Consider the following 505,585-nt stretch of genomic DNA (forward strand, 5'->3'; position numbering starts at 1 on the left):
TGGCTCAGTCGGTTGAGTGTCCAACTTCGGCTCAGGTCATGATCTCAGGGTTTGTGGGTTTGAGCCCTGTGTCAGGCTGTGGGCTGTCAGCTCAGAGCCTGGAGCCTGCTTCGGATTCTGTGACTCCCTCTCTCCCTCTGTCCCTTCCCCACTCATGCTCTGTCTCTCTCTGCCTCTCAAAAATAAAGAAACATAATCAACAAATTTTTTTAAAAGAAAAGCTTACTTATTAGGTTTATAGGCACATGTGTAATTCAGAAAAAACACTATTACTGCCGATATCAATGTTCCAATCTGCTTTTTACTTATATTCACGTGTTTGATACTAATATTTGTGTTGATTTTAAAAATCCTGTTGATGGTGGGGTTTTTTTGCGTGTTTTTAACAAGCAAAAAAATGGACAAATTAGTCATTGTCAAAAGACCAGCGTGACTGTGGGGAAAAAAACCATCATCCTTAAAAGGAAAGAGGAGGCTATTTCACAATCTTCAGAACACACAGCTATATACCAGATTAAAGAGTGTTTGCCTTTTTGATATGGCTGCTTGGCTTACACAAAACAGGGGAGATGTCAGACATTTCCCAGCTAATGGAGTAATCGAAGGCCAAGTAATGGGTCAATGCTCAGTGACTGATTTTACAATAAAAATGAACCTACAGTGAGACTTTGTGAAGTATCAGTTGCATAAGATATGCCCACATACATAGCTGCCATGTCTTGGTAATCTCACCAAATGGCAGCCAGTCATAGGCTGGGCAGCAACCTAGTCCTTGGATAAAGAGATAAGGTGAGCCAATCCATTTCCCTCTCATGAATTAGAGCTCTGAAATACCTAAAGATTTTAGTTAATGGTGGGAGCTATGGCTTGAAAGCAATGACAAAAGATGGAACCAGAGAAACTTTCATGAGCCACATATATGCTTAAGTTATAAGAAACAGAAACCATGGGTGAGGAGAGGACACTGGTCAGTGAAAAGAATATACTAAAATAAATGTGTAAAGAAAAGCAGAGATTCAGAGACAGAGAGAAGGCGAGTGGTCGAGCAAGCAAGAGAGGGGTTGGTCCCAGAGCTTCTCGAAGTTTTCTTGTACTAGTTTAGTCTGTGTGAACCCTTGCAATAACATCTTCCTTCCTTCTTTCCTTCCTTCCTTCCTTCCTTCCTTCCTTCCTTCCTTCCTTCCTTCCCTCCTTCCTTCCCTCCCTCCCTCCTTCCCTCTTCCTTCCTTCCTTCCTTCCTTCCTTCCTTCCTTCCTTCCCTCCTTCCCTCCTTCCCTCTTCCTTCCTTCCTTCTTTCCTTCCTTCCTCTCTCCCCCCCACCTTCTTTTCTCTGGTAAATTAAATTACCAAAAGGGTCAAACCACTAGTAGGCTTTAGAAGAAAACAAAACAAAACAAAGTATGTTACATTCATGCAATATAACATTACAAACAAGAGGAAATAGTCTTTAGAAAACAAATTGTCTATAGCAGGTTACCTAGTGGAACTCTGTTGTCCAGGCTTGCCCACAGCCCTCTCACCTTATTTTGGTACTAGATCTTTGATTTTCCTTTGGGGACTATCCCACACCCACTGACCTGTCACCTCTGCCACCACCTGTCCAGGATGGGCATGAGACTCTGTTCTAGCCAATCAGTGGATCCTGACAGACCACAGTCATAGATAGATAATAGCCATGACAGCATTATATAATTTTGAATCACTTTAATTCTAAAGAAAAATGTAACAAATAATGTGTGGAGAAAGAAGGAAAAGGTGCAGTTAAGATTTGGGGGCTTATATAATAGCAAAAAATAAAGAGACCTAAATAAAAGACCAACTTCCAAACTCTGCTATTAATTACCTAAGTGACCTGAGTCAGGCCCTTCCCTTCTCTGAGCTTCAGTTTCCTTATTCATGGTATGAGGAGCTCAACGCAACTGTAATCAGGGGTCTTTTCCTTTCTAAATCTCTAAGCTTTTCTTAAATTTAGAAATTCAGCAGTCAAGTCCGCACCTCCACTTCGGGCATTTTCAGAAGTGCAGGTGCTACGCCTTGGTTTATGACAATGATCTTTTCACAGTCTTAGCCCTCAGGGAACTTGCAATGGATGATTTTGAAGTAGGCCAAAAATCTCCCTTCCCTTCCCTGCGGTCTAAGCTTTTGACCTTATCATTCCCAACCATTAAAACTTGTCCTCTTTAATGACAGTTAATCAGGAAACGAATCTCTGTGACACCTTGCTTCATTTTTTTCTCCCCTGGAGACTTCCTGTCTTCTTCCCTTTCTTCATTCCAGGAACACTGATACATTTGACAGAGGTCATCGGGCCACATGGAAAGAAATGATGTTTTATTCATAATTGATCTACAGAGCGTTTCAGAATTCAAAAGGTGGACCGATCCACTAAATGGAGGCAGGGTAGTTCTATTACAGATTCGAGGTACTTTGAAGGATCTTTCTCCTCAATGTGCAGTATATATAAGGATGGCCTTGGCTATGTTCAGCCACTTAACGTTGAAAGAACCCAACTGTGGCTTCTGTATCACCAATTAGCTCTATTACTTGCAGACTAGACATTCAGGTGACTGGTTGATCTAGTTTTTCCAGCTGGATTAGCAGCTCAGATCCAGTGTGAAGGTCTCTTCAGATATCAAAGCTACTGTAAAGTCTTGGATCTTTGAAGCAATGATTACCCTTCTTTAACCCAACCAGTAACCCTTCTTTTTACCTCCTGGACACTAGAAATTCCAAATACCCTACTGCAGCTCCTGCCCTTCCAGGTTGGATAAGGAAAGTAAGGGGCACTTAAAAAATGGTTCCTGTTAACATGTTACTTTTAGCTAGGAGACTAGGGGAGTAGTTGGCACTTTCTTACTCCCCTGGGTGAATTCTCTTTGCAGAAACTAGAACCAAATTTATTATTGACTTGCTCACTCTTGGGGCTGCTAGAATTGGGAGGTGAGAGGGTGTGGGCAGAAATACAGTGCCCAAGACTCTACAGTATTTCCAAGGGTGGTGCAAATCCCTAGAAGGCAAAATGAAGCATTTATTTGGAGGGGCGAGGACAGGGGGGAAAATACACCACTGTGAAGATGAAAAGCAGAAAATGTGGAAACAGTGTGGGAATGAGGGGGTAAGAAGTGCCAAAGACAAATTTACTACCCTCACAATTTTGTTTCAATCAGATCTACCCACTAAGCAGTAAACTCATTGATTGCTCCAAGGGGTGGGGGGCATAAGAACCTTATCTAGGTTGACTTTTCCAAGTGGGGAAAGGGAGAGTAGGAGATCTCAGTGAGACACAAAGACTGTGGTATCATTTACCCCTACCTTATCTAGGCATCTGTTGAATGCTTTTCTTCTTTAAGTGGTTTGAGACAATCCTTGGACTTAAAACCAATGAGAATGAATTGAATGTTAAAAATACCCACTTCACTGAGGAAGTGATTGGATTAATTAGATTCTCTTTGTGTTATTTTTAGTTCTGGTATATTTGATTGTCTTTTTTTTCTTTTTAAACAAAGCTACACTTTAGCAAGTGAGCAGTTGGCAGTATGAGATGAGTGAACTGCCATAAACTCTTTGTAGCTTCCCTGATTCTTTGCAATGCCTGCTACTACAGGTTATCACAATTCATTATAATAACAGAAACCCCGATTTCCTGGAAAGAATGTGCTCTCTTTTTTTTCAATTTTTTAAATGTTTATTTATATTTGAGAGAGAGAGAGAGAGAGAGAGAGAGAGAGAGAGAGAGAGAGAGAATGAGTGAGGGAGGAGCAGAGAGAGACGGAAACAGAATCTGAAGCAGGCTCCAGGCTCGGAGCTGTCAGCACAGAGCCCGATGTAGGTAGGGCTCAAACTCATGAGCCATGAGATCATGACCTGAGTCAAAGTCGGATGCTTAATGGACTGAGCCACCCAGGTGCCCCAAGAATGTGCTCTAACTCTTACAAGAAACCAGAAAATAGTTAAGGACTTAAATTTTTTTCTCCTTTTGGTGTCGAATCTTGCTCTCAAAACAAGTTTTTGTAAATTTGTTTTGGTTTTTATTGTTAATTTTACATTTAATATTCATGAAGGCAAGGATTTTTATATGGTTTGTTCACTTCTTATCCCCAGGGCCTACAGTATAGCAGGCATTCAATAACTACATGTTGAATGAATGAGTGAGTGAATGAACCCATGAATCATAAGTAAATAGCACTTTGGTACCTATCAATACAGAATGCTAAGCTAGGGTTAGGGTTAGGGTAGAGCTATCAAGTCACAACTTTGAGCAGTATGAGGACGACATTCTAAAAGACAATACGAAGGCACTTAGACTTTTAAAAAATGCTAATTACACAAAATGAAGGAATTTTTATGGAAGCACTTCAAAACATTAGAAGTTATATAAATATATTATTAGTTAAACTTTTGCATATGTATGATTTGCAATCTTAATGTTTATTGTGTTTGACTTGCAATTGATTCTACTAGTAAAGACGCTGTGCTATGGCCAAAGATGCCAAGTGAGATTTTCGAGTCTCTGTTAAATATGTGAAGTTTCCACAAATACCTAGAGATCTGGTATGTTTCCTGAAGAGGCAGAAGATCAGGCGATGTGATAAGGTAAAGAGACACTTCCATTCCATCAGAGTTCACTGGGGAGGAAACCAACAGCACAGAGGCAGCCTGTGTTAAAATGGCTGGGATACATTCACTTTGCCATTTGAAGGAATTCAGCAGTACAGACGAGAGCTACATAAGCAAAAAAGCTCAAGTCCACACAAGAAAGTCTTATCTGAATGCTTTGCTCACTTGGAAAAGAATAAGTCTAGGACTGTCCAACGTCCACAACAAAGCAGAGCTTTGGTAAATTCCCATCATCTAGGGAGTAGAGCCTCTTTTTGCTAAACTAGCTATCTGCAGATCTCCTAGGTGTAAAAAAGAGTGAAAAAAGTCACCAGATATATAGGTAGATGGGCTGTGATCACAGGTCTTGAAGTATTGGGGGAATGCAAAAACCATCTAGCGATAAAGCTTGTCTTTGTTGGGGGTGGGGGGGGCGTCTGGGTGGCTCAGTCGGTTAAGCTGGTCTTTGTTGTGTCTCTGAATTCAATGATTAAAAAAAAATTTTTTTTTATTCCATCTATTAAATGTGAATATATCCGTGAATTCTGGCATTCCTGGTCCTCGGAGCTCCAAATGCCTGAAATAGGAACGGCTGTAGTGTGAATTAGTTGGCCTAAGCTCTTGGGCTGCTTCCAACTTCGCTACTGCTCATGCCCCACAGGTCAAGGAAAGAAGTGATGTAATGCACTTAGCTGGGCCACTTTAATTACAATGCAATGTGGAGGGGGAGGGGTTACAGGCGGTGACAAGTTTAGCGCATGACTTGCCCTGGGATGCAGGAAACAAAAACACGGACAACCATTGGCTGCGTCCACTTCCGACCCGGTATCTAGCTCTAAGTCTGGAACCTTGAAACACTTATTTCCTGGGAAGAGGGGTGGCGCTAGCCCACAGAGCGTCAACCATAAACATACAGCACACACACACACACACACACACACACACACACACACACACACACGGAGGCTGGCAGCGTCCTCCCCGCTGAGATGGGCGTGGGGCCGAGGGCTTGGCCCACAGTCCCCAGAAGGTTCCCCCAAAGCCCGCCACAGCAGCCGGGCTCAGCGCTCGGAGCCCGCGGAGGACCCGCGTCCGCGGAAACTGGTGTCACTCGGGCCCGCTCTAAGTGAGCCGCGCTGGCGTCATTCATTCGCAGTGTCCGGAGCGTCCTTCCAGCTGCAAGCGGGGCTTCGCCGCAGGTGCGAGTGGCCCCGACGCGGAGCGTTACCGCGCGGTGACCTCGAGGGCGCGGAGCGGCTAGAGACTGAGGAGATCTGGGGTTCGGCTAGGTGCTGCTGTAGCAGCCGCGCCCCAGCCCAGCTCGGCGCTCGCCGCGGGGCCGTGTCGGCTGCAGGCTCCCGCAGCCCTGCTCGCCGCCGCCGATCCGGATCCTGGGACTGAGCGCCACCACTTCCTCCTCCTCCCGCTCCTCTTCCTCCTCCCGCTCCTCGCGCCGCCGTGGGCCGGAGCCGGGCTGCGGGGCGGCGGGCCTGGGCGTCTGCGGCCGCGGGCTCGCGGGGGGCGGCGCCGCCGCGGGGAGGATGCTGCTCGCCGCACCCGCGTCCTCGCCGTCCTCCCCGGCCGCCCGCGGGGGCTTTGTTGTGGCCCGGCCTCCGCGGACCGCCGCCTGGTGAAGTCGCTCTTCGCCGCCGCACCTAGCGGGCGGGAGGGCGCGCGTGTGCCCGGGAGTGCGCGCCTGTGCGCGCCGGTGTGTGCAGGACCTGACCCGCGGGCCCATTGTGCGTCCGCCCGCGGCGCCCGGGAACATGTGGGTGAACCCCGAAGAGGTGCTGCTGGCCAACGCGCTGTGGATCACGGAGAGGGCCAACCCCTACTTCATCCTGCAGCGGAGGAAGGGGCACGCGGGCGATGGAGGCGGCGGCGGCGGACTAGCGGGTAAGGACCGGCGGCCAGTCCCTGCGGGAGGGGCCGGGAGCGCTGCGGCGCCGCCCGAGGCCCTAGGCTGCGGGCGCCCGGGACGCCGCCCGGTCCCCCGGGGCCGGGCGACCCGCCCCACTTTGGTGAGCGGAAGACCTCAGGAGTCCTGATTTTTCAGTCTGTGAAAGAAATGATTCTTCTCTGACCCTGTCAGGCTATGGGGCCCTTCGAGTGGGTGCCCCCTAGGTGGGTGATGTTGATGAGATTGGAGGTGGGGGAGGGTGGGGGGAGCAGCCCTTATGAATTAAATGCAGCACTTCTTCCTACCTCCCCACCCTCCTTAAAAATTATCGTTTTATATATGGGCAAGAGAGGCAAAAGATGGTTCATTTTGAGTTCATTCTCTTTACTGATCATGGCAGGATCAGGTATAAAATGCTCTTTTGTTTTCAGGGAAGCAATCAGTAAGAGACTGGTGTGGTCATTTCCTAGATTAGTTATGACTGAAGAGAATGAATAAGGAAAAAGGATATCGTTGTTGTTGTTGCACCTAATAAGACCTAAGAAAGCAAGTTACCTGATTGTGAAACGAATTAGCGCTATAACTGCATTTTAACTAGTTTAACTCAGTCACTTACCCGAACCCCCTCACAAGGTGTTATTAATGCCTTATCATTTCGGGATTATAAAATCAGACCAATATCCCAAGTAGTGCCCTATTAGAAAGGTCTTCGTTATTAACTCACGAGTTTGCTTGCTGGGAGGTGACCAATAATCTTGAACTCATACCATACTGGAGAAATTGGACCTTCCCCTCCCCATGGTGATTAGAACGAGGAGAACTGGGATACTTTTTACAGTGAAGAAGTTAGTTGGAAAATAGAAGGGAGAGGTTTAACCAGGAAAGAGATTGCAGAAAAGAGATGAACCTTGACCTCTTCAGAGTCCAAAATCTATCACCATCTGGGAGTTTGCATGCTAGCTAAATTGTGGCTTTCAAAATGCCCTGCTATGAACTAAAAATTCTCGATGTGGTACGTATTTAGTTGAGATTGTAGTTTACAGGCTGGTTTTCTCAAGATTAAAATTCAAGTGGCACATTTTATGGCATATATTGGTTTGAAGGATCTTGCTAGTATATGGTATGGCCTATGGCTAACCTGATTATTCTATACATTTTCTGCCATGAAAGAGAAGGCAATATGCAGAGCTCCAGACCCTGTTCTGGAAATTCTGATTAGTGGCCTAGAATCAGAATTTTCCAGTTCATTTTGTAGAAGTTGTCTAACTATATACGCTAATATGTAGCTTGCGTATCTAAAACTGGGATCAGCTCAGATTGTCCTTTTTTAAACCTAAAACAACAATGTAAAGTAGATAGTTTATTATATTAACAAAGAACATTTCCTACCTGAGGCTAACTGTCCTATGCTGTGTAACTACTATGTAGTATTTATTTTCTAGAGTCATTTGCAATAGATTATGAAAGATTCGGAGACGCAGAACCTTCTTTTCCTAGTTAATATTTTTATTATGTTCCTACTGACTCTTAGAGCTTTAAGTAACCATAGCCCGCCTAGAATCTCATTACTGATAACTCACTTCAGAAAGAAAGTTACATCTTTTTAATTGGAAAATTGTCGTTATTGCACTTACTGCAAGAATAATTGAGATTATCATCATGAGTAAAAATATTACTGCCAACTAAGGCTCTTTTCAACTAACATAGGAAAAATGTCTGCTCTGATAGATTGGTGCCACGTTAAAGGTAGCAGGGACATTTTAGAAATCCTTGTACTATGTATAGTATATTTGGATCCTAATGTGAGTTCCTTCATGCATTCATTAACGTACTAAATCATTTAACAAATATTTGTTGGTAGTGCCTGAAGTGCCAGTGTCAAGAAGCTCACAGCCTTGTGGAGTAGACAAGTGTTTATAACATAATCATAAAAATTCATATAAAATTGCCAATCCACAGGGTCCCAGCAGAAAACAGAATCAAACCTAGTTCAGATGAAGAGTTTCTTGAAAAGACAACTTAGAAAGGTGGGGGCAGGGTTACCAGAACCAATGAAAGACACAGTGGTGGGGGGGTGTTACCATCCTAGGGGGCAGGAATGAGGTTCCTGGAAGCCTTATGAGCTGGAGCCAGGCAGGAGGAGCTTTGGGCCTCTGGAGATGCAGCCTCCCCAGAAACACAGAGCACAGCAAAAAGGAAGTGGAAAGGACATGCCTGATTTCTCTCCTGTTACCCTGCCAGCTCCTGCCATTGCCTTTCATCAGTAGAACCCAAGAGAAGCCAGGTGGATAGGATGTCCTGGTGATCTAGTCCCAAGGGATCAGCCTCCCAGGGATGGATCTGGGAGGTGGGGGCAGACAGAATGACCATTACTAACATCGAAAGGAGAGGAGCATGATGTTGGTCACTCCACTCAGAAAAAGAGGATGGAAATGGGAGCAAGGCAAGTTTCCCTGAAGAAGTGACACTTGAGCTGAGAACTGAAGAAAGAAAAAAATTAGCCTGTGAGGAGGGAGGGAAGACCAAGCGTTGGGCATCAATTATCGGAAATTTTCTGGAGGATCTCAGGACCATTATATAGTGTGCATTATCTGGGCCAGTGCACCATTGTCCAGTCCTTAAATGGATGATGGTCATAGGATGATGAGGGGGAAACTTGCTCAGTAGGATATGGCCAGGAGTGCTCAGTGGTCCACAGTCCTTGGTAAGATAGTAGTGCAAAAGCTATAAAAAATAATGGGTCATAGTGAAGACACTTGCTTTTTTTTTTTTTAAGTTTACTTATTTATTTTGAGAAAGAGAGGGAGAGAGAACCAGCGGGGGAGGGGCAGAGAGAGGGAAAGAAGAATCCCAAGCAGGCTCCATGCTGTCAGCTGCTGGGCTTGATCTCATGACGGTGAGATCATGACCTGAGCTGAAATCAAGAGTCAGACACTTAACTGAGTCATCCAGCGCTCTGCTTTTTTTTTTTTTTTTTAATTAAGCTATTTTCTTCCCAATTCCAGGCAATATACATAGGTTCTGAGGCAAAGAAGTTTTTTTTTTTTTTTATTTTTTTTTTAACGTTTATTTATTTTTGAGGCAGGGAGAGACAGCATGAATGGGGGAGGGTCAGAGAGAGAGGGAGACACAGAATCTGAAACAGGCTCCAGGCTTTGAGCTGTCCGCACAGAGCCTGACGCGGGGCTCGAACTCACGGACCGTGAGATCATGACCTGAGCTGAAGTTGGATGCTTAACCGACTGAGCCACCCAGGCACCCCCAAAGAAGTTTTTTTATTGTAGATGCATTCGATGTATTTATTTAACCTCCTCTGAGATTTCATACGTATACAGAAAAGTACACAAAATAAAAGATGCGGAGTGCAATGATTTATCACAAAGTTTCACCTTGCAACTAATACCAAGATAATAAATAGAACATTGAGCCAGAAGCTCCTCCTTGTAACCCTCTCCCATTCACTACTCACCCTCTCCTAAAGAGAAAAAAAACAAAAAACAAAAACCCACTATACTTGTGTTTTGTGGTAAACACTTAAGTGCTTTTCTTTAGAGTTTTTTGGTTTTTGTTTTTTTGGGTAAAGAACATATCTCTTTAAACACATATTTTGGTTTTGCCTGTTTTTTTGAGCAAGGGATGAATATAATCAGAGTGTGTATTCATGTGTCTGGATTCTTTGTTCAGCATTGTGTTTGTGATATTTACAAATGTTGTTGCTTGTGGCTGTAGTTTATCTTTCTGTGCTATACAGAAAACTATTATATGAGTATACCGCAATCATTTGTTCATATTTATCCACTGTGTTGTTGGTGGACCTTGGAATGATCTGTTTTGGAGCATTGAAGGTAAGGTAGCTCTGATCTTTCTTGTGGGTGTTTCTGATGCCTGTGGGCATACATTTCTCTTTGGTCTGCCCACAGGAGAGTAATTGCTAGCTTATAGGTTATGTGTATCTTTAACTTTAGCGGATAATACCAAACTGTTTTCCAAAGTAGTTGTACCAATATACTCCCACCAGCAGCATATGGGAATTTCTCTGGCTCCGTATCCTTGCCAACATTGTGAGTCTTTGTAATTTTACCTTTCTGGTGGTTTTGTAGTGATACCACTTACTTTTTCGTGACTAATGAGGTTGAGCATCTTTTTGCATTAATTGGCCATTTGAAATAGTCTGTGACATGCCTGTTCAAGTCTTTTGCCCAATTTTCAATTGGATTGTTTGTCTTTTTCCTACTGATTGTAGGTATTTTTAAAAAATATATTCTGAAGATGAGTTCATAGTTGGTTATCCATGTGGCAGAATCTTCATTAGTTGCTTGCCTGTTTACTCTCTTAAGGATGATTAAAGGTTCTTAATTTTAATATCCAAATTCTTTATAGGTTCCATTTCCTTTATGGTTAGTGTTTTGTTATGTCTTGTTCAATAAGTCTTTTTCCAGATTGAGGTTATAAATGTATTATCTTCTAGAAACTTTTCAGTTTTAACTCTTACACTTATTTATTTTTGAGAAAGACATTTATTTATTTTTGAGAGAGACCTGCGCGTGTGTGCACGCGCACGCATGAGTGGGGGGAGGGCCAGAGAGAGAAGACACAGAATCTGCAGCAGGCCCCAGGCTCTGAGCTGTCAGTTGTCAGCACAGAGATGGTCTTAGGGCTCTAACTTGTGAACCATGAGGTCATGACTTGAGCCAAAGTTGGACGCTTAACTGAGTGAGTCACCCAGGTGCCCCTAACCCCTACATTTATATTTACGATTCACTGGGAATTAATTTTTGTATATTGTGTGAGATAGTGGTCAAGGTTTATTTTTTTTTAAATGTGTATGGACATCCAGTTGCCCCAGCATGATTTATTGGTAAGTCTATTTTGTTTCCACTGCTGCTCTGTAAAGCTACTTTGATCATGACTCAATGCTCACACATGTGACAATTGATTTGCTTGGGCACTCTAGTCTATTCTTTTTGTCTACTAGAATATTCTTGCACCAGTACCACACTTTAGTTTTATAGTAAGAGTTTATATTCATTTGATCAAGTACTCTTATCTTGTTCCTTTTATTTTTTAAGAGTTTCTTGGCTATCTTTGTGTTTTACATTTACACAACATCTTAGAATCAACTTATTAAAGTTCCACCAAAACAAAACAACAACAGCAACAAAGATTTAAACTGTTGGGATTTCAATTGCAGTTGCATTGTGTCTATCAATAAATTTGGGCAAAATTAATATCTTTATAATATCAAGTCTTCTGGTCCATGAACATAGTATGTTCTTCTATTTATTTAGGTCCTTTAAAATTTCTCTCAATGATGTTTCATAGTTTTCTGTGTAGAGGGATTACACATATTTTATTAGATTTATTAGTAGATATTTCATATTTTTTCACCTATTGTATATTGTATCTTTTTAAAATCTCATTTTCAAGGGAGCCTGGGTGACTCAGTCAGTTAAGTGTCTAACTTCGGCTCAGGTCAGGATCTCATGGTTTGTGAGCTCGAGCCCTGCGTCAGGCTCTGTGCTGACCACTTACTTGGAGCCTGGAGTCTGCTTAGAATTCTGTGCCTCCCTCTCTCTCTGCCCATCCCCCACTTGTGCTCTGTCTCTCTCTGTCTCTCTGTCTCTCTCTCTCTCTCTCAAAAATAAATAATAAGCATTAAAAACATATTTTAAATTTCATTTTCTAATTCTTTTTTGTTGACCTCTAGAAATATAGTTGTTGTGGTTTTATATTGACCTTGTATCCAGAACTTAGCTAACTTATGAAATGAATTATAGTAATGTATCTGTAGATTCTTTTGCATTTTCCACATACACAATCATATCCTCTAAGAATATTGACAGTTTTATTTTTTTCTAATTTTTATGCTTTTACAATTTTTTTTCTAAGCCTTTTTTGTACAGGCAAATTATATAGTGTTGAATAATGTGTTGATTGTACATGTCCCCTTCTTTTTCCAGGTCTCAAAAGAAAGACTCAACATATGGTGGTTTTGTAGATAATTTTTTTTCACTTTAAGGGAGTTCTTATTTCTCTTTTGCCAAAAATTTTTAACTAAATATGGATGATGAATTTTTTCAAATGCTTTCCTACATCTGTTGAGGCAACCATATGATTTTTCTTTTTTATTCTGTTAGTGTAGTGACTTACATTAATTGACTTCCAAGTGCTTAACCAAATTTGCATATATAAAATAATCCAGCTTGGCTGTGATATATTATCTTTTTTATGTGTTTATTAGTGTCACTTGCTCACCTTTTATTTAGGAATTTTGCATCCTTATGAATTGGTAGTATTGGCCTGTAATTTTTCTTTTTCATAACATTCTTGTCAAATTTGGTATCACCATTATACTAGTTTTAAAAAATAAGTTGGAGAGAGCTCACTTTGTTCAATTTTCTACAGATGTTTGTGTGATAGCAGTATTATTTCATCCTGACATGTTTGGCAACATTCTCTGGTGAGGCAATCCAGCCTTGAACTTTTATTCATGGGTTTGTTGAATGGTATGACAACTATTCAAATAATTTAAAATTTTCTTTTATTGTCAGTTTTATAATCTATTTCTAGGACTTATCTTTTTCATCAGGATTTTCAAATATATTGGCATAAATTTGTGAATAATATTCCCATAATTTTAGTGTCTGTAGGATATACAGTGGTATATATTTTAGATGTGCATTTTATAAATAACAGAGTTGATTTTTTTTTCCTAATCCTGCTTGAAAATGTTTGCCTCCTAATTGGATTGTTTAGTCAATGTACATGTGACTTGGGTTTAACTCTACTATCTTATTAAGTGCTTTCTTTTTTTTTTTTTTTTCTCTATTTTTTCTTCCTTGCCTTTAGGTAGGATATGGGATTTTTTTTTTTAATGATTACATTTTTAAGCCTCTATTAGCTAGAAGAAGCTTTATATTCATTTCACTATTCTTATAGTGGTTACTCTGGAGATTTTAATGCATTCTTGATTTATCAAAGTATATTGTTCATTGGTACTTTCATTTTATTTTATTTTTTTAAATTGGTACTTTTAATCTTTTCCCATATAACACAGTAACAAAAGGGTTTAACTTTAACTCCATTTATCCCCTGACCCCCAACTTATATGCTATTGTTTTAATATATTTTAATTCCTTATATATTTTAACACTAGAACATATAATTACTACTATTTTTATTACTACTACTACTACTACTATTTTTATTATTATTTTTTAATGTTTATTTACTTTTGAGGGAGAGAGAAAGAGCATGAGCATGGGATGGGCAGAGAGTGAGGGAGACAGAGAACTGCAAGCAAGCTGTCAGTGCAGAGCCCTATGTGGGGCTCGAACTCATGAACCTGAGGTCATGACCTGAGCGGAAATCAAGAGTCTGATGCTTAACCCACTGAGCCACCCAGGTGCCCCAATTACTACTATTTTTAAAAGTCTGTATTCAGTTACATTTCCACATACGTTTACAGTTGTTTTGTACTTTCTTCTTCTATTTTTGTGTTCGTTTCTGGAATCATTTTTCTACTGTCTGAAAAAAGTCCTTTTCTGTTTCTCTTAGTGAGACCCTGCTCCTGAGAAATTTTGTTTTTTATGTCTGAAAATGTCTTCATCCTACTTTCATTCCTGAAGGATGTTTGTGTTTTGAATGGTTGGCAGTAATATTTTTGTAAGCAAGGTTAAGGTATTGTCTGATTTACCATTTACTATGTTAATTTGCTTCTGACTTTCTACATGTTTAAGATAGTGTTCAGATTTACCATTTTATTTACTTCTGGTTTACTATGTATTTATTTATTAATTTAGGAGTAAACTGTCACTCTGAATTGTTATTCCTTTGTAGGTAATAGTAACATGTCTTTTTCTCCAGCTGTCTTTAAGGTTTTCTCTTTGATTTTGGTTTTCTGAAGTTTTACTATGATCCAGCTATTTGTGAATTTTTAAAAATCCTGCTTGGTGTAAAGGACTTGTTTCAATGGTTTTGTAAACTTTGCATCCACTGTTGCTGTAAATATTGCTTTTCCCTCATTCACTTCGTCTTCTTTTCTGGCACACCCATTACATGTATATCAGATCTTCTCATTGTATCTTCTATGTCTGTTACCTTCTGATTTTTACTTGCTTCACTTTGGTTATTTTCTTTTGGTCTGTGTTTTAATGTTCGATCTCTTTAACTACATTTAGTCTGTTAAGCCTGCCCATTCTGAATAACTTTTTCAATTCTAAAATTTCCATTTCACTAATTTTTATAAATTCCAGTTATATATCAAAACTCAACATTTAAAAAAATCTGTCTTAAGCATGGCTAGCATAGTTATTTTATAGTCTCTGTTCACTCCAATATCTTGAGCCCAAGTGGGTTTGTTCTGTTGTCTCTTGTTTTTCCCGGTTTTTGCTCATGCTGTTATGTCATCCTGTGTACCTGGCTACTTTTGATTATGTACTGGACATTGTACTTCTACTTTGCAGAAGTAATCTGAAGTAGAAGATGATATAGGAGAGAATTTTTTTTTTCCTGCCAATTGCAAACCCAACTCACATTAGTTTTAGGTATTGATATGCTTCAAAACTGAGCTTTACCCTGAGTGGTTTTGCCTACTTAGATTCACACTTATGATTAAGTTGTAGGTCTTGAAGGTCCCAAAGCAAAGAGACTGGAGCATCATTGCTTCCCTACCTGTTTGACACTGATTCCTGTCCTTGTCTTCATACTCTCTGATTCTGTTAAAAGCACATCCTGACTTTCAGCCACTCAGTAGCCCTTTCTAGAAGAGGCAAATGCCTCCCAAAATAAGAGCTGCCAAAATAGAGCTCTTCTCTCTGAGCTGTTCTCTTTTCTAAGTGAAGTCATTTCTATTTTTTTAATTCTTTGATATTTTAAAGTGTATTTTATCCTTTTGTATAGGCCTCAGTAACAAATTACCTTACATACCATTTAAGATGGCTGCTATTATTATCCCCATTTTATAGAAAAAAGAAAGTAAGATGTTAGATCGCATGACTTGGCATGGGTCTCACAGCTAATAAGTTAAGGGCCTATTAGATTTTGTATTTATTTATTTTTCTTTACAAGACTAATTATAATGGTGTGGACTATCCTTATTTTCCTTACTATCCTCCTTGAGAATCTATTAAAAGGTATTGACTCTATCTCCAGAAAAATGAAAACACCCCCAAAATTTTCACACAATTTCGGGAATTCCGTGGATCCCCGGCAGATTAAGAACATACGTGCTTCCAGTTGGAGGATGTCACCAAGAGATCAACGCAATTTCTCATCACACACAATCAGAAGTGTAATATCCACCATAAGCTATTCTGTCAGAAATGTGTTTGAGTACCAGCTGTTTGGAGGGCTGAACTTTATAAAGATACACAAGAAGGAAAAGGCAGGATTCTCTTGCTGAGCCCTTCATTACTAACCTAGTGATCAAACCTGTATGAATAAATTTGGAAGAGCTAAGAACAGAGGCATGGAGATGATATTAGTGCAGACCAGGGCTCTCAGATTGTTTCCATTGGCAATTCAGCACTAGACTGTCCAGGAATTGGACTTTTTGCATCACATGAAGACCTTCACAACTAGGGAAATGCTCCATTTGCTAACCGATAAAGGAAACCAGATTGTCACCCAAAAATATGCCTCTTTGACTTAGAAATTATTTTGAGCTGGAAGCAATTAAGAAGCAGTAAACATGGAAAAAGCTCTCCCTTTTCTGTCTAAAGGCGGGAAATAAATTCTCCTTTTACTGGAGACCTACTCTTATCAGCCCAGAGAGGCACCAGAGGAATCTGTCAACAAACCTTGTTAAACTAACCCTTATCTTTCTATCTAGTTAAGGAAAATGAGGACGATCTAGCTCTAATTGCATTACTCCTAGCCAAAACCCCTTTTTTTTGTCAATGTTTCACAAAGTATTGTTTCTTTGACTAAAAGGTATCAAAGCTTCCTGCTCTGGCCACTTCTTTATTTCTTTATTTTCTTAGGGTTTTTTTGTTTTGTTTTTGTTTTTTAAGTTTATTTATTTTTGAGGGAGAGAGGGAGAGGGAGCAAGCTTGTGATCAGGGGAGGGGCAGAGAGAGAATCCCAAGCAGGCTGCTCTGCACCATCATTGCGGAGCCCCATGCAGCGCTTGAACCCAAAAAACAATAGATCATGACCTGAGCTAAAATCAAGAGTCAGAGGCTTAACCGACTGAGCCACCCAGGCACCCCTTTTTATTCTCATATGAAGGCCTCCTTGTACATGCACAAATTCAGTAAAATTGGTGTTTTTCTCCTGTTATCGTCATCAGTTTGGTTTTCAGATCCAGCCAGTGATCCTAAGAGAGTCAAGGAAAATTTTTCCTCCCCTACATGAACAAAGAACTCCCTCTCAGTGGTGAGAGAAATAATGCTCTTTAAGCCCTCACCTAACAGGTGCCTGCTTTTAGGGTAAATGCTTTCACCTTGCTAATTTGTAAGTACTGTGTCAACAAAGTTACTGGTTCCATGCAGCAGTAGACGTTTTTCTTTGTGGATTAATTGTACATAAGCAAGTAAAACTTGTTTTAGTTCCTAACAAAGTTTAATGTCATAACTGGTGATTCTGTGTTGGGATGGGCAGTCCTCTATAGTGATGTATGGGGTTGGCTCATAATACATAACAAGTGCTACTAGCAAGGAGCTTGTTTAGACAAAAGCAGATATTTCTTGCTTGTTCCATGAATTCTTCCCCATCTACTTGTTATTACGAACTTTAAGAGCATTTCATCACAGAATGATTTAATCACCCATTCCAGTTTGTCCTGAGACTTTACCCTATTCTGCAAAGAAGTTGAAGAGTGAATGCATGTAATTTACGTAGGATTTGAGGTGGCTTTTGAGGTGGTCTTCTGGGTTTTTGTAAACTGGTCTGAAAGGGTACTGGGGGTGGCACCTGGCTGGCTCAGTGAGAAGAACGGGTGATTCCTGATCTCTGGGTCATGAGTGTGAGGCTCACATTAGGGGCAGAGATTACTTAAATAGATAGATAAATGAATAAACTTAAAAAAAAAAAAAAAAAGGTAGAGAGGGGAATATTTATTCCCAAGATTCCTTTCATAAATTTACAGGGTTGTGACTGACCTCCTGTTCTAGGGACACTGAATATACTTTCCGCTTTGCTGTCTTGTACAGGATTCCCACTTTATGAAGAGATCAGGTTCTTTTTTTTTTTTTTTTAATGTAATTTTTTGTGGTTGTTGTTGATTTTAATTTAAATCCAAGTTAGTTAACATACAGTGTAATAATGATTTCAGAAATAGAATTTAGTGATTCATCACTTACATATAACACCCAGTGCTCATCCCAACAAGTGCCCTCCTTAATGCCCATTGCCCATTTAGCTCTTACCCCTACCCAGCACCCCACCAGCAACCCTCAGTTTGTTCTGTCTATGTCAGAGTCTCTTATGGTTTGTCTCCCTCTCCGTTTTTGTCTTATTTTTCCTTCCCTTCCCCTGTGTTCATATGTTTTGTTTCTTAAATTCCACATTTGAGTGAAATCATATGATATTTGTCTTTCTCTGACTCATTTCACTTAGCATAATACCCTCTAGGTCCATCTCTGTTGTTGCAGGCTGTGGTAGGTAGCACCTTGAGTTCTGGGTCTTGGAGACTAAAGGCCAGGCAGGCTTCAAGGCGCAGTGGAGCGTAAGGAATGCCACAGGCAAGTTAGAAAACCACCAGGATTGCTCTTTGCACAACTTCTTTGTGTTCACTACCTGCCTGACTGGGCGTTGGTCTTTTCCAGTCCTTCCCTGGGGAAGCAGACCACAGGATTCAAATCCCAGCCCCATCTATTATCAAGAGATATGATTTGGGAAGTTTCTCTTCCTTTCTGAGCTTGATTTCCTTATATAAGATGGCTTAATAATCCTTTAGCATCTGTTAAGAAGATTCTATGAGTTATGTAAAGTACAGGAAGCATAAAAAGCCATTCCTAGATGATGGCCCATCATTGTTCTACCCCTGCGATGATCTCCAGTAGGTGTTAGAAGGCGGCTGACTGGGAACTAATTCACACCAGTGTGTGAGCTGCTGAAGAGTCTGCAGTTTACAGAGACATTACATTTTTCAAAGGGTGCTGTTAAAGCAAATGGATAACTGTCTGATATTTAGGCCGCTTAAAAAGGTTAAGGCATAGTCAGGGTTTTTGGAAGATGGTAATTTTTTTTTGAAAAGGTAATTTGTGATCGGCAACTTTAAATTGTTTCTACATGCCGGCCTTTTTTCCTCCCTCTCTCTCCCCCTTCCCTTCGTGGACAGGCACATTTTAAGAGCTCTGCCAGGAAGCCTAGTACTGTCTCCCACCCTTCTCCCTCTCCTGTGTCCTTCTTCCCTCCTCTCTCCTTGCACAAATGATTCTCTCTAGTCTAGGGACAAGACTGGGGTGGGAGGCAGAGAGGAGCCATCTTTTCTCTTTATATGTCTATATAGTTGATTAGTTAACCAGGAATTTGTAATTTAGAAACGTGGGTTCTAAGGTTAAACCAGAGAGAATGGTGAAGAAGTCCTTAACCTACTTTCCTCATTGTTTTCCCTTCCTGTCCGATGTATATACATTTCTAGAGAGCTCAGAGGATAGGCCAGTCATTTTTAAAGGTGTTCTGAAATTGCTACTGGCTTCTAGCTTGCTTCAAATCTCCTTTCACACTTCTGCTGTTAGGTTATTTACCTGTCCTTTCAAGAGAGCTAGGTTTCCTAGTGTGAGATCCATTCAAAGAATCCATTAAGGTTCTTCTGACTCTCCTCTGGAGGTCTGCATTAGAAGCTGTCATTTAGATGAATCAACTGTTTCACTCTGTGTGGGTCCTAGAAGCACAAAGCTAGGTGGGTGTCTGTCTAGTCCAAGAGTTGAGGTCTGTGAAACGCACTCTCCCTCTCAGCTGCATTGTTCACAGCCTCGCTGGGCAAGTAAGTACTTGCTGGAGGGAAGGTCAATTCCAACTTTATGGACCAGATCTCCGTTTACACTCTGAACAACAAAAAGTGAACTCTGTTGATCTCATTTAGTTTTCTTATAGATTACCTGCGTGTAATACTTCTTAATAAGGAAAACTATTTACATCGCAATAGTACCAATGACTTTTTTAAAGCTTTGTGTTAACCTAGGAAACAAGGTAGTCTTTAATAAAAATAAGCAGGATTTAACAACTTATATTTGGACTCTTTAATTAAAGCATAAAAAGAAGAAATCATGAATTCATTTACTGTCTTTCATTCCACTGGCATTTTATAACATTTACTTATCTATTCCTATAGTAAATAATATAAAATACACTATTTCTAAAAACATCTTCATAAGATTTCAGAGCTTCGTGGTCTAAAGCTAAATTTCAAAGCATTGTTATTGTGGTCATGCTTTTTAATTAACACTTGATTCATATATATTTTTTATTAATTTTACAAATGTCCTAAAGTTTAAAGGCAGGGAAGCTAATATTCCCTGAAATCCTTCTGTGGTTTAGGCATTCTGCTGAGAACTTCACCGTATGTCACAAATTTGATTTTCGTAGCAACCCCGTAGGTTAGATATTCCCTCTATGATAGATGAGGAAGCTGAATGCTTTGAGAAGTTAAGTGTCTTACTTGAGGAACCCTGCTACTAACAGAGCTTGGATTTGTACTTGAGTTTGGTTGAATTTGGAAAGGGAGAAGGGAGATAATAAAAAAGGAGAGAGGAAGCTGAAAATGGAATGCATCCTTTGGAAAGCTAAAGGAACCGGGGCAAAGTGAGCCAGCCCCGGTCTTAGATATGCAGTGCTGAGTGTGGAAGTGAAGGGAACAGGTGCAGCAAGGCTGCACTCCTGGGTTGTGACATCATTGCCTAGCGGCTCTCAAGGGTTATGCTTAAGTGACTGTGTACGCCCGGGTGGAAAGCCAAACACCAGCTCTGGATTTTCCTTTGGAAAAAGGTTTCCAAACTTTTCTCATTTCCATTTTTCTAGTCAGCTGTCTTTGGGACAACAATATGGAGCCGTCCGTTCCAGGTTGTACAGTCAAGAAGCATTGAACCTTTGGGTGGAGGACCAGACAAGGGCAGAGCCTGTTTATATGAATGAATATTCCGCAAAGACCAGTATCCATGTTGACTGTGAATGAGGTCAATCTCAAAAAAAATTATGGCCACCAAGGAGGAAAAATGTGAACTTGACATACAGCATTGGCTTTTTGTTAATGTAATTTGTGTCAAATGTCATAAAGATTTTCTTTATTTAATATCTACTTTTCTCTTTGTGGATATAAAAATATTACGGAGTTTTTTTATAGGATAATACTCCTCAGTCTTTTTCTTGTCTTTTAGAGATACTTAAGCTGGTGGGGATTTCAGGAGGTCCTTGAATGGCCGGAAATCATATACTAAACTTATGAAATTCATTAGGAATGTGTATTTTTCTAGGGCTGAGGCTCCACCAGTTCCATTAGCTACTCAAAGTGATTGTGAATCAAATAAATGAAGAGCTAATACCCTAGAGTCTTGCCTTTCTCAACGGTGAATTTTGCACCAAAGCAATTTTCAGAAACATATTGTTGTTGTTTATACCAGCAATACTATAAAGTGTAAGAAGCCTTATGCCATTTCCAGGTAATTCTGTAGCTATATATTGTTTAAGCAATAGTAATACATCACTGTCTTTGAATACAGTGGTTAAAATGCTGGTGCTCCTTTTACTCTGATCCCGATACTCCGGTGTGGGACCCTTCAACTATAGCTCTCAGTGTCTCCTGGTGGGGAAGACCCGAGGGGTGGGTGGGTGGTGTGGGGGAGGGGGCAGAGAGGGAGGGTGCTGGCCGTTCCTTCCCTGTAGATGCTCCTGTCAGGCAGCCCTGTCTGGGATGCTCCGTAATGTGGGGCACACAGGCCTCACAGATAACTCCCCTGTTTTTCCCTTATGGATTCTCCTTCTCTACAGGTGAGTGGAGAGAGGAATGGAGTCTAAATACAGAACAGTGAGTTGACATTTCCCTTTCGCTCTCTAAAACTCAGCTATCAGCCTGTCGTTGTGCAGATCTGAGCAGATGGCATGGCTAATCATTACAGACCTTGCACTCCAGTTCACTTAACTGCCAGAAGGCTGATCCTCAGAATAAGAACTGCAAACCCCTCTTTCTTCCTATTTCCTGCAAAATAGGAAGCTGTTTTGCAGCTGGACCACCTCTTGTCTCTCAGTCACGTCCTGAGATTATTGCCTGACTGTAACCTGTGATCTTTAGGAAGAGGGTACCATCCGCCCTCTGACTTTAACCATTTATCTGCTCTCATCCGTTTATCTGAGCCCCCTGTCGCCTTCCTCCTCACTCTATCCGGGATAAAGGCCTCTTTCCCCTCTTCTGGCAATCCCATCTTCGTGGCACATTCCATGGAGCTTCATAAAGGCCTCATGTCATTCTGTTTTTGAAAAGATTCACACATTATAAAATGCAAGTTTCTTTTTGAAGCCCTGCTAATTTTGTCTATATGATGCTAACCTCAGGATGTGTTTGACCAAACAAACACCCTATGATTTTTCCACAACTAAAATAACTTAGGCTGTACCCTTGATAGGAGTATCTGTAATGTGCTGTGGTCTGTCTCCCCTTTCTTAGCTCCAGTAGAAACTTTGGGTAGCAGAGGGCACCTCTTTACTCTTTTCGCGTTTTGTGGACATTTCAGTTTGTCACTGGGACTGTATACAATTGGATGTTACAGCTTTGCTGAACTTTAGCATGTGTGCTTTTAGAAGCCTCTTGCAGGTTTCAATTTCTGATGTGTTTATAACCCACATTTTCAAAGTTTAGAGGAAGAGCACAGGATTGTTAAAGTCTTTAGACGAATACTTTCTTTTCCTTGTTCTTATTCCCTAACTAGATCCTTGTCTTAAAGGATCCCTAATGCGGAATGGGAGAAGAATGGGAGAGAGTATTTTCAAAAAGCTTAGGAAATGAGGATAATCATCTCTGAAAGGGCCTTGGAAATGTCTTTCAAATACAATGTAAATGTCACAGAGAATATCTCTCCCGATTGAGATTGTTTATGGCACAAAGAAAGAATTTGATAAAAAGGAATTCTGTATCTATCATTTGTTGTGAATTATATCTGTAGCGTAAGAGTTTCAACATTTTTGGCGGTTGCTATCTGAAAGGGATTTCTGGAATGGAAGGAGACCCAGCAGTGCTGTCTCTTAAATGTGTGGCCATGATTCTTAACTTCTTTGGGACTGTTTTCCTTCTGAAAATGGGGATGATCCCCCCCTAACCACCTCACATGTTCATTGTGAGGGCCAAATGAGAAACTGAAAGTGCCTTGGAAGCCAAAAGCACCGGTCAATTTTAATAGGTTATCGGGATTGTGTATTTCCAAGGAAGTCCTCTCTTACCGGAGTGTCCTTCATCATCTCAGCCAAATCAGGGAAACTGCAGCGGTGGTATCGCGTATCTCCTGGCAAGCCATCAGCTAGCATAGCGACAGCATGCACCAATTAAAAACAGCGCACAAATAAGACAGGCTTGCCCACAGGAGCACACGTTCATTTGAAAGAAGGAAGGAAAGGGAGGGAGGAAAGAAGAGAAGAGAAAGGAAAAAGAAAAGAAAAGAAAATGTCTGCTTTCAGTAACTGGGATGGCAAATTGTCAGTCCCTTTACTTTTTCAATTTTTTTTTTAATGTTCATTTCTTTTTGAGAGAGACAGAGGGTGGCGGGGGGAGGGGCAGAGAGAGAGGGAGACACAGGATCCGAAACTGGCTCCAGGCTCTGAGCTGTCAGCACAGAGCCTGATGTGGGGCTTGAACCCAGGAACTGTGAGATGATGACCTGAGCTGAAGTCTGGCACTTAATGGACTGAGTCACCCAGGCGTCCCAGGCCATTTACTTTTTAAATCTAAGTGAAACTGGCCGACTATTCCTTATTTCCTTGAGAGTAGATAGTATATTATTTTCACATCACACACTCCGTGATGCATTTCCATGTACCTGGTTATGATTTCATTCTGGGACAGTCAAAGTGGGAAATGGAGAGGAAGCCTGCCTATGCGTTCTTAGGTGGTCCTTTGTTCAGGTTGCCTAGGTACAATCAGGGAGAATCTGGGTTTATGGAAATGAATGTGTGAATGCACGTAGGAAGAATTTAATATTATTTAGTTTAAAGTTGTTGAGTTGTTTGCTGAAATTTGACAGCGAAAATGAAGATCCAGGCATTAAGAGATATCAAGCTTCGAATCTCTGCAAAACCCCAGAAGGATCTAGGAAACATCTCTCAGAAAGAGAAATTTCTCTGGGAAGACTTTTTGTTTTCCCAGGCAAGTCTGATCTTGACACCAGCTAAATAAAGGAGGATTAGTACCTGGATGTTTAATAACTCCTGACATTTTAATTATTTTTTAAAGTTTATTCATTTATTTTGAGAGAGAGAATGAGCATGCCCCTAGGAGTAGGAGGAGGGCCAGAGAGAGAGAGAGAGAGAGAGAATCCCAAGCAGGCTCCACACTGTCAACACAGAGTTCGACATGGGGCTCATGTACTGTGAGATCAGGACCTGAGCTGAAATCAAGAGTCAGAGGCTTAACCAACTGAGCCACCCAGGCACCCCTAACTCCTGGCATTTTAAACTCCAATAATGATTCTTGAAGGGGAGTGAGAAAGGAGGGAAAGGATACTGCCTATACAGTAAAGGTCAGTTTTTAAAATGTTAAACACTTCAGAATATTCTCTGTTGCACAAAGAAATACCTTTTCCCCGGGGCGCCTGGGTGGCGCAGTCGGTTAAGCGTCCGACTTCAGCCAGGTCACGATCTCGCGGTCCGTGAGTTCGAGCCCCGCGTCGGGCTCTGGGCTGATGGCTCAGAGCCTGGAGCCTGTTTCCGATTCTGTGTCTCCCTCTCTCTCTGCCCCTCCCCCATTCATGCTCTGTCTCTCTCTGTCCCAAAAAAATAAATAAACGTTGAAAAAAAAAAAAATAAATAAAAAAAAAAAAAAAAAAAAGAAATACCTTTTCCCCAATATTTTGAAACATATAGCCCTCTCAGCCTGTTTTTTTGTTTTTCCAGCTTTAATAGAGATGTAGTTTATGATTATAGAGATACATTTCATTACTGTGAATAACGATTGTAGTTTTTTCCGAGTGCAAGGTGGTAAGTGGAAACTGGCCTCGTCCCCAGTGTCAGGGAGACAGTGATGGGACCGGGGCAGGTTGGCGAGTCTGTACCCTGTCCAGATAGCGAGCCACAGGCTGTTATTTACACTGGCAGTTGTAGTGTACAATTTCACCATGATGCCTATTATTATAATTTACAAATAGATGCTGTTGGTTGGAATGTGCCAGTAAGAATGTTCGTTCCCTGCTATTTATTCAGCAGCTTTGAAATTTACTCCAAAGTGTTGCTGATTCAAATAATCACACTTTCCATAGAAAATCTGGTTTCCTGGTAACAGTGAGGGAATTCTGGGGCTTGGGGGAGGGTTATGTTCTATGATATGAACAGCTCTGGAAAGACTCGAATTCTGTATTGAAACCAGTTTTAACTGGTGATGATGTTACCTGACCAAGATGCGATTTTATTTCAGCTAATGAAATAAACACTTAATGAGTTGAGATGGGAACTGAGCAATGTTTTGTTTAGAACTTGGGGGTCATGAGTGAATAAACAATAACAATGTCCTAATTGGGAAAGGTGTTCTGATTTCCCAAAGACCTTCTTGTATTTGAGACATCTTATATTAGTGTCTAGGCACAACACATTTGCATAACTGAATAAATTTGTAGCTGTACAAAGATACCTGTTAGTGTTTGGTTTTCTTTCCAAACAAGACCTATGAGAAGTGTCTAACAAGGATAAGCCATTGACCATGGTGACTTGCTGTCCTGGAAGTCAGCTGGAAAAGATTAAGGTATAGTCTACCCCATGCCCCTAAGTCCCATTCCCCTTTAATAACTTAGAGCCCATTACTTATTATACATTATTCATACATTCGTCAGTGCTCTTTTGAGTTTATATTTTCAACTGGTACTCCCCTTAGGGACAATGGTGTAGTGTTTAAGAGTATGGGCTTGTGTTTAAGAGGATGGCTTTGGAGCTGCTTCCTAGGCCGGGCCTTGTGCACTTAGCAAAAGGTGTCCCTTCGGAGCTGTGTTGCTGGGAAGGCACAGCAGCCCCTGCCCCCCCCCCCACCCCCCCCCCCCCGCCGGCAGAGCTGGGGCTAGCCTTCAGCACCACCCATTCCTCTTATCCCAATCCCTGTTTGCAATGCATACATTGCTCAGAGACACAGAACTGCCCTGCAATTGAGTTTGAAATCCACTTCTCACTTCCAAGCTGGTGTGATTTGGGAAAAATTGCATTTCCCTGCCTCAGTCTTCTCGTCTTGAAAATAAGGGTAAAAGTAGTACTTGTAGTGGGGTTGTTTACATTTATGAATGGAAAGCATTGAGGACGGCACTCGGAACCTAGCAAGAGCACAGCAAGTCATGGCTGTGATTAAGAGGAGTTACAGAATGGGGAATGAGGATGGGGGGGCTTCACCCCATGGCACTCATCTCCATTCATTAGTAGAGGGTTTCCATTACCAGGAAGAAATGGAAGCTCAAAGTAGCCATGTTTCTTGCTGGATTCAGCCTTGAGCTCCAGAGCACCAGTTAAGAAACATTTTCGCTTCATGGTGTAGTGCAAAGAGAGGTTTTGGAATAAGAAGTAAACTTGGCTTTGTGGCCCGATGCTGCCAATTTCAATTTTTTCATACAGGTATGAGGTGAGAAAGAGAACCGCTCTTCGGGATTTTCACTAAGATCAGACGAATTGTGAATCTGGATGCACTGAGGTACTTGGCAGATGTCTAGCTTGGTTTTGTTTTGTGTGAGGTTGGTTGCACTGGGTTTTAGACCGGGTAGTCTTCCACGAAACAGGCACCAGCTTGCAAACCATTTATCCTCTTATAAATCAATCACTCTGGTGATTTCAAAGGCTTGGTTTTTGTTTTCGTTTTTTTTTTTAAAATGGGTTAGTCAGAAAGAAATGTCTGGATTTGGGCAGTGAGACTCCTCATAATAATTCATGATCCTAATAATAATAATGACAATGCGTCATACCAGTTGAATACTTACTGAGAGTCTGGCACTCTTTTTTTGACCATCACAACAACCCCCAGAGTATCACTTACCATTATCCCTACTTTTTGGTGGAGGGGATTGAGCCTAAGGTCACTCAGCCAGTCAGTGCTTGAGCTGGGGGTATGTGAACCCAGGCCTTGAGTCCACCTGCTGGAACACCCTGCAGCCCACCTCCTTTTCGCTTTGCATTTCTGGAAACTCAAAAGCAAGTTTAAATGGCCCCATGGTCTGGGTAAGAATGTGGCTGGCCCTCTTTGGATCAAGGATAGCTGTCATTTAGCTGGAGTTCATTGAGGACAGGCAAGTACTGCTTGATTGATAGTTTAGAAAAGTAGTTCAAAGCCTATTCAGGGTAGACAGTGATTGTTTCACTGCCTGTCTGCAGTGTTCTCCGTTGTGGGGTGGAGAGTACCCATCACTCGCATTTGCCACCTGAGGTGCTCAGCTCCTTACCATCATGTGTTGCTGGCTTTCTTTGGCGTGCAAGCAAGATGCATGTCCTATTTCTTGTTGATGTCCCAGGTAGACAGTGCCATCAGATCCATTATTTGTCAAGGTATCTAACATTTGATTTTGCTCGATTCCAACAGCTCAGAGTGGAGGCCTTCTTCCTGACCAGCTGCCCTTGTTCTCACAGTGGCCAGCTCGCACACACCAGGCTGTAGGAGAGGCATTAATTGTCAGAGTGGTCTGATGAGGGAGAGCCACTCATGAGAGACCTAAGGAGCCTTGCTAATCAAGTCAAGAATTGAACACTCAGGGGCTCCTGGGTGGCTCAGTCGGTTAAACATCCGACTTCAGCTCAGGTCATGATAGTACAGTTTGTGGGTTCGAGCCCTGCCTCAGGCTCTATGCTGACAGTTTTAGAGCCTGGAGCTTGCTTCAGATTCTGTGTCTCCCTCTCTCTCTTCGCCCCTCCCCCCCCAAGATAAATAAACATTTAGAAAATTTAAAATAAATATTTAAAAAAGAATAGAACACTCAGACAAAGCCTTTTAGTGCCTCCACTAAGAGTGGGATTAAAGGGTGAAGCTCTGTGAAGTTATGGGAAGAGACCAAGTGGGTGAATGTTTTTTTCTGTCGAAAGTACCCAGGAGTCTATCTGGAGGAAGACATAATCTCTCCCGCTCATGAACACAGATTTTTGGTCCCATAGAGGTCACAACAAAGTGTCTGGGCAAGTCAGTGATATTATCCCTCCAAAACAGCGTGCTTGCTCAAATCCCAAATGAAATAATTGCTCAAAAGGGAGACTTTTCCAAAGGAACATGGTAAAGGAGAAAATCCTATTGCATCATTCTTTTTTTTTTTTTATTCTACTTTGAAAACCAGGAGGAAGGAAAAGTACAGCTTTTTCAATAGAATAGAAGTTATCACCTTCCCTGGTGCCTTCGTGGGTCCTTGGCTGTTGTGATGGACAAGATGAACTTAGGGAATATGGTTGAATGCATATTCCACATGCATATTTCCAAATCATCTGAATCTTCTGGCAGTAGTTAAATCTCATTAAAACTGGGAATTTGTTCAAATCATGCATATCCCTAACATCTTAGGGGGAGAGCAAATTAGCTCTCACCCTCTTTACTTTTATGAGGGCTTTACTTTCTGAAATCCCCTGAGGTGGTTTCACTGTGTGGTCTCTGTTGTCAACAGAGAGAGCCAGGAGGCTGCCAGTTAATGGCACTTCCATAGCTATGGTGAATGAGGACTGTGACATAGAGAAAATCCAAGAAGGAGGGAAGTACAAAGGGGAACAAAGCAGTGCCAGCAGAATCTGGTATGGAACCCAGAATGGCAGTAAACACTCCCATTTATTTGTATTACATATGCCTAAATTTTCATTAGAGGAAACAGATTCCCACCTTTTCTAAAATGGTAACTTAAATTAATCGAATTTAATTTGGCAGAACTTTGGCAGAACTGTTAACTTTCTCCCCATTTAAAGTAAAATAAATAAATACAAACCTTCATGTAGCTCAGAAACTGCCTGAACTCGAGAGAAACTTGTTTCCTTCCCCCCTTAGATTGGATGGTGGCCAACATTCCGGACTGATGTTGAACTTGGTATGAAAAGAATGTGCCTGAAGTATATAGCCAGTGACCTTTATAAGCACTGTACCATTTAATGGCAAAGTGTTTACCACCTTACGTTCTTTATTAACTTAAGTCCAGTAAAATCTGCTTGTTTTAGCTTTAGTCTTGGTGACCGGCCAAATGTCAGACTGACCTCCCTGTAATGTACCTGCAAATGCTTTACAAATAAATGCACACGAAGGCTCTAAAAATGGTAGTGTATCAGAAAACTATAATAAAGAACATTGTATGTGGAGTAAGATTCTAATTAGAAAAAGAGAATAAATATATACTAGAGATATAAAGGAGAGGCCAGCTGATGGAGTCTACCAACACGTGATACTTGGATGAGCTCTTTTTTGCCTTTTCCCTGTTTTTACTCTCTGCTAATTCATCACTCATTCATTCATGTATTCATCCATTCACTCACTCATTCATCCATCAAACAGGTATTAGGTGCTTACCACATGATAGGCACTGAAGATGGAAAACTATATGACGTCATCCCTACCCTTGAGGGACTGGATTCAGCAGAAAACTGCACAGATGTTGAATGCTGAAATCAGTTTCTTGGTTTCGGTTCAGACTTAATGAGGGAGACTTGGAAATGCAGATGGCAATGTATGTGCCCTCTATGGAGATTTGTTATTTGTACTAAAGGGGGATTATGTCAGGGATCATCCACACTCTCATCCTAGCCCATAGGTGGTTTGAGACTTTGCCCCAGGCTGGAATTTGGAAACCCGGAAGTGGGTGCCAGAATGTGGCCAGACTGTTCCACAGCTGTGGACAGTGACACAAAGAGGGCATCGAAGGTGAAGGCAGACTCAGGGGCCAGAGCCTGACCCCTCAGAGGCTTGAAAATCAGGGCGTAGTCTTCAACTGGAGTGACGAATAGAGGCACCATCTCTCAGACACAGGAACTGAATACAGTTGTGATGTTCACTCTCAGCCTGAGTTCTCTCCATAATTTTTAAATTTGATATTTTCATCTTTGTTGTGATGTTAAAAATTAGTAGTACGAATAAAATAATCTTAGTAAGTTTATTCTGCGTTACTGGAGTGACCACCTTCTGACTGACACCAATTTTAATGCTCAAGCAACACTTGGATTTATGTCTGTGATAATTCCATACCAGTGTTTTAAGCCATTGAGAAAAGTGGCAGAGGAGTTGAATGCATAAAAGATACATTTAACCGGAAGAAGGTCAGATGATTTCACAACCCACTGCACAAATGTTTCCTGAATTCGGGGAGAGAAAAATGGTGGTAGCGTCACCACATTGCGTAACAAAAGGTAATGAATGCAGTATGGTGAATTCCCCAAGGACCTGTATGGTATTCCTGATCCAAATGGCAGTTTAACTCAAACAGATAAACCTCAGCTTTCCATTATAATGTAGTTATTTTAGATTTTTATTTGTTCTATAATTTTCCTGTATTTAATTTGAAAATACCTTTTGGTTTTAGAACCGTAAATGAGCTTTCAGGGTAAAAAGTTTATACTTGGTTCTGTGCTTGTATGTCTGTGAGTAATGCCATTTTAAGAAAAGGTCCTATTGGAGATGAATGTGTGCGAGAATCTTTTCACTTTTAAGGTCCATGTTTGGGAAACCATATAAGACAGGAAGAGACCGCAAATGATGACTTTTAGTGGCTTTCCCTCAGGCATCCCCTAATTCTTGAGGTTATTTATTAACGTTCTCGGTAAAGAACATCTTCAACACAGTCGAGAAGACATGTCTTAAAATTTAAATAAGTTTTGGGGGCGCCTGGGTGCCTCAGTTGGTTAAGTGTCTGACTTCGGCTCAGGTCATGATCTCACGGTTTGTGAGTACAAGCCCCACATCAGACTCTGTGCTGACAGCTCAGATCCTGGACCTTGCTTCAGATTCTGTGTCTCCCTCTCTCTCTGCCCCTCCCCTACTTGTGCTCTGTCTCTCTCTTTTCTCTCAATAAATGTTAAAAAAATTTTTTTTAATAAAATGTAAACACATTTTGAATAATAATACATTGCTTTGATTTGAAGATCCAAAGATATTAAAAGGTATACAGTGCAGTATTTCTCAGCCCTGTTACTCCCTCTTGGTGACCACTGTATTCATGTTTTGTGTATCTTCCCCAGATCCTTTTTTGCATATACAAGCAAACACTGGTATATAGCTTTAGCCCACCTGTCCTTCAACTCCTTGTACAGAAAGGTTTTTCTGCACCTTACTCTTTTCAGTGAACAGTGTATCTTCCTGTATCGGGGCACAGAATGTCGCCATTCTTTTTTATGGCTGCCTATTATTCCATTATGTGGCAAACCCATCATTTATTTAACCATTCCCCTATGAACAGACCTTTATGTTGTTTTCAGACATTTACTATAAAGCTAATGCTCCAATAAATAACCTTGTAAATGTTATTTAGCCAAGTGAAACATACCTGTGGAGTAGAGACCAAGAGGTGAAATTCAGGGCCATTGGGTACATGCATTTGGAATTGGGGTACGTGTCGCCAAATCACACCCCCTTCGGGTTTTACTGAGTCACACTCTCCTAAGCAGTGTATGAAGAGTGCCTGTTTTCCCAGTCTTGTTATGAAGAGAATGTGTTACCAAACTTTGGATTCTTGCCATTCTGATAAATGAAAATAGTATCTCAGTATGTTTTTGATTTGCATTTCTCCTATAAGTGATGTTGAACATTTTTCATATATTTATAACCTATTTCTAGTTCCTCTTCTATAAACTGTCTGTTATTGTTCTTCACTCGCTTTCTATTGGGCGGCTGCTCTTTTTCTTACCGACATTTAGGAACTATTTATATAGTAAGGACGTGGGCTCTTTGTGATCTGAGTTGCATCTTTTTTTTTTTTTTTCTGTCTGTCTTTTGACTTAACTTAGGGTATTTTTGCCATGTAGAAATTTGGGGTTTTTTAAAAAATGGTCTCTGGATTGTGAATCATAGTTAGAAAGGCTTCCTACTCCCAAACTCAAAGGGAGTTTTGAAAAGACCTTCAAAAATATGTGCTCACCAGGGCTGATTCGGTCACCTTTCTGGGCTACATCAGAGCCAGGTGACGATGGCACTTCCTGTGGCACTTCTTATGTCATTCCTGTCTATTGCAGAGCTTCGGGGAGCTGAAGCTGGACAAGGATATTTCAGTTGCCTATTGAACCAGTGATAGACCCACTCCCTCCTTAGCCTGTATCCTGTTTCTTTTTCTTAGCACTTTTTGAGAGAGTGGTAAGAGAGAAGGGTAGAGCAGAAATGGCCAGCTGACCCTGGAAACTGCACAGTGACCTTGCATTAATCGGGCCTGTTTGGTCGTATTTCACAGATATAACATCACTTGCTATTTTGGTGACTTTTATTATCTTAAATTTTTTTTTCAGAAAGTGATGTTGCCTATACAGGTGAAAGACAGCATTTTGATCATTAAATTTGACATTTTTGTGGAGCCTGTATGTTAAAATGTTCTCATCTCAGTAATTCTGAAAGCCTGTCCAGATTGGAAGGAAGCTGTCAAAGACTGGGACGTAATGATATAAATCAGTTAGTTTGAGGCTGGGTCTGTTGGGGATGCCTTCTTCACAGTAAGTCTTTGCAGGAAGGCCATGATGATTAAGTTGTGGCACATGGACATCCTTTTATTTATGTCAGTCACCCAGGGTCTTGAGAAGAAGAGCTGAGAGTACACAGCATATAAGGGGTAATTACTAGGACATATTAGACTTCGTAATTCAAGATACCATAATCACTCAGACACAGCAAGGCCTTTCTCACTGGAAAGGACTCTAATGAGTAGGTACTGTGCTTTCCATCATGCAATCTAATTTGATGGTCTAAGAAAAAAAGGAAAGCTCACCCCCTCCCAAAGGAAGTTGAAAGAAATAAAGAGGAGAGAGGAAAGCAGGGATGAGGGGAGGCATGAAAGATGATAAGAGAGAGCCCAAAGAGTAATTAGCCATAATTCAATGAACAGGGAGGAGAATTGCTGGCGAAATCCAATGCCGTGAGAAGGAAAGAAGGAGAGAAGGAAAGAATGGGATTCAGAGGCACACCTTGGAGAGGATGAGAATGACATTTCAGACAAAGTGGTGATGAGAGTCTTTTCAAAGTAATAGTAAAAAAAAAAAAAAGAAAGAAAGAAAACCACCAAATAAATAACAGCAGCATGGAGCGGAGAATAGTCATTTAATTGTTTTAATAAGAGCTGAAGACTGAAAGGTTTACAGTGGCATCACTTATAAGAATTATCACTAGACCAGAATCATAGTGTTGTTATTTACCACATTAGTTAGTCCCCACTAACCAAGGGCTTAGTTAAGAGCAGTATAGCCTTGCCATGATAGCCCCACACCAGACATCTGGTAAGTCACTGTGTAAACGTTTGCTGGGTGAATGAATGATTGAGTTGATAAATGAATGATCTGTTTGTGGCATGCTTAGTCTGACCTAAGTTCAGACTGAGTAAAAATATTTATAGCTTTGGCTTTATTATGATAGTGATTTATCTGTTCGTAGAACCAGGTGGAAAGGTTAATGGAAAGGATTTCAGTAAACACACTCGATGCAGTTTATATTTCCACTGCTCCTATATTTCTGAGGATTTGTGTATTTTATAGGAAATGAGTAGAGTTGAAAAATGATCAGTGATCAATGGAACTTCTCAAATGACCAAATACGTGTTTTAGTCACGGCATTTGTGATCACTTCGGCAAACAGTAATCGGTTCATATGCCCATGTAATACTGTAATACTTTCCTTGATTTCAGGTCATTTGGAGCTGTTCTGATTGCTGAACTTGGCCTGAGTAAACTTTTTCTCATCCCCCAGAGGTCCCCTGCTTCTGTGGATTGAGCATCAGTTATTACTTCCATTGATTGAAAAACAAGCCCTGTGGGAATCCAGGCAGGGAGGGATAAATCCTGGGTTGGTGACAGAACAGGCCAGCCCTGAGAAAATGGAGCTAGACATTTGGGACCACTGAGGCAAGGCATGTTTCTGAGAAAGTCTCAGCAAAAGGCTGTTGGTTAAGACCTAGGCAGAGATGAGCAGGTGTTAGCAAGTAGGAAGGCTGTGTAGTAAGGGAATGGAGATACTGGGCAAGACACCAAGATAGGCATTCAGCCACTGGAGAATAATTCTAAGCACTGAGTCAAAATGATCTGGGTATTAATAGAACCAGCAGGAAGATGAGGGTTCCTCAGGTACTCCTTGTCACAACACAGAGACTGCAACCAAGTACCAGTGTTCCATGTTCTCCACTCTGGGATTTAGGAAGATGGAGAGAGAGGAAGGAGCACTGCAGGCTCACAGGCTTGGAAGCTAAATCAGGGCCAGTAACAGGCTAACCAGTTCTCTAAGCTGGCTCACAGTTTCCAAGACAATGCCTGTTGTATTTCATCTTGACTGTGAATCATCTTTATATATGAAAATTTCTGACAGTTACACAAGTGGGGGTTAAGGAGAATACCACAGTTTTTATAGATGGTCAGTTAAGAAAATAATGGAAATGGTAAGGATGCTATAGGATCTAAAGTACGTAAGGACTGAGACAAGGTTGAGTTTTCTAGAAGCTAGAGAAAGTTCTTGTTATTACCCTTTTTATTTGTACTATTTCCTTCTGAGCATCCTCAACTCCTTTAAAGAAATTCTAGAAGCTGATGCAGTATAACTACCACAGGCTTTGGAGTCCTCCTGCCCGAGGACCAGTGACTGGAGCTGTCACCTAAGCTGTATGCCCACTGGGCAAGTTGCTTCAGTTTTTGTGAGCCGCACTGTTTTCATCCATCAGAAAGAGATGACACATAAAGATATACATATGTAAGGGGCGCCTGGGTGGCTCAGTCGGTTGGGCGTCCAACTTCAGCTCGGGCCATGATCTCGCAGTTGGTGGGTTCGAGCCCCGTGTCAGGCTCTGTGCTGACAGCTCGGAGCCTGAAGCCTGCTTCAAATTCTGTGTCTCCTCCTCTCTCTGCCCCTCCCATGCTCATGCTCTGTCTCGCTCTCTCAATAATAAATAAACGCAAAAAAAAAATTTTTTTTTTAAGATATACATACATACATGGCATAGGATGTTCTGAGGTAATTAAACTAGAAAATGCATAAAGTAATTAGGACAGCAGCTGGCATATGGTCACCACCGTTAGCCATTACTGGTGATATTTGGTTGTTTCAGGGGTTCATTGGAATAATATACATATGCCTGGCATAGATAGCAATTTTCATTTCATTTCCCCAATGAGAGTATCAATAGGCTTCTGTTTATGTGGACTGTGTTCCCCAGACCCTTAGGATCTCTAGAGTCTTCCCCACCCGTTGGGTCTAGTTACTTGTTGCTAGTTAGGTGCCAGGGAAATTCTGGAAACTTCCTTTGAAGGCTGGCTGAGCTATAGTGAGGACATGAATTCCAGACAGAAAGCACCTTCTAGGAACCAGAAAAGGAGCGGTGTTTGCTGATGGGACCACGGTGGCTCCCCTCTGGTTGCACACACGAGGAGCTGGTGTAGGGCCCCGCTACAAGGGTCCATCTTCCCTTCTGGAGAGAAAACAGAAAATACTAAACTTGTGAGGGCCAAACTTGCCACTAGCATTGGAAACCTGTGGGTCACCTTGGAAACCAGCTCTTCAAAGGCTAGAAGGCTAGCCCCCCTGGGAGAGAGTGGGTTAAGAAGTGTTGCCCCTGATGGAAATAAAAACAGCTGAGAACTTACCACCTTCCCCGCGGTGGCCAGTATTATCGTCCAAGTAATGCAGTGCTATTGGCTTTCCCTTGCTGCACGGGGCAGTCCATGGCCCTTGTTAACCTGTGCAGGGGAAGCAGCACAATGGACTCACTTGAACAGTTAACAGATCTTGGCTCTGTCTCTTGATCTCTCTGAGCCTCCATTTCCTCTTCCGTGAAATGGGGATAAGACTTGCTAGGGGTTCAAAAGGATTAAAGAGGTGATTCTGTATATAAGGAAAGTTATTGATATAAAAGAAGGGGGCTTGATAAATCCCCTCATAAAAAGTTTCCTAATTTGTCTTCTGGCTTCTGTTCCCCCTTTCTCAACTGCTGCACACTGCCCTCAGAGGGACTTCTAAACAACAGTTGTAACTCCAGCTCAGAAACCGTCCTGGGTAAAATAAAGTCCAAACGGTGCAGCGCAGGGCTGCCCAACCACAATCTGGCCTCTCTAGTCCAAACTTTATGGTCTCTCCCCAAGCATGCCACTTGCCTTCCCTGTTGGCTGGGCTACCTTAGCACACACTTCAGCAACTGCAGTAGGTCCTGTTATTGAACACTTAACAAAGTGCCAGCTGCTGTGTGTTTCTTACGCATTATGTCCTTTAATCCTTACCGCAGCCCTGTGAGAAAGACACTATTATGTTCACCGTCTGGGTAAATAAATTGTGATTTTTACAAATTATATGCCTCGCATCCATCCTGACCCTAGGATTTAGTCAAACTAGGATTCCATGCAGGTTCTCCATGCTGGCCAGGTGGCCGCTTATTTATGTATTTATTTATTTAAGATATAATCAACATAGAACATTATATTAGTTTCGAATATACAACATAACGATTCGATATTTGTATATGTTGCGGTCTGATCACCGCAATAAGTCAACATCTTCCACACAATTACAAGAAATTAAAAAAAAATTTTTTAATGTTTATTTTTGAGCGAGCGAGCACAAGCAGGGGAGGGCAGAGAGAGATGGGAACAGAGGATTGAAGTGGGCTTTGCACTGACAGCAGTGTGTCCAACATGGGGCTCAAACTCAAAAACCATGAGATGATGACCTGAGCTGAAGTCGGATGCTCAACCCACTGAGCCACCCAGGCACCCCATGAAAAATTCTTTTCTTATGATGTGAACTTTCAAGGTCTACTTTTCTTAACAATTTTTATCTCACTGCTCTTAAGTCCTACCTTCTACCAAAGCCCAACTCCAGAACACTGTTCAAAACTCTCTCTTGCATGAGCACCCCAGCCCTGGGCAATCGCCCCTATGGCATCTATTATACGTATCCTTGAACTAACTGAGCAAATTGTCATTTTAATAGTTATTGTTTGCATGGGCTGCTCCTGTCTTGGCAGCCAGATCCTATTTTCCTCTAAGACAGCAGAGGTTATATTTCCAATGCCCAGAAAAGTGTCCTTCCCACAGTTGCTCAGTGTCTGTTTCATGAGGATAAGGATGAAAACCCACATCTCCAGGACTGAGACCATATTTATTCCTTCACCTTTTCTGTTTTCTAATTTATATTAAATGTAATTAATTAACTAATTTTAAGTTTGTATTTAAATTCGAGTTCATTAACATGTAGTGTAATATTGGTTTCAGGAGTAGAATTTAGTGATTCACCACTTAGGTACAGCACCCAGGGCTCAACACAAGTGTCCTCCTTAATGCCCATCACCCATCTAGCCCATCCCCCCCACCTCCCTCCATCAACCCTCAGTTTGTTCTCTATTGTTAAGAGACTCATGGTTTGTCTCCCTCCCTATTTTTCCCTTACCCTATGTTCATCTGTTTAGTTTCTTAAATTCGACATATGAGTGAAATCATGTGATATTTGTCCTTCTTGATTGACTTATTTCACTTAACATAATACACTCCAATTACATCGATGTTGTAGACAGCAAGATTTCATTCTTTTTGATGGTTGGGTAATATTCCATTGGGTACCACATCTTTATTCATTCATTGATGGACATTTGGGATCTTTCCATAATTTGGCTATTGTTTTTTAAAAAAAATTTTTTTTCAACGTTTATTTATTTTTTTGGGGACAGAGAGAGACAGAGCATGAATGGGGGAGGGGCAGAGAGAGAGGGAGACACAGAATCGGAAACAGGCTCCAGGCTCTGAGCCATCAGCCCAGAGCCTGACGCGGGGCTCGAACTCACGGACCACGAGATCGTGACCTGGCTGAAGTCGGACGCTTAACCGACTGCGCCACCCAGGCGCCCCTGGCTATTGTTGATAGTGCTGCTATAAACATGTGCCCCTTCGAATCAGTATTTTTGTATCTTTTGGGTAAATACCTGGTAGTGCAATTGCTGGGTCATAGAATACTTCTATTTTCAACTTTCTGAGGAACCTCCATACTGTTTCCTAGAGTGGCTGCACCAGTTTGCATTCCCACCAGCAGTGTAAGAAGGTTCCCCTTTCTCTGCCTCCTCGCCAACATCTGTTGTTTCTTGTGTTGTTAATTTTAGCCATTCTGACAGGTTCTTCACCTTTACTAGACAGTAATAACCATGGTGACTACTTACTAAGATTCAAAACATAACCTTGGCAAGCACTTTTTCGTCTAGTGCTCAGTCTCCCTCTCTGTAATACAAGAAGATGGAAATGTATGACTAAAAGCTTCTCTCTTGCTCTAAAATTAAATATTATTTCAAAAAATCTAGATAACAAAATGCAAGATACTCTGCAATTTATGAAGCACTTGCATACACAGTATGTCATCTGATTTTTCCCAACAACCCTGGGAGACAAATTATCTCTGACATAGTAGCAGGAAACTATGGCTCGGAGAGGCTAAGTGACCTTTCTCAAGCCACACAGCTCCTGAGTGGGGAGGTGGGAACTTAAATCCACTGCGTGTGATTACTTTGCACAACACGGGGTGGGCCTTGCCACGTCAGAAACATTCCTATTCCATCAAGGAAGTAGGCCAGTACAAATATCTAAATCTCTCCCTTGGATTCCTGGGTACTCTCCAAGATTTAAGTTAAAAGAACTGAGTTTTTCTAAGGGGTTTTCCTGATGATCTTTTTGAAAATTATTTGAAAGAGGCATGTTGGTAATTTCCTAATCGTCTGGCTTGCTCATGTGAAAGTATTCCGTCAAACTGGTTATTTATTCATTGGACTCTCTAGCTAGGGGGGAGGAGGCCTGAGACCTGGGCACCAGTTATATGGAGTGACCCCGGCTCACTTTTCCTGAGCGTCCATTCAGAAGAGTAAGAAAAGGATCGGAGATACCAACACTTTTACAAAAAGGTTGTTTTTTTTTTTGTCCTAATAAAAATTTCCCAAGAACTAGCATAAAGAGAAGCAAAGATCAGGGCGCCTGGGTGGCTCAGTCGGTTAAGCATCCGACTTTAGCTCAGGTCATGATCTCACGGTTCGTGGGTTCGAGCCTTGCTTCCTGCTCTGTGCTGACAGCTCAGAGCCTGGAGCCTGCTTCGGATTCTGTGTCTCCCTCTCTGTCTGACCCTCCCCTGCTCACGGTCTGTCTGTCTCTCAAAATGAATAAACTTTAAAATTTAAAAAAATTAAAAGAGAGAAACAAAGATCAGGCAAAAGTCACGTGAGTCACCTCCCAATGTACAAATTTCAGTGTATTTTTCTTATAAAAAGAAAAATACGTATATCGCATTTAAGTAAACTAAAGCATGTTTGGTACAACTTTACAGGCAAACTGTGGGAAGAACTGCATACTATTAGCTCAATTGAATGATGTCAGTATGCACTGAGATTAAATGTATAGGAATTTTGTAGTGTAAGCCTTGTGTACTTTGTTTCATCTAATACAGAGCTTTTCACCTATTTTCATATCATAGCACACTTTGAAAATGGTGGTATTTGCAGGTTACACACGGGAAGACCCCACTCGGCTCCACTAAGGCCTGAGGAATCCATATGCCTCTCCAATGCTGAAAGTGTATTTCAACACCAAACTCCAGTGGTATGATGTGTCTTCCAAAAAAACCCTCAAGAGAATGGCCTTTCTGTATATTCAGTAAAACTCTGAAAATGCAAAAAAGCAAAAAACCCCACAAACAACAGCAACAACAAACACTTGTCACCATCTCGTGGCCTAGGAGACAGAGAATTAAGGAGTGGGGACCTGGGAACCCAGGACCCTGCTTTCTGTCTCTCCTAGATGGCACCGTGTTGCACCCAGTGGAAACCGTGAGTGAACGAAACACGCCTCTCCCAAGTGCGTAATCTTCACGATGTGACTGAGCTGTGGAAAGCATCTGTTTTCCTAGTCTGTGTTCTAGATTTCAGAGGCCTTGGCCCTCGACCAGTGGCGGAACAATTCTGCAGCCAGGAAGGGCTGAGATGTGATGCCTCACTGTGCCTGAGCTTCTCAGCAGAGCATTTGCTTCAGCTTATTGTGCCCAGGACTGTCCCTGCACTAGCGATTACAGCTGACACGCTGTTGGGAGATGAATTTGAGAGTCATCCACTGTCACAATGGGCATAGGGAAGTCATATCTAAAAAGATAAGGGATGGTGAATTAGCCATCAGAGAACAACCACTGGCATTCTTGAATCGTTTGTGTGGTAGCTACGAAAAAGAAGACTGCTGAAATTTGAAGAAGCATCTTAAATATTGTTATTTTATAACTGATAATTTATTTTTATTAAAAATTTATTTATTTATTTATTTATTTATTTATTTAGAGAGAGACAGAGACAACATGAGAGGGGAGGGGCAGAGAGAGAGGGAGAGAGAGAGAGAGAGAGAGAGAGAGAGAGAGAGAGAATCCCAAGCAGGCTCTGAGCTGTCAGCACGGAGCCCGACGTGGGGCTCGAACCCACAGACGATGAGATCATGACCTGAGCCAAAACCAAGAGTCGGACCCTTAACCGACAGAACCACCAAGTGCCCCTATAACTGATAATTAAAAAAAACAAAAAACAAACAAAAAAAACCTTAGGCTTTTTCTCTATCCCTCTCTTTCTGTTTCTCTCTCTTTCTCTCTCAAACAAATGACAGAAAGGAAAGTTGGGACAAAAATCTTCTGCTTGTATCTTCTGGATCAGGGAACATAAGGTGATTCTGTACAGAATCATGATGTTTAGCATAACCACCTTAAAGAGAAAGTAAAATTTCTGTGTTTATTCAAAGAGTATATTGCCTGAGAAACATTGGCATAAAAGGAATTCTTGCATGTGATTATCTTTTTTAAAAGTTTTAAAATATTGGAGCGCCTGGCTGGCTCAGTCAGTTAAGCTTCTGACTTCGGCTCAGGTCATGATCTCACGGTCTGTGGGTTTGAGCCCCGCGTCGGGCTCTGTGCTGATAGCTCAGAGCCTGCAGCCTGCTTCTGATTCTATGTCTCCCTCTCTGTCTGTTCCTCCCCCACTCATACTCTGTCTCTCAAAAAATAAATAAGCATTAAAAAAATTTTAAGTTTTAAAATATTTATTTTGATGTAGTCTTATTCTTTCATTGCATCATTGTGTTTCATTAAATCCAAAGATAGAAACCAAACCTTCAGAGGTCATTTCAGAACCCAACTACTCTAAACTCAGTTTAAATGAGTCGTATTTCAGCGAACATAATATAGTATGTGTGTGTGCTATATATGTATGTGTGTGTATGTCATTTCTGCTTACGGATGGAGGTACGTGTAAAAGATATAATTCAGGGTGACTGAAACATAACAAGACCTTTATTATTTTAATTTCACCATTTATTAGTAAAACAATAATATAAAGAGTAATAGATAAATATAAATAAATAAAATTAAGTAAAAAAATAATACAAAAAATAATTTCCCCATCTTTCATCTTTGTTCGTCATTCTCTAATTGAGGATAGATGAGGCAGTGGCACTGCTGGTGTCATGCTGTTGGTAGTCCTGCTGCTCTGTGTCTCTTGTGTGATGACATTGTTAATAACATGAAAAAAGAACTGTTTCTTGGAAGTGACTTTGAAATCACTTTGCAAAGGAATGCTCCCCCTACCTCAGTATACTGCCTTTGCTATTGCCAGTGATCCCTTTTTCCATCCATTATCAGTATTTTCCCAAAGAACTTATAGGCTATTTCTAGGCCATACCTGAGCTATTATTTCTTAGGAAATCTCACTTGGATCTAATGTATTCCATAAGGGACTCATCTGTATATGCAGCTCTTTCATATATACTGAAAAACACAGGGGCGCCTGGGTGGCGCAGTCGGTTGAGCATCTGACTTTGGCTCGGTCATGACCTTGCAGTTTGTGGGTTCGAGCCCCACATCGGCTTGCTGCTGTCAGTGCAGAGCCCACTTTGGGTCTGTCCCCCTCTCTGTCTGCTCCTCCCCCCACTTGATACTCTCTCAAAAATAAAAAATAAAGGGGCGCCTGGGTGGCGCAGTCGGTTAAGCGTCCGACTTCAGCCAGGTCACGATCTCGCGGTCCGGGAGTTCGAGCCCCGCGTCAGGCTCTGGGCTGATGGCTCAGAGCCTGGAGCCTGTTTCCGATTCTGTGTCTCCCTCTCTCTCTGCCCCTACCCCGTTCATGCTCTGTCTCTCTCTGTCCCAAAAATAAATAAACATTGAAAAAAATTTTTTTTTTAAATAAATAAATAAAAAATAAAAATAAAAGGAAAGGACATGGTGTTATAACGGGCAACTTGACAAAATAAGGGTGTTACTTGCTGCTCTACACCTGGCTTTGCAAAGCCACACCATATTTGGTCATTTCTGCCTTGTTTACTTTCTCCAGTTGTTGGTGCCGCGATAGTCTCTGTTATTTTCGGGTCCTTCCAGCTCAGTTTTCTCTTTAAAGCTTTATCTGGGCCTTAGGTGAAAGTCGCTCTCACTGGATGTGTCACAGATTAGCTTTGCTCTGTGAAATATCCCTTAGTCTTACTCAGGTGCGTTAAGGCTGAGCTAGGATTGTAATTCTTCTGAGGAGGGAAGGCAAGTGGAGGTGCGTGCCTTCAAGGTGATACAGTCAGACCAAATTCCCACTCACGAAGCTGGGCTGCTCCTGGGTCTCCCCACTGTAGGCAGCATGATTGTTTTAATTACAGTTGCGTAGCTGCAATTTTTATCTGTTTTGGAATTTGGGGGTGCAGGGCTGGAAAGCATGTTATTACTTGGCCGTTGCTGCCTTAATACTTTGTTACATAGCACTTGTCTTGCTGTAGGAGAAGGGAATGTTTACTCAGTTCATCTTAGATGAGCAAGGTTAGCTAGGGTTTTCGTTGGGCTATTTGGGTTGCAAGGAACTCAGGTTACCTCTAGTACCTGGTGTTCGTAGCCAGGACACGCAGGAACCGGAACCAGGCTTGGAGAGCTGACAGGAAGGCAAGGGCAGTGGGGGAAGTGGCTCGGCTCCTCCCCTCCCCGCTGCCAGGGATCCCGTGCTGCTCCTCTGCCTTCTCCTCTTCTCTCTTCTTGCCCACGGCTGGCTCTCTTGACCTCTGCTTTACATCTTTTCTTTACCTCGGTCTTTCCACTTTCCTGTCATCTGGCTTGTGTGCTACATACTCTTTTCATGAAATCCTTTCATCTTCCACTTCTGTAGCTACTTGGCTTTTCTCTTGGCGTTTCTCAGCTCACGCTCCCTTGAAGAGGTTGTGATTGCCTGCCTCATTTTTCACTCTAGGCTACCTTTGAGTCCTGTGTGTTAGCATCAACCAGAGTCCCTGGTGAAAGACAGCCTTGTCTTGTGGCAGTCTTGTTCTCCACCCCCATGCCTGGCATGCCAAGAGTGACTAATTCTTAGGGTAGCCAAGAGTCCATTGCAGAAAGTAGAAGGAGCGGATTGGTTACATAGTTTCATCGTGTATAATATCTTAGAGCAGGATATTCGTTGTGATATTTTGTTGTAACTTTATTAGTTCTTGTATCATTTCCTTATTAGAATCCATGAACAAGAGTACAGGTTTATAGAGTTCCAAGAGCATAAAAATTACTTCTAAAGACACAGTTAAGATTCAAAAGAGTCTGATTGCTTCCCTGTGGGGTGTCTCGCCTTATCAATGTCATTTCCCAGAAGTAACCATTATTAACAGTTTAATGTACATCCTATTCCAGACGTTTCCGATGTAGAGATAGCCTCTTTCTTTGCCTTGCTTATATATAACCAAAGGCTTACATATAACCCAACCGTGGGTATTTACAGTCATAAGGAAGACTCCGTAATGAAAGTAGCGAAACTAATTTCATTCATTTAATGTCTGTAGTTTTTATTTGGGGAATATAAACTCCTGACATAAGCTAGTTGTTAAACACGCAGTCCCTACAATTGAGTTAAGCAGAATGGTGCTGTGTGGTTGAATATGTGTCAATTTACAGTATTGATGCACTTCATATACTAGAGGGGAAAAAGGAACTTTAAAAAATTTTCTAAAAGATAAACGCCAGGCCCCTCTCGATCAAAGTGTGTTTTTGAGGATGCCACTCATTTAGATATTGCCCCTACCTGTCCTATTGCGTTCTGGCAACAAAATTACTAACCTGTGGCTTTATGAAATGAAGTAGCAGCTTTGTTATAAACACAGTAACCACGTATTTACTTAACGCTATTACCTCTGAGTAAAAATGCCCAGAGTAGAAGGTTGGAAGTAATTGAGATAAAAATTTTTTTACATCATAAAAGTATTGAATGTACATTTGAGAAACTTTTGGAAACACAGAAGAATACAGAAACAAGGAAAATTATTTTACTCACCAATATGTTAATTTTAGTCTTTAAAAATAATGCATGTTATGTTTTATAATATGGTAATGTTATATTTTGCTGGGAATCATATGGGACAAAAATTATAGTTTTGTGCTCTTCACATAACATACTCGATAGGTTTCACCAGGTCATTAAATAATCACTTGAGGGCATGATTTTAAATGTCTATGGGGCACCTGAGTGGCTCAGTCAGTTGAACGTCCAATTCTTGATTTAAGCTCAGGTCATGATCCCAGTGTCGTGGGGTTGAGCCCTCAGTTGGGTTCCGTCCTGAGCTTGGAATCTGCTTAAGATTCTCTCTCTCTCCCTCTACCTCTCTCCCTCGCTCACTCAGTCTCTCTCTCTCTCAAATAAAAAAAAAAATGTCTATCACTGCGTAGATGTACTATGATTTCTTTAGACATACTAGGTCATTACCTAAATGTAATTTAAAATTCATAATTGCCCCTATTTCATGATTTACTTCATTGTGGAGAAGGGGGTCTCACGAACTAGAAGAGGTTGGCAGTGGTCTTGGGGCAGTATGTGGCCCATCCAGTAGAAGATGTCTGAGGGGCATCACCCCCAGGTTTCCCCAAGGTCATTGATGTGGCTTATCTCTTAGGGACTGTGGGCTTCACAGTGATGAACTGCTCCCACCAGCACCAAAAAGGCCCCTCTGTCTTCACTCTGCAGGCTGACGTTGGCCAGCCCTGAGCCATCAGGTTCAGGTTTTCATACCTGCCTCTACAGACCACATTAGAACGAAGACACCTTCCTCTGGCATATATGGAAGCAGCTGTAAATGTAACAAAAATGCATCTACCTTCCTCTTCCTGGGTTGAGGGCTCGTTTGAGGAATCAGAGCACACAGGTGCCTAGAGTATTTTCTGAATAAATTCAGTTCATTGTCTTCATATGTCTGTATCAGAGCAAACCTGAGTCCCTGATAAAAGTCTGAGAATAACAGGCTTGTCCGTAGGGATGAGATCACCACACATTGTGGGGGTCAGGGCCAGCCGCCTGGGTGCATGGCCTGTGCTGTTGCACAGGAACCTGCATCTAAAAGGGCTCCAGACTTGGATTAATGTTCTACTAGTTGTCTTGAAATTCTAAAGATTTTTTTAGGTTAATTTATTTATTTTGAGAGGGAGACAGAGACGGGGAGGGGCAGAGAGAGAGAGGAAGAGAGAATCCCCAGCAGGCTCTGCACAGTCAGCATTGAGCCTGCTTTGGGGCTCTCTCCCACGACCCAGCGATCATGACCTGAGCCAAAATTGAGGGTCAGATGCTCAACTGACTGGGCCACCCAGGCACCCCTTAAGACCTTTTGAGCGAGTGGACTTGGCATTCCCGCCCCCGCCCCCTTCCGCCAGAGAGCCCTGCAAATTATGTAGCTGGTCTTAACTGGTGTGCTAGGTAATGTATTAAAATAGTTTAATGATTCCTTCTCAGACATGGCCCCAAAGAGAAGGGAAAATCAATCCCAACTGCCCTTTTTGTAGGAGGAGGTGCATGTGACTTTAAGAGACGGGCCTACAGGGTGAAATGGAGCAGGTCCTGGAAGACGTGGCCTTCAAGGGCGCTTGGTAGATTTGACGGGCACGTACTACCTGGCCGTATGACCGAGTCTCTGCTGAGGAAACGCTCTTCAGACTTCAGTTTTCTGCAGTTACTTCAGGCGTAAGGCAGCTTGTGCTTTATCTTCCGTGATGGAAAATGTGAAAGTCATGGCTTCTTTCTCTCCCTTGGAGCCCTAACTTTCTGTGTGCAGTAGTTTTCCCCTTGTCTGGGGCATACACGTTCTAAGACCCTCAGTGGATGCCTCATACTGCGGACGGTACTGAACCCCGTGTATACTGTTTTTTCCTACACGTACATACCTGTGATAAAGTTTAATTTATAAGGCACAGTAAGAAATCAGCAACAATTACTACCAGTAAAATAGAACAATTATAACCATATCCTGTAATAGAAGGGGTGTGAATGTGGTTTCTCTCTCACTTAAGATACGTTATGGTGCTGCACTCACCTTCTCCCTGGGATGATGTGTGATGATGCGATGCGTGTGTGACCAGGTGAAATGACATGGAAGACACAGGCATTGGGACGTAGCATTAGGCTACTGATGACCTATGGTCAGAAGGAGGTCATCTGCTTCCGAAGGCAGTTGACTGGGGGTAACTGAAACCAAGGCGAATGAAACCACAGGATAAGGGGGACTACTTTACTTGCATGGACATGAATGTCAAAGACCTTGCAATCCCGAATTCCTTTGCTGTACAGAGGGAGTGCTCTGCCTCTCTGAGCTTTGTCTTTCTGCCCCCTAAGCCTCCTCCTCCTTGGTAAGAGTTGTGTCAGGGTCTCCTACGATTCCTCTAATGCAGGAGTGCAGATTTTCCATACTTCCAACCGGTGCCCTTGGGGTGAATACACGATGAAAACCTCATGCCTCCCCCCATTCGTGTATTCTTGCCTTCAGTTGAGAAAGGATTTTTGTTGAGTTTCATTTTAGTTTGCGGTGGGTAAACAATTATTTTAATTTCCCAAATAAAAATGTATACCGTAGAATCGAATGTGCTCTTTAAAAGTATACGCATGATTCTAATAAACATAGTCCTGAGAAAATTACTGCCCTCAAGCCTTATCTTCCTGAATGTAGCGCCATTTTAGGTACTGGTTTGCAACCTGTTTATTACCACTGCCTTGAGCTACAGAACAGAAATTGAAATTAAGCATTTAGAAACCCAGAGCAAGTTGTTGAATTAAATTATTAAAAAATCGGAGGCTTGTTTGTGTCTTCTTTCATATTCTGTAGCTATGTTTTAGTATTTCACACGCACCATATCTTACAAAAATATCAGTCCATAACAGATTGGAGACTAAAAACAAACCGATTCTTGACCACAAATAGTTTGAGAAATACTCTCCTAATTGACAGAGCCGGCAGTATATTTCCTGGACCACCAGACCTCTCATTACTTCCGTCTTTCCACAAATGGTGACAAGCCCCCATGTGAGTGTGTGTGTGAGTGTGGTGTGTGTGTAAGATGGGCTCTCTCTCCCCTCAAGAGAGAGGCATTGTCGTAAGACAGCCATGATGCATGTGTGGCTGGGATGGTGTCATGAGAGATGGCTGTTGAAGTTGAGAGAGTTGTGGGTGGCCTTTTCAAACCAACAACAGTGGTTTGAACTGTGTTGAGAAATCATTTTTACCTAAAGGGTTAGAAAATATGCAATACTAGAAAATAAAAACATGCCCAGACTGTTCTGCACCAAAGGTAGAATCCCAGCATGGAGAATGGTCTCTCCCTTTTAGCCAGTAGGATCCATACTTGAGAACGCCTTTTATACTCGTTGAGGTTATAAAACTGAGAAAACTCCTTGCCTCCATATCCAGCCCCAGCCATCTCTCCCAACAAACCTGCGTCCCTCAGCTCCTTACAGAACACAGACATGGCTCGCATGTCTCTCAGAGATACTGTAGCTGGTCTGCAGGAGCCCGTGTGTACCTTCTCATTGTTCATGGTCACACTATGAACTCGGGTGTATTTATAACCACGGAGCTGACCCCTCCCCTGCCAATGCCAGCATCCCCCCTGCACGGCTGTGCGCACACCAGTGTTCCTAATCTCTTACCTGGTCCCCTGGCCAGGGTGGGGTGCAAACAAATTGTTTACCAGTCTGTGGGTGGGTGCAAGAGTTTACACTGGTTAAACTTCGGAGTAATTCCTTGGTTTTCTGGCGACAACTGCCAGTCTCTGGATCGGTTTCCTTTGCAGAGGAAGAGAGTAGGAAGACTTGTGCTTTCCCTAAATATCTCTGCTTTTGGTCCATCGTAGTGCCAGATAAATCTCAATATTCATTAAAAAGTGACGAAGTTGATCTCCCATGATACAAAGCTTAACTGGGAGCTTGATTGGTATTGCCTCACACTCTCTGAGGTGAGATTTTCCAACCTTTTCTCAAGTGTTGGTCTCCTTTCGGTGAATGATTCTTGGGCAGTTTTAATTATTTAAGGCCAATTGGCCAGAACTTATTATATCAGGACTTACTGTAGGCTTCGGGAATTCAAGATCAACAAGGCTGTGCCTGCCCTCAAGGAGCTCACAGTGGGAGGAAACTACAAGCAAGATTCGTTAGGAGACATGTAAAAAACTATGGTGTGGCTGGAGTTTATAACTGTCAGCAGCTGCTTCTGGCTGTTACTGTCTAATTATTTTCTGCCTAATATCATGTACCCTCTATAAGTACTGAGACTTACAGGGGATATACCAATAATGCCTTGGGAGCAGCTGATAGGAAGAGGTGGGAATCTGTGACCTACGGAAACTTTCCATGGGAGTGATGCAAAGAGGTTTGCAAATGTGATCTCACTTTCTCCATTTATATAGAATATATATATGAAGAAGTAAGTCCAAGTGTACTGCCTCTCAGGCTTTAGGGAGATCAGTGTATATTTGGTGAAATGAATCGATCAGCGTATATATTAGTGGAAGCCTCAAAATGGTAAACTGTGAATTTCTGAACTGGGTCTCCAGCAAAATTCAGCTCAGTGGGAAAAGCAAATAGCTTACAGAACAGGACACCAGAATGGTCAATAAAGAGGCAAAGATACTCAAACTGATTGGTAATCAGAAAAATGCAAACTTAAACAACAAATGGGGGCGCCTGAGTGGCTCAGTCAGTTAATCCTCCAACTCTTGATTTTGGTTCAGGTCATGATCTCCTGGTTTGTGAGATTGAGCCCTGCATTGGGCTCCATGATGACAGCACTGAGCCTGCTTGGGATTCTATCTCAATGCTGCTCTCCTGCTCAAGAGCCCTCGCTCCCCCCTCACCTCAATAAATAAACATTTAAAAAAATGTTTTAAACAACAAATAGGTACTATTTCTCAGCCTTGAGACTGATGAAAATTTAAAAAAAACAACTGATAATACCAAGTGTTGCAGCCGTTATGGAGAAACCCATTCTCTTGCTTTCCTTGTAAGAGTAAATTGGCAATCAGTTTGGACAGCAATTTTGCAGTATTTAGTAAGGTTTAAAGGAACACTTACCCTATGACCCAAGAATTCCATTCTAAAATGTTTTCACATGCTTACATATACAAAAAAAAAAATTATTGCAATGTCTGTTATAGGGGAAAAAATTGGAAATAAACCCAAATGTCCTTTATTAGGAGAAAGAGTAACTTACAGTTTATTTATACAGTGAATATTACACAACATTTAAAATGGATGAATTGGATTTACAAGTATAACCTGGGTAAATTTTATAAGCATATTATTGAGTGAAAACAATAGGTTGCCAAACAGTATCTACTCTTTATCATTAATGTAAAAAGTAAAATGCATATCAGTGTTAAATGTACATTCGTGTACATACACTTGGTACAATAAAAGTATAAGGACCTGGATGGGAAGAATACAAAACAACTTGACAGTGGTGAAGGAGAGAGGGAAGTAGGATCAAAGAAGCACAAAAGAGACCTTTGTTGTGTGTGTTACATTTTCTTTGTTTAAAAAAATGAGAGAAGAAGGGGTGCCTGGGTGGCTCAGTCGGTTAAGCGTCCGACTTCAGCTCAGGTCTTGATCTCGTGGTTCGTGGGTTTGAGCCCTGCATCGGGCTCTGTGCTGACAGCTCAGAGCCTGGAGCTTGCTTCAGATTGTGTCTCCCTCTCTCTCTGCCCCTCCCCTGTTCATGCTCTGTGTCTCTCTCTCTCAAAAATAAATAAACATTAAAAAAAAAAAAAAAGAAAGAAGATAAGGACAAACGTTAAAGTCAGAGTAGTGGTGCGTGCATTTGTAATTTCCTGTACTCTTCTGTGGTTTTGAAATATTTCATTAACAAATAGTGCTTAGGGCATATGGGGCACTCTCTGAGAAGGTACTATTACTGTTTCTGCACCAGGAGCCCATGCCCCTGAGTTTTCTGCTGCCATGATCTTTGTAGACTTCTGACTGTCTGTATGGCTAAGGGGGTAGAGGGAGACTGAATAAGCTTTAAGATCCTGTCCATTTTAATATTGTTATTCCAAGATCATCAGTAGATGATTGATTGTTGTCATGGCCACATTCCTACATGTGCGGCACTCTCCGGGCACAGAACCAGGGCAAGCGATGACTCTGTGTGTCACACACCCTCCAGTGCCCACAGCCAGATGGGAAACCTAAATATACCAATTTTGTTGTGTTTTCTGAATCCCCTTGAAACCAGCATTTTTATGTTATGAGATGCCCCAGAACTAATATAAATAGGTAGATGTGGGGAAGAGTTATTTTGAGGGCCATAATTTGTTATCTCAGGCGATCAATGATTGTTTAACACCAGAAATAGTTGACTAGAACAGCTGCTAAAACAATGCTTTGTGTGGGAAATGATAAAAGGTTCAGTATTTTGACAGCCATTTCGGAGGTATGAATAATACGACTTCTAAGAAAATCCTGATTGCTGGGTTGGTTTGGTGGGATTTTGAGTGTGTGTGTGTGGTGGGGCATTGGATTCTCTAGATAAGATTTCCCATCTCCTAGTATTCTGCATGGATAGTGGGTATAGGAGGAATGTTTTCCCTCTCCCAGAGTCTTGACTCTATATCAGTAGGGTTTAGGCAGCACAGCAATAAATTACTGTTTAGGTTTTTTAAAAATACCTAACTCATCCATTCATCAAAAGTGTATTCAGGGCTTACTGTGCTTCAAGCAAAGTTCAGGACCTAGGAGTCAGAAAGAGTCTGTTAGATTCCGCCGTAAGGGGCTCTGTCTGGAAAGAGGAGGAAAAGTAGAACAAGGCAAAATGTGCAAGTAATTTTAAATAAATTCAATAGGTACTACAGAAACAGAACTTGGAGGGGGATGAGGGATAGAAAGAGGTGGCGTTAAATAATTGGGAGTTTGTCATTTGAGGTGGTGGGAGGTAAGGATTGACAGACAAGCACAACATTCCAAATAGACGGCAAATTCTAGTCAGTGTTACAAAGTGACAGAGTGGAAGAGTGTATTTATTGATTCAACTCTTAATGTGGAAGAGTGTATTTATTGATTCAACTGGCCAACTGCATGCCTCAATTCACAGTATTGCTTTCTGTCTGGATATCCGGTACCTTAAATTTTCACAGAATTTTCACGGCAGTTTTCTGATTGTATATGTGCCTAATGTGAGTATTACCATATTATACTGTCTGCAGTTAACTTTTAAAATATTTCAGCATGGGGCCCCTGGCTAGCTCAGTCAGAAGAGCATATGACTCTTGATCTTGGGGTCATGAGTTCGAGCCCCACAGGGGGTGTAGAGATTACTTAAATAAATAAAACTTTAAAAAATAAAATATTTCAGCATGAACCGTATGGTAGGAATTAGTTTTCATCTAAGTCTTAGTGGAAGCTGGTGGTGCCAGTTGTTTTTTTTTACATTTTTTTTTAACATTTACTCATTTTTGAGAGAGATAGACAGAGCATGAGCAGAGGAGGGGCAGAGAGAGAGGGAGACACAGAATCTGAAGCAGGCTCCAGGCTCTGAGCTGTCAGCACAGAGCCCGACATGGGGCTTGAACTCACAGGCTGCGAGATCATGACCTGAGCCGAAGTTGGATGCTCGACCAACTGAGACACCCAAGTGCCCCTGGTGGGAGTTTGTCACAACTGGTTGGTGCCAGTTGTGAGTGCACACTCAGTGTTGGTGAGCTGGCATCTAATCAGAAGCCCTCACCCTGGAGAATCTTCTTTAAACAACTCAGTTTTCTTTATCTCTGAGTGACACTAGAGGTTTTGTTAACTAGAGTAATGGATATTGCAGATGAATTTTAACCGGGGATATTTGTGGTGGTGAAGATGAGTGGATCAGGTTGAACCTTTACAGAGACCTTCCTTCCTGTGTGTTACAGAATATAAAAGTCTAGTGAGACATTAAGGATGGGGAAACTGAGGCTCGGGGAGGCTGAGTGTGAGAGTTGGGTGATGGCAGGGCCAAGACTGAAGAATTCCAGAACCAGGACGGTCTCTGTTGGCTGCTGTGCTCAGTGAGGTATGCTTGCCCTTGGAAGAATCTTTATCTGTGATGACACTCTTTTAGGGGCTCATTAAACCAAGGCTAATCCTTGACTGAATTCCCTAACCCCAGACTGAAGTGTGTGTTCTTTAGAACCAACGTAGGTGACATTTCCAGTATTGGGGGAGTTTCATTTCTTTTAGATTCAAGAAAAGTAAAGTATTACAAACACTCAGTTATGAGCGATGTATTTGTATTTCTAGTTCACATTGAAGGGAATCCAGTTTAGCTGGCATTCTTTTCTGCTTTTCCTATTAATATACCCTTCCATCTGCAGATAATTGAAAAGTAATTAGAGCTCTTTGCAGTAAATCCATGTCATATTAAAGAAAACAAAAATGCAACACATGTGTGGCATTATGTGGAAATTTACCCCATGGAAAACTACAGGCTGTTGGGATTTTATTTTTAATGTATGTTATACAGTCCAGATCAAACAAATGAATTAATTTCCACTCTAGTGAAGGACTGTTTTTCCTGGTGTGTTTAGGTGGCTATGGTCACTGTGGTTTGGAGTGAGCCTAAACAGGTTCCTGTCCTTGGGCAAAGACCAAGGACAACTACAGGACTTGCCTACGGTTAATCTCCCATAGGCCTCTTGACTAATAACCCTGGGGCAGGAAGGCAAGTGCTAGTATGATCACTTTACAACTGAGGCAGTCAAAACAACGAGAAGTTATGGCATGTTCACACCACGGAACTGGCTATAACAGAGTCAGGGTCAGAGCTAAGCTCTTCTGAACCCTGGGTGACTGCACACTGGCTCAGTCCATGACCCCAGGCTGCCAGAGCAGAAGGAAGTGAATTTCAGTGGTATGGTGCACATCAAAGTATTCGATATGGTAGGAACCAAACCTCAAGACATTAATAGAAGACAACACATCAAGACATACTGGTGGTGACAGTTTCAGAAGAACTTCTGGTTCAGATTCTGCAGAAGTTTATGCAAAGCCTGCTATGGGTCAGGTTCATGCTTCTGGGAGGCTACTTATTTTCAACAGTAGCAGAGCAAGGGAGCCTGGACCTTTAGCCTCCCCCTCTAAGCCTTGACCACCATCAGTGCTACTCCAAACCATTTTCAGTAAACATGCCATCTAAGGATAAGTCGAATTAAACAAAGGAATGTCTTGGCAAGTTCTAGACCAGGTTTCTTAAGCCCTTATTCTATTCTGCCTCTTGCCCCTAAATCCTATTATATTTTGTCTTATTACCAGAGCAATCTTGTAGTTGTGATATTGTCTCCATTGTATCATTGAGAAAATCAAACCATTGAAAATAAAATGCCTTGCCTTAAGATGAAAACTAGTCAGAGTTTCTAGTTGATTCTTCTGAGTCCAAGTCCTGCTGTGTGCTGATTTCCATCTGACCTTGGAATAATTCTGGGCATTTACTTTATAGGGATATTTTGGAGTCATCTTGCCAAGTAAGGGATCTAGTTTATTTGACTTTGTGGAGTTTGTGTGTGTGTCCATGTTATTTTAGAATAGTGGAGAAAACGTTTAGTGCCTAATCCCAGCTTAGGATAGATAAAAGAGGCACACTTTCCTGGAGGGGAGACTTGGAGGAATGGTGGTTTTAAGATAGACTTGCACTTCTAGCGAGAGAGAATGCACGCACACACACACACGCACATGCACACACACGCACGCACATGCACACACACACACGCACATGCACGCACGCACTGCAATCCAAGAGTCTGGTGCTTGGGGCACCTGGTGGCTCAGTCAGTTGAGCTTCTGACTTCAGCTCAGGTCATAATCTCATGGTTCGTGAGTTCAAGCCTCAAATGAGGCTCTCTGTTGTCAGCACAGAGCCTGCTTCAGATCCTCTGTCCCCCTCTCTCTCTGCCCCTCCCCTGCTCTCACATGTTCTCTCTCTTGCTCTCAAAAATAAATAAACTTAAAAAAGAGTTGGAGGCTTAACTGACTGAGCCACACAGGTTCCCCAAGGCGCTGCCTCTTCTTAAGTGAGCAGCAGCATATTGAGTATTTGCATTTCTCACAAATAAAAAGGTAAAAATCATGTGTTGGCTATTCAGGCTTCCTGGACAGACTTGGATGATGTGGGCAAGTTTTCCCCAGGGCCCGGACAGATCAGTGAGGTTCCTGACCCACAGAATTCTACTGTATGTTACCAGGATGCCTTCCTGGCATTTTTTGCCTTTCCAATCATTTTAATGTTTGATGTGACAAATGGCAAAGGACTCTGCCTCTGCGATGGGAACTGAGATGAGAAAATGCTTGTTTCACAGCCCTTGTTCACTCCTAAACAAGTGTTAAGACTCTGTTTGGCCTTCTTTCCTCCTAGATTATAAATACCTTAAGGACTCTCTATCTTATTATGTTTTGTGCCCACAGAGTTTGCTTTGAACGTAGTAGGTACTGATTTGATGGTTGCTGAGCTGAACTATACTTTTCCAATATGAAGAAAAGTGGGGCAGATTAAAATAATATGTAGGCCAGCCTGACACAGTAACTCAGATAGACATGACTAGTTCTGGCCTTGGCAAGTTACTCAAATTAAGGCTGGGTTTCTTAGGTGGAGAGGGGGAGAAAATAATGCACATTGGGTCTCATGTAGGTAGAGCAGAGACACCAACATGTAAATGCTTAATACCTTACTTATTTTTATTTTAAATGGGCATTTATGAATACCAGCTTATGCAGACTGAGCTACCAGCTTTGCTAGCCTTCGCTTGCTTTTGAAACCAGCAGACTGCCTTCCAGCCTGTGCTGTTTCTCTTGGTGGTTGTTGGAACAAGTCACATAGAGCCAGCATCAGAATGTTCAAGATGAAAATTTTGTCACGGCCGGGTGCGACAGGAGAGGGCTTGTCGAGAAGGGTTGTAGAGGAAGACCATTGGGAGGTCCAGCCGAAGGGGTGTGTTGACACTGCCTCTGGGAATTTGGGGAAGCCCTGGGGAAACCCCTAAGCATTTTTCTGCCTTCTCCACCCTCAGGCCTTCTCGTGGGTACCCTTGATGTCGTGCTGGACTCCAGTGCCCGGGTGGCTCCTTACCGAATCCTGTACCAGACTCCTGACTCTTTGGTCTATTGGACCATCGCCTGTGGTAAGTAGTGATATTCAGAAATACCGAGAAACCTTATGATTCGTAACTTTCGGCCAGAGAGGAAGGAGCCTTTATTTGGGAATGCAGTCTCTTGGTATTTTAGGGTAACAACCATAGCCATTTCGGCAGATGAACCCCAAATCTCAATGGCTTAATGCAGGAGCGGTTTCTTTCTCACTCTGGTGAAGTCTTGTGTGGATCCTGTGGCCTCCTCCATCCGCAGTGACACAAAGCCTCCGTAGGAGGACAACTTAGAAGGGGAAAGAGGGAGGTAGAGGCACACCTGCATTTAACTTCCTTGGCCCAGACGTGTCACACACCACCTCCACTCACACTCTGTTGGTTTGAACCAGTCACACGACTCCAACCTAACTCCATGGGCAGCTGGGAAATGAAGAGAAACACGTGAAACACTTGAGTGTACTGAGTGATACACACATATCCTAGCACAGTGCTTCCTCCTTGGGTAGGGATCAACTCTTTTTCCTGATGATAATCTGGAATAATGTCCTGTGTTTAAAATGGTGGTCAACAGCTCTGCCATTGTTGGATCTCTCACAAGAATGTTTCATCCAAAGTGGCCAAGGTTTTATAGTTATTCGTTTGCCTGTGCCTTTACAAATAACCATAGGAAAAGCAAGGACACAGAACCCTTTTCTTTTCATTTTTACTGCCACGTGGTTTTTATTATTATTTATAATAAACTTTATATTTATTTTATTTTTATTATTTTATTATTATTATTTTTTAATTTACATCCAAATTAGCATATCGTGCAACAATGATTTCAGGAGTAGATTCCTTAGTGCCCCTTACCCATTTAGCCCATCCCCCCTCCCACACCCCCTCCAGTAACCCTCTGTTTGTTCTCCATGTTTATGAGTCTCTTCTGTTTTGTCCCCCTCCCTGTTTTTATATTATTTTTGTTTCCCTTCCCTTATGTTCATCTGTTTTGTCTCTTAAAGTCCTCATATGAGTGAAGTCATATGATACTTGTCTTTCTCTGACTAATTTCACTTAGCATAATACCCTCCCGTTCCATCCATGTAGCTGTAAATGGTAAGATTTCATTCTTTTTGATTGCCGAGCTATACTCCATTGTATACGTACACCACGTCTTCTTTATCCATTCATCCGTCGATGGACATTTGGGCTCTTTCCATACTTTGGCTATTGTGGATAGTGCTGCTAGAAACATTGGGGTGCATGTGTCCCTTCGAAACAGCACACCTGTATCCCTTGTATAAATACCTAGTGGTGCAACTGCTGGGTTGTAGGGTAGTTCTATTTTTAATCTTTTGAGGAACCTCCATACTGTCTTCCAGAGTGGCTGCACCAGCTTGCATTCCCAACAACAATGCAAGAGAGATCCTCTTTCTCCACATCTTCGCCAACATCTGTTGTTGCCTGAGTTGTCAATGTGAGCCATTCTGACAGGTGTAAGGTGGTATCTCATTGTGGTTTTGATTTGTGTTTCCCTGATGATGAGTGAAGTTGAGCATTTTTTCATGTGTCAGTTGGCCATCTGGATGTCTTCTTTGGAGAAGTGTCTGTTCATGTCTTTTGCCCATTTCTTCACTGGATTATTTGTTTTTTGGATGTTGAGTTTGATAAGTTCTTTATAGATTTTGGATACTAGCCCTTTATCTGCTATGTCATTTGCAAATGTCCTTTCCCATTCTGTAGGTTGCCTTTTAGTTTTGCTGATTGTTTCCTTTGCTGTGCAGAAGCTTTTTATTTTGATGAGGTCCCAGTAGTTCATTTTTGCTTTTGTTTCCCTTGCCTCCAGAGACGTGTTGAGTAAGAAGTTGCTGCGGCCAAGATCAAAGAGGTTTTTGCCTGCTTTCTCCACTAGGATTTTGATGGCTTCCTGTCTTATGTTTAGGTCTTTCATCTACTTTGAGTTTATTTTTGTGTATGGTGTATGAAAGTGGTCCAGGTTCATTTTTATTCATGTCGCTGTCCAGTTTTCCCAGCACCACTTGCTGAAGAGACTGTCTTTATTCCATTGGATAGTCTTTCCTGCTTTGTCAAAGATGAGTTAGCCACACGTTTGTGGGTCCATTTCTGGGTTCTCTATTCTGTTCCATTGATCTGAGTGTCTGTTCTTATGCCAATACCATACTGTCTTGATGATTGCAGCTTTGTAGTATAGCTTGAAGTCCAGGATTGTGATGCCTCCTTTGGTTTTCTTTTCCAAGGTTGCTTTGGCTATTTGGGGTCTTTTCTGGTTCAATTCAAATTAGACTTTATTTTTTAGAACAGTTTTAGATTTATAGAAAAATTGAGTAGATAGTTCAGAGAGCACCTATCTGCCCTTCACACACATTGTTTCCTTTATTATTAACATCTTACTATGGTACATTTGTTTTAGCTAATGAGCTCATATTGATACACTATTACTAAACAAAATCCATAGCTTATTTAGATATCCTTAGTTTTTTTTTTAAATTTTTTAAGTTTATTTTTATTTTTTTGAGAGAGACATAGCAAGTGAGGGAGGGGCAGAGAGAGAGAGCGGGAGACAGAAACCCAAACAGGCTCCATGCTGTCAGCACAGAGCTGATTGCAAAGCTCAGACTCATGAACCATGAGATCATGACCTGAGCTGAAGTCGAGTCAGACGTTTAACCGACTGAGCCACCCAGGCACCCCTTGATTCCCTTAGTTTTTACTTAATGTCCTTTTTCTGTTCCAAGATCCTATCCAGGATACTACATTTTTTTGTCATGTCTCTTTAGGTTCTTCTTGGCTGTGGAAGTTTCTCAGGCTTTCCTTGTTTTTGATGACCCTGCCACTTTTAAAGGATACTAGTCAGGTATATTATCGAAGGTCCCTCTATTGGAATTTGATGTTTTTCTCATGATTAAGCTGAGGTGATGGATTTTTGCTGAGGAACATCACAGAGATAAAGTGCTATTTTTATCACATTATGTCAAGCAAGGGTACCTATTGTCAATGTATGACTGACGATGTTTTCTTTGATCACCCAGCGGAAGTAGTGTTTTTTGGGTTTCTCCACTGTTATGTTACTATTTTTTCCTCCTCTCCATGCTGTATACTCTCAGGGAAGAAGTCACTATGCACAGTCCACCCTTAAGGAGTGGGGAATTTTAATTTATTCAATTATTTTTATCAGTATGGAATCATATATATTTATTGTATGCTTTGGGGCAGTCCAGTACCACTTTATTTTGTTGCTCAAATCATTCTAGCTTTGGCCATTGGGAGCTTTTTCAGTTGACTTTGTTCAGTCTTTGAACTGATCTCTACTCAGTAGGAAGTGCTGTGCTCGGATCTAAAGATACAGAAATAATTAGATCCGGTCTCTGCTCTTGAGAACATAAGTAAATATTCAGTTATAGCCCAGTGTGAACCAGTACCACACGCTGCCAGTTGATTGCAGGGTGCCCAACTAAAGTCAGGAATCTCAGCTGGCCTTTTACATAGGTAGAGGAAATGATCTGGGTGTGAGTCCCAGCTGCCGGAAGGCTCCAGTGCTCTATTCATGCTCCCTCAAGGATTTAATGGTACCTGAAATTCTAACATTGTAGTGTTGTATCCCTTTCAAGTTACTCTGGTTAAGATGCAAACAGCCCCATGAGACATGATGGAATATATCAGTCATTTATGCATTCTGGTGAATGAAGGAATGGCATCAGGGTGCAGGGCATGGAGAAAACCACCAAGGGGTGAAGGGTGGGGATTGGAGTGAGAGGAAGGAGATAAAGGCTAAAGGAAGAGGGAAGCTGGGACCCTGAAGAAGACAGACTTACCAGTGTAACCCAGACTCCTGTAAGTTAACATTCCAGCCATCTGTGCCATTTATTCAATACAAAAGGGAAGAACCCAATAGCTACTGTAGAGTGGGGAATGCCCTGGGGTGGTTGGTGAGGAAAGTGTCACATTTAGTTGGCAAACATTCTAGAATCCTGTTAAAATAGGCATTGTAGCCAGCAAGTGAAGAAATAAAAAGAAAGGGAATTAGAAATCAGACAGAACCACTAAACTACTTGACTTAACATGTGTGTGCAAAGGACACTTTCACACATTCTCTTTCACCTTCCAGCCTAGCACTTGTGCCCAGAGGCTTTTGAGATCCTTTGGAGCCTGGAGCTCCTTAGAGCTCTCCTATCTGCCTTTCTAGTGCTCTAGGTGCCTGCCCTTCCCAGGTCAGTGTGCTTTTACACTTCTATGAGCTGCTGGTTTGTGCCTCATGACTCTTCTTTTCCTGCCCTCTCAGCCTTAATCCTTTTTTTTTTGTTTTGTTTTATTTTGCCTGTTACCTGACATTACTACTCTTCAGTTTGTTTCTGGGACTTTGCCATTCTACGAAGCACATGCTCCTGTGAAAGCTCATGTGGGAAAGAGCCCAGAGTTACAAAGCTGAATTGTTCCTGAATTATTTGCCAAAACAAGGCTAAGGAACACTAGGCAGTAAATGCTGATGGCATAATTTATACCACAAAGAGATGTACTTTCATTTTCCCAGTAAGTAATGCCTGTCACAACTGTATGATCTCATTATCATAAACCCAGAACAGTTTTAGCTTTTGTATGTATTGATTACCCATAGAGAGAGCTCCAGAATTTCCTTGTGGAAGACTCCACGGAAGTGACAACCACCGTGAAAGTCCCATTCACCCATTAGCCCTTCTTATCGATTTCCATTTAAAACCCAAATAGCTGGCTCCCTTTCAGGAGAGGATTTTGAGAGCGGAAGCTGCCAGCTTTCAGATTTCTCTGATATGCTGACCTTCTGGTTTGTAATTTTAGTGTTATTTTTTGTAAACTACAGAGTTGGTGTTGGTGAGACAGTATGTCAAGAGCTTTTTAATTTGCTTCAATTTCTTGAGTCTTTGCTGTAGGGAGAAGCTTCAGCAGAAAACTGGGTGAGTCTAACTCACTGCCCTGTAGAACCCATAGCATTACAAAACCTTGTGTGCCATGCACCTTGTGAACCTTCAACATGTCAATTGAATTGAAGGAAGCATCTACTGTCAGAGTCTTGACGTAGACTACTTTCTATAGAAGAGCAGTGGTAAATCCTATTCGTTTGACTTGCCTTTCACTTGAGCCACAAAGAGCCAGGCAGAAGGAGTCTTATGGGCCTAGTCTCACTTGCTCCCAATATAATAATCACCTGGCCCTTGGCGATAATATGATCCATAAAGAAGAATGGGAAAAAAAAGCAGGAGTTATTTGGTAAAACACTATTTTCATATGCTTCTTCTAATCTTTTAACAGTTGTATCCAGATTGGTTTGAAGAAATTGATGCTTTACATTTCCTTGAGACCTTCAATTGGGAAGGAGAGCCAAAAACCTTCCTAATAATGGCCGTGTCTTTTCACTACTGCCCAAAATGAAGCCACCATTCTCTTTGGTTAATATTCCATCACACCATCAATTGTAGCTTGCTGAAGTGCGTTTTGCTCAGTGGTGTATGCAGTGAATTATACCTTTTGCGATCTCTACGATCATAAAGAAAGCAGTATCCTAGGGATTTGGCCAGCCAGCTTTGTTGAGCTCGTTATATTCTGACAGTCGCCCCCACTCCCCACCAGTCAGTTGACTAACTGTTTTGCACCTGAGACTCTCACTAGGGCGCTAAACAGCTATAGGTCTTCCCCCAGCAGCTAGTGTTTTGGACTTGGTGCCCCAGAGGCAGGAGAGAGTCTAGTTCTCTCTGTCCTCCTTGGCCTTCAGTGGATTTAAGTAGAAGGCAACCCATTTGGCTTTCCCCATTAGAAGAACTAGAGAAGATTCTAACAGTAAGAAGGGTTATACAACCTCAGTGAAAATACAGACACATAAAAATGGTGGTATTTCCAAGGACGTTGTCTACAGAGGAAGTCTGGGACCGCCAAGAAGAGCAACAAACAGAAAGAAAGAAGGAGCTGTTGACAGTTCCCTCTAGATACATCTGACCTTCCAGCAGGACTGATAAAGGAAACAGGGTGGAGGGTGTGTGTTTGATGGGCATTTCACAGATGACACAGCCCTGCATGCTGCCTTGATTTGGCTGCCTATTGATTTAGTTTCTCTTTTCTTTACCATCCCAGAATTTCATCTGAGCCTAGATGTTCATTCAGAACTAAGTCTTTGCTATAAGAGAAGCTTTTTCAGAACTGAAAGATATTTTAGCTGCCATCTTGTCTAACATCTTTATTTTAATAGGATAGAGGCAAGGGGAATCGCCCAGGTTCACAATGCTAGCTGTAGCTGGTTAGTGCAGAGCTGAGACCAAGTTCTCAGCTCTCCCCCTTCCCAGCCTAGCCAACACCATCCTGGCTTTTATGATTAAACATTCTTTTAGCCAGCAACTGGTAAGACCCAGAGTTTAATTAAAGATTGCTAATTCTGTTTCTGCCATTTCTCTACAATTGATAGAGAAAATGTGGGGGTAATTTAGTTGCCATCCACATGAGGTACACGTAGTGTGGAAGTTGGTATTTTATAATCCTTTCTTGGTCTGTGTACCTCAAGAACTACTCTCGTATCCTTGGGAACATAGCAGCTTAAAAAAAAAAGAACTTCCTTTTTTTCTTTAAGCAATACATGTTCATTGCAGGAAATAGAAAATATAGAATAAGAAAAAAGAATAAAAATTTGAAAACAGTACCACCCTCCAAATCACCTTTCAGACTTTGTGTGTGTGTGTGTCTATACATACACTTACATAGGTATATTTGTACATACATACATCTATGTATAGACTATCCACATTAATAAAACCTATTTCTCTAATGTCAGTTTTAATAGGCAGATATTTTATTGTGCATGTAACATAATTTATCTAACTGACACAGTATTATTGGAAATGTAGGTCTTCCCCCCCCCAATGTTAATTGCATGTTGAACAGCCTTAATCAGTATCCTCTGAAAAAAATCTTTTCACATTCCTTTAATTATCACTTGAGGATAAATTTATAGAAATAGTTATGCTGAGCCAAAAAAACACACATATCTGTAAGGCTTTTAGTATTTCTAGCTTGATTGCCTTCCAGAAAGATAGCCGTTTACATTCTTTCCATCAGAGTGGGAGAGGACCTTGGCACTTAAGTGAAAAAGTAAAATAAGGACATCAACCACTGATTCTTATAGTCAAGGCTGGATGAGTTACCTGGGTTTCTCTTTTGTCAAAGTGTTATGAAGCTATGAGCATATTGTTATGACCGGTAAGAGATTATAAACAGAGTTATATGAGAAGCTTACAGGGGCTCCTGGGCAGTTCAGTCAGTTAAATATCTGACTTCGGCTCAGGTCATGATCTTGTGTTTCATGAGTTCAAGCCCCACGTCGGGCTCTGTGCTGACACCTCAGAGCCTGGAGCCTGCTTCCAGTTCTATGTCTCCTTCTCTCTCTGCCCCTCCCCTGCTCACACTCTGTACCTCTCTCTCAAAAATAAATAAACATTTAAAAAATATGTTAAAAAAATAAGAAGTGGGGCGCCTGGGTGGCTCAGTCAGTTAAGCGTCCGACTTTGGCTCAGGTCATGATCTCGCAGCCTATGAGTTCTGTGCGGACAGCTCAGAGCCTGGAGCCTGCTTCAGATTCTGTGTCCCCCTCTCTCTCTCTGCCCTTCCCCCGCTCACATTCTGTCTGTCTCTCTCTCAAAAATGAATAAATGTGAAAAAAAAAAAAGTTTACAATAGTTCCACAAGGAGTTCTATGCATGCCTTACTTCAATAATGTGTACACTTTGCAATCCAAACAGAATGATGCCATGGCCAGAGAGATTTCTGCTGAGTGCATGTTAGTCAGGCAAGGGTTAAATAGCTGATGTCTTAGTGCCCTGACATGGGACTTTCAAAATATCTTCTCCATCACAAATCAAGATGAGATCTTTATGTTCCGCTACTTAGGGTGGCAAAGGCGACTGTTTATTTAGTGCTTTGTATTTTCTTGACCTGTGCTAAGGACTTCACATGCCCGTATTATCTTCTTTGATTCCAGCACAAACCAATGTGGCAGGTGTTGTTACCTGTGTATTACAGATGAGGTGTTTGAAGCACAGAAATGAGCTAATTTACCTATGATCCCAAAGTCAGTATGTGTACTTTTGAAACAGGTGTACTTTGTTGACATCAAAGTCTGTGTTCTGCTCCGTGATGTGGTTTTGGCTCCCCGATAACCAGGCTGCTTATTATTCCAGATAATCCAACCTCAGTCATACTTTTACTGCACTTAAACATAGGTTTTGCATCACAAGGAAATGTCTGCTGGATATCTATCCGTAGGGCCTTAGCCTTTGTTCTTAATCCTCAGAGGCCAGATCTGATAGAATCCATTTGTGGGTCCCTCTTAATGCTTTTTCCTTTTTATTTCCAGTAGTCTTTATGTGCTTTAAGATACATTTAAAGCTAGATGAGAGTTTAGGCTAGGATGATTTTGTATTTTTCATCATCTTAAATAATGTTTACATTTTGCCCAGGTATACGCACAGGGCCTGTGACTAGTATTCTTAAAAATAAAACAAAACAAAACATAAACAAAACTCTACTCTGAATGATAAAGATTCCCACTTTTCCAAAATTAATTTCTCGGTAACCTTAAGCCCATCATGTGTCAATGTAGTTTTTATTACTGCAGAATGATTTAACTTGGGTTAACTTGGATTTCCTGAAGGGTTCTCATTCTCGACACCGGCTTCCTTTGTTGTTCCAGCTGAATGCACAGTCAGGTCAGCTTGTTTTTCTTGCTGTATCTCTGTAAATGAAGCCTTTTCCAGAAAATCGACAGCCAAGCCCTTCCTTTCTTATTCTGAGCGTCCAGCACATTCTGCTCAAACTGCTGGGTAAATAGACCTGCCCCTATTCACAGTCATGGCACAAGAGCTTCGTGGCATCTCACCTTAAAAAATAACAAAAGAAAAGTCCCAACATCTTAAATATTGCAGCCCTTGTATTTAGTTTCTTGAGAAACGAAAGAGCTATTTCTAAGGAACATTTAGGATTGCAACATGGTGTTGTTGGAGTTTCGCTCCTTCCTAAAGAGTGGTCTGCCAGAGTGACAGTTGTTCCCAAACTGTTGGCAGGGCATTTGCTCTGTGATCTCTCAGATGTAACGTGGACTCTGTTCTGGAGTGAGAAGTGGACAGAAATGGACACCTGATTTCAGAAAGACTTTTTATGAGACTGGCATCTTCAGAATCTGTTTTGTCTGCTGGGTCAGGAAATCTGGCTCTGCTTTATAGGTGTTGTCATACTTTTAGACTGTAGAACATGGAGCCCTGAACCCCTGTCTTCATTTACCCTTTGTGAATTTAGCAAAGCGTTCAGAGAATATGGTGCTTTTGTCTAGTAAGCAGTAAATGTAAAAGGTGTATTTCATTACTCACCCTGGAAAGTATCCGTTGGGTACAGATAAGTATCCATAGTTAATTCCTGAAACTACCATTGGCTGATGGCTTTCTTTTCTCGCTAATACATGAGACTTTCTTTTCTCCACTAGTATATGGTGATGATGGTTTCATATAATGGTACACAAGGTTCTTTCTTATCTAGAGCTCAGTCTTCTGGAACTTTGGAGTCTTAGATGTAGATGTAGCCAGAAGAAACCTCCAGAACCTGTTTGGTAGTAGAGAAGCAGGCCCACGGCACTGAGTAAGCTGAAAGAGCTGCAAGACCTAAAGATGTTGAGATGTGCGGCGTCAGCTCCTCAGTGAGCGGCTCATTCTAGAAGGCCAGCCTTTTCATGTGTCACTGAGAAGTGTGGGAGAAACAACAGGAGATGGAGAGCGGGACAGAAATAGCACAAGCAGCAGCAGTGGGGAGGGCAGTGATGGTAACTGAAGATAGAAATGTGGGGATTCACATCCTGAGCAGCAAGAAGTGTAGAGAAGAGCCAGTGGTGCAAATGGCGTTAGGTGGTAGAAGGTATAAGTTATGGAAATGTTGGGTGGGACAACGGGGTGGAGAACAGGAGGTCTTGGGGCAGCAGAGAAGGCAATAGGTGGGGAAACAATGTGTATAGTGAATCTGAACTTCACATGAAAGCAGGCGCATTCAGGGTGGTATGGCTGTAGATTGTAAATCTGAACACGAATACAGGAGCGGTCAGATGGTTATTGGTAGATGGGAATCGGCCATAATGTTTTCGTATCATATCCATGAGAGTTGGAAGCATGAGTGAATGTGTGTTGAATGAGTGCATGCATGCGTACGCCATCTTTACCGTGTGTGTGTTGGGAATGGGGTGGGTGTATGGGTGTACTTACAGGAATATGTACACAAAGAACACTTTGAAGGCAGCATGTACAAAGCTGAAGGCATACCTGTTCTGTCCTAGGTCTCATAGCTGATGGACTTCTCTATCCAGGATAACTGAGGATTGGTGGGGTTGAACTGAGGTTGGGTTCCGCAGCCAGTCTAACAGGGCGTCTAAAGTCAAGCGTCTGATGTGACTACTTGGTCAAAGGCAGAGCACGGTGAGATACGAGTCAACAGCCAGACCACATGGAAACCTGCCTGTGGAAGGCATATCTGCAGTCGACAGAGGCAGGGGCAGAAGAGAGGCAAGATCAGACAGACGCTGGGAACTGTGCCCAATGGGTCTGCAGGACCTCAGCAGACTCGTGGGCCTCCAGGACTGACGCTGTCCTAAGGTGCATACATCTGACAGTGCAAACCAGCACAGATGGCCAGGGTGGAGGGCTCATGGCAGGCATTTACCGGGCTCTCTCTGTATATCACAGCCAGTGATAGCTGGTGATGCTAGTAACCTGTTTACAGACAAGGAAGGGCACAGTATATTTTAGAAAATTATCTAATGACTATTTAGAATTTTAAAGTCTCAAATGTTCTTCTTTGAGATGTATTTTTGAGAGAGAGAGAGAGAGAGAGAGAGAGAGCGAGCACAAGCAGGGGAGGGTCAGGGAGAGAGGAAGACACAGAATCCAAAGCAGGCTCCAGGCTCCAAGCTGTCAGCACAGAGCTGGATGCAGGGCTCAAACTCGTGAACCGTGAGATCATGACCTGAGCTGAAGTCGGACGCTTGACTGAGCCATCCAGGCTCCCCTGAAATCAAAAATGTTTTAAAGCTCTCTGGTAAACTATAGAATAACCCATTCCCTAAATATTCCAAATGGGCATTCTTCTTTGCATCTGAAAAAATATTTCCTCCTTTCCAAAGTATGTCTGTGGACATTATTCTTTGGGATTTTTACAGCATTGCCCTGAAATGGGTAAGCATTTGTTGTGGTTTTTGTTGCTGTTGTTCATTCATCTCCATTTCACAGATTAAACAGACTGTCTAAAGTGATCCAACCGGCTAGTGGCAGAGGGAGGGGGGCCCAGGTGTTCTGAGTTCTAGCTCTCGCCATAACGTCATAGTACAGAATCATCAATTGCCTTTGCTTGTGGTTGACTATGACCCCAAATGAGTGAGCCAGGGAAAATGCCCACAGGGAGCTATAATCTGTTCTCTTATGTTTTCACAGAACTGCCTCTCCACTAAGAAATCTGCTTTTCACCCTCTACGTCAGCATTCTGTGAAGGCAGTTTTGGTGTTTAAAGTAAAAGAAAATGAACTTGGGTTTTGTTTTGTTTTGCCTCTCCTTAAATAGTGGGTCTGAAACCTCTCAAACCTACCTCATTCTCAAAGAGATTTTAGTTTTCCTCCTACAGTTCTGGTATCATTGTAGGTGCATTCGTGTCTCCCTTCCTTGTCAGGAGTCAGAATGAGATTCTGAGATACCTTGAGTTACTGGTGACAGAGAATAAAGAAGGAAGACACTATTAAGAAATCACATAAAAGGAAGCTTGGAAATTGAAAGAGATGCCAGGAGGTTGGATCAGTGGAGTCACAAAATCATTCCTTAATTCTGGAATGAGCAGTGCATACGATTTATATATATGGCATATGAATGATTTATAAAACATTGTTTTTCTGCAAGATCGTTAACAATCCCAGGGCAAGAATAAAAGGGGAGGGGATTTAGTCCAGTGTCTTTACAGCCACATCCTGACGGCCTCTGTGTTATGCCCTGCAGTTGTGAGCAGAGAAGTGCCCGTTACATAGGCTACAGGCTAGGATTGTTTAAATGTGGAGATTGCCAGGCGAGGTGACTTATGCTTCTTATTCCCTACCCGAGTGTAGAGACTTGGTCGGAGGCTGTGAGGATGACCTCATCCCATTACATTTCAAGGCAGCTGTGCCCGTGAGAGCCAGGCGGCTGTTCCCTAGCGATAGTCCATTTTCACATCTCATTCATAATTGAAGTGAGTGGGGATAATTTTTGCCCATTATAGGAGGTGGTTACATCAGACCTCCAGTGGCATACCAAAGCTCTCATTATTGCAGCTTAACAAAAGTAACCTAGTCTCCTAGCAAGATCTACGTCACTCTGTGAAGTGCAGGTTCTAGGAGGGAGAAAAATGGAAGATAGTGCTCAAGTCCCAATCCATAAAAGTGAACGGGAGAGATGCTGCTACCTTCTACGTGGAAACAGTGTGCGAAAAGTGTCTGAACTCACCTGGTCAGACTTGACTATAACACAGTACTTACTCTTGGGTTTTCACATCGCTACTTGTCCTCTGCGTCTCCTCTGAAGAGGAGAAAGCAGTTAAATGCAGCTGTCTCCTTTAGTGACATTGCATATTGATGAATTGAGCCCGTTTACATATCTTTTAAATTCCGAAAATTCTGTTATCATCTTTACATTCGTACAGGTGGTTCCAGAAAAGAAATCACTGAACACTGGGAATGGCTTGAGCAGAATCTGCTGCAGACACTCTCCATCTTTGAAAACGAGAATGATATCACCACATTTGTGAGAGGAAAAATACAGGTAGTGGGTTGTCTGTTTTGTTTAGTTTTAACTTTTAATTGGAAATAATTTCAAACTTACGGAAAAGTTGTAAAAATAAGAATTGTGTAAAGCATACCTGTAGACCAACTGCATATTCTCCTGTTGTTAGCATTTTACCCAGCTATATTATCGTTTGAGTGCTCATTTACTTTCTATTTGAGAGGAATTTCCTCCAAATACCTCACTGTGTATTTCTAAGAATGTTCTATTGAATAATAACACTGCAGTTATCACCCACAATAAATTTAACATTAACATCATACCTTAATATTTGGCACATATTCCAATTTTGTTAATTGACCCAATGTACAACATTTTTTTCTTTTCAGTCCAGCACAAGATCTAGTTTAGGAAGCTGTTGAGTTGGTTTTCGTCTGTTGTCTTCTTCAATCTGAACATTTCTATAGCCTTTCTCTGTCTTTTATGACATTCATGATTTTAAGTATAAGTTCTGGTTTTTTTAATGGGATGTTTTTCATTTTAGGTTTTGTCAGATATTTCCTATGATTTGATTCTGATTATGTATTCCCAGGTGGAGCACTTCATAAGTGATCTTATGTGCTTTTAAGAGTATCAGTTCTGGGGACACATGATACCCATCTCCCCTCGGGCGATATAACCCCAGCCAGGTGTTACCTACCCAGTTTCTCCACTGTAGAGTTACTAATTTTGCCTTTTCAAATAATAAACAATTTGAACTTTTCTGTAGGAAAACATTTTAAGGCTACATAAATATCCTATTCCTTATCAAAATTTCCCCATGATTTAGTGAGGAATCATCCCTTGACGATTTTTTTTGTCTGAACCAATCTTTGCTGTGATGTTTTTACAAACTGATAATTTTCCAACTCCAGCATTCTTTATAAGAATGCTATTCTACTATAAGCAAGGGCTCTCTCGTCATTTATTTATCTATTTGTTTTGGTATCGACTCATGGATTCCTGTTTTTCGGTTGTTAATGTTTCATTACTGGGCTTAATTATTTTGGTACCCACACTCTCCCAGGTTTAGCTAGAGGAAACACCTACAGATTGCCTCCTTTGTCCTTGTGACATGTCCCTGTTGCTTTTTTGAGCACTTCTTTACTTCTGCTATAGCAGGATGTCCTAGACTCCTCTGCACTTTCTCCATCCCAGTTCTGGAATCAGCCATTTGTTTCCGTTTGCTTTCAGTTTCAGGCCCTATCTCCTTTCCCGCGTAGTTTAATATTATTTTTTGCATGCAGAAAATTTTAACATACTTCTGAAAGTTTAAATTCCTCAAAATGTTACTCCCTTCTGCAGTCTTGCTATCCTGTTCTCCCCAACCCCTTGCAATTAACCAACCTCATTGTTATCGGGCCTATGCTTCCTGTGTTTCTTTTTGTGAAAAGAGGCTGGTATATGTTTTGTTTTGTTTTTTAATTTCTCTTTAATTCTTACACATAAGCCTTCATGTATATATGCTCCTCTGCATTTGCTCTTTTCAGTCAGTAACTCTTGGGTAACACCTCATATCAGTTCATAGAGAGTACCCACATGTTGTGTGTGATTATTTGTTATTTAAAAAACATTTTAATAGTTTGGTTTTTATGATGAAATATTATTAATTTTTAGATTTACCGAAGAACTGTAAAGATAGGACAGAGAATTCCCATAGACCCTACCGCTCAGCTTCCATTAATATTAATATCTTCTATAACCATAGTATATTTATCAAAACTAAGAAATGAACATTAATGCAATATTGCTAACTAAAGGCTTGATTTGGATTTTACCAGTTTTGCCATTTCATGTCCTTTTTTATTCCATGATCCAATCCAGGTTCCCATGTTGCATTTAGTGCCTAATTCTTTTTAATGGGTGCATATTATGTGTATACGTACTGTAGAGAATTCAACACTCTCTTATGCTTGAACATTTAAGTGGTTTACGATATTTTATAATTATACTTATCTGTCTACATATACACACATACACACAAATATACAGTATATGCAGGAATTATACTTCATGCATATAGTAATAAACATGTATGTATATATGCATGTGTATTTTTGTATTGTAGGGATGTCTTTAAGATAAACTGGTAGAGTAGAAAATGCATGTAGAAAATGCTGAATATTACCAAATGCCCCCTCCCCCCGCTACAGGGATTGTAACCTTTTACATTCCCATTGGCTTGTAGGGGAATGCCTGTTTCGCCACAGGATAATCCACCCACAGGTAGATTATCAAGCTTTTGAGTTTTTGTCAATCTGATGGGAGAAAAATATTTTAGTGTTGTTTTAATTTGTATATACCTCACTTATAAGTGAAGTTGAACATCTCAGGTATTTAATGGCCATTTTTATATAGCTGTAGATTGTCTGCTGGTGTCTTTTGCCTATTTTTCTATGGGACTTTGGTCTTATTTTTCTTTAATTTTTAAAAGTTCTTTTATATAAAAGCCATTAGCCTTTTGTCGGTGATATTTTCTCTGAATTTGTCATTTGTCTTTTGACTTTGCTCATGATAGTTTTTGCCATGGGACGCTTAAATGTTTTATTTAGTCAAGATTAGAAATTCTTTCCAGATTTTTAGTCGTAGTTAGAAAGCCTTTCTTTTTTTTTTTTTTAATTTTTTTTTTTTCAACGTTTATTTATTTTGGGGACAGAGAGAGGCAGAGCATGAACGGGGGAGGGGCAGAGAGAGAGGGAGACACAGAATCGGAAACAGGCTCCAGGCTCTGAGCCATCAGCCCAGAGCCTGACGCGCGGCTCGAACTCACGGACCGCGAGATCGTGACCTGGCTGAAGTCGGACGCTTAACCGACTGCGCCACCCAGGCGCCCCGAAAGCCTTTCTTTATACCCAGATTAAGGAAGAATTCTAGGAAGTGATCTGATAGTTTGCTTCTCATTAAAATTCCACAGGATGGTCAATTTCTGTTTGATTTCTTCTCCTTCACTAAACTTTTACATGAGCAAGTAGTAATTTCATAATCTGAAAAAGAAGTGGAATTTCATTGCTGTTTAGGGTCTAATGTTGTGGAAGGAGAGAACTGAATTTTACCTGGACCACATAAAATTAGAGAGGGCTAAGTAGCACAAAAACACGTACAACTCATCACCCTCTCCCTTTCTCCCTCCCTTTGCCCCTCAAGATGGATATTTATCACTGCTTCAAGACGGCTGATTTCAGTTCATTTCTACTCTGTTGTAATTAAAGAGACTAGGCACGTAATGAAGAGGGTAAAAATGAGAACAAGGAGGACATTGGAAAGGTTCAGTTTGAAGCTGGGAGGAGGTGAGAGCTTCCAAACAAAAAAGGGGTTCCTGAGTAATGGAGAGTTCTGTTACTGATAAAACCCATCTGATTTTATAACTTCTTCATTTCATTTCTGAGTCACGTACTGACCTTCTGGAAAGTAATGTAAATGGAGAGAGTGTGAGTTTCCTCATTTGACCGCGTCCCAGGGGGCAGCGACTGGTGCCGGAAAGGGCGTGAGGCCTCTTTCCCATCCAGAAGGCACTACTGAGGTTCTCCGTTACAATTTCCTAGTCCTCCCTCAGATGGCATGTCTTTGGATGATAGATGCAAATAAAGACCTATAGGAGGAAACTGAAACTTAGAAGTGACAATAGCCAGGAGGAAAACAAAAACAAACGTGAAAAAACAAAAAATAAAACAAGAACCAATTATGTCAAATAGCTGTTCTTCTCACTGTTTTTATTACACCCAAAATGTCACAAATAATTCCCCTGAAACCAATTATGAAGAAGGAATTGCTATTAATGCAATTATGTGTGAAAGAATGTCATTCATGTGCAAATGAATGGTTTAAGCATTCCCAGTTGTCCAGTAATGAAGGGAACCAACAAATTTATTTATTTTGAGATTTAATTAACTTTTATAAATTGTAAATATAATAATTAACTACAGAGGCAGCCATAATCCAAACCCATAGAGTGTATTTCTTTCTAGATTTCTGGAGTGCATTTTATCATAATAGTAGTCTTACCATACTATACAGTTTTGTATCATGTCTTTATTTCCTTGACTGGTATTGTTATACAATTTTTAGTTGTTGTTTTAATAATGGCATATCATCCCACTATTGACTTTACAATTCCTCTCTTTCTAGAAGTCTCCCTAGCTTCTAGGCCAAGGGGAACAGACACAAACAGTAATATAATGCAGTGAACACTTGTGTTCATATAAGGTTTCTTATAGTTTTTCTTTCCTTTGGGATAGATTGCAAAATGTTGGTTACTGAGTTAGTATACACATTTTTAATGGACCTTACTAGAGATTATCAGTGTATTGGAATCCCTGTGTAATTTGCTTACTTTTCAACAATCTGGTTGTTTAAATGGTTTTGCAAAGTTAATAGGTCTTGTTTTAATTTTCTGTCTTTGATTGATTATGAGGTTGGACTTTTTTTTTATGTTTGCTAAGTTAATTTTCCTTTTTGTGAATTCTCTGTCAGTGTCCTTTGCATATTTAAATTTATATTGGACCTCCCAAGTATTTGGATTATATGTGGAGCTGTTGCCTGGAATCAGGGCAACCAATTGTATGTTATGTAGAGCCTGTAGAACATAAAAGAAGGAGAGGGGCGCCTGGGTGGCTCAGTCGGTTGAGCATCCGACTTTGGCTCAGGTCATGATCTCACAGCTCGTGAGTTCAAGCCCTGCGTCAGGCTCTGTGCTGACAGCTCAGAGCCTGGAGCCTGCTTCGGATTCCGTATCTCCCTCTCTCTCTGCCCCTAACCCACTCACATTCTGTCTCTGTCTTTCTCAAAAATAAATAAACGTTTAAAAAAATTTTTTTTAATAAATTAAAAAAATAAAGGAAGGAGATATTCCATCCCTTTGTTCCATCATCCAGTCCACCTGGCTAAAAAATTATAGCAGACTAAGGAGAGGTTCTTCATTCTGGATCCTCTCTTTTCTTAAAGGTGGGGAAGTTGGGAGTTGAACCTTAATAGGGACTATTACCTTTACTCTTGAAATTACTTGGCAAGGCTTGGTCTGTTGACATTAGTGTATTAGGCCCTGGAGTGTTCCAGAGTATTGTTTCTCAATTCAGTAGCCTCATAAATTATCTCATAAATTTAGATGAGCATTCTAAAAGTGTGGTATTTAGTAGATCTTGGATAATGTAGTTTGAATATTTTTCCACTCAAAAAAAGGGTATCATTTGGTTTGTTATACATCACTTCTTTCTAATAGTCTCCTTATTCTGACTTTAGGTCCAAGCTCTGCTAAGTGGTCCAGGAAAGAGCAAGTATTAGCCCACTTGAGGGTCTCCAAGCTTACTCTCAGTCTATTGGCCATCAGGATTGCCTAGGAACCTGACTGCTACTAGTTATTAGTGGGTTCCCATTCACTTTTATTTATTTATTCGTTTATTTCTTCTTATATAAAAATTTTCGATCCCCCTCTAAAGGCACTGATAACTTGAAATGTCACACAGGCTGTAGGTGTATTTGCCAATTGGGAAAGGTTTTTCCATCCTTCTTCTGAACTGGCTACTTCTTCCCACCCAGAGGTTCAGTGCCCTCAAGCCACCTCATGGTTGTCTCAAGTTCCCTAATAGAGCACGCTACCAAAGCCCGCTCACCCCCAAAATAGCTTTAGTTCAAAATGGATCTTCCCTGGTCTCCATCAAAGCCAACCATCTCTATTCTTTCCATGTAGAAGTAGCTTTGAGAAAAGTAGAGCTTGACCTTTGGGATGGCTCTATCATGGTAAGCTAGGAAAAGCAGTAGAACTTGCAAAATCTTTACATCTTCACATTTGGAAAATAAAACTATGGGCTTCATCCTAAGTGAACTTAATAACATGATTAGCACCAACAAACAGATACGCAGATCTATATTGTCATTTCAAAATCTTTTAGTACGCAGATGCTCCTCGGTAACTGGCTTAGAATTTGGGGGTTGCCTTCGAAAATAATTGATCAATTTTAAAGAAAATTCTAGCATTAGAAATTGTTCTCTTCTTTCCTCTCCAATATCTATAGCATACAGAAAAAAGCAGCCCCAGTCGTATTAATACTGGCTGCATGCTTTGTTTTATCCTCGCTTAGGGCATCATTGCAGAGTATAACAAGATCAACGATGTGAAGGAAGATGATGACACGGAGAAGTTTAAAGAAGCCATCGTGAAATTCCACAGGCTGTTTGGGATGCCCGAGGAAGAGAAGCTCGTCAACTATTATTCTTGTAGCTACTGGAAGGGGAAGGTCCCCCGTCAGGGTTGGATGTACCTCAGTATTAACCACCTTTGCTTTTACTCTTTCCTTATGGGAAGGGAAGGTGAGTTGTCTAGAATTTCAGGGGGAAGCTTGGGAGAGTCTGCTGAGGTTCACCCTGAACTCATAAACCACATCAAAGTGCCAAAAATAGGTCTGTAGTTATGACTGGGTCAACACTGTGTTTTAACTATTTAACAAGTGAAGTCAATTATTTTTGTCTAATACTTGTAAACAAAAATGGTTATTAAGTAATGAAGATTCACCAAAGTTATAGTTAATGCAGTTGATGTGAACTTAAATCCATAATGATTATGAACTCAGAATTTATGTGGTTTGAGTTTGTCTCTTAAGCAAACAAAATAGTAATAAATACGGGCATGCAAGCTCAAAGGAAATGAGTGCACCGAGATTGGGGGTTGGGTTGTGAGGCTGAAGGATCCTCAGGGGCTTTGAAGGAGCCAGGTGTTGACCAGCCTTGTTCCCTGTGCTCAGCCAAGCTGGTAATCCGGTGGGTGGACATCACACAGCTTGAGAAGAATGCCACGCTGCTTCTCCCTGATGTGATCAAAGTGAGCACGAGGTCCAGCGAACATTTCTTCTCTGTATTTCTCAACATCAATGAGACTTTCAAGTTAATGGAGCAGCTCGCCAACATAGCCATGAGGCAACTTTTAGACAACGAGGGATTTGAACAAGATAGATCCCTGCCCAAACTGAAAAAGAAGTCTCCTAAAAAAGTGTCGGCTCTAAAACGGTAGGTGACAGAGACAGAGTCTTACAAGCTTTAGAAAAAAGAAACCCTTACATTCTTTTATGAAATTTAACCTTTTCTCAACCACTTCAAGGGTTCTCAAGACTTTCCTGGGTATCGATACAGAACTGAAAGAGACTGTCTGAAGCAGTCACAGTTCAGTGAGTGAGGCAGACAGCCAGCTTTGGCACAAAGTGACGGGAACTCTTCCGGACCTGTGGGCGGTGCGCCATGGGCACACGCACCGGGAGATGGGGCAGGGTGGTGGAAAAGGCCCTCAATGGAGGCTGCTTGGAGTGGACTCTCAGGAGGTAGTAGAAGTTGCCTATGTAGATTTAGTAGGATGGATATTTCAGGCAGAGGGAATAACCTGATGCAGGAATCACAAGGGAAGAGCATAGAGGGAAGTGAGTCCATTAATACCTGGAAAGTGGCAGGTCATGGGATGAGAAGAGGCTGCAGAGAATCCTGGAAGTCTGGATGGGGGAGTGGGGCTAGAGAGAAGGCAAGGAAAAAGTCGGTGCTCTCAAGTGTGAGTGTATGCATGGAATTGTCCTGGACCGAGATGGGGAATGAGAGAGGGAGAGCATGTCTAAGGGATGGGAGAGCTCAGTTTTGATCATGTTGAGTTGCCTGCAGAGCATCACATTGGAGATTGGTCCAGTAACACATATGGAATTGGAAATTGCTGGCATATAGCTGGCAATTGGGACCTGACAAGAGATCACTGCAATTAAGATGCCTGGTGATTTGAAACGTGTTTCAGTGGAGTGGTTGTGGGTGAATGGTGTTACTGTGGTGGATTGAATAGCAGATGGAAGGCAAGGAGCAGGAATTAGGCAAGTATAGACTTGCTTTTTCAAGAAATGCAATGGGAAAGGAGGGGGTTGCTCTGATAGAACGTAAAAGATTTGAATATAGGTTAGCCTGGGATGAGTTTGTGGTGAGGGTAGCTGCAGGGAAGGAGGGAGCACAGAGCTACAGCTGTAAGAAAGCCAGTTATTTTAATAGTGACATCTGAAAGGGCCTGGAAAAAGATGCTTGTGTGTGCAGATGCCTCTCCCTCTGAAATGGAAAGGAAGTAAGAATAGGTGAGGATGGAGGTAATTTGCAAGTAGAAGGGAGGAGGGTATGGGAGGAGGGGAGCTCCTCTTTGCTGTGTGAAGCCAGAAACTCCACCACCCAGAGGTTGAGGCGGCATAGAAGTTTGACAGGAGAGGTTTGAACCACCAACCGACATGATGAGCAGGAAAAAGGAAAAAAGATTGTAGTCAAAGAGGACTGAGGTTGGAAACCCTGGTTGTCGGAGAGATGAGTTGTTCCTGTGTCTCAGGCAATTTTGTTGTCTTTTTAGGACAGAGAGTGATAGCCAGCAGATTCATGAGGCTGGTTTGCATTCTCGTTAGGTCTTTCTTAAAAGGTAAAGCCCAGAAAGTGGCTCTGGATAAATACAAATGGAATAATCTTGTTAGAAATTATTGTATTCCTTTAGAAAAAGAATGGATTTCCTATCCAGGCCTAGTTTTCTTAAGATTCTTGAACATTTATAGATATTGATTGTAAAACGACTACACAAGGGACCTAAATATATCAAAGTAGTTATATTACACTTTTGAGTCATAGGTTGGAGTTAGCTCCAGTAGAAAGCCAAGAAGGTAGGGATACGTCTGGCGAGATCGAGGGGCGGAGAGATGGGCTGGGGAACGTCCACTGACACGTCCTTGAGAAGGAACGGAAACCTTGCTCTTGCGTGAGGTGACACTGTTCCTGCCTTCCAGCGATCTTGATGCCAGGGCAAAGAGTGAGAGATACCGTGCACTTTTCCGACTGCCAAAAGATGAAAAACTAGACGGCCACACAGACTGCACGCTCTGGACTCCATTCAACAAAATGCACATTTTGGGGCAGATGTTTGTGTCCACAAATTACATCTGCTTTACCAGCAAGGAGGAGAACCTGTGTAGCCTCATCATCCCACTCCGTGAGGTAGGTGTCAGCGGGAAAGGGAGCTCTTAGGAGCTGCATTTGTAATACTCTTCCGTGTGAACCAGGAATGTTGTTTTTACCAGCATTTCGTTGGCTTTTAACCATAGGTGAATGCTCATAATTCTTTGCTGGCACCTGCCACACCCTTTTGTGTGTTGTCATTGCCCTCAGTGACCTGTAAGAGCTTTTCTTCCTAGAAAAGGCAGCCTAGAGTTTTAAGATGGAGACTGTACTATTATTATTCAGGTGTGACGAGGCCAGACCCATCAGATGGCTTGTTGGACTCACAGTCCCTCTAGGAGAGGCCATGGGGGCACATTGGGAAGCACACACTTGGTCCGCAGGCAGAGGGAGCCATGAAAATGTGGGCAAGAGCCTTTCCTGTAGGGTGCCTGGGTGGCTCTATCGGTGAAGTGTCCAACTTTGGCTTTAGGTCATGATCTCAAGATTCATGAATTAGAGCCCTACATTGGGGTCTGCACTGACAGTGTGGAGCCTGCTTGGGATTCTCTCTTTCCCTCTCTCTCTCTGCCTTGCCTCCACTCTCAATTTCTCTCTGCCCCTCCCCTGCTCTCACTCTTTCTCTCTCTCTTTCTCTCTCTCTCTGTCAAAATAAATAAACTTAAAAAAAAAAAGCCTTTGCTGTTATTTCCGTGGGAAGAAACAGGCAAGGCAGAGTAAACAGGTTTACTAGTCTAGTCGGAATAATCTCAGCAGGCTGTGGGGCATAGGGGTTGTCCCTAGTTATCTGGTGTCTGGCCCCCCAGTGATGAGGACAGGGATAGTGACCTTGAGTGTGAGAGCTGAATTAAGTAAAGGAGGTGGGTGGGAAGTATGGGCTCTGGATGGTTGGTTTGCACAGGAATGACCTGCTTACAGGTGAGTCTTTTATTATCCCTTGGAGCTTGCTAACTCTGGGAAGATGGTCCTCCCAGGGCTAGCAAGGCCCAGGATGTCAAAGCATCAGATATAGGAATGAAATGTAGTTACTACAACCTGCTCACAGCCTGAGAGCAGCTTGGTCACAAGGAAACAGTCTAGATTGTCTAGATTGTGAATCAGAAAGCCAAGTGTTCACTTCTGATCTGTCAATTGCCCGCAGTAGAATCTCCGCAGTTGCTGGCCACAGAGGCAGATTCCTGAACCCGCCCTACATCCGAATCTCTGCAGGTTTAGGAATCTGTATTTTAATAAAGTCCCAGGCTGGTCCTCATGCACAGTGAAGGCATTGTGCATTCTTACTCTCTACACATTCTTACTGTATCTGGGGAGGAGGTGGGTCCTGTCATGTCTTCACGGAGGTAGATTGTTCTGGTACTTGTATAGAAATCTTGCCAGGAGGTTTGGAGTTAAGAAGGAACTCCATGTTAGGCTGTTGGAGGCTGGAAGTCTTACAGTCTTTTTTTTTTTTTTTTAATTTTTTTTTTTTTTAACGTTTATTTATTTTTGAGACAGAGAGAGACAGAGCATGAACAGGGGAGGGGCAGAGAGAGAGGGAGACACAGAATCTGAAACAGGCTCCAGGCTCTGAGCGGTCAGCACAGAGCCCAATGCGGGGCTCCAACTCACGGACCGTGAGATCATGACCTGAGCCGAAGTCGGACGCTTAACCGACCAAGCCACCCAGGCGCCCCTCTTACAGTCTTAAAGTTGTCCTGGTAACAACTTCAACACGCCCCGTTGCTTTTCTAGAAGTTAAGGTGGTTAGAAGCTTTGATTATATAATTAAGATTCACCCTTTGTTGAGATTCCCTAGAGTAAAGGATTCAAGTTTCCCTCTGCCTTCTTTTCTTAAAAAAAAAAAAAAAAAAATTATGTAAGCAGATTTATTTTCTGGGTTTTTTTTATTTTTTCTCCTTGTTTTAAGAATAATTCATGGGATGCCTGGGTGGCTCAGTCAGTTAAGTGTTTGACTTCGGCTCAAGTCATGATCTCCCGGTCTGTGAGTTCGAGCCCCACATCGGGCTCTGTGCTGACAGCTCAGAACCTGGAGCCTGCTTCGGATTCTGTGTCTCCCTCTCTCTCTGCCCCTCCCATGCTTGCGCTCTCTCTCTCTCTCTCTCTCTCTCTCAAAAACAAATAAAAACAGTAACAAAAAAACAACCAAAAAACATTTTAAAAAAGCATAATTCACTATTATCACAGAAAATTTGTGCAAGTATATACAAAAAGAAAACAAAATTCACCCTTAGTTCCATCCGTCAAAGATAGCCACTGTTAATCTGCTGTACGGCTTCCCAGGCTTTTTCTGTACTTTGCTGTGTATATGTCATTTATATTATTAAGACATAAAACATAGGGCATTTTTGTTTTTTACCTATTTCCCTTAATACTGAGTATATATTAAACTTTTCCCCATATTATTAAATATTCTTTTACAGTGTAATTTTTAACGACTGCATATTATTCTATTAAATGTATATATAAAACTTATTTGCTCAGTTCCCTGTGGTTGGACCCTTGTATTGTTTTCATTGTCTCCCAATCATGTGTATAATTTTCCTTAAAGTATGAATTATAAATTCCTAAAAGCTGAATTGGTGGATCAAAAGGAATGCAAAATGTTAGTCAGTTGTCAAATCTAGTTCTCCTTCTCATAATATGAGCTAACTGGTATTATAACACTTTTTGAGGCCAGGATATGTTGTGGGGGCAATTCTGAGACAGATAATTCAACAAATACTGACACTTGGCCCTGGAATGGATTTCATAACATTTCCCAGTAAATGTACCTTCTTTGCCATAGACTGTCATTAAACTTAATTTTCTTCCTCAAGTACTACCTACAAGCAAGTTACTTGCACCAGCAGGTTCTTTCTTCAAGAAAGAAACCCATTCCAGGATTAAGGATGTGTAGTTGTGAATCTGAGGGAGTCATCACTCTGTTTATCCAGAGGAGGATGCAGTGGAGGAGGTCATAAGCTGCTGTCAATATGTCCGCTCTCCTGTTCACCACCTCCAGCTGGCTCTGTTTACCCTTCAGTGCAATATACAATACAATAGTGAGAGTTCAGGGCACCTGAGAGAATGGGGATTGATATTCTCAGCCCATCTTCTGCTTGCTTGTTTTCCCTAACAGGTGATGGAGCAGAGATACTTCAGTTATATTTCAGGGTACATCGGAGGAGGAGCGACAGTGGGCGTAGCATTGAGGAATAAAGCACGTTGTGGTTGGTGGATGCAACTTTAAAGAACTAGCTCAATGAAACAGCAGTGACCTTCCCCTTAACCTGATGAATCTCCAAGATAGAATAATTATAGACCCCAATCCTGACTAGTGGGAGAAGCAAAGGACTTAATGTAATTTTTACTACCTTTAGGTAACCTTAATGACAGAAAAATGATGGCGTGGGCCCCCTACCCTCCACCCTCTACCACATACATGGGGTCTGTCTGAGCAGACAGAACTGAGTTAAGCTGATCTATGAGCAGCAGTCTCCATGGGAACATTACATCCTGCTTGAAATGGAAACTTTTAGGATTGAATAAACTAGGAATTATTGTTCCATTTGATTTTTTAAAAATAAGCCAAAATATTGACTGAATGTTGTTAATGTATATTTCACATATAGACTTAAGGTAGACCAAATTGACACAGAATCATGGAATCATGTTACTACAGATTTTGAAGCAATTATTGAGGCAGCAAAGCAGGAAGGTAGAGTGAACCAATTAGGTTCCTCATTAGATGGAGATTCCAGATGAAGTCTCCCCTTTTTTAATTATAAATTACCTTGCAAATAGTATATATTAAACATGAAGCTTTGATTAAATTCCAGTCTATTTTATAACCCAATTGGTAAGACAAACGTGTCTCATTAAACTAGAATACTAAAATGTAGCTGTTACCCTTTCCTTTGTCACAAAGCTTATGGGATAGGATTCTACCAGAAATCATTTGTCAGCAAAAAATATTTTGTAGTGCATGTGAGTATTCATATGTTTTATGTGGGAGCTTCCTGGTTGTTTCTGTGTTTATCTAGCTAAAGGTCTTTCCACTTTGACCTCATCAAGATTCACGTGGCTATCTAGGTTTTAGGTATGGAACTTGAACCTTTATTTCCCTTGGCACGTGTCATTTAGTCTGAGACATCTGGTGACCCAAAGAATCAGAAAAAAATTTATGAGAAAAGGAGTTTTTATAGGTCTTTTAAAAATAGGTATTATTGGGGCGCCTGGGTGGTGCAGTCGGTTGAGCGTCCGACTTCAGCCAGGTCACGATCTCGCGGTCCGTGAGTTCGAGCCCCGCGTCGGGCTCTGGGCTGATGGCTCAGAGCCTGGAGCCTGTTTCCGATTCTGTGTCTCCCTCTCTCTCTGCCCCTCCCCCGTTCATGCTCTGTCTCTCTCTGTCCCAAAAATAAATAAACGTTAAAAAAAAAAAGTTAAAAAAAAATAAAAAAAAAAAGGTATTATTTAACATGTTTTAAGTGCCATGGGAAAATCCTTCTCATGGTAAAGAAATTGTTTTTCCCATTTCTGCAGCTTTTTTGCATTAGGAAAAAAAAAACACTTTTATGTGCAACTCCATGTATCTTGGGATTCCTTTAAAATATATAAGTATATATCCAACTATATGTATTTATAAAATCTGAGAGTAGAAGTCAGGTTCTGCAGTTTTCCCTCCCTGGAGTGGTACCCATTTTGCACTTGGGGTGGTGCAGCTTTTCCGGCAACTGCAACAGGTTTCTTAGCCTTGACGGGGGAAAAGATTTTAAAGTTCTGCTTTGGGGAGAATGTATTTAACATGAAAATGTTGATAAAGAAGTTACAGTTGAACCTGTCTAGACTGCTCACAGGTGGAAGTGAAGAGGGGAAGCGAAATTGAACTTTAAGTATTATAGTCAGAGCTGCTGTAAATAAATCATTTATCTAGGGCTCGCTTTGAGATCTTTTTCCCTAATGTGCTAAAGAAAAATAGTTTTTAAAAAAAAATTAATGTTTATTTTTGAGAGAGAGAGCCCGAGTGGGGGTGGGACAGAGAGAGGGGGGGAGACACAGAATCCGAAGCAGGCTCCAGTCTCTGAGCTGTCTGCACAGAGCCTGATGCAGGGCTCAAACCCTCGAGCCATGAGATCATGACGTGAGCCGAAGTCGGATACTTAACTGACTGAGCCACCCAGGTGCCCCAGAAAAAAATTTTTAATATTTACTTTTGAGGGAGAGAGAGCATGCTGCATGTGAGCAAGGAAGGGGCAGAGTGGAGGAGGACAAAGGATCCGAAGCAGGCTCTGTGCTGACAGCAGAGAGCCTGACGCAGGGCTCAAACTCACGAACTGTGAGATCATGACCTGAGCCAAAGTCAGACGCTTAACTGACTGAGCCGCCCAGGTGCCCCTAAAGAAAAATATTTTAATGCATTTATCTTACTTTCCAGGTGAGGGAAATCCTATTATAAGCACCAAATGCATGTCTTCAGTTCAGAGCTAAAACAGATGTCCTTCTTTCCTACTTGTCTCCTGATGTGGTAGATTCATTTCACCACACACATGCGCACACACACACAGAGTCAGCCAGTGCAGGCAGATAGGGTTGCAGTTAAGCTGTTTACATCGTGTCTGTTCAGAATGGAGCCTTTAAAAGTTTCAAGTGGAAAGAGGGGAGGGATGCAAAGCTCTGGAATTCCAATGAGATGTTTGAAAGGTTGGCAGCGTTTTGAAAGCCATCCCAACATTAATCTTGGCAAAAAAGCACCAGTATCACGGGTTGTTTCTGTCTCTTATGGATGATGCAGCAGCTAGAAGTCGGCTCCTTTATGGCTTCGTGAAATTTTAATGAAAATCAAGGAGTTTCTTTGCAACACGTCTTCTAAAGCTTGGCCCTATCGACGCCGTGGGCCAGGCTCTGTTGGGGCCAGCTGCCCTGTGCACTGCAGGGTGTTTAGCGGCATCCCTGACTTCTACCTGTTAGATGCCACTGGTACCCTCCACTGTGGCAACCGGAAATGCTTCTAGATGTTGCCAAATGTCTCCCAGATAACAAAATCACTCCCAGTGTAGAACTGCGGATTTGGAAAGACCAGCAAGACAATTCCAGCTTCTGATAAGAGCTCCAGTTTGATTTGTTATGAGCTATTTTATTTTACTGGAACAGAGTCAAAGACTCTCATTCTGCCTCAATAAAATACAGGTGGTTCCTCCAGAATATGAAGTGTTGTGTTCCTTGTTTCGTGCTGCTCGGAGGCTACTGCTGGGTGATCCCTGGAAAGTAATGCTTTGTTTCATGTTTCATGTTTCTTTTCAGGTGACAATTGTGGAAAAGGCAGACAGCTCCAGCGTACTCCCCAGCCCTTTATCCATCAGCACCAGGAACAGGATGACCTTCCTATTTGCCAATTTGAAAGATAGAGACTTTCTAGTGCAGAGGATCTCTGATTTCCTGCAACAGACGACCTCCAAAATCTACTCGGACAAAGAGTTTGCAGGCAGCTACAACAGTTCAGATGATGAGGTCTGTGGGAGACGCCTGAGGGTATTTGCCTTCGTCCTACTCTGCCCCAGAATGTTCCCTTCCTCATCTGTTCTGTTTGATCTGCAAGCTCTGCAGCTGTGCTAAGATAAGGCTCCTCCCCTGATGCCCAGGGCAGTATCTGAGCAATAACTCATTTGAATCCCATGGAGTCTGTATTTGGGATCCCAGAGCTGGACAGAGCCTTGTAGATCATCTGGTCTAACCTGCCTATTTTATAGTTGAAGAAATCATTGAGTGATGTGTCTTGTTTACACAGCAAGTGGCTCTGGTCCATATAGTGACATTGTCGGGAATGCACAGAGGTCACTAAATAAAGTCTCAAATCTGAAATGCAACATCATGATGATGATTTTATTCTGATAAAAAATACCTATTGTGTCCCTTTTGAATTAGGCCCTGGACCAACATCCAGGGAAATTGACAACTAAAACATAATTGTAAAGATGGTGACCTCACAAGGAACATTCCTGCCCCAGTCTACCCGGTCTGAGCTCATGTGGGCACGAGGAGGCGGTCACTCTGTCAATAAACAGTTGATTCAGCCCCGTCATGCTTTGCCTGCATGCTAATCAGAGGCTAACGGTCAACCAGTTTGTTGCAAAAATGCATCGGAAATTAGATGAAACGTGTTTTCAGCACTGAAGCTCTGTGTTCTGTGACCCACAAACCTGCTAATCCCCGCCAAAATGCTGGCTTGCTGCCTTCCTCCTGCGTCTTCACACAGCAAGAACCATTTTGGGAACCATGATGTAGCTGTTGGTGTCTGTACAGAGGACACTGAAGAAGTAGCTTCTACGTCTGTCCCATTCATTGTCTGTCCCTCTCTGCATCAGCAGGTGTATTCTCGGCCCAGCAGCCTTGTCTCCTCCAGCCCTCAGAGAAGCACGAGCTCCGAGGCCGATGGAGAGCGCCAGTTCAACCTGAACGGCAACAGCGTTCCCACAGCCACGCAGACCCTGATGACCATGTATCGGCGGCGGTCCCCCGAGGAATTCAACCCGAAGTTGGTGGGTGCCTCCTGCCCTTGCCTGAAACTTTTCTATATTAGAGCAATAACATTTAAAAATATTTGTAATCTAAGTAAACTGATAAATATTTCCGTAAAGAAACATTTTCCTAGAAGCACAGCAGATTTTTATCTAAATCTCTCATTCGATTGTAGAACAGCTTCTTCAGAGAAGGAGATGAGTTGTAGAGTTACAGGTGACATTTGTTTTTTATCTCGTCTTGAGTGTTTAAGTCAGCCAACAAATAAGTACGTAATCTCTCAGCCCATGTTTAAAAAACGTCAGCTCACTTTCACTCGGAGGTGTACACATAAAGCCATAAAGACAATTCGCATTCTGCTGACCTGTTTCACGTAAGTGGAATTCTGATTCTGGTCTAGAAAGCTTCGAGGCAGGACCAGAGGCTGTGGTTCAGGTGTCCAATTAGGGAAGGGCTGCAGAGAATCTGAGTTCTTTGTTCTCCTGAGTTCTGTCCAGAACAGAACCACTCCATTCACCAGGGAAGATGTTCTGACCTTCCATCCAACTTCTCCTGTCTGTCCCCGACATGCTTTGGCACGTAGTCATGTTTCATTATCCCTTTCAGGCCAAAGAGTTTTTGAAGGAGCAAGCTTGGAAGATTCACTTTGCCGAGTATGGGCAAGGGATCTGCATGTACCGCACAGAAAAGACCCGGGAGCTGGTGTTGAAGGGCATCCCGGAGAGCATGCGGGGGGACCTCTGGCTGCTACTGTCAGGTATGGACAGGCGTGGGGGGGGCATACTGGCCCCAGGGTGTGCAGGACCTCAGCGCGCCCCTTCTGCCTTCCCTCATGCACCTGGGCTCTTTTCAAATATGCGGTCCTCCAGTTCAGCACTAAATCCCCTTTCCTTTCCAAAGTGTTGAAGTCCCTCGATAAAAACACAGGACGCATATACACCTGTCCAGATAGTGAAGCCCCTATCCCCCAAATCCGCATAACCTCTTCCATCACTTCACTAATGCTATTTAGAAGAAGAGAGATCCTGAAGGGTAAGAGTACGATTCTTTGTGATTTTTGAAGTCCTTGTTCCTTTCCCAGCTGTGTCCACTTCGTTGAAAATGGGTAAGTGTGGCACATGCTCAGAGCCCTCATTAAGGTGGGGAGAGGGAGGAATGAGAAAGCCTCGTGCTTGGTTTCTGCCACCTCCTGCATTTGCTGGTTATCACATGGAGATGTGAAGGGGAGGCCAGAACATGCACTAGAACTGAAGGCCCACCCAGGTCACACTTACACTCCAAGCTGGAGATGCCAGGAAGGGGGTTGTCATGGACCTTTGGATCCCCCTCCAGGCTCCTGCCCAGACACAGCCTTGTGGGGTCAGACCTTTGAGCCCTGCTGGAGACCAGAGTTTCTTCAGCTAGGCCCATCATACCTTCCTCCCAGCCGAAAGCATCTAGAGGTCTGTTCTGTCATGAACATCCAGGGCGTTTTTTTGTTGTCACCAGTCTTTGTAAATCAGGTGCTTTACCTGGTTAGAGGCCTGAAATGTAATTGTTTTAAATAAGCTTATTTGAATATTTGTATATGAAACTAAGATGGTCTGACACAAGTGCCATTATCAAAACTTTTTATTTTAAAAATAACATTAAAATTAGAAGAAAAGTTACCAGACTTAAGGACAGCCTTAAACAAACAAACAAACAGGTTATAGCTCTTTCTAAAAGTAAATACAAATGGTAATCGCCCGTAATGAGATGTATTAACATCTCAGCAGTTGGAGGATAGAATCCTGAAAAATAATTGGCTTTATGTGTTTCATGTAAAACTAGTTTGTTCTGTCCTCGTTCATATGGCTTTTTCATTGTCCTTCAGTAGACCAGCCTTAGCTCCTCATTTAGAAATCCAAATTTGAGGGGCGCCTGGGTAGCTCAGCGGTTAAGCTTCCGACTTTGGCTCAGGTCATGATCTCGCGGTTTGTGGGTTCGAGCCCCACGTCGGGCTCTGTGCTGACAGCTCGGAGACTGAAGCCTGCTTCAGATTCTGTGTCTCTCCATCTCTTGGCCCCTCCCCTGCTCATGCTCTGTGTCTCTCTGTCTCTCAATAATAAATAAATGTTAAAAAAAATTAAAAGGGGAGCACCTGGGTGGCTCAGTCGGTTGAGCGTCCGACTTCAGCTCAGGTCATGATCTCACAGTCCATGAGTTCGAGCCCCACGTCGGGCTCTGTGCTGACAGCTCAGAGCCTGGAGCCTGTTTTAGATTCTGTGTCTCCATCTCTCTCTGAACCTCCCCCGTTCATGCTCTCTCTCTCTCTCTGTCTCAAAAATCAATAAAGGTTAAAAAAAATTTTTTTTTTTTAATTAAAAGAAAAAAAAAGAAATCCAAATTTGAGTCAAATGATCTCTGATTACACAAATCCAGCCCAAGAAGAGCCTTCCTGTCCGGTCTTCTGTCTTCCTTGTGTCTGGCGAACTAGTCACCTCGACAACTTGATTCAGATCGTTGACATTGTAAATAAAAAATTTCTTTTTCATCCTCGTTCAAATCAGAAGTTACTTACAGCCACATTTTGGATGAAAACGAAGCTCAAAGTCAGCACCAAGAAACAGTACATAGTGGTACACAAGCACAGTTGCAGAGACACATCTAGAGTTAGATCCAGTGTTTTCTTTAATGGTGATAGAGGCCCGAGGGTGGAGCGGGCTCCCTGCTGCCTCTGTTGGGTAGACAGCAGCCTCTGTTTCCATCCAGCTCCCTGGAGGTGGGGTGCATGTGAAGCCAGCCCACCCATGGGGAGAGCCCAGCTTCTGGTAGGGGAGCCTTGCCTGGGTGCCGCCCTGCTCCTCGTGACTCTCAGGGCCATTGTACCAGGACCTGGCTCAGTGTACCCAGTGAAGTGAAGTGCAGGCCAGAGGGTAAGATATCTTTGCAAATCTCCCTTGAGAACAAAGCAAAAGCCAGTGTTAAGTTGCTGTCAACCAGACTGCCTTATCCAGGGTAAGCGTGAGTGGGAAGCCTGTCTCCCCGGGTGACTGTCATTGACAAGGCCCAGGCCATCCCAAGGGCTCTAATTTCTAATCAGTGAAATACAGATCAGTCTGTCCTGTGTTGTAGTGTGTGTGTATGTGTGTTTAACATGTGCGTGTGTGTGTGTGTGTGTGTGTGTGTGTGTGTGTGTGTATAGAGAGAGAGAGAGAGAGAGGGAATTTATAATTACCTAAGTTGTATTTAAGTAGATTTTGATTTAGATATTCTCATATAGGGCTTTCTGTCTTTAAGAATCTTAAAATGCAAGGATCTCAAACCAGTGATCCTCAACTCATTTCTCCATCCTCATCCCAACCACCTGGGAAACTCCCACCCATGAGGGTGGCTCACTGCTAGGAATGCCCACCCCACCCACCCCCTGCACTTCTCCAAACCCCTCCACGTGCTGTAGCACCTCCTCCTACTCTTCAGTATGGCTGTTTGGACTCTTCAACGCTTATGCTTCAGCAAGCAGCGTGTGGACTCGTTTTGAGAGACAAAACTTCCCTTTTCAAGTGAAATCTTAAGGAAAACCCCAATAAAGTACCAGCAAAGCTGCTCTGGTTGAGGGAGGGCTGAGACTGGGAGGCTTCGGCTTACTCTTCCCCTAAGTGGCCCCCCAAGATTGTTCTTGGAAGTTCTGTGGAACACAGATTTTTCGCTTGCAAGCCCCTGCCTCGGGAGCTCTTTGAGCCCACGTCTGTGGGACGTCATTGTTATTTCGCAAGTGTCCTTGGAGCGGTGAGGAACGTGAAGGGGTTCAGTTGGGAAGCCATGTCTGCAGACCGAGGGCAGGGCTTGCACTTTTGGACGTTGTATCTGTTGGGTATTTCCTAGGTGCAATCAATGAGAAGGCCACACACCCTGGGTACTATGAAGATCTAGTGGAGAAGTCCATGGGCAAGTATAATCTTGCCACGGAGGAGATCGAGAGGGATTTACACCGCTCCCTTCCAGAACATCCAGCCTTCCAGAATGAGATGGGCATTGCTGCTCTACGGAGAGTCTTAACAGCTTACGCTTTTCGAAATCCTAATATAGGATATTGCCAGGTAAATGACACAGATGGTTTAGTTTTTTTTTTTTTTTAATTGTTTATTAACCAGTAAGTAAGTGAGAAGAAGAAAGAAGAATGGTTAACTTCTAGAACCATCCCTGCACCTAAGTTTCTTGGCCTCAGCACTATAGACATTGTGGACTGGATAATTCTTTGTTTGTGCTTTGTAGGATGTTTAATAACATTCCCGTTTAATAACACATTTAATCACATCCACCCACTAAATGCTAGTAGAACCCCCTAGTTGGGACAACCAGAATGTCTTTAGGCATTGCTGAATACCCCCTGGGGAGCAAAATCTCCCTGAGTTGAGGCCACTCCACTGAGCAGAGGAGCCAGAAGATAAGGATGCCCTTTCTGGTTCCAACACCATGTAGCTGGGTGACCTTGGAAAGTCGCTTCTGATTACTCTCTGAGCCACCCCTCATCCCTCCCTGAGGTAAAAGAGAGCATGCCTGAGCACCAGGCCTGTGATTCTGGATTCTCGGTTCCACAGTGCTCCTACTTTGCATCCTAGGTAATAACATCCTTGAGAATAGAACTCTTTTATGCTATGATTATATTTTAATACACACTAAAATAAATGTCTGATCCTCTATTTAAAAAATGTTGCCCCCATACCAACTAAAATTATCTCTTGTACTAGGACATATACCACAATTTGGAAAGCTCCAAGATTATATGACTTTAGACTTAAAGGCCATATATTCAGAGAGGCCTTCCCTGACCATCCAGCTAAAAGCTAAAGCAAATCTGAGCTTGCTTTGACAGCACATATACTAAAATTGGAGTGATACAGAGAAGATTTGCATGGCCTATCGCATGGATGACACACAAATTTATGAAGCATTCCGTATTTTTGTGGGAGATAGAGGCTTCCAGTTATGGAATGAATAAGCCACAGGAATAAAAGACACAGCGTAAGGAATGTAGTCAGTAAATTGTAATAGCAATGTATCAATGTATCTGTAGGGACAGATGGCAACCACACTTGTGAACATAACATAATGTATAAACCTGTGTCAACGGTACTCCAAAAAGATGTGAAAAGAAATCACAACCAAATACAACGTTTAATATGTTGACAAATACTTCAAACTTGCCCCAAATCCAGAAAGATGGTATAATGTATTTTTTACTAAATGACTGCTTAACACAAAAATACATAAATAGATAAATGCTAAAGTAGGCTTAATTCCTCTACACACACACACACACACACACACACACACACACACACAGTACAGGTCTTCCTATACCGCATTACTTTACCGTTTTGATAGCACTTCATTTAAATATACTCCCAAATTGGTTAATTAATGTTTACATCTTTATTCTGTCTCTCTGACATCAACGTTTAAGCCCTGTGGAACTTGTCACCGCTGTGTCCTCCCCTCCTACCCATCCCCCAATACTTAGTCCAGAGCCTGTTATAAAGCAGACCCTCAGACTTACCTTGACTAAATAAATGCCTAAGGAACCAACCGTGATGTACTAGAATCGTCAGGTTAATTCTCAAGTGAAATTTTAATAATGATTTCACTTGGGAAAATATTAAGACTTACAAGAAAAAGCCTATTAGACCCAAATTCCTTTTTTGGTATGCATGTTGTAGAAGTCTGATGAACGATTACTGGTTTGTAGATCAAAAGATGTACCGGACTTAGTTGGCTTCTACAATTACAAAATTCATATTTATCTTTTGATCTTCCTCTTTTTAATTAAGAGGACTATTAAAATAGTTGAGCCTTGAGTGGTTATGAGCTATGTGCTAATATCTTTTAATAAAGTAGGTTCCTTTGGAGTCTAAATCACTGTTACATATCACTACCATCCTTATCCAGATGGAAATAGTGGGTGAGGACGCCAAATTTGAAAGGTTTTATTGTTCTCAGAGGAGAGCCTCAGGCCATGTGTACTTGGTTATAGAAACCATTATGGAACATTAAAAAGGAAACATTTACCTCATGAATTAAGGATTAAAAACACTGAGTTTTCACAGGTTAACAAGCTTTGTCAAACAGCCTTTGGGCAAAGTTTTTGCATAAGGGCTTGCCTGTGTGCAGGGGCTCAGTCCTTGGTGAATATTAGTGTTCATAAAGACCCTTAACGGTTACCAGATCAAGGACTAAAGGTTTGTACATTTTTTAAGGGTTCTAAATAATATAAGCAAAACAAAACTTTGGAATAATATGTGTGTCTAGCTTGCAGAGACTTTAAATGTTTATTATCTGGCCTTTTGCTGAAAAAGTTTGCTGGCCCTGTGAGACAAACTCAGTAATTTTCTTTAGGTCAACAAGATTTCTTATGCTAACGTGTATGATGTATTTAAAATACATTTGACAACAGCCTTTTTCATGCCTTTAGGCCATGAATATTGTCACATCAGTGCTGCTGCTTTATGCCAAAGAGGAGGAAGCTTTCTGGCTGCTAGTGGCTTTGTGTGAACGCATGCTTCCCGATTACTACAACACCAGAGTTGTTGGTATGTGCGGGATGTAGTTAACATTTTGACCCACGGCTCCCAGCGAAGATGTTTCTAGAGCCAAGATACCGGCTAGAACACCATTTCCAGTCACCATTAGCCAAAAGAATTTTAGACAACTCCAGTTTCCCAAAATGGGAGTGAGAGGGCTTGAAAATATAAGATTGTACACAAAGGAGCCCCGCGGAGCGTAAGAGAATATGCATGTATCACTGTTACAGGAATTATTTTAGAAAACATTTGATGTGGGTGTCACTCTGTGGCATGTGTGAACTGCACCAAACATGTCAACTGTCAATCAACCTGAAAAGATTTGGCAAAAAATGTTTTCATGAAAAGGATGGAATCTGTGGAGAACAGAAATATGCAAAAAAAAAGAAAAAAGATCATATAAAAATGTATGCAAAACTAAGTTGCTGCAGTTTTTTTCAGAACTGGTTTCATGGCAAAGCAAACAATGACTGTAAGCATTTAAACAAATTATTACTGTTACTCCTTATAATCCTCTCACGTGTTAGACATTCCCTTTAGCAGGACAAGCTTTTTGTTGCTAGTGTAGTAAATTGTATGCCTTATGTGCTCTTCATTTCTAAACCTTTTCATACTGATTCATTGATTTTGATTCATTGGAAAAATTCTCCAGAAACGCCAGTAAGTTGATCATGAGTGTGTACAACTGGAATGCTTTTTTTTAGATTTTTTTTTTTTTTTTTTTAAGTAATCTGTACACCCAGTGTTAGGATCGAACTTACAGCTCCAAGATCAACATGCTTACCAATAAGCCAGCCAGGTGCTCCTAGAATGCTATTGAGCTTAAAAAACACTCATTTAAGGGGCACCTGGGTGGCTCAGTGTTAAGCTCAGTTAAGCTACTGACTCTGGATTTCAGCCCAGGTCATGATCTCATGGTTCATGGGACAGAGCCCTATGTTGGGCTCTGTGCTTACAGTGAGGAGCCTTCTGGGGATTCTCTGTTTCCCTCTCTCTCTGCCCCTCCCCATTGTGCTCCACACCCCCCCCCCCCGGCCGCCTCTCTCAAATAAACTTAAAAAAATAAAAAAATAACCTCTCACTATAATCAACAACTCATTTGTGGGGACTGTGCATCCAGAAAAGCAATTCGTTTTTTTATTTTTTTTATTTTTTTTATTAAAAAAATTTTTTTAAGGTTTATTCATTTTTCAGAGACGGAGAGAGACAGAGTGTGAGTGAGGGAGGGGCAGAGAGAGAGGGAGACACAGAATCTGAAACAGGCTCCAGGCTCCTAGCTGTCAGCACAGAGCCTTACACGAGGCTCGAACTCAGGAATGGCAAGATCATGACCTGAGCCGAAGTCGGACGGGCGCTCAACCGACTGAGCCACCCAGGCGCCCCAAAGCAACTTGTTTTTTAAATGAGTTTGCCAGGAAACGGAGCTATTTAGATACATTTCATGCCTAACCGAACAATTATATATCATGAAAACTTTCTAAACTGACTTATCCAACAACCCTTACCATTGTGTTACTGCCCTTTTGTGGTAGGGAAGCAGGACAGGAAGACTCTGGAAAGAGAAGAAACACCCAGAACTAATCTGCTGACTGAGCTATGTTGACACCTTGGTCTAGTAACTTAGTACCTCGTAATATGGTAGCAGCAGAACAGTTAGAGAAGGGAGCTGAGTTCCGTCTCCGCAGCAATTGTGAGCTGGATTATTTTAGTCAAGTCATTTGATTGGGTTCCTGGGTGAGAAGGTGCGGTGGGTTCACCTGCGACCCTTTGTGCCCACCTCCGCTGCAGGCGCGCTGGTCGACCAGGGTGTCTTCGAGGAACTGGCGCGAGACTATGTCCCGCAGCTCTACGACTGCATGCAGGACCTGGGCGTGATTTCTACCATCTCCCTGTCTTGGTTCCTCACGCTCTTTCTCAGCGTGATGCCCTTTGAGAGTGCGGTTGTGGTTGTGGACTGTTTCTTCTATGAAGGAATCAAGGTGATATTCCAGTTGGCCCTGGCCGTGCTGGATGCAAATGTGGACAAACTGTTGAGCTGCAAGGACGACGGGGAGGCCATGACCGTTTTGGGAAGGTAACAGACCAAGCCTCACTTTGAAAACCCCTCCGGTTCCTTCTCTGAACTTGCCTTCTCTCTTTCCCCTTGGTTTCGTGAGTCTTACTTGGCTCAGTGCAGCATAATGCCCACTTCTGTCTGTGGCTGAGGATTCATTTTCATAGGCTGCATCTTTAGAAGTTAGGAAGACTTTATTCTGTTCTTAAGGAAATACTTAAGATGAAGTATACATTTTAAAGTATGCTTTAAAATGAAGAGTTTGCAGAAAACAGAGAACTGTAACAGGAGAACTCCAAATTAGCCTCCGGTGACTTCTGATTCCTTTCTTTGTCCAGGTATTTAGACAGTGTGACCAATAAAGACAGCACTCTGCCTCCCATCCCTCACCTCCACTCCCTGCTCAGTGATGACGTGGAACCCTACCCTGAAGTGGACATCTTCAGACTCATCAGAACTTCCTATGAGGTGGGTCTCGTTCCCTACCTGAGTGGTACAGTGCTCTGAGAGTGCAGAGGGGGACACTAATGTGTGGCACCCACTTCCACTGCTAACCACAGATAGACGTGCTTCCTTTCACCTTCTGAGAACTAATTGCCAAAGCAAGCAGCTGCCTTCCAGCTGACGGCTTTGACCTTCAGAGATAGGGACTGAACGGGGCCATGACCCCTGCTGGCTCTAATGCCATAGAGCAGATGGCATGACAAGCTCTTGCCCCCTGGTTCTTTGCCATGCCCCCCCTGAAGCCTGATCAAAGTAGCAGCTCAGATTCAGCTCTGGGTGTATTGAGGAGGGGCTTCGAGAGCAAGCATGCTAAAGTCAACCTGCACACATTGATGAACTCTCTATTCTCATGCCAAGACTCTCAGGTCTTCTCTAATGAGAACAAGCCAATTCTCTTCAGTTCAAGACACATGGAATAGCCTGTACCATCCTAGAGATGAACCAGAGTCCTGGTATTTCTCTCAAATAGCTTGACCTGGCTGGGGAGGATGCTTTCTGGTTCGTGAGGACCCTGGATCTGGCCCTGAATCTCAGAATAGAACTAATGAGCTTCTAGGAGTGAAGGAACCAGTGTTATGCGCTTCGTAGTGTTTGGTGGTTTGTGGAGCCCCAGTGACTCAGTGCCCATAATGCCTTTTCTTCATTTCCTGATCCTTGGCTGTGCAAACTTTTATAGAGATGATCATTAAGAAAGAACATGAATATTCTGCTGAGCACAGTACTCACAGATATCTTGGGAATGTATGACTATGATTCTCAGCATTACAACTAGTAACAGCCTGGATTAAGGGACAAATAGCAAGGGACAAGCTGAGGTCACAAAGCCTCTCTTAAAGAGAATAAAAAATTTGGTGCTTTAAAACATAATTGATATAGATCCAGAAACCTTTTCAGAAACATATGCCCTTTCACTCATAAAGGGGACAAGACTGGTAATTTGTTATTTTTAAAAAACTTCATTGACACTCAATATGTATTGAGAACAAAACATTTTTTGTGTCTTTTAGAATCATAAAAGTAATGCACGTTTATTTTTAAAAATGTAGAAACTATGGAAAAATAAACTATATTCTATCAGCTATATTTACTATATTTCCCTCAAGTAGATTTTTATATTTGTAATATGCACTTAAAAAAATAAGTCTCTACTAAAAAGTGCTTTGTAACATCCCATTTTTCACTTAAAATATACCATGAGCACTCTCTAATATATTATTATTTAAAGTCATAATTTTAATAGATTCTTAATATTTTGTTTAATGAGGTACCAAAATTTATTTAACTGGTCACTTTCATTGTACATTTACTTTGGTTGCTTCCAAATTTTCAATATTTTATGGCAAACTTCTATGCTATTACATCCATATATGAAGAGTTTGCAGAAAACAGAGAACTGTAACAGGAGAACTCCAAATTAGCCTCCGGTGACTTCTGATTCCTTTCTTTGTCCAGGTATTTAGACAGTGTGACCAATAAAGACAGCACTCTTTATTTATATATATTCACACATACGATATATCCTATATTGTGTGATAAACTTGTATGCAAATATCACATCTCTGATTATTTTCTTAGAGTCCTTTCTGAGGAATAGATCTATAGCAATAGATCAAAAAGTATGAATTATTTCCAAGCTCATAGCATACACCGTCCAATTTCCATGAAGATTGACCTGATTTATATTTCTGCTAGTAGAGATTAAGGATGAGTATTTCAACTCAGTCTCTCCAAAACTGGTTATTATCATAACGAAATAAAAAAAACATCACTGCCTCAGGACTTTGGGATAATACTCTGTTGGAAATTTTGGATGATTATTTTTCTAGAAAAAGAGCCCATGTAATTAAAGGCAATAGTTATTATTATAGCTGTGAGTTGTTTTTCTAAAAGGCATCCCCTGAAACCTTTATTGTTAAGAAAATTCTGGACCAGAGTAATAAAGCTTAGTATGTGGAAACTTAGCTTTATTCTTCACAGCAGATAAGCTAACATCATGCTGAGGTCAGCACTTGACCCATTTTTAATGGGAAAGAAAAGAGAATGGAGACAAGACCAAGGGCTGGTTTCCATTTACATCCTGTCTGGCTGATTGCTAATGGTGGCCCTTTGGCTGCCAAACATCCTGTCGCAGGAGACAGCAGCAGTTTCCTTCCTCTGCCTGGACAGACAGCCCCTTTTATTTATGCCAATGCCTGTATTACCTGGTCTTTTGATGCATAATGGCTGGTTTTTTGTTTTTCGTTTTTCGTGTCACCGCACCACTCATAAGTTTCCAATGGCTCCCCAGTGCCTTACAAATCAGCCTAAAGAGACCACCACAAACTCTTGCCCATCTCCCTTTTCCCCTCCTAACCATTAGATTGGTGGTTCTCAATCTTACCTGTGCGTTAAAACCACTTACAACTTTTTTCCATGTCAAGCTTTTAAAAACATAAATTCCCAGGCTCCAACCCAGACCTGTTAAATCTGTATCTCCGTCATGAGGCCTACAAACTAGGTATTTTTTGAAAGTCGCCCAGAGGGTTCCAGTGCCCGGGGAGGGCTGAGCATCACTGCCCTAGATGCAGAATGGGGCCACTAGTCTCAGAAGCTGGTTATAACCTGGTTTGAACTCAGGCAGGACACCAGTTTTCTAAGGCATGCAACACATTTATCTCTGTGCTTCAGGATAATTAGCCAGTAAAATGGAAAGGTAGGAGGAATACTGAAAGTACCTTCAGCTTTGAGATTCCATCAAGGCCTAATCCAGGTTGCTGGAGGTTGGTTTGATATTGTTGAAATTTCTCCTGATGAGTGGAGATGATAACTTTATTCATAAAAACCTCATGGAGCAATTCTTGTTCATTATAAGTTCTCCCAAGACCCTCTCTGAAGGAACTGTGTAGACAGTTTTCTTCTGGGTGGGCCCTGTGTGTGAGGCTCTGCAGTTTTGCAGGGTTACACAGAAGTAAAAGACAAAGCCCTAGCCTTCAGGTTTTATTCGTAGACCAAAATGTCCCTCCTCGAAAGCACAGGGGCACACGAATACAGGACCCTACAGCAGGCGCACGACCACCACAGAGCTTCTTCATGTTCAACGTGACCCAACCCGGTGGGTTTAATCTGAGAAAAGCTAGCTACTAGAAAAGGATGTGGCTAGGGGCACCTGGGTGGCTCAGTTGGTTGAGCATCCGACTTCGGCTTAGGTCATGATCTTGAGGTTTGTGAGTTCGAGCGCCACATTGGGCTCTGTGCTGTCACCCTGTCAGCACAGAACCTACTTCCCATCCTCTGTCCCCCTCTCTCTGCCCCTCCCCTGCTTGTGCTGTCTCCAAAATAAATAAATAAATATAGAAAGAGAGAGAGAGAAAGAGAGAGAGAGGGAAGGAAGGAAAAAGAAAGAAAGGAAAGGAAGAAAGAAAGAAAGAAAGAAAGAAAGAAAGAAAGAAAGAAGAAGGAAAGAAAAGGATGTGGCTACTAAAACACAGGGAGAAGTTTGCACGGACAGGCAGTTATGTGTTGGGCTTATTGCTGATGACCACAAAAGGTACCGTTCACTGAGAGCCTGCCCTGTGTGAGGCAGGGTGCCGAATACTTCATAGACAAACCCACCAGGTACCAGTTAACCCCTTTTAAGGTAAAATTGTAAGTTGAGAGAGGTTGAGCTAGGTTTTCCAAGCCACACAGCTAGACAGTTACTCCCTAGCATTAAAGCCTGGGCCAGTGGGGTTAGTCTGGATAGAATGGAGATGGAATTGTAAATATACTGGTGAACATGAGGTCAGTGGTCCAGTAGAGACTGGTTCGCGGGGAGTCTTGAAACCACTGATTGATTTGCAAGGCACTCAACAGCACCTTGGAAGCTGAGGAGAGTTTTTCTTTAAGTACATTATTTCTGCTCCCTATGCAATAAATTGGACTGGGGAGAGCTGAAGGAATAGACTAGCAAAGAAGATACTACAGCTGTGTCAGTGAGGGAAGACTCAGGAGATACAAGAAACGCCATTTATCCATTTATTTATTTATTTTTTAAATGTTTATTTATTTTTGAGACAGGAAGAGACAGAGCATGAACAGGGGAGGGTCAGAGAGAGGGAGACACAGAATCCGAAGCAGGCTCCAGGCTCTGAGCTGTCAGCACAGAGCCCGACGCGGAGCTAGAACTCACGGACCACGAGATCATGACCTGAGCCCAAGTCAACCGCTTAACCGACTGAGCCACCCAGGCGCCCCTCCATTTATTGAAAAAATCTTTAAAGATGTTATGGGTGCCTGAGTGTCTCAGTCAGTTAAGAGTCCAACTTCGGCTCAGGTCATGATCTCGCGGTCAGTGAGTACAAGCCCCACGTCAGGCTCTGTGCTGACAGCATAGAGCCTAGAGCCTGCTTTGGATACTGTGTCTCCCTCTTTCTCTGCCCTTACCCCATTCATGGTCTCTCTCTCTTGACCTTTCTCTCTCTCTCGACCTCTCTCAAAAATAAATAAACATTGGGGCGCCTGGGTGGCGCAGTCGGTTAAGCGTCCGACTTCAGCCAGGTCACGATCTCGCGGTCCGTGAGTTCGAGCCCCGCGTCGGGCTCTGGGCTGATGGCTCAGAGCCTGGAGCCTGTTTCCGATTCTGTGTCTCCCTCTTTCTCTGCCCCTCCCCCGTTCATGCTCTGTCTCTCTCTGTCCCAAAAATAAATAAACGTTGAAAAAAAAAATTTAAAAAAAAAAAAATTAAAAAAAAAAAAAAATAAATAAACATTAAAAAATAATGTTATAAGTGCCTATCTTTTGCCAGGCATCATGCTCGGCCTTGGTGATACATTATCAACAACTGGTGTGAATGTTTTTCTTTGTTGATCTTTAATGTATAGATATTTTCAAGCACAGTAGAAACTCAGAGGATAACCTGATGCATTTCCATTAACTCATCACCCAGTCCCAACAATTATCAACATTTTTCTGATCTCTTTCATCTAAGTCACTTTTTTTTTTTTCCAGGAGTATTTTCAGGCAAACTCTAGACAGCATATCATCTCACTTGTAAACTCTTGATTATGTATCTCTAATAGGAAGACAGTTGGGGCTTGACATTTTTTGCTAATCTACAGCTTTTAATTCCAAGTTTAATTTTTAAAAAGTTGTTCATTCCTCCAAAAAGTAATGCAGACCTCTCAGTTAGTGATCACCAGTTGTTAGTGGTACCTTAGTTACATATAACGTTAGGACATTTTGCCTGATCTTTAGACATGTGCTCTTTTCCTCCTTTTGCCAACATTACTATTGGTAATAACAGCTACCGTACTACAACCCAAAGAGGCAGGAATTATTTTCCCTTATTTTGCTGATAAGGAAGCTGAGGGACATCAGGTTTCATGAAATCTCTGTGGAATTTGAAACTGGCATCCATATCTGACTCTGAAACTGTATGCTTTCTGTAATATCAAGCTGTCCAAAGCATGTCTCCTGTATAGAGGCCAAACTGTAGAATAATGGTGTATTTTTATTTTTTTTAATGTATTTATTTATTTGGAGTGAGGGAGTGAGAGCACAAGAGTGAGTGGGGGAGGGGCAGAGAGAGAGAGAATCCCAGGCAAGCTCCGCACTGTCAGTGTAGAGCCCCGATGCTGGGCTCAAACTCACAAATCAGGAGATCATAACCGGAGCCAAAGTCGGGTGCTTGGGCGAGTGAGCCACCCAGGTGCCCCAACGGTGTATTTTTAAAGAAGATGCTCTAGAGTGGGTGACAGGCACACATGACTGCATGTGAGACAGACACCGAGTGGGAGGGGGTGAAGGAGTGGGGAAACGTGACCTCGGGGCACTAGATGGTAAGGTCCCTCTTGGTGGCGAGCCAGCCTCTTTGCCACTGGAGATGAGGAACCATTGTTGCCAGACCTTTTGATTGTTCGAGAGAACTTGGAGGTCTTGATTTTATTTGAATTGTCCTAATTTTCAAAATACACTCTAGGCCAAACAATACATGCCATGAGCCTCCCAACCCAATGGCTGCCTCTTTATAATTTCTGCAACTTTTAAAATAAATTCTAGGTAAATATATAACGATACAGGGCATTGTGCTTTGACTTTTCCATGCCCTATGAGAATTAGTGATCACCAGCCTGAGAATCAGGTTGTATTTTTATGCCCCTCTTACAAATCATAGAACTCAGAGAGGTTAAGTAACCTGTCCAAGGTTTCCCAGTATGTTGGAGCTGAGATTCAGATCTCATATCTGTTTATCTCTACTGCTACTCACCATTTCTTATGTTTTAATTAGCATGTTCAAACTACAGCTAATAATTAGTTCACATGGGATATTTTACACTGAAGCTGACTGAAATGTTATTTTGTAAACATTTTCCTCATGTGACAATGGCTTTTCTAGACCTTTATGCTAGGCAAAACTTTAAAACTTTGTGAGGAACACAAATTTGGTTATAAAGCATGGGCCTGCTTTCTGACAAGAGTTAGGAAGGTGTTGCCTGGATATTAATCTTGTCATGAATAGAGACTTCTTTAATGATCAGAGGACCCCTGGAGAGACACTCATTCAGCAAACATAGGACACCAACAAGCAAACAACTCACACTGACTTCCTGTCCTGGTTCCTTCTTCTCTTCTTCCTCCTCACCCTCCTCTTTCCTCCACGGGAACACCTGCGCCCCACCCAACACACAAGCACCCAGGACAGACAGATGCGGTCATGGCAGAGAGCAGGGCAGAATCTGGGGGAAGTATTCTTTCAGCAGTTTGAGAAATCTCTCACCCAGCCCTTGGTCTCAGCCCCCCACAACTTTCTGCTACTTTTTCAAAGTCCAGAGACTCACTCACATCCCATCAGTTTCTCTTTTCTCCCCCAACCCACTCTTCCAAGGCACCACCTTAGGCGTTTGGAGATTTGGGGAGATTTCTGGCCACAGAAAGGACCCTCACGTGTGAATCGTGCTCGGTCCTCTGGCTAACAGGAGTGAGCCCCATTCTCTATCCCAGGAAAATGAGTACCCCAGAAAATAAGAAACATTTAAAGGGCCCTTTTGAGCATAATATCAATGGGATACGCTTACTGAAAAACAGACACTGTAGAGTTTGGATTTTAGAAACGATGCCTTCTTTTTGTTTCAATAAATTTCCTTGTGGTAGGCAGATTCGTTCAGATCATCCCATCCCTTACTTAGGACTTAAGGCCTAAACTGTTTTATGTTGCCCCCCCCCTTTTTTTTAAGCCTCAGCATTTAAATATTTCTAGTTCTCTCTGGAGGATTTAGAAAGGAGGAGCCTTCTGAACTTGATGGAGCCTGGCCCTTGTGGTCTCTCTGTAAAATCTGTATTTGTTCTCCATCGTCCCTGTCTTCCCAGCAACACAGGGGATGAACGAATCACAGGAGGCTGCCCAGCATGGGGAAGGGAGCTCTTGTCCACTCAGGAATGATGGTGGGGGTGGGAGAGGCCAGAGAACACGCACTGGGAACTTGAGACAAACTGGTCCCCACATCATTCGTTTTCCCGAGCTGTTCTCCTTGTCTCAAGTCTGTGTGGTGAGAACTGGAACGCAGGAGGGGTGAAGTGGTATAAAATGAAGGGCCGAATACCTAGTTCTTAGCTGGTATCAGCAAGGCCAGGGGAGTGGGGCAAAGAAGCAAAAAGAGGATGCTGTGCCTGCATTGAAAATGCTTCCCAGCTCCTAAAGACATCAGAGATTAGGTTGGAAAATTAGAAACAGCTCACAGAAACATTCAGATAAAAATTGAGTTGGAGAAGAGATGTAAATGAGATGGATAATTTTGTTTATTGTTTAAGGAAGGGTAGGTTTTAGAAAATTGAGATAATCTTAGGCTCCCTCACTCGCATCACTAAAGTCTATTTGTTAGAAAAAGTATTGTCGTTACGTTAGTGAATTAGTTCTTTTCATGGAACTGAAATGTGCAATGCCTGGGAAGAAGTGTTACACCCAGGCTTTGCCCTGGTTTTGGGTAATGGAAAATGTTGGCTCCGGGATGTACCGAGCCACCTTTTTAGTTTGCCCTATATTTAGTATTTCATTCTGTCAGAGCCCCTGCAAAAGGTGGGAGAAAGGGGGATTAGGGGAGAGAGAGAGGGACTCAGTCATTCTCATTGCTCATTTTCATTTAGACATCCTCCAGGCAGGAACTCAGAGTCCATGGTTTCCTTTTAGGTTGCGACTGTTTGCTTCAGATGGAAGGGTCATTGTGTTTCCATTGTGTTCTGTCTGTTACCAGTCCCAGAGGTCTGGCCGAGGGAGGGTCCTGCCTAGCAAACAGCAGGATCCATTTCTAGTTGAGGAACAGATGTTAATTCAGTATAGACATACAAGGCTTCTTGAAGGTCAGGCTAGGAAATAACTCTTTCTTTAGCAATCTGCAAAGATTATCAAGCCAATGTTTAATATTAGTGACTACTGTCAGTTCTTTATATTAATACATCTATCTTGTTCTAACCACAGTTCTACAAGGACAGTTTTGGTGTCTCATTTACAGAGAAATAAAGTGAGGTTCAGAAGACTCAACTGAATTGCACAGAGTCACAACGGCAAAGAACATGAATTTGAATAAAATTTTGTCTACCTCCAAAATCTGTGCTCTGATCTACCCAGAGACGGGAGAGAACTTCTTGTTGGATAGAATGGTGGGTGGTGGAGTTATGGAGCTGGTGTCTGGGCCTCAGACTTGCAGCTCAGCACCTGTGGAACTTTGAGTCACTTATTTAACCTCTCTGAACCTTGGTTTTCTCATCTGTAAAATGGAAGTAATGGTGCCAACTCACAAAGTCATGATAAGGAGCCAATGACACAATTGTAGGTTCAATAAAATTTAGGTTTCTTCTGTCTTACAACTAATGTTTTTTCATTGTTGTGAATCAAAGGCATATATATTTTGGCTCAATTTGAAGTAAATCCAGTTCTCTTTCTTTTTTTAATGTTTTTATTTATTTTTGAAGGAGAGAGAGACTGAGCACAAGTTGGGGAGGGGCAGAGAGAGGAGACACAGAATCTGAAACAGGCTCCAGGCTCTGAGCTGTCAGCACAGAGCCCGATGCCGGGCTGGAACTCACAAACTGTGAGATCATGACCTGAGCCGAAGTCGGACGCTCAACCGACTGAGCCACCCGGGTGCCCCAATCCAGTTCTCTGTCTGTAGCCTGTACTTTGCAATGAATGCTTTACCAGCTCTGTGGGCTTGGGCAAGTTAGTGTTTTTGTTAAACTTCTGTTTCCTTGTGTCTGAAATGGGGAGAAGAGCACTTCCTTCCTGGTATTATCATGAGAATTCGATGTATTCAGCAAATATTTGTTGAGCATTTAGTAAATCAGCACTGTCCTCCACTCCAGTGGACACACTCTCTGCTCTCATAGTAAGGGGGGGGGGGCGCGGTAGGCGATAGGTATAATAAGTAAAACCCAAACATAAGGTAAAATGGTAAATTCAGTTTCTTCTATGTATCAGGATTGTGTCTCCATAAATCTTGCGGACTGTGTGCTTTAGCAGATTTCTCAGAAACACCAATATTGCTCCTTTCCAGAAATTTGGAACCATCCGGGCAGACTTAATTGAGCAGATGAGATTCAAACAGAGACTAAAGGTGATCCAGACACTGGAGGATACTACGAAACGGAATGTGGTAAGTCCTTTGAAAAATAGTGGATGGCCTTCTTTCTCCATAAATTCCTGCTTCACAGACTGAGATGATTTAAAAGAAGAAAATCAGGGACTTTCCCAATATAACATCTTTGAGATTGTGAAATTAATTGTGTCTACCTTCTTAAAGGTCCGAACAATTGTGACAGAAACTTCCTTTACCATTGATGAGCTAGAAGAACTTTATGCTCTTTTCAAGGTGAGTTCTTTTTTATTAATGTCTATTTACTTTTGAGAGAGAGAAAGAGAGAGAGAGAAGCAGAAGGAGGGGGGGGAAGGGCAGAGAGAGAGATGGAGACACAGAATCCAAAGCAGGCTCCAGGCTTTGCTAACAGCTCAGAACCATGAACCGTGAGATCATGACCTGAGCCGAAGTCGGATATTTAACTGACTGAGCCACCCACATGCCCCTCACGGTGAGTTTTAAAGTTAAATGCATGTACATCCAGGGGAATAAAGAGTTCACTGTAATGATTCAATTAGTTCTAGATTTTTTTTTAATATTTATTTATTTTGAGAGAGAGAGCACAAGCAGAGGAGGGGCAGAGAGAGGGGGGGACGGAGGATCTGAAGCAGGCTCTGTGCTGACAGCAAGAGAGCCTGATGTGGGGCTCGAACCCATGAACTGTGAGATTATGACCTGAGCCACAGCTGGGCACTTAACTGACTGATCTACCCAGGTGCCCCATTTCTGTTAAATTGTTAAGGGACAGCATGAGTGTCGACATGCATAAATATGAAGATAGAGCTGAGAGTATAAAAATGGAGTGCTTCGGGGCACCTGGGTGGCTCAGTCGGTTGAGCATCCGACTTCAGCTCAGGTCATGATCTCACAGTTTGTGTTTTCAAGCCCCGTGTCAGGCTCGCTGCTGTCAGCGCGGAGCCCGCTTTGGATCCTCTGTCACCCTCTCTCTCTGCCCCCCTCCTGGGCATGCATGCTCTCTCCTCTCTCTCTCTCTCTCTCAAAAATAAACACTTTTTTTTACAAATGGAGTGCTTTATATGAAAAATAAGCATTTTCTCTTAACTGACTTAAGCTGATGTTTTAGCGCTGTTCCACTCCATATATATTTTAGCTATTTCCTTGGTCCTAACAAAATACAATATTACTTTATAACACTCATTGGAATGATGGCAGTTGAATTTAAAGTCTCCCTGAAATTATTGTACATTGTAATGTCTTACAAGAAGCACCCTCAGAGCTTTCCTGTATTAAAGCTTTCCTGTAGTAAGCTTTCCTGTATTAAAGCACCCTCAGAGCTTTCCTGTACTAAGCTATATTAAAACACACTGAAAAAGAGATATGTAGCCAGAATAAGAATAAAGCTGTTCATATGCGTAAGGAAAAGCCTAATTGGTTAAAGTTCTGTGATTTTCATTCCATAATTCAGCCCATACCAATCTTGATCCTGAATAAGAAGACATTTTATTAGTAAATAAAGCAATGTAGTATTTTTTTCTTCTAGAAAAAATACTTTTAACCATCATTATCAACCTCATAGGTAAAAATGTGGCCACTTTGGAGAAACTTTGAAAAGATGTCCTTTATGCTGATGCCAACTTTATCCTGATCTCTAATTGGGTAGCTTCTTGTATGTTCCCCTTTTATTGCCAGAAATAACATGACTATTTGGAGACCTGCAAACATAGTACAGCAGGGAGCATTAAGGGACAAAGGTCTGGGTTGAACACTAACAGATCTTAGAATCAGAGGATGTGATAGCTGGGAATGTTTTCACTAATATCCCCACTTGCTTGTTAGCTACTAAAGAGCACCACCATTATTTTCTGTTTGTTTGTTTTACTGGTGCCTACTATAGTGTCTGTCCCTGGCAGGTGCTCTAAACATGTGTATTGAATACATGGGTAAGTTAGTGGTCAGTGGTCCATAGCTGGTTAATGATGCCCTTCATGTATCCCAGCAGCATGACCAGCAGAGTGGACATCACCCCCCCCCCCACCAGCCTCTATTCTGCACTTGATGGTGAGGTCTTTATAGTATGCCAGCCCATTCATATTTTATTCATACGCTATAACTAACTGCTCAGTAAGTTGGTTATTCATACGAAAAGGGCCCCTCTTGGTTTCATAAAGGAAAAATACAGTGATCCAACTTGGATCAAAACCAAAGATACAATGATCCAATTAAGATCAGATTTTGAAGAGATGCTGAAGACCAGAAGAAATCCGCTTTACAGGGTGGCGGGTAAGATTTGGGGTAACCGAGCAGAAGTGGGAGTAGCAGCCAGAGGCAGCAAGACCATGAACAGATAGCAGGAAGGGCACTGACGTTAGAAAGAGGAGGCTGCTTTGGGGGGACACCAGGGAAAGGAGGGCCAGAGCTGGTTGTGCGGAAGTCCCGGACCCAGAAACTGCTGAAGCCTGGGCACGGGCTGCACCGGCTGCACCGGTTGTGTCATTCGCACCTGAACAAAGCAAACTCTTCTTTTACTCCAAAGCCCTGCCCTGAGGGTGTGTTGACAAACAGGAACTCCCCCAATCTACCATGCACCCCAAGAAAGAACCTGAGACTCAGTGTCAGGGGTCAGAAGGAGCCTCAGGAGATACTGTGGAACCCAAGATAAAAACTTCATTATAGACTCTCTTTTTTTGAGTCTTCTGAACCCTTTCATTGGCTTTAAATCATTTGAATGAACATTGAGGCATTACTATGTGTCAGACACCTTGCCAGCCTTCTTAGTCCTTTAAAAAGCCAATTTTGGGGAGCAGGGGGTGGGGAGGGGTTCCTGCATATACAAAGGAAAGATGCATCCCCTCTGGAGGAGCTTATAAACTTGGCAAACTACTAAGTCCTATACCTGAAACTAACGTAACATTGTGTGTCAACGATACTCAAATTAAAACAAAACAAAAACTTGGAGGAAAAGGGTGAAAGGCTGCCACCTTGAGGCACATTTGATGGCAAATGTAGTTCAGGGCCCCATTGCCCTAATTTCTCTTGAACTCTTTAAATTATTCCTTTGGTCCTTTTTGGATGTCTGGGCCCCTAGTCCCCCCATGATGGAGTGTGGGGGCTATCAAGGAACTGGCTTGTCTTTTCCTGATGTTTGTGAGCACTGTCAAAGTGCCTGGACTCACATTCCAGCCTGGTTCCAGAGTAATTTGCAAGCTTTAGGAGGAAATGCCTGAGGCAAGCTTTATCCAGGAAGTAGCTCAGGCGAAGAGGACCCCTCCCAGGGATGTTATTACCAAGGCCATCCCACCCACTGAGGGCTGCTGGCATCACTTTAGGGCTTGATCCTTGCAGGCTCTCTGACCTCAGCCCCGCCTGCCTGCCTTGAACATCCCCCCACTCTGACCTTACTACTACAGCCCGGGAATGCATTCCCAAACCCCCGCGAACTCTGACCCACTTCCTGTATTCTCCCAAGGCTGCTTTGCAAAAACCTGCCTTTGGTTCTGCACTCCACCTCTTCCTCCCCCTCTCTTGCCGACCCCCACTCCTCTCTTTTAGTTTGTTCGCTGTGATTCCCAGTAAACAATTGTGATCAAGACATTTGGGCTTTGTTCCTTTCTAAGAGCAAAACTACTACTATACCCACTACTGACTCCCCCCTTACACAGCTCCTAAGCTAGGGGAAAGATCTGTTTCGAAAGTGCTCTTTTTCTACTGCAATATTTATACATTACTGTAGTGAGATACTCAGACAGTACAATGCGGAATAAAGTAAAAATAAAGTCCTCCTTTTCACGCCCCTCCCATCTCCCCCATTTACCATCCAGAGCTAACTGTAAATGTCTGGGGGAAGGGTGTCCTTCTGGGCCTTTCTATTACAAGTTTTATCTTTGTGGTCTTCCTAGAATGGGTGCACATATCTACCAGGATCAATATGACTTCATGAATAAGAGGCTGCCTTGTTTCCAAGGACAGAAACAGGAAGCTTTTTGTTGTTTCCAGATCTCTATTCTCCTCACCATAGTGGTTCCTACTCAGAATTTTCCTAGAGCTATTTTCAGATGCGTGAAATAAGAAAACCACACATTTTAGCTTGAATACTGTGACTATGATATTTATGTAATTTCAGTAACCAAGAGGAAAGGGGTCTTTGGGACACTAAACTAGGAATTCAGAAACCCCAAATGTCATGATGCTTCTGCCCTGAGTACGCAGTTGATGACCTCGTGAGAGCCCCTCAGCCTCTGGGCTTTCTCATCCTCACCTAGAAAACAAGCTGGTCAGATTGCCTAAATTACAGATCCTTTCATTTAATTTTTTTTAATAAATATTTTTGTTTATTTTTATGGGTTTTTTTTTTTTCTTAAACGTGTGTCAGTGTGTAAAGGGGAAACGAGTAGGGGTAGAGGCAGGGGATGTGGGGAGGTCCCTTTATTCACCTACCTCCAGTAACTGAGCTGGACCTTTCATGCCGGATGTAACCTGCAGAGGTGGTTGCCATGGAGTTGGTGGGGGTGGTCAAGTGGAGATGGGTGTAGAACGAGAAGACAGGGAGCCCTAAGACCAGAGCTCCTGCCCAAGGAGACATGCACAGGTGGATCGAAAAGGCTTTTTGCAAATGTGAGGCGGGACTTTTCCTTCCCGGTACCTGCCGTGAGATCGCATCCCCAGTAATCCTCTTTTTTTCTTGTAACTTTTCAGGCAGAGCATCTAACCAGCTGCTACTGGGGTGGGAGCAGCAATGCTCTGGACCGGCATGACCCCAGCCTGCCTTACCTGGAACAGTATCGCATTGACTTTGAGCAGTTCAAGGGGATGTTTGCTCTTCTCTTTCCCTGGGCCTGCGGAACTCACTCTGAAGTATTGGCCTCCCGCCTCTTCCAGTTGTTGGATGAAAATGGAGATTCTCTGATTAACTTCCGAGAGTTTGTCTCCGGCCTGAGTAAGCATGGGATGTTACTTCATGAATTGGGAAGGGATGATGGGGCAGCAACAGCCACCCCCATTCCTGGTGGTCCTCAGTGCTGCCCTCCGGGCCACAGCCCCGCACTGCCTCCAAGGGTTTAGAGTAGAGGGTAGAGCGTCTCATTTTAAGGTTTGCAAACTGATGGTAAAATTCGTTTAAATGAACGGATATACTATATGATTAAAGCATTCGACACTAGTTAGTCCTCAGCACAAGTTAAAATACATTATCGGAGAACGTGCAAGACAATAAAATGCCAACTTACACACTGAAACCACAGGCCATGATACCTTTACAAGAATATTTGAGTGGATTGTTCTTCTTTGACATAAAGTATATTTATATTACGTATCGCAAAATGTTATAAAAACCTTTCATGATGTTTTTAATAAAGGGCTGAAGAAACTGCAGCAGTTCTGCGGTCTAAATGGAGGTCTTTTCTCTCCATCTGGCCTGGAGGAAGGACCGGCTGTCCTGAGAAAGCACACCCACACCTCACAAGCAGCACGTGGTTTCTGCCCGTCAGCCTCGCTGCCTGACCGTTATTCTGTGTTAGCAGGACCGCCCTATGTCCTTTAGAACTCTTGCTCCCTCCATGATGGAGCAGAAAGGCTACAGGGTAATAGAGCTTGGCCCACCAGACACTGAGGTTGTGGATGTAGGACGTGTTATGCCAGTGGGTCAGAATGAGACAAGGAGAAGGAAAAAAAAAAAGCTCATTCTAATTGTGCCACTCTGTGACCGTGGGCCAGGTATTTTATTTATTCATTTTTTGATGTATAAAAAATTATTTATTTATTTATTTTGAGAGAGAGCAGGGGAGGGGCAAAGAGAGAGAGAGAATCCCAAGCAGGCTCTGTGCTCACAGCACAGAGCCTGATGCAGGGCTTGATCTTAAGAACATGAGATCATGACCTGAGCCCAAATCAAGAGTTGGAGGCTTCACGCAACTGAGCCACCTAGGCGTCCGTCCCCAGGTCATGTACTTTAAAATGACATGCCCTAGGAAAGATGAAGGGGTCAGGCACAGAGCCAATGATGACTCCAAAAAGTGCTCTAAATCTTTAAGAATAATGACTAGGGCTTAAAGGCCGAAGGAAGCTGATGGTTTTTAAAAAGGCAAAGGGGAGGGGCACCTAGGTGACTCAGTCAGTTAAGCATCCAACTTTTGTCTCTGGTCATGATCTCACAGTTCCTGAGTTCCAGCATCAGGCTCTGTGCTACCAGCACAGAGTCTGCTCAAGATTCTCTCCCTCTCTCTCTGCCCCTCTCCTGCTCACACTCTCTCTCTTTCTCACAATAAATAAGTAAATATAAAAAGACAAAGGGGTGTAGATGAAGTGCACTTAGGAAGGAAAAAATTATTTGTATAAAGCACTCACATATATGCTTAAAAGGGAAGGGGGACATGGAAGAACTAGCCTTTTTTTAGTGCAAACACTACTCAGATGCTTTAGAATTTGTATTTTATCGCTAAATCCAAACAGTAGCCTTTTGAGGAGATACTAATGACAGCTGACATTTATACAGCATTTACTCTGCTGCGGACACTGCGCTCATGTTTACATGCATTCAATTTGCCTTAGACACACAACTACGAAATTGAAGTTTGAACCCAGGCACTTCAGGGGCCCACTTTGTGCTCTTACTATTATGCTTTATTACCCACGTGCTTACTCTTATTAGCCCCTTTTTTGGCTAAAGACATGAAAGCTCAGAAAAGTTAAATAACTTGCTGGGACACTAGTTTCTAGCGAGTCAATACTTACCTGTTATTGGACTGAACTACACAGTTAATACATGCTGGGCCCAGATTCAGAGAAGGGCTGTCTCAACGATTCATCCTTTTGTTGCTACTCGTATTTCTTAGGAAGGAGGAGGTATTAATTTTTAATTACACAAGTAACATATAAGTACATCCCGCTTTTTTTTTTTTTTTTTTTTAATTTTTTGTTTTTCAGTGTTTATTTTTGGGACAGAGAGAGACAGAGCATGAACGGGGGAGGGGCAGAGAGAGAGGGAGACACAGAATCGGAAACAGGCTCCAGGCTCTGAGCCATCAGCCCAGAGCCCGATGCAGGGCTCGAACTCACGGACCGCGAGATCATGACCTGGCTGAAGTCGGATGCTTAACCGACTGCGCCACCCAGGCGCCCCCATCCCGCTTTTTTAAACAGTGAAACAATCCAGGCAAGGCTAAAGACCCCTTTATCCCTCTCCTAATCTTTTCTGCCCCAAGGTAACTACTTATTGCCAGATGGGTGGCTTTCATCAAATCCAAAGGGGATTTATAAAAATTATCTTTGGACAAGATTAAGGAGGAGAAAAAAGAAACCAGTGCTGCATTAGAAAAGTGATAGAATTTAATAGAAGTATTTAATTGACTTAAGTTCAGGTGACTCCAGTAAGGAAAATACTCTTCAAAATCTTCAAGAAAGGAAAGAGAGGTTTGTAGTCCAGGATAGTGAAAACACTGAAAAAGAGTATTTAGGGTTCTCAAAAGGCAGTTGAGTTCTTGAGCAAAGTATGCCTTGCTCCAGATACTGGGAGAATGCTCAGAGCTGTTGTCACTCTGTGGGACAATTATTATGGAGATAGACAAGCAGACCAGAAAAGAGAAATTCTGTTCAGGTTTTAAAAACTAAAAAACAGGGGCGCCCTGGGTGGCTCAGTCGGTTGGGCGTCCGACTTCGGCTCAGGTCATGATCTTGCGGTCCGTGAGTTCGAGCCCCGCGTCGGGCTCTGTGCTGACAGCTCGGAGCCTGGAGCCTGTTTCAGATTCTGTGTCTCCCTCTCTCTCTGACCCTCCCCCATTCATGCGCTGTCTCTCTCTGTCTCAAAAATAAATAAACGTTAAAGAAAAAAATTTTTAAAAACTAAAAAACGGATTCTGGAAAAGATGATATCAATCCCCAGGAAGTTCCCTCTAGAAATTCATGAACAGATGGTCTATGTGGAATTAGAAATAAGGGATTACTATCAGAAGCCACAAATGAATTGTATCTCCTTTTCCAATCATGTTGCTGAAAGGCAGGCTCTAAATATGTCATACGTGTCCTGATGCAGCTGGTCATTTGCCAGATAACTTGTTATAAATGGAAAAGGTAGGAAGGAGTATATAGAAGTTGGTGATTAGGTAACTGGCTGAACACTGCCCCCAAAATATGATGGTTAATGAGTCAGTTTCAGCTGAGGGTTCTCTGGTACTTTGGGTTTGATATTTGACCTCTGATTTTTCCTTTGTTTGCAAATGAGTAACTGTCAGGATAAAATGACTTTGAATAGAATTCTTGGAACAGTGCCTGACTTAAAAAGGGTTTAATGTCAGACATGTATTAATTATTTGCTTTGTGTTAAATCTCGTGCTAACTGCTTTCCACGTGTGTGTCACTTTTCTTCTCACAATAATTTTACGAGATAGAATTGTCTGTCATTACTTTCATGATTAGTATTAGTTGGTGTGCACACATCTTGGAGTTTAGTTAACCACGTGGTCAATATGAAACTCCAGAGTGAAAGAGTATAAAAAATTGAACGTAAACTCAGGCCATATTAGTGGAAAAGTCAAAAACAGCTCCACTATTCTCTGAAGTAGATAAGAGTCTTCTGGGACTCTCTGTCCAGAGAGATATTGATTGATGAGTCGACACATAAAGTGGATGTGAGTAAAAATGGGGAAGGCTATACAAATCATGTTATGAGAACGTGGAAAAATTTGGAGAGGGCACGATAAACTTGCCTTGAAAAGATAAGCTTGAAGGAGACAGGTGAGGTGTCCTCAAAATCTGAAGGTTGTTGTATTGAGGCAACAGACCTATTCTGTTTGGCTTTAACGAGTAGAATAAGGGAAAGAAGAGCAGTTCCAAACCTTTTTTTGAGTCCTGGACTCTTTGAGATCTAATAGGGACTTTGGACATTTTCTTCCCCTCAAAATGACATGTGCACATAGAGACACATTTTCTATTTCATGGGCTTTGTGGACTTTCTGAAGTTGAGATTGCAGGTTAAGGATCCTGAGACTAAAACAAAAATTGCAGAAGGACTTTCAGTAGTTAGAGAATACATGTGCAGAACGGAATGCATCTGGTGGTGATGACCTCTCCGTCTCTGAAAGTGTTCAAGCAGGTGCTAGATCCCTGTCTTTCGTCAGTGTGTGAAGGGAGATGCCTGCATTTAGTGGACACCCCTGCTGTTTCTGGCAACCCAGATTCTGTGATTCCTCTTTCCCCAAAGCTGACTAATCTTCAACTGGCTGCTCTAAGACTAGATATTTGTGAAGGATTTTGATTCCAATACATATAGACTTTAAAAGAAAAGTAACAGGGTTCTTTTGATTGAAGGGATGGTGATATGATGGCAGACAGATGAGGATGAATTAAACTGAAGAAATATTTAGGAGAACCCCAAAACGACTAACAGGGATTTCTACAATGAATAATTGGAAGCGATCTCAGACATGTTTCGAGATTATTTCTGAATTCTGTTCGAGTGTTGAAACCCAGTTAAATGGGTTTTCTTATGAATAACACATTTATTATGTTCCAGGCACTATTCTAAGTGTTTTATACTTGTTAATACATTTAATTCTCACATTCCTTTGATCCTGATGTCAAGTCCACTGTTAGAATCTTGTGTTTATTATCTGACCTTATACAGGGAAAACTGAGGTACAGAGAGATTAGCTCTCCCAAGGGCAAATAGTAAGTACAAAGGAATTGAACCCAGGCATCTGGGTTCCAGAGCTCTTAACCCAAATATGTCCTGACCAGACCTTCTGTCACCTAATGTCTTGATTTCAGTTTGCAAAAAGTAGACTTTTTAGGGGAATGCTAAGCTGAGAGGCATCACTACCGCACATGATACATTTCACATTGTATTTATATGATTCTAGGTGCTGCATGCCATGGGGACCTCACAGAGAAACTCAAACTCCTGTACAAAATGCATGTCTTGCCTGGTAAGTGAGCCACACAGAGGAGCCCATGTATTTGTGACCATGACCTGGTTTGAAAGTTCTTTTTTTGATATACAAAATCACTCACTGGCCACTAAGCATCAACTGAATAGTAATTACCTGCATAGGTTCCTGCATCAGTATGTGCTTGATTCCATGGTCATTTACCTGTGTGAGGTATGAGTTGTAACAGAAAAGAGCAGACATCTGCAAGAGAAAGAACAAATAGCATTTGGTAACTCACAAGATACAAAGGTCGCAAAAGAGAAGAGAATGTAGGACCTGAGATTTTGAGTTTAGAAGGAGTCATTTTAACACTGACAGAAACAAGTGGGCAAGATGGAGAGGTTTTGAGTTCAAGTTTTAAAAGGTTGGCCTATAGCTTGGATATATCTAGCAAACACTAAAAAAAAAAAAAAAAAAGGATTGACATTAAGGATAGAGATAGGGTAAAATTGTAGATTTGAGAATTATCTTTAATTGTATACAGTTTCCTAAAATTTGGTTTGTAAGGCAGCATCTCACAGAATTTAGGACAGTCTCGTAAAAAGGAAGAGGCAAAGGGACACTTCAGTGTGAGGTTGTTAAAAAGGAAGGTGGAGTGAAAAAATGGAGTGAGCCCCCCACACCCTCCATGAGGCTATAGAGGCCGTCAGCATTCAGGGCCCCCAGTGATGTGCCCCCTCTCCACCTTGGTACCTCCAGCTCCTCGTCCTCCCCCATGTCACTTCTTTAACAATTAAAGCACACTTGCCTTGAGTCACCGCCCCACCAATATGAGAATGACCTCTCCTCCCCTCTCTAGAGCCATCCTCTGATCAAGATGAGCCAGATTCTGCTTTTGAAGCAACTCAATACTTCTTTGAAGACATCACCCCAGAATGCACACATGGTAAGTGACTTTCCTCCCCATAGGTACAGTATTTCTTTTCTACAGAGCCCTCTTGTTACTAGAAAAAGTTGCCTCAAACTTGTCAGTCAAAGAAGTATATGAATTCAGTTGCCTAATACATTACTTTCTTTTCAGATTTGTGAAGTCAAGCAGCCAACAACTAGGGAGTGGGTACTTTGCCCACTGAAGGGAGCATGCACACTGTGTCCCACTCACTTAGAGAAAACATGACCCCTAGAGTGATATATTTTGCTCCCCTTTCCCTACTGTAGTCAGGCTCATTAAGAACATCATCCTGTTATTATTCTGCTATCCAGAATCAGGACATTTATGTCAGAAAGAGTTCTCTTATATCTGTATGTAAGAGATACACAGGCTCTGTAATAGGTGGCAGTAAACTTCAGCCCAGGGGCCAAATGTGGCCCGGGGTCTGTTTGTACAGCCTGCGAACTAAGAAAGGGTTTTACAGGGGCGCCTGGGTGGCTCAGTCGGTTAAGCGTCCCACTTCAACTCAGGTCACGATCTCGCGGTCCGTGAGTTCGAGCCCCGCGTCGAGCTCTGGGCTGATGGCTCAGAGCCTGGAGCCTGCTTCCAATTCTGTGTCTCCCTCTCTCTCTGCCCCTCCCCCATTCATACTCTGTCTCTCTCTGTCTCAAAACTAAATAAAAAAAAGTTAAAAAAAAAAAAAAGAAAGGGTTTTACATTTTTAAATGGATTTTAAGAAATCAAAAGTAGAATGATATTTCATGATATAGGAAAATTATATGAAATTTAAACTTGAGTGCCTATAAAGTTTTATTGGAACACTGCCAAGCTATTCATTTATGTACTGCCTCTGGCTACTTTCGTGCTATGGGTGGTAGAACTGAGTAGTTGAGACAGAGGCAGTGTGGGCTGCAAAACCTGGGAAATATTTACTGTCCAGTCTTTTATGAAAAAAAAAAAAACGTGCTGACTTCTGCTTTATGTAGGTATGGGTATTAGGTCTACATAGACATGGTTCAACTCACTGTATACAATGAGATACACAGACGGTGTCTGTCTTGTATGAATCTAGGCAACATCTCTCAGTAGCTATCGCAGTGACTTCTCTACCTTCTCATTCATCATTACTGCAGCTTCATGACTTCACCCAAGTTCAAAAGTAAACATGGGCTGCTTCTGGGTCCTTTTGCCTCTTAAATCTTATCATTCCAAAATAAGCACAGTTTAGACCAGCTTTTTTTTTTTTTAATTGGGATTTTTAACTTACAGTGTTGTATTAGTTTCAGCTGTGCGACATGACTCAACAATTCTATACATTACTCAGGGCTCATCACGATATGTGTGGTCACCATATGTCACCAAAAAACGTTAGTATGATTGAGTAGAAAGGGGTGAGCCTGACCCAGTCTTATTACTATTGGCAATACAAGTTGAGGGTAGGATCTTTGGACAGAATGCCACTCTGTATATTGTTACCTAGGTGAGCTCAGGTAGGTTCTGGCATCTCTGAGCCTCAGTTTCCTTTTGTGGAAAATGGAGATGATAGCTGGCATATTGGGTATAGTATGGATTTAATGAGCTGACATAGTCAGGCTTTTTTAGCATAGTGCCTTAGCATATCTTACAATATTCCTAACTTTGTTTGCAATAGTTTTTTGGCTGCAAAATGTTAGCCGTATCTTTGTTAGTAAACACTCATTTCAGAAAGGGATTCAGTTATTTCAGAATGCTTCAGGAATGGTCACATGCTAATAGGATTTAATAATCATTAAAAGTTGCTTTAAAAAAAATGTTTTTCTAACTCCCAAATCACTATTGCTTTGTGTTGAAATTTTAAAAATACCGTTGTAATATATATATATATATATATATATAAAATAAGCTAAAGATAAAGCTTAAAATTTTGTAATACAAAGATAACAGTATCCTGGGATACTTTTGTCATGTTTATTCGTATAACATGTGTAATTATGATAATATATGCATATATATAAAACGGGGATCAAATTGCCTATACGATTTTGTATCCTACTTTTTTTTGTTTAAAATCCCATGAACATGCTACCATGTCATTAAACATCCTGTGAAAACCTGTTTTTTATTTATTTGTTTTTAATTTTTTTTAATGTTTATTTTTGAGGGGGGTGGGGGGCAGAGAGAGGGAGACACAGAATCCGAAGCAGGCGCCAGGCTCTGCTTGCAGTAGAAGGGGCCCCCCTGAAACCAGGCGCCCCCCTGAAAGCCTGGTTTTCAAATGGCTATACAATATCTGTTGCATGAACTTAACCGTACTTTAAAATATTTTTGAATATCTACTTGTTTCCTAAGTCATTTTCAACATTAAGAGGAGAAGAATTTCTCAATGACATATAGTACATTGTTCTCACTCTGTCTTAAAAGCTGCCGAGATTAACCTGATGCTGAATTCAGTGAAGGTCACATATCTGGCAAGCCAGCCACCTTTTGGATGATTGAAGATGTGCTGGAATGCATTTGGACAGCTGACAAACTGAATGGGAAGTGGGAGGGGGAGTTTTATACCTCTCCCTTTTGAAGTCTTTATGTGCCCTGTAATGTCCTGTTTTTAGAAGAAAAAGGAAAACAGTTAAAAGTGGTTTCCTTGAAAGTCATATATATTTTTTTTAATTTATTAACTTTGAAGAAGAGAGAGAGGGAGAATGAGTGGGGGAGAGGCAAGAGAGAGGGGGAGAGAGAGAATCCGAAACAGGCTCTGCTCTGTCAGTGCAGAATACATTGCAGGGCTCGACCCCCACGAACCATGAGATCATGATCTGAGCCGAAATCAAGAGTCAGAAGCTTAACTGACTGAGCCACCCAGGAGCTTCAACAAGTCATAGTTTTGAAATGCCATATTATGAATGTGAAGGAATTTTGTAGCATATCACATTTTTTGGTTTTCTTTTTTAAAAAGTGAGTTCTTTATCTTTTGCAGAGCCCAGCAGAAAACCAGTCTCATGAATGCAAAGTTAAGATGATGATATAACAGAGAGGGTAGGGAAATCATTCACTGGACCAACACCACCATCTTTTAAGAAGGGAAGACTACACGACATTGTTTCTTAAATTCCTAGTTCTACACTGAACCCTGTTTGTGAAAAATAATTCTGGGGGAATCCACTACTGAGAAATAGGGTTGTCAGATAAGATAAGGAACACCAGTAACATCTGAATTCGAGACTAGCGAAACATCATTTGTTTAGCACAAGTATGTTCCATGTGATATTTAGGACTCACTTACACCAAAATATTATTTACCTATCTCAAATTCAGATTTAACTCAGTTTACTGGGTTTTGGCTTTGGTTTTCTTTGTTTTGCTAAATCGGGCAGCCATACCTAAAGGTTTTCCTGTTTTCTACTGCAAATGCTGAGTCTGTGGGTGTATTATATAACCTTGTACTTTTCTTTCTTCCGCACATTTCTTGGCAGTGGTGGGGCTGGATAGCAGGAGGAAACACGGTGCAGAGGATGGCTTTGTGACAGTGAGTCTGCAGCCAGACAGAGGTATACATCTCCTCTTCCGCATGTTTGCCTCATGCTGGGTGAACACTTGTTTCTGGCCCTTTGAACACTTACTTCCTGACATTTGGGTTTTAGGGAAGAGGGCAAATTCTCAAGAAAATCGCAATTATCTAAGACTCTGGACTCCGGAAAATAAATCCAAATCAAAGAATGCAAAGGATTTACCCAAATTGAATCAGGTAAGTGTCTAACATTTCAGTTTCTTCATTTTGAACCTTGAAGATGTTTTCCAAGTCATAGAAAAATGTAGACTACATACCCCTGAAAGATAATGGTAACTCAATAAAAAAATAAAAAATGAATTAATAAAAGAGGATGCCTTGCCTGGGTGGCTCAGTCAGTTGAGCCTCACGGCTCAGGTCATGATCCCGAGGTCATGGGATCGAGCCCCACATCAGGCTCCATACTGAGTGTGGAGCCTACTTGGGATTCTGTTTCTCTCTCTCTCTCCCTCTGCCCCTCTCCCCCACTTGTGCATGCCCTCTCTCTCTCTCTCTCTCTCAAACTAAAAAATAAAATTAATTAATTAATTAAAAGATAATGGTAACTTGGGGTATTCAATTACGATCTGTTTGGATCTAGTCTATGCATGTTTTCATGCATCAAAAATATGTTCAATCGTGAGGAGGTGACCCACCCCCTCAGAGAAAATGCAGATCACAAAATACTCAGTTCTTAGAGTATACACATTCTCATTTCAGTTATTAAAAACACTCTCAGATACTCAGAAGACATGCTCATGCTGTTTTCAAATGACCGTGCTCGGCTATAAAGATGTCTGACACACTTTTTCCTTAAAAAGCTGAGTTGTAGTGAGGCAGAGGAAACAATATAAATAATACAACCCAGGATGAAAATGTTGTCTCCTAACAGGAGAGCAGATGAATCGCGTGGGTGGGGAGTAGAAGGCATCACGCCTGCCCACGACACCAGCAAATGTGAGAGAGGGGATTTGAGCTAACCTGGGGCTGCACGCTGAAGAGTGTAGACATGAAATGGGATGAGGTCTGGGATTTACTTACAATACTTGAACAGAGGATAAAAGAGTTGGTGAAGCAGCTAACTGTAGGACAATCATTCTAGACTCTGGGTGCCAGCTACGTGAAGGCTCATTATTTCATCCTTTCTACTTTCACGGATGTTGGAAATTCTTCAAATTAAAAAGAATGGAAACATGAGTGAAGAGACGTTATTTTTTCAGGTTCATTTATTTAGTTTGAGACGGGGGGGATGGGCAGAGAGAGAAGAGAGAATCCCAAGCAGGCTCCACACAGTCAGTGCAGAGCCCGATGCGGGGCTCGAACTCAGGAACAGTGAGTTGATGACCTGAGCCAAAATCAAGAGTTGGCACTTAACCGACTAAGCCACCCAGGCACCCCAAGTGAAGAGACTTTAAACAGTAGCCGGTTGGTTCTACATAGAGGACTTTTCAGAGTCTTTCAGGAGCCCTATTATTAAATGGCTTCACAGTCTGCTTCAGTCCTGCCTCTGTGCTTCCAACGAGATGGCCCCATCCTCTGTGTTTTTCCCGATCACTTTGCAGGGGCAGTTTATTGAGCTGTGCAAGACCATGTATAACATGTTCAGCGAAGACCCCAACGAGCAGGAGCTGTACCACGCCACGGCTGCGGTGACCAGCCTCCTCCTGGAGATCGGGGAAGTCGGCAAGCTCTTTGTCACCCAGCCTGCCAAGGAGGGCGGGAGTGGGGGCAGCGGGCCCGCCTGCAACGCGGCCATCCCGGGCGCGCTCTTCCCCAAGAAAGGGCCCTGCCAGCCTTACGTGGTGGAGGCCGTCGAGCCCCTCCCGGCCGGCTTGGCGGTGGAGGGTGAGGAACACTCCTTGGGAGGGCAGTTGGAGGACATCAAGCTGGAGGACTCCTCTCCCCGGGACCATGGGGCCTGCTCCTCCATGCTGATTTCCGATGACGACACCAAGGACGACAGCTCCATGTCCTCGTACTCGGTGCTGAGTGCCGGCTCCCACGAGGAGGACAAGTTGCACTGTGAGGACATCGGGGAGGACACCGTCCTGGTGCGCAGCGGCCAGGGCACGGCGGCCCTGCCCCGGAGCACCAGCCTGGACCGGGACTGGGCCATCACCTTCGAGCAGTTCCTGGCCTCCCTCCTGACTGAGCCGGCCCTGGTGAAGTACTTTGACAAGCCCGTGTGCATGATGGCCAGGATCACCAGTGCAAAAAACATCCGGATGATGGGCAAGCCCCTCACTTCGGCCAGTGACTATGAGATCTCCGCCATGTCAGGCTGACCCCTGCGCCTTCTCTGGGGACCGGGAGGGGAGGGAGGGTTTTTTTTTTAATGTTCCGTGTTGGGCTTTCTTTCTTCCTTTTAAATTAAATATTTATTAGTACCCGGCTTGAAGCCTAGTGTTTTCATAATATAATACAATGAAAACTGTTGGAGAACTATTTAAACACCTCGACGTAGGTACAGTACACTGTCTTGGGGGAGGGGATTGAACAGAATACAGTTAATTCAGTGAATTCCAAAAAAGATTAATCTGTCCGTGATATGTGTGTATTTTAACTTCTTAATCTTGCTGTTGAGCTGTGTACATGGTTAAAAAAATAGTGCTGTTTAACGCTAAATAAGGCAGCAGCCTTTTGTGTCTTTGGGCTTTTTAGATAAAACTAGAGCCGTCAGGAAAATGAAATGCCACAAACACAAAAATGTTCCTAAAAGGAAAAGGCATTGTTGGCGGGGGTAAATCCTATACCATTTTAGGTGGAGGGTGCATTAGAAATACTTTTTAAGATTTGAAATATATTTCATAAAAGTCCTCTATTCAGAAATCATATTCAACAGATGTTTCCTTTCAAGGGGAAAATATTTGAGGCTCTAAACAATTATGAATTTTCACATGATGCCAGAATAACACTTCCAGTTGATCAATTTGGACCAATACTGGACCAACTTTGCATTAAAAAAACTGTTGTGATTATTTAAGTCAGCGGGCCAGAATTCAGGGAAAATGAACAGTCTTTTGTTACAGAGAATCTGAAAATGTTACAACAAAGATAACCGAGGGCTCAGGATTTTTTTTTTTTTTTTTTAAAGAGTAAAAGTACTGATGCTTCTGATACTGGATCTTCAGCTTCTTGTTACTCATTGCAAATAAAGCAAAAACTAAAACCGATAAACTTTACCATTGCTATACTGTGCATAGGTTCAAGAAATTAAACTACGTATCTTCTATGACCATCTTTCCCGTTAAATCGATGTCAAGTAGAGATCTTGTAAACTAAAAAACAAAATCTGCAAGATAACGTACCTGAATGTTTTAAAGCAGAACTTGTCACTTTATTAAAAGAATAGTATGCTCTATCTATTTCCTGAATGGATGTGGAAATGAAAACTAGCACACCTGCACTTTGGATTCTTGCTTTTTTTTTTTTTTTTTTTTGTTATTACTCTTACAGTTTTGCCTTTTACAGATGTTGAAGGTTTTTTCTCCTTATTGTTGACGTCATCGCGGTCACATTTTCTTTGCTGATTCAGAGTGTCCCTTTCGACACATTCCTTTATTATGCATTGTGGTTTTTTTTGAGCTGTTGCTGCTGTTTCTTATTTTGTTTACAGAATGATTTTTAAACTGTCAAATGAAGTAGTGTTAACCTCAAGTAGGACAAATGTGAACAAATAAAATACATCAGCTATTCAGATCCGGCTTTTATTTCAGTGCTTGAGTTCCTGCCTAAGGCAATAACGTTATTCTTTTGACAACTTTGCAGGAGAAATTATATTTAGGCAACCATTTTGACTAAGTAAACCAACACTTAGAGGCAAATATTTTCAGATAAAAAAGTGTCGTGGTGTGCATGTGAATGGGTGTATTTAAAATAAGGAAGTGAATGTGTATCAGTTACCTAATTATTTAACTTATGCTGCGGAAGTGATAAAAAGGTGAAAATCTCTCATTAGTACACTGTAATACCATTTGGTATGTATCTAGTTGGGTAGCTAGTCATTGATTTGATTTGACTTTTTTTTTTTAACATTTTTATTTTATTTTTGAAAGAGAGAGAGACAGAGTGCGAGTGGGGGAGGGACAGAGAGAGCGGGAGATGCGGAATCCTAAGCAAGCTCCAGGCTCTGAGCTGTCAGCACAGAGCCCAACGCGGAGCTCACACTCACGGACCATGAGGTCATGACCTGAGCTGAAGTCCGAAGCTTAACGGACCGGACCGAGCCACCCAGGCTCCCCAATTTGATTTGACTTTAAGGTTGTTCCGCATTATTCCATCATGTGTTTAACTGTGAAATCCTATTCTCTTAACCACCTCTACCTTGCCAATATCAATGATGGATCTGGGAGGGGAACAGGCATGCGTTTAAATGCATAACCCCAGGTTAACAGGAGGAGTCAGAACGTTCCATTGTTACTGAGAAAAGGACTGTGACTCAGCAGCGTATTACCCTGAAAGCATGTCTCTGAGGCTGTGTTGTTATCTTGCCCCCCTCTGTTCAAACACATCATAGTGCTCGTCACAGCGGAACTATACTTACTACGTAAAGGCCATTCTTAAGTCTGTTTGCTTCCGTTAGGCTGCACGCGGAGGAGTCCTGAGCCTGTGAGTTGATTATTTCCAGCTTAGTCTGTGAGACAAATGGGCCTGTCACCTCATCCTCTTAGCCTCCAGAAGGCGGTCAGTGCATTTCAAAGAGCATTTTCTGAGAAAAGATTAAAGTTCCTGTCTTCTTTTTAATGGGTGTGTTATGTCTTTTTAGTATCTCCATGGATTCTCTTGATTTCAATTTATTGTAATTTACTATCTCTGTATGGTCCCTTTTGATCTAGCTCTGTGATGGTTACCCTCCCAGGCTAATAATCGTTACACCATCCAGATGGTGGCTCTCGTGTATATCCTAATAGACTCGAACTGGCATCCCTGTGAGCTTTTAGCTACAGAGCTCCGGGTCTTGGCCACCAGTGGTGTTTTTACATATGAAAGCTCAAAAGAAAAAGCTACTGCCAGGGGAAAGGAAGAAACCTTTTGGAGCCTGGATGCTAGGGAAGTGGGTGTGCCAGAGAAACCACAGATCCAGCCAGGGTGTCGTTCCATCCAGCATTACTTCAAGTCTGATTCTGGAATGGAGGGGGGACAAACTCTGTGGAAGTGCCACAGAGGGAGCCACAGGCAATGGGAAGGCTCCTGTGTCAACAGTGTCCTGGTCTCCCACTGAGGCATGCAATCTGGGAACCATGGCTGCCAGGCAGAGGGCCGCCGTCTGTAAGTCCTTGTCACAGCAAGTAGGAAAGGTAGCTAGACATCTCCTCACTTTCCTGTCCCCAGAGTTTGGATAGCAGTCCCCCAGTCTTGGGCTGGTCTCTGACTGAAGCTTTGTCTAGGGGGTCTAAGCTTAGAGCTACCTGGGGCACCTGGGTGGCCCAGTTAATTGAGCGTCTGACTTCGGCTCAGGTCATGATCTCACAGTTTGTGGGTTGGAGCCCCTCCCAGTTTGTGGGTTGGAGCTTTGGATCTTCTGTCCCCCTGTGTCTCCATCCCTCCCCTGCTCCTGCTTGTGCTCTCTCAAAAATAAATAAAACATTAAAAAAATTAAAAATAATAAACTTAGAGCTACTTTAGCTCTTGAATCTAACACAGTGAAACTCCTGGGGAGTGCGTTGACAGCTGCCACATTTCCAATCCCTCTGGCTGCTCTGAATGTGAATTCTTCACTATCTATCCCGTAAGAAGGCTCTTTTGTTACGGCATCGACTTCTAACCTGAACAGAGTAGCAGTTGATGTGGTGAGTACAAAGTATTTCACACTATTTTCTGCTTGAAGATGACTCTTTACATAATGTTTAGGGCCCTATGCCTTCTGTTGAGCATTTTCTTGACAGTCTAATTATTTTTTTTTTTTTCCAACGTTTTATTTTTTTATTTTTGGGACAGAGAGACAGAGCATGAACGGGGGAGGGGCAGAGAGAGGGAAACACAGAATCGGAAACAGGCTCCAGGCTCTGAGCCATCAGCCCAGAGCCCGACGCGGGGCTCGAACTCACGGACTGCGAGATCGTGACCTGGCTGAAGTCGGACGCTTAACCGACTGCGCCACCCAGGCGCCCCAACAGTTTAATTCTTTAAAAGGAAAGCTCGGAGAGCCAGACAAAGGAATTGAGAGCTAGGCACAGTGTGAGTACAGAAGGCTTGGATCAGGGTTCTCTGCCTGTGGGCTCTGTTAAAATGCCAGGCTGCCAGGAGGCAGGTCAGCTCAGCCGCCAGAAGCAGATGACTCAAGGCCAAACTATAGATTGTTAGGGCTTCCTGGATTCACAACTGCTTCCTCTCCTCACCCTTCACAGAGAGGCCAAGAACTCTGCAAACCTAAATCCTGTAACTCTTCTTAGAATACTTCACGGGCAAGTATCAGCTAGACTGATGCCACATCCTAGGACTGGGCTGGAGGCAATCTTGAGCCCTAGAATAGGTCTAGCAAATTCACTTATTTCATGGATATGGCCTACCGACTGGGTGCCAGATGGGTGCTCTTGGGGTACAGCAGCAAATGACACGGATCAAAAATTCCTGTCCCTAAGAGAAACTTACACTCTGATAAGGGAGACCGACAATAAGCAAGATAAATGCCATCTAAGCTATATGTTAGTGACGCAGGCAATCAAAATGAAGCAAAGGAGCAGGGCTTGAAAGGCTGGGGTGCTCAGGGAAGACCTCACGGAGGTGACTTGTGAGTAAAAGCGGAGGGAGCAAGCCGTGCAGTTATCTGAGGGGAGAGCTTTTCACACTAAAGGAACCCCAAGTACAAAGGCCCCTAAAGTGAGAGGCTGCCTGGCAAGTTTGAAGCAGAGCGAGGCAGCTGTGGATGAACAGAGGGAAGACGCTAACAATGAGGCAGAGATAATGGGGAAGCAGATCTCACAGGATCTAGGAGGTCAACGAAAAGGCTTCGGCTCTTAATGCCGAGTGAGGTGGAATGGCCTAAAGAGTCAGGAGCTAGGGAGGCACGTTCCGACTTAGATTTTAAGAGTAATTCTGGGGGCACCTGGGTGGCTCAGTCAGTTAAGTATCCGACTCTTGATTTGGGCTCAAGTCATGATCTCAAGGTTCATGAGTATTGAGCCCCACGTCGGGCTCCACACGGACAGTGCAAATTGGAATGCTTGGGAATCTCTCCTCTCTCTCTCTCTCTCTCTCTGCCCACCCCCCCCCCAAATAAATAAACAAACAAAAGAAAAGGAATAATTCTGAGCCTGCTGTTGAGAATGGTAGAAACAGCAACAGAAAGGGGCAGACCAGTTAAGAGATCAGGGTCCTAACTGGGGTAAGAGTTGGTCAGGACTGTTTCCTCCACCCTCGCTCCATCCTCACTCTAGGCCCGAACTAGAATAGGGGCACATCCACCACGCTCTTGTGGTCCAAGAAGTCCCAGGCCAAGTCAGACTCAAATGGAGGGAAGCCAGACCCTATCTGTCAGTGAGAGGCGTGTCAAAGAATTGTGCCCCCTTTTGCTCTGTCACATCTACCAGCCTGGGTTTTCCTGAGTCTTCTCCAGCGTTTACCAAACAGCATCCACATGACAGATTTCCTGTCTGCCCCCATTTTTACCACCACTCGGGGAACCTCAGCATCTATAGAGAGAACCCAGCAAACACTCCAACCTCGATTTCTGTGGCTTTTCATCCCCCGTTACACCTCAGAGATATGAATGAACCTCCCAACTCTCCAGCTGTGTTGCACCCACCGCACCTGCCCATGGCACTCTCAGTCTTCTAACCCTCAATTTGCCATGTCTCTCTCTGAGTTTCCTCATCAGATCCCATCCCCTGGTCGTCTCTTCAACCGCTGTCTTCCCAGCTCTCTCACTTCCGTTTGTCCTCACCTTCTGTGGCTCCCACTTGTGGTGGCCTCTCTGTAATCCACAAATCTTGAATCATTACAAGCATCTGCCTTCTTCAGCCGCATCTTGGCAGCTGAGTAGCAGGGGCTTCCAGGGCAGGGGGGGAGTTCACGATACATAGATTTGTGCTGCTACAATTTTATGTTTGTCTTCAGGTGAGTCTGGAATGACAAGTCAACAATCCCTTTCCACATCCCTGATCCAATCCTCCTTATCCCAACATAAGCTATTTGAATTCTTGACTCCTTTCTTAAAGTCCCCTAACCCCACTCCTACCCCCTCTTAGGTAAAAAATTTGATTCACAGAGATAACCAGTGCTATCAGCTGCAACTCTCCACTTTTAGCCCCTCAAGTACAAATGAATGTGTACCCACGATCTACTTTGCTCTGTCCTCCATCTTGGAGAATATTTGGCATCTTTTCATCTCTTTTGTCATCAACATCTTCACAATGGATTTCTTGGCCTTAGGTTGTGAGAATGTTTACTCCATTCCTCAACTCTGTTACCTACTCTGCTTACTGACTTATCAACTGCGTTACAGTCAAACATCACGAAAGAGCAGTGTAATCTTCCGCCTCCATATCTTCATTCCCAACCTAACTTCCCTACACTTTAGTAGGACGCGGTGACTCACCACTGAAGCTGCTTCTGCCGAGGGCACCAGTGATTGCCTAGACTCCTGAATCCAATAGATGCTTTCTGGTACTTACTGCCTCTTTCTATGACATTTTGATCTGGTGACATTCCCACATTAAAATTCCCTCCTCCCTTGCACTGTGAAACCAGTGTTTTCCAGATTCCCTTTTCCCTCTCACACAAAGTCCCCATCAAGTATCCAAGCCTGCCTTCCTTTGCTGTCCTATCATGGGTACCACAAGGATCTGGCTAAGGTTGTCTCCACTGTGTGCCCTGAAGGAGGTCCCCAACCTCAGTTGTTTCGACTCCTGTCTGTCTGCTGCTGACTCCCGAAGGTTAGTTCAGCTCAAGCTTCTCTCCTGAACTTTCGTTCAACAAGTATGTATTGAATGGCTTGGGTATTCCAAGTTTTGTCCATTCTCTCATTTCCTGAATGTACCAGAAGCACCTTGAAAGTAGACTTGCTATTTTCTTTCTATGACATATTCCCCTTTGCTATCCCTTAGCTTAATGACATTAATACCTGTCCAGTACCTGAAGCCAGAAATGGGAGTCGTCTTCGATTCCTCCTGATAGCATATGACCCACATCCAGTTACCAAGACCTATCCATTTTTTTCTAAACATCTCTTAATCTGTGTTCCTCTGTCTGTTCCCAGTTATACAATCAGTCTAGCCTTGTACTTGTTGATAGGCTTAAGAGGGTTTTATTAGGCTCATACTAATATTTGATGTACTCTCATCCCTCTGAACGATACTTTTTTTAAAAATAGGTTGTCCGTAAACAAAAGTAGCAAACCAACTACCTGTCACATGACACGAGAAACTCTATTGCTTTGTAGTTAAAAGAACAGAGCATGTCCAGTCTTTGGTGGATCGAGCAGGCTCTTGGCACCTTGTCTTTTCTTGACGCCTTTGCACAATATCTAATGGGCAAGCTTTATGCCCAAAAGTGTGACCCAAAAAGGGAACTCAGAGGTCACTGATGCTCTGATGAAAGGCTAAGTATGGATGTATCGTCCCTGACCATGGCAACACCAACGCAGCTTTCCTTAATTTGGTCTGTTTGTTCTTAATAACTGGAAGGCAGTTATTCAAAACAGCCCTTTGGCTATTGGTCAGACTGAGTATGACACAATTACTCTTCCAATCCTTGGCAAGCAAGAAAAAAGTGATCAAGTCTGTAAATCCATGATGTTTGTGACAAGTGTCTGAAAGAACAAAGTTGGCTGGATTGTGGCCACTTTATTTTTCTGCCTCTAGTCTCCCTTCATACCTCCAGTTACTGTTTTACGCTGTTGTTTCATGATCTTTCTAAAACTTCAGTGTGATCATATTCCCCTCTCATCCCAACTTCCTACAGGAAAATAAACAAGCATATAGGAATGTTCATGATCTGTCACTGCCTGTACACCTGTAGACCAAGTTGTCAGCATTCATTGGTATTCTGAGAGGTGAGGGACCTAAAATACAGCAGTTGTTACAGTTTGTTCATTTTCCCCACTGGCTGGTTTTGGTACATTATTTACAGCATCCTTTGTCAAAACCTGTGAACGACTTGTGCTATTTCAACCCCTCCCTCAACTGCTGCCACATCTTTAGGTCTAGAGTGAGAGGTAAAGGAGAGTGTTGACTTTTGAAGTGTTGGAAGTGAAAGGGAGCTTGGTATAAAATAGTATGTGGTTAATATGACATTTCATCAGAAGCCAAAAATGGAGTCTTAGCATCAGATATTTGGACATCAGTTTTGTATAATTTGTATTGAAAATCCAGGAGGTGCCTGGGTGGCGCAGTCGGTTAAGCGTCCGACTTCAGCCAGGTCACGATCTCGCGGTCCGCGCGGCGGGCTCTGGGCTGATGGCTCAGAGCCTGGAGCCTGTTTCCGATTCTGTGTCTCCCTCTCTCTCTGCCCCTCCCCCGTTCATGCTCTGTCTCTCTCTGTCCCAAAAATAAAAATAAACGTTGAAAATCCAGGTATCCCCAGTATGATAGACCATGGTTATCTCTTCTCACCATGAGAAGTGAAGAACTATACATCATAACAAGGGGGGAAATTGAGAAATAATACCTGAATTCACTGGGTCCTTCTTGAAAGAAGCCAAAGAAATCCTCAGTGAAGCTGAGAAGATACTTGAAAGAATTCATGAAAAAAATAAAAGTATAAAATGTCTCAGGATGGGGCACGGGGTGGGGGGTGATTTCCTCAACAGCTGGTCTCATAAAGAAGATGCAACACGCAATAAGGGAATTTGCAAATGCCCGCTGCAGAGGAGTTAACAGGGGTATGTAAGTTGACTTCCTAAAAGACTGAAGCAACATATAAAATTTAAACTCCTTTGAAAGTGAAGTATTATATAAAATAGCTTTAATAATATACCCAGGTTGGCATGGAGATTTCAGAATCTCCTTTGAAAATCCTCCTCCTTTCTGAATAGGGAGGAGCCAAAGGGAGGATTTTCGTAGAGCAAGTTGTCTCCAGTGGCTTTACCAGGTTCGGAGCGGGGCAGGGGGGTGTTGCTGTTAAGAAAATAATGACTGGAAGTCCCCAGGCTGCAACGCCGTCACCACTTCGTCCACCATGGCTCAGTCCGGAATCCTGAGTAAGCAATGCTGACCTGGACAGTGACAAGGCCAGGAAAAGATTCAGACTATCTGGAAGATAACAGATTCACACAATTTCTCCAGCAAAATGTTTACAGTGTGCTGAGATTTCTTGAAAAATGACACTTGGCAGAAAGACTTCCACTGCGCTTAGCCTTCAACTTTGTTAAATTTAAACTCTCTACATGCTACAGTAAAGAAGTCTCCAATAAACATTAGTGCATCTGCATGGACATCACATAATAATACTTAAATATTCTGTTTGCTTTTTACAAACAAGTAATATACAGATGTAACAATCAAAAACGAATACACATACTGAACAATAGAAATTATGTGGAAAGGAAGTCTTCCTTTTTTAGCCCCTCAACTCTTACTTCCTACAAGGAGGTAAGCATTCTTGGTAGATTGAAGCTCATTGGTTCTATAAATTTATATACACATCTGTGTACAGGCGTTTTTTAAAAAACAAAAATGAGATCAAAGTCATTCTGTGATTCCATTTTTTATCATCTAAGTGTCAGGGAGATGTTTTCATGTTGGAATATACAGATACTACCTCATTTATTTTATATTTTTAAATTTTTTGAGGTTTATTTATTTTTGAGACAGAGAGTGGGGGAGGGGCAGAGAGAAAGGGAGAGAGAGAGAGAGAGAGAGAAAGAGAATCCCAAGTAGGCTCTTCACTGCCAGTGCAGAGCTGTGAGATCACAACCTGAGCTGAAACCAAGAGTTGGATGCTTAACTGACTGAGCCACCCAGCACCCCTACTTCATTTATTTTAATGGCAGCACAATATTCCATAGAAACGGAATATCCCATGCCATACCCACCTTCCCACTCCCAGGTGATGGGCTTTTACTATGGTAGAGTCTTCTTATTATAAACATTATAGTAGCAAAAATCATTATAAAGACATTTGGGGCATATATAAGAATATTTCTTTGGGATAGAATTGACGGAGTAAAATGTCCATTTAAAATTGTAACAAATACTGCCAAATCACCTTTCAAAATAATCTACTTGCTTACACTTCCATCAACAGCCAGTGCTCTCCTCTCACAGCCTTCACTGCCTGTGAAGTTAACAACCTTTTAATTTGTATTATTCTGATCAGTGAAAGAGGATATTTGATTTTTTTTTATGTTTATTTTTGAGAGAGAGAGACACAGATGTGAGCGGGAGAGGGGCAGAAAGAGAGGGAGACACAGAATCTGAAGCAGGTTCCAGGCTCTGAGCTGTCAGCACAGAGACCCACGCCGGCCTTGCTTGAACTCACCAACTGCGAGATCATGACCTGAACCAAAGTCGGACGCTTGACTGAACCACCCAGGTGCCCCAAGGTGATATTTCATCTTAAGTTGAATTTTTCTCATAATAAGAATGTTGAATATTTTTTGAAATGTTTACTGGTCCTTTAGATTTCTTTTGCTTTTGTCTTCTAACTTTTGGTGTCTTGTGTTCTACAATAGTGGGTAATTTTCATGACATCAGGTCTGCTTTTAAATATGGCTTCTGTTTTTGTTTCTCTAGTTCTTACATGCCTTTCACTATGGCAACAACAGGAGAGTAAAATGAAAGAAAAAGAGCAGCTTATTAAGTATAGTGAATTGATCCACCTTCTTTGAAAGCTTGTGACTTACCAAATGTGAGACGTTTGGATGGTATTCTTAAGAGCCACTATATTTGCCACAGAGCAGACTTGATGCAAAGCCTCTAGTTACACCTGTTCAGTTGCATCTCACATACCCTAGTTAATATCTGTTCTGTTACATCCCACTAGGGGGTAATGTTGGGCTAAAGATGTATGTTTCCTGTGACTAAAGTTGAGACTCAATACATTCTGGTAAAAGTTTTACTTCTCCAGTAAAAAACTGAAAGGATAACATTTCCCCTTACTGCTCAAGACAATTGGGGCAGAAAAAGACCAGGGAGTTTGAATGCAAGTGTAACTGAAAGGATATTATCAAGAAGAGCTTGACAGAAGCATCGGCTTCAGGCAGCCCTCCGCAGACAATGCACCGTATTCTGTTATGAACACAGGAAGCCAAAGGATCAAAGGGAGACAAGATTGAATAGAAGGTAGATGATACCTTCATGATGCAAACATTACCTGACATTGCGTATTTCCACAGCATTTTATTTTTCTCGAAATGTAATTTCCTCTTGGGTTCATGGCCTTAAGCTGGCAAAATCTCCCTTTACAGCCCTGCCAGTGCCAGCCTGTCTCAAGGGGCACAGAGTTCGTCCTCCACAGCCAGTGTGTTCTGGCACCTCTCTTCAGGAGCTGGCCTGGGACCCAGGTGACCCCCTGGTGGCCTCCCCTGACAGATACAGTGGGCGGAAGCCAGTTTTCTGTACAAGAGCCGGTACTAAAGTCGTGTACCAAAGCACGAGCTAGGTTGGATGACTCTTCAACCTTTGGAAGATCTTCCACCCCCCAAGGTCCCTTCGCTCTGTTGCACACTTTTTATTTTCTCTGCAAAGGAGGCAACCTCAGGTGCTCTTCTAAAAGCTCGTTTAAATGCATGAAACGTCTGAAGAAACTTAAAGGCCAGGATGATCTCAGTTAAATGAGACAGCCATTTCAGGATTCAAAGGTGCTCCTTTAAAAATAATAAAGCCTCAACCTTTTCAGAGGGATCGATGCAGGGTCGGCCTTCAGCATGAAAGCTCACAGACAGCAGCAGCACCAGCAGACAAGCCGGGTAACGTTCTTTCCCAAATTTGGCAAGAAGGAGACAGGAAGACAGAGAGAGCATGCACACATACATACGTGTGTGCGTATGTGAGAGGATATATGAGCTCACTGAGTAAAATAGCCATGCCAAGTTCCAAACCATCAAGGATCAAGGTGGCTAACCCCCGTAGAAATGTCCAGTTCTATTTCTGATTGGCATCCCTAGCTGTGAGGAGCAGGGACGTGGCAGCGTGGAGAGCCAGGAAGCAGCAGGTGGGGCAACCGCATGCTAACGCTCCCCCATGTTTTCTACCGCGCTCCAGTCCCCGTGCACAGATTGAGACTTTGAAAATGAGAAGGGATACTATTTCCCAGTGTAAAGTCTAGAACCTGAGAGTTTGAGGGGTGTGTGTGTGGGGGGGGGGGCGGGGGTTGGGGAGAATAAAAGGCCAGGGAGTTGGCCAGCAGAGGACAGATCAGTGGAGTCACCTCTTCTGGGAATAAACATCCTCCCCCCACACACACCTCTGTCCTTTCCAAATCCACCCCCTTCTCTCTCTCCTTTCCCTCCCTTCCCACTAAACTCTTGCGAGCAAAAAACTAACCTGGAGATTTTAGTGACCCCTTTGGTTCCTAAGAGGCAGAAAGGAAGAGATTCAGTAAAACCACTCAGAGAAGCTAAACCTGTGGGCTGACTCTACCCCTGGCATTCGTCCTTCCTGTGTCTGTATTTAAAAATATATATTATTTACTGTAATACAGTCTGAAATACCATGAATCAGAGAGCCACTGTGGTCGAGTACTGCCCTCAGACAGTCTTGTCTTGAGCCCCACGCTTTAGTGGTTCTGGCTTTGTCCACCCAATCAGTCTGTATGGCTCCTGAAATACCACTTCAGAAGAACCACGGAGACTACTCAGTGAAGCTTCATTGCCCTCACCCTGTATGCCACATTCCAGAACCAGGCCCCATTATTCCTTCCGCAAAGAGTCCTGAGCCCCTGCCAGGGCCTGCCGGGCCTTCCTCCCACCCCCCTGAGAGCGGATCCATATATCCTAGATCTGGGATCCTAGAGCAGAAGGGTGCCGGTGAGTCGCCTGTTGGGAGGAATGTTTATGGAGCCTCAGTGTAAAAGTTGGGATGTCACGCCATGTGCATAAGGCCACTCGGGGTGAGATATGGAGCAGGTGATAAGACAAGGGGGTGGCCTTAAGGCATCCATGCATATTCTTGCCTCACCCAAAAATGCTTACAGTGAGCCAGCTTGGGTTAACAATCTTTCTTCAAGATGGAACCATAATGACTTACTCATTACTATGAAATCAATTTATAAAGGAACCATTAGACCATAACACGATGCATAAGCAGGGTCAAAGAATAAAAGTGAATCTGACAGTCTTCAGTTTCAAACTTGTTTTATTTCCAGACAGCTAAAGAAACTCTAAGAGCTTCAGACATTTTGCAATTTGTCAAAACACACGTTAGGTACAAATATTAATAGTCAGGTTTTCCCTTTGAGAACTGCCAGTATTTCACAGCGCTTTTCTAATTTTTATTTATTTGTTTATTTATTTATTTATTTATTTATTGAGAAAGAGAGAGACAGAGGGTGAGTGAGGGAGGGGCAGAGAGAGAGGGAGACACAGAATCCGAAGCAGGCTCCAGGCTCTGAACTGTCAACACAGAGCCTGACACGGGGCTCAAACCCATGAACCGTGCGTGAGATCATGACCTGAGCCGAAGACGGATGCTCAACCGACTGAGCCACCCAGGCACCCCACACAGTGCTTTTCTCCCTGGTGGGAGATCCCCCAGGCAGCCTCTCCTTGGGATATTTATGTCCTGAGTGATTTTCCTTAGCACACACTAGACAGATGGGGGTGTCAGTTATCCTCTTTCTGGGACTACAGGCCACCTTGTCCCCAAGAAACATTAGAATTCATTTTCTAATGGACATGTAAACCTGTCTGCTGCTTCTTACTATTTACAGTAAAAAGAATCCCCTTTGTTTTTAGCTGGCAGTCAAAATTACTCAATTTGTACAAATGACATTAAAATGTACGTTTATGGCTGCAGAATACAGTCCAGTCCAGTTGTTTACATATAGATTTTTATTTAGAATGTTTCACATATGTGGGGCACCTGGGTGGCTCAGTTGGTTAAGCTTCCCACTTCGGCTCAGGTCATGATCTCACAGCTTGTGAGTTCAAGCCCCACATCGGGCTCTGTGCCGGCAGGTCAGAGCATGGAACCTGCTTCGGATTCTGTGTCTCCCTCTCTCTCTGCCCCTTCTCCACTCATACTCCGTCTCTCTCTCAAAAATAAATAAACATTTAAAAAAATTTTTTTAAAAATGATTCATATATGCAAACAAAACATTTAAGCATAATAATGCTTGAATAATAATAATGTAGCTTAATAATGACTTTCTAATACCTTAAAGATAAAGCAGCGGCCCACCGTTCTTTACTCTTCTTAAAGAATGTTACTGAGGACTTCTGCTTCTAGGTAAGATGGGCCAGCTGTGCCTGAACAACTAGCACAGCTGGGTTAAACACCAAAAACCAAAAACCAAAAAAAAAAAAAAAAAAAGACATAAAAACAAAGCTGTCTGAAAGCAGCTAGGACTTCAGGGACCAAAGTCCTAGAAAGAAGAAATATGCACGGAGCCAATCCCAACATTCTGCTCAGCTTTCCCCCGGAAGGAATTAGTCAATTACTTATCGGCGGAGGGCAAAACGTGATGGCAAAGAGGAAAGGTGCTGAATAAAGCCTTTAGTAGGGTCTTGAGGCTGGAGAGACAAAAACAGGAATGCAGGAATGACAAGGCAGCAAGGACATGAGGGGCCCAAATTCTGGAGAGAATGTTAGCAAAGAGAAGTAAACTCTACATGGAACACTCCTCTCCCTTCAAGGTTTCTGCTCATTGCTAAGCAGCGTATCAAGAAGCTGAGCAGAATTTCAGGCATCCTCGTTGAACAGGGAGCTAAAAGCCAGGGAGTTCAAGCGGAAATCCCAGAAAGATTTTTAAAACTCAGCCAGAGTTGCCACACCATTTGGAGCCTGAGTATCATGGCCTCCTACCTGCCGTCCTCCCTAATGAGGTTCAGAAACAGGGGGGTAGCCATCTGCCTCAGGGGGACACGCTCGTCCAGCCAGCGCTCATAAAGGCCCCCTGGTTCCCTTGGCAGTGCCCCGGTCCAGCAAGGTCACGAGGCACTCACATAACTGCTGGGAAGCCTGTGAGGAAACCCAGGCCTTCTGCAGGTTTCCAGGAAGAGTGAGGGGCCACTAGCTCCCTAAATCCCCTCAGCACTTGAGTCTTCCTGGGCTTTCGTTTGCCCTGGTGCGCCACTACTAACGTGTCCACTGGTCATTCATATCTGGCTTGGCCTCATCTGCTGCTTTGCCGTTCTTTCCCTCCATCATTTTGGCAGAAGGATTTGTATTTGTTAATAGCTCTTAGCTTTTGCCTGTAGCCATAATAACAGCTTCCGTTTACTGTGTCGATGCTGTGTTGCCCATAGCCCTACGTGCAGTATATTATTTCTAATTCTTATACTCATCTCTCAAGGCAAGTCTTTATTATTCCCACTTGACGGAAGGGTAAACTAAGGAACTTGCTCAGTCCTGTATAGTAAGTGAATAGTAAAGCCAAGATTCAAAATCGAGCCTTTCTGACTCCAAAGCCCCCAACCCTCCAACTCTCGCACAATGCCTCTCCTGGCATCCTGAGGTCACTGCTGAGAGCCCAGCCTCACGCCTTAGAATCCTAGGGATTTGCCTGGCCTGGGGGTGAAGGTGGTGCTCGCCCGGTGCAGGACCCTTCACTCTACACTTCTCAGCTCAGCCTGGGCAACCCTTCCCCACAGGAGAAGGGGCCCTCACAAGCAGGCTAGCTGCAGCACTGGGAAGGAAGAGGGTCTGGGGTGCTCAGTGACAGACACGGGGTACCTGTTATTTCCTTCTCCTAACCAGTTTCTTAGGATCGGGTCTACACTTGTGATCACTCCCAAATTACAGGTACCTACTCAAAACTTTATGAACAGTCATTTGAAGCAAACCCCTTGAAATATTTTCTGCACTCAGCAACAGAGCCACTGTTCTCGCTCCTTCCACCTTCTACATCACTGGTCACTCCTGCTCAGTCTCCTTTGCTGGTTCCCCATCATCTTGATGTCCACATGTTGATGTGTCCCTGGGCTTGGATTTGGGTCCTCTTCTCTTCTCCATCTGCACTCACTCTAAGTGGTCTCATTAAGTCCTGTGTTTTATTTTTATTTTTTTATTTTTTTTTAACATTTATTTATTTTTGAGACAGAGAGAGATAGAGCATGAATGGGGGAGGGTCAGAGAGAGAGGGGGACACAGAATCTGAAACAGGCTCCAGGCTCTGAGCTGTCAGCACAGAGCCCGACGCGGGGCTCGAACCCACGAACTGCGAGATCATGACCCGAGCTGAAGTCAGATGCTTAGCCGACTGAGCCACCCAGGCTCCCCAGTCCTGTGTTTTAAATATCATCTGGATATAAATGAGCTTCCCCTGACCCCAGAATCATACACTCAATTGCTTGATTGAAATGACTTGGATGTCTTTTTTTTTTAAGTTTATTTATTTATTTATTTATTTAGAGAGAGATGCGGGGGCAGGGGGAAGGGGTGGAGAGAGAGGGAGAGAGAATCCCAAGCAGGCTCTGCTCTGTCAGCACAGAGCCTGCTGTGGGGCTCGATCCCACAAACCATGAGATGACGTCAAGAATCGGATGCTCAACAGACTGAGCTACCCAGGTGCCCCTGAAATGACTTGGATATCTCATAGATTAAACTCAGCAAGTCCAAAGCTGAATTCAGTATTTCACCCACTCCCTCAAATCTGCTCCTTCCACATTAGCTCCATTCCTCCAATGGCTCAGGCCAGATTATCTTGGAATTATTCTTGACTTCTCTCTTTCAGCCACATGCTATATGAAATATGTCACAGAATCCTATCAGTTGTGATCTAACCATTTCCACTGCTGCTGCCCTAGTCTAGACCACTAACAAACTTACTTGCATTCTGTAAAAGTCTCCTAACTGGTCTTTTTACTATAATCATTGTTATACTATAGGCATTCTTTTTGAAATGTAAGCTACATCACTTCTATTCTCAAATGTTCAGTAACCTCCCACCATGCTAATAATTCCAGGGGTTCATCATAATTCCAAGGAAGCAAGTATACTGCTTTATCCTCTGGGCTTAGAATAGCTCTTGAATCGTAAACATATTGAAAAGTATTTGTTAACTAAGCGAAATATACATATCGAGCCCCTATACATAAAAAGCACTATGCTTAAAGGATGAAGGAAATATGAAGTAAACAAACAGATATGACCAAATCCTGTGCTAAATGGATTTATACTCTAATCATAATGTCTAAAAAGATGAATGGGTTAGATACATTTTTAAATCATACAAGGGAGGAAAACAGCAAGTGACTCCCAAGGCATCATATTCATTTATGTAATTTTTGGGTCCAGCCCCAGAGGATGACCTACATTACCAGGGCTGCAGCCAGGTGAGGGCAGGGCAGGCTGGGGGAGGCGTTATCCTAAATCCCCACCCAGGAGCGTGGTGGAGGGTGGAGATACCTGCAAGCCCAGAAGAGATGAAATATCACAAGTCACTTTTCCCACACTTTTTCAGCTCCCCCGGACCACTATACTCCCGGCCAGTGACAATGCTACAGGTGGGAAATGCATTGCATGATTTGTTTGGTTTTTTAATGAGTTGAATTTTCACTAGAGGAGGCAAGCTTAAATTCTCAAAAATCACAGTGTATAACTCTTGTAAAATTCAGACATATAATTTACAGGGCAGAGGATTCCTCTGAAGAAACATGGAACCTAGACATTTGAATGTACTAAAAAGGAATGATTTTTCCTACCTTTCTGAGCCTATGGTTATCTTTTTTCTTTTCGATATAGCCATGTTAACAGAAAACTCTATAGTTCATGAATTGCTTATAATAGCAAGTCTAAGCACTCATTTCCAGGTCAGTAGTTCCCACATTATGAAAAATTATGATTTACCTTAGTAAAAGTTTTGGTTGGTACTTAAAGGAGTGGTTGAATTTTTTTTTTTTAATGTTTATTTTTGAGAGAGAGAGAGAGAGAGAGAGACAGAGTGTGAGCAGGGAAGGGGCAGAGAGAGAAGGAGACACAGAATCCAAAGCAGGCTCCAGGCTCTGAGCTGTCAGCACAGAGCCCAACATGGGTTTGAACCCACAAACCGTGAGATTATGACCAGAGCCAAAGTCAGACGCTCAACCGACTGAGCTACCCAGGTGCCCCAAGGAGTGGTTGAAATTTAAAGGACTAAATCTTTTAGTTGATTAAAATTAAGAGCATATGTGACAAAGTCTATAAGCAACAGATCTGGATTCCAAAACAACTTAGAAACCAAGAGAACCCAATCCATTGAAGAAGATCAGAGTCAAGAACCTCTGAAATACTGCCAATTATTAAAGGTAATCCATTCAAGGGTTGGTTTTTTAAAATCATTTTGAGTGCAGTGCCTAGGTGGCTCAGTTGGTTGGGCAACCGACTTCGGCTCAGGTCATGATCTCGTGATTTGTGAGTTCGAGCCCTGCATCGGGCTCTGTGCTGACAGCTCAGAGCCTGGAGCTTACTTCAGATTCTGTGTCTCCCCCTCTCTACCCCTCCCCTGCTCACTCTCTGTCTCTCAATAATAAATAAACGTTAAAAAATAAAATCATTTTGAGTGTATTTTTTATTTACATACCATAAACTGCCATCTTTCTGGTATACAGTTCTAGGAGTTGTGACAAATTCATGGAGTTGTACAACCATCATCACTATAATTATGGTTCAGTGGAGCTCTACCACTCACCCAAAAGTCTCTCATTTAACCTGTTTATAGGCAAACCCTTCCCCCCAGCCCTGAAAACCACTGATCTCTTCTCCTTTTCTAGAGTACTGCCTTTTCTAGAATGTTATATCAAGAGAGTCAGATGGACAATGTGTAGCCTTTGAGATGGGTTTCTTTCACTTACACTAATTCATTTAAGATTCATACATGTTGTTTTTACTGCTATGTGGTGTTTCACTATACGGGTACAACAACACAGTTTGTCCATTCACCAATCGACTTTCCTGGCCCTCTGTGTTTGTAGTCTCTGATAATCTAATACGGCTCTAGAGACTAAACTTATTGATTAAATACTATCCTTTGTACATTTTATGTCTACTCTTGTAAAAATCATTTTTGTGATGGGGCGCCTGGGTGGTTCAGTCGGTTAAGCAGCCAACTTCGGCTCAGGTCATGATCTCATGGTTTGTGGGTTCGAGCCCCACATCAGGCTCTGTGCTGACACCTCAGAGCCCGGAGCCTGTTTCGGATTCTGTGTCCCTGCCTCTCTCTACCCCTCCCCCACTTGTGCTCTCTCTCTCTCTCTCTCTCTCTCTCAAAAATAAATAAACATTAAAACATTTTTTTAATCACTTTCATGTTCAGTTTTATAACCATGTTTACAACATGTAAATCTACATTTAACTGGCTGTACCGCCCCTGCCAGTCCTTCCATGTTCCAACTTCTCCATTTTTTTTAATTGGCAAAAATATCAAAATCATTTGTGCTGACAGCTCGGAACCCCCCCAGAGCCTGCTTCAGATTCTGTCTCCCTCTCTCTCTGCCCCTCCCCCACTCGTGCTCTGTCTCTCTCTCTGTCTCTCTCTCTCTCAAAAAATAAATTAAAAAAAAATTTTTAATTAAAAAAAATCAAAATCTTGATATCATGATATCAAAGTCATCAGGAAATCTCAGGTTAACATAAATAAGTATAAAAAGTATCTAGTTATTAACATAAAAAATATTAACATTCAATAAAATTTCAATCAACGTAAACCTTAATACGGTCAAGTGTATGCAATTTTATTCTGTGTTTGTCTTAAAAACAAATTTGTGGATAACTTTCTTGGATAAGGTAATACTTTTTTTGGAATGAACAAAGTGTCCCGAATGACACTTTTTGAATAGATGGAAGCTTCATGAGGAACTTCACTTCAATAAACTTTCAGTATGAAAACCCCAATTACCACTATAGCATGAATGCCAATTCATTCATCTAAGTAAGCATTTTTATATGGTTTGAATTATCCTTTTCTGGATATTCTATAGTTTTTCCTGTCTTTTGAATGCAAAACATTTAATCTTGCCCTCCATCTATTTAAACATAACAAACTTTTGGGTTTTTTGTCTTGTTTTAATGTTTATTTATTTTAAGAGAGAGATGGGGCGCCTGGGTGGCGCAGTCGGTTAAGCGTCCGACTTCAGCCAGGTCACGATCTCGCGGTCCGTGAGTTCGAGCCCCGCGTCAGGCTCTGGGCTGATGGCTCAGAGCCTGGAGCCTGTTTCCGATTCTGTGTCTCCCTCTCTCTCTGCCCCTCCCCCGTTCATGCTCTGTCTCTCTCTGTCCCAAAAATAAATAAATGTTGAAAAAAAAAAAAAAAAAGAGAGAGAGCACACACACAAGAGCTGGGGAGGGGCAGACAGAGAGAGGAAGAGACAGAATCCCAAGGAGGCTCTGCACTGTCAGCACAGAGCCCAACACGGGGCTCGATCTCACAAATGTGAGATCACGACCTAAGCTGAAACCAAGAGTCAGATGCTTAACTGACGGAGCCACCCTGGGGCCCCCTGAACTCTTTGATTTGTTTTAACATGGCAATCTATTAATGATCTGGTTTTCCATTTGTTCAAGATCATGGACTTTAAATGAGATAAGCTGCATTTAAAGCTAGTTAGACAGACATTCAATGTCTGTTTAATTTACTTTATGAAAGCTGAACTAGTAAACTGTAAAAATAATAAAACTACTGATAATATACACACAAGGGACGTTCATCTCAATACAGGCTGGAGTCCATACTACTAGAAAAAAATATTATTGTTTGAAATAATAAATAAAGTGCCCAGTTTACAAGAAATAGGTAATAAACGAGGGAGGATTACAGTGTAGAATCACATCCAAAATGAAACTATGGACAGGCTCATCCATATTGAAAACTATCTTAGTCCTCTGTCCCAGAGTAACAACTTCTGCCCAGCAGATTACAAAAGTCATATAGATGAAAGTCATCACATAATAGAAAAGATATGGACAAAAGCAGAGTTGTGTGAATTCAGGCTTTGATAGGTAGCTGGATCTTCCAAAAGAAATACAGGCAATTGCAAAACAAATTAAAGTTGCTGTAAGAAAATGAAGTCTGTATAATGAATATACGGATGCTTGGTGGTTTTTAGATAAATCTAAGTAATAAACCAAACAATTTACTAATAAAAAAAAAGCCACAAGTAAAGGTAGTAATCCAAACAGACAGCTCTTTAATAACTCAGTGCATGGAAATACAAAATCTTGAAACAGGATATGATGGATAAGTCACCAAAAGTGAAAGATTGATGAATGCTACTGAAATGCACAATGTTCCATAACACATGGGTGTTTTCTTACATTCCTATCAGAAGATTTTCATAATATTTTCCCAAATGTAATTTCAAAAACACCAGGCAGCTATCATCTGGGGATGATTGGACGACTGGTGCTTAAAATTCTGGTGCCCAGGAAACACTCACACGCCTTCTGTTAAACTTCAGAAGTCCTGCTGAAATACGTATGCATGTGGTACTATTATGCTTTATTTTCTATGTCCTGACTTCTCCAGCAGGGATTTCTAACCCCCAGTGGCATTTCTTGGTTAATAGTGACTTGATTTCTGTTCTTCCACTACTTATTCTCTTACTTGTCTCTGTACAGCTTGATGTTGCCACACTGGAAAGCTGTGGACAGTTAAGGCACCAAACCTGTGGGCTCCTCCCTGAGCAAAGATGGCCTGGGGATTCCTAACGTGGCTGTCTGTCTGTCTGCAGGGCAGGAGCTGTGGCAGAGGGGATCACTCGCCCACCTGCGCGCAGGTGATGGAGGCAGGGAGCGAGCACCTGCTACCTGGTCCTACAGCATTGGGGGACAGGATGCCAGACTAGGCATGGGGCCAGGAAGCCCTCCTCTGACCAGGGTCCATTCCTTGTTCTGCGAGCAGTTCAGGTAAGCCAAGGCCGCAGGCAGCCTCTTCCAGCTTCTTTCTTGGGCTCTTAATTTTGATCCATCCCTCCATGAGCTGGCCTACTTGTTCAAGTAATTTTTACCTGAGTATCTGGATGTTTCTGAGCTTTCCATACCTTATGATTGGATCACTATTCTCTTTTTGTCATGTTTATTATCTCTCTAATCAGCTTTATTTTCCTGTCCGATGTTCTCTGCATTCGGGAAGTTTTCTGGTTTGTTCTCAAATCACTGTTAAATTCTATTAGTGAGTGCCTTGCGGATGTTGGCAAATTCACTTCTGATGCAACTTCATTTCTGATTCCCGTTCCTTTCTGCACGTCTGGCAGAAAATTTATTCTTCGTTATTCAGGGCTGCATCCTGGGGTCGTGCTATGGATCTTACAGTGTCAAGAGTGGGAGAAGAGTTTTTTCCTTGCTTGTCTCCACACTTTTCACGCCCACACCTGGGGCAGGTAAAACTCTCTGAAGCTGCTTTTCTTTCCTGGGGATTGGTGGGGGGTAGGAGGAGGGGGCAGTCCACTGGGTCCCATTGTTCATGGAAGCCATCCTGCCTCTAACCAAACACCCTCTTCCTTTCTGGGACTTGAGTTCTCGGACACAAAAGCTGGAAAGAAAGTCTTTTCAGGGCAATGTGTCCATTCCACTAATTTGTATCTACCTCTAAAGCGGTAAGTGTAAAGCCAGCTACCTACTTGAATGAGGTGAAGTTAAAAGGGAAAATACAGGAAGGGGAAAAAAACCCATAAAATAATATTTTGAAACATTAAGTAGCTGTATGCAAATTCTGTGTATTCTTTCCACCAGATCAGATTTCCATTTGGCTATTGAAATTTTGATTTCTCTGCCTTTCTTTCTTAGCTCCCGCGGGTCCCTTTTCTTCCTGATTCGCCTGCCTCTCATCCTCTTTTAATATTTCCCTTGGCATGATTTCTCATGGGACTTTCTGCTTCTTTTTTCAAAATTCATATCTTCTTTACATCTTTAAAAAAATTTTTTAACGTTTATTTATGTTTGTTTTTTTTTTTCTGAGAGAGAGAGAAAGAGTGCAAATGGGGGAGGGGCAGAGTGAGAGGGAGACACAGAATCCAAAGCAGGCTCCAGTCTCCGAGCTGTCAGTACAGATCCCAAAGCAGAGCTTGAACTCACAAACTGTGAGATCCCGCGCTTAACTGACAGAGCCACCCAAGCGCCCCTCCTACATCCTTTTTAATAGGCCATGAAATTTGTCTTACATTTTCTTCCAGCTCCTGAAGAGGGAAGTTCTCTTTGCCACCATGCTTCCTCTTTGTTTTTCTATTTATTCCTTTTTAACCCAACGGTGACATCTAAGCTCAAGGTTTGCCAAAAGAGCCCTCTGCAGGGGCGGCTGGGAGGCTCAGTCAGCTTAAGCACCCAGTTTTGGCGCAGGTCATGATCTCACAGTTAGTGAAATCGAACCCTGCGAGGTGCTCTGCGCTGACAGCTCATAGCCTGCTTGGGATTCTTTCCCTCTCTCTCTGTCCCTCCCCAACTTGCATGCACGCACGCTCTCTCTCTCTCTCTCTCAAAATAAATAAACTTAAAAAAAAAGTCCTCTGCAGCTTATCACTGGCACCTGTTATGGGTTGTGTTATGTCCCTCTCCCACCAAATTCATATGTTAAAAGATGTAACCCCAAGTACCTCAGAATGTGACTTTATTTGGGAATAGGGTTGCTGCAGATGTAATTAGTTAAATTAATTAATTAATTAATGATGAGGTCATTAGGCAACATGGATGAAGCTGGAAGACAATTATGCTAAATGAAAGAAGTCAGACATAGAAAGGAAAAAAAAACTGAGGAGTACCTGGGCCGCTCAGTTGGTTAAACATCCAACTCTTGATTTTGGCTCAGGTCATGATCTCATGATTCATGAGATGGAGTCCTGGATGGGGCTCTGAGCTGAGAGTGTGGAGCCTGCTTGGGATTCTCTCTCCCTCTCTCACTGACTCTCCCTCCCTCTCTCAAAATAAGTAAACTTTTTTTTTTTTAAAAGGGTACAAAGTTATAGTTCTGTAGGAGGAATAAGTCTAGACATCTAATGGACAGCATGATGTAGTTAATCATACTGTATTGAATACTGGAAATTTGCTAATAGTGGATTTCAGTTGCTGTCTCCACAACAAAAGAAAAAAATAGTAACGATGTGAGGAGATGCATATGTTATTAGCTTAACTTAGTAATCATTTCACTATGTATATGTACATGCACACCTCATTTTATTGCACTTTGCCTTATTATGCTTCACAGACACTGCATTTTTTACAAACTGAAGGTTCGTGGCAACTCTGTGTCCCCATTTTTCCGATGACATTTGCTCACTTTTTGTTTCTGTGTCGCATTTTGGTAATTCTTGCAATATTACAAACGTTTGATTATTATATGTGTAATGATGATCTGTGATCGCTGATTACAACTTGCTGAAAACTCAGACGATGTTTAACATCTTTTAGCAATAAAATATTTTAAAATTAAGTTATGCACATTAATTTTTTAGACATAATACGATTGCGCATTTAGTAGACTACAGTATAAACATACTTTTTATATGCACTGGAAAACCAAGAAATTACTTTGACTAGCTTTATTGTGACATTCTCTTCATTGTAGTGGTCTGAGACCCAACCCAAAACATCTCCGAATTATGCCTGTTTATCGATTATCATGTCATACACCTTAAATATATACAATTGTTATAGATGAAAAAAAGAAAAGATGAGGTCATTAGGGTGGGCCCTAATCCATAGGACTGGTGTCCTTATAAAAAGACATACACACACACAAGGAGAACACCACGTAAAGGTGAAGGCAGAGGTCAGGATGATGCTTCCCCCTTCCAGAGACTGGCAGCAAACCAGCAGAAAGTAGGCAAGAGGCATGGAACAGATTCTTCCTCGGGGTCCTCAAGACATCTGCCCCAAAGCCACATAAATGTATCTAAAACACAAAACTAACTTTGTCCCTCCCGTGTTTAAAACCTCCTCATTACTTAGAAGACGATAAGATCAGGGCCTCCCAGAGTTGCGCTGCCTCCTTAGGCTCAAGTCTGGTCTCTTGCCTCCCCCCGCCTTGCCTTTTATGATCCCAAAATACCAATAAGCTTTTATTTATCCAAATTTACTATGCTGTTCCTTGGTTCCATGTCTTGGCTGTGTGGTCCCATGTGACCAGCATGACCTTGCTCTCCACACCTCTTGCCTGGATAATTCCTACTCACTCTCTAAGACTTGGATTCATCTGCATCATCTTCCGGAAGCCCCCCACATGCCCACAGTCTGCATCAGATATCCTTCTCTCCTGCTCTCTGATCACCTGAGTACATCTCTAACACTGCACCTAGCATATTATATCACGATCATTATTAGTGTGTCCATCTCCCCAGACTTCAGCACAGTGCATGCAGCAAGTGCACAATAAATGCATGTGGAATCACATTCGCTGCATAAACAAGTAGAATGATAGAACAGCTAGAATGGGAGAAGAGCTCCACCCAATGAATAGATACCCCCAAATGCCAATCCTCTTCATACCCTATCAGGAAATACTGAGGGACGCCTGGGTTGCTCAGTCGGTTAAGCTTCAGGCTTTGGCTCAGGTCATGGAACACGTGAGCTTTGGCTCACAGTTCGTGAGTTAGAGTCCCGCGTGGGGCTCTGTGCTGACAGCTCAGAGCCTGGAGCCTGCGTTGGATTCCCTCTCTCTCTCTACCTCTTCCCCGTTCATGCTCTGCCTCTTTGTTTCTCAAAAATAAATAAACATTAAAAAAAAAAAAGAAATACTAAAAAAGAGTTTAGCACAGGATCTAAACAAAGAGGGAGCACCTGCAAAGGGAAAGGGCTAGAAACATGAAATAGAGCACAATGCTAAGAGTCTACTTCTAAGTAGACTAAACTCCAAGACAGTGACTTCATTATGAAATTTAGCTGGGCAAAGAAACCCTCCAGGAGAGTGATCAAAAGGTCATTCTACGGATCACAGGAAAATAATGCAGAAAAGACTTTGTTTTCTTATCTGTGAAATTTGGACATCTTATTTTATTTTTTTTAAGATTAAAAAAAATTTTTTAGCATTTATTTATTTTTAAGAGAGAGAGGGAAAGGGAGAGCGTGAGCAGAAGAGGGGCAGAGAGAGAGGGAGACACAGAATCTGAAGCAGGCTCCAGGCTCTGAGTTGTCAGCACAGAGCCTGACTCGGGCCTTGAACTCATGAACTGCGAGATCATGACTTGAGTCAAAGTCGGCTGCTTAACCGGCCACCCAAGCGTCCCTTAAGAATTTTTTTTAATGTTTATTTATTTGAGAGAGAGACAGAGAGACAGAGAGAGAGAGAGAGAGAGAGAGCAGGGTAGGGGCAGGGAGAGAAGGGGATAGAGGATCCAAAGCGGGCTCTGTGCTGGTAGCAGAGATAACTCACAAACTGTGAGATCATGACCTGAGCTGAAGTTGACACTTAACCAACTGAGCCACTCAGGCACCCCAGAAATTTAGACATTTATAAATCAGTCGCTTATGTCTTTCCAAACAGTCATTCTGACTACACAAGTAAAATGTAAAAGAGAGAACTTGTATGGAATTTTAAGCACACAAATACATTTGCACATGACAAAGAGTGCATATCGTGAGATGTTTCCCCCATCTTTTTGCCTCCAGACCCAGCACCTTGGGCACGTCAGGTGTGGGAGACTGCATTCCGTGGGGAGATTCTCCACTGCCTGCCCCTTTGGCATCTTACCCAGCACATTCAAACAACAATGTGAAAATAGTTCAAGGTAGTCATTTCTTTACTTTGCCTGGCTCCATCATGCTGTAGATGAAATAAATCCATCCTTTAATTTTTAGTGTCAGGCTGCATCTTTCCCAGACAGCTTGCCACACAGGGGCTGCAGTGGGACATTTCACAGTCTGGCCAAGAAGGCCTCCTGGACGTCTCTGACTTGGGAGCAGTGTTGGAAACAGGCAAACTGAAGCAACAACCACAGACCACCGAGAAGGCTTCCAGGGTAACCTCAGTTAGTCTTTGCTCCTTCCCCCCGTGTCCATTTCACATTCACACTAGGGCTGCAATCCTTGACCTTTAGCCAAGTCCTCTCTGCCAGGCAGGATGCATCGCTCTGATATTTCCATTGGTCTGGGAGATTAGGGGAGGGAGAGGATCCTGGAACTGGGCCATGACCTCTAACCTGGCAACCATGTCCTCATCACAACAGAGCCCAGCAGCCCCTACACCCTGGGAGCCTCAAGGCTGGCTCTCAGCTGGAATGGCCCCATTTCACCTTCATGCCACTCCTGGCTGCCCTCCACCAAGAGATCTAGGTCCCAGTCCTGCTTCCCCTACGTAATAACTGCATCCCAGGATGGGTCACAGAATCCGGAACTCAAGTTCTCAGAGTGTGAAGGGACTTGGACACCTTTCAGTAAAACTGTTAGTTGAATGGGGCGCCTGGGTGGCTCAGTTGGTTGAGCATCTGACTTCGGCTCAGGTCATGATCTCGCGGTCCATGAGTTCAAGACCCACGTTGGGCTCTGTGTTGACAGCTCAGAGCCTGGAGCCTGCTTCAGATTCTGTGTCTCCCTCTCTCTCTAACCCTCCCCCGTTCATGCTCTGTCTCTCTCTGCCTCAAAAATAAATAAACGTTAAAAAAAATTAAAAAAAAAAACCAAAAACCTGTTAGTTGAATGCTTTGGTTCCTTACAACAACCTGAAAAATGGTCATCCAAACTGCATTAATAAAATATAATTGTAATGATCATTTATTATGCCTTTTCTAGGTGCCCCTCTATAGTTATTGTGCTAAAATCTTACTAGTATTATTTAATTACATCCTCACAATATCACGATAGCTGCAATTTTTAAAAAAATTTTTTAGGGGCGCCTGGGTGGCGCAGTCGGTTAAGCGTCCGACTTCAGCCAGGTCATGATCTTGCGGTCCGTGAGTTCGAGCCCCTCGTCAGGCTCTGGGCTGATGGCTCAGAGCCTGGAGCCTGTTTCTGATTCTGTGTCTCCCTCTCTCTCTGCCCCTCCCCTGTTCATGCTCTGTCTCTCTCTGTCCCAAAAATAAAAATTAAAAAAACGTTGAAAAAAAAATAAAATTTTTTTTTAATGTTTATTTATTTTTGAGAGAGACAGAGGCAGAGTGTGAGTGGGTGAAAGGCAGAGAGAGAGGGAGACACAGAATCTGAAGTAGGCTCCAGGCCCCGAGCTGTCAGCACAGAACCAGACACGGGGCTCGAACTCACAAACCACGAGATCATGACCTGAGCCGAAGTTGGACGCTTAACCAACTGAGCCACCCAGGCGCCCCACCATAACTGCACTTATGACTGCCATCCCTATTTTACACACAGGAAAACAGGTGTAAAGAGATTAAACAAATAAATGTTTCATGAAATGAAATAAAGTGATTTTAAAAGTAGAAGTGTTGCAATGTTTATTCTTTTCTTTATAAATCCCTTCATCATGTATACAAACCAAGTAAAGGATATATATTCCATATGACTTTTTTGAAACTTTTTATATGATTTATTAAGAAAATATATGAGTATACCTAGGCATTCTATATCTTTAAAGCATAGGAAAACTACCTAGAACCAAATATCTGTAGTGACGCAAACTCCTTACCCAAAATAGCAACACATTCTATCTCCCATCACATTGACTAGTAGAATATTTTTTACGCTTACCTAAAATCTGTTTATCAGTACTCCCCCTACCTCGGCACTAATGCTCTTCCCTAACTGTGTACAGAACAAATCTCACCTGTCCACCGCATATGCCTCCAAGTATCTGAGGACAGGAACATCCTATTCTCCAAGTCACCTCTTCCTCTTCATTCTCTGGTCCCTCCGCTGGGCCTCAATCCCTGTAAATCAAATGTTTCTAAATCTCATATATCACCTTCTCCACCTCTTCCACCAGCTCTTCCTGAAGATGAAATGAAATAAAGTGATTTTATTTTATTTATTTTTTTAATGTTTATTTATTTTTGAGAGAGAGAGAGAGCGAGACAGAGTGCTAGCAGGGGAGGGGCGGAGAGAGAGGGAGACACAGAGTCTGAAACAGGCTCCAGGCTCTGAGATGTCAGCACAGACCTTACGTGAGGCTCGAACTTGGGAATGGCAAGATCATGACCTGAGCCAAAGTCAGGTGCTCAACCAACTGAGCCACCCAGGCGCCCTTGAATTAAAGTGATTTTAAAAGTAGAAGTGTTGCAGTGTTTATTCTTTGTAAATCCCTTCATCATGTATACAATCCAAGTAAAGGATATATATTTCACATGACTTCTTTGAAACTTTTTATATAATTTATTAAGAAAATACATAAGTATACCTCGCCATTCTACATTTTCAAAGCATAGGAAAATATCATGTCATAAATATATTGGGAAGGTAGTTTGGGTATCATATAGTGACAGAGGGTTTGGGGCTCAGACAGACCCTAAGTGTACCATTCAGTGGTTACATGACCTAGGAGAACATTCTAAATCACTCTAAGCCTCTGAGTTTCCTCATCCATGACGTGGAACAACAGTAGTACATTTTTCAAAGGGCTGAGATGAGGAGTAAGTGTGTTAAACTTCAAAAAGTGTTTAAAACAGTGTCCAGTACTTGTGATAGGCTATGTAAATATTTGTTATGTGCATGAAGTGGATAAATCTTTCATAGGCTTACGACAGTTATGTGCAGCTGGTGCTAAGCACAAAGAGTGATCCATTAATAAGAATAACCTAATGTGGGCACCTGGGTGGCTCAGTCAGTTAAGTGTCCCAATTGGGCTCAGGTCATGATTTCACGGTTTGTAAGTTCAAGCCCCACAGCGGGCTCTTTGCTGCCAGCTCGGAGCCTGGAACCTGCTTCGGATTCTGTGTCTCCCTCTCTCTCTGCCCCTCCCCCGCTCACTCTCTGTCTATCTCAAAAATAAACACACACAAAAAAAAGAGAGAATTAACTCATGACACAAGAATAGTCATTGTAAAAGTGAAGAATAGGAGTTCAGAGAAGTCATTTGTCCACCCTCACTCAGCCAGGAAGTATCTTAGAATTTGCACATAGGCTTGTTTCTCTTAAATGACTGTGTTATGAAAACAGAATATTTTCTCCTTTAACACACAGTTTGATAGTCTCTCTCTTTGGGCTGGGCTGGACTAAGAGAACCCCTTCCTGCCCTCTCCCTACTTTCCCAATTCCTAAGGGCAGTCTCTCCTTCCATTTACGTATCGCTGCATACAGGTGGACACCTATGGCTCACTAATATGCATGATTCTTCTGACAAACCCAGGTGAGACAAACTGATGTAGGTACCCCCACTACTTTGCTCTTACAAATATTAGACTGCACTAAGCATCATCCTATATATGGCTTTTTCACATTTTGGCTAATTATTTTAGGGAAGGTATCCAGAAGAAGAATCATTAGATCAAAGGACATGGATGTTGTCTTTGCTCATTGCATACTGCCAAACTGTTTTCTGAAAGAACTATGCAAATTTATAATGCTGTCATTAATATAGTACTGATATTATAATTATCATGCTTTTACCATTCACAGTTTGTAATTAACTCATTATTTATGTATATTTATAAGATTAAATTTATAATATGAAAATATACATGTCAATGTGGTAATAATTATAATTTTGGTAGAGACAGGGTATTAATTTATTAGGTGAAAAAGGTACATTTCTTTATCAATGACATTAAATATATCACCTCTATTTTTAAAATTTGTATTTCTTTTTTTATGAATCGTCTCTTCTGTCATTTGCACAGTTATCTATACAACTACAACACAGAGTTTCCTATTGGTGGTTAGTGACAGAATTATGGGAAAGTGTAGAACAGTATTCAAATGCACAGCATTATCTTTTTTTATGTAATATACAGACATTTGTTCAGTGATTCCTGATTGGCCACAGCTTAAGCAAGTACAGTTGTAAATGTTGCTCTAAATTTTCAAAAAGGAAATGGGAATTTAGTACATTAAGAACTCGCTGCCATTCCTTAGCTACGTCATACAAGGGCTGTTACCCTTGGTCACACTGACCTATTCTTCACCTCTTCTTCTTTGTGCCAGAAGAGAAGTCTGACCTTGGGGACGCCACCCTCTACCCTACTGTTCTCTCCGACCTGAGGCAAACTTTCTCCTACTTCCTTCCAAGGGCCTCTTAGAAGGGGTGAGTTGTGAGCTGGGGACTAACCAGTTGATAGCAGATGTTCACTGGAGTTACCAAGGAAAAATGTCCCCCTCTTAGACACTTAGTCACACTATACTGAACATTCTCCATCTCTGCTTAGCCATCAGCCTCAACCTAATGACTCGACCACAGCATACTCCCTAAGATGACCGATAGTGTTAGAGTCAAATTCAGTAGGCTTTTCTTCACTTTTGTCCTCTTTTGACACATCTTCTAAACTTCACGCTAGTCGAGACCCCACCCTTCCTTAAATTATATTCTCTAATATCATGGTTCCATGACTGGACACACTACGAATTTTACCTTTGACAAGACCATTCTTCCCAAACCATAACTCTGGGTACCCCTACCACTTGGCCCAATCCTGTTGTACTCACTCCCATTTAAAGCGTACCCTTTCTCATTGCATCCATATTGCTGTCTCCCAAATACCTCCAAGCTCTGATTTCTTGCTCTTTTAGTATGTTATATGTAGTTTCCTATGGTAGCTTTTTACCTATGATAAACACTCTTCTCTTCAAATAATTCCAAGACTTTAAAAGTTAATCTCATCTTCTTGCCCCTAAAATCACCTCTCCTTACCAACTGTCTCATGACAATCAGCTGGCACCATCACTGAGCCTACTACCCGTGCTCTTTTATTTTTTTAATGTTTATCATATTATTTTTGAGAGAGAAAGAGACAGAGTGCAAACAGGGGAGAGGCAGAGGGAGACAGAGACACAGAATCTGAAGCAGGCTACAGGTTCTGAGTTGTCAGCATAGAGCCTGATGTGGGGCTCGAACCCACAAGCACGGCCCGGGGGGACGCCCCGGCCAGGTCCACCCCCCTGTCTGCGGGAAGAAATCATGACCTGACTTGAAGTTGGATGCTTAACCGACTGAGCTACCCAGGCGCCCCACTACTATCCATGTTCTTAAACTTAGAGTCATCTCTGAAAAATCTTTGACTCTATATCAAACCATTCACAAAGCTGTATTGTCTATCATATCAAATACAACATGTACAATCTGTAAAGAACTACACAGGCATGAAGTGATAACATGAACACACATTTGGAATAGACTCTCAGGATCAGCCTTCAGTTGGCCATGTTTGGCTTCCACATTTTCATCTTTTACCAACTTCATGCCCTGCCTCTCTCCTTCTTCCCATCACCCATTTTTCTCAGGCAGGTCAACAGAACACATCCCCATACATTCACCCTGCTTTCCCCAAGTCTTTGCCTTTGTATATGCCACCTACTTGCCTCAACTGCTCTTTATTTCAGCAGGTGTTTGCAGAGGAGGAAAACCACTGTCTTCTCCTGTTTATTCAGAGCCCACCCTACCTTTACCATTGACTTCCTCAATATCTCTCAGCCATGTCCTCTCTTGGAAGTCCTCTAGAAAGGCTTTTATTTAGCACAGGGCACACAACCTGTTCATACAGAGTATTTGGAAATCATTCTCTAGGGGCTCTGTATCCTATTTTCCCTACTCTTGAACCAAAAGAATAAATGAATGCTCACAATACAGCTTTGCACAGGGCAGGAGTAGGAACAAAGACACATTGCAAAATTTAATTTATCACTGTAGGTAAGCTAGCAACAGATTTCCAGATGTCTCTGGAACCATATTTTACTAGAAGGAAGCAAAAGTGGGAGTCCAGATGACCAAGCCAGATCAGAAGAACTGCCCCTTGGAGCCAAGGGATCTGCCGGTGTCATTTCCACCGCCCTGTCCTAAGAAAGGAAAGTAAAAGGAGCAAGTTATATCTCGCTTCACAGAGCGCATTAGCAATTTACTATTTGCTTTCTAGTATGTCAGTGATCTCATTTGACATCCTCTGCAAAAAGCGTTCAAACGAAACACTTTATTTCTTTTTAAAATTCAAGGTGTTCTTGGTTCCTGCCTGGGATTTTCCCGGGTCTGGATTTGGTGGTTGGAAAGAAGAAAGGAGGATGAAAAGTTAAAAAGAGAGGAAAGGACGCCGAGAGGATGCCTGCAAGGTTCCCAGGGTGCCCGAAGGATACAAGGGGCGCTCCACTCTTGCTTGGGTGAATTCCCAGCTCGGCAGGACCTTTTACCAGAGTCCCCGAGATCGCGCTTGTTTAGGAAGCCCGCACCTGCTCCCGGCCCCAGCTGGGACCGGGGCTGGTGCCTGCTGCGGTGCGCCCTCCCTCGGAAGTGCCGGACGCAGGGCGCAGGGCGCAGAAGGCTAGGTGCGCGGCCACTGCTTTCGGGGTGGAAGCCGGCTCTCCAGGAGCGCTGCGAGGATGCGGGTGGGAGGGACTTGGCACCCCAGGGCACGCCCCAGCCAGGTCCACCCCCGGTCTGCGGAGACCTGGCGAGCCGCAGCCCCCGAGCGGCTGCCTATATAAGTCACCCGGCGCTGGCTGGGTGCACGGGAGCTTCCAGCCAGCGAGCCTTGGTCCTCCCCGGCGCGAGGGCGGGAAGACGAGAGGGGCGCCCGGTTCCACCTGCAGCCACTGCCCGCGCGCCGCCCAAGCTGCCAGCGTCCCCCGCCTCTCTGAAGTCAAGAAGCCGGTTTGCTGTCCCAGCGGGACAGGGGAGGAGAGGCAGGGAGAAATTCCACCTTGCGGGGGCCCGAGTCCTTCGTCCTTGCGCCCGCTCGTCGCTCCGCAATTTGAGCGAAGATGGTGGGCCTGACAGCCTCTGACGTGCCCCCGACCATGGCGGTCAAGATCTTCTCTGCTGGCGTGGCGGCCTGTGTGGCGGATGTGATCACCTTCCCGCTGGACACGGCCAAAGTCCGGCTACAGGTAGCGAGAGAGATGGGGACGTATCTCAAGGAGAGGGAGGACATCTATTCTGTGCGTCCCTTTGACAAGCGCTTTGGTTTAACCACCCCTTCTCAAGGCAGGGCCGTCGGCCCCTTAACAAATGGTGCGGCATTGTCACAGCACTGGATGCATTAGGGTGGGAAACTGGAATGCTTTGAGAGTAACGGAAGAACCGCAAGAAGCCACGGAAGACCGGTTGACCATGTCTGCTGCCAAAGCCCCCAAAGTTGGGGTGTATTAAGTGTTCTAACGGCTAACAATACCAGCCTCTCCCAGTTTACAAGCCAGGCTCTTTGCCTTCCTTAATTTGGAGGGGTCACATTCGCATCTGCCGCTTAGGGGTCCTGGAGAATTTATACAGGGAGGGTGGGAATGTTCAAAATGTGCATTATAGCTGATCTCTCTGCATATATACATAGCTAGAGAGATACAGAGATATATAGGGAGACGTTGCTGAAAAGGGAAAAGGAACTGAAAATAGGAACACAGCCGGAAAAAATCTTGGCTTAAAGTTTCTCCTCTACCGAGGACCACCTATGGCCAGTTTTCGTTCTTTCCTCACCAGTTACTCAATTTTAACTTCGCTCTGACCTGTCCTTTCTCATTTCCAGATCCAAGGCGAATGCCAGACCTCCAGCACCATTAAGTACAAAGGTGTCCTGGGAACAATCACCACTTTGGCAAAAACAGAAGGGCCGATGAAACTCTATAGTGGGCTGCCTGCTGGCCTCCAGAGACAAATAAGCTTTGCCTCTCTTAGGATCGGCCTCTATGACACCGTCCAGGAGTTCTTCAGCTCAGGGAAAGAAAGTAAGCAGGGAACATTCCTGGGAAGGATAGATAGAAAGACATGCCCTGAGCCCAGCTCTGGTCAAGCAATGTTACATGCAGGGTAGTGGTCCTCATAACAAATTGTCAAGGAAGCATCCAATATTAGCTTGGTACTCACCGTTCATGGAAAGAAAAGTGTGCAAAATCGAGTTTTCAGATGCAGATTTATACTTGTAAAAATCACCCGATGGATCCTAGATATTTGGGGCCTCATTTGGATATCCATCTGGAGAAGATGGATGGGCTGCAAAATAACATTTAAGTCAAAGTTCCCCAAACAGTGAAGTCTCTCAGGAACACCAGTGGAGTTTGTTAAAACTCCCAAGTGCTGAGGACTGCCTTGTCCTCCAAATCTGAATTGCTCAGGTTGGGACCAGGGAATCTATGTTCTCACAAGTTTCTTGGAAATTTTGGCATGCAACAAACTTGAAAATCTTTGGTCTGAAGGGAAGAAAATCAGACCTCATGAGGAGAGTTGAGAGGACAGGAAAAAACTCGTTTCCTTTAAGAGTTTCCTTGTCAGGTCTCCAGTGTTAGAGAAGACCAGAGAACCGAGTCAGGTGCAGCGGTGAGGAAGGACTACAGTGGACTTAAGTTTGCCAATTTAAAAGATGGTTATCTATTGTATGCTCAGCTCCTAGACAAGCATGATGAGAAAAGAGTACAATCATACAGTTAGGAAAAGAATTGCTATACTTCCTATATGCAGGTTAGTATGTTAAGTGCTGAATTGATATTATTTTAACTGACACAGTGACTCTATGAGGTAGATGTTATTGTCTCTATTTTACAGATTAGGAAACAGAATGACTGAGAAAGCCCTTGATGAGTAAATGTTTTTGATCCATACTTTAATTATGGGAATGAGCATGGGGGGGGGGGTGAGAGAGGAGGGCTCCAAGACTATTTATAGTTGATTAAATATCTGTCTTGAGTAACTTAGGCTAAAAGATTTCAAAATTTTATATCAAAAATCACTTTTTTCACTTCTTTTTGTTGTTGTTCCCTTTGTAACCCTTCATAGCCTGATACCACTTGACATCCCATACGGGGGCCGTTTGTCCACTTGGGATTTTCCTAAGACCTCGAAGTCCAATAATTAACATCACCATTGATGAGAGGAAGGTTAAGCCTCCCTTGTGACTGGTGCCTCCTCCCAGTTGGGATATACAGAAAAAAAGAGCCAAATATAGGAAAGAACTAAGTATTGTGTTTCTTGGTGCTTCAAAGTCTTTATTTTTTTTAAATTCTAGTCAACTTTGAGGTTTCTAGCCTATAGTGATTTAGCACATACTTAGTGCACGATCATCACAAGCATTGGGGAAATAGAAAAGATATAAAGATAGAGTAATACTTACTACTAAAATTAAAAAGACAGAGTTGCATTCTGGGTCTTGGTTTTTTGTTTTGTTTTTTGTTTTTTTTTAATTTTTGCTTGATAAATATTTTTTCTCTCTGAATAGCAACAGCTGGTTTAGGAAGCAAGATCTCAGCTGGTCTAACGACTGGAGGAGTAGCAGTATTCATAGGGCAACCCACAGAGGTCGTGAAGGTCAGACTTCAAGCGCAGAGCCATCTGCATGGTCTCAAACCCCGATACACCGGGACTTACAACGCTTACAGAATTATAGCAACAACGGAAGGCCTGACAGGCCTTTGGAAAGGTAACTGACTTTAAGGTGAATTTTATAATTATTAAAACACATGTATTCAATTACCACTTTATCGTATACTGGAGCTATTAAACATTTTCTTCTTTTCAGGGACTACTCCCAATCTGACGAGAAATGTCATCATCAATTGTACAGAGATAGTTACATATGATCTAATGAAGGAGGCCCTCGTGAAAAACAAACTACTAGCAGGTAACTTCCTATTGTAGATAACAACCAGGTCTGCGCATTTGCAATTTCATCCTGGAGCTTCTCCAGCCACATTGTACTGAACCCCCTAATTGTAACAGTTCTCTCTTTTAAAAAATTAAGTAATTTTGAACATTAGATATAACTTTTTTTAAATGATTATTTATTTTTGAGAGAGAGAGAGAGAGAGAGAGAGACAGAGTAAGAGCAGGGGAGGGGCAGAGAGAGAGGGAGACATAGAATCTGAAGCAGGCTCCAGGCTCCGAGCTGTCAGCAGAGGGCCCAATGCAGGGCTTGAACTCAGGAACCTTGAGATCATGACCTGAGCTGAAGTCAGATGCTTCACCGACTGAGCCACCCAGGTGCCCCCATTAGATAGTTTTTAAGAAAAAAAAGGCGGGGAGGGGGAGCACGTGGGTGGCTCAGTCGGTTGAATGTCCGACTTCGGCTCAGGTCATGATCTCACTGCTCGTGAGTTTGAGCCCTGTGTCCGGATCTGTGCTGATAGCTTGGACCTGGAGCCTGCTTCAGATTCTGTGTCTCCCTCTCTCTCTGTACCTCCCCTGCTCATGCTCTGTCTCTCTCTCTCTCTCTCTCTCAAATATAAAATAAAATTAAAAAATTAAAAAAACCCAAACTCTAAATATTAGATGTTTTGCTACAACAAAAAGAAAATGCAACTATATTCTTAATCAGCATTATTCTCATTTAATACTAATATATGGGACTTTGTTGGCATCTTATTCTTTATATAGCATAATTCAGAAGGTGAGTCCATCCCACACTGTATCCAAATGAGCTGGTTAAATAAGGAGCTCATCAGTGTTTTTATCCAAAATTTAGTACCATTGGATAGGTTCCTAAAATATTTTAACAGGTTCTAGAGACATTTAAATTCTCCCTGAACAATGACTTTAATTCACTAAAAAAATTATTAGGCCATTTCCATAGTGTAGTGGTTATCACGTTCGCCTCACACTAAAAAATTATTAGATGCTTATGTATCAGGCTTTGTCCCATATCCTAAGGGCACAGAGAAAACTGACAGGTTATTTTCCTAAAGCATTTACAATCCACTGTGCCAGGTATTATTTGCTGTCTTTTTGGTAAGGCTAAGTATAACCTTCCTTATTATATTTTATTTATCAGACATCCACATTGGTCTCCTGATATCACTAAGTTTATAAGGATCTGATAGAGAACTGAAAACTAGAAGCTTCTTCCAAAAGTCTGATGCTGACTTGTCTCATTGGTCCGTTTTAGATGACCTACCCTGCCACTTTGTGTCAGCTCTCATCGCCGGATTTTGCACAACTGTTCTGTCCTCTCCAGTGGATGTGGTAAAAACCAGATTTGTTAATTCTCCACCAGGACAGTACACAAGTGTGCCCAGCTGTGCAATTACAATGCTCACTAAAGAAGGACCACTGGCTTTTTTCAAAGGGTAGGATATGGTCTTCTCTATCTGTAATGCTGTGTTCACAGTATCTATGTGTTTTGGGGTGCTGTCTTGTCCAAATAGTTGACATATAGCTGACCAGCCTTTGTCTATGCAGTATACTTAGTATCTATTTTTCCTTGCCATAAGTATCTCCAATCCTCCAACACTGGGCCAGAACATTAAAAACTGTGATATTAAAATTTTCTCAGCCTTGATCAGAGGCTCACTTAAAATCAGTGACCTCTCACTTGGTCCCAGTCTATTGGAAACGTAGATGGGATTTTGCCTGATCAGGGCTAGAGAACTATAAAGTGGAGAGAAAGTGTAATAGAGGAATAAGAGAAAATAGGATGTGATTTTTACTATTTAAATTTTTAAAAATATTTTTTAATTTCAAGTTTTTATTTTAATTCCAGTTAATGTACAGTGTTCTATTAGTCTCAGGTGTACAATATAGTGATTCAACACTTCCATACATCACCCAGCGCTCATCACAAGTGCCCTCCTTCTCCCCATCACATTTTTTTTTAATTTTTTTTCAACGTTTATTTATTTTTGGGACAGAGAGAGACAGAGCATGAACGGGGGAGGGGCAGAGAGAGAGGGAGACACAGAATCGGAAACAGGCTCCAGGCTCTGAGCCATCAGCCCAGAGCCCGACGAGGGGCTCGAACTCACGGACCGCGAGATCGTGACCTGGCTGAAGTTGGACGCTTAACCGACTGCGCCACCCAGGCGCCCCTCCCCTATCACATTTTTAACCCATCCTCCACCCGCCTCCCTTCTGGTAACCATCAGTTTGTTCTCTATAGTTAAGGGTCTGTTTCTTGGTTTGTCTTTGTCTTATTTTTTTCCCTTTACTTTTTTGTTTCTTAAATTCCACTTATGAGTGAAACCATATGGTATTTATCTTTCTCTGACTGACTTGTTTCCCTTAGCATTATACTCTCTAGCTCCATCCATGTCATTGCAAATGGCAAGATTTCATTCTTTTCATGGCTGAGTAATATTCCATTGTGTGTGTGTGTGTGTGTGTGTGTGTGTGTGTGTGTACCACATATTTATCCATTCATCTATCCATGAACACTTTGGCTGCTTCCATATCTTGGCAATTGTAAATAATGCCGCTATAAACACAAGGATGCATGTATCCCTTTGAATTAGCTTTCTTATATTTGGGTAAATATCCAGTAGTGTGATAGCTGGAATTTTCACTATTGTGACTTGATGGACTCAGATTTTTAGATTGTATTAAAGTAAAAGTAGAGAAAAATCATTGCCACTGACCTGCAAAAGTGATGCAGAAAATGGTGTGGCTTAGATAATTATTATACTCACCTAGAAACTAGTATCGTGTAGATCCCATTTCCCATTAAGCAATATTATGTTGGAAACTACCTTCCTAAGAAAATACAGTATGAACTAATTTATGGATATACTTCATAAGGACTAAACTAGTGATAATATAACAACATTCTATAACCCTTTAAAATTGTAAGGCAATGCCTCAAACCTTATCAAAAGCATAGATGCACCAATCACATTATCCACAGGTTCCAATTCACCATAATCAGCACTTATATGTTAATACAAATGAAATACATTACAAAATTAATTTAGAATGGATATATCAGTTATCAACCAGTAACCATTTAACAATATATTTTTTTTTAATTTAAAACTTTTTGGGGATACATGTGACAACAAGGATGAAGCCTGAAAACATTATGCTAAATAAATTGAGCCAGCCCCAGAAGGACAAATGTTGTGTAATTTCACATATATGAGGCATCTAGAGTAGTCAGATTCATAGAGACAGAAGTGGAATGTGGTTAGCAGAGGCTGGGGGAGGTAGGAGCATAGGGAATTCTTGTTTAATATGTACAGTTTCAGTTAGGGATGACCAAAAGGTTCTGGAGATGGGCAGTGGTTGCTCACAATGTACTTAATGCTACTGAACTACACACTTAAAATGGTAAAATGGTAGAATGGTAGACTTATGAACATTTAAAATATGTAATTAAAATATGCACACACACACACACACACACACACACACGCACACACACAATCCATCCAGGAGTCAGAAGAAATGTATTGAGACCTAAACAAAACAAAACAAAACAAAAAACAAAACCACACACAAAAACCTTGGGGGTCTGATTTTTATAGGCCGGACCTCTTTAAAAAATCTATCCAAGGCAGATTTAACTGATGACATCTTTTTCTGGAATATCTCATTGCTGCAAACAGGCGTTTGAAGTCAATCATTTGGTCTGCACAGTTTGACATAATTCTTAAACATAACACACACACACACACACACACACACAAAACCCACAAAAAGCAAAACCAAAAAATGCACTTAGTCTCTTGACAGTTTAAGGACAAGAATTGCCAAGATCTGGACAGCACGAATTTCTTCACTCTGGAAAATGGTCGGTCCACTTACTCATCACTTTTTCTTTGCTTTCTCCTTTTCCTCTTTCAACAGTTTCTATCTCCCATCCAGAAAGCAGAGCAAAACAAAGCAGAACTTTCCCCACCCCTCAAAAAAGGGGAGTTACTGGAAAATGCCCCTTCAGGAACGAGACATGCTTTGGAGGGAGTGAAGGCTGTGTATGTATGTGTCTAGATGTGAGCACCTCGGTTTTGTTGTTTTGAAGAAGTTTTAGACAACATTATTTTAGGTGCACAGTAAGGAAGGGTGAAAAATAGCTACCTTTAAGTGCCTTTATTTGAGAAGAGTGGTACAGTGAGAAGCATAAGCTGTCTGTGCCGCAATAACTTTAAGAATTCTAACAAACTCAGAGAATGGTGATGTGCACTTTCCTAGATTTGTACCTTCCTTCTTGCGACTCGGATCCTGGAACGTCATTATGTTTGTGTGCTTTGAACAGCTGAAGCGGGAACTGATGAAGTCAAGGCAGACCATGGACTGTGCCACATAATCGTCTTCAGGAAAAGGATGTAACACAATGGTGGGAATCTGTGTTGACTGACCAGATAATTAAAATCCAAAACAAACAAAACCTACTCATTTTATTTCACCCTAAAAAGATAGAGGAATACTAATTGAGTTTTGGACTTTTTAAAGAAAAAATTGTATTTATTTCTTGTGACTTTTATTCTCAGTGTTTTAAGAGGGAGAAAACAAAACACTCAGTATGCACCCTGGCAAATGCAGTGTCCGGATAAATGACTGAATCTGCCTGTTTGGGGAGGGCTGGGGTCTTACGATTGGATACGAAGAACTTTAATATGTTTTAATTATAATTCAGGTCGCCAGAAGGGGAAAATGGAGCGGTGCATTTTAGGTTTATAAATATTTAATGTTTCCTTTTAACTTATTAACCCAGTTGTAAGTTAATATATTCAATAAAGGACTGTTAATACCTTTAAAGGTTTGCCGTTTTGGATCTATATTTGAATCTAAGACTTGCAGTTCACCTAGACTACAAAGTGGTCCAATAACAAGTGAAGGTCTTTAGAACCAATAGGCAGAAACTTACTTTAAATGTAATTATTAGTTTTTTTTTTTTTTAATTTTTAAAGTCTATATTTTACGGCACTTTTAACAACTTCTAATCTAAGTCACTATAATCATTTGGGCCTATTGTTATTAGAATCGGGGTGTCGGGGCACCTGGGTGGCTCAGTCAGTTGAGCGTCTGACTTTGGCTCAAGTTATGACCTCATGGTTTGTGAGTTCAAGCCCCATGTCAGGCTCTGTGCTGACAGCTCAGAGCCTGGAGCCTGCTTCAGATTCTGTGTCTCCCTTTCTTTCTGCTCCACCCTCCCCTACTCTCTCTCTCTCTCTCTCTCAAAAATAAATAAACATTAAAAATAAACTTTAGAATCGTGGTTTCTATCCCAGAGTTACAGCATTTTTGAGCCAGAAGGTACCTTTGGTTAGATACAGGAACAGTCTTAGATTTCTACTGGGATAAAAATGAATCTTCATGGCATCTTTCCAGCAAAGCTAAATTCATTATTAACACCTGCAGTAACCTTTTTTTCATGCCTACAAACTGAGTGCAGAAGAGACAGGGAAAGAATAAACAAGAGATTTACAAAGTATAAGACATGGTCCGAGCTTGTTTTCAACCCCAAACAAGGAATGACACAAGGTCCAGGAAGCCCACAGGCTGTCAGGCAGCATTCTATTTATTTTTATCAGCTCCATGTTATATCTACTGTTGTCTTTTTCCCCTTGACTTTATGAGGTTTTTCCCTGATGCTTATTTCCCCCGTTGTTACCTGCAAAAGTGTCTTGTACCAATGTCTTCAATATCCCTCACCCGTCACCCTGCTCTCACCACTTTAGCACACACGGGCCTGACTTCCTGTTGTCATGTCAGCACCTCTACAGGGTCTTCTGGCCATCAGAGCCATCTTTGCACACCTGTGCACGGCATGCTAGAAGTGCAGGGAAAATAACACACCCCTGGGAGGGCCCTTGCCCAATAACTGATGGGAGTTGGTGTATAAATACTTCAGTCCCCTTATCCTCAGATGGAGTCACCCCTCACCCTCATCCAAGGGCTCAGAATCCAGTTACACACAGTGTTGTTTTACTTAATACAAAATACCCTTAATGGGAGGACTTCAGTTCCCTCCCTCAGTTCCCCACTCCCTTACCAGAACTTCCTGGGATCACCTCCCAAATGAATGACACTTCTTTATCTCTAGGTCTGATTCTGGGGGAATCCAAATGATGAAAGATCACCACCTTACAGCTGCATATTTCTGTCAAGGATGAGGAAGAAAACATAAAACTTCGTTTCTTTGCTGAAATCTTGCTCAGGCAATAGGCAGTAGTAACAAGATGCTCCCCTTTGACCAAACTGTAATCAGGCTCCTCTGAGCCGTGTTTTCCCAAGAAGTGCCATTGTTAGGCATGTCTTCAAGAGCTCAGTTTTAGCAAAAAATCAGGCTGAATAGGTTTAGCCAGAATCCCTCATCCTTGATAAATGATCACCCTTGATAGTTGATCAAATTCCTCCTCTACCATTGATATCTGATCAATTCTCTTGGATTTTCTATGTACATATATCACTTATGAATAGTCACTTTTCTTTCTTTCCATCCACTTGTCTTACAGCACCAGGTGGGACTTCTAGCACAACTTTGAACAGATGTGCTGTGACGATTTGGATTACTCGTCAAATGTTCACTCCTTACCCCTTCCTAATAGAGTATATTTCGCTGTTTCATTGATGTTGGACTTGTCCATGTGACCTGCTAGATGACCAAGCGAACATTGGTGGACATATTAGCAAAGGCCTGAAATACCTTTTAGCCACTGGGCTTGTTTCTGTGCTTCTGCTGCACCGTATAAAGAGCATACCTCAGGTAGCCCACTGGTCCCAGATGAACAAGTCACATGGAGCTGACAAGAAGCAAACCCACGACCTATATTTAAGGCCAGCTGAATCCAGCTGGGATTAGCAAAACTGCCTGGTTGGCCTACCCATGTGTGAGGAGGAAATGCTTTTTCGTATGCCCCTAAGATTTTTGTATGATTGGTTGTTATGCATTGTTCCTGTGGCAAAAGCTGACTGATACAAGTGGTGACACCCTTTCTTATTTCTGATCCAGACATTTTACCATTAAATATATTTGCTAGGGTTTATTTTATAAAGACACATTTTGTAAAATTAAGGTAACCCCTATTTCTCATTTGCTATGTTTTTAACATGAATGGATGTCGAGTTTTTATCAAATGCTTTTCCTGCGACTTTTAAGATTATCATATGATTTTCAAATATTAACGTGGTAAATTTCATTAATTTTATTCTGGGAATTAACCCAACTGAGCTATAATTGATCACACATTAAAACAGCATATCTATATGCAGTTCATTATTTATTATGTAATATATGAAATTCAATATATTTCTGGATTTCAGTGTGCTTCTATTTTATTTAGGATTACTGCATCCAAAGTGACATTAGCATATAATTATTCTTTTTTGTTCTGTCCTGGTTGGGTTGAGTCATCAAGATTATGATAGTCTCGGGGCGCCTGGGTGGCGCAGTCGGTTAAGCATCCGACTTCAGCCAGGTCACGATCTCGCGGTCCGTGAGTTCGAGCCCCGCGTCGGGCTCTGGGCTGATGGCTCAGAGCCTGGAGCCTGTTTCCGATTCTGTGTCTCCCTCTCTCTCTGCCCCTCCCCCGTTCATGCTCTGTCTCTCTCTGTCCCAAAAATAAATAAACGTTGAAAAAAAAAATTAAAAAAAAAAAAAAGATTATGATAGTCTCATGAATTATAGGGTTTCCACCCTTCATCATTTAGAAAAGATTATGAAAATTGTTACCATTTTATTGTTAAATGTGTTAACTCACCAGTGCAAGCTACACAGAACTGTAGGTTTTTTAATGGAAAGGTTTTTAATTGCTGAATCCATTTAATAGTGCTAGGACTTTTTGATTCCCTATTTCTTTCTGTACAGTTTTGTTTTGGTAAGTTGTATTTTTCTAGAAATGTTTATATCCCATCTCAATTTTCAAATTTTTGAGGTTATCCTCAACACATTTTCTTTCCAGTATTTGCAGGATCTGTAGTGATGTTTCACACTCAATTCTTGGTATCATTATTTGTTTTCTTCCTTATTCTTTAAAATTTTTAAAAATTTTTACTTCAGAGAGAGAGTAAGTATGAACAGGTGGCAGGGAGAGAGAGAAGGAGAGAGAATCCCAAGCAGGCTACATGCTCAGCACAAAGCCCGACATCGGGCTCCATCCCACGACCCTGGGATCACAACCTGAGCTGAATTTATGAGTTGGATGCTTAACTGCCCTGAGCCAGCCGGGCGCCCCCCTTATTCTTTATTTATCTCACCAAGGTTAATCAGTATTATTAGTCTTTCCAGGCAACAAATTTTTACTTTTGTTGATTTTATTGTATGCATTTCTATTCCATGCATCTAAGCTCTGACCTTTAATATCTCCTTCTTTATTTTCTTTACATTTATTTTGATCTTCGCCAAACTCCTTGAGATGACTGCTTTGTCTTTAATTTTCAGCCACTTTTTTCTAATACATACATTTTAAAGCTAATAATTAGTATTAGCTTTAAAAAAGTTCATTTGCTGAATCCAACCAGTTCCATATGTAGTATTTTTGTTTAGTTCAAAATGATACACACACAGAGGAATGCTCTGCAGCTGTAAATAAATAGAATAAGGAAGCTATGTATTAATATAAAAATGTATCTAAGATACACTGTAAAGTTAAGAAAAGCACACTGCAGTGCAGTATGAATTATTCCTATCCTTTGTAAGAATGGGGGGTGGGAGTGGTAGCTTCTTTTCTTTTTTTCCAGCTCTTTTCTGGTCTCATAACCAATTGTTGTTACCCAATAACATCTTAAATAGGTAATTAGTGGATGAGTTAGTCACAAAAATAAAAATTTTCTGTGTATTCTGATTTACCCTATAGGAACATGATTAAAGGGTTAAATAAGGAAGTCACTGTTTCATGAACATAAATGGCTTAAGTAAGGGATGGGGAGGATAGGAAGAGACAGAAGGATTAGCAGAGTGGCTTGTAACAATTTTGACACACTTTTTTATTTGTTCACAACATTCTGAACAAAATGACATCACATTTAAACTATTGCTTTTACATATGAAGTTAATTGTTTTATCCAAAGTAGACAAAAATCGATTTCTTTAAGTTGACAACCAGCACTTTTTCCCCCAGGGAAAGCCACTGCTTATTTTTTTAATACATTAACAGAACCACAGAATTGCCCTATAATTAAAAAAAGAAAGAAAGAAAAAAGGATTGCCCTATAATAGTTAGGTCTTACCTGAACTACATTTAAACGTTTTCTTGTCAAAAGGTGAAGCCAGAAAAAAAGAACCAGCTCACTCATGATTTCTCTCAGATGTTTAATAAGTCCCTTCGTCTTTGTTAAAAATCTGCTTGTGCGGAGAGGTTCATAAATGTGAAAATGGAAAGGAAGCCTCCCCAGACTTGTTCAGAGAGAAGTTAGGTGGACCATTTATCCTGAGAAAATAGCTGCTGGCCCCTGATCATTAATTCTAAACATTATTGCCCTCCAAGCCAAACTTCTCTTCTGTGCCATGATAGTGTGTAATCTTTTCTGCTCTGGAAACGAGAATTCCACTTTCCACTCATGTAATGCTGCTCCTTTGAGCAAATCTTTGACCAAGTTCTATTTCGCTGAATGCAAAGGGGAGAAACAGTATTTAAACAATTATTAATACTGGAATAAAAATGAAGAGTACATATATTTTTCACATAGAAAAATACATACAAATCCAAGTAGCTGTTAAAGTAGAAAAAAAATCAGGATGGGCATTTTTTTAAGAAAAAGATCCTGTTTTCTAAACTGGTGCCAGTAAGACACTGATTTTTATATCTAACTATATCACCATATTTATATACAAAGAGAGGCTGATCTAGGTTCACTGACATACTGATATCCCCTGATTCTCCCATTTCCCTAAAGATTGTCTTTCAGAACATACTTGAACTACGACCAGTATAATTCTATTTTTACACCATTCTTGTCACTGGCACGCTCTCTTTGATCTGGCGTATACAAAAATTGATTTTAACATCGATTCACTTTTCTGATGCTAAAACAAACATAATTTTCCTGCTACTTCAATTCTATCACTACTTTGGTATTTTATTCATTATTACAGAAACAGGGAAGATTCTAAACATGGATTTTAAGACTACATAAAATTCTAACACACATATGCTGAAAGCAAGGAAAAATAGGACAGGAGACACAATTATATTTTTTCATGTATGTCACTATGTTACATTCTAATTTACAAGTGGGGACGCTTAGCTTGGCTTCCAGACTATCAAACTCTAGAATTTATTGGTATCTTTTAGACCAATTCACTACAGAGCTTCTGAAATGGTTATTGAGTATCTGAAGCAAAAGCAGGACAGTATCTATATTGTACAAACAGTGATGGATTTAAAGAACATATTACTGACCAAACTTTCAAATGACATTCTCAAAACATTATTACAAAGTGTTCTTCCTCCATAGAAGGCGAAAAACTTGATTACTTTAAAAAGTTTTCCCTTCCATACATACTTGTGTCATTCTTTATTAAGCATACTGACAAAGGTTTAAATCAGTTCAAGACCTCAGCTGTTGAAAGATTAAAATATAAAGGTAAGAATTTTCAGCATAAACATTAAAAGACTAACAGAATTGCTTTCCATGTAATAGTAAACACTATAAAATGAGCTTTAATGGTTAGCACCTGATCCTTACCAGGATTTTGCTACATCTCCTAGAACTGCAGAGCTAGAAACTAATGCACTGAAAGCATAAAGAAAAAATTGAGATGATCCCAGGGTTTAGAAGTCTCCTACAAGAAACCAATTTTAAATGCCTGTGAAATGGAGACACTAAACCACCACAATCAATAATAAAGTGAACCCAAGTTTTACGTGTTTTATCCTGTTGAGAAAGTAATAGTTTTGATGCTGCGCTTTCAATGTGTGTGCTATACGACACTGCATCTGTTACTTTCCACTCAGATGTTTTTTACCTCTCTTTGACAAGTTTGCAGAAAGAGGTCTGTCAAGAGACATGAACGAACACTGAAAGTCTCGGGTCTTGCTACCACATGAGTCAGTCCTTAAGCACCTGATATACACATTTAAAGACGGGCTAACTCTCATCATATTTAAAATATGTCTTTAATAGGCCGGTTTGTGTAGGATTTAAGAACTTAGTGATCAGACAAACCTATCTTTAAACTCTTTTAGTTTTGCTAGGAGTACAAATGTCTAAAACACACAAGGAAGAAATCATTCCCATGAGAAGCTCATCACTATATAATCCTTGACAGCACTTGATGCCCTCCTGAGATTTTAGGAGAATAAAGCTATACGAAATGCACAGTCATCATCCTCAGGCTACTTTTGAATCCCACAGACCACTAACTCAAAGAATACCCATAAAGTCCATATACCATTATCCAGAAACACCATGGAGGCAAAGCAAAAAGAAGCAACAGTTAACCATAAATAAAATAAACCAATGATGTTTCACCAGTATTTTTGAAAAGCTTTAAGTTTTCCTTTTGTATAAGTTCAAAGACAGTTTTATTGAAATAGTCACTGTCCTTTGAATACAGTCTAGATTTTCTTAGCCAATACATCTCTTTTCATAAACACTCACAGGCAGAGAAGCCTCATAAAAGGCCTTCACACCAAGCATTATTATTCTTTTCTACAACTGACTGAAAAGCAAATAACTGAAGATGAGAAAATGCTTTTAAGCTTTAAAATACCACTGTGATATTTTAAAGTGTGGTATTTAGAAACAAAAAAGCTAGTCACCAATACTGTCATTCTCTCATTATCCATTATGCTAAATAATCAGGGAAACCAAAAAGGAAGAGGCCATGATTCTTTATCCTGTCTGACATATCAATGCTTTTTGCTACTAATGAAGCAACATTAGGGCATGTGATTGAGATGCAAACAAAGAAAACCATGAAGAACTACTCTTCCTGTTAATTAACCTAGGAAGAAAACATGACAAAGAAAAAGAACAATCATCTCCAAACTAAAACACAAAAAAATCTTAAAAGAGCTTTGAAAGGTTACGATACTGACTTGATAGTACAACACATAAAAATGAAAACTGATTCTTACACATTTTAATCAACCAATTAAATACAAATACCTGATTTGTACTTTTACACTAAATGGGCTAAGTCCCAAGTTCCAAACTGTAGTTCACAGGACTCTACAGAAGGGATCTTTGGAAGGATAAGGTACCTTTGGAAAACAGTGTATAAACAACTGTAAACATACACTGATTGTCCACTAGCTTTCTTAAATAGAATTTCTGAAATCTTTTTGTAGGAAATTATATATAAGGAGTGTAATTGATCAGATACTTTCTATTACAACATATAAATTCTGTTGTGTGTGCAAAATGTGGTAGAAATAGAAGATACTACGGATGATTCATATTTTTAAAGTAAGTGATACATTACAATCCAGTAAGAGTCCTTTAATCTTTTCATGAAACTTCTCTCTATACATGTTGAAATACATAATGCTTTCTGGCTTTTCTTCAAACCAAAACTTGTCAAATTCATAGACAAGGTAACCTGAGGTTAAAGAAAAACAAAACATAAATATAGTCTCAGTAGGGAAATCACAACCAAACCACCTCATTTTAAAGTACAGGACCATCCTTTAAATTATATATTAAAATACAACAATCAGAAATCATATTAAACTACTAGAAACCTGAAAAACCTTATAAGAAATATTTTTGTTCAAAATAAGCAGGAATTTCAATAAAATATTTAGTATATTTACTGTTTGTCTCAAGTATCAATAAAATCCCTCAAATGTAAGAGATACAGTACTGTCAAAAGATGCTTGGGAATAGGAAAAAAAGTTATTCCCAGAGACCCCTGAAACACAAATATGAAAGTAATGAGAAAATGTGGCACCTGGGTGGCTCAGTTGGTTAAGCGTCCCACTCCTGATTTCAGCTCAGGTCATGATCTCACGGTTCGTGAGTTTGAACCCTTCGTCGGGCTCTGCATTGACAGTGCAGAGCCTGCTTGGGATTCCCCACCACCCCCCTCTCTTTTTCTCTCTCTCTCCCCACCCCCCCTCAAGTAAACAAAAAATCTGAAATAACAAGAAGACATTAGACAAGGATAAAGTACACAAAAGCCGTTTTCTTTTGATTTATAAATCTAATAATTATTTCTACTTTCTTCAATGAACTATCAACATCTTCTCTTTTTAAAAAGAATACACAGTGCTTGCTTCAGCAGCATATACACTAAAAAAAAAAAAAAAGTATACACAAACTCTAAATAGTAGGCTTAATGTTTTTGTTTTTCAATATCCTCATGACAGTAGCCAAGTTAACCCTCAAAGTATTAACAGTACATAATAAAAATAAAAACGTAAATAGATACATTTACAAGCAAAAAATGTGAATTTAAAATCACTCTTAAACCATATTTGGATTCAACCAAATATATGTATTTATTTAACAAATGCTACTATAGTCATGCTCACCACTTGCTCATGTATTTACTCTCCCAGCAAGCCTATGATGTGGTATTGTTATTCCCATTTTACTGATGAAGAAATGGGGGGCACAGAGAGTTTTTACTTTTTTTTTTTTTTTTTTTTTTTTTAGTAATCTCTATGCCCAACATGGGACTAGAACTCATGATGCTGAGATCAAGAATCGCATGCTCTAGTGACTGAACCAGCCAGGTGCCCTGAGAGCTTAAGTAACTTGCCCAAATCATATAGTTCCCAAGTGGTCTCTATTATGTTATAAATTAGACTTTGTATCCACCAGAATCTCATTTCCTCTTCTGAGAGGATTTTTAATAAGGGATAGAAGTGACTTATTTCAGATAAATGGAGGAGGGGAGGGAAAGACAGTGACTACATAAAAGTGTGGCTAGATAATCATAATCACTTAGTATGAAAAAAAGTAAATTCCATTTTAGAAATTAGTCATAAAGCAAATACTAACAGTTAAGAACCATGACATTTCAACATTGAAATATCACTTCATAAGAAGGCCAATTTAAAAAAGATTTCAAAGTAATCTCTTGATATGATAAAACAGATTTTTGTTAACTAGGATATATGAGAACAGCAAAGAATAAGGCCTCTTTGAGCAGAGGGCTTTTCATTCCCAAAAGCCAAACTGAGAATGGTAATCTTGTACTTATTTTTAAGTGGTATTGTTTTTAATCTTTATTTCATTCAAAATTTACTTTGTGCATACATTAGAATAATACATCTATAGAAATTATACATTCATATATAAATTGAACCTGTTCTCCCCCCCATGCTTACTCCCAATATATTGATAGGGACGTACAATAAAAAATTTGGAGATTAATATGTTGGGTAGTATGAAAACTAAGACATCTATGCAAATTTGATATTTTTGTTTTATTATTTTTGGCAATTATATCTCATCTATTTACCATTCTTGTAAGTCCTTTAAATTGCTTTTCATTACTGCCTAAGCAAATGAGTACTTAGGTTTCAAACAAACTGCTCAAGTATAAGGTACTAGCAATTTCTTGCTTCAGAACTGAGTTGTTGGTTTATAATGTAAACTGGTCTCAGAGAAAGACCAGCCTGAGACTATAATGGCTAAATTGATTTAATGAGACATCAGGAAACTGCAGGAGATGATAACAAAATTACAGAGGGCTGACAGGGTCTTGCAAGACTCCGAAAGCCTTGCAGAAAAGGATGGAAAAGAGTTGTATCCACAAAGCACATCTATTGCTGTTTTGCCTCTAGGAGGTTTCAAACACTAGACTCAACAGAAACACCATACAAAATTTCTAACCTCAAAATTCCCCGTATGCTTTTACTGTCCCTGACCAAAGCCACAGGGGCACTTATGGTTTTCCAAAAGGGGTTAAAAGAAGGTAACCATAGGAACAGGGATTAACTGTAAACTGGCATGAGGGATTTATTGGGATGATAAAATGTTCTAAAAGTGGACTATGGTGTTAGTTGTATAACTCGGCAAATTTACCAAAACTCACTGAATTGTTCACTTGAAATGGGTGAATGTTATGGTATATAAATTATACCTCAATAAAGTTGTTATTGAGCCATAACTTTTCTGTTATACAAACTTGAGTTATTTTTTTTTGAATCACCAAACCACTCAGGTGACACTGGATATCTGCTTGCATTTTTGACATACAACACAAGGGTGACAATGGAGCTAAGAAACTGAATTCGCACTCACTTGTTTCCAGCCTTGTCTATAGAGAACAGTAACAACAACAAAAAAGCAGTAGGGATAACGAGGGGAATGGGAGATGGAGATATATCACAGGGAAATAATATATGTGAAAGCTAATCTCTTTATAGTTCTTTATTCTACACAAAAACTTTGACCTTGGAATTGATTTGTGCAAATGAACTGGGCCCAGTCCCCCAACAAATAAGGTTTGAAATTATTTTCTAGTTAGAATATGCTCTTAAAAATAAAGGATATTTAAATACCTAAAAAAGAATATCTAAAAGAATATCTAAAAAGAATATCTAAAAATAAAGAATATAAGAATAAAACCTTAATTAAGACAAAAAACTTCAGGGGCACCTGGGTGACTCAGTTAAGTGTCGGCTCAGGTCATGATCTCACAGAGCTTGAGTGAGAGCCCCACATCGGGTCTCTGCTGTCAGCACAGAGGCCGCTTTGGATCTTCTGTTCCCCCTGTCTCTGCCAATCCCCTGCTCATTCTCTCTCAAAAAATAAGCATTTAGGGGCACCTGGGTGGATCAATAGATTGAGCATCCGACCTCAGCTCAGGTCATGATCTTGCAGTTCGTGAGTTTGAGCCCCGCGTCAGGCTCTCTGTGGTCAGCACAGAACCCACTTTGGATCCTCTGTCCCCCTCTCTCTCCCCCGCTCAATGTGTGCTCTCTCTCAAAAATAAATAAACATTAATAATAATAATAATAATAATAATAATAATAAATAAAGATTTTTTTTTAAAAGACATAAAACTTTACAGTAAAGGGTATAAAAATCAATTTGGGGGAGGAAACTCCAGTGTATAAGATTAAGAGAGGGGTGTGTGTGTGTGTGTGTGTGTGTGTGTGTGTGTGTGTTTGCTTTAAATGTTCCAAGAAATTTGAGACATAAGCTTAATTGTTTCTAGGATGATGCACAGCTCTTATGAATCTAGAACTGATAAAAACAAGGCAACTGAGAAGGTCCTATGACTTTTGCACCTCAGATATTACCTTGATGCTCTTCCTAGACAGGAGCCAAACAAGATGTTGATGCTGAGGGCACTGAGATCAACAATATCCAAAGATGCTCGTGTTACCCATAAATAGGGGAAAAAATACTGGGCAGAAGTCATTTTGCACTGCGTTCTTACCTATCACACTTTGTTATTTACTTAAATATGGTAAAATGTTTAATTTGGGGGAGAGGAGAATTTTTTGATTGTTTCTTTTTATATTTGTTTTATGTTCAACTGGCATCTTTAAACAAGCATATATTTCATAGAGAAAACAAATTATCAGAGGCCGTCAGTGAAGTCCCAGGAGTCTAGACACTATGCCACTATAGTTTTTTTTTTTTTTTTTTTCAACGTTTATTTATTTTTGGGACAGAGAGAGACAGAGCATGAACAGAGGAGGGGCAGAGAGAGAGGGAGACACAGAATCGGAAACAGGCTCCAGGCTCTGAGCCATCAGCCCAGAGCCCGATGCGGGGCTCGAACTCAGGGACCGCGAGATCGTGACCTGTCTGAAGTCGGACGCTTAACCGACTGCGCCACCCAGGCGCCCCGAGAGTATCATTTTAAACTTGAAAACAGATATGTTTTATTTAGTCAAGATTAGAAATTCTTTCCAGATTTTTAGTCGTAGTTAGAAAGCCTTTCTTTTTTTTTTTTTCAACGTTTATTTATTTTGGGGACAGAGAGAGACAGAGCATGAACGGGGGAGGGGCAGAGAGAGAGGGAGACACAGAATCGGAAACAGGCTCCAGGCTCTGAGCCATCAGCCCAGAGCCTGACGCGGGGCTCGAACTCACGGACCGCGAGATCGTGACCTGGCTGAAGTCGGACGCTTTACCGACTGCGCCACCCAGGCGCCCCTAGACACTATGCTAAAAGTCAATGAGAGGTTTAGGGGAGTAAATCAAACAAGACTAATGGGGATAAATAGTTCCCTGGCAACAAGATGAAAGATAAGACCTGGAGAACAGGGAAAAGATGATGCAGATTTGGATAAAAATCTGTTCAAAATGCCCAACCCCTAAAAAAGGAGACTGGCTGAGCTTGACCCAAGGCAAGGAAGGGTCTCTTCCCAGCTCATAGGACGAACACACACACTTAGAGTCTGTACTAATGGATAGGTATGCTGGGGCTATATTGACCTGGTTTCACGATTTGTATCTGGGAGCAGTCAAGGCACAGAGACATCTCTAGTACAGTCAGGAAGGGCCAGGAGGGTGTATACATAAAACTACAATGATAACTCTGCTATGGTAAAGGAAACCAGTGCCCCCAGGCAGATCATCGACAGGGGTCCTACGGACCTGAAAAACCTGACCCTCCATCTGAAAACACATTGTATCAACTCCTACTTTGTGTGCCCATCTCCATGAGATCCTTTAACCTTTTCCATTAAAAAAAAAAAATCTAGACATCCAAATGCTGGAGGCTAGAGAGAGAGGTTGGGCTGAAGATGTACATTTTGGCATCACTAGTACAAATATGGTATGTCAAACAGGGGACTAGATAAAACCACTTGCAGATAGAATGAAGGGCTGAAGACAGAAGGGGGTCTAGGGCTGGGCTCTGAGGTGCTCCTACATTTAGTAAGGGAGTAGATGAAGGCTCAGCATAAAAAGTCTATGGATGAGTCAGTTGGGGCCAGAGAAAAGACAAAAGAATGTGCCATCAGAAAAGCCCAGATAAGGTTGCAAGAAGAAAGGCATGGTCGTTATGCCTGGTGCTGCTAAAAGTATCAAATAACACAAAGAAAAAAAAGGTGGCAAGTGGATCTGGCAACAAAAAAGGTTGTTCATGTATCTGAAAAAATCCGTTTTAGCAGTGTAGTAGGGAGTTAGAAAAAAGATGAGCAGTTAGGAAGTGAAAACAGCATTTATTTTAAAAGTTCTACAACGAAGGGGAGCAGATAAATGGCAGTGGTAACTGGAAGTAGATGCCACACTAAGGGAATGTTTCGTTTTGGTTTGGAAAATGAAGGTTACATAAATGCAGAGATTTTGCCTCATTTCTGCCATATCCCCAGTGCCCAGAACAGCATCTGACACACAGCAAGTGAATGAATGAATGAATGAATGGGAGATACCAAAGCAGGTCACTAGTTCTGATAAAAATATTCCAAAAGAGGAGAAGAGAAGAATAATAGAGAAAGAAATGGGTAGCCGAAGGAACAAAGTCCCTGGTAAGACTTGAGAATGTCATGTCTAAACTGAGATTTGAAAGATGAGTAGCATCACCTAGAAAGAAAGGAGGGACCAGAACAGTGTTCCAGGCAGAGTGAAAGGTCCAGAGTCAAGAGAGAGCACGACACATTTGCTCAACTAAAAGAAGACCAGGGTGACTAAATTTCAGACTGTGGGGAGTTGGTGTTTGGCAGAAGATGAACCTGGAGAAGTTACCAAGGTATGGATTATGAAAGGCCTTCTAATGGAACCTTTTAAAGAATTGTAGGCAGTGGAGCAAAACGATTAGATTTTCATTTTATTTTATTTATTTTATTTAATGTTTATTTATTTTTGAGACAGGGAGAGAGACAGAGCATGAACAGGGGAGAGTCAGAGAGAGAGGGAGACACGGAATCGGAAGCAGGCTCCAGGCTCCAAGCTGTCAGCACAGAGCCCGACACGGGGCTCAAACTCACGGACCGTGAGATCATGACCTGAGCCGAAGTCGGACGCTTAACCGACTGAGCCACCCAGGCGCCCCTAGATTTTCATTTTAAATAGTCCTATCTTCAATGTGTAGAAGAACTGGAAGAAGGTCATCAGAGAAAGACTAGTGAAAAAGCTAAAACAGTAATCTAGTAACAAAGCCTGATGTCATGCAGTTACAAGGGGGGTGGGAAAAAGTAGATAAAGGCAAGAGAAATTTAAGAAGCGACACGCCGGGAGTAAGAGATCAAGGGAAGGCCGGGGAGGCGTGTGAAGGAGAGACTTGGATGACATCTTCAACAATGGAGATAAAGAAGTTATGATTCGGCAATTTATTACCTAACTAGTTTCCTATATCCTGCCAGCATGCAAAAGGTGTTACAAAAAGATCAAGAAAAGTAGAATGGGAAACTATGCTAGGTTTAAATTCTTTGCCTCTGAGCAACAGCTTCACAAGATAAGTTCATTTGATTAAACCTTCAGTGTGTGCAAATACCATCACAATAAAAGTTAATGGAACAGTGGTAATAATGACAGCATTAGGAACAGTTATTAAGTACCACCAACCTAATACCAGAAAACCTGGCCTTGAAAAGGGGGGTGGGGGGGTGGGGATAGGAGGTGGGGAACGTTCCTTTAAATTTTCTTACAAGACTAACAAAATAATCTGTGAATGGTCTGTCCTTGACTCAGCAGCATTCACTAACCAGGATTCAAGAGAGAAAATTCATTTTATAGTTGACTACAAAAATGGATGTCTACAGAAAAACTGCATAAATCCTAAATTTGCATATATGTGAAAAAACTGCCTTGCTGAATTTTTTTATTCAGCAAATATAGAAACTGATGGTAAAATACTCTTGGGGACCCATCTACCATTATTTCCCTGTTTTTCAAAGACCCTAAATAAAAGCATAAGTTATATACTTAATAGAGATATTAAATTATATATCTTCCTAATGATTTAAAGATTCTCTTAGAAATATCTAGTTTTAAGTCATTTTAATACTCACAATAAAACTGATGAAAGTGTTCCATTGTCGGTATACCAGGAACAAAGTTGTAGAGATGAAACTTCAAAGCTTCACTCTTTAGCAAGCTATAAGCCATCTCAGTAAGGTTGATTCCAACTATTGCATAAGAATACCTATGTCAGAAACATTACCAGTTATACCAGCTAGCCAAACAGCTCATAAAATAACTTTAAAATTATGCAAGAAATCAGTGAAAAGTTACTTTGATCCATTTCTAATACAGTATTGATTCTATAATAATCTCTACCTATTAAGAAAAATAAACCAGAATAGATAAAAGATTTCTGTTCTTTTAGAGGCTGTTGACTTTCTGGATATAATCTAAGAAAGTAAAAATGAAGCTTTGGATACAAAAATACTGACTCAAAGGGGCACATGCACCCTGACGTTTATAGCAGCTTTATCAACAAAAGCTAAATTATGGAAAGAGCCCAAGTGTCCACTGACTGATGAATGGATAAAGAAGATGTGGTGTGTATGTATGTACACACACACGCACGCGCACACACACACACATATGCACACACACACACACACCATGGAATACTACTTAGCCATCAAAAAGAATGAAATCTTGCCATTTGCAACAATGTGGACAGAGCTAGAGTATATTATGCTAAATAAAACAAGTCAGTCAGGAAAAGAAAAATACCATATTATTACACTCGTGGAATTTAAGAAACGAAACAGATGAACATAGGGTAAGGAAAAAGACAGAGAAGAAAACCATAAGAGAGTCTTAACTATAGAGAACTGAGGGCTGATGGAGGGAGGTGAGTGGGGAATGGGCTAGGTGAGTGATGGGTATTAAGAAGGGCACTTGTGATGAGCACAGGATGTTGTATGTAAGTGATGAGTTACTAAATTCTACTCCTGAAACCAGTATTACACTATGTTAACTAACTAGAATTTAAATAAAAATCTAAAAAAAAAATCCAATATATATGTTTGTGTGTGTGTATATACACGCATATGTGTGCGTGTATGTATATACACACACATATATGTAAAGCTATAAATGAATAAATAAATAAATATAAAGCTTTGGTCACACAAATACCAAAAACCAAAATCCTTAAAAAAATTAAAAAGAGTACTACATACACTCTCATTGACTTCTAACACACACTGGGTAACCTGACATTTTCTCCATTATCAGAGTATTTATTTTTATAATGTAATATTTTAATAACGTTTTTTCAAAGATAGGTCTCATTGGAATATAAGAATAAAATAATAATGATAAAGCTAATAATAGGGCCTCATTTACATTTCACTTCACAATTTTCAAAGCTATTTTCATTTTCCTATTTCTATTTCAAAGCTATTTCCTATTCCGATTTTCAAATCTATTCCTCAAGAAACTTTCTTAAAGTTCCTTACCTCCATTTTATAGACAAACTATATCTTGTGACAAAAATATACTGAATAGAAAACTGATTTATGATCCACTTAACTTTTAAAATAATGTATCATGCAATATCCTTTATAAAGTTCTTATTAAAAATAATCTCATTTTTTAAAATACCATGAAATACTTTCAAAGCCAGATAATCTCATCAACACTTTAACATTCAAGAATTTATAGTTGCCTTGATCTATCCAACTTACCCTAATTTTGGATGATTTGAACGGGAAAGAATCTGGTGAGCTTCACTGGTATAGTTTTCACTGAAATACCTTTAAGAAGTTTAGGAAAAATAATAAAATACATCATTCAAATTGAAGAGATCCAGGAGAAATTTAAAAAACTACTGTTAAGACGATAATACTGCCACAATCATCCCAATCTCCATCTCAAATCATTTCAGGGACTCGGAAATGCTTCTGAGTCAAAATTTAATTCTGAGCTATCAGGCCTATCCTGTTAGTACACGGCATGGGCCCTTGGCAAGGCTTTAAAGTACTTAAGCAAACAAATGATTTAACAAGAGGCGTTCTATCTATCTTTAAAACAGATCTAGAGTTCTTCTTGTTTGTTTGTTGTGATTTTAAATTTTCTATAAAATAGTCCATGTGTGCCTGTTGGGACATCATCCTTTCACCTTGGCTTATTTCTTCTATTGCAGCTTAGGTCAGTATTGTGTAATGGTGTTTTCCATGCAAACAGAAGAAGGTCAATAGCCTTTCTTCTGCACTAAAAATATCCTCCTTGGCAGTGGTATAACTAAAATGCTGGCCATAAAACAGAAGTATTAGCAGGTACCACAGAGAAATATATAAAGCTATCTGTTTGTAGGCTCATACATCCTGTTGGCTTATAGTAATGAAACTTCTTTGAGTTCTTAAAGCTAGGGACTAGTCTTCTGTTCAACCTTCTGGATCACCTCATGACGCACTGGTACTCATACACATATACATATATACTTATATGAGGATAAGAAGTAGAATAAAAAGTGGATTTCCATGGCTCATTTAAATTTTAGAGGGCATAATCATTGAGATTTTCATAAAGTACAGAAATTTCTAACCAAATTTTCCCATTTTCCTTCTATAGATTAATAATATAGATTTCCATTTTTCTTTACTGGCTCTAACATTCAACCCATTAAAAAACAAGAGTTGTTAACTCAGAAGTCTGTGAATGAAGGATCATTCATGAATGAAGGCGTATCCATGAACCACCTTAAATTATGCATAATTTTCCTGAGTATACATTTTCTGGGGAGAGAATATACAAAACTTTCATCAGATTCTCAAAGGGATCTATAATTCCCCAAAAAGGAAAAGTTCGGTTTTAGTGCAATGCTTTCCTTACATACTCTCATTTTTCTTCTTTATCCCTAGGTTGGCTCTAAGGATGCCTTTACTAAACTATTTATATTTCATTTTCATACATGATACTAATATAATTCAGTATTACATTATTTCAATAATCAAGTTACTCTTAAAATACTCAATCTGTAACACAGAACAGTATTTAATTTCCTTGATGAACTTATAGTCAACCCCTATCTTAAGAGCATCTAAGAAAAAGGAACATCTGTGCAATAAGGAAAACTATTCCTTACAATAATCTGCACTGAATTCCCTCCCTCCTTCCTATCCTCCTTCCCTCTCACATGCTTGCCTGCCCACCTTCCATCCCTCTCCTTCCTTCCTAACTTTTCTCCGTTCCTACATACAGTTTTGGCTTTAATTTGTATGTTCTTCTAGTCACCTGCTTCTATTTGCTCCTCTATTCAGATTTCTTCTTGAATTCTTCAGTCTCTCTTGAATTCATTTTCTGTACAGTATCCTTTCTTCTTCTACACCTGCCTCAACATTCATTCAACCTAAGTCATTATTATCAAACTACCAGCTATATTTCAAAGCAACAAAATATCTCAAGAGATTAGATAACGAAGGCAGAGAAAGATAAAAAATAAATTACATGTGGATATTTGAACAGCTCGCCTGCTTGTTGACTGTATTGCTACTTTGACCCCGAAGACTCATAGCTCCATACACGGAACAACAAACATAACTGTAGAGGAATCAGCTCTGATTTTTTCTGTTTTCAACCATCTCTAGTACATCATTGGCAATCAAATAACTATTAACATATGTGCATCTTGGTCATTTTTCAAATTAGCAATATTAGCTCCACATAAAAGTGTCTGTAAATCATTTAAAGGTCTATTGGAATCCCTTACTACGGTCTTGAATCAAATCCTACCAACTTATTTCAATGTTAAGTTAAATTAAGTGCCCCCCTGGCAAATGCTGAAAAATCTTGATTTCTTAGGAAAAGAGCAAGAAGCAATGTTACTCATAAAAAGAAAAGAAACATCAGAATAGTGTTCAGCTAACTGAGGTTCAAGTATCTGTGTAATTTACAAGTACCAAGAAAAAAGATGGTTTTTAAAGGTTAAGAACAAAGAATCCATGTGTTCTGAAAAACAAAGAATTTTAAAATATTGTATAATTCTTCCAAGTGGAAACAAACTGCATTTATTCTACTTCAATTCCAACTGGAAGTTTGTTTATCGAAGTAGAAAACTGGCAATCTCACTTTTTGTAATTATTATTTTTATATTATGTTACATCTTTGGCAGTTGTACTTACAGGGAATCTTTATACTTATAAAATTTAGATATTACAGAAAATTAAATACTTTTGTAACTGGAAAAAAAAACTGGAGATATCAAAACCCTCCTGTGTCTGTTTTCCCCAAAAATAGCTTTATCCATTCAAATCTAGTCATTTTTTCTCAATATTAACAATCGAGCACAGTTTTAGGAATAATTTTTTCACAGTGACAACCATCCAAACTTTGCTACTGGTTACATTTCCCATTCTAGGCACTTTATAGTCTATAAAACACAATTCGAGGAGAGACCCAAAAACTAGAATCTTTTAATTTGCATATCCACATCCATATTAATCTTTCAGTTTATTTTCTAGAATAGTTTTGCCATCAATTCTGACTTTAATCACATATTTTGGAATTTCATGTATGTGCCCAAGTGTAAGTATTAAAGGAGAAAAAAACAAAAAGAGAGAGTTCATATAGGCTCTGAAAATTCAGGGCTTTGGATCACTTGTTACAGATGGTGAAGAATAAGTGTGAAGACACTTTATTTGTATCTTATCGAGTTGTATTTCCCAAAATGGAATTAGAGAATCAAGAGAGAAGAGGCAAGAAGATAAAAAGAGTAAGAAAAGAGTGTATATAATTACTTAAGAGGTATCAGAAAGGAGGCCAGGGAGAGAAAGGAAGAAGAAAGATATTAGTAAGCAAAGAAATCATACACACAGAAAATCTTTCCCATGTTTTCATATTGTTGCCAGCACATCAGTAAATACTTCTAGCAGTGTAGCTATTCAAATTCAGAGAAAGTGTGAAACAACTAGATCAATTATTAGAGTTTAATAATATTGGAGGTTTCATGTAATTTCACTTAGAGACAAAAAAAAGTTTATTTTCACTTACACGAGATTGATTAATCCAAGTATGCCCATGCCTCTGAAGTCTGTTTTGGGATCATCACCCTGGAAACCAATGTCAGCCCACTGCTTGGAGATTCTAGCCTTCAACTTTTTCGTGGGCATTAGAAGATTCCAAAGCTGTACAAACATGCTTCCATATTACAAATAATAGTGATGTTCTTAATTTACCAAGACATTTTTCTTCTCATAGCTAATATGAGTTAAGTCAAATGCTTTCAATGTTAAATAGCTTTTGTAGACAAATTATAGGTTCAACAAAAACTATACTTAAGAGAACATTACAATTATCCTAAAAAATGCAGCATACTTACCCTAACTTAAAAGACTGATATAAAGAACAGTAGACTTTGAAAAAGTGTCAAGTATACAGATATCTAAAACAGTGAAGTATCTTTATTTACTAAGTAATACATATATACCAGCATTGGTAAACTGCCTCCTTAAGAAAAACACTGTTAGGTACTTGGTCCTTGCCTCAAACACTAAATACTTAAGTAGGCTCCACTCTAATGGTGAGTGATTAGTCCCTAATCAGAAGGGAGACAGGGAGGGAATCATGAAGAAGTAAGACTGCTAGTATTTCAATCCATATGATCATTATTTTATAAATTTTCATAATTTTAAAAGAAAAATATAATATGGCTTGGTTTCAAGTAAATATGCTCCTTAAGACTGAGGATTTAAGAACAGAAATCAAATATTAGCAACAAACTAACCAAAGCAAAATAAAGTTGAAAAAATTTAATCCTTTTCTAAATTCAATACCACAAAAGTCATCAAAGAAAACAGACTTATAAAAATTATTAAAAAGTTTGTGAATATTTGCAGCACAGAAATACCTGCATTTTTTTCCATTTCACTACCATTTCAGGCATTGTTGAGTAAAGGACTCCTAATGAAAGGAGTATCCTGTCACCTAAAATAAAATGTGAAGGCTTGTGACTTTAAGACAGGGTCAAGACTCTGGCCCCGAAGTGAATCCAGGCATTACATTAGATTTTCCCTGGTCTCTTCTCTTTTTACTAACATATTGGCATCTCTCCATGAGTTTGGCAAGGGGTTTGATGATGGGTGGCTCAGTTGGTTAAGTGTCCAACTCTTGGTTTCGGCTCAGGTCATGGTCTCCCATTTCGTGAGTTTGAGCCCCACATCAGGCTCTGTGCTGACAGTGCAGAGCCTGCTTAGGATTCTCTCTCTCCCTCTCTCTCTGCCCCTCCCCCATTTACTCTCTCTGTCCCTCTCAAAATGAATAAACTTAAAAAAATTAAAAATAAAATAAAGTAAAATAAAATGCACAAATATCAAACTGCTAGGTTCCATCTCTGGTGATTCTGATTTCATAGGGCAAAATTAGAACCTTCAATTCTAAATATTAAGACACTGGTTAACTTTAGTGAAGGTGGGCCTTAAACTACACTTACAGAAACACGTACCTACTTTACCCACAGAGACTGCTGAGTCTGTGCAATGGCTGGGTGGTTCACTGCCAGCAACTGGCTTTTTACCTTTAAAACTGGGTTTCATGATGAATCACTAAGATAAAAATTCCCTTGACTAAAATGCTTGGATTTACATCTTACCCCTTCTAAAGGGAAGGTATTATGTAAAAAGGATCAGAAGTTAAGGGAATAATGATTAACAATGAGGATATAAACAGAGGCCAAGCCACAGTGAGTGCCCAGCACAATTCTAAAACTTTGTGTTTTTTTAATTTTTTTTCTATAACTTTAAATATATAAATTCAGTCTACACTAACAGCCCTTTGAGATACGTATTTTCATCATCCTCATTTGACAAAATCAAGTTTTATTTTTAATTTTAAAATTAAGTGAAGTATGTATTTATACTCTTTTTGAAAAACAGGGTTGTTTTTTTTTTTTAACTTGTCTCTTACTGTTACTTAGATACTACTAATGCCTCTTTCTACAGCATTTTTATGTATAACAAACTCCTAACTCCAAGTACAATGTGCTATTTCCTTTGACTTTAACCATTAAAAATAAAATTGGCCCTAAAGCAAATTACTTTATCTTCTTTGGGCCTTAGAATCCTCATCCCTAAACCTAAAATGAAGATGCTAGACCAGATGATCTGGAAAGCTTATTCCGGGTATACTAATCTCTAATTTTGGCCTCTCACCAGCCTCACGTATTTATACTTTAGAAATAAGAAATAGGAAAATTCAAAGTAAATTTTATTACTTTATTAATTTTTAAATCTGTGGTGGCATTATTTGGCAATTCACATTCCATAAATCCTAAAATATTTGACATAATAATATGAAATGGGACATCCATGTTCACAATTTGAAAGTAAGCTAAAAAAAAATGCCTAACTTAAATGAGCGATTTATACAAAAAGTAGAGGGAACATCTGAAGCTTATGGACTCATACTTATCAGTTAAAAAGATATCTCTCTTAATAAGTTTATCTTTTATTTCAGAATTAAAAACATTAAAATTTATGTGAATATATTTTAAAGAGGCTTATCGGAATATTATAAAAATAGTTAACTCAAAATCTTTTGCCAACAAAAGGGGCAAAGAAGTTGGATGACTGTGTAAGCCTCTAGAATTTGCACACAGACCTTACTAGCTCAAGCCCAATTTATTTTTGCAGTGTCCAATAACTCCAAATACTGAAAACAAAATTTTACCTTGAGAAGCAGCTTTTCATGTTGGAGGTTATCAGAATCATATGGCCTTTTCCTCACACTCTCTACATCCAAATAGAGCTGTTTATAACCGGATATCTGCAGTAAGCATGCCTTCATGCAGATTTTAAAACTGAAAACGATAAAATTATTATTTTTAAAAATCACATCTTCTTATCACAATAATGTCTTCCATAGCTTGTGGTTCGTATGTCTATTTAGAAAGCATCTCCTCAATTCCTCATCTAGTGAAGTGAAATGGTTGAAATGGATGATCCCTACAAATCCTTCAGCTCCAATATTTTATAACTGTGCATGTGATCTCCACACCTCACCATACAAGTGTATAATAAAAGAGAATACTGTAAAGACAGCATACCTGGCATCCTTCTCAGGGTTAATATTCTTTTCCTTCATTATATCTTCTACACATTTGTCTACTTCACTCTGAACAACAAGTGTTGCTTTCTGCAAAACCTGTTTATGTGAAAGAAAGCTGAATGAGGAAAATCCCTTATAGTTGAAACACAATAGTAAGTTTTGGGGGCATTTAGTCTTTACAATGCATATATTAAAATGTAAAATAAACCAAATTTGCTTCACTAGGGCTAAAATCATACATACATACATACAAACATATATAAAAGAGAAGTAGCATGATGTATCAGATAAAGGCTTCTTCAACTGGAATCAATAGGTTCTCAACTGGTAAGTTCTTAGCAAATGAGCTACCACCACAGTGGGTGCATGAAGCAGATATATAATTTTTTTTTAATTACATAACAAAAATATGTGTACAAAAATTTTAATGCAGAAGTTAAAAAAAACTTGGGGCATCTGGGTGGGTCGTTCGGTTAAGCTTCTGACTTCAGCTCAGGTCATGATCTCACAGCTTGTGAGTTCGAGCCCCACAGTGGGCTCTGTGCTGACAACTAAGATTCTGGAGCCTGCTTTGGATTCTGTCTCCCTCTCTCTGCTCCTCCCCTACTCGTTCTCTGTCTCTCTCTCAAAAATAAATAAATATTTTTTAAAAAAGTTAAAAAACTTAAATGCAGAAGAGCAGAAAGAACTCAAATATTCTTGTAATTACTGACCCCCCAGACATAGCCCATGGTAACAGATATCCTTAGTCTTTTTTCTATGCATATAAAGCAGATTTCTTACATAATATGTCCTATAAATGTCCACTGGATCCTTCTTTCAACAATCAAACAAGTTCAGGTCTTTCTTACCCTTAAAAAGTTTAACTCTTATCCCTCTGTAAACTACCATCAAAATCCTCTCTGGTATCCCTTATAACTCCAGGCAAAATATTCTCATCATACCTGGAGTTATACCTCTGCATATCCTGGGCCTTTCTTCTGGAATGCTCTTTCCCAATCACTAACATATCAATACTTCCCATTTTTAAGTTAGCTCACATACCAGGTCAAAGAAGCCTTCACTGATTCTATTCAAGTGGAATTAACCTCTCCTCTCTTTGAATCCCCATAATAATTTATCTATAACCTTTCTATGATATACTCTACTTTCTATATTATAGTTATTTTTATATTAAGTAGAAAATTCTTTGAGGACAGAGATTGTATCTAGTTCATCTTTTCATATCCTGCATGTAAAAGATAAGTGACAAATAATTGTTAAATGGAGATATTTAACAGATAAAAACCTGTGGGAAGGCAACTGTTTCAGTAAAAGATAAGTACAGCAATGCATACTATTATTTAAAAGCAAGAAAAGGGAAGAAAAAGAAGACTCCCCAAAGTAAATTAAAAAATGAGAAGGAAAATGATCAAAGACTGACAGTAAAGATACACATATGGTCAACAAGGTCTAGTTGGTCAAATGCTGAGGTAATATGCCTACAGGAAATATCTTAAAACTTAAAACTTAAGCTTAAAACTCAGGACTAATGAAAGGGCTACCTTTACCATGGATAGAAGCCTTTTGCCTCCTAAAACATGACAAACCTCATCAAATATCACCTCCTTTTGTGAAGCCTTCCTTGGCCCTGGAGTTAGCTACTTCCTTTTATGCTCATACCTCAGTGACAGAGCACTGACTACACCATATTTGTTTACTTTTATTTTATATATTTGCCAATGGGCTTTGTCTCTCTTATTTACTCTTACATTATGAATGAATGAGTGACTGAACTTGCTAAAGCCCTACATAAACTTAGAGTTCATATTAGAAACAATGTCTAGTCTCTTAGCAAATACTTTTTCCTGCAGACTGACTTTTTAAAAAAAAATTGAGGTATATTACAGATCCAGTGAAAGGAACAGATGTTACTCAATTTGATCAATTTTGACAAATGCACATAACCAAGTATTACACATCCCTATCAAGATGTAGAACATTTCCATAACCTCAGAAAGTTCCCTCGTGCCCCTTTCTCAATCAACTGTTCTTTTAAGAAGCAACCACTACCCTGATTTCTATCATCATAACTTTGTAGTGTACACATAAATCAAATCAGAAAGTAGGTACTCTTTTGTGTCTGGCTTCTTTCAATGTTCCTAGGATTCATTCACATTCTTGCTTTTAACAGTAATTTGTTTCTTTTAACTGTCAAGTAATATTCTATTTTATGAATAGATCTTAATTTGCTTATTCATTCTTGTGATGGGTATTTGCACGGTTTCCAGTTTTAGATGATTATCAATAAAGTCGCCATAAAGATCCTTCATTATCTTTTTGTAAATACAGGTTTTCATTTCTCTTACACACCTAAGAGTGGAATTGCTAAGACACGGGATATGTTTAACTTTGAAGAAACTGCCAAAACCATTTTCCACAGTAATGGTAGCACCACAGTAATGGTAGCATTTTATACTCCCATAGGTGCTCACCAACATTTGGTGCTGTCAGCCCATTACATTTAGGAAATTTCATCATCCTATCCTAGTGTGCATGTAGCGTCCCCTTATCGTGCTTTTAATTTGCATTTCCCTGCTAATAATGTAGAGAACTTTTAGAAGTGCTTTTTGGCCATTTTTATTTATATATACTTTTATACGTACATATATATGAATATATGTTCCATGTCATGTATATGTACGTATGTGTATATATATATATATATTTATATACATGTATATGTGTGTATACACGCATATGCATCTCTTTCCTTTGTGAAGTGACTATTCAAGGCTTTTCCCCTTTTTAAAATTGTGTTGTCTTTTTATTAGAGATCTCAAAGTACTTTACTAGATACAAGTCTCTAACCAAATATATGTGCTAACCAAATATCTTCTCAGTATGCTGCTTGCCTATCCATTTTTTTTTTTGCCAATTCATTTTTAAAAGACATCTTTGATAAGCAGTTTTTATTTTCATAAAGCCTAATTTTTCAACTTTTTCTTAAATGGTAGCACTCTATCTTCTCTAACAGAAATCTTTGCTTAACCCATGGTGGTAGATATTCTCCAATATTTTGAGAAGCTTTAAAATTTTAAACACAGGTGTAAAGCACGTATCAAATTAATTTTCACATGTAGGGGAAATAGGAGTTGAGTCCCGACTTTCCTCAATTTGGATATCCAATTGTTCTAGCACTATTTGTTGCACTTTCCTGTTCTCACTGAATTGCTCTGGAATCCTTGTTAAAAATGACATGTGGTCTATGGGGCACTTGGGTGTTTGCTGGTTAAGCATCCAACTCTTGATTTGGGCTGAGGTCATGATCTCACCATTGGGAGACAGAGCCTGGTGACAGGTTCCACACTGGGCACGGAGCCTGCTTGGGATTCTCTCTGCCTCTCCCTCTCCCTCTGTCCTCACCCTGCTCCTATGCATGTGCACATACACATACTCTTTCCCTCTAAGAAAAAATTACATGTGGTCTATTTTTGGTTTCTCATCTGTTATATTGATCTATTTGCCTAGAAAGTTTTCCATTCAGGTAGTTTAAGTCCTCTAACTTTGTTTTTTTTTAGATTACTTGGGGTGTACTAGGAACTTTACATTGCTGTGTAAACTTTAGAATGAGTTGTCACTTTCTTCAAAAATAGCTTGTTGGGATTTTGACTGGAATTGCACTGAATCCACAGGTCAATTTGGGAATTAACATCTTAATAATACTGAATTTTCCAATTGATGATTGGAGTAATCTTTGTGCTTTTAACGTTTCTTAGGAAAACGAGTTTTAGTGCAGTCTTGTGTAGTTTTCATTAAATTTATCATTGAGTACTTTGTTTCTAAATGCTATTGTAAGTGGTATTGTTTTGTTTTCCAAAAGTTTGTTGCTAACTTATAGAAACACAGTGTCCTGAGACATTGCTAAATTCATTTATTAATAATGCTAGTAGTTTTTGTAGATTTCTTAGGGTTCTCTGCACTCACAAACTCTTCCACCTGTTAATAATGACAGTTTTCTTTCTTTCTCTTTAATCATATGTTTTAGATTTCTTTTCCTTACTGGACTACCTAGGACCTCCTCCACAATACTGAATAAAATCAGAGAGTAACTATCCTGGGCTTTTTCCCCATTTGATGTGGGAGCATTCAATATTCCAGTACTATGTATCATGTTAGTTGCATGTTTTTCACAGATGGCCTTTATTAGGATGAAGAATCTCCTATTCCTAGTTAGTTTAGCTTTCTAATCAAAAATGAGTATTGAGTTCTGTCAAAATAGTTTAGTATCTATTGAAATGATCTTATTTTTCTCATTTATTTTGTTACTGTGGTGAATTATATTCATGGATTTTGAAAACTCAATCATGATGTAATATCCTTTTTATGCATTACCAGGATGAATTTGCTAATGAAGAATTTCTACATCTGTATTCATGAAGGATATTGATTTGTAATTTTTATTTAGTATACTGTCCTTGTCTGGTTTTAGTTATCAGGGTCATACTAGCTTCACAAAATGTGTTTCTTCCTACTTGATTTTCTAGGAGTTTATGTAATAGTGGTATTATTTCTTCTTAAATGTTTAATAAGAGTTCACTAGTGAAGGAGAGTTTTTAGTGCAATACTTTTAGATTATAAATTCCATTTGTTAAGTATATGGCTATTTATATTTTTAAATTTCTTTTTGTGTTAGTTTTGATAAATTGTGTTTTTCAAGGACTTTGTCCCTTTCATCTAAGCTACAGAATTTATTGGGATAAATTCATAGCATCCCCTTATACTTTTAATGACTGTAGTTTGATGTCTCCTCTATCATTCCTGATATTGGTAATTTGGGTTTCCTCTCTTTCTTGATCAATGTTCCTAGAGGATTATTAATATTACTAAGAATCAAATCTTTTCAAAGAATCAGTTTTTGAGTTTGTTATTTCCTACTTTTGTCTGCTTACCATTTTATTAATTTTTTATCTTTTAATTATATCCTTTCTTTTCCTTACTTTGGGTTTAATTTGCTCTCTTCTGGTTTAAGGCATAAGCATAGATCATTGATTTAAGGCCTTTAAAAGCTGTTTAGGTACACTCTACATTTTGATATGTTGTGTTTTCATTATCACTGAGTTCAGTTTTGTTTCTTTTTTTTTAATTTCCCTTGTGAGTTCTTTTCTAATTCATGGGTTATCTTCCAGATACTTGGGAATTTTCTAGATGTCATATTTTTCTTACTTCTAAGTTAGTACTATGGGAGACAGAAAACCTACTCTGTATAAGTTCAAACCTTTGAAACTTATTGAGACTTAAAGACTCACATATTGATGTCTATATAAATATTCCATGTGTACTTGAGAATGTGCATTTTGCATTTGCATTTGTTGACTATAAATGTCATTTAGATCAAGATGGTTAAAAGTATTGTTCAAATGGTAAATATCCCTTCTGATTTTTTTTTTTGTCTTTTTGTACCATCAAGTATTGAGAGGTATTTCCAGCTACAATTATTGATTCATCTACTTCTCCCTTTGAGTCAATTTTTCTTCAAGTATTTGGCAGCTTTGTTAATAAGTGCATACACTTAATATGTTGTATTTCTTGATAAATTAACCCTTTTATCAATACAAAAAAGTATTTAGTCACTGGTAATATTCCAAGTTTATATTTTCTGAAACAAAGACACAACAGCTTTTTTATGCTTGTTTGCATGGTGTATCCTTTTGTTTTCTATTTGTTTGTGTCTTTATGTTTAGAGTATATTTCTTGAAACAATATTCAGTTAATTGGGTCTTACTTTTTTATCCATCTGTCAATCCCTGGCTTATTCTCTACCTTTTTGGTAGGTCTGCTTCCCCATCAAAAACAAAATAGCAGCCTGGATGGAGGATAAATATAAAACATTACAATGTTTTCTAGTTCTTATGTACCCCACCATTTTGAAGGTATATTCCATACTGGAATATATAGTACTCAGAGAATTTCTGAGGTCAGCAATTCTAAAATTTTCTTTTTTAACCTCAAACCATGTAAGCACCCAAAGACTATTTTCCCAATATCATTTACTTTTTACTAAAGAAAAAGCGGGTGACAGTATAAGAACAAATATGAATCACTTATCATATATTTTGTAAGAAAAGATATATATGCTTATACATATGATTTTATTATAAAACATTAAATGAACATTAAAGTAATATAGTCTTTTTTATTATACCTGCCTTGATAGATAACAAATTACATGATTAACACATATTCATAGGCAGCAAATATCAACAGTAAGTTTCACTATGCAAGCAAATTTGGGGAGATTATACATACATTTGTGTTTGTATACACAGTGTGTGGACATTTCGTTTTTGAAACACCATGCCTATGTAGTTATATACTTAAAGGTTGGGTACTTAAAGTCTAGCTTTTGCAAAATTAGAGACTAAAAAATATGCAAATACACATCAGTATAGCAATGACCCACAGGCGACTAAACTGATGCCATAAAACTAATTTATTATTCCACAGCTAGAATGTTATTATTATTATTTAAAAGCTAAGACAGCAGCTGCAATTGAAACAAATGCAGCCAGTTAAAAACACTATTAGATTGACAAAGTGTTCTTTTCCTGAATTTCAAATATTTCAAATACTTGTAAATGCATTAGTACAGTGAAGTTTTGTAACATTACCATACATTCCACAGCAGCCATGCTTCTCAGCAGAATACTGAGTTAGACTCCTCAAATTCTAATAAAGTTTCCATTTTCATTTATAAATCCCAAAGTTTAATAAATCTTAATATATAATTAATAAGTAGTCCTTATCCTAAAATACCAGCAAATGAGACTCAATTTTTAACAGTCAAGAAAAGAATTTCCACTATGAAATAGTTCACAACCCAACAGGACCATTCTATCACTGCTTTAGGAAACTGGCCTTAGATTAAAATCACTTTTATTCACACCAATCATCAGTAATGTTGAGAATTTAAATACCTAAGAAGCTTTCATGAATATTTTCAAGTTCTCAAAATCTTGTAGTGTATATTGGTTTAATCCTGTTAATATTACCAATAATTACTATTTGTTGGATACTTATCGTGTACTAGGCATTCTCTTAGACTGCTTTCATATTAATATCTCCTAACCTAAAACAATCACTTGGGCATTCACACCTCCTTTTACAATAAGAAAATAAGTAACTTACACAAAAGTCAAACAACTAGCAAGTGATAAAATCAGGATTTGAACCCAGACTTTTCTCATGTACATAAAAAAGTAGATCAGGTTAGTAGAAATATCACAAAGTCAGAATTTGATTTTACTCTACAAAGTAATTGGAAATATGTGAGATGCAATACATACCAGAAATGGTATGTTTAAATTGATGAGGCTTCCTCCATTTGTTTATTGACAAGTTTATTTTAGATTTCAAACTTCAAGAAAACAAAGCTTCTGTGATATATAATTCAGTAACTACATTTGTTCACCACCCATCCTTTTTTTTAGTATGCCCTACATAACACTATTAGCAATCTATACTTTTTAATAATAAAACTGTAACGATACAAATGTTTATTTTTCAAAAGGACTTTTCAGAGTCAGTATATCAGATAAAAAAATAATAAACATTGTACTGCTCTTTAACTCATTACCCCTACCTTAAAGTTCCCAAACACTTCAGCCTCTATTTATCTATACTTTCACAAATTGCCTATTCATAAGTATATTCAACACTGGTTTTTATTTCTTTTGTATATTGCAAAGACCCTGGTGGAATGCTGAATATATGGCACTGCTCAAATCTTTGGTCAAAGATTCGGCCAAGGCACTAGAATTCTTAAAAAGTAAAATCTTATGTATGGTCCCACATAAATTTGGCATAATTTTACTACACATAAAATCCCATTAGTAAAATCTGTGACCAAAACTGTTGTTACAGTTATAGTAACAATAGTTACACACGGTGACACTGAGCAGCTAGTTTCAGAATTCCTCTTGAGGTTCTTCCACAATTTTTGATAGTTACTTTGTGAAATTGTATCCTAAGTTTCAATTAATGGAAGGAACCATATGGGTGTATAAGGTAAAAATAAATTTTTAGAACCAACAACTTATTAACTTTTTAGATCCTTACATTCTCATTAAAAAAGACGAAGAATATTAATCTCTCTAGGATTTGGAATAAAAGAGTAGGACTCCAGACTCTTGTTCCCCAATATATATTCATGTACATGAGCTTTTCTTACCTTGACCATTAATAGAAAAAGATGGTAACTAATCAGTAAAACACTTATTTTATAGGTCACTTTCCCGAACATAACTGATATGCTTGCAATATTCAACAATGTCCATTTACTCTCTGGCATGAATTAGTAACTCATATCAATATCACTAGACAACAGTAAGTCGACAGTTTTTGACTCTTTTTTATCCACATTGTACATCATGACCAAGTACAAACATACCCATGGATATCTAAAATATAAACAGATGCACACACACAGATAATGAAAATTAAAATTTCATAAAACAGTATTTAACCTTATTATGACCAATGTTTTCTAATTCTATTCTATTCTATTCCTTTTGTTGTTAATGCTGGCTGTGATCTCCTACGGGATTTCAAACAATGATCTAAATGACCCATACTCTACCTTTGTCACACCGAGTAATACATATACATACATATATACGTATATGTATATATATATAGAAAAAACTGTGAACTACTATAGAAGAGAACAGCATGCAGTAGATTGAATTACTGGTCCCAATTTTTCACTCCCCTATAATTAAATTATATACTCACATGTTTACCATGGCTTTATAGCGAGCATAGTGTATTTCTCTACTCCTTGATTTGGGTTTGGCTATGTAACTTACTTTAGCAAATGAGATGTTAATAGACATGACAGACATGTCTGTGTGGTTGGATAAATAATGACCTACTGCAAGAAGAACATTCTCCAGGTATCTACTGCATTTTCAACCTGGGTTTCATAGTGACACAATTGTAACGGATCTGAACTTGGTACCAACTTGAAGAGCCTCTCCAGTTGGCCCACAGACCATGAGCAAGAAATAAACAATGTATTATTATATATGCCCCTGAGATTTTATAAGTTTGTTACACAGCAGAAGCTAACTAATGAATAGCATGAGGTACGACTTATTTTAGATCAAAAGACACATGATACAGTTTTTTATAACTATCCAAAATCGTTTGCTTTATCTCTCACGTAAGAATCTATCCCAAAAACACAGTTTATGAGGTTTTTCTCTTGAGAACTTGCTTTTTCAAAGGCTATCAAGTTTTGAGGCAAAATAAACAAGCAAAACCTCAGATAAAGACAAATTATTCAAATACCTTCTTTGTGCACAAGTAGCACACCAACATAAAGAAAATGTTTCAAAAATAAGATATTACCTCTCTTTTTGAAAGAAAGAGAGAGTATGAGAGCAAGGGAGGGGCAGAGGGAGAGGGAGAGAGAGAATCTTAAGTAGGGTCCAGGTCAACGAGGAGCCCCACAGGGGGCTCGATCTCACAACTGTGAGACATTTACTTTTTAAAAAGTGGGAAATTTCATGCAATACTCTTTACAGCAAAGACTTGTAGAACATAAAAAAATAATTAATTCAAAAACTGAGGTATTATTTTAAAGAAAAAGTTTTCTAAAATTACCAGCTTGAGATAATCCTACCTTATTCTTGGAGTAGGTCAAGGAATTTTCTGAAATAAAGAAAAAAAAAAAGAATGTTACCACTTAAATGCTGTTTGTGAATTACTTTATAAAAAACAGTATAAATATCAAGCCAGCAATAAGTTAATAGTTTAGAAGATGTAATTTCCACATGAATAACACAGGAAAAATTTTTAAAATTATCCTTATAGATAACTAGATATGATTCCAATAGTCTCAACCCAACACAACACACCAGAGCCAAAGAGGTGGGACTGTCCTAATTTCCCCAGGGTCATCTGTTTCTATGCAAACTGCCAAGTGTCTACTAACCACTGCAATTCATTCATGGCTGCCTTACAATAGCTTGGGTCCCAGGAACTCATCTAAATACTATATAAGGAAAGTGCTCTCTACTACATTTTTTTTTTCATTTGTTAGCCTTATGGAGTAGGCATTTAGATTTGAGGAACTAGCAAGTGAATCATACAACGAAGGGGCAAAAATAAGAGATTATTTGGCTAACTATCTTCTAACAGACAAATAAAAAAATAGCTTTTCCATTCTTGTCTTTTATTTTAAGAATGACCAGACCATTTTTACTAGACTATTTAACATTTTTTTTCTGGTACATGTACTAACAGTCTCTTTATTCTCAGCAATTTGAAAAATTCAAAACAAATAGTTTTGCTACAAATTAATGCCTTAACATGTTCTTCCCCCATACTACAGAACATAAACCACTACTGTTAAGATTTCTCATCAAGAAGTACTTTGTTCTTCTTAGAGCAGCCAAAAGGGCAAATCAAAAGAGCAGGCAGTAATTGAAGTCAGCCACAAAATTGTGAAAAAACTAGGGAAGTAATTAAACTTCAATCATCCAGCTGCCCTGAGGCTTACTCACTCCCTCCTTATATCTCTCATTCTTCCCAAGTTGCCTTGGATACCAACACCCACCCCCCAGATCTCACAGGGGTGAATTTCTTCCTTGAAGCACGCTGTTCAACACAAAGGAGGATTTGGTTAAGTCATGATTTTCCCTTTAACACAGTGAACATGAACTGTAACCAATTCCTGATCTCCCTTACTCTGGTCAAAGAGTGATGACCTCAACCAAATTTCTCACTCCTCTGTGTTCTAATTTAAAGCAATAATTTCAATTAAACACTGAAAGCTGATGAATTTTAGAAGGTAATAGAGCACCACTGTTCAACAGAAATCTAATGCAAGGCAAAATGTGAGCCACATGTGTACTTTAAAAATTTTCTAGTAGCCACATTAGAATAAAACACACACAATTTTATATATTTTAACCCAATATATCCAAAACATTATCATTTCAACATATATTAATGAGGTTTTTCTACATTCCTTTTTCATGTAAAGTCTTTGAAACCCAGTGTATATTATATATTTCTGCACATCTTAATTCAGACTAATCACATTTTAAGTGCTCAATAACCACATGTGGCTGCTGGCTACAACACTGGACAGTGCAGACTTTGAGTGCAATAATCTCTACCAGGGATCACTAGATACCTGTTACTGTTCTTTCATGAATTACATAAGACACTAAAAGACTGATGAAAGATGATGAATATAAAAGTGGATCCAGATTCAGACACCAGTCTTCCCCACCAGTTAAGTAAAAATTTCAAAGGGAACAGAAATACAGAAATTCTTCTCTGGAAAATAGGTTGCAACTATAATCTAAGGTATAACTGATGAATTTTACGAGCCAAGATCATTCTTTGCACAGATGTGGAATTAAATAATAATGTTTCTTTTCCTATAAAATCATAATACAGTTTTAGAGCAGAAATCATTCAAAGCTAGATTTCAAAGATTAAAAACTAAGTTTCTTGATCAGGATACACAATGAGTGCAACTGCCACTATGAATACTGAGAAAAAATATTCACTCAGAGTTACTTAATCACCCTTTTTCAAATAACATTACCTATCCTGTGTGTCCTTTGTGCACCTACATAGGTATCAAAAATTCGCTGCAATTCACACTTTCCGGTCATCTGCCGTAAGAGCCATTTCATCCAAAATCGAAAAAAGTGCCCATAGAAGAACTCCCACAAAGAAATAAACATTTTTTTTTCCTGGAGAAGGAAATATATGACAGATTTAATGACCTTGAATTAGATTTTAAAAAGGAAAAAAAATTACAGTTTATCCAACTCATCAAATCCCAAGTTATACCTATCATGCTTTTCCACTGGGTCTACTTTGTAGCCGTTATTTAGGCATGTAAGAAAACAAAGACAGAAGTAATAAATACCATTTAGATCAATTAAATGCGGATGGTCAAATGGCCAATTTATCACTTTTTAGGAATTAACTGTAAAAATCAAACTACTTACTTAGATTCAAGTTCTCAGTTCCCTATGTTCTCATCTTTGAAAATGGGGCTCAACAGTTCAAGAACAAAAGGGGCCCAACTTAGCAACAATTATATCAAACATGCCTTATATCAGAATCGTTTGTAAAAGGAAGAGTTCTTTTAACCCCTATGTATAATTCCAGTTACATCTGTCCCACAGTCAAGGAGATTCCAGCAAGAACAAAACAAAACAAAAAAAAAAAACAAAAAAAACCCACTACATATGGCTTACAAATTGAAGTATATAAGTTGAACACAAAGTAGATCGCACCCTGGCTAATAATTGTTGATTTTCCATTCAACAGGAGAAGGGCAGAAACACTAAGAAAAGTAACAAACTACACCCTCAACAGAAATGAATCTTTATGCCATTAGAAAAATCTTGAGCTTCTAAATGAAGCGCGGGTGGGGGGAATACAAGTGAGGAGTTACTTTAAAATAAAAACGCTTATCTCCTTCCTGTCTTCAACATTCCCTAGATACATCATCTCTAGACTACGGTCTGAGGGGGCTGTCAAATTTGAAATCCCCGCAGGCCAGTGCAGAAGCAGCGCCCATCAACAGAGATCGGCTGAACTGTTACTCTAAAATGACTCTATCTAGTCCGCGCTCAATAGGACAAAAGAAACAAGAACTGCCAAGCGCAGGGAACACAAGCTTCGAGGCGCCTGAGCTCCCCAGACCTCGGGGAGTGGCTGCGCGGAGCCCCCCCTTCCGGAGCCTGGCCGAGCCCAGGTCGCGCGCTGGCCGCGAGTGGGAGGGTACGGCTCGCACAAAGCCCCGCCGGCCTGGACGCCCCACGGTTTTCGTTAGGACACCGAGGGTCTCAACTAGCCCGCGCGCCCTCAGCGCAGCCGCACCGAAGCAGCACGGGGCGAGAGGAAAAGAAACAGCAGCCACCTCACAGGAGCGGAAGAACTAGGGGGAAAGCTGGAGCTGCCTCGGTTTCCCCAACTGCAAACAGCCGGCAACGGAAACGACGCTACCCGCGGAGCGCTCCCTGCAAGCACCGCGACCCGGAAGTGGGGGAGCGAGGCCGCGAGAACGCCTTTCCCGGGACCCTGCCCGCCCCCGCCCCTCCGGCCACTACGATTGGCCCGAGCTCCACCAATTGCTAACGCTAAAAGGAGGTAGCGCTGAATAGCCGGCGCGCGTGCTCTTGTTCTCCGGACTGCCAACGGTTTCCCTGGCAACGGCTACCTGGAGGCTAACCCAGCGCCAAAGGTTGGTCTCAAAGTGCAGCTCTGGAGGTTTTTCTCGCCTTAAAGCTAGGTCATTTCCGCTCATTGAAACTGTACTACCCCTAGACTCCAAGCACGGAAGAAACAGCGTACTTTTGGTAACTTTCAGAGCACCAAGGTTACAAAAGCGCTTTCACCTACGTGTAATCTTAATCTTGCGAAGTGATTATTAATAGTCCTACTTTATAGAAGAGGAAACAGGATTTACGTTTAATGACTTGTCCACGGCTAATGCATGGCAAAAAAGGAGAGCTCTATATGTTGAGAAAAGGAATTTGAACTTTGTCCTAAACCTGAGTTTCTGTAGGAGGAATATTCCAGGCACTAGAAATGCAAGTGCAAAGGCCCTGAGCCAGGAGCATACTTCATACATTTGAGGAATAGCAAGAAGGCCAGTGTGGCCGGAGGAGAAAGGACAAGGGGAGAGTAGAATATAAGTTCAAAGGACAACTTCCATTAAGAAATGACTTACCCCTACCTACCCACAACCCCTAATCCCTCAACCCCTTTTCTCAAAAGCAGCCAGTTTTTTGTTTATACCTCCAGGAATGTTTTACGCAAGTGATATTTGTATAATCCCTGCATCCCCTTGTTAACACAAATTGAAGCAGCAATACACACTTTTCCACACTTAAATCAACATATTTTTTAAAAAGTACTAAATTGTAGAAAATTAGACATGTGAAGGTTGAGCCATCATCCCTGCTCGGTAAAAGCAACCAACAATCAATTTGGTAATGAAATTTGACCATCTACTATAATAATGAAATCATAGAATCTTTGATCTTTTTTTTAATGAGTTTTTTTTTTTTAACGTTTATTTATTTTTGAGACAGAGAGAGACAGAGTATGAACGGGGGAGGGTCAGAGAGAGAGGAAGACACAGAATCTGAAACAGGCTCCAGGCTCTGAGCTATCAGCACAGAGCCTGACATGGGGCTTGAACTCACGAACCGTGAGATCATGACCTGAGCCGAAGTCAGTTGCTTAACCAACTGAGCCACGCAGGCGCCCCTAGAATCTTTGATCTTGAAGGGAACTTAGAGATCATCTCAGTGAACACTTCTTATTGTACGTAAAAAAGATTCAGAAAGGCAAAGTACACAGCCAATTTGGCAAGTTAAGAAATAGAAACAAATTTCTATTTCAACGGTCTTCCAATTATTACACAAGACCTTTATATGATTTAAAGTGAAATAATTCTGTGGTGCAATTATATATAATCTTTTTACCTTTTAAATTTGCTATGCTGAGAGTCAGGAGTAGAGGAACTCTCGCCTTGTCTCCATGCTGCCCATGGCCCACTTCTGTCCATGTTTTTCTCTAAGAGAAAGTAATGGTAACCTGTTTGGTTAGAACCTGAAAAGTTGATCGAACTGCATTTATTGGAAGCAAGGTCACTGTACGTTAAAATGTCATGTGCTTATGATTGCCTCTCCTCTTTTCCACTAATTCATTTGCATATAACTGGCAGATATATGAAGCCCTTCTTGTCTCTCAGGGAAGATTGGCCTTCTCTCTCTCTCATTCTCTTTGGTTTTCTGGCTAAATGGTATTTAAGTCCTGAGATTAGAATTCTGGCTTTAATTAAGGAGAAGGTAAAACCTACCTAGGTCTCTGAACTAACCTGTGTGCTCTAGCTGGCCCTATCAAATCACCTACATGGAAAACAAAGGCCTCAGTGTAATGATGTTTGGTTATGTTTTTGAGTAGTACTGAGGAATCCCTGTTTTCTTGGATTCTCAGACTAAACAATCAAGCACTATTAATTTTAGAAATTGTATGGGGCACCTGGGTGGCTCAGTCAGTTGAGTGGCTGACTTCAGCTCAGGTCATGAACTCACGGCTCATGAGTTCCAGCACCGCGTAGGGCTCTGTGCTGGCAGCTCAGAGCCTGGAGCCTGCTTCGGATTCTGTGTCTCCATCTCTTTACCCCTCCCCAGCTCATGCTCCATCTCGGTGTCTCTCTCTCTCTCTCAAAAGTAAATAAACATAAAAAAATTTTACAAATTGCTTAATGGACATGTTGTTTGGCATGACTGTTAATCAACAACTTGTTGCAGTGTTCAGTATTTGATTCATAAAGGACTCAAATATCCCCTTTTGGTATTTAATATCAAACTAAATACCCCCTTTTGGAGTATGTGAGGTCTGTAATACAGCAAATTTATAGTGAGAAGGAAAATTATTTATTCCTTTCACTAACAGTGAAATGGATTATCTCTGTGGAAGCATTAAAAATGTTAAGGTTTTATGATTTGTGTTGTACTTCCCTAAAACTATTTTTTTCTAAAACTATTTTAAATACTATTTTAGACACCGTAATGAGGGGAAACACCTCACGTGTATATGGTTTACCATCGGATTCTTTTAGTGGGAGAACAAGGAAATACACAGAATGCCAAAGCAGATTGTTTCCCCTAGCTACCAGTAATGAGCTTTACCAATGAAAAGAAAGTTTAAACTATTCACAAGTAAGCTAATGCACTGGAGTGAAAATGGTAACCAGAACAAAGGAAATAAACATTTAATCAGGTCAAATGATTTGTATGATTGTTTTTAAAAAGAAGAGAGGGTGAGAGGGAATAGAGAAGCAGGAAATTGGAATAGAGAAGCAGGAAACGATGTACAAGGGGTTCATTAGCACGTTTGGTAGTAATAGTTGAGATGAGGGAAATCTACTCCAGCCCTGCATCCACCTCACCTAAGTTAACCTATCAGATCAGCTCCAATGATCCCAGCCTGGAAGAGTTTAAAGCCAATGATGCTAAAGAGAAATAGGGAAGAGAGGTGTGTTTAACACAGGATGGTGATTTTAATTCATCTATTAAGGTTGTGGGAGAAAATGACAATTAACTTGAGGGTCAAGAAATCTTCATTTGGGCCCTGGTAGCAGGTCTGAGATTGCTTGATATTGTTAATGTCGAGTGGCAGAGGATAGTGGAATACTTTTGGGGGATTATTGAATGATGGTGTGATATGTAGCATAGTGCCTACAGGGCATTGGAAAGACAAGTGGAGCATATGAAAATGTTGGGGTAGGTAACACCAGAATCACCATGAAGCCAAAGATGAAGAAATAAGAAAGGAAGAACTATCCAGTTCTTGACTTTACCTGAATATATAATTAGAATCGACGTGATGATGGTCCTTGTCACTACCAGCTTAAAGCCAAAAGGTTTTAAGAGCCAGAGAAGTCTGCCTTCATGTAATTTTAATCGGACACGCAAAATGAAAGCCCTGAGAATTGCCCAAACCTTCCTTTGTAGTAAATATTGGGCAGTGTCAGATTCTGGAACGACACAGAAAATCTCACCTTTCAGTAACTAAAGGAGAGCAGAAGAGCTAATTTCCACTAATGCTTTGTATTAATCTTCTGCAACCCAGGACCAAAAAAGAAGGCTCTGGAAAACAACATGTTAACTATTACGATTTCATCAAGGTAGTCTCCATGATTTAAACAAGCGTCTGGGGGTGCCTGGGTGGCTCAGTTGATTAAGCATCTGATTCTTGATTTTGGCTCCAGTCAGGATCTTATTTATGGTTGTGGGATTGAGACCCATGTTGAGCTCGGTGCTGACTGCACAGAGTATAATCTCTCTTCTTCTCTTTCTGCCCCTCCCTCTCTAAATAAATAAATAAATAAATAAATAACAAAAACAAACGTCTGTTGTGCCAGACATTGTAAAAACTGTAAGAAGTTCAACAGGCTAACTGGGACTGAGTTTTTGTGATCATTTCAGCTGGTTCTGTCTTCTCGATCCCACTCTCAGAAATCAAGCACAGTTTGCTTGTCCATGAAAAGGAATGTAGTATCTGTTGAGAGTCCTTCCCCAAGACATCTGACCTCTCCAATTCACTGCCACCATTGATGAGATTGGATGTAGACATGATCACCATCAAAATGAAGTTAATTTATTGCAGTGATGATATTATGATCATTCCCCCCTTGGAGGAAGGAACTCAGAAGATTTGAGATAAGTAGAGGCAGATACGACTACCCAAATGGTTCATTAACTCAGGTAAAATTCAGCACTTACCACAATCAGTTAAATTTATCAACATAACTTTCGGTTACCAGAGGTATTCCATGAACAGTAAATAATAAATAACTCTCCCTCCAGGACTCCGCCAATTAAAAAAGGCACAATACCTTTATGAACTTTTTGGCAAGCTATGAAAAATATATAATGGGCAGTGGCCTAAGTATGCTTTGAGACCCTATGATTCTAATACATTCACGGATAATTTTAGAAGTTTCTGATGCCAGAATACAAGCAAATTGGAAGCTTTGAATAAGATGTAGATAATACTGCCGCCTTGTGGCGACCACTGGGATATTTTTACTCAAAAAGTTCCTAATGATGGCGCTAGAGAGCCATTTTGCCAGCATAATGTTGGGCTCTAATGAAAACAAACCCCACAACTTGAGCAAATGAAGATCTGAACTACCTATGATATTGCATGGGTAATAACAGGGAAAAAAAGGAGGTTGTGATAAATACGAGGCTGCACAACAAAGTTCTCAAATAAAATGGACTTCGTGTCCTCAAAGGGACCTCTGAGAAGTTACAACACACCCATGACCCAGTAGCATCTGGCATTAGGACTAATTCACAGTTCACTTCTCTTGCTGAAGCGTCTGAATCTCATGACTTCCCTTTCAACAAAATAAAACAAGTTTCTTAAAAATGAACAAACAAACAAAAACAAAGATAAATTTCTTGGTTTATCCATGAGAAGTCCTGTGGCATAGAAACTGCCATATAAAAGTCAGCTACTATTTGCTCTATGGAGTAAAAACCCAGTGAAATAATGCCAAGGTAAGTTCACACAAGGGGCCAGGTTGAGGGCAGTATATATGGCAGTGCAGGAAGAACTTAGGTTTTTAACCTCAGGGCAATGTGTGCACATTTAAATGGTCATAAGCCAGTAACCAAATGAGAATCTTGGTGCATGAACATGAAGAATACTCCTATTGTAGGTGATGCAATTGTGGAAGACCCTATGGGGCCTCGATTATAGTGGATCATAAGAATGGAGTTAGTGAAGGGCGCCTGGGTGGCTCAGTCAGTTGAGCGTCCAACTTTGGCTCAGATTATGATCTCGGTTTGTGAGTTCAAGCCCCACATCGGGCTTGCTGCTCTCAGCACAGAGCTGGCTTCGGACCCTCTGTCTCCCTCTCTCTCTACCTGTCCCCCTGCTCGTGCTTTCTCTGACTCAAAAATAAATAAACATTAAAAAAAAGAGAGAGAATGGAGTTGTTCAGGAGGAGGATGAAATGTCAAGCTGATGCCCTGCCATTTTCTAGAAGTAGCCACGTAATTTAAGTGGGTACAGTGAGCCAAAGCCATGCAATAGTGCGTGGAATAATGATGTACTCCACTTGTGTTTTACCTGTGCCACTAATGTGGTAAGAGACTATTGAATGCTAATAACATCAGCAACAAAATTAGCCATTTAAAGATGGCATTCAGAAAAATCTCCTGGGCAAAAGGATCCAAGCATAAAAGCCAGTGAACTACATAAGATTACTATTTGCAGTCCCTACAGGATCCAAATGAGTTTGACATTTATTCTATCTTGGACTAAAGCCCAAACAAACACTGTCCAGTGCTATTTGGTTCCCTATAATACCTCTCTCTGTGTGGGCTGTGTCAATAGGATGACGCAGGGAGCACCAAATGTGGGGCGCTCTGATCCGGTGAAGGCTGGTGGCATGGGTGGTGAAACAATTCACCTAAGGCCAAATAAAAGAGATAAAAGTTTATTGAATACACTGCCAGGGAGCAGTGGGCAGGACAGCAAAGGAGAGACTGTTTGTGACCAGGTGGTGGTGAGGGCCCACAGTTCTAGGGCAGAGTGAGAGAGTATGGGGACATATGGAATCGTCCCTTTTTTGGTAATCATAAGAAGGGTGCCTGGTTCTGGGGCGCCTGGGTGGCTCAGTCGGTTGAGCGTCCAACTTCGGCTCAGGTCACGATCTCGCGGTCCGTGAGTTCGAGCCCCGCGTCAGGCTCTGGGCTGATGGCTCAGAGCCTGGAGCCCACTTCCGATTCTGTGTCTCCCTCTCTCTCTGCCCCTCCCCCGTTCATGCTCTGTCTTTCTCTGTCTCAAAAATAAACATAAACATTTAAAAAAAATTTTTTTTTTAAAAAAGAATGGTGCCTGGTTGTAAGTGGACAGTTAGGGCCTTTGGCTATTTCGAGGTGGGTCGCTTAATGAGCCTATTTGCATCCAGCTGTGTGGTTGCTGTAGGCCCTTTTGCCTTGCTCTAAACTCTGGACCCAAGAATGCATTCTACATTCCGGTGTGCAGAAGTAGGCCCCCCAAATCCCAACATGATACGGACACATCAAATTCTTTGCTACCTGTAAAGTAATTGTTAAACCGATGCTAGAACTGGTCATTGAAACATTATTGAAAATACGATATAAAGATATGGAAGGCTGGCTGGATCAGTTAGGTGAAATGTGTTTTGTCCAAATAGAGGGGTAGTAAAGGAGGAATGGGTTTTTTGAGTGCTGGAGATGGGTACAATTCTGGCCATCAATTCCAGTGTATAGGTTTTTTGTTTTTTTTTTTCCCCACACCTCCGAGTAATGCTCGGACACCAGCTGGGTAACCCACAGTTCCGTTCAATTCGGACACTATCAACCTGGAGATAGTGTCAGATCCTACAGGGCTCAGTCCTACAATACTTCTCGTCCACCCACTACTGCAGATACCGCTTGAAACTTGTCACCTGTGCTTCTGACTTACTCTCATAGATCAGAGGTTCCAAAGACCCCCTCCATAGGTTGGGTTAATTTGCTTGAGCAGCTCACAGCACTCAGAGAAACATTTTACTTACTGATTTATTATAAGGGAATATAACTCAGGAACAGTCATATGGAATATAGGGCAGTATATGGAGAAAGAGGCATGAAGCTTCCACGCTCTCTGAGAGCTCCACTTCCCCCTAATCTCCGTGTGTTCCCCAATCCAGAAGCTCTCCAAATCCCGTCCTTTTGTTTCATTTCTTAAGTTTATTTATTTTGAGAGACAGAGTATGCAAGCAGGGGACGGGCAGAGAGAGAGGGACAGAGAGAATCCCAGGCAGGCTCTGTGCTGTCAGTGCAGAGCCCCATTCCGGGCTCAAACTCACAAACTGTGAGATCTTGACCTGAGCCGAAACCACGAGTTGGAAGCTTAACCAACTGAGCCACCTAGGCTCCCCTCCCCCCATCTTTTGGTTTTTTTTTTATGGAGCCTTTATTACTTTGGCCCCCTTGGTGATTTTTACTCAATCTCCTGCCCCCTTCCCATCCTCAGAGGTCAGGGAGATGGGACTGAATGTTCTAACACCCCCCCACATCCCACCTTACTTAGGTGCTTTCTGAAAGCGACTTCATTAACATAACAAAAACCACTCTTATCACTCTTCATCTTAGGAAATTCCACGGGTTTTAGGAGCTCTGTGCCAGGACTGGCTAAAGACACAATATATATTTCTTATTATAAATCACAATATTGCAATGGGAGTGAAGAGGTGGAGGATGGTGCTCTGACTCTCTCTCTCCCACTTTACAAACTTATTTTAGTGGATCCCATGGGTAAGGGACCAGCACTACCCTTGGAAGACCCAGTGGAAGGAGGCCTTGCTGCCCAAGACACAATTTCCATTCCTTTTGACATAAATGTGCATATTTTTTTAAATGTTTATTTATTTGAGAGGAGAGAGAGAGTGTGAGCTGGGGAGGGCCAGAGAGAGAGGGAGACAGAGGATCTGAAGCAGGCTCAGTGCTGACAGCAGAGAGCCTGATGTGGAGTTTGAACCCATGAAGCATAAAATCATGACCAGAGCTCAAATGGGACACTTCACCGACTGAGCCACCCAGGCGCCCTAAATGTGCATCTTTTTAAGGAATCCCCTGTGTTGGATAGTGACTTTGTCACAGGAGGGTGGGAGAGACACTGGTCCTTGTCTCAAGGTTTCGAAAGCAATAGAGTTAATTGAGGGGAAAGTATAAAGCTCTCTCAAGAGTGAGAGGGGTCCTGACTGGGTAGCCACAGAGGATTTCTGTCCCTGAATTTTTATTGGCACTTTATCAAAAGTTTGTAAGACTCCACTCATGACATCTAGCCTAGGCAGGTCTGGAATACATTTATCCACCCACACCCCCGACCTGAAATCCCCACTTCTTCAGTCTCCAGATTGCAGCTGCAGCCTGCCTCCCTGACACTCCCTTATCTCTCCCTGCCTAATGTTAACCCTTTCCCTACTCAACTTCACATCTTGTGGCCAAACAAGGATTGGCTATAGGGCTCACTCCCAGTCACCCCATAGGGTGGGAATATAGCTACATCGTACTTGACTGAGGCAAGCCTCCCACTTCCTCCCGGGAATGGACAAAAGGGAGGACCCAGCAAGTTTCCGACAGCTGCTCTTTTTGTGGGTTGAGAGTATGGCTGAACCGAAGGGGAGACCAGGTTTGTATTCTGACAGGTGATAAATGGAAAAGAGACGACATTTTACAAGAAGGAGAACAAGTAACTGGTGATGCTGGGAAAAGAGACTGTCATTCTTAGTCCTCGAGAATGTCTGAGAGTAAGAGAATGATACTTACTACAGTGGTTTCTCTCAGATGTAAAGCTACATCATGGCTGATGACGGGAGAAGCCCTAAGAACTGTTCTCCCCTGAAAATGAGATTGAAGCCGATTTCGATGTCTGGCTTGAAAACTCTGCCAGGGTAATCTGGAGAAAAAGTGTGACACAGGACCACTGAACCCCTGCCCCAACAGTAACAGAGTGGCACTATCATTTGGGTTGTGATTTATGAGCCATGCTTGTTTTTCTACTGCTTTTCTGGTACCCTATGTGGTACCTACACAGCTTCCTAGTGTTAGTGACAAGACAATGTCTTGTCCTTGTTCGCTCCTTCCAGGGATGGTGAGGCTTCCGCCGCCTATCTGATGCTTTTGTGTGCATTAGTACAAGATGCATTCCTTGCTCTCAACAGAACCAACCCGGCAGCAGAATGCAGGTGGTACAAGGGCTGATTTCAGCCCTCACCTAGGCAAGGCCCCTTTGGTGGGATTATAGCCTTTCAATTCAGGAGGCAATCCTAGAAACTGAAAGCTTTTTTTGTTTTGTTTTGTTTTATTTTTATTTTTTTTGTTTTGTTTACCTAACCAGGCCCATCTTGGTACATTGAGGGGTAGGAAATACATTTTTATAAATATTGTTAACTTCTAGAATATAATTACTAGGGCACATAATGGAATCCCCCTCGCTGGTGGCAGAGAATGTGTCTTTTAAATGGGTATTTTGGGGGTGCCTGGGTGGTTCAGTCGGTGAAGCATCTGACTTCAGCTCAGGTCATGATCTCGTGGTTCGTGGGTTCTAGCCCCATCTTGGGCTCTGTGCTGATGGCTCGGAGCCTGGAGCCTGCTTCAGATTCTGTGTCTGTCCCTCGCCCACTCACACATTGTCTGTCTGTCTGTCTCTCTCTCTCTCAAAAGTAAATAAACATTAAAAAAATAAATGGGTATTTTGGGATGGTTTGAGCAAAGAGAATAAATTAGGCAATCTATACCTTTTTCTAAGTCCAACCTTTGATTCCATGCAGTGTTATTATTATGAAGTGGTTCTCAGAGTGTCATCCCTTGGACCAGAGGCATCAGTATCATCTGGGACTTGTGAGAAATGCAAATTTTGGAGTCCCAACCTTACCCTGCTGAATCAGAAACTGAGCATGGGCCCAGAAATCTGCCTAACAAGGTGTCTAGGTGATTCTTGTCTAAGAACAACGGCTGTCCTAGATGATCCATAAAAGTTCCTTTCAGTACTGTCATTTACCCGAATTGTGCTGAACAGATGGCACTCGCCCTGGGCACAGATGACTTATTTCTAAATCACTTGAAACAGAAAATAGGACCAAGACAACTGGCATTTTATCAAGTTATTATCTTTCAGACTGTTTTCACCTTCAGGATCCTATATTTATACAAGACTAGAAAAATCTGTCTCCACTAATAAGTTTATTCTGCTGTACTAATAACAGTCGCGAGACCACCATTTAGACTGAAGTTAACTCTAGAAGCCCTGAGGGCTGTAATGCTGGTAATACCCCCCATAGGATACTCTTCTCATCCCTGTTATTATTCCTATAAGTATTTAGCAATTATTTAGCCTTGCAATTCTCTACTTCCCCGTGGTCTGAATGTGCCACTACTTTTATTTATTTATTTTTAAAGTTTTTAAAGGTTTTTTATTTTTGAGACAGAGACAGAGCATGAGCAGGGGAGGGGCAGAGAGAGAGGGAGACACAGAATCTGAAGCAGGCTCCAGGCTCTGAGCTGTCAGCACAGAGCCCGACGCAGGGCTCGAACCCACAAGAGTGAGATCATGACCTGAGCTGAAGTCGCACGCTTAACCGGCTGAGCCATCCAGACGCCCCTGTGCCAATACTTTTAGAAAACAAATCACAAAAGGGAGGTGTGAAGGTCTTTGAAAATGCTACTGCATTCTTTACTGGATTTCCTGGATGATACTTATTGTTGGCTTGAATGGTAGCAGGTAGCGACTATAGTGGTTAGTTGTGAACATAGCCCAGTTGTACTATAGGCTTGTGTTTCAATCAACACCTTTCATCTGTAAAACATTCTGGAGCACACAGTGGGGAATATGATATGGAGATATGTAAGGCATCATCTTTTTCTTTCAGGGACTTCTAACATGGTAAAGGGAATAAAATATGTACGTAACAGGTAAGTGATGCAGACTGAGTGTCCTGAGAGAGAACCCAAGGGCTACAAGCTTTCAAAGAGCATAGAAACTTCTTTATACGTGGGTGATCAATGAAGCTTCATGAAGTGACATTTCAGCTGAGTCTTGAATACTTTTGAAAGGTAGGCGTATGCGTGTGTGTGTGTGTGTGTGTGTGGTGTAGTCCGTGTTTGTGCATGAAGAAGGTGGAGTCAAGAGCCAGCGATTGACTACTTGTAGCTCCAGTACCTAGTTCAGTGACTGGCACAGTGTAGATGTTCAATAACTGTCATGTGGTCTGATTCATAGACAAACCATTGCCTGATTATCAGGGTTTTGGATTTTCCTTTCTTTGGAAAACAAGACAAAAAGAAATAACTAAAATATAAAAATCAGAAGACACATGCTGATTTCAAAAGCATTAAGGTGTGAGAGCAAAATGCTTTTTTGAATCTTGAGAACATGGTATTTGGTGAGTTTGAGTGCAGCAGAACTTTTGAGTACTAAATTGGAGGCATATCAATAGCTGGGATAGATACAATAGCTGCAAGGTAGATGGAACCAGATTGTGTAAGGTCCTGGATTCCAGGACTTTTCATTTTTAACACAGAGTTGCTGAAGGATTTTTGAGCAGGGAGTCTGCCATAGAAAAAATAATAGAATTAGTGAGAAAATGAATATTGCTCTGATGAGCAACAACAGAAAACCAAAATGTATTGAGCATTACATAATGACAAGAAATATGCTAACTGGTTTTGAATGTTATTTAATTCAGCAACCTTGGACAGATATTATTCATCCCATCTTTCTGTTGAGGAACACTAGCTCAGAGAGGATTAAAAACTTTCCCTGGATACTGCTAGTGGATTGTGACATCGTTTGCTTTCCAACAAAAAGCTGAAAGGTGTGAAACTGGAGACCAAGTAAGAGGACTATGAGCTATTGAATTTGGAGATATCTTGCGCTGGATTGCTTCTTCCCACATGTCAGTCTACTCTACAGGAGGCAGTTCTTAAGATCTAATACACTGCACAGAACTTCCTTGCCTTCTGGCTTCCAGTAGAGGTTAGCTAATGGGAGGAACTGGCAAGGGACCAAAGGGATGAAGGAGAATGAAGTTGAGGTGTCTCTCCCAGCTGCCATTCCTGGGACCTGGCTGGGTCACTGCTCAACTGAAGGTCACAACTCCTGGCCATCATCACATGAGAAAACACAGCTTACAATGGCATCCTTACGCTGATATGTGTTCAAATGTTTCTTCTTTCAAGGAGCCAGAAACTAGCCCATCCAGTGGTATAGTGCTGGTTCGAAGTAAAACGCTTATAACCAGACACTGACAATAAGAAGATTGCTCAGTGTGGAGAACCCAATAGCAAACCACAGTTCATGGAGCCCAAAGAGTCTCACCCTACTGATTTTCTCCTAGTGTTTCCCAGACTTGGTTTGTAAAGGGCTGAGAAACTGATATCTTGAACTTGGCAAAGGTTAGCAAACCTCCCTTGCAGTGCTCATTGTATATATAACTTTTTTTTTTTACAATAGTTGACTCCTTCACCCTTTTTTGGGGGGGGGGGTACCAAAATATAAAAGATAAAGGGATAAAGCTGAAAGTCTGGCGTTGGCCATTTCCCACACAAAAATCTAAGCCCCCTAAGTTATTTGGGCATTTGATGGCTTTCATTTAAAGCTAAGGATACATATTTTATTTAGGAACTTATATTTTATTTATAAACTTATCTATGTACAAGGTTTGTAGCAGAACTACTTCCAGCTGTGTATCCTGTAGCTCAAATTCACAACGGCTCCTTTCTTTCAAGGTAAAAGATACCAATAGCATATTAGATACTATTATCTTTATTACCTTAAGAAAATTGGGATGTTGTGAGGATTTACCCAGCTAATACATGCAAACTGCTTAGCCTAGGGTCTGGCGCAAAAGTCACTGCTACAGGAAAATAAATTAACAGTTACTGAGCACCCACCACTGTGCCACGCAGTGCAGAGCTTTCCCATAGTTGATGGCATTTAACTACCCTTAGTCCTAGCAAGGGGTTCGGGATGCTAAGTGCTGAGCCAAAGGACAGGCGTGCTGAGGTCCTCACCGACACAGGGAGGGCAAGGGGGCGCGGGAGCGCGCGTCCGGAGGCGCAGGCGCGGCGGCGCGCGCTCATCCTCCGCTGCTGGGGGCGCTGCTTGTTGCCTCCACTCGCCGCGCCGCGGTCGCCCGCGTCAGGCCGGCTCCATGAGGACGAAGCACGTGAACGTGCTGATCGCGCTGGCCGCCTTCGTGCTTTTTAGCTTCTCCTGCTTCTGCATCTCCAGGATGACTCAAACTAGTAAGCTGAGGGTGGCTTCTCCGCCCCCTTTGCCGCCCCTCCGACTTCGGGGCTCCGGGATTGCCGGGGCGGCCGGGTGGAAGAGAAGGGGGCGACGTGAGAGCCTGACACTGTCACCCACTCTCCTATAAGATGTTTTACAATTGTTGCCCTACCCCCGACCCCAGGCTCCTGTCCGACCCGCGGTTAAGCTGTAACGAACGCCCCTAGTTTACCCCGGCGGCCGCGACCCCCGCCAGGCGCGCGCGCTAACCGATTGGCCTGCGGGGACCTCCCGACGCCCTCCTGCCTGCGCACTCGGTTTCCCTCCCAAGGTTCAAGGGCCCAGGGTGTTCCCTGACTCCCTGCCGCCACCAGCGTCTTCCTCTTTCCCGTCGTTTCCAGAAACGGGTGAATGTCCGACTTAAGAACCCTTTCCACTTTCGTGTTCCACCGTTAAATTATGGAGCCACCTTTGAAGGCTCCCGAGAGTATTTTTTTGCGAAGCCGAAAAGGGGTGAGATGATGGAGAGAGACAACTTAGAGCACTGGTATAGCAGCCGAACATTCTCAAGTGGGCCATGTGTCTTGCGTTGCAACTTCGAAACACCAAGATTTTAATTCATTTTGTTTATGGGGTTCTCAATTTGAAATTTGCCCAGTGAAATTTGAACTTTAGATAAACAATGAGTAAGTTTTTAGTATGAACATTGCATGGGGGTTGAGGTGGGAGGTAGGACTCCTGGGTGGCGTAGTCAGTCAGTTGAGCATCCGTCTGACCCTTGATTTTGGCTCAGGTCGTGATCCCAGGGTTGTGGGATCAAGCTCTCCCACCCCCACCTGCTTGGCGCCGAGTTTGGAACCTGCTTAGGATTCTCTCTCCCTCTGCCCCTCTCTCCCACTCGCTCGCTCTCTTTTTAAAAATAAGTTTTAAAAATTATTAAATTAATTAATTAAATTAATTAGTTAAATTAATTATTAAAATTATTATAATTTAAAAATTAAGTTTTAAAAACTTAATTTAAAAATAAGTTTTAACTAGATTTCCTGTATTTTATCTTCCAGCTCTTCTTGTCCAATGTCTAGTGTAACATTTTAGCGTCCATATAATTGGATTTTGAATTTAAGCTCAAGAATCCTGTAAATATATTAAGTCTTCCAAGATTGCTCTTAGGTTGTTTCAGGTTAAATTTTCATTCATTTTTTTAATGTTTATTTGTTTGTTTGTTTGTTTGTTTGTTTATTTAGAGAGCACACAAGCAGGAGGAGGGGCAGGGAGAGAGAGAGGGAGAGAGAGAATCCCAAGCAGGCTCCATGCTGTCAGCACAGAGCCTGACCTGGGGCTCAAACTTACACACTGTGAGATCATGACCTGAGCCAGAATCAAGAGTGGGAGGCCTACTGGACTGAGCCACCCAGGCACACCGAATTTTCATTCTTACTAAACACACCTATGACTCAGGTTCACACAAAGTAACCTTGGTGGTCGTGTCAAGGATCAAGTGTGGAAGTGGCTTTATTCCTCTAATTAATACTTAATTTTGTCATGTACACACAATACCGACATTCTACTCCGTTTGTTTCAGAGATTAGACATGTGTATTAATGGATCTGATTCATGCTACTAATATTTGATCATTTTGTACACTTTCTCTCTGTTTCATTTTCTATAAGGAATGTTATCCAAATGTGTTTTTATGTATTTTAGGACAATAAACAATTTGCACTTTTATAACAAAAATAAATAAATCATAACTCATAATGAGAAAGCAAAACATAAACTCCTTTTTCTAGCAATTTTGGAAGGCAATTCACTTTAGTAATCTCAGAAGGCATTTTAACACAGTTAATATTATTAAAATGAAACTGTGGACTTCAGACAACTGGAGAAGTGGAGGTGCCATGTACTGGAATGGTGAAGGCCGGGACAAGGGCAGATCGGGGTGAAATGAGTATTTCCATGGCGCCTATTAGACATCCCAATGAAAGTATTAATAGGAGATTGGCTATGTCATTCTGGGTCAGGACTGGGGACAAAAATTGGAGAGCTGCCAGCATACAGTATTTAAAGCTACGAGATTGGATGAGATCATATAGGGAGTTGACATAGATAAGGAAAGATTCCAAAGACTGAGCCCTGGGGAATACTAACATTTCAAAGTCAAGGAAAAACTAGGAAACTGAGAGAGCCAAGAAAATATTTCAAGGAGGAGAGTTTCACAGTGTCAGAAATGCTGATGAAGTTCTTCAGTACAGGAAGAAACACCCATCCACTTGTAATCCTTAAAGTCCTCATTCCTATATTATTGGTGAATGCCGCAGCCACTTCCTCTGCAGGCTACAATCTGAGAAGGCACTTCCCGGTCAAGCACAGAAGACCACTTAGGTAAGTGTTTTGCCAGTGCCTGTCCCAGACTTCCAGTATCCCGTCTTCTCTGGCAGGTAGGTGGTAGGCTATCCCTGCATTTAAGCCCAAGTAGGGCACATAAGCCCCTGTAGGGCAGATAACCAATTCCAGATCCTCTCCTGAGTGTGTTTCTGGGTAATGCAACATTTAGTGCCACTGCCCATGGAAAAGCTACCTCCCTGGAAAAGCCAGCACTGGCCTGCCACTACCATTGGCAATAGTGGGGCTGCAGTTGGCCTGCTGCTGCCTGAACATCTGACACTCCAGCAGGAGCTAGCAGTTCGGTGGAGGAACCACCAGAAGCAGGAGGACTCCACCTTTTTGCAGCCTCCAGTCTGGCACAACTGCCTCCCCTTGGCAAAATGTGATGAGAGCATGGCTGGTAAGGAAGTCTGGGACAAGTAGCAGACTTCTGGTTTTAATCAAACCAAAGAGGATCTAGAAGGGGCACATGAAGACCGGATGTCAGCACACGGAGTCCAGGAACAAGCCAAACTAAATAGCACATAGTGAAGGGACGTATATAAGTTGATAAAAACTGTACTCTAAAAAGCAAAGGAACAATAAACAGCTCAGGAGAGTAGTGACATTAGTGACATGGGATGGGGCAGGGATCCACTCTTGGAAGCAAAGGCACTGGGCAGTGTTCTAGTTAGTAGCTTGGGTGATAGGTTACCTGGGTTCATTTCACATTATGCTACAGAGCTTACCTATGTATTCCACATTTTTCTTTTGTATGTATAAAGTTATTAAAAATCAATAGAATTTGTACAGTGTAAATATGAAAGCAAGAACACTGAAATGATAGGAAGCATATGGTACTGAGTTCACTTGAGAATATAGAAACAATCAGAATGCATTTTTAAGACATTTTAAAATAAATGCCAGTACTCTTACAGCCATATGTAATTGATTAAGTTTATTTATTTTGAGAGAGACAGAGACCGTGTGAGCAGGGAAGGGGCAGAAAGAGAGGGAGGGAGAGAGAATCCCAAGCAGCTCCGTGCTGCCAGCACAGAGCCAGATGCAGAGCTTGAACTCACAAAACTGTGAGACCATGACCTGAGCCGAAACCAAGAGCTGGATGCTTAACCAACTGAGCCACCCAGGCACCCCTGTAATTGACTTTTTAAAAATATTCATTTAATTCGAGAGAGAGAAAGAGAGTACAAACAGGGGAGGGTCATAGAGAGGAGAGAGGATCCCAAGCTAATAGCACAGAGCCCGATGTGGGACTTGATCCTACGAACCATGAGGTCATGACCTGAGCCGAAATCAAGAGTCAGGCCCTTAACCAACTGAATCATCCAGGCGCCACCCCATATCCCTTGTAACTGATGTTTAAAAGCAGTTCAACTTGTGAGGGTTATAAATATGAGTGACTTTTGTTTTCCCAATAATTGCCCATGTGTGTTCCGTCAAACACCCTATTCTGTTGGCACAGAGATTCATAGTGATATTTAAGACGTATTCCGTATCTCTTTTGTTTATTTTTGGTTATTCAAACAGTCTCATTCCTGTTACTAGAGACCCTATCCCATTCTTTTTAGAACTTTAACCTGATAGTCAATTAAGGGCTTTCTTTTCCTTTTCCTACGGGACAGACCAGTCTTGTGGTTCTAGGAAAACTCCATGGCAAGAGAAGAAAATGATGTGTTCTGAGACACTTGTCCTGGGATTGGTGTAAAACTTCCCCAAATCTTAGTGGCTTAAAAACAATAATTTTGTTTAACTCTTGGTTTACAAAGAAATTTAAATCAGAAATTTAGGATGGGCTCTGCTGAGTGATTTGTGATCTGCAATGGTATCAGCTGGGGTCCTTGGGGCTGGAGGATCTCCTAAGAGGCTTTCTCTCTGGCATTTCTCTTGTCTCCCCACATGGTGGCTTATCCTCCATGGCCTCTCCACTTGGCATGGGCTCCTCATAGCATTGTGGTCTCAGCAGAGTTTTACTTTTTATAAGGCAACTACCCTTCCAAAGGCAGGAAGTGTTAGTTTCCAAGCCAGTTAGGAAACTGCCCCCCAAATTAGTACTGCCTTACTTCTGCCGTAGTCTGCTGGTCTGTTTAAAACCATCATGGGTTCGCCCAGAATTGAGAGAACAGAGAAACTGAATACCTCTTGACGGGTGACTGCAGAAGAGCATTTGCTGTGGGAGATACTGTTGTAGCATCTTTGGAAAATATAATCTGCTGCACCCTTCCTCCACCCTTGCTCTGTACCCCTGTGGTATTGGGGTGGGAAGGGGTGCAGGGACAGAGGTTTCCTTGCGTGATGGCAGCCTGATGGTTTCAGTCTCTCTGGAGAGTGCTTATGTGTGGCAGAAATCCAGTGCTGACTCTTTCGCAGTAGTTTGTGACTACTTCTGAGATCTGCTGGGGTCTCCTCACTTCCCATTCCCTGGTGTGGGGTATCCATCTGCCTGAGGGCCCCCTTCCTTGTGCTGCCCTTGCCACAGCCTCTTGTTGCTAGGACTTTCTTGCCTAGCAGGTGGCCCTCTTCAGGACCTGCAGTATGCACTTGAGCCATAGCTGACTCATGCATCTTTGCCATTTCTAGCTGCATGCAGGGTACTTCACAGACGTTTTCTCTTAGCTTAGCAATTTCTCTCCCACTCTCCTGCCCCTTTTCATCTGTCAGCATGAGACATTTTGTTAGTTTGGCGGTTCAGCAATTTTCAGGGTAGAAATGCTCTCCAGCCATTGACTTGGTGAAAAGAGGGCTCATTCTGGAGCACCCAAACTTTATAAATGAATTTCTTGGGGTCTCACTTTCTACCATTGGTAGAGGGAAAGCAGCCTCCATCCTATCCAAGCGGGATAAGTACATAGTATATACTGTTGTAACTATATGTGTTGTAGTATGTGCATAAATACCAAAGTGTATGACCTTGTGAGAATATGCATACAAAATGCCATGGAGCAGAAGTGGTAAGGAGAGTGGTCCCAGCTGTAGCTCTACATCAGCAGAGTCCACGATGCAAATGGGGTCCATTCAAGACAATAATTGGAGGGGCGCCTGGGTGGCTCGGTCGGTTAAGCGTCCGACTTCAGCTCAGGTCATGATCTCACGGTCCGTGAGTTCGAGCCCCACGTTGGGCTCTGTGCTGACAGCTCAGAGCCTGAAGCCTGTTTCAGATTCTGTGTTTCCCTCTCTCTCTGCCCCTCCCCTGTTCATGCTCTGTCTCTCTCTGTCTCAAAAATGAATAAACGTTAAAAAAAATAAAAAAAAAAAGACAATAATTGGAATGTCTTGTGGAATTTAAAGTATATCTAGAACAACAATGCATGACAACAATCACAAGATAGGAGAGGGGTCAGTGGAGTTAAATGGTACAGACTAGAAGCACTGATGAAAAGTGAGAATGTAAGAATTTGTATGAGACTGCAATAAGTCAAGGACTCAGATTGAAATCTAGTCTGACTACTAAACTAATAGCAAAATAATGCATAACAATATCACTCATTATAGTAAATGCTCCAAAGAGGAAATTACAGTATTTTCTGACTGGATATAAAAACAAAACCAAACTTAATGTTGTTTACAAGGGATACATTTGAACTTCAAAGACCTGGAAATGTTGGAAGAGGGATGGAAAAATTTATATCAGCAACCTGACCCAAAAGAAGGTTGGTATAGCTATATTGTTATCAGCAAAGTAGGCTCTAAGGGCAAGTGTAACATAAATGTTGAATAAACATGGAGAACTTCATTAGCAATTAAGGAAATGCAAATTAAAAACACAAGATACCCTTTCATACCTTTCAGATTTTTAAATTTAGGAAATCAGACATTTGGTGAGGATGTGGAAGTGCAGGAATTTACACACACTCCCCTTGGGAGTGGGGCGTATACATTCAATCACTTCCATTCTGTGATGTGCATTTCCTCTGTCCTAACAATTTTTCTGCTAGTCAGGGCTGACACTGGTGCACAGCTTTACTCAGTGGTTTATGGCCAAGTCCTCTTCTTGCTGATCAGTACCCAGGCCATGCACATTGTTCAGTGTTTAAAATAACATCCCTACCACCAGATATATCCAAGGGAAATTCTTGAACACATATGTGGTGTATCCTTGGTTGCATTTTTTGTAAGTGTTCAGCAAGGGTAGAAGAGGTAAATATGTTGTTGTATGTTCAAAACAATGGAACATTTAATGTAGTAAAAATGAATGAACTAGAGCTTGACTTACCAGTATGGATTGATTTCTTTTTTTTCTTTTTTTTTTAATTTTTTTTTTTTAATGTTTATTTACTCTTGAGACAGAGACAGAGCATGAACAGGGGAGGGTCAGAGAGAGAGGGAGACACAGAATCTGAAACAGGCTCCAGGCTCTGAGCTGTCAGCACAGAGCCTGACGCGGGGCTCGAACTCACGGACCGTGAGATCATGACCTGAGCCGAAGTCGGACGCTCAACCGACTGAGCCACCCAGGCGCCCCTGGATTGATTTCAAAAACATAAATTAAGCAAAAGGAACAAGTATAGAAGAATACATATAAGTATTATTTTTTGACTAATGTCTAAAAACAAATGTGAACCAGCTTGCAAAAGTGGTAAAACTTAAAAGCAATGGATGATTAATACAAAATTCAAAATTCTGCTGATCTGGGAGTGGGGAGGAAGGGGAACATGATCTTGGAAGGAAACAGATGGAATATTTTTAAGTCTAAGGTAGTGACTTCATGGATGTTCATTCTTAGACTGTTTTACATACTCTTTGCAATGTCTGAAATAGTTCATCATAAAAATCTCATGCACAGAGGGACCACTCAGAGAGAGTTCAAAGCGCATGGTTCGTAGTGTAATTTGATTATTGCAGTCTATGTGGACTGGAATAATCCAAAATGTATTGTACCTTTTTAACTTCATCTCCTGCCAGCTGCCTCAGATAGTCTTTCTTTGGAACCATGTTTGGTACAAATAAATGAATAATAAATTTGAAGTGGTCTGCCAATACTTTCACTTCATGCCGTTCGTTCTCCTTTCTTTCTACCCCGAGTGAATTACTTGCTTTCCCCTCAGAACGTCCTGCCATTTCATACTTATGCATTTATGTTGTTATTTTCTTAGTTTGAAATGGCCTTCCCTGCCCTTTGCTGTGTTGCAAAATTCTATACATTCTTCAAATTCTCAAATATTTCCTCTGCTCTGAGACCTTTTTCCCTCCCTCCCCCACTCCTCAGTCTTCCTTACTAGTTAAGCATCTCTGCCTCCCTTTGCCTCTGTATCTGAGCATAACTCTGTTTTCACAATTACACTAACTGGTTGTTTAAATATACGCTCCTTCCCCCATGTCTTGTCAGGTAATTTAGAGCAGGAACCTGACTTATCCATGTTTGTTTACCTTTCACATAGCTCAGTGAATGACACGTGGTAAGTATTACATGGCAGAAAGAATGCAGACCCTGGGATGCTTCTCATTGCTGGAGGTATTTAGTGAATGAAACAGAGTGGGAAAGTCAGGTCACGGCCATATGGATAGGACCTTGTATACTAAGGCAAGCAGTTTGGACTTTATTCAGTAAACATTCAGAGAACCATTTAAAGTCTTTGGGAAGTATTTCCAGAAGATTAAGTGTGGATTGGCGGTGAGAGACTAATTAAGAGGCAGTTACAATAGCGCAGCTAGAAGCAATAATGATCTACACTATGGTAAAGCCAATGATGAGAAAGATAAAACAATTAAAGAGACTGATAACAGTGCTTCTCAAATTTGAACGTGCATACCAGTCACCTGTGAATCTTATTAAAGTTCAGACTCTGACTCAGTAAGTCTGGGGTGCAGTTTGAAATACTGCATTTCTCTTTTTTTTTTCAAGTTTATTTTTTATTTATTTTGAGAAGGAGAGGGAGAGAGAAAGAGAGAACACGAGCAGGGGAGGGGCAGAGAGAGGAGAGAGAGAGAATCCCAAGCAGGCTCTGCACTAACAGCCTGCTTGAACTCACAAAACTGCGAGATCATGACCTGAGCCAAGACCAAGATTCAGATGCTTAACTGACTGAGCCACCCAGGTGCCCCATGAGATACTGCATTTGTAATAACCTCACAGCTGGTGCCATAGACCTGCTGTCCAGTATGATGACCCTAACTAGGTGGCTGTTGAGCACTTGAAATATGGTTAGTGCAACTGAGGCACTGAATTTTAAATTTTGTTTTAACTAATTTAAATGTAAGGATTGAAGCAGTGCAAAATATTTCTCCACTAAGCAAAGTTTTATTGTTTTGTTAAGACTGCATGTCAGTTACCATTAGAATTTAGCATGCAAATGAAGGTGTACTACAAGTATAAAATATACACAGGATTTAGTCTACTTAGTACAAAAAGAATGTAAACTATTCCATTAATTATTTTTTATGGTGATTATATGTTTCAGGTATATTGAATTACATTAAATATATTCTTTACAATTACCTTGCTTCTTCCTACTTTTTTTTTTTAATTTTTTAACGTTTTATTTATTTTTGAGACAGGGAGAGACAGAGCATGAACAGGGGAGGGTCAGAGAGAGAGAGACACAGAATCTGAAACAGGCTTCAGGCTCTGAGCTGTCAGCACAGAGCCCGACGCGGGGCTCGAACTCACGGACCGTGAGATCATGACCTGAGCCGAAGTTGGCTGCCTAACCGACTGAGCCACCCAGGCGCCCCTCTTCTTACTTTTTTAAATGTGGCTACAGAAAATTTAAAATTACAAAAGAGTCTTACGTTTTATTTCTACTGGGGGGCTGTGCCTCAGACTCTTGCAAAAGTCAGTGGTACTTAGGACCTCACCTGGCCCCTTTCTGATGGGTGGAAGTCACATTGGCCCATTGCACACATGGACTGGTGTCTGTTTTTATAATTTCACCACAATTGACTCAAAACATCATATTATTATTAATTTCAAACCTTTGCAACATATTTTTATAACATTTCATCCTCACAAAATACCTGAATGAATACACAAATAATATAAATATTTTTCTTGTTGAATTATCAAGTAAAAATATATAAGAAGCAGATGTAAGACTAGGGAATATCTCTTTTACCTTTTTTGCATGGATGTTTCTGCAAATACTGTTTCCTCTAGAGAAAACTCTTTCTTTTCATGTTTACCAAATTGATCCCTCAGGGACTGACTTACATTGGGGAAGCTTAGACATGTTGCATCACCCATGATGTATCAATTTCAAACACATGCTCCAATTTGCAAAGAGCTATCACTCCAGGAGCCCCAGGAATAGTGTTATACTGGTTAAACTATGTCTACTTCTAAAGTTTGTAAAAATCTTCAAGCAGTATCTACCTTATGAATATTCAAGATTTATCTGGGATAGCTGCAGTTCTTTTGATTAAAGCACAATTCAGTTTAAAAATCACTCAAATAAATAAACATTTAAAAAATTAAAAAGGGGGCACCTGGGTGGCTCAGTCAGTTGAGCGTCCGACTTCGGCTCAGGTCATGATCTCACGGTCCGTGAGTTCGAGCCCCGCGTTGGGCTCTGTGCTGACAGCTCAGAGCCTGGAGCCTGCTTCAGATTCTGTGTCTCCCTTTCTCTCTCTGCCCCTCCCCCACTCATGCTCTGTGTCTCTGTCTCTGTCTTTCTCTCTCTGTCAAAAATAAACAAACATTAAAAAAATTTTTTTTTAAAAATCACTCAGTTACTATGTTGGCAAGTCCATGCATCAATTTGTTCATTCATTTCAGCATATATTTGTGAGGGGCTATATGCCTATTACTGTTTCGGACATTGGGAATTTAGTACCAAAACCCCCCAAATTCTTGCTATTCTCAAGCTTGCATTCTAAAGAGCTCTGGAGAGAGACATAAAAACAGTAAATACAAAAAACAAAACAAACAAACAAACAAAAAACCCCAACAGCATATACATAACAGAAAGTCTGGTAGTGATGAGAAATTTGGGGATGGGGAAGGGTAAGAGGAGTGAGAAAGGGGTACTGTTTCATATAGGGTGGCAGGGTAGGCTTCTCAGAGGAGGTCACATTTTAACAGAAAACTGAATGAAATTGGAAAACTCTAGCCATATCAATATCTGGGGGACAAACAGTGCCTGCTCAGAAAATTGCAAAAGTCAAAGCCCCAACGTAGGAGGGTGATTCCTGTGAGGAACAGCCACCAGTGTGGCTGGAGCTGAGCTCCCCCTGAGTGGGGCAGAACAGGTAGGAGATGAAGCCAGGGAGGGTCAGAGGACTGATCCTGTCATGGTGAGGGCTTTGCTGATTTTACTAAGTGTGAGGAGAAATCTCTGGAGGATTTTGAGCAGGGGAGTGGCATTATCCAGTTTTGACACTGGCTGGACAGTGTGTGCCCTTGGTTCATACGAGGCAGATGAATGAAAAAAGTATTACGTGTTTCTACCCAAAAATACCACCATCACTTTTACAGTTTCATATTTTTCCCTAATTAAAAAAACCCATCTGAAATTTATTTTCTAAACTGTGAATTTACCTTTTTTCTATCCAAACTGTTAGCCATTTCCTATGCTTTTCCTAATTGAAATACAATATCCTATATTCTTGTCTCTAATAGTTTTTTCTTTATGTATTTTGGTATCTGACTACTTAAAAAATAACTATGTTGTTTTCATCATAGATTATACCTTTTTCAGCATAAAGGGAATCACTTTAACTTAATGCCTTTTCCCCTGCATTATTCTATCTGATTTTTATATGACAGAAAAAAAAGTAGGTTAAAGTCTAGAACCATGTAAAACAAAACATTAGAGGTGATTATCGTGTGTGTGTGTGTGTGTGTGTGTGTGTGTGTGTGTGTGTGTGTGTGTTTCAACCTATGAATTGCTTATCTAATTAAATGTTTAAATATTTTAACAAAGCAGCCAAGATTGGAAGCTGCTCTGTTCCCTTCTTTTCTTCTTGTCTTTTTTCAAAAGTTTTATTTATTTAAGTAATCTCTACTCTCCACATGAAGCAGGAACTCATGACCCCAAGATGGTACTCTTCTGACTGAGCCAGTTGGGGCCCCTGTTCCCTTATTTTCTCTGGGCCATATTCTAGTTGCTTTGTATCCATTAGAATGCAAGTTCCAATGTGTTAACAGGTATCCAAAACAGCAGTGGTTTAACATTTAAATAATAGGCTGGTAGGGAGACTCTTCTCCCTAACTTCATTCAAGGCTTTGGGTTCCTTCCAACTCATTGCTCTTCATTATTCATTAGGCAGAATTGGCTCCTGAGTCCTGTGTTACTGTAGCAACTTCATGGAGAAGGAATGAAGGAAAGTGAGAGAAAGAGGGAAGAGGAGATGAGACAGACAGGCAGACACACACACACACACACACACACACACACACACACACACACGCCCATTATAGGCTCCCGACTTCTTTGGGCTATCTCTTATCTCCCTGACTATGGCAAACACCACGGATTGCTCATCCATGTGCAACCTCAGCCTCTTTTTCACTTACAGAGTTGTGATATTGTTTGGGCCTGCAATGCATCACCTAAAATTACTTGACTTCCAAGACTGCAGCTAATTCAGTAGGGAGCTGCATGTGCCAGAGTTAAGACCTCTCCTCCCAGTCTCAATGCCCCTGTCATCAGGGGCAAAAGAGAGTCCCAGAGACCCTAATGGTCAGAGTAAGACACCCACCCCTCGCCCTCACACCTCCATCAATAAAGCTCAAGAAAGAACAGCGGTGTTCCTGGAGCCCCTGACAAGATAGATACACATCCGTCTGTCTTCCCAACGCTCACCATGTTGTCCCCACATTCTACGTTGAGACCATCAAGGTTGATCTCATTAAGCCCTTTATCCCAGCCCCTGACTCCCACGTTAATCCTTTTCTGGACTCTAATCCACACATGGTTCTACACATTGTGTCCCCCGCCTTTCCAGTTCTACTCCCCAGCCTTCCCAGTGCCCAAAAGCCTTGACTGCTCACTAGAGCTCACGGCCATTATGAGCATTGTCTATGTCTTCATCCCTTAAAGTTTCTTTTGCCCTCTTTCTTTCACTGAAATTAGCTCTTGCCTGAGGACACTGCTTCTGAGACACTGAGGACACTTGCCTGAGGACACTGTTCTCGAAGAGTGGTGTTTTCTCTCCCACACCATTTGTACTCAAGGTAGGGTAGATGCCTGCCTTCCCTCTCATTGTTGCTTCCAAATCTTTCTCTCACCTTTCTTCCCAAGATGCCTCATTATTTACCCTGACGATATCAAGTGATACCCCACTTTCTCTCCTTCTGCAATCATCTTTAAACTCTCGGGTCACTCTCCCTCATTAGCAATAATTGCCATGTTTCCGTAATCTCCATTTCATGCAACCAAATCTCTGACCACCACCTCCCAAATTTCCAGGCCGTTGTCTTTAGTACCCCAACTACTGTAATCTTTTGACACACCGAGACCTACAATCTGTTGATTCATCTACCTTTTCACATGCCTCCCCCTCACTGTGTTCTTCCTCATCAGGTTTCGATTCCATGGACAATCATTATAACAGCTCCCTAGTGTACACCCTCAAGTGCCTTGGTTCTTTGTCAGTTATATCCACTTGGCTAAATCACACCCTGGTGAAATCCTGTCCTCCTTTTACTCTGCATCTGCCTCCTGATGACTGAATGTGGCTGGAGTGAAATAAACAGCCACAGTGACGGTCTCACTTTGAATTCACGACCCCCTGAACTCTGGCAGGCCCTGGAGGTTGCATCAGAACCATGCTACATTTCCCTGTCCTGTCTGCCCTCCTGCTCTCCCAGGAAACTATTCCATACTTCTTTCTCATCAGGCCCCAGTACCTTCTCCTCCCCTCACTCTCAGCTGATGACCGTACTTCCTATTTCACTGACAACTAGCAGCAATGGGAAGAGAGCTTCCAGAAGTTCCATAGTCAATGGAAATCCCACCATCGTTGGGGTAGCTAAGGGCCCGGCATCCTGAGTTCTGTCCCATTATGGCTGCAACTATCTGTGCTTCTGGCTGAAGCCCACCTTCCCCTCGCATACCGGATGCCATTCCCTCTTGTCTACTTTCACATGTATCTCCAGTTTTCTCCCTTTTCCTGGATCACATCCATCTGTATACAAACATTGTGTTTCTTTCCCATCCTATGAAGGAAAATGAAGAACTCTCTCTCTCTCTCTCTCTCGCTTCCACTCCCACCCTAGTTACTGCCCATCATCCTACCCCCTCTCATGGCAAAACTCCTTGAAAGAGTTGTCTAGATGCCCTGTCTCTAAGCCCTCTCCTCCTGCTTTCTTCTGAACCCATCCAGCTATAGGCTTTCACTTCACTGCTGCACAGCCACTGGCGACTGCACACTGCTGAGTCACCGTCCACCCCATCCTCATCCCCCTCGTCCTGTTCAGCAGCAGTTGACAGTTGATGCCTTTCGTCTCCTTGAAACACTTTCCTCACTTGGTTTCCAGGTTCACACACACACGAGTTTCCTCTTGCCTCACCAGCTAATCCATCTTAGCTGTGTTACTGTCTTCTCTCATTTATTCACCCTGTAACTTGGGGTGCCCCAGGATTTAGCCCTTGGACCTCATCTCTTCTCTACTCATCCTCATTCCCCTAGTGATCTCCTGAATCTAAACAGGACTCTCTAAATGTATATGTCCAGGTCAGGCCAGTCCTCCCACCAGACTCACATGTGGAGCTACCTACTGAGATGTGTGAGAAGCACCTCAAATCTCATACATCTCCAGCCAGACTCCTAGAATTCGCACCAAAGCTTGCTCCCTTCACCTTCTCCGTCATAGTAAATGGCTGTTCCCTTCTTCTAGTTTCTCAGAATATCATTGTCTCTGTTTTCATGTCCTACATTCAATGTCAGCAAATTCTATTTTCTTCCCCTTCAAAATACATCCAAAATTAAACCATTCCTCACCACTTACCTTAACAATATTTTCTAAGCCACAGACATCTCTCCCCTGATCTCCCTTCTTCAGTCTCAGTTTCTCTCTGTTTTTCACACAGCAGATGGAAGGAACCTGTCCTGATGTAAATCAGATTATTTGAGTCTGTGCTTATGGACTTCTGTTGGGTCTCCACTTTGCTTCAAGTAAAAGCTAAAGTCCTTACAACGGTGGCTTTGTGATTTTATCACCTGCTACTCTTCCTGTCATTCATTTTGCTTCAACCACACTGGGCTGCATGCTATTTCTGGAAATAACGGGTGCACTCCTGCCTCGGGGCTTTTGCACATGCTCTTCTCGCTGCACCAGAGTTACTTGCAGCATTCCTTCCTTTACTTTGTTCCTGTCTGTGCTCACATGTTACCTCCTTAGAAAAGCCTTCTCTGATCACCCTGTTGACAGTTAAAACCTCCCCAACCCAGCCGTCATCAACACTCTGTATCCTTTTTCCCTGCTTTATATTTTTCTTGTACTTACCATCTTTCTAATAAAATGTATAATTCACTTATTCTTTTTTTTTCCTTCCAGTAGGATGTAAGTTCCAAGGGGACCAGGAGTTCTGTCTGTTCTGTGCATTGTCATACCCACAGGACATGTAACATTATTTAGTTTAATAAATATTTGTTGAACATATGAATGAATTGAGTGGCCAGGCGACTGTTCTGGCTAGTGAGCTGTAGAAGCCCCTGACAAGAGCAGTCCTGCCCAAAGAAAAACTCAGGCTTTCCTTGGAATCGTAAATGAACTCTGAACACTTCGTCACCGTGTTGCAGGAAGAAACAGCAAGTTGCTTCTATTCTTCACACCCCACTGTCTACTGAAACCAAATGGTTTGTGATCTCTCAGCTATAGCCCCGTCTTTCCATCTGTAGAGAATATGCAGAATTCCTAGTATTGCACTGTGAGGGCAGTGACAACCCACACAAATTGCCAACCAGTAAACTGACCGGTCCCAGACATCTGCCTATTCACTGGGTCAGCTGGATCGATTCGGGGGCCCAAATTAGGAGGCCTTCACAAGGTTGCTGAGAAAAAAATTAGTTCAGAGCAGCAAGTCCTCCATCTAATCGTGACTGAGTGATTGATATGTGCAGATGAAATTGTGGCTTGGATGTAACAGTGCCTTTTCACCCTTGTCATTTGTCTTTCACTCTTGTCTGGCCTTCCCTTGGAGGTGGATGGAGGGAAGACACCATATATCTTGTGCCACCAGCCAGTCACTAGTGAAGACTGCAGGTGTAGAGCCTTGAGTTCTGCTGGTTGTATCATAAAAGGCCAGGGACTTGTGCATGCGTGGGGTACAACACATTGCCGAGGACTGCCAGAGCTCCTCATAATCACACAATTCTCTGCGATGATTAGCCAGCCAGTCGGGTCTTTCCCTAAACCTCCACAGCCCTGTTTCAGCCAGCCCAACCATCCATAAAACCCAAATCAACTTGTTTGTTTGTGTTATTCTATTGATGGGTGTCCCTGTTGGCAGGATAATCCATATAACATGAAACTGTTGCATTTGAGAGATTCAGTGACAGGTAACTGGAGACGGAGAGGTGTTGTGACAGACCCTAGAGATGGAGCTGGCTGCCAATGGAGCACAGGAGCGATGGGGCTCCCTCCAACCCAAAGGGGAGAAACAAAACATCCTATTAGAGAGCAGCGAAGCAGCAGGTTCACTTTCCCCTGTTGTATCTTGGGGTGGATGGTCCATTGAGCCTTGGCAGGGAAGTATTAGAATATTACAGTTTACTAGTTGCTTCCTATCTTCAGTTAGGTAGAATTCAGGCAAGACACAAGTTTTGTTCCAAGCTGTCATATCTGAAAGGTAAATGGAACCAGCAAGATGGATATACAGTGCTGTCAAGAGGGGCCACTTTTGCCCATGGCCGGGGATCCAAGACTTCTGGGAACCAGACACTTAGGCACCCTGCTGGATTTCAAAGACTGAACCCTCTGCCCTAGGCTAAGGCTGATGTGCGCCAAGGCCGGGATGAAGGAAACATGCAGGAGATAAGACTGGGACAGTATTTTTATCACTACGTTTCTTACTCCATTTTGTAAGTGAATCTTACTTTTGCTCTCACTATAATGCCAGCCCTAATCTCTCCCTTGAGCTTCAAAGCCTAATCTCTCCCTTGAACTTCAAATGTTTGCCACATATTTGGAAACCTCATAAGCATCACAATTGCTCTTTTCCTGTTTCCCCAATTCCGACTGAAGAAATCTAGTGGTCATGTCTGAAGCCTAGCAGGGATTCTAGTCTCCCTCTTTCAGTCAGTGCAAAGTCTTTCCAATGAAAGCTCTCAGATATTTCTCATCTTAACCCCTACTTCCTAGTCCTTTCTGCTATGGCTTATTCTTTGGTCATCTCTCGCATGAAACTGCTTTCACTATAGTTTCCTAAATGGTGGTTTCTCTGGTCTCAGTTTTGCCTTCCTGAAACAATATATGGCTACGAGAATGATCATTCTGAAAAAAAATTTTTTTAATGTTTTTTATTTACTTTTGAGAAAGAGCAAGACAGAGCACAAGCAGGGGAGGGGCAGAGAGAGAGGGAGACACAGAATCCAAAGCAGGCTCTAGGCTCCGAGCCATCAGTACAGAGCCTGACGCAGGGCTTGAACCCATGAACTGTGAGATCACGACCTGAGCAGGTCAGACACTTAACCAGCTGAGCCACCCAGGCGCCCCCAGAATGATCTTTCTAAAACACACATTGCACATGATAGTCTTCAGCCGTGTTTCTCAACTGAAGTGGTAGCCTGTAGTGATGTTCCAAGGTATGTAAAGTCATCGGAAAAAAAGGTTGGGAGAAGGGCAGAACATGACTCCATCCATTATCTTTATATTAAAACAAATACATTTTAGCTAGATTTATTGTGGTGACCATTTCACAATATAGGCAAATATTAAATCATTTTTAAAAATTTTTGTATAAAGTTTCTTTATTTTGAGAGAGAGAGCGTGCGTGCGTGAGAGCAGGGGAGGGGCAAAGAGAGAATCCCAATCAGGCTCCATACTGTCATTGCAGAACTGGACAAGGAGGTTTGAACTCACGAACTGCGAGATCATGACCTGGGCCGGAATTGAGAGTCTCACGTGTAACTGATTGAGCTACCCAGGCACCCCTGAAAATTACTTAACCGAAAAACAGAACAAAACAAATATATACCGTAGAATGGGCTGCAAAACTGCACACATTTTAAAAGAACTTCACAGACATTTCATGACTGTGGTGGGCTATTTCAGGTTACGCCTCCACCCACATCCCTTTTATTCAAATTTACTGCCATTAGAGGGTTTTTAGAAGAAATGTTTGAGAAACACTGGTGTATAGGGAAAACTTCAAGGTCTTTATCATGGCTTATCAAAACGATCAGCAGAACCAGATTCCTGTTTTCACCTCTGAATTTTCCCACTATTATCCTTGAGATACTGAATAGCTTCTAGGAGTATAGAGACCATGTTTTGAATGCCTCCTTGCATTTTGCACACAGTGTTCCAAATAGAACACTTTCCCTTGCTTCCCTTGACTGCCTAACTCACACTCCTTCCAGAGTCCCCTCAGGCAGCACATCCTCCAGAATGCTTCTCTGTCTTCTCCCCCTGCCCCCCGCCAACCCCCCCCCCCCCAGCTGTCTGGGCTCTGTCCTCTATGCATACTATTATCACTACAAGTTAGGGGCTGAAACCTTATTCAGCTGTGCTCATATTTTCCTTCATGGGGACATCTTTCATTTCGTTCTAGAAAGACCATTTTAAAGTGACCACTTGGGCCTTCTCTCAGAAGCTCATTACCTCTCTCAGAAGACAGAGAGATTCATCTGAATGGGGAAATTGGTCAGACTTGACTTACATAGACCACACTGACAGGGGGTGCAGAATGGCTTCCTTAAAAAGGCAACTCGGGCCATCTCTGGACTCTTTCTCTTATAACATCTCTTATGTACTCTATGAAAGAAGGGCCAGTTCTCCCTGCTTTTTCCCCCCAAGTAGTGAGCACATGTGACAAGTCACCCCCTTTGTGGGTGTGGCCCCACTGTTGTCCAGCAGCTCTTTTGATAATGGGGTGGATGTAAGTTAACTTGGATAGGGAAATAGGACATCCCAGCACACACTGCAATGTACCCATTGTCAGGCAGCCCCAAATAAAACTGACAGCCAGTGTTTGGGGCTGGTGTTATCTATGTGTACCCAATAAGTTAAAACCCTAATAAGGAGAAGGAAATTTGTAACATCCGAAATCTCACAATGATTTAAATTATCAATTAATTTAGTTGTACCAATTAGCCTATAAACTTCCTGAAGGCAAGAACTACCATATCTTTTTTTATTGCTGTATGTCCCTTGACACACAGTAGGTGGCACATAAAAGGTGTTTAATTATTTTATTTGTTAACTTTTTTTCTGATTATAGAAGCAATGCAGCATGATAGAACAAAAGAATTTTTTTTTTTTTAATTTTTTTTTCAACGTTTATTTATTTTTGGGACAGAGAGAGACAGAGCATGAACAGGGGAGGGGCAGAGAGAGAGGGAGACACAGAATCGGAAACAGGCTCCAGGCTCTGAGCCATCAGCCCAGAGCCTGATGCGGGGCTCGAACTCACGGACCGTGAGATCGTGACCTGGCTGAAGTCGGACACTTAACCGAACGCGCCACCCAGGCGCCCCAGAACAAAAGAATTTTATAAAAATAGGAAACAAAAAGTGATTCAACAAACTAAAGATTATATATTAACAGCATGTAAACTTGTATACTTTTTCTTTTTTACTATCTGTACATTTTTTTTGAAAAAAGGAAATGATTTTATGTACAGTTTTGTTTTTAAAGAACAGTTGTTTTGGGGCACCTGGGTGGTTCCGTCGGTTAAGCGTCTGACTCTTGATTTCAGCTCAGGTCATGATCTCACGGTTCGTGAATTCAAGTCCCACATCAGGCTCTGCACTGACAGCAAGGAGCCTGCTTGGGGTTCTCTGTCTCCCTCTCTCTGCCCTCCTCTGTTCATGCTCTCTCACTCTTTCAAAATAAATAAATAAACATTAAAGAAAATAAAATAACAAAAATCAGTTGTTTGTGCAACATTAAATATAAATGTTCTTATATAAGATGATTTTCATAGCTGCATAGTATTGCATTGATAAATGAATAAAAAGTAGCCCATTGATAAGTAATATTTCTCACACATTTATCAAAGCATTTTTTCATGTGCTTTCCCACATGGTTTACATGCGTTATTGCATTTCTTCTTCCCAACTCTGGGGCAAGAATTTTTTTTTTAAGTTTATTTATTTATTTTGAGAGAGAATGTATGTGTGAATGGGGGAGGAGGAGAGAGACAGAGGGAGAGAGAGAGAGAACCCCAAGCAGGCCCTGCACTGTCAGCACAGAGCCCAACTCAGGGCTCGATCCCATAAACTGTGAGATCATGACCTGTGCTGAAATCAAGAAATTGGATGCTTAACCAACTTTGCTACCCAGGCGTGGGGCACGGATTTTTATCCATTTGCGTATGAAGGAACATAGGCTAACAAGCATTAAATAGCTTGTCCAAGGTCACTTGGGTATTAAGTGGCAAAACTAGGATTCAGTTATATATGATTTAATACCAGAGCCAATATAACTTTTAAAAGGATATTCTGGGGGCACCGGGGTGGCTCAGTAGGTTAAGTATTGAACTCTTGATTTCGGCTCGGGTCATGATCTCATGATTTGTGACATTAAGCCCATGTCAAGCTCTGCACCAACAGTGTGGAACCTGCTTGGGATTCATTCTGTCTCCCACTCTCTCTCTCTGCCCCTCCCTCACTCGTTCTCTCTCTCTCTCTCTCTCTCATTCTCTGTCTCTCTCAAAATAAATAAACTTAAAAAAAAAAAGGATATTCTGTAATTTATTTAACATATTTCCATTGTTGGGCATTAAGGTTGTTTCTTATTTTCTTACAATAATAAGTAATGCTGCTTATATTAAACATCCTTTGAGCCAAATCTGTGTATATATTTCTCGTCGTTTTCTTCAGATAAATTCTTAAAAGCCAGTATTTTGGCTCAATTGGTTTTTTCCTTTAATTACAAATCTAATATGTGCACAAAATGAAAAATTTGGAAAATATTAGATAGCACAGAGTTATAAAGCAGAAACTATTTATAATAATTCCACCTTCCAGATAGTACTATTTTAACGTCTTACTCTTTCTCCAACCTTTTATGTGTATCATATGTACATATTTATATATAAACTATATACATGCACATATGTGCATGCACACACACACACACACACACAGGCACACAGAGAGTGTTATATATAGCTACATCAAAGCATATATTTTACTTTTTTGTTATGTATTACAGAAAATTGTATGATAGTATTGATACATATATGAGCATGTACGCATATGCTTTCTTTGCAGGTAATCAATTAATTAATTGTAGAAACCATATTTTGGAATTTAAGGAGAAAATTCTACGTTTAAAAAATAAAACTGAAAGAAATCGCCAAGAGCTGATCAATGCCTTGAGTAAAATGAAGTATGAAATGACACAGAGAGAAAATACATCCACGGACTTAGGTTTGTGTTACTTTTGTTTTTGTGTGTCGTGGTTTGTTTGTTGGTTTTGTGTTTTGTGTTTTGTGTTTGGAAATTTAGATTTTCTGCTTTCTGATTTTAGGACATTTCTCCCCAACCACTAGAACTAAATTAGTACTTGCTCTTTTATTGTGAGACATACAAAAATCAGGTAAGAGATAGCACTGATATGCCTCTTCTCTGTAGCCCAGAAATGGTCTTCCTGTGCTTTCTGTGTGAAATGCACCGCCTTCGTGTTCCATCCAAAAGACACAGCCATTGCCCTGAGGGTCACTCTGACCCCTCCCCTCTCCCTCTTGCTTATTTCCATTTCAGTCAGCAAGCAATCCTGTAGGTTGGTAATCCTATGTACTTCACAAATCTGTCCACATTTTCCTATCACCATCTCTGCTGCTCTAGTGAGGACATCTTCATATTTCATCTGAATGACTGCTAACACTTCTATTTTTCCCTCTCCAGACTTGTTCCCACCTGTCTATTTCCACCATAGACAGTGAATGCTCACTCTACTGTATATCATCCTGCAGTGGCTCCCATTTCTCCAGGATAAAAAGTCCTGCCTCTGTTTCTCCTTTTGTAGCCAGGTACTCCCTGCTCTTAATTCCTTGCAACCACTAATCAGTTCTCTGTTCTTATAGTTTTCCCTTTTCCAGGATTCCATACAAATGGAATCATACAGTGTGTAATCCTTGGAGACTAACTTCTTTCACTTAGTTGTTACGTGACCAATATATATAAACCATATACATGCACACATGTGCATGCACGCACACACAGGCACACATTGAATGTTATATATAGCTACATCAAAGCATGTATTTTACTTTTTTGTTATGTATTATAGAAAATTGTATGATACTGTTGATACCTATATAAGCATGTACACATATGCTTTTTTTGCAGGTAATCACTTAGTTGTTATGTGACCAATTGTTGCCTTTATATTGCTGAGTAGCATTTCATTATATGGTTGTAGATTGGATACAGTTTGTTTATCCTTTTGCCAATTGAAGGACATTTGGGTTTTCATTTTTTGGCGATTACAAGTACATAAACATTCATATATAGGTGTTTTTGTTTGACGAGAATTTTCTTTAGCATATATATATATATATATCCTGAATACGTATCGGATGGATATGTGATTTGGAAATGTTTTCTCCCAATCTGTAGCTAGTCTTTTCCTTCTCCTTGTGATGTCCTTCAGAAAGCAAACATTTTTAATTGTGATGAAGTCTAATTTGTCAATTTTTCTTCTTTTTTATTTTTTGGTGTTATCTTTAAGAACTCTACCTACATCATGGTCATGAAGATTTTCTTTTATACGTTTGTTTTTAATTTTATAGTCTTGGCTTTACATTTAGGTCTATGAAGTCTTTGAGTTGGTTTTTATAAATGGTATGAAGTATAGGTCAGGATTCAGTCTTTTTCATGTGAGTGTCCAAGTATTCTAGCACCGTTTGTCAAAAAGATTGTCCTTTCTGCATTGAATTACCTTTGTACTTTTTTTTTTAATCAACTGACAATATTTATATGGGTATATTTCTGGATTCTCTATTCTATTCCATTGGTCTGTGTATCTCTTTTTAATGTAATACCATGCTGTCTTTTTTTTTTTTTGTCTTATTTATTTATTTTGAGAGAGAAAGAGAGAGAGAGAGAGAGAGAGAGAGAGACCAGAGGAGGGGCAGAGAGAGAGGCAGAGAGAATCCTAAGCAGGCTCCACATTGTCAGTGCAGAACCTGATACGGGGCTCGATCCCACAAACTGCGAGATCGTGACCTGAACCTAAATCAAGAGTCGGATGCTTAACTGACTGAGCCACCCAGCCACCCTAATATTATGCTGTCTTGATTACTGTATTATGTATTATGAATTAAATTAGATAATGTGAGTCTTTTAATTTTGGTCTTCTATTTCAAATTTGTAGAGGTATATTCAAATGAATGGTACAAGTAGAGTAATTAAATGTTGAGCTACAAAACAAAGTTATAGATACAAACTTTAATGTGATATTAATCTGAATAGCAGATCAGATCAATTATAGCATGTTTCCATTATACTTCATTTGGAACTGACAGTTCTGTTAGTCTCTGGTTATGTAGCCCAGAGTGCTAGACTTAAATATTACTTTTTAAATAAATATGAATCATCACTTCTAGGCCTTCTGGCTAAGATCACATGTATTATCTGTTCTTATAAGTTTAAAGAAATAGGAATCAATAACATTTGAGCTATAAATTATAGCCAAATGATTTTATTAATTCACATTTAATAGTATTTCTCTTATATATTGAATACTGAATTAATCTGATACTTACATTATGAAAATTGTACCAAAGAGAGAAAAATCTCTATAGTCATGAACTTAGAAACCCTATTTTTTCTCTTTTTCAGTTGAGAAGAAAATGAATACACTGGGTAAGGATGAAACAGTGTCTAATAATACATTTGAAGTCCTAAAGTTCTTTTTCCCTCATCTAAGGAAAGTGGGCAGAATTTATCCTGATGTAATCATTGGCAAAGAGAAAACAGGTGGTAAGCAAACTTAGATTTAGAAAATTAAATATAGATATTTTGATCTTGGGGGACAAGCTTTTAAGTTTTTTTGAACACTTCTCTATTATTATGGATGCTTTTATGTTTTAAAATGTAATCCATTGATATAATACTCTGATACATAGACCACCAGCCTATGTGGCATTAATTTGGACTGCCAGAAATCAGTACATTATCTGGAAGAAGAAACTAGTTCAGTAGATATTTAGAGACTTGAATTCAAATTCAATTTTAATACAGATGTTTTAAAAACAAGTCATTATAAGTCACATGCAGATGTGACTTGAAGCATCTGGCAACCCTTATCTCCCTTGGTTTTGATAAGTGCATTCTTATTCAGTTATCTTCCTATTCCCCATCTTTCTGGGGGCCAAGGTCAGCAAAGTCTTTACAGAAGAGGTGATGTTTGAGCTAAGCCTGAAATAATGAATTTAACCTAGCAGGTATTAAAGAAGAGAAAAAGCGTTTAAGTTGGAAGCAGGGATATTAGGGCAAGTCTGAGTGCTTGCCATTCTCACAAACCTCAGTCATCCTAATGAGTGAGTCACTCTAGGCCAGCGGCAGGAAATTACAGCCCTTGGGCCAAATCTGCTATTTTAAAATAAGGTTTTGGTGGACCAAGGTCAGTGTTCATTGTTACTTGTCTATGGTTGTTCTCCCACCACAGTGGCAGAGTTGCGACAGAGACAGTATGGCCTGAGAGACAAAAATGTTTACTATCTGGTCCTTTACAGAGAAAGCTCACTGATCTCTGTTTGATCTAGGTAGTTCCTTGGGAATATGTAGGATTGTTTGATATCACATGCCTCTGCCAAGCCTGTTGTGTTGGGATGGGGATGCCAGACGGCGGTGTTTAACATCTGAATTCTCACAGTGTTCCATATACTGAGTTAGTATGTTTTCTTTCATTATCTCATTTGATCCTCACAACCCAATACGATTATCTCTCTTTTACGCCTAAGAAAGTTGAGGTTTAGAGATATTAAGATACTTCCTGAGGTCACACTTGAGTGTCAGGTTCCCTCTTAGGAGTATTTTGAGTGTGGCATGTAAATGTGTACATACACATGCATGTGTATCTGTGTGTACATATGAGAAAGTGTATGCTACACAAAAGCTGTAGGTAACAGGAGGGTGAGGTGAAAGTCGTAGAACAAAAATCCATTACATAGAAACCCATTACATATAAAATATTGGATACCAAGAATAAGCACACCCTTGAATAAACATCAGCAAAGATAAGCAGAAGCCCAGTAACTAATAGATCTTAACACATAAGACATTTGTAAAAGCACTGAAGACTATAGCCAGGTCTACTGGGGAATCTGTCATTAGGCTTATTTATTCTGTATTCTGAGTATATCTCAAATAATTTCTGCTCTCTACCCTCTATAAGTATTCTCCTTGAGCTTTCATTTCTTGCCCAGTGTAATAGACTTGTAATTTTTCTCATGGTTTTAGTGTTACTAAAGTCAATCCATTCTTCATATCCTCCTCAGAGCTATGTACTAAAATGTATATCATGCTAAGTCCTTGCTAGATCGTCAGTATATTTAGGATGTTAGCTCCTTGACACGGTATATGCACAATAGACCATATCTTTCAAATCTCAAATTTTGCCACTTCCCTTCCTTTCCAGCAACCCCAAACCACTTACAGTCCCCACAGATAGGCCAAGTGATTAGCACATGCTAATCACTGCCTGTAATGAACATACCACCTCCTGTCAACCACAACTCATTTGTCATGGAAGTCTTTATCCAATATGACTTTTCAGCTTAGCTAACAACTTCTTTGTGCAGTCCTCCACGTCCTCAAGGGACCAGCCTCTACCAGGTCTCTACTAAGCCCTGGGAAATAGAGGTGGGCAAGGCGTGACCCTCATCCTCCTAGAGACGTGTGAGAAAACAATTACAGTATAAAGTGACCAGTGCTATGACAAGGGAAATACAAGGTGGGGCAGGTAAGCCATACTTGGGGAATTAGGACAGACTTTCTGGACGAAGTGGCATCTAAACTGAGACATGAAGGGTAGAAAGAATTGGAATAGGCTGAATGGGGAAAAAGCACGTGATGGACAGTGGAAAAGTAGAGGATGTTCATCCAGGTAGAAGAAAAGGAAAGGAGAGGTCTAACAGGAACAGCAAGAGGGCCTAGAGAAAAAGTGTGGCATATGTGCCCAATTGGAGCTGGAAGTTTGGGGCAGTGAGACATGAAGCAGAGGCCAAATAATAAAGGGGCTTGGCCATTCACTTATTCACTCCAAATATATTGCTGTTATGATGTATTCTAATAACAAAAAGGATGATATGTACTATGTAAGACAAATATATAGCTGGTACACTCAGCCTCATTTAGAAAGAATGAGTAGAATTGGCACAAGGAGCCTGAAGAAGAATGGTCTAGGCAGAGAAGGAATGGTGTATGTGCAACGATTTGGAGGTGAGAGAGTCCTGTTTGGTTAGTTTATGAAGCTGAAAGATGATTTGTAGACAGTTGAAATAGAAGACGTAGGTTGGGACCAGGTCACTAAAGGCCTTGGAAATGTTTGTAAGTGTATTCCTTATCCTAAGGCACTGGAAGTCATTCCAGCAATTGCATTTTATTTTTTAATTTTTTTGTTATGTTTATTTATTTTTGAGAGAGAGAGACAGCAAGAGAAAGATGGGCAAGGGGCAGAGAGAGAGGGAGACACAGAATCCGAAGCAGGCTCCAGGCTCTGAGCTGTCAGCACAGAGCCCGATGTGGGGCTCAGACTCACGAACCACAACATCATGACCTGAGCCAAACAAAGTCGGATGCCCAGCGGACTGAGCCACCCAGACACCCTTTCAGCAATTGCATTTTAGAGTGGATCCCAAATTTGAAACTTGATTCCTGCCTCACACCACCCATAAAAATCAATTCCAGATGTGCTGTAAGCCTATATATAAAAGGCAAACAGTTATTTAGGAGAATATCTGTTATGACTTGAAGATAAATGAAGATTTCTCAACAGGAATCAAAACACTAACTATAAAATAATAGGCGGATAAATTATACTATATTAAAATTAAAAATTTCTGTTCATCAAGAGGTAAAAAGTTGAAAAGGGAACCCAGAATAGGAATTGATATTTGTAATATGCATAACTGACAGAGCATTTATATTCAGAATCTATAAAGTGCATCAATAGATAAGAGAAATCCAGACAACTCTAATAGGGAAACAGGTAAGAGCTTAAACAGAGATTTTACAAAAGAATATCCAAAGACCTATAATCATATGAAAATATGTTCAACTCAATAGTAGTCAGGGAAATACTGATTCTTACTGTTCTCACCAAAGTTCAATAATTTTTTGTTACATAAATGCTTCTCAGTTTGTTGTATACCAGAGCCCTGATTGTTTCAACATGTTTTCCCCCTGGTTCTATTATTGCCAAGTTCTATTATTGCTAAGTTCCTCACTTAGCCATTCTAGAAGTCCTTATCCCTGTCTTAATGGAGGGGAAACTGAGGCTGGAGAGGCTGTGTATCTTGCCCAAGTTCATACAGCCAGGCACTGGTGTTGAGTTTGTGCAGACTTCAGTGATAACAACCTTGGTAGCTATTTAGGATGGCATGAGGTCTGTTCCACCAGTGTTCCAGTCAATATTGGGCAATAAAAGTAACTCAGGGGCATGGATTCATTCCATCAAGTCACTTGGAAATTACTTCGTACATTTTTTTTTCCACAGATGAAAATATTTCATAGTATTTTTCCTGTTTTGGGTTCCAGTGTGTTCTTAGGAAGAGTAGACAATCGGCCAGTGTGTCACATTTTGTATCCAGTTAGGTAAAAGCTATAATAAACAGAGAGTGGTTACTTTTATTTTTCACTACACTGAAACCCTCCAACATGAGAAAATCTTGGAGACTACTTAATGCATTTACTAAGAATCCATTGCAAATTGGACTTTGCTTAAGCACAAAATGAACTTTGTAATAAAAATTAATAGTAGTTTGGATTATTTCTGTAATACAGTTTCAGACACTCTTTTTTGACCATACAACTAACCCAAGCATAGTGATAAGCATAGATATTAATGATAAATTATGTTTTTCTCTGTGGTTCAAAATGATGATTCCATGCACCTATGTCTGCAGTCTCTTTTGCGCTGGGTATTTCCACTGTTAGCAGAGGAAATCAAAGTTACCTGAAGCAAACCCTGAATTCTGTTGTCTCCAGGATGACTCTCTCAGAAGAGAAGGACTCTGTGGTGATTGTCTCGGTGGCAGATGTACGTATGAAAAATAAGTAGCTCTCCAAATACCCTTCCTCCACAGTAATCACTGTATCGTTTCAGATGTTTTTCTCAAATTTAAAAAAGCAATTCATAGATGCCAGTTTTGGATAGCAGACAATGTATTTGAAACTTGTTTGACACCACTGAGAAAGAATTAAATATGTCAACCTAAAAAGAAAAGATAATGGTTACATGCAGAGAAATAAGATTGCATTGTTAAATATGTTACTGGGAGCCCTGTGTACTATATGGTACAGAAATTATATTTATAAACAGAACATCAAAATTGAAGCTACAGTAAAAAAAAACAAAAACAAAAACAAAAACCCTGCCCAGCCCAATAAAAGGTTGGCATATGAATCAAGAGGTAATTTCTGTTAAATTAAGTAACAATAACTACCATGAATATTGAAGCACTCCTTTCTGTATCTCAAGGATTGTGGACCATTTTTATATACCTTATTTGTAGCCTGCATTACATCCTTGTAAAATAGGTATAGCTCTCCTGATTTTACAGGTGAAAAATCCGGAGCTTTATAGAAAGTAAGTAACTTGCCCAGTAATTAATACAGCAGATTCAAGTCTATGTCTAATAGATTCTCTATCTTGCCTCTAATGCCATGTAAAACTATAAAGCACTGTGTAAATATTAATACCATAAAACCTTTTGGAGGGGAATTTGGGAGTTTGTGTTAGATTTAAGATGTCTATATCCTTTGTCTCAGAAATCTCAATTCTGGGAAGTTATCCTAAGGAGATAATCAGGCAAGAATTCCAAAATAATAAAAATATGACAGTATGTGACAGTATCTATAGTCGTTGAGAACACAGACTCTGGATCTAGATTTCTCTGCTTCCTGGCTTGTGAACTTGAACAAGTTCCTTCACTTCTCTATGCTTCACTTTCTTTCTCTGAAAACAGGCGTCATAATATTACCTATGTCATAGTGTTGTTTTGTCAATTAAATTAGCTACTGTATTTAAAGTATTTGGAATGATGCATGGCACATCAATAAGTAATTGTTTCAAGGATTTTCCGTGCACAATTGCTTTTTAAAAGCATAATATTGGAAACACCAAAAATGTCTATCAATAAGAGGCTGGCTAAATACTTGTCTACATTGTGATAATCTGCAGTGCAATTGTAACCATTGAAAAGAGAATGAATATCTATATTCGCTGACATGAAATTATGTCCCTATCATACTGTTGAGTGGGAAAAAAGTTGTTAAGCATCTCATTTAACATAATGTTATCTATGTAAAATGCGATAGAAGGAAGGAAAGAAGTAAAAAAAAGATATACAGATAGATGAAATGTATAAAGAAAAAAAATGAGCAAACCTTGGAATAATGGTCTCCAAAATATAAATAATGGTTATCTCTGGATAGTAGGAGATGTAGGGATCTTTTGTTCTTTCTTTTGAATTTTCTATAATAAATATGTCTTTGCAGAAAAAACTCAAAATAAGCAATAGAAGAACTAATAGGAAAATATAAGTAAAAGATTAAATAGTCATTCTGTCCAAGTTTAGTTTCTTAATATTGGAAGAATATACATAATCTCCAAAATGTTTTGCCACATTTCTGTATATTACATATTACAATCTTCATTTCTTTGCTGCTGACACATGCACATATGCCTAAAATGTTTAGACCAATGATAAAATATTAGGGACAGATTTTAAAATGGAATGTAGAATGCTTAAGAAGTGTAACTTTAGTACTATGTTTAAAATGTAATATGTTTCAGGGAACCTGGGTGGCTCAGTCAGTTTAGCATCTAACTTTTGATCTCAGTTCAGGTCTTGATCTCGGGGTCATGGGTTCAAGCCCCTTGTTGGGCTCCACGCTGGGCATGGAGGCTACTTAAAAAAAATAAGTAATATGTTTCAGTATGTAACAAATAGCTGGTGATTCAGTGTATGGTTATCTTAAGAACCTTAAGTACTGTCATAGAGTTATCTGTCCCATGACAGATATATATTTTTTAATGTTTATGTATTTTGAGAGAGGGAGAGGAAGAGTGCGCGCTGGGAAGGGCAGAAAGAGAGGGAGAAAGAGAATCCGAAGCAGGTGTCATGCCCAGCAGGGCTTGATCTCAGGCATCCCGAGTTCATGACCTGGATGGAAATTAAGAGTCATGCTCAACTGACTGAGCCACCCAGGTGTTCCTTATTACAGATATTTTTAAGTAAACAATCTGACTATATACATTTCAGGGTACTCAGATTTGACAATACAGTTGTCATCATTCAGACATTTTTCAGAATTTTGTTTTGAGAGTGCTTGTGGTCCTGAAGCAATATCATTTAAATGCCATCACTTTTGTAAAAAAAAAAAAAAAAAAAAATGCCATCTGAGAATAAACTACCGAAAGATATTTACAAATGAGTCTGCCATCTAATCTAGCGCAGCATTTGATGAAGAGTAGGCAAATAAGGTTTGTTAATGGGCAAAAATTTGGGAATTAGGCTGAGTAATACTGTCTGGAAAACTGTGGTATAATATTGAGGTACATTTAGTACCATATAATACTCACAAAATGAAGACATCTTCAAAAAGAGCAGTTCTTAGGGGCACCTGGGTGGCTCACTTGGTTAAGCATCCAATTCTTGATCTCAGCTCAGGTCATGATCTCATGGGTTCTTTAGAATGAGCCCCACATCGGGCTCTGACAGCACAGAGTTTGCTTGGGAATCTCTCTCTCTCTCCTTCTTTCTCTGCCGTTGCTCACACATGCGTGTGTGTTCTCTCTCTCTCTCTCAAAATAAATAAACTTAAATTTTTTTTTAAACTTCTTTTTAATGTTTAAATTTCAGGTTGGGGGGAGACCCAGAGAGAGAAGGAGACACAGAATGTGAAGCAGGCTCCAGGCTCTGAGCTGTCAGCACAGAACCCGACATGGGGCTCAAACTCACGAACCACAAGATCCAACCTGAACTGAAGTTGGATGCTTAACCAACTGAGCCACCCGATGTGCCTCTAAAAACATTTTTTTAAAAAGAGCTGTTCTTAGAAATAAGCCATCCCATTTTTAGGACAAAACTCTTATAGATACATAGGTTTTTGCATACTAATTTTTAAGTGCAAATAATGTATAGTGATATTTTGTATTGTGGCAAAGGAAGAATGAAATATTTTAAGTATTCCAGTCAGGTCTTTTAGACACAAGGATATTTTAAATTCTTTTATACAAAGTGAAAAAATAAAAAAATTCTTAGGACACGATGACATTCCACACATAAACTAGATTTACATGTAGCAAACGTATCAGTAAAACTATGAGGCATGCTTAATTTCAGTAAAATGTTTTTATCATTTTTAGAGAAATGAAGATTATTTAAAATCTGTTGTTGACATGATTACAAAAAGGTGAGTACCGTCTGATAAGCTTAAAAATAGCTGTTCTTTCATTTTTTCTTTTATTTTTTCTGCCCAATTATTTTATTAGTGATCATATTCTTCTTGATGAGTGTAGCTGTGTAGATGGAACTACTTAGAACTAAGGGTAGTTCTAAGCTGTGATGAAGTATAGCTTACAACTTTCCCCAATTTTGTAGGTTATCTGCCTCATCAAATCCATCTTTTTCATGTTATGATTGTTATATCTATTCTCCCTGAAATCCACTTCTTCTGAGAGAAGCCTACTAGATTATTTTTTAAGTGATCTTGTGTTCCTTACCGTATGAAGTTACACTCTCCGCCTCTGCTTATGATCTCCTACTGGACGCAGCCCAGGAGAAGCCAGCACATGCTGACGAATGTACATGAGGTGATTCATCCAGCAAGACCCTATGGAATTGGTCCCAGCCTGTTAGATGTTTATGTTCACGTGGGTGATACAACTGGTAAAAAGCAAATCACAACAAGGAAGCTGGTGTTTCGCATTGGCATGGGGAGGGCAATAATGAGAACATGTAGAGGAGGAAGTACTTTATTCTGCCTGCAAGATATCAAGAAGGTCCTTCCTGAGAAGTAAGTAACGGGCTGAGTCTAAAGGTGTGAGCAGATCTTCTTCAGGTAGATCCAAAGAGAAAGGGAATGCCTGGCAAAGAGAATTGCTTGAGAAGGCAGCAAGGCCAAACAGGAGTATGCTAGAGTTTTGGAAATATAAGTATATCCTGAGGTGTGGATATTTGGGCTTGAGGAAGAAGTATCAGTGGGAGTTAAAGCTGGCTGTAATAAGATCATGAGGAGTCTTGGATACCATGCTAAGGAATATGCACTTGATTCCACAGCCCAGAGTTGCAAAACAATGCCTTCCAGCTGAATCTGGCTACTAGACGCGTTTGGCTTAGACAGCAAAGTGTTCTGTGTTTTTTTGTTTGTTTGTTTCCTCACCAAATAGCTCAAGGGGATGAGGCAAAGTTATTTTAGTCAAAAGAATTCCAGCTAATAAGTGTAGAATGAATAGAATTAGAAAATCACCATCTTGAAAACAACGGAGTCAGGCATGTGATTAAGTGATGGGGAGCTTTACAAGGAAGGTGTACTAGCCAGCATCCAAACAGGAAAACCTTTGGTAATTCAGATAGAATTTGATACAAAGAATTGGTCAAAAAGTGCTTACAGGGGCTGAGAGAACCAAAGAGAGAAGAAAGGAAATGGGAGAAGCATGAAGGGAGACAGGAGTATATATACCGCAGGATCTGATGTTGGGCTGCATCTGCTGCTGTGCTGTTGAAAGAGCCATGATCGCAGGTTTGAGCTGTGCCGCCTTGCTCAGCTGGGATCTCCGGTTCTCCGTTGCTTCCTGCTACTCTATCCTGCTGCTGCTGTGGCCTTCACCAGAACCTGAAAGTAGGAAGAATATCCTCCTTGTTGACTGCCTTCCAGTCTCTTGATACTGCCTCCCACGGGCAGAACCTATGTGGAAGGTGTCTAGCAAGGGGGCCTGGGATTGTGGCGTGCAGGAACCCTCCCCCTATAATATCTGGGAGAACAGAAGTGTGAGAATGGGGCTGAGGGCACATGGGCAATCCGCAGGAGGGGGTCAAGTGCCCCCACCTGAACCTGTGATCAGTCACAGCACCCCTGGAAGTGAGACAGCGAGACAGTTTGTGCCTTCTGTTGTGATGTAAATGAAATACACCATGAAACAACTCTAGGGAATTATTGCCCACCACTCTCCAAAGTATAACACAACACAAACACAAAAGACAACATCTACTTTAAATCCAAGTTTGGCGTCTACACAGTGAACAGAGGAAGCAGTCTGGAGTAGCCACCAGAATGAGGACGGAGGACATTCTGTAAGACAGGTGACCCCGTTCTTTCAACAAGACTTGTTTGAGAACAAGAAGAAAAGAGAAACTGAAATGATCGGTCTGGGTAGTAAATTTAGAAAAGAAGTAAGAGGTAACAGATTACAACGAGGGGATCTTATGTGGATGCTTATTTGAACACTCCACATCCCCCACTGAATATTTGTCAGGCTCCTGGGGACATGTGAGTTATCAGCTGAATATTATGTGATATTACATAACTATTCTTAGTCTTGTAAGGTGTGATAATGGCATGCAGTTATGTGAATAAATGCCCTTTTTTGATTTTGACACTGAAGAATTTAAGGGTAAGAAATGATATCCAGGATTTGTTTTAAAAAACTTCAACAACAAAAAGTGGGCTGTATAGATGAAACAAGTGTGGTAAAAAAAAAAAAATGGTTGTGAAATCAGATGATTTGGGATTCGTTGTATTCCCACTTCTGTGTGTGTGTGGTAATTTTCATAATAAAAGTTTAAAGAATTGAATTAGACTATTTTCAACAAGCTCAGTGGATGGGGAGTAAAGTTAAACACAGCAGCCTGAGGGAAAACTTGTGTTAGGGGAGGTCTGGAGATGGGGGCTCCGGGAGTGGTTTTATATGTGATCTCATCCATGGGAGGAAGCTGATGGACAAGGTCTAGGGGCAGTGGATACCAGGCACGTGTGGAAGGAGTTTTAGGCAGGACTAAGCTACGATAAGGGGGAAAACAATAAGAATAGGTGAAGGAGCAGAAAAAAATAATTAGTTTGAGAAAGGAGGGTGAAACTAAAGAATTCCATCCTTAAAGGCTGTTCCCTGTGAAAGAAAAATAGTATGTTGAGAATGAGGGATTTATTGGCAGTGAGCTTGAACTGGAGAATGGTAGTGAAGCCTCGAAGTAGATGTTGTGTGTGGAGGGAGATAGAGCTGGGCAGGATTAATGAAAACACCCATATATGTCTGTTTTTTCCCAAAAAAGATTGCCCAGGAGAAAAGTTGCCTCATACTTGAAATGTTCTCCTAATCCAGGATATGCTCTCTTGGTTGCTTTACTCTGCATAATAATCCACTATTTGGAGAATACACATTAGCCTGAAATGACTTCAGTCTATACTAGGTTGGTGTCCTTATAAGGGAGTCTTAATAGGATCCGTTACAAAGAAGGTAGAGGTTTATAAACAATTCCTGGGGATGTCTTTGCATAATTGCAAAACTTTTGAAGATGACTTTAAAAAAGAATTCTAGTATATGGTTACTTGTGGAGATCACAAAAATATTACTTGATGTATAGGGATACTTACGTTTTGCTATAAAATGTACAAAGACAATGTCACTAGTATTTTAGCTAGGCTTGAAGATAATGTGTGTCAGAGAACTGTATTAGATGATTCAAAAAGATTCGCATGATGATAAGGATATTAATGTTAACAATACAGCATAAAGGGTTGGAATACAATTTTATTTTTTGTGAGACTAGAATAAAACTATAATTTAAAATTTTAATGTAGACTCATAACTTTTCATTTATATGCCTACATTTTTCTGTATTTAATTTAGCTCAAAACCCTTTTTCTAGGTCTTCTCATTGGGGTTAATGAGAGATTGCTCTATATGTTATTGACCCTAAATTTGAGACTATATAGTAATTGTTAAAGGACCCAACTAAGGTTATATATAACTTTATATGAAACTGTATGTAGCTATGTGCTTTATATAAAAATGTAAAGCTGTATGGTTTCCATACTTTTATGACTGTAAGGTAAAATTATTCATTTATAATGGCAACAACATACAATTATATTATTTTCTCTAGTCATTGGCAATTTGCAATTCTGGTATCATTATCTCCAGGACTTTTGATGCTATCCATAACCTCATAAGCTAGAAAAGGTTTAAAGAATCTTAGAAAGATGTCACCACACAAGATTCAAGGGTCTTGCTTAAGACAGACTGGAAAAAAAAAAATGAGCCTGGAATCTTTCTCTTTATCAGTAATGGGAAATTATACCGTCAAGATAGAAATTATTTGTAACTGGGCCTTTGTTGTTTTGAGACTTTGCGTGAAATTTTCTAGAGGACAAAATTTATAAGCTGCAATCCTATTTTTTGATGATTGTATATGCTGCAACTTAATGTTATTTTCACGTACCTCTGCTATTCTAAATTGCTGTACAAAGTTACGCAATTTTACTTTTTTAAAATGTAGGTATTGTGTTACTAATTTTTACCCCAAAGCAAGCAGAATTCCTCATTCTTTTCTTTGATCCAGCATTTTCTACTCTCCAAGGAACATACTAAAATTAGTGTTTAAAAATCTTTCCAGTTGATACACCATAAAATCAGAGGATTCAGGAAGACTTTCATCTCCTGCACTTCCCCATTTACACTCCCACCTAAATAAATAATAAGTCAACAAACAAACAAATAACCAGAAACTCTTCCACTGATGCATAGAACCTCGTTAGAATCGAGTTACCTGTAGAACAGTTCTTTCCCTGGAAGGGAGTGTATCGCTATGCTAGGTTTACAGATGAGGAAACTGAAGGTTAGAGCAAGTAAATGGCTGGTTAAAGTTTGTAAGTGATGGAAGCAAAATTAGCAGAGACCCTTTTCTGGGTTCAAACCCCACATTCTCGGTAGCACATGCTGCCACCCCATGCTCATGATACACACCAATTTCAAAAATTTGGAAACCATTTTAAAAGCAAACAAAAGGAATAAAATTGTCTGCATTCTAATGTCACAAGAAGGCGACACAAGCACTGTGATCAGGCGCCAACAGACTTTGGAAGAAGGGGTGAGATGATGATGTGCATTTGTTATTTGTGTAACGACATGTGGGCTGGAGAGCCCGAAGCAAGTTTGTACTTTATGGAATTATTCGCGGTGAATATAGCATGATGACTCAAATTCCAACAGTGTTGTTGAGGGAGACGTGTTATCTGATACATGGTAACTGAGATTCATTCGTATTGGAATTGTGCAAAGTGAGAACTGCCTATTTTGCACATAATTGAGATTGTGCATGTAAAACTCTGCCCTGCTTTTTCACCTATTAGTGAAAAACAAACATTTTCTTGAGACTTTAACATTTTAATAAATAATGTAATGCCTAAACATAAATCCCACTTAAAGTCGTATTCTCTCTAAAGGAAAATCATTCAAAATGCTCTACCTGGTGTCCCACCCTTTACCCTGATGGCGGAAGATTTGTATAACAGCTTTTGTGAGCCGTGTGTTGTGCATTTTAATGATGGTCTATAAATATTAACTTAGAATTTTTTTTAATTTTCAATTTTCTTCAATTTTAATATATATTTTTATTTTATTTAAATCCAACATACATTGTATGTTAGTTAACATATGGTGTGATGATGGTTTCAGGAGTAGAATTTAATGATTCGGCGCTTAACTTTTAACACTCAGTGCTCATCCCAACAAGGGCCTTCCCCAAAACCCATCATCCATTTATCCCATCCCTCCACTCAACAAAATAAAGATTATAAAAAGCATACATAGTCATCCAATGAATGTGGACAAGAGTCACCCTTAATCTTTGCTTGCTGTGATGAGTCTATAGTTTCAGGAGCCACAGTGCTGTTATCCAGTAGGAATCTTATTAAACTCAAAAGTATGCATTTTTTTATTTTTTAAGTTTATTTATTTACTGAAAGAGAGAGAGAGAAGAGATGGGGGAAGGGACAGAGAAAGATGGAGAGAGAGAATCCTAAGCAGGCCGTGTGCTGTCAGCGCAGAACCTGACGCAGGGCTCAAACTCACAAACTGTGAGATGGTGACCTGAGCCCAAACTAAGAGTCAAACGCTTTACTGAATGAGCCACCCAGGTGCCCCAAAACTATGCATTTTTAAAAATCACCTAATGTTCTAGGCTAACTCACTAGTTTCATTATTTTGAATCTTTTAGTGTATATATGTGGTTGTGAACTTGCAAAAATTTAAAGTGCCTATAATTTTTATGAAAATAAATTAATTTTATATTGTATATTTTAACTTTTTGTTATATTGTGCACTAATTTATAAAAGAAATACTTTAGCTAAAAAGTATTAGTTTCATAATGTGGATATCATGTATCAACCTGTGAAATAATTTGAATAAAAATATTACATGGACGTGCATGAAGACATTCTTTTTAAGTATTTGTTCATTTGGTAAATCAAATATTCAATTACAAACTTCCACTTCTGTTTACAGATTCAAAAGGCAGCTGAAGTCTGGATCCTTGGAAGTCATTTCAATACCTGCCTTTTTTTATCCAAACATGTTACACATCAAGCAGTCAACTGAGGACTCAGGAAAATTAGAGAGGTATCAAGGGCACCCGGGTGGCTCAGTCGGTTAAGTGTCTGACTTCAGCTCAGGTCATGATCTAACAGTCTGTGAGATCAAGCCCCGCGCTGGTCTCTGTGCTGACAGCTCAGAGCCTGGAGCCTGCTTCAGATTCTGTGTCTCCCTCTCTCTCTCTGTCCCTCCTCCATTCGCACTCGGTCTTTCTCTCAAAAATAGATAAACATTAAAAAATATTAGGTATGATGTATTAGAAGACAGTATTCTCAAATAACAAACTTCATCAGGTGTACTGTTGGAACCAGCATCTAATAGATCCCATTTCACAGTCAGTTCTTGCAAGAATGACTATGTGTGTGCCTTCCCAGTCTGCGTCCAGCGACGTCAGGTTGGTAGCATGAAATCAGCGATGGTAGGAGCAACTACACTATGGAAATGGGCAGAAGCTACAAATCGTGGTTCATCCCCACCCCACTCCCCAGAAAACATTTACCACCAGCACTGGATTATCAGTGTTCACATGTTCAGCTGATAATTAGCAAGGGCATAATGATAGGGGGAAAAAGCCTGGGGTTATAAATTATTACACGTGCCTTCTAATTCCAGCTTTTCTGTTTGTTGGTCATCCTGGCAATTTAGCCTTTGTTTTCTTAGCTGCTTCCACTTTCTGGTGTGTATAATAAAATCTACGTTGTATATTTGGAAAAATCATGGTGAGAATAAAATATGATAGTATTTATGAAAGAATTTTGAACAATTAAAAGGTTTGTATGTGTACAAAGGAACACTACTGTTTGATTATAAATGTGGAAAGTATTATAAGAAATGTAGTAATTCGGTTCCTCAAAACTTAATAGAGTAAAAGAAATGCCAGAATTCAGAAAAAACATCTTATCCCAGGAAACTCATTTAGCTCTGTTTTGTTTTACAATAATAAATGGTATGTCAGAATCTGGAAATCTCTTAAGGATTTTGTTTTAATTAAGTAGTCAGTTTTTAGAGTCATAAAGCTGGGAGGCATTCTAGATCCTGTTTTTCCTTCTGCCCTTTATGTCTCTATCATTTCTTCTTTAAAAAAAAAATCTCTCTTGGAGTGCCTGGGTGGCTCAGTCAGTTGAGTGTCCTGACTTCAGCTAAGGTCATGATCTCACAGTTGGTGAGTTCGAGCCCTGCATCTGTCTCGCTGTTGTCAGCGTGGAGCCTGCTTTAGATATTCTGTTTCCCTCTCTCTCTGCCCCTCTCCTGCTCACACTCTGTCTTTCAAAAATGAATAAACATTTATTTAAAAAAAAAATCTTTCTCTGCATCATCCCTCTCCTTCCCATTCCTCTGCTCTGGACCATTCCTCTGCTTCAGGCGATTAATGATCTATTTGCTTTCCCTAAGCCTCACCTAGCCTGTCTTCCAATTTATTCTCCATAGTGTAGACAGAAGAATCATAGGAGATCAGGTGCACAGTTTCCTTCATGATCTGGTCTCTTCCCACCTTACCATCGTCAGCTTCTTTTCCATCCATTCTTAGTGCTGTAGATCTAAGGTGGCAGGCTCTCTCACATGCTTCATGTCTTTGCGATACTGGTCCTCTCACTGAATGCCCTGCTCCCTGCTCCACCCGCCCTGTCTTATGTTACATCATCATTGCCAACGTCTTTGTATATCACTTATCTAATCATTCTGATCTTATGATTTTTCCATATTTTCATAGAAGATTATGAAACCCAGAAGGGCGAGAGGTGCATTGTGTATTGTTCTTTGTATCTCAAGGAACTGGCCTTGCATCTAGCTTAGTGTTAAATTAGAATCAAGTTTCTTCTTACTTTTATTTGAACGAGACCTAAGATGAGAAAGGATATTAACTTTCTTGTACAGATCAAAAATTAACTGACCAAAACGTAAAATTAATAGATTATGCTTATTCTAGTTTAGCAATGGCAGGTATCGGCCACTAAATGAAGATGGGAACCTTTTTGATGTAACTTTTCAGTGTAACACTCAATTTCACTTACTGTAGACAGTACTCCATGTTAGCAAAGGGCTAAACAAAGTTTGTGTTTAATTACTGGCGTGCTTATAAATAATTATGTAATAATGACAAATATTAACAGATTTTATTATTTATCTTTAGTTGGCGCATCAAACAAGTACTGGATTTTTGTTTTTTGATGCTTTATGCCCAACCAAAGGCCATGTATTATTTACAGGTAAGACCTTGGTGTATATATGTATAATTTAAAGTGGAAGTATTATGTTCTCCTTCCTTCCTGCTTGTATTCCTCCACCTTACTTTGTATTCAGAAAATAAGAAAATGCCAAAGAAAATGCCAAAAGGAAGTTGAAAGGTGATTTGAACTAAGTCTTCTAGTGGGGTTTACTATTAACAGAGGAAATCATAGTTATCTGAAGCAAACTGAAAAGAACTTCTCAAATTTGAAAAAAATAGAAATTATGCTCCCTACATTTCTCTCGCCGCAAATTTATTACATTAAACAAACATTTTGAACACTTAATATACGCCATTGGTACCCTACATTGTCTCCTCTTGTATTTTATGTTCTACCCACTTCTATAGTGCCTTACTGTATTTCTTAATAAATAAACTGTATATAGTTTGGATCCCCTGAATTCTGGCATATTGTTAAATAAAGAGTTTTATGTTTCAGCCGTGAGTATATACTTCACTATATGTGACAATGTGCAGTTGTAAGAAGAGTTTGTAAGATACCACTGGAGATGAGAGAAACGTTAGAAAAAAGCCTGAAGCAAGGTGTTTCTCTTTTACTGGAAGAAAAAAAAAAAGAGCCTTTTGATTTCTGGTTAACAGAAACATGAGATCCACCCAATGTATTCTTCCCAATTTGAAACAATGTGATTCTAGTTTGTGCTCTGGTAACTCGCTTGTGGATTTCCACATTTTTCTGAATCATTTAGGAGGCCCTCTTATTGTATAGATTACCCATAATATATATGAAATTAAAAAAAGAAAATTCTAGGGGAGCCTCGGTGCCTCAGTATGTTAAGTGTCTGACTCTTGATTTCGGCTTAGGTCATGATGTCACAGTTCATGAGATGGAGTTTCGAGTTGGTCTCCGTGCTGCCAGCACAGAACCTGCCTGGGATTGTCTTGTCTTCCTCTCTCTTTCGCGCCCCCCCCCTCCCCCGCTCGTGCTCTTCCTCTCCCTCTCTCTCTCTCTCTCTCTCAAAATAAATAAATAAATATTTTTTTAGGAGAAAATTCTAGTTTCTCTTTCCCCCTCTCTTATGGAGAGCTATTCTTAGGCTTATGTGTACCAACATTCGTCTACCCAGCTAGTTGTGGATGAGAGTGCCAGTTCCCTTTCATCCTCTCATTGCCAAGCACGGTCCCTGGTTCTCTGGTGACAGGACCTGGCGCCTATCATCTCAAACATAAAGCTAGTTAGGCTTAAACTGGGAACGGAAGTATTTGTAAGGATGTAAATAGATTCGGATAAATAGATTTTTTTCAATGAGGATTTAGATTGAGTGTTGCATATTACTACTTAGGAAAGAAACCTCATCTCTGGTCTCAGAATCTCAAAGTGAAAATTAACTAACAGTAAATACCCTCAGTGAATTGAACTAAAAATAAAATAACCTCATAAAAACTGGTTTTTCAGTGTATTCTATTGAGAAAGTATTTTCAGTTCTCAAGCAAATGCAATTTATTCAATGGAAGCATCAAAGGAACTAATGACTTTTGTTTTTTTTCCAGCTAGAAGATGATATCATAGCTAAAAAGAGGTACTTTACAAAAATCACAGATTTTGTGCATAATATCACTTCAAATAATTGGTTTTATATTGAGTTTTCAATTCTTGGATTCATAGGTAAGCCTTGTATTTTCTAGCACACAATAATCCTAAAATTTCTTAAAACTTACTAGTTTGTTACTTAATGGAAAGGAATGGCATGATTTCTGTAAATATACTGTTAATTTAACAGTAAGATCAAATTCAAGTATCTTGAGTTTCAGTAAATGTATTTTTAAACCAATCTTTCCGAGATAGACAATATAAATAAGCAGCCTATACATGTGATGAAAATGTAAGAAAGCTACTACTTGCTAAATGCTTGCTGCAAGTCTGGCCCACATGTTAACTCAGTGACTAAGGGGTACTGCTCTGTTTTACATGAAAACTCAAAGAATTAAAGTTGTAAGAAAGGAATTCTGATTTAGGACTACCGTACTCTAAATTCCTGGTAATTTCCACTATGCCAAATGTGACATACTTAGAAAAGAATAAAAATATGTGAATCATACCCACCATGGAAGAATGCCTAAAATTGGGCCAATTGTGGGATTAAAAAAAAAAATTCTTTTATAGACTTTCTTTCTTCTTCCTTCCATTCTTTCTACCCTCCCTCCTATACTTTTTCTTTTGTTTGAACCTTGAGGTGGCAAGTTGAATTACCACATTCATTTCATGGTGCATATCATCCTTGCTTTCATACAGGAGCCCTCTTTTACTTTGTTCTTTCATTTTATGCCCAGTCCCTACTCCCACTTCCTCCCACCCCCCAATAGGCTTCCATTCTAATATGTTCAAAGTGTACATATAGGGGCACCTAGGTGGCTCAGTCGGTTAACCGTCAGACCTCTGCTCAGGTCACGATCTCACAGTTTGTGAGTTCAAGCCCTGCATCAGGCTCTATGCTGACAGCTCAGAGCCTGGAACCTGCTTCAGATTCTGTGACTCCCCTCTCTTTTCCCCTCCCCTGCTTGTGCTTTGTCTGTCTCTCGCTCTCAAAAATAAATAATAGACATTTTAAAATGTTTAAAACAAAGTATACATATAAATATGCTTATATTGGTGTTTATCATGTTTTTATATGTTTAAAATTTACATAAATGGTGATGTGATAACCTTACATGCCCCTTAACATTTTTGTCCTCAAAACTAGATTTTGAAATTGTCAACATGTTGATTTGTGTCAATTTAGTTTATTGTTTCTTACTGCTGTTGCATACGCCCCACATAATAATCCATTTGACTTCTCCGTCCTCAAAGCAGTCAACTTTGCTCCCAACTCTCTGCTGCCACAAAGAAATGAAGTGACATATTTTGTCCCCTGGATCAGGACCACTGAGGGTGAATATGACTGTGTCTCTAAGTCATGCCAGATTACTTTGCAGATTGGCTGTACAGTTTATAGTCCCCTAAGCAGTGCGTATGAGTTCCCACCTCCCCATATGCTTGACAACATGTGATTCTATTACATCATTTTTTACTTATTTATTTTTGCCATTGGGAGGAGTGTTAAGAATTTCTCTGATTGCTAGTGAAATCTGTTATTCATATACTTACTTGATAACTTTCTTTTCCATACTTTCAAGTATTGCAGAATCCAATTTTGAAACCCCAAAGGTTTATGCTCAGCTTTGATTTAAATACGAGGAAAAATTATAGGTAACAGCAATACCTAATAAGCTTGAAGAGGAAGTAATTTTGTTGATACATTACTGTGAAAATTAAAAATTTTTTGTATCTTTCTCACCAAAGCCCGGTGTGAGAAGGCTGGAGAATATTCACATTCTGACCAAGAGCACACTGAACAAGGAGCATTGTATATGTAATGCTGAAGTCTTATTTAAGCTTAAGTTTACAACAGCTTTGTTTTTTGTTGTTAGTGTTGTTATAAAACTAACAATTTTCTTACTCAATATTACCAAAAACATGAGTTTGCTAAATAGAATTTTACAGCATGCTGACAGCAGGTAAGGAAGAGACAATTATTGATTCAACTATTTCCATCATTAAATCACTTACTTTGGTTACTATATAAAAACCAAAAAATTAAAATATAACTATACATTTGATTAAATAACTCATACAGATTCAACTCCTAGTAAAGAAAAGGAAGCATGATTACTTCCTACTATCATATTTATTAAATAGGGGTATTTTACACTATTTACTTTAACATTTACCTGAATCTTATACCTTCAACTTCATTTTAAAATCAAAGATGCAGTATATTAGAAGAAAGCAATTGGACCTAAGGAAATATCCTACTTTAAAGTATAGCAAATCTTTAAGTATCACAAATATAAATTAGAAATAAAATTCTTATAAAATGAGGGGTGCGTGGGTGGCTCAGTCGGTTAAGCAGCCGACTTTGTCTCAGGTCATGATCTCACGGTCCGTGAGTTCAAGCCCGCGTTGGGCTCTGTGCTGACAGCTCAGAACCTGGAGCCTGCTTCTGTTTCTGTGTCTCCCTCTCTCCTGCCCCTCCCTCATTCACGCTCTGTCTCTCTCTGCCTTTCAAAAGTGAATGAATGTTAAAAAAAATTTTTTTTAATTCTTATAAAATGATGCTCAAATATTGAAATAATGCTATATTTTAATCAAAATTAAATACTAAACATAAAAAAATGTGGTAGATTGATAAAGTTCTACAAAAGTCAGGTTATAGATCCGCTTCTACAAAATGAAGTAAAAATTATAGCTTCTGTACATTTCATTTTATGTATGTATCTTTCACAAGACTTAGAAATTGATCCTCATTGGTTATCAAAATTGGTTTCCTGAGGGTATTCACTATTCTAAACCTGCTTCACACTTCTCTCTCCCAGAAGTGGTAATCTGTAATACTTAAGCAGATATATTATTTTATTATCCTTCAACTTCATGAATGCTTTAAGGATATACTTATATAAGGATATATTTAATTTTTAATGATTTTTTGGTCCTTTCTCTTGTTAATAGAATGAACAACTATATATAAGGGTTATTTTATAATATATGGTATAAACACTCGAGAGTTATTTGGATTTGTTTACTTTTTCTTCATAGGAAAGCTATTTAAATCTGAGGACTTAACTGACTTGGTGCGTTTTTTTTTAATGTTCTACAAAGATAAACCCATAGATTTGCTTTTGGGGGACATTTTTCAGGTAAAGATGTGTAACCCAGGAGAGACTCCTGTGAGTATTTCTTTACTTTGTAAATACAAACTATTTTAGGAAAATACTACCTGTCTAATGTAATTCCCTGAAATTTGTTTACAGAACTAAACCTGATGAGTGCACTAGTTTTTAAGTCTGGTATCCAGAATTTTTACTGACACTTATACCTACTACATGAAGTAATGAGAGGCCACAAATTTAGTGAAAAGTGGAAGAAAAGTGACAAACAAACAATAATAAAATGATAGATGCAAATCAAATATGTCAATATTTGCATCACATATAAATGGTCAAAATATGCCAGCTAAGAGATGGTTCATCAGAATGGATTAAAAAACACAATGCAATTATTGCTGTCTGTACTCAGCTAAAATATAATGAAATACATAGGTTAAAAGTAAAAGATGGAAAAATAAATACCACGCAGACAATAACAAAAAGAAATCTGTACTAGCTATATTAATATCAAAGTAGACTTTGGTGCCAAAACCCAAAAAATTTGACCAGGGATCAAGAAGGATACTATATACTGGTAAAAGAGTCAAATCACCAAAAAGATACAACAATCCTAAAAGTGTATGCATCTAATAAGAGAGACTCAAATACATGCATTGGAAGATGACAGAATTAAAGAGAGAAATAGATTAGTCTACAATTATAGTTGGAGACTTCAACACTCCCCTCTCAAGAACAGAACTGGTGCGTAGAAAATCAGCAGTGAGATAAAAGAATTGAACAACACCATCTACCATCTGGATTTAATTGATATTTAAAAAGCACTACGTCCAACAGCAATACAAAACACATTATTTTAAAATACACATGGGGACTCCTGGGTGGCTCAATCGGTTAAGCATCTGACCTCAGCTCAGGTCATGATCTTGTGATTCGTGAGTTCGAGCCCTGCATCAGGCTCTGTGCTGAAGTGCAGAGCCTACTTGGGATTCTCTGTCTCCCTTTCTCTCTGCCCCTCCTCTGCTCGCTCGCTCTCTCAAAATAAATAAACATTTAAAAAGAAGAAATTAATAACCGAAAGATAACTGAAAATCTGCGAGCACTTGGAATTTAAACAATACACTCCTGAATAAACCATGAATGAAAGAGGAAGTCTCAAAGGAAATTAGAAAATACTTTGAATAGGATGAAATGAAAATACAACCTATCAAAATTTGTGGGATTCAGCTAAAGCACTGCTTAAGGAGAAATTTATCCTAGAAGAAATCTTTATCTTAGAAGAGAAGAAAGATTTTGCATTAATAATGTCAGCTTCCACTTTAAGAAACTAGAAATAGAGAGCAAAATCAACCCAAATCAAGCAGAAGTAAGAAAATATTAGCTATGAAGTCAGAAAGCAACAAAATTGAAAACATAAAAGTAGTTCTTTGAAAAGAGCAAGAAAACTGATAAGAAGATTGACAAAGAAGACTCAAAAACAAATGATCAATAATAGAGACTATCATGATGCATATGTATGAGTGTGTGTGTGTACTAACAAGATATGTAGATTATATGCTGAAAACCTAAAAATGCTGATGAAAGAAATAGACATACCATGATCATGGATCGGATGTGTGTAAATGTGATATGCAGATAGGTATGTATGTAAGCAAGATGTTTAGGTTGATATGTAGATGTTGGTATGTATATACGTACCTATCTACATATCAACCTAAACATCTTGCTTGATAAAAACATTTCAAAGTAGATCACCTATCTAAATATAAAACAAACTTTAAACCCTTTAGAAGTGTAAAAAAATATCTTCAGGATCCAGGAGAAGAGTTCTTAGACATGATACTAAAACTATGATCCATTTTTTTAAATTACTAAATTAGATTTCATCAAATTCAAATCTTTTGTACTGTAAATTTTACTGTTAGAGGATAACATATCACAGACTATGAAGAAATATTTGTAAATTCCATATACAACAAGGACTTGTATTCACAATATATATAAAATTCCCAAAACTCAATAACAGGAAAATACCCCAATTAAAAAATAAGCACAACACTTGAGTAGACACTGCTAAGGTAGTTTCTCCCTTACTGCAATAAGCAATTAACTCATCTTTCCTTTAGCAGAGCTAAAGGGGCATTTTGTGGAAAGCCAACATTTGATAATGCCATCTCATTGGAACTTCTATTAATGGCTTAGCAAATATTATCATATTTGCTGGTTTTTAACTCAACTAATTTTATCTGACCTTAGTTTCAAATTAAATTAACTCTAGATTATTTAAATACTTTACAGTTATAAAAACAATCCTTTAATATAATACTTTCCTACATGTTTGTACTGAGTAGAAATACATTTAAGTAAGCCTGCTGTTTAAAGATTGCAAAAATGCAATCTACCAAGTGGGAGAAGATATTTGCAAATAATATATCAGATAAAGGGTTAATATCCAAAATATATAAATAACTTATACAACTCAGCACCAAAAAACTCCCAACTAATCCGATTAAAGAATGGGCAGATAACCTGAATACTTTCCAAAGAAGCCATACAGATGACCAACAGACACATGAAAAGATGCTCAACATCACTCATTATTAGGGAAATGCAAATCAGAACCACAATGAAATAGCACCTCACACCTGTTCGAATGGCTAAAATAGAAAACACAAGAAATAACATGTGTTGACAAGGATGTGGAGAAAAAGGAACATTTGTGCACTGTTGGTGGGAATGCAAATTGGTGAAGCCACTGTGGAAAACAGTATGGAGTCTCCTCAAAAAATTAAAAATAGAATTACCATATGACTTAGTAATTCCAATATTGGATATCTACCCAGAGAAAACAAAATACTAATTGGAAAAGATATATGCACCCCTGTGTTTATTGCAGCATTATTTACAATAGTCAAGATATGGAAGCAACCCAAGTATCCATCAATAGAGGAGTGGATAAAGGTGTGGTATATATACAATGGAAAATTACTCAGCCATAAAAAAGAATGAAATCTTGCCATTTGCAACAACATGGGTGGACCTAGAGGGTAGAATACTAAGTAAAATAAATCAGAGAAATACAAATACCATAATATTTTACTCATGGGGAATTTCAGAAACCAAACAAACGAAGAGATTGACAAACAGAACCTTAAATATAGAGAACAAACTGGTGGTTGCCAGCAGCGGGAGGTGGGTGGGGAGATAGGAGAAATAGGTGAAGGGGATTAAGAGAACAGTTATCTTGATGAGCACTAAGAAATATATAGAATTGTTGAATCATTATATCGTGTACCTGAAATTGATGCAACACTATGTTAATTATACTTGAATATATTGAGTATATAAATTTGAGATGTATTTTTATGAATTTTTAAGTATACAATATGTAAAGTAATTCTCAGTGATCATAATAATTTCAAATGTTTGCTTGTAATATTAAGGGGTGGTTTCACAGGTCATCTTGCTTATTTTTATTTTTATTTTTATTTTTTTTTAATTTTTTTTTCAACGTTTATTTATTTTTTTTGGGACAGAGAGAGACAGAGCATGAACGGGGGAGGGGCAGAGAGAGAGGGAGACACAGAATCGGAAACAGGCTCCAGGCTCTGAGCCATTAGCCCAGAGCCCGACGCGGGGCTGGAACCGCGAGATCGTGACCTGGCTGAAGTCGGACGCTCAACCAACTGCGCCACCCAGGCGCCCCTTTTATTTTTATTTTTAATGAGATTAACCAAATCTTTTTTCTATAAAGCATAATATTGGTTGTTTTAATCATGTTTTTTTTTCTACTTAATACATTGAGGGGGGTGTAACAGTGTAGGAATTAATTAATATGAAAAGACAAATAATAATATAGTCTGAGAGAATGGGTAGAAAAATACAAAAAATTTCATTTATGTTGTTGACTAACAAGAAGGGAGTGGAAAATTATAGTTGGTACAGCAGTAGCCTGATTTTCTATGACAGAGTTCAAGAAAATACATGCTTTAACTAACACCTTTTTGTACCTCAACTTTTATTATTCTTATGAAGAAAAATCTAAGTAATAAAGTTTTATTTAATGTTTAAGTATTAAAATAGAACTCTGGCAAAAACTAATATAATACAGAATTCTTCCATCCATAAAAGCAATAAAAAGGAGTATTTGGGTTGTTACAGAAGATTATTGTTTCTCTTTTTCCCCAGGAAAAATGTGCAGAACGAAATAAGCAAATTCGTATTCGATATAAACCTTCTCTTTTCCAGCATGTGGGTATACAGTCATCATTCTCTGGAAGAGAACAATATTCCAAAGTAAGATTTTGAAATGTTACTTGAGTAATATATAATGTCTTGTGAACTTATAAAATATTGTTTAGGAAAGGAGAGATGTAAACATGAGAGAGACTGTGAAATATGGTTGTTTAAACATAGTTCATCTTACAATAGCTATATGTTGTGAAGAGCAATCATCTTTTCAAGACCCAGTTATCTGTCATGGTTAGAAAAATCTAGCCTATGTTAACTTCTTTGCCTTACTATTATGTAACAGCTGTGCAATTCAAGTAATGACTAAAAACATGTTTTAAAAATCATAATACACTCACTATTTTAGTCTAATATTTAAAATTAGACAAGAATATTTCCAAATAAAATGTCCCTATTATTTAATTTAGATGTATCAACATTCTTATTTCAGATCACTATTTATTGTACCAACAAAAATTTGATTTTTTGGTATTGTTTGGTTTTTATCATTCTTAAAATTTCCATCATTTTTGGAAACAATGTTATTTATAATTGAATTAGCATCTTGGTAGGGTAGAAGAAGCAAAGACTTCGGAGTCAAAACACCTAGTTTTTAGTTACGGTGACCTATGTCCTCAGTGCTCTCTTCAGTCTGTAAGAGGGAGAAGTTTAAATTAGATGATCCTTAAGATGTTTTCCACCTTTGAAATACTATTGACATCTCTCCCTTCATTTCTTCACACAACAAAGCAAATGATTGCTTTAATCTTTGGCAGTTGAAATGAGAGAAATGCACGTGCACATACTCTCATCATTTCATTCATTATTTATGATCAGCCCTCCTTCCACCTTTTCTACTCCTTATCTCTATATATTTATTGTACTGAGTTCTTTGGAACACTGCCTGAAACATAGTGTGAATTTAGTAGATGTTAGCTATTAGCTATTATGCAAGGTGAAATTCTAGATTGAAAGTATTCATTAAGCAAAACAGACAAGTGTCTGGTATATTGAAAATTTATGAATCTGCATGCAAAAAATAACACCATAAAAATACATAAAACATAGCTGCAGGTGATGCAGAAAGAAATTGGTCTATACCATTCTATTTGTTAGTGCTGTTATAATGGAACTCTTTTCTTCCATTGTATTTTTTTGCTTGATGAGCTGTTTTAACCTTACCTTTGTAAATTTACAACCGATTAAGTAGAATATTTATCTAATCACTCATATTTTAATGTTATAACCTAGCTTTTTACCTTTTTATACCTCACACCATGTAAAATAGAAATAAATAACAATTTAGTGACATGTCCAATGTGGATTGTATATTTTTTAAATATATATTACTTTATTTATTATAATTATTTAATCATATTATTTTAAAATTTTCTAACAGGATATTTATTATTAGGAGTTTCATAATTTGACTACCTTCTTTAAAAATGATCAGCATCATTCTTTGGAAAAAATGACATAATGAGGATTAGTCTTAGTTCTCAACTTTCTTCATAGTGGCTAAGAGACTATCTCATATAAAAAATTAAGCCTTTGATAATATAGTGGTAAGTATAAAAATTGATATAAATATATAGAAAATTATCAGATATTTATTAGCCTTATTTTATAGTCATATTTTGTGTATTTTTAAAACTTTATACATATAACTTTCTGATATACTCTCTAATATTTTGTTTGAGAATAAGGAGTATTTTCTTTTCCTTTTTATCATACACTGTACACATACAATGAATTTGGAGACAATAGATCTCAGTTTGAAGCCTCATTCTTATCAATAGATGCAACACTATGGATGAATCTCTAAAACACTGTGCTAAATGAAAAAAGCCAGATGCAAAAGACTGTATACTCTATGATTCAATGTGGAATTCTAGAAAAGGCAGATCCTGACATCTTATTATGATTTTAATTTGCATTTCTTTGATGGCAAATGATGTTGAGCATCTTTTCATGTACTAGCTGTATGTATGTATATATGTATGTGTGTGTGTATATGTGTGTGTGTGTGTGTGTGTATAATGAAATATAGATTTTTACCAAATATGGATTTTAATGAAATGTAGTATATAGTTTTTGAAATGTCTGAGTATTTGCCCATTTAAAAAAGTGGGTTGTTCACCTGTTTACTTTTGTTTGTACATACATGGTCTCTGCTTATGACTTACTCTTTCATTTTCTTAACAGTTCCTTTCAATGAATGAAAGACTTTCACCTTGATACAGGTCACTCCACCCAAACCTCCACTCTGTCCATATAGTTATGTCATTGCTTAGTTCAGTATTCAATGATTTCATAACGAGAATATAAAACCTGTTTACACTTAAACTGCATGGTATGCTCTATTTTTCCTTTATTATGCAGCTTTTGTTTTAAATTTGCTTTATTTCAATGTACTTATCATTAATTCATCCTCAGATTCCCTGCATATTATCTAAATCTGTTCCTGATGTATTGAAACATTTTAAAAATCATGGCTGAATGTTGAATATTGTTGAATGCTTTTCTGCATTTCTACCACTTCCTAACCTTGAAAAATCTCTCTCCTGCAGCCTCTGACCAGTTCTAGCATATATCTTAGGAACCAGGCAGTTGATTTGCCTGTTTTCTATATCTCAAATCTGTATCATTCTTGGTCAACTCATTTGTTTTAGTAAAGCACACTCCCCTCTTCCTGGTAATTTCTTGAGAAAGATTGTGTAGGAGGTAAATTCTTGGAAAACTAAAACATCTTAAAATGGCTGCAGTCTATCAAACTTAATTGTTAGGTTGGGTAGGCAAAGGATTCTGAATTCCGATTTTTTAAGGTATTCAAGACTGTAACTGATGAAAAGTAGTTAAAGCCATTCAAATTCCTGTTTCTTGGTATCAGACCAATCTTCCCATCTGTAGACCTTTAAAACTTTTCTTCTATTTGAGATTCTACAATTTCATGATGATAGGATAGGTCTATTTTTATCTATTGTGCTTAATATTTGGTAGGGCTTTTTAATATGAAAACTCGTGTTTTGATTCTGGAAAATATTCAGAAATTATTTTGTTGATAAATTTCTCCCTCTGTTTTCTATGCTCTTTTTAAGGAACCCTATTTCAAATGTAAGATTCCTTAGATTGATGTTCTCTCTGTCTCTTACTTTCTCCTTCTTATTTTCTTTCTATTTGCTTCACTCTCTGAAAGTTTTTCTGAATTTTGCCTTATATCCTTTTTAGGAGTGCTTTTTTTTTTGTTTTGTTTTTTGGGAAGGAGGGCAGTTTTCATTGATTGGTTGGTTTGGTTGTTTGTTTGTTTTTGCTATTGTAGCTTTAATGTCTGAAGAACTCCTTTTGTTCTCCTAATGTCATTGTCCTCTTTTATAACCCTTGGTTCTTATTTTATGATTGAAATACTTCTACTTAACCCTCTGAGGATTTTAATATTTTTAAAATATTTTTTTAAGCTTCTTATTCCTGCATAGTTTCTATTTCCTCCAAGTTGGTTTGTTGTTGTTGTTATTGTTGTTTTTGGTCTCTGTTCTTCAAGTTGAAGGATTTCCTCAGGTATGTAGTGATCATAGATTGTATGTTCAAAAGGAGAAAGGTGGTTGGAGGCCCTGAGCACATGGCTGAACCTGTCAGTTTCACTGTCTGGGGAGGAGTGGCTAGGCTCTTTCCCTAAGGAATCATCTGTTTGTGTCTCTAAGTTTTGCCTCATGGGCTAATTAAATTGCTAGAGAATCTGGGAGCCCAGTAGGCAAAGATAGTAGGGGTTTCGGTGTTCACTTTGTCAATATTCACTTATTTGTCTTGTTTATCATTGTTATCCTTACCCTGGTTTGAGTCTAGATACCCTATGTTTGCCTTTTCAGAGAATTACCCTTCAAGAGTGAAGAGAAGATCATCACCTCGCTCCATGGGGCGGAAGAGGGTATTTAGAGCTTCAACTACCTCAGACTTGCAAGCCAGTCTCACAGTTTTGCCCCATCTTCACCTCCATTTTTAGCAGTAGGGGGGTTTCTCTGCTGCACATGGTACTTCTGTTTCCATACAGCTTTCACAGACCTCCATTCTGTTGCCATTGTTTCCCCTCCCATTCTGTTTGTAAGATCCTGTATTTTTAACTGACCCTGAAGGTTAAGTGTGACTTCTAGAAAAAGTGAAAGTAAATACTTGTGCCTGATTCACCGTCTTTATTAGGCAGCCTACTAGTTCATTCTTGAACTTTGACTCTTTGGCCTATTTGTTTTTTAACTTCCAAAAACAAAATTTTAATTTCCAGGACTTTCAGCTGATTCTTTTTATGTACACAATACCCTTCCTATCTCTCGGAGACAATTAGTTACACTTAAACATTAGTACATTAGCATATGTGTAATTCATTATTTTAACCACTTTCTATGCTTATTGTTAGTTCTGCATCATTGCCATCCTTCTCTCCATCTCCTGTGTTTCTCAGGGGAAAACTCATGCAGTACAGAATATCTTTCCCCACAAAGTGCCATGTTAGATTCTGTCAGTGAGAGATAGTCCCAGTAGATGTGGAAGACAGCAGAGAAGGTAACAGTTGCCTGCTGTGGACAGGAAATTGAGATCACACTTGCTGCCAGGCAGCTGAGATCTGCCGTGGTTTCCATATGACCCTCGTACTTCCATTTCCTGAACATGCCTTCTTGACCTTTGCTCCCCCAATCCTTCCAACAATTGGGTTCACTTCCAGTTTGCTCCATCTACATTAAGTCTACTTCTTTATACAGAATACCTCCAGTGGCATCTGTTTCCTTGACTGACCTCAGTTTTCCGCTGAATTGAGATTTTGTTTCCTGCTTGTTGAGACTCTCTATTTGTTTCGTCTGTGAATGCTGACTCTGTTTTCTGTCGCCTTCCTCCACTATTGGTGGGAGGAATGGGGCAGTCTCCTGCTGCTCCCTGTGCACACAAGCTTGTTTTCTGAGTAGGGAAGACCCTTCTTGCTTCTCCACTGGAAACACCCACACCCAGTGCCTCTGCTGGGGAATGGTCGTTTCTGATGTCTGCTGCTCTGCATAAGCACGTATATTCCAACTGTGACTCTGCAGTTAACCCCAGGGCCCTTGCCTGTTCCCCTATATCCACTGTCTCTTGAGTTTGGGTCATCCTTAGAGCTACTCTCACCTTTTTAGTAGCTGGTGCCAGTGTGTTTTGGAATTTGAAATCCTCCCCTTCTCATCTGGTCTCATATGCTTTCCATCTGACACTCCCTCAGAATGATTTCTATGGATGGACGGGTGTTCATGCAGAATTAACATTTGATACTTCAACAGTAAAAGGGGCACAATCTGCAACTATGTGAATGGAACTAGAGGGTATTAGGCTAAGCGAAATTAGTCAGTTGGAGAAAGACAAATATCATATGACTTCATTCATATGAGGACTTTAAGATACAAAACAGATGAACATAAGGGAAGGGAAACAAAAATAATATAAAAACAGGGATGGAGACAAAACATAAGAGACTCTTAAATATAGAGAACAGAGGGTTGCTGGAGGGGTTGTGGGAGGGAGGATGGGCTAAGTGGGTAAGGGGCATTAAGGAATGTACTCCTGAAATCATTATTGCACCATATGCTAACTAACTTGGATGTAAATTAAAAAATAAATAAAACTACTAATAAAAATCATCAAAATCTTAAAAAAAATAAAAATAAATTAAAAAGGTACATAGTATATAACCAAAAGTATGCATTATTTATATACATACCACTTCACCATGAAAATGTGGGTGCATTTCCATGAAGATAATCCTGCATTCTGTGAGTTCAATTAGACCTGCATCATGTTGTTTGTTGGTTTTATTTACTTTTTTAGTGGGACTGAGGTCAGCAAAATTTGAAGAAGGTAGCGCAGGTAACAAATTTCCCAGGCAACTTCTTTATCTGTTACCCTCTCAGTCACCCGTCTTTCTAACAAGCTCCTTTCAGAAGGTCTCCCTTCTTTCCTGCAAGAACAGCAAGAGACCACCACCACCTCATTTTTTCCCTCCCACATTAGGAATTTGAAATGCCTTCAGCAGCCTCCACTGCAACCAGATTTCCCTTTCAAAAACAATTTCAGGGAATCGGGAACTGTCCTTTTGCTAACATTTTTAGATATTTAAAATTAGGTGTTTCCGGGGCGCCTGGGTGGCGCAGTCGGTTACGCGTCCGACTTCAGCCAGGTCACGATCTCGCGGTCCGTGAGTTCGAGCCCCGCGTCGGGCTCTGGGCTGATGGCTCAGAGCCTGGAGCCTGTTTCCGATTCTGTGTCTCCCTCTCTCTCTTCCCCTCCCCCATTCATGCTCTGTCTCTGTCCCAAAAAATAAATAAACGTTGAAAAAAAAAAATTAAAATTAGGTGTTTCCAAACTGATGAAAGAGCTGCAGAATGGGTTACCCCTTCCATTTTCCAAAGGGTGCGTTTCAAAATGGAATAAAATTCAATTGTATCAGATTTTTAGCTTTGTTTATATTTATTAAACAACATACATATATCTGGCTGAGCATTAACAAAAAGAGCAACAATCCTCTGCATTTTCCCCATCCTTATCTGACTCACCAGAGGCAAGGACATTTAATCATTCTGGCTTAAATGCTTGGTAGTTTTCTTTATATTGCTAAATAATACACTTACGCTGCTAATTTTTATGTATCCACATTATTTTTCCTGCAGTATAGATGAAAATTTAGATACTTATTCATTTTTACTATGTCTTATCAGTTTGGGCTGCCATAACAAAAAACAAAACACACGCACACAAAAAAACACAAACTGGGTGGCTTAAACAACAGAAATTTATTTATCACATTTGTAGAGGCTGGGAAGTCCAAGATCAGGATGCCAGCATGGGGGCTTTTGGTGAGAGCCCACTTCCTGGTTTGTAGACAGCTGTCTTCTGACTATATCCTCACATGGCCAAGAGTAGAGAAAAGTCTGGTCTCTTTATCCCATTATAAAGGCACTAAAGTCATTCATGAACATTCCACCTTTTTGACCTAATTATCTCCCAAAGGCCAAAGGCTATATTTCCAAATACACTGAGGATTTAGGCTTCAACATACGAATTTGAGGAAGGAGATGCAAATATTCAGTTGATGGGATATTATGACATTGATTATTTTGCCCCTTTCTTTTCTGAGTTTTCTTTTCTGAAAGAATAATCAAATATTAAGTTTACTGAATTGATCTTCTATATGTCATAGCTTTTATTTACTATGTCCTATCATTGGTTTTTCTATGCACTAGGTGGATTCCTTTACTAACTTTTCTAATGAATGTTTACTTATTTTTATTTTATTCCTTTTTTCCTAGCATCTACTTGTGCTGTGGATACAATTTTTCTCAAATCTCAGAATACTATTAGATCTCTTTATGAAACATTTTTATTTTTTTAAAGTTTATTTATTTATTTTGAGAGAGACAGAGAGAGTGCAGGAAGGAGACAGGCAGAGAGAGAGTGGGACAGAGAAGCCAAAGCAGGCTCTGTGCTGACAGCAGTGCGCCTGATGTGGGGCTTGAACTCACAAACCATGAGATCATACCCTGACCCGGAGTCAGATGCTTAACCTACTGAGCCATCCAAGTGCCCCTCATGAAACATTTTTAAAGTTCTCTTCTGCATTCTGAACGCGCTGTTTTTTCTGTGACCAGATAAATCTGCTTGTCTATTTTGATCTGTCTGTTAGGTTACACACTTTTCTCAAATATTTAGTGATTCTTGGTTGTCTGGTGGCAAATATGGGTAATTTTAATTCCTCTCCCTCCCCACTCCTTTTCCCACACTGCATTTATCTTCATATTCCTTTATAAAATTGAAAGGAATGAGGCTTCCTGAGAGTTTTTGGCACATGGATAGAATTTGTTGGCTTATGGCCACCATAAGTCGGTTAAGCTCCGACTCCGGCTGAGGTCATGACCTTATGGTTCACGAATTCGAGCCCCTCTGCTGTCAGCACAGAGCCCACTTCAGATCCTCTGTCCCCAGCCCCCACCCCTTTCACACGTGCGTGCGTGCACTCTCGCATGATGAATAAACATTTAAAGAAAAAAAGAATTTGTTGGCTTACAAACTCTGTTGTAGAGTATGTGGGTGACTAGGCTGTGATTGTTTTGTGTTGGAGTGTTTTTTTTCCGTTTTTTGTTTTCCCAGTGGTTTGAGTGAAGGGGCACCAACATCTCAGCCTATGCCCCAAAGAGCTGTGTTCTGGGACATTGGTTCACCCAGTGCCTGCCCTAGTTGCTAGTTACATCTGGGTGGCTCATTCAGCTTTCCTTAGAGAAGACTGTGTATCAGTTGCCTGGGGCGAAAAGGCCTTGCAGCTCTCCCGTGCTCCTGACAACACTCCCCCTTCCTTCTTCAGGGTTAGCTCCGCTTTGGCTTCCATCTTTCATCAAATTTGCCATCTCCATTCTAGCCCTATCTTCCACATGCTGAAGTCACAGACTCCTCGGCTCCATTGTCAGGCCCCACTCTTCCATCAGATTTAGGTCTCTCGTTAATTTGATTAAATGTCTCCTCAGCTGTGGGCCTCCTCTATTCTTTATGTCGTTTGGAATTACATCTTTTTCGTTCATTTACTATCATTTCAGCGGGGTCTAGCCGTCCACTACCTAGAACCAAGAGTTTAGATATTACATTTCAACTTTTGTCAACTTTTAATTTTATTAAGTAAAATAAAATTTACATTCATGACCCCAGCAAGATAAATGTCACCCTCTTTTCTTTAACCAGGTCTAACATAGCAACACTTTAATATTCATTTCTTTAAGTCTTTTAAAAAAACTTTTATGTAAAATTTGTTCCTTAACCAGTTAAATTATATATTACCCCTCTCACAAAACTTTTTAAAATGTAAGATAAATTTCCTATAGTTCATTAAGGAGAAAAATAGTTTGGTTTATTTCTATTCATCTAGCTAGTAGTTCAAAAATAATTTAATAAAAACATTTATCTTGGTGATGAATATTCTAAGTTTTAAATTTTTAAAAATTTTGCCTGCCATCAATTTAAATGTTCTTTATCATTTCATGTTCTACGTCTATAATAAACATAAAAGAGATTTAGAAACAACTAAAATATTTCTGTATGAATAATTTCTGAAAACTCAAATAAGATACTTAGTTTTTCTATTAGTTGGTAAGCAAGAGAATAGTGTGTTTTTATAATTTGCCAGCGCTGCATCCTACATGAAAAGTTATTTTTGTTTTACTGCGGCTCACTGGGCATAGGGCAAAGTGTTTCAATGTGTTGAAGTAGGGTTACCAAATAAGATACAGGATACTTAACTAACTTTGAATTTAGTTAAACAATCACTTTTTTTTTTTTGTATGTGTGACCCATTTGTTTTATTGCTGTTGCTAAATCTACTAAGCCTCGTTGGAGGTGATGGAGGGAAAGGAAGTAGATAGATATCTCCCATCAAAATGCTTTAATTGAATTATTTGAGTTTATGCCTTTGACTTTTACTGAATAACAATATATGGCATATTCGCATGTTTTTCAAGACTATTATTTAAAGTTTTGTTTTGTTTTAATGTAAAGATACATGTGACAACTTTCTCTTAATTAGAAAAAGGATATTCTTTCCCAAGGAGTAGTCATGATTTCTTTGGCCCATTGTGGGTATTTTTGTTCCCTTTGACTAACAAGAAATTCAAAACTAATTTAATATGAAATGTAGTACTCATATTTTCTTGCATTCACAGCAAAATTTCTCCAGTTCTAATTTTATATTTAGTCTCTGATTTTCTTTCACATATTAGTGTTAAAAGATTATTATGTTTCAATTTTATGTTTCAATGTTAAATCTTTCTTATATTTATTTATATTTTAAATTATAAAAATAAAGTGAATGTTTAAAGATATCTGGATATTGTCATATTAGGGACATCTGACTGGCTCAGTAGAGCATGCAACTCTTAATCTCGGGGTTGTGAATTCGAGCCCCATGTTAGGTGTAGAGTTTATTTAAAAATATTTGTACCTTATCTATAACAGTTGGTTGGCTTTAGTGATAATCCCAGGTATCCCAGTGATGGAAATCTACTTTCAATAATTTTAACACCATGATGGTATTAAAATTGATATTGTCTAATACATCTTAAGAATCATGTCTTTGCCAATTTAAATATTCTTCTCTACTTATAAGGTAAAAGAGTGGTCAAAAGGGTAAAGAATGTTATCAAAATTTTTCATAAAAATAATTATATCCTTGTGAATTAATTAATTTCTATTTAATTTTCTAGATACTATACATTTCTTGTTTTTATTTCAGAAAATATGAAGATAATAAGCATAACAAGAAAAATTCTGTAATACATTGGAACCTCAGATAAGCCTGATTTCTCATGGCATCTTTCAGAAATTATAATAATGAAAATGCACAATTGTATAGAAGAGAATTCAGAAATTAACACACTTGTAGGCTTGAAAGTGTTAAGCTCCCTCTTATGTCAAGGAAAATTACAGTGTTTATTTATGATGTTAGTACCCTTACTATTATAATTTAATTAAAAAAATAGTAAAGGCAGGGAAGTTTTTGAAAATTAAGAAATGAATTTTGTTGACGTAGTTATGCTATCACATCATCTTAATAAATAGCTAATAGTTCAGAAACTTGTCATGGATAGGTTCTGTGTAAATTGGTATATGTTCTTATCCATTTTGTTAGGACATCTAAAGAAAGCACAATTTAAGCCTGGGTCTGGCAGTGCCACAATATCTTCTTGTCTTTTAAATAAGTGCATTTAAAACTATAAACTTACCCCTAAAGTGCTGTTTGAACTGGTTTACCAACCTCTTGATATTTATGTATTCTGATAGTCATTCAGTTCTAAAAGATTTTGTAATTTCTCTTACTATTACTTTCTTAGCTCATGGGTTATTTGGGAGTTTTTTTTGTTTTGTTTTGTTTTTCAAATATGTTGGTTTTTGCCATCTTTTACTGTTGATTTCTCATTTAATTACATTGTTCTTAGTGGATTTTATCTGTGTGATGAGATTTGAGAATTGTTAAGAATGCTTATGTTTCATGTGAGTTTGAAAAGAATGTATAGTGTCTGTAGACTCCCTTTAAAATATGTTGCATTCATTTGTTTCTTATAAATGTGTTTTGTGCTTTGAAAACGTCTTCTTAAATATTCCCAATTATTGGGTGCAGAATTCTCTTATATCAGGCTTTTTAATTTATTTATTCAGGTTTTTAAAATTCTTCCTGGGGCGCCTGGGTGGCGCAGTCGGTTACGCGTCCGACTTCAGCCAGGTCACGATCTCGCGGTCCGTGAGTTCGAGCCCTGCGTCGGGCTCTGGGCTGATGGCTCGGAGCCTGGAGCCTGTTTCGGATTCTGTGTCTCCCTCTCTCTCTGCCCCTCCCCCGCTCATGCTCTGTCTCTCTCTGTCCCAAAAATAAATAAACGTTGAAAAAAATAAATAAATAAATAAATAAATAAATAAAATTCTTCCTAATTTTTGTCTGCTTGATTATCAGTTTCTTATAGGAGTCTATTAAACTCCACTATTCTTCTTGTTAGTCTGTTGAGTTTTATTTTATTTATTTTGAGATATAATAAGAGATATTTCTTCTTCCTTATTATTCATCAATAAAATATGAAAATTGTACTTCCTATTGTGTATTACCTATCCTTGAGTGCCAAAACTTTACATATTTACCTCAGTATGAACTGTCACATACCAACATATAAAAAGAATATGAAAGATGAACTGTTCACATGTGTCCATTTCAGTCTCTCCTTTTAGAAAAGAAGAAGCAATATGTCAAGTATATTTCAGTGAATCTGGGTTAGGGTGGTTGGTGGGGGGAGAAGAAGAAGAGACATTACATGGATGTTACCTGTGGCAGATGCTAGAAGAAAAAAAAGAGAGAGAAGTTGAAGAGAAGCCTTAAAGATTCAACACAATAACTGTTGCCCTTATGAAATGATTCCAGAATGGAGAATTTTGGCAGTCAACACAAAGCATTTCCAGAAAATGTTCATAGTGTAGCCAGGAGAGACACCCCCAGTTTCCATCCCCATCTCTTCTGCCCAATTGCTGGATGTTTGGACCATTTCACTCCTCACCCATGGTCCCTGGACTGAGGTGTCTGAGAAAGGGGTGATTTGGAGAATCCCTGACACTTATCTGGGATATAGCAGAGCAAATAGCACTTATTGGCTGTTTTGGGCATTGTTTTATAACATTCATACTGATTTTGCTTTTAAAAGTCACTTTCCCTCAAGCATATGTATGAAAGCATATTATATATTTATGCCCTTGGCTCAATATAACAGATGAGTTTGTAGAAACCACATTCAGACAAATTTCTACTGAAATCTCTTCCTCCCCCCCTCCCCCCCCCCACCAAACACTACTTTTGAAGTAAATAGAAGCTCTGCAAACTTTGGAGACATGATAGGTAAAATTCCCTTTTACAAAAAATTCAAGTATTGAGATAAGCTACTAACAACTGCACTATTTACCATTGAAGTAAACATTAACACGGTAATATAACTAATATTAGCAGTAATAGTAAATGTGACTACACTCTTGGGGAGAGGGAGAGAGTTAACCCTCTACCAACATAGGTGTATAAAAGTATCTCAGGGTTTGTTGTACACTCTTAATACGGACCATCCACCCTGTGGCAGAATTTCAGCAATTATCTGGGCAGGCATTTTCCTATGAAAACTAATTACATTTTTAGATGTTGTGTTATTAATAGCCAGTCATAGACAACAAATTATGAGGAAGTTTATGTGAGCTGATAGGTTTTTGTTTTGCTGATACTAGTTTTCTTTCTAAAAGCCCAGATAAAAGGATTTCTTAGAATGCAGTTTACCAAAATTGATGTGAGTAGAGACAAAGTTTTAAAAAAAATTTTTTTTAAATACGAAATTTATTGTCCAATTGGTTTCCATACAACACCGAGTGCTCATCCCAATAGGTGCCCTCCTCAATGCCCATCAACCACTTTCCCCTCCCTCCCACCCCCCAATCAACCCTCAGTTTATTCTCAGTTTTTAAGAGTCTCTTATGGTTTGCCTCCCTCCCTCTCTAACTTTTTTTTTTCCTTTCCCTCCCCCATGGTCTTCTGTTAAGTTTCTCAGGATCCACATAAGAGCGAAAACATATGGTATCTGTCTTTCTCTGTATGACTTATTTCACTTACATAACACTCTCCAGTTCCATCCACGTTGCTACAAAGGGCCATATTTCGTTCTTTCTCATTGCCAAGTAGTATTCCACTGTGTATATAAATCACAATTTCTTTATCCATTCATCAGTTGATGGACATTTAGGCTGTTTCCATAATTTGCCTATTGTTGAAAGTGCTGCTATAAACATTGGGGTACAAGTGCCCCTATGCATCAGCATTCCTGTATCCCTTGGGTAAATTCCTAGCAGTGCTATTGCTGGGTCATAGGGTAGATCTATTTTTAATTTTTTGAGGAATCGCCACACTGTTTTCCAGACCGGCTGCACCAGTTTGCATTCCCACCAACAGTGCAAGAGGGTTCCCGTTTCTGCACATCCTCTCCAGCATCTATAGGCTCCTGATTTGTTTATTTTAGCCACTCTGACTGGCATGGGGTGATATCTCAGTGTGGTTTTGATTTGTATTTCCCTGAGGAGCAGTGAGTTGAGCATCTTTCCATGTGCCTGTTTGCCATCTGGATGTCTTCTTTAGAGAAGTGTCTATTCATGTTTTCTGCCCATTTCTTCACTGGATTATTTGTTTTTCGGGTGTGGTGTTTGGTGAGTTCCTTATAGATTTTGGATACTAGCCCTTTGTCCGATATGTCATTTGCAAATATCTTTTCCCATTCTGTCAGTTGCCTTTTAGTTTTGTTGATTGTTTCCTTTGCAGTGCAGAAGCTTTTTATCTTCATGAGGTCCCTATAGTTCATTTTTGTTTTTCATTCCCTTGCCTTTGGAGATGTGAGACAGAAAGTTTAAACCAATAAATTTTCATAGAAGAAATAGAGAAATTTATTGAGAAATTATAAGCACAAAGAGCCACCAGGCCCAGATGATTGCACAGCGGAACTTAACTAAACTCCTAGAAGCCAGATAGTCCCAATGTTTTAACATTGTTTCAGAGTATAGCAAATAAAGGAAAATTCACAAATTCTTTTAATAATGTAAGTATAACATGAATACCTGGTTCTAATAATGATAGCACAAAAAAGAAAACCACAGACCTATACCATTTATGACAACTGATGCAAAAATCTTAAATACAATATTAGAAATAAATTCCCAAGACACGTTAAGAAAACAACATACCATGACCTGGTTTTTTTAATACCAGAGGTGCAAAAATCTGGGTAGGATTCTTACAAATAGGTCTAAGGAGAAGAATCAAATGATTACCTCCATAGATGCTGAAAAAAAGCCTTTGAAAAAAGGCAAGACCTATTTTCAATAAGAATATTGAAGAAAATTGCAATGAATGGATACTTTCTTAACATGATAAAATTAAGGGCCAGATAAAAAACACATATGAAAAATGCATGTCTAAAAGTATGTCTAAAAAATTACTTGTTTATATGAAATTAGAATCTCATGGGGTGTTGTGTATTTTAATTTGTTAAATCTGATAATCATAAATACAAGGTATGTACCTCAATCCTAAAAATGGTTCTTTATTTAATGGGGAAACACCGGAGGCATTTCTACTAACATCAGAAAACAGAGCAAATGATCCCTTGCTATCTTCAGGACTGTTAAATTGTTCTGGCAATGTTAGCCAGTGAAATTTGATAAGAAAAAAAGATTATAGACATAAGAATTGGAAAATAAGTAGAATTCTGTTTGAAGAAGTCAGGGGACTTAATCAGAAAACTAATTCAAGTAAAATAATTTAGCAAGGAATCAGGATATAAATTTGGCATTCAAAAATTATTAACTACTTGGGTGCCTGGGTGGCTCAGTCAGTTAAATGTCAGACTCTTGATTTCAGCTCAGGTCATGATCTCAGGGTCGTGGGATCAAGCCCCACGTCGGGCTCTGTGCTGGACATGGAGCCTGCTTGAGATTCTCAGATTCTCCCTCCCTCTACTTCCCCCTCCCCCACTCCTGCTCATGTGTGCACTCTCTCTCAAAAAAAAAAATTACATATATATATATATATATGTATATATAATATCTATATATAAATGAGTAACTTCTTAAAAGTGAAAATAAATTCTTAGATTATGTGATGAATGAGAAAATCTCTTTTACAACAGCAGTGAAAAAGGTTCAGGAACAAACCTAGGAAGAAATGTACAAAACCAGGAAACCGTTTGAAAGTGATGGAAATATCCTGTATTTTGATTGTGGAAGTGATTTCAAAGGTGTATACATACACCTGTCAAATTGTAAACTTTAAATGAATGATACTTATTGTATGTAAATCTCAATAAAGTTGATCTAAAGGTAAACTACTGTGTAAAACCTGTATGAGGAAGGCTATGAAACTCTCCTAAAGATGCAAGAGGAGACTCAAGCAAATAGACCTCTCTCTTCTTGGACAGGATAGCTCATCAAAATATTAGTTCTTCCTAAGTTAACTTAAAATTTTATTGTGATTCCAATAAATACGCGAACAATCCTTTTTTTCCTGGAGGTTGGCATACTGATATTCAAGTTCATATGGAAAAAAAACCCATTCAGGAATATCTAGAAAAGTACTGAAAAGGAAGTGCTAAGAGGGCATCTGAAACAACCAGATACTAAAACATTTTTCAAAGCCTCTATAATTAAAATAGTGTGATACTTTGTGCTAGCACTACACAAATCAGTGAAATAGAATCAAAAGTCCAGAAATATACCCAAGTAAATATGGATATTTAGTAAATGATAAAAGCAGTATCTTAAATCACTGGGCAAGGAGATAATTCTGATGATATTGGGGCAACTGGATAGCCATTTAAAGAAATATTTACATGTTACAGAAAAATAAACTTCAAATAATAAACTTATAATAAAAAAGTATAATAAATAAAGTATAATAGTATAATAGTATAATAAAAAACTATAATAAAAAGAAATAATAAAATTATATAAGTATTAAAATATAGATGAACCTGGAGTAGGGAAAGGTATTCAATGACTCAAAATCTGGACGCAGTAAAAAGGAAACATTGTCCTTATGCGTAAAAATTTATCCGACCTCACAAGTAAAAATCAAAACCAGGGCAGGCGCCTGGGTGGCTCAGTTAAAGTGCTGGATTTTGGCTCAGGTTGTGATCTTGCCATTCCAGACTTCAAGCCCTGTGACAGGCTCTGTGCTGACAGTTTAGAGCCTGGAGACTGTTTCAGATTCTGTATCTACCTCTTTCTTTCTCTCTGTCCCTCTCCTGCTTGTGCTCTCTCTTTCAAAAATAAACATTAAAATTTTTTTTTAAATTGAAACTACACTGAGATATCAGTCATGAGGTTGACAAAAATTCAAATGCTTGACAATGCATTCTGTTGGGTAAGGTTATGTGGAAAATAAACACTCTCATACACTGGAAATACAAAATGATAGAAGTCCTAAGGAGAGGATTTGGTATGTATAAGAAAACTACATAGCATTTAAAACCACATTGAGACATCATTGATTGGTCTCTAGAAAGACTAAGATTGACCATACTATGCAATAGTGAAAATGTAGTGTAACTGGAATTCTCATACATTCTGGTGGGGATGTAAAACAGCCATTTTGGAAGCTTGTTCAGCATTTTTTAAAACAGTTAAACATATGCCTACTATACATCCCAAACATTCTAATTCAGTCAAGATTTGCTATAAAATATTAGCAAAATATGTGTGATCCACTATCAATGAGGCAAGGAAACTTGAGATTCAATACTACCTTTGTGTTGTATTTTTAATTTTGGTGTGTTTGGTTAAAAGTACAGACTATGAGAGAGATGGGCCTGGATTTAAACCCTATTTCCACCATTTGTTAATCATAGATTCAGGCAAGTAATTATCTTTAGTTCCTTCACCAGGGTTGTGATGGTTAAATAAAATAATGTATTTTTTTTAATTATTTAAAATAGTTAAATAATTAAATTTATTTACCTGGAGTACAGAGAACACAATAAGTATTAGCAATTTCAGAAAGAAAATAATGTGTTACGTTAACATTTAATACGTCTATACTTAACCACACACCCACACGAAATAGGAAGCCTCCCTGCTGAGCACAACGACCTCTCTTAACATCTAGAACTCTAGGAAAGGCCTGGGGTACTAACTGGACACTGTTCAAAAATGTGAGTTATATAAAACTCAGGATCCATTTATGTGCAATAGCAGGCACTACCCCTCTGATTGCAGAGACGGCAGGTGCTCTTTGGGAGGAGAAACTCTTCGGGCTAAGAGGGAGGAATTCGTGCCCGGCCAGCCCACTTCACTCCTGGCCCGCTGAGCGGGCGCGAGGCCCAAGGGCGCGCCTTACGGCGGACCCCGCAGCTGCAGCCTCCCCTCGCTGGGCAGCGACCCCTCCGCGCCAGTTGAGCCTCCACGCAGGTGCGCGCGGGCCGCCGCCTCCTCCCTGCCTGCGGCCGCTCGCGCATGCGCGGTTAGCAGTCGCTTCTGGGCGGCCGCCGGCGGGATTGGCCTGGGGAGACGCGGGGACCAAGTGGCAGCGACTCGGACATCTGAGCTGCCACTGCTGAAAACGGGCCCGCAAGACAGGTGCGTGGGCAGTACGCCACTTTCCTACTGCCCTTTGCGCTCCGGCTAGAGTGAGGAATCGGGAGTCATTGCATTTACGCCCAGGGCGGGGATTCCTGGGCCGCACCCCTTTCTTTGGCGACCCGCCAGGCTGAACAGGTTGGGGCCAGGTGAGGGAGTGGTTCTTGAGTTCTGGGATGGAGGTGCCCCGAGCGAGGTTCTTGGGTGGGCTGTCCTGTCCTCGGGAGGAGAAAAGCCACCAAGGGCGGCGGGAGTTGATGCCACATCAGGTCCGTTGGGTCCTCCCGAACCGCTGTGTCCACCTGCTGCGCTGAGGCGGGGGCTGGGGCGCCGAGGAGGCTGGTGTTCTCTGCCTCCAAGGCTTGCGCGGCCCCAGCGAGCCGAGTCCGTTATTCCAGCGGTTACCATTTAAGCCCCATTCCAAGCTCGAGCCCCGGTGCGCGCTCCCGAGGGGTGTATGGAAGGCCGGGGCGTGTCAGGGCGCGGCTCACCCCACCCACTAGTTTTTAAATCGTGAGCAAAAACAAAAAAGTTTACGCAATTCGCAGCTTTGTAAAGACGAACAGATTCAACCCTCTTGGCAGTGGTGGCCTGTAATTCCTGGCCACTCCCTAGACGCGCTGCTTGGAGCCCGGTGTGTGCCTCCAGGGACTGAGCAAAAGAGTTGGGTTGAATCCAGTGAAGCCCTAATTAGTATAGACTCATTATCGCCTAAAGCCTGCTTACGATCAATCAAGACATTTTAGCTGATATTATTTTAGCATCGCCCAAGTAACAAGAAGGCATTTGCTTGGGATTTAAAATCAAGTGTCAATAAAGCTCAGAAGGGGAGGGGGTGGTGCAAGGAGCGAGAAAGTAAATTGAATGGCCATGGGAAGAAGTCTCAAATTAGAAGAGTTAATTTATTTTCAAAATTTTGCTGCATAAAAGCCATCAAAACCCTGATGTAGTCGTAAGATTTACTTAAAAACTTTTTAAGAGGGGCGCCTGGGTGGCTCAGTCGGTTAAGTGTCCGACTACGGCTCAGGGCATGATCTCACGGTTCCTGGGTTCGAGGCCCGCATCGGGCTCTGTGCTGACAGCTCAGAGCCTGGAGCCCGCTTCTGATTCTGTGTCTCCCTCTCTCTCTGCCCCTCCCCTGCTCACACTCTGTCTCTGTCTTTCAATAATAAATAAACATTAAAAAAAATTTAAAGAAATTTTTTTAAGAAAAAATTCTTAAAGTTTTTACATCACTCTATGTCATTTAATCACTCGAGGTATCCTTCCTTTTGGTCACCTTAAGTTGGCCTCTCTTCACTTTACAGTTTTGCCTTCATATTTAATTGGTTTGGTCTTCCAGTACCATGTAGACCTATCCCTGATGCCTTGGAATGAGATAATCGATATTAGGGTTACCTGGGTGGCTCAGTTGGTTAAGCTTGGGACTCTTGATCCTGGCTCAGGTCATGATACCATGGTTGGTGAGTCGGCCCCATCTCTGGCTCTGTAATGACAGCATGGAGCCTGCTTGGGATTTTCTGTCTCCCTCTCTCTCTGCCCCTCCCCGCCCCTCAAAAATAAATAAACATTATAAAAACATTTTTTTAATGTTTTTACTTATTTTTGAGACAGAGACAGAGCCTGAGCAGGGGAGGGGCAGACAGAGAGGGAGACACAGAATCCGAAACAGGTTCCAGGCTCTGAGCTGTCAGCACAGAGCCCGACGCGGGGCTCGAACTCACAGACTGTGAGATCATGACTTGAGGTGAAGTCGGACACTTAACCGACTGAGCCACCCAGGTGCCCCATAAATAAACATTTTTTAATTAAACAAAGATAATTATATTATCTAGTTGATAAAGTTAATTGTGTATGAATGATGCAAGTATGTTGGTGGATGTCTAGATATTGAACAGTGTTATAAGTTAGCCTTACTGCTTTTCAGGACCGAGTTTTAGTGCTCTTAATTAGAAAGCTAGAATTGTCCATTTTAATAGACCTTTAAATCATGTAGTTTAACTCTTTCACTTGGCAAAATGAAAAACAAAACAAGCCCAAAGCAGTTTTAACCTCTTGCCTTTTTAATAATAGAACTAGAAGCTTGGTGTGATAGTGCCAAATTCAGTGTATAACTTTCTGTTGTATCATCTTGTAGTTGGGTTCCTCCTGAAGCTGCAGGACAACTAAGACTTTAAAAATAGTGACTTTGAAACAGCACTTTTGAGACATACCAGTGTTGGGGGAGTCCTCAGTGAAGCTGAACAGCAGAAGGGCCTCTCAGTTATAAGATACAGCATACAGAAAAGTATTAATGTGTTACAGAGTTGAGTGTTGGAGAGAAAGAAAGGAGTTTGAAAAGGACAGAATTTATGCTGAGCACTATGAAGAACTACTGTACATTTTTATAAACAGTAAGACTTGTTTTCGAAAACTCATGCTAGAGAGAAGGTAGAGAGGATAGATTTGGAGATTGGCAAGACTGGAAGTGAAGAGGCAAACTGAGAGTTTGTTGATCCTCTTCAGCAATGATAGGTTCCTAAATCAGGCTGTGTCATGGGGATAGACTGAGGCATTTAAGAAATGCCCAAATGCGTTCAGTTGCCAATGACATGGGGGATCAGTAAGAAACAATAGTCTTATGTTAATGGCAAAGTAACTTGACTGATTTAGCTGACTGGAGGTATGGTTAATGGAAGCAGAGCGTTCAGGAGATAAGAGAAGCAGATTTGGGTGGAAAGCCCACGTTCAAATTAGCAGAAGCTTTGGGACACCCTTGAAGATGGATAGTGATTTGAAATCAAGGAGTGCTTGGGAAAAAAAAAATAGTTACAAACAGGGAGGGGGGGAGGCAAACCACAAGAGACTCTCAAATACAGAGAACAAACTGAGGGTGGATGGGGAGGTGGGGGAGAGGGGAACGTGGGTGATGGGCATTGAGGAGGACACTTGTTGGGATGAGCATTGGGTGTTGTATGTAAGCCAACTTGACAATAAATTATATTTGCAAAAAAAAGGAGTGCTTTTTGAGCTGTGGGTAAGATTTGGGAGTCCTTACCTAGCTTTTATAGGTAGAAATCAAGAGTATATATAATGTAAGAAGAGAGCCTGGGGATGGAACCCTAAGGAATAGCAACATTTACAGAAGATTGGAGAAAGTGCCCATGAAGGGGGCAGAGAAGATGAAGAGAATCAAGAATCAGGAACAGGGACATAAAAACCAAGGGAGGAGATGACTCCAAGAATAAAGCAGTCAGGAGAACAGTAGGCAATAGAATTAAAAATGACTTTGTTAGTAGCATCAGTTTCAAAGAAGTTGAATCAAGAAGCTCAGGAATGATAAAAGTATTAGTTTTCATTGCTGCCAGAACTTATCCCACAAATGTAGGATCTTAAAGCAATACAGATTTATTTTCTCACAGTTCTATAGGCCAGAAGCCTGACACAGTATCACGGAGCTAACATCAAGGCGTAGGCCAGGCATCACTGTTTACTAGAAGCTCTGGGAAAGTTCTGCTTCCTTGTTCATTCAGGTTGGTGGCAGAACTCTGTTTCTTGTGGCTGTAGGACTAAGGTTCCTGTTTGTTGACAGTCAGCTGAGGGCTGTTTTCAGCTTCTAGAGACTATTCGCATTGCTTGGCTTACGCCCCCCTTCCTCCGTCTACAAGGTCTCTCTGGTGGGCGAAGTTCCTCTTACTCTTCAAATCTCTTCTACCCATCTCTCAAGGACTTTCTTTTCCTACTTTTAAGGGCCCATGTAATTAAATTGGGCCCACCTGGATAATCCAGCATAGTCCCTCTATTTTAGGGTCAGCTAATTAGCAACCTTAATTCCATTTTTAAAGCCCTTTTTGCTATATGAGGTAACATTCACAAGACCCAAGGATTAGGGTGTAAATATCTTTGGGGGGGGGGGTCATTATTCTGTCTACCGTAGGAAAGTAGAAGTATTAACAGTTAATGAAAACATACCTTCTAGCTTTGTTAAGGAGAGGAGATACCTAGATACATTTATGTTATCTGGTATGTGATAATTATAGTTCCGATAGTAAGCCAATTATCTTCTTAAATGTCTTAAAATTTATATAAGCACTGTAAAATTTTAAAGCATCATAGTAATGTAAGGTATTACCATGAAGTTGTTAGTTTTTATATTTTTATATAGGCTTAAGCTGCTTTAAAATCTTTGCTGGAAAGATTTTAAAAGAGATTTAAACTATATATGCATAAGTCATAGTTTGGATACACATAAAAAAAGGATTTTCAAGTATAAAACCCACAGAAACCAAAATATATGTCTAAAGGATGGAAGAGAAAATATTTAACTTTATATTTTATAGAGCTAGAACTTTATTTTTTTAATAGTTATTTAATTATTATTTTTGAGAGAGAGAGGGAGCACAAGCAGGGGAGGGGCAGAGAGAGAAGGTGACACAGAATCTGAAGCAGGCTCCAGGCTCTGAACTGTCAGTGTAAAGCCCAATGCGGGGCTTGACCCATGAGCAGTGAGATCGTGACCTGAGCTGAAGTCAGATGCTTAACTGATTGAGCCACCCAGGCACCCCAGGCCTAGAACTTTAATGTCATTTGTTCTAATCTTAGAGCCTGAGTAAAAGGAATGTATAGCCTCAAACTAGACCTACCTTTGAGTCTTGCCCCTTCTATTTAGTGGCAGTCTGTATTCTTAGGTAAGTTACCTATCTCCCTGAGCCTTGCTTTGCTTATGTATAATGGGATGCTAATGCCTTCACCACAGAGTGCTGCAAAGACCAGAATGACGTTTGTAAAATAGTATGTACTCGAGACAGCACTTCTTATTCTTCTTGCTCCACTCTTCCCCTTTCAGTTCCTTCATCATGTGCTGCTGCTTCCTTTGTCCTTGGCCTAGGGAAATCACCCCTGTCTATCCTTTACATCACACCTTAAATGTAACTTTCTCAAGGAGGCTTTCTCTGACCTTTCCCCTACTATGCAAATTCAGTTTCCCAGTTACCAACTCTTAGAACTTATTTACTTTTCTTTTTTTTAAAGATTTTATTTTTAAGTAATCTCTATACCCAGAGTGGGGCTCGAACTCACAACCCTGAGATCAAGAGTCTCATGCTCCACCGTCTGAGTCAGCCAGGCACCCCAGAACTTATTTACTTTTCTGTATTATAGTTTACATGTAATACCTGGGTTATTCGTTTGATGTCTGCTTTCCATCCTAGACTAGAAGCTCTTTCAGATCAAGGGCTTTCTATGTATGTTTTGCTAATTACTGTAAATTCAGCGTCTAACATAGTTCCTGGCACATAATTGGCAATCATAAATAGTTGTTAAATGAATTTGTGAATGATGAATTTTATTATCTATTGGCTAACCTTCCCTGAATTTCTGGACACATCAGCTATCACGATTAATAAATCCCTGATGCAGCTTATTCTGAAGCATGCTCGTTTCTTCTGGGAGAAAATAACTGCATTTCAAATGGAGTCTTGCAGCTTCTTTGGAAGAAGGCTGCCTTCTAAGATGCCGCTATTACCTGCCTCTCTACCTCATTTGTGATCTTTCAAAGTGAATTTTCTATGTGTTACATAGACAACTCTAAGAATGGCCTCTAATTTTGGTGAGAATTTGTCCAGTTTTATTTTTGTGATACGGTAACACAAAACCTCTTAATTTGATCTTTTTGTTCACTATGTTTCTTAGTAAATTATGAATTGGGTTGTTAAAATGCTGTCTGTAGCAAGATTCTGAAATAACTCTTAAGAAGAGATGTTTCTTAATAGATACAGAACAGAACTTAAAAATATAATTAATTTCCCCATATTAAATTAGATCATAAAATTGCAAACTTTCTGGACCATTATCTCTTTTCTCTATAGAAATACGTTTGCTGTGTTAAGTTTTACCAATGTTCTAACAGACTTTAGGAGGCCAATGTTAGAAGTGTTGACATAACTATTTTTCTCTCAAGACAATGAAGACATTTATTATGTAGGGATTCAGTCCATAAATTTTTCTAGCAGTTAATTCTAAAAGGATTTTACTCTTTAAAGATCTCGTAGACTTTTGTAGACAATGAAAACTCCCTCATTTATTTTTGCTTTCCTCTAATTGTGTAAAAATCTTTTTGCTAAATTTATTGCTGCATACTGCCTCAACAAGAAACTCATCCTAGTTTGTTGCTTACTAACGTCTAGTCCCTCTGCCACCTGACTTTTTTTTCCCCCTCTTACATATGCATTCATTCATTGATTCTATACACATGTATCTGTTCCTATCACATGCCAGCACTCTTGGGTACTGGGAATACAGAAATGAGAAGGAGTACCAGTCCTCAGCATTTTTGTCTGTTGTTTTGCTTTGCATGATACCTCAAGCTATTCTTTGGAACTATGTAGAAGTAGTATAAATCCTAAATACATAGGTAAGTATATTTTTATAATATTTATATAAACATTATTTTGAAAATGAACCTAGTATAACCAAAGTAATATAATTATATCCAGGATTTCATCTTCATTCATTTCATTAATCTCAGACCTCAGTAGTTTCTCACCTTCTAGGATCAGATCTAGACTTCTTGAAATGTTTTGTAGTACTGCAGTGTCCGAACTCCCAGAAAGTGGTATTTTCAACTATTATTTCTGCTCTTATGGTTCTTTTTCTACTGTTGTGCTGTATTGCTTGAGGTATTTTCATTATTTCTAGGTTTTTCTGATTTAGAAAAAAAAAATGCCTGGTGTTAGTTAAAAGTATGTATTAGTCAAGGTAGTGCTCCAATAGAAAATAAAACTATCTCAGAGACCTAACACAATTTCTGGTTGTGGGCATTCTGCAGGAGTGTGCCAACTTGACTGAACCACAAGGTGCCCAGGTACGTTTAAACGTTATTCTGGGTGTGTATGTGAGGGTGTTTTTGGATGAGGTTAAAATTTGAGTGACAGGCTGAGGAAAGCAGATTGCTCTTCCCAGTGTGGGTGCTTCATCCAGTCAGATGAAGGCCTGAATTGAACAGAAAGGCTGACCCTCTGGTGAGGAAGAGGGAATTCCTCCTGCCTGACTGTTTGAGCTGGGACTTCAGTCTTTTTCTGTCTTTGGACTCGAACTGAAACATTAGTTGTGTTTGCGTCCTGAGCCTGCTGGCTTTCAGGCTTGAACTTTTACCATTGACTTCTGGCTCTCAGGCCTTCAGACTCAGACTACAACTATGTCATTGGCTTTTCTGGGTCTCACCTAACGCCAAGGAAAATGTAGTCCAGTCATGTCCCTTGGGCATGGTGATCAGCCAACAATGTCTCTCACGCTTTAAAACAATCATTGGGTATCCTGTGATTGTTTTTTGTTTTCGTGCTGTAGCAGCAGCTACCTTCGATGTGGGAGTGAGCATTACTTCAATACCAGTAAACGAGCTGCACTTTATAATTTGTGACTGTGGGCTCACAGTGGAGATTCAATAGGGCTTTTAGGTAATGTTGCTGAAACGCTTCGAGGTAGATCAGGCTGCTTGGTCTTGGTTTCAGAGATGAGCGAGAATGGCATCTCATACTTGGCCAAAGTCACATGTGCTGTAATTTGTTATTGAATCAGTGCAGAAGCAGTGCAGAGAACATACATGAGATGACGGGTACATGACAATAGATGGATTTCTCTAGGGCTTCCCTTCTACCTTATGAAGGCACAAATATTATTTAGTGATTTCAGCAATCTGTGTGGAGTAAGGAATACACAGGAAGCTTAGAACCCTGGGCCTACAATTTTTTATATGTTTATAACCAGGGGCAGAGGGGATAGTATCAGCATTACATGTTTTACCTTGTACCATATAAACAAGTGCTGGCTACACTAAAATCGTATACCATTTAAATCAATAAGGAAATAGAGGACTTGAACAATACTATACACCAACTGGACCTAATAGACATATACAGAACACTCTATCTAACAACAGTAAGAAAAATTAATACCGATCAATTGAAATAAATATTAATATCAGTCCTCCTCAAACTGTTCCAAAAAATCAAAGAGGAGAGAATACTTTCAGAGTCATTTTATGAGGACAGTATTACTCAGACACCAAAGCTAGGCAAAGACACTACAAGAAAAGTACAGACCAATATTCCTGATGAATATTGATACAAATACATTATTTTTCTTTTTTTTTTACACGTATTTATTTATTTTAAAAGAGACAGAGATAGTACAAGTTGGAACAAGGGCAGAGACAGAGGAAGAGAGAAAATCCTAAGCAGGCTCCACACTGCCAGTGCAGAGCTCAATATGGGGCTCGAACTCATGAAACCGTGAGAGTATGACCTGAGCTAAAACCAAGGGTCAGACACTTAACCAAGTGAGCCACCCAGGCTCCCCAAAATAATTATTTTTTCTTAAGTGTACATGGAATATTTTGTAGGATAGACCATATGTTAGGCCAAAAAACATATCTTAATAATTTTTTTAAAAACTGAAATCATACATGGTATTTTTTCCAAATTATAATGTAATGAAATGAGAAATCAATAGCAGAAGGAAACCAGGAAAATCCACAAATATGTGGAAATTAAACAACACACTCTTAAACGTACCAAAAGGCCAAAGAGGAAATCATAAGGAAATTAGAAAATATCTTGAGATAAGTGAAAACAGAAATGCAACATAGAAAATATCTTGAGATAAGTGAAAACAGAAATGCAACATACCAAAACTTATGAGATACAGTGAAAGTTTTGCAAAAAGGGAAATTTATAGCTGTTGATGTTTACATTAAAAAATAAAGATCTAAAATTCACAACCTAACTTTAGACCTTAAAGAACTAGAAAAACCAATACTAGAAGAAGGAAAGAAATAATAAAGATTAGGTGAGAGAGAGATAAATGGAATAGAGAGTAGATAAGCAATAGAGAAAATCACTGAAACTAAGAGTTGGTTTTTTGAAAAGATCAACAAAATTAACCAAGCTTTAGCTATACTGAGTAAGAAAAAAAAGATTCAACTAAAATCAGAAGTGAAAGAGAGGACATTACACCTGATTGTGTAGATATAAAAAGGACTGTAAGAGAATACTATGAACAATTATATGCCAACATCTGGTTAATCTAGATGAAAAGGATAAATTCCTAGAACATAGAATCTATTAAGACTAAATCATGATGAAATAGAAAATCTGAACAGATCTATAACTAGAAAGGAGATTGAATCAGTAATCAAAAACCTTCCAACAAATAAAAGCCTAGGAGCAAATAAAGTCTATTTGTCTACCAAACATTGAGAGAAAAATTATTACCAATCCTCCTCTAATTCTTTTGACAAATTGAAAAGGAAGGAACACTTCCAAACTCATTCCATGAGGGTAGTGTTACCCTGATACCAAAGCCAGACAAAGAAACTACAAGAAAACTACAGACCAATATCCCTAATGATCCTTAACAAAACTACAAAGAAACTACAAGAAAACTACAGACCAATATCCCACAATCCTTAACAAAATACTAGCGAACAGAATTCAGAAGTATATTAAAAAGATTATGCACCATGAACAAGTGGGATTTATTCCCAGCATGCAAGGATGTTTCAACATACGAAAATTAATCAATGTACTATAACACATTATCAAAATGGAGGGGGGGGGGACATGATTATCTCAGTTGACGCAGAAACAGCAATTGACAAGATTCAGCACCTTTATATGATGGACACTCAAACTATGTATAGAAAGAAACTACCTTTAATAGTAACAACATAATAAAGGCCGTATGTAAAAAGCCAACAGCTAACACCATACTCAATGGTGAATGACTGAAAGCTTTTCCTCTAAGAACTAGAACAAAACAAGTATGTCTGTTTTTGACACTTCCATTCAACATATTATTGGGAGTCCTGGCAGGAGCAATTAGGCAAGAAAAAGAAATAAAAAGGAAGAAATAAAATTTATTCATAGATAACATGATGTTATATGTAGAAAAAAACTTAAAGACTGTACCAAAAAAAAATGTAAGAACTAATAAAGGAATGATGGTTGCCAGGGGTTTGAGGGAGGATGAATGAGAACATTGTTGCTTAATGGTATAGAGTTAATAGCTGTACAAGATGAAGAGAGTTCTGGAGATTGGTTATACAATGGTGTAAATGCACTACTGAAATGAACAGTTAAAATTGGTTTAAATGGTAGCTTTTATGTTGCATATTCTACCACAATTAAAAACATGTCTTTACACAAATTAGTTACTTGTGTTTTGTGGTAGTACCCCATTGTCAGGCCTCTCAAAGTTCCAATACAGACCTGGCCATATTTTACCACTTCCTTTAAGAAATATGTGACAAACTTCATAGTTTTGTTTGAAGCTTGATGATATATTGGTACCATAGTGTGATATCTTTCAAGTAATACTGTGACCATGATTTTTTTTTGACAGAGAGAACGTGCAAGTGAGCGAGGGGCAGAGAGAGAGAATCCAAAAGGGGGGGGGGGAGAGAGAGAGAAAATTGGGGCTCATCTGGAGCTCATGTTTTACCCAAAGTGGGGCTCATATTCACCCAAGACAGGGCTGGAGCTCTGTGAACCGATGTGAGACTCTTACTTGCAAACTGTGAGATCATGACCTGAGTCGAAGTCAGATGCTTAATGTCTGAGCCATCCAGGCGCCCCTGACCTTCATGATTTAATTCTCAGTTGTCAGCTGGTGCATCATTGAATAATAATAGAGCACTCAAGAATTAAACAGAAACTATTAGGTCTATATTTCTGATTTTTTAAAAAAAGGAATGAACAGCAGCAACAACCTTGAACTACATCATTTTTAAATGGAGACTATTATCTATAGAACTGCATTGGCTACAGAATGGTTTGTGACCAATAGCAATTTATTTTTAAGTATTTCACTTCTGTAGTAAGGTCATGTATTCATTACTGGGTAAATATCTTAATAACTTAATACTAATAACCTAAATTTGAGAAATTTTCAAGAATTTTGAAAACATATGCTGTTACTATTTTTGTAATTTCTTTCTGTTGCTTTATCAAAAAGCATATAATAATGCAGTGGGATAAGATTAAATTTAGAGGTAGCATGGTATATTAATGTACAGTTCTAGATTCTGATCTTGTTTCACACTTTCAACCCATGTGACTTTGACCAAGTTTTAAAATCTGTTTTCAATTTGTAGATGGGAAGTAATAATGCCTATCCTATTCACATCCTGGGCTGCAGAGATTAATTTGGCTCCTCCCTTTATGCAAATGCATGATCATAGTCCTAGAACTTTAGAGAAGAGACAGATTTTAAGATAAAAGATTTTCAAAACTTTTTTTCATGAAGCTTTGCCAACTGTTTATTTCTGAAGGAAAGTTAAGAAGAACTATAATATAGAAAACAGAATGGGGATTGCCCTGGTTGATGTGAGAATAGGATTCCAGAGAGAGCACTGCCTGCTTGGTTTCACCTTAACTTTTCCCAACAGCCCAATACACCAGAGCTCAAACAAAGCACTTAGAATATTTTTTTTGACAAACTATTAGGAAACTAAAGTGTGTTTTAATTTTAAAGGAGGAGATATGGGCCACCAGTGATACTAATGTTCATTATTACTATTATTTTATGCATTTCTGTTTTACTCAAATAGTAACTCAAGCAAAAGACTTTACTACATTATGTAAATATGCAAGGCTTGTAAAACTTTAGAACAATGAAGCTTTTAGAATTATTATAATTTTTTAAAATGTTTATTTATTTTGAGAGAGAGGGAGAGAGAGCACATGTGAGCATGCATGCATGCATCGGGGAGGGGCAGAGAGAGAGAGAGAGAGAGAGAGAGAGAGAATCCTAAGCAGGCTCTTTGCTGTCAGCACAGATCCCAATGTGGGGCTTAATCTCATGAACCATGAGATCATGACCTGAGCCAAAATCAAGAGTTGGCAACTTAACCAACTGAGCCACCCAGGCACACCTGAAGCTTTAGAAATATTAACAATTAATAAGCAATTTGCAGTGCACTCATTTCTCTGCCAATAAGTACAAAAATTTTTAAATAAACCTACCTATGGTTATTGAGTCCAATTGATCTCTTTAAATTTACTTTCTCAGTTACACCTCTTTTTTTATGATTCAGAGAGTTCTCAAACTCTTCCAACAAATAACAGCATGCATAATTTTTTGTGTTGTCTTTGTCCATAAAGATGGTGGTATTGACACACTTTTTAATATAGAATATTCCTATTGTAAATTGGTGTCATTAAAAAAAAAAAAACACACATTTTTCAAAGTAAGCTTTAGTGTTATATTCAGTGTCCCTTAGAAGAAATCAAGGCCAACTGGCCCACATATTCACATAAAGTTTTGATCTCATTAGAGAAAGTTCTAATCACAAGTCAGTGAAACCAGAAGCTGGTTCGTTGAAATGATCAACAAAATTGATAAGCCTCTAGCAAGACTCAGTAAAAAAATAAAGAAGATAAACAAAATTACTAATGAAAGAGGAGAAATAACAACTGACACCACAGAAATACAAACAGTTGTAACAATATTATAAAAACCCATATGCCAACAAATTGGACAACATAGAAGAAATGGATAAATTCCTAGAAACAAATATGTAGCCTACCAAGACTAAAACGGGAAGAAATGGAAAATTTGAACAGACTAATTACCAGCAGTGAAATTGAATCAGTAATCAAAAAACTCCCAACAAACAAAATATAGTACCAGATGGCCTCACAGGCAAATTCTACCAAACATTGAAAAGTCTTTTTTTTTTTTTTAAGTTTATTTATTTTGAGAGAGAGAAAGAGAGTGTGTGAGCAGGGGAGGGGCAAAGAGGGAGAGGAGTTAGAGAACCCCAAGAAGGCTCTGCACTAGCAGTGGCAGCATGGATCCTGGAGCCCGACATGGGACTCAATGCAAGCTGGACGCGGGGCTGGATGCGGGGCTTGAACCCACGAGCTGTGAGATCTTGACCTGAGCCAAAACCAAGAGTTGGACTCTTAGCTGACTGAGCCACCCAGGTGCCCCAAATTCTACCAAACATTTAAAGAAGAGTAATAGCCCTTCTCAAACTATTTCAAAAAATATAACAGGAAGGAAAACTTCCAAATTCATTCTATGAGGCCAGTACCACCCTGCTACCAAAACCAGATAAAGACACCACAAGAAAAGGCAGAACTACAGGCCAACATCTTTCATAAATATAGATGCAAAAACCCTCAACAAAATATTAGCAAACTGAATTCAAGAATATATTTAAAAAAATAATACACCATGATCAAGTGGGATTTATTCTTAGGATGCAAGGGTGGTTCAATACTTGCAGAACAATCAACATGATAACGTCACATCAGTAAGAGAAAGGATGAAAACCATATCATTTCAACAGATGCAGAAAAATAATTTGACAGAGTACAACATCAATTCATGATAAAAAAAAAAAACCTCTGCAGAGTAGTTCTAGAGGGAACATATCTCAAAATAATAGAGATTTTATATTAAAAACTCATAGCCAACACAGTGCTCAATGATGAAAAACAGAGCTTTCCCCCTAAGGTCAGGAGCAAGACAAGGATGTTCACTCTCACCACTTTTATTCAACGTAATACTGAAAGTTCTAGCCACAGCAATTAGACAACATAAAAAAATAAAGGGCATCCAGAATGGTGAGGAAGAAGCAAAACTTTCAGTATTTGCAGGTGACATGATAACTATATATAGAAAACCTGAAAGACTCCACCAAAATCTACTAGAACTGATAAATGAATTCATTAAATTTGAGGGATACAAAATCAATGTATAGAAATATGTTGCATTCCTATATGCTAATAATGAAGCAGCAGAAAGTGAAATTAAGAAGACCATCCCATTTACAATTACACCAAAAACAATAAAATATCTAGGAATAAACATAACCAAAGAAGTGAAAGACCTGTACTCTGAAAACTAGAAAACATTGATGAAAACAATTCAGTATGACTCAAAGAAATGGAAAGACATTCCATGCTCATGGGTTAGAAGAACAAATATTGTTAAAAAAAGCCCTATACTACCCAAAACAATCTACAGATTTAATGCAATCCCTATAAAAATGCCAAGAGAGATTTTCACAGAACTAGAAAAACAATCTTAAAATTTGTACGGAACCAGAAAGGACCTCAAATAGCCAAAACAACCTTGACAAACAAAACTGGAAGTATCACAATTCCAGACTTCAAGTTATATCACAAAGTGGTAGTAATTAAAACAGTTTGGTGCTGGCATAAAAATAGACACATTGATCAATGGAATAGAACAGAAAACCCAGAAATAAATCCACAGTTATATGGTCAAGTAATCTTTAATAAAGAAGGAATGAATATATAATAGGAAAAGTCTTTTCAACAAATGGTGTTGGGAAAACTGTACAGCCACATGCAAAAGAATGCAACTGGACCATTTTCTTTCACCATACACAATAACAAACTCAAAATGGATTAAAGACCTGAAACCATAAAAATTCTTGAAGGGAGTATAGGCAGTAATCTCTCTGACATCAGCTATAGCAACATTTTTTCTAGATATGTCTCTTGAGGCAAGGGAAATAAAAGCAAAAACTATTGGGACTACATCACAATTAGAAGTTTCTGCACAGTGAAGGAAACTAAAACTAAAAGGCAACCTATGGAATGGGAGAAGATCTTTGCAAATGACATGTGATAAAGGGTTAGGATCCAAAATATGCAAAGAACTGATACAACTCAACACTCAAAAAACAATCTACTTAAAAATGGACACAAAACATGAACAGACATTTCCTCAAAACAAGACATACAGATGGCCAACAGACACATGAAAAGATACTCTGTATCACTCATCATCAGGGAAATGCAAATCAAATTACAATGAGATATCATCTCATACCTGTCAGAATGGCTAAAATCAAAAATACAAGAAACAAGCATTGGCAAGGATGTGGAGAAAAAGGAACCCTTTTGCACTGTTTGTGGGTATAAAAATTGGTGTAGTCATTGTGGAAAACAGTATGGAGTTTCCTCAAAAAATTAAAAGTAGAACTACCCTATGATCCAGTAATCACACTACTGGGTATTTACCCCCAAAACACAAAAACACTACTTCATGGGATGTAGCCAAACCATGGAAACAGCCCAAGTGTCCATTGATGGATGAGTGGATAAAGAAGTTGTGGTATACACACACACACACACACACACACACACACACACACAATGGAATATTACTCAGCCATAAAAAGGAATGAAATCTTGCCATTTGCAACAACACTGATAGAACAAGAGAGTATTATGCTGAATGAAATAAGGCAGTCAGAGAAACACAAATACCATGTGATCTCACTTGTGTGGAATTTAAGAAACAAAACAAAAGAACGTAGGGAAAAAAGAGAGACAAACCAAGAAACAAGCTTTTAACTATAGAGAACAGATGGTTACCAGAGGGAAGGTGGGTGGGTGGATGGGAGATATAGGGGATGGGGATTTAAAAAAAAAAAAAAGAAAGGTTCTAATTAGTTGGGCTAACTATATGGGAAAAAACTTTTTATAATGTTTATTTTCTAAGAACAACTTTATTAATACAGTATTTGCACTTTCAAGTTCACTTGTTTAATGTGTAAAAGTCAATGGGTTTTGGGACGCCTGGGTGGCGCAGTCGGTTAAGCGTCCGACTTCAGCCAGGTCACGATCTCGCGGTCCGTGAGTTCGAGCCCCGCGTCAGGCTCTGGGCTGATGGCTCAGGGCCTGGAGCCTGTTTCGGATTCTGTGTCTCCCTCTCTCTCTGCCCCTCCCCCGTTCATGCTCTGTCTCTCTCTGTCCCCAAAATAAATAAACGTTGAAAAAAAAATTTAAATAAAAAAAAAAAAGTCAATGGGTTTTAATATACTTAACAGAGTTATGTAACCATTGCCATATCCAATTTTAGAACATTTTCATTACCTCCCCAAAACCTTACCTCCCTTAACCCTTTCTTCCGATTCCTTTCCCTAGGCACTCACTGAATCTATTTTCTGTTTCTATAAATTTACCTATTTCTTTTCAGTGGGGTAATACAGTATGTGGTCTTTTATTACGGGCTTCTTTCACTCAGCATGTTTTTTGAGATTCATCTATCTTGAACATATCAGTATACCATTCAGTTTTATTGCTAAGTAATATTTTATTGTATAGATAGCCCATATTTTGTCTAACCATTAGTAGATGGATATTTGTGTTGTTTGTACATTTTGGCTAATTATGAAAATGTTTCTTTAAGCATCCATATTTAAGTTTTTGTGTAGATATATGTTTTCATTTCTCTCTGGCAGATACCTAGTAGTGGAATTGCTAGGTTATAGGGTAATTCTATTTTTAACATTTTAAAGAACTGACATACTATCTTCCAAAACTTACATCATTATACATTCCTACCAGCAATGTATAAAGGTGCCAATTTCTTTATATCCTCTCAGCAGTTGTTACTTTCTCTTTTTGATTATAGCCATTCTGGTGGATGTAAATTGCGATTCTCATACCAGTGTTTCTAAAGCGGACCAATGTAGGTCTATAGAAACGTTCTGAAAGATCTAACAGTTCTAAGAATTTACTTTTATTTTTATTTTTTTTCAATATATGAGATTTATTGTCAAATTGGTTTCCATACAACACCCAGTGCTCATCCCAAAAGGTACCCTCCTCAATACCCATCACCCACCCTCATCACCTCCATCCCACCCCCATCAACCCTCAGTTTGTTCTCAGTTTTTAAGAGTCTCTTATGCTTTGGCTCTCTCCCACTCTAACCTCTTTTTTTTTTTTCCTTCCCCTCCCCCATGGTTTTCTGTTAAGTTTCTCAGGATCCACATAAGAGTGAAAACATATGGTATCTGTCTTTCTCTGTGTGGCTTATTTCACTTAGCATAACACTCTCCAGTTCCATCCACATTGCTGCAAAGGGCCATATTTCATTCTTTCTCATTGCCACATAGTATTCCATTGTGTATATAAACCACAATTTCCTTATCCATTCATCAGTTGATGGACATTTAGGCTCTTTCCACAATTTGGCTATTGTTGAGAGTGCTGCTATAAACATTGGGGTACAAGTTCCCCCATGCATCAGTACTCCTATATCCCTTGGGTAAATTCCTAGCAGTGCTATTGCTGGGTCATAGGGTAGGTCTATTTTTAATTTTCTGAGGAACCTCCACACTGTTTTCCAGACCAGCTGCACCAGTTTGCATTCCCACCAACAGTGCAAGAGGGTTCCCGTTTCTCCACATCCTCTCCAGCATCTATAGTCTCCTGATTTGTTCATTTTGGCCACTCTGACTGGCGTGAGGTGATATCTGAGTGTGGTTTTGATTTGTATTTCCCTGATGAGGAACGATGTTGAGCATCTTTTCATGTGCCTGTTGGCCATCCGGATGTCTTCTTTAGAGAAGTGTCAATTCATGTTTTCTGCCCATTGCTTCACTGGGTTATTTGTTTTTCGGGTGTGGAGTTTGGTGAGCTCTTTATAGATTTTGGATACTAGCCCTTTGTCCGATATGTCATTTGCAAATATCTTTTCCCATTCCGTTGGTTGCCTTTTAGTTTTGTTGGTTGTTTCCTTTGCTGTGCAGAAGCTTTTTATCTTCATAAGGTCCCAGTAATTCATTTTTGCTTTTAATTCCCTTGCCTTTGGGGATGTGTCGAGTAAGAGATTGCTACGGCTGAGGTCAGAGAGGTCTTTTCCTGCTTTCTCCTCTAAGGTTTTGATGGTTTCCTGTCTCACATTCAGGTCCTTTATCCATTTTGAGTTTATTTTTGTGAATGGTGTGAGAAAGTGGTCTAGTTTCAACCTTCTGCATGTTGTTGTCCAGTTCTCCCAGCACCATTTGTTAAAGAGACAGTCTTTTTTCCATTGGATGTTCTTTCCTGCTTTGTCAAAGATGAGTTGGCCATACGTTTGTGGGTCTAGTTCTGGGGTTTCTATTCTATTCCATTGGTCTATGTGTCTGTTTTTGTGCCAATACCATGCTGTCTTGATGATTACAGCTTTGTAGTAGAGGCTAAAGTCTGGGATTGTGATGCCTCCTGCTTTGGTCTTCTTCAAAATTACTTTGGCTATTCGGGGCCTTTTGTGTTTCCATATGAATTTTAGAATTGCTTGTCCTAGCTTCAAGAAGAATGCTGGTGCAATTTTGATTGGGATTGCATTGAATGTGTAGATAGCTTTGGGTAGTATTGACATTTTGACAATATTTATTCTTCCAATCCATGAGCAGGGAATGTCTTTCCATTTCTTTATATCTTCTTCAATTACCTTCATAAGCTTTCTATAGTTTTCAGCATACAGATCTTTTACATCTTTGGTTAGATTTATTCCTAGGTATTTTATGCTTCTTGGTGCAATTGTGAATGGGATCAGTTTCTTTATTTGTCTTTCTGTTGCTTCATTGTTAGTGTATAAGAATGCAACTGATTTCTGTACATTGATTTTGTATCCTGCAACTTTGCTGATATAATATCATGTCATCTGCAAAAAGCGAAAGCTTGACTTCATCTTTGCCAATTTGGATGCCTTTGATTTCCTTTTGTTGTCTGATTGCTGATGCTAGAACTTCCAACACTATGTTAAACAACAGCGGTGAGAGTGGGCATCCCTGTCATGTTCCTGATCTCAGGGAAAAAGCTCTCAGTTTTTCCCCATTGAGGATGATGTTAGCTGTGGGCTTTTCATAAATGGCTTTTATGATCTTTAAGTATGTTCCTTCTATCCCGACTTTCTTGAGGGTTTTTATTAAGAAAGGTTGCTGAATTTTGTCAAAGACCTTTTCTGCATCGATTGACAGGATCATATGGTTCTTATCTTTTCTTTTATTAATGTGATGTATCACATTTATTGATTTGCGAATGTTGAACCAGCCCTGCATCCCAGGAATGAATCCCACTTGATCATGGTGAACAATTCTTTTTATATGCCGTTGAATTCGATTTGCTAGTATCTTATTGAGAATTTTTGCATCCATATTCATCAGGGATATTGGCCTGTAGTTCTGTTTTTTCACTGGGTCTCTGTCTGGTTTAGGAATCAAAGTAATACTGGCTTCATAGAATGAGTCTGGAAGTTTTCCTTCCCTTTCTGTTTCTTGGAATAGCTTGAGAAGGATAGGTATTATCTCTGCTTTAAACGTCTGGTAGAACTCCCCTGGGAAGCCATCTGGTCCTGGACTCTTATTTGTTGGGAGATTTTTGATAACCGATTCAATCTCTTCGCTGGTTATGGGTCTGTTCAAGCTTTCTATTTCCTCCTGATTGAGTTTTGGAAGAGTGTGGTGTTTAGGAATTTGTCCATTTCCTCCAGGTTGTCCGATTTGTTGGCATATAATTTTTCATAGTATTCCCTGATAATTGTTTGTATCTCTGAGGGATTGGTTGTAATAATTCCATTTTCATTCATGATTTTATCTATTTGGGTCATCTCCCTTTTCTTTTTGAGAAGCCTGGCTAGAGGTTTGTCAATTTTGTTTATTTTTTCAAAAAACCAACTCTTGGTTTCGCTGATCTGCTCTACAGTTTTTTTAGACTCTATATTGTTTATTTCTGCTCTGATCTTTATTATTTCTCTTCTTCTACTGGGTTTAGGCTGTCTTTGCTGTTCTGCTTCTATTTCCTTTAGGTGTGCTGTTAGATTTTGTATTTGGGATTTTTCTTGTTTCTTGAGATAGGCCTGGATTGCAATGTATTTTCCTCTCAGGACTGCCTTCGCTGCGTCCCAAAGTGTTTGGATTGTTGTATTTTCATTTTCGTTTGTTTCCATATATTTTTTAATTTCTTCTCTAATTGCCTGATTGACCCACTCATTCTTTAGTAGGGTGTTCTTTAACCTCCATGCTTTTGGAGGTTTTCCAGACTTTTTCCTGTGGTTGATTTCAAGCTTCATGGCATTGTGGTCTGAAAGTATGCATGGTATAATTTCAATTCTTGTATACTTATGAAGGGCTGTTTTGTGCCCCAGTATATGATCTATCTTGGAGAATGTTCCATGTGCACTCGAGAAGAAAGTATATTCTGTTGCTTTGGGATGCAGAGTTCGAAATATATCTGTCAAGTCCATCTGATCCAATGTGTCATTCAGGGCCCTTGTTTCTTTATTGACCGTGTGTCTAGATGATCTATCCATTTCTGTAAGTGGAGTGTTAAAGTCCCCTGCAATTACCACATTCTTATCAATAAGGTTGCTTATGTTTGTGAGTAATTGTTTTATATATTTGGGGGCTCCTGTATTCGGCGCATAGACGTTTATAATTGTTACCTCTTCCTGATGGATAGACCCTGTAACTATTATATAATGTCCTTCTTCATCTCTTGTTACCACCTTTAATTTAAAGTCTAGTTTGTCTGATATAAGTATGGCTACTCCAGCTTTCTTTTGGCTTCCAGTAGCATGATAAACAGTTCTCCATCCCCTCACTCTCAATCTAAAGGTGTCCTCAGATCTAAAATGAGTCTCTTGTAGACAGCAAATAGATGGGTCTTGTTTTTTTATCCATTCTGATACCCTATGTCTTTTGGTTGGCGCATTTAATCCATTTACATTCAGTGTTATTATAGAAAGATACGGGTTTAGAGTCATTGTGTTGTGATGTCTGTATGTTTCATGCTTGTAGTGATGTCTCTGGTACTTTGTCTCACAGGATCCCCCTTAGGATCTCTTGTAGGGCTGGTTTAGTGGTGACAAATTCCTTCAGTTTTTGTTTGTTTGGGAAGACCTTTATCTCTCCTTCTATTCTAAATGACAGACTTGCCGGATAAAGGATTCTCGGCTGCATATTTTTTCTGTTCAATACATTGAAGATCTCGTGCCAATCCTTTCTGGCCTGCCACGTTTCAAAAGAGAGATCAGTCACGAGTCTTATAGGTATCCCTTTATAAGTTAGGGTACGTTTATCCCTTGCTGCTTTCAGAATTTTCTCTTTATCCTTGTATTTTGCCAGTTTGACTATGATATGTCGTGCAGAAGATCGATTCAAGTTACATCTGAAGGGAGTTCTCTGTGCCTTTTGGATTTCAATGCCTTTTTCCTTCCCCATTTCAGGGAAGTTCTCAGCTATTATTTCTTCAAGTACCCCTTCAGCACCTTTCCCTCGCTCTTCGTCCTCTGGGATACCAATTATGCATATATTATTTCTTTTTAGTGTGTCACTTAGTTCTCTAATTTTCCCCTCATACTCCTAGATTTTTTTATCTCTCTTTTTCTCAGCTTCCTCTTTTTCCATAACTTTATCTTCTAGTTCACCTATTCTCTCCTCTGCCTCTTCAATCTGAGCCGCCGTCGTTTCCATTTTGTTTTGCATTTCGTTTAAAGCATTTTTCAGCTCCTCCTGACTGTTCCTTAGTCCCTTGATCTCTGTAGCAAGAGATTCTCTGCTGTCCTCTATACTGTTTTCAAGCCCAGCGATTAATTTTATGACTATTATTCTAAATTCACTTTCTGTTATATTATTCAAATCCTTTTTGATCAGTTCATTAGCTGTTGTTATTTCCTGGAGATTCTTCTGAGAGGAATTCTTCCGCTTGGTCATTTTGGATAGTCCCTGGAGTGGTGCGGACCTGCAGGGCACTTCCCCTGTGCTGTGGTGTATAACTGGAGCTGGTGGGCGGAGTCGCAGTCAGACCTGACGTCTGCCCCCGGCCCACCGCTGGGGCCACAGTCAAACTGGTGTGTGCCTTCTCTTCCCCTCTCCTAGGGGCGGGATTCACTGTGGGGTGGCGTGGCCCGTCTGGGCTACTTGCACACTGCCAGGCTTGTGATGCTGGGGATCTGGCGTATTAGCTGGGGTGGGTAGGCAAGGTGCAGGGGGGCAGGAGGGGCAGGCTTAGCTCGCTTCTCCTTAGGTGATCCACTTCAGGAGGGGCCCTGTGGCAGCGGGAGGGAGTCAGACCCACTTCTGGAGGGGTGGCTCCGCAGAAGCACCGCGTTGGGTGTTTGCGAGGAGCAAGCAAGTTCCCTGGCAGGGACTGGTTCCCTTTGGGATTTTGGCTGGGGGATGGGCGAGGGAGATGGCGCTGGCGAGCGCCTTTGTTCCCTGCCAAACTGAGCTCTGTCCTCCCGGGGCTCAGCAACTCTCCCTCCCTTTGTCCTCCAGGCTTCCCGCTTTCCGAGCAGAGCTGTTAATTTATGACCTCCCAGATGCTAAGCAAGTCCCGTTTGCTGTCAGAACACACTTCGTCTGGTCCCTCCACTTTTGCGAGCCAGACTCAGTGTCTCTGCTTGGCCAGCAGGCCACCCCTCCGCCCCGGCTACCTCCCGCCAGTCCGTGGAGTGCACACCGCCTATCCGCCCTTCCTACCCTCTTCCGTGGGCCTCTCGTCTGCACTTGGCTCCGGAGACTCCATTCTGCTAGTTTCTGGTGGTTTTCTGGGTTAGTTAGGCAGGTGTAGGTGGAATCTAAGTGATCAGCAGGATGCGCGGTGAGCCCAGCGTCCTCCTAAGCCGCTATCTTCCCAGCAATCCCTTCAGTTCCTTTTAGAATATGTTTATAGATCTTTTTTTGCAATCCAGGTTATAGAGCTGAGTGGATTCTCTCACTTCCTCCAATAGCATTTCTCATACTTTTGGTTCAAATTCAAATCTACTAACCAGTCTTCAGTGAATGACAGGGAAAGGATGAGAAAGTAGACTTTGCTGTCTCCCAGAAAGGATCCTTCTTTCTTCTCCACCGAGATCTTGGGAAGATGGCAACAAATAGATTTTCATGGAGAGGAGATTTAGGACTTGAGGTCAGGAAGGACTATTTATGAAAGAATATGCTAGACGTTTCCAGGTAGAACATCAATAATATTCCAATTATTTCCATATACCACAACTGGTTTATCCTTTCATCCACTGATGGACATTTAGGCTGTTTCTAACTTTTTGCTACAGTGAATAGTGCGGTAAAGGTGCGCTGCATAGGAAAGAGAATAATGTCCTGAGGCTGCTCTTCACGTGAAAGGCTCCACGAACAGGCAGCTATATTCTCATGAGATGAATTTTAGACACCTCGAATCTGCCAGAAGAAACTGCTGCACCCGAGGAAAATGAGTTGGTGCCTTTGGGTTGCTAAGGCAGGAAACTGTTTTGCCACCAGGGCAAGAATTTACTTTTAAAAAAAGTTTTCATGGGGCCCCTGAGTGGCCCAGTCAGTTAAGCGTCTGACTTTGGCTCAGGTCATGGTCTCACGGTTTGTGAGTTCGAGCCCCGCGTCAGGCTCTGTGATGACAACTTGGAGCCTGGAGCCTTCTTCCTATTCTGTGTCTCCCTTTCTCTTTTCTCCTCCCCTGCTCACATGCTGTCTCTCTCTCAAAAATAAATAAAGATTAAAAAAAAATTTTAAAAAGCTTTCATAATGATGGTAACTGAGGGAAAAAAGTAATAGAACTGTACTATGGATCATCTGGATCTCTGACCACCTTATAACCAAGGACTGCCACACGAGTTCAGTATCCACATTTACTTTGTGTTTAAAAGGCCATTGGCACCAAAAAATAAAACTTGAATTTTAACATGTTAATGAGAATAGAGCAAGACATACAAATCATGTATTTTTGCCAAAAGGCAGCCAAATTATATTTGATTTCTACTCAAGTAATGCTATAATAATGAACAGACATTTTGCAGTACTTAGAGAAATGGTTAGATTATTGAGTCATCAAAGTATTATGATAAATGTAAAAGAAGTTTATCCAATACAGTCAACCTGATTGCAGTAAGCCCATATTTATTTGTCTTTAGCTGTGATTTGATTCAGTAAAAGACTTACGTGAAATTATGATAAAAAAATTTTTCTTTAGGTTTTTGGTGTTTATATGTAAACATACTTTGGTTTTATAATTATGAAACTTCAGTTGTATGTTTATATATACTTAAGCAAGATTGTAATAAATTTGAGAACCATGATTTTTTTTAATGTTTACTTGTTTATTTTGAGAGAGAGAGAGAGAGAGAGAGAGAGAGAGAGGGAGACAGTGTGAGGGAGCAGGGGAGGGGCAGAGAGAGAATTCCAAGCAGGCTCCATGCTGTCAGCACAGAGCCCAGTGGATCTCACGAACCTTGAGATCATGATGGGAGCCAAAATCAAGAATCAGATGCTTAATCCGCTGAGCCAACCATGTGCCAACCCCAACCTTTTCTTTCTTTTAAAGGAGTTCACATAATATTTGAGTTTGGCAATCACTGTTGCTTATCTCTTTAGGTTTTGTGCTCTTGGTTCTTTGTTTTTAGAGGCAGATGTGTAGCTGTAGAATCTGTGTCCTGTAGGAGTTGAAGTTTGTATTTTATTTATTCAAAGTATAATTTAAATACCGCCATTAATGAAGCTATCCTAGAACAAAAGAGGTATTAAAGAGAAACTATTTCTTTGTAAGTGTACTTCCATATTTTTCACAACTTTTCTTTTCACTGATATCTCTTAATTTCACAGGTAATCAGTATGTATTTCCAAAGATTTTGGCTATATTTGGGTCTTCTGTTCATCTCAATTAATGCAGAATTTATGGATGATGGTGGTGAGATGGAAGATTTTGATGAAAATTCAGAAGAAATTGATGTTAATGAAGGTGAACTCTCCTCAGAGGTAAGGTTACTGCAAAATGAGTTGTAAATTATTCCTTCACAGAATATAGAGGAGAGTGACCTCTAAGATTCATTTCAGTTTTAATAGTAGTCATTTTCTTTTTTTTTTTTTCTTTTTTTTTATTTAAAAAAAAATTTTTTTTTTTCAACGTTTATTTATTCTTGGGACAGAGAGAGACAGAGCATGACTGGGGGAGGGGCAGAGAGAGAGGGAGACACAGAATCGGAAATAGGCTCCAGGCTCTGAGCCATCAGCCCAGAGCCTGATGCGGGGCTCGAACTCACGGACCGCGAGAACGTGACCTGGCTGAAGTCGGACGCTTAACCGACTGCGCCACCCAGGCGCCCCAATAGTAGTCATTTTCTAAATAAATAGAAAAACACTCCTTTTTACTAACTATTTCTTGCCGTGTTTTAGAATGCTCATGTATTACAGAAATTTGTGCATTGCACCTAGCACAGTTTTATTACTAAGTAAATATGCAGAAGATTTTTATTATCAAAATAGGAATTTGTCACTGACTAAAGAGCACTAAGCACTTCTATCTAAGAGAAAGGTTTTCAGTCTTATTTTGGACACTGCTGGCCCTCTTCAGATAAAAGATAAGGTAGTGTAATTTGCAGTTCTAGAGATAAAATAAGTCGTTTTTCTTATTTCTCTGAGGAAAGGAGATGCTAAATAGGAGGATGAATTCGAAAGGGAGGTGGTAATGAGGTAGACATTTAATAAGGCTCACCTGCGTTTCTGGCTCATCATTGTTAAGATATGTTTTGAGGTGGTGACTAACAAGTCTGAAAAACCTTGTGGAGATTTTTGTACATCTTGTCAATCCAGAAGAACTTTTACATTGAGGAATATTCATAGATAATATTGGGACGATCAGGAAATTTTTCAGAAATATTTTTGATGGTAAGAATGCATCAATTGTATTGTGTCAGCAACTGCTTAAATATATTATTGTTATAGACTTCACCTCGCTTATTTTAGAGTTTTTTATTTGCATATGAAAGTGTTGTTTAGCTGTTTAAGGTGATTATTCTTTCTCTTTTAAATTTTAAACTCCATGAGTACATTTCTTTTAAAACCTAGTTCTGCGATCTACAGAAAGTTAAGTAATCAAAGTGCTGATGATTAATTGAGATACAGCTACTACAACAGTCTTTGGAAGTTAAAACTTGAAATGAATTGAGAGATACCTGCCATTTTAACTGTATTAGGTGATAGTTGAAAAAAATGGTTGGAAAGAGAAAGAACAATTTCTGATGCTTCTAATTTTATAGTATTATAAGCATGTAGTAAAAGTAATCTAGACACAGTAAAATGTAAATAAAGGGCAATATAAACTTCTGGTGATTTAAAGAGTGATCTAATAGAAAGAAGCCTCGTGGTACCATTGTCCATTTTGCCAGTCCGTAAAAATATAGAGAACAGTAAAGTTGTAATTCAGTAAACTTCATGAAAAATTGGCAATTTCAGGGGCACCTGGGTGGCTCAGTCCATTGGGCGTCCAACTTCAGCTCAGGTCATGATCTCACGTCTGTGAGTTCAAGCCCTGTGTCGGGTGCTGTGCTGACATCTTGGAGCCTGGAGCCTGCTTCGGATTCTGTGTCTCCCTCTCTCTCTGCCCCTACCCCGCTTGCGCTCTTTCTCTCTCTCAAAAATAAATAAACATTAAAAAAAATAAAGAAAGAAAAATTGGCAATTTTGATAGCAGGATTTTGACCCTGTCAGTAATTATGTGGAATTGTGTTTGATTATTACTATCCACCCCCCTTAAATAGACAGGAAAAGTACTCTCAGGTTAGGGTAGAGACAGTGAATAGAGAAAGTACTTCTGAATTCTTTTACCTAAAGGCTGAAAAAAGAAATCTCGTAATCATATACATAAAATTACAGAGCTTGATTCAGAAACGACCCAGATTGATCTATTACTTTAGGCAAAATTTTATTTGTTCATCAATTCAAATTACGTTTTGATAATTTGTCAATAAATTATTTCTAATCTTTTAAATTGTTTTGCTGATATGTTCTATACAGCATGATGGTTAAGTGTATAAGCTTTGGAGCCAAACAGCCTTAGTTCATATCATGTCCCAAAACTATCTAACTGTGCCACAGTGGGCAATTTACTTGGCCTCTCACACAGTTTCATCATATGTAAAATGGGTGCAATAATAGTATTTTGCTCACAGAAGTATTATGAGGATTAAAAGAGCCACCATATAACCACCACCAGTATCACTGTCATCATCATACCAGCTAACACTACAGAACACTTGAAACCATTCTTTGCAGATAATTGCTTTACAGTGCTTTCTGTATTGAATCTTTCTCTTCTCTGGGTTCCTAATCTCTCAAAATGGTATCTTCATCCTCTATCATGTAACAGTGAACTTTAAGAGTTGATATTACACTTGTCTACATGCTTACTAAGTTTTTCATCTTACATGCGTTAGACCATTCTCTGTCCTCTGTCTTTGATGATTTATATTCCCAAATGTTGTCACCTGTTAGAATCCTTTCAAGGCCATGCCGGCTGTGTCATGAGGCTTTCTCTAGTAGAGCTTTTTCCCATCCTTCCTGTGTTGGAAGGACTCAGTGTATTCTTTATTTGCATTTACAGTATTTTTCTCATCATTGTATCTTTTATATTCTCTTGTACCTTATCACACTAGGATACAAAGTTTTGAGGTCATGTCACCTTTTATCTGTTTTACCTATATGTGCATTGCATATTAGGTTCTTAACTAGTGAGATTATTTAATTAAAGTATTTGTGAAGATGAATAACTTTAGATTTTAAAAAATCTATTTTCTAGATTAAATATAAGACACCTCAACCTATAGGAGAAGTATATTTTACAGAAACTTTTGATAGTGGAAGGTTGGCTGGGTGAGTATTCATTCAAGAGAATGTTTTCTTTGATTTAATTAGCATTTTTAAAGTTATTGGCCTATGAAAATTGCCTCTACTACAGAACTATAAAAAATTTTTAAGTATTCTATTTGGCACTGTAAACCAGTACCATTTTTGTTATTGATAGAAATGTTTAACTTGGAGAGTTATTCATTTATACAAAGAAAATATGCAAATGAATTACAAATATAAAGGAAAAAAATTATACCATTTCTTCATTCCTAAGGACTGATATTAATGATCTAACTTCAGATGACAAATTCAAATTATTGTCCCATCCTAAATATTGCTAAAAAAGTAAATGCCACTATTTATTGATTTTTATATGCCAGACACTGTCCCAAGTAGGTAGGTCAGTACTATATTTATCTCCATAGCTTTATCGCCTTACAGGTGAGGAAACTGAGGCTTAGTTTCTCTGATGTGTGATCATACAGCTAGTAAACTGTGGATTCCAAATGTGTTTGGACTCTAGCCTTGTGAGATTATGTATGGGCATCCTTATTTAGCCTCTAAGCATTTAGTTTTTAATGAGAAGTGACTATTGGGTAATCTTTTGTTGTGTTTCTAGTATATGTTGTGTCTATAAATTGCTGGCTTTACTTTTAATGATACGTATTTGCTTTCATCTTTATTTATAGGTGGGTCTTATCAAAAGCTAAGAAAGATGATACAGATGAGGAGATTTCCATATATGATGGTAAAATATTTATTTAAATATTCAATATAACCAGTATGATCCAGAGTTCACTACCTTTTAAAATTATATTTCTATTATATATATAATATATATATATAATATATGAGGTCTGGGGCTCCGTCATGCTTCCACAATAGAATGTTCAGCCTTATATCTCCTTTCTGATATTTCTGGAGGTCTCTGGGTGACCCATACTTAAGCCACCATCTGGTTTCCTGACTCGAAAGAGTTGAATTTTTACTCCAGTGCAGTTAGTCACTGCATTTCCTGCAGCACTATTTCCCAGGCTACTGATGTTCTGTGGTGGTTCAACTCCAGCATGGGCACACCTAGATCAGGTTGTAAGTCAGGGCAAGATCCTCTTAGCAAGTGTGAAACAGGGTAATTAATGAGAGCACCTAGTGACGTGGCTACTCCTGGAGCCCATATCTCCAGGCCTTAATGTCTACTTTTATTGGTTCTCTGATAGGATTATCTTCAAGCTTAGCCATAGAAAAAAAAAATGTCCTATATGCAGGGGTCATCTTTTCTTCCCTAATAGGACGACAAAAGAACTTCTTTTTCCTTTTAGTCTAAAATCAGCCTCTTCCTTGGTTGTATGCTAAAGCAAGATCAGCCTCTTCTCGTAGTGACTGGTAGCGGGAGTTCTCTTTCTCTCAGAGGACCTCATACCCATAAGGGTATGACCTCACACTCAGACTCCAACAGGCAGATACGTGAGAACAGTAACAAAACAGATAATAGCTTGTGTTGGATGTCAGCTGTCTAATTCCTTTTCATAGTTTGTTTTAATGTGAGATGAAAATCATGCCTGCATGTCTTTCTTTGCAGTGTTCTCCATCCTCAGAACTCCTCTGGGTTTTTTTGTGTTTCTATTCTCCAAAAAGAACTCTGCCATATGCACAGATCAAGCAATATTGCATTCAGTCCAAATCCATTTAGAGAAAAGAATAATTTCACCCAAAGAAGCAGGAAGTCTGCAGATGTGTAACATGACCTAAAATATGCCCGCAGAGATACACATTATCAAACAGAATGTTTGGCTTAAACCACCTAGGTTTAGGGGCACCTGGCTGGCTCAGTCAGTAGAGCATGCAACTCTTGATCTCAGAGCTGTATGTTTGAGCCCCATGTTGAGTGTAGAGATTACTTTAAAAAAAAAAAATCTTAAAAAAAAACTATGTTTAGACTATTTTACAGTTTTTTCAAGAACTTTGGGTAGATAATTGTTTCACATTTGTATTTTAGTTTCCTAAAATTAAGATATACTCTATCTTACAAGTGAGTTTAAATCTCTGTTTCTTGATGGACAAAAGTGTCTTTTAACATTTAAATGAGTCTTTTCTTTAGCTTAAAATTAAAATCAAACAAGGAAGCAAAAAAAACAAACAAAAAAACCAAGCTTCTTAGCACTGAAGTTTGGTCTGTAGTCTCTTAAACATAAATATCCATGAAAATAATTTTCTCACATATTAGACTTAGTATAGTTTTTGAATGATTTTTACCAGTGTCTTGAAAGCAACTTTGAAAAATATGGAATCAAAGTTCTAGATGCTAAAAATGGTGTTTTGGATATTGATAGTAGCAGTGTTGTTTATAAATTGGTTAGTGGAGGGGCACCTGGGTGGCTCAGTCAGTTAAGCATCTGACTTCAGCTCAGGTCATGATCTCACAGTCCATGGATTCAAGCCCTGCATTGGACTCTGTGCTGACACTCGGAGCCTGGGACCTGTTTCAGATTCTGTGTCTCCCTTTCTCTCTCTGCCCCTTCCCTGCTCATGCTCTGTCTCTCTCTCTCTCTCTCAAAAATAAATAAACATTAAAAAAAAAAGCGGTGGTTGAGATTAATATTATGTTCTTTTGCAAGAGAATTTATTATTCACAATAGTTAATGACAGCTTCTGTCAAGTGCCACTTGAATAAAGCTCATTCTGAGCTTTTCAGGAGTAAGCAGATCTGTGAAACATGTGCTGGGATGTAGAGTTTGCATTTGGAGTAGACCTATTTACATTTTTAGATTAAGTTATTAATAAAAGTACAAATGTTTAATAAATACCAGTTCTTTAAGTGACCAACTTTCAGGATGTAAAAGCTGTGAATTCCTTTTTAAAGAAAATTGTTTGTTTATTTATTTTGAGAGAGACAGAGAAGGTGCATGCCCCTACATGAACTGGGAGGGACAAAGAGAATCCCAAGCAGGAACCAAACTACGGTATCATGACCTGAGCCAAAATCAAGAATCTGACACTTAACCAACTGAGCCACCCAGATGCCCCTTAAACTGTATGAATTCTTTTTATTTATATCAGAATATATATTCACTGGTATTGTCTAGAATTTGGCTAAGTGATAAATTAATAGAAAGTTATTATTTATTTGGAATTGGAAAAACCTCTTGTCATTGGGCAATAATTACCCTGTCACAAGTTTTCTAAAATCAAAGCACTAGATGGTACCTTTTTCATGGCTGATAAATATATGTGCATAATTGCAAAAAAAAAAGACAAGATAGTTTAAAAAATTCTTTGCTATAAATATCCTGAAAATCCTAAAGATGAAGTTGTTATTCCTTAAAAGAAGACTTTTGATTTTGGTCAAACCACAGGTTAGTAGTGATAATACAATTTATCATCAATGTGAGAGAATAAATATCAAATGAATTCATCTTTTTTAGAAAGGTATAGTATAACCAAATGAGGGAGAGAAAAGGAAAAGAAACCTATGAACTTTTAAAAATGGATTTTATAAAACTCAATAAATTCTGCACAGTGATAGACAGACCAAAAATTATTTCTCTCTGATTCATGATTGTTCAGGTTCCTGCACTATTGTTTTGTTTTGTTTTTTGTTTTAGAAAGGAAAACAAGTGATATAAAGAGCATTTATGATTCATAAGTGCCTGTTAATAAATATTCCAAGTTGGTATAATGCTGAAAAATAGCTAGTTTTTGCTAAATTGAGTTTCATTGGGAATTGATAGTACCTATAATTTTCAAAGCTAGAACATTTTATACAAATTAATAGAAGTTGGTTATTTTCTATTCTAAAGAGAAAAAAGGAGAAAAATCCAACATGCAACTTTTGGGCTACCGGCAACCCATGGAACTTTACAACGTTTGTAGCCCCAAATGTAATTCCAGGAGCTGTCTGATCTTAAACATGGAAAATCCCAGCCCAGAGAGGAGCGAATGCAACTTTGCCATTATTATAGCTTAGTGCTTATCCAGTGCTTGCTACTTTCTTGGCCAAAAGTTCTGAGAGCTAATTGGCCTAGCCTGAGAACAGTGACCTTAATTTGTGTTTATTGGGCATACAGTTTTCAAAATAAAATTTAAATCCCCACAGTACTTTTTGCAAAGTAAAGAAAGCAGCTGATGAGTATCATATATTGCAAAACAGACCAACGCAAACTGCTTATTTTGTGTTAAGGATACTCTTTATCTCCTATGTAATTTTAAAATATATCATTTTAGGGGTGCCTGGGTGGCTCAAATCAGTTAAACGTCTGTCCAGCTCTTGGTTTTGGCTCAGATCATGATCTCATAGTTCATGGGTTCCAGCCCTGTGTCAGGCTCGGTGCTGACAGTGCAGAGCCTGCTTAGGATTCTTTCTCTCTCTCTGTCACTGCTCCTGCCCCTCTCGTGCTGTCTCTGTCTCTCTCAAAATAAATAAATAAACTTAAAAAAATAAAAATAAAATTTATCATTTTAAAAATACAGCATTGATGGGGTGCCTAGGTGGCTCCGTCGGTTAAGCGTCCAACTTCGGCTCCGGTCATGATCTCACAATCTGTGATTCTAGCCCTCTGACAGCTCAGAGCCTGGAGCCTGCTTCAGATCCTGTGTCTCCCTCTCTCTCTCTGCCCGTCCCCTGTTCACGCTCTGTCTCTGTCTCAAGAATAAATAAACATTAAAAAAAAAATACAGCATTTCTAGATCATGCTACAAACCACATTTTGTAATTTCATTGATTAAAAAGTCAGAGAAATACAATCTAATTTTAGCTAAGAAAATGAAACTATTCTCTACTAAGATAAAAAAAAGAGTGGGCATGCATACAATTGCAGATATTATTTCCTGTTTTTCAAATTTTGTTCTATTTTTCGCAAATCAGCCTTCATAAAAAAATCTTATTAGTCACCACTGCTGATAAATAATTCATAAGTCATTGTTTTTGGTTTTAGTTTAATTTGCTTTGCTTTATATTTTAGGAAGATGGGAAATAGAAGAACTGAAAGAAAACCGAATACCTGGTGACAGAGGGCTGGTGTTGAAATCTCAAGCAAAGCATCATGCGATATCTGCAACATTAGCAAAACCCTTCATTTTTGCTGATAAACCTTTGATTGTTCAGTAAGTTTTATTATGTTTTATAGTACTTTCTCTGAAATGTATGTTAGTTTTGTATAATTTGGCTTCTGAATATAGCTATGAAGGGTATAAAATGGGTATAAAAGTCCAGATTTCCTTTTCAGTTTCACTTACTTAAATACAGAAGGCATAAATACGCATAGGCACTCTGAGGTTTTGAGTAAAAGGAAGGTTAATTTAAAAGTTTTATAATATGTACTGTAATATAAAAAATTCTGCCACCATAGACCGTATAATACATACTAAAATCACCATTTTTATTTTAGCTCTTTTCTTAAAATTACTTACTGTTAAGATATTAATCTCAGTATATTCAGAATAGAATATATAAATATTGCTGCTAAACCAGTGATAAGATTCAAAGGAAACAAATTTATTTTAAAAAAGATACACATATATGGATCAGTGTCTTCTAAGCATCGACCCCTTTTAAGCATTTTTTAATGGCTATTTTTATTTTTGAGAGAGAACAGAGCTATGAATGGGGGAAGGACAGAGAGAGAGGGGGACACAGAATCCAAAGCAGGCTCCAGGCTCTGAGCTGTCAGCACAGAGCCTGATGCGGGGCTCGAACTCACAAACTGAGATCGTGACCTGAGCTGAAGTCAGACACTCAACCGACTGAGCCACCCAGGTGCCCCAGCATAGACCCCTTTTAAAAGGCACATGTTTTCACAGTGCTTCACTCCCCCATAGTGTGACATAAACTAGTTTTATTATGATGTTGCTTACATGTACACTGTCAGGTATAAATTCCTCAAGTTTCACCTATATAAAACTAATACAAAACAAAATCCACTTACACAAATACAATTACAAAGTCAAAAATTCAAATTAAAAGCAAAGAAAAGGAAATGTATAAATGTTATTTTCTACCTTATGTTAGAAGATTTGGCTACCCAAAGTTAATTACAACACAAAGAAGTATCATTAACTATGAAGTTTATCACTCTAGAACCCCTTCAGTATTTTTGTTAACATGTTTAACATGTTCTCCACATAGTATAAAATGCCATTCTGTGTTTTAGAAAATTTTTAAAACATGGCATTTGGTATCATTGGCTTAATTTTTCACTTGTGTTGTCTTGACTTAGCTGCATTGTCATGCCAATAAATTTAAATTTTTGAATAATGTCAAAGAGTATATGATTATTATTTTAGCAAATTAAAAATATTTTTACAGTTACTTATTGGAACTAATATTTGAGCTTGATATTATTTATCATTATTCAGGGTTTGGTTTTTCTTTTTTCTTAAAGTTTGAAAGTAATCCTATTCAGTTGAAACTTAGGTGAATATAATATCACTTTCTATTTTGACCCTTTGTGGCTTAAATGAAAAGATCAAGGGAAATAATATAGAATTTAATATTTTCAGAGTAAAATGAATCAAATATAGTATTTTCAGAAAGTATAAATCACCACTAGGCAAGTAAGCAAAAGTAGAAGCAAAGATTAGGTAATAAGTCTAGAAGAAATATTAAAGTAATTGTGAAATTATATCCTCAAAAAGGAAGAAGGGGGCCAAGAATTGAATAGCAGTCTTTGATATGCTTACAAACAATTTGGAGAAGGAGAGTGAATGTCTTCTCTTAATACTGATGAAATGGGACAAATAAAGAAATTTTATATTAACTACTATAAATACTGTGGATTTATAATATAACTTTGCTCAAAACCTGCTTTTCCCAAATTGTGTACAATTTGTGTAATATGCGTTATGTGGTCATATAAGTTTTAGAAACTAAGAATATCCTAACTTTCGACATAAGGAAGCATATTTGCTTGCCCGTTAAAGGTTTTGAGAACTTCTACATGTAAAAACCTTTTTCTAACTTTAATACTTTGTTTTCCAGACATACTTGACTACAGAATTCTTTCCCCCTAATGATAATTACTGTTTCATAAGACGGTATGGGAAATGATACTCTAAAAGAGAATCAGGTTGCCATACACTCTAATATATCCTCATTTTTCCTGTGATTAAAGAATAACAGCTGTCAAGCTATATGATACACATTTCACTCATCTCTAATCCATTGTGAATTATTTATAATCTGCACAAGTTAATGATTTGAAAACTCTGAAAGTTTGCAGTGTAAGAAATAGATGTAACAATTGGGTCTAGACATAATACAACAACAAAACTATATTATATTTATAGAGACACTTTACAGAATTGTTTTTTTTCAGTTCTTACCTTCTCACAGAACCCTTTGTCCTTAGATCACCTATAATAAAAGTATCTTTTTATTTTACCTAAAATAGTTAATATTTACCTTTCATTCACACCATGGACCATTTCTTTTACTTTATAATCTTTAAAAACATGTTCCATGAGAAAAAAAAATCTCTTTTTCAGCTACTGCTTAAAATAAATATAAGGGCAAGGTTTGAGGAAAACAGATTGTCCTTTATTTAAAAAACGAAAAAGAACAAAACAGACCCTTTCTTCTGGTCATAACAGAAGCTAACATTTTGGACATCTGGCCTTTGCTGTACATGGTATTATTTAATCATCACTGTCCTTTGAGGTCTGTGAGCTTGAATAACTTGCCTTTCCTAGGTGTCACTAGAGTAAGTGGCAGAATCGGGAATAAATCTCAGGTCTTTCTGGCTCCAAATTACATGCTTGTAACCACTGTTGTAGACTTCTTGAGAAACAAAGCAGAGTGGAAATTAGCGGGGAAAGATCACCATAATCTGGCAACTCAGAGTCACTTAAAGTTTTACTATATTTCCTTTGTTCTTTTCGGTGCAAAATATATACACTAATTGCGTTCAAACTGTCAAAGTTTCGTATGCTTTTTTTTAACTTTTGTGTCACTAAAGTTTTTTTTAGAAACATGTGAAACTACAGTCCTTTCTTAAAATTATCACTCGTTTCTATTACTTCTCTAGTTCTCATTTCTTTTTCTTTTAATTCATCAAGCCATATCACAACCATTTTGGTTTTTACTGTTTTTCACTGTGAGGGCCATTTCATTGATCATTTCACATGTAATTCATTACTTTACCAAAAATCTCTCCTAAATACTGCTCTATATGCCTACATCTTTGCCTAAGAAAGCTTATTTTCTTTAAAAAAACAAAATAACAAAAACCTCTTGATGGAAATGACACGGTGTTGCAAATCCATGAAAAGGCTCTCATGTCGGTTCATTCTTCCAGTTGTTTTTCTGCATTTCCTGGCCATTGAGGTGTGAAGTACTCCAGGTTATTGACTGAGATTATGAAATCTCTTTGCTGGATGTATTTAATTAAATGTATGAGCTATTTAACATGTAGGTGTAGTTGAACTACAATACAAATTAGTGAACTGGGTATCTAAGATCTATCAGCAATTTCTTAGAAATCTATTACTGTAGCTATCGTCCTCATAGTTTTTGTTTTTTAGTTTATAAAGAAATATGTATAGTGTACACCTTATCTGACTTTGAAGTTTCCTGTTCTAGTTTTAAAGTATCTTATTCTTAATTCAGCAGTTTTGATGGAAAAAATTATGGCAACAAGTTGGCTGACTTTTCTATAGTTGATTATAATCATTCTATTAATATTTTAAGAATGTGCATAGAAAAAGCATGTCTGCTTATTCCCTACACGTTGTGGATATGCTTTATATGAGCTTCTGGTAATGTAAAACATTTATGTTTAAATGAATTGAGAATAATACATTCGGTTTGAAGAGCGATTAGTAATTTTTTATTTATCAGCAGTATGATTCTTTTTCCCTTCATTTAGATATGAAGTAAATTTTCAAGATGGTATTGATTGTGGAGGTGCATACATTAAACTCCTAGCAGACACTGATGGTTTGAATCTGGTATGATATTTTAATGTTTAAGAAAACCGTATTAAAGTTTATAATATTTTTAATAAGCAATTGATAAAGCTGAAATTTTTATTTTAACTGAAATTGAAAAGAACCTTAAAAATCTTTGTCCAAATGAGTCTGTATAGCTTTTAGAGTGCGCCTTCCAGTTTCATATGCAGCTATGTTACTTGATGGCATCAGTTTTGTAATCTTTAGCAAAATAATAGTTTGCTGTGTCTATAAGTAAAAAAATAACATGGTGCTTATAAATGTCATGGAAAGATCAGCTTAGAGTTATTTTCTTTACAAATTAAGAATCATAAGTTTGTTCAGAGAAGTAAAATAATGGAGCAAAGCAGTAAAACAAAATGGTCAAACAACCAAATATAAAAGGTGGGCCAGTTCAGGAGTTGGCAGTCCCCAAAAATAACAGATTAAAAATATTTTCATAATGAAGCAAGTGTATTAGAACTGTTTTGAAGGTTGGAGGTGTTTCTTGTAGCATTCTCCTATAGGGGGCTGTATCAGGGCTTCTGCGTATAATGGACGTAAGATAAATGAGGCATCAATGAGATATTTGTCAGAATGCATGGCTGTGCCGAGGCCGTGAAACATATTAGAGTTAGGTAAAGGGGAGGCCATTTGTAGTATATGTTGAAGGTTTTGGGTATTGAAAGGTGACTGTCACTCAAAGCTATAATGACATAATGAAATTAAGTGCCAGGTATTTTTCTAAGCACTTTACCTGATTAACTCAGTAAGTCCTCAGAGAAACCTTTAAGGTAGGTACTATTATTATCTCCATACTTGAGAGGTGATGAAACAGGACTCTAGCAAAACTAAGAAATTTGTTCAGGGCCATATACAGCTGGTTAAGTGGCAGTGGTAGCATTTGCATCCCATTATCTGACAACGGATCCCATGCTTTGAACCAATAGGCCATACCAGATAAAGAGAAATTACTGGTAGTAAGATAGGGAGCATGTCTCTGTGTCTGTTTTTATGTCTGAGTCTCTCTTCACCATGTGCTCAGGAAGGTCATTTTCTGGTATCTTCTTGAAAAATAGTAATGGGTAATCATTAAGGTCATTAGTGTGCTTTTCTCTATGCTTAAATTTTCTGAACAAAATATTAATAGTTCAGATTTAATTTAATAAAGTAATTCAAGTTTATTATGATGTTGCTAGGGTGGTTTCAGCATCTCCTACATCTTCAAGAAGTAGCATGTGCATTTTTAAAAAATCTATTTTTGAAGTAAAACTTTTTTCCACATCCTTTATTGTCACTTGTGTCAAATGATTCTTTGGTGAATTAGCATTCAATAGATCTTCATAACCTCTACCCGGTTGGATAGAATAGAAAAATTCATTAAATACTCTAATTCTGGACTAATCCCTACACTCATCTCTCTTTGAAGGAAAACTTTTATGATAAAACATCCTATACCATTATGTTTGGACCAGATAAATGTGGAGAAGATTATAAACTTCATTTTATCTTCAGACATAAACATCCCAAAACTGGAGTTTTTGAAGAGAAACATGCCAAACCTCCAGATGTAGACCTTAAAAAGTTCTTTACAGACAGGAAGACTCATCTTTATACCCTTGGTATATCCTTTTAATTCATTCATTAATTCAAAAATATTTGCTGACTACCTTTATTTCATGGCAAGGGATTTGGGAGAAATAAACATTGATCCTACCCTTGAGGCGCTTATCTTTTTAGGATAATTATAATCCATATAGTGCAGGTAGAAAGTAAAATGCCATATGAGAGGTGCAGATGAGGTACAGTTAAGAGTTCAAAATCAATATTACTTCCAGTTTGGAGACACAGAGAAAACGTTTTGTTTTTTTATCTTTAAATTTTTTTTTTAATGTTTATTTATTTGAGAAAGAGAGAGAGAGAGAGAGTGCGAGCATGAGTGGGGGAAGGGCAGAGAGAGAAGGAGACACAGAATCTGAAGTAGGCTCCAGGCTCTGAGCTGTCAGCACAGAGCCTGACGTGGGACTTGAACTCACAGGCTGCGAGATCATGACCTGAACCAAAGTTGGATGCTCGACCAACTGAGCCACCCAGGCGCCCCCAGAGAAAACTTAGAGATTATATATTAACTAGTCTTGAAATGTAGATGGAACCTGGAAGATAGGAGAAGAAAAGGAAATTTGAAGTGATATGACATTAGTGGTACTATAAGAATAGAAAAGATTAAAAAGGAAAAAGTCCTTGATGCCAAGCTAAGAAACTTGGACTTTACAAGTAGTTGAATTATTGTTAACTTCCTACCTCATGGTAGTTGTGGCACATATTTAAACTTGGAAAGGGAAAGTATTGAGCAACCATTATATTAACGTACTTAGCTTTACTTTGTAAATAGGAGTTTGCATAGACATTGAGTGGGAGGAACGTTGTAAGGAATTGATTCTCCTCTTCCCAAGTACATACAGTTATGGAGCTTTGATGTGTCGATGATTATTTAAGATCACAGCGTGTCAGAATCTGAAGGACAGCTCTATCCAAGACTAAGATATTTCAGTTCTCTTTCCAAAGGCTTCAGTTGCAGAAACATTGAAGTTGTCTGCCAAGGCAATGACCAATTTTATTTTTAATGTCCGCATTTATATCAAAGAGCTTTTTCTAAAGTTGGAATATAGAACTGGATGTTTTGGGGAACGTAAAGTAAAAGTAATGAGAAGTTATAACTAGAATAGAACAAATAAATTTCATTAGACTTTGTACAAATTTGGGGAAAAGCAACTTGGTATAATATATCAAAGACTGTAAGAGGATTTTGTGTTTTGAAACCACAATTCCATTTTAAGGAATTTATCCAAAGAAAATAATCCAAAAGAAAGAAAATGAGCTATGTGTGGAAATAATACTGTAAATTTAAAGCAACCCAAATGTTATAGTAGGAATTTTATATGCAGTACAAAAATGATAACTATGAAAATATTTAGCAACAAGGGAAAATGTTTACAATATTAAAATGTTAAAAGAAAATGAGATATAAAGTGGAAGTAGATTATTGTAGGGGCCACTAGGCAAATTATGCAAGCAAATAGAAAGACCAGGAAAAAAAAAAGAACTAATTGTCATTAGTCACCTGATACATACCATGCTCTGTGCTAGGTACTTGGTTTAGAACCATCATGTGAGGTGAACAGTTTCTTTCTGTTGTACCTTAACTTAAGTAACTCGCTCTAGGAAATAAAAGTAATTGGTAGATCTAGAATTGAAATTCAAGTCTGACTCTTAAACACTTGCTTTCTTACTACTATACACAAAAACTTTGTAGTACTAGGATTATTGAATGACTTTAAAAATTTTTCCTGTAGGGGTGCCTGGGTGGCTCAGATGGTTGGGTGACTGACTTTGGTTCAGGTCATGATCTCGCAGTTTGTGAGTTTGAGCCCCGCGTCAGCTCTGTGCTGACAGCTCAGAGCCTGGAGACTACTTCAGATTCTGTGTCTCCCCCACCTTCTACCCCTCCCCTGATCATGCTCTGTGTCCCTCTGTCTCTCAATAATAAATAAATGTTAAAAAAAATTTGTTTAATTTTTTCCTGTACTACTAATATATTTTTGTAACATTATTTTATAGTTGTTCTAAGAACTTTACAGAGTACACCTTTAAAGGCATAAAATCCAATGTCTTTTATTGTAAATTCATTTAAAATATTTTAATACAGTTTTAGACAAAGGTGTCTTTTCACATATTAGGATTTGTCGTGTGCTTTTTTGTTTTTTCACGGTAATTTTTAAACATTTCAGTTGCAGAATTTATTCGGAACATTCTTTTCAAGATTTTTCTTGAGAAATGCCTTTTTTGAATTAGGAAGAATCTAGTACTTTTTTACATTTAAGATCTTACTCTTAGCTCTGCTTAAATCTTGACTTTTTCCCTATGTAGTAATATAGTTTTATAATCTCAGCTGCAGTAGAAGAGGAAATATTGGAGAAAAAAGGGAGAAAACACAGAGTGTTGCATTATATGAATTTGTATATAAATTACAGTATTTGATTTTGGTATAAGTAATTTGGCATTGTTTTTACTGAAACCTCTAGAGATTGTTCTTGCTTTAGAACTATTTCTTCAGAACGTGGTAGCCCGCTTACTAATTAAGTCAGGACAATCCTGACATTCATTGATAGCTCCTACTTCTTTAGCTTATTGAAAAGCACATGTTAGACATCTATTTTCATCTAACATTCCTTCCAAAGATCTAAAATTTACCCAGTGACCATACCACCCAAGTTTACAATGGAGAGAGCTTTTATTTTGTCATTACAATGGATAAGGGGTCCTTTATGAAACTTGGCTTGGATAGTTAGTTAATTAGTTTTAGAGATGGGGGAGGAGCAGAAGGAGAAGGAGAGAGTGAATCTCTTTTTTTTTTTTTTAACTTTTTTTAATGTTTATTTTTGAGAGAGAGACAGAGCATGAGTGGGGATGGGGAAGGGGCAGAGAGAGAGAGGGAGACACAGAATCTGAAGCAGGCTCCAGGCTCCGAGCTGTCCGCACAGAGCCCGACATGGGGCTCGAACTCAAGAGCTGTGAGATCATGATCTGAGCCGAAGTCAGATGCTTAACCAAATCAGCCACCCAGGTGCCCCTGGAAAGAGAGAATCTTAAGCAGGCTCCATGCTGGGCTTGATCTCACAACTGTGAGATTATGACCTGATCTGAAATCAAGAGTCAGATGCTTAACCAACTGAGCTATCCAGGTGCCCCTGGCTTGGGTACTTTTAGAGAGCTAACATTCACCTCCAAACAAACATATGTGTCAACTTGAATATTTTCCATCAACCTTAAGATATTTTACACTACAGTGTATGCATCATTGAATTTGAAATATCATTAACTTGAAAATTTTCTAGGAAATGGTAGTCATGCATCAATGTTAATTTCCTGCTTTGGGTGACTAGATTGAAGTTATATAGGAGAATGTCCTTGTTTGTAGGAAATATACATTAAAACATTCAGGGATGATGTGTATGAGGTTAGTAAATTAATTTCAAGTGGTTCATGAAAAAATAAAGTTCTTCATAGTGTACTTGCAAGTTTTGAAGTTTGAGATAGTTTCAAAAAAGTTATTTTAAAATACTGAAGAAGATTGGGTTGCCTTCTGTGATAATAAAAAAGTGAAGCTCACTGGTTGTGTGAGTCCCAAACTGAGTTAGCTATTGGATATTCCTTATTTGAGAAGTAATGGAGCATTTTATTAAATTATTACTTAAGACAAATTTTTCCCTTTGGTTTTAGGAAGCACTGTACCTAGTGATCTCAGCATATTTTGATTTAATATTTGATTGTAATTCCTCTATTTCTGGTTAATAAAAAATTCCACTCATGAAATTTAGGGTAGTTTTTTATTTAGAAGATTATTTTTAAAATGTCAGTCATTATAGGTGTTATTTATTTAAATTGGTCTTTAGTGATGAATCCAGATGACACATTTGAAGTGTTAATTGATCAAATAGTTGTAAACCAAGGAAGCCTGCTAGAAGATGTGGTTCCTCCTATCAATCCTCCCAAAGAAATTGAAGATCCCAGTGACAAAAAGCCTGATGAATGGGATGAAAGAGCAAAAATCCCTGATCTTTCTGCTGTCAAACCAGAAGACTGGTAAGCAAAGAATTCAGTAGCAAAGCATTAGCTGGTATAATTCAGTAATGAGATATTACATATAAGTGAAGTTTACAACCAGTGAAACATATTCCTTTAAACATCAAAATTACTTATTTTGACTATTTGGGGTGAAATAATTTTCTAAAGTAGACTTTGTATTTCCTTGCCTTTTAATTATCTTAATTTTCATTTTAATTAATATTTTTTCAATATTTTCTTTTATGTTTCCAATGCTGTGGGTGGGGGGCATTCCATGAATCTAAGACACGGACACTTTAATTTTAATTCCTAGTTTGATCTTTATCATGTATGTGTGTGCACATCTTATATAGTTAGTTTTTTCAGTTAATGATTACTGGTTTTAAAATAGACATATATTCAGCATCTTCTAAAGCCATATAGGATTCACTCGTACTAAATTCCTTAGCTGAGTATTTGTGTTGTTTTCATTCTATAGGATTATGAGTGTTTGCCTTAAAAGAAATGTATTCAGTTCCTGAGTTTCCATAGCTTTGAGTTCAGATGGTGAGAGATGCCTGCTAACTCACTCTAACTCACCGAGTTCCTAAGGGTCAGGAATCGGTGTGGCTAGCCGACTGGTTCTGGCTCAGGCTCTCTCCTGAGGTCAGAGTTCGGCATTCATCTGAAGGTCTGACTCTGGCTACTGGAGGATCTGCTTTGCTTTTTAACTGGCTAACGTGGCTGTTGTCAAGAAGTTTCAGTGCCTTGCCACTTGGGCCTCTCCTTAGTGTGCTCGTGACGTGGCTGATGCCCCCCCTCCCCAGAGGGAGTGACCCCAGAGGGGGAGAGAGCACAGCCACAGGGCTTGTAACATCTTTTTATAACCCAATCTCAGAAGTGACGTGTCATCACTTCAGCTGTATTCTGTTTGTCACAAGACTAACTCTGCCTGGTACATTTAGGAGGGAACTACACAAAGGTGTAAATATTAAGTATGGTTTTACTATTTATTTTTGAGAGAGAGAGAGAGAGAGAGAGAGAAACAGTGTGAGTGGAAGAGGGGCAGAGAGAGAGGGAGACACAGAATATAAAGCAGGCTCCAGGTTCTGAGCTGTCAGCACAAGCCCAACACAGGGCTTGAACTCAGAAACCTCAAGATCATGACCTAAGCTGAAGTCAGATGCTTAACTGATTAAGCAACCCAGGTGCCCCACTAAGTATGATTTTTAAAAGTTCTTTTCTTAGTTTACTAAGAGTTTTGTTTTTTTCCATGATTGGGTGTTGGATTTTGTAAAGGACTTTTGTGCATGCATTGAGATGACCATGTGGGTTTTCTCTTTTCTTCTTTTTTTAAACATTTTAGAGAAAGAAAGTAAGAGGGGGACAGGGTAAGAGAGAATGTTAAGCAGGCTCCATGCTCCACGTGGAGCCCAGCGTAGGGCTCGATCCTGCGACAGTGAGATCATGACCTGAACCAAAATCAAGAGTCAGACACTGAACTGAGCCACCCAGGTGCCCCTCTTTTATTTGCTTAGTATGGTGAATTATATTGATTGATTTTCAATACTAGACTAAACTTACAGTCCACTTGGTCAGCAAGTGTTGCCCTTTTTATATTTGCTGGATTCTTAAATTTTTTTTTAATGTTTATTTATTTTTGAGAGAAAGAGTACAAGCAGGGGAGGGGCAGAGAGAGAGAGGTAGACATAGAACTTGAAATTGGCTCCAGGCTCTGAGCTGTCAGCACAGAGCCCAACACAGGGCTTGAACTCGGGAACAGTGAGATATTTGTCTTTGATGATTCATGATTTGATTGTCTTACCTAAGAAATCTTTGCTGAAATGAATGCCACAAAGATTTGCTTTTTTTTTCCTAGACAAATAATTTTGACTAAAACTCTGTTCTAAGTTAATTGTATGTAGTGTGAGATCTAAATCAAGATCAATTTTTAAAAATAAGGATGTCTAATTGTGCCAGCACCTCTTACCATCATTAATGTCTATAATGATCTATGCTGATAACTTTTATTTTACTTATAATATGGTAATTTGTGTTTTTTCTTGATGAATCTAGCTACAGGTTTATCGATTTTATTGACGTTTTTGAAGAACTGGCTTTTGTGTTTTTTTTTTCCCTCTATTGACCTTTGTTAAATTTTGTTGTTTCCTTCTTCTTACTTTGGACTTAATTTGCTTCATTTTTTTTTTTTTTGGCCTTATTTAGAAAATCTTTTCTGACAGAAGCAGCTGTAAATTTTCTCTAAACACTGCTTTAAGTGTGTTTTACAAATATATGTCACTTACAAGAACATTCAGTTCATACCGTTTTCTAATTTCATTAGTGATTTTTTTCTTTAATCCATGTGTTTTTAAATGTGTTGCTTTGTTGGCAATTATTTATGGATTTTCCAGATACGACTTTCATTTTGACTCCAAATTTTTAATTCTGTGGTCAGAAAATTTACAAATGTCAATTGCATCAGGGTTGTTGAAAGCGTCTACATATTTACTGGTTTTCAGTCTATTCTCTTACTGAGAGAAGAGTTTTAAAAATCTTTGATGGATTGGTATCCCCTTTGAGTTCTGTTGGTTTTGCTTCATGTATTTGAAGATCTGTCACTACTTCTATTCGTAGTACTTCATGACCTCTTGAGGAACTAACCGTTTTTTTATTATAGAATAATATCCTTCTTTATAAACGCTTGTAATACTCTTGTCTTGATGTCTACTTAGTCTCATACTAAGTCAACAAACACTTCTGGTTTCTTTTAAATCATATTTCCATTGAATATTATTTTCCTTTGTTTAACCTATATATGCCTTTATTTTTAAAGTCATTTTCTTGTAGGCAACCTATATGTGGTTTGTGTGTTTTAATTGGAGTGTTTTAAATTGTCTACACTTAATGTAATTATTAATATGACTGGATGGAAACATACTTGTTTTCTTGCCACTTGTGTTGTTTGTCCCATATATTCTGTGGTACTTTATAAAATATTTTTCCTGACTTCTTTCAGATTGAGTTATTTTGTTTTATTTTATTTTTAGTCTTGTATTCTTTCTTTCCTGTTGGCATATTGCCTTTTCCTCTGTGGTTTATTGTTTTAGTGGTTGCTCTAGGGTTTACAGAATTTTGCATTTCTAACTGACTTCAGTCTACTCTCAACTAATATTATATCACTTTATGTCTAAGTTAATCTTTTCAGGGTCTTGTCATTTTCTCCTCCATTCTTTGTGCTATTATCATACATTTATGTCTATTCTATGAAGGCCACACACATTTATTCTTCACTCAGTATATTTTAGTCAGACAGTTATTAGGGGAAAAGTTGTTTTATTTACCCACATAGTTACCACTTAGGATACTCTTTTTGTGTCGATGCACATTTTCATCTGTTACTATTTTTCTTCTGCCTGATAAAAATTCTCTCAATGTATTGTGGTACATGTCTGCTGTCATTGAATCCTCTCAACTTTTAAGTATCTGAAAATGTCTTTATTTTCCTTAATTTTTTAAAATGTTTATTTATTTTTGAGAGAGAGAGAGAGAGAGAGAGAGAGAGAGAGAGAGGGAGAGAGAGAGCACGAGCAGGGGAGGGACAGAGAGAGAGGGAGACACAGAATCCAAAGCAGGCTCCAGGCTCTGAGCTGTCAGCGCAGAGCCCCAAGTAGGGCTTAAGCTCACGAACTGTGAGATTATGACCTGAGCCGAAAGTGGGACTCTTAGCCAACTGAGCCACCCAGGTACCCCTATTTTCCTTAATTTTTGAAAGGTGTTTTCACCATTATAGGTTGATAATTATTTTTAAAGTCATTTCTTGAGTTGTCTTGAGGCTTGCGTTGTTTCCAATGAGAAGTCAGTTGTTATTCTCATCCTTTTTCTCCTTTACTAATATGTAATTTTTTTTTTCTGTTTGGTGTTAAGATTTATTGTTACTAGTTTTCAACAATTAGATAGTGTTGTGGTGTGGTTGTGTGTGTGTGTGTGTGTGTGTGTGTGTGTATGTATGTGTATGCTTGCCTTGCTTTCCAGCTTTTTGGAATGTGACTGTATAGTTTGTATCAACTTTGGATAATATTTGTCCTCATTTTTTTTTCAGTATTTTTTCCATTTCACTTTTAGAGTGAGAGAGTGCGGCCAAGTGGGGGAATGGGGCCGAGGGAGAGAGAATCCTAAGCAGGCTCCACACACAGTGCAGGGGGCCCAATGCAGGGCTCAATCCCATGACCCTGGGATCATGACCTGAGCCAAAATCAGGAGTGGGCCACTCACCAACTGACTGAGCCATCCAGGCACCTCCTCGCCTTTATTTCTGTAAATATTTATATGTGCCTCTCCATCTCTTTTTTTGGGACACCAAGTAAATGTAAGACTGCTTTATGTTGTCTCACAGATCACTGAGTGTCTGTTCACTTTTTTAAGCCAATTTCTCTCTCTCTGCTTCATTTTAGAAAGTGTCGACTCCATTTCTTCAAGCTCTTGTGTGTAAACATTGGGGTTACTACTGACTCAGAAATTGAGTGTTGCTCCTGGATAACCAAAAGTGTTTCCTTGTTAATTCTCTTGTAGATAAAGAGAGATCCTGATTTAATCATAAAAATGTCTTTGCATTCAAGCAAATAGTATCATAGGGAAGTAACTTCTACAAGGAAGAAATAACAGTATGGCTTTTTTTAATTAATAAAAAGTCACTATTAATGCATAATTTTCATGAATTCATACTTTCAGAAATGGTAGGAGTACCTCCCTCCATGTGGATTTTCTTCCATTGTTTCATATTTCTTTACCTATAAAGAGTAAGCCTGGGAAGTAAGTTTGCCCTGAAATGAAAGAAACTGCTACTAATAAGCTCTTTCTGATTGGTGATGCATGTTAGAATTTGTTTTATAAACTGATAAAGGAAATGCTCCCTTAAATTTTAAATTCTAGTTACTCTGAGCCCTGAGAGACTCAAAACTGATAGCAGGCAAGTATAAGTCTTTACGTATAGAGAGTTGATTATTTGAGTTTATTTTGTTACATAGATCTGTTTGAAAAATTACATGTAACCTCTTGTTTAAAATTTGTACTTTTCTATAAAGATGAAAATAAAACTAGTAGTTTTATTCAGTACTTACTATGATTATGTTTATATACTTGAGAATTTGTTTTCTAAGTATAATTTTTAATGAAAATATAAAAGTAATAGAATTAAATATGGAGAGTTTTAAAAAGAATAATATTAGAGTAAGGAAGACCTTTCCTAATATGACATAAAATTTAAGAATCATAAAAGAAAATATTAATAAATTTCAACTACAGAAAATGAATTGAGTATAACCAAAAAAACACCTATCATAAACTATATCAAAAAATACATGAGAAACAGGAAAAAATATTTTCAATTCAGACAGCTAATTTCATGTTAATTTCTAATATATTCCAGGATATTCATTATAGAATTATTTGTAATACTAAATGTTTAGAAATACTAAATGTCCCTCAAGAGTAGTTAGTCTAAATAAATTATGGTATAGCCACAAATTAGAAAACTGTACAACAGTTAAGAATGAAGCAGATACATATTATATAAAACAGGGCTCACAGAGCAGTCTTGGCACATAGTAGGCTTCCAATATGTGTTTGTTGATGAATTGATGAGTTTTTAAGTAAACAAAAACATACTCTGTATAGAATGCTATCATTTGCGTAAAGAAACCCAGTATATACCTATGTGTGTGTATGCATGGGGCATAACAGGGAATATATACACAAGAAAGTAACAAGTTAGCAGAAGATTTTGGTGGATGAGAAATGGGGGAGATAGTAGACACAAAGACAGAAGGGTAGGAAATACCTTTTGGTATCTTCTGACTTCTGTAACATGCATTTTTAAACTTTTTGAATAAGTAATACTTGACACAAAATACTGTATTTTCAGGGATGAAAGTGAACCTGCCCAAATAGAAGATTTAAGTGCTGTGAAGCCTGATGGCTGGCTTGATGATGAACCAAAATTTATTCCAGATCCTAATGCTGAGAAACCTGATGACTGGTAAACAAACACTCTTCATCCTCAGCTGTCAATTTCATCCATTTCTTACTTGCTTTTTGTTACTGACTGACTGACAGGAGAGACGTGAGGTTACTATATTTGCTTTGTTCTAATTTCCTAAGGAATGAAGACATGGATGGAGAATGGGAGGCACCTCGTATTTCTAATCCAGCATGTCAAATTGGGTGTGGTGAGTGGACACCTCCCATGATAGATAACCCCAAATACAAAGGAGTGTGGAGACCTCCAATGATAGATAATCCTAACTACCAGGTAATAACCCACTTCTTCCATTTCCATAGTAAAGTTTAAAATGCTGTGAAAGTTACTGTGTTAACTTTTAGAAATTTGATTTGTAATAGTATACTTTAGCTATCTTAAGCCAAAGGAGGGGTGCCTGGGTGGCACTCAGTTGGTTAAGTGTCCGGCTTTTGTTTCAGTTCAGGTCATTATCTCAAGGTTCATGAGTTCAAGCCCCACATGGGGCTCTGCACTGACAGCACAGAACCTGCTTGGGATTCTCTCTCTCCCTCGCTCTCTGTCCCTCCCCAGTATGTGCACAGTCACTCTCTCTCTCACTCTCCCACAGAATAAAGAAACTTAAAAAAAAAAAAAAAAGTAAAAGAAAATAGACTCCAACTAATTTATTTAAAACATTTTTTAATGTTTATTTATGTTTTGAGAAAGAGACAGAGTGTGAGCAGGGGAGGGGCAGACAGAGAGGGAGACACAGACTCTGAAGCAGGTTCTAGGCTCTGAGCTGTCAGCACAGAGACGGACACGGGGCTCGAACTCATGAACGGTGAGATCATGACCTGAGCTGAAGTCAGATGCTTAACTGAGTCACCCAGGTGCCCCTAATTTATTTAAAAAAGTAGAGTACTCTTGGGGCGCCTAGGTGGCTCAGTCATTTGGGAATCTGACTCTTGATTTCAGCTGGGGTCCATCTCCCATGGTTTGTGGGATCGAGCCCCGTGTGGGGCTCTGTGCTAAGGGCATGGAGACTGCTTAGAACTGCTCTGCCCCTCTCCTGCTCATACTCTCTCTCTCTCAAAATAAATAAACTTTGGGGTGCCTGGGTGGCTCAGTGGGTCAAGCGTCTAACTCTTGATTTCAGCTCAGGTCATGATCTCATGGGTTCATGAGTTTGAGCCCCGCATCAGGCTGTGCACGGACAGTGCAGAGCCTACTTGGGATTCTTTTTCTCTCCCTCTCTCTCTGCCCCTCCCCTACTCGTTCTCTCTCTCTCTCTCACACACAATAAATAAACTTCTAAATAAATAAACAAACAAAAAGAAATGCAGAATTTCAGGTCTCAAACCTACTTAGTCTAAGTCTGCATTAAAAAAAAAAAAAAAGGGGCGCCTGGGTGGCGCAGTCGGTTAAGCATCCGACTTCAGCCAGGTCACGATCTCGCAGTCCGTGAGTTCGAGCCCCGCGTCGGGCTCTGGGCTGATGGCTCAGAGCCTGGAGCCTGTTTCCGATTCTGTGTCTCCCTCTCTCTCTGCCCCTCCCCCGTTCATGCTCTGTCTCTCTCTGTCCCAAAAATAAATAAACGTTGAAAAAAAAAATTAAAAAAAAAAAAAAAAAAAGTAAAGTATTCTTGGGGCCCTGGCCAGCTCAGTGTATAGAGCATGTGACTGTTGGGGTCACATAAGTACAAGCCCCACGTTGGGCATAGTCTACTTTAAAAAAGAAAAGTAAAATATTCTTTATGTAATTTTCTGGAGGAATAATATTAAGAAATAAACATCAGTCACTTCATACTATATTTTTCTCTGTTAACCGATGATCACTCTGGAACCAAGTTCCAGTTTAGAATTAAATATAAGAAATGAGTTCTGATCAGGAGACCTCACATTGTACATTTTAGTAATTGATGCCTGTGCTTAAATGATGTGCTCCTTATTTTCTGGTGTTATTAAACTTTGGCTTTTTTTCAATAATATCAGATGTCTTTTGAGTGTACCTGGATTTTGGGGTCGAATCTCTATGTTATGCATTTAACCCTGTAGTTTTATCTAATTATTCATTGACATTTTCTAACATTTATTATACATAGGCAATTGTATATTCTAATTGTTTCCTGTGAGGTTTTTTCCATAGCATTTATCACAGAATGCTTATTTTGGTAACTTTTTAAATGTCTGTCTCTTTCACTACTTTAAATGTAATAATAGAGGAACCATGTCTCTCTTGATCATCACTCTATCCCTAGTATCTGGCATAGTGCCTGGTGCAGAATAGATATACATGATAGAAGAGTGAGTGAGTCAGTAATCATATTGTTGAATTTTTTTGATTTGGCTGAGTTTAATCATTTAAGATTTAATGGAACTTTTATGTTGAATTTTTTTCTGAGGTGCAGAAAAACATATCCATACCCATCATTGGTATATGTTAAAGGAATGGCTTCATATTTAGCATACAGTAATCTCTCTGATTTGGGCAATTTTAATGACTTCTTGCTTTTAATAACTTTGCTAAAGGTAAAAAATATTGTCTAAAATGGTATCACTTGTGAAATTTAATTACTCAAGTTTCTTTGTGTGTTGGATTTACACTTTGCCATTTTTGGAGTTTAAAGTCAGTTTTATTCATAGGGAATATTGTGTACAGAATGAGAAGAAAAGTTTTTCTTTCCAATGACTTGCTGATGAATTAACATCAGATAAGATTTTCTTTTTTCTCCAAATAGTACTGCTGATTTCATTCAACAGCAACAACTTCTTGAATAGCATTTATAATGACATTGTTTTATTTGAAAATGTCTTTAATTATTTTTTCTTCCAGGGAATCTGGAGTCCTCGAAAAATTCCTAACCCAGATTATTTTGAGGATGATCATCCATTTCTTCTGACTTCTTTCCATGCTCTTGGTTTAGAGCTTTGGTCTATGACCTCTAATATCTACTTTGATAATTTTATTATCTGTTCAGAAAAGGAAATAGCAGATCGCTGGGCTGCAGATGGTTGGGGAGTGAAAATAATGATAGCAAATGCTAATGAGGTACAGTATTTACCATAGAATAATAATAAGACTTCGCCCTGGTTATAGGTTATACAAATGGCCCTAAAAGGTAAATAAATATGTAGTCACTAGTAAATGCCAAAGAAATATACTTAAATAATTTTATGTAGGTAAAATACTTAGCTTTACTATATTATAACTTCATCAGGAACTATATAATGAACTGTATGTGTGTACATTTTTCATTCATTAAATTATGATAGCATAATGTGATTTAATTGCTTACTTGCTATTTATAAGGAGACTACTTAATATCTTTGTCACCTTATCAATTCAAGGCCTAAGTAGTAACAGTAATCTAAATATTATTCTTTATTCATTGTAACTACTTTTCACTTAGAGGAGTACAGGGAACTTTAAAATTTATTATTATTAAATTGTGTTCCAGTATTTTTTACCCAAATCTTAACACTATTTAGAAACATTAAGCTAAGTATTTCAACACAATGCATCTTGGAGAATTTATCTTTAAAATCAATTACTGTAAAGAAAAGTACCTCACGTTTGGTTTCTTTGGACATTAGCAAAAGCCATCAAAAGAGTAGGTAAAGAGATTTTCACTTTGAAACTTTCTTAACTAAAGCTTTTAATGAATTTATATTTTATTTTAATAAGAGAAACAATTTCCTTGTGTATGAAATTTGTTAATAAAAAAGAAAACGCAGTAATTCCCAGGTTGATCTTATTAATAAGTTCTTTAAAAGTAAAGAATGAGGGGCACCTGGTGGCTCAGTTGGTTAAGCATCCAACTCTTGATTTTGGCTCAGGACATGATCTCACAGTGTGGGTTTGAGCCCTGCGTTGGGCTCTGCATGGACAACGCAGAGACTGCTTCGGATTCTGTGTCTCCCTCTCTCTGTGTCTCTCCCTCGCTCTCTCTCTCTCTCTCTCTCTCTCTCTCTCTCTCATAAATAAATAAATAAATAAAGAGTTATCAAACCATTATATACTTCTAAATGAAAGAGAATACATCCATAGAGAGTAGTTCTATCCTGAAGTTTACTAAAAAATAAAATTGTCATAATTCTTGCTGGTTAGTAATTTCTACCTACGTAGTAACATATCTTCTACTACAAAGTTTCAAACAGTGATACATGCTAATAGAGTTTAAATTATACAGTGCATAAGATGGGAAAATAAAGTATTTTTCGCTTAGAAGTTCATCACTCCTTAATATGAAACACCTACATAAAGTAAGTTGTTTTTTAATAGATTGTATTTCCTAATGAATGTTCATAAAATCTGAATTTCATGTTTATGCCTATTTCTTCTATAGCCTGGTGTATTTAAACAGTTAATGTTAGCTGCCGAAGAGCGCCCATGGCTTTGGCTCATTTATCTTGTGACGGCAGGGCTTCCAGTAGCATTAATTGCTTTATTTTGTTGGCCAAGAAAAGTCAAGGTAAAGAAATTGAATTTCCTTCCACTTAAAATAAATCTCTTAGTATGTAGGAGTTCTATGAATTGAGCAAGTGATTTCTTAAGAGTAATAAGCTAAATAAATTTCCTGTAAGTTTTTACTGTGTTCACTATGTTTAATATCAGTTATTGCAAAAAAAAAAAAAAAACTTTTTAAAAAATAGGGCTTTGCTTTCACTAAAAATAGCTTCTGTTAAACTACTACAGAAAACATATGAAGAGTCAGAGTATAAAAAAACTGACATATGTAAACCACAAACAAAGGGAGCACTAGAGCAAGAAGTGAAGGAAAAGAAAGCCATCCTGGAGAAACCAGTCGACTTGGGAGAAGAAAAAAAGCAAAGTGATGGTGAAAGTCTTGAAAAAGGTAGGATAATGATACAGAGTTATAACAGGAGTCCTTCCCTCCCACCCCCCCCCCCACCCCCACGGCAAAGCTTGTAAAAAGAGCAGATTATCTAGTAAACAATAGCTGTTGCACTTGCTTATTGTCAAATATGTACCTTCTGAATCCCCAGAAGGTGCATGCCTGGGGCAGAGAGGAGTGATGGCCCCTGGCCTGGGTTTGCACCCTGATAGCCATCTGCTTAACAGTTTTTGTTCTCTAAGAAGAAAGAGATTTAGCTATCTTTCAGTTGCTTGGGAGCCTGGATCCAGTGTGTCCTAGCTTTTTGCAGGGACTTTTCTTACCTCCAAGAACATAGATGAGATGGGAGGTACAGAGAGCACAACCTCTGAAGGAGAGGACTAGGTTTAAGGCAGGTGATTGCGGAAACAAATTCAATAGCAAGTCTTTCAGTGGCTGTCGTCTATCAGATAGTCTATCATACAGAATGAGTAATTTAATGTCCCAGAAGGATTGCTGAATTATATGTCTCCTTCCCACCCTACACTAAACTCCTAAAGATGTTAGAACTGAAGAACTGAGGCTTTTTGGTGGATCTCCACTGAGACTTTCTTTCACTCATCTAGGTAGAAATAAAACTATTGATATTTGCCAGGTGTCCCAAGTCAGGTTCCAGATTGAGCCCCCTACAACTTAAATTATGCCTTGAGCACTGTTTTTAACTTAAGAGTTGATGAAAGAGTTGACTTAAAAATCGTACTTTCAAAAAAATACACACACATGTGTATTTACATATATTATATATATGACAATGTGTGTCCATATATATACACATACACACAGATACATTTGCTTTTCATATTACATGTAAACTAAATGCTTAAGAATTTCTTAAGCCTGTCCCTTCCCTCAAATATGATGATTTATTTATAAAATATGGTAAAATAATGAGTATTTGCATTAATTTTTAGAAATTTCTAATAGTAGAAATTGCTTTTAAATATTGGAATCTAAATAAATCCCCCTTACTACATTCAATACTTCTCAGTAGCAAAATTCTAATTCAAGTCTTTGTCTGTAATAAAAATCTATATTCTAGAAGAGGAAGGTGAACCTGAGGAAAAGAGTGAAGAAGAAATCGAAATCATTGAAGGACAAGAAGAAGGTAATAAATCAAATAAATCTGGATCAGAGGATGAGGTAAGGAGCTCTTTAATGGAAGATAAACCATTTTTTATGTATGATTGTTATCCATAAACTATTTTAGTAGAAGCAGTCTGGTTTGTGGAGAATTTTTTCCGTGTTTCTCCCAGGTTTCATAGGAGCCTCCATATTGTTTTTAAAATGTATCCATAAAGAAGGCAAGAAAATAATTTAATCATCTTAACCCCTGATAAGAAACAGCATAAAGTGTGGGGTTTACAAAATCCAGAGAGCTGCGTCTGTAAAATATTATGACTTTATCATTAAAGTATTCTGTTGAAAATGATTATAAACAGACCACTTGAATATTTAAAAGGTAATTCTGTTCATTATAAGACAGTTTTCTTTAACACCTATTGTAAAAACATTCTTTTTGTCTGAATAATTTATTGTCACATTTTGTAATATTCATTGGGTAGTTGAGTACTATCTGCCTGATACGGTGGTTTGTTTGTTTTTTTTCAAAGCTTTAATAAACTAGTTTTCCCATTAATTTGATCCGTCTACCCCTTTTTGTATCCTGATATATAACAGAACTTTCCACAGTGCCTCTTTTTAGGCAGTTATGGAATCCAAAACCATCCAGGATATGAGTCAGAACCAGAGCTTTCTCTTTTTGCCCAGCATGTACCAAAGGCCTATTTTCTCTATTTGCTAGCCCTTAGGAGCTACGTGATCTTACCCCAGTCACCGTCCTCACCACCCTCATTACTCAGTGCTGGTAGGGTAAAAGCACAGTTTTGCCTGGTCTACTACATGGGATGACATAAAGTTTCTATTTTGTGAGTTTGAAAAAATCTCTCAAACTTGTTTCATCATTATCTGTTTTCTAAAGCTTATTCAGTATATATACTTGGTGACTGGTCTTCATTGCCTCATGAGGTTTTAGGGGAACCTTAGTCTGAATATCTGTATCTAGAGGAAGCTGGGTGAAGATAATTTCCTCCAGGATAGGATTTTAAATAGTCATTGTTTCCCCTGTCACTCTCTTAATAATAATACTTGCACTCATTCATTTGAATATGTGTCTAGTTATATTTTGCTTCACAAAATATTTTGTGCACCTTTAAAAATATCTTGGGGCACCTGGGCGGCTCAGTCGGTTAAGCATCTGGCTTTTGATTTTGGCTCAGGTCACAATCTTACGGTTGTGGGATCGAGTCCCACGTTGGGCTCCATGCTGGGTGTGGAGCTTGGTTAGGATTCTCTCTCTCCTTCTCTCTCTGCCCCTCCCCTGCTTGCTCTCTCGCTTTTAGAAAAACAAAACAAAACAAAAAAAAACTGAATTCTGTCTTTGTCTTTTACTCTTCTTTTATGTCAGTGAGCTAAAATTAGCCAACTTTTTATATAGTATGACCTTGAAAAGTAGTGTTTTGTATAACACCATATAATACCTTCATTTTTTTTTTTTTTTTTTTTTTTGAGAAGGGGGGGCAAATGAGTGAGAGGCAGAGAGAGAGAGGGAGAGAGAAAGAGAATCCCACAAGGGGCAGAGAGAGAGAGAGAGAGAAGCAGGGCTCATGTGAAGTAGGGCTCGAGATCATCCAATGCAGGGCTGAAACTCACAGACTATGAGATCGTGACCTGAGCTGAAGTCAGATGCTTAACCAACTGAGCCACCCTGGCGCCCCCTTCATTATTTTATTTTGTTACACAAGTTTAATTCATGTATGAATGCTTGTTCTGGAAGGATAAGGAAAGAAAAACCCCAAATTATAAATCTGATGTTTCCTTTTCCGCCTCCTAATTTTTCTCAAAGTACTGTATGCCAGAAGTTCTGAAAAAGTCTCTATAAATCCAGCTCAGCAATTCATTACTTATGGAACTATTGTGATGAAGTTAGTGTTGACTATCCCACAATGAAAATGTCATACAACCTTTAGTTAACTATGACACTGAGATTAAATTCTAAATGATAAAATAAAATCATGAGTAGAGTTGTTAGCAGTATTTCTTGTCAGATGCATATTTGTTAAGCAGAGTTATTCTAAAATGTAATCATGCCAAAAGATGAACAAAACACATTAATTTATGTACACATTTTTGATCAGCTTCATGAATTAAAGAACACATATAAGGTAGCGTTTGATTGTTACATTTTAAAGAATAAGAAATATTTACTACTATCTACTAGTTACCCATTGTATGAAAATAAACATTTGCATAATTCTTTCTCCAGATGAAGGAAGCAGATGAGAGCACAGGATCTGGAGATGGGCCAGTGAAGTCAGTACGCAAAAGAAGAGTGCGAAAGGAATAAACTAAATTCAAGTATTTTTAATTCGTGAGCGAGATATTTGGCATTCTAAAATCAGTGTGCCATATCTGAACTTGAGTCACCTGCACATTTTTCTAATACCTAGCAATGTTATTCTTTCAGACATTTATTTTAGTCTTTCTTTTCAGGAGAAAAAAAAAAAAAAAACTTTGAAGTTACCTGGTCTTTGAATTTAGAATAAAAAAGAGTGGCACGTTGTATATCAGATTTAAGAGAATAATGTCATTAGACGTTACAGAGTTTGAATAGTTTGGAGAAAGAAGTTTTGGTTTGTACAGAGCAAAATAATATGCAGCAGCTTCACGGCTATTGGAAAATCAGTTATTGGAATTTCCTCTCAAAACAGCTCAACGACAATATAACCGGCAGTTGTACAACGAAAACGAGAGTGTGTTCTGTTGTACAGAGCTAAACGCAATAAAGTTTCTGCATGCTTGTTTGATTCTATCAACAACTGAAAGTGTCGTATGTGGCCCCCATTTGCCTAGTTGTGTCAAATTATAGTTATGGTCCATTGTTTGCTTAAATTATAGATTCCGTTAAAGAGGTGTTTTGTTGATGAGCCAACAAAACAAATGTCTAAGTGTCATTCATAGAATCACTGGCTAATAGTGCATCGTATTTTACATCTGAATACAAAGATAATAGCTTCATCAAAATAAAATGGTGTACAGATGTTTTTTCAGCTTTTATAATTGTTTTATGCCAGAATGGCTTTTACCCTGCTCAGAAGATTGCTTATGCATACATCGCTCTTGAAAAGAAAATTTAAACATTTTTTCTTCTTTAAATTGTACCCTCTTGAATAGGAAAATTATTGAGGGGGGGGGGCTTGAAATTATTTTCTTTTTTCTTGTCATTAAGAAATTCTAATATCAATTATCATGCTTTGTATTTTTATCTTGCTTTTTTCCTAAAATTCAAATCCATTTTAAGTCTGTTCTATCATCTGGCTTCAAAGCCGTCTCTAAGGTAGATAGTAGATATTGCTCCTCTTTTTAAAGTAGTTATCAGAAATCACAGAAGTGCATCATAGGGGAGCTGTGCCATTCCATTTAAAATATTTTAAGAACTTTTTATGTTTGGGGAACAGGTTAGGCCCTTTGGAAGAGGATCTGAATCTTTGAGACCACAGAACCACTTTAATGCTAGCTATCTAGGGAACTAGTTCAGTAATATCACACTAGTTGGGGAGTATTTTGGATTTCTTCATGGACATATACACCCCCATTCTTGGGCAAGCCCCAGCTAAGTTCCCATACAGCCTGCTCCCCAGTAGTATAGAGCGTATGTATAAGTAAAGTGAGTGTCTTACTTCTCTTTTTTACTAAAATTAAGCCAAACAGCCAGTAATACTATTCACTCCTTATTTTAGAGAGTGAAAATAGGTGCTTTATTCTCTTTGCTGTGTACTGACTTTCATAATTTGATGGTAGAAAATATTAATACATAGTTAACCATATTTTGTATTTATTTAATACTACCTGAACTTTATACAAAAAAACCTGGCAAGGACTCCCTTTCTTACTTTGTATTTGGAATGTCCAAATGAACTAGACACACTGAGTGATTCTAGAGAATGTTTCCAAAAGTAAACCGCTACTTCAGGACATAAATCCTTCCGTAAGTTTATGGAAACCTTCTAGCCTAACAAGTGTCTTGTATGTGAACATTTATTTCTAAATATTGATTAAAGCTTTTTTTTTTTTTTTTTTTTTTACTTTCTTGGTTGCAGATTCATTTTAACTTCAGTGTTTGGTTAAACCCCATGAGCTTGCAGTGCTAACATCTGAGCAACCAGTTTTGCCAGCTCACTGCTACTTCCTGTGGCTGTACCCTCCGTGGATGTATCATGGCTGATAGGTTTAACCAAAACTTAAACCCGTACCAACGTGTACCAGATCCATGCAGTAGACAAAGCATTGAGTCTTCCTTAATAACAAGATGGCTTTTTTCCTTTTACCATCCTAATCTTTGTTTAAAAATGACTTAAATTTTATCCTTTTCTCTAATAAAGAAAAATAAGTGTATTTTGCTTTTCTTTATTTTAGTTGGCCTTTTTAGAGGCTTTTTAACTTGACCAGGCTAAAATAGATTCCTTTTCCTTGAATACTTTTTTTAAAAGTTTTTTTTTTTTTTTTTCAACGTTTATTTATTTTTGGGACAGAGAGAGACAGAGCATGAACGGGGGAGGGGCAGAGAGAGAGGGAGACACAGAATCGGAAACAGGCTCCAGGCTCTGAGCCATCAGCCCAGAGCCCGACGCGGGGCTCGAACTCACGGACTGCGAGATCGTGACCTGGCTGAAGTCGGACGCTTAACCGACTACGCCACCCAGGCGCCCCTTAAAAGTTTTTTTAACGTTTATTTATTTTGAGGGAGAGAGGGACACAGTGGGAACGGGGTAGGGGCAGAGAGAGGGAGACACAGAATGTGAAGCAGGCTCCAGGCCCTGAGCTGTCAGCACAGAGCCCAGTGTGGGGCTTGAACTCATGAACTGCGAGATCATGACCTGAGCCAAAGTTGGACCCTTAACAGACTAAGCCACCCAGGCAACCCACTTGAATATCTTTGTAAGATAACTTTGACTCCATTGATCATTTCTCTAGGAAGACACGTATTACTTGAATTAGTAGCCTTTTGAAGAGTCAGGACACATTTGCAAGAGACACAGGATGGAACTGTTTACGTGTTACAATTTAACCCCTAGCAGTGAATTTAACGTATCTTAGAAATTTAGAACATGAATCCAAAGATAGTTTTGTATTCAACGAAAACTATTTAGAAAGTTAAAACATAAGTATATTATACTTTAGGCATCTAAACTTTTTTCATTCTCTTCATTCGTGCCTATAGTAGGATTTAGGGATGAACTGTCACATGGCTGATATCAGAAAACTACTCGTATCTCTTATGTAAATGAATAATAGCATTTCTACATTAACTTTAATATTATCATCCCAAATTTTACCTCCCATGGATTTCCATTGTGTGGAAGAGTTTAGGAGATAAAATCCTTAATTCAACATGTCAGATGTGGTAGGCCGATGGGAGAGGAAATGTATTTGAGAATGCATTTGGAGTTTGTCTCTGGAAATATATATGCATGGAAGAGTCATGGTATAGTTTTGGAGAAAGATGGGCAGTAGGATGACTGGGTCTTTTAACCTACCGTAGTATCTTCCCACATAGGTGGTGCTTGTTAACTGAATATATTTTACATTCTCTGTGAAATTTGGGAATATTCTCAAGTTTTAATAACTTAGACTAAACATTTAGTAAGCCATCAATGAGTTGCATATAGAATCTAAAACAAGTTAAATACATTATACATTAATTGTAATGTTCTTTATTTGTCACCACCCATCAGCATCCACCTCCATTATAAGGTAAATTAGATCCTAAGGCCAGTATATAGTTCCTGTTATGGTAAATTTGGGTTTAAATGCCATGAATCTCTATGATTTAAAGAGAAATAAACTATAGTATTGTTTTTCAGATAGAGTAGCTAAGAGTCAGTTAAGTCATTCTTCTGATTTTTTTTTTAATGTTTATTCATTTTTGAGGGAGAGACAGAGTGTGAGTGCAGGTGGGGGAGAGAGAGCGGGAGACACAGAATCTGAAGCAGGCTCCAGACTCTGAGCTGTCAGCACAGAGCCCTACGTGGGGCTCAAATCACAAACCGTGAGATCATGACCTGAGCCAAAGTCGGGTGCTTAACCAACTGAGCCACCCAGGTGCCCCGTCTCTCTTAGGATTCTTAAACAAACTTGAATGTAATGATATTTTCCGTTCTTTCATAATTTGCAAGTGATCTTAAGTAATCTCTTTGTCTTTGCTAGTAATTTTGATAATTTCAGATTGAAGAAATACCTGCAGACAACCACTAGAGGGTGTTACCTCAAAAGAGAGAAAAACAGTTACTGGGAAAAGTGAAGAAAGGTTTTACTTTCTAAAGAATTAAGATCAATTTTGCTTTGCTTTGGACCGCAAAGTTAATTTTGGATTCTATAATTCAACTCTCATTTATCTTTTGGAAAAACGACTAGATCAAACGGAAGAGTAATGGACAGGAACAGAAATGTGACACTATAAACTGGTGGGGGTTACATGTTTAGATGATTTTGGTTACTTTTCTGCAAAAATTTTTGTTGCTACACATACAATTCAAAAAAGTCAAAAAAAAATCTGTGAAAAGCAAAAGTGTTTTCATGTTTGACACCAAAATTCATTTGGCAACCAAACCTGACCTCCCTGACAGGCTTTTTATAGCATTTATCATGCTTATTAAATTCATATATTTGATACAAAAATGTAAAATGTGTTGGATTACAAGTGCTGCCTAAAACAATGTAATACTTTATGAAATCTGAAAAAGTCCAATTTCTGAAACATCTAGTCCCAAGAATTCCAGATAAGGGATTGTGATCTATAGTTAACTTGCTACAAATAAAGTCCAAAGGGAATACAGAGAGGACAAATTCTAGATAGAATATTATCAGTATTGAGGGAAGTCCCACTTGGGGGCCACTGAGGAAAAGGGATATGCTCATTTTCTCTGCCAGTCATCACTCCACCGGCATTTACACTAGAAGTATTACAGAAAAAAGTATCCTGACACTTGTTAAGACAGTGAGGAAGACTGTTCTAGCTACAATAGGTGCCCAAGACTGTCAGAGTAGGGGAGAGATACTTTGCTCAACTCCAAATACAGTAAAGATGGCTGGCAATTTAAAGTCATTGAGCAGAATGCGGGGAGGGTTCATAGATGGAAAACTGCTAAGAGGAGACACCAAGGGTAGGGGAATGCTTGCTAAACTGACTTAATGCGATTCTTGCTGGAGGCAGACCAAGGTGATCAGATACAGAGGGTGGGGCAGGGGAGTGAATCCTCTCTAAGTTGACTTAGCAGGATTCTTTTGAAAACTGGCAATAGGCCAAAGACAGGGCCTATGAGAGGCCCGGTTGAAAAGGTCTGCTTAAAATTTGGTCAAAGAGAGTCTATGTCAGAAGCTAGACACAGTTCCTGTGCACATCTATATTTCTAATACAGAAATTGATAGCCTGAAGTAGGATACTGTTACAAGAAAAACAATGTATACCATTGATTTACCATTCACATGACAAGCAGGTAGGACTTGTATTTCAGGTAACATTTTTAAAAAATATTTTTATGTTTATTTCAGAAAGAGAGTGCATGCAAGTGGGGGGAGGCAGAGATAGGGAGACAGAGAATCCCAAGCAGGCTCCATGCTGTCAGCACAGAGCCTGACACGGGACTTGAATCCACAAACCCACAAACTGGGAGACCATGAGCTAAGCTGAAATCAAGAGTCGGACACTCAACCGACCAAGCTACCCAGGCTCCCCTCAGGTAACATTTTGTCACCTACTGAGATGATAGCTCTATGGGTAGCAGTTGGAAAAGTCAGAATGTGCAATGAATTGCGTGGTCCTTGATGCTTTTAGCAAGGCATCACAAGAAAGAATTTACTAGTCTCTAAGCAGAGATGGAATAAACACCAGTATTAGGAACCTCAAAGGATTAGAAGAGCCAAGTGCCTCTGTACCCTGAATAACAAAAAAGGATTGTTTTATTTTTGAGATGTGGGAGGTGGGGGTGGCAAGCCCAGCAAGACCTCCCCGCCACTTGGTTAAGCCACACAAAGGGATAATCTGGGTGTAGCATTCCCAGAGCAGTCTTATTTTCAGTTGGTCTCAAGGTAGCCTTCATTAAAGAGAGGCAGGGTCCTGTGATGAAAAATACTTTGAGAATTTGGTCTAGAAAAGTGCTTGATTGTGGTTCCTAACAGGTGGAACTAGAACTGTATAGACCAAAAAGCTACATTTTTGTGGGAATTTTACTGCCAAAGAAATGTGAGCGTGGCCTTAAAACAATGGGCACCAAGCTCATGCCAGCAGGAAGTGGACTGTTTTCATGTCTCCCATAAAGGGCACACTCCTACCCCCTACTTAGAGCCCTGGAGGGAAATGGATAAGGAATAATTTTCCAGACTGGAAGCCATTGAGGGTAATAAACAAGGGACTCCCTTGCCAGAGAGCAGAATCCGGATCTGATCAAGGAACTTCCTTCTCTACCATCAGAGACAGACTCTTCTCAGGGTCTCCCAGGAATATCCCAGTTGGTTTGAATCAATACATTTCCCTTTATTCCTCTTTCCAAGTTGAGAGTTTTTATTTGGGTTTTCTGACCTCACCACACCATTATAAATGGGAAGAAGTGAGGGTGAGAGCAAATAATTTGCCCATCAGTTTAGAAGTCGTCACACTATTTAGAAGCCACATCTAAAACTGATGGACCTTAATAGAGATCCTGGATTTTGAACTGAATCAGTAACTGGTGAGGACGGGTTGAGTATGTTCTTTGTGCAGGAAGAAGGTTGTGCACAGAGACTTAATAGCAAGAGAAAAGGGCTATGGCTGTGGCTGCGAGTTGCTACCAAAATCCTCTATGTGCTTCTATGGTAAGAAAGTTGTAGCTGGAATATGGCTTCCAGCCAAAGACCACATTTCTCAGCTTCTCCATCTAGATGTAATGAAGTCTCCATGCCATTGGAATGTGAGAAAACCTACGTGCCAACAGGCCCAACACTTAAAACCTTGCAAATGTGTCCCATGAAGCCATGTTTGAAAATGGCAGAGCTATCCTCCATTCAAGCCCCCGAGAGTCATTATGTGGAACAAAGTCCACTAGCTTGCAATGCTTACCTCACAACTGTTAGTTGGGAGAAAAACTTCTATATTATCAATGCATTCTTGCTACAGGAGCTTAGCTAACCTAAACATTACAACCACCTTTTCCCTGACAATCTTGGATCTTCCTCTGAATTCTTTGCTTTTATTTTAAAAATTCATGTACAGGGACACCTGGGTGGGCTCATTTGGTTAAGCATCCAACTTCGGCTCAGGTCATGATCTTGTGGTTTGTGAGTCTGAGCCCGCGTCTGGCTCTGTGCTGAGAGCTCAGAGCCTGGAGCCTGCTTCAGATTCTGTTGTCTCCCTCTCTCTCTGCCCCTCCGCTGCTCATGCTCTGTGTCTCTCTCTCTCAAATATAAATAAACATTAAAAAAATGTTTTTAAAAATAAAAATCAATGTATAATATCCTCTAACATTTGTTTTAATAAAAATATTCCCCTAAACATAAAGTAACTGGTACTTAAATAAGATACGCTACTTATCCTGTAGCTTTGAACAACCCTGGATACACCAGTACGTCATTATACACACCACAGTTACTATATTAACACACACACAATCTCTGAAACAGGTTTTTATTAAACAGTAAAGCAAAACTGGAACACAAGTTTAAATGTTTGTAAATTAGGTCACAAAAGGGATGCAAAATGTTTGCAGTATAACTATTATATTCATACAGCTAAAGTCATTCATCGAATCTTACACCAATACAAACGTTAAGATTATTCCATGATTAAAAGTAGCCCAAATCTAAAAACCAAAACTATATTAGTGGATCTCTCTTCCTATTTAACATTTTAACATTACTTCTGATATTAATTTTCTTACCAAATGGAATCTAAAAACTAAATTTCTTGAAACTGTCAAAGAGTGACTAAAACTCTGCAAACCAAGTGGTTAGGTTTACAGAAAATTCTGGGGAAGTAGTGAGATTAAGATACTGAGAAAATATCACTTAGTATACACGTAAAACTCCTCCATTTTGTTCATGATTCTGACACTAATACACCCTCAAGGGATTTTGCAAAAGTTGATCTGCTGGGTACCACAAAGAAACCTTGAGACTAAACTCTTTGTTCTCTTCTAGATGTGGTTGACCTAAGGTTAGTCACATTTAATCTACTTTCATATTCATATATTCCCCAAAAGATAACGTCTGTGCCACAGATCACACGAATCTGGAGTGAAAACATTTGGAGCTGGTTACTACTGTTTGCCCAGTACCTTTCCCATCCCATTTCTGTTCTATTTCAAACATATAACGGAGCTCATCTTTTCAGATACCAAGTGCATTAGCTGTGCAAAAGGAAGTTTTTAACAACAGACCTTCCCAATTTGATAACTCAGTTGCAAAGAAAAGTCTTCGTATTTATCGCCTCTGTTTTCAATCAATTAAAGACAAACCAACAATCCTATCTTATTACTAACTATGACGAGCCCTAACTGAGAAAGCGTCTTATTTTGGTTAAGTTTCAACAATTCAAGCTCAGGTTACTCTCACAGATGATTGACTATTATAATTACTTTTACAAATGTGAAACCAATTTTTTCCTTAGGGGAAGGGAAATGGGAAGGAAGAAGCAAATGGAGAAGAGGCACAACATGGTAGACAGGGTACATAAAGCTGTGCGTTCAGTACATGATTTTGGTCACTTTTCACAACACGGTGGTTATTTTCTTGTATCTCTTAATATGCCTATAATAAAAGACAGTGCTAAACCTATAAATCAAAGCAAATTTGATAAAACATTCATTTTCAAGTTTCATAAATATATGCATTTCTAATTATAAAGTCTCTACAATACATTAGCACATTTTCATAGACTAACATATTATACACAAGCTCATGGAAGTCTTCTGTTATGCTCTTAATTTTGCCTAGATCTGATATTATCTTCATAAATATTCAATTAAGCCACAAACAAAAGTACTATAACTTTTTGAACCTATCCAAGTTTTAAAGAAAAAAAGATCAGCAGCAATTCCATAAAACAGAAGGGATGTCAATCCCTTACTTTCTTTTGCTTTTTGTGTCAGTTGTTTGAAAAACACTAGAAGCTGACATGAGATTTTCTATATATTGTCCAAGAACTTGGTTTTCTGATTTTAGCTTCAGATTTTCTTCCTTAACTGCATCTACTCTTGCGGAGAGGTCTATATTAAAAATAAAAAAGCCCATTATCAATAAAATAATGGCAATGACTCCATATCATAAAAGACTTAAGATTCATTCTTAAAATAGATAACATGATCTTTAAATTTTCTGTTTTTAAATTCAAGTAACTTTAGAATTCAGGTGAACAAAGTGCCGGCTGAGTGCCGGTCAATAGCTAAAATTCTTAAAAAGTGATTTCAGATTAGACTAAATGTTATTCTTGGTAAACAGCATTTATGTTGAGTGGTTATTTCTTTAAATGGTTATTTCTAAAAAATACAGACTCAGTTTTTTCACCAAAATGTGAATTTTGGTTCATGCCTTAACAGAAAAACTAACATGTTTGCTAGAAACGCTTCAGAAAATGTGGTAGGCAAATACAACTTGCTTTATACACGGACTATAGAAAGTCAGTTTCCAAGCAATGAAATATTTTGCATTTTTACCTTAGTAAGAAATTCAAAAGACACAGTTCCTAATGATCAAATAAAACATCACCTCCATTCATTCACTTAACAACTAAGTATTGGGTGCCCTCTAAGAGTCAGGCACTGTTCTAGAGGCAACAGTAACAAAAGCCCTTGCCTTCCCAGAGCTTACATTCTAATATGCATGGGAACACATGTGCATTTAGGGGGTCCCAAGTAAAAGGAAAAAAAAAGAAGGGTAAGAGTGGTAGGAAGCAAAAGGGAAGTTGCCCTTTGAAATTTTTTTTAATGTTTATTTATTTTTGAGAGAGACAGAGCGTGAGCAGGGGAGGGACAGAGAGAGGGAGACACAGAATCCGAAGCAGGCTCCAGGTTCTGAGCTGTCAGCCCAGAGCCCGACTCAGGGCCTGAACTCACAGACCGTGAGATCATGACCTGAGCTGAAATTGGATGCTCAAATGACTGAGCCAGCCAGGAGCCCCTGAGGTTGCCCTTTATATAGTATAGATAGCTATTTTGATAAAGGGAATTTGACCAGAGACCTAAAGGAAGGAAATGAGCCATACAGAACGCAAACACCTAAGGGAAAGATTCAAGCCCCTAAGTAGAAGCATGCTGAAAAGAACAGCAAGGAGGCCAGTGTCTGAGGCAGAATGTATGAGGCAGACAGTGTGACATGACTGACTCTGAAAGGTAAAAAGTAACAGGTTTCCAGAGAGTAACCTGGCTTTTATTAACTGTGAAATAGGAAGCCAGTGAAATGACATGATCTGCTTACCCTGCTGTTACAAAAGGAAAAAAAAAAACCCACAACCTCTTAATTTCACTAAAAACCGAGATGTTTCAGGACACCCAGGTGGCTCGGTTGGTTGAACATCCAACTTTGGCTCAAGTCACAATCTCAGGGTTTGTGAGTTTGAGCCCCACATTGGGCATGCTGCTGTCAGTGCAGAGCCTGCTTCAGATCCCCCGTCCCCCTCTCTGGTTCTCCCCTGCTCACTCTCGCACTCTCTCTCAAAAATAAATAAACATTAAAAAAAACAAGATGTTTCACTGGTAGTATTAATTTTATGCAAGACATTTAGAAAATGAAAACAAACCTCAGATCAATTTACTTTTAATCTCTGAAGCTAAAACACTTTTTATTTTAATATAAGCTTTATTAAAGTGGACTTAGTAATAACACAATGCTTAAAAGGGGGCTCTCATGTAATAAACAGCATTGCCTTAAACCCAGAGGGATGCATAAGAACACTATTTGACTTTCTCATTGAAGCACACCTCTTCTTTAAAATCACCAGCCAAAGATGCAGGCAGGAGGGGGAAAACATTATCGAAATGGACTTTGAAGTTTATACTTTCAAACTGGGGGCACAGTAACAAAATTTAGCAACATAAATGCTTACAATTTCAACTAAGTGGATGTTATTCAAGAAAACTACAAAATGGAGGCTCACCTTCAAGTGTGTGTTGAAGTTCCAACACTTGATTAATAAGTCGCGTTTTTTCCTCCAGTTCCACCTGATTTTCAGCATCAACTGCTGTAATACAAAGGTTTGCATTTACTATTAATTAACGTTAGGTACCATTTGTGTAGTGCAGCACTTAAAGTCATACAAAATGTTTCATCTTTGTTATCTTACTTGCCTTACACAAGAACCCTGTAAAGGAAAAAGTTATATGCCCACATGGCAGATATGTTTTGCCAACATCAATTCTTTCTAGAACTAGACAGTATATAAGTCAGTAAATTAGCCAAATCCAACCCCTCTAAATATTGCTTCTCTGTTCTTTCTGTTGCTGTATTAAGCCAAAAGCATCCACAAAACCAGGAACATACAAAAAGGAAAATAAAGAACATACCATCCATGTCAGCATTCATCATCTCGGGTAACAAACTTTTGGGCCTTGGATACAAAATCCTTGATGAATCGTCTGCAATAAGAAAAAGAAACAGATACATACAGCAATAACATACCATTGTACATTTATCAAATTTTTTTAAAGGAGATAATGATCAATAGTAGCAAAGTTATGGAAGAACAAATACAAAATATTAGACACAAATTTTAAATATGTATCTTCTTAGAAAGCAGTATGGCAATAAATTACACTCATAAAAACATTTAAATATTTTCTACTAAGCAATTTTGCTCTTGGAAATTTAGCCTAAGGAAAATTACAAAGAAGGAAAAATTATATACATAAAATCTTCACTTCAACCTTATTTACAACCCACCAAATTGGAAACAACATAAACTGTCCATTCAGTCTGTAATTACTGTAGTTTCTAATTGAGTGGGTACTAAAAATAATTAGGATGACTATAATAACATAGAAGAATGTTTATAAAATGGTGTATTCATTGATGTAAATCATGTAAAATATACATAAATACAAATAAAGAGAACAGCAAAATGAAAAAAGCTCTTCTATTAAGGATGATAGTAGGGATGAAAACAAATGTGTTTAAAAATATTTTTCATCATTAAAGTATTATTTTATATATACTGTTTAAAACTTTTTATTGATAACGTTCAAGAGAAAAATACTAGTTATCTGAAACATTAATGTGGGATAAATGAAAATATCAACCTGTTACATCCTAGTTATAGTTAAAACAAAATTAGGATGTGAATAAGTAAAACATTAACATTTTATTGTTCCTATAAAAGGTTTCAAAATATTAAAGCATAAAATTCTTATGAAATACGTTGTGCTCTATAGCTAACATTCATTTCATATTCGGTGTGTTCAAGAGTTATTAAATAAACCAGATTATTACTGGTCACCAATCTAATCTACTCACTGAAGCAACTTAGACATGTCAATATTGTTACTCTTTCAACAAATTATTTATGGAGCACCTCTTATACCCAAAGCATTGTTATGCTTCCATAGACTAAACAGTGGAACCCAGACCTACTGAACAAGGATGTTGACATTCTAGAACTAGAATCACATTAAAGAGTTTTCAGATACTGGCATGAATGTGAAGATAAAATGCTCAGTGTACATACATATGAACTATCTCTGAAATAAGACATCACGTATTATTCTAAAAAAGAAAGACATTAAACATCCTACACATAGCATTATTAAAGAATTAACTAGCTACAAATGATGTAAAATTGATTTAATGCTTAATAAATCTACTCCCAAGTCTTCTGACATCTTTCTACTTCTCTAGAATTAGTTACTCTCCCCTTCATATCTTATTCACATGGTTTTAATTCTCAGGTTCTGTGTACTTCAGAGAAAGTTGACACGTATATTTGTGATATATGTACGTGTTATATACATATTATATGTCCATTATATATATACATACATACGTAGTATATGCACATATGTAATATACATATAAAATATCTCTGAAGTGCAAGGAACCTGAGAATATATATGTAATTAATTAAATATATATTAATAATATATACACATAATATGTTAATGTGTAATATGTATCGGTACATCTACATAAATCCAAGTAGACTAATTACTAAAAATCTTTTTTAAAAATTATTTATTTATTTATTTTAAAGTTTCATTTATTTTGAGAGACAGTGTGCATGCATGTGTGAGTGGGGGAGGGGCAGAGAGAGAGAGAGAGAGAGAGAGAGAGAGAGAATATCTCAGGCCCTGCCCCATCAGCATGGAGCCAGATGCAGGGCTCAAACTCAGAAACCAGGAGATCACGACCTGAGCGGAAATCAAGAGTTCCACACTCAGCTGACTGAGCCACCCAGGCGCCCCCAAAAATTCTTTAAATTATTCAACTTACTATAATCTGCGAAGCCCACACTTCAAAAATTATCCCTCTCCATTCAATCACCAACGTATCTCTTTACAACTGAAGAGGAAGAGTGTTAACAGTGAAAACTTTATTTGACACTTGCAATTTTCCTACCATTTCAACCACTGACCTGGCTAACACAGGTCTGGGAGGGATGACATAGGCCACAGCCAAAAGCAAAAGTGATCTTGAGAGTACTCAGCCAACAATAGCCTGCAGCTTGGCTATTTCCCCTGCTAAGTAATATACAAAAAGTACTTCAAATTTCTAATATTTGCTTTTAAAAATACAGCTAAAACAAAATTTTCATGACAAATGAGAAGCGTTGTAAGATACATAAGCCAAGCAACAGATAATCATGCAATCAATACAAATGACTTTGATATCAGATTTCGTATAGGGATATGGTATATTTTTCTTGCTTATGTTTCAATCTAACACGAAAAGTAAAAAGTCTACAAAAGCAAACTGTTCCAAACTGATCAATGTAATCATGAAGCCAGTTTCTGAAATTTTGGCCACATGTAAACCAAACAATAGAAAATCTTTGTATGGTTTATCAAGAGTTTGACTTCATCTGAAAAAATGAAGGAAAAAAAGGCAGAAAAATGGGGTGGAGGGGGATTAGAGGAAAAATGAAGCTTAGAAACACACACTGAAGACTGGGGTGGAGTCAATGCCACAGAAGCCAGGCAGGCACAAGGACAGTGCTATGGGATCGACAACACAACCTGAGAGAACACCATTCATATCATAGTCCATGTAAGACTGCACTTGAGTCTTGCACAGTGCAAAATCTGCTCTACTGTATGTGGCAGCCTTGTACAAAAGGGTATTCATGATTCTTTAATAAAAGAGACAGGAGTATTGCCAGCTGCCTCTGCACAACAACAAAAAAGACAAATAACAATTTTCTCTTATTATGATATGATTAAATAGCCTGGCCTCAAAATGAGTAACAAACTGATTTATTTTATATATAAGATCAGAAGGTTCATTGAGCTCTTTGTATCAAAGCAATTTAGCCACAGATTTTTTCTTTCAAAATAAGATCAATCTTCAAACTTCATGATGTCTACATTAGCACATTAGACTGAGTTTTTCAACTATAAAATGTTTTTTAATCTATAGTTGCTATCATATCAATCCAATTTCATGTGAAATGCACTTTTTAGAGTTCACTGTCAATTCTTCTGTTCCTATACATAAATGCAAATCTGATGTGAAAAGAAAATCCAGACCAAAGTATCTCAAGTGTGAGGACACTGAAATGAATGTGGGGTGCTAAGGCTGATCTGTTTTTCCTAAGGCTGCCTTAGTTCCAAAATGATTACGGTTCTGAGATTTGTCAACTCTGACTCAAGCCTAGATTGGATCTCAGAAGTGTTTCTCAAAAATTGCAGTAAATTTTCCAAGGGATGCAAGTGCTGATGCATAGGGGCACTTGTACCCCAATGTTTATAGCAGCACGCTCAACGATAGCCAAATTATGGAAAGAGACTAAATGTCCATCAACTGATGAATGGATAAAGAAATTGTGGTTTATATACACAATGGAATACTACGTGGCAATGAGAAAGAATGAAATATGGCCTTTTGTAGCAACGTGGATGGAACTGGAGAGTGTGATGCTAAGTGAAATAAGCCATACAGAGAAAGACAGATACCATATGTTTTCACTCTTATGTGGATCCTGAGAAACTTAACAGAAGACCATGTGGGATAGGAAGGAAAAAAAAAAAGTTAGAGAGGGAGAGAGCCAAAACATAAGAGACTCTTAAAAACTGAGAATAAACTGAGGGTTGATGGGGGGTGGGAGGGAGGAGAGGATGGGTGATAGGCATTGAGGAGGGCACCTTACGGGGTGAGTACTGGGTGTTGTATGGAAACCAATCTGACAGTAAATTTCATATTAAAACCAAAACAAAACAAAACAAATTGCAGTAAATTTTGATGCCTATCTTCATCTAGCCTTGGTCAGTGGAAGAGAACCTAGAACTATTTTGATAATTTAAGTCCTGGATGTAAAAGGTATGGAGAGAACAAGGGTCAGGAAGTGTGACAAACATTAGGACGGACCCATCTTCCATGCCCACACACTTGTGACCAAAGACTACTGTTTTACCAAAGTAGACCTCTACCTTCTTTTATAGTACCCTGAATAGTACCACTGTTAAGAGGCAGTGTAGCACAGTGATTAAGAACATAAATTTTTATTGCCTGTATTTAAATCCTAGCTCTGCTATTTATAAGCTCTGGAACCTCGAGCAAGGTTATACCTCAGCCTCAGTTTCCTCATCTGTAAAATGAGGATAAGAGTATATACCTCATAGTTTTGTTGTCAAGAATTTAATGAGTTCATATATATAACGTGCTTGCAATGGTACCTTGTACAAAGAAGGTATTGAATAATATTAGCTGTTATCTTCTCTCCCTTTTGACTCTAATTCAGGCCACAAAAAGAAATTTTGGAAAAATCATTTGGTCTAGCTGCCTCATTTCACAAATAAACAAACCAAGGCCAAAAGTAATAATGGCTTACCCAACATCACAAAATCACAGACGTAGTTACTGCCAGAGCCAGGAGTACCCAGGCTAGTTTTTTCCACCATACCATTCCAGGTACGCTCACATCTGAGACCTAAGATTTTGAGAGTTAAGACTGACATGCAACCAACTTTTCTGCATCTAAAACTGTGCGTTAATCAACTAAATGCTTTACATATATTATTAGTTCGTATTCATCAAATCAACAGGGCATCGTAATTTATGTTTGTGGATGCTGTATCTCAGAAAGGCTATGTATCTGCCTTAGACTTCACAGCCAATGTTTGTACCAAGAATTTGAAGGCAGGTCTAACTATAAAGTTCCTGCTTTAATACTATATAATGGAAAAAAACTTTAATAACAGCCCTAATCTCAGTTTTCCAAATATTTTGCAATCTTTGATGTTAAATCCCTTTGATATTTTACTAAGCAACTGAAGATAAATTTCATTCTCTTCAAGCTGTATCAACTTTCAACATGAGTTTATCTGTTCAGGCTCCTTCAAGTTCCGAATTGTTCTGGTTAGATAAATGCAGTCTGAGATTCTACAAGATTAAGGAATTGATTTGATCGGTCCAATGAGGACAGGAACGGAAGCTAGAGTCCCAGAGAATGACTAGCTACCGTGAATTTAATCAATGAGTACGGCAACAATATATAGGCACAGCTTTGAATCTTCAGGTACAGACTTACCTGTCGGCAGCACAGCATTTTAACATTGTTACGTCATAGTAGTGGTCTCGCTATATTGTATAACAAAAGTCCTGCCTTTCAGAAATGTATCTTCTCTCTCCTTTTCAATCCTAACTCCCCAAAACTTGCTCAGCAGGACCCTAAAGCCCAAGTAGAAACTAACCCCGGAGCTGCTTTCAGCCCCTGGAGAGCTGTCGCCAAGCCCTCATTTATCGCTCACTCGCCACCCTCCCCGCCTTGGCATCCTCTCCCCCACAACCTGCGGGCTCTCGGCAGAGCACCCACGGACTAGTCCAGGCGTGCCAGGTCTCATTCCACCCAAACGCCCCTCCGCCGTCCCAATCAGGGCGGGAGGCTGGACAACGGCCTTCGACTCAGAAGAGACGGTGAGAAGGCGGCAGAACGTCCGCCTCAGAGATGAAAGCAGCCCCTCCCCAAAGGAACCTCTAGGCTCAATAATGAGAAGATGAGACGGAGGTTGCGCAGGGGCTCTGCAGACAGCCAGGCCTCCGCCGCCCACCAAATGCCCAGGCCCGAGGCCGCTCTTCCCGGGCCCCTGGTGAGCCGGATCGCGTCCAGTCTACCCCGCCCTCCAGGCCCATGGCTGTACCGTGGCCGCAAACTCCAATAGCCCCAGGCCAGGCCCTCTGCCGCCCAAGGCTGTCCTCACCTGCCGTTGGAGGCGCTGGGAGTGGGAGGGATAGGGAGGACGCCTCAGGCCCCAACACTTTCACCAACCGGTACCGGCAGCTCCGCCCTCTGCGCCCACAGAGCGTGCGCGAAAACGGGAGTCCCGCCCTGTCCCGCCCCGTCCTGCCCCTTCTCCCACCAATCCCCACTCAAGAAGGCACGCCTGCGCATTAGCTGTACGACGCCCCAATCGTCCTTTGTCGAAGCCCAGGGATCCACCTTTTGCCATAACAAAAGGACGTTGGCATCCAATCGGGATTGAGGCTGATGTGGGCGGGTCCAGGAAAAGCAACAGCCAATGGCAGTACAGGGGCGAAGTTAGGCGTGAGAAAGCCAGTCCCAGGAAAGCAGCCCTTCAGTCTCAGCAGGAGCCTGAAAATTGGGGTCAGAAATCCAGTGTGGAAAATTCTGACAGCTGTCAGGAAGGAGGTTGGTAAAACCAAATGCCGGGGGAGAGAGAAATTCAGATTTAAGAAAAGAGTATTTGTGGGCGTGAAAGATAGATAAAGCCAGTATAATACTGTAGTACCTCAATTCAAAAAGCAAACTTTTCCATATTTTTAAATTTCCCAAATACCCCTAGTGGATTGTTCCTCTCCACCTCCTTTCCAAACGATTATTAAATCCATAGTGCACCTGACCATTTAATAATATTTTAGAATTGAGAAAATACTTTAACAGTACTTTGATATATAGAACTTTCGCTCACCTTCTCTCATTTTGATTCTCACAGCAACCCACAGAAAGAAACTGAAGCTTAAGAATAAATAAATGTCTTGCTCAAGGTCATACATTCAGTGTGAAATGCTGTGGCCAGGCTTTGGGATGTAGTGTAATCTGGCTTGATAGCATTCATTGATACCTAGCACTTGACACAAAGCAGCATCCTGCTTGTGTTTAATATTTGTTGAGTACAGGGTAGTAATACCATATTGTTTTGGCTCTGGCATATTCTCCTGAGTTGTAGAGGTGAGCCTATGTCTGCCTGTTTCTTGATTTTTCACTTAGGGTTCAGTTTGCTGACATACCGCCTTAATCCTTTTAAGAATATATATATATATATATATATATATATATATATATATATATATACACACACACACACACATACATATACACATATGTATATATATGTATATATGTGTATATGTATATATACGTATATATGTGTATATGTATATATACGTATATATGTGTATATATATACATATATATATGTGTGTATATATATACATACATATATATGTGTGTATATATATATATACACACATATATATGTATGTATATATATCTAAAAATCTTCCACTCAGTATTTGAGAACTGTATATTTGTCTGGAACTATGTGACATAATTTGAGAAAATATACTAGAATGCAACACAGGAGCTAAATAAATGGAAAATAAGAAAGATCCAGTGTATATCCAGTAGGAGTGTCAAAAAGAGAAATTACAGACAATGGGTGTGAGCAGTATTCAAAGAATAATAACTAAGAATTTTTCAGGACTGTGGTATATTTGAATGCTCAGATTCAAGAAGCACTTAATTCTTGAACAGGTTTAAAATAAAGAATTTCATACCTGGACACATCCTGATGAAACTGCAGAACACCAAAGACTAAGAAGTATTAAAAGAAACTTTGTTGTTGTTAGAGCATAAAATATACATGCTGTTTATAGTATAAAATACAAATAACAAAAAAAGTACCATCTTCTTATTTTATTTTATTTTTTATTTGTTTTAGAGAAAGAGAGCATGGTGCACGAGCAGGGGGAGAGGGGCAGAGGGAGAGAGAGAGAATCCCAAGCAGGCTCTACACTCAGCACGGAGCCCCATCAGACTCCAGCCCCCAGTCCTGACCTGAAATCAAGAGTCAGATGCTCAACTGGCTGAGCTACCCAGGCGCCCCTCATCTTAACTATTTGAAATTGTACAGTTCAATAGTGTTAATTATATTCACATTGCCATGCAACCAGTCTCCAGAACACTTTTCATCTTGCAAAGCTGAAACTTTATACCCATTAAAAAGCAACTCCTCGTTTATCTCTCCCTCCAGCACCTGGCAACTGCCATTCTTTCTGTCTCTATGAATATGACTACTGTAGGTACTTCATGTACGTGGAATCTCTTTCAGTATTTATTTTTTTGTGACTGACTTTTCACTAATCATAACATCCTCAAGGGTCATCCATATTGTGGCATGTGTCAGAATTTCCTTCCTTTTTAAAACAGAATAACATTACATTTATGTATAGAGCACATTTTGTTTTTCTATACATCCGTCAATGGATACTTGGGTTGCTTCCAACTTTTAGCTATTGTGAATGCTACTATGACAATGATGTGTGCAAATATCTCTTTGAGACCCTGCCTTCAATTCTTTTGGGTGTATATCCAGAAGTAGAATTATTGGATCATATGGTAATTCTATTTTATAAGCAACATTTTTAAATGTGGTAATGAGGGGCACCTTGGTGGCTCAGTTAGTTAGGCATCCGACTTTGGCTTAGGTCATGATCTCACGGCTCTTGAGTTTGAGCCCCATGTCAGGCTCTGTGCTGACAGTTCAGAGCCTGGAGCCTGCTTTGGATTCTATGTCTCCCTCTCTCTCTCTGACCCTCCCCTGCTCATGCTCTGTCTCTCAAAAATGAGTAAATGTTAAAAAAAATTAAAAAAAGAATATGAAAAATCCTAATAGTGCTATAAACTAGCACTGAAGCAAAAACTGGTAGGACTGAAATAAACCAACCCACAGTGCAGCTGAAGAGTTCATCACTCCCCTCTCTGTAATTTGTAAAATAAATACACATATACAGAAAATTAGGGGCGCCTGGATGGTTCAGTTGGTTAAGCATCCAACTTGGGCTCAGGTCATGATCTCACGGTTTGTGAGTTCGAGCCCCGTGTAGGGCTCTGTGCTGACAGCTCAGAGCCTGGAGCCTGCTTCAGATTCTGTGTCTTCCTCTCTCTCTGCCCCTCCCCTGCTCACACACTCCCTCTCTCTCTCAAAAATAAATAAAACATTATAATTTTTTTAATTATATAAAAAAAGAAAATTAGTAAGGAACTCAAGTCCCAAGCTTGGCTTGCACATTAGAATCACCTGGGAATCTCTTAAGAATTCTAAAGAACAGGCTACACCCCCTACTTCTTAAGTCACAATCTCAAGGGTTCAGATACAGGCATTGATATTTTGGGAAGATACAAAGGAATTTCAACAGAGTGTGGGAAAATTTGGGAACTATTGTTATAGAAGACCTTAAAAAGCCTATCAACCAATTTCACCTAGTTGGCACTTATAAAGAATTCCACCTAATAACTAGAACATAACTTCTTTTCAAATGTACATGGAGTATTCAAGAAAATGGATCATATTCTCTGTCATGAAACAAACCTCAACACATTTAAAATGATTGAAATTAAAAAAAATAAATAAGATCATTGAAATCATATAAAATATTTTCTCTTCTGACAAAAGAATTAAACTAGAAATCAATAACAAAGATATTTGTGAAAATTTTAGAAATTAAGTAAGTATATAAATTCCATACAAACTCTTCCAGACAATAAAATAAGAAAGAATACTTTGCAATTCATTTTATAAGAACAGTGTTACCCTGATTCCAAAACTAGACAAAAACATCAAAAGACATAAAACTGAACATAGATACAAACGTCCTTTACAAGTTTTTAGGAGATCGAATCCAACAATTGCTCCTAGACAGAGGGTCTGAACAGTTGTGATTCCTGACCCCAGAACTTTCACTTTTCTCACAGATTATGGTCTAAAGCTGATCCTAAAATTCATATGGAATTCATATGGAAATTCATATGGAAAAACAAAAGATACAGAATAACAATGTTGTAATAGAACCATAAAGTTAGAGGACTTATACTACCTTATTTCAAGTCTTATTATAAAGTTAAAGCAATAAAATAAATGGAGTATTGTTATAGACACATAGGTAAATGAAATAGAATAGAATCTAGGAATAAACCCACACATAATATGGTCAATTGATTTTCACAATGGTACCTTTCATGAGAAAGGATAGATTTTTTTCCATAAATGGTGCTGGAACAACTGAATATCAGTTGAAGGGAAAAAAATGAACCTCGATCCCTACCTTATAGCATACAGAGAACTGTTAATTCGGAATGGATCATAAATTAAAACATAAAAGCTTAAACTGTAAATCTTCTAGAAGAGGTCAAAGAAAAAAGTCTTCATCCCTTTGGTGTTGGCAGAATTTTTTGTGAAAGGTCACACACACACCCATAAAAGAACAAAATGATTAATTGAACGTTATAAATATTAATAATTTTTGCTCTTCTTTTTAATGTTTATTTTTGAAGAAGAGAGAGACAGAGCATGAGCGGGGGAGGGGCAGAGAGAGACAGGGAGACACAGAATCTGCAAAGCAGGCTCCAGGCTCTGAGCTGTCAGTACAGAGCCCCATGTGGGGCTCGAACTCACCAACTGTGAATTCATGACCTGAGCCCAATTTGGATGCTTAACCAACCTATCCACCCAGGTGACCCTGCTCTTTGAAAGACACCATTTTGAAAATGAAGACAATGTATAGACTGGGAAAAAATCATAATACGTGATCTAACAAAGGACTTGAACTCAGAATTTCTAAGAACTCTTTCAATCAATAATGGAAAAACATCCCAGTAAAATAATGGAATAAAGCTTGTCAGCAATAGAAAGTAACAAACTACCAATATGGATGAATCTGAAGTGTATTATGCTGAGTGAAAACAGCCAGATAGAAAATGTGCAAACTGTATGATTTTATTAATATAAAGCTCTAGAGCAGACAAAACTTATTTATTATAATAGTTGGATTAGTGGTTGCCTGGGGTTGAGGACAGATAAGAGTTGACCACAGAGGGGCCTGAGAGAACTTTCTGTTGTAGTGGAAATGTTCTATATATTTTTATTGGAGTGGTGGTTACATGTGTATATGACTGTCAAAAGTCATCTTCTGTAACTTAAATTGTTTGTATTTGATTATATATTATTTTTTCCCACTGAAATTGATTTTAAAAATTTATTTATTTATTTATTTTTGAGAGAGAGAGACAGAGACAGAGCATGAGTCGGGGGAGAGGTCAAAGTCGGATGCTTAACTGACTAAGCCACCCAGGTGCCCCAGCAACTGATTTTTTTTTAATGTTTATTTCTTTTGCAAGAGAAAGAGAGAGAGTGGGGGCAGGGCAGAGAGCGAGAGCGAGAGAATCCCAATCAGGCTCCTCGCCACCAGTGCAGAGCCCAGCATGGGCCTCAATCCCATGAACCGTGAGATCAGGACCTGAGCCAAGATCAAGAGTTGGACGCTCAACCAACTGAGCCACCCAGGAGCCCTGAGAGTGATTTTTTTTTTTTTTTAAATGAGAAGACTATCCAGGATTTCTTTAGGGTTTGAAGTATGCTAGATATGCTACATGTGTTATTTTACTCAGTTCTCAAACAATCCCATGATGTAGGTATTATCCATCCCATTTTGGAGATGAAATTAAGGCTTAAATTGTCCAATATCATACAGCTAGTGATAGGTGAATTCAAACTTCTCTTTTTATCTGTGAAGTAAGTATCATAAAACCAACTTTATTGAACTATTATCAGGATCATTAGAATCAAGTAAAAATAAAGCACTGCATAGACTTTCCAATTTGAAATGACTTTGAAACCACAGCCCAAAGAAGGTGTGGGTTGGAACTTGCTGCTTCAACCTAACCAACTCAAATTCCCACTAAAACAAAACTATTAACGTTTTCCATAGGATTTAAACCAGACCTAGGGTCTCATGATCTGATAGTCAAAATGTCCAGGATCCAATCCACGATTATTCAGCTTATGAAGAACTACGAAATCTCAATTCACATGGGTATAACAGTCAACAGATACCAACACTAAGATGATACAAATGTTGAAAATATCCAGAAAAGATTTTAGGCAGCTATTAAGAAGTATTTGAACAAGCAATCATGAAAAATCCTGAAACAGAGGTTACAATTGAGAGTATAAGTAACATAATAAAAGCTATGAATACGAACCAAATGGAAACTTTATAACTGAAACATAAAATAACTGAAATGTGAAACTGAAGTATCAGTGGTACGATGGAAGTGAAAGAGGAAAGAGTTGGTGAACTTGAGGAAACCTCAGTAGAAATGGTGCAATTTGAACTAAAGGGGAAAAAATGAAGGGAAAAACAAACCAATCAGCCTCAGGAATGAAAGACAACAAAAGAGATACCATTTTGTGTCATCAGAGTCCCAGAAGGAAAGGAAGGAGAGTCTGGTTCTAAAAAATACTTGAAGAAATAATGGTTTTCCAAGCTTCGCAAAGACAATTTCATAAGGGGAGGGTGTGGTTAGGAAAATAATGTCTCAAAGGCCCTGGGGGTTGGGATACAATGAGAACGACCTCTGAGAAACACTAATCTAGAGCACCAATACCACTAAATTGCAAAGAGAACGCACCAAACGACATTTATTTCCTGATGGAAGAAGAATGTACCACCACCTATGAAATAGTCTTGCCTGCCTGCCCCCACCAAAAAAGGAAAAGAAATTGCAACCTGACCTGATCAAGCCCATAAAGTAGCAATTTAACAGGAAAACAGAGGTCAGAGAGAAATATGGTAAATCTACCACCTGGACAAAATTAGCAAAATTTGGCTATCAAGAAAACAACAAAAACAACAAATAAAAAGCCCTTTTCTTCAACAAAAAGAAAATAAAATGCACTGGGTGGGAAAAGAATGCAAAGAAAACCTGTAGATAAAAGGACACTTAAAATACATACTTTTAGGGGCACCTGGGTGACTCAGTTGGTTAAGCATCCAACTTCAGCTCGGGTCATGATCTCACAGTTTGTGGGTTCATATCCCACGCAGGGCTCTGTGCTGACAGTTTGGAACCTGGAGCCTGCTTTGGATTCTGTGTCTCCCTCTCTCTCTCTGCCACTCCTCAACTCACGCTCTGTCTCTTTCTGTCTCTTAAAAATGAATGAACATTAAGAAAAAAATTTTTAAATACATATTTTCAAAAACAGACAAAAAAATCTATAGTTTATTTTGGATGCTAAAATGACTGAAAAGATGCAAGAAAATGATTGTCATCAAGTAGAATATGATTATTTTAGAGCATTTGCCTTTTAAAAAATTCTGGAACTAAACATATATCTTGTAAGATATTTTAGAGTTTAAAGGAAGTCTTTAGAAAAACTATCTCAAAAAAGAGAACGTACCAAATGATAATCCTAAAGTTAGCAATATATCAATCACAAAATATTGCAAACTTGATAAAACAGTGTTACTGATAATTAAGTTCTGCCCTTGAATGTAGAAAAAAAACCCTTGATAGGGCCTGGGTGGCTCAGTCGGTTAAGTGTCCAGCTCTTGACTTCGGCTTAGGTCAAGATCTCTCATTTGTGGGTTTGAGCCACACATTGGGGATTTCCTTTCTCTTCCTCTCTCTCTGCCCCTCCCCCGCTTGTGTGCTCTGTCTGTCTCTCTCTCTCAAAATAAATAAATAAACTTAAAAAAATACTGTATAAAAAAAAAAAGAAAAAGAAGAAAAACCCTTGAAATAACAAAAATATAACAAAAAAGAACAGTACACCCAAGTGGATAGAAAAAGAAAGTTGAAATTTTACCAAACTAGCCCTGAGTAAACCATTCATTAAGCTATACATTTATTTTTATATAAAAATAAATGCTCCATATTGGCATTATATTTTTCAATTAAAAGATGGTTTAAAAATAGCCACAAAAATTCCCTTCTTCTGAATAAGGCAAACATACATGTACAAATAGAAACCACTGAAATTGCACAGAAATATTTGATTATAAGATGAACATTTGTTATCTGGGATATGCATATATTAATTTATAACCATCTAAATAAAAGCGTAAAAGTAAAATACTCTTTGTAAAGAATGGGGAACTCTAAATTGAAAACTGTTGTTACAGAACAATGTATTATGTAAGGAAGAAATGATAAATAGTAGAGAACTTCCAAGATCATTTTGATGTTTCAGCCTGACATAATCTCATCATGAACATGAAACTTCTAACTTAAGCAATTAGAGAGTTCTAAACATTCTGGGGATATTTTAAAGTGAAATATGCTAAATGGAGGCATTTTGATAACTTTCAAGTGTAACCAGGTGTGTTCCCTGATACTTTAAGCTCATTAATTTGCAAAATGTGTTTCATCTCGTTCCTAAATAAGAACTCACATTTTCCTTTTTACTTATTTTTTTCCCTTGAAAGGTTATTGAATTCATTGGAGAATGAGTGATGTCCTAAATTTGGTGAGTCAAGAATATACTCTACTTGTTGAAACTTGATTTCAAAACTAGACTTAAGAGTATACCATGCTGCTATTTGGTAAATTAAGCTGTTCATGTATACTTTTTTCAACATTATAATTTCTTGATAATAACCAATAGTTGGCTAATTTGATTAGAGTTATTTTCATTCATTGGTTTAATAGAGAAAAAGTAAGAAATTGCCAGTGTATTTTTAGAATTTCTCAAATGAGAATTCAGAAGGACTTCAGGGTCTTCATGGAATCAAGCTTTGGACTTTATAGCAAAACTGAAAGTAATTGGGAATGATTCTGCAGTCTTGATGCTCATTTTTCTCTACACAAAGTAATGTTTAATCAGTTTCCCAAAGATTGGTGCTTATACCTCTGGCTGTGCAAGATTAGCCTTTAAAAATCGTTGCATATTTTATTGTAATTGAAAAATACAAATAATACAACCGACCCTCAACTTGCAGATGTTGCCTAAAACAAAGGTATGTTCAGAAATAACGTTAATTAAAGGGTTAATTTAATGTGGCAAAAAGTGTGATGATGGTATGCAAATGACTGGTTTGGAAAGCCTGATCTATCAGCACTGTAACAAGCATTGGTTTGAACAAAAGGAAGCCTGGTTTCCAGCTCTGGCTCAATCTATATTTGTCCATTCAATTCTTCATATATTTACTAGTTGAAAATTTTAGTTCAGGGTTCATTATAAGCTAAATACTGTAGAATATCCAAATATTTGAAATTGACCATAAATCTGTAGGGGATGAGTCACTTTTCTATAGACTCCTGTTTCCTCAAGTGAAGGATTGTAATAAAGTTCATTCTACTTCTCTAATATTATATAAAATACCACTGCATTTATCAAAGAACACTACCAGTGAGTGATAACAGAGATTCCCATATTTAAGAGTCAACCTTTGAAGGTTTGGTTGTGTCTGACCATCTAGCCCTTAGTAACAGGCCTGCCATAGGTCCTGAAAGCTTTCCCCAGTGATTGATCTTTGTGCCACTCCATACGCGCTTTTAAGATTTTGGGTTTCTGTGGTTCTCTATATGCAGATCTACGATTATTAATCATTTTGGCTGGGTGCGTGCTCCACTACATCTTCATAAAACACTTTGCTTTAAAATCAACAGTAATCATTGGGCTCTGGGAGCATAAAGGGGATTCTGTTTTAATATGACAAAGTGATTCTTTGACATGCATAGGTGTCAGGGTAATAGTGAAACTGATATTTTGTACCAGAATGCCTTACTAGCAAGGCTAAGAGTGCTAATGTATTTTCCTACTTCCAATATACAAGCATGATTCTCATACTTTTCTGTTTCCCTAGTAACTGTTTGTGCTAAAAATAACCAACTTGGGAGAGTTCCTCTGTCAGGCTCTGAGATTTTACGTTACTTAAAGGCTAACAAGTTAGCCTGCTATGAATTCATGAATGCTGGAAGGAGACAGGAGATGCCTGGTCAGAGTCCGAGAACTCTATTAGGGATAGTTCACCAGCAACGTGAGCTTCACGCTGGCTTGCTTCTGTCCTCCACATTCTCCAAGTCCCACAGTGGGGAGGCTGAGGGACCCAGGTAGGTGCCTGCACACACAGGGGGTTACAGTACAGGGAGGAATACTGAACTCAGGGAGTCCATTGCTTTTACGGCTAGTGGAAGCAAGCTTGCTCTTTAACCAGGGAGTTACCTCAACCCTTAAAGTTGCACTCTGCAAATGCACCCCAAGAAACGGTCTGGATAAAGACTTCTTAGCATGCCAGCAAGGGCATATAGTGACACGCAGGGCTCATTACGGACTGCCTCTCCCCCAAATCTCTAACTTGAATAATCTTTAGTTCTGTGACAAATTCCCATTTTTCTTCCTCCTTCCTTACACAATTATTTCAGGGAAATACTACAAAATGTCTGTCTCATAAAATGATAGGGTGCCTATAAGTCAAAATGGAAGAGAACCACACTAGCCGGCATGGAAGAAGCATCAGTAGAGGTCAATGGCACAATAACAATCGTGTTTTTTAAAATCAACCAGGTATTTTTTTGTAGCTATTTTGGAGTCCTACCTTTTCTTTTTCACTGTTTCACTGAACTTTGCAACAATCAGAAGGAAGGAAAAACCTGTCTGTAGTTTGTTTTAAAATAAGTGGTGAAAATTAGAAATTTTCAGGATAGTTAGTAACACTCATCACAGCAAAAGCAGATCAAAGTGTCCTCAGTTTGAAGCAGGGATTTGTCCAGGCTGTTTTTCTCCTTTTCTCGTGAAGGCAGATAACAAGAGAAAGGCTCGCTACTAAGGGATGAGGGCTTTGCTTGTGTCCCTGCTCAGAAACAGCCTGTTTCTGGTCTAAAGTCTGATGACAACTAATTTAAGTCAGTTCAAGTCCCCTTAAAGCTGTAGAAGAAACAGGTCCTCAAGTTATGGAAAGAGCCCAGAATTCCTTGTTACTCATCCTTGATGATAGACTTGTGAGTTTTGAGTTTCTTTATGTATGACAGGCAGCAAATTAGAAGAAAATACAATGTAGTTTTCATTTTGGAAGAAAATTGATATGGCCTTCAGAGGTATTTTGGAGTTCATCCTTCTTACAGAAGTTTCTTCATAAAAAGAAATTTTTTAAAAAAATAAAGAAGTTTCTTTAGAGGTGATCTCTCTGTATTTTTATGTTTCAGGGTATTAATTTCATTTAGAACATTGTTTCTCCAATCTGAAGAGGTTTTTGTTGAAATAAATTTTAATATTTTTGTCTAGCAAGCATCACTGGCCACAACCCAACTCTGTATTTTAACATTTCTTGCAAGCATCTCTGTGGTTCAGTTTTGGAGTTGATGTAAAAGGTGTATAGTCTGCTCTTAACATCACCTCATAAGAGCCACTGGCTCTTGTGCTGCAAGTGGCCATCTATGGGAATGGGAATTACAGAGCTTATCCTAAAGGTCTGTTGGGAAGATGAAATAAAAATATCTGAGGGCAAGTTGCTTGGCATGGTGGTCTAGAAGAACTAATTGTATCTAAAACCTCCTAAACCTGATTCCTTAAATTCCTTGAAGGGACCAGTTGATCTTCTTCATTAATGTTGCCCCATTGCCAAGCTTGGTGCCTACATTTGTGTCCACAAATATAGGTTGTATGAATGAATGACTGAGTGTTCTGCCACTTTTTCTGTCTTATAAAAAGCAGGCATGTCTGTGCTGCATGAGAGGATGATAGTGTATTTCCACAGTGTCTTTCCACTTCAGAGCTCATATAACTTTCTGTCAAATTATCTCACTGCTCCTTACCACATCCCATTGAGAGGGCAGAATAGCCAAAGAAGTCATTTTCCTTATGGTTCCAGTCGGGGATCTTCACACTTACACAACATTAAGCACACATGAAACATCACCTATAGTGACAAGCATGGTGACCTCATCATAACATATACCTCTGACAACTAAAGGAGATATTCAGAATAAACTGAAAGATACCATGAATGTCATTTGGGGGCCATAGACAGGGAACTGCTAGTGACTTGAGTGCATGTATTCTCTTTTGAGATGGTACACTAGTGACCTCTAGTGGCAAAATTGATTTAAGATAAGTTTCTATTTCACGACAAAACTTTTTTATTTCATTACCTCTATCCTTATGTTTTCCTTTCCCTTTAGTAACATTTTCTGCTTGTAGAATAACTTTAATTATACACAGTGATTTGTATCTGTTAACATACAAATATTATTTTTGCATTTCATAGAATCATAGAACTTTTGAGCTGAAAGAATTCTCAATTTATTGGTTTTATTTCATCATGTGCCAAAAAAGAGCCCCAGCAAAATGCCCCAGGAAAAATAAAGTGACTTGCCTGCAGTCTCACTTCGGGGATGGGAATAAAAGTCTAACGAGTCTAAGCTTCTTTCCAAACGTCAGACAGCACCCCCAGCTGATGTCTGACCTCACCAGCATGAGAGACCCCTAAGGGAGAACTACCCAGCTAGGCCCCTCCTGAATCACTGAGCCACAAAAATCGTGAACAAAATAAATTGAGTGTTGCTTTACAACACTAAGTTTCTGCGTTCGTTACACAGTAATAATAGCCATAACAAAGAGTTTATTTAGGAACATTTTCCAATTCTATAAAAAAATAGTGAATGAAAAATACAAACTAATGTGCAGTTCTCAAATACTCATGGACTCTCAGTTAATCCAATAACAGGCCATAATCAGCTATAATAAATCGAAGAGCTCTAGGTCCAAATGAATACATATTCTAATTGACAAAAATATAAATTCTCCTCCCTTTATTAGTCTTCAGATTTTAAATATGTAAATTTTGAAAGTATGGACCAAAAGAGAATATATGTGTTCTGTATCCTATAAAAACTTATAAAACCCTATAAAAATGAGTCAATGGGGGCGCCTGGGTGGCGCAGTCGGTTAAGCGTCCGACTTCAGCCAGGTCACGATCTCGCGGTCCCTGAGTTCGAGCCCCGCGTCGGGCTCTGGGCTGATGGCTCAGAGCCTGGAGCCTGTTTCCGATTCTGTGTCTCCCTCTCTCTCTGCACCTCCCCCGTTCATGCTCTGTCTCTCTCTGTCCCAAAAATGAATAAACGTTGAGAAAATAAATAAATAAATAAATAAATAAATTGTTTAAAAACAAAATGAGTCAATGTCAGTTGAAAAGTACATTTTGAGCTCCTAGCGTGTTAGTCACTTAAGAGAATATAGAAGTCTCTCAGGGAGTTTATTATCTATTTGTTAAGACCCATAGAACCCTCATTAGACAGAAAAGTGTAAAATAGGGTGGTACTAAGTATGACAGAACTTTGAAGAGAAGAGAGAGCAGTTGGGCTGGGTTAGGAACACATAGAACATATGGGGGGGGGCATGTGAAGACACTTTTCTCACTAGTATACTCTTTATTCTCCCAACTGTAAATTCCCTGAGAGTTGGCAGTGCTTTTGCCATAATTTTTACTCTATACCCAATACCTGCCCTGTAGCACGGATCCACGATAGCATATAAAATTAATGGTTGAATGATACATGTTTGGAAGTAATAGGAAATAAGTTATATATCAAGAGTTTGAATGAAAGATTAATAGATGAAAGGGTGAATGAATGATTCGGCCGAAGAGGGCATGGAAAGTGAAGCAGGAATTTGATAAGACATATTCCTAAGGTGGAATGACATGTTTTCCAGAAAGATTTGTTTAGACATAGTGTGCAGGATGAATTTGGTAGGAAGAAACGATAGCAGGAAGAATACATAATAACAACAATAATATCGAACATTTATTGAGTTCTACCTATTTGTAGGGTGCTGAATTGAGCACTTAAAATACTTCATTCAGTCCTCACCATAATCCTGTAAGGTAGATACTATGATTATCTTTAGTTTGCACATGAAGAAACTAAGATTCTGACATGCTAAGTTATATGGCTGTAAAGGACTGTTCCAATAATTCAGTTGTGAGAGGTAGAGGCAGTGGATATGGAGAAGAGGGGCTATTAACATAAACATGTTAAAGAAAGTAAAAGCTGGATGTGTTAAAAGATTAAATCAACTCTGGAAGGTAAAGGTGAGGGAAAGTTCAGAGATGACTATGTTTTTTAAGCGTCAGTTTCTAGAAAAATGATAGTACCATGTTGCAACTCTACCATGTGGATGGGTTAGCCTATACTGTGCCTCCAGCCCTTTTAAACCCAAGATTCTGAGAGAGAACTAAGCCCTCCGAAAGTATCCATTGTATGAAATAAATGATCTTCTTGTATCTAGAAAAGTAGTAGTTATATGCCATCCCTGGGAACATTGAGAAAGTAGTCATAAATCGTTTTATGTGTTTCACGTTTCATTTAAAGAAACCTGGTGGCTCAGTCGGTTAAGCTTCTGACTCTTGATTTCAGCTCAGGTCATGATCTCATGATCTTGAGATGGAGCCCCACCCCGGGCTCCATGCTGGGTATGGAGTCTGCTTAAGATTTTCTCTCTCCCTTTCTCTCTGCCCTTCCCCTACTTGTTCTCTAAAGAAGGAAGGAAGGAAGGAAGGAAGGAAGGAAGGAAGGATGGATCATGGTTGAAAAAAGGTATAATTATTTAGCAGAAGATTTCCTTTGGAAAACTGTAAAACTTATCAAAGTTCTAATTTTACTAAGTAACTTCCTAGCTCTGAGCTCCTAGACCATTTGATGTCCCAGTCGATTGAATTTAATTGTTTTGCTTTGTTTTACTTTTCTGTTTTCTCTATAAGGAATCTTCTTGGAAAGATTTTTCTCTTCTATTAGTAACTTTGGCTTTGTAAAATGATGACTCCAGCATTTGGACCTTGTCAGTTGGTCACACTGTACCATTGTGCAGACAGCCCAGAGTTCCCAGGGCTCTACAGGTCTTGCCTGAAGCACTGAGTGCTCCCTTCTCCAAGCTTGGGATTGGTGCCCTTTCTCTGCCTTACAATCCACTGAGATTGGGAAGGGCTTACCTCATGATGACATTTCACTGGGGAGTCCTGGGCATTGACCAGAACATCTGTCATTTACCACGCTGATGAAGTAAGGTTTCTACAGCCTCCCGATCTTAAGGCATTCAGTTTTTATATCTTTATTTTTTTTTAAGATTTTACTTTTAACTAATCTCTACACCCAATGTGGGTTTCAAACTCACAACCCTGAGCTCGAGAGTTGCATGCTCTACTGACTGAGCCAACCAGGTGCCCCTATATCCTTAAATATTTAAACTTAATGGAATTTCCTGGAGGGGATTATTAGGACAGAGGGGGTGATAGAAAAAGGAAAATAACTGCTCTTTCAAGTAGAACTATAAAGAATCATGGGTGAATTTTAGAATTTTAGCTAACTGCAATACAAAGTTCATATTTTGAACTTTTTTTTTTGCCTATTAGCAGTGAGAATTAAAAAAAAAAAGCCTTCAAAAATAATTTGTTTAGGGGCGCCTGGGTGGCGCAGTCGGTTAAGCGTCCGACTTCAGCCAGGTCACGATCTCGTGGTCCGTGAGTTCGAGCCCCGCGTCAGGCTCTGGGCTGATGGCTCAGAGCCTGGAGCCTGTTTCCGATTCTGTGTCTCCCTCTCTCTCTGCCCCTCCCCCGTTCATGCTCTGTCTCTCTCTGTCCCAAAAATAAAAATAAAAAAAAGTTGGAAAAAAAAATAATTTGTTTAGCCAGGAATATTAATTATAGAGAATTTTCCATTGTTTATCACAAATATGTTTACTATATTTTCAAATAGATTTTTTTTTGTACAAAACCATATAAGATCATTGTACCATCTAGTGCACCACCTATAATAATAGATCACATTCATTCAGCTTTCCCTAGGTGACACATGCTTTCACAAGAACTATCTTATTTAGTTCTTTCTTAAAAGTTTATTTATTTATTTATTTATTTATTTATTTATTTATTTATTTTTGAGAGAGAGAGAGAGCAAGCGTGTGCATGAGTGGGGTAAGGGCAAAGAGAGAGGGAGACACAGAATCCAAAGCAGGCTCCAGGCTCTGAACTGTCAGCACACAGAGCCTGACATGGTACTCGCACTCACGATCCATGAGATCATGACCTGAGCCAAAGTCGGATGCCTAACCAACTGAGCCACCCAGGCGCCCCTATCTTATTTAGTTATTAACACAATTTTTATGAGGTAGGCACTTGCTGTCCACATGCTCTGGATGACAAAACCAAAGTTAGAGAGCTTCAACAACATGTCCCATGTTACCACTGCTAGTTGAGCCAGGATTTGATTTCAGAGACTTCAACTGTAGAGCTTAGAAAACCAATCATTACTCAGTACTGTCTTAAGAAAAGGCATACTCTATAAATGAATAACAAATAGGAGAAAACAAACAAACCTTAGCAGCAGTGTTTGTATGTGAACAGTTAATAGATTTAGCAGCAATGATTGTAACTATTGCAGATTATCAGTGCTTAAGCCTAAATTTACCTGAGCCACAGAGTCTCTTTCCATGTGCTTAAAATAGTAAAACTAAAACTTTTCAAAAATAATTATTCAACTCTGGTGAGGTATTGCTTGATCTCCAAACCCTTAAGCCAACAACCAATAGGGAGTGTAGTCAATGTCAGAATGAGAGGAACAAAAAATGCAAAGGTCAGGCCATGAGATCAAGATGGAGAATAAAAGAAGGAGGACCTGAGACCTCTTAGATGTGAGAGAGACAGAGAGAGAGAGAGAGAGAGAGGAAGGATAAAGCAAGGCATGGAAGGGAGAAACAAGGTCACAAAGGGCCATCAAGAGAGGATAAAAGGCAAGGTAAAGAAAACAGAGTGGATAAAAACTTGTAGGAGGAATGAGGAAAAAGGGAGAAAAAGAGAAGGCATGAGGTACAATGGATTAAAGATGCTACTATGAACTGATTTTTATTAGTGTTGAGTATGAGACAAAATGTGATGAAGTGTTTTCCTTCAAACATTGTAGGAGGAAGAGTTACGAAAAATAGTATAATGACACAATGAAGACAGCCAGCTCTGCTATACATCACTTTGTAACATTTTGTAAGGGTGTTATATCTGATATGTGAAAGTTAAGACCATAATCCTAACTTAATAAGTCCTGATTTTGAGATCTGTATGAAATACTAGTGTTCGGTTTATAAATATCCCATCTCCCAAGAGAAATAAACGTTCACAACTTTAAAGAAATTAAGGCTAACAACTTTGGGGGTCCCAGCCACATGGTAATAGGAACAAGTGCTGTCTTGTACCCAGTGGCTGTTCACTTCAGGAGGAACGCTGCTTAAGGCTCAAACCAGACGCACTGAAGTTACAGCCTGAATTGAGTGCCTGGTACATCCTAGGCTCCACTGAATATCTGTTAAGTGGATGAATGAATAAAGGAGTATTCAGTATTTCCTTGTTGGTCGTCTCTCCCTATCTCTCTTTTCATATACTAAGAATTAGAAGCCATTCAATAATTTAGGAAATCATGTCTCTATTCTGATATAAATAAATACATAAATAGTTTGATGTGAAATGAAATATTTACGTAGTCTCAAAATATAGAGAAGAAATAAAGCAAGTATAAGTGAGAATTTTAATAGTTCATGGAGGTAGGAATAGAATCTATATATACTTGATTAAGATGCTACCTATAAAGATTTCAAACAACTATGTAGCTCTTCCTTTTCTCCTTCTCTAAGGATATACTGAGGATTATAACTCCTACAGTAAATTAGGAAACCATGAGTTTACTTTGATACAGATAGATAGATGAAGATAGATAGACAGACAGGTAGATATGAAATGGAATATTTCCATAGTATCAAAATATCTCACCCCAAAATACTAGTTTATTACTAAAAGAAAAAGGAGTAAGATACTACCATAATCAAAGGATAAAAGTTCACCTCAATAGTAAAGGGGCAAATAGAAATTTTGTACCAGCTGATAGGATGTAGTGAGAAGGACACAGTGTCACTTCTGTGATATTCTTGCCAAACTTATTGATCTTGAGGACTATTTTACAAAATAACTGCCCTATAATCTTTAAAAGTATTAAGGTCATGAGAGTCAAGTGAAGGGTGAGGAATTGTTCAGACTAAAGAAGACTACAGCAACATGATGACTAAACGCAATTCATGATCCTGTACTGGATGCTTTTGCTGTAACGGATGTTATCAAGGCAACTAGTAAGACAAATTCTCTTTGAAGATTGGGCGATAGTAATGTATGAATGTCATTCTCCTGGCTTTGTTGTCTGTATTGTGACGATGAAGAGAAAGTTCTTGTTTGTATGGAATACACACGAATGCTTCTGGCGGTGGTAGAGCATTGGTTTGGCAACCTACTCTCAAATAATTCAGGGGGAAAAAAAGAATCCTTTTTAGGATACTTGCAAAGTTTCTGTAGTTGAGATTGTTTCAAAATAAAAAACCAAAGCAAGACATGACTGTCCTGAAGGGTGGCATTTATAATTCATGTCTTATCTCCCCTGCTCTTCTTGCCTGTGTGTGTCCTATGCTTAAGTTTGCCACTTTCTACGTATTATTTTTTAAGACAGATTCCTGTGTGCATCACTAAAAAAATGCAAAAGGCTGTTAGTGATGTCTTGATAGATGTCCCTAATCCTAGCACTGGTAATTTCACATGCCTCTCAAGATCAGCACTCCTGCTAGGATTTATATCTTACTTCCATATGCTAGAAAAACTCTTCCTGTTAATCTTATCTTTAAAGAAGAAATTATTGCATAAATATAACATGAAAATGTAATAACCTATAATCCCTTCACACTAATAAATACGTTGTTTTGAATTCTCTTTCCATCCTGGTCCATATATATAAATTACCTTCGCATGGCTGTAATCACAACATAGATACAATTTTATATTCTACCTTTCTTGTCTAAACATATTCCAACATTGTCAGAGAGCCCCTGGGGCTCTTTGTGCCCTCCGATTCTATGATTACATTTTTGAAACACTGACCTCATAATATAACTAAGGGACCACATTTCATTATTCAATACCTGCAGTGTGGGTACCTTATTGCTTCTACCTAGTCAGTATAATGTGGTCATGCTATCTAACTAGTAATTTCTACCCAGATGCATTGTCATCTGACAAAAGGCTTTGAAGTCACTCAGACCTAGGCTGGAATCCCACCTGTGCTTTGTACAAGTTACTAACCCTTTCTGAGCCCCACTTTTCAATGTGAAGAGTAGGGATAATACTGATCACATGGTATTTTTGAGGATTAAATGAAATAATGAGTGTGGAGTTCTTGGCATAGTGCCTGGTATGTATTAAGCTCTCTGTAAGTGTTTGTTATTATTATTCATCTAGGAGATACATGACCAGTTAGTAAAATGTGGGCTTACTCCAAGTATTTAATTTTGTGACTCTCTTAGTTGTGAGGAGTGCTGGGTTACTTTTTAGATGATATCAAGTATCCAGAGAGTTAACTAGGATTTCTAAAGAACCCAACTGATTTTTAAAGCATCATCAGAATTGAGAACCTGTGGAAAACTAGAGTGACAGCTGATTAATCCTCTTTCTCTAATGCCTGCTTTAGTTTTTCTGACTCCCCAACCAAAACCAAAAACAGAAACAAAAAAGTTAAAAAACAAAATAAAACCTTTAAAGATTTAATCATTGGAACATGACAAAAATATTTCATATACAGTTTGCTTTTAAAAAGTGATCAGTGAGCTATCAATTTGCCTAATTCCTTTCACAGTCAAATGATTACATACTATGGAAAAAGGATAATGTCTTAACTTACAAAATGGGCCAATAAAGGAGTTACTGTTTGTGTTAATAGAAAACATACTGCAAAAAAACTATTCTTCGAGAAATTCCTTGAAATACAGGCTTCTCTGGGCAATTGTGTGCTTGGGAATCACACTATGTAACAGAGAGGCATTGGCTGAGAAATTTAGGGTTTAGGGGCCAACAGTCACTGCCAACTGTGACTGAGTCTCTCAAATTATACATCAATTGCATTTTATTTACAGAAATTCTGGGGTTTTTTTTTTTTTACACTTTTTTCAAAGCAGAAGGGACAGGACTCCACTGTGTAAGTTGAGAAACACTATAATAGCACAAAGCTGAAGCCGTTTAAAATTCTAAAATAAAAAGGGATAAAAAAAAATCTTCTAAATATTTTTATAAATGAAGCTTTCTGAAGAGTTATCATGACCTTAGAAAAACCCACTAACCTTGCCGTTAAGAATGAAAATGAAAGCAGAATTTCACACGGATGACCAAATAATAGTAGTCTTTTGTCCACTGGGAAAAGGTAGTAAAGATTCTCAGGAGGGGTAAAAAAGGGAGAATGTGTTTTAAAATGCAAGCTTTTTCAAACAGCTTTTCGTAACATCATGCTACCAGACACCAGAGAACCACGCATGTGCACAGCCAAGGACTCTGAGCCAAAGTCATTAAGCTGACAATGAAATGTGTGTGTGGAGAAACAAGGGAACAATGATTAAATGGGGAAGAAAGCCAGTGAGGGCTGAAAAGAAGCGGTTGTTGGCTGCGTGCAACCTGGGAAGGCTGGTGGAGGGAAGACCCAGGTCACTGAAACAGAAAGAGAGCAGGGGAGACTCACTGTTCTCCCGAACCATTCATTGGGCTGCCACTGAGTCCTTTCCATGTCCAATGTCAAGGATTGAAAATGAATGCTAATGTCTATCTGTGCAAGCAAAACATGTCTTTCTGGGACAGTTTTTACAATAACTCTGGTTCTGTGATTGATGTACATATTATTTCCAGAAGGGCCACTTATAACTTTTGGATCATTTAAAATTTTTATTCCTAGGGTTGAGGAGTTCAAGGAAGCTGGTTCATCCAGTTTGTCCTATTCTTTTAGAGTTGTCCTCCCTTTCTATATCTTCAGATTCTCTTTGAAAGCTTAAAGAGAATCTTCAAAGGGTTGCTTGAGGGAACTATAAGGGTCTAAGGAACTGGGATCTGACCCTCAAATTCTGAATGAGTCAGGCTGGCAGGAGACATGGGAGAAGAAGTGTGTCCAAAGCTGATCTAACCCAACTGGAGCCTTTGTGAAAGGAAGGTCCTGATGTTGGAAAATAGCTGCCTCACCCCCTTCTCAACAGTAAAAGGACCAGGGAAAATTCAGCATTTCATTAGGTCATGAGCTCAGGTAAATAAAATTCACTCCTGAGGTTTTGTTTTGTTTTGTTTTGTTTTTGTTTTTTATATCATCTATGGATTTTTCATTAGAAAAAATTAGCACAATTATGAAGGATTTTGTATATTTTCACATAAAAGATTCTTGCTCCCATTTTTTTTGTTAATCTAATGAAGAAGAAAGAAACACATTTCTGATACAAGACAACTGATGGATGGTTTTGTCTTTTAAAGGAAGAGTCAAAATATTGATACTTATCCTTTGATGAGAAAATGAGAGAACACTCTAGATTACTGAAAACATGCAGATACTGTCCTAACACTCTATTTCCTAAGCTTGTTTATTAAAACTAGTTTTTGCATTATGCTAGATAATTTATTTCAGTTAAGTGGATTTCCTCCGATTGAAGATTTTTCACAGACAGAGCACTTACAATTTCTAGCAATACATTAGTGACCCTAGAGCCATGCAACTCTCAAAAGCTACTGAGAAGCAGAGTTAATCTCCTTTTTCTCATTGAATCTCTTATGCTAAGTCTCTAAGGCATTTTGCTGGGCCAGCGGAGGTATTCCTAATGCCACTGTCCATATTATCTTCAGCCTACAGGAGCAGATCTTCCACTCAACCAATGTCATTATCTATACTTATATGGATCCCACATGTCAATTAAGATTTGCTGAAACTTTCTGCCATTGCTGGTGCGATGAGTACATTTGTTCAGTTCTTCTACAAAACCATTTCTTTTTTTTTTTTTTTTAACGTTTTCATTTATTTTTGAGACAGAGAGAGACAGAGCATGAATGGGGGAGGGTCACAGAGAGAGGGAGACACAGAATCTGAAACAGGCTCCAGGCTGTGAGCTGTCGGCACAGAGCCCGACGCGGGGCTCGAACCCACGGACCGTGAGATCATGACCTGAGCTGAAGTCGGACGCTTAACCGACCGAGCCACCCAGGCGCCCCCAAAACCATTTCTGTCATGCTAGAGATGATCTTTTTTTCGACATCCCTAAGGATGTCTGAATAATCTTTTTTTTTTTTTAACTTTTTAAATGTTTATTTATTTTTGAGAGAGACAGACAGAGCACAAGCAGGGGAGGAACAGAGAGAGAGAGGGGAGACACTGAATCCAAAGCAGGCTCCAGGCTCTGAGCTGTCAGCATAGAGCCCAACTCAGGGCTCGAACCCATGAACTGTGAGATCGTGACCTGAGCGGAAGTCAGATGCTTACGCGTCTGAGCCACCCAGGAGCCCCCCTGAATAATCTTTTAAATTAATATTCATGGCCAAATTTATGGTAGAGGGTAAATAGAGATGACTAGGGAAAGCTTCACTGTTCCTGACCAGCACACATGCAGATGCTTGCCTCATCTTTGTGTACTTATTTAACGATGCCTCCACTCTGGGACTCTCATCTGCACACTATCCTCCCAAAAGGTCCAGAGTAACTGGCAAAGCCATTACCAGCGGTGCAGCAAACCCTCGGGAACGTCGGAGCGTCGTGCTAGCTGCAAACACTGGCTCCATTCACCATCAGAAAAGAAAGGCCGGCTCCCTTTTCATGGACAAAACTCCTGCCATGGCTCAGTGTGTTTCCCAGCTGGATAGCCACAAGTCTATTTCCTTCCTTAGCTGTATTATAATGGAGGGTGAGATGAAAAGCAATACAAGCCCTTGATACCTTTTACTTGGAGTGCTAACTAATGCAGGGCCTCGTGTCTGATCTTCTGCTTGGCTGAGGGGATGGCAGATGGCCTTCTGAAAGCTTTTCAAACCCAGGCTGCTTTCAGCAGGGCATGAGGAGGGTATTGTTGCATTTTCCATATAGTGGTAGGAAGCAGCACTGAATAAAAGCGCACAACAATTGTGCCACTTCTCTGGGAAGCTTATTACAACCTTACAATGAGGGCTAATTGGCTGATGCCAAAAGCAGACGCAGAAGCAGCTTTGAATATTATTCAGGAGAGGTTTTGGAGAGCAGAGTCAGGAAGGAGGCTGAGGCATAAAGGAGAACAGCGATGGGAACAACAGCGGCAGGGAAGACGTGAGGGCCAGGATGAAGAGGAAACAGAGGAGCTGTATTATTTTTATCAGAAAAGACTCATGCTCTTGTTTAGAGTTTGTTCACATCCACCTCCTCCTTCTTCCATAAGCCTCCTTATCAGGAGGATGTCAACAGGCAGTCCTGGCTTACAGAGTCCACAGGACGCTGCCGTTACTATGACAACTGATGTGGCCAAATCTTGGAGCCTTTAAAGAAACTTTTGTGTGAGCTCCTTGAAATGGGCAGAGGATGAACTAAAATGTACTGAACACTTTCTGTATGCCAGGCTAGTTCAAGAACTTTCCTTTATTGTTTCGTTTAATCTTCAAAACAATTCTGAGACATATTTTTATGATCACTTTGAACTGCGGAAACTGAGGCTCAGGGGTGTTAAATAATTTGCTCTAATGGATTCAAATCCAGGCATTTCTGGCCCCAGAGTTTAAGCCCTTCCTGCTACACTACCCTGAGCCAATTTTTCAAATAGCCAGGCCCTGCCTACTACCGGGAACATGATAGTACAGCCTCAATAAATGTTTTCTGAAAGCAGCATTAAACTGATTCACAAATGAAGACACAAAACAAATGTTAAAAAGTACAATTTTCATAGGAGATGATTTTCAGCTAGGGACTGGCCTGCCTAACCGGCCCTCACCCCAATATACACACAAACTCAGTCAGAATTCTTTGGCAAAAATATACTGGCTGTTTTGTGCTGGACACTGTGCTAGGTTCTAGAAGTACAGACATTTAAAAACCCAGGCTGTGTCCTCTAGCAGCTCACAGTCTATTGGGTAGGACATATACATCAATACAATATGCTGTGAAAAAACATAGGTAAAGGTAAGCTTGGGGTTCTCAGGAAGGAGAAAAGAAGCTAACTCAGCCTCAGAAGGTCAAAGAAGACTTCCAGAAGGAGGAGATACCTCAGTAGGTTCTTCTTTTTTTTCATGTTTATTTATTTAGTTTTGAAAGAGAGAGAGAGAGAAACAGAGCAGGAGTGGGGAAAGGGGTAAAGAGAGAGGGAGACAGAGAATCCGAAACAGCTCCAGGCTCTGAGCTGTCAGCACAGAGCCTGATGTGGGACTCAAATTCACAAACCGTGAGATAACGGCTAGAGCTAAAGTCAGAAGCTTAACTGATTGAACCACCCAGGCGCTCCACTCAGTGGATTCTTAAAGGATGAGTAGGAATTAGCTAGGCAAGAGAAGGGTGAGTGGTATTATTCCAGGCAAAGAGAACAGCATGGACAAAGTCCAGAGGTATGACATAGTACATGCATGGAAAATGGTTTCTTACTGCGCCCAAACCATGTTTGTGGGAAATGACGCTGAAGAGAACTCTAGCACCAAGCAGAGGGAACCTTTAAATACCATGCTAGGAGTCCTGGACTTCATCCAGCAGGAAATGCAACACATTGATTATTCTCTGCAGGGAGAAGGTATGGTATGGTCAGTGTGGAGGATTGATTTGAAGGGATAGGAATTGAAATAGGAAGAACAGTTGGGAGGTTGATGCTGTGGTTTATGTGGGAGATAATGAGGGCCTTGTTCAGGGAAGTGGTGGTAGGGATAGAGAGGCCAGATATATTTGAGAAACAGTTTCAAGGTCAAGTGAACAGGAATCAGTGACTGTTTGGATTGTGAGAGATGAGAATGAAATAATGACATACGAATTTCTAGCTTAAGGAACAGGGTGGATGATGGGACGATTCATTAAGATTGTGAATCAGGAGTGGGAACAGATTGAGGGGTGAGGGTGGGGGGAGATAAGTTCCTTTAACACCTGGGACATTATCTAGTTGCCTAGGAAGCAGATGGATTATGAATCAGAAACTCAGAAGAGAGATAAAGACAAATGATAAAGAATAAAGATTCAAGACCAGAAGTGTGAAAATAGTTTTTTTCTGCAATCCCATCCATCCTGCAGAAATGGTTTGTTGGGACCTCTGTGATATCGTTTCTACAATTAGAATTAGGTGAAAACCATGGGAAAATCAGAAAGTTGCACATACAAAAAATCTTCATCTCTGGTGTCCCTTGAAAATTCTGCTTGTTTGCATTTCTGTTTCTTCATGGCAAAGGTCAGCTAGAAGTGGAAAACAGCTCTGCATTCTGGTCAGGGCACGTGCTCTCCAGGGAGCCGGAGTCCTCACCTGACTGGACTCCTGGCCCTTAGGCTCAGCATTGGTTGCCATTTTATCAGCACAGTTTGCTCTGTTGCCTTTCATACAGTACAGTTAAGATAAAAGTAAACTTTTATTCTTCCTTTACCTCAATCAAAAGTAGTAAATGAAATTGAGTCCAAGAGGACTATGTGTTTCAAGGAAAATGGTGATAAGAAATGAAGAATGTGCCTATATATTTGATATGCAAACAAAGCATGTCCTTCTTGAAAGAATTAAACTGAAGACACTATTGGAAATAAGTTTTATTAAGAACAGTATCTGCTGTATTTAAAAGGTGCATGGGGTGCCTGGCTCAGTCTGTAGAGTTTGTGATTTGATCTCAGGGTTGTGAGTTTGAGCTCCATGTTGGGTGTAGAAATTACTTAAAAATCATATCTTTTAATAAATAAATAAAAGAGCTAATCAAGAAGTTAAAGAGGAAATTAAAAAGTACATGGAAGCCAAAGAAAATAATAACACCACAGCCCAAAACCTCTGGGACGCAGCAAAGGTGGTCATAAGAGGAAAGTATATAGCAATCCAGACCTTCCTCAAGAAGGAAGAAAGGTCTCAGATACACAACCTACCTAACCTTACACCTTAAAGAGTTAGAAAAAGAAAAGCAAATAAAACCCCAAACCAGCAGAAGACAGGAAGTAATAAAGATTAGAGCAGAAATCAATGCTATCAAAACTAAAAAAACGGTAGAACAGATCCATGAAACCAGAAGCTGGTTCTTTGAAAGAATTAACAAAATTGATAAACCCCAGATAGTTTGATCAAAAAGAAAAAGGAAAAGACCCAAATAAATAAAATCAGGAATGAAAAAGGAGAGATCACAACCAACATAGCAGAAATACAAACAATAATAAGAGAATATTACCAGTGATTATATGCCAATAAAGTCAGCAATCTGAAAGAAATAGACAAATTCCTAGAAATGTATAAACTACCAAAACTGAAACAGGAAGAAATAGAAAATTTGAACAGAACCATAACCAGTAAAGAAATTGAATTAGTAATCAAAAATCTCCCCAAAATCAAAAGTCCAGGGCCAGATGGCTTTACAGGAGAATTCTATCAAACATTTAAAGAAGAGTTAACACCTATTCTCTTGAAGCTGTTCCAAAAAATAGAAATGGAAGGAAAACTTCCAAACTCTTTCTATGAAGCCAGCATTACCTTGATTCCAAAACCAGACAAAGACCCCACTAAAAATGAAAACTATAGACCAATTTCCCTGATGAACATGGATGCAAAAATCCTCAACAAGATATTAGCCAACCAGATCCAACAATACATTAAAAACTTATTCACCACGACCAAGTGGGATTTATACCTGGGATGCAGGACTGGTTCAATATCCACAAAACAATCAATGTGATACGTCACATTAATAAAAGAAAGGACAAGAACCACATGATCCTCTCAATAGACGCAGAGAAAGCATTTGACAAAATACAGCATCCTTTCTTGATAAAAACCCTCAAGAAAGTAGGGATAGAAGAATCATACCTCAATATCATAAAAGCCATATATGAAAGACTCAATGCTAATATCATCCTCAATGGGGAAAAGCTGAGAGTTTTTCCCCTAAGGTCAGGAACAAGACAGGGATGTCCACTCTCGCCACTGTTATTCAACATAGTTTTGAAAGTCTTAGCCTCAGCAATCAAACAACACAAAGAAATAAAAGGCATCCAAATAGGCCAGGAGCAGGTCGAACTCTTGCTCTTCTCAGATGACATGATACTCTGTATGGAAAACCCAAAAGATTCCACCAAAAACTGCTAGAACTGATCCATGAATTCAACAAAGTCATGGGATATAAAATCAATGTACAGAAATTGGTTGCATTCCTATACACCAATAATGAAGCAACAGAAAGAGAAATAAAGGAATCTATCCCATTTACAATTGCACCAAAAGCCATAAAATACCTAGGAATAAATCTAACCAAAGAGGTAAAAAATCTATACACTGAAAACTATAGAAAGCTTATAAAAGAAATTGAAGAAGACACACAAAAAAAATGGAAAAATATTCCATGTCTTGGATGGGAAGAACAAATATTTTTAAAATGTCAGTACTACCCAAAGCAATCTACATATTCGATGCAATACCTATCAAAATAACACCAGCATTATTCACATAGCTAGAACAAACAATCCTAAAATTTATATGGAACCAGAAAAGACCCTGAATAGCCAAAGCAATCTTGAAAAAGAAAACCAAAGCTGGAAGCATCACAATCCCAGACTTGAAGCTATATTACAAAGCTGTCATCATCAAGACAGTATGGTACTGGCAAAAAAACAAAAAAAACAAAAAAACAAAAAAACAAAAAAACCCACAAAAAGCAGACACTCAGATCAATGGAACAGAATAGAGAACCCAGAAATGGACCCACAAACATATAGCTAACTAATCTTTGACAAAGCAGGAAAGAATATCCAATGGAATAAAGACAGTCTCTTCAGCAAGTGGTGCTGGGAAAACTGGGCAGTGACATGCAGAAAAATGAACCTGGACCACTTTCTTACACCATACACAAAAATAAACTCAAAATAGATGAAAGACCTAAACGTAAGACAGAAAGCCACCAAAATCCTAGAGGAGAAAGCAGGCAAAAACCTCTTTGACCTTGGCCACAGCAACTTCTTACTCAACAAGTCTCTGGAGGTAAGGGAAACAAAAGCAAAAATGAATTATTGGAACCTCATCAAAATTAAAAGATCCTACACAGCAAAGGAAACAATCAGCAAAACTAAAAGGCAACTGATGGAATGGGAGAAGATATTTGCAAATGACATATCAGATAAAGGCTAAGTATTCAAAGTCGATAACGAACTTATCAAACTCAACACCCAAAAACAAATAATCCAGAGAAGAAATGGGCAAAACACATGTATAGACACTTTTCCAAAGAAGACATCCAGATGGCCAACTGACACATGAAAAAATGCTTGACATCACTTATCATCAGAGAAACACAAATCAAAACCACAGTGAGATACCACCTCATACCTGTCAGAATGACTACCATTAACAACTCAGGCAACAACAGATGTTGGCGAGGATGCGGAGAAAGAGGATCTCTTTTGCACTGCTGGTGGGAATGCAAACTGGTGCAGCCACTCTGGAAGACAGTATGGAGGTTCCTCAAAAGATTAAACATAGAACTACCCTATAACCCAGCAATCACACTACTAGGTATTTATCCAAGGGATACAGGTGTACTGTCTTGAAAGGGCACGTGCACCCTAGTGTTTATAGCAGCACTATCAACAATAGCCAAAGTATGGAAAGAGCCCAAATGTCCATCAATGGATGAATGGATAAAGAAGATGCGAGATACACACACACACACACACACACATACATACATACATACATACATACAATGGAGTATTACTTGGCAATCAAAAAGAATGAAATCTTGCCATTTGCAACTACATGGATGGAACTAGAGGGTATTATGAGTGAAATTAGTCAGTCAGAGAAAGACAAATATCATATGACTTCACTCATATGAGGACTTTAAGATACAAAACAGATGAATATAAGGGAAGGGAAGCAAAAAGAATATAAAAACAAGGAGGGGGACAAAACATAAGAGACTCTTAAATATGGAGAACAAACGGAGGGTTACTGGAGGGTTTGTGGGAGGGGGTATAGGCTAAATGGGTAAGGGGCATTAAGGAATCTACTCCTGAAATCATTATTGTACTATATGCTAACTAACTTGGATGTAAATTTAAAAATAAATAAATAAATAAAGAGAAGGGGGGAAAAAAGAAAATAAATAAATAAATAGATAGATAAATAAATAAAAGATGCATGATGACTTTCCATTTATTTGTATCTTCTTTAATTTCTTTCATCAGTGTTTTATGGTTGTCAGTAGTTAAAACTACCCAAAGCAATCTACAGATTCAATGCAATCCCTATCAAAATCCCAATGGCATTTTTTACAAAAACAGAAAAAATAATTCTAAAATTCATCTTAAAACACAAAAGTCCCCAAATCGCCAAAACAATCTGGGGAAAATAAATGAACAAAGCTAGAGGCATCATACTTCCTGATTTCAGTGTAATAAAAATACATTGCAAAACTGTAATAATTAAAACATAGGATACTGGTATACAGACAGACATATAAACCAGTGGAGCAGAATACAGAGTCCAAAATAAAGCCATGCACATACAGTCCCCTGATCTTTGACAAGAGTGCCAAGAATATACAATGGAGAAAGGATAGTCTCTTCAATAATGGTGTTGGGAAAACTCAACTCTCACATGCAAAAGAATAAAATTAGACCCTTACCTTACACCATACACAAAAATCAACTCAAAATGGATTAAAAACTTAAATGTAAGACCAGAAGCTATAAAACTTCTCGAAGAAGATATAGGGGAAAGCTTCATGGTATCAGTCTTGGCAGTCATTTTGTGGATATCGCACCAAAAGCACAGAGAACAAAAACAAAAATAGACAAATGAGACTACAACAAACTAAAAAGCTTCTACACAGTAAACAACCAATAGAGTAAAAAGGCAACCTATAGAACAGGAGAAAATATTTACAAATTATGTATCTGATAAAGAATTAACTTCCAAAATATATAAGGAGCTCCCACAACTCAATAACAAAATGCACTAATAACCCAATTAAAATTGGGCAAAGGACTTGAATAGACATTTCATCAAAGAAGACATGTAAATGGCTAACAGGTATGTGAAAAGATGCTCAACGTCACTTAATTATCAGGAAAATGCAAATCAAAACCGTAATGATATATCACCTAACATTGTTAGGACAGCTATCATTAAAAAAAAAAAAAAAGATAGGTGTTGGTGAGGATATGAAGAAACCGGAACACTTTCACACTATTGGTGGGAATGTAAATTTGTACAGCTGCCATGGAAAACAGTATGAAGTTTCCTCAAAAAGTTAGCAATAAGGGTACCTGCCCGCCTCAGTCAGTAGAGTACACAACTCTTGATCCTGTGGTCATGAATTCAAGCCCCATGTTGGGCATAGATATTACTTAAAAAAAAGTTGAAAACAAAAATACTATATGATCCAAGAACCCCACTTCTGGATATTTATCTGAAAGAACTGAAATAAGGATCTTGAAGGGATATTAGCACTCTCATGTTCATTGCTGCATTATTCACAATAGTTAAGATGCGAAAACAACTTAAATGTGCATCAACAGATGAATGGATAGACAAAAATGTGTATATAAACACAAAGGAATATTATTCAGCCTTAAAAAAAAAAAGGAAAGAAATCCTACAATATGCCATGGTATGAATGAACCTTGTGGACATTATACCATGTGCAAGAAGCCAGTCACATGAGGACAAATACTGTATGATTCCATTTATATGAGGTATCTAAGATAGACTTGTAGAAGCAAAGAATAGAATGGGAGCTCTGCAGGGGAGCTCTGGGCAGAAGGGACAGGGGGCTGTTGCTAATCAACAGGTATGTTAAGGTGAGTTAAGTTCTAAATATCTGGCGCACAATGTTGTTCCTATAGTTAACAACACTGTACTGTGCACTTAAAAATCTGTTAAGAGGGTATATTTCATATTAAGTGTTCTTACCACATTAAAATAAAAAAACTAAAAAAATATGCATAGTGAAAAACCTAATAAACTGAAAAAGAATTTAAATTTCAATAGCATTTTTGGAAATTGAATGAAATAAATGATGAAATACCATGAATCATTGCCTGGCCCTAAAGGTGTTGAATTTGCAACCTTTATTGTAGTGTCACTGGTATATAGTCAAGATGTGAGAATGGAGCTCAGAGGTGTGGTTGAGATCATCCAGAGAGTGTGTCTAGAGAGAGAAGAAAAGTAGGCCAAGGGCAGAATCTTGGGGAAACACTTGAGGAAAAGGAGCCTGAGAACGATGAGAGAGAGGTTGAAGGGTAATCTGAGAAGTGTGAGAGCATCAATTCCAGGGGAGCAAAAACATGGGAAGGAAGGAAGGAAGGAAGGAAGGAAGGAAGGAAGGAAGGAAGGAAAGAAGGGAGGAAGGAAGGGAGGGAGAGATCAACACTTTCAAATGTCTTTGTTCTGCTGTTGTATGTGTCCAACCCAGAAGGGAGGCCAGTCCAGCTACAGCATAACTTAGACCAGAGATTCCCAAACTACCTTGGTTCACAATGCCCTTGAGTCTAAGGAATTTTTTCACAGTGCTCCAAAGTCAAGAGAAATACCAAAAAGTTCCAGGTATTAAGTATTTAGGTCCAAGCATCTTAAGTAGCTTATGTCCTTAAAACTTAGTAATCATTTGAAAAAAAAAGACACCAAATTGAGGGAAATCTTAATTTCTTTTTTATTTCATTCTTAAATAAACAATCACTTACTTATGGAATGTGTGCACCTGTTGGGCATTGTACACTTTCTCTAACCTTCTCAAACTGACACCCTCATTAACTGACCTACATTGATTTTTATGCAGAACTTGCTTTTTATCTCAGAAACCATAGTAAATCCAGCATGGAAAGAGATGTAGCTGTATCTCATGTGAAATTGTGAACAATCTCTAGCTAGCTGTTCTCACAATGTCTGATAGAGTTTGATGTGCCCCATAGAGCCCCTATAGGTTTGCTGCAGTGCCCTGAGGCACCTTGGCACACAGTTTGGGAACTATGGGGTTAGACTATATGAGCTGATCTATAATCCTATAATGTATAAGTTTGTTTCTATAGAGACAGTTGGTCTGAAATCCATACCAATAACCTACAAATGAATTTATGGAGTATGACTAATTTCTGCTTTGAATAACTGCTGTCACTGCTAGTTTTCATAGCTTTTTACCAACTAGCTTAGGAAGTAGGATTACCTAAATAAATCCAAAGTTTAATGCCTTCAGTCCTCTCCCCAAGGAGTTAGCAAATATATTCTCCTTTCTCTTGCCTTCCTTCGGTTAGGAAAGAGACAGTGTTGGGGCGCCTGGGCGGCTCAGTTGGCTAAGCGTCTGACGTCGGTTCAGGTCATGATCTCGCACTTCATGAGTTCAAGCCCCGTGTTGGGCTCTTGTGCTGACAGCTTGGAGGCTGGAGCCTGCTTCACATTCTGTGTCTCCCTCTCTCTCTGCTCCTTCCCAATTCACGCTCTGTCTCTCTCTCAAAAATAAATAAATACTAAAAAAAAATTAAGAAAAGAAACAATGTAGAGGGGTTGAGGTGGTGAAAAGAGACAGTGACTGGATCTAAAGCAGCCACACTGGGAATCAGCATAGAGTATGAGGGGCCTGACTGTGTGTTCAAAGTCCTTGTATGAGAACCTCCATTATCTAGCAGCTTCAGATACCACATGTGGCTAGCCAGTGTGTACCTCGGGCAAGTCACCTAACCTTTCTGGACCTCCTCTGTATTTATATGTGTATTTGTACTTGTGTATATATATTATATGCAATCTATATTACATTGAGTAATACACAATTTTATAATATATATTAAAAGAAAAGTGAGAAATTGGACTAAACTTTCTTTTGGGGGGGTGCAAGTGAGTTAGAGGAGAGAGGAAGAGAGAGAGAGAGAATCTCACAAAGGACAGAGAGAGAGAAACTTTTTGTTAAAGATTTATTTTTGACAGAGAGAGAGAAAGAGAGAGTGTGTGTGAGCGGGAGAGGGGCAGAGAATCTGCTGAGGGGCCTGTGCCGACAGCAGCAAGCCCAATGCCAGGCATTAACTCACATACCGTGAGATCATGACCTGAGCTAAAGTCGGGTGCTCAACGACTTAGCCAGTCAGGTGTCCCTGGACTAAACTTTGTATGATATAAGCAGTGCCCTTTTTTTTTTTTTTTTTTTTTTAATTTTTTTTTCAACGTTTTATTTATTTTTTGGGACAGAGAGAGACAGAGCATGAACGGGGGAGGGGCAGAGAGAGAGGGAGACACAGAATCGGAAACAGGCTCCAGGCTCTGGGCCATCAGCTCAGAGCCCGACGCGGGGCTCGAACTCATGGACCGCGAGATCGTGACCTGGCTGAAGTCGGACGCTTAACCGACTGCGCCACCCAGGCGCCCAAGCAATGCCCTTTTAATGCTCTACTCTTGAACAGACTCCACGATTTGAATGATGTCTACTAAACAAGATGCATTTATTTCATAATAATTTGTTTTCCTATTTTTAATCAAAGACCTAGAACCTCATTTAGCGAGCCAGTGCTACCACATCAAATTGATAAAATTATGTAAAAAAAAAAACAAAAACAAAAACAAAAACCCAAAACCATGGTGTTTCAGTTCATTTTTGTCGCAAGTATATGAACAGTTTCCATTTGCCATCTTGAAATAGTGAAACAGCACACATTAGCACCAGTCCCTCAGCCCACTGTTACCATGCTGGACCGTCCCATCCCTTAAGGCCCTTTGTGTGCAAAGATTCTGCACCTCCTCTAACCAAGGAGGAGGAGGTCAGGAGTGGGAGCAAGGAGACGCTGGCGCCCCCACTCGGCTGCCACCACTCTCAGGACCAACCCAGGAGTACCGCTTACCCCGTCCCAGTTTATTCAAGGTTCACGCCCACGGGCTCAGATGCGGTTAGCAAAAGCAACTCCGAAGGAGTCGTTCTCAAAACCATTGCCAACAGCAGACAGGACACCTGAATTCAACCCCCCTGCCTCCACCCTCTTCTGCTTCTGTCTGCACTCCAGTGTGGGGGCGGCCGAAGATGAGACCTGGAGGGCAGGGCCGAGGCGGTGCCAAGGGCTGGATGAGAGAGAGCGGTTTCATAAAGTCTCATTTCCCAGCCACAGCCATGGTTGCCCTTTCAGGCCCAGCCCACGCTACAATCTAGAAAAGAATCCTGGGTTGGGGTGAATTTAGAGCAAGCAAGAGTTCTGTATGAACTGTACCCGCCCACAGCATATACAGCTCCCCACGCATAAGCACCTCACTCACAGTGCCTTCTAGAAGCCAAGAAACAGGTTTCCCTTGGTCTTTGTTTCCTTGGCTGCCTTCTGTAGCTCTGTCATTTGCTAAACACCCTGGTGGGAGCATGTTAAGGCCAGCGGTGTCCCATTTCTTCAACAGACCCTGTACCTTGTACCTTTCCTCTCCTCATAAAGGCTGAAAATGCTCCTCTTTGATTTCCAAAGCCCCCAGCATGTTTACGCAGTGCCAGGAGGGGAAGCTTAGCTCTGGCTGGCTTGCTGGCGGTTTGTGCTAATTGTCTGGCTGCACTTTAAAAAGAGGCTTTTTGAATCTGAGCATTTAGGGAGAAAGTGGAGAAGCGTGGCTGTATGAAAGAGCAATTGATGTTAAATATTCATGGTCTGCTCTCTGTTAATCAAAATCAGTAACCCCCATTGCTTCACTGCCCTCTTGCTGGCTTCTTACTATGATTGTGCTAAAGGAACTTGGATACAAACAATGCCAACAACACACACACACACACACACACCACAAGACGTGGGTGCTTATGGGTTTGAAGTGTTTCCAGTTGACATTGTGCAACTCAGCATTGTCTGTTTTCTCTGGAATGTTGAATGAGCCATAGTTATCCCTTCCGTCAGCATTTTAGAACCACTACCCTCCCCTTTTTCCTTCTCTCATGTTGAATTCACCAAACTTTGTCCTTGCTTAAAAACAAGGCATTTTCCAAAATAATTCTTAAAGTGAATTGCAGCATATTCTAGTTCAATTTTCAGAGATGATAAAATTGTTTTACAAAATAGGGAAGAAATTGACTATAATTGAACAAAATATGGTAATAATATCATAAGTTGTTCTATGAACAACATTGAGGTTATGTTTCCTGGGCTTTTAGGAAATAAACATTTTTTATTTTTATTTGTTGATTTATTTTAAAAGAAGATGTAATACAACCACAGAAACTTTCTAAATAATCACTTGATTTAAAAGGAAAAGAAAAATAGCTCTTACACAAAAGTTTTTTGTTTTATTTTGTAACTATATTTTCCAAGTTTTCTATAATGAGCATGTTTCACCATTAAAATAAAAGGAAGTTATATTTTTTAAAAACTGAATAGTCGCTGAATTTTATATTTCAGAATTCATCAAGTGCTTTCTTCCTTACCTATATCATCTGTAAGGGAAATGTTGGTGAATATGTCATCCTCCTCTTCCTCTTTGCTGGACCCCTCCATCCTGCTCACTGCTCAGGCCTGTTAGTGAGATAAATGAGGGCAGGGAAAAATGGCTGTTCTCCCATGTGATCACCCTTGTTAAATCATTAATAAATGAGTGTCCAAGCAGGTACTATCTGATCCTTGCGCTAGCCACCTTCTTCCTGCTTTCCACCTGAGAGGTTCTTACCTGGGTGTTGTGTTCCTAACCGGAAATAGTTAGAGACCCAAGTTAAAGAGCTATAACCCTTTACCTGAAGCTGTTGAGCTGGCATTACTGCTGTACCCTGGCTAAATGCCAAACCTTGCCTTTAGTCCATTGACAGTTTGCCTGAGCTGCATTATCTACGAACGTTGTCCAAAAAGCACTGGAATGAAATTGGGAGAAGAAATTGAATTTTATGTGATTGGCATATTTTTGGGACACCTACAATAAACTTGTCAAGGATTTTGGTTAGTGACCTAGCAGCATGACTTGGTCACAGAGCCTCAATTTCCTGTCCTACATGATGATAAATCTTTTGTTAAGGATTAAAAGTGGATGCCATGCACTTGATAAATGTCAACCACAATAATGACCACAAATGATCAGACATATGTGAGGAAGTAGTATTTGCTACATAGTGAGCTCATCAGTGCCCTCTCATATTACTATGTCTATACCTCACCCTAGGAAAGTTTATTAAAATGACAGATCTCCCTTCTCTATTTCTGGAGGAGCCCAAGGGAGGGCATATTGGCCTTGCCAGCCCTTAAGCCAAGGGACCTTTGTTAGAGGAGGAAGCATTCTTTTTTTTTTTTTCCTCTTAATGTTTATTTATTTTTGAGAGAGAGACAGAGCATGAGCAGGGGAGGGACAGAGAGAGGGAGACATAGAATCTGAAGCAGGCTCCAGGCTCTGAGCTGTCAGCACAGGGCCTGACATGGGGTTCGAACTCATGAACTGTGAGATCATGACCTGAGCTGAAGTCAGATGCTTAACCAACTGAGCCACCCCAGTGCCCCTGAGGAGGAAGCATGTTTTTACAACTATTTTTCTTGGTCACCTATCTTGTCAGATACATAGACAAGCCCAAAACTATTTTAGAGTTTCTCATTATCACTTTCAGAGGAAAAAAAAATCAACCAAATTTAATGAAGAATTTTAAGCAGATATCAAAATTGAGTTGCTACATAATATGTACTGCCTTAAGTGCTTTGATACATAGGATTTTTTTTTATCCACCTGAGTTCATTGTTGCTATATCAAGCAAAATGGATATAAACTGCTAGAAATCCTGAATGTTAAAAATTAAATTCACTAGAATAGAATTCCCCCCCCCCCAGTTTTCTAATTACAGCCTACAAATATTGAGTGCCTATTTTGTACAAGCTGGGGACTTTGGAGGGTTCAAAGTAACAGATGGTTATTGCTGTCAATAAGCTTATAAAACAGCTCAAAGGCAAGAGTTCTGGAGGTTTAGAGAAAGGGAAGAGTGTGTCTGGTTGGCAGATCTTAGAAAGGCTTAGAGAAAGTGACATTTGAGATGCATGATCAGTGACAAGTGGGGTCTAGTAGGCAAAAATGCTTTCTCAGTGAAGGAGCATGTACAAAGGCCCAGAGATGGGAAAGCAGTAGGCACACAGAGGGACCCAGAGTGGAAGACATTCATAGCTAAGAAGTAGGAGATAAGGTAGAATATAGGTTAAGGTCATATCTAAGAGTGTTTTGAATGTCAGACTGTGTTAGTCCAAGTCCTTTAAGAATTGGACTCTTAGATGAGATTAAAAGGGTGAGAAAAAACAGGGAGGGAGCAAAGAAAAGACCAGGAGATCCATCAGACTGTGATGCAAGACCAACCCAGTGAGGACAAAGCAGGAGGGAAGGTCTAGTTTATCTTTCACACTAAGGAAGTTTCAACAGGGTTGTCAAAGAGTACTCTGGTCAAAGCTGACCATAAGAGCAGTCCTGTGCCTCCCAGGAATGGCCTCCCTTGGCATTCCTGCAGCTCTTGGCTACTGGGTGGGAGCAGCTGGTGGGAAGTGAGGCCTCTGTGCAAACGTGGTGATGGATTTCAGAGCACAGCAGCTGGGGCCTTAGTCAATTACACTCCCTATACTTGAAGGTCTACAAGGCACACGTTCATGGCCACCATATGAGCTGCTTTTTCTAGCAACTCTGTATATAATCATGGACCAGAACTTTAGGAAGCATAGAAATACCTCTCTTGCCTGATCCTTCCTCTGTCAGTCCTAGAAATAATAGCACACACTTAAGTAATACCCTGTGCTAGGCAACAACCATGAGGTAGATGCTAATACTATTCCCATTTAAAAGATGAGGGAGCTGAGGCATGGGAAGATATTAAATAAAAGACAAGCAGTGAAATGCGTGGTAAAGCTGGGAATGGAAACCCTCTGGGTGTAGATCTGTGCTCTTAACCACTGTGTTAACTACTCCTGATAAAATTATTGGGTAAGGGAGGGGATGAAAGAGAAGTAATCAATGTGGCAAAAGAATTTAGAAACCAAAGGGTATGTTTGGTTTAATTATGTATGGGGGTTTTATTTTTATTACTCATGGCCAGTGGTACTTTTTGCCAGAATTAGCCCAAGTGCACGATTCTTTGCCTTTCTGATTACCTTAAAAAAGGACATTTATTTGAAGTATCAATCCTAATGGATGGGGGAATGAAAAGAGAGAAAACTCAAGTCAGTCAGCATTACTACTGTCTCCATAGTCTTTGGGCAAAAGTTATAATGGAGATGTTCACTTTTACCCGGAGTAGAGAATTATCCGTGGATTGAAATTATCCATGGTGAATATTTTCCCCTTTTTTTCTCCTAATAGTTTTATTGTTTTAGCTTCCATATTTAAGTCACTGATTCATTTTGAGTTAATTTTTGCATGTGGAGTAGGGTAGGGGTGCAGCTTCATTTCTTTGCATTTGGATATTTAGCTGTTCTAACACCATTTGTTGAAGAGAATATTTTTTCCCTCATTGAATGGTCTTGGCATCCTTGTCAAAAATCAATTGGTCTAGATGTTGGGGTTTAGTTTTGGAATCTCAGTTCTATTACATGGGACTATATGTCTGTCCTTATGTCAGCACCACCCTGCTTTGATTACCATAGTTTTGTGGCAAGCTTTGAAATCAGGAAGTATGAGTACTCCAACTTTGTTTTTCCTTTTAAATAATACTTTGATTATTTGGGGTCCTTTGAAGTTCCATATGAATTTGAGGATTGACATGAATTTGGCAATGGACTGCTAAATTTTTTTTTTTTCCCAACGTTTATTTATTTTTGGGACAGAGAGAGACAGAGCATGAATGGGGGAGGGGCAGAGAGAGAGGGAGACACAGAATCGGAAACAGGCTCCAGGCTCTGAGCCATCAGCCCAGAGCCCGATGCGGGGCTCGAACTCACGGACCGTGAGATCGTGACCTGGCTGAAGTCGGACGCTTAACCGACTGCGCCACCCAGGCGCCCCTGGACTGCTAAATTTTTAATTAATTTTTTAACATTTAAAAAAAATTTATTATTTTTTTTGAGAGACAGAGTGTGAGCAGGGGAGGGGCAGAGAGAGGGGGAGACACAGAACCTGAAGCAGGCTCCAAGCTCTGAGCTGTCAGCACAGAGCTCAATGTGGGGCTCGAACTCATGAACCATGAGATCATTCCTTAACCCAAAGTCAGGCACTTAATCGACTGAGCCACCCAGTTGCCCCAATGGACTCCTAAATTTGACACCAAAAACATGAGCAACAAAAGAAAAAATAACTTGGACTTCATGAAAATGTCGAAAGTGTGTACATCAAAGGACATTATCAAGAATGTGAAAAGGCTATCTACAGATGGGATAAAATACTTGCAAATCACATATTTGATAAAACTTTAATTTCTAGAATATATAAATAACTCTTACAATTCAACAACAAAAATACAACCCAATTTAAAAAATGGCCAAAGAACATGAACAGATATTTCTCCAAAGAAGATATGCAAGTGGCAAATAAATACATGAAAAGATGTTAAATATTATGGTCATTATAAAAATGCAAATCAAAACCACAATGAGATACAGTCTCATACCTACTAGGATGGAACTAATAAAAAAATAACAAAAGTGGAACATAATGGCAAGGACATGGGGAAATAATCCCATCCATGGCTGATGGGAATGTACAATGATGCAGCCATTGCGGAAAATATTTTGGCAGTTCCTCAAAAAATTAAACATAGAGTTATCATATGAAACTCAGAAATTCCACTCCTGGAGTATATATCCAAAAGTAATGAAAGCATATATTCACATAGAAACTTGTAGATGAATGTTTGTAGCAGCATTCATTATTCACAGAAGCAAAAAGGTGGAAGCAATCCAAATGCCCATCAGTGGATGAATGATAAACATATTGTGATATACAAATATGATGAGATATTGCTAATCAATAAGCAATACCAAAGTGCTGATGTAGGCTACAACTTAAATGAATTTTGAAAACATGTTAAGTGAAAGAAACTAGACACAAAGAGTCACATATATTGTATGATCACTTTTATATGCTATATCCAGAGTGGGAAAGTCCATAGAGGCAGAAAACAGGGGATGGGGGGAAGGAGAGAATGTGGAGAGATTATTTAATGAGTATGGGGTATTTTTCTGGGATAATGAAAAGTTTGAAATTAGAGACGGGTGGTGATTGAACCACATTGGGAATATACTAAATGCTACTGAATTGTATACTTTATAACGGTTAATTGCTTATTATGTGAATTTCACCTCAACTTAAAAAATAAAGATTAAGAAAGATTAGGAAAAAAAATTATGCAGGGTTTGCCTGTCCCTCCATAATGTGAATGAAAGAATTGAGTTAAGTACCCTAAATCATATCATACTTTATTTACAGTTTCAAATTCAATGTAAAGTAGTCTACAATTTGTCATAGAATTAATAGGCTAGAATAGACCTTGTGTCATATCTACCACATCTCACAGAATTAATACGGTGAGAAAGGTTAAGATAAGGACACCAATCTTTATTATAATACAGTCCACCATAAAAGAGGATTCAAAAGCACAAGCACTAAAGTGAATAAGGATACATAACAAATCATCGTCTCAACTTTTAAGTGGGGACTGTGAGATGTGTGTGTGTGTGTGTGTGTGTGTGTGTGTGTGTGAGCGCGCACACATTAGTGGGTACTGGTGCTGGCTGGGGATAGCAGAGCTGAAGAAAGTGTAAAATGAAGAGAATTCATAAACTAATCAGGATTCTCACTGCCTTTGTCATGATCTCAAAATATCAATATCAAGAGTGAAACACATAGGAAGCTAGTATTTACTATTGGCCTTCACAGAGCTTTTTAAAAGCAATAACCCAGGAAACATCTCTAAGGGCTCTGAGTACCAATTACGCCATCTGAAGTGCATGTAATCAGTAGATTCCTGGAGAGAAACTGGCATCTTTAAAGAAGGTGCTAAGCATTCCTCTGCTGTATAAAAGGTTCTCTTTCTTTAGGAGTAATTTCAGATGAGACTATTTGGATATTTTTGACAAATTAGTGCAAATTGGATTAATTCAGCCTATTAGCTACAAAGGGGGATGTGATGGCAGAACTTTACTTTCATTATATAGAGCTGATAATAATAGCTAGTGTTTATTGAGTGATTATACTCAGTGATAGTCTGTTTTACCAGTAACCATCTCATTATTCCTCACAACAACCCTCTAAGGAAGCAGAATCACATGGACAAGACAGTTTGCCCAAGACCCACAGCCAGGAAGTAGCAGAGCCAGGATTCATACCCAGGCAGTCCAGGTCCAAAGCCCACACTCCAACCACTCTGTTATGTGGCCTCTATTTTACATAAGCCTTTAAACATCTGATTCATTCTCTGATTCATATTGTATTTTTACCTCTACATGTTCATTTCAAAGATAAAGATCAAATACTAAAATATGTAAGAAAGGAAATATTAGGAAATTTTAGATTTGTGTTCTTCTTTAGGTTACTATAAACCAGGTTAGCTATGAGTGTGGGTGTTTGTTTTTTTTAAGTAGGTTCCACACCTAGCATGGGGCCCATTATGGGGCTTGAAATCATGACCCTGGGATCAAGACCTGAGCTGAGATCGAGTCAGATGCTTACTCGACTAAGCCACCCAGGTGCCCCATTTTTTTAAAGTATAGTGTGGGGATTTTTTTAAGTAAAAAATTTTCATTAATTACACCCTGTTGTAAATGAATTTATGTTTTGTTTATCACAAGTATATTTAAACTATATGTCATTTAGGTCATATACTCAACTTCATTAAATATACTTTAATATGCTAACAACTCACATCAAGGGGTTTTTACATAAACAATTAGCTTTGGCAATTGAGTGATAAATAGAAACAATTTGTGACTTCACTGATGGATATTCCCTCATAAGACATCAGCCTGTATTCTTCAGCATCTGCAATAACATATCATGACATTCATAATACATTCATTTAGGTGAGCATATAACATGTATGCAAATCCTGTTTAGTAATAGAATTTGATAGCGATTGGTAAAAAGAAATAAACATGTAATATATGTAATGCTTTGTGATTCAACACAAGGCCAAAAAGGGTTAAGTAATGTTAGTGAGTAACTCTTGTTTTGCCCAATTACCTTTAGAGAGTCATGGAGCATAAAGATGGAACATTTCACTGCACCAGCAAACATTATGTGGCTTCATTGGCTTCAAGGGTAAATACTGTGTCTCTTTAAATGCCTTTCAAGATGCCCAATCCTGCTTGGGCAGCACAGGAAAATTTAAGGCAAATTTTAACACATTTTATTTCGTATATTGTATATAACTTTTAGTATATAAAATGTCTGGATTTATTCTACATTCATTCAAAAAATATTTATTGAACATCTGCTATGTGCTAGCCATTTTCCTAGGCACTGGGAAATATAACAATGAATGAAACAAAATACTTTCTATCATAGAGCTTACATTCTTGATAGGGAGAAAGACAATGATCAAACACACACACACATACATATACATACACATATACAAATATATATACTATATGTATATGCAAATACCCAAATACACATCCATACAATGGAGAGAAGTGTTAGAATGTGCTAGGAAAGAAAATAATGCAGGGTAAGGGAGATAGAGAGTGATGGGAAGGTGGTGTTATTTAATATAATGTGTCAGGGAAGACCTATCTGTTATGATGACATTTGAGCAGACACTAATGGAGTTGAGGGAGCAAGGATAAGGACTCTGAAGGAAGAGCAATCCTGACAGAGCAGCTAGTACAAAGATCTAGAGGTGGGAGCAGGTTTGACATGTTCAAAGAAGGTGCACAAAGGACAGTGAGGCTTGAGCAATATCCAGAAATACAGCAGGGGGCTGTCCATGTAGAACCTTGGGATCACTGACCCAAGGTTCATTGACCATGTAGAGTCTTCAAGTTTCTTGAGTTTCACTCTGTGAGGTGGGACACATTATGCAGAGGAGAGACGTGATCTCACTTAAGTTCACTTAGAATCACTCTGACTGTAGTAAAGAATGTTGGCTCTGGTTGGAGAGTGGAGAGGGGAGGAAAGGCAGAATCAGGGAAGTGAATTAGAAGACTATTCCAATAATCCAGTCCAAGAGGTGGTGCTGATTTAGACTTCAGTGATAGCTGTGGAGGTTGTAATCAAATAGTCCAACTCCGGGCAAATTTCAAACTTGAAACCAATAGCATTTGCTGATGTGGGGAGTGAGAGAAAGGCATGAGCCAAGGATCACTCCAAGGTTTTTGGCAGAAGCAACCAAAAAAGAAGATACCATTTTGGGGGAGAAAGGGAGAAAGACTATGAGAGGAACACATGGGGGGGGGATTTAAGCGTTTTCTTTGGGGCAGTCAATTTGAGATGACTTTAAACATCTAAATAGAGATGTTGAGTAGGAATATGTGTCTGGAGTTCAGGGTAGAGGCTGGGGGAGAATTACACTTGCGAATTTTTCGTGATAGATGGTATATAAAGCCATAGGTGAGCTGAGATCTCTCAGGCAATGGTGTAGACAGAGCAGAGGAGAGAATGGTTCATGCATGTCAACCCTTAGAAATCAGGAATATGAGAAGAATCAGTGCCAGGGCTGAGAAAGAGCAGTGAGCATGTAAGAAGGAGAATCCAAAAAGCTGTGTCCTGGAAGCCAAATGAAGAAAGTGTTTTGTTTTGTTTTTTTAATTTTTTTTACATTTATTTATTTTTGAGAGACAGAGACAGAGCACGAGTGGGAGAGGGGCAGAGAGATAAGGAGACACAGAATCCAAAGCAGGCTCCAGGCTCTGAGCAAGCTGTCAGCATAGAGCCCGATGCAGGACTCAAACCCACAAACTGTGAGATCATGACCTGAGCCAAAGTCAGATGCTCAACTGACTGAGCCACCCAGCTGCCCCTGAAGAAACTGTTTTCTAAGAACAGAGTGATCAACAGAGTTAAGAGGTGTTGTCAGGTCAAATAAGGTAAGGACTGAGAAATGATCATATGTTAGATGTTCAAGTGAATGCCTGGTTTCAGTTTCCTCCTACAAAAATTTTCAACCAATGAAAAAAAGTCGTGGCTACAAAAATAAGGAGATGAGGAATGATCAAGAAATGGAGATTATAAAGAAAAAGGCAATTTGGAAAATACGAGCAAGATCTTTCCAGCTGGGTGGATTGAAGGCAGAGAAGAACAGGATGGAAATGTTCATTTCTGTGCCTCAGTAGCGGATCCAGAACTTCTCTACAGGAAGAACTCAAGGTCAGCATTCTGATTGGAAGGAGGCAGGTGCCCACTTGCCTTAGAACTGAATTTTACATGATATTAAGAAAATATTATAGTCCTTATCAATGAATGGTCCTTATCAAAGCATCCCCTGGGGGAATCACTGCCCAGATTTTGGGACTGCAAATATGCTTGTGTACTTATTTCAGTACAGAGCTGTTTGGTAGGGTATGTGGGGCCTGAAATCCATCCCATGCTCTGTTGGTAGAACCAGGCCCTAGACCTCACAGGCATGCCTTTTTCTAATTTGCATATATGCTAATGGTAACCCTACATCAAGGCAATGGAAACTGCTTTTTCATCTCCAACAGGCACAACTGCATTTAGAAATTAAATTCCTGTATTAAGAAGAAAAATTGCTAAAACTCACTTCTTCACCTGAAAATCCTTCATAATTTGTAAAGTGTTTTTCAAAGATGAGCTATCTTGATACTCACATCCTTATTCTTAGTAGGCATTTATTAGTGTTAATGTCTCCAAAGTCAGTTGCCTCTTATTATTAAATGTCTACTTTTGAGGAGAAAAATAAAACCATCAATGAAATATGACTTCAGTAAAATTTCACATGCCTTCCTAGGAACTAAGAAATTGAAACTTGCAGGTGTTGGAACTCTGCAGTCCTTGTCTGAAACACTTGATTGGTGGTTTTGCTAAGGTCAGTATATTATTATTCTGGCTGTGTTGGCTCCCTCTGGTGGATAGATTACATGAACATTAATTTTGGGTGCTCTTTAACAAAAAGCCTCAGTGTTTTGAAGCCTAGAGGGTTTGCCCATTCAAAGTGAGTAACAGGAGATTTCCCATTTTTATATGCTGTGTATACACAGGATGCCTTTGAGATCAGTAGGTCAGGAAGTACCAAGGAAAGGATATTCAGGGTAGCAGTGGTGATCTATAAACATGTGTCAGGTGGAATTGCAATTGATGGGCAAAGGCCTTTTTAAAATTTTGTTTTAAGGTATTATATATACATAACACACATAAACATATATCTGTATGTGTACGTATATATAAGGTGCAAATTGTAAGATTATAGATATATAATACATATCCGACACCCAGACCAAAATATTTCCAACACCTTAGGATTCGGCTTTTTAAAAATTGATTCACTTATTAGCATTCAGGTCTATTTTACAGCAGAGAAAACAAACTGTAGGTGTGGAATCACTGTCAATAGGCCATCCGAAGGCACTGCGGGGAATCATTTGTTAAATGCATTGAGATGAAAATATGTTGGGGACAGAGGCTGACCCTGAAGTGTCACACAGGTATTACTATCTTCCACTCCAAAGCGAAAGTTACTCATTTTGTCTCTTTGCTTGGTCGCAATCTCCTTGTTTCCAATTCTATTCCCTCTCTTCAGTTCAGATACCTGGATGGAGTATTGTGTGACCAAAGCTGTTGATACAGAGAGGAAGATATTGTGGTCCCTGCCCTCCAAGACCTCATAGAACCATTGAGTTTATTTTTTTTAATTTTTTTTAACGTTTATTTATTTTTGAGACAGAGAGAGACAGAGCATGAACGGGGGAGGGGCAGAGAGAGAGGGAGACACAGAATCGGAAACAGGCTCCAGGCTCTGAGCCATCAGCCCAGAGCCCGACGCGGGGCTCGAACTCACGGACCGCGAGATCGTGACCTGGCTGAAGTCAGACGCTTAACCGACTGCGCCACCCAGGCGCCCCTAGAACCATTGAGTTTAAAGCAAAAAGAGGAAATGGGTGATTCCAACCCAATGTGTTAAGTATGACAATGATAATAGCTACATTTATAGAATATGTCCTGGTGTCGAACTTTTCTCTCAGGACATTACCTACATCTCCTCATTTGAACCTCGTCACTCTTACATTACTTTACTGATGAGGTGATGAAAGCACAGAGAGGCTGGTGATTTTCCCAAGGACAATATAGCTGGTAAGTGTGGCTGCCAGGACTTGGTTCCATCATCCACACATATATCCATTTCCTTGTGGCTGTTTCTCAAGTGTGGTATTGGAGGCACATGCAGTGAATGAAGGGAGCAGGGAAATCTTTGACTGTCTTGTCTGTTGAGTTGTTGAACCAGGAGTCACACTGAGCACTACAGAAAAATATGCAGTCATCGTCTTTCTCTCACACGGCCTTAGTGCAGCCCCCAACTTGCTATCTTACAGACTTGAGCAAAAGCTGGCAGCAGCATTGTAAAAATTCGAAAGTATGTTTTACTTTCATATGAAATATATCAAAAATTACTCCAGTGCACACTTGACTATCCATTGTTATGACATGAATTTCTCCAAATCACAGATTATCACCAGAACCAGGTGTCAAACAATATTTTTTTAGGCTTCTTTTTTTTAAGTTTGTTTTGAGAGAGAGAAAAAAGCACACACACCCACATGCAAGTGGGTGAGGGGCAGAAAGGGAGAGAGAGAGAGAGAGAGAGAGAGAGAGAGAGAGAATCCCAAGCAGGCTCTGCACTGTCAGTGTGGAGCCCAATGTGGGGCTCAAACTCAGGAACTGTGAGGCCATGACCTGAGCCTAAATCAAGAGTTGGATGCTTAACCAACTGAGCCACCAGGGTGCCGCTTTTTATAGATTTCTATTTAAATTGACAACTTATGTTATTATCACCATCTATAAGGGTTTTTTTTTTCAGTCTTGAAAGCACAGTAAAAAGCATTATTGTAACCTTAGGCAATTCCAAATAGTTCAAAATAGATCAGTATAATGGTGCAAAATTTTGAAATCCCACCTGAAGGTGGTGTTGGCATCTTCCTCCTGTCAGAATCTTCTAAAGCAGACAAAGAGTCGGGACAAAGATAGCTGAGTCTTCCCTCATAATTGCCAATAGATTCTTTTCTCCTCAAACATAGACAGATTATGTCCATCTGCATCACTGTGTTATTTTCATACTCAGCCTCCTCAGAGGACAAGGATCAAGTTCAACTTACATGAAATTTTATTTAGCACAGACTAGGTACAGGTGGGAATAGAATGATTGTAACAGGGTCTAGTAGTAATTATAATGGTTGTTACCGTGGGAAGTGATTCCCAGTCTCTTCAAGCCATCTTACATGACATTAAGGTATGTTATAAAAAAGGAGGTTTGTGTAATTGAGGAGAAAATAGTAGGTGGAACATTGAATAGTCTCAACAACAGTGCAGCCTGCGCACCTCAAAAGACCCAACCACATTGTGAGCAGTGATTTGGTTTCACCAATTTAATGTTGTTATTAGATTGAGCTTTACTGGGGTTATAGTTTGCTGTTACCATTTCATAGCTGCATAAGAATTGTAAGCATAAAAATTATATATTTTATATTTATACATATTCTTAAAACAAGAGGATTAAAGATGTCAACATTATAAGCTGACAACCTATGAGAAATTTGTCTTTCAAAAAGGGTGGTGTGAATATTCTTCCTTTGAGAAACAGTGTACTGTAACCCTTAGGCCTACAGAGGGAGACAAACCCAGGCCTTGCTCTTCAGGAGCTTACATTAACACAGCATTCATCATAGCAGAGAAGAGTGAAAAGTTTATACACCAACTGTTTTGAAGTCACTACACTACATTTATTGCTATTTGTTTTTTCTACTCTTTGACACTCTTTAAAAGTTGCTACTCAGCAAATATTTATTTTCCGTATTTCCTATTGGGATCTCCTTGACATCTTGGTCAATTTTTTTTCAATGTGCATACAGTAAAATTCATTCTTTGTAGTGCAGTTTTATGGGACTTGACAAATGCATAGATTCATGTATCTCTACCACCCTGGTGCCACATAGAGCATTCCACTGCCCTAAAAGCTCCCTGATGTGGCCACTTTGTAGAAAACCTTTCCCCATTCCCCCAACCCCTGGCAACCACTGACCCATTTTCTATCCCCACAGATGCACCTTTTCCAAAATTTTATAAAGGTGTAATCATACCACATGTGGCCTTTGGGGTCTGATTTCTTTCACTTACAGAATGCATTTAAGATTTATCTAGGTTATTGTGTGTGGATCAATGGCCCATTCTTTTTTTTTTTTTTTTTTTTTTTTTTTCCTTTTTTCTTTCTTTTGCTGAGTAGTAGTCCTTGTATGGATCTCAAGTTAATTTACCCATTACCCCACTGAAGTTTATCTTGGTTGTTTCCAGTTTGGGATGACTTCCAATGAAATTTGTGATAAACATTCGTGTGTGTTTCAATTCATTTGGGGTTGAAATGCCCACAAGTGGGATGTCTGGGTCATGTGAGCATATACTTTATAAGATGACCAAACTGTCTTCCAATATGGTTGTACTATTGTCTACCCTCAACCACAGTGAAGGAGAATTCCGATTATTCTGCCTTCTTACCAGAATTTGGTACTGACAGGTTTTTTGTTTTCTTTTTTTTTTTTTAACTTAGCAGTTATAATAAGTATATAGTGCTATCACATCATGGTTTTCATTTACATTTCCTTGGTAACAAATGATGTTGAGCGTCTTTCAATACTTATTTGCCATTAATATCTTCTTAGTGAAATAACTGTTCACATCTTTTGCCCATTTAAAAAAATGGGTTGTTTCTTTTGTTATTGTTGAGTTTTAAGATGTTATCAATTCTGGATACAAGTTTTTCTCAGATATGTGATTCGTAAATATTTTTTCCCAGACTGTGCCTTGTCTTTTCATTTTCTGAAGTATATCTTTGGCAGAGCAAAGATTTGAGTTTTAATAAAGTCCAATTCATCAATTTTGTTTTCTTTTAGCATTGTATCTAAAAACTCATTGCCAAACCCCACGTCATTAAAACTTTCTGCTGTGTTTTCTTTTGGACATTTTACGGTTTTACATTTTATAGTTAAGTTTACAATCTATCTTTAGTTAAATTTTCTCCAAGGTGTGGAATATATACAGAGGTTTTTTGCTTTGTTTTATTTTTGCATATGTATGTCCAGTTGTTTCAGTATCCATTTTTGAAAATACTACTATGCCCATTGCTCTGTCCTGACACCTTTGTGCAAAATCAGTTGGCTATGTTTCTGTGGGTTCATATATGAATTCTCTATTCTGTTCTATTGCTTTATGCACATTATCTGTTAGCTAATACAACACTGTCTTGATTATTATAGCTTTATAGTAAGTCTTAAAATCCTATAGTGTGAGTCCTCCAACTTTTTTTTTGTTTTCCGTATTCTTTTGGCTATTCTGAGTCCTTTGCCTCTCCATATAAATTGCAGAATTGGCTTGTCATTATCTATAAAAAGCTTACTGTGATTTTGATTGAGATTGTGTTAAATCTATAAGATCAACCTGGGGAGAAATGACATCTTAATAATATTGATGCTTCCAAACCCTGAACACATTTTATTTCTCAATATATGAATATTTTCTTTAATGTATTTTATCAGTATAGTTTTCAGCATCATTTCCACATCTTTCATGAAGCTTATACCTAAGTACTTCACCTTTTTTTTGGTGTAAGTAATGTAAATGGTATTGTTTTTTAATATCACATTCCAATTATCAGTGTCAAAAGATAAGAATATGGTTTCTGTATTGGTCTTTTAAAACTTAACATACTAGCTTCAGGAATGTTTTTGTATATGTTTCTAATTATCTACATTGACAACCTTGATGTCTTCAAATAAAGGCAATCATCTTTTTCCTTTCAAATCTGTATGCTTTTAAGATATTTTTCTTAGCTTATTTCATTGGCTGTGACTTCCAGTATGATGTTGAATAGGTATAGTGAGAATGAACATCCTTGCCTTATTCCTAAACTATGGGAAGAAGCATTCAGTATCTTACCTTTACATATGGTGTTAGTGGAAGGTTTTTCATAGATTCCCTATGTAAAGTTTAAGGAAGTTCCTTTCTATTCTTAATTTTCTGAGAGTTTTATCAAGAAAGGATGTTAAGTTTTGGTTTTGCTCCTATTGAGATAGATAGGTAGGTAGGTAGGTACGTAGGTACATAGGTAGGTAGGTAGATATGGCTGTTGCCATGGTGAATTATATTGATTGATTTTTAAATTTGAACCAGCCTTCTTGTATTCTTGTAATTCTTGTATTCCTAGGGTCTGGGATAAGTCCCAATTCATGTATTATCCTTTTTATATATTGCTAGATTCAGTTTGCTAATATTTTCCTGAGAATTTTTGACTTTATATTTATGACATATCTTGGTTTATAGTTTTCTTTTCTTGCAATATACAATTTAGTTTGAGTCTTAGGGTAATGCTGATTTCATATAATGAGCTGGGAAATATTCCCCTCCTTTCTGTATTCTGGTAGCTGTTGTGTATAATTGACATCGTTTCTTCCTTACATGTTTTGTGGAATTCACTCGTGAAATCACTTGGGTTTTCTTTTTGGAAGTTGTTTTTTTTTTTTTTTTTAAGTTTTAAAATTTTTTTAATTTGAGGGAGAGAGAGTGAGAGTGAGTGAGCACAAGTGGAGGAGGGGGCAGAGGGAGAGAGAGAATCCCAAGAAGACTCCATGCCCAACATGGAGCCTGATGCAGGGCTCGATCTCATGACCCTGGGATCATGAGCTGAGCTAAATCAAGAGTTGGTCTCTCAACTGATTGAGCTACCCAGGTGCCCCTCTTCTTGGAAGTTTTTAAACTAGAAATTCAATTTCTTTAATAGATATAAAACTATTCAGGTTAAGCACTTATTCTTGAGTGAGTCTTAATGGTTTGGGCCTTATAAGGAATTGGTCCATGTTATCTAAGCTGATGAATTTATGAATATGGACTTGTTTGTAGTATTTCCTTATTATACTTTAATGCCTATAGGATCAGTTCATTCCTGATATTGGTAAATTGTGTCTTTCTCTTTGGGGGAGGCAGCTAGAACAGAGACTTATTAATTTTATGACTTTATCAAACAATCAGCTTTTGGTTTTCTGTTTTCAATGTCATTGATTTCTGCTCTGTATTATTTCCTTATTACTTTTTTTCATCTGCTTGCTTTCAACTTAATTTGATCACCTTTAATGTCTTAGGGTGGAAGAATAGGTTACTGAATTCTGATCTTTCTATTGTTCTTTTCTAATATGAGCATTTAAATGCTATAAATTTCCTTCTAAAGATGCTTTAACTGCATCCTACAAATTTTTGGTATGTTGTATTTTTCTTTTCTTTTACTTTTTGACCTGTGCATTATTTAGACAAGTGTTGCTTAATTTCCAAATATTTGGGCATTTACTAGATATCTTGCTATTATTGATATTATTATCTATTATTATTAATTTCATGTAATTTGAGAATATACTTCATATATTTTCTATTCTTTTTAATTGCTAAGGTTTTTTATGGCTGAGAATATTCTCTGCACTTGAGAAGAATGTGTATTTTGCTTATCTACAAATGTCAAATGGGACAAGTTGGTTGATGGTGGCGTTCTGGTCATCTATATCCCTGCTGATTTTCTACCTACTTCTATCAGTTTTTGAGAGAATGTGTTGCAAGTCTCCATCTAAAATTGTAGATTTGTCTATTTCTCCTTTAAGGTCTACACATTTTGCCACATGTGTTTTGAAGCTTGTTGTTGGGTACATACACATTTTACAATTATTATATTTTCTTGGAGAATTGACTTCTTCTTCATAATGTAACATCCTCTTTATCTCTGATAATAGCCCCTGTCGTGACATCTACTTTGTTCAAAATTAATATAAATACTTTGTTAATGTTTGCCTGATATATCTGTCTCCATCCTTTTATTTTTAATCTAAATATGACTTTTTATTTAAAGTGGGTCTCTCATAGACTGAATAAACTTGAATCTTGAGGGTTTTTTTAGTCAATTTTGATCATTTTTTAAATGATCAATTTTTAAATGATTTTTTTTTTTAATTTTTTTTTCAACGTTTATTTATTTTTGGGACAGAGAGAGACAGAGCATGAACAGGGGAGGGGCAGAGAGAGAGGGAGACACAGAATCGGAAACAGGCTCCAGGCTCTGAGCCATCAGCCCAGAGCCCGACGCGGGGCTCGAACTCATGGACCGCGAGATCGTGACCTGGCTGAAGTCGGACGCTTAACCGACTGCGCCACCCAGGCGCCCCAATTTTTAAATGATTTTTAAAAATATTTATTTACTTTGAGAGTGAGAGAGCATGTGTGAGCAGGGGGAGGGGCAGAGAGTGAGAAGAGAGAGATTTCCAAGCAGCGTGGAATCTGATGCAGGCTTGATCCCATGAACTGTGAGCTCATGACCTAGCCAAAATCAAAAGTTGGACACTTAACCAACTGAGTCACCCAGGTACCCCCATTTATGTCTTTTTAACTTGTGTGTTTAGACTGTTCACATTAAAGATTATTGATATTATTGGATTAAAATCTGCCATTTTACTAGCTGCTTTTTGTTTGTTTCACTTGTTATTTCTTTCTTTTTACCTTCTCTGCCTTCTCTGGGTTTAATTCAACATTTAAACACCTTTTTAATGGTTGCCCTAGTGTTTACAATAAAATTTTTAAAAATCTGAATGTACCTTCAAATAATAATATCCTATTACACATGTAGTTCGAAAACTTTTGTAACAGTATATTCTCAATTTTTCTCTCCCTCTCATGTGCCATTGTTCTCATGTATTTTACACATGCTATAAACACACAATTCATTGTTATGTTGTTGCTTTAAATGGTCAGTTATTTTTTAGAGCAATTGAAATGAGACAAAAATGATCTTACAAGCCCTTCATTTATTCCATTTCTGATACTCTTCATCTCTTGGTACAGATGTAATATTCTAACATATGTCATTTTTTCCTACCCTGAAGAAGGTCTTTTAACATTTCTTGTAAGGTGGGTGTGCTGCTTGAAGGTAGGTCCTTACATTTTTTTTTGTTTGTCTGAGAAAGTGTTTATTGTTTCTATACTTAAGGACATTTTTTTCTGGATATAGAATTCTGGATTGACATTTTTTCCCCTCTCAACACATTGAAGATATCATTCTATTTTACAGTTTCTTGTAAGAAGTCTGCTATAATTGTTATACTTATTCCTCTATAGGTCATGTATTTTTTTCCTTTGGCTTCCTTAACGATTTTATCTTTGGTATGTCTTAGTGGTTTTGTTTAGTTATTTTATTTGTTTTGTTTTAGTTTTTAAATTCTTCTTGGAGTTCTCTATGCTTCTTGAATCTTAGGTCTGGGATTTGCCACTAATTTAGAAAATTCTCAGCCATTATCTCTTGAATATTTTTTCTAACCATTCTCTCTTTTTTCTCCTTCTGAGATTCTAAATTATGTATACGTTGGACTTTCTAGTATTGTCCCACAGCTCTTTGGTATCGTGTTCTATTTTTTTTTTCCCAATCTTTTTTCTCCTTCTGTTTCAGTTTGGGTAAATTTTGTTGATGTATATTCAACCTCACTGATTCTTTCCTCGACTATGTCAAGTCTACTGATAAGCCTGCAAAGATATTCTTCATATATATTGCTAAGTTTTTGATTTCTAGCATTTCATTTGATTTTCTTACCATTTCTTTCTCTTTACTAAAATTTTCCATCTGTGCATTTTGTTTGCTTTTCCCATTGGAGTCTTAAATAAGTTACTTAATCACAGTAACTTAAAACTCCTTGTCTGATATGTTTTATTCTGGTTCTGATGATTGCTTTATCTTTCCAGGCTATGCTTTTTCTTGCCTTTTTGTATGCTGTATAATTTTTTTTGTTGAAAGGTGAACATATTGTATATGACAATAGATACAAAAAAAATATTTTTTATGCTCAAAGATGAACAAGACTTTCCTTTTCCTAAGCCTTTGATGTGAGAGTTAGGGTCTTCATTTCTGATCCCCAGAAATTCTGTACATTGTAGCTCTCTCAACTGTATTACACTGCAACTCTTGTTAGTGTGGTGATAGTAGACGGGAGAGGGTTGACCTCTCATGTTCTCACAAAGCCTCAGTCTTAGACAGACACTGGAAACCTGGGTCTCAAGTGTTTCTGCCTCTTCTCCAGCTGTAGTGCTGTCGCTACCAAATATTCTTGCCCCTCCCCCAATGGGGAAGCTTCTTTTCCTCCCTATTCTTCTTTTCTAGCTACAGTCAATTTCTACCAATACTCTCCGGGTACAGTTTTGATCCTCTTCCTGCTGCAGATTAAGGCTGTGTTGGGTAGAGGTGATAAAGGAGATGTTCAAGGTGACATTTGGGCAGTGGACAATGGCTGCTATTCTCCTTCCCCAGCTAGCACCACCTTACAGGGCATTTTCTTAAGATTCTCTCTGATCTTCCCTATGAGCACCTGGTGTTCCCAGAGGTAAAACCTACAGGAGGGTATGAAACATCCTATGTCTGCAGCCCCCTGGGACTTCACACTCTCATGCTAGCCCACACTTGGCTTTAGCAATTCTTTAAACATTTCTAGTTGAATCTTCTTACCAGCTTTTATGGGATTTGGCAGCATCTGTCTCAGGTAAACAAATGCTTGAAGCCTGTTTCTTCCTGCAAGCCTTTGTCTTTTTCTTGCTTCAGGTTAGTTATTTGCCTGCAATATTAGTTCTCTGAGGTACAAGAAAAGTTGTTAATTTGAAGCTTATTCAGTTTTTTTTTTTTTATTGTAAGGATAGGAACAATGCTTTTTCCAGGTTTTAAATCTCTGACTTTACCAACAACCATTAGTCATATTTTAAAATTTTAAATTCCAAAGAATAGAAGAGGAAGGAAAACTTTCAAATTTATTCTATGAGGCCAGTATCCCTTATAGATACCAAAACCAGATAAAGACACTGCAAAAGTGGGAGAGAGAAAGAGAGTGAGAATTACAGGCCAATATCTCTCATGAATATAGATGCAGAAAATCCTCAACAAAATATTATCAAACTGAATCCAACAATATGTTAAAAAAAACACACCACAATCAAATGGGATTTATTCCCAGGACGCAAGCGTGGTTAAATATTCACAAAACAATCAACATGATATGTCACTTCAATAAGAGAAAGGTTGAAAACCATATGATCATTTCAATAGATGCGGAAAAAGCATTTGACAAAGTACAACATCCATTCATGATTAAAAAAAAAACCCTCTGCAAAGTGGATCTAGAGGGAACATATCTCAACATAATAAAGGCCTTATATGAAAAACCCACAGCCAACACAGTACTCAATGGTGTAAAACTAAGAGCTTTCCCCCTTAAGGTCAGGAACAAGACAAGATGTCCACTTTCACCACTTTTATGAAACATAGTACTGAAAGTCCTAGCCACAGCAATTAGATAATATAAAGAAATAAAACGCATCTAAATTGGTAAGGAAGAAGTAAAACTTTATTTGCAGATGACATGATACCGTATATAGAAAACCCTAAAGACTCCACCAAAAAACTATTAGAACTGATAAATGAATTCAGTAAAGTTGCAGGACACAAAATCAATGTGCAGAAATCTGTTGTATTTCTGTACACTAAAAATGAAGCAGCAGAAAGTGAAATTAAGAAAACCATCCCATTTAAAATTGCACCAAAAACAATAAAATATCTAGGAATAAACTTAACCAAAGAGGTGAAAGATCTGTACTCTGAAAACTATAAAACACTGTTGAAAGATATTCAAGACGACACAAAGAAATGGAAAGACATTCCATGCTCATGGGTTGAAAGAACAAATATTGTTAAAATGTCTACAGTACCCAAAGCAATCTACAGAGTTAATGCAATCTATATCAAATACCAATAGCATTTGTTACAGAACTAGAAAAAAAATCTTAAAATTTGTATGGAACCACAAAAGACCTCAATATAGCCAAAGCAATCTTGAAAAAGAAAAACAAAACTAGAGGTATCATAATTCCAGACTTCATTGCAAAGTGGTAGTAATTAAAACAGTATGGTACTGGCATAAAAATAGACACATAGATCAATGGAATAGAATACAAAACCTGGAAATTAACCCACAATTATATGGTCAATTAATCTTCAACAAAGGAGCAATGAATATACACTGGGGAAAAGATAGTCCCTTCAACAAATGGTGCTGGGAAAACTGGACAGCTACATGTAGAAGAATGAAATTGGACCACTTTCACCATACACAAAAATAAACTCAAAATGGATTAAACATCTAAGTGAGAGACCTGAAACCATGAAAATCCTTGAAGAGAGCACAGGCAGTAATCTCTCTGACATCGGCGGTAGCAACATTTTTCTAAATATGTCTCCTGAGGCAAGGGAAATAAAAGCAAAAATAAACTGTTGGGACTACATCAAAATAAAGAGTTTCAGCACAGTGAAGAAAACAGACAAGAAAACTAAAAGGCAACTACTGAATGGGAGAAGATATTTTCAAATGACATACCCAATAAAGGGTTAGTATCCAAAATATATAAAGAACTGATACAACTCAACACCCCAAAAAAACAAATAATCCAGTTAAAAATGGGCAGAAGACGTGAACAGACATTTCTCCAAAGAAGACACACAGATGGCCAACACATGAAAAGATATTTACCATCATTCATCATCAGGGAAATGCAAATCAAAACTACAATGAGATATCACACCTGAAGGAATGGCTAAAATCAAAAACACAAGAAACAAGTGTTAGTGAGGATGTGGAGAAAAAGGCACCCTCTTGCACTGTTGATGGGAATGCAAACTGGTATAGCCATTGTGGAAAACAATACAGAAGTTCCTCAAAAAATGAAAAATAGAACTACACTACAACCCAATAATCACACTACTGGGTATTTACCCCCCAAATACAAAAACACTAATTCAAGGGATATATGCACCCCTATGTTTATTACAGCATTATTTACAATAGCCAAACTATGGAAGAAGCCCAAGGATCCATCAATAGATGAATGGATAAAGAAGATGCAGTATATACATAGAATGTTATACAGCCATAAAGAATGGGATCTTGTCAATTGCAATGCCATGGATTGCAAGTGAAAGTATAATGCTAAGTGAAATAAGTCAGTCAGAGAAAGATAAATACCATATGATTTCATTCATATGTGGAATTTAAGAAAAAAACCAAATGAACAAAGGGGAAAAAAGAAAGAGACAAACCAGGAAACAAACTCTTAACTATAGACAACAAACTGATGGTTACCAGAGGAGGGGGGATGGGTGAAATGGGTGATGTGGATTAAAAAATACACTTATTATGATGAAAATAAAATAAATTTAAATATCATTAGCATTAACTTGATTTTAAAGGTTTTGGAGGATTTTTATAACAGCCAAAAGACATCTTTCTAGGGATATTTGGAAACTAGAACGGGGAATTGCCAATGAAGAGTCTATAAAAATGTGATGGAATATTTTGGAATATATATTTTTTTCTTGTTTTTTTTTTCCCCTGTATGTTTCTATTACTTAAACTTGGAGCTGATTCTGTGCTTCCATTGCCTCAGGACTGGGGGGTTGGGAGGAGAGTTATGTGGTAGGACAGAAAGAAATAACTTCCAAAAACTTCTGGGTTTTGTTCCTAGAACCCTGAGCCTATAGTAGAAGTTAAAAGGTTTGTAGAGAAAGAAAAGCACATGGCTTTATAAGAAGCAAAGAGGATAACAGAAAGACAAAGGCTTTTTCCCAGACTAGAAAAAAGTTCCTTACCAGGACTGGAGAAAGGGATGTCCTGGAATAGAGCACAAAAGGGGGACCACAAGAGCCCATAGAGGAAGAGCTGCATGTGCTATCTAGGCAGACAGGACCACTATGCCACCTTACAAAAGATCCCTCTGTCTTAGGTGTGACTTGGATGCATAGAGTGCCACCAGTCCTGAAGAGCCCTTAGGGCCAAAGACAATGAAGTCTTAGTGGAAACCTGAGAGACAGAAGACAAACAGCAGTGTTCTCCACCTCCACAGATATGTTCACACTGCAGAGTTTGCTACACACCCTACGTGACTTTGAGGGAGGGAGGGAGGGGAGGACTCAGTAATGGCACAGATTATATTTTCACACACGTTTGGAGAGATTGGAGTTCACAGTCAATATAGTAGACTTCTGGAAAATAGATATTTATATTGCTTGCACATCTTAATTTGTAGACTGAGAATCATACCTGATGCTAAAAGGTTCAATTCTCAGCGACCTAGTTACCATTCTGTTTCATTGAAAATGTTTTGGGTTCTAGTAACTCAAGATTTTTTTCCACTCTGATGCATCTGAGGGCTTCAGTGGGTCTTTAATTCTAATGCTTCCTTCCAAAGTGGAGGTGGGGGTGGGGGTGGGTGGTAGAGCCTACAAGAGAAAGGCACTTTGAATAAGTCCCACCAGGTGACTCTGGAAACCACCCCACCCCCAAACTAGCTCCCTTTGCCCATCCCTTCCCTGAGAATCCCTTTCCTCTCTTGGAAATTAAGACACTGAAACAAAGGCACAGTTTGACTCTTTTAAGGGGGAGGTGTGTTCTTAGAAAAGTTCATATAAAAGTAAACTTGTTTCTGTGAAAACACACAGTGTTATATACAGAAGTTGAAATGATTGCTGTTATTTGCATTACAAACAACTAAAGAATAAGTATATTTGTGAATCTGCAGGTAGGAGAGACAAAAATCTGTGTTTTTCCTCCTTATTGATTTGGAAAACTGTCCTTCTCCTGACCCGGCCTCCTACCGAGGTTGTAAGAAGGATCCCGTGAAACACACAGAAGCATCTGCATGAAAATGTCCCCAAAGTGAACAATGGAGAGAATTGCTGCAGTTCTCTGTTGACTGAGGCCCTGGTGCTGGTGCATTGATGAGAAGTCCTTGACATTACCACACCAGAGATGTGTGCTTTCAGGGGGTGTTTCTGCCAGTGAGGCCATGACTGACTGGGAGTAAGCATTGAGGGGATAGCACATTTTTGTATGATGTTTTCCAGGGCTGCTGTCAGATGCCATTGTGGAGAAACACGTTAAGAGACCTGGTTATGGGACTAATTTTCTTGGTTTAGGAAATGTGTCACCACCACAAAAGGCCCACAGAACCTGGTATATTAAAGCTTCTGTGCACTTTGTGCCTATTTCTGATATCTAATACAATCATATTATAGCACTTCTCTCCCCTGGTGGGGAAAAAGGCCTGAAACCAGGAGTCTCTTGGAAATTGGAGCAAAAAGGAAGAAGCAGGTAAAGTAGAAAGTTCTAAAAATCTAGGTTAAAGTGTTCAAAGAGCATGAAGGGAGGTTATCCCTTGTGATTTATCAGTGGAGCACAGAAAATCACTGAGATTTCACCAGACAGTGTAGATATCAGTGTAGACACACTGAGAGGGCCTCTTTGCTGCCCAAAGAGCCTGGGTATAGGCTACTACTTGGACCTGCCAGTGAGAGACATTACTGGGAACAGAAGATGTCGTGTCCAGAGACAGGGTGAAATATTTTTGAGAGTTTGCTCCTCTTACAGCATCCTGGTTAGGAGCTCAAGCTCTGGAATTAAAACGGAGTTTGAGGGGTGTCTGGGTGGCTCAGTCGGTTAAGGCGAGGAGCCTGCTTGGGATTCTTTGACTCCCTTTCTCTCTGCCCCTCCCTGATTTCTCTTTCTTTCAAAATAAATTTAAAAGCTTAAAAAAAAAACACCTGAGTTTGAATACCAGTTCTACCACTTCCTCATTGTATGACCTCCAGTTAATTATGAAGATACATAAAGGGGATAAGATAACACACATCTCAAAGGGCTAGTGTGAGGATCAGATTAGGTAATGTAGTACAGAACCTGTGGACGTACACAATAAATGTTAGATATTGCTAGCCATACTCTCCCCTTCTAAAATATTTAAGCTACAGTCTACTACTTTGTACCATTACTGATAGGTCGCTTCCCCCTAGAAAAGGAATGTCTGTTGACATCCAGGGGAAGATTAGAGATTTGCATTTTTATTATTTCACTCACTGAGAAGAGAGACTATCAGATTCTTCAGGGGACTTTTTGGGACAAAGAACGAGGTTCTTTACAGAGGAGCCCCAACCTACTATGAAGGTACTGAATTGCCAACTAACCCTCAGATTCTTGATAAGAAAGAATGATCCAGTGTTTGATTCTCTTGGATTCAAGAGACTCAGACTTATTTGGTAGTAGTGGGCTATTGTAAGGATAGATAGGAGAGTAAAAAATGGCAAGGAACCATCTTAGCAGCCACACAGCCATGCCTCCTGGAAAACTGGAGGGACATTCATAGCTATGCAGAATCTCAGGTCCCAGTGGCCCCTCTGGCCCTGGTCATCCCATTGCCCTCTGAGACCAACCTCTGATTGCTCCTGACACTAGCATCTCCATGGAATGGCTTGCCAGCTTCCCTGTCAGCTTCCACATTTGCCATTCTTTCTTCCCCATCTCCTTGAGGTTCATACACAGGAGAGAATCGGTCTGGGATGTTTAGTTATCCTGTGATGTACAGGGCTCCTATTATGAGGTTGAGTTCTCACTCAGAGGAAGCACTAGAATCCCAAAAAAACAAAGAGTGGGACCCAAGACTTTCATGAAATGATGACTTACTACTTTTTCCTTGGCTTTACTTTATAAATTAGTAAGACAGTCTTAAATTTAATGGTCACCTCCCCCAGGATATTAGCTTAGGCACTTGAATCTGAGACTTCCATCTCTTAGGTACAGATGAAAGATTTGCAATAGAAGAGATAAATTTCCTGTTCTTATTACTCTCCACATTAGCTCATATGCTAAGTTTAAAATCCACATTTCCAGTTTGATAGCTTTTTGCTTGCAGGATAAACTTCAGGTTAGTGTCAGTTTATTTGTTCAAGTAGAAATGCAAGCCTGGGTGGCTCAGTCAGTTAAGTGTCCAACTCTTCGTTTTGGCTCAGGTTCGTGAGTTCAAGCCCTGCATGCTGTCAGCGTGGAGCCTGCTGGAGACTCTCTCTCTCTCTGTCTCTGCCCCTCCCTCACACTCCCCTACCCTACCAAGCTCCCTCTCTCTCTCTCCCTTTCTGTCAAAATAAATAAACAACAACCAAAATGAGTTGAAAGACATGAGTATCTCCTGCCATGAAAAGATGGAGAACTCACTCAGCAAGAGGTTTCCTGAGGAGCCTCTCCTCTGGGCATCCCTGCTAGAGGGGAAGGATAGACTCTAAATGACCAGCATTTATTATGTTACCTTTATTTAGTTAATGTTCGATGTCATCTCAGTTTTACAGAGAATTCAGATAGGCTGATATAACATGCAAATGAATTTCTTTCTTGTTAGCTCTATAGGTGGCAAAATTTCTAGATGGTACAATGACAAGTATCTTGAATTAAAAAAATCAGCAAAAAAGCATTCAGCTCCGTGGTGGTAATAACTACAAATTTATGGGATGAGATAACAAAAATCCCTAGATTTAAGGATAATTGCTCCAGACCACCAGTTAAATATCTACTTATGTAATCACATATGTAAATCTGGGTCTACTTTTCCTTTCAGTGCCCCTGGTTCACACGTAAATGGTATTTTTAGTTTCTGTTTTTCCTTTTTACCAAGCTTGATCAGTGAACGAGAAAGTCTTATCAATCATCTACTTGTTGGAAAGCATGGAGCTTTGAACCACATAGCTCATTTCAAGATTAGAAATGCCCCCACTCAGGAGCCCATGTCAAGACTTTCAGGAGGCAGTTGTCACTGCATTTGAGGTCTGACACATCTCTGGGTAAAAGCAGCTAAGAAATGTTCCTTGAGATGGTGTGGATGGGGAAAGTGATAAAAGTGGTATTTCTGTTTTTTAACAAGTAAATTCCAATTCATATTTGTTAGAAAGCAATATAGCTGATTCTCACTTAAATATTCATCCCAAAATATTTACAAAACAATTATTTTAAAATCAAAGCCCTTTTTTTTTTCATTGACACATTCTAAAGATGCATCCTGATGGGATATTTTTTGTGACAGAAAAATATTTTGCTACCACTAATAATAATCACTAACATTTATTGAAGGCTTACTACCTGCCAGAAATCGTTCTAAGATCATCACACAATTCTCTCACTCCCAAATTATAAGAGATATTGTCCCACTTTCCCAGATGAAGAATCTTTTTTAGGAAAAAAAAAAGAGTTTATGTTACCAGCCCACAGTCTTATGGTTGAGGTGGAGAAAGGATGAACTCAAGCGCTGGCCCTGAGCCACCTGCCCAACCACAGCACTGTGCTGCTACTAACACATGCCCAGGCTCACAGAGAAGAGGGGGGAGTTCCACAGGCTTCTGACATTGATATAAAAATCCACTGTAAGTTGCATCATAGAGTTTAAGGTCTTCATCCTTACCCTTGATTTAATCCTAGGAATTTACCTAGGATGGCCCTACCGTTTTACTTGGCTTTAGACTCACTCATGGTGAATGGTTGGAAAATGTTAATTGCATGATCTAGATGATCTCATTACAAAGGAATGAGTTAATGTTCTCCATCTCTAGGGGTATGTACCAAATAGGTAGTTGAATATTAGTTTAATTGAAAGCAGATAGTATGGTTTCACAAGTGCTGCTGAGAAACAATTGCAGAAATCAGACAAATGAAGATTTTAAGAATATGTTTTATTGATGATAAAGCTGGATTGAAGAGTAGAGCTTCCCTGGGGTCACAGACTCTCCAGTGCTTTTTCTCAAGTCTGAAACTTGGTACATCTCAGCCGGGAGAGGGCTGGCTCTGCAGTACATACATGCAGAGCAAAACGGGTGCATCTATCGTGTCCCTGCACTGGAACAAAGTGAGATCTAGGTCTTTAGAGCTGACCCTGGCAGTGGGTGAATTCTGACCCCTTCCTGATGACCACCCATGAGGCAGGAAGTAAGCAGAACACACCCATCCTCTGAACAGAGGAGATCAAAAAGAAAAAGGAAGAAAGGGCTGAGTTTCTTGCTCAGTCCTTCTGACCTCCCAAGCAGATAAGACTACTTAGCCCTCAGGGGAGGGTAAACAGGGTGAGAGAGGGGCTGCAGCCACTTCCCAACACTTTTCAAAAGTGGTCCAAGGCCAGACCCATAGGAGGGAAAGGAAGATTCCTTCAAATGCCAGAAATTGTGTTGAATACTCTGACCATGCTGGATGCTGCTTTGACAGTGAGTTCCTGCTCTGATAAAACAGGGACACTAATCTATTGCACATAGAGTGAAGGTTTCTGAAGGGTTTATTGTTCTTTGAGATTGATTTAAGGTTTGACCATAACCTCATGAAATAGGAGATATGAATCCAGCTGGCAGCAGGTAGGTGGCTGAGAATGCACCCACCATGGCATCCTAAAATCATTTCTGTCAGGCAGCAGACTATTTTCAATAAGAATGTGTGAGATTGAGGGAGCCTTATACTGTATTACTTCCAGTACTTTAGGAATTGAATAAGTGGAGGAACCTAACCAAGTACAACTAGTTGCACATCAGTTTGACTTGATTTTTCATGTGGCAAAGATGTACATATAAATATTTACAACCATTCCTCTCCTCACATTGTAAGGACAATTGTTGTCTTAGTAGCTCAGTTCATGTGCCTTTGGTGTACTGGTCAGGTAAATGGGTAGAAAGGATCTTTGGGAGAACGTGAAAAGAAGTAACTTGATCTGCATAGGAAAAGGCATAGAACTACCTCAGGGAGCAAAGAAAATATCCAGGACCCAAGAAGGATAGCAAGAGAGAGGGAAGGAGGGAGCCGATGGGAGAGGCAGCCTGGGCTGGAGATTTTGCAAGAGAGGAAGAGTGAAATTTGAGTAGCTTCTATGAGCTGTGGTATTTGGGGGAGAACAGAATGGAGGAGAGGATTTGCAGCAAGTTTTCAATAGGCACTTCTGAGTAACTCTCTCTTAACCTACATCATGGAAAGCCATCATAAAGATCTTTGTCACTCTGCAAGATTTGGGAATAGGATTTATTTTTCTCCTGGATAAGTTATTATAAGGGAAGAGGATTTAAGGAATGGAAAAGAAGCCCAGATTTATTTGGATCTTCCTATTTGGATATTTCTAGACTGAGTCATCCTGTGGGTGCTAGTGCTGAGATTGTCCACAAAGCATAAAGTGGTAATTGTGAAAGAATGTGCCGAGGAGGGGTCCGACTACACAGGAGGATGTGACAATGGCTAAAACACAGAGTGGTGACAGGGATATTTTAGCAGATGGCCCTTGGCAGAAGCCAGAGATCTGGTGTACAACAACCTTTCTAGTCACTCTTCACTAACATACTTCCTGTCACCTATCAGTAGGCTTGCCTGGCCAAGACTTGTGAATGGTCTTTAGCACATCGTCTTTAGACTTTCTGTTTTGAAGGATGTTTGCTGGAGAATGGCCTACAGGTGAGGTGGGGTTCCAGCTGCTGGGTACAGGGTCATAGAAAGTCACTGCCCTGGGATTCAGAAGTGCTGTGCTTCGGAGTCAGCACTGATCCTGGATGACTGTTCACCTGCTTGGCCTCAGTTTCCCTACCTATGAGACAACAGTCTTAGGTAGGTGATATCCCTTAGGTAGCTGATCCCTTTCAGCTCAAACATTTCATGATAACTTTCCAGGTCCTCATTCCTTACTGCAGCTATCGGTGCCAATTTTTCCTGCCCCAGAGGCCTGACAAGCTCCCCTTTCCCACCCAGATGTTCATTCTGCTCACATCGTACCTCTCCTAATCAGACCTAGCTGGGAGTGAGCAAGGACAGCAGGACCATGGCTAGAGCACAAAAGCTGCATGCTCCTGTATTGTAAGTTCTCAGCTGGCTGGAGGAGGCAGACGGTGTCTCCCCAGTGACCCAGGCACTCTGGGAATCACAACCCCTGCTTGCACACACACAGATTGAGACAGTAGAGCCTGTCTCTGGAGCTCAGACAGCTTGCATAGCAGGAGAGGCAGCTTTGTTTTTTTTACAGATGCTGCTCAGAGCCACTGAAACAGCAACTGGATAAATATAGGAGGATGACGCATCAACTCTGAGGGGAAGTGCATGCATGAACATGCACGCACAAGCAAGCCTGCAAGCTGTGGACTGCCACGTGGCCCTCAGCCTCCAGGAATTGACACTCAGGCTCCCGGAGCCAGAAACTGAATGGAGTATGGCGTCACCAAAGAGGCCTGGCAGGAGGATGAGATGAGGCCGCGAGCGCAGTCGTGCTCTCGGCTTCTTGGAGCACTCTCAGCAGTCGCCCCTTGGTCGGCCCTGGCTATATATAGCCCTGCTGACTGCGGTGCACATGCCATCTTTCTGAATGAAATACCAGAAGTCCTTCCAGGCTCTGGGAAAGCATCAGCTAAGTGGCATTTGCAAGTTTTCGAAAATGAGTGGGGGAAACAGACCAGGTGTTTTGCTCATCGTGAAAGGCAAACACCGATTTGGAAGGTTTTGAGGTGGGGAACATGGGCCAGACTCAGTACAGCCAATTTTTAATTACCAGCACAATTAGCAGCCTGGCTTAACAATAAGCCTATTTTGTTGAACTCTGTTTAAGAATCAGCGAATTGCAGCAGTAGTACCAAGCAGATGAACAATGCAGTGATCACATTCCACTCTTGAAAATCAGTGTTCTGCCTATACAGTCCTGAGCTGTCACCAGCAAGTATCTGACTGCCTCTTCCTGGCCCTGACTAAATTGGCATAAGGGCAGGGATCATGTCTCTATGAGGCCATCTGCCCTGTGGTTGATCAATCCATATTAAGTGAACAATATTAAATCAATGTGGTATACATCAACGTTAACTTCTTGGGATAAAACAAGACAGGGTCTCCATGTCTTCTTACTATCACCCATAGTCTTGACCATCATTTGAAATTTCAAACTACTTAATGTAAAGGCATATGACCCCTAAAGGTTACTGAATTGCATCGCCTTGGGGACAGGACTTCTGTGGGAAACCCAGTGTGTCTAAGAGTGTCCATTGGGCCTTGGAACGAATTGGTGTGAGCTCCCTTGGTAAAACTTGTATATGGTTTAATCTGTTACTCAAATCAGACCTAAGAGACTCAGACAAGTCAAGAATGCTCCTCTGAGGTGTGTGAAGTCTCTGAGGAACAATAGAGGCCCATAAATAGCAACAGAGTACTTTTGTAAGGAACGAGAGACTGGAGGGTTCTAGGCAGTAAGACTTTGCCTCTGGAATTGAGTGAAAGTAGCAGAAACCACACACTTTGATCATCAGTTCTGCTCACTGTTCACTGACCCTGCATTGGGCCAAACAGGTGTTGGCTGATTCTTCTCCAGAGCCAACCTTAGGGCAGTCATGGTGGACAGAATCTCAGACTTCTCGAGAGAGACCTCAGCCACTCCCCAACTAAGCTATGATTCTGATTTCAGCTATTCTACTATAGGACAGGCAGTAGAGTTGGTAGTTTAATTGCAGAGTCACTAAGAAGATCGTGTCCTTAAATGTTGCCTCACTCGATGCTTAATTCTGCCAGTTTAAATCCATTTGCAAGCGACAGGCGTTGCTTTCCTTTGAGAAAGCAAATACTGTACTGATCATCAAGAGAATACCTATCATTCCCTATCCTTCCACTACTGATATCTACAAATATACACACTGTATATATTTGTAGGCAAGGTAGATTTCCTTACCAACTGGCTTCCAGTTAGGTTAGGCCAGGGGGAGGCCTTGGCAGGAAGGCAGAGGGCAGAGGAAGGGGAGAAGTTCTGCTATTTCCACCCTGCTCTCAGCCTCGGGTGGTGTCTCTCATGGTGTCCGTGTTTCTTCCGTGGTCCCAGCTCCTACGAGGCAGCTTGAACATGGCTCCATATCCTCCAGGTAGTCCAGGCTCTCCTCCCTTGGCACCTCCAGCGCTAGCTGTTACTAATCACTGCCTCGCCATCTCCTGTTGGCTTTTCACGTCTTCCATCCTATTTATAGCTAGTTCCCCTATTAATTCCCTTTAGTGAACTACCTGACATAGGCTCTGTTTTCTTGTCTCAACTGAGTTATTCAGAGGTCAGTATTATAAGTAAGCTTAATGGTTATTTTTGTCTACAAGACCTACAGTAGCAGGGAAGTCCTGGGGAGCTCAAAAAAGAAGGGCTCAAAGGGGAGAAAAGGTGAAGAAATTTCCATAGGTCTTGTCTACCCTGCCAAAGACCCTTCTGACTCTAGTGCTGTGTGAGAAAGCCACAGCCTAGCAGCCCCCTTCCACCACCTTCACTTAGGACTGTCAAGTGCTCTCAGGTTTGACACCATGTATGGAATCTCTGCCCCAGCTGAAATGTGTTCGCTGGCACCCGTGATTCGTGAGCTCCCAAGTGCACACTTTTGTACATTCATCCTCTCTCTTCCTCGCCTCTCTGTCTACATGGCTCTTCCTCCTTTGCAACCCTGCTTAAAGCTTGAGGTTTGATCACCCTGTTCTGTTATGTGTCCTTCAACAAGTTATAGATGCACTCTGAACTTGAATGCTCTTGTACTCTTTTGTTTCTTTTTGTCAGAAATCTTGTAGTTTTAATTGTACATGCTTTCCTATTTGACCAATAGAATTTAAAAAACTTTTTTTAAATGTTTATTTTTGAAAGAGAGAGAGAGAGTGTGTGTGTGTGTGTGCACAAGAGGGGAAGGGGCAGAGGGAGAGAGAGAGAGAGGGAGAGAGGGAGAGGGGAGAGAGAGAGAGAGAGAGAGAGAGAGAGAGAGAGAGAGAGAGAAAAGGCAGGCCCGTGCTACCAGCACAGAGCGCAATGCGGGGCTCGATCTCACAAATCTTAAGATCATGACCTGAGCTGAGATCAATAGTCGAACACTTAACTGACTGAGCCACTCAGGCACGCCTTGACCAATAGAATTTTAAGGTCCAGATAGCTACCATGTGGACCTTGTCTACTATTTCTTCTGCTGCCTGTTCCTACCCCTCCCTCAGCCCCACCAGTCCCCGGCAATTATAGCATTTAGAATTGCTCTAGTGTGTTCAACAAATATTGATATGCTGCCTAAACAAATTCCCTCAGCTAGGAAGATAGGCTTATATCTATTTGTCAGGACAGCATGCTTTTTTGTGGGAACAGCACTGGTCTGAAAAACTTCAGATCTGTTCTGTCTTTGACAGACCATCCCCAGTAGAATCCAGTCTTCAGGCATGAGGTTTGCTCAGTCATTATTTGTATTTCTCCCTGGGCCTTGCGTGTTTAAACTACATTTGCAATGCAGTTGTTTTCCCCCCACCCTGAACCTCCTGAAGGGGATTCTTGCTGATGGCATCTGTGGCAGAGACGAGCTCATGCCTGAAGGATAAATTATTTATGGTGAATGGTGCCCTAATGGATTGTGTGATCAATAATGCTTATAATAGTACAGCAGCAGACAAATCACAGAAGGGCTCAAACACGCATCTACATCATTCTGAGAAGACGGGGTCTACCAGATAGCAAGAAGAGAAAAGGGTGCTCATGACATCCACTTCAAAACAGTTCTAGATGAGGAGAAAAGGGTAGCATTCTTTTTTTTTTTTTTTTTAATTTAAAGGGACAGATCAGCTTTTCATCATGAGGATCACTGTACCAAAATGCCCCCACCAGTATCCACTTAACAGAGACAAGCCTTATTGCTCTAATCTAGGGAAGAGTCTCCCATATTTCTCAAAAGCTAAATTTCTCCCAGTGTTGTGGTTTATGGCCTGCCTGCAAGTAACGAACACATTAGTATCTGTTGCTTAGTGTTAATTGCTTCACTATAGGGCTTTTTTAGCCCTAGTTCCTAAGCAACATCCAATATCTCAACAGGCCTCTTTGTGCAGACATGATCCCAAGTTTAAACTTTCCCAGGACTGTTCTTTTTTTGCCTGTTGGAAAGCTCCCCTGGCATCTCCAACTGCAATTTCAAACTCAACATGTCCAGAAAGTGGTATTATCTCCTTATCTCTCCCCTACCTCCTACCTCCTGCCTCAGCCTGTAGCACGCATCTGCCACCACCACCCCAAAAATCCCTGCCTTTCCTCTTTATCTACTGATGTCCTATCTATGGCACCAGCATCTTGTGGCTCACCATGCCAGGGCACCATACTCTTCCCTTGCAAGGCCCGGCTCAACTGTCACTCCATCCTTGAAGCCTCCTCTCAAATCTGAACCCTCCTGGCACTCCCACATCACTCATCACATTCTAGCCGGTATTATGGGTATTTGTTTGTACATGCATCATCTCTCAACCTACAGTGTGAGTCGCTTTAGGGTACAAGCAATGTCTTAATCATCTTTTAAATGTCCTAAGAAGACTAGCACCATGGTAGACTTACAATTCCAGTTTGTTTAATAAATGATTGAAGAACAGATCTTACAAGCAGGTGGTGGTTCTGACACAGGCAATGTTTGCTTTCTTTATTGCCTCTACCCCTAAAGTGTACAACAGTGGGAAGGAATTAAGTCACATCAGGGGAATTCTAGGCAAAAGATCTCCAGACCCTATTTCACTAGGCAGCAATCACTTCCCCTTTCCTGAATTCTAGTAGGTATTTCATAAAGACAGTCAGAGTTCCCAGTATTGTTCCCACAGCTCCAACTGAACCGAGGAATTCAGGAGATAATCCCGTAGAAAAGAGAGAGGAACCTGGGCTCTTCTGGGCTGGTATGGGTGTGAAGAAGCCACACTAGGCATTTCTAAGGTGCTAGAAGTCTCCAAAGGAAAGAAACAGATCCTTTAAACTAGAAGCACTGGAAAGGGTCAGGGGTCACTACAGTCCGTGGCTTCATGTGTTGCAATAATGAAGCAAGGTTGATGGCAAGAGCACAGGGCCTGAGGTTTCACCTCCACACACTCACATAGGCTATCTCATCTTTTTGAATGGATAGGATTGTCTTGGTAGGCACTGCATAGAGGATGTAGAAAGACAAAATTTTTTTTACATAAAATTCATACAAGTTCCTATCCAGTAGGAGGACGTTTAATAAATGGTAATTTCTTTCTTCACCTGCTTCAATTGGTACAGTCCCTGGTACAAATCCTAGGTGTCACTCTCGAGATAAAATCACTATATAATCTCAAAGGAAGGCTTTCCTTCATGCTCTAGAAAGGGGCAGTAATGGGTTTGCGGGCGTTTTCCCAGTCTACGTTTCAGTACACACATCACATGGAGTCCCAACATGTGTGGAAAAATCTCTCCTTGTTACTAGGCACCGTAAGGCTCAATTGTTGCAGTGAGAACTTTAATTTTGTATTTTCTCACTTGGGTGCAATTAAGTTTTCAAACATAAAATTGAGCTAATGTCATCTTTGAGCATTTCATTTAGTCTTTTTTTTTTTCTTATAAAGGAAACCACCCTTGAATATATTTGGCTGTGATTGCACAGTCAAATAAGGACATATTTAAATATTCAACTGGGTAACTGCATCTACAATCTACTTTCATTATTGGCTTCCAACACTACGTGGATAGGAACACCTACCTTCATAATGTCTCTTGATGTTCATTTCGGTTTCTTGTGAATGACATAAGCATTACTTAGCTGATTTATTTCCCCTTCTAATCTTAGCAAATCACCTGATTTTCATTGAGGATGATATCCATTCTGGAGATACTGTTCAGGATGACTTCAGGACTAGAAATAGTATCTGGCTTATTTTTAGTGCATTTTTACCTAAGGATTTTACATATGAATGGGAAAATGAAAACATTTGGAAAGTCAACTAACTGTACACAGTCTTATTTTGGTTCAGTGCCCATGCCAAAAATCAATTTTATAATTCCTGATTTTTCCTTCAATTCCTCTAATTATTTAAAGAAAAGAATTTCAAAGCACTGTATTTCCTCAATACCTTTCAGCAACAAGATTCTTCTTTCCTGTATAATTTATTTCCTGGTCCATGGTAGTGTTCAATAATAAATCATTGATGAGGGCATGAAAAAAATGAAGAAAAAAAAAGGAAAGAAAGAAATGACAAAGTCTCCCTTGACCTTGATGTGCAATGACCTTGTCTCAGGGTTTTATAATCTGAAAAAACCCAGCCAATCCAAACCATTGCTTGAGAAATCAAAAGCATATTTTGTGTACTTCTTTTTGCAATTATGCTGCTTTTTGGAAACATAAATCCTCTGGAAAAAAAGTGATCATGCAATTCCATGGCAGGTTGACCATGTATGAGAAAATATGTACTTATATTATCGACGGTAACTGTTTGTAACTTAACAACTGAGGCCCGGGCTCTCATCTGATTTTCAAAGCTAGGCAGGATAGGGCAAAAATCTTACCAGAAGAAAATTCTTAGGCTTCTGACCTCACTCCAGCAGAAAACAGTGTTGGGGACAGAGTTCTAGGAGGCACTCAACATGAATCTCTCTGGAGCCAACATCCAGCACAACTGCCATCTCTGAGGAAAGCTATGGTTATAAGCTTGACCTGCTCTAGTAAATAAAAAGGTTATGAGATCGTAAGTAGCAGTGAAGAGTTGGTTGGATTGAATATTTTTGAAGCCTATCACTCTAGAAGTGTCAGAGAGAAGATACTTTAAAATCTCACATACTCCACCCCTGCTGACTCTGCAGAGATGAATGGAAGATGGATTACTTTTTAGCTGAAAGGCCCTAGGAAGGAAATTTTAATACCTTACTCTTTTAGAACTTACTAGAAGTAAAAAGGAAAGAACAACAGAGTTCTGTACACTGTGCATTCCTCATCAGATGCATTAATCCTCCTCACCTGCGACTTCACCTGTGCTCCCATCTGGAAAGCCTCTGTTAGTTTTCCATCATTCTCCATCTCCAGTTCCACTGTTGGGTGATGGCTGCCCTTCTCCCTGGACCAAAACCTAAGAACACTTACTTTTTTTTGTAAGCTTGGCTCATCACACAAATATCCTTTCCTCAGGCCCCAGTTTTTTCAGGTGTGTGTAATGTAAGAAGATGGCTGCCCAAACCAACCAGCTCCTCAAGCTTGATCCATTGATAAAAATGTCACTGCCATTAGAGAGGTGCCAGTTCTCTGTCTTCAGGTGGTGGCTTATTCCAGAAGAAGGCTGCCTTGCACTTAGATATGGTGTGTTTGAGGACAGAAGTGAAGAGTATCTCATTTGAAAACACCAAGTTAATCCATTTCCTTAAAACCACTTAGACACTAAAGGGCAAAAGCAGAATTCCCACTCACACTGTTGGCATTTTTTGCCTCAGATGGATTCCCTTTCGGTCAACAAAGTGAGTGCTATACAGGGCCTGGGCTTGGCTTGAACAGCACAAGAGAGACCAAAATATCTTCCATCAGAACCTTCCCAGCACAGATAGTCCTCCACCTATAGGCTCGGTAGGCCTTAGTTCCTTCCCCACCCCAAATGCCCAGCATGACTACCAGGCCTTCTCTCCAGTGCCATTCTGAGCCTCTGCCAACATCGAATGATGAGGCTGACATTGATTAGTGCTGCTTATTCATGTGCTGTGCTTTCCGAGGCGGGGCCGGGTGCTGCCGAGCACCTGGAAGAGAAGCCCGGTTCTGACTGCTATTGCCTCTGCTTTCTAAAGAAATCTGTACAGTGCCAGTGAGTGTGCAGATGCAGGCTTTAGCTTGCCTCCCCACTCTCCCAAGGAGGGATGAGGAAGCCGGAGCAGGAAGGAGGGAGGGAGGGAGGCCAGGTAGAACTATCAGGCCTCTCTGACCCTCCAGCTCTCTCTCTCTCTATGAAACAATTCTGGTTCTTTGCTAATGAAGCTTTAGTCACTGGGAGCATTATGCAGTCAGAGAGTTTTGCTCACAAATATGGCAGAGAAGCTATGCTCACCAAACCTGTTGCCTTTTTCTCCTAGACCTACAGCTAGATGACATTTCCCTGCCCTCTTCGATTAAATGGTGCCTAATTCATGTGATGAGTTCTGGCCAGTGAAAAATGAGAGGAAGTAATGTGTAGTACCTCCAAGGCAGGCCCATAAGACCTCCTGCATAATCCTGCATGCCCTCTCATCCCCATTAGTAGGCTCAGGGTCACCCAGGGAGAGCTTGGGAACCATGCATTAAAGATAGAAAATAGGTCCCCACATGACTGGGGGGAACAATAGACTGTGGAGTGAAAAATCACCTTCAATTTGTTAAGGCCTGAAGACCTTGAGGTTGTTGTTACAGCAGCTGGCCTTCCTTACCCTGACTGATATGACCATCTCCTTCCTCACCAATCTTAAAATTCTGTGGCTGCTGCTCTCAATTTTTTATATCAGAAATAAAGTCTCCAAACTAATATATCTTTAAAAAAGCAAACAGGGGCACCTGGGTGGCTCAGTTGGTTGAGCGTCCAACTCTTGATTTTAGCTCAGGTCTTGATCTCACGGTCATGGTTTCAAGCCCTGCATTGGGCTCCGTGCTGGGTGTGAAGCCTACTTAAAAAAAAAAAAAAATACAACATTTTCATTAAAAAAACAAAAAAGGCAAAAGACGTTGTAATTTTAAGAGCGGTATTCAAATCCTTTGGTCTTAGAATTCGTTTGTATCCAGTACCGCTCAGAGTAAGTAAATTTCATGAGAAAGCTTTGGTATTTCTAGTTTAATCACAGATGGAAGCTACAGTAATATTTGTTGATATGGAGTCTAACCTGTATCCTATTTAGCTTCTAGCTCCAAGAAATTCCCACTGACAGCTGAAGAGTTTTAATTCCTTGAAAGGGAAAAATGATAAAAGAAAAAAAAAAAGGAAAAGTGTGGGGGCAATTATGAACTGGCTTCTTTTATCCTCATAAATTCATGTGACTTCTGAGTTGGTATTTAGCATTACATTTATCTGTATAAATTCCTTGCAGACAAGGCCTATGTATATACCTCACAATGGCTAGCACAGTATTTTATAGTTTAATGAATATTTTAGAATAAAATTAGTCTGTCCACCTTTTTCTTGCATTCCTTGGACTTTCCCTGTCTTCAGTCATTTTGCATTTTTGGCCTCAAGAAAAGGATAACATAATGGAAATTAGAGAAAAGAGGAATACATGATTAGCTATGGGGAGGAAGGGAGTTAGAAGAAAGCCCAAAGGACTTAGAGGCTGGTGGGTCCCTGAGATACATTTCTGTGTCCCTTTTCCAGAATTCAGCATGGGGTGGGACTGGGGAGGAAGGACAGAAGCCCTCTTTTCCCACCTTGGTCTGTTCAGCCTAGAGAAAGAAGGGACCTGCATTCCAGGTTCCCAGCTAGAGCTCAGGAAGCAACATGATCCCATAAATTAATGTTGTTCTCATGCCCCAGCATGGTGTGGGGCACTGGTAGGATTATGTTAGTGGTAAAAAAAAAAAAAAAAAAAAATGGGGAAAGATTCTGGACAGCCTTTTGGAGATTTCTGAGGCTGAGAATTTTGTGGCAAAAGCAGTGAACACCTTATACCCAAGAGGTCCTGGAAGTAGCTGAGAGAGAGCTGGATATGGAGGAGTCTCAGGGTCAGGAATAAGGGATGAGTCAGCAGCCACCTGGTGAACCAATAACGGAAGACCAGATGGCAAGGTGGACACCTCGGGGGAGGCCAGCATGGATGGTGAATGATCCCGAGGACCAGATGTCCCCTACAGTACATGGCACTATATAAGCCTCCAAAATGTAGATGCAATCCAGGGAAGGGTGGGAAGGGAGAAGCCAAATTAATTGAAATTAAATTTCTGCCACCCCAGAGGAATGGAGGCTTCAAACGAAAAAAAAAAAAAAATACAAAGAATTAGGTTTCTGACACACCTGATTCTGTGGAAGGAAACTGATACCTGTTAAACATGTGATCCAAGAAACAGACCTTAAAGAGGCAAAAGGATGTAACTAGTATTGTGATTTCAGAAAAAAAGAAAGTCTTATTCTCTCCCCTCTGTGCTGGTGTGTGAATTTCCACCATCCCAGTATTTCTCCCCCTTCAATTTAACATTTTCCTCTTAAAATACACATGCTGTTGAGAGATATTAACCTTTTTCCTTGGTCACGTATTCCTTAATGTGAATCAGTTTATCCTGTATTTTTCTGAAGGCAGAGTACCAGTGAGGAATGTTTCCCAGATAAGAGGAGGAGAGAGAAACAGGGTGAGGGACGCACAGAGAGAAAGGAGGGCTGTGGGAGGGCAGGAGAGAATGAATGAACCAAGGGGCAAAATAACGTGCAAAAAAGAAAGAGGACTTTGCCTACCTCGTAATGTTGGGTAGGAACAGCCATAAAGGTAGAGCTAACTCTGTGTTATTACAAACGGCCCTGCTTCTCCTCACGCTAGCTGCCCTTCCCGGGAAGGTGCGGCACTTTCTGTGATTCATCTCTTAGTGCTGTGTGGGCCAGGGCAGCAGATACCAATCTGTGCTCATGTAGAGTCACCAGACCTCATTCCCTCTACATATCTCACAGAACCTTACAAATGAATGAATTCATTAAGCCCGGCCGTACATCTGCAAGACAAGGCCTATTAAATCAATTAAGCATTGATCAATACTATTTCAGTATAGACATGGTGTTCCTAACAGGTAGAAAATATGATTCAGAAAAGTCCCAGGGCTTGTGAAATCATGGCTTTCTCTTGAGGAGTTAAATCAGCCTTTTGTGTGATGAGGCTGCAGCAGGGACGGAGCATATAAAGCAGGTGTTCGCTGTGACAGGAATCTGAAAAGTTAAGCCAGGGGAGAAACAGGTAAATACAAGTGAATGTAAGACCTAAATCCCACAGCAAGGCCAGTGACAGGGAGAGTCACTCAGCACCACAGAAAGATACTATTAAGAAGGGAGAAAACAATGCCCAGTCCTTTGTGTACAAGGATAGTGAATTATTAGTTGTTTTTTTCCCCTCATCATGACCTTGTGATATTGAGTAGCCTCCCTTCAGACAATCAGTGTCGACATCAGCTACATGCTCAGATCAATAGACATTTCATAAGATGTCGGGAAACTGTGTTCTCAGAGGCAGAGCAGGCATCCTGCGTACCTTGTCAGCCCGCCATGTCACCTGCTTTGCTGAGAGATTAGGATGTGGAAAAGGGTCAGCGTCCTTCAGCGGCATCAGTGAGAGAGGCTTTTCCACTGCATTTCAAGGATGAGCCAGTCTGCGGGTTATTTTCCACTAACCCAGGCACGTGGTCATTCATTAAATCTGGAAATAAATCATGCACAGGGCCCTGGGGGAACTGTATTTGTTTTGCATGGTTCTAATACAGCACATCCAGCTAGAAAAGACAGCCGCTCCACACTTACCAGTTCTGAGAAAATAAATTGTTGCTTATTTTCAGCCTCTCTGCCCTAAGAGATTGCCCATTGCTGGTTTGGGATTTTCAAACAGCATTTCTTAAAAAGAACGTGCTCATTAAGCCCATTTTGGATTTGATCCTGGTGAATATCCATGCCGGTGGGACTGTGAAGAACACCCTGAGATGAGTGTGCCACAGTCAGATACTGATTCACACCTAGGCAGGTGGAACTCCCCTGCCAGAGTTCACACAATGTGCCCAGAGCAGGGAGTCTGAATTTTCATTGTATTAGACTCACCCAAGAACCTGTTAAAATACATATTCCTGGGCTCGGATCCCAAAGAGGCTGATTAAACAGGTCTGTGGCAGAGACCCAGGAATCTGCATCTTTGCAAACTCCTTAGGTGATTCTCCTGCACGTGCTCTTGTGACCACACTTTGTGCCAAGCCCAGCCAGCAAGCAGTGCAACATGGAGGCCAGAGCAGTGTCTTTTCTCATCCTGGGTATAACTTTCTCTCCCTGCTGTTCTTGCTGACTCTCAGCCTTTGCCCTTAGGATCCTTCCTGCCTGGATTTATTCTGTCACTCTGTTGCCAGATCCCACTTGGCCAGCCGGACTCTGACCACTGACTCCTTCTGGAGAGCATGCGTCTGTGTGGCTTCAACCCCAGTGTGAGAGTGTGTGGCAGATGTCATGTTCACATGGGGTGGTGGTGTGCAGTGATAGCTAGGGCTTCAGCGATTTTTTTTTTTCACGGTCCAGGGCTCCAAGGTTACTTTTTTCTAGTACTTTATTCCTTACCTGCCAGCCAAAGGTACCAGACATTGGCTCCTACGAACTCCCACCCAGGAGAAACCTAAAGGGGAGGGATCCCCATCATTATATTATAAGCATTTTCTTCAAGAAGGAAGGAAATATAATACTAAAATCTCCCAATTATCTGCATTAATGAAGAAAGCCATGGCACAGATAATCCAATTATTTTTTACTCTGATATTAATTGCATGGTTTCTTGACAGCGATATGCTTCCTAACTGTGCCTTGTTTTTACTGGTATATGGCTGATATTTCCTAAGCCATATGCCGGCTGATTGCATGGGGAGATGGGAGTGTGTGGGATGGCCGGGGGAAGTTAGTGTGAAATTTGATTTCAAATTTATTATCATAACCACATTTATGCGCAGTGTACAAGCTCTCAAGTCACAGGGCCCAGACATTTGGACACAGAAAACCTTGGACAACAAATAATTGTAAAAGCGAGAACATAGGTCAGTAGCTGCCTCTAGCTGTGTCCAGATCAACAGAAAAAGAAGCAAATGTGGTACCAGGGTTGATATGGATGGCATCACCATTTCGTACATTGTCAACATTTCTGGTCATGGGGTTTGGGGTACGATGGCTTCATATAGTCCCTTCCAACCTTGAAATTCCCTGAAACTAGAATTTCAAACCAATGGTCAGATGTGGGTCTAGAGATGAGGGTGACCCTTAATATAATCTCTATTAGCCCAGGAAACAGAACACAGCCACTAAAATTCCCTGCTGTCAGAATTTGGACTCATTTCCTCCAAGTTTTTAAACAGGAGAATCCAGCCAGTTGGTCAGCCAATTAATATGTACCCAGATGAACTCTCCAGGGCCCAGGTCCTTTCCTAGAAATGGGCTGGATAATTGGGTAATTAGATGGAGAACTGCATTCACGTGAGCAGGGAACTTTTCTGCTTATGTACACACCGAAGCAATAATACCTTAGGAATCACTTAGGTTTCATGTTGGCTTCAGGTGTTTCCATGGCAGGTAAAGTAAGAACTGCTTGGCAGGTTACTTCCTCCTCCTCAGTACCTTTCCTTGATGTTGACACTGCCTTATTCTCCTGTTTATAGATGGAGAGAATCGCTGAAAGTTGGAGTGAGATGGGCATTCCAAGTGGGTTGACCTTGCCTGATACATCTGCAGTATATGTCTGAGACTGCCACCCTCAGCATTGCTTGGTGCTTTGGAAGCCATGGAAGCCACACCTGCCAGTGTGGGTTTTAGACTCTGGTTACAAGCACCTTTTTTTTTTTTTTTTAAGTATTTGTGATCCTAAAGGGTCTTCTTTGACTTCTTCCCAACTTGATGAAAAGGTTAGAAAATTATGACTGAATAGGGGAAAGCTAAGTTAGAAGCTAGTTCCCAGGAACCCTCACCCTAACTTTTCTGCTGCATGGATAGTTTCTCATTCCTTTCTGAAGAGAGTGCCCAGAGGCTGTCTGTGCTTTGCTCTCCTCTTGGGAGTTGTCCCCATCAATCCCATAGGAGGGGTTGTTCACCCATCATGGCAGCCATGGAGGCACATGACTCAGTTCTCCTTTGAAGAGAACTTGCTGGGCTGTGGGGGTGGAGGGACTAGCTGCCTTACAGCTTCTAGCTCCTGCACCTTTGGATCCACTGGATTTCTGGGTTGCTCCCAATCAATGACAGAGAATTGTCGGGTTACTAACCCATTCCTCCTAACTGTGGAATTATCTAAGGGGAAGCTCTGACTCAGGGCCTTCCCATTGACTTGGCCAAGACTTACTTAGAACCCCACTGGGGTCAATAACTCTTCCAACTCAACTCTTCCTTCCGTGTCTTCTTTCATGGATATCAGTCCTGCATCGAGTCTAGACTCTTCTGCATATTCTTGTTTCCCTTTTATTTTTTATGAGTGTTTACTCCAATAAATATCTTGTATATCTAATGCTGTGTGGGTGTCTGCTGCTTGAAAGACAGAGGAGACACCAGGAGTGTTCTGAGTAAGCTGGTATTAAGGTGGGTTTTGGAACTGGGCTGCCCACAACCTGGCTGACCAGAAAGACCTCACCCTGAGTGGTGTGTAGGGGGCAGATACTCCCTGGCACAAGGTGGCAACTTAACTGTTGAAGATTTCATGTGTGGTTGCCCCTGGGGAAACGTTCTGGTGAGGGAGAATGCCTTTGCCTGTGTGATGATTAAGACATCTGAAAGATATGTGGGGGAACATGGCTTACAAGGACAGGTGAATTTACTGGTTGCTACTAAGTTGTACTGGTGGGCTGCAGGGGAATACGAAGAAACCAAGTACAGTTAACATACAGACAAAAGCTAAGTGTGGGAGCCAGGGGGGCTTTCTGATAGTTTATAAAGAGGCTTTTATCTCATGCAGTGGAAGAGCAGACACAGTTGAGGAGCAAATTCAGAATCTGATAGGATTGCAAAGCCAAAGTGATGTTTACATACTAGCCAAGACAGATCGTTTATGGGATCAAGGCCCTGGTTGGGAAAACATAAGACCTTAAACACTGAGTCAAGGACATCTGGGTGGATGTTCTCAAGAATTTGATTCCTCAGGTCCCTCCTAACCCTCAGAGCTCTTGTAGATGCCCCCCACCCCCAGAGTAAAAGACAGCATTTTTGTAATTCAGAAAGATACTGTAGGGTTCTTTCCTCAGCAAGGTACCAAGTACCCCTGTCCCCCAACCCAGGAGCTATCGCATCTCTTATTCTGGCTGCCAGGCCAGTAATGAAGATTAAATTTCAGCATAATTCAGCTGAGGACATATAGGGTTTGATAAGGAAAAATAGAGATTGTATCTCAAAGGAGCTGAGAGAATCAGCTAGCATGAACCACCAGGAGCCAGAGAGGTACCCCTGCTTGATCAAAATGGTTGAACATAAGACTGGAGGTAAAATGACAGCTAGCCAATGAGGGTACTGATTAATACCTACAGTCAGAAGAAGGCATGAATGGAGGAGCAGTAGCAGAGAGCACTCCAATAAAAAGTCATCACCATTTGCTTTATTTCCCGGACCTGAGAAGATTGTCAGATCTGATCCCATTCACTAAAGAGGTGGCCAGATCCCTAGGCAAAATGAGACTGCAATGCCATGGCAAGTATATACCATGATGATTCCCCTACTCCTCTCCAAAAGGGGCCTATACACACTGGGGAAATGAGTATACCCAAATATTTTGATGCTATCAGACACAGGTCTGAGTTGACATTGATGCCTAGAGAAGAGACCTGAAGTGTTATCGCAGCCTTCTGTTAGAGTTGGAGATCACAGAGCCAGGAAATAAAGTAAGTCCTGGCTAAAGCTTGGCTTCCAGTGTGTCCTGTAGGTAGTCTTTGGATCCACCTAGTAGTCATGTCTCCAGTCCTTGAGTATATAATCAGAACTGATACTCGTGGCATTTGGTGTAACCCAAACATCGGATCCTTGGCATATTGGGTATGAGCTATTGAAGGCCAAGTGGAAGCCTCTGAAATTGCCCTCACTCTCCACCCTATCTCCAACTAAGATAGTAAATCAAAAGCAATACCATATTCTAGCAGTGGATATTTGTGCCCATTAAAGACTTCAAAGATACAGGGTGGTGGTCCCCAATATATCTGTGTTTAATTTGCCAGTCTGGCCCCATTCTCAAGTTGGGTCCTTGAGAATGATTATTTTCTACTGCAGACTTTGCCAAGTAGTAGTCCTGATAAAAGCTATTGTGCCACATGTGATTTCATTGCTAGAACAGATTAATATACCTCAGGTATACGGTACATAGCCACTGATTGGTTACTAAAAAACGATTTTGTTCTCGGGATTTTTTTAACTCAGTCACTCTCTGCCACAACATAGCCTCTGGGGATCTGGGCCATCTGGACATTCGGCAGAATGTTACATTGATCCATTATGTTGATGACATCATGTTGATTGGGCAAGATGAGCAAGAGGTTGCTATATGCTGGAGGCCTTGGGAAGATACGTACATTACAGAGGGTGTGATATATGAAGAATCAGGGAGCTGCTACTCAGTGAAGTATGTAGGGGTCCAGGATATCCCTGCTAAAGAGGTCTCTTTGGCCCCTTCTGAAGATAGCACTTTCCATACTTGGGAATACTGTTCCAGCCCATATACCAGATGACACAGATGACTGCCAGTTTCCAATGGGGCTTTGAGTAGGAATGGGTTCTTCAGCAGCTCTAGCCTGCCTGACCATTTGCACCATACGATTCAACAGACTCTATGGTGTTGAAAGAGTCAGCGATAGAAAAATATATAGCATGGAATTAATGGCAAATCCCAGTGAGAAACAATAATGCAGGTCTCTGGGATTCTAGAGAAAGGCCATGCTATGTACAGCAAAATTATGTCTTTTGAGAAAGCTCCTGGCATATTTTTGGGCATGTTTCTGATGGAAAGCTAAACCATGAGGCATTGCATGACTATGTAGCTAGACTATCTATTGTGATCTAGGTTCTGTTGGAAGTGGCAAGTCATGAAATCAGATAGGCTCAGAAGTAATTTGTTGTAAGATGGAAATGAGTGGAACCAGAAGCATAAGGAGGTTGCATGAGCAGGGAGCCCAGGCCCCTTTGTCACCTATTGTGGTTGCATCAGTGCCGCACATGTTGCCAAAGGAGTGCCTCATATGACCAGTTGAAGGAAGAGAAAGTCCAAACTTGACTAATGAGTGGTATGTCAGCTTGCCAAAAACAAGTTATCCTGCCGTAGTCGTATTGAGGCTAGCAGAAGATGTGGTCAAAGAACTTTCCTTTTTTTTTTTTTTTTTTTTTTGAGAGAGAGAGAGAGAGTGAGCATAAGCAGGGGAAGGGTAGAGAGAGAGAACCTTAAGCAGACTCCATGCTCAGTTCAGAGCCCAACATGGGGCTTGATCCCACAACCCTGGGATCATGACCTGAGTCGGACGCTTAACCTATTGAGCCACCCAGGCGCCCAGGATTCAAAGAACTTTCTTACTGAGCACAATAGCAGTAGCCAGGGTATCAGTGTTCTGTTTTGTTTTTGTTAATTTTGTTTGTCTTGTTTTGTTTACAGCAGTTACCTGAGTTCCAATTCCTATAAGGTAGTGTAAAGAATGCTAAGTGACACTTGCACATATAGTAGGTTCCATTATAGGAGAGAAACTTTGAACTGATGAAACCCAAATCTTCTATAATGGATAATAAGTATGCCTGCTTTTTGCTCTGGAGGGAGACACTATCTCTGTTTTCTAAGGCCAATCACTATACAAACATCCTGGAGAAGATGATCTAGAAAAAAGGTAGTCAGTGCCTCTCCTTGCAAACATACAGAAATAAGAGATTTGTGAGAATTGTCTCTTGCATGGCTCAATATGGGACACAAGCTGAAAATGAATGACAGCTGTATTACAGCCATATTCACAGGGTAACCTTGAAAGACAAGAGCAAAGTAAAAGCTTCCCAATGGGCAGAGCAGTGAGCATTGTACCTGATCATCCATTTTGTGAGAGAGAGAATGAGGTGAGAATGTATGGTTGACCCTTGAACAATGCAGGGGTTAGGGGCACCAAACCCCAGTGCAATTGAAAATCTGCATATAACTTTTGACTCCCCCCAAACTTAACTTCTAATAGCCTGTTATTGATCAAAAACTTTATCAATAACAAACAGTTGATTAATACATATTTTATATGTTGTATGTATTTTATACTGTATCCTTACAATAAACTAAACTAAAGAAAAGAAGGTGTTATTAAGTAGATCATAAGGAAGAGAAAATACATTTATAGTCCTATACTGTATTAAAAAATATCTGCATGTAAGTAGACCTGAACAGTCCAAACTCATGTTGTTCAAGGATTAACTGTACAGAGATTCCTGGGCTATCCAGGGCCTGGGAGTGAAAGAACCGGAAGATTGGTGAGGAGTCCTGGGGTAGAGGCATGTGGATGGACATAGGGGGTTGAGCATGAAGTGTCAAGATTGTTGTATCACACTTTAATACACACTAAAAAAGCATCCTCACAGAAAAGGTACAGAGTAACCACATAGACAAAATGCCTTGGCCAGTTGATATTAGTTAGGCATTCTTTATCATGAGCTGTCTCAGAACTGGCATAACGGACACATTAAAGGAATGGCCACAAGGACAGAGGTGGAGACCATGGATGGACCCAGCAGGACTGGCTTCCACTTAATGGGGCTGCCTTTGGAATGCCCAGCCTGTCAGCAGCAAAGATCAGTATTGAGTCCCTGATGTGGCACTCCTCATGGAGACCACTGGGCCATGTGGTGACAAGTCACCTACATTGGGCCTCTCCGATCTTTGAAGGATTAGCAGCTCTTCTTCACTGGGATAGAGACCTTTCTCAAAATGAGTTTGGCTTTCCTGCCCACAGAGCCTCAACCAGCACACTATCCAGGGGTTTGTAGTATGTTTGATCCATAGTCTCAGAATCCCTAACAACATAGCATCCAACAGAGGACCCATTTCACTTTGAAGAAAATAAGGGAGTGGACCCATGGGATCACTCATTGTATCACACACCACATCATCTAGAGTCTGCCAGTCCCAATGACCTACTGCCTCAATTTTGCTTCCTGTTCCCACCACTCTGAGCTCTGTGGGCTTAGTGTCCTGGTCCCCACAGGGCCACAGTCTTGCAAGGGGACACAGCAAGGCACATTCTATATGTGCTTGTTATGTGTGTCTATGGGACGTGTGAAAGATAATGCGTGTGTGTGTGATAGTGGGTGTATGTGTTATGTGTGTGTTGTGTATGATCATGTGTGTGGTACATGGCACGTATCTGTATGTGTTGTGTGTGTATGTGGAGGGGGGAATTTCTATGTGTGTATTGTGCGTGCTATGTATAGGTGCATATGTATATATGTACATAAATGTGTTGTGTGTGTGTGCATAAGTGCTACCATATGGATGGTATAGATGATGTGTGTGTTCATGTTTGTTATATGGACGTGTGTGATATATGTGGGGTGTGGGAGGATTTCTATACCTGTGTGGTGTACATTTAAGGCATATGTATGTATTATGTGTGTATATTGTGTAGGAATGTGTTTTTCTGTGTGGTGTGGGTACATTGGTATGTTATGTGTAGGGTGTTTGTGTGGTGTGTGTATGTGTGTACCAGTGTGTACTGTGAGTGTGGTGTGCATGTGTGATACGTGGTATATGTTTGTGTTTATGTGCTGTACATGTTTATATCTATATAGTATGTAGGTAATTATGGAGAATAGCACATATGTGTACCTGTGGGGGTATATGTGATGTAAGCAGGGGGTGTGGGTGATTTGTGTACATGTGTGGTGTCGAAGTCTATAGTGTGTGTCCAGCTGTGTGTTGTGTGTGGTGTAGTGCACGATTATAGTATGGGATTGGTGTGTATATACGTGAGTGATATGGATGGATATGTGTACACGTGCCGTGTGTGTGGCATGCTTATGTACGTGTGTGTATGTAGGTGTGATGTGTGGGGCATGTGGTATATGGAAATGTGTGTTATAAATGGTGTGTGTATGTGTGTGCAGTCTGTATGTGATAGGTGTGTGTGTGATGTGTGTATGCGTGTGTAGTATGTGTAGAGGGTATGTGTGCTGGGTGTGTGTGCACGGTGTGCCTGTGTATACATGTATTTAGTGCATGTGGTACGTGCATACATGTGTGATGCATGGTACGTATACGTATGTGGTCTGTACGTGGCCTGCATGTGTGTGTGGTGTGTGTAGAGTGCACGTGTGGTGTGGGGGGGTGGTCTTCCTAACTGAGCAGTAAGCCCTTTGTGGGAATAGCCAGTGCCTCTTCTTCTCACTTCCAGAATGCCTCTTCACTCAGCCAGATCTTGAGAGCATCATTGTCCGATGAGAGGCCGTTTCCCAAGTAACTTGAAGGCTGCATGACTCCCGTAGTTGTCCTTAACAGCCAGGCTCCAGTACACCACCTCCTGCATACATCACACCGCCCGGTGTTGGGCTGGAACTAACCAACCGTGATATTGGCAGTCACGCTCGCGTGCTCAAACCACCCATGTGCATGTGCTGGGAGGGGGCCGGCGCACAACTGCACGCAGCACCCAATCTGGGCTCCAAACGGCACTGCATTCTTAACGAGCAGGCTGGCTCATTAGAGGGAAATGTGGTCTATAATTCCATGTTACATCGCCTTTTGGCTCTGTTTTGTCTTTGCAGGCACCAGATCTCATCTATCGGAAGCTGCATATGGCTCATTAAAAGGACAGAGTTAGGGAGGGGCAACAGCAGGGCTCTCAGGCCAGATGCCATCATCCCCTCCCTCCCCCTTTTTTTCTTTTTCAGCCCTTCCAATGTTTTCCTTTCTTAGTTTAGCCTTCTCTCACCCACTCAGTAAAACCTATAGACCTGTAATAACTACCACTTATCAAGCACGCACTCTGTGCCAGGTACAATTGTACATGATCTCCGATCCTCAAGACAACCTAGAAAAGCATTCTAATCCCATGGTACAGGTAAGGGAACTGACTCTGGGAGGTTAAGGGGCCTCCCTGAGTGCAGGAGCAGGAGTGGGAAGCCAGGTCTGTCTGGCTCTTACCACTGTGTCACTTAAACTCGGGGCTGTTCACATGCTACTTAGCACTTTGCATGGTCTTAGTCCAGCTAAGGGAAGAAGGTTCTTCCCTACCCAACCTTTATTACAAGGGAAATGCTGTGTTCCCATCTAAAGTTCTGAAATTTGGAAAAGCCCTATTTCCATATCATTTTTCTTGTTATCTCCATAAGCCAAACAACCAAAATTTAAATCTAGGGACACCCACAATATGCCCCAGCTTCTTACAACCCTGACCAAGAATGCAGTGACCAAGAGCTTTTTTTCTGCTGGCTCCAGCATTAGGCTGTCTCACCCTCTGCTGTCCGCTATAGCAGTAAACCATGCCCTGCATCCAGTAAGTACATTGTTTCCATTTATTTCAGTTCAGTCACCTGGGATTTTCAAAGAGCTGTCTGTGACAGAGGTGTGCTCTGCCACAATTTTCCTCCTATCATCTAAATTGGCTCTCCTCTCCTTTGGCTCCTTAAGAAAAACCTGTTCCTGATTGCAAGGATGTGTCTGTTGCAGGCAGGCAGGAGATGAAATATAGCACAGTGGCTATGAACACAACTTTAGAGTAAGACCTTCGAGACAAGATGCCAATCCTGCTTGCCCCATATACAAACTTTGAGATGTGACGATTGGCTTTGATTCTGTAAGCCTCAGTTTCCTCAGCTGAGGTTCGAGGAAAATAATGTGTGCAGAGCTTTCAACACGATGTCTATCTAGCACACAGTGAGGGTTCAAGACGTTAACTGTTATCATTAGTCTTCAGTTGGAATGAATAGAAGGCTATGTTAAATTTGCATGATTGTACTTTTACAGTAAGCCGTTAATGATGCATCCATTTAGTTTTCTACTCTGGAAGAGCATAGATTTGATTAATTACAACAAGAATTTAAAGTATTTCCATTATTCAGAAATAACCTACAGAGTCTAAGCTTGTCCCTTCCTTCCTCCCTTCTTTCCCAATCTTTTTTTTTTTTTTTTTAAGAGAGAGAGAGAGAAAGAGAGAGAGAGGTAAATAACAATTATGTAGTCAGATTCACTAGCTCTTCCTCTCCTTGGTAACAGCCTAAGGCTTAACCTTGATTAAGCAACATCATATCTGATATAAGTTCTCTCCACCCTCAAACCAGCCTCTGCTCCCCCTGGGGGAGCAGCCCTACGCTAGACTCCCCAGCCCTGCTTACAGCATCAGAACATTACCAAGGCTAAGCATCCTTAAAATATTCTTTTAAAATTAAATAGTTGTCTACCTACTTGAAGTTGGGCCATTTTATCTATTCTGCAGGACAGTCTTGCCCCTCAGAAAATGCATGAGCATGTTAAATCATTCTGGGGGTACCTGGATAGCTCAGTCAGGTAAGCGTCTGACTTCAGCTCAGGTCACGATCTCATGGTTCGTGAGTTTGAGCCCTACCTTGGGCTCTGTGCCGATAGCTCAGAGCCTGGAGCCTGCTTCGGATTCTGTCTCCCTCTGTCTCTGCCCCTTCCCCACTCACTCTCTCTCTCTCTCTTTCTCAAAATAAATAAATAAACATTGAAAATTTTTTTTTAAAAAATAAAAAATTATTCTGAAATGCATTTTATTTATTTTTTTTTTAATTTTTTTTTCAACGTTTATTTATTTTTGGGACAGAGAGAGACAGAGCATGAACGGGGGAGGGGCAGAGAGAGAGGGAGACACAGAATCGGAAACAGGCTCCAGGCTCTGAGCCATCAGCCCAGAGCCCGACGCGGGGCTCGAACTCCCAGACCGCGAGATCGTGACCTGGCTGAAGTCGGACGCTTAACCGACTGCGCCACCCAGGCACCCCTGAAATGCATTTTGGAAGAAGGATCCTGATCCAGACCACGCCTATGTATTTCCCAGGTGAATGGCCCTGAGATGTTTTGCTCATGCCCTTCCTATGAGTGCAAGCAAAGCAAAATTTCTTGACAAAACAAGTTAGGAGTAATAGGTGGGATTTTTTTTTTTTTTTTTTGACACTTCTTATGACTCAAAGCAAACCTAATTCTAGATTGTAGAGCAGGCAAAGAGAGGTGAGATTGATATCGAGGAAAATTGAACATTGATAAAGGAAGTTGCTTTCATTCAGTCTCTCAGGTTCTCTGTCTGTCTGTCTGTCTGTCTGTCTCTGTCTCTCTCTCACACACACAGCCCCTTAAAGGGTAACTATGTCCTGCAGACCATACTATGTTAATCCCAATGCAAACATAGCTGCACTGAAGGCATTAGGGCCTCTCATTTTCACTCACAAAGCTTCAGATTCCACTAAATTATTAAAACTGGACACAGACTTCCAATTTTGTGCCCACACCTACTCACGAATACCTCCTTGTTATGGGTGAGGATATATTCAATGCTAAATTTCCTGCGAATTTTCACAGCATTCAGTCTTGAGACTGAGTTACTGCATCCTGTGTGTGTTGGTAAACCTTTCTTTGATTAAAAATGGGATAAATCACGGGGCACCTGGGTGGCTCAGCCCATTACGTGTCTGACTCTTGGTTTCGGCTCAGATTATGGTTTGTGAGTTCAAGCCCCACATCAGGCTCTGTGCTGACAGCTTAGGGCCTGGAGCCTGCTTCGGATTCTGTGTCTCCCTCTCTCTCTCTGTCCCTCCCCCGCTCATGCTCTGTCTCTCTCTGTGTCAAAAATAAATGAACATAAAGAAAAAAAATGCAGGACTATCCCTATTTTTTAAAAAATGGGATAAATCAATGAGAGAGTCCTTTTACCCAAGGCCACCTTAACTTTCACACAAAGGTCATATATGCACTAATTGGGTGAAATATAAATCGTGTTTCTTTCCACATTCACTTTTAGATCCTGACCTATGTTGTGTCAAGAAATCATAGGCAGCCCAACCTGTGTCATCAAGGTTGGCTTGATTCACAGATGATTTCCTTAAATCATAGAATGATATTAAATGCAATTCCAAAATAGAGAAAGTTCAAAGGCACATTTTTTAAAAGCTTATAATGTTGTAGAAAAGGCAATGGGAACCTTAACTCCATTTGCTTCCCTATTTCATAGAGATTTTGAGGGCAGGAAAAGAATATAACTCCTACCGATAATACCTGTCATGTCCTCCCTGGGAAAGGTGATGTGGAAGAACTATCATTTTGATCAATTGAGCAGTTGGTGTCTTCTTGCTTTAGTATTTTTTGGTCTGGTTTCTAATTTCTATAAAGTTTAGAATTTCGACCTTCACTAAATGGGTAGATCCCATTTATATTTTTTTCTATTAAGTTTTCATTTTGAAGATTTTGAAGAAAACTATACCAGGATATTCTCATTCAAGATGTCCATTTCTGAACTTAAAAATAAAATAGGCATACTCACAGGGAAAGGAAACACACACACCTGCTTCCTGAACACTGGGTGCAGCTGGTGGGCATGAATAGAAGTCAGCTTCTTCCACCCTCCGCCTCCCATCTCCCAAAACACAGGTGCCCCCACATAGGGTTAACAGATAAAATATAGGATGCCCAATTAAATGTGAATTTTAGATAAACAGCAAATAACTTTTTAGTCTAAGCATGTCTCAGATATTGCATATACTTTTTCATTTGCTGAAGGTGGCCATGCTACCCCAAAAGCCTTTAAACAAATGCACCACAGTGGTCCCGGGGCATCACGGCTTAACAGACTGATCATCCCACAGAATCAAGAATGGGGAAGTATATAAATGTCATTAAATCAACCTCTCATTTTACAGATGATCAAACAGAGGTCAAAGAGATAAAAACCATTTTCTAAGAACTTATAGCTCCCTGCCTCTGTCTCCTAGGGCATTTCTGCTCTCTCCAAGGAGCATGCCTCCGTCCACCAATCCTCAAGGAGATGGGCTCTGACTTTAGGATTAGCACATGGGCAAATGCACCCTGTTTCTCTATGCTTCTGTCTGCCAAAGCAATAGAGACACAGCACAAGTAAATTCTGTCACCTCTCAGAGAAGGGAAATAGAACTGGCTACCTCCATCAGGTGGGGAGACAGGGCAGGAGGGGCAAATTACAAAGAACAAAGCACGGATTAACATCTCAATAAATTATCCTGCCACTTAGGCTTCACAGGTCAGGTTTTCTTAAAGTGGGGGCACACTCGTGTTAGTAATCTGTGATTACTGTGGTTGGTTACAGAATCTTCCCCTGGAGACCTTTCCACATCATATAGAAAACCATTTGTCTTTGTTAGCCAAGTTGCAGCTCTACACAGAGACCCACTGGAGGATGAATTTAAATGTCTCCCCCAGAACTCCTCTGAACCTTGGAATCTATGAAAATTTAAACAACTAATATTATAATGTTCAAACCTAAGACTAGAATAAATGCAAAAGTAGCTCAGTGTTATTATACAGCTCCAGTATTACTCAAGGCTTTACAGAATCAAGGAAAATCCCCCAAAAGGCCATGGGAAGGCCCTGGTTGCTGTCCTGCAACATCATAAGAAGGCACAGTGCATTTGGTTGATGATGATTAAGGATGCCATTTATATGTATATAGGGCACTCAATTTCCTTACCATTTGCAAGGGATACATTTTAGAGAGCTCTCAAGACAAGAAAATGTACTGTTTACCACAGAACAGGGATAACTGAAGTCAGAGATGAGACCCCCAGTTTCCCAGAGACTCTCCAGTTGTTCAAGGGGCTTAATTTCCAACCCTTCCATTTCCCATTTGTCCTCCTTTTCCCTAAGTAAGCTGATTAAGGAGCAGGGGGAGTGTTTAAGTGAAGCTTCCCACAGTCCCCCTGCTCCAAGTGGTCCTAAATTGGAGACATGGAGAAGCACCCCCCCACACACCCCCCACCCCCCAGCCCGGCTAACTGGATAAGGGACTAACAGGGCGGAGGCAAGTTCTCTGGGACCCAGGGTGACGAAGACTGGGGCCGAAAAGCAGGAAATAGAACACTGCCTGTGGAAGCTTCCCATGTAACTCAAAATAGCCAACATTTGAAGCCATGAATATTGTAGTTGGAATTGTTTCACAAATTTGGGGGCTGCAAAAGACTTTAGAGCTTACTTAGTCTAACCTGTTTATTTAATCAGTGAAGAAATGAGGGACTCACTACTAGAAATGATTTTGCATCCTTCATTGTTAAGGGAAAACCCTTCTTCCCCATACCTATGGAGGGAGAGTCATTAGCATAAAGCTCCTGGCCTCCCAGCTCCTTTTACTTTGTCCCCAGAAAGAAAGAGTGATTTAATATGATGGGGAAGAAGAAGCTCGCTGAGTGCCACCTAGCCTTTTCCTCCTCTCTTTCTTGAGAATATGTTGTCCACTGGAAGCATGTTCTGCTTTCCTCCTGTAGGGAAGGCACACCCTAGTAGGGAGGGGACAAGATGGTCTGCTTAGGTACAGGGCTGTTGAGTAGGTTTGTTTAAATTTAGTGTCCAGTATTCTCAACCGAATCTGACCTGGATAAGGGTTGCTGGGAAATCTTTCCTGAGGACATGCACTCTGAAGGAATGAAAGGATTTAACTAAGTGGAGAATGGGAAGGACAGAATGTTCCTGGTAGAAGCAACAGCATGTGCAAAGGCCCTGTGGTGGGAGGAAACATGGCAGATGTGAGAAACTGGATGAAGGCCTTGCTGAAGAGCAGAGAGACAGGGAAAGACTGGCGCATGATGAGATGGAAAGGCACATGGGGCCAAACTACACAGGGTCTTGAGGACCATGCTAAAGAACTTGGTCTGAATTCGACTTCAGAGTATTCATACTCAAATAAGGATTTAAGCAGAGACTGAAAGCGGGGGGAGAAGGAGGATGACATCATCATACATGCAAAATGAACATTGATTCTATCTGTATTGTGAAGAACAGATTATGTGTGTAGAGTGAGTACAGGAAAGAAATTATGGCAGTTGCCTAGGCAAGAAATAATAACCGTTAGGACCAGAGGTATGTCAGGGATTGAAGATTCTTGTCAGCTGGAAGTCAATTTTCCTGGCATAAAAGAGAATCATATCCTTAGCTAACTAGACTTAGTTCCCATAGATATCTCAAAAGAAGCAAAAATAAAACCATGGAATTATGTAAATGATGTCAAGTGTGCCAAAGTTCAAAATCCACTATTGCAAATATTTGCTTTTACTAAAAGTTTTCTCACTTTTGACAAAATTAAAAGGTATTTTTTTGGGGCGCCTGGGTGGCGCAGTCGGTTAAGCGTCCGACTTCAGCCAGGTCATGATCTTGCAGTCCGTGAGTTCTAGCCCCGCGTCGGGCTCTGGGCTGATGGCTCAGAGCCTGGAGCCTGTTTCCGATTCTGTGTATCCCTCTCTCTCTGCCCCTCCCCTGTTCATGCTCTGTCTCTCTCTGTCCCAAAAATAAATAAACGTTGAAAAAAAAAATTAAAAAAAAAAAAAAAAAAAAAAGGTATTTTTTTAATTTTTGTATTTATTTTACTTTCCCCCTCTCCTTAGAAAGCCAGCAAATCTTTAATCATATAAGTTATGTCCAGGATAATTCTCACTGGAGCCTTTCCCTAGAAACAAGCATGTATACTCTGTGGGTTGTATTTGTTAAGTGACTAACACAGAAATCAGCAGCCATCACACTCTCTGTTATGTCTCTACTGTTTTGTTTTGTTTCAGGCTTTGTTTGTTTTTATACTGCTTTTCTACTAAAATGGGAAAATAATAATCTCTTTGTCTAAAAATATCCCTTTGTAAATATTCTTCAAAAGCTCATAAGCTACTTGGTGCAAAACTATTTCCCTCCCTTTTCTACCAAAAGCACAAAGATAAGTTATTCCTTGATAAAATTATTGACTATACATCCCACATGACTTCCTTCAATAGCAAGTAAATATTCCCTCAATAACCATGGATGTGGAATGAAATAAAAATAAAACAGTGTGGAGAATATGAAAATTTGTAGAGATTTAATAAAAGATTTCTGAGAGGATCCAAGGAGGCTGGTCTTACACAAAAGGAATTTGGTAACTCACAGCAGTGCCCCCCCACCAGGAGGGGTCTGCAGCCTAATGGGGTGTGGCCTCCACCAGAAGGTAAAAGGTTGACCTGATTCCTGCTTGGCCAAAATGTCAAAGACGTGAATCTCTGTTGAGCCTGTCTCTTTAAGCTCTCAAAAGAGAATCTCCACTCTGAGAAATTAATGTCCTGGTTACCTTTCAAAATCTTACTAATTTAGAGTAAGGGAATAACAATACATTTAAAAACTTTTAATTCTGAAGAGGCTGACTTTTAGACTTAATCTTCAAGAAACTTTTTAAGTCACTTTTAAATATACAGAAATTCAAGTTAAGTTTACAAAAGTGGCCCTCAAAAGACTTGAACAAGGAGAGAGAATAATTATTAGCCTTTATGTTATCTGTATGTGTGTGAGACTCTTAACTGGGCTGCCCAACTCTCCTGGTTTACCTGGGCCCAAGAGTAATTCCCGGACATGCAGCTTTTTGTTTTAAAACTGGGACAGTTAGAGGGAAACTGATATAAGTTGGCCACCCTCCCTAATATATATATAGGGTCATTAATTTTCTCAAGAAGTTTGAGCATCCATCAATCACTAAGTGTTCACTGAAAACTTAATCTGTGTGGTACTCTGCTAGGCACAGTGAGGGATCAGAAGGAATATGAGTTCATTCCTTGCCTAAAATTCTGTGGCTCCTTCATTGTTTCCCAGGAGTTTATAATGTAATTTCCCCTCAATGACTGCTTGCTAAAGAGAACTTGTCAGGCACAGGCACTGTGGTTGGTACTTGGGATGCCCAGATGAATGAGAAACTGAGTCCGGCCTCAAGGAAATTACTCTTTTGTGGAGAAGACAGCCACAGATAAAATACAATACAACTTAGTAGGGGCTATTATAGAGCTCCAACGGACCACTGAGCACATACCACATAGCAGGACACGGCTAATTCCAGCCATTGTCCAGACGCAGCAATGGTACTATGCTGCATGCAAAATGCGAATGGAGGTCTAGACTCTAGGTAATAGATACTGTGATTGTTCAGAGGAGAGAAGAGCTCTCTTAGCAAAGTGATCATCCCTATTTGTATAGAGGAAGACCTTACTGAAGATAGGATTTAAGGCAAACTCGGGGAAATTTTAATCGGCACGAATAAATACAAAAGAGGCTCTTGCACGGACCGATCATACTAATATGTTATGAACCAAAGTTTATGATTTATCTGGTTCTGTGCACCTAAGATGCAGAAACTAAACAACCACCACCAACAAAAGGTTGATAGGCAAAGATGATATAGGGGTGGAAATTTAGACTAAAGGCAAGAAAGCTTAACACCCCTTGGTGGTAGATGGACTTAACAAAAGGGTCTCATCAGGAAGGTAAAGTTGAGAAAAATAGGCTAAGGTCAGATAATGAAGGTTTGTGAATTGCTGAGAAGTTTGGAATTCCTTCTATAGACACCGGGGAGCCATGGAAGGCTTTTCAGAAGGAAAGTGCTATGGTGAAAGTTGTATTTTAAGAAGCTTAGTCTGGCAAAAGTGACTACCCAGGTCTTGCATGAATTAGAAAAGATTCTGAGTTCATGAATTAAAACCAAGGGAGTTTTGCCATGTGTGCAAAGGAATATTAAAGAAAGTTTTCCCCTTTTTACTGCAAAATGCAGCTGTTGAGGGAGGGAGAGGTTCTTGGCATCTCCCTAAGGTTTGGGAAGATGATGCACCTGCCAAGGGAAGAACTGGGATCTCCTCTACGGGGAAAGTCATGGTGGCCATGAATGAACCTTTTCCCCACTAAGAGCCATCTCCCAAGTGAAGAAGGTCATTTGCAAAGGGATACCAAGGGGACGAGATCTTCCAGCTGCAATTTCAAAATTAAAAACAGCCAGGAAAATGGTTATACCTTTATATGTCTAGACTGAATCAAACAAAAGTAAAGAGGAAAAACTTCTGTGTCATTCCACATCATAGACTCTTTCACATTCCTTTCTCATAGTCTATTTCCACCTCTGATTCTACCTGTACAAAATATAATCATGCCTGCTTATAATTACTTATGCATACATGAATACTAGTAAGTTAAACTTGTTCATCTATTTACATAGACAGTGTGATACATAGTAGCTTAGGAATTGCTTCTTTTCCCTGTGATTTTAAATGTGCAACGAGTTTCTTTCTAAAACACATATTTGCAGATGTCACTTTAAACACTATTTTCTGAGATTATATTTTCCATAGAAAACAGATGTCTGCAATTATCCCTTTTTTGACCTCTGAGACTTATCAAAGTCAAATAGGTAATCATCCAATCAGACGGGCTATCATTATCAGAAGAAAAGTAATTATAATCTGAATATGTTTGAACATGATTATTATAAGCTTTAAACTGTTACACTTTTGATTGGGGCAGAATTGGAAGACATTATCACTTCATAATTCAAATGATGTAACTTCACTTGTTTTTGTCATTTAGAATCTGGAGAGCTAAATTTATTTAACAATATAATTCTTTAAACATGAACAAATTATGCAATAATCTCTTTAAAACCATGAGAATGCTTCTCAAAATCTTGACAGTAAAATTAGGGGAATTTTTTTTTTTTTAACTAGAGCAAATCAGAGCTCGGCACTGAGCCCATCAGAGTGGGAAGCTCGAGGCAGACATGTTCATTTGACAGACATTTTGTGATGTGCTTGGTTCTGTTAAAGAGACCTGCTCCCTTTCTACCTTCCTCTAGAGGCCCACCCATTGTTGGTCCAAAGCAAAAGGAGAACTAAACCTATAAATACAGAAATGATGAGTGAGAAAGAAAGGAGAAAAGGTGTATAAGAAAAAAAAATCTTTCCCAAGAAAATACATAAACAGAAGGGTGAATTAAAGTCCAAACCAGAACTGAGAATTTCTTTAAAGGACTTAAGGACTTGGAGGGTAGGGGTGGGGGGAGGCATTGAAAACCTAATGATCAGTACACGTGGAGTCGAACTGCTCTTCCCATTGAAAATAATTTTATAAAAATCTGATAACACAATCCTTTCATCCAGACATTTGCTCAGGTGTTTGCTTAACTTGGTGGGATGTCCTGATTTTTCTCCTCTAGTGTTTCCAGCTTCTGTGGTTTGGAGCTCGTGTGCTCACCTCAGGAATGAGATGTGATGGCAGGGCACTCCCGGGCTATTACTGGGGCCTGTGTCCACAGTGGGCTGGTGGATGTGTGTGAACAGTGAGCACTCAGAGCCCTGTCAGAGAACTCTTGTGACTTAAAAATGTTTGGCGTTATGGCCTGTGAATGTGGCACGGGCTGAGCATTAGAAATAGTCACAGACAGGAGCCTTTACAAGGTTTGAAAGGTACTGAATGGTTATTTTTCCATGGGCACAGCATTTCTTAGGTTGATTGTTGAAGAGGTGCCATCCAACTCATAATTCTAGCTCAGTGGAGTGAAGACCAGAGGCTTCTCCCCAACACAGCACAACGTTGGTAAACATCAAGTTCAGACTTCATACCATTCCATCTTCTTTATTAAAAGTACCTCTTTCATTTTCTCTGCCCCTCCCCTGCTCGTGCTCCCTCTCTGTCTCTCAAAATAAATAAATAAACTTTAAAAAAGTACCCCTTTCTTCTTGTTGTTTCTTCTTGACTTCTTCCCTTCCCCTACTGTACCATGTGTATGTGCCCAATTCCTTCATTCAACAAAGACCTATTAAGTATGGGCCAAACGCGGTGGATACAGCCATGAACAAAACAGACAAATATCTCAGCCCAGCCGGAGCTTGCATTCTTGTTAACTTCTTTCTAATGCCTGCTGCTGAAATGTCCATTGATAGCAAAGATATTGATGGAGTTATCAAAGGTTGAAGGAAATGCTCCCTTTGTCACTCAGGGAATCTGCACCTCTTGGGGGAGGGCCCGGTGATAGCATGCACTGTTAAACTCCCCTGGAGATTCAGACTCATGTCAGAGTGATGACAGAGGTACAACTGCCTCTAGGGATAGTGCAGATGTAGAGGAAGGCTGATCTTCGCAGGCGCCTCTTGGAATTTCACCCCATGGACAGGTGCCCATTCATTGTGTCCCTCTCCAATGCCGGGCTGTACAGAAAGCCCCTCTTCTCTGCCTAGTGCTGCAGAGGCTGTGAGCTCACTACTTTGCTAGTCCCTCACCAGCAGAAATCCTGTTTTACGAACGTGACTAATGATTTATAACTCCCTATCACCTAGCACAGGGCCTGGCACAGTGCGAGCCCTCAGAAACCTCCAAAGAAAGGAATGGCTGTCAACTTCACTTCCCCAAACCTTTGACACTCTGTTCAGTCTAAGTGGGAAGAACTTTCTTCACGTGTTCCCTGTTGGTCACAGATTCCCAGCCTAACTTATTATCTTGCAAGATGTCAAAGTGGAAATTTCCACCTTGACTCTTACTCTCCATCTCATTGAACCCAGGCACTGGAATTGCAGTACCACTTTTTGAGGGGGATTTTTTTTGTCTCTATTTAGTTCATCATGCTGAATGTTTTGTGCATCCATGCACTGCTTCTGATGGATTTAGCTTATTAAAGCGAATGGCATCCAGCTGCAACCCCCTTTCTTCTCTTTCTCTCTAATCTACTTTCAAGTAACCAAAGCAGCCTATTAACACTTGGTGTTTCCGTCGGACCTTGCACATTCGTGCCTTTGAGCCTGTGATCACATCATTTCCCATCTTTTCAGAATATTATTTCTCCTCTGCTTTGCCTGGCTTCGTTTTATCCAACTTTCAAGAGCCTGCAGCAAGCTTAATGGCTGTGTAGTCTCTGAGTCGGGGCACCAGCAGTCTGAATGAGGTATTCTCCACAAAGCCTTTTTTGACCAATACAAGCCATCTCTTCTTCTCATTGCTTAGTGCAGTTATTTCATGTAGAAATTATTCAGCACCCTCCTTTGCTGTGTCCATTATCTTTTTATGTAGCTGTAGATATACACATGCATGCTTAATTAGCTGGAATAATAGCAGTATAGCACACAGGTTAAGAACATGGTTGAGGGGTGCCTAGACCTAGGCTTCAATATAGGTCCTCCCCTCGGGGGAGAGATAACTGAGGACAGGTTACGTCTCTGGATTTCAGCTTTGCCGTCAATAAAATGGGCAACTGTATCCACCTGAATCAAGCATGTCTTTTTATTCTGATGCTTTGACATCTGGGGCCTTGCTGACTTTGGAGAGACTGTCCCTTTCAGGGCTAGTCAATCCCTAGAATTGGCAAGGGACTGGCCTGCAAGCATACCTTTTGTATGCAAGCCAAACAATCCAAAGCCCATACCCCCAACCACCTCCTTTATTGGGGTCTCATGTTCTGACCACTAGTCCCGTGCCCTAATCACCTCAGAGCAACTGGGAACAGCCCCTTGGCCCCAGAGTCCACTAAAATGATTCAAACCAGCCAATCCTGAGCTCACTTACCATGCCTCACCCATTTCCTTGCACAGAGGCCATAATAAAGGCTCTTACCCTCGATTTCCCCTGCTCCCTCTGCTTCCTTACTGACCCAGCTGTTCCACTGGGTGACCTCCCCATGGTGTGTCACATCACTTCCTGTGTCTAGGGAACTGTGAGTAAAAACTTCTTTCTTTATGACAGTCATTTCCCTGTCTGCCTGTCTTACCATACCTGATTAAAATCAATCCTGGATATATTTTCAAACACTACCTCATAGGGTTATGGTAATGGTTCTCAACTGGAGGTGATTTTTGACCCCCAGGAGACATATGGCAATGTCTGGTGACACTTTTAGTTACCACAACTGGGGCAAAAGGTGTTATTGGCACTTACTGGGGAGAGACCTGGATGTTGTCAAACATCCTGCAGTGCACAGGTCACCCACAAGAATTCTCCTGCCCAAAATGAAAGTCCTGGCAAGGGTGAGAAACCCAGGGTCCAGTGAGGATTCAGTGAGGTAAATTCTCAGACTGTACTGTGCACTGGAATCAGCTGGTGGACTTACTAAAATACCTATTGCTTGGCCCACTCCCAGAGTTTCTGATTCTATAAGTCTGGGGTGAGACATGAGGACTTGCATTTCTAACAAGAATTTGCATTTCTAACAAATTCCAAGGTGATGCTGACACTGATATTTCAGCACCAATTTTGAGAATTATTAGCCTCATTCATAGCAATCACTCAGTAAAAGGTATCCCATAATTATCATTTTATCAGATCCTTTAGGGCAGAGACTGCCCCCTATACTTCCTATCATGCACATCATTGGGGTTTGCAACAGGCACTCAGTAAAAGATACTGATGGCTTTTTGACACAAAGTACTCCTAAGTGGCAAACTCTACTTACTGAGATTTCTTTGGGGACTAGATGAGAAACTTGTCTAGGTAAGAATATGTTCTAGTTAGCTACTGCTGCATAACAAATTATCCCAAAATTTAGTGGCTTAAAGTAACAACCATTTTATTATGTATCATGATTTTGTGAGTTAGGAATTTGGTCAAGGTTCAGCAGGTTGATCTGTTACATGAGGTATTGACTGAAGCTACTCAAAGATATTTATCTGGCTAGTAGGTCAATAGATTCATATGTCTGACACCTTGCTGGAATGGTTTGAAGGCTAGGCTCCACTGGGACTGTCAACTAGAGCTCCCCCCTGTGGCTTCTCCATGGAGTGGCCTCAGGGTAGTCAGACTCCTTACAAGGCAGCTTAGGGCTCTAAGAAAGAGTTTTGCAGCTATCAGGGTGAAAGGCAATCTTGGCCTTTTATAACCCAGCCCCAGAAGTCCCATTTTGCCATTTCCACTATACTCCATTGGTGAAAGCACTTATTAAAGCCCCCAACCCAGTGTCAAGGGAGGACGTATGGATCCCATGTTTTAATGAGAGAAGAGCCAAAGAATTTGCTGGCCATAGTTTTAAACTACCGCATGATGGTTGGTTGCAGCCATGTTTCTAGTGAAGAGAGTAGAAGACATAAGCAAATGACCCTAGGACTCTATAATTTTACTCTGTTATTCTCCGTCCTGAACTTTTGATGTTATATCCTCTCTCCAAATATATCACTGCAAGCCAAGCAGCTTCCCCCACTACTGTCTTCGTCTTCTGACTGTGAGTTGGAATAAGTATCCATATACCTGTCAGAATTGCCTAGTGCAGTAAAACCCACAATGAAATGCCCTTCCCTATTGCAGGTTCATTACACAGCATGAAAAATCCTATCCCCCAAGGACACAGTCCCAGATGGCATTTCTCTCTCCCATCGCAGTCTACAGTGCCTGTGCTGCAGTTATGTGCCTGTCCTGGTCCCCAGCGTGGCGACCGGGTCCTGTACAACCCGATCCAAATGTAATGCTTCTGTTATCTGAATGATGCCTTCTCTCATGTCTCCGGGGCTGTATTTACTCCCTCTGAGATCCTAGGCTCTCCAACCAGCTCAACATGTCAGCAGGAGTTAAATGATGACCTCAGCAGCAGCCAAGGATTATTTCGGTTGCATTATTCTCTGTGATTATCCAAAAGGGAAAACAAAAAAAGTCACTTAAAAATGCAGCTTGTGCTCTTCCAGTACAACAAAGGATCTCCTGGAAATCTTTTATTTTTTAAATGACATTATAATGTATGCTTTGTTTTGTTTTCATCACTTTTATCATCTTTTCCTAGCAGAGGCCCAAGTGACTTGGCTGGGGCAAGGGGGGAAAATTATAATGATTCATTTGTATACATTTGTCCTAGAGGGAATTTGACATGGTGGAAATATTATCAGAATATTAAATTAGAAGCACTCAACTTTATTCTCTGTTCTATTTGAAACCAGACTCAAGGTACAAACATATGGGGCCCAAGAATGCCACGGTAATTCAGTAATTCATGAGCCCCTACCAGAGCACCTTGGTTATTTCTGAATTGAGTTGACATAAGTATTCTCCTGTTGTGGGCACCCTTGGTACTTCTGTTTTGGTGAAATTTTTAGCTAGCCTCTCTTCCATACTCAAGTCTTGTTATTAAAGTCTCTCTCTAAAGGCAACAGCTGATGTGGTTCTGGAGAGGCAGCCACATACCCAGCTCTTCTGAAGACCAAGTGCTTTCTAACAAATCTCTCCCAGCAAGGTGTTCCCTTGCTGGCCCTTAGCAGCTCTTGCCCTGAATCAGAGTTGACTGGCTCCTGAGACCAGTGTATCAGTCAGGTTCCAACCAGAAAACAGAAACCACTAGAGATTTTGAAACAGAAGGGCTTGGATATAGGGACTGATTATACAAGGATGGGAGAGCCCAGAGGCCAGCCAGGGGGCGGTGAGGAATCCAGAGACCACAAAGACAGGAAGCTGACATTGCCACAGGGCAGAAGGAAGAAGGCAGGGAGTTCAGGAGCTCAGGCACATTGTCACCAGCTGGAGACTAGAACACAGTGGACTGGACGGTCTGGCAACAACTGGAACAGGAGAGGTCAAGCAGCTGCAGAGAGGAAGGGGAAGAAGTTCCTGTTACTCGCTCCCCCTCTTTACCCTCCATTCACTTGTCCATGCCTCCTATCCTCCAGGCTTGGAAAAGCAATCAATGGGGGTCAGACCCTTTGATTCAGGACAGGATAGGGAAAGGGCAAGAAAATGACCTGAGGAAAACGCATACCGCAGGAACCCTGGGAAGCTATTTCCACTCAGTTCTATGTGGTGTCTCCAGGACCCTGCACACATCCATCCTCCAGCCCAAGGTCATTGTCAGCTGCTCCAAAGTCTCAGCCACCAACATCTATTCTGACTGCACTGATGTAACCTTGACCAATTAACAGCCTTTCTCAGTAAGACCCCATCCTGGTCAGATCTCTAGTTTCCATCAACTGTTCACCCCAGGGCTGCTTCTCTTTGCTGCCTCCTAGCTCACTCTTGTTCCCACTGACTCTTCAGCATTTTTACCAGTTTGACTCTGTCAAAGATCCATTTTTGTAAGCTGATCCCCAGGTCCAGTGGGCCTGGTCTGGGTTTGGTATCGAATAATCCTCTTGTTCACCATAGAAATACGATTACTTCTTCTCTCCTCCAGCAGAAGGTGGTGTTTTGCTCTCATGACGGGCCCAATTCAAGGGAGAAGGGGGTTAGACTTCACTTTTTTGCAGAAGAGCTTATGGGATGGGAGTTATTTTTGTGGCCTACTTTGGAAATACAACCAACTCCAGGCAGAGACTTAATAGATCTCTTCAATCCTAATTATTAGTTTTTCTCCAAGATTTCCTCCCTCCCTCTGTCTCATCCTCCCTCCCTTCCTTTTTATTTTCTTATCTAGAGACAGGAAAACTTAATCTTTGGGAAAGAGTACATCTGTGCATACAGCTTAGTCACAGAATAAACCTTGACATATTTAATGGCTCTTTATTTTTTCTTGATTTTGACAGACTAGACTCAAACACCTTCACCACTAACATATTCTAATATGTTAATAGAAAGAAACTGCAGTCAGGATCCACCCTCAGAAACTGACTCCACTTGTGTTGCCAGGGTCATCTGGGTATGTGTAACACATTCTCAACCATCGCGTTTGTCCGCAAGTACTCATCTGTCTCTTTGCCCATGTCAGGGAGTACACAGATCCACTCCCTCCCCTTATGACAAGCCTTAACAGTCATCAAGTCAGAGACAGCACCTCTGAATTGATTTTTCTAGGCCTGCCCAGCCGGGCATGGAAACCCTGGGATTGTGGTTCAGGTAGGGAGGTAGCTCTTGACAAAGCAAGAGGCACCATAGCAAAAGGGGGTCCTCCAGTCCTTCCTGCTGGCCTGACTTGGTCTTTCCACAGGGAAGGGGGGACAGAAAGCCCAGGAAGAAGGCTTATGGAGAGTGATCTAGCTTTCATAGTGAGAAAGTAGAGAAAATTCACGTGTGGAGAAGAAAAGATGGTCTTTTCTCTTGAAGGCAAGGATTCTACAGAAACCTGACAGATCACGCCATCTTAATCATGAAGGCAAAAAGGCAAGAAGATGGCAGGTGTAGGCAATACACCAAAATGCACTGACCACCAAACAAACATTTAAGTGCTTAACTAAGAGAGGACCGGGGCATATTTAGACCAAGTGAAATGCTCTCTATTTGGGTTCTGATTTCTTTGTCTCTGGGGCCAATTCTGGGAAGAACAACAGTTATAATTGTGCTGAGCTTGGCTCTAAAAACCTGTGGTTTTCAAACCTATCAGAGCTAGCAACTCTTTATTATAACAAGTGTTTTGTAATGCCCCTTTTAAATACCAGAATAAAATTACTAACATAACATCTTCACACATTTGAGAAAGACAACAGTGCAATGCCTCAACTGATACAAGAGAAAAACACAAAGCTATAATGAAATAATGGGCATTTCATGGGGCACCTGGGTGGCTCAGTCTGTTAAGTGTCCAACTTGGTCATGATCTCACGGTTTGTGAGTTCGAGCCCCATGTCAGGCTCTGCACTGACAGTGAGGAGCCTGCTTGGGATCCTCTCTTTCTCCCCTTCTCTCTGCCCCTTCCCCATTTGTGCTCACTCTCTCAAAATAAATAAATAAATAAACTTTAAAAGCAAAAAATAATGGGCATTTCAGTGTGTGAACGCTCAGGCCCTGTATGCTGTAGCACTGGTGATCGTAATAATCTTCTTGATTTATTTGGTTGTATAAAATTCAGTGTATATTAAAATAATGCAAAAAGGCCTTATGTAAATTTTTAAAACTGAGTTAGGTTCTAATGTCAATGATAACATTAGGTTTTTCACATATGGAAATATCCCATAGAACACTCACAAGTCATGTGTGATGCAAGATAATGGTGGTGGTGGTGGTTTCCACCCACTACTTTGTAACAACCCCAAAAAGTCCACCCAAATTTCCAAAATGCCCTCGAGAGAATTGAAAACCATGCTCTAAAGCATTAATCAGCTAGCCTTGTGTTTCTTAGGACTAGGAACTGATCTGAGAGCCTTGTGTGTGTGATGTTATTGGCATAATTATTTCCTTATCACACACAAGGAAACTGAGGCACGAAGAGGCTACATAACTTCCCAAGGTCACAGAACAAGGATGTCCGTGGGGGTACAAGTGAATGCAAACCGTCCAAAACCCACGTGAACCATTACCACTCCCTTTCCTGATTTGCCTCGTCATCTGGGAGACTTGCTTTGCCAACCTGCTTCCTACTACAGGACTAGGCTCCCACAACATGTTAAAGGCCTCCCAATCATCCCAGAAAGCTGTTTGTTTAACCCGTCCTGGTTCTGTTTCTGAGCGTGGCAGCCAGCAGCGCGTTTGGGCTGGCCCTCAGAAGTGCCCTCGGAGCTTTGTCCTTAGCTCACCCGCCTGGGCCCTTTCTGATCCTGCTTTTCATCTGCGGGTCGCCGACCTACTTCATCCATTCTTGCGATATGGTAACTAAGCCAAGCAAAAGAGGCATAATTTACTGCCTTCCCTCTGCTTTTCCAATTACCCCATTTGAGCCTCGCTAATTTTCTCTTCACCTCTCCTCACCTCACGGAGCTCTTCCGTTTGCTCCGTCCGACCTGCGGGGATAGCGAGGATAACCTGCTTTTCCTCCCAGAGTCATCTCAAACAAAGGCCCGCTTGGCCAAGGGGGCTATTTGAGAAGCCATGAGCTCCCCTGTCACCCACAGCTGCTCAGCATGTGGCTCGCTGGGCGTTTAGGAAAGCAGATCTACAATGCGGGGCGCCCTGCTCACGCCAGGCCCTCTCTCGGCGCTGCACTAGCACATTCTAGTTAGCTCTCTGTGCAGCTTTGTTGTGGGCTCTGCAACACTGACGCTCCTACATTAAGTTGTGGAAGACAAGGTCTCATTTTCCTCAGGGGAGCTTGATGTCCAGAAAGTAAACTTAAGTCTCAAGGTCTCTGAAAAATCTCCTGATTCCTCTGGCAGGGATCCCGGCTAGGACCTCCTGTGAGGGTAGCATGCAGCTGCTTGTGATCTTTTGAATGCACACAAGATGCAACAGGATGCAACATTCCAACAGGATGATGCTCATGGTTTTAGTTTGCATGTGCCTATAACAGGGACTCTAAGGGCATTTTCAAATCAACACTTTGGGGTTGTTCTCTGATGGCTGTTTTCCCCACTTGCCTCTGCTCCCATTCGGGCCACCTCTGTCATTGAACCCAACACTCCTTAGAAGAAATAGAAAGGAAGGTATAAAAAGACAAGAGAGGAGATAAAGCAAGAAGCAAAGCTCATGAGGACTGTGGGGAAGACTTTTGGAGGTCACAGTTTTAACCCTGCAGGCCAAAGATAAGCGGTCTTCAACATCCAGCACTCAACATCCCTTAGAATAAACCCAGCCTTCTAGAAAGCATATAATTCCGGTCACATCACAATCAGAATACATATTTTCCTCAGTCATTAGCAAACATAGGAGCCATTAAAAAGACGTCCTGTTCTCTTTGTCTTTATTCCATGCCTCCTTCTTTCCACTTTCTCCTGAGTAACATGAACACAGAAGCCTTAATCTGGCACTACAATGTCTCCCTCTCACAGATTTAGTAGAGAAACTGGTCAAGCTACATGAAAATATTTTAAGCTCATCTCCTGAGAAAAACAAAGGTTAAAAATAAAATGTATTTTATTAGTTATATGAGTAAACACAATATGTTAGCTCATTTTTCAGGTTTTACAAGCTCAACCTCTCAGTGATTAAGTGCTGTCAATAAGAAAATATGGTATATCTGAGACATATCTCTTATGTTTCAATTCCCCTTTTCCTGCCTGTCAGACTCTTGAAAATAAAACCTAGTTCTGTAGTTTCATATGCTACCAGCACCTCTTGCCTTTGCCTCTTTCCATGCCCTGGGCACACATTTTGTAACTAGTCACAGGCTATCTTTCCCAGGATGCCCCTCAGCACCTCCAGCTTGACACATCTAAACCTGAACAGTCTTGACTCTCCCAGGCACAACCCACTCACCCCCCATCCTTCCCATACTCCCAGCCTTCTCCATGCCAATTGTGCTAGAAGTAACCCCATGGTATATTTGCTTGTATTTGACTTTGTGACAAGGTATTCATGGAACAATGTATCCCTATACTAGATGTAAGTTCTGTCAGAGTAGGATCTGTACTTGATCTATCTTTATATTCATCACATCATTTAGCAAGTGCTTTACGTGTTGGAGTACTCACTAAATATTTATTTCACAAATGGAGTGAATCCTCAGCCTTTAGTATTGGTGGCAGTGAAATCAAAGGGCCCCCAAATGAATGGAGAAGAATGGTAACACTATTATGGCAAAATCTAGGGCAGGGGGAAGGAGGAGCAATGTCCTTTCCAAATGTCTTAGAGAGTGCCAGTCATTCTGAATGTTTAATAAGGCATGGTTGTCCGACTGACTAATGCTCATCTCTTTTGGAAAGTAGTTGGAGTGGTGGGGGGAAGGCATTTCTTTTCATTTGCCCTAGGGGCACAGAGTCCGGAGCCAGTGAGGGCATATATCATATCTACTTTCTGGCTGGTGTCATGCACAATGGGTCTCAAGTCCCTGCCCTGCTGAATTGCCACAGACACATATAATGTGTACAAACTTCAGATGAAAGGGGATAGGTCAGCACCATCCTTATAGAGTTTCATTTTCCCCACTCACTACACCATGAGCTTCCTTAGAATGAGGATCTATCTTCCTTATTACTTAATTCATTCATCTTTGTAACTATGATGCCTGGCACATTGGTGCCCAACAAATCTGTGTGGAATGCCAAATGTTTCTTAGAGCTTAATATAGATGAGGTTAAAAATACTCCTAGAAGGACACTCAATTATTAAGAAAACTATTAATCAGCTGTTTTTTAAGGTTTGCAGAAAATGGTCCTAGAATTAATAGGCCTACGCTATTTTTTAAAAAAACAGATTAGATTAGAGTAGTTTTCTTCTTTTACAATGTGTTCTCCAGACCACGCTTATCAGAATTACCAGATTCATGTGCCCCCACTCCAAAATGACTGGACATTATTCGTTGGGACGAGCATGGGAAGCTAAACCTTAAACATGCACTGTAGGAGTTGCTGAGGCAAATGGAAACTTCAGGGCACTGGCCTAGCATGACATGTGAGACAACTGTCTGTCACAGGGAGAGGAGCTCTGAAACTTAACCATCAAAAAGAACCAAGGTGTTCTATCTCTAGGGTCTTTAAGCATAGAACAGATCTCTTTTCATCTTAGATGGCATGGAACCAGGAAATTGTACAAGATGGTCTCACAAGATCCTTTCTAGATATAGTACATGACACTTTGGAAAAAAACATTCTCTATCATCCCCTCAAATCTGACATACATAGGAACAAAACTCTGGACCTGTCATTTCTGTGCTCATGATGAAAATGGCTTGACTGATTTGTTTTCCTTTTCAGTTGCTCTTCTGTGTAGTAAATCCAGTATTCTCTCTCTTTTTTTTTTTTAACATTTAAAATTGTTTTTAATGTTTATTTTTAAGAGAGAGAGAGCATGTGTCCACGTGCAGTGGAGGGGCAGAGAGAAAGAGAGAGAGAATCCCAGGCAGGCTCTGCATTGTCAGCATGGAGCCAGAGGCGAGGCTTGAACTCATGAACCTTGAGATCACGTTCTCAGCCAAAGTTGGACACTTAACTGACTAAGCCAGCCAGGGGCTCTAAATCCAGTTTTCTCGAATACCTACTTAGTGCAAGGCCTGGGCAAGATACTCTAGAAGAAACTTGGAATACAAATCAACCATCTGCAAAGAATTCACTACCCAGGACATGCTATGAGAGGTAAGCCCATGAAAGTTAGGGAGCAATTCAAACCACGAGAAAAAAAAAAGTCAAGAGAAGGTGATGTTTGAGTACGTGAAACTGAGTACGTGACATTAATCCTGCAAACAAATAACATCTCCAGATGTTCTGAGGAGAATGATCACTTCAATCTAGGAGTCCATTTGAGCCCAATCTCTAAGGGAAGATTTGGAAAGGCAGAAAGGAAAGGGAAAGATGTGTCTAGGAATTGGAATGGCACGAGTGCATTTTAGATGAGGAGAGTTGGGGGTTAATCAAGAAAGGTGGGGAGTAATGAGTAGGTTGGAAACCTGCTTCAGGGGGTGGGGATGGGAGGTCTAATGCCCTACCAAGAGAATTTGAGACGTTGCCCATAGGGAAACTGGAGGATTGGGAGTCAGTGCAGTTTGGAGAAAGTACTGTTTTAACAAGATTAATCAGATAGCAGTTTTAGGATGACGTTTAAAGAGAAAAGATGTGAAGTAGATAGACCTGTTAGAATACTATTACAATGGACTGGACACGAGGTAAGAAGACTTTAACCAGGGTTTGAGTAGGAATGAAAAGAAAGAAAGTGGGAGATATTATGAAGTAAAGAAAGGATTAAAGAACTCAGTAACTAATGGGAAATGGGTTTCAAAGGAGAGAAAGAAATCAAAATAGGGCATCCATTTTAATCTTGTAAGTATCCATCACTGGTTAGCTATATGCAACCTTTTGTAGGAAAAAGTGTTTCCTTTGTGTCTGAACCTTGCCAATGCATTTTCCCATTGACTTAGATCAGCTTCAGTCTGGGTGCATTTCCAGTCATTTCTCCATTGAATTCTAAGGTAGTAATGTAATTCAAAGAGGTATCCAATTCCACTTGTGGAGAACAAACAGAGAGTCTGACAAAATCCAGGCCATTGTATCAGTGGTCAGTCATATCTTGGCACATCTACTCTTCAGTGTAAGAACTCTGGGTCAGATGTAAGGAAGTCACTAGCAAAAAACTGTAGATAGATTTTATATATATATACAGATAGATGATAGATTGATAATACATAGATACATAGATAGGTAGATATATAGATAGATGATAGATGATAGATAGATAGATAATAGGTAGATAGATGATAGATAGATAGATAGATAGATAGATAGATAGATAGATAGATAATAGGTAGATAGATAGATAGGTAATAGGTAGATAGATAATAGATAGATGATAGATGATAGGTAGATAGATAATAGGAGGATTGTGATTAGGAGCAAATGGTCCATATATAATCCATCATTTCCAAAAACCAAATCTGAACTACAGTTTCCACACTGGGTTTTCTTCCTAAGAGAGGAAAATGCAAGCTATCCTTGGGCTTGCTTAATTACTCAGAAAGAGAAGAGAAAGCAGACCCTGACGCTCTGGTGAGAGACCTTTGCTCCAACTCAGACATCCTCCAAAAGGTTCTTCCGCTTCTACAATGAATTCATGTCGGGCGAAGTTTGAAAATAAGGAACTTGGAAAAATGAGATCAAATGAAAGAGTGGTTGGTATGGCATTGGCCTTGTATTCCGGAAAGAAATGCTAGTGCCTCAGTTAAGGATAGCCTGGTGGTACGGACTGTGTCTTATTCAGGGAGATGCAAAAAACATTTAACCTAAACCTCAGACAAAAACTCAATGGAGTTGGGCTGGAGATGGGCTGGAGATATCTCCTACACATTTGGCAACAGAAGCTGGCCTCAGGGTGGACCACAGAAAACTGCAGAAAGTGACTGAAGAGGATGTACTTCCGGAAAAGGGGACAAGATGAAACCTCAGTTCAGATATGCAGAAAAGCTGGAAAGAAGCTTGTTAATCACAGCCAGAAAATGGCGGTGACTTGCACATCTGGGTCTGGGCCTTCTGGAGCTGTGTGGGCAGAAGGAAAGAATCTATGGAGCCAAAGTGCTTGGCAGAGGGTAGAAAAACCATCTCCCTCAGATTGTCCCTGTGACAGACCCCTATGTGGTGTGGCAGGTGGACGGGGTGAGTGGCATGATACCTACATGGGGATGAACAGCAGTCAGTAGTAGAAAGGAGAGGCTAACTATCTGAGGACCTTGTTCCTGCCTGGGATTCAAGTTCCCACCAGCTTGTTGCCAGCTCTGCCCGGGGAATGTTCCCTGCCTGGGGAAGCAGAGGCTGATATGGAGAGTCCTAACACCATAGCCAGAGGTACAAAATGGCAATGTTACATGGATTCTTCTGGCAACTCCAGGGTCTTGCCAGGGCAGAAGCCTGTCACGTGGAAACAGTGGGATAGAAACGGTCATGATGATGATGCTGGCAAGTACTTACTGAGTGCTTATCATGTGCCAGGCACCATACTAAGCTCTTTATGCATTCTGTTGCTTTAAATTCTCATAATTCTTAGGAGGCCCTATTATTATCCCCAAATGAGGAGACTGAGGCTCAGAAAGGTTAAATACCTTATTTATATTGATAGCCTGGGTTCCTCAACACTGCCAGGTACCTCAGATGACTCTCCCATTTTTTTTAATCTGAAAAAGACACTCAGGGGAAGAACAGAGGCACACAATAACTGATTCACAGGTTACAAGCCTCTCCCATAAGTGTTTAACTGCACAGAGGCCTTGAACAAAGCCTGTGCACAGCTAAGTGAAAATCTTCTCTTCCAGATGACATCTTGATGCAGGCAAAAGGAAAAAAATAAATTTGCTAAGCTTTAGATGTAGCCATTGTCCCCATCACAGGCAAGAGCATCTCTGTAATGATGAAAAGCACTATAATTTTAACCTTGTTGTTGGACTAAGCACAATTTATGCTAGTGATGGAAAAAAAAAAGATTTATGAGATGTAAGATAGAAAGATAAACTCTTGTCCCTTAGCGGCTATTAGAAACATTGCCAAAATACCATAAATGTGTGAAAGATGACATGATTATTTTTGCATTTCCACTGGGCATTTCCTACATTGCAAGAATTTACAGGGACAGAAGTCCATAGTACAGATGGTTGAGCTGGAGGGGAACAGAGGAAGAGTGAGCAGCCACGTGCCCAGCTCCTCCTCCGAGGAGGCCCCACTGACCAAGCCTCAGTGGGGAATGGACGTAAGGCAGGTGGCTTTAGGCATGGGAGCACACCCAAGTACCCTAAGGTGCAACACTTGCCAGCATCATCTTTATGTCCTACTTCCAGCCATCTGCTCGTAGGGCAGTTATGGTAGCAATACCCTGTCCCAGGTTTCATCAGAATTTGGTGTCAGATTCTGGTGCACCACAAGCTCTGGAACATGAGAGAGCAGCCAGGACAGAGAAGGAGGCACAAGGAGAACCAGCTGATGTTCATCTACCTGCCCCACAAAGCTCATAAACAGAAGCTTCCAAGAAGTTAGGGCCACCAACCTGGCCCCAAGGAGCCACAGAAGGTTTCCTTTTAAAAGAGAAAGGAAATAGACACCATAATGTGGTTTAACTGAAACCGGCTTGAAATAAGTCTTGCAGCTGGCCAGTCTGGACTGGTTATCCTAGAAGGGACATGATCAACAGTAACACTTGAAGGCCTAGTCACAGGAAGTTAGTCATGACTTGGGTCCAAGATGCAGGTTGTGTAGGGCCTGGGGTTAAGCAACTAATGGGTCCAACAGCTGATCTCATGAGCTGAAGTAAATTTTGACTTTGACCTCAGGAGAAACCTGATAGCAGGCTTGGTTTTAGTAAGATAGGACAACAACTATTGGGGAAATTGGGGTTTCAAGATTTGCTCATTTTGGGTAATATCAGTCATTTCTTCAGTACAGGGCTATGCACTTCATGGGTCTGTCATCTAGAAGCCAGATGACTGGTACAGGTTTCACTTTCCACAAATTGAGTGTCATTTCAATCGTTCCTTCTCTCTGCAATGCAGACGTTAAGAGAATGAGTTCTAGAACATCTGCAAATCACTTGAGGTGTCCTAACGAGAGATGCCACATAAATAGATGATATGAAAACAGTCTTGTGAAGTTAGTGATGTGGAGTCCTCACATGTATAGAAATGAGGGCCATATGCCAGAAGCACTGGATTGAATCATGGTGACTCCTGTATCCAACTGAGGGAGTACTTGGGTTGCGTTGCCGTGTTCCATATTTAAATCTAGGCTGCAAATGGAAAAACAGTTTTTACAACTCTAAATGCACTTTCTACTACACAGAATGGTGACTGGAGCAAAAGCAAAAATAGCTTCTCACACCATGCTTTGAGAAAATCTAAATCTGAAAATGATCATTTTTATTTGCATGCTACCAAATAAGGACATTGGGGAAGCAATGACTCACCAGTGTTCTAGCACTTACCAGATTCCAACATGATGTGAGGGTGTTCTCAAAAATGAGATTTGGATGTTCTAAAATTCACATTCAGCTTCACCCTAGACGTGTAACCGCAAGTTCCGAAAAATGGGCCGAATCACAACCTCACAGGGTAGTTGCGCCACTGCTCCCGTGAATGATTCAATACTTTCAAAACCTCGGCTATATGGGGATAACACTTCACATCTGAAGAGTACCTTAGGCTTTTAAAAGCACTTTCACCTACATCACCTCATTTGATCTCATTTGATTCTCACAAAATCCTCAAGGCAGGGTGTTTGTAAGCGTGTGGTTGTCATATTAAAATATCATGGAACTGCGGGTCTTTTTGTAGAGACAGGATGAATCACTGAGGGTAGGGAAAAAAGGAACAAACAAATGAAAACTAGGGGATTTGGAAATCTAAGCTCCCTGTTAACATTTCACGTGGCCCCTGTATAAACCCAAGTTCTTAAAGTGCTAAAATCCGGGAGAAAGGGCTAAGAATTGCCTGTAACCCAAATGTGTTTTCTTCTCTATGCTTTTAGAAGACAGTTTAAAGAGACTTAGGGAATGTTCTGGCCTTTTGTTTTGAAACTTCCTCTGCTTGTTGTCTCCTTGTCTGCAGACTGTGAGATTGGTCTATTTGCTTTAAACAGACTGAACAACCTTTAAAATAAGCAGACTTCTCTGACGGGCTGACTTATTTTGGATGTGCAAAGATGTTTACTGAGCTTCTCATCTAAGACTTGATTCTTCTCTCAGTTAGTGTGACACAGTTTAGAGTTTAAAGGGGAACGCCGTCTGGTGTAGCATGTTTTAGAAGGTGGCAGGAGAAAAATGTCTCTGTTCTTCAGCATGATCAGTGGTCTGCATCTCCCCAAGGATTTTTATGAACCTTAGAATGAAATCTGTATTATTCAGGTTCCCAAGGGTAAACCGCTTTTGCCAAGAGACCACTGAGCGGTTTTCAAAGATGGAAAACATTTCTTTTTGTGTTCCCAGTAGCCAGGTTAGCCCTGGGTCAGAGAGGGGCTCGAGAGCTGCAACCCAGGAAAAGCATTTTCTGGGGAGTTTTGGATAGTGGCGATAGGTTTTACATATTAACTTATGGCAAAATAACGAAATAAATAAATGAAAATGATATCCACATTGCCCCGCTGCTTCATTGTCCAGAGGGACAGGGATGAAGAGGGGGAGAGTGAAAGGGACTCCCACCATGGGTGCTTACACTTCTGACCCCCCACTACCACCCCGATTTATCACCCATCTTTGTGCAACACAGATCACTGTGTGTGGGCTTCTCCAGCCCCAGAGGAGACCATGAGGGTCAGCAAATCAGGGGGTGTTGGGAATCAGGACATCAAACGGCAGATCATACTAGAAACCAGGGTTCAGGACACAAGGGTTCTGGTCCTGCCTCCACCTCTATTTAATTGTCTGACTTTGGTCAAGCATTCTGCCTCTTTCATCTGTAAAACCATATATGGGATGCAGTGTTCCCCAACGTTCCTAATAGCTCCTAAAAATGAGGATCTTTTTGGTAAGGAACGTGTAGAGAGGTTGTGAAGCAAAGCATAATTGTCCCTGTTAGCTGTAAAAGAATAGAACTGGGAGGTGGTGTGAAAATAACCCGTGAGGAATCCTTGTGATGAGTTGGAAAACCATACAGAAACATAGAATTGTGTGTCGTGTATAACATGAGTGGAGATATATGAGGCAGTATAAAATGGGACTCATGTAAGAAAGCCCACACCTTAAAGCAGAAAAGTCAGCCTTTTGAACTGAAGCTGTGCCCTATTCCTTTCGACAATCTCTCCCCATGATAATGTAGCACCTTGTGCACACAATTAAATGTCAGCCACAGAAAACATTTCCCTTGGCTTTGTTGTTCCAGAACGGGATTCTTTTGTCCTCAATATAATGGATATGCAGAAACAATGATAGAACAGAGATTTTTTTCTAAAGCGATGACAAACACACTGCTGCTTCCTCCCTCCCTCCTTCCTCCTTATCCCCACCCCCCAAAATAAATCATTGTTCAAAAAAAAAAAAAAAATTCCATTGTCTATTGTCCACGGAGATCAAGATCTGCCTAGGAACAGCTCTGGCGGGCTCGCAGTGGCCCCAAGCAGCCGGTAGGTGGCGGACGAAGGCAGCGCAGGCTGGAACGCGGGGCTGATCCCGGCTGGGGGGAGAGGAGAGCAGGGGTCCCGCCGCCCCCACCCCTGCCCGCCCGCCGTCTTCCACCCCCTCCTCGCGTGCTAATTGCTGGATACTCTACTGGGACTTGGGTTAGGGGAAAAGAAAGCGGGAATGGGAGGCGGGGATGGGAGGTGGGGAATCCGGTTCCGAATACACAAAGGCTCCGGGGTCTCGCTGCCCGGGAGCAGGGCGCCCCCTCTCCTCCCTCCCCCCCCCCACCCCTGCCTCGCCCCGGGCCTCGGCTCCCGCCAAAGGAGCAACCCGACTGCTCGGAGGAAAATGGTGATCTGGGTGCGGAGCCCCAGGCGCCGTGGTGCCGCCGCTCTCCAAAGCCTGGGCACTTCCCTTCCCAGCTCAGCCATCCATCCCGGGCTTCTTCGGAGCTCCAGCCCACCCCAAACGCTGTCCAGCCGAGTGTGGGGCTGCCATCCGACCCGCGGAATGCAGAGGCAAGCGCCTGGAGGCACGACCTGCCCGCGGGGCCAGGTCCTCACCAACAGGGTCTGTCAGAGCCCCGGAGCAGGAGGGTCCCATGTGGGTGCCTGGGCCCGGCTGGCGCCATCAGCAAGCTTCCTTCCAAGAGGAGTCAAGGAACCTGCCCCTTCGGTGTTGGGGGCTGAGCTGCCAGTTCACGTGGCGATGAACGCGCCAAGCGGTTGTCCGACCCCCAACCTCTGTCTGGTAGAACACGGTGTTAAGATTCCTGATGGCCCCGAAGTCAGAGGCCTGGGTTGAAACGTGAGCATGAACACCTGGGGCTCTGTGACCTTGGGGCTGTTCCTAAACTCCCCAATCTTCCACATCCCCAGCTATAAAATGCGGCAATAATACTTACCTCATAGGAATGTTGTGAGGATTTTTTAAAAGTGGTACTTAACTTAGCAGGAGGCCTGGCTACAGTAACTATCATTATTAACAACCTGACTCTCCTCGGAGGGGGAGGGAGATGCAGGGTTTGCTGCCCCTGAGACAGGCGGGGCATCATTGTTGCCTAGACTGGAGCAGGGTTCCAAGAGGAGAGCCAAGGGAACGTCTTCAGACTGGCCACTCCTCACAGAGCATCCCAGGTCTCTCTGCTGCCCTCAGCCCCAGTGCCTCCTCCCGCCCCTGAGGCTGGGCTGTGGCTGTGTTAGGTCCTCCTTCCTCTCCCTGGATATGGTTTCCCCTTGGTTTATGCCCCCTCTTCCTTGGGAGAGTTCTGGGAGAACAAATCATGTGGGTTTTGGAGTCAGACACACCCAGGTTGGAAGGTTGGAATCCTGGATCCCTCATTGGCTAGCCGGGAAATTGGGCAGGTCATTCAAGGTCCCTGAGCTTGTTTGCTCCTCTATAAAAATGGTGATCTGATTCTTACCTCACCGGGTTCCTGTGAAGATGAAAGGAGATAACGTATATAAGATGCCTATCATGTACTATCTCTTCAGTACATTTAAAATTTTCCATTTTGCCATTGAAGTTAGGTAAGATTGTCTTGAAGCTAGTGGAAGTTCACTGGGTTTCCACAGACATCCACCAAACGTGAACCCAGCAACTGCTAACAATCAGCTTCTCTACTCCCATCTGAGTCAGCAAGGCTTATTTCCCCTCCAGGAAAGGAGCAGAAATCCAGTGAGGGCACATTCTCCTCACAGCCTCACAGGTATAATTCAGACACTTAAATAGGCTTGTGAACTTTTGGGGGCCACCAGATGCCCATTTTGGAGCAATACTCCAGCTGGAAGGTTCTCTGGGGGTAGGTCTTGCTTTAAAGTTGCATTCTAAGCCACGGTGTGTGCCTGGCTGATTGGTGCCTTGGTGACTCCTTAGCACTCACCACATGTGTGCTGCTACCCAAGCAGAAGTGTGGTGGCAAGGGTGTGGCACTGAGCCACCACCTGAGGCAGGCAGGAGGTCAGGAGCTGCCAAGCCTTCTGTAAAAGGACACTTGGGCATTCCCATGGCATCAGATTTGTACTGCTCTTAGGAGAAGCTCAGTCAATGGGTGGGCCAATTCCCACGGGCAGTGGTAGGGCCAATAGGCAGCTGTGGCAGCCAGCTGCCAAGATGGCCCCCAAACCTTGCCTCCTGCTATTTATGTCCTGGTGTAGGCCCCTCCCATATTAAGCAGGGCTGACTTGTGTAACCCAAGTGAATATTACAAAATGACAGTGTGTGACTTCCAAGGCTAGCATATAAAGCACATTGTAACTTCTACTTTGCTCTCTCTTATATCACTCACTGTGGGGAAAGCTGGCCACTATGTCATGAGAATACTCAAGCAGCTGTAGAAGTGGTCCACATATCAAGGAACAGGCCTTCTGCCATCAGCCAGCACTCAACTTGCCAGTCATGTGAGAGCATCATCTTGGATGAAGTAGATCCTCTAACCCCGAGCAGGCCTTCAGATGACCGCAGCTTTGGCCAACATCTTGGCAGCATGGGAGACCCTCAACCAAAACCACACAGTTAGGCCATCCCTGAATTCCTGGCTCACAGAAAAACCATGTGAGATTTAAAAAAAAAAAAAATAGGCTTATTAAAAGGGTAGAGATGCTATATTAGATGTATTAGTATTAGATAACTAATTTAGTAACATTTAAAAGAGCCATAGGGTTTCCATCCACTAACATGGGGCTGGTAGCGAGGGTCCCACCCCCTCACTTCTGCTGGCTCCATACACATGTCTGAATCTAAATACCTCTTGTTGAACTCATCTGAAGACCCCACCTCCAAAGGATCTGGGTGGGGGAACCTCAAGCTAGAGTCCCCCAGCAGGACTCTGGTTAAGTTAAAAGTAGCCCTACCTTTGTTTTTGAAAAGGGTTGAGGGTAGAGCATTCCTTCTCCTCCCTGCACCTCCTCCCCACAGCCAGTTCTGGCACTTGGCCCAGGTATAAAATTGCCAGCACTGTCCTTGCTTTTTGGTCTTATTATGAGTGTATCTGTTCTGATGTGCTGGTTGCAGTGTGGCGTGGGGGAAATGTGAGCACAGAAAAGGAAGCTGTGTCAGATCTTTCGTTCTTCATGTTAGAAGCCTGCTGCTGAATAGCCTGTAGGTCAGGTGGGAAGAGACAGGTTACCATGTCCTGAGGGGTGTAAAACTGGGCTACTTCGTGGATCAGCTGTGAAAGTTACAGTGTTCAGCTCACTTTGCTTCTTCCTAAAGTCTCCCTGGTCATTTCTCTCAGTTACCTGTAGACAGAAACATGTGGCTGAGGTCATGCCCCTAAAAGTGGCAGACTCATTCTTGTATACCAACTCCGTCCAATAGGGCTCTCAGGCTTTTTTTCACTGTGAGTCACTGTAGGAATCACATGTTTAATTTAAGCAGAGTGAATTAAAATGATTTACTAGGTAAGTCGTGAGCTGACCCAAGTGCTACATGAACTCCTGTTCTTTCATGAAATATCTGCCAATAAGTATAGTTAACTCATCATTTTGTTAAGTCTAAGCAAATCGCAAATATCTGACGGGCATCTATACCATTCAGAGGTCTGAGGCTGTTTTGTACAAACCCTTAGACTCTCTAGATCTATGGTCCTTACAGGAGTTGGCTTGTCAGGAAACCTCAGCCTCTTGAAAACCATCCTGATCCCCTGAAAATCCATTTCTTAGTTTTGATGTGATTCTAAGTTTCAGTTTTTTTATTTTTTTCAGAAAGTTTTATTTCTGCTATATTTTTAGATTCAAAAGTATTTATTTAAGGTGAACAAATGATACAGCATGCACAACTGCTGGGGCTGCTTTTAATTGAGAACAAAAAAGGAATACCTAGGACAAGAATATGCAATTACCACACTTATTGTTTCCAGTGAATTTTTGTCAAGTTTGTTTATCTTATCGTTAATGTGATGATACAGCAATCCTTGGAAAAAGAATAACATTTGCGTTAAAGAACAAATCTAGATAAAAATGGAAAACGGAGTTAGCCACAACCCACAAGGCCTTCTTTGGGAAGAACTCTTGAAGAAAAACCAACTCATGCTTCACAGAGGAATATGGTGCTGTCATTTTTCCCTTTATAGTGCCAGAGTGTTCCTGAACAAAGGCCTTAAGGCATTATCAACTCATCATCTATTTTTTGATGTGATTTCTATTTTCAGGACCCCACTTTCCTCCTTCTTTGTTCCTGATGCATCTGGTCATTGGTGCCTTCTATTTTGGTCCTATCATATTCAATGTGACCAGCCCCCACCTGGAGAGGTCACCATGGTGACCATGAGTCAGACCAGTAAGACCATCGTCCACCCACAGGACCCTTCCTCTGGTCTTCAAGAATCCACCCACTCCGGTCAGACGTGCTGGAGATATGTGGAGTCTGAAGGATGATAGCTTGTTCCAAATGAACCGGAAAGGAACTGATAGACTATCAGTATTATCCAATCCCTGGATATTGTTTAACAAACAAACAAAACAAAACACCACACTTTTTTTTTTTCTTTTGCTGGGATTTCTGCTGGTACAGCACACAAGTCCCAGTGTGGAACCTAATAAGAAATAGCTGTATAGTGCTTAGAAATTGACATAGCTCAACCAATCTTATAGGGTAAGGAAAAGAAGAAACTGAGGGTATTTATATTTCACTAATAAACAATGGACTAGAGTGTCTCTAAACATGTCTGCCAGCTTGAAAATCCTGCAACTTAGATTCTATAAATAATTTTAATCTGATTTTAGTATTTGTTCATTCAGTTAGACATTCAACGATTGTTTAAATTCCTGTTGTATACTAAGCACAGATATATATTAATGAATAAAACAGACATGGATCCCTCCTTATAGTCTACTGGCAATCAACCCACAATTGTAGATATACCCACAGCTGTGTACTTTCGGGGAGGGGGCACGGAATTTAAATGGACTTAGAGATGGAGAATAACATGGCATGCCTACATGGACAGAGGGATAAGTAATGATTTTTTAAAGAAGAAAACATTTAAATCAGCATTCAAATAAGAAATTGTTCAGCACACTTGCGCTGGCCATGTGTTGATATTCCAGGAAAAAATACAGTGTGGACAAAGACCCTGAGGAGAAAAAAGTGTGATGTGTTTAAAGAGTAGAACATTATGGATATAGAGATTTGCTGACTAGAGAACGTGCTAAATCATAGCCTGTCAGGTTTTGATTGGGTAATTTAGTCTGGCCACCCAACCAGTTTTTAAATCCCCTTCGCAATACTCCCTCTAAATAGCCAATCACCTTGTACTTGAGTCTCTCCACGAGAGGGAATGTACTACCTCTTGGAGTATCCATGCCAGTTTAGGTTAAAAATATGAATTTGTTCCAACTAGGAAGCTGGAACTAGAATCATGAATTATAGTCACGGGCCCGCACCTGAGGAAATTTTCAAGTTGAAATGTAAGAAGCTACTTAGATAGCTGTATTTACCTTTCTTTATTATGTGGAGTGCCAAGGACACACGGCAGGATTTCAAGTTCATCATCTTTTTCTACAAGAAAAAAAAAGTATGAAAATAAGACCACCCTTGTGAACTTCCCACACTTTTCTATTGTAGCAAAATTCATGTGTGTGTATCCTAGCAAAGCAATAATTGCACAAGAAGGTCAGTTGTACCCTTGAGAGACAGCTGTGTGTTTGGGCTATAGTGGTGAGGTGGGAGTGACTTTCCTGTGGTGTTTGTGGTACCTCATGTAGAGGAAGTAGACCAACTCCACCAATTTTATAAAAGTCTTTGATAATGTGAGTTTTGACTTACATGTGGCCTCCTATTAACGTGACTACAGAAAGTCAATGGAGAATCCATAAAGATTCTGCCACGTATTTGAAGATACTCCCTACAGCCAGTCTACACCACCAATAATTTGAGATTGGGTTGACTATTGTTCCAGAGTACATCAAGAAACCTAAGTTTCAAGGTCTTAGGGAGGTATTTCCGGCTTGACAACTCACCAGCCACTCTCTCTGAAAGCCATTTAAGAACCGTATGGTGACTGCCAAGCTACCCTACTTGTAACAGTCTTCAGAGGATTTTGGACCATATTGCAGAGTCATAATACTGCTCAGGGTGTGAAAGTCAAAACTTTGACCAAGATTAAATGCTAGCCCATCCAATGAAATTTTATTGTTAGTCAAAAGAATTTCACCACTGAAATAAAAGAGAAAACCTCCATTGAATTTTGCTTCTCAGATAGCGGTAATGCTCTAAAAGTATCAGAGCAATAGAAAAATAAAGCCAAAAAAATTCAGTCTATCATAATGAGGGTGACAGGTGGAGTATGGTATCCATATGGCATGGACTAGTCTAGACCAGACTAAAAAATCTACAGATCAGTGCCACAAATATCACAGCCAACTTCTTGAGCCAGCTCATGAGGGTCATCTACCAGACCCGCCTGCTTCATGTTAAAGGATAAGACAGATTCACTAACATGCCCGGAATGCAGCCAGCTCACCGGGACTGATGGGATCTCTACTGGGCCAACCAAATGTCAAAAAAGGAATGTCAACAGCATGCTCTTAAAGTTGCTCTGTAGTGAGCTGAAGTGGGACAATTCCAAGGAGTAGGCCAAAGGACTCCCTTCAAGATCTGCTCAAGCATGACTTTTGTGATGACTTCTAGTGGTGACAGCTTGGCAGAGAAAGCAACAGACCTTGCTGGCCAACAGCAAGGTGAAATGGAGCTGATCCTTCTGAGCAGAGGCATCTGACAGCTGGCTCCAAGAGAGAGAGCTCGTCTAGAAAGAGCAGTTGACTTCGTGAACAAGGATTGGAATGGTAAACCACAGGTTGGTCCCTGCCTTTTATGTATGTCACCTATGAGAACAATGCCTGGCACATGCTTAATAAATGTTAGCTATATCATCAGTCTTTAAGGCTCCTCACAGGAAACTAGAGTTGATATTACAGTTTGCCATAACTGGTCCATGGTCATATTTCTGCCATTTACTACTCAACATGAAGGGCAAAGTATTAAGAATTCTTAATACCAGTTCTTTCCTCTGTCAGATGCAAATAATAATACTTCATCAATTTTATGAAGATTAATAAAATAATAGGCATAAAACACCAACAATTGTGTCTGGTATACTATTGGGGCTCAATAAATGGTAGATATTATTATTAGTCCTAATGGCCTGGGGTCTGGCAAAGCTGTCCGATAGTTTCTGTGATGAGAGAAATGCTCCGTAAGTTGCCCAATAGGGTAGCCACTAGCCACTTGGGGCTATTCAGCATTTGAAAGCTGGCTAGTGCAACTGAAGAATGAACTTTTTGATTTCATTTAATTTTCATTAAAATATCCACATATGGCTTGTGGCTAATGTGTTGAACAGTTCAGGCTAAGTTGTTCAGGCCTCCTCCTGCCCTCTCCATATCCTGTCTGTGCTTCTGTCATGTCCACTTGTTGCCCATTAGTATCTCCATCAGGGGTGGGACAAGAGTGAAGAGAGGACGTAAAAGGCGATTTTGGCAGGTTGGTATCGTGACATAATAGAAAGAAGAAAAATCAGTGACTCTGTGGGGACCATTTCATTCCCAGCTCTGCCTACTGTTCTTGGGCAAGTCACTAGCCTCATCTCCAGGAGAGATTTGATACTGATATGACTTCATAGTTTTCCACCCATCACATGATCACAAAGGGAGAACATAAGAAATGTTACACAATCTTCGATTATTGTTTAGGTACTATGGGTTGCATTTAGCTCTATTTTGTGTCTCTCTAATTTAAAGGTAACGTATGTAAGTGTTGGTATACAAACTAGTACACGTGAGTGGATGACAATAAAAAAGAAATTGAGGCAAGGAAAAGAGGAATTAACCTCGGGACAAAGAAAAGGGGCTTAATGTAAAAGAACATGTGTTCTGTGGAGCAGAGTGCTCCTGGCTCACCCCTATGCAGATGTGTGGCCTTGCAACAGCCAGGGCTGGAGGGGAGAGCACTGGGGAGCACTGGACTGGTAAAGACTTTGCATAAGAAACCCATAATATGACTACAGAGTGGAAAGGAAATTCTGTAAAACAGATCTCCTAGAATCCACTCTATGTGGAAAGAGAACAGGACAAGGAGCCTAGAGGCTCATGTTTCTTCTCTGGATCTGTGGCTAACCTGCTGGGTGACCCGTAGAGAAACCTGGCTAACTTTTTGGGGCCACAATTCAATCATCTGTGCAATTAATTGGTTAGGTTCCCTATAAACTTGGGAAACCCTTAGAGCCCTAGTAATTGTAAGCACGCTTTTCTCTGCCAGGAGCTGAAAGTATGAGAAATTAACAGCAGCTAAACCAGGTAACAACCCCCACTACACACACACACACACACACACACACACACACACACACACACAAACACACATGTACACATATATTTTTTTAATCTCCTAAAGAGCAGGGCCATGCCCTATTGAATATGACCCTACAGTCCTTATCTGAAGCAACTTATGAACCATAGGTCATGAGATCCCCTTGGTTATAAGCATAATTCTGATTGATTAGCCTTGATAATATCCAAAGAGCTTTCTAGATTTTTTAAAGAGACAGAGCAAAGTAATTCCTCAGACTGTCAGGGCAGCCATGATAGTGTGTGTGTGTGTGTGTGTGTGTGTGTGTGTGTGTGTGTGTGAAGCAAAGTGAGAAACCTTACCATCTGCTTCTATAAATGGTGAAATAGAAGGCACACTGTTGGCATTTGGGACAAGCTGGTTATTAGCAGGAGAAAACCGTGACTTTCAGAATATGAAAACTAGTGGTGAAAGAAAACCATCCAGGGTAACTGAGTATATTAGTCTATTTGACTTTAAGTCATCTTTTCTCCACCATTTTTATAGTCTCTAAGTCCACAACTTGTTTTCAAACTCAGCCCCTCCTCCTCTGCTTCTCCCAAGGCTGCTTGCTCTGTGATAAACAACTCCCGGGGCCCTCCCTGTCCTCTCTCCCATTCCTTCTCACATTCCTCTCTGTCTATGTCCATTCTTTCCTGAGACTAGGGTGGGAATCTCTACTCAACAGTCCACTCGCCTGGACCCTGTATCCAACAACAGGAAGTGGTAGTTTTAGAGAACACTTAGTGAGTGATTCCTATACACACACACACACACACACACACACACACACACAGACCAGAAGTCCCGGGGAATCAGTTCTACATGCACCTTGAACCTTAATAACCTCAGGATGAAAGTGAAGAGGCAGTAAAGCATGCCAAGTCCACTCTCCATAATAAGTCCTACTGCCTCTCAGCTTTGCTGTAACCCAGGTTGGTTACAATGGACATGACAACAATCTTCCCTGTGTTTTCTACTTCCTGGTGACAGCCTGTCCCACTGACCTCCCTGGTCAGGAGAGGATCCTTCTCCTTTGTTGGGGCCCTTACATTTATGGCTCTTTTATTAGGTTGGCAGGTGTTTTAAGTGAAGGAGTAAAGAAGCAATACAATTTGCATGTAGTTCAGTACAGAGGGAACAAGGAAATGGAAAATTTTATCCATAGGCATTTTCTGCTAAAAGGTTGCAAAATTCTTTAGGCACCATTGAGAAGAAGACTTCTCCTTGTTTCAAGCCTAGATTTCTGGTACAATAAGGCTATAAGGTTTTCTGGATTGTGAAAATTTCTATGGGGGGGGGGGGGAAGGGGCCTAGAGAAAAAGATTAAATAACATGCCCAAAAGATCACACATTGCAAAGCCAGTTAGGAGAGCCCCAGGACTAAAGGCTAGATCAACCAATTTCCCAAGATTTTACCTCTCTCTCTCTCTCTCAATCTCTCTCTCTCTCTCTCTCCCTCCCCCTTGATCATCTTCAAAAGAGACCTTCTTTGGTGGGCCTAGGGGAAAAAAAACAGTTAATCTCTGAAAGACACAAAGAAGATTGGCAACCTGTGTGTGATCTTCCCTTTTTTACTTTCAAGATATTCAGTGTTCTGACTGTGCCCAGGAAATAGAGAAGAGAAGAAGAGAATCAGATACCTTTAAAAACAAAACAAAATAAATAAAGAAAACTGCTTTTGAAAGAAAAATGGTGTGTGTGCGCGTGTGTGTGTTTGTGTGTGCGCGTGCGCGTGTGTGTAGAATCAGGGCCATGTATCTTTTGGGAGTAAGCTACACAAAAAAGTAAATGGCCTTCCCATTAAGTGGAACATATAGAAGGACCCTTCTTTGCCTATTCCAGTCCTTAAAAACCTTAACAATCAGCGAGGGGGCAGACGATTCAATCCACTGCAGGCCCTGGGTCTCTGCTTTGCCTTATATTCTGCAAGATCATCCCATTTCCTTTGGGCTTCTTCTGGCTCTCCCCCAACCCTTGCCAAGTCAGCTCTCTTCCATTATTAGTCATTCTAATAAACACTTCTAATAAACACAAACCCTATAAACCAATCCAGGATGCTACTTTTGGCTCTTATGCTGCCTTTAGGAAAGACTGATACCTGCATTAACTTTGTCTTCTGTCCTGGAGAAACCCAGCTGCGATCTCTAACATATTCTGTTGCAAGCTGCAATATAATGGACATATTTAGTGTACATTCTCTTGTTAAATGGAATCTGCATTCCTAAGTGAACTAAAAATGCTTAATTATTAATAAGTCCCCCAGGGATTGGTGACATTTGGGATGATTTTATCATGCTGTAGATATTAACAACATAATGCGTATGGTGGTGTCTAATCCAACTCTTTCATTTAAAAGAACATTCCTTCCCAATTCGTTTCAACTCATATGCCATGTAGATTATTAGTCCCTGAACATCCAGCCCCAGGTGGAGGTAGAGGGAAGTTCCTTAGGAGTGTGATGGGATTGGAGCTGGGGCTACCGTACAGGGAAGGCCAGGAAGAGGCACCAGGGAGCCGGAACTGGTTTGGGGTGGACTGGAGACCAGCTGCTTCTATTCAGATGGAAGCAATGGCTGCAAGAGACAAGGTTCTGGAAAGATCACAGGGCTAAGGGATCACAGGACTAGATGCCAGCCTTTTAGTTCTGCACCGATTTGCCGTGCACCTCTGAGGAAGTCACTTAATCTCTGAGAGATAGAGTTTTTTCATATATTTGGAAGGGATCATTACACGCTCCTTAACCACCTTATTGAATTATGTGCAGTATATAGAAAGGTACTTCCAACAATTAGAACACTTTATAAGGAATCTATTCAAAGGTGAGAAACAAGGAAATAGCAATTACTAAGCACCCTCTATGTACCAGGAGTTGTGTTCAATATTTTTTATAAACGTGAAGTCAATTCGTCTTCGCAAAAAAATCTGAGATTGGCATGTCCGCTTCATTTACAATGGCGGAAACAGACTCAGAGCATTAGCCTAAAGCTCTTCGTCACAAAGCAGTGAGTGGTGGGTGGTGGAGCCAGGCTGAAAACCTGAAAGAATAAAATACGTGTCTGAGAAGGCAAAGTGTAAAAAGAAAATGGGTTACAACCTTAGATCTTAAATAGAAATGTTCAGTCAACCCAAGCATCTGGTTGGCTGATACATGAGGATATGCGTTAGCACAGCTTATGAACATTAACGTGAAAGCTTCATATTTTGTCATCTGCCCATTTCTCTGCACAGTTCTGATATTAAGGAAGGGAAATCTCTAAGTAAACGTAAACGGATAGTGTCGAAACTAGGTTTTTGAATAAAGTTCATGTTTACGAGTCCTGCCATTAGGTTTGTATGATCTTGATATGTTAGCGGTTGACGGGTGATATGGAGCTTCCCGCTCACGACTTCCTTGTTTCTGCCTTGTCACCGTGAGGCTGGCTTTGGTGGAGTTTCTGCCTCCAATGGTAACAATTGTTTCTTGCTCCTCCATTTCTGTTCAGGGCTCTGTGTTCTGCCCAGGATAGTGGAGATCCCATTTGCACACAAATGCTTTGCACACTGTGAGCCCTAGTTCACCGTGTTCGGTCTGGAGATGAAGTTATTGATGGCTGTTTATGAGAGAGACAAAGTGGAGCAGGGTTTGGATCAAGAGACCAGAAGCCAGTCCATCACCTGCTCCCTCGGTGACCTCGTTTCACCTCTTTATGCTTCAGTTTCTCCATCTGTTGGTGGAAAGAGTGATACATGATAGCTTGCTCTCCGACTGTCATGAACATCTTTGTAAAGCACTGGGAGATGCTAGAAGGAGCCTGAAAGACTCATGCTTCCCTTTGTGCAGTAAAATAAAACCCCGTCGGATGGTCTAAACATTACAGAAAAGATCTTTTTTAAATAGAAAGATGATCTTACACCTGAAAAAGTACTTGCGTTTCTTCATTTATCAGTGAATGGTGTTCCGTGAAACCCACTTGAGTGGCTAGACCTAAATGTTCACTTAAATAATAGATAAGTATAAGCATGTACAAGGAACACACATGGCTGTTATTTCTGCTAGGTTACTTTTCAATCATAGAATGCATTTTTATACTACTTTAAAATTTTCTTTCAATATTTATTTTTGAGACAGAGAGAGAGAGAGTCTGAGTGGGGGAGGGGCAGAGAGAGAGAGGGAGACACAGAATCCAAAGTAGCCTCCAGGCTCTGAGCTGTCAGCACAGAGCCCTACATGGGGCTCGAACCCACAAACTGTGAGATCATAACCTGAGCCTAAGTCAGACACTTAACAGACTGAGACATCCAGGCCCCCCTATCCTACTTTTAATATAGTTAGTGTGCTTGCTGTCTTGCTGTCACCACACACAACACACACACACACACACACACACACACACACACACACACACATCTGTGGTGGAATTACAGGGAGTTGGTATCATCACCCCTATTCTATAGATGAGAAAACTTAAACCAGGAGAAATGAATGGATGTCAAAGTCCACACAGGTAATTAGAGTCAGTCAGAGCTGTGAAAATAACCAAGTCTCTTGTCTCAAAATCTGGTGCTTCTCCCTCTCAACTTCATTTTTGAGAATACTGAAGACCGAACTTTTTTCCTTTTAAAAAATGTTTCTTTTTGTAAGTTTTATTTATTTTGAGATATAGAGACAGAGTGTGAGCAGGAGAGGGGCAGAGTGAGAGGGAAGTATCAGCGAGGCTCAAACTCATGAACCGTGGGACCATGACCCAAGCCTAAGTCGGACGCTTAACCGACTGAGCCACCCAGGCACCCCGAGATTGAACTTTTCTCAGTCTCTGTTTTTCTACGTCTTTTTTCCTCCTTGCTGATATAACAAGGCTGCTGCTGCCATCTGCACACTCCTCCTCTGGAGAGCGGGACCCTCTGAAGGAATCCTCTCATTCCTGGTGCTCTCAAATAAGGGTTGCGGCAACGAGAGAAGCCAGACACGTCTGTTTGCTTGTTAAGCTTGTTTCTCGTCGCAAGACCGGAGAAAAACCTGCCAAAAATTACATCACTGAGTCACTGGGACCTCCAAACTGCTTTAAGTGGAAGAGCCAGTCAAGCTGCACAAGTAATATTCAGGCTGAAATAGCTGCGTCGTGATGCTATTATGGACATGCGTTTGCTTTGTATGTGCTTCTAAAGTGTATCCAGGCTTAAGAATCAGAAGGGAAAGCATGGGTTGAACACCAAAAGAGCACTTGAAACTGGCATTCTTTTTTCCTATGGGAATTAAATTGCAAAGATCATCAGAGACTGATGTAGAAACCCAGAAAAGCTACAGTTGATGAGGCGCAAACTCCATTGTTTACACACATTCACTGATGACCCCTGTTCCCTGCATGCCCTTTGCTGACACAGGTTGCTATTACAATTCCTTGCGAGGAGCTATCCTCTTAAAAAAGAGTTCTACTGAGATTTAAAACAAAATCTTTGTAATGTTTATTTATTTTTGAGAGGCGGGGGAGGGGCAGAGGGAGAGGGAGACACAGAATCTGAAGCAGGGCTCCGGGCTCTGAGCTGTCAGCACAGAGCCCGACACGGGGCTTAAACTCGTGAACCACAAGATCACGACCTGAGATGAAGTCGGTCAGGCTTAACCGACTGAGCCACCCAGGTACCCCTCTACTGAGATTTTTGAACACTGAAACAAAGAAATCTGCAAAGGGGAACCCCAACATGACAGACAGCTAGCCTGCTGCTGCTGGCCACAGTCTGGCTGCTGACGCTCAGACAGAACGACCCCTCTCAAAGATGCTCCTCTCTGCCCCACTTGATCTCGTACTGCCAGGACCGGCGTCCCTGGGAAATTGCCCTGTAAAATGAGCAGCTCCTTTTCGACAGCAGACTCCCAGCTGCTCCCTACCTCTGAGGCTGCTGTTGGGCATGACAGAGCAGCTGGCCCGGCCTGGCTTGGCTGTCTTGCTGCTGAAGGCCTATTAAGAGCCAGAGCTGGAAGGCACAGGTAGGCAGGAGCGATGCGGGCAGCCGAGGCGGCGCGCCTGCCCTCCCACCTGCATGGTCTTCCCCGGCTTGACTAGATGGGGTGGGTGATTTGAGGGTTCAGTGCCCTTCCCTAGAATGGCAGTCTTCCCTTCTTTTCCTGCCTCGTGCCATGCACCTTCACCCACCCTAAAGTCCTGGCTGCACACAGAACACTGCCGCCAGCCCTTCCCCCAGGAGCTGGAAGGGCCAGATCTGGCCCAGTGCCAGGCTCTGAAGAAACAGCACAGGGCAGAGAGAGGCGGTGGGTGGGGCGGGGAGCCTTGTGTTACACATTCAAAGCCTAATTTTGGATCAGAGTCATACTTGTAGCCAAGCCTGAAAGATCACTGAGGCCCCAAAATGAACCCACAGCTCCGAGGCGGGGCATGGGCAAATCCTCAGCAATCTTGCCCACACGCTGCTCTCCTTACAGAGGTTACGTTAGCCTTGTTTGGATTTTCAGTGGTATTTTTTTAAAGCAACATCAGTAGTCTTTTTTGCCTCATGCCAGCCGAGGGCAGCGCACGTTTCCTGCCCCTGTATCTGTACCCCTTCACAAGCCGAGGTGCCCACGGGGAGCCTGGGTTCCTCGCGCCACTGCTCCCTGAGTTGGGCCCAGAACGCACCCTCCTGCCTGCAATGGCACCAGCACAGACAATAGACCAGCAGGGCAAGGGCTGCTGCAGGTGACAGAGCAGGCACCTTCAGGCGAACAATAAAAACAACTCTCTCTGTCCGACCAAGTGGAGAAGAAGAGGGGAGACCCGATGGGGCGCTGGCCTCTGGGAGCCAGGAGAGAGGGAAGGGCTGCTCCCTCTCCTTCCAAGGGTGTGGGCACTTCCTTCGGAGAATTTGCTGCTGCCAAGAGCAGGCTGTCGCCTCCCTGGAACCGGGGGTATGGGGATGCTTGTCTGCAGAGCCGGCCGGCCCACAGCCCGGAGCAGCTGGTTGTAATTATGCACTGCAGCTTAGGAGGAAGTTGCTGGCTGGCTGCGGAGCGTGTGCTGGGCCTGGCTGCTCGCTGGCTGCTGGGCTTAAGGGAACAATGGAGATAGAAGCCAGTGGCAGCAGGGGAAGGGGAGGAGCAGGACAAGGGTGAAGACAGGCAGAAAGAAAGGGCCGAGCTGCTCCCAATGCCTAATGTGGAGGAACCGGGGGCTGCCCTCCAAGGACCCCTGCTCCCGTTCCCAGGCGTAAAAGCAGTCTGCGCCCCTCTGTCAACAGCCCCCCTGACTTTTTTTTTTTTCTAAACTGTACCTGCTGAACGCTGGATTTAGAGAAGTGTGCCTGGCTGACATATTGAATAGCGCTCCTCAGCCTGTTTAATCTAAATTGACTGCATCTTCGCAGCAGCTGGCCACAGGGAAAAACAAAAGAATCCATGATGAAAATGGCAGATCTCTCCTGACTAGAAAGTCCTACAGCAGCAGCAGCAGTTAAACATTTCAGTACCTTGCTAAATGCTGTGCCCAGATGCTGCTTCAGGAGGGAAAGCAAAAAAGACAACTTCACTGAAGTGAATGGTGGGTTCATTAACAAATCACCCTCCCCCACCCCCGCCATTTGGCGAAAAACTTATTAATGTCTAGTTTTTTATACTTTCCAAGGTTTCTTGGGTGTTTTCTAATTAGAACAGAGCAGGAAAATAAACGTAGAGGAAGGGGGTGGGAAATGGGGGTCGGGGGACTGTCTTTGCTGCTGTTGTGTCTGGAAGCTCCAGGAGTCACCCCTGCAGGGATCTTCTCTCACATCCATCCGTGGCCAGTCCCGTCCGCGTAATCTCCCGCTGTTCCCTTCCTCACTTCTGTGAGGAGGTCACCAGCAGCACCCATGTGGCTTGGAGTTCCCAGCAAAGTATTCAGAATCCCAAGTTTTTGCCAGCTGAGGGAACAATGTCAAGGCCCCAAATCAGACAAGTGGACAGGCCTGAGATTCCTGTGGCCTCCTGATGACCCCTCTCCGCCTGTACAAACTCCTGATTTATGTCGCTTTGAAAGGGCCAGTGTCCTACCTGATATTGGGCACCCTTGATGTATAAAAGTGACAGCCATGCACAGTGACACATTATTGGCTTGGGCTGGTAAATGACGAGGCAATTTCATTACTTTTCCCCCTTGTCCATTGCCTACCACAAGATGACTTGAAATGCTATCAATCAGGAGGCGTGAATGCAGGGAAGTGCCAGCCTGTATGTGGGCACGGCAGCCTTGTTCTCTAATGATTAATGAAAAGAAATGATGACACTATTCTTTTTAGGTCTGATTGCTAGGATCTCCTTATTGCCTGGGTGGAGCTATTGTGGTGACAGGTCAAAAGGATTTTCCCCGGTAGGTTGCAAGTAGGCACTATTTTTTCTTCCTTATCCTTCTCTTACCTCTGGCTGAAGTCCTACATTTTCTACCCACACGCAAACACACAGCGTTCATTCCTAGAACTATGCTGTTCGATACAATAGACACTTACCATTTATAACACTTAAAATTAATTAAAATTAAATAAAATTGAAGATTGGGCTCTTCAGTCATCCTAGGAATATTTCAAGTGCTCAGCAGCCACATGTAGCTGGGGGCTACCGTATCGGATAGCACAGAATTACAGAACGTTTCCATCGTTGCAGAAGCTTCTATTAGACAGCCTATCTTCCTGCTCAATAGCATCTATTTGCTCTTGTATCTCAGGACTCCTGTTCCTTTCAGAATCTTCTACCAATAAGTTCTATAAAAGGCGAAACATTTTTTTTTTTTTCTTTAGCCGCAACTTAAATCAAAACTAACCCGCTTCCTCTAGGCTCCTAAGGGAAAGTTCCCCAGCTACTGTGCTGGTAGAACCTTATAGTTAGTTGAACAGGGTGTGGCATCAGAGACACTAAAAGCACAAGAGTTAGCAGGATTAGTTTCCAGCAGTCTGACCCTAATCTATTCCTTCAGATAATTTTTCTAGACAGTTCTTAATCATAGCTGGGGGAGCTATTCTGAGACCAAGTGGTGAGTCAAGAAAGATAGCAGGGCATCTCCATAAAAATTTGCACAATAAATGGAGAGTAATAGCTCCTTTAGAACTGCATGGTATAAGGCACTACAGATTCCTGCAGTGAGGCTTTGAAGTTGGGCGGAGATACACAGAGCCATGAAGTACTTTGATGCAGGGGGAAGCACCTTCAAAGCTTTTGCAGGGGGAGAGAGTACAACCACTACCTGTAACAATTGTTCAGGTCCTTTGTGTGTGGGTTAGGGGGGGCAGGGATTGGACCACACAAAAATTAAATAAATAAACCAGAAGCTTCACTGAAAGCACTGTACACAAACTAACTACAACCAAAGGAAACCAAGGATAGGATATTTAATTTAACACTTCAGCAGGGCGCCTGGGTGGCTCAGTTGGTTAAGTGTCCGACTTTGGCTCAGGCCATGATCTCACGGTTCGTGAGTTCGGGCCCATGTCAGGCTCTGTGCTGACAGCTTGGAGCCTGCTTTGGATTCTGTCTCCATCTCTCTCTGCTCTCTCTCAAATATAAATAAACATTAAAAAAAAAAAAAAACCGTCTTTAAATGTAACACTCTCGCTGGAAAATAAAGCATTGTACCAAAACTTTTATTTATTTATTTTTTATGATCTTATTTAAAATAAAACCCTTGTTGGCATATGGTATATACTTTTAATATTTAAAATTTATCACTTTCATTTTCCTTTTTACACAATTTCCAAATCTGCTTTATTCTCATCTTTCATGGGAATAAGATCAACTATATATCTTATTAACAAGTTAGGCAACATGAATACATACTTTATCCTGAGCCTCTCACAATTTAATTTACAATGAGAGCATCCAGAGTGCAAGCTCTATGACCATGTTATTATTCACAAATTCTTATGAACTTTTATTCTGCCCCATTGTGGTGTGGGTATCGGTGGGTAACAGAGCATTCTTGGAAGGAGATAAACAGGATATTACCAAAGTTGCTTTCTTAGTCCAAGCTGCCTTATTACTAAGCAGCTGTTATGTATTACAGCCACAAACCTGCACTACCAACTGGCCTGATTTTCCTATTTTTCAGGGAATAAATGTAGGCCGGGACTTGTTTGAAAGTGAAAGCTAAAACAGGGAAAGAAAGTAAGAAAAGACAAGACCCGTCAGATCCAGCTTGGAACGTTTCCAAGGTAGGAGTCAGAAACCTTTCAGAGTAAGAGACCCTAGCACTTTTCTTTTTGACCCCAGTGGGAAGTGTGGGGTGGGACTGGGGAGATGGGTTGTGTTTAATGTTCTCATTGGAGGATTTCGGAAAATCAACTGGAGACAGTCTTCTAATCAGTGAGGCAGGGAGACAGTCTGATAAGAGTGGCCGGCCTGAGAACCAGCAAAACGGGGTCCCTTTTCAGCTTTTCTCCCTGTGCCCTGGGCTGCAGACCCGGTCTTTGAGGGAAGCAGACCCAGGCCCAAGCAACCTGTGATGAGGTGTTTGGCCAGTTTTGGAGTCAGTAAACCTCCCATGGCAGCTGAAGGTCACGGAGCCTCTGGCTACAGCCACCAGCTCTCTTCTTACACTAGAAGTGTCCTCATGTAAGCTGGAAGCAGGGCACGTGGGGAGCAGGGAAGCAGGAGGGCATCCTCTAGCCCACCGCTGGCTGAGGCAAACTCACTATTTCACTCAGAGTGCAAGCAAGAGAGGACTAAATGGTACCCTGATCCTCAGTGAACAAATACTCTGGAAACGACGCTCCTTCATAATGAAGCTGGCTGTTTTCTTTTTCTCTAAGTCTTCATAAATCATATGCAGCAGTGTTGGCATGAGTCATATGGCTCGACAGCAAAGCTCCTGCTAAGCCACACAGCTGCACGGGACAAAAATACCTCAGTGAATAGAGCGTGTTTGTCCTGCATGGTTTATGGTATAAATAAGAAATCAGCAAAAATGTAGGGGTTCCCCAGCCTCTCGTTTCTGAGTCTCATAACCCCTCGGCTGCCTCCTCCGTCCCTGAAATTACTTTGTGTTGACCTGCCCCTCCACCTCCTTGCCTTTGGGAAGAAAGAAAAGGGTGTGATCAGTGGCATTTTCGAATACTGATGGTCTTACTCATTGATAAGCGACATTTTTAGTCAACATTCAAGGTAAAGGTACTTGGTCTTTGAATTGTAATGGAATAATGAATGACAACTCCTTATAAAAGGCTTTGCAAATGGATGGGGCAGTAACGTGGGACACAATGAAATCAGGGACATGTGACTCCAACCCTGAGCTTACCCTTGGTGGGTCTGGGGGCCTTTGGGAGATCAGAGGTGCCGTCCCTTTTCTTCAGGTACTCCGTGTCTTTGCAGGGATATGTCCAGATGGGGTCTGCTCCAGCTCCTCGAGGCCCATTCTGTGGCTGCGGAGGTGACCCAAGCGTGCTGAGTCCATGCCACTCCACAGCCTTCTCCTGCAAACCTTTCCCCACCTTTCTGCCAGATCACAGGTGAGCCCTAGGAGTCCCACTCTCCCTTAACCCTCTTTCTGGCTTAGAACTTCCAGAATCTTCTTTTCTGGCAGCCCACTTGGTATTATTTTGGTTAATATTTAATAATTTCACACCATATCCACTTCTTCTCTGTCTTCTTTGGATGGGTCCTTATGTCTTCTGTGTTATTGCTTCATCGAATAATGAAATTTCTGACACTAAAGTGTGCTGTTGGAATGCATTTGCCTCATTAATGGAGGTATCACTGTATATGTGGGTCATTTAATGTCTGTTAGGTGACATGTCTCATTTACCTTCACTTAATATGTATTTAGGGCTTTGGTTTGAAGAGATGTATTTTTTTAATTAAATACATATTTTGAGTCCTGACATCTGACATGTTTTGCTTATATGTAAAATGTTTATATAATTTGCCTATCTAAGTTCAGTGAAGTATAAAATACCCTAATGTATGGTAGTAAATCATTTTGCCCATATAAACCTCTATTTATTTGTGGCTAGACTAGAAACAAGCTAAGACTTTCTTAACATTCCAAGTACAATTGCTTTTGGACTTGCTTCCCCCAATGCACAAGGTAAATTCCTGCCTGCAATGATGCTTTGGAACAAGTTTCCAGCCACATTTCTGCTGTGGGGTTTTAGGTGTGGAAAACCAAGGAGAAAGGTAGGAGACAAGACATTTTCAATGATCATCTTTTCTTTTGGAACTGTTGACTTCCCCTTCCTGATGTGGGGAGAGAGAATGAACTTCCATGTCAGAGAGAACTAGACTTGAATCTTTTAGTCTGTGACCTTGAACAAGTTACTTACCCTTCCCAAACCTTACTTTTTTTGCATTTTTAAAAAGTGGGTGATGAGCCATATTTCCTGGGTTTGTTGTAAAATGAGATTGTTTAGCCTAATATCTATCTACAGTGGTATTCAACAAATGTCTATTCTCTTCCTAGTTCTATCTTGACTCAGATATCACTATTAGATATGCCATATTTAGAAGGTAATCTAAGCAAGTATTTCAGTTCTCTCTCCATCAACATATGAGGTAGTTAAGCTAAATTATCAGTTAGAATGTGCCTTTGAAAAGTTCCATTGGCCTCACATTGTAGATGTCAAACCCTCAGCCACTACTGCAAGGCTCTTTTGTCTGTTCGTCAGCAAGTGGTCACGTGCAATTGGTCGTGTAGGGAAGTTGGCCACGAAGGTCCCAGCCAGGCTCCAGGCTGGGAGAGGGCCGTGAGGGGCGTGTACCTGCCTCCACCACCACTCTATTCTCGTGTATGCTTTGAAGGCCTCAGAGAGTTGTCTGCTACCCAGCCACACATCCACCAAATTTCTGCTGAAGTGCCAATGGTAAAGACCCATTCCTTTGGTTTAACAGCTTGTCAGTGACAAACACACGACTTAGGCTAGCTTTTGTAAAGAATGAGGATTCCTCGGGCCTATGTAACTTGGAAGTTTAAAAAGGTGACACTGATTTCAAGTGCGTCCGGAGCCCGTGTCCACCCACTAGACCAGTCACTCTGGGTGAGACAGACAATAGTTTCATTTGTTAGACGGGAGTCACACAAACCTCTGGAACAAAGAGTTGGGACAGTCTTACCTAAACTGTATCCACACAGAGGAAGCTTGGGGAGGTGAGCCACCAAAATAAAAAGGTTATTTTCTGGGTAGTCAAATTCAATAGATGTTGACTCCAAGCACTGTGGAACAGAAAATATGATGGGAGTGTTAGCACTTGAATTCAGGTTGTCAGCAAGCGTATCAGGGAGGGTCTAGTTGGGAGACTAGGCTGGCTTTGCAAGCGTTGGCCAGACTCAACAGTGGATTCACTCACAGCTGCGGGGGAAAAACCACTTCTGCTGAGTGAAGAAGTGTGGCTGGAGCGGTGGTGCTCATAGCAGTGGCAGCAGACATCAAGCCAACAGGGAGCAAAGGGGAAGGAGTTAGTCCCTTCTCCTCCAGCCTTGCAGGCTTCCTCCAATGCCGTCAATTTTTAAAGCCTGACATGGAGCTGCCAGCAAAGGAGAAGTGTGGGTCGCAGAGCTCCAGCTCCAGCATCAAAAGGCCAAATATATGAGAGGAGGGGTGGGGCTGAGGGACAATAACCTCCTACGTGGGAGGGAATCACCCTCGAGTGCGCATTGGTTGCTTCCCTGAAGATTAGTAGACGGTAAGTGTACTAAGCCATGGAAGTTTGGATGGCATTGAATACTGCACAGAGATATGAATCATACTTCCATTCTACCTTTGAAATTCCTTATTTCTTGCGCAGAGCAGCCCTGATACCAGTGGGGCTGTACTAGGTGAGACCGTAAAATAAAGGGATGGCATCCCCAAGGAAAGCATTTCATCAACTTGAGTTATTCCTTCCGGTGCCCATGCTACCAGTAGGTCAAGCTTTTCCTTTTCTACCTTGGCTGTAAGTAGTCAATATCTTGATAGTTACTGAGCCATGTTTATCAAAGGGCAGCTGAAATTTTCCCAATGACTAAGCATAGACAACCTTGGCAGGGGAAGGAACCAGTGTGTTTATACAAAATGTTTGTCCATTTCCTAAGGTAAGGTTCTTCTCTTGGTCAAAATGTCTCAAGAACTCTGTCACTTGAGATTAGCTCTTGAAGCCCTGAAGTTTCAGACAACTTGAATTTCTCTATACCTATTCTTCCCATACTAGTATGACCACTTTGGTCAAAGCAAGTTGTGTGTGTGTGTGTGTGTGTGTGTGTGTGTGTGTGTGTGTGTGTGTGTGTATGCACGCATGCTTAATAAGGCCCGGTGAAAAACACGTATTCTGTGTAAGCAATAAAAACCAGAACATCAAGTACAATTTGGTGAACTTTAGTAGAACAGGTATTAAGCAACAACTATGCTCTAACAAACTGTGAAGTCTCAACTTTTCAAAAAAGGAGAAAAGCCCTTCAGTACCACTGAACCATGAATCCATTTTTGGTTTATTGTTAGCAAAAGGCTGTCATCAAAACTAATTTTATGTCTGTTAATAAATGAGTAATAAATAACAATTGTTCCAAATATGAATAAACTTTCAGGGAAAAATTATGGATATAGAAATCTGTCATCATAAGTGACTTTGAGCGTGATAAAAATTATAAAAATACTCTAATTTATTTCAACTAAATGCTTTATAGTTTTCAAGATGCTTTCACATCTATCTTCCCATTCAATCCTCACAGGAACTGTGTGAGGTGGGTAAGATTTATCGTTCAAGTTTGCAGATTAAATAAAAAACAAAAACAAGTGAGGCTCAGAGAGGCTCAGGCAGCTTGCTTAATTAAGTTGATTAAGTTGGTGGAGCTGGGGGTCAGAAGCCAGGTTTTCTGAATCCTACATTGGCCCTCTTTTTACTGCTGCTTCTTTAACTCTACGTTGAGCTTTCATAAAATGGATAAAAGGATCAGTGTTTGCTATTTCCTACATATATGAAGTAGTAAGATCTACCTTTTCAGATCATGCATCTGAAATGTAGTTGAGAAGAATAAGAGAAAGGATAAGAAGGAGAAGAGGAAGAGGAAAAAAAGAGGAAGAAGAATGGCTAACGTTTATTGATTGTTACTACTTGCCAAACTGTCTTCCTTTTGTACTCCCTACAACTATTCATGAGGTATATTTATTTCTTTTACCCTCATTTTACAGATGAATAAAGAGAGGGGCAGGTAGCTTTCCAGAGTCACTTAACCAATAAGTTTCAGAACAAGGATTGCATCGAGGCTTGTTTGATCCAAGACCCGTGTTCTCCTCTCCTCCATGCAGGCTCAGCCACTGACAGGATTGCCCCAGTTATAAGTGCTGATCCATCCCATTCTCCCAGACCTGCCTGAATGCAGAGTATCTAAATAAAGACAGTGAAGCCACAGTCTAACACACTGTAAATATAGCCTCACCTGGGAAAGTCACGAACTTCAGGTTCGCTGTATAATCTTGGCTAAGACCCTCCTTCACGTTCTTCCTCTGTTCACAAAGAATGACAATATTGGGGTGATGTCAATAACCATTTACCTCTGACTTCCCTCCATTAGAGCCTGCCACCGAAGACACAGACCATTGACCAGAAAAGTGGACCTTTTCCCCATGCTTTGTTTAATAACCTAGAATGAGAGATGTCATGTAAATTCCAGTTACTACCTAATTAACTATAGTGGCTAATATTTTTCACATTGCAGGCCTGAAGGCAGAAACCAAAATTCAATGCTGGCACAGATGGCATTATTTTCAAATGTTCATGCGCAATACAACATATTTCCCAGCAAATAGATTGGTTGTGCTTACTAGCTTTGTGTCATCTTCAAAACATACCAGAGGCATTAATCCATATTATGGTCTTGGAACTTTATTTTTTCTGCTTAAAGCCTAACGTATTTTCAAATTATAAAACTTAAAAGTGCCTGAAACCACGAAATTTCTTTTCTCCCCCCCCCCCCCCGCTTTGGCACTCATAACTGAAAAAGAGCTGAAATTTTTCCCCAAGATTTTTATAAGGAATTTGCTCTTAGACTGATGCTTGTTAACTGGAGTTCTTTTTTTTTTTTCTGACCAACTTTTAATTTCCTGAAAATTGGGGCTTATGCTAGAGCATAAGAGAAGGCACTAACAAATCCTAATCTGGGATAATGAGCTGGATAGGTAAATGAGTACATGGCTACTACCAAAGATAATAATGTCCACGGAATTTTTTTTCCCTCCCAATTAAGTATAGATGAGATTATATGAACATGCAGCAGTATTCTTTTAGTAATCGTGCTAGACTAGCAGTCTAAATTTATTTTACGTAATATTCTTTTTAATAACAATGTCTATTAAAGACATCTGTTGAAAGTCCATAATGCTTATTTCATGGATAGGCAGCATAAGAGCGTGCTTTAAGAATTCTGTTTTCAGTTTAATGTTATGGGCTGTTAAGGAGAAGGTTTATGGGTGTAACATTATTAGTTGGAATTTGACTCAAATTGAAATCAGGCCCAAGAATTTACTTATCCATAATATTATGAAGGGCTTTTTAAAACATTAAACAGTTTAACTAAACAAGAATATTAGTATAATTTAGTGTTTTACCTGCAGTTCTCAAGGCCATTCAAAACACTTCCTAATCGCCAGATTTCAAATTCATGTTAGCCTCCCTGTCATACTACAAGGCTTTTAAAAATCAGAGATTTTATTATATCGGGTCAATATTTCAACTGTGAGAGAAAAAGATATATGGTATATATTTTCTGAATTGTTTGACTATGGATGAAAAAGACAAAAATCCCATATGTCTCGGGCCCTTTGTTAGGATTTAAGGTGCCAGCTGAGCCATGGGGATGGTGGCGGAATGGAGAGGCACAGGGGTTGCAGCCCAGGCTTGGCCTGGACAGAAGCCACCATATAATACCATTGCCAAGTAGAAATGAATCACCCTACCCATTGGCTAGGCTTAGCATCCCTGTTATTTCATTTTAAAACCTCAATGATCAAGATTAAAAGAAAGCAATAAAACATATCACATTTTTACTCGTGCAATTTGAAGAGCCCCCCATTCTCCACGTCTGTAGCCTTGACACTTCTTTTGGCATTGCTATTAGTGACATGAGGCGTAATTCACCACTGTCAGGGAGTTTGGCTGTTTCATCACCTACATGAGAGACCTGTGTAACTCCGTGGTGATTGCTGCCCAAATGAATTATGTGGCTCCTTCATGCACTTTTTGATTGAACAGCGATAACTCAGATAATACATTATCCTGTGCCCCTCTCTGAGAGGAACTGCCATTTTTTTCTTACAGAGCAGTGAAAGAAAGACCTCATAGAGGCATTTAAAGTGACATCACCACGCCAATCCCAACTTATTACAACCAGTAAGAAGCAATTGCTAGACCAGATTAAATACAATAAAAGTAAATCTTAGTGACAACTCTTTCAACTGTTTCAAGCTGGTGCTAATTGTTCATCGAGCTCCTGGAAAAGAGTAGATGAAGCCATGCCCAAACTGTAACTGATAAAATTTATTTTATAATCTCATATTCATACCTGCCAGTGGGAATCCTCTGGCTTTGACATTTATCCATTTATCCATCCGTCCGTCCATCCACCATTCATTCATTATTCATTCATTCAACACATATTATTGCATGCTTCCTAGATGCTCACTAACTAGACACTGGTGATTCAGCAGTAAGCCAAACAGATGTGGCGTTGCTTTCCTAGGGTTTACAGTCTGTTGGAAAGACATAAATGAAGTATTTACAAGTGTGATGAACATTAGGAAGAAGACATGCAGGATACTCTGGAAACTTGTCACAGGAGAACGTAACCCAGTCAGAGGAATCAGAAAGACTTCCTAAAAGACATTTTGCTGAAACTGAGGCCGCTAAGGGTTGAGAAACTGGGGAGGGAGCCCCTTCAGCAGAGGAACAGCAGGAGTCAAGTCCTCCTGCAGGTAGCAAGTGCAGGGTGAGCAGGAGAAACTGAGACCTCCATAATGGGTGGGGTGTAGACAGGGAGGGGGAAACTGGTACAAGATGAGGCTTACTGATGGCCCGCGCTGAGCCATGAACAACAACCAAGAGCAAAAAAACAAAAAACAAAAAACAAAACCAAAAAACCAAGGAGAGTTATGTCAGTAAGATTTTACTCAAGTATGATGATAATTTTTTTAATGTTTATTTATTTATTTTGAGATAGCACAAGTGGGGGAGGGGCAGAGAGAGAGGGAGAAAGAGAATCCCAAGCAGGCTCCACACTGTCAGTGCAGAGCTGGGTGTGGGGCTGGAACTCACGAACCAGGAGCTCGTGACCTGAGCCGAAATCAAGAGTTGGACGCTTAACTGACAGAGCTCCCCAGATGCCCCTGTTATAGAATGATTCTAGAAACATGGGGAATCCTTAAAAATTTTATTATGTGTATCATATATACTGAGTGTGTATATATAATATGTATAAATAGTTACAGTCTTTTTTTTTAAGTTTATTTATTAATTTTGAGACAGAGCGCACGTGTGCATGCATGTGTGCACACGTGCATGAGCGGGGGAGGGGCATAAAGAGAGACAGAGGGAGAGAATCCCAAGCAGGGTCTGGTGCTGTCAGCACACCATGATCCCACAAACCGCAAGATCATGACCTGAGCCCAAATCAAGAGTCGGATGTTCAACTGACTGAGCCACCCAGGTGCCCCCAAATTACTGTATTCTTATTAAACTGTTTTTAAACTATTGTTATTTAAACTAAGTTTAAAAGAAAAGAATAAAATGGTCATACTGGTACCCACCATCCCACTTAAGGAATACATCTCTGTACCTTTTAAGATACCGTTTATACCCTCTCCAACATATTTCCACTCCTGCATTTTTATTTCTTTTTTTTTAACGTTTATTTATTTTTTTTAATTTTTTTTTCAACGTTTATTTATTTTTTGGGGGGACAGAGAGAGACAGAGCATGAACGGGGGAGGGGCAGAGAGAGAGGGAGACACAGAATCGGAAACAGGCTCCAGACTCTGAGCCATCAGCCCAGAGCCCGACGCGGGGCTCGAACTCCCGGACCGCGAGATCGTGACCTGGCTGAAGTCGGACGCTTAACCGACTGTGCCACCCAGGTGCCCCTAACGTTTATTTATTTTTGAGACAGAGAGAGACAGAGCATGAACGGCGGAGGGTCAGAGAGAGAGGGAGACACAGAATCTGAAACAGGCTCCAGTCTCTGAGCTGTCAGCACAGACCATGACGCGGGGCTCGAACTCACGGACCGCGAGATCATGACCTGAGCCTAAGTCAGCCGCTTAACCAACTGAGCCACCCAGGCGCCCCCTGCATTTTTATTTCTAATTTTACCACAGAAGTGCATTATCACTAGCAGTTACTGGAGTGCACGTGTCCCTAAATGGAATTATATTCTTTCTTAAACATTTTTTTCATGTGTATTTATTTTTGAGAGAGAGACAGAGTGTGAATGGGGGCAGTGCAGAGAGAGAGGCTCCAGGCTCTGAGCGGTCAGCACAGCCACCCAGGTGCCCCTAAAGGAAATTATACTCTATGTACTCTCTTGAGACTTTCTTTTTTTGCACAAAATATATTGAGATCCATCCATTTTGATGTGTAAACATTTCCTTTTCCTGGCAAAGGAATAGAACTTCACCTTACAGCTAAATTTCAATTCATGGAGGGAGAGACCAAACAGCACAAATTTTGAAAATCTGTAGGCAATTCTCAAGTTTCTTTTTATTCCTTTGCATCTCTGACCTTCCTTGCCCATCTTTTATACTAAGTCATAATGGAGTTGATGGGGAACAATACATTTGCCAAATAATCCCTGATATTTGCAAAAGGCTTTGTACTTGATGCCATGCAAACATACCATTGAGCTGAATCCTTGCCACAGCTGTAGGAGGTAGGCATGCCCCAAATTTCCAGTTTGACAAGTGAGGGAACAGAGGTCTGCAGAGATTAGGTGACTCTGCAAGGGGCCCCTTTGTGTAGCAGAGAGGTGCAAAAGCCAGTGTTTCTCTCTCTCCTCTGCTTGCCAAGTGTTGGGCAATGGGAAGCGAGGACAAGGAGGGATGGAAGCCTTCCGTGATTTGAAAACTTTGCGAAGAGTGTTCTTGCTATTTCGTCCTCTCCTTTTAACCAGTGGGTGTGAGTACAAAGACAAACATGTTCAGATTTAATCCTCAAAGCTAAAAGTCACCCTCACTTCTGGCCTTCTAGGACTTGAGAAGGAAGGGTCACCACAAGCAGCTGCATCGTCTTGTGACAAGCTACGGTCAGAACCTATTTTCTATAACTTCGTAGCTTTGGGATGTTAGTGATGAGATGAATTTGCCACAAATGCCTTGCATTTTAAAGACCTCAAAGTGCTTTCACACTCTTTATTTTCATTTCTTTCTCTCAACCCAGCTGCTTTCCCAGGTAGTATTAGCTCCATCGTGAACCTGGAGTTGGCAGGAGTTTAATGACTCTTCAGGGAGGTGAGGGTGCCAGGAGCAAAGTCCTTGTTGAAACAAAGATCTTCTTACTCCAATCCCATTTTCTTCTCCATTCTAGCACGCTCTGTCTATACCCAAGAGTATTTTCACATATGGTAGTGCCTGAGATTATGTTCAGATTATCTCTGAGGTCTGGAATCTAAGCAGACCACCAAGCTCATCCTTGAATAGAAATGATTCTGCTTCCTCTATGCAGAAGACGAATATCCCAGGCTGGTTCTGCAGCCATGGGGGCTGGGCCATAACTGGACAAACTCTTAGGGAACTTGGAGATGATGCAAAATGTCAAGTACCATTGTCCCTCTTGTCACCAACCTCTAAATCTGCTTCTGTATTTTTTAATCATCATGCTTCTACTCACTTCCAATATTTTTAAGTATTTTTATCTATAAAACAAACCACTTAAAAAAACATATAGGTCTTATGGCCTTATCTTATGTAAATGAATGCCCTATGAGGCTTTACTGTGCACTAGCTCATGAACCTCCATCATTCTTCCCACACCCTGGGATCCATAGTGGTCCCTCGGCGTTTGAAGACTTTGAAGAGTTCACTCTTGAACTACTCCAAAGAGACCCCAGGGACCCTTGACTTATACTGATTTGTAGTTTAGCTGAGACAAACTTGATTAAAGTGAGCTTCAAGGTTGGAAAGTGGACAGATACTTGAGCTGCTGAGTGAACCTTGCCAACGGCTCATGGTCTGAACCTTGGAGCAGTTTCACAGCTCTCTGTCCATTCTTAAGCAAAATTATGGAAGACGTTATATACCAAAGTGGTATATGCTGATTTGGGGTTTTACAAAGGTCTTGGGTATCCTTCTCAGATGCCAGGAGTCTGCTCTAGCCATGCACAAAATTCTTTGAATGAAAAACACCTGTGTTTATACATACAATATATGTATACATATATAGAACATATATAAAAGATTATAGTAGACTACTCAAATATGAAAGAAATTGAATTTACTTGGTATCACTAAAACAGTAGTTCCAAGGTAGGGTTAATTTTTGTCCCCGGGGGACTTTTGGCAAGACCTAGAGATATTTTTGGTTGTTGCAACCGTCTGGAATGAATGTACAGGGTGGGCCTCTACTGGGCAGAGGCCAGATGTGCTACTAATCATCCTACAGTGACCAGGACAGCTCTTGACAACAAATAATTGTCCAGTACAGAATGTTAACGGTGCCAAGGTTGAGAAACCCAGAATTAGAGTGATATTTTCTCTGTTGTTCCCAAATTTTATGGCATTTTCACAGCATGTACATTAGTACATAATATCATAGTGTTTAGGTTTTCTTTTTTTCCTTTAGTAAGCTTTGTCATCCTGCAAGCAAGCCACATCATCCTTACTTTCTGGAGGATGATATGATTTAAGCCATATGATTAAGTCATGTCCTCAGCTTTCATCAAAGACTGATCAACCAAAGGCCAAATGTGAACTATCTGCATTTTTTGGTAGATTTACTGTTGAGGACAGAGTTCATGATGTTACTCAGTTCACCTTATATAAATATAAATATAAATATAAATATAAATATAAATATATATGTATGTATATATATATTTTTTTCTTTTTCTTTTTCAAAATAAACTTTCTTTAGATCTCAGGGCCAGGAACCATTCTTCTCTCTTGCTGAACTCTTATCTTTTTCTTTTGTTTTTGGACAATAAGTACAATGTATTTCTCTCCTTGCCTTAGCTGCTAATTTAACTCATGGCTAAATGTTCTCCTCCCATCTTCCTCATCCCCCCACCCTCTTTACGTTTTGATTTTCCTGTCTTCTTATGTCTTGTCCATTTCTCTATCTTCACCTAAGATGGTACTTTTTGAATTAATTAATTAACTGACAATCTAAAAATATCCCCTCCTCCTTCCTTCTTTCCTATTAATTCTTTGTGTCCCTCAACCTCAAGGTCCTTTCCTTTCTTTATGGTTTATATTCCGTATCTTATCTCCTTCATAATTTTATTTATTTTTATTTTTTGTTAAAAAATTTTTTAATGTTTATTTTTGAGAGTGAGAGAGAGAAAGACAGAGTGTGAGCAGGGGGTGGGCAGAGAGAGAGGGAGACACAGCTTCCAAAGCAGGCTCCAGGCTCCAAGCTGTCAGCACAGAGCCTAATGCAGGGCTGGAACTCATGAACCGCGAAATCATGACCTGAGCCAAAGTCAGATGCTTAACCGACTGAGCCACCCAGGTGCCCCCTCCTTCATAATGTTAAATGTAGCCAATTTTTTGTCTCCTTCAGCTTACTGCATTATCTCATGCCCTTGTTTGATGGTTCTGCTGACTCTTTTTTCACAGTGGATTGTTGCTTTGTGTGATTTGTAATTTTTGTGTGTGAGTTTCTTCGATGGACATTGCTGTTTGCTTTTTATTATTGAAATCCCATGCATCTTTGTTGGCTAAGGGGTTACTATTTTTGAAAGTAGTAATTAAAAAATACACATATATGCTATAGTTCATAGGAAATTAATTTAATAAAGGTATGAAAAATTGTTTGAAATTTATTACATCATTATATAACTAGTAATGTAATGAACTTGCTGTCGTATAGCTGGGCATTATTAAACACGGGCATGTAGAGTGTTAAAATATGAAAGATGAGCCTATGACTTTTTAAAAGTCCTGTCCTGGAAGCAACATACATCACTGCTCTTCATATTCCAATGGCAACCATCCCAATGGCCACACTTAGATGCAAAGGAAACTGTAGTTTCTGGCTGAACAGCTGCTTCGCTGCTATGAGGGAAAGGTGAATTTCAGGGGTTAGCTAGCCTTCTCTGCCACAGAGGCCTGATCCTAATATACAGGCCATTCTCCTTTGTTCTCTGGCCTTATCTCCTCATGACTGAGCCTTTAATGTGCTGTAATATCTCCCCATCCCAGCCCTCACTCCACATTCAATGTTTCTCTAAAGATGGTATCAGGGCTTGGGAGAAAGACCTGGACGCCCACAGGAGTGTGAGTGAAGTCAGTCCTCTGCTAACATGGAGAAGGAGTGGTGACAAGCTATGCTCTGCCCAAATAGGTCCACGAGAAACTTAACTCTGAAGGCAAAGACTGCCTGCCATGTTCGCCACTGTGTCATCAGTAGCTAAAGGGTACCTGGCATAAAGTAGGTGCTCACGGGTACTTGCTGAAGAAATATGAATGATTAGATACACGCATATGTGTCTTTATCCTCTTTCCCACCTAGAAAAAATAGAATATCATTCTGCCCCTTTCATTTGTTCGTAGCCTTTGTATCTCATCGGACACCCATGTATACCACCTGCAATTATCTCCCATTTTTTTTAATCTGTCAATTTTCTTTTTTCTTAAGTTTATTTATTTCTTTTGAGAGAGAGAGAAAGAGGGAGAGAGCACAAGGGGGGAGGGGCAGAGAGAGGACCCCAAGCAGACTTCACGCTGACAGCATGGGGCTTGAACCCATAAACCATGAGATTACGACCTGAGCCAAAATCAAGAGTCGGATATTTAACTGACCGAGCCACCCAGGAGCCCCTAATCTCCTAATTTTCTAATCTCTCATTCATCATTCCATTCTACTGAACTCGCCTTTCCATTCCATTCCACTCCTCTTGTCTCCTGTCCTCTGGAGCAACCCTCAGTCAGCTTGTTATGCTCATCAGTGTCCAGACCGTTTTCCTTTCATTGGAGCCTCCTTTATTTCACGTTAATGGTGCTTAATAAATTATGGATAACTATATCACAGAATAATCTGCAAACGTCAGTTTGCAACTTCTGATTTGGGTTCCAAGAACTTCTGATTTGGGTTCCAAGAACTTCTGATTTGGGTTCCAAGAACTTCTGATTTCCAAGAAGTCTTCAGTGGAAAAAGCAGTACTTGACTCCTCCAGTGACTAGATAGTCTTTCTGCCTGACACGGCAGGGTGAGTGGAGTCAGGCAATCTGGAGCAGTAACAATGCTTCCGGCTCCCCAAAGGCAGCTGGCTTGCCCTCCTTGCACTATCTCCTGCCACCGAGAGGCTTCTGCCTGCTACTCTTTTAGGCAGGATCCCCAGCCTCTGTCCTTTGTATCCATTCTGACTGCTAGAGAGCAGGGTTTAGCCGTTTCTAAAAGTTTCTTCTTGTTTCTTCTAGTTCTTTAAAACCCCCCTCAGCACAGCCTCTCCGTACTTTAAGAACTAAGGCCAGGTGGCTCCTAGCTGCCCTGTGTTCTAACATCTCTGGAGTATATTGTGTAGGACCCACAAATCTAATGCCAACGACTTTAAGCAAAAAAAGAGAAACTTGGGGAGGAATACTTGGAACCCTTGATAGTCAAGGAAGAAAGCCCAGGAGACACATGTATCTGTAGGGTTTCCATCCCTCATCCTTATTTTTGTTGGCATATCTGTGGTGTTTCCTCCATGCTACAAACTGTTTCCATTGCTCCCTGGTGCACTGCTCCTGCTTCATCCTCATGAGCTCATCTAAACCTAAGTAATACCTTCCACAGGTCCCACTTCCAAATAGTATCATACTGGGGATTAAGGCTTCAACATATGAATTGGGTAGGGACATAAGCATTCACAAACATCCATTGTGTTTGACAAGCATGAGAATGCAGCTCTCAGTTAACTAACTGCAGGGAGCATAAGTGACCCATGGTCCCAGCTGCTGCCCTCCTGGACCCACCATTAGGCTTGCACCAAGACCAAATCTGTGGGCTCCCAGCTCATGACTGAGCATGGTGGAGTGCTAATGAAGAAACACTTCTTCTAGATGCAGGATTCCTCCAATAGATTGTTTGGTCCAAAGATTCCCCATGGGCCTGCTAAGCCTTTCCCTGAACTGTGCTGCAGTTCAAGACTCTTCCTAGTCAGCTCCCCTCCCTTCCTTTGCGCTCCCCATCACAGATGTCCGACCTGCAACTGGTGGCTCTCCTCACTTCCTCTTGCTCCCTGTCCCTTTATCTTCCACAGACAATTCCGCCAATAAATCTCTTGCATGTTTAATCCCATCTAGGAATCTGTTTCTCAGCCGACATAAACCAAAATATTCCATAAACTATGGAGGATGCTGCATGCTGGGATGGAGACTAATATGGTGGTGATGATGGGGGCGTGATGACTACTTTACATGAGGCAGTTGGAAGAGGCATTTGCTGAGATTGATCCTAGGCAATAGGAAGTGACTTCTGGGTTGGGATGTAAAGTTAGGGGCAGGTGAGAAACATGCAGGGAGCCAGCGGGGCTGCATTCTGACATGGGGAAAGCCAAAAAGGTGGTAGTGCAGGGCTGAGGGAAAACGGCAAGAGTAAGATGGAGAGATCAACGAAGATCAGCTCCTGTGGGGTTATACTGATCTCATGAATCGGATGGCCAACTAGACGCAAGGGGAAAGCAATCTCATACGTACAAACACAGCAACGCAGAGTTTACAATTCCAGTGGCAAGTCCTCCCAGTGCTAACTTACTCATTCATCCATCCACTGGTTCATTCATGTTGAAGTTTTAGTTTTCCAAGACAGAAAACTGCTTCCCCTCATTCATATCAGGCCCTTAGAGCAAAAGTTTGTTTATAGAGAATTCATGAAATTCTAGCGTCTGGACCTCAGCTTTTAGATCCAAAAAGACTCAATGTTTTGTGTCTACCCAGACGAGGTCAGACTGTCAAGGGTTATCACACCAACCAAACTCAAAAGAGGCTGATATCTATACCAAAATAATACATATAAAAGTCAAAGTGTTGGTTAGTCAGAGTATTCTTGCTCTACAGCAAAGTCTACCCAGGGAGTTAAAATTTAATCCCAAGGTTGTTTTTATCAACATGCATCTCCTAGCCAATGAAAGCCTCTCTCATTTTCCCTGACAGCCTCTTTCCCAGGTCCCACACGGATCATACCCACACTTTCATTAACCCTTTCTTCCTTCAGAGTGCAATGCAATTGATTACATTAAAGCTTTCCTGGTTGTAATCTCATAATCATCATGCTTCCCTGAGTCTACCCTCCAGGTTGCTGTGAGTGAATTTGGGGTGTTCTTATAACCTTTCAGTTGCACAGTTATTAAAAAATTCCTTAGACCAAAAGTAATAGTAATTAGTATAGTTAATAATAATTATTATTGATGTTTTATAATGCTTGCTTATTATTGGCTAGGCCCTTTGCATAAATTATTTCATTAAATGCTTAAGCCACTCTGGATAGGAGAGATTATGATCCCCATTTTACCAAAAAGAAACCTCCCTTCTGATGACCATAGTTTGTTCTCTACATTTAAGAGTCTGTTTGTTTGTTTGTCTCTTTTTCTTGTTGTTTGTTTCTTAAATTCCACATGAGTGAAATCATATGGTGTCTGTCTTCTCTCACTGACTCATTTCATTTAGCATAATACTTTCTAGTGCCATCCATGTTGTTGCAAATGGCACAATCTCGTTCTTTTTTATGGCTGAATAAAATTCCGTTGTATAAATATACCACATCTTCTTTCTCCATTCATCTATCAGTAGACACTTGGGTTGCTTTCACAATTTGGCTATTGTAAATAATGCTACATAAACATAGCATCAGCATGCATCTTTTCCAATTGATGTTTTCATTTCCTTTGGGTAAATACCCAGTAGTAGGATTACAGGATCCTATGGTAGTTCTATTTTTAATTCTGTGCCCTTTTCTTTCTCTTTTTCTTCCCTGCCCTCTTTTTTCCTGTAATTTATTAAAAACTATACATGCAGTATATATAAATTTTTTTTAAAAATACAACAGGGAATAAAGTGAAAAGTAACAGTGCCCATCTCATCTATTCTCACTTCCTAACCCCATTTCTGGCCTACTCAGTTTCCTACTTAAAGTAAATCATTCATTGACAGTTTATATATATATATATATATATATATATATATATATATATATAAATCCCGCAGTATTCTACACATACTCACACACGTACACGCACATATTTTTAAATTTGTGTATTTTTCCTCAAAAATCCATAGTGTACATAACTGGGTATCTTGAACCTTTTCCCATCTAACTACTTACTGATGAATTTCATTTTTTAAGTTGACCCATCTAGACATCACTATGTTCCACTGATCTGTATATTTGGGGCCCAGGATCAAAGTATTTTAGTTACTATAGATGCATTTTAATATTATTTTTCCCCTTCATTTTAGAATTTCCTTGACAATTGTCACATCTTTTCTTTCAAATTGATTTCAGACATATTTCTTTTTGCACGTTCAAAACAATAACAGGATGGAAGAGGAAAGCCTTACTTACATTTTCGATGGGATCATATTAAGATGATAGATGAATTTAGGGATAATTCACATCTTTATACAATTTAGTATCTCTATCCCCAAACAAAAAGTACACAGCAAAACCAGGAAAACATTTTTAAAAACTTGTAATACAGGGGTGCCTAGGTGGCTCAGTTGGTTAAGCATCCCACTTCAGCTCAAGTCATGATCTCGTGATTTGTGAGTTTGAGCCCCACATCAGTTCTCTGCTATCAGCACAGAGCCTGCTTTGGATCTTCTGTCCCCTTCTGTCTCTGCCCCTCCCCTGCTCATGCTCTCTCTCTCTCTCTCTCTCTCTCTCAAAAGTAAATAAACATCAAAAATTTTTTTTTAATTTAAAAACTAGTAATACTGTGTACTACATGTTAAAATGATGTATGTACAGGGTATTATGGGTATGTGGAAAAGTAGAAAAGCTTTGTGGCTAATTAAAATCCATCTTCTGTCATCACTGTGGTCCCAGTTCGGTCTTCTGGAGCTACCCTGAATGTGTTTACTGTAGTTTCCTCCTGACTGTTGAAGAAAATATTCAGGTGTCTTAAGACTTTTCCCAAATAAACATCACCAGTTTCTTTCTTTCTTATTTTTTTTTTAATTTTTAATGTTTATTTATTTTGAGAGAGAGAGAGAGCATGAGCAGGGGACTGGCAGAGAAAGAGACAGACAGACAGACAGAATCCAAAACAGGCTCCAGGCTCCAAGCTGTCAGCACAGAACCCAACGTGGGGCTTGAACTCACGAGCCATGAGATCAAGACCTGAGCGGAAGTCAGACACACAACCGACTGAGCCATCCAGGCGCCCCAACATCACCAGTTTTTTTTTTTTTAACGTTTTTTTTTTGTTTGTTTTTTTGTTTTTTTTTGGGGGGGACAGAGAGAGACAGAGCATGAACGGGGGAGGGGCAGAGAGAGAGGGAGACACAGAATCAGAAACAGGCTCCAGGCTCTGAGCCATCAGCCCAGAGCCTGACGCGGGGCTCCAACTCACGGACCGCGAGATCGTGACCTGGCTGAAGTCGGACGCTTAACCAACTGCGCCACCCAGGCGCCCCAACATCACCAGTTTCTTAAATAACACAATTTTCCAGACTGTTCATCGCTTCCTTTTTTCTTGGAGGACACCAGCCTCCTAAACTGTGGTGCACAGAAGTTAACGCAGTAGACCTTTGCCACATGAAGATTTGTATTTGCAGTTTCAACAACCTGTGTGAAGTTTTGTGACATACTTTTCTTGAGGCACAAATTGGAATCATGCAAGCTTCAGTGGAGGAGTACATTCATTTATCATCCATGCATTCATTCAACAAATATTTAGTTGGCATTTGTGCAGGAATAATCCCTGAGTGAGTGTGGCTAATTTTCAGTCATCTGCCGATGAGCCCAGCCCTGCTGTTCTCTACTCTAAAGCGCACAGACGTTTTGTGAGGGAATTGGACGAGGATTCTATGTGAGGGGCACCACCACACAAGTAGCCTGCTTTGCATGCTATATTTCTTTTTTCTTTTTCACAGTTCTGTTGAGGTGTAATTGATGTACAATACGCTGCACATTTTCAATTGTATAATTGGGTTATCTGTTATAAATGTACAAATCTATGAAATCTGCACAATCAAAATCATGAACGTATCACTCATTTCCAGAAGCTTCCTCATGCCCCTTAGTTCCTCCCTCACTATCCTCCCATCCTCTATCCCATCCCCAGGCAACCACTGATCTGCTTTCTGTCACTTAGTTTCTGTCACTAAGCACTTTCTGCTTAGTTCGCATCTTCTAGACTTTTACGTGCATGGAAGCAAATGTACACATTCTCTTTTGTCTGACCTTCTTCCTTTGGCATAATTATTTTGAGATTCATTCATGTTACTGTGTGTATCAATATTTTGTTCTTTTTACTGCTGAGTAATATTCTATTGTTTGGATAGAGCACGTTTTGTTTATTCATTTGTCTGTTGATGGACATGTGGCTTGTTTCCAGCTTTTGACTATTACAAGTAAAGCTGCTGTAAACATTAGAGTAACTAATCTTTGTGTGGGCATATCTTTCACTTCTATTGAGTAAGTATCTAAGGAGTAGAAAGGGCGAGTCATGTGATAAGTATGTTTACCCTTTCAAGAAACTGCCAAATTGTTTTTCAAAGTGATTGTATCATTTTACATTGCCAGCAGCAGTGAATGAAAATTATAGTCTTTTTTTTTGTTAATACTGTTAACAGTTTAACAAATATCCTTTAAGACTCTTTAATGCACACGTGTATATGTATATTTTTATTGAGGCATAGTTGACATAGAATATTATATTAGTTTTAGGTTTTCAACATAATGATTCAATACTTGTTTAAATGTCAAAATGATTACCACAATAAATTCACTTAACATTTATTACCACACCCAGTTACAAATTTGTGTTCTTGTGATGAGAAATTTTAAGATTTAACAACTTTCAAAAATATAAGATAGTATTGTTAACTAGTCACCATGCTGTACATTACATCCCCATGGCTTATTTACTTTATAAATATTTTTAAAAATTGTTTTTAACGTTTATTTATTTTTGAGACGGAGAGAGACAGAGCATGAACAGGGGAGGGGCAGAGAGAGAGGGAGACACAGAATCTGAAACAGGCTCCAGGCTCTGAGCTGTCAGCAGAGAGCCCGACGCAGGGCTCGAACTCACGGACCGTGAGATCGTGACCTGAGCCGAAGTCGGACGCTTAACCGACCAAGCCACCGAGGCGTCCCTACTTTATAAATATTTTATGGAAGTTTGTACCTTTTGAGATTTTTCACCCATTTTTCTCACCCCCACTCCCTGCTTCCAGCAACCACCAATCTGCAATCTGTATCTATATGTTTAGCTTGGGGGTTTATTTATTTATTTTTAGATTCCATGTAAGAGAAATGATACAGTATTTGTCTTTCTCTGGCCTGTTTCACTTAGCAAGGTCCATTCACCTTACAAATGGCAGGATTTTCTTTCTTTACAGTTACTCTTTATTACCTCAAACACTTCATATCATCAGTCTTTCTAATTTCAGCCATTCTAGTGTGTGTGTATGTGTTGAATAACTTATTATGGTTTCGACATGCATTTCCCTAATCTAATGATATTGAGTGTATTTGCCATCTGTGAATCTTTTTTGAGAAATATCCATTCAAATCTTTGCCCCCTTTTTATTGGATTGCTTTTTTTCTTATTGAGTTATAAGGGGCTTTTATATATTCCAAATACAAGTCCTGTCTTGAGTTGAGAACTTCTACTTTCTGGAAAAAAATGTGTTTAGTATTACTTCTTTAAATATTTGGTAGATTCACCAATGAAATTACCTAGGCCTGGAGGCTTTTTTTTTTTTTTGTGTGTGTGAGGTTTTAAACTGCCAGTTCAACTTCTCTAGTCTAGGGTTAATTTTGCCCCCAATGCCCTGCGAATGGTCTGCCTGATGCCTCATGTACTGAGGTTTTTCCAATCTAGCTATTGGGAAAACGAACTATTCCCAGGCTATTTGATCTCCACAGATTGCTACCTCTGCTCTCTTTGAGAGGTCCTTCTAGGCACAGGTTATTTTCTCATACACATTCACCAATCAGCATTTGGCCGATGACTCAAGGAGCATATTCTGCCGACTTCTGGGGTTCTCTCCCTGTGAAGTTCTCTTCTTTCCACACACTAGCCCGACATCTGCCAGCCCAGCCACTGTGAAGAGCGCCACAACTGGGACAACCATCACTCTGAGGGACGCCACCAAATTAGATTCCACCAGCATTCTAGTGGACTCTCCGTGGCACCACAGCCACCATGAAAGTTGTAACTGCCCCTGCCCCTATGCATCACCACTCTCTCAAGATGTGAAACCCAGGGTGAGGAATAGATTGGCTGCATTTGAGTCATGTCTTCGTTTCCACAGGTAGAGAAAGATAGTATCTGGCCCTCAGGAGTTTCCTTGGTGGGAGCCAGGAATGTTCAGCTGTTGGGTAGATAATAGAAAATGTCTCTGCGGCTTCTTTTTTAAAAGTGACATTTGAAGTAATATCTAAGTAATGAGAAAAGGCAGCCATATGAAGATCTGAAGAAAATGAATTCTAGACCAAGAGAACAGCAGGAATGAAGACTAAAACAGGGAAAAGCTTGGTGTTTGCAAGGGATATTAAAGTCTCTGGGTGGCTGGAACATAGTAGACAGGGGAAAAGAGACAACAGACAAGATCCAAGAGGTGTCAGAGGACTAGCATGAATGACCTCAAAGATCGTGGAAAGAAATTTGCATGGTATTTTTATTGCACAAGGAAACCATTGGAGGATTGAAGGGTTATAGGAAAGAAAGTGATATGACCCTTCCTGGTGGTGTTCACTTAAAATGGAGAAGCATATATATTTTTGAACTTAGATTATAAAAATGTTATAGCAACATTACACAGTTTTAGGAAAAAAATTTTTTTCTATTCAATTGATACTGTTTTCATTTCTGCCTATTATTTTCAAATTTTGCTTCTATACATACCTATTTTTATATCTCTGCCTCCTGTACATATACTTCAACGTTGTATTCTTTTTACGGAGTATCATAATACATGGTTCAATGCTAGGGATAATGCAGTATTGCAAATTTGTCTTCACAAACTTTCTTGAGGATTAACATTTAGGAAAGAGATTACAGAGTCACTAGATACGAAGTTTTATTTAAGATGCAATACATATTGCCATAGACCTTTCTGAAAGAGTTGCATTGATTTATAATATTACTGAAGTCCACAGGTATATTAGTTTCACCAGTTATATAACTGCTGCTTTTGCAGCTATAATATGATCCAGGCTGTTGTCATTTTCATTTCTTTGATAACTAGTGCCACCCAAGCTCATTGAGGTCACAGGGAAGCAGTGGGTGGGGCAATACGAAGAGAGAGGGGAGGAATTATTTCTCTGGCCCAGTCTCCATCTCTAGGATTATGAAACCACAGCCTGACCTACCACTCTGTCCCTTTCTTGGGACTCCTGACATGCCTTGTCAGTGGCATCTCCCTTACTGTGGCTCTCTTTGACAGTGGCTTTGGGGTCAGCTCCATGCCTCAGAGCATGGGTCTTCATGCCCTCCTCCCACTCTATGACTATCCATATGTCCTCTGCCTTGTTTGACAGGTAGCTGCTCCTCCCTTCTGTGCTTCCAGTGTTAAGCTGCTGAAATGAGGAAAATTCCCACCATCCCCACAGCCACGTTTGCTGCAAAGAATGCTTCCTGGTGATCTCCGTTTTTCTACAGAGATTCAGTCATTCATTCATTCAACAACTAATTTTTCAGCAGTATATCAGTCAAAATCCCAGCAGGAAACAGATGGTACCTTCACACTGGGTAACTGAGAAGAGTTTAATAAAGGGATTATTTGCAAATATGGGCAGGAGTTAAGGAAACCAACAAGGGATGATGTCGTGCCAGGGGCTAGCAAGAAATAGGATCTTTTGCCACCTAAAGCATCAAGAGGAGAGAGTGGTTACAGAAAGCCAGAGAGAGTAGCTTGATGGAGAGGCCTGCCTGGCAGGAGCTGTGCCTTGAGAAGAGGGATGAAGGCAATCCATAGCAATGCAACAGGGAGGACATCAAGGGAATACATCCTACGTTCACTCTCCTCCTCCCACTTGGCCATAGCTGCTGTTGGTTGCATATGATCAGAGGCCATAAAGCAGAAGAGCCTCTTGATGGAGACAGGAGTTGGAGGACACAGTGGCAGCATCATTGCTCATGTAGAGAAAACTTCTGGGATAAAGAATGTCCTGAGCTTCCCATGACGACTGACATAAACAGGAGTAAAGGCCATGCTGAGCTCGGTCTGGATGGTCTTAAGGCAAATAATGCTGGTGAGGCTACCAGTGTTTGGAGGGGATGAAAGATTGAGGGCCTTGTCAGGAGTGTGCAAATTTCTTGTGCCATCTCTTATCTCTTCCTAGTGATGAGAAGTTATCTGGGGAAAGGTAGTTTTCATCAACACAGGAGATCCAAGGGCTACTCTTAGACTCACAGTTCGGTCATATTGTGACTCACTCTTTATTTTGCTGTGTTCAATCACCCCATGGCCTCCTACCACCCACTCACTGTCCCTCCATCAAGAATGTTCATGCCATTGGGGTGCCTGGGTGGCTTGGTTGGTTGAGCAACCAACTCTTGATTTCGTCTCGGGACAATGATCTTGGGGTTGTGGGATCAAGCCCCATGTGGGGCTCCATGCTGAGAATGGGGCCTGCTTAAGATTCTCTCTCCCTGGTGGGCATTCTCGCTCTCTAAAATAAAAAAAGATAAAGAAAAAGAAAAGAATGTGTATACCACTTATTTCATAACTATCAAGTGCTGGTTCAGGGTGCTAGGAACAGAAGGATATTTATTTTATCCTTTTATGGTTCTTTCACTCCAAAGGCTTCCAATCTAGTGTAGGGAGATCTGGCACATGAGCATATCATTAAGCACAAAGTAACAAGTCCAGTGAGAGAAATGCACAGAGAATACTATGGGGGCATAAAGGATGTCAGGGAACGTACCCTGGGGAGATGATCATCTCTTCTACCGGCAGGAATTCTCTGCTGAGAGCCTACTATTGGGTGGTGATATTGGACAGTGATATTCAGAGACTCTCAGAGACTCCCACTGCTCTGCAAAGTGTAAACTTCCTTCCCGTGAATGTGTCTTTTAAG

The 505,585-nt window shown here is 40.2% G+C and overlaps 6 protein-coding genes, 2 long non-coding RNA genes, 1 other non-coding gene and 1 pseudogene across 25 annotated transcripts; 8 read left to right on the plus strand and 2 right to left on the minus strand.

Annotated features, from left to right (window-relative positions):
• The first annotated feature begins 5,372 nt into the window (after nucleotides 1-5,372).
• Nucleotides 5,373-121,043, plus strand: TBC1D9 (TBC1 domain family member 9). 2 transcript variants are annotated; one of them, XM_045466981.1, is made up of 21 exons: nucleotides 5,373-6,492; nucleotides 55,056-55,166; nucleotides 67,839-67,957; nucleotides 74,032-74,260; nucleotides 74,692-74,953; nucleotides 76,729-76,936; nucleotides 83,177-83,383; nucleotides 84,238-84,411; nucleotides 84,998-85,148; nucleotides 88,238-88,452; nucleotides 90,825-90,942; nucleotides 92,722-93,007; nucleotides 93,325-93,454; nucleotides 102,994-103,092; nucleotides 103,240-103,308; nucleotides 107,728-107,968; nucleotides 112,884-112,949; nucleotides 113,752-113,838; nucleotides 117,273-117,347; nucleotides 117,441-117,544; nucleotides 118,909-121,043. In XM_045466981.1, exons 1-21 carry the CDS (start codon nucleotides 6,363-6,365, stop codon nucleotides 119,629-119,631), a joined length of 3,804 nt encoding a protein of 1,267 aa, XP_045322937.1. In that variant the 5' UTR covers nucleotides 5,373-6,362; the 3' UTR covers nucleotides 119,632-121,043. The 2 variants fall into 2 exon arrangements, with proteins under 2 accessions (XP_045322937.1, XP_045322948.1); XM_045466992.1 differs by having other exon boundaries at nucleotides 84,241-84,411.
• Nucleotides 89,217-89,318, plus strand: LOC123596568. The gene has a single exon (XR_006711743.1). It is a non-coding gene; the product is annotated as a U6 spliceosomal RNA (small nuclear RNA).
• Nucleotides 121,044-152,704: 31,661 nt separating the features above from the next.
• Nucleotides 152,705-161,121, plus strand: UCP1 (uncoupling protein 1). Its single transcript, XM_045467067.1, has 6 exons — nucleotides 152,705-153,258; nucleotides 153,891-154,089; nucleotides 155,574-155,774; nucleotides 155,874-155,975; nucleotides 157,236-157,416; nucleotides 160,250-161,121. The coding sequence occupies exons 1-6, from the start codon at nucleotides 153,133-153,135 to the stop codon at nucleotides 160,362-160,364; spliced, it is 924 nt and encodes a 307-aa protein (XP_045323023.1). The 5' UTR covers nucleotides 152,705-153,132; the 3' UTR covers nucleotides 160,365-161,121.
• A 3,841-nt stretch (nucleotides 161,122-164,962) lies between these two features.
• ELMOD2 (ELMO domain containing 2) lies at nucleotides 164,963-196,931 on the minus strand. 3 transcript variants are annotated; one of them, XM_045467085.1, is made up of 9 exons: nucleotides 196,791-196,931; nucleotides 195,459-195,609; nucleotides 193,521-193,549; nucleotides 183,855-183,952; nucleotides 183,479-183,608; nucleotides 180,806-180,939; nucleotides 177,502-177,570; nucleotides 175,870-176,003; nucleotides 164,963-168,545 (listed from the first exon to the last, which is right to left on the minus strand). In XM_045467085.1, the coding sequence occupies exons 2-9, from the start codon at nucleotides 195,598-195,600 to the stop codon at nucleotides 168,400-168,402; spliced, it is 882 nt and encodes a 293-aa protein (XP_045323041.1). In that variant the 5' UTR covers nucleotides 195,601-195,609; nucleotides 196,791-196,931; the 3' UTR covers nucleotides 164,963-168,399. The 3 variants fall into 3 exon arrangements, with proteins under 3 accessions (XP_045323041.1, XP_045323034.1, XP_045323051.1); XM_045467078.1 differs by having other exon boundaries at nucleotides 195,459-195,606; nucleotides 196,790-196,911; XM_045467095.1 differs by lacking the exon at nucleotides 196,791-196,931 and adding an exon at nucleotides 189,621-189,701 and having other exon boundaries at nucleotides 195,459-195,545.
• A 92-nt stretch (nucleotides 196,932-197,023) lies between these two features.
• On the plus strand, nucleotides 197,024-269,785 carry MGAT4D (MGAT4 family member D). Of its 9 annotated transcripts, none has more exons than XR_006709584.1 (13): nucleotides 197,024-197,114; nucleotides 207,843-210,219; nucleotides 230,903-231,061; nucleotides 233,477-233,617; nucleotides 237,766-237,899; nucleotides 241,233-241,279; nucleotides 247,369-247,482; nucleotides 249,587-249,662; nucleotides 251,192-251,306; nucleotides 254,274-254,404; nucleotides 258,530-258,637; nucleotides 259,971-260,136; nucleotides 268,851-269,785. XR_006709584.1 is itself a non-coding variant. In XM_045467025.1 (12 exons), exons 2-12 carry the CDS (start codon nucleotides 210,126-210,128, stop codon nucleotides 268,857-268,859), a joined length of 1,128 nt encoding a protein of 375 aa, XP_045322981.1. In that variant the 5' UTR covers nucleotides 197,024-197,114; nucleotides 207,843-210,125; the 3' UTR covers nucleotides 268,860-269,785. The 9 variants fall into 9 exon arrangements, 6 of the variants coding, with proteins under 6 accessions (XP_045322981.1, XP_045322962.1, XP_045322985.1 ...); XR_006709587.1 differs by lacking the exon at nucleotides 268,851-269,785 and adding an exon at nucleotides 262,435-263,976; XR_006709585.1 differs by lacking the exon at nucleotides 268,851-269,785 and adding an exon at nucleotides 260,777-261,573.
• Nucleotides 233,231-233,353, plus strand: LOC123596655 (annotated as a pseudogene).
• Nucleotides 269,786-276,120: 6,335 nt separating the features above from the next.
• On the plus strand, nucleotides 276,121-332,933 carry CLGN (calmegin). Its single transcript, XM_045467105.1, has 15 exons — nucleotides 276,121-276,247; nucleotides 300,630-300,782; nucleotides 303,601-303,674; nucleotides 304,340-304,398; nucleotides 308,609-308,750; nucleotides 312,509-312,590; nucleotides 313,999-314,191; nucleotides 318,023-318,212; nucleotides 324,097-324,210; nucleotides 324,333-324,483; nucleotides 327,004-327,219; nucleotides 328,517-328,642; nucleotides 328,867-329,026; nucleotides 330,105-330,205; nucleotides 332,388-332,933. Exons 2-15 carry the CDS (start codon nucleotides 300,639-300,641, stop codon nucleotides 332,466-332,468), a joined length of 1,833 nt encoding a protein of 610 aa, XP_045323061.1. The 5' UTR covers nucleotides 276,121-276,247; nucleotides 300,630-300,638; the 3' UTR covers nucleotides 332,469-332,933.
• Nucleotides 332,934-339,763: 6,830 nt separating this feature from the next.
• Nucleotides 339,764-384,838, minus strand: SCOC (short coiled-coil protein). 6 transcript variants are annotated; one of them, XM_045467131.1, is made up of 5 exons: nucleotides 349,492-349,595; nucleotides 347,801-347,879; nucleotides 343,651-343,722; nucleotides 343,245-343,328; nucleotides 339,764-341,358 (listed from the first exon to the last, which is right to left on the minus strand). In XM_045467131.1, the coding sequence occupies exons 3-5, from the start codon at nucleotides 343,670-343,672 to the stop codon at nucleotides 341,216-341,218; spliced, it is 249 nt and encodes an 82-aa protein (XP_045323087.1). In that variant the 5' UTR covers nucleotides 343,673-343,722; nucleotides 347,801-347,879; nucleotides 349,492-349,595; the 3' UTR covers nucleotides 339,764-341,215. The 6 variants fall into 6 exon arrangements, with proteins under 6 accessions (XP_045323087.1, XP_045323096.1, XP_045323078.1 ...); XM_045467140.1 differs by lacking the exon at nucleotides 347,801-347,879 and adding an exon at nucleotides 345,569-345,637 and having other exon boundaries at nucleotides 349,492-349,578; XM_045467122.1 differs by lacking the exons at nucleotides 347,801-347,879; nucleotides 349,492-349,595 and adding an exon at nucleotides 384,713-384,838.
• LOC123592167 lies at nucleotides 349,700-482,685 on the plus strand. Its single transcript, XR_006709615.1, has 4 exons — nucleotides 349,700-349,940; nucleotides 357,797-357,837; nucleotides 481,290-481,392; nucleotides 482,549-482,685. It is a non-coding gene; the product is annotated as an uncharacterized LOC123592167 (long non-coding RNA).
• On the plus strand, nucleotides 434,080-435,185 carry LOC123592172. The gene is made up of 2 exons (XR_006709616.1): nucleotides 434,080-434,142; nucleotides 434,451-435,185. It is a non-coding gene; the product is annotated as an uncharacterized LOC123592172 (long non-coding RNA).
• Nucleotides 482,686-505,585: the final 22,900 nt, after the last annotated feature.

Source organism: Leopardus geoffroyi, chromosome B1 (genome assembly GCF_018350155.1).
Source record: "Leopardus geoffroyi isolate Oge1 chromosome B1, O.geoffroyi_Oge1_pat1.0, whole genome shotgun sequence".
NCBI lineage: Eukaryota > Metazoa > Chordata > Mammalia > Carnivora > Felidae > Leopardus > Leopardus geoffroyi.

Coding starts and splice junctions, on each gene's coding strand:
- TBC1D9 (XM_045466981.1), top strand. CDS start 6,363: ATGTGGGTGAACCCCGAAGAGGTGCTGCTGGCCAACGCGCTGTGGATC. Junction 6,493..55,055: donor CGGCGGCGGCGGACTAGCGG/GTAAGGACCGGC, acceptor CTCCACCCTCAG/GCCTTCTCGTGGGTACCCTT. Junction 103,093..103,239: donor ATACTACGAAACGGAATGTG/GTAAGTCCTTTG, acceptor ACCTTCTTAAAG/GTCCGAACAATTGTGACAGA.
- UCP1 (XM_045467067.1), top strand. CDS start 153,133: ATGGTGGGCCTGACAGCCTCTGACGTGCCCCCGACCATGGCGGTCAAG. Junction 155,775..155,873: donor CCTGACAGGCCTTTGGAAAG/GTAACTGACTTT, acceptor TCTTCTTTTCAG/GGACTACTCCCAATCTGACG. Junction 157,417..160,249: donor CCACTGGCTTTTTTCAAAGG/GTAGGATATGGT, acceptor GCACTTTCCTAG/ATTTGTACCTTCCTTCTTGC.
- ELMOD2 (XM_045467085.1), bottom strand. CDS start 195,600: ATGTTTATTTCTTTGTGGGAGTTCTTCTATGGGCACTTTTTTCGATTT. Junction 183,953..193,520: donor TGACCTACTCCAAGAATAAG/GTAGGATTATCT, acceptor TCACATAAACAG/GTTTTGCAGAAAGCAACACT. Junction 177,571..180,805: donor CTTGGATTAATCAATCTCGT/GTAAGTGAAAAT, acceptor AACTTCTTAAAG/GTATTTCAGTGAAAACTATA.
- MGAT4D (XM_045467006.1), top strand. CDS start 210,126: ATGAGGACGAAGCACGTGAACGTGCTGATCGCGCTGGCCGCCTTCGTG. Junction 233,618..237,765: donor TGGCAAAGAGAAAACAGGTG/GTAAGCAAACTT, acceptor CTATGTCTGCAG/TCTCTTTTGCGCTGGGTATT. Junction 237,900..241,232: donor TGATTGTCTCGGTGGCAGAT/GTACGTATGAAA, acceptor TATCATTTTTAG/AGAAATGAAGATTATTTAAA.
- CLGN (XM_045467105.1), top strand. CDS start 300,639: ATGTATTTCCAAAGATTTTGGCTATATTTGGGTCTTCTGTTCATCTCA. Junction 327,220..328,516: donor TGATAGCAAATGCTAATGAG/GTACAGTATTTA, acceptor TTTCTTCTATAG/CCTGGTGTATTTAAACAGTT. Junction 330,206..332,387: donor AATCTGGATCAGAGGATGAG/GTAAGGAGCTCT, acceptor TTCTTTCTCCAG/ATGAAGGAAGCAGATGAGAG.
- SCOC (XM_045467122.1), bottom strand. CDS start 384,782: ATGGAGGGGTCCAGCAAAGAGGAAGAGGAGGATGACATATTCACCAAC. Junction 343,329..343,650: donor GATGAATGCTGACATGGATG/GTATGTTCTTTA, acceptor TTTGTATTACAG/CAGTTGATGCTGAAAATCAG. Junction 341,359..343,244: donor ACTTCAACACACACTTGAAG/GTGAGCCTCCAT, acceptor TTTTTAATATAG/ACCTCTCCGCAAGAGTAGAT.